General features: G+C 45.3%; 4 protein-coding genes across 7 annotated transcripts in view; 3 read left to right on the top strand and 1 right to left on the bottom strand.

The window, feature by feature from the left end:
- LOC115129335 (alpha-2Db adrenergic receptor-like) overlaps positions 1-1,701 on the bottom strand; it is a 3,587-nt gene extending 1,886 nt beyond the window's left edge. The window contains exon 1 of the mRNA XM_065018519.1: positions 1-1,701. This exon is cut by the window's left edge and continues 1,886 nt beyond it. Within this exon, the coding sequence (XP_064874591.1) occupies positions 1-1,148 (1,148 nt within the window). The 5' untranslated portion in view covers positions 1,149-1,701.
- Positions 1,702-50,602: 48,901 nt separating this feature from the next.
- Positions 50,603-56,828, top strand: simc1 (SUMO interacting motifs containing 1). 3 transcript variants are annotated; one of them, XM_029659567.2, is made up of 9 exons: positions 50,606-51,258; positions 51,952-53,493; positions 53,575-53,901; positions 54,080-54,240; positions 54,401-54,511; positions 54,669-54,800; positions 54,913-55,069; positions 55,685-55,769; positions 56,496-56,828. In XM_029659567.2, the coding sequence occupies exons 1-9, from the start codon at positions 51,115-51,117 to the stop codon at positions 56,702-56,704; spliced, it is 2,868 nt and encodes a 955-aa protein (XP_029515427.1). In that variant the 5' UTR covers positions 50,606-51,114; the 3' UTR covers positions 56,705-56,828. The 3 variants fall into 3 exon arrangements, with proteins under 3 accessions (XP_029515428.1, XP_029515427.1, XP_029515426.1); XM_029659566.2 differs by having other exon boundaries at positions 51,952-53,901; XM_029659568.2 differs by lacking the exons at positions 54,913-55,069; positions 55,685-55,769; positions 56,496-56,828 and having other exon boundaries at positions 50,603-51,258; positions 51,952-53,901; positions 54,080-54,235; positions 54,669-54,757.
- Positions 56,829-56,928: 100 nt separating this feature from the next.
- On the top strand, positions 56,929-78,132 carry LOC115129334 (CCR4-NOT transcription complex subunit 6-like). Of its 2 annotated transcripts, none has more exons than XM_029659573.2 (12): positions 56,929-57,407; positions 58,271-58,395; positions 58,730-58,916; positions 59,162-59,247; positions 59,355-59,459; positions 59,541-59,609; positions 59,757-59,914; positions 60,081-60,235; positions 60,919-61,073; positions 67,986-68,219; positions 68,447-68,655; positions 73,460-78,132. In XM_029659573.2, exons 2-12 carry the CDS (start codon positions 58,284-58,286, stop codon positions 73,682-73,684), a joined length of 1,695 nt encoding a protein of 564 aa, XP_029515433.1. In that variant the 5' UTR covers positions 56,929-57,407; positions 58,271-58,283; the 3' UTR covers positions 73,685-78,132. The 2 variants fall into 2 exon arrangements, with proteins under 2 accessions (XP_029515433.1, XP_029515431.1); XM_029659571.2 differs by lacking the exon at positions 56,929-57,407 and adding an exon at positions 57,426-57,519.
- A 226,061-nt stretch (positions 78,133-304,193) lies between these two features.
- LOC115129144 (A disintegrin and metalloproteinase with thrombospondin motifs 2-like) lies at positions 304,194-552,736 on the top strand. Its single transcript, XM_065018518.1, has 22 exons — positions 304,194-304,434; positions 307,644-308,086; positions 446,709-446,880; positions 504,673-504,878; positions 522,131-522,214; positions 528,665-528,821; positions 533,656-533,761; positions 534,030-534,173; positions 534,486-534,618; positions 536,342-536,455; positions 537,020-537,165; positions 537,392-537,567; positions 539,489-539,622; positions 539,817-539,940; positions 540,736-540,816; positions 541,018-541,184; positions 541,268-541,427; positions 541,538-541,670; positions 541,871-542,078; positions 542,658-542,787; positions 543,490-543,582; positions 550,616-552,736. Exons 1-22 carry the CDS (start codon positions 304,350-304,352, stop codon positions 551,611-551,613), a joined length of 4,194 nt encoding a protein of 1,397 aa, XP_064874590.1. The 5' UTR covers positions 304,194-304,349; the 3' UTR covers positions 551,614-552,736.
- The last annotated feature ends 23,980 nt before the right edge of the window (positions 552,737-576,716 follow it).

Genomic DNA, 576,716 nt, shown 5'->3' with positions numbered 1-576,716 from the left:
TGGCAGCTCTCCCTGCAGATTGCGTGCAGGCTATATGTGAAGAAGAAGGGGAACCAGCAGAGCACAAACACCCCCATCACCACGGCAAGCACGAACGTGAATCGCTTCTCACGCATCTGGGCCACTTTGGTCTTGGACGAGGCCGCCGCAAGGTGCTGCCGCTGGGCTGCCAGGGCGGGGTTGGCAGCATTTTTAGGGTCTTGGAAAAGCTGTGTGGCGCGCGCCGAGGCCCAAGATAGGCGGCAGCTCTGGCGTGGGCAGCAGTCCGAGCCCTCCACCTTCATTCGCTTGGAGAAGCGCTGGTTACGGGGTTTGTCCGATGCACAGCAGCTCTCCTCCAGGTCGATATCATCCAGCTCCTCCTGCCTGTGGTGGTCCTCGGAGCTCTGGCTACTGGGGCTCTCTATCTCCATCCGCTCCTTCCTCATGAAGCACGTCTCTGACTGGGAGGGCTGCCTCTCCAGGCCATTCTTAGCCACGAACACCGTGGAAGAGCGCTGCTTGGCCACTTTATAGATCTTACAGTAGACTAGGATCATGATGAGGCCTGGGGCAAAGAAGGACACGAGACAAGAGGACAGGATGTACCAGGTCTCGTTGTTTAACAGACACTCGTGCTCATCATGCTTGGTCATGATAAGAGGTGGAAAGGAGATGACGGCGGAGATTACCCACACCATGGCTATCATGGACTTGATACGCTTGGGGGTCCGCTTCAGATTATAGCTCACTGCCTTGGTGACGGACCAGTAGCGGTCCAGACTGATGGCGCACAGGTGGACTATAGACGAGGTGCAGAAGAGTACATCCAGTGCCAGATAAAAGGCGCACCAGGGGCTCCCAAAGTACCAGTAACCCATGACCTCATTGGCAAGGGAGAACGGGATGACCAGTGTGGCTACGAGTATGTCCGCGCATGCCAGGGACACCAGGAAAAGGTTCTGGGGCGCGCGGAGAGCCCTGCTGGTGAGCACGGCCACGATGACCAGCACGTTACCAACGATGGTGACCAGAATGATCACGGTGACCAGCAGGATGATGAGCGCAGAGCCCAGCTCCGTGTGCGGGAGAGGTCTCGGTGCGCTTGAGGAGTTGGCATCCTGCAAGGTGTTGTAGGTAACGGTGATAAACTTGGCTACATCCATCATAAACGCATCTTCTCCTGGGTTATTTATAGTGTGCGCCTTTCCACCCCCAAACAGCTTAACTTGGATGCATTCAATTGTTGATCAAGTCATTAGTCTTAAAGCATTTAATCAATGGAGACACGCTGTACACTAGGTTGTGTGATCAGGGAACAGATATAGCCTAGAGCACATAGGTCAAATACGTGAGGACCCTCAGCGTCCTGGCGAGCTGCCCTCATCTTCAGTTCCATAGAGGAGGGTCCGCAACAGCTCCGTGCTTGGTAACAGCTCCGTGCTCTGTACTCACAGCGTATTAAGTACGTTTTTTCCACTATGAAGTCCGCAATCCAAATGAGTAAGTATCCATATTAGGGTGATATTCCAGCAGCATCAAAACATTTTGTTTCCGTTATCTCTCTGTCGGTCTCCTGCGCAGTGCTGTATGTTGTTTTGTTAAACGCGCGTTGCGAGATTGAGACACTTCTGGTGGTATATGTGTGCATGCAGGAGTGAAGTGGGTGATATCACTCCTAAGACCAACCCATCTCCAAGCTTAGCGAGACAGAAAGAGAGAGAGAGAGAGAGAGAGAGAGAGAGAAAGAGGTAGAGAGAGAGAAAGGGGTAGAGAGAGAGAGAGAGAGAAAGAGAGAGAGAGAGAGAGGGGTAGAGAGAGGTAGAGAGAGAGAGAGAGAGAGGTAGAGAGAGAGAGAGAGAGAGAGAGAGAGAGAGAGTAGAGAGAGAGAGAGAGAGAGAGAGAGAGAGAGAGAGAGAGAGAGAGGTAGAGAGAGAGAGAGAGAGAGAGAGAGAGAGAGAGACAGACAGACAGACAGACAGACAGACAGACAGACAGACAGACAGACAGACAGAGAGAGAGAAAGGGGTAGAGAGAGAGAGAGAGGTAGAGAGAGAGAGAGAGAGAGAGAGAGAGAGAGAGAGAGAGAGAGAGAGAGGAGAGGGAGAGAGAGAGAGAGAGAGAGAGAGAGAGAGAGAGAGAGAAAGAGAGAGGTCCGACCGTCTGAGTTTACTTTGGATAAGGAACAGTTGAAGGGAGACTGCTCCTAGAATGACCTAATTGGTTCTTTATTCAGCTCTCATGCACAGAACGAAAGCCATTACAGCCCACCTACAGATGGTAATGGAGGTTGATTCATAAACATAAGAATAATTTAACCATCAACTGTTATTAGCATCCATTATTTCATTTTGATAACAAATGGAGAACAGCATGAATGGCATGTTGGTATGCTGGTATGTTGACTTGAGGTGAGGTTCATGACTGGAAAGTGAGATCATTTAAGCAGGAGACAATGTGTCTGCTGACTGGATCATATGATGGTATGGTGTGTAAGGTTCAAGGCATAGCAGCTTCAGGGCCAGACAATGGACTATGTTTAGGATCATCATCTACATGATGATAGTAGGAGATTAGGGACAAACAAATAAGGACTAAACCGTTTTTACAATGTCACAGGTTTTTAAAATGCTTTCATAGTGTTCGTTTTCACTACTTGAACTTCAGTCATCATGCAATGCTGAGCTGATAATAAAGAGATGGGAACTGAACCAGTAACTTAGCTATGTTTTGAATAAGGATGTCTCAATTTACAGAGAAAAGCATGCCTAATTTGTCCTATCAGTGATGACATGTTGTGCACTCTACATTCACCTCTCTCGTTCTCCCATATTACACAATGAGACGGAAATGACAGAATACCTGTCTGTCTGTTCCTCAGACCACATTTGCTGCAGGGGCAGAGTGACGTAACAGACAGAGTGCTCTGTTCAGCTGTGCTGTGTAGGGCTGAGGATAAAGCTATTTACCCCATAGAGGCGTGGAGACACGTGGACGGAGCAGACAAAGCTATGACGGCCACCCAGCGTAACAGGGAAAAGCAAGGCTGATTGCAATTCGACAAAACGCAGCTCGGCTCTGAGCACGTTGCTGCAGATCTATGATTGAGTCATTTTAGGTTTGCCACAAATATCCAGGGCACTCCATTTGCTAAATAAACAGGGTGTGCAGACAGGAGGTGTGAGTGTGTACTTATCTGAGTGCAGTGTATTACTCAGAGTGGGTGTGTGTGCTTTACCGGGGGGCATGAATGTGTGTATGTTGTCAGGGAGGCTCAGTTCTAGCCTCCCTCTGCAGGTCCCCTACCTCCCCACCACCAATCCCCCAACCTGCCCCCATCCATCCCTGAGTCTAAGATGTAGCTTCCAGTGAATGCTGAGAGGTTCTCCTCACCTAAAGGGTGACTGTCAAAGTGGATCAGAGCGAGGTCTGGTGATGCAGATATGCCCCTAGTTCTCCACCTGTAATACAGACACAGCCCCAGCCCCACCTCAGCTCACCTCTGCTCCAGTCCAGTCATTATCAGGAGAACATGCTTTTTGAGATAGCAGAAGAGCAGAAAAACATTTCAGACAACACCAAAACATTTCAGACAACCCCAAAACATTTCAGACAACACCAAAACATTTCACACAACACCAAAACATTTTTAACTCATCCAGTTGAAAGGCTATTTTTAACCTTGATGATGTGAAAGACCAGAGGGAGAATAAAGAGCAATTTTATAATTGGTATCATGTAAAGTATGTGACTTCAATAAAGGCTTTGTTGTTGTGGTTTGAATAATTGTAGGCATAACCGGCATCAACTTTCCCCCCCATAAGGAGATGCAGTCCTGTACTGTGTTGTCTTCAGTATTCAGGTGCTGGCACAGTCTAGATAAAGAAAAACAGCACTCCCATTTATCAAGGTCTGATGAAAAAACACATCCTGGACTGACTGGCATTACTTCAGCAATCTCCTCAACAGCACAGAAAAGGTTTAAGGCAGCGTCAGGACAATCATCAACTACATTCAAAGAAATGTGGTTTACAGTAAATTTCAGTTTTGACGGTGCCACACAGAAGAGGGTGAAAAGTTTCAACCACTGCTGTACTGGTTAGGCCAGGGTGTGACTAGGGTGGGCATTCTATGTTCCTTTTTCTATGTTTTTGTATTTCTTTGTTTTTGGCCAGGTCAGCCTGACCTCCGGTTATCACCCCGAGAGTAATGGGCAGGTAGAGAGAGTGAACCAGGAGGTGGGTAGGTTTATGCAGTCGTATTGCCAGGACCGGACAGGGGAGTGGGCGAGATGGCCCAGAACTCACTACGCCTGTCTTCTACTAACGTGTCCCCATTTCAGTGCGTGTTGGGGTACCAGCTGGTCCTGGCACCATGGCATCCGAGCCAGACCGACGCTCCTGCGGTGGAGGAGTGGGTGCAGCGCTCCAAGGAGACCTGGAGGGCCGTCCAGGAATCCCTCCAACAAGCCAGTGGACGGCAGAAGAGGAGTGCTGACCGCCACCGCAGTGAGGCCCCCGTGTTTGACCAGGGGGACAGGGTCTGGCTCTCGACCCAAAACCTACCCCTCCGCTTGCCCTGCCGTAAGCTGGGGCCGCAGTGTGTAGGTCCTTCAAAGTCCTGTGGAGAATAAACAAGGTGTGTTATCGATTACAACTCCCTTCCTATTATCATATTAATCACTTGTTTCACGTGTCTCTCCTCAGGCCAGTGGTAGCTTGTCCCCTGCAGGACGGTGAGGTGCCGGAGGTCCCTCCTTCCCCTCTGGACATCGAGGGGTCCCCGGCGATACGGGCCATTCTGGACTCGAGACGCCGGGTGAGGGACCTGCAGTACCTCGTGGACTGGGAGGGGTATGGTCCGGAAGAAAGGTGCTGGATACCGGTGGGGGACATTTTGGATCCGTCGATGGGGTCGACCTCGAAGCCGGTGTCAGCGCGCTGCGGGAGCGCTCGGCGGTCGTCGTCACCGGCCTACTAGCTGCCACTGATTCTTTCCTCCCCCTCCTTGTCTGTTTTTTGGTTACACCTGTTGTGTATTTGCTGATTAGTTGGGATTTATTAGCCAGCCGGCCCGCCTGCCTGCTCTTTGTGCGGGATTGTTTTGTGTAACTTGTGTGCACGTCTGTGCGTTACGTGTTTCCCATTTCGTGGGTTTTGCTGGACAGTTTAAGTCCCCGTGTTTGGGGCGTTTGTTTTGTTGTACACCCTGTTTTTTTGTGGGGTTGGCTTATGTTCGCCGTTTTGTGCATTAAATTAGCACTACCCTGAACTCTCTGCTTCCTGCGCCTGACTTCTCACCCACTACACCCAGAACGTTACAGCTGCACCTAGAACACATCTTCAAAATATGTGTGTGCGACCAATAAAATTTGATTTGATTTAAGCATTCAAAACTAGAAGTCAAAGTCAGGGTTGCTGTGCCTGATCTTGACATCAGTGTTTGATCTAGACTTCAGTGTCTGATATAGACTTCAGTGTCTGATATAGACTTCAGTGCCTGATATAGACTTCAGTGTCTGATATAGACTTCAGTGTCTGATCTAGACTTCAGTGTCTGATCTAGACATCAGTGTTTGATCTAGACTTCAGTGTCTGATCTAGACTTCAGTGTCTGATCTAGACTTCAGTGTCGGAGACTACAGGTTGGGGGTTTCATGACAGTTGTAAACACTTCCTCCACACACACACACACTCACTCACAAGCCTACATCCCAGCCCCTTCAAGCAATCCCTATTCTAAGTTGTGAAACAACACCACACATCCTGCTGGTTGGGCTCCAGCTTCCTGCTGTGATGTTATCAACATACCTAATTAGAGGGGAATGTGCATCACAGCCCCGTCCTGACTCCCATCCCTGTCCTGACTCCCATCCCTGTCCTGACTCCCATCCCTGCCCTGACACCCATCCCCGTCCTGACTCCCATCCCTGCCCTGACTCCCATCCCTGTCCTGACTCCCATCCCCGTCCTGACTCCCATCCCCGTCCTGACTCCCATCCCTGTCCTGACTCCCATCCCCGTCCTGACTCCCATCCCCGCCCTGACTTCCATCCCCGTCCTGACTCCCATCCCCGTCCTGACTCCCATCCCCGTCCTGACTCCCATCCCTGCCCTGACTCCCATCCCTGCCCTGACTCCCATCCCTGTCCTGACTCCCATCCCCGTCCTGACTCCCATCCCCATCCTGACTGCCAGCCCTGCCCTGACTGCCAGCCCTGTCCTGACTCCCGTCCCCGTCCTGACTCCCACCCCCGTCCTGACTCCCATCCCCATCCTGACTCCCATCCCCGTCCTGACTGCCAGCCCTGTCCTGACTCCCATCCTGTCCTGACTCTTATCCCTGTCCTGGCTGCCAGCCCTGCCCTGACTGCCAGCCCTGCCCTGACTCCCATCCCTGTCCTGACTCCCATCCCCGTCCTGACTCCCATCCCTGTCCTGACTCCCATCCCTGTCCTGACTCCCATCCCCGTCCTGACTCCCATCCCTGCCCTGACTCCCATCCCTGCCCTGACTCCCATCCCTGTCCTGACTCCCATCCCCGTCCTGACTCCCATCCCTGCCCTGACTCCCATCCCTGTCCTGACTCCCATCCCTGCCCTGACTCCCATCCCTTCCCTGACTCCCATCCCTGTCCTGACTCCCATACCAGCGACCTGACACCCCATAACACAGTTCAACCTCTCACTTCCCATCTCACTCCCAAGATTTCAACTCTCACCTACCACCACCACAATTTTTCCTGTCAGCAGCAAACACACACACACACAAACACTGTGTCCGTTGGTCACTTATCTGTGTGAGTGTGCCGATATCACATGATCGTCCATGTGTGTGTTTGTGTGGGTGTGTGTGCATGCATGTGTGTGTGTGTGTGTGTGTGTGTGTGTGTGTGCACATGTGTGCACGTGTGATCGTCCATGTGTGTGAGAGTCACAGCCCTTTCCTCTTACACCAAAACAACAACAGTTTCAGTTTAGTGTGTGTTTGTTTGTATGCAGGGCAGATGGCAGCTCTGGATACATACATGACTACTGACCTTTATTTAGCCCAAAATAAAGGACAACATTTACCTCAGATTGTGTGCACCTTCGGACAAACTGTACTGGAACATCCAAGCTATACCATGGCAAATTAAGTTCTGGGTAAAAGGTCAAACGTCTGGGATAATTCCCTGATGTGAAATGTACCTAGCGCTGTGTGGATAGAGTAGGTTGAGACCAGGTCATTTCTCTTGGGGGAGGGGGGGGGTATTGGGCCTCAGCCAGATGACAATAAACATGTGGCTAATTGCCTCTGGCTAAAATACCTGGCGTAGTAATGAAAGCCAAACACGGTCTATTAGGCAGCAGCAGCCATCTGTTGTATCGATTGAAGGGTTGGGAGAGGGTGATAAATGGGAAATCAATGGAGTTGTTGGTGACGTTTCACTGATTTAATGCTCAAATTAGGATGATACAGCAGTTTCTTTTCACTGTTCTGTTCGATTGGTACTAAAGCACCGATCTCCAATTCATAGGTCGTACAGGCTGTTATAACTATGTTGTTATAGGCTGCTATTGTCTTTGTCTAGGGTCGTAGGATGTTATTATCTTTGTCTAGGGTCGTAGGATGTTATTATCTTTGTCTAGGGTCGTAGGATGTTATTATCTTTGCCTAGGGTCGTTGGATGTTATTATCTTTGTCTAGGGTCGTAGGATGTTATTATCTTTGTCTAGGGTCGTAGGATGTTATTATCTTTGTCTAGGGTCGTAGGATGTTATTATCTTTGCCTAGGGTCGTTGGATGTTATTATCTTTTTCAAGTGAAATGAACCAGAGTCTAAAAGTTTATTTAAAACACTAAACTCACAGACCTCAATTTGGAGTGAACATACTGACAAAGCACTTTCATTTAATAATCCTTTGTGCTTTCTCTCGGCAGACTTAGAATTAAACTTTTGTTCCAAAACCTTGATCATGTCTTTAGAATAAAGATTCAATACAAAGTGTTGTGTGCTTTTAAGATATACTTCTTAATCAAAGGGGATTGAGGCTTTAGGCCTACACTCTCTATTGCTGTCAAAAAGTTATTTTAACTTTCTGTGGTGAAAAAAATGTTTTAAAATGTGTCGTTATCAACAAAATGTCACAATAAGTTGCAGAGCATTCTATTTGCCTTCTGGCGGCAAGGAGACCCAGCTCCGCTAAAACCATTGACAACGGTGTGCCGTTTTCAAGGAATTGTTAAATAAATGTTAACAATTTGGTTGTAATGTCATCAAGTCTTGAAGAGCATTGTCAGAACTACACATTTTTGATTATTCCTATAATGGCACAAGGAGATACCCAAACGCAGACACAGGAGGCAGATGGTTGCGTTCCGATATTTATTATAACTAAAGGGGTAGACAAAAGACAGGACGAGGACAGGCGAGAGTTCATAAACCAGGTCAGAGTCCAAAAAAGTTCAAGGGGATAGGCAGGCTCGAGGTCAGAACAGGCAGAGTGGTCAGGCGGGCGGATTCTGCGTCAGGACAGGCAAGGGTAAAAACCAGGAGGGCTAGGAAAAAACAGAGATTGGGGAAAATAAGAGCTAGGAAAACCGTTGGTTGACTTGGCAAAACAAGACGAACTGGCCCAGAGAGACAGGAAACACAGGGATAAATACACCGGGGACTAATGGGGAAAACAGGGGACACCTGGAGGTGGGTGAAGACAATTAAAAAGACAGGTGAAACAGATCAGGTGTGACAATTCCATGCAAAACAATTGCACACATTTAGCTCTATCATCCGAGTTACACAGCAAGTAGGCCTAACTTCAAGCTTTTCATGATCAGTAAACATCAATTGATCATGTCATTTCAGATAAATGAGGGTTGCCTCATGATATCTCTCATTATTGGCCACCATTAATTGTATATTTGATTGGTATGAAAAAAAATGAACTATACCTGACAAGTATGAGTGGTTTAGGTTCATTTCCCATCCTTTGTTGGGTCTGCCTGTCAAGCAGCAGAAGAGCGCATTTGCCAATGTAACGTTACTGTTGGCTGATTATGTTTACTTTGCAAGTTACCGGTAGAAACTTTGTACAGTTGGCTAAAAATAGTGGTAGACCTAATGTACTTTTTTCTCAAACCAAAGTAGGCCTACCTAGTGACGTTAGCTAACATTATTCCTTTTTGAACATTGTTTTTAAGAGTATTTAATCACGATTGCTGCTGACAGACATGATAAGTTACATTGATTAATGGAATTGGCTAGCTAGCTAATAATGACAAATTGGCTAGCTAGCTAACAACAGATCACGTCAATATGGCTAGTTAACAAGCTAACTTTCAGGGGACAAACTAGTTGGCTATATACAAATATTGTTTGATTTGATTGCCATCTATAGTGGTGATGACAATAGTCTGACTGACAACGTTACCAGGATGATGTCAAGCTCTTTCTAAAAGCCTAATCTTTGATGAAGCAACTAAATTACACATTTTGTTTGCTTCAGCTAGCTAGCTACATACCGAACGTATCTGGCTACCTTCAAGTATCTGAAAATCCATGATTAATTGATATTGTTATCTAGCTATTTTAAGATGAATGCACTAACTGTAACAACACTATTGTGACGTTGAATTCCATGTTCAATCACATGTAAGCCTCAAGGCTTTGTAATGGGCTGCTCCCATGTCTGTCATGTCGAGTGGTTGTGAAGCCAATTCATTTACTTTTGACTTTGGTCAGAGCTACATATTTTAGATTTGTCGCATTCCTGCCACAACCTGGTACAGTGTATTCAGAAAGTATTCACACCCCTTGACCCCCCCCCCCCACCCCAAAACAAAATTGTGTTACAGCATAATTTAAAATTGACATTATTTGCCACTGGTCTGCAAACAATACCCCTTAATGTCAAAGTGGAATTATGTTTTTAGACATTTTTACAAATGAATTAAAAATGGAAAGTTTACTTGAGTCAATAAGTGTTCAACCCCTTTGATATGGCAAGCTTAAATAAGTTCAGGAGTAAAAATGTGCTTAACTGTCACGCCTTGGTCTTAGTATTTTGTGTTTTCTTTCTTTATTTGGTCAGGCCAGGGTGTGACATGGGTTATTGTGGTGTGTTTTTTGTCTTGGGGTTTTGTGGGGTGTCTATGTAGTCTATGGCTGCCTGAGGCGGTTCTCAATCAGAGTCAGGTGATTATCGTTGTCTCTGATTGGGAACCATATTTAGGCAGCCATATTCTGTGAGTGTTTCGTGGGTGATTGTTCCTGTCTTTGTGTTTGCACCAGATAGGGCTGTTTCGGTTTTCATTATTTCATTTAATTATTTTAGTAGTTTCTGCATGTATAGTTTTCCTTCATTAAATATATCATGAATCATCATCACGCTGCATTTTTGTCCGATCCTTGTTCTACCTCTTCGTCAGAGGAGGAGATAGAAGAGAGCCGTTACAGAATCACCCACCGCAATAGGACCAAGTGGTGTGGTAACAGGCAGGAGCAGCGCGGCAAGAATTCCTGGACTTGGGAGGAAATCCTCGACGGGAGAGGACCCTGGGCTAAACCAGGGGAGTGTAGCCGCACCAAGGTGCAGCGAGAGAAGGACTGGACATGGGAGGACGAACTAGACGGTGAAGGACCTTGGGCTCAGCCTGGAGAATATCGCCGCCCCAAGGAAGAACTGGAGGCGGCGAAAGCGGAGAGACGCTGGTATGAGGAGGCAGCACGGCGACGCGGATGGAAGCCTGAGAGTCAGCCCCAAAAATTTATTGGGGGGGGCTCACAGGGAGTATGGCTATGCCAGGTAGGAGACCTGCGCAAACTCCCTGTGCTTACCGGGGGGCTAGAGAGACCGGGCAGGCACCGTGTTATGCTATGGAGCACACGGTGTCTCCAGTGCGGGTGCATAGCCCGGTGCGGTTCATACCAGCTCTTCGTATTGGCCGGGCTAGAGTGGGCATCGAGCCAGGTAAGGTTGGGCAGGCTTGGTGCTCAAGAGCTCCAGTGCGCCTGCACGGTCCGGTCTATCCAGAGCCACCTCCACACACCAGTCCTCCGGTGGCAGCTCCCCGCACCAGGCTTCCTGTGCGTGTTCTCGGTCCAGTTCCACCAGTGCCAGCACCACGCATCAGGCCTACAGTGCGCCTCGCCTCTCCAGAGCTGTCGGAGTCTCCCGCCTGTCTAGCGCTATCAGAGCCTTCCTCCTCTCCAGCGCTGCCGGAGTCTCCCACCTGTTCAGCGCAGCCAGAGCCTTCCTCCTCTCCTGCGCTGCCAGAAACTCCTGCCTGTTCAGCGCAGCCAGAGCTGCCAGCCTGCATGGAGCAGCCAGAGCTGCCAGTCTGCATGGAGCAGCCAGAGATGCCAGGTTGCATGGAGCAGCCAGAGCTGCCAGGTTTCATGGAGCAGCCAGAGCTGCCAGTCTGCATGGAGCAGCCAGAGCCTTCCTCCTCTCCTGCGCTGCCGGAAACTCCTGCCTGTTCAGCGCAGCCAGAGCTGCCAGTCTGCATGGAGCAGCCAGAGCTGCCAGTCTGCATGGAGCAGCCAGAGCTGCCAGGTTGCATGGAGCAGCCAGAGCTGCCAGTCTGCATAGAGCAGCCAGAGCAGCCAGTCTGCATAGAGCAGCCAGAGCTGCCAGTCTGCATAGAGCTGCCAGTCTGCATAGAGCAGCCAGAGCTGCCAGTCTGCATGGAGCTGCCAGTCTGCATGGAGCAGCCAGAGCTGTCAGTCTGCATGGAGCAGCCAGAGCTGTCAGTCTTCATGGAACAGCCAGAGCTGTCAGTCTGCATGGAGCAGCCGGAGATGCCAGTCTGCAAGGAGCTGCCAGTCTGCATAGAGCTGCCAGTCTACATGGAGCAGCCAGAGCAGCCAGATCTGCCAGTCAGCCAGACTCTTCCAGATCTGCCAGTCAGCCAGACTCTTCCAGATCTGCCAGTCAACCAGACTCTTCCAGATCTGCCAGTCAACCAGACTCTTCCAGATCTGCCAGTCAACCAGACTCTTCCAGATCTGCCAGTCAACCAGATTCTTCCAGATCTGCCAGTCAACCAGACTCTTCCAGATCTGCCAGTCAACCAGACTCTTCCAGAATTGCCAGTCAACCAGACTCTTCCAGATCTGCCAGTCAACTAGACTCTTCCAGATCCGCCAGCCAGCCAGGATCTGCCGGAGCCGGCTGCCTGCCTGAGCTTCCTCTCAGTGCTGAGCTTCCTCTCAGTGCTGGGCTTCCCCTCACTGCTGGGCTTCCCCTCACTGCTGGGCTTCCCCTCAGTGCTGGGCTTCCCCTCAGTCCCGAGCTGCCCCTCAGTCCAGTGGGGTTCTGGGTGAGGACTACTAGGCCATGGTCGGCGGCGAGGGTGGACTATCCCAGGATGCGAGGGGGAGGAACTAAGACATTTATGGAGTGGGGTCCACGTCCCAAGCCGGAGCCGCCACCATGGACAGACGCCCACCCGGACCCTCCCTATGGTTTTGATGTGCGTCCGGGAGTCCGCACCTTAGAGGGGGGGTGTTAGAGGAGGAGATAGAAGAGAGGCATTACATTAACGAGTCACATAATAAGTTGCATGGACTAGTGTTCAACATGATTTTTGAATGACTACCTCATCTCTGTACCCCACACATACAGGTAAGGTCCCTCAGTGGAGCAGTGAATTTCAAACCCAGATTCACCCACAAGGTTGAGGTTAACCAATGCCACACAAAGAAGAGCACCTATTGGTAGATGGGTACAAAGAAAAAAGCAGACAATGAATATCCCTATGAGCATGGTGAAGTTATTACTTACACTTTGGATGGTGTATCAATACACCATGTCACTATAAATATACAGGTGTCCTTCCTAACTCGGAGAGGAAGGAAACCGCTCCGGGATTTCGCCCTGAGGACAATGGACACTTTAAAACAGTTACAGAGTTGAATGGCTGTGATAGGAGAAAACTGAGGATGGATCAACTACACTGCAGTTACTCCGTAATACTAACCTTATTGACAGAGTGAAAATATCCAAACAATGCATCTTGTTTGCAACAAGGCGCTATAGTTGTAAGTCAAAAAATGTGGCAAAGCAATTTACTTTTTGTCCTAAATCCAAAGTGTTATGTTTGGGGCAAATCCAATACATTGCTGAGTACCACTCTCCATATTTTCAAGCATAGCGGTGGCTGCATCATGTTATGACTATGGTTATAATCGTTAAGAACCGGGGAGTTTTTCAGGATAACAAATAAACGGAATGGAGCTAAGCACAGGCAAAATCCTTCAGGAAAACCTGGTACAGTCTGCTTTCCATCAGACACTGGGAGATTAATTCACCTTTCAGCAGGACAATAACCTAAAACACAAGGCCAAATCTACACTAGTTGCTTACCAAGAAGACTGTGAATGTTCCTGAGTGGCGAAGTTACAGTTTTGACTTATATCTACTTGAAAATCTAAGGCAAATCTGAAAATACTCATAGCTGTAATCACTGCCAAAGGTGATTTGATAAAGTATTGACACAGGGGTATGAATACTTATGTAAATGAGATATTTCTGTATTTAATTTTCAATCAATTTGCTAATATTTCTAAAAACATGTTTTCACTTTGTCATTATGGGGTACTGTGTGTAGATGCATGAGAAAATACATCTCAATCAATCAAATATATTTATAAAGCCCTTTTTACATCAGCCGATGTCGCAATGTGCTATACAGAAACCCAGCCTAAAATCCCAAACAGCAATTGAATCAATTTTGAATTCAGGCTGTAACACAACAAAATAAGGAATAAGTCAAGGGGTATGAATACTTTCTGAAGGCACTGCATTTGGCCCAGCCATCCCTGGATTTTACGGAGCAGACCTGCGAAATTCGAGGCATCCATCTGAATCTCTACCTGGTGCCAAGTGTTCATTAGCACATTCATCTCATTTGACGTTTGGCCTCTTTCCCTGTTATTTTTGTGTCAGGCGGCGGTGAGTTTGATTGTGGCTTCTATTATCACAGAAAACATCTCCCCTAAATATCCACGAGCGCATGTTTACCTTGGTGCGAACGCCGCTCTCCTTGATACTCCAGATCATTTAGCAAATAAAAAAATTGGAGAGATGGAGCAATCATTGTGTCATTTTTTTCAGCTTAATTTCACAGCATGATTCATTTATCCTTGTCCTTCCAATTAGTTGAACGTCAACTCTTTCTCTATCCACCCAATAGAGGCAACAGTTTTTCAAGTAAACATTTCTTCCCTAAAAAAGTAAAGTAAGATATGAAACCTCTTTATCACACTTACAATGGACATTATTCCATTACATAATTTAGTTTGGGAACTTAAATGTCTCCACTCTTCTAACAAAGTAACATAACATCCCACTCTCAATCTTTAAGTTAAAGTAGGGTTTCCAACAACACAGTTTGAGGCTTTATATCCCTTTAAATCTCCGTTTGCGTATCATGACGTGTTATTTCCTCTCAGTCAGAAGTTGCCGCTCGTCAGACGCTTGTCATACACTGTGGACAGTGTCAGGTGGGTAGCGTTGGGCAGCCTAGTGTGTGACTCACTAGAGCCCTGGTCAGCCATCAACACTTCCTGCCTCTGGCATGCTATACCACTCAGATGGACCATGATTAGGGGATATTAAGCGCCAGAGAGTGGGGCCACTAGCAGAGCAGAGCTGGGGGTGTTCATGGCAGGATGCATGACAGGTGTGTTGTGGTTCCAGGCTGCTGGCTCTTTTAGTCTGTACTGGATCGTATAGCTGGCGGATGGGGATCGGAGACGGATTGGATTTTGTGGAGTTAGGTAAGTATAAGGGTTTGTACAATCTTTCTCTCTCTCCATCCATCCATCCAGGCCATCTGGCCCAGCTTGTCAAGCACTTAGCTCTTATCCCGGCCACAGCACTCACTGGTAATGACACAGGATCGCTCATTGTCAGCCTAACAGTCATCACTGTACCAATACCAGGGGTCACAGGTGCACCACTCCAAAATGCCACTCTGACCTTGGCCAGAACAGCAGTGACAGGCCAACAGCCACGTCTGAGGATCAGGCAGGCAGGCACACCGATTTGTTCTCTTTTTGCACAAGTGTCACGCCTTGGTCTTAGTATTTTGTGTTTTCTTTATTTATTTGGTCAGGCCAGGGTGTGACATGGGTTTATTTTGTGGTGTGTTTTTGTGTTGGGGTTTTAGTAGGTTTTGGGATTGTGGCTGAGTAGGGTTGTCTAGGAAAGTCTATGGTTGCCTGAGGCGGTTCTTAATCAGAGGCAGGTGATTTTCGTTGTCTCTGATTGGGAACCATATTTAGGCAGCCATATTCTTTGAGTGTTTGGTGGGTGATTGTTCCTGTCTCTGTGTTAGTTTGCACCAGAATAGGCTCAGTCACTTTGTTTTTTTCTTTTTTCCTTGTTTTGGAAGAGAAGATAACGAGCGCCATTCTCCTTGCGGAGATGGTGCTAAATACATCAACGCGGTCGGTCCCTGGGATTGGGCTGGCCAACACGATTCGGTTTGCTTGGAAGGAAAAGGAGTTGGAGCCTTTAGGACGGGAATCTTTTGGAAGGATAATATTGATGGGGATTCTAAAGCTGACGGTGAAGGACGTGTTTTGTTTCCAAGGCAACTCGTTTGAGGGAGCATACGACGTGGCACTATATAGAGAGGAAAAACACGATGATATCCTGAGAAGGGCAAGAGCAGTGGGAGGTGAGAGGCCAATGTGCCACTACGAAATAACAAGCCTGGCGAAGAATAACTTTAGGGTTGTAACTGTCAACATATACAACCCTTACGTTAAGGACGAAGAGGTGAGGGCTTTTCTGGGGAGATACATGGATAACGTCTCCTCAGCAAGGCACCTCAAAGACTCCCTTGGGTTTTGGAATGGGAGGAGAGGCTTCCAGGCCCTCCTCAGAGAGGACCCAAAGGGGCATGGTGGCTACCTCCATCCTCCTGCTATGTTCTCCCTAGGGGCTGACAGGGGGACGTTGTATTATGCACGTCAGCCCCCATTTTGCAGACGCTGTATGGCCTACGGTCACATATTCTCCTCATGCAGTACAAGAAAATGCAGATTTTGTGCATCTGAGGATCACGAGGCGAGGGATTGTGACAAGCCTAAGACGTGCCATGGGTGTGGCTCGTCAGCACACCTGTGGCGGGGGTGCCCGGCCCGTCAGAGGTCATATGCGTCTGCGGCTGGGGGGAGAGCAGGGGCGGGGGATGGGGGTAGAAGAGGAGGGGAAGGAAGCACGCCTTATGACCAGAGTACAGGTCCAGAGGGGAAGGCCACAAGGAAGGAGGAGGAGCAAGAAGCGGCGGATGGAAGGGAGAAGGAAACGGAAGGCACGGGAGTAGGAGAACCAGGAAAAGCGGCGGAAGAAGGCAACCGAGTGGAAGAGCATGAGAGAGAAGAAAGCGAGGGAGGAGTGGTGGAGAAGGAGACGGTGGAAGAGCAAGTGGACTGGGGGGAAAGTGCCCTGGTGGAAGAGATGAGGGGTATGGTGGAGGAGCTGGCGGGGGGGGTATCTCTCCACTGCCGTCATCACCAAAGAAGAGAATGAAGAGGAGGGTGCAATTGGCCGACAGTGAGAGGGAAGGGAAGGCCAAAAGAGTGATGGGGGTGGGAGAAACCTCTGGGTTGCTGCTGGCTTCCCCAGGCCCTCAACTTCTGTTGGGTGGGGTCACACCTAACAAGACTCAGGACTGGGTACAGGAGGAGGTGGGGAGTTTTTTGTTTGGGGACTTGTTTGGGAATTTTTTCCAATCCAGCTGCAGCACTGGGGAGGGGGAGGATTGTGGGGGTAGACCCCGGAGCCAAACACTAATCCTGCATCCTGGGTTGGTGAGATGGAGGAAGAGGGGGGAATGTCGGGAGTACGGATGGTGTTCTCACCGGTAGATATAGAGCAGGGGAGCATCGGGTGAGTCTCCTGTTTTTGTTTTCTCTGCCTGGGTTTAGAATTTGAGTGTATTACATGTTTTTATTTTATTCTTTCATGGGGTCTAATTTTACTTTTGTTAGTTTAAATGTAAGGGGTTTAAGGGATTGTGTTAAGAGGAGGGCGGTTTTTAGTTATTTGGAGGGCGTGGGGTTTGATTTTTGTTTTTTTTACAGGAGGTTCACCTGAGGGATGGAGGGGATGTTAATAGGTTTAAGAGGGAGTGGGACAAGGGGGAATCGGTTTGGGGTGTTGGGGGGGGTGCACTCTTCGGGGCTAGGGATTTTGTGTGGGCACAGGGAGGTAAAAGTGGTAATGCAGGGGAGGGTTATAGGGGTGGATGTCACGATAAGGGATTGCACATTTAGATTAGTGGTGGTGTATGGGCCACAGGTGGTGGCAGACAGGAGGGAGATGGTGGACTGTCTGACGCCCCTGTGTGTCACAAATAGGGAATTAGTGATAGGGGGGGATTTTAATACAGATTTAGGAAGAGGGGGGATAGCAGTGCAGGCGCCATTGCCAGGCTAATGGCTTGCCATGGTCTGGTAGATGATGGTCTGCACACTACTCCAAAAATGGACGGTCCTACATGGCGCAACTCCAGGGGGGTTGAGCGGAGGCTAGACTATATTTTTGTACCCAGGTCTTTGGGTAAGTTGTCTGGGCGGCTGTTGCCTGTTTTCTTTTCGGATCACGACGGGGTGCTCCTGCAGGTGGGGTCGCCAGTCTGCCTCTTTGGTAGGGGGTACTGGAAGTTAGAATGGGATGTGCTGGAGGAGCAGGCTTTTGTTGACTGGTTTTATGGTTTCTTTTGGAGGCTTGAAGGCCTCCGGTCCATGTGCGAGGGGGTGTTAGAGTGGTGGGAATTAGTTAAGGTGAGGATTAGGGCTTTTATAATAGGGTATTGCAAGAGGAAAAAAGGGAGGAGAGGAGGGAGGTGGATCGTATCCAAAGGTTAATTGAACTCGAATACGAGGCAGGCAACCTCGGCGGGTCGTTTGACTGGGAGAGATCCGCAACCCTAAAGGCGCAGCTCAGGGAATTGCAGGAGCGGAAGGCTCGAGCTTTCCTGGAGCGTGCGCATAGTGGCTTTCTAGAACATAATGAGACTTGTTCTGCTATGTTCTTTAAGTCGGTTAGGGCCAGACAGAGTAGGAAGGTAATGCATGGCGTTAGGGAAGAAAATGGTAGTATAGTTAGAGAACCAGAGGATATGGTCAGGGTGACAACTGATCATTTCCAAGGTTTATTTAAGGAAAGGGAAATAGATGTAGAGCAGGGAAATGTGTTTTTAGAACACTTGTCCAGGCGGTTGCCGGAGGACATTAGAGAAGTGATGGAGGCCCAGATTTCACTAGAAGAGGTTGAGAGCGCTCTTAGGAGGATGGGAAAAGGGAAGGTGCCTGGGATGGATGGGCTGCCGGCTGAGTTTTATCTCAAGTTTTATACTTGGACCAGTGGTCCTCGAAGTCTTGAAGGCCATCCTTGAGACGGGGGTCCCGGGGGGATCAATGGCTGTTGGTGTGCTGTCACTTTTATATAAGAAGGGGGAAGTAACAGACCTTGGCAACTGGCGGCCGTTGACCATGCTGTGTGTAGATTACAAGCTACTTGCAAAGGTATTAGCAGACCGGTTGCGCACAGCCCTTCCCTACGTCGTCCATGAGGATCAGACGTGCGGGGTAGAGGGCCGCTCTATTAGATGGAACCTACAGTTAATCAGGGACTCCATCGCTTGGGTTGAAGATAGAGGGCTGCCTTTAATGGTAGCAGCGCTAGATCAGGCGAAAGCCTTTGATCGCGTGAATAGATCCTTTTTCTTCAGAATGTTAAGTCGATTAGGATTTGGGGAGAAGTTCATAGGATGGATTCGTACATTATATGTCGGAGCGGGGTGCCGAGTTAGTGTAAATAGTCACTTGGGTGACGTTTTTGACCTCTCGTCTGGGGTCAGGCAGGGGTGCCCACTCTCGGCTCTCCTCTTCGTTCTGTACATGGAGCCTCTGGGGGCTGCCATTAGGGCAGACACAGAGGTGGAAGGATTGTTGATCCCTGGAAGTGGTGGGCTGCGTGTTAAGATGACGCAGTACGCTGACGACACTTCCTTGCTGCTGTGCAAGGACTCGTGCCTGACAAGGTCCCTTGCCATCTTTGGGGATTTCACCCGAGCGTCGGGAGCAGTCTTCCGTCAAGTTTTTCGGAAGATGGCGCGGTAGAACGGATGTGCCTGGGGGGTTATCTCTCTGTGAGGGGGCCCTGAGGATTCTCAGGGTCCATTTTGAGACCTCCTGCTCAGCGACGCTAAACTGGAACATGCGTATCGCAGTGGTACAGAGGAAGCTAGCAATGTGGAAGGCTAGGTATTTGTCTTTTATGGGCAAAGTCCTGGTCCTAAAGGTGGATGTGTTGCCGTCTCTTTTGTATTTGGCGTACATCTACCCATTGCCGGCTTGTCTGAGGAGGCCTCTAGTGAGGCTTGTGTTTCAGTTTATGTGGAGTGGCAGGTGCGAGTGAGTCGCCAGGGCACGCATGATCTGTCCCATCGGGGAGGGAGGTAGGGGGGTACCACATTTCCCCCTCAAGCTGGACACAATTGTTGTTTCTTTCTTGTTAACTGAGCTTGCTAATCCAGTGATACACCCGTCCGGTTACCTCCTGCGGGTGTTTTTCTCGTATCAGGCGAGAAGCGTAATGGTGTGGTCTAACACGGGTCCTCGAGCGGAACAGCTGCCGTGGCACTTTGGTCATGGGGCCAAGTGGCTGCGTGTGCACCCTGAGGTTGAAGTTGCCCGAGTAGGTTTAGGTCACAGGCACCTGTACGAGGAGGTCAGAAAGGCAGGGAGTCCGGCGCCTGTATTGGGCATCTCAGAAGTGGTCTGGGAGGGAGTGCAGGTGCGGGGTCTGGACAACAGGCTCAAGGACCTGAATTGGTTGAGCCTCCATAAGTGCTTGCCGGTACGTTCCATCATGTACCGGTATAGTTTGGTGCAATCCCCCACCTGTCCAAGATCCTCTTGTGGCAGAGAGGAGACTGTGCGCCATGTCTTTTGGGACTGTGCCTTTGCCGGAGTAGTATGGGCTAGGGCACGGGTGTTGTTAGGTTTGGTAAGGGGGGATTTTGTATTGACGTGGGCCAGGTTAGAGAGAGGTGTAGGGAGAGCGAGAGGACGGATAGGGACAGGTTTCTGCTCTGGCTTCTCGTGAGTCTCATTAAACGGGGGCTGTGGGAAGCCAGGCAGAACATGGTGAAGACAGGGAAAGATTGGGGGGTGGAAGGGATAGTGAGGAGGGTGGAAGGAGATTTGAGGGGGAGGATGAAGAGGGAGGAGAGGAAGTGGGGGCAGCATGCTGCTCGGGAGAGGTGGAAGGGGGGTTTAGGGCTGGGTGTCATTTAGATTTGTAAGGGGATAGATTAGGGACGGGGAGATAGGGAAAGGTATTTTGTAGTGTGACGGGGAGGGAAGATGCTCCCCTGAGGTTTTGTTTGGGGTTTATGTTTAGTTAAATTAGTTTAATTAAAATACCATTATTTGAGTATGTATGAAAAATTATGAGTTGTAAAGAATGAATGGTATTGAAGATAATAAATTATTTTTATTTAAAAAATTTTAAAAAGATAGGCTGTATAGGTTTTCACATTCCGTTTTTGTATTGTTCGTGTTTTTTTCTTCATTAAAGATGTATCGAACTAACCACGCTGCATTTTGGTCCGACTCTCCTTCGACGGAAGAAAACCGTAACAACAAGGATGACCTTTGATTCATTTTAGAGTTATTTAGCTTTCATAATTCTGAGTTAGTTGTTATTCTGTTGCTTTCATTGTTTAATAATGCTGGAAGCACATTTTGTATTGTTTCTGTGAGCATCCAACAACAATATCTAAAACAGACACAAAAAGGAATATTGCCTTGTTGAATATTTATTAACACCCTTCATTTTTACAGCTATGTCAAAAACTCATAGAACCCAATTCATCTGTGTTATGAGAATGTATGGCCAGAGACCAAACAGTAAGTCATCCATCATTGATAATAACAATGCACAGAGGATATGGCCTTATGGGTCAGCAGAGTTGGGAAGTGCTACAGTAAGCAAAGTCTCCTGTTTGTTCATCTTTTATATTTCACCTACTGCTGTATTCATTAAAAACTGCCCAAAGGTATCTAAAAGGGCTTGGCACATTAATCGAGAGTTTAAATATCCCAGATGTAAGTTACAACTTAATCAATACACTCATATAGACTTCTACACCCACATAAAGAATATTACAGTTTACTACAGAATACTATAGTACTTTCTTATAGTACTTATAGTATTCTGTAGTAATCAATAGTACTGTAGTATGCTATACTCTGTTGTATCCCACGATCATGTGTAGTACTTACTATAGAATTGTATAGTGTGCTGTAGAATACTGAACACTAATTTTATAAAGATAATAAAACATAAACACTATAGTAAAAAGTACAGTAATGTCCCCAAAAACACTACAATAAACACTGCAGTATACTACGGTAATGTCCCCAAAAACACTACAGTAAATTCTACAGTATACTACAGTAAAGTCAGCAAAAACACTTCAGTAAATACTACAATAAAGTCTGTAAAAACAGGTATTTTATAAAATAGTACACTATAGTATTTTTTCAAGTAGGCACAAGTTCATTTAAAGAACAGATAGAGAGGGTTGGCTGAGAGTACAGTATGTACAGGGCCTTCGGAAAGTATTCAGACCCCTTGACTCTTTCCACATTTTGTTAGATGTCACATCTTCCGCCGAAGTCTACTCCTCTCCTTGTTTGGGCGGCGTTCGGCGGTCGACGTCACCGGCTTTCTAGCCATCGCCGCTCCATTTTTCATTTATCCATTTGTTTTGTCTTGTTCCCTGCACACCTGGTTTTCATTCCACAATCACACTACATGTATTTACTCCTCTGTTCCCCCTAATGTCTTTGTGTGAAAATGTTTGTGTGTTACGTGTTTTTGTATGCACTAGGCTTGTGTGCGTTTTTTCCTGTGTTATTTCACGAAGCCTGTTTGTATTGTTATACATTTGATGTGTTGTGACTGTTTTTGCACGCTTTACCATTTGCCTTGCTGGCTGGCGTTTTTTTTGACGCAGCTGCGTCCGTCTGTATGTCTCTCCTGCCAAAATAAAGTGTGCGCCTGTTCACAATTCTCTGACATTAGATTACGTCCTTTATTCTAAAATCGCTTAAATAGTTTTTTCCCCCCTCATCAATCTACACAAAATAGCCCATAATGACAAAGCAAAAACAGTTTTTAGAAATGTTTGCTAATTATAAAAAAAAAAATGAAATATAACATTTACATAAGTATTCAGACCCTTTATTCAGTACTTTGTTGAAGTACCTTTGGCAGCGATTACAGCCTTGAGTCTTCTTGGGTATGATGCTACAATCTTGGCACACCTGTATTTCGAGACTTTCTCCTATTCTTCTCTGCAGACCCTCTCAAGTTCTGTCAGGTTGGATGGGGAGCGTTGCCGCACACCTATTTTTAGGTGTCTCCAGAGATGTTCAAGTCCGGGCTCTGGCTGGGCTATTCAAGGACATTCAGAGACTTGTTCCGAAGCCACTCCTGCGTTGTCTTGGCTGTGTGCTTAGGGTCGTTCCTGTTGGAAGGTGAAACTTTGCCCCAGTCTTAGGTCCTGAGTGCTCTGGAGCAGGATTTCATTAAGGATCTCTCTGTATTTTGCTCCGTTCATCTGTGCCTCGATCCTGACTAGTCTCCCAGTCCCTGCAGCTGAAAAACATCCTCACAGCATGATGCTGCCACCACCATGCTTCACCTTAGGGATGGTGCAAGGTTTCCTCCAGCTTGGCATTCAGGCCAAAGAGTTCAATCTTGGTTTCATCAGACCAAAGAATCTTGTTTCTCGTGGTCTGAGAGTCTTTAGAGTCTTTACTCCAAGCGAGCTGTCTTATACTGAGGAATGGCTTCCGTCTGGCCACTCTAAAATAAAGGCCTGATTGGTGGAGTGCTGCAGAGATGGTTGTCCTTCTGGAAGGTTCTCCCATCTCCACAGAGGAACTCTAGAGCTCTGTCAGAGTGACCATCGGGTTCTTGGTCACCTGACCAAGGCCCTTCTCCCCTGTTTGCTCAGTTTGGCAAACTTCTACCATTTAAGAATGATGGAGGCCACTGTGCTCACGGGGACCTTCAATGCTGCAAAAATGTTTTGATGCTCTTCCCCAGAACTGTGCCTCGACGCAAATCTGTCTCGAAGCTCTTTGGTAATTCCTTCAATGGCTGGGTTTTTGCTCTGACATGCACTGTCAACTGTGGGACCTTACATAGACAGGTGCGTGTGCCTTTCCAAATCATGTCCAATCAGTTCAATTTGCCATGGGTGGACTCCAATCCAGTTGTAGAATCATCTCAAGGATGTTCAATGGAAACAGGATGCACCTGAGCTAAATTTCGAGTCTCAAAGCAAAGTGTCTGAATACTTATGTAAATATGGTTTATTTTTAGTACATTTGCAAAAATGTCTAAAACCCTTTTTTCACTTTGTCATTATTGGGTATTATGTGTAGATTGCTTATTTTTTAAATCCATTTTAGAATATGGCTGTAATGTAACAACATTTGGAAAATGTCAAGGGGTCTGAAAACTTTTCGAATGCACTGTACTCTGATGTTGTTCACTACACTGAGCAGAGCGTAAAACTAATACTATGTACTCTGTGCTGTTCACTACACTGAGCAGAGCGTAAAACGAATAGTATGTACTCTGTGATGTTGTTCACTACATTCCATCTATAAATTGATTCAAATTCATCCTATGAACTGGTTTTCCATTATTTATTAATTGAATTGAATACGGCCCGAGGTCAGCCACTGGCTGTGGAAACTAAACTCTGTGATGGTTTGATGAGAAAGTTGTGTGTGTGTGTCCACTGGGCAATCTCTGCTCTGAGGAGACAGACAAGAATGCTGAGGGGTAAATATAGTTATATCTCCTCTCTGCTTTGGCCCTCTGTTGTCTGGTGTCTCCCAGCAGATGTGTACAGTGACTCAGCCTCAGGGCTGCATCTCAATCCAAAAGAGCTGTCCTTTCTTCACTCCCGTTTATGGATCTGTAATGACTGGGTGAAACTGAGCAAATACTTCATCTAGTTTCTGAAATATACAGTATCGGTCAAAGGTTTGGACACACCTACTCATTCAAGTTTTTTTTTAAATTTGTACTTTTTTCCATATCGTAGAATAATAGCGAATACATGGAAACTCTGAAATAACACATATGGAATCATGTAGTAACCAAAAAGGTGTTAAACAATTCAGAATAGATTTTAGATTCTTCAATGTAGCCACCCTTTGCCTTGATGACAGCTTTGTACACTCTTGGCTTTCTCTCAACCAGCTTCATCTGGAATGCTTTTCCAAAAGTGTTGAAGGAATTCCCCCATATGTTGAGCATTTGTTGGCTGCTTTTCCTTCACTCTGCAGTCCAACTCATCCCAAACCATCTCATTTGGGTTGAAGTCGGGTGACTGTGCAGGCCAGGTCATCTGATGCGGCACTCCATCACTCTCCTTCTTGGTCAAATAGCCCTTACCCAGCCTGGTGGTGTGTTGAGTCATTGTCCCAGATGGGGTGGCGTATTGCTGCAGAATGCTGTGTTAGCCATGCTGGTTAACTTCTTGCGTCGAGCCAACCCGGATCCGGGATCATGACTACAGCCTCAAGTCCATTACCATAACGCAACGTTAACTATTCATGAAAATCGCAAATGAAATGAAATCAATATGCTAGCTCTCATGCTTTTTGCCTTTTGTTAACAACACTGTCATCTCAGATTTTCAAAAATATGCTTCTCTACCATAGCAAAACTAGCATTAGCATTTAGCGTTAGCATCACCAGGCAACATTTTCACAAAAACCAGCAAAAACATTCAATAAATAATTTACCTTTGAAGAACTTCGGATGTTTTCAATGAGGAGACTCTCAGTTAGATAGCAAATGTTCAGGTTTTCCTGAAAGATTTTTTGTGCAGGAGAAATCGGTCCGTTTGGTGCGTCACGTTTGGCTACCAAAAAAAAACGAAAATTCAGTTATCCAAACGCCAAACTTTTTTCCAAATTAACTCCATAATATCGACTGAAACATGGCAAACGTTGTTTAGAACCAACCAATCCTCAAGGTGTTTTTCACATATCTCTTCAATGATGTATCGTTCCTGGAAGTGTGCTTCTCCCTCTGTTATCGCATGGTAAAATGATTGCCATTGGGAATTACGCACCAACTTAGACAAAGGACACCGGACGAACCCCTGGCAAATGTAGTCTCTTATGGCCAATCTTCCAATGATATGCCTACAAATACGTCACAATGCTGCAGACATCTTGGACGAACGGCAGAGAGCATAAGCTCATTCACAGCACATTCACAGCCATATAAGGAGACGATAGTAAAACAGAGCTTCAGAAATTCAGCTCATTTCCGGTTTGAGGTTACATCTTGGTTTCGCCTGTAGCATCATTTCTGGGGCACTCACAGATAATATCTTTGCAGTTTTGAAAACGTCAGAGTGTTTTCTTTCCAAAGCTGCCAATTATATGCATAGTCGAGCATCTTTTCGTGACAAAATATTGCGCTTAAAACGGGAACGTTTTTTTATCCAATAATGACATAGCGCCCCCATAGGTTGAAGAGGTTTTAAGTGTGCCTTGAATTCTAAATAAATCACAATGTCACCAGCAAAGCACACCCACACCATCATACCTCTTCCTCCATGCTTCATGGTGGGAATCACACATGCAGAGATCATCTGTTCACCTACTCTGCATCTCACAAATAAACGGCGGTTGGAATCAAAAATCTAAAATTTGGACTCATCAGACCAAAGGACAGATTTCCACCAGTCTAATGTCCATTGCTCATGTTTCTTGGCCCAAGCAAGTCCTTTCTTATTATTGGTGTCCTTTAGTGGTGGTTTCTTTGCAGCAATTCTATAATGAACGCCTGATTCACGCAGTCTCCTCTAAACAGTTGATGTTAATGTGTCTGATACTTGAACTCTGTGAAGCATTTATTTGGGCTGCAATTTATGAGGCTGGTAACTCTAATGAACTTGTCTTCTGCAGCAGAAGTAACTCTGGGTCTTTCCTTCATAGTGCTTGATGGTTTTTGCGACTGCACTTGAAGAAACTTTAAAAGTTCTTGAAAGTTTCCGCATTGACTGACCTTCATGTCTTAAAGAAATGATTGGCTGTCGTTTCTCTTTTCTTATTTTAGCTCTTCTTGGCATACTATGGACTTGGTATTTTACCAAATTGGGCTAACTTCTCTACGCCACCCCTACCACATCACAACTGATTGGCTCAAACGCATTAAGAAGGAAAGAAATTCCACAAATTAACTTTTAATTAACAAGGAACACGTGTTTATTGAAATGCATTCCAGGTGACTACCTCATGAAGCTGGTTCAGAGAATGCCAAGAGTGCGCAAAGCAATCATCAAGGCAAAGGGTGGCTACTTTGTAGAATCTCAAATATTAAATATATTTTGTTTTGTTTAACACTTTTTTGGTTACTATATGATTCCGTATGTGTTATTTCATAGTTTTGATGTCTTCACTATTATTTTACAATGTAGAAAATAGTAAAAAATAAATAAAAAGCCTGCAATGAGTAGGTGTGTCCAAACGTTTGACTGGTACTGGATCTTTAGCCTATCCAGTCCTATCAGATCTGTGATGGGGGTGTGGGCGACGGGAGAAGGAAGGAGAGTGAGTGAGTGAGTGGGAAGAACGGAATGGAATATAATTTTTGGAATGAGACACAGCCCTAATTTTCTTCAACTTACCCCAGACCCCATCCTGTCTTGCTGTCCCTCCGTGTACCCAGCATCCTCTGGGCTTCTTATCTCCAACCTTAACCACCTCCCCTCCTGTCAACTGGACACTGCTGCTGTCTGAATAGGGAGGACAACACAGTGATATATTGTCTTTAGAACCACAGTCAAATGGAGGTTGACTATAAAGTGAACTACAAAAATAGGTTAGCATTCCAAGATGAAGATTAATAAAGTTGTGTTTCAATCAATTGTGAGTGTATATTTTGATTTCCTTTTTATGTTGTAACATTATTTATATTTTTACATCTCAAAACATACACATACAAACGACAACCTCACACAGACGTCAACTACATCACCCCTTCCCAGACCCACCTGCTCACACCCCCATCTCCAGCGCCCGCATCACGATCCGCCACATGGCCTCAAACTGCACCATGTTGTTTCTCTCTGTCGCCCACGCGCTTTCAACATTTAGATAATAAAGCATTTGACCTTTCCATTGTGTTAACGGCAGATTGGTTGATTTACAGTTTTCAAGTATATGTTTTTTCAAGATGATTGATGACAATAGTATCATCCAACCTATTGGGTATCTCACTACACCCCCATATGCCATGTCTTGAAATGTGCAGACAGACAGATTAAAAGCAAGGTTATATTGTAATACTTCTGACAACACCATGACTTTTGAACTTCATAGCATTCTGTTATGAGAATTTTGTTATCGATGTTCATAAACTTCAATTAATCTACTCAGTCTGCAACCCAGAGTTTGTAAGATTCTGGTTGAATGAAACAGACGAGTCCCAGCTTACAATAGTCAAAATGTTTATTCACGGGAGCACTCTGAAGTCCATTATACAAAGACATCCATTTTATACCATGCTCCTTAATTACGCACATACTTTCACACAAACAGTAGATATCCTACGCACATTCATACACACGAACAGCAGGTGAGTTTTATCCTTCTCCAGAGTTCTCACCACTGTGTATCACTACCCAGCCGACAGTTCCATTCCCCCGAGATTAGGGAAACCTTGAGAAGTACTCCCTGTAATATCATAAGTTTCTCAGAGTTCTAGCCAGGTAGGTTCAAACAGTTTAATTGTTAGAAAGAGGAGGAAGGGAAGCGCTACTAAGGTACACAATAGTACATTTTGGTAGATTGAAGGTGCTCTTTGGTAAAAGGGGTAAATTGGTCAACAAAAAGAAAGGAGGACCAAAGCACTCTTCATATAATTAATTAAAATGTCTTTATTAGTATGGCATGTTCAATAGAAACAAAGTTTTTTTTAAACCGACACGTTTCTGCTGCATGGTATTCGTCAGGTAGTACAAAAAAATATAATACAATGTCCTCTCTTAACAGCTTTTCCATTAGCCCTAATTGGAAGAGGGAGTGGTAACAAAATTGATTAGACACACCTAGTAAGCAATACTATACACATTAAAAGGTGAAATACTGTAGCTAGGTTATCATAAAAATACAACTCCAATCTAGAAGTATCAGAACACTTAGAAAGGTAGTTCTAACCTTAAATGTGACTGGGAGATGTGTCAAGAATAAGAAAGCAATATATTCCATAGTACACTAGAACACAGCAAAACATGAACAACAACAGTGTAACCATAGCTGAGGGCAATTGAGCAAAATGTCCACTAGATGACAGCAAATGGACCCATCATGACCCTACAGGAAGGGTGAGATATACATATCTTCATTTAAACCAGGGTATTTAGTGGCCTGTAGTTTGTAAATCCTTCCCTTTGGTTAAACTGTTTAAGACGGTCCCCTTTTCTAATAGAGGCCAGAATATGATCAATACCCATAGCTTGTAGGGAGGCAGGGTTGCCATGGTGTAAGGACTTGTAGTCCTTACACCATGGTTTAATTGAATTGTTCTCTGTATTTTCTTAGGCACACATACGCACACATTTCTCTCCCTCCCAGTCCAACCTAGTTGGACTTATGTTTAATACTTTAATTATTCCTTATACATGCTACATACACTATAATCCCTAATGGTTCAGTTTCAGGGTAGAATTATTTAATCATTATCTTTAAACATATGAATTATTTTATCACATTCCCAGAAGGGATAGATTATTGAGTCATTGTCAGATTTACACTTAAGACATGACTGCCATTGTCCTGTAGAATTTGGGAATTTTGTCTCTTGTATAAAAATGCCAGAAATGTGTTTATACTGGATAAAGCATACATTTTTGTTAACTGTAATCTTGTTAGTTATGCTCCAACATTCCCTCCATCTTGTGACAACATCAGTTCTTTTTAAGTTTTGGTTCCAGTAGTTTTTTTCTTTTTTTCTAAGAGATTGTCAGTTGGACAGGCTCTCCGCAAGATTTTGTATATCTTACCTATCATATGAATATCCTTTGCTGAGTCAAATAGGTTTCCCTCAAGGTGGCTCTGATGTCTTAAAGATTTCAAATCCAAATTGTGTGATATAAAACTTTGATGTTGCATGTATTTGAGAATATCTATATTGATCCAAAATAGCTTTTGAACCAGTTGAGCTGAGAGCTGTTTTGCACTGTTTTGCTATAGTTGTATTCATCAGTCTAGCAATATATTTGATTAATGTAGCAGTGTTCTAGAAAGCTAGAAAGCTATGATTTTTTACTTTTATTTGTCTGGGAAGAAAAGTATAATAAAACATATACAAATCTGATCTTTTTTTAAAGTTGAGTGAATGCATAAGCCTTTTCATTATCATCTGTTTTAGGAACATCTACCCCAAATATTTCACCTTCGTTATTACTTTATCAAACACATCATGACATTGGTGATAGTCATAATCTGTTAAGTTTGCTAACGTCTAAATCAACATTTTCGGCCATTTAAGCAGCATGCATCCTTCCTACAAGGTGAGAAGTCTCAATTTTGTAATTCTGAGCATATGCAGTGTCTGCCTCCAACGTAAACAAATTCCACACAAAATTAGTTCTTTACTTATTTTAGGTTTAAGGAAGTGTTTAGGTCGAATTCTTTATTGTACAGTGATTGTTTTGCCATGTCTGTGCTGTAAAGCAGTCGAACTGGATAAATGTTTTTCTAAGGGACCGCCCCTTTGACGTGACGTTGCAGTGAAGTGATATAAATTGATGTAATGACGCAGCAAACCACCGGTGGGTGGTAAATACACATTTCTTCGACAGATGAATACATTTAGAAAAATGTGTTTACATTACTTATATTATGGATTTCCCAAGTCAGAAGACAGCCATCCAGACCTTTCTAGGGTCATTTTGAATATTTGACAGTTGACTGTCAGCTATAATGCAGTTATGGAAATACAATTATTTCCTATTACCAAGCCATTTACAGTTTCTATGCCTTTTGTTTTCCATGTGGATAATTTTATCTGTGATCTCTGAAAAGCTGTCCAAGGATTGCTCCATAGGGTCGTGTTTTTAGGGAAAGATATTAGTTCTTGTAGAGTACGTAACATTTTCTTCCATGTTGTTGTAGTGTTCTTAACTCTGAAGTTGTTATTGTTCTTAGCTTTATCCTTAGAAAATAGACACATCAAAAGATTCTGGGGATGAACATGATCATCTTCAATATGTATCCATCATTCCTCTTTAGTGCATTGAACTATATGTCGCAAGTAAAGGCCTTGGGTGGCGAGTTGATATAATTCCAAGTCTGGAAAGTTAAAACCACCCTCAGACTTAGGATGATGTAAAACTTTCCTTTTAATTCTATGAGTTTTATTTGCCCATAGAAAGTCTGTTATGACCAAGTATACATTTTTAAAGAATGTCTTCGATGGGGCAATTGGTATTACCAAGACTAAGTATAAAAACTTTGCGAGCCATGCCATTCTGAATAGGCTTATTCTACCTGTTAGATTCATGGGACGATAGTTTTTTTCCCGTCCAAGGGTTAATTAGATCTTTAGTGTCAGTCGATCTGGAGTCGGCTTGCGTGGTATGACTACAGCCAACTCCTACATGAGTCTGAGGCACACAGGATTATCTGACAAACGGGCACAGGGAGATGTGTTTACAGGCTAAGAAAGAGAAAGGTGAAAATCAATACCAAGTGAAAAGATGTGTTGCTGAATATCAGAGAAACTCGAAGGGAACCAGTACTTCTGAAGTACCACTAACGCACTCCAATTCAGACTCAGCCATTAAGTAAAGCCAGACATTTAGTGTGCAGACTGTTTTCCCTCCCTACGCTAATTCCTGGTAATGCAAGATAATAGGGTTCGGATGAGGGGATCTTTCTGATGTTTTATTTCTTCCACAGACCTGCTGTGATTATAAGCTATCCAGAGAATGTTTTATGTTCAAGGTCTGTCAATTATTTATTTTTTAAATGAAATATCTCTGGGGTTGTTCCACCTCAAAAGGTGGAAAAAGAGAGGATTTTGACACCCACCATCTCAGACTGGTCTGAAATCATTTTTGTAGTTAAACTTCTTTCAAAGATTAACTTTTAGCATTTGTTCCACAAATCAAATCAAGTTAATTAATTAATGGTACCTGCAGTTGAAGTCGGAAGTTTACATACAATTAGGTTGGAGTCATTAAAACACGTTTTTCAACCACTCCACAAATTTCTTGTTAACAAACTATAGTTTTGGTAAGTCGGTTAGGACATCTACTTTGTGCATGACACAAGTAATTTTTCTAACAATTGTTTACAGACAGATTGTAGCACTTAAAATTCGCTGTGTCACAATTCCAGTGGCAGTGGGTCAGGGTCAATGGTGTGCACAACTGGTTAACTGAAGTCAGGTGCAGGAGAGCAGAGATGAGTGAACAGGCACACTTTATTTGGTAGAACGAAAAACAGTCGGACGCAACTGTGTAACGACACTCCCGGCAAAAGCAAATAACGCACTCGTCACACAAATAATGTACAGCATACAATACCATGGGTTCCAAACAAGACCTGGTGAAAAAACAGCATGAAGCATCACACATGAAAAATAATAAACAATTACACACACAGACATGGGGGAACAGAGGATAATATACACGTAGAGTGATGAGGGGATGTAAAACAGGTGTGCGGAAAAACAAGACAAAACAAATGGAAAATGAAAAGTGGAGCGGCGATGGCTAGAAGACCGGTGACGTCGACCGCCGAGCGTCGCCCGAACAAGAAGAGGAGCCGACTTTGGCGGGAGTCGTGACAGTACCCCCTCCCTGATGCACGGCTCCAGCAGCGCGCCGACACCGGCCTCTGGGACAACCTGGAGGGCGAGGCACAGGGCGATCAGGCCAGAGACGGTGGAACTCCCTCAGCATTGAAGGGTCCAACACATCCTCCACCGGAACCCAGCACCTCTCCTCCGGACCGTACCCCTCCCAATCCACGAGGTACTGAAGGCCCCTCGCCCGACTCCTCAAATCCAGTGTGGAGCGAACGGAGTACGCCGGCGCCCCCTCGATGTCCAGAGGGGGAAGAGGAACCTCCCGCACCTCAGACTCCTGGAGCGGGCCAGCCACCACTGGCCTGAACGCCTGAACCAGTAGTCTAACGCAGGAGCCTCGGTCTGACTCTGATGCCAAGGCGCCAGAACCGGCTGGTACCCCAGTACGCACCTCAAGGGGGAGAGGTTAGTGGAGGAGTGGCGGAGCGAGTTCTGAGCCATCTCGGCCCAGGGCACGAACGCCGCCCACTCCCCGGCCGGTTCTGGCAATAATACCGCAGAAACCTGCCCACCTGGTTCACTCTCTCCACCTGCCCATTACTCTCGGGGTGAAACCATTCCATGAATGCCTTCCAGAGCCTCGAAGTGAACTGGGCACCTAGATCAGACACTGTATCCTCAGATACCCCATAGTGCCAGAAGACGTGCGTAAACAAGGCCTCCGCAGTCTGTAGGGCCCTAGGGTGACTGGGCAGAGGGAGGAGATGGCAGAACCGATCCACAACAACCAGGATCGTGGTGTTTCCCTGTGGGGGGGAGATCGGTAAGAAAATCCACCGACAGGTGTGACCAAGGCCGTTGTGGAATGGGTAAGGGGTGTAGCTTCCCTCTGGGCAGGTGCCTAGCAGTCTTACACTGGGCACACACCGAGCAGGAGGAGACATAAACCCTCACGTCCTTGGCCAAGGTAGGCCACCAGTACTACCCACTCAAACAGAGCACCATCCGACCGATTCCAGGATGACCAGAGTAGGGTGACTGTGTGCCCAATAGATCAACTGATCATGGACAGCAGACAGAACGTACAGACGCCCAGCAGGACACTGGAGGGGAGCGGGCTCTGCACGTAATGCCTGCTCAGGCGGGAAGTATGGGAGTATGATCCATGGGCCACTCCTCTGTGTCATACAGCCGGGACAGTGAGTCTGCCTTCACATTTTGGGAATCTGGTCTGTAGGAAAGGGTGAAAACAAAACGGGTTAAAAACATGGTCCACCTGGCCTGACGAGGATTCAGTCTCCTCGCTGCCCGGATGTACTCCAGGTTGCGGAAGTCAGTCCAGATGAGAAAAGGGTGTTTAGCCCCCTCAAGCCAATGTCTCCACACCTTCAAAGCCTTGACCAGAGCCAACAGCTCCCGGTCCCCCACATCATAGTTTTGCTCCGCCGGGCTGAGCTGTTTCGAGAAGAAGGCACAGGGGCGGAGCTTCGGTGGCGTGCCCGAGCGCTGAGAGAGCACGGCTACTATCCCAGCCTCGAATGCGTGCACCTCCACTATGAACGCCAAAAAGGGATCCGGATGGGCCAGCATAGGATCCGAGGTAAACAGAGCTCTTAGGTGCCCAAAAGCCCTGTCCACCTCAACCGACCACCGCAAACTTCCCGGTCCCCCCTTCCGCAGTGAGGTAATGGGAGGTACCTGACCAAAACCCCGGATAAACCTCCGGTAGTAATTGGCAAACCCTAGAAACTGCTGCACCTCCTTTACCGTGGTGGGAGTTGGCCAATTACGCAAGGCTGAAATGCGGTCACTCTCCATCTCCACCCCTGAGGTGGAAATGCGGTACCCTAGGAAGGAGACCGACTGTTGGAAGAACAGGCATTTCTCAGCCTTGACGTACAGGTCATGCTCCAACAGACGACCAAGCACCCTGCCCACCAGAGACACATGCTCGGCGCGTGTAGCGGAGTATATCAGAATGTCATCAATATACACCACTATACCCTGTCCGTGCAGGTCCCTGAGAATCTCGTCTACAAAGGCTTGGAAGACTGATGGAGCATTCATCAACCCGTACGGCATGACGAGGTACTCATAATGCCCTGGGGTAGTACTGAAAGCCATCTTTCACTCGTCTCCCTCCCGGATACGCACCAGGTTGTAAGAGCTCCTGTTCCTCACAGGGATCTGGTTTAGACCTCGATAGTCAATACACAGGCGCAGACCTCCCTCCTTCTTCACAAAAAATGAACTCGAGGAGGCGGGTGAAGAGGAGGACCGAATGTATCCCTGACGCAGGGATTCGGAGACATATGTTTCCATAGCCGCCGTCTCCGCCTGTGACAGGGGATACACGTGACTCCTGGGAAGTGTGCGTCTACCAGAAGATTTATTGCACAATCCCTCCGTCGATATGGTGGTAATTGAGTCGCCTTCTTTTTGGAGAAGGCGAGAACCAAATCGGTATATTCTGGGGGATGCGCACTGTGGAGACCTTGTCTGGACTTTCCACCGTAGTAGCACCAACGGAAACCCCTAAACACCTCCCCGAGCACCCCTTGAGAGCCCTCTGTTGCCATGAAATGGTGGGGTCATGACGAGCTAGCCAGGGAAGGCCAAGTACCACGGGAAACGCAGGACAGTCAATAAGGAAGAGACTGATTCTCTCCTCGTGACCCCCCTGCGTCACCATGCCCAGGGGAGTGGTGGCCTCCCTAATCAACCCGGATCCTAATGGTCGATTGTCCAAAGCGTGAACTGGGAAAGGCCTAACCACTGGAACAATAGGGATCCCTAAACTATGGGCGAAAGCTATGTCAATTAAATTCCCAGCCATGCCTGAATCAACGAGAGCCTTATGCTGGGAATGCGGGGAATACAAATTTTACATGAACAAAAAGGTGTACAACAGAGGGCTCTGGATGAGAGTGGTGCAAAAATAATTACTCCGACTGGTTCTTTTGATGATAGGGTTTGTATTAATAACATTGTGGTTCCAAGGGTTGCAGATGAGATCAAAGCTATAAATTAGATCCTTGCAGGATTAGAGTCAAGTATTTTTTGGTGGTCCACTCTCAATGAGAATGTGGATTGGATCCATTATATCTATTAAAAATAACAAAAATACACACAATAGAATAGTCTTGGATGTTTGCTGGCTGAAGAGGGTGGGAGTGTATAGGTAATTTGACTCCGGGATATACAGTTAGGATGGATCAGTGACCAAGGCCTTGTCTGGTTTACACACCCTAGTTCACGAGTTGGAAATAAACTCAGGGGTGGATACTTTTTTGGCTAATTGGGTTGACAGTGTGTTTGGAAGATGGAACGGGAGACGGGAGACTCTGATGGCGCTGGGCAGACGGGTAGCTCAGGCGGCGCTGGGCAGACTGGAGACTCCGGCAGCGCTGGAGAGGAGGGAGACTCCGACAGCGCTGGAGAGGAAGAAGGCTCCGGCAGCGCTGGACAGAGGAGCTCTGGCGCCTCTGGACTGAGGGGCAGAAGCTCTGGCAGCGCCGGACAGGCGGGAGACTCCGGCAGCGCTGGAGAGGAGGAAGGCTCTGGCAGCGCTGGACAGGCGGGAGCACCTGTAGGGATGAGACGGAGAGACAGCCTGGTGCGGGGGGCTGCCACCGGAGGGCTGGTGTGTTGAGGTGGTACCGGATAGACCGGACCGTGCAGGCGCACTGGAGCTCTTGAGCACCGAGCCTGCCCAACCTTACCTGGTTGAATGCTCCCGGTCGCCCTGCCAGTGCGGCGAGGTGGAATAGCCCGCACTGGGCTATGCAGGCGAACCGGGGACACCATGCGCAAGGCTGGTGCCATGTAAGCCGGCCCAAGGAGACGCACTGGAGACCAGATGCGTAGAGCCGGCTTCATGGCACTTGCCTCGATGCCCACTCTAGCCCGGCCGATACGCGGAGCTGGTATGTACCGCACCAGGCTATGCACCCACACTGGGGACACCGTGCGCTTCACAGCATAACACGGTGCCTGCCCGGTCTCTCTCGCCCCCCTGTAAGCACAGGAAGTTGGAGCAGGTCTCCTACCTGGCTTCGCCACACTTCCTGTGTACCCCCCCCCCCCAGACATTTTTGGGGCTGACTCTCAGACTTCCATCCACGCCGCCGTGCTGCCTCCTCATACCAGCGCCTCTCCGCCTTCGCCGCCTCCAGCTCTTCTTTGGGGCGGCGATATTCTCCTGGCTGTGCCCAGGGTCCTTTACCGTCCAACTCATCCTCCCATGTCCAGTCCTCCTTGCGCTGCTCCTGCTGCTGCTGCTTGTCACCACGCCGCTTGGTCCTGTTGTGGTGGGTGATTCTGTCGAAGGAGAGGAGGACCAAAATGCAGCGTGGTTGAAATTCATGTTTGTTTTTAATAAGAAAACTACACATGAATAAACTCCAAAAACAACAAACGTGTAAACCCGAAACAGTCCCGTGTGGAACAAACACTGACACAGGAGACAATCACCCACAAAACTCAACACCAAACAGGCTACCTAAATATGGTTCCCAATCAGAGACAATGACTAACACCTGGCTCTGATTGAGAACCATATCAGGTCAAACACAGAAACAGACAAACTAAATCAAATCAAATCAAATCAAATCACATTTTATTTGTCACATACACATGGTTAGCAGATGTTAATGCGAGTGTAGCGAAATGCTTGTGCTTCTAGTTCCGACAATGCAGTGATAACCAACAAGTAATCTAACTAACAATTCCAAAACTACTGTCTTATACACAGTGTAAGGGGATAAAGAATATGTACATAAGGATATATGAATGAGTGATGGTACAGAGCAGCATACAGTAGATGGTATCGAGTACAGTATATACATATGAGATGAGAATGTAGACAAAGTAAACAAAGTGGCATAGTTAAAGTGGCTAGTGATACATGTATTACATAAGGATGCAGTCGATGATGTAGAGTACAGTATATACGTATGCATATGAGATGAATAATGTAGGGTAAGTAACATTATATAAGGTAGCATTGTTTAAAGTGGCTAGTGATATATTTACAACATTTCCCATCAATTCCCATTATTAAAGTGGCTGGAGTTGGGTCAGTGTCAATGACAGTGTGTTGGCAGCAGCCACTCAATGTTAGTGGTGGCTGTTTAACAGTCTGATGGCCTTGAGATAGAAGCTGTTTTTCAGTCTCTCGGTCCCAGCTTTGATGCACCTGTACTGACCTCGCCTTCTGGATGATAGCGGGGTGAACAGGCAGTGGTTCGGGTGGTTGATGTCCTTGATGATCTTTATGGCCTTCCTGTAACATCGGGTGGTGTAGGTGTCCTGGAGGGCAGGTAGTTAGCCCCCGGTGATGCGTTGTGCAGACCTCACTACCCTCTGGAGAGCCTTACGGTTGAGGGCGGAGCAGTTGCCGTACCAGGCGGTGATACAGCCCGCCAGGATGCTCTCGATTGTGCATCTGTAGAAGTTTGTGAGTGCTTTTGGTGACAAGCCGAATTTCTTCAGCCTCCTGAGGTTGAAGAGGAGCTGCTGCGCCTTTTTCACGACGCTGTCAGTGTGAGTGGACCAATTCAGTTTGTCTGTGATGTGTATGCCGAGGAACTTAAAACTTGCTACCCTCTCCACTACTGTTCCATCGATGTGGATAGGGGGGTGTTCCCTCTGCTGTTTCCTGAAGTCCACTATCATCTCCTTAGTTTTGTTGACGTTGAGTGTGAGGTTATTTTCCTGACACCACACTCCGAGGGCCCTCACCTCCTCCCTGTAGGCCGTCTCGTCGTTGTTGGTAATCAAGCCTACCACTGTTGTGTCGTCCGCAAACTTGATGATTGAGTTGGAGGCATGCGTGGCCACGCAGTCGTGGGTGAACAGGGAGTACAGGAGAGGGCTCAGAACGCACCCTTGTGGGGCCCCGTGTTGAGGAAAAGCGGGGAGGAGATGTTGTTGCCTACCCTCACCACCTGGGGCGGCCCGTCAGGAAGTCCAGTACCCAGTTGCACAGGGCGGGGTCGAGACCCAGGGTCTCGAGCTTGATGACAAGCTTGGAGGTACTATGGTGTTGAATGCCGAGCTGTAGTCGATGAACAGCATTCTCACATAGGTATTCCTCTTGTCCAGGTGGGTTAGGGCAGTGTGCAGTGTGGTTGAGATTGCATCGTCTGTGGACCTATTTGGGCGGTAAGCAAATTGGAGTGGGTCTAGGGTGTCAGGTAGGGTGGAGGTGATATGGTCCTTGACTAGTCTCTCAAAGCACTTCATGATGACGGAAGTGAGTGCTACGGGCGGTAGTCGTTTAGCTCAGTTACCTTAGCTTTCTTGGGAACAGGAACAATGGTGGCCCTCTTGAAGCATGTGGGAACAGCAGACTGGTATAGGGATTGATTGAATATGTCCGTAAACACACCGGCCAGCTGGTCTGCGCATGCTCTGAGGGCGCGGCTGGGGATGCCGTCTGGGCCTGCAGCCTTGCGAGGGTTAACACGTTTAAATGTCTTACTCACCTCGGCTGCAGTGAAGGAGAGACCGCATGTTTTCGTTGCAGGCCGTGTCAGTGGCACTGTATTGTCCTCAAAGCGGGCAAAAAAGTTATTTAGTCTGCCTGGGAGCAAGACATCCTGGTCCGTGACTGGGCTGGGTTTCTTCTTGTAGTCCGTGATTGACTGTAGACCCTGCCACATGCCTCTTGTGTCTGAGCCGTTGAATTGAGATTCTACTTTGTCTCTGTACTGACGCTTAGCTTGTTTAATAGCCTTGCGGAGGGAATAGCTGCACTGTTTGTATTCGGTCATGTTGCCAGACACCTTGCCCTGCTTAAAAGCAGTGGTTCGCGCTTTCAGTTTCACGCGAATGCTGCCATCAATCCACGGTTTCTGGTTAGGGAATGTTTTTATCGTTGCTATGGGAACGACATCTTCAACGCACGTTCTAATGAACTCGCACACCGAATCAGCGTATTCGTCAATATTTTTATCTGACGCAATACGAAACATGTCCCAGTCCACGTGATGGAAGCAGTCTTGGAGTGTGGAGTCAGCTTGGTCTGACCAGCGTTGGACAGACCTCAGCGTGGGAGCCTCTTGTTTAAGTTTCTGCCTGTAGGCAGGGATCAACAAAATGGAGTCGTGGTCAGCTTTTCCGAAAGGGGGACGGGGCAGGGCCTTATATGCGTTGCGGAAGTTAGAGTAACAATGATCCAAGGTTTTACCACCCCTGGTTGCGCAATCGATATGCTGATAAAATTTAGGGAGTCTTGTTTTCAGATTAGCTTTGTTAAAATCCCCAGCTACAATGAATGCAGCCTCCGGATAAATGGTTTCCAGTTTGCAAAGAGGTAAATAAAGTTCGTTCAGAGCCATCGATGTGTCTGCTTGGGGGGGATATATACGGCTGTGATTATAATCGAAGAGAATTCTCTTGGAAGATAATGCGGTCTACATTTGATTGTGAGGAATTCTAAATCAGGTGAACAGAAGGATTTAAGTTCCTGTATGTTTCCTTCATCACACCATGTCTCGTTAGTCATGAGGCATACGCCCCCGCCACTCTTCTTACCAGAAAGATGTTTGTTTCTGTCGGCGCGATGCGTGGAGAAACCCGTTGGCTGCACCGCCCCGGATAGCGTCTTTCCAGTGAGCCATGTTTCCGTGAAGCAGAGAACGTTGCAGTCTCTGATGTCCCTCTGGAATGCTACCCTTGCTCGGATTTCATCAACCTTGTCAAGAGACTGGACATTGGCAAGAAGAATGCTGGGGAGTGGTGCGCGATGTGCCCTTGTCCTGAGTCTGACCAGAAGACCGCTACGTTTCCCTCTTTTTCGGAGTCGTTTCCTTGGGTCGCTGCATGCGATCCATTCCGTTGTCCTGTTTGTAAGGCAGAACACAGGATCCGCGTCGCGGAAAACATATTCTTGGTCGTACTGATGGTGAGTTGACGCTGATCTTATATTCAGTAGTTCTTCTCGACTGTATGTAATGAAACCTAAGATGACCTGGGGTACTAATGTAAGAAATAACACGTAAAATAACAAAAAACTGCATAGTTTCCTAGGAACGCGAAGCGAGGCGGCCATCTCTGTCGGCGCCGGAGGTGAATGACACACAACATAGAATGCCCACTCAGATCACACCCTGACCAAACAAAACATAGAAACATACAAAGCAAACTATGGTCAGGTGGGGATGCTTTGCTGCAGGAGGGACTGGTGCACTTCACAAAATAGATGGCATCAGAAAACTAAACTAACAGAAAACAACTAAAGAAAACTATGTGGATATATTGAAGCAACATCTCAAGACATCAGTCTGGAAGTTAAAGCTTGGTCGCAAATGGGTCTTCCAAATGGACAATGACCCCAGGCATACTTCCAAAGTTGTGGCAAAAGGGCTTAAGGACAACAAAGTCTAGGTATTTGAGTGGCCTTCACAAAGCCCTGACCTCAATCCTATAGAAAATGTGTGGGCAGAACTGAAAAGTGTGTGTGACCAAGGAGGCCTACTAACCTGACTCAGTTACACCAGCTCTGTCAGGAGGAATGGGCCAAAATTCACCCAACTTATTGTGGGAAGCTTGTAGAAGGCTACCCAAAATGTTTGACCCAAGTTAAACAATATAAAGGCAATGCTACCAAATACTAATTGAGTGTATGTAAACTTCTGACCCACTGGGAATGTGTTGAACTAAATAAAAGCTGAAATAAATCATTCTCGCTACTATTATCCTGACATTTCAAATTCTTAAAATAAAGTGGTGATCCTAACTGACCTAAGACAGGATTTTTTTTACTAGGATTAAATATCAGGAATTGTGAAAAACTGAGTTTAAATGTATTTGGCTTGTATGTAACTTCTGACTTCAACTGTATATTAGCATTTTCGCGCTTCATATGTAAATTTTTTCAAGTAACTTAATTGAGTTACACAATAAATGTTTGGATACTTTAGTATGATTAGAACATGAAGCATGAAAATGCTAATATATATCCAATTGACTTGAATTGGATTTGTGCCACAAATGCTAAATCGTTAGCATTTGAAACAGTGGCCAGGTAAACAAAACCAACGCATGGGAAGCTGTTGTACCTTGTCCATAGAATGCTTACAGGCTAAGAAAACCAATATGTAATTTTGTAATTTGTTGAACTATTCCAATAAAATCAGGGAGGGATGTATTTTTAATCACCTAACACCAGGAACAGCACCATCTAGTGTTCAGAACATGGCAATATCAGGACGTAGGATGGGAAATAAACAAAATATTGCAAAGTTGCTTAGGAGCTAGAAGCAGAGCTGCCATGTCTGTTGGAGAAATCGTTCTCTTGTGGGTTTTGAATATCAGTACTCATCAGGCTTAGAAGTTGGAGTTTTGTGGCGATTTCCAAAGCTAACAAATTAAACACAATTAATTGAATATACAATGTTAATGAATTACATTGACAATATCCACTTTATGCAAGACAAAGTGCTTATATTACAAACTCCTACATCTTGGTGTAGCATCTGTCTATATCAGCTAGTAAGAATATCTACAATATTACATATAAAAGTGTATAAAAATGTATGAAAGTCAATTTTTGCCAATTACATTTCATTGTTTGTTTTTCTAAGCCGTTTATGCAGCTGTCAGCAGCATTGATTTCCTGTATAAAGACATATCTATCAAGGTGACGATGCTTTACCAGGCAGTGGCTTTTGTGGTATTCAACTCAGTCTGTTTTCTCTCTGTGTAACAGCCTGATTCACTGCACCTCAGGCACACACAGACACGCACACGGATACACACACGCACACGCACAATATTATTATTCCTCGTATTCAGCTCTAAAAGTACAGGTAGTCTGTCAGTACCTTCACAACCATGTTATGTACAGAACACTGACTCAATATATAGATGTTGCTGTGTAGATTATCTGATATCTGATGATGATTCCTCTTTCAACAATATTTGGAAGTGTGTTCTGATGATTGATGTCATTCAAGGTCATGCTGAAAGAAATATACGGAGTATTGATACAAAACAAATGTCTTTAGTTGCCTATAATCAAATCGCCTTACAATGGGTTAGGATTGACTCCTGGAGAAAACAGACTAAGGTTGTACCAGTGGTTGGAAGCTTAATTTCCAACACTACATAGGCTGTGTAGCCCCTGACGCAGGCAATGTATACAGGACAGTTCCCCTGTTGTATATCACCTTGGAAACCTGGAAATGTGAATATTCTCATTTTATTTTTCATGCCATTTGTTATCACACTGAATCAATGGCTTAGTGCACACTCTACATCCTGTGATGTAACATCTCAGTATAATTTTGTCATGTTAACACAGAAGCACTAGCACTGTTAACATTCTCAAATTGCATTTTTGTTCCCCTCCCTAGTTTTATAATTTCACTGTGATACAAAAAACTGCCCCAGTGTGCTTTAGGACCATGCAGACGCCTCAGAGCGGTCTGGTAGGCTGTTCGGCAGTTTCAGACTGCTAGATTTGGACTGCACAGACAGCACTGTGCTTGCGGACAGGTTGTGTGAAGGCAAAGCTTTTGAAAGGCTGGCTTAGGATCAGCACTTGTCTAAACATCGGACTGTTACATGGTTACTTCATGGATATCAGTCTGAAAGAAGTTGCTGTAAAAAAGACACAATAGTCTCTACAAGCTATAATGTTGAATAAAGTTATATTTAAACATATTTTATTGGTTGTCCGTGCTGTTGGTCCTTTAGGCGGTAGAAGGTGGAGATAGAGTATCCACAGGAAAGTGTTTTTCCCTGACTTTTTGCGGAGTCGGTAGGGTTCGGTTGCTTGTATTTTCCATATCCTGAAGCATTTCCTGTGATGCACAATATGTAAACAATAGCCGAATGTTGTCGACTAAAGCCTGTTACCTTGCAATGAAATTTTTCAGCTGATTGATTTGGACAATGTTTAGTTTGTGCTTCGGTTAAACTGGGCCATTGTTGACATATTGTGCAAGTCGCATGTTAATTGCATCAGCATTGAAAATACAAACCAGAAATACAAACCGATATACAGACCAGTGTACTGAAAGTCGGGTTAATAAGATTACTCTGTGGATATTTTGTCTCAGATTACCTCATACCACAGGAGGCTGCTGAGGGGAGGACGGCTCATAATAATGGCTGGAAAGGAGTAAATGGAATGATATCAAACACATGGAAATCTTGTGTTTGATGTGTTCAATACCATTCCATTTATTTCTTTTCCAGACATTTTTATGAGCCCGTCCACCCAAATTAAGGTGCCACCGGCCACAGGTGCCTCCCACATAAGGACAAAATCTGTAGCCTTTCATTACAGTACAACGGTTTGATTTGTTTGATCGTAGCTAGCTACATAGCCGTCTTTGTATCAAAGATAATTGTGTAGTCTAGAGCGATTTTCTAGGTTAGCTAGCCAGCTATTGTCGTTCTTTTAACGCAACGTAACGTAATCAACACTGCTAGCTAGCCAGCTAGCCCCCGAATAGCAGCACTGTCGAAACTATCACACTCAACGGAACGACTTGATTAGTGTAGTGTCAACAACGCAGCCACTGCCAGCTAGCCTACAAAGTCAACAACGCAGCCACTGCCAGCTAGCCTACTTCAGCAGTACTGTATCATTTTAATCATTTTAGTCAATAAGATTCTTGCTACGTAAGCTTAACTTTCTGAACATTCGAGACGTGTAGTCCACTTGTCATTCCAATCTCCTTTGCATTAGCGTAGCCTCTTCTGTAGCCTGTCAACTATGTGTCTGTCTATCCCTGTTCTCTCCTCTCTGCACAGACCATACAAACGCTCCACACCGCGTGGCCGCGGCCACCCTAATCTGGTGGTCCCAGCGCGCACGACTCACGTGGAGTTCCAGGTCTCCGGTAGCCTCTGGAACTGCCGATCTGCGGCCAACAAGGCAGAGTTCATCTCAGCCTATGCCTCCCTCCAGTCCCTCGACTTCTTGGCACTGACGGAAACATGGATCACCACAGATAACACTGCTACTCCTACTGCTCTCTCTTCGTCCGCCCACGTGTTCTCGCACACCCCGAGAGCTTCTGGTCAGCGGGGTAGTGACACCGGGATCCTCATCTCTCCCAAGTGGTCATTCTCTCTTTCTCCCCTTACCCATCTGTCTATCGCCTCCTTTGAATTCCATGCTGTCACAGTTACCAGCCCTTTCAAGCTTAACATCCTTATCATTTATCGCCCTCCAGGTTCCCTCGGAGAGTTCATCAATGAGCTTGATGCCTTGATAAGCTCCTTTCCTGAGGACGGCTCACCTCTCACAGTTTTGGGCGACTTTAACCTCCCCACGTCTACCTTTGACTCATTCCTCTCTGCCTCCTTCTTTCCACTCCTCTCCTCTTTTGACCTCACCCTCTCACCTTCCCCCTACTCACAAGGCAGGCAATACGCTCGACCTCATCTTTACTAGATGCTGTTCTTCCACTAACCTCATTGCAACTCCCTCCAAGTCTCCGACCACTACCTTGTATCCTTTTCCCTCTCGCTCTCATCCAACACTTCCCACACTGCCCCTACTCGGATGGTATCGCGCCGTCCCAACCTTCGCTCTCTCTCCCCGCTACTCTCTCCTCTTCCATCCTATCATCTCTTCCCTCTGCTCAAACCTTCTCCAACCTATCTCCTGATTCTGCCTCCTCAACCCTCCTCTCCTCCCTTTCTGCATCCTTTGACTCTCTATGTCCCCTATCCTCCAGGCCGGCTCGGTCCTCCCCTCCCGCTCCGTGGCTCGACGACTCATTGCGAGCTCACAGAACAGGGCTCCGGGCAGCCGAGCGGAAATGGAGGAAAACTCGCCTCCCTGCGGACCTGGCATCCTTTCACTCCCTCCTCTCTACATTTTCCTCTTCTGTCTCTGCTGCTAAAGCCACTTTCTACCACTCTAAATTCCAAGCATCTGCCTCTAACCCTAGGAAGCTCTTTGCCACCTTCTCCTCCCTCCTGAATCCTCCTCCCCCTCCCCCTCCTCCCTCTCTGCAGATGACTTCGTCAACCATTTTGAAAAGAAGGTCGACGACATCCGATCCTCGTTTGCTAAGTCAAACGACACCGCTGGTTCTGCTCACACTGCCCTACCCTGTGCTCTGACCTCTTTCTCCCCTCTCTCTCCAGATGAAATCTCGCGTCTTGTGACGGCCGGCCGCCCAACAACCTGCCCGCCGCTTGACCCTATCCCCTCCTCTCTTCTCCAGACCATTTCCGGAGACCTTCTCCCTTACCTCACCTCGCTCATCAACTCATCCCTGACCGCTGGCTACGTCCCTTCCGTCTTCAAGAGAGCGAGAGTTGCACCCCTTCTGAAAAAACCTACACTCGATCCCTCCGATGTCAACAACTACAGACCAGTATCCCTTCTTTCTTTTCTCTCCAAAACTCTTGAACGTGCCGTCCTTGGCCAGCTCTCCCGCTATCTCTCTCAGAATGACATTTACATTTACATTTACATTTAAGTCATTTAGCAGACGCTCTTATCCAGAGCGACTTACATCCAAATCAGTCAGGTTTCAAGACTAGTCATTCAACTGAGACTGCTCTTCTCTGTATCACGGAGGCGCTCCGCACTGCTAAAGCTAACTCTCTCTCCTCTGCTCTCATCCTTCTAGACCTATCGGCTGCCTTCGATACTGTGAACCATCAGATCCTCCTCTCCACCCTCTCCGAGATGGGCATCTCCGGCGCGGCCCACGCTTGGATTGCGTCCTACCTGACAGGTCGCTCCTACCAGGTGGCGTGGCGAGAATCTGTCTCCTCACCACGTGCTCTCACCACTGGTGTCCCCCAGGGCTCTGTTCTAGGCCCTCTCCTATTCTCGCTATACACCAAGTCACTTGGCTCTGTCATAACCTCACATGGTCTCTCCTATCATTGCTATGCAGACGACACACAATTAATATTCTCCTTTCCCCCTTCTGACGACCAGGTGGCGAATTGCATCTCTGCATGTCTGGCAGACATATCAGTGTGGATGACGGATCATCACCTCAAGCTGAACCTCGGCAAGACGGAGCTGCTCTTCCTCCCGGGGAAGGACTGCCCGTTCCATGATCTCGCCATCACGGTTGACAACTCCATTGTGTCCTCCTCCCAGAGCGCTAAGAACCTTGGCGTGATCCTGGACAACACCCTGTCGTTCTCAAATAACATCAAGGCGGTGGCCCGTTCCTGTAGCTTCATGCTCTACAACATCCGCAGAGTACGACCCTGCCTCACACAGGAAGCGGCGCAGGTCCTAATCCAGGCACTTGTCATCTCCCGTCTGGATTACTGCAACTCGCTGCTGGCTGGGCTCCCTGCCTGTGCCATTAAACCCCTACAGCTCATCCAGAACGCCGCAGCCCGTCTGGTGTTCAACCTTCCCAAGTTCTCTCACGTCACCCCGCTCCTCCGCTCTCTCCACTGGCTTCCAGTTGAAGCTCGCATCCGCTACAAGACCATGGTGCTTGCCTACGGAGCTGTGAGGGGAACGGCACCTCAGTACCTCCAGGCTCTGATCAGGCCCTACACCCAAACAAGGGCACTGCGTTCATCCACCTCTGGCCTGCTCGCCTCCCTACCACTGAGGAAGTACAGTTCCCGCTCAGCCCAGTCAAAACTGTTCGCTGCTCTGGCCCCCCAATGGTGGAACAAACTCCCTCACGACGCCAGGACAGCGGAGTCAATCACCACCTTCCGGAGACACCTGAAACCCCATCTCTGTAAGGAATACTTAGGATAGGATAAAGTAATCCTCCTCCCCCCCCCCCCTTAAAAGATTTAGATGCACTATTGTAAAGTGGCAGTTCCACTGGATGTCATAAGGTGAACGCACCAATTTGTAAGTCGCTCTGGATAAGAGCGTCTGCTAAATGACTTAAATGTAAATGTAAATGTAGCCTTTGTGTCCCATTTGAAAATACACTACCATTCAAAAGTTTGGGGTCAATTAGAAATGTCCTTGTTTTTGAAAGAAGCATATTTTTTGTCCATTAAAATAACATCTAATTGATCAGAAATACAGTGTAGACATTGTTAATGTTGTAAATGACTATTGTAGCTGGAAACGGCTGATTTTTAATGGAATATCTACATAGTCGTACAGAGGCCCATTATCAGCAACCATCACTCCTGTGTTCCAATGGCACATTGTGTCAGCTAACCCGAGTTTATAATTTTAAAAGGCTAATTGATCATTGGAAAACCATTTTGCAATTATGTTAACACAGCTGAAAACTGTTGTTCTGATTAAATAAGCAATAAAACTGGCCTTCTTGAGACAAGCTGAGGATCTAGAGCATCAGCATTTGTGGGTTCGATTTCAAACTCAAAATGGCTAGAAACGAAGAACTTTCTTCTGAAACTCGTCAGTCTTTTCTTGTTCTGAGAAATGACGGCTATTCCACGCGAGAAATTCCCAAGAAACTGAAGATCTCGTACAGCGCTGTGTACTACTCCCTTCACAGAACACTGCAAACTGGCTCTTACCAGAATAGAAAGAGTGGGAGGCCCCGGTGCACAACTGAGCAAGAGAATAAGTACATTAGAATGTCTAGTTTGAGAAACAGACGCCTCGCAAGTCCTCAACTGGCAGCTTCATTAAATAGTAACTGCAAAACACCAGTCTCAAAGTCAACAGTGAAGAGGCAACACTGGGATGCTGGCCTTCTAGGCAGAGTAGCAAAGAAAAAGCCATAAAAATAAATACAAATATTAAGATGGGCAAAATAACAGACACTGGACAGAGGACACTGCCGTCCTGTGGGTTGTCACTGGCCTTGGCCTAACATATCTAAGGCTGAAACCAATAATGAATGTTTCACTAAGATCCTAAAGAGCTCTACAGTACATAGTCTATCGGTAAATAGCCCACCCATTTTTACCTACCTCATCCCCATACTGTTTTTATTTATTTACTTTCCTGCTCTTTTGCACACCAATATCTCTACCTGTACATTACCATCTATCACTCCAGTGTTAATCTGCAAAATTGTAATTATTCGCCTACCTCCTCATGCCTTTTGCACACAATGTATATAGACTCTCTTTTTTTTCTACTGTGTTATTGACTTGTTAATTGTTTACTCCATGTGTAACTCTGTGTTGTCTGTTCACACTGCTATGCTTTATCTTGGCCAGGTCGCAGTTGCAAATGAGAACTTGTTCTCAACTAGCCTACCTGGTTAAATAAAGGTGAAATAAAATAAAATAAATACTATTAGGCCTCTGAGATTAATTATATGGAGGACGTGCTGTTTCTGTGTGTTAATGTATACTGAATGTGAACCCTTTGGAAATACCTGGATTTCTGCCAACATTGGTCATAAAATTTGATCTTCATCTAGGTCACAACAATAGACAAACAGTCTGCTTAAACTAATAACACACAATTATACATGTTCATGTCTTTATTGAACACACCGTGTAAACATTCACAGTGCAGGGTGGAAAAAGTATATGAACCCTTGGATGTAATAACTGGTTGACCCTCCTTTGGCAGCAATAACCTCAACCAAACATTTATTGTAGTTGCGGATCAGACCTGCACAAACGTCAGAAGGAATTTTGGACCAGTCCTCTTTACAAAACTGTTTCAGTTAAAAAATATTCTTTGGATGTCTGGTGTGAACTGCTCTCGAGGTCATGCCACAGCATCTCAAATCAGGTTGAGTTCAGGACTCTGACTGGGCCACTCCAGAAGGGATATTTTATTTTATTGTTGATTTACTTCTGTGTTTTGGTTCGTTGTCCTGTTGCATCATCCAACTGCAAAATGTCTTGATAATTTTGGGAATTCATTTTCCCATCAGTGATAGCAAGCTGTCCAGGTACTGAGTCAACAAAAAAGCCCCAAACCATGATGCTCCCTCCACCATACTTTACAGTTGGGTTGAGATTTTGATGTTCGTGTGCTGTGCCTTTTTTTCCTCCACACAGTGTTGTGTGTTCCTTCCAAACAACTCAACTGTAGTTTCATCTGTCCACAGAATATTTTGCCAGTAGCGCTGTGGAACATCCAGGTGCACTTTTGCAAACTTCAGACGTGCAGTAATGTTTTTTTTTGGACCACAGTGGCTTCTTCCGTGGTGTCCTCCCATGAACACCATTCTTGTTTAGTGTTTCACGTATCGTAGACTCGTCAACATAGATATTAGCGTGTTCCAGAGATTTCTGTAAATCTTTAGCTGACACTCAAGAATTCTTCTTAACCTCATTGAGAATTCTGCACTCTTGCAGTCATCTTTGCAGGACGGCCACTCCTAGGCAGAGTAGCAACAGTGCTGAACTTTCTCCAATTATATACAATTTGTCTTACCATGGACTGATGAACATCAAGGCTTTTAGAGATACTTTTGTAAACCTTTCGAGCTTTATGCAAGTCAACAATTCTTAATCTTAGGTCTTCTGAGCTCTCTTTTGTTCGAGGCATTGTTCACATCAGGCAATGCTTCTTGTGAATAACAACCTCACATTTTGTGAGTGTTTTTTATAGGGCAAGGCAGCTCTAACGACCGTCTCCAATCTTGTCTCATTGATTGGACTCAAGGTTAGCTGACTCCTGACTCCAATTAGCTTTTGGAGAAGTCATTAGCCTAGGGTTCACATACTTTTTCCAAACTACATTGTGAATGTTTAAATTATGTATTCAATATAAGCAAGAAAAACACAATAATTTGTGTGTTATTAGTTTAAACACACTATGTTTGTCTATTGTTGTGACTTGGATGAAGATCAGATCAAATATGATGACCAATTTATGCAGAAATCCAGGTATTTCCAAAGGGTTCACATACTTTTTCTTGCCACTGTATGTGTAGGTGGATGTGTTTTTTTTGTGTGTTTTTTACTTTTGTTACCAAACCTTTCCCTTGTGCTAGACTGGTGGGGGTCGGGAGAGAGTTGAGTTATTGACTAGACTGGTGGGGGTCGGGAGAGAGTTGAGTTATTGACTAGACTGGTGGGGGTCGGGAGAGAGTTGAGGAATTGACTAGACTGTTGGGGTTTGGGCGTGCAGGTGGCTCGGGCTGGCTGGGCGGTCTGGCTGAAATGTGATATAAAGGATGTCTTGATAAATTTGTTAAGTCTTTGTACTTTATGTTTTAAAGAGTCGTTCATTTGTTAGGCTATTGGTTAAAGGTGCAACTCAATATTGATTATTGAATTATCTTTTATCTAGTTCAGTCTTATCAATCACTTAAACATATTTAATAATGATCTCTTACTTAACTTGATGACTGGGCATTTCTGCTTACTTTTTGTTATTCTAAATAGAGACGGCTAGAAGGGCCATGCGTCGTATTATATAGATTGTGTAGAAATGCAGGAAATTAGTTTTGGATGCCAAAACAAATTCTGGAGGAAGACTCAAAGACCCCCGCACCAGGTTACCAGGTCACAGCTAATTACAGCTGTCACATGTCACAATGTTTTGTTTTCAGTGGAATACCTCTATAGTTTCCATAACCCTGGAGTCACAGTAACTGCACAGCTGTCTCATACACACACACACATTTACATAACTGGCCTTTACATAACATAATTTGTGGTGCATTATATATATATATTTAAACATAGTATTGCAGGGAATTTCCCCACACAAACATGCATTACAGAAAAATTATGTCCTGTGGCCGGGCACAGAATATGTATGGTCTCCTCTTTGCGATCCTTCTACTTTACTAGTTCATGACCATCCCTCGTTAAATAAAAATACAATAAAATACAAATTCATGACCTGCATCTCCCTCTACTGGTAGGTGTAGGGTCAGTTAAACTGCGGTAGATCTTCCTCCAGTATGACCCAGCTCAAAACAAGGAAATGGAAAATGTAGCTAGCTAGATGCGGTTTCAATCACTGTTACACTTTGTAATTAGAATTGGCTAGTTATGGTAAAGAAACTTGAGTAGGCGTGACATCTCTGTTATTTAGAAACTGATATGATCAAAATAATTTTAATAAGTAACGTACACAGCGCAGCGGCAGGTGTCACAAACGGAAGAAGTCCATGTAACGTTAGCTAAAGTATCGCGTGACCGCAAAAACGAAAAAGTTTTCTGATTTGCTTTGTTCTGTGGCTACTTGATAAATGTTGTGACTCATTTTGGATCATCTCTTTATTTACGGCATCTATTTCATAAAATGGATAGAATTTGCTCGCTGTATTTTAGTTACGCTAGATAGCCATCGTACCATCAGACTCATGAGTGCTTCCCGCTGGTTCGCTGGCTAACTAGCTAGCTAAGTGCTAGCTAAATGGCTAGCTAATTTGAGAAGTTCAAAGTTAGAGATGGATGATATAATTTCGCTCAGCTCCGGGAGCGGAGAGGACTCGGATGTTGAAGTTGTTGGTGTTTACAGTGACACCGAGAACAAGGCCGAAGCAATACCATTTATCAGAGGAGGATGGGTCAATCTGGCTGCCTACACACCGGTAAGTGTTCCACGTGAAGTTGCAAGGGCTACCCGTACATCAACAGAAGAGGGATGTTTGGCATGTGTGAAAATACAAGAGTAGGTAACTTGCAGGCCCAAATGATGTAGTAGTTCAGAAAAAAGTTGTTGGCATTGACAGCTAGCTAATTATCTGTAGGTTAATGGAACGCAAAACCAGCTGAGGGCGTGGCGCGTGCCGCAAACTGGCGATACTGTAGACAGACGGTCATTGGTTGGTCCACTTCACTCACCAACTCAGCGGCAGTTTGGCATTTTCTGAACTTGTTGACCCGACCTAACTTTTCTTATCAATATTTTTAAAACGATAGCTAACGTAACATTGTTGTTGAAGATATTCAATGTGGTGTAGCCACTTAACCAAGTTTACCTGGTAATAGTTTGAGAGTAGACCAAATCGTGTTCCAGCTAGCTAGCTAACGTTAGATAGTTAGCCGTTATAACGTAACGACGTGACTGTCCAAAAACACACCTGGTCAGGCCAGGGTTAATGTTTTTTGTTGTTGATGATATTGAGAATATTAAATAATTGCGTCTGCAGTCGATGGCATATATATTCAGCAACCTGATATCAGTCAATGCATACACTTAAAGTATATTTAATTTATGTTGATGTTTACCTCATAGAACTAGAATGAGATTCTATTTACTGTGGTTCACCTGTCTCTTTCAGTTTGTGATTGACATTACTGGTCGGAGGTGGGCACTACCACCACCAAGGAGGCGCAGGAGGAGGGACCCAGGTGGGCCTGTAGAAGTGGTGGACTTGAGTGACAACAACCTCTCGGATCACTCAGATCCAGGGCCGGTGAGTCCACTACCTCAGGGAGAGAAAAAGACTGAGGAACTTTCAAAACACAAAGGACCACATACCAAAAGTCCAGATTCTCTGTCCTGCTCCCCAACTGAACAAGAGTTGGAGAACAAAGCTGTTTTAAAAGCAGAAGAAAGTGACATCCTTGAGTCCAATCAGAGTTCTCTCAGGGATTCATCTTCAACTCGACCACCAGATGTCAAGAACGCTGTGAAATGCTCAGATGTAGACATTCCAAAATGTCCTGTCAAATCACCAAGTGTGCCTAAATCTGAACCGCCAGCAGGGAAGGAAAAAGCCTCAGGGTCTTCCTCTTACCAGATAACTTGGGAGTCACAACAGTGCTTGGGTATAACTTCTCAACCACTGTGTGAAGGGAAAGAAGAGCCAGAATGCCTCAAGGCCAAGACCCAAACCTCAACCATTCCAAATGAAGCTCTGACTAGCTGCACTGGAAAAGTAGAAAAGCATGCATTGGAAGAGCAAGTGTCTATGTTTACAACGGACAAACCTCTTCTGACAGAGGAAAGGGAAGAACCAGGGTCTCCACAATCATTACTCTATGCTACTCTCTCCCTCTCCCCCCAAAGCCTAGACAGCCCCTATTACGTCCCTGATGATATAGACTCAGACCCTTTCAGGTTCTCAGAGGATTGGGGTGTACATGAAACTCGGCACAACGACACCTGTTATTCCCCTACACACATCCCCTTTGAAAGCTCTCTCTCTCCACCTCTACCTGATGATCAGACAGTGTGTCTCAACCAGAGTGACCCAGACAACTACCCCACCAGTACACACAGTCTTAAACAGGATCCAGTCTACCCCTATTGCTCTCCTACCAATGGCACAGGATCAGTGCTGTTGGAGGAAATAAATCAACTTCAGGCCTTAAACTGCACCATCTTCAGTCCCTGCTCTCCTTCCATAGAAACAGACCAACAGGCTCCCCAGAATTCCCAGCTAACCACCGGCTCCAACTCCCCTGGCTCCTGCATGGGAGGAACTCATAGCAATAATGAGAGCCAGCCCAACCGGACCCCCAGCCCTACGTCCACAGTCATCCTAGCTGGGGAGTCCCCAGACTGGCCTGTGGATGAGACTGAGGCAGACCTGGTTATGGATAGCCCCCTGTACATGTGTAGTAGTATCCCTAGTGACCCTCCCATGTCGCTGCGGTCTGAGGACATGGATGTGGAGGCAGGGCCCAGATCTCCTGAGGCCAGCCAGCCTGGTTTGGGGGCTGAGGGCTTGATGACTACTGCATGGAGGGATGGCAATGAAGGAGAGGAGATGGGTGGAGAGAATGACATGGAGGTCAGCAGAGAGGACAGGCGCTATGTGTGTCCAATCCAGCTCAGGAAACTGAGGCAGCTGATGGCTGGACCAGTTCAGCACCTGGTAAGTAGGAGAGACATTTTCCCCACATTTTCCTGTGGTTTCTCTCACTCTTCTGTTGTTTCTCTCTCTCTCCCTCTCCAGGAGGATGAGGAAGAGGAGGATGATGGTTTTGGTGACCCAGAGCCTCTGTGCAGACAGAGCTTGAGCCTGGTGTACAGCACCATGGAGGAGAACTACCCAGAGGGCACCCTGCAGCTGCTGTCTGACCTGCTGCAGCCTCGCTTCTTCCCCCCCATCGACATCACCACCCACCTCCTCAGAGGCATCCTGCTGGACCCCCAGTGTCCCGACTTTCTCTGTCTGGAGGCCTATACTCTCCTCATGAGGACCCAGAGGCACAATCACACTGATCAGACCACTATTCCATGGGACTGGGAGCTGTTGACGTCAGTCATGGCTGCTGAACAGGTAATGACAGTGACAGGCCTCTCTCAGCACCTTAACAATTGATTATGATTATACACCCAGTTTTTATTAGAACAGTGAGGGAAGCAATGTTTCCACAAGCATCAGGTTTACAGGGGTATTATGCTTTTACTAGGATAGTTGATCTGACCACCTTCCTGTCAATTCTCCTCTTCCTTAGAGCCGTGGCAGGAGGCTCTGCTGTGAGGTGGTGCGTATGCTGCTGCAGTACGTCGTCCAGACCATGGAGGATGACTTCCGGGTCAAACTTTCCTTCCGTGATCTCCACCATTCCATCGCCAAGGCAACCCTGTCATGTGATGTACGGTTCACCCAGGTCAGGTGAGCATTGTGTGTCCAGGAGAATAAAAAAAAAATATATATATATATATATTTGTCTTGATCAGTTCCTGAGAAGAGAGACAGGTGTGCATTTTGTTGAGGTTTGTATGACAATTTTATTAGTGTTTAATTATTTTCTACATCTTCTCCCTCCCATCAGAGATGTTATCAATTGGCTCTTTGCTGCTATTGTGAAATCAACAGGGGACAAAGACAACATGTCTGCTGACATTGAGTTGAAAACACAGAAGGAAAAAGATGAACATCTAAAGTGAGTTAAAAATGACAACATTCCATACCACTTGATTGTTTTGAGATTGGACATATAGCACCCCACCTTTCATATCAGGTCAGTTTGAAGGATTCAGAATAGAAACAGAGTACACACAGCCAATGCGTGTGTGTGTCATGTGCCTTGTGTGTGTCAGAATGGTGTTCCTCCTCCAGAAGATGCTGTCCTTTGCCTTGGAGGTGGACCGCTCCCCGGCTCTCAACTCCAGCAAACTCTCTGGGGAACTCTTCCACACGCTCATCAGCACTGTCTGTCTGAGACAACACAGGTCAGGGTTTGAGGATGGAGGGGATGTTGAGATGAATGGACGCGTCAAGAGGACTATGCTTGCTGTGTAGAGACAGACAGCATCAACGCTTCACCTCTCCTTTCTTGCCTAGGATGCTGATGCTGGAGACCCTGGAGAGCAGACTACTGAGGTGTAAGCTGATAGAGCACCTGCTGCACCATGCAAGTCCACAGAAGACCCCTCTGCCCATGTCTCTGAGTCTGCTGCTACACTTCCTACACAACGCCACCCTCCCACCTGACCCTACGGTGAGTACTAGTACTGCACAACGCCACCCTCCCACCTTACCCTACGGTGAGTACCAGTACTGCACAACGCCACCCTCCCACCTGACCCTACGGTGAGTACTAGTACTACACAACGCCACCCTCCCACCTGACCCTACTGTGAGTACTAGTACTGCACAACGCCACCCTCCCACCTGACCCTACGGTGAGTACTAGTACTGCACAACGCCACCCTCCCACCTTACCCTACGGTGAGTACTAGTACTACACAACGCCACCCTCCCACCTGACCCTACGGTGAGTACCAGTACTGCACAACGCCACCCTCCCACCTGACCCTACGGTGAGTACTAGTACTACACAACGCCACCCTCCCACCTGACCCTACGGTGAGTACTAGTACTGCACAACGCCACCCTCCCACCTGACCCTACGGTGAGTACTAGTACTGCACAACGCCACCCTCCCACCTGACTCTAAGGTGAGTACAAGCACTAGATTTTGAATTGATGAAGGAAGTCACGTTCATTTCTATGGCATCTCAAGAAACAGTACACGGACCAATTTCTTTACTAAAATATTAAGAGAAGTCAAAGGTATGTAGCATAGGCTCAGTCCGTCTCTGTTGTTCTTCAGGATGGAGCTGAGAGCTGGAGGAAGTGGGAGGAGTTGGTCCAACTACTATGGATGTTGTTGCTGAGCTATGAGGAAGTGATGAAAGGTGGGTCAATGAACGATTCACCCATCAAAACGAGCATTCCTGAACAGTTTATTTAACTTTTAAGTTGGTCACAGCCTCTTTAGGCTTTCCCCTTAGTTTTGTCCTCCTAACCCAGGGGTTCCCAAACCTTTTTGACCCACAACCCCATTTTGATATTTCAAGAATTTGCAACCCCACCATGTACTTTTTAAAATTTTTATTGGGTCTGACAGTCTATTACAAAATCAGTCTGAAGTACTTTTGACAGTATTTCAGTCTGACGGAAGTATGGTTTGAAGTAAATGAAATGTCTCTGAAAGGTTTTGGGAAGTTCAGAAGATCACCAGGCAATCATTGTGTATGATCTTCTGTGTAGAAAATAACACTAATATATATATATATATATTTTTCCCCAGTCTGATTTTGTGCCGAATCTTGTCCACTCTGTTCTAATAAGACTTGTGGGCATTGCAGAGGGAAATGGAAGACACGTTTTTCCTGAGAGTCTTATCTTTCAGTGATGGTCATAATATTTTGTTGCTTAAACCGTTCAAAGATAGAGCCACATTTTGTAGGAAGAAAACAGAAACCGCTCTGTTTATTACAACCACATCTAGTGGCTAGTTAGACAACCTGGTTCTATAAACCAAGCACGTTTTCTCTCGCAAACCTATTTTCAAATCAGACGACCCTTAGTTTGGGAAATCATGTCCTAACCCATTTGCACTTTGACCCCTTAACCTCCAGGTCACCTGCGCTCTGCGGTCACCGAGCGAGGGGGCTACGGTCGTGCTCCAATCCAGACAGTGAATGATTCTTTGTCACGGTTGGCGGTCCAGGAGGCTATAGAGGCCATCCTGTCCAGAGCCCAGGCTGACCTGGGCCAAGACCTGCCTCCACACGTCCACGAGTCCCTCACCTACCTGCAGGATCATCTGCTGGCCTCCTCTCATTGACGATAAGCTCAGCGCTTCGGTTCAAGCGGCCGTTGAATGATTTCTATTTATTTTTGTAATGATTCATTCAGTTTTCTAATCTTTCCCCCAATGAATTGTTTTAAATAAATATTTATTTTTTTAACTAATTGTCTTATCTATGTTTGCTATTGATGTAATAGTGGTGGGACCTGTGTAGACAGTCTGACTGCATCCAATTCTCTTTTTCCCGCATCAGAAGAAGTAAGCCAGTAATTCCAGACCCATATGCTGATAGTTTGCATGGTCTCCAGTCAAGTGAAGAAACAAGTGTTTGAAGAACATAGTTTAGTGTATAGCTCAGCCTGCCCCTTCATTAGGAGTTGGATTACAGTGGCCATGATTTGCTCATTATAATGACCAATGAATGGTTCACCTCATTAAGTTCAGAGCCATGTGATATCATAGCAGTTTGATTAACAGCTGTTGATTCTTGAACACACCCCTGAAGTTGCATTTGGTCCATACATTTTCGCCCAAAGTCGTTGGTTCAACCACAGATGGTGCGGTCCGTCCAAAAGCCAGCCAATAGAATCAAGCGTTGTCATCGTAGAGAAGGAAAAAAAGAGTCCTGACAGTCGCCATGATGCTTGTTTTCTCCCTGTGATACAGCAGCGGAAACGAGTGAAGCAAGTAGAAACAAAAGAGCACGCACACGTCCTCGCGAGTTGGTATGCGTTTGCAGGTAAAACATCAACACAAGCGACGAGTTTATTTGGATGAGACAGATCCACAACTCATGTTTCAAATTACTACTGCGTGGATATTACTTTACCTGGCCATATGAAGTCGGACAGGTTAGAAAAATGTGGCTATCTAGCTTTCAGCGGGGGTTTGCTAGTTAGCCATAACATAAGTGCGTTAGCTAGTTAACGTTTGCTGTTGCTCAGCTAGCCTAGCTCATATGTTATGGTCTGTTATAAAATAATTACGCGAACCTTATCTTAATTAATTGGTTAGCTAACTATCATTCTCGCGAAGTTATTCGGTATTAATGACCGTTAGCTAACTTGCTACCTAGCCCCTAGCTAACATGTTAGGCCAGTTAGCAATTGTTTTCCTGACTTTATGGCTTCAACGCGCCACTCAATTAGCTGGAAAGCCAATTTGTTATAATTAGCTGGTGATTGTGGTTATTGCTTTGTGCGACCTGGTGTGCAGCTAGCTAATTGGCTAGTTATTTAACTTAAGTCATACCATGAATATTAAATAAATACAACTTTATTTAAATCACTGGGCGGTAATCTGTAAAACAATACATTCTCGTGACATTGTAACTGAGTTTATTTCTGAAATTAGTATCTGCCAGCCAATAATAGCCACATCTTTCTTGAGCCTCATTTCCAGAAGTTGTCAAACTCAAATGACACCCTCTTGAAAAGTTACAAGGATGTGCTGAATGGCCGGCCTGTTGCGTGTTTGCAAAGTAGCATTAGTGAAGTCATTCTTTATTTATTTTTTTAGATTTGCACAATGTATACCTCAAGGTGTTTGGAATGTATTTTATCATTGAAAAATGTTAATAGTTATTAAACCTTTTCTACACAGTGTTACAGCAGGAATGCCCAAAGAAAAATATGACCCGCCAGACCCCAGGCGGATGTACACCATCATGTCAACTGAGGAGGCAGCCAATGGAAAGAAGTCTTACTGGCCTGAGCTGGAAATCACTGGTGAGCACGGCAGGGGTTGGCCCGGAGGCTGTGGAGGGGTGCTGTTCTCATATTAGGACTCAGCATGTGGGGATAGTCTAGGCCAGTTTCTCTCAACCTTTTTTGTAATGTGACCAGCATTCTCGTCATCCTTTGAAGATAAGGGCCTCTATTATAGGCCTGTATTTTGTCTCTGTCTCAACCAGGAAGTCCAGCATGAGTGTTTACTTATGTCCATTCAAATTGGGTAGAAGTCAACCTGTATCTGCTTTGCATAGAAAGCCATCAAACAGAGACCTGACTCACCAGTGTATATTTATCTACCGGTCTCCCCCCTCCACATTTCTGTCTCCAGGTAATGTCAGGAGCCTGAGCCCGTCTCTGTGGACTCTGACCCACCTCACTGCCCTACACATCGCTGACAACTGTCTGTCGCGCATCCCACCCGACATTGCCAAACTACACAACCTGTTGTACCTGGATCTATCGTCCAATAAGATCAGGAGCCTGCCGGCAGAGCTCGGCAACATGGTGTCTCTCAGGTGATTCGCTGGGAACCATGATTCCCACGATTCACTTTGATCTAAACTGGGCTTGTAACTGGTTGGTGCTGAAAATAACCACTGTCCCATTTTAAAAAGCCTGTTTGGTTGACAGAAGATTTGCTTTTGCCTGTATTGATGACTGGTAAATGTGTTTATGGTTTATGGGAAGGTTGAGGAAGGGGCTGTATTGTCAGGGGGGCTAGTCTCTGACACTTGCGTTTCCATGTGTCCGCCCTCAACAGGGAACTGCTTTTAAATAACAACCAGTTGCGGGTTCTTCCATTTGAATTGGGGAAACTGTTTCAGTTACAAACACTGGGGTTGAAAGGTGAGTGTGGCTTATCGTCTTGGTAACAATTCTGTCCTAGAGACCCCATTGTTATCCCGTAGCATTTATTTGATGTCATTCAACATTGTGTTCTTCACTCCTAACAGGAAACCCTCTTGCACAAGAAATCATGAGCCTGTACCAGGAGCATGATGGCACCAGGAAACTGCTCAACTACCTGCTGGACAATCTGGCAGGTTCAATCAAATGCAGTAAGTCTGCCTCTCTCACACTGTTTTTGGTACTATTTTTTAAATAATATCTATGGCTAAGGTGGACAACTGTCTTCCCAGCCCCCACAGAGCAGCCCCCGTCCCGGTCGTGGATCGCACTTCAGGAGCCTGACCAGACGAGGCCTTCTGGTGAGAAGCCAGCAGACAGTCCCTGTACACACAGTACCCCAGCACATGACACAAAACCACAATTCAATATAAGTATAAATTAGGAGGAAAAGCATTAAGGTGAATAAGATGCTATTTCCTATTTTTCTCCCTGTTCCTCCCTCTCAGCATTGTTCTCTGTTATGTGCTACAACGTGCTGTGTGATAAGTACGCCACACGCCAGCTCTACGGCTACTGCCCCTCCTGGGCCCTCAACTGGGAGTACAGGAAGAAGTCCATCATGCAGGAGATCATGAACTGCAGCGCTGACATCATCAGCCTACAGGTACGTGTTTAGCTCAACCAGGGATAAACAGCTTTTGTCCTTTTGGTTTCTCTGATCAATTCATGTAACTGATTGCCCAAAGTGCGCACACTGGATTTCTCTGGTACATCTTATGGTTGCATTCAGTCATATCTGTCCACTCATGTTATTGCTTTGTTTTCAACAGGAAGTGGAGACAGAGCAGTACTACCAGTACTTCCTGCCAGAGCTGAAGGAGCAGGGCTATGAGGGCTTCTTCAGCCCCAAGTCTCGAGCCAGAACCATGCATGAGTCTGACCGCAAACATGTGGACGGGTGCGCAGTATTCTACAGGACAGAAAAGTGAGTGCAACTGAAGTTTCCCCCTGACCTCAACACTCAATTGCTAGGTATCCATACCATTGGCAACAGATTTTTAATTTGAATATAAAAAATTACTAGTTACATTGGCTTCCATTGTATTTTAATCTCCGCTGATGGCTATTAATTATATAGCTAATGTCCCACTCTGGTCTTGACACATGCTCTCTAGCCAACAGTTCACAGATGGGATGGGTAGGCTACCTACATGATGAGATTATTATGGATAAGAGCTATTTATTTGTCAAACAGCAACCAAGCATCGATCATGTCACCAGAATAACACCCTTGATTTTTATTGGAGAGGAACAGAAAGCTCATCACCGTGCACTTTCACTACCCTGAAGTTAATAGTTTATTTAATCTGTAGCCTAATAACCTGCATGTTTTTCCGAGTTGTAGTGGGAGGACAACACGTCATCGCCTGACTCAAGTTTATTTAATGTGATGGTTATCAATATACATTTTTTAAACAAAGATCCCGCCTTGTCTACATTTGGAAAGTTAATCTGACAAATGTGATGTTTCCGTCCTTTTCTATCTGACTTTAATTGCATAAAGGTTGGATGGAAACCTGGTTAGTGATAGACTTTTATAACACCTCTCCCTGCTTCTCTCCCTGTCTACCCTTGCTTCTCTCTTTCTTGCTCTGTCCTTCCTCTCAGGTTCAGCGTGGTGCAGAAGCACACGGTGGAGTTTAACCAGCTAGCCATGGCTAACTCTGAGGGCTCGGAGGCCATGCTCAACAGGGTCATGACCAAGGACAACATCGGAGTGGCCATACTGCTGGAGGTCCGCAAGGAGATGATGGAGGAATCCTGTGAGTACTTATGGCCCTGTCCTATTCCTCACCCTAGACCCTGCCTGTGGCCCCGTCCTATTTCTCACCCTAGACCCCACACCTAGCATCTGGTTCTTACTCCTTTGGAGTTCATAAGACTGAACAAGTATAAGTAGGGTTGCAACGATATGACATTTTTGGCCGATTCCAATATCGCCCCCCAAAAAAATAAAGATTTAACATTTTAGCAACCTTGTAAGCGTTACAGTTAAATAGTTGAAATGGTGTCATATGTTAATTTGTTCAGTTAGGAACAAATTGTTTAACTTAAATTAGAAAAATTAAACATCCGTGAATGTATTTTATCGCACGACAGACAAATATTTTAGCTGCCCTGCGTTACAAAGATGGTGAAGTTATTGGTGGCTCTTCCTACTACCCAGTTTTGACCGTATGGAGAAACTTAAATGCTTTCAAATAAATATTGGTTGTAACTAAAATGCAGTTAATCATTTTAGCTTTAAATGCTTGGCAAAATGACTCTACTGTCGTAAACTGCTATAAATGGCACAACTTAACCTTTTCAAATGTGCTCAACTGACTTGATTAGTAAAATGAGAGCAAATTTACAACTCATCTAATCTTTCATTTAAGAAATATTTGTATTTTTTTTTTTTACACTTTAAAATGAAATGGAACTCTTGACCTATGCCAGCCATGAATGAACAACAGAAAATCCATTGGGCTTAGTAAACATTTTTCCAGTGACACTAGATGCCTGGGTTACAATATGACCAACCATTTACAATTTTAACATTTGGTGGAGGTTTTTCTTCACAAAGAGGACCTGCTCGGCTTTGTCAAGAGAATCTTTCTCTTTTTCGTCTACAATGTATGAAGCAGCATTGAAAAGGTGCTCACTGGCCACACTAGTACAGGGAGAACCCGGGCTAGGATGGGGGCATGGGGGAAACGGTGCTTGTTCCTTCTCCAGTATCCAAGTGCATCTGTCCTGGGAATGGTAGGTTCTCAGGCATCCTAGTATCTGCAAATAATGGGGGGGTAGTAGTACATCTTAATACAACGTATTGCTTTATTCCTTCATTTCAAAGGATCATTAGTTGTAGGTGAACTTTGGCAAATGTTGGCTGATGTAGTAACAGAAAATGGAAATAGGTCTGACACACCCACACCCCCCCAAAATGTCCCCATTACCAGTAAAACATAAACAAAACTTATTTCTTTCACTTACAACCAGGATTTCATCATATATGTCAAACAGTGAAGTTTCAGCCCTGTCTGTCCATGGCCTCTTCAGTCGCGGGTCTTCTTCTTGGGTGTGTGCTGTTACTGTGTCCATTTCCATCTTGTCTAACATTTCACAGTAACCCTTTTTTTTTGTCTGCGTCGAAGTAGCGTTCCTTGTACCTAGCATCGAGCATGGTGGTGACACAGTAAAGAGGCTCAGAATGCCACAGAATTTCTTGTGCAGACGCAGTTGAAGAGCTTATTTCTTGGGTCAGTTGTTCGAATGGAGCTAGGACTGTTCATGTTTTCAATGAGTCCGCTGGTTTGTACTGATTGTTGCAGGGAGCTCCTAGTCGGTAGTGTACATGCCAAGCACTCATTTTTGTTCCAGCAGGCTCTCCATGTAAATAGGACTGTTCCATCTGTTGGAAACGACTTAATTAAGTCTTTGAATTTTCACTCCAAGCTGCTCCTGTATTGCTTGCAGGTGGCTGTATGCTAGCGGTGAGTGTTTTAAAATGACTTCCTACCTAATCTTCCTACCTGTTGCCATTGTCAGACATGCTACATTGGGCACCAAAACCTTAATTTACAGCCAGTTGTGCCATGCATGGCAAACTGGCGACTCCGTATTCTTCCGAAGCCTTTGTCGTGTTACGTGCATTGTCACGATTCACAGAGTGAACTTTTTGGGAGATTTTCCAAGTTTCAAACATTTTCTCAAATGCCATTGAAATGGCAGCTGCTGTATGAGAACCAGCACATTCTTGAACATTCAATATGGCTTTCCTCGGTACAAAATCCTTGTCAACCAACTGTGCTGTCAGACTCCGCTTGCTCATGGGGCTGATGTCGCTAGTCCAAATGTCAGTTGTGACTCTAATAGCTGCAACACCCATAGCAAGTAGCTCGTGGATGTGCGATTCAACAATACTCCAACTCTGGTAGGGGAAAATAGTGCCTACTTGGCCGTGTGAACCAGGGCTCGATGTGCTCGACCAGTAGGCGAAAGGCAACATCCACAACAGAGCGGTTGATTGTCAAGGGCAATGACTTACATTATCTTGGCATTAATGGATTTCGCTTTCGAGTTGTCTCGCTGAAATTTTTGCACTGTTTCATCTTCAAAACATTTTCAAAGTAGCTGCACTTCTCATCTTCAGATGAGAAGTGCATCAGCCTTCACTGTGAGTAGCCTATGGCTTCATCTTTATCATTAGATGAGTCAGTGTGCCATTGGACATTTTATTTAGTAGCCTACTGTATGTAGCCTCTCAAATGCAACATGCAAATTATCGGTTTCCCGAGCTGAAATAAAGATCCCAGAAATGTTAAATACACATACATTTGTCTGTAATAAAGCACTTGTTGTGGGGAAACATTTATTCTGGTTGTCTGGGTGGGCCTATGCCAACCCATGGCTGCGCCCCTGCTCAGTCGTGAAATCCATATTAGGGCCTAATGAATTTTTCAATTTACAAATTTCCTTATGAACTTTGAAAATACAATTTCATTTATTTTCAGTGTTATATAAAAAATTATGCACGAGAAGGTGTGGTATATGCCATAGCTAAGGGCTTGGCACAACACAAAGTGGAGTGCCTGTGTACAGCCCTTAGCCATGGTATATTGGCCGTATACCACCAAGCACTGAGATGCCTTATTGCTATTATAAACTGGCTACCAACCTAATTTAGAGCTGTAGAAAGATGCTTTGTCATACCCGTGGTATACGGTCTGATATACCACGTCTGCCAATCAGCATTCAGAGCTCGAACAACCCAGTTTCTAAATATATATCACACACTAAAAAGTATGTGGACACTCCTTGATATTAGTGGATTTGTCTATGACAGGTGTCTAAAATTGAACACACAGCCATGCAATTTCCATAGACAAACATTGGCAGTGTAATGGCCGTTCTGAAAAGCTCTGACTTTCAACATGGTACCGTCATAGGATGCCACCAAATTGCCTCTGGAAGCAATGTCAGCACAAGAACTGTTCGTCGGGAGCTTCATGAAATGTTTTCATGGCCAAGCAACTGCTCCCAAGAACAATCACCATGTGCAATGCCACGCATTGGCTGGAATGGTGTAAAGCTTGCAGGCATTGTACTCTGGCGCTTTGGAAACGCATTCTCTGAAGTAATGAATCACACTTCACCATCTGCTTGTCTGAGGTTCAGCAGGTTTTCATCAAGGATCTCTCTGTACTTTGCTCCGTTCATCTTTCCATCGATCTTGACTAGTCTCCCAGTCCATGAAATATCCCCACAGCATGATACTGCCACCTCCATGCTTCACTGTAGGGATAGTGCCAGGTTTCTCCCAGATGTGATGCTTGGCATTCAGGCCAAAGCGTTAAATCTTGGTTTCCTCTGACCAGAGGCATGCAGGTCCTTTAGGTTCCTTTTGGCAAACTCTTAGCCTCTCTAGGGTACGTGGGACAGTAGCGTCCCACCTGTCAACAGCCAGTGAAAACTGCAGGGCGCCAAATAAAATAAAAACACATCTCATTCAAATTCCTCAAGCATACAAGTATTTTACACCATTTTAAAGATGGAATTCTCGTTAATCCAGCCAGTGTCTGATTTCAAAAATGCTTTACAGCAAAAGCACCGCAAACGTTTGTTAGGTCGTCACCAAGTGAGAAAAAAACACAGCCATTTTTCCAGCCAAAGAGGAGCCACAAAAAGCAGAAATATAGATTAAATTAATCACTGACCTTTGATCTTCATCAGATGACACTCATATGACTTCATGTTACACAATACATGTATTGTAAAGTTAATATTTATTTCCAAAAATCTGAGTTAACGCAACAATGTAATGTTCAGTAGTTCCTTAACATGCAGTTGATTTTTGCAGAGAGCCACCTCAAATTACTGAAATACTCATAAACATTGATAAAAGATACAAGTGTTATTCACAGAATTAAATATATACTTCTCCTTAATGCAACCGCTGTGTCAGATTTTAAACAAACTTTACGGAAAAAGCATACATGCAATAATCTGAGGACAGCGTTCAGACGACAAAATCAAGCCAATTTGATATCCGCCATGTTGGAGTCAACAGAATTCAGAAATAGCATTATAAATATTCATTTACCTTTTGATCTTCAGAATGCACTCCCAGGAATCCCAGTTCCACATTAAATGTTTTGTTAGATAATGTCCATTTATTTCCAAATAGATCGTTTTTTTAGCGTGTTTGGTAAACAAATCCACACTCACGAAGCGGGTCCACCAGTTGCAGACTATTGCACAGCGCCAATTAAATTACAAAAAATATTTAAGTTTCATGAAATCACAAGTGCAATGTAGCAAAACACAGCTTAGCTTGTTAATCCACCTGGTGTGTTAGATTTCAATAAATCTTTTTGGCGAAAGCTATCAAAGTGTTTATGTAAGCACTTCTCTCTCAGTAGGCAAAATGTTACAAACAGCTAGCAGCCAAGTAGATTGGTCACGAAAGTCGAAGCAATAAATTAAATCTCTTACTTTTCGTCTTCGGATGTTTGCACTCACGAGACTCCCAGTTAACCAAATGTCACTTTTGTTCCGTAAAGATGATTTTTATATCCAAAATACCTCCATTTGGTTGGCACGGTAATGTTCAGAAATCAACAGGCTCGAGCAGTCACGACATCGCAGACAAATTCCAAATAGTATCCGTAATGATCGAGGAAACATGTCAAACGTTTTTTTTTTATAATCAAGCCTCAGGTTGTTTTTACAATATATAATCGATAATATAGCAACTGGGAATGTAGTTTCAGAGAGAGAAAATGGATGCTCCATTCTGTTGCGCATACAAAACGCTACTGGCACCCAGCCATACAATGACGCGATGTGATCTTCCTCGCTCATTTTTCAAAATAAAGGCCTGAAACTGTCTGAAGACTTCACACCATAGGGAAGCCGTAGGAAAAGGAATCTGGTTGATATCCCTTTTAAATGGAGCGACGGCAGGTTATGGAACATGGAGTTTTCAAAATAGAAGCCACTTCCTGGTTGGATTTCCCCCCAGGTTTTCACTTGCAATATCAGTTCTGTTGTACTTTTTTATTTTTTTTTATTTTATCTTAATCTGACAATTATATGCATATTCTGGGCCTGAGAAATAGGCAGTTAAATTTGGGTATGTTTTTAATCCAAAAATCTAAATACTGCCCCCTATACTCAAGAGGTTAACAAAGGCCCAAATCATTGCACGAATGTACCTAACCATAAACCTTAATGCATTTAAAATCAATACACAGAAGTATATTTTTTTAAACCTCCATATATAGTTCAAAGAAATTCATGTTAGCAGGCAATATTAAACTAGGGAATTTGTCACCTCGCGTTCATTGCATGCAGAGTCAGGATATATGCAACCGCTTGGGCCGCCTGGCTCGTTGTGAACTAATTTGCCAGAATTTTACATAATTATGACATAACATTGAAGGTTGTGCAATGTAATGGCAATATTTTGACTTATGGATGCCACCCGTTAGATAAAATACGGAACTGTTCCGTATTTCATTGAAAGAATAAACGTTTTGTTTTCGACATGATAGTTTCCGGATTTGACCATATTAATGACCAAAGGCTCATATTTCTATGTTATAACTAAGTTTATGTTTTGATAGATCAGTCTGTCTGAGCGGTGGTAGGCAGCAGCAGGCTCGTAAGCATTCATTCTAACAGCACTTTCCTGCGTTGGCCAGCAGCTCTTAGCAATGCTTTAAGCATTGCGCTGTTTATGACTTCAAGCCTATCAACCCTCGAGATTAGGCTGGCAATACTAAAGTACCTATTAGAACATCCAATAGTCAAAGGTATATGAAATAGTCATACAATAACTACAACCTAAAACTTCTTACCTGGGAATATTGAAGACTCATGATAAAAGGAACCACCAGCTTTCATATGTTCTCATGATCTGAGCAAGGAACTTAAACGTTAGCTTTTTTACATGGCACATATTGCACTTTTACTTTCTTCAACACTTTGTTTTTGCATTATTTAAACCAAATTGAACATGTTTCATTATTTGAGACTAAATTGATTTTATTGATGTATTATATCAAGTTAAAATAAGTGTTCATTCAGTATTGTTATTGTCATTATTTTTTATATAAATTGTCCGATTAATCAGTATCTGCTTTTTTTGGTCCTTCAATAATCTGTATCGGCGTTGAAAAATCCTAATCGGTCAACCTCTAAGGTTGTTGTATTCGATCCATGTGAGAAATATTTGATTTTAGTATCATAGCAAAGGGTCTGAATACTTAGGTGAAGGTATTTCTGCTTTTTATTTTTAATACATTTACAAACATTTCCAATCTGGTTTTAGCTTTGTCATTATTGGATATTGTGTGTAGATTCAGGTTTAGAAAACCAACTTTAACAATGTGGTAGAAAGTCAAGGGGGTGTGACTTCAATCCGAATACACTGTATGTGTAATCGATTAAACAAAAATATTTTATTGTCGCTTCATTGACCTGGGCTATTGTTTGAATTCAAGACCAGATTGATCTGTTTGTCAGTGTCTGAGTAGTCAATGCCCGGGGCCTGTGATTTTCCTTAATCTGGCCCAGTGTGTACAACTCTTTTTACTTCAAAAGGGGAGTGACTGCTGCGCTTCCCCGTCTTGAGTTTTCCTTGGCTGTGCTCTGCCTTTAAAGTAAACCCCAAACTTCTCTCTCTCCAGCGGGGAAGTCTCTGCACGGCATGGAGAAACAGCTCCTACTGGTGGCCAATGCCCACATGCACTGGGACCCGGAGTACTCTGACGTCAAGCTGGTCCAGACCATGATGTTCCTGTCTGAGGTGAAGAACATCGTGGACAAGGCCACGCGCAGCCTCAAACTCTCCTCTGTCTCTGGGGAGACCAACAGCATCCCTCTAGTGCTTTGTGCTGACCTCAACTCTCTACCAGACTCTGGTGAGTGACTGAGTTAGAAAGGAAGGGAAATGTACAAGCAAGCAGTGTAGTGGTGGGCACACTAGCTGCCTGTTAGGTGATGGTTACTGTGAATGAAGTGGTGGACAAGTGTCTTCATTGTGTTCAGTAGGGCAATGGAAAATGAACATATGTCTTATTGAATGTTTAGTTGGCCCATTCCCCCATATTGAACCGGACCAATGTAAATCCCTACCGTCTCTCCCTAGGCGTGGTGGAGTACCTGAGTCAAGGTGGAGTGGACTGCACCCACAAGGACTTCAAGGAGCTGCGCTACCTCGACAGCCTCACCAACTTTAACTGCAACGGCAAGAACGGGAACTCCACGTCCAACTCCAGGATCACCCACGGCTTCAAGCTGAAGAGCGCCTACGAGGACAGCCTGATGCCTTACACCAACTACACCTTCGACTTCAAGGTGAGGGAGGCGCTCAATCACAAGCACATCAGAAGCACTGTCTCTGAGGCCTTCTCTTGACATATTACAGATTGCTGTTTGATCTGGTCCTGATTAGTCAGGAAATCCTGTTTTTCTGACATTACAATTGACCTACCCCCCCCCCCCCCTGTTGTCAGTCTTTACTGGAACGTACACCTGCTTTGTAAAGGTTTCATCTAATCTGACGTGTGCAGAAAAATAATTGACTGCTTTTGACCCAAAAATACACAAGCTGACATTGCTGGACAATGTCTGGCAGAATACATCCTGATTTTTTTAAAGAAATAAAAACAATAATAAATCAAATTTTATGGAGGTTGGTGCAGGTCTTTCCAATTACATTATCTCTGTAGCTTACTCAGTCTACCTGCCTGTTTTGAGGTCAGACTTGCAACGTTGAATCAACTGGTACTAGCCCGCACCAAAGAGGTTGACATACATGGCTGTATGCCTGCAGGGAGAAGTGTTTGTACAGAAATGTCATATTACATTTACATTTAAGTCATTTAGCAGACGCTCTTATCCAGAGCGACTTACAAATTGGTGCATTCACCTTATGACATCCAGTGGAACAGTAGTGCATCTAAATCTTTTAAGGGGGGTGAGAGGGATTACTTTATCCTATCCTAGGTATTCCTTAAAGAGGTGGGGTTTCAGGTGTCTCCGGAAGGTGGTGATTGACTCCGCTGTCCTGGCGTCGTGAGGGAGTTTGTTCCACCATTGGGGGGCCAGAGCAGCGAACAGTTTTGACTGGGCTGAGCGGGAACTGTACTTCCTCAGTGGTAGGAAGGCGAGCAGGCCAGAGGTGGATGAACGCAGTGCCCTTGTTTGGGTGTAGGGCCTGATCAGAGCCTGGAGGTACTGAGGTGCCGTTCCCCTCACAGCTCCGTAGGCAAGCACCATGGTCTTGTAGCGGATGCGAGCTTCAACTGGAAGCCAGTGGAGAGAGCGGAGGAGCGGGGTGACGTGAGAGAACTTGGGAAGGTTGAACACCAGACTGGCTGCGGCGTTCTGGATGAGTTGTAGGGGTTTAATGGCACAGTCAGGGAGCCCAGCCAACAGTGAGTTGCAGTAATCCAGACGGGAGATGACGAGTGCCTGGATTAGGACCTGCGCCGCGTCCTGTGTGAGGCAGGGTCGTACTCTGCGGATGTTGTAGAGCATGAACCTACAGGAACGGGCCACCGCCTTGATGTTAGTTGAGAACAACAGGGTGTTGTCCAGGATCACGCCAAGGTTCTTAGCGCACTGGGAGGAGGACACAATGGAGTTGTCAACCGTGATGGCGAGATCATGGAACGGGCAGTCCTTCCCCGGGAGGAAGAGCAGCTCCGTCTTGCTGAGGTTCAGCTTGAGGTGGTGATCCGTCATCCACACTGATGTCTGCCAGACATGCAGAGATGCGATTCGCCACCTGGTCATCAGAAGGGGGAAAGGAGAAGATTAATTGTGTGTCGTCTGCATAGCAATGATAGGAGAGACCATGTGAGGTTATGACAGAGCCAAGTGACTTGGTTTATAGCGAGAATAGGAGAGGGCCTAGAACAGAGCCCTGGGGGACACCAGTGGTGAGAGCACGTGGTGTGGAGACGGATTCTCGCCACGCCACCTGGTAGGAGCGACCTGTCAGGTAGGACGCAATCCAAGCGTGGGCGCTGGAGATGCCCAACTCGGAGAGGGTGGAGAGGAGGATCTGATGGTTCACAGTATCGAAGGCAGCCGATAGGTCTAGAAGGATGAGAGCAGAGGAGAGAGAGTTAGCTTTAGCAGTGCGGAGCGCCTCCGTGATACAGAGAAGAGCAGTCTCAGTTGAATGACTAGTCTTGAAACCTGACTGATATGGATCAAGAAGGTCATTCTGAGAGAGATAGCGGGAGAGCTGGCCAAGGACGGCACATTCAAGAGTTTTGGAGAGAAAAGAAAGAAGGGATACTGGTCTGTAGTTGTTGACATCGGAGGGATCGAGTGTAGGTTTTTTCAGAAGGGGGTGCAACTCTCGCTCTCTTGAAGACGGAAGGGACGTAGCCAGCGGTCAGGGATGAGTTGATGAGCGAGGTGAGGTAAGGGAGAAGGTCTCCGGAAATGGTCTGGAGAAGAGGGGATAGGGTCAAGCGGGCAGGTTGTTGGGCGGCCGGCCGTCACAAGACGCGAGATTTCATCTGGAGAGAGGGGAGAAAGAGGTCAGAGCACAGGGTAGGGCAGTGTGAGCAGAACCAGCGGTGTCGTTTGACTTAGCAAATGAGGATCGGATGTCGTCGACCTTCTTTTCAAAATGGTTGACGAAGTCATCTGCAGAGAGGGAGGAGGGGAGGGGGAGGAGGAGAAGGTGGCAAAGAGCTTCCTAGGGTTAGAGGCAGATGCTTGGAATTTAGAGTGGTAGAAAGTGGCTCTTGCAGCAGAGAGAGAAGAGGAAAATGTAGAGAGGAGGGAGTGAAAGGATGCCAGGTCCGCAGGGAGGAGAGTTTTCCTCCATTTCCGCTCGGCTGCCCGGAGCCCTGTTCTGTGAGCTCGCAATGAGTCGTCGAGCCACGGAGCGGGAGGGGAGGACCGAGCCGGCCTGGAGGATAGGGGACATAGAGAGTCAAAGGATGCAGAAAGGGAGGAGAGGAGGGTTGAGGCAGAATCAGGAGATAGGTTGGAGAAGGTTTGAGCAGAGGGAAGAGATGATAGGATGGAAGAGGAGAGCGAAGGTTGGGACGGCGCGATACCATCCGAGTAGGGGCAGTGTGGGAAGTGTTGGATGAGAGCGAGAGGGAAAAGGATACAAGGTAGTGGTCGGAGACTTGGAGGGGAGTTGCAATGAGGTTAGTGGAAGAACAGCATCTAGTAAAGATGAGGTCGAGCGTATTTCCTGCCTTGTGAGTAGGGGGGGAAGGTGAGAGGGTGAGGTCAAAAGAGGAGAGGAGTGGAAAGGAGGAGGCAGAGAGGAATGAGTCAAAGGTAGACGTGGGGAGGTTAAAGTCGCCCAGAACTGTGAGAGGTGAGCCGTCCTCAGGAAAGGAGCTTATCAAGGCATCAAGCTCATTGATGAACTCTCCGAGGGAACCTGGAGGGCGATAAATGATAAGGATGTTAAGCTTGAAAGGGCTGGTAACTGTGACAGCATGGAATTCAAAGGAGGCGATAGACAGATGGGTAAGGGGAGAAAGAGAGAATGACCACTTGGAAGAGATGAGGATCCCGGTGCCACCACCCCGCTGACCAGAAGCTCTCTGGGTGTGCGAGAACACGTGGGCAGACGAAGAGAGAGCAGTAGGAGTAGCAGTGTTGTCTGTGGTGATCCATGTTTCCGTCAGTGCCAAGAAGTCGAGGGACTGGAGGGAGGCATAGGCTGAGATGAACTCTGCCTTGTTGGCCGCAGATCGGCAGTTCCAGAGGCTACCGGAGACCTGGAACTCCACGTGGGTCGTGCGCGCTGGGACCATCAGATTAGGGTGACGCGGCCACGCGGTGTGGAGCATTTGTATGGTCTGTGCAGAGAGGAGAGAACAGGGATAGACAGACACATAGTTGACAGGCTACACAAGAGGCTACGCTAATGCAAAGGAGATTGGAATGACAAGTGGACTACACGTCTCGAGTGTTCAGAAAGTTAAGCTTACGTAGCAAGAATCTTATTGACTAAAATGATTAAAATGATACAGTACTGCTGAAGTAGGCTAGCTGGCAGAGGCTGCGTTGTTGACTATGTAGGCTAGCTGGCAGTGGCTGCGTTGTTGACACTACACTAATCAAGTCGTTCCGTTGAGTGTAATAGTTTCTACTGTACTGCTATTCGGGGCTAGCTGGCTAGCTAGCAGTGTTGATTACGTTACGTTGCGTTAAAAGAACGACAATAGCTGGCTAGCTAACCTAGGAAATCGCTCTAGACTACACAATTATCTTTGATACAAAGACGGCTATGTAGCTAGCTATGTAGCTAGCTACGATCAAACAAATCAAGCCGTTGTATCATTCCATTTTAAGGAATAGTATAATTCTCTTTTCCTGTACATCAATAAATATTTAGTTATGAAGATGTGTAAAAAATGCTGCTCGATAAAAATCCCTGTTCACATGTGTAGGCAATGTCATGGCGGCATTGGCTAGCTAAGCTCATGCACATTAACATTTCATCGTGTCTAATGGTCATCTTGTGCTGATCTGCACATGGACAGACCTTCAAATCAAAGGCATGTCAGTTTGTCACTTTCACAATGTTGGAAAAATAACATGTTCAACTTAAGACATTGGCTCCAATTTAGGCTGTGCCTTTAGAGATCGAGCAAATTGACAACCCAAGAAGGAATTTTTCACTTTTATTGACTTCTCAAATCCAAGACCCTGGCAGTCTGCTTCGCTAGCGTTCCCTGAAGTATTTCGCGGTTGGCCCTCTGGGTTTAGAAACTCTGCTGACATTTTTTTTCTGTTAGGCCTAAGGTTAGCCAACAGTCTGAGAAGGTAATGTGCGGTGAACTTGAGTCTGTCTTGTGTCTAAACTGCTAGTACAAATCACATTGGACATGTAGGCATTCTGTTACGTGTAGCAGTTTGTCCTTTGGATTGTTTATTATTTTTGCTTGTGTAGATCAATATTCATTGCAGTCACTTACATGTGGTCTGTGCACTCCTAAAACGGCATTAGCCACATGACGATCTATTTGGGTTTCCATTCGATCTGGCCAGTAAATCTCATTTGTCCGGTAAACTAAAATGGGGTCTGCCAATTGCCCGGCACACATTTTCCCTAACAGAGGCTGCTCCTCACTCATCCCCCTCATCCCCCTTTTTTCTCTCTCCTCAGGGTGTGATTGACTACATCTTCTACTCCAAGCCTCAGCTCAACGTGTTGGGCATCCTGGGTCCCCTGGACTCCAACTGGCTCCATGAGAACAGTATCAGCGGCTGTCCGCACCCCCACATCCCTTCTGACCACTTCTCCCTGTTCACCCAGCTGGAGCTGCTGCTGCCCAGCACCCTGCCCCAGGGCCAGGTCAATGGCATCCACCTGCCTGGAGGCCGCAGGTAGTCGTGAGACATCACCGAGGGGAGGGGGGCGCTGTAATTTGGTTTTCTGCCTCTCCCTCATCGCCTCTCTTCTTCAAACTGAAGGAGCAAGACAAGACAGGCAACCATCCTGTTAAAAAAGAATCAGCCGTACAGTGAGGTCTGGCTGACAGGGATTTCTGTTATTATAGATATATATTTTTTATTTTCCTTGTTTTCATTTTGATAATGCTAAAGTAAATCCTGTCTGTCCATTATATTATCTTGTGTTTTAGATCCCCCTGTCATTCTTACCCATAATGCTTTTGTAACTTCTTAACAGATAAAGGATGGTAGCATCCAATCTCACAATATCCCCTTGGACCATTATAGGTATTGAGATACATTTTTAGCAATACCAGCAGACTTGTTGACTTTGACATGACCTGTGCAGTCTTGAACAATGGCACAAGAAAATCTGTCACTTGAGAGCTGTGGACACCCTTCACGAGGCAAGGAGAGAAAGGACACCACTTCTCAATTTGAGCTGATGGTCTGCTGATGGTCTGTCCTATACCAATCTCAAACCAGCAAAAACAGTGTTAGACTGGTCGGTCTCACTCTCCCTACCAGCCAAGGCTCGGTGGGCCTTCGCTTCTCTCTCACCTGGGCTCAATGTGATGGTACTTAGATATCTACCATATATCTGGAGCATCCCATAGGAGAGAGTAGCGCTCCTCCCCTCTGCTACAGGGCCCATCTCTGTGGGTCCACTAGTGTGGTGCTCACCTGGTGCTACCAGTCCTCTGCATTGACTAATATAACTCAGTCCATTGTCTCCCTATCCAAGTGGTGCAATAGAAACTAACCCCACTGGTGCATTAAGACTCACTGTTGAGATTTTTAGACGTGTTATCCTTCAGGCCACCAAATACACTTGTCTGGACCCACGTGTGGCAAGCTTAGCTCTAGTTAGCGCAGGTTTGTCGGCTTGCCGGTCAGGCATAGTGCTAGAAACGCATCTGGATTCTCTGGACTGAAACCAAATTTTGTGATTTTAGTTGCATAACTTGGCAATCCCCTTTTGCACACTACCTCCTGTTTGCGTACACATCCATTTTCTTGTTCATGACTTCGTTTGGACCAGTTACCACCTTTCGTAATAGGGAATGGGGTTTTGGCTGAGGGGCAATGGGATGGGGAATTGTTAACAAATTTCACTTAGTTTGTTACTTTTTAAGCAGAGGGAGGTCACTAGCTGATTTGCAGGAGTTTAAACCAGCAATCCTCTCAGGGTCACACACAGATCTTGTAGCGCTGTCTCTTGAGGCCAGTAGTGACTTTCCCCCAGCCATAAATTCCGTACTCTACAGCAGTGGGGTTTTTCCACCAGTGTTTGTACAGAATATAAATGTAGATTCAGTCTTTACATGATTGTATATGAGCCACTAAAGACCTGTTTTCTGGCAGTTTTTGTACTGATCTGGTTTGAGGAAAATACAGGATTGTATTGTAAACTATGACTACATTTTTATCCATGAAATGTTAAGAAATTCAAATGACCAGCTTGTACAAAAGACGTAAGGGGTTGTTCTGGGCGTTCACCCCCCCCCCCCCAGGTTAACTGTTTTGATGTATCAGTATTGATTGGTTTCCTGCTGTCGTTTTGATTTGAGGGCATGTTGCTCAGGTTGTAAATAGATCTACTGACGAAACCTCCTGATGCTTCTCACCCATTCTATTAATAAGCCTTCCTGCCACCAACCTAACCTACCATTCACAGTTCAGGCCATAGTAACACCAAGGCCCGTATTCACAAAAGCCTACGAGTGGGACTGCTGATCTAGGATCTGTCCATATTATTCATTATGATCTAAAAGACCCAACTGATCCTTACTCTGAGACACTTTGTGGATACCAATAACACCCTATTCCCTTTAGTGTACTACTGTTGACCAGTCCTGTGTGGCTCTGGTCTCGAGTGTACTACATGGGGAAATAGGGTGTCATTTCAGATTTGTCCTAAGAGGGATTTCACATCACACCTCCACTATCCCATAATTCCAGTGTTGTACAACCGGAACATTGTGCCTCACCGTCGCAGTTTGTAGTCTTGCACTATTTACAATTGGCAAACGCCAGAACAACCTCTTCGGTTTATTTTTAAATACTGTGGAGACATTTGTGAAGATTTGATGTGCTTTTGGCTTATGTTAGGGATATTCTTTTTTGTATGAGCTGTGAGCATGTTATGGGGTGTGTGTGTATCTCTCCTCCTGGGTGAGCCATCTAGTAATCAGGTATGGAATATTTGTCTTGTTTTTTTCTGGGGCAAAGCAAAGACCTCTTGTAAAGCCTCCTCAGTTCCATAATGTTTTGCACCCTCCTTGTACTCTGGAACCCTCCTAGAACCCCTTTATTGTTCCCTATCCCCATAGCCACCTAGCCTCTCTTGACCCTGCCCCGGCCTCCACCACGGATCTGAATTCTGAATCTACAAAAGCATGTTCCCCTATAACCTCCAACCCCCAGTCCCATGTCATACCCCCTTAACAGTCAAGTGTATTCCTTTAGTCCTGTCTTTTTAACCCCTCTACTGAAGCCCCTGTATGGTTCCAGCCACTCTGGTACCATCTGTAGGGCAGGCTGTCAGGTGGCCCACACAGACATGTTGCTGTTATCTATCTGTTTTATCACCGGGACCAAAACATGAAATATGTCAATAGTGACTGACACTTGCAACTGTCACATTTTTAACAGGAAATGTAATGATGCACACTTATGATAGTTGCCCTGTCTAGCCCACAATTTGTCAATTAAATAAAATATGATCACCTTTTAAAGTAAATATGATACTGAAGCCACTGTGCTAAAGTTAGCATTTTATGAATTTTTACAGAGGAAAAAGATTGAAATATTAATGTCCTTGTTTGAAAGCTGTTTTCGGTCCCTACTTTCCCCATTTGTTTTGAACAGAAACCAATGTCTGGTTTGATAACCCTGAATTGCTGATACTGTTGTAGTAGCTTTTTTGTAAAGTGTGAATAAAATATGTATCATGTTTCCTTTCTAAAATATTGAATTGTGTTTTTAATGTGTATTCTGATTGCTACATTGTTTTCACTTTTACTCATTGCTTTTCCATACCTCTCCAACAACAATGGTTCTCTTTTTGGTAGATAATTTGCTTTTCTTTTTTGACTAACTGTGGACTTGGCCGACTTTGGTTTGCTCTAGAAGTGGGCGCAGAATGCTTATTGAAGGAATAATTCCTAATAGTAATTTGCCTTTCCAAACGTGGATATTGAACTTTATTTTTCTCAACTTATTTTGGGGGGTGGGGTTGTCGCTTAGGCTTAAGATGTATGTTGTCTTAGAACCGGGGGAGCGTCTTACTGGTTGATTCAGTTGTAGACCGCACTATTGTTGACTAGTGTGAAACAAACTCCAGTGTAAAACTAAGCTGAAGCTGTTTTGCTGTTAGATGGACTGGTCCTGTGAGAGCACTATTTGTTCCATCTCACTGTTCTTGTTTCACAGTGGCTAAACAGAGTAGGTCGCCAAGCCTACTAACCCTCACGTTTTGAACCCCAAAAATAGTTTTTGATTGGGGGAATAACACGGCTTGATGTCACCATGAGTTAGTGACCATTGGTTAGTTAGTGATCACTAACTGTTTACTGTTAACTTCTAGGGTATTTATAGGACTGACTGGCTCCCTGTCAAGGTGTTTTTACTGTTGACTTCTAGATGTTTTATAGGACTCCGACTGCGCTCCCTGTCAGTTGCTTTCTGTCAATGTGAAGCACCCTCTTTAACCTTCTATACAGTACATCCAAATACCACTGTCATGACTTGTAGGGCTGTAAGGGAAGGAAGTATTTTCCTTAACCTGAGTATTGCATTTATCCATGTCAAAATTAGTTTGGCTTGCAATAGTCCTAATTTCAGATGGGTCATTTCCATTCCCCAGAAAGTTGGCAATACCCAGACAGTCACTAAGAAAATGTTTTTGAGAGTTTCAATAAAATAATTTATCTAATACATTTTCATTTATTTTCCCCTATCAAACCGAGGGCAATATCTGCTGATTCCGATCACCCCATTCCAGCATTTTCTTTCCTCCAGCTTGTATATTTAGGCTTCACACTCGCCCCTGCTGATAGTGGTGGTAGGTTGGTCAGGATTGTCAATTTGTAGCTAGCTGAGTACACTCACTGTGTACATACACTGGACCAACTACTTGTTTACCATTCATGGAATACCAGCAAAAAACACTGGCACAACATTCAAAGAATCAAGTCGGCTGTTTTTAAAACTCAATAATACAAAATTAAGGGACGATGGTAAAGTTTATTTAATTATTTTTTGAAATTTGCCACCTTGGTTCACCTCTGGATGAGTTTTCTGTTGAACACATTTTCTTTACTCCTACCTAGCTATGTATTTTCCTACTTATGTTGTAATAAATAAATTCAAGTACTGTTTCAATCTGTCTCCCTCTGATTCTTTGCAGTGGATGTTACATAATATGGTTCCCTGATGTGATATTTTTCTCCCTGTATTATAATATGATTCCAGTGGCAGAAGATTGTTGCAGCCTGATGTCCCAACTGGATTGAGGACCACGAAGTAGGTAAGGATTTTTATGACCACAAGATGGGGCTTTAAGATCACGAACACAGTTGTGATGAGTTGTATAAGATGATGTGGTTTGAACAGATCTGTTGTACATTTCCATGCTGTCAGGGTATTCAGTGAACATTATGACATGTACTGCAGTATAATCCAATATTCTGAGTCACAGGGTGGCTGCTGGGATGAAAAGGGACATTTATGGCTGAGGTAGGGCAGGTGTTTACCCTTAAAATGAGTCGTTTAGGGTTGAACGACCATAGGCACCTTAGAATCGGAAACAGATGGAGTGAACTCGCCTTCCATCCAGTACTAACCCTGATGATGTGCTTATTGCATAGAGGCATATAGAGCCACACACACTGAGCCTCAGGATCTGTGAAACACACAGCTTTTGAGCCAAAGAGCCAGAATGGTTAGCCTACCTACCTGGCACTATAGGTGTTAAGACAGGACATTAGGAGGGAAGTGCTTTCCCCAACATCATAGGTACAGTAGGTACTGTACAGGTTCTCACTAAATGCTGTTAATCTGGTGGAAAGTGCAATACTGACTGTTTACTGTTCTGTTTACTTTATTTGTCTAGTTTATTGAGCTCCGGTGTATTCTTTAAAGGCCCAATGCAGCTGCTTTTATCTCAATATCAAATCATTTCTGGGTAACAATTAGGCATCTTACTGTGATTGCTTTAACTTAACATTCTCTAAAATAAATTAAAATAGCTTCTTAGCAATGGCAGTGGTCTGATTTTGGAGGGGGAAATGATCTGTTTTTGGCAGATATGTATGGAACTCTTTCTCACTGGTCTATTAACTCATTTACTGCATGATGTCACCATGAAAGGACAACTCCATCCCGCCAAAATAGGCTGAACTTTCAGGCAGTCTTTTCAAACCGTTCTTACAATAAAAGGGAATTCTAATTTTCACAATTTCATTATTCCAACCTCTGAGTGTGGAAATGTATATAAAACACAAATGTTTTTGACTGCACTGGGCCTTTAAGTTCTAACAGAAATTGCTGTGAAGTTATTCTCACTGAAATTACCTGTGAAAAAAACACCCATTTCATTTATTTAAGGCTGCTATCGTAGGCCATTCAGCCGGAGCTTTTAAAACATGTTTTTTTTTAATTCAATGGAGTTACATTTTTGAAAGATTAGGCTTTTGAGAGACTGAGGTCATGAACCTTTTTCTCGTAAATGTGGAATTTGATGTTGAAGCGGATGTCTGCATGCATGTGTGTGATCCTGCCTGGTTGTCTCCAGTGCTGGCACATCAGTGTTGTGCTAACGTGGCAGCCTGAGTCCAGAAGCCTGTAAAGTGCTTGCAGATGTAGCTTCTATCCTCCTCCTTTTCTCCCTCTTTACAAAAGAAACTCTACATGACCAAGCGTGAACATGAGGATCAGTAAACATGCCTGCCTTGTGCTCTCTGTCATTGGCACATCACTTGGTGTGTTTGCGTGTGAGTGCATACTTGTCTTCATTTGCTTGTGTATGTATTTGGGTGCTGATATAGTGTCTCTCCATGGAGGGGGGAGGAGAACTAAGTAGGAGAGAACGGAGCAGGAGGGGAGAACAGTCTCTTGTGTGTGAAGCGCTGTCAGCTCTGTGTTCTACTGTTCTGGGTTCTACTGTTGTTGGTTCCATTAATAAAGCTCCAGAATGGAACACTGAGCCAGATGAGAAATGTAAACACTTATGATGGACAGCAGGGTTCATAAAGCCATCTAGTGATGTGGAGAAATAGGACTGGATTTGAGCCGATGGTTGACATTATCAATGGTAGATTACTTAGCGGGTATTGTTACAACAAAAGTCCTATTTGTAATGTTCTGACTCGCTGTCGCTAAATTCTAACTTTACAAAGATTTTTTTACACACGTGTTCAAAGAGACACCTGAGCTGCAGGCCTGTAAACTTTCACACTCCTGTTAAAGCTGGGGTGTTGGCTGTATACCGTTTATTAACGAGAAAGGTGAGATGCGTGAGTTATGACTGGCGGCCAACTCACATGGCTGAAACACTCATAACCTACTGTGTGTGTGTGAGTGCCGTGCACATGCCGTGTGTGTTTGGAAGGGATGCAGGTCTTTAACAGAGCAGAAGGGTTTTCTCTGTGAGAGGAGAGCTGTGTGGTCAGGTGGTAGGCCACATGTGGGTTTCGGTGAAGGGGAGAGGACTAGACTAAGGCGTTATTTCATATTGCTCTTAAATGTCTAAATTGACCTGTCTAAAGGATCTGTTTGAGTTTGACCTTGTGGAAGTGGGTTTTAGCCTTCTGGTGTGTTTGGTGGTCTACTCTTCATATTTCCAAATCAAACATATAAAATCATGTAGAGCTTTGAAAAAATCAGATGTGCGTGCACCAGTGGAGGCTCCTCAGAGGTGGAAGGGCCATCCTCCTCAGGGAAATTTCCTAAAAATACAAACAGGCAAACATTTAAAAAGTTATAATTTTTAGATGAAACTATAATAAATATATTCATGTCACCAAATAATTGATTAAATACATTTTTTTTGCCAAGAAGAAAAAGTTCAGCAGCACTGTCTGGGGTAGCGCCATGTTTCAGCCAGAGGACAGCTAGCTACCGTCCTCCTCTGCCTACATTGACTTCAATACAAAACCTAGGAGGCTCGTAGGCCTCACCCCTTCTATAGACATATATGGTAATTATGACCACTTCAGGAGGACGTCCTCCAATCAATCAAAGCTTTTGCAGTATGAACTGGCATATTGTCCATCCAATCATATAATTAGGATCAGAGAACGAACCTATTGAGTTGTATTGGGCTTGTGCTACAGAGCATTATGGGGGTTATATTGAGAAGCTTGGTGACATTGTTGGATAGAGATTGATAGTTGAGCATTTTTGGGATATTAATTAAACTCAAATTATTTTTTTCAAATGACAGGACACAGAGGAGGTATATTATCAATTGTTTTCTTGGTTTTGTAACTTTATTTTTGTGTCCAGTTAGTGCAATTGATTTAAAATGACCTTGCTAACCACAGTAGCTAGCTAACTAACGTTACCAGAGCGAGTGTGCAGTTTTCTGCGCCAGAATGGTAGAATGGCCAACGTTGCCGAAAATGTGGACTTTTCGTTGAAGAACCCCTTTCATTATCTGGGGTACACGGAAAAGGTGCAAATTAAAAGTGAGGGTCGATCTCTGCCTGAGATCAGTTTTATGAAGAAGGATGAAAAGGTGAGATCGTTCAATACCAACTGGTATCAAAAGTATAGCTGGTTAACCAGGGAGCCTTTCATTAATCCGGCTGGCCTTGCCTGCGTTTTTGGGCATGCGGTAATTTACTTTTAGAGGATACGACGAGATGGAGAGTTCCGACGATAAGGGCAACTTCAAGGAGCTTGCAGGGGTAATTGCGATGCTTTACTTGCTGAACGTATCGAACTTTGGACTGTCTTTTATGGGATGTTGAAAACAACTCTGAATGGTTTGATAGCTTCTATCGCATCATCCATTAAATAGTTTAACGCAGCGCATTGTTTCGCTTGCGCTCGAGTAGGCTTTCCACTTTCCTCCAGTATTTATTTAGCAAAGATGATAACACATAATCACTCTGGACAGACACAAGCGAAAACTCGTTACATAAATGTTGCAGCACCTAAACATTAGCACCTACACCTAAAAATTAGAGATCTGACATGCTGTATTCTACATTTACATTTAAGTCATTTAGCAGACGCTCTTATCCAGAGCGACTTACAAATTGGTGCATTCACCATTCTAAACATTAGAGATCTGACATGCTGTATTCTAAACATTAGAGATCTGACATGCTGTATTCTAAACATTAGAGATCTGACATGCTGTATTCTAAACATCAGAGATCTGACATGCAGTATTCTAAACATTAGAGATCTGACATGCTGTATTCTAAACATTAGAGATCTGACATGCTGTATTCTAAACATTAGAAATCTGACATGCTGTATCCTAAACATTAGAAATCTGACATGCTGTATTCTAAACATTAGAAATCTGACATGCTGTATTCTAAACATTAGAAATCTCACATGCTGTATGGGATGAAAACGAGACTATTTTTCAGTCTGATCAACTGTAGGCTACTATTAAGAGCAGCTGCATATAGCCTATGCGCTGTCCATCTGGTCAGGTTAAACTCATTGGTAGCATTATGTATTTAAAGTCCACTTGTGTGTCAGGAGAAAATGGATGAATGTGATCAAATTGAGTTAATATTCAAAATTGGTCCGGCTAGGCTGCCAATACGTTATCAATCCCTAATGATTAACTGGAATTAATCAATCAACATAATAGTGATGACTGATGTGAGTAAATGTTTTGTAAGGCCTACAGTTGCATAGGCCTGCATGATGCTAACATGCATAAAGCCAGCTCAGCCCTGTGAGTTATATTGTCTATCAGTTGTCTATGTGTCTTGGTAGAAGAAATCCTCCTCCTAATCTAGTCTAAATATCATTTTTATGAACAAATATTTTGACAGGGTTTTTAAAAATCATGTGACCTGATTAGGAAAAACTGGTCCCATCATAGCCCATATAAACCCTTTTACAACTATCTCTCCTCATTGTCATACCTTATAGGGTCCAGAGTTTTCCTAGTTAGGTTAACATATAAGGAAAAACTCCAGGACCCAGGGGGTAAAAATTTGCCCCCCACTCTGGGACCCATGGTGCCACCAGTCTGCTTGCAGTTGTCAGGTATGTGGGACGATCAGGCTTTATTCAGGAACGTTTTTTGGGCTACTGTGATTTGTCAAGTGGGTGAGATGCGCAGTCTGTTTGGCTTTGTACATTTTGAGATGTCTGAGTTTAAGTTATAGACAAACTTGTTGTCCAAACCTACGATGGGGCAGCTGTAATGGAACGTTTCTGCTATTTGTATTTTCCAGCTAAGTCCCCTGATTAAGAGGTGATGACTACTCCACTGCACAATGAATTTGTGAGTACCCCGATCAATTTTCTCTCATTACTGTATTTTGAGTCAATCACAAACACAATCACATTATTGCACATCAATGATTTGACTCCTTTCTTGGACTAACTGATTCTTAGCTCTTTTATCGAACTGTGTAGTTTGTTGTTATTGTTATTTGTCTTTCCAGTCAAATCCTGTCCTGCACTGAAGTCAAGCCTCTGAAAAGCTCAACTCACGCCTTCAATCACTGCTGTGATCCCTTCCCAACACTGTGTAAGTAGCCCTCTCATTTCCATTCCCCATAATACTGTACTATAAATGTCTTTATTAAATGCTTTAGGTTAAAATAATTCGTCTTTGACGATTTTTGAAACACACTTTGTCGTCTCCGTGCGTTTACGCACCTGTACCGCGGGTCTCCCATCCTCCTCAACTCTTGAAGTCACCAGCCTCCACTGGCGCACACCCACAGCGGCGTGTGTATGTATATATTGTCAGTTAGGTAATGGAGCAGGTCTCAGAGGGCATGGCTCTATATTTATTAGAGGAACTATTGAGTGTCAGGCGGATCTAAAGGTATGTGTATTTAATGATAAGTCATCATCAGCCAAACTGCTCAGCATTTCACACTGTACCAGCCTGCTCCTCTACCTGCAGTCACATACGCACATGCAGGCAGACACATACTCATGCACAGGCATTACTAGTTGAGGGTAGAGTAATTGCTTGCAGCTGGATAGAATTACACTGAACAAGAGGAGGAGAGGAGAAATGCCACCGGGGTCGCAGCTCTCATCTCTCCTCAGGGAGCCACCGGGGTCGCAGCTCTCATCTCTCCTCAGGGAGCCACCGGGGTCGCAGCTCTCATCTCTCCTCAGGGAGCCACCAGGGTCGATGCTCATCTCTCTTCAGGGAGCCACCGAGGTCTATGCTCTCATCTCTCCTTATGGAGCCACCGGGGTCGCAGCTCTCATCTCTCCTTAGGGAGCCACCGGGGTCGATGCTCATCTCTCCTCAGGGAACCACCGGGGTCGCAGCTCTCATCTCTCCTTAGGGAGCCACCGGGGTCGCAGCTCTCATCTCTCCTCAGGGAGCCACCGGGGTCGATGCTCATCTCTCCTTAGGGAGCCACCGGGGTCGCAGCTCTCATCTCTCCTCAGGGAGCCACCGGGGTCGATGCTCATCTCTCCTCAGGGAACCACCGGGGTCGCAGCTCTCATCTCTCCTTAGGGAGCCACCGGGGTGTCGGCTCTCATCTCTCCTCAGGGAGCCACCGGGGTCGATGCTCATTTCTTCTCAGGGAGCCACCGGGGTCGATGCTCATCTCTCCTTATGGAGCCACCAGGGTCGATGCTCATTTCTCCTCAGGGAGCCAATGCTCATCTCTCCTCAGGGAGCCACCGGGGTCGATGCTCTCGTCTCTCCTCAGGGAGCCACCGGGGTCGATGCTCATCTCTCCTTATGGAGCCACCAGGGTCGATGCTCATCTCTCCTTATGGAGCCACCAGGGTCGATGCTCATCTCTCCTCAGGGAGCCACCGGGGTCGATGCTCATCTCTCCTTATGGAGCCACCGGGGTCGATGCTCTCATTTATCCTCAGGGAGCCACCGGGGTCGATGCTCGTATCTCACCTCAGGGAGCCACCGGGGTCGAAGCTCGTATCTCACCTCGGGGAGCCACCGGGGTCGATGCTCATCTCTCCTTATGGAGCCACCAGGGTCAATGCTCATCTCTCCTCATGGAGCCACCGGGGTCGATGCTCTCATCTCTCCTCGGGGAGCCACCGGGGTCGATGCTCTCATCTCTCCTCGGGGAGCCACCGGGGTCGATGCTCTCATCTCTCCTCGGGGAGCCACCGGGGTCGATGCTCTCATCTCTCCTCGGGGAGCCACCGGGGTCGATGCTCTCATCTCTCCTCAGGGAGCCACCGGGGTCGATGCTCTCATCTCTCCTCAGGGAGCTGTCGCCTCACAATGACAGTCAGGTAGAAACTCTCTCTCCCTCTATCTCTCTCTCCTGTCTAGGCGCTGGCCGTGCTAATTGTCATTGGGGCTGGAAGCGGCTGGCTAGACGGTGTGTCTGCGGGTCACAGGCTCCAGAGACGCCTGGGTGGGTGGATGACAGGTCCTACATTCCTCACTGTGTGTGTGTGAGGGAGAGCAGGAAAGAGGATGACAGGTCCTACGCTCCATACAGACTAATGAGTGTGAAGGTAGATGGCCATGAATATAGCCAACACGGGGAGCGGGATGACATGATGGCAATACTGAGATTGTGTGTGTGGGAGAGAGGGGGATAGAGAGAGAGAGACAGACAGAGAGAGACACAGAGAGAGAGAGACACAGACGGGCAGAGAGAGAGACACAGACGGGCAGAGAGAGAGACAAAGACGGGCAGAGAGAGAGACACAGACGGGCAGAGAGAGAGACACAGACGGGCAGAGAGAGACACACAGACGGGCAGAGAGAGAGACACAGACGGGCGGAGAGAGAGACACGGACAGGCGGAGGGAGGGAGGGACAAACAGGCGGAGGGAGGGAGAGACAGACAGGCGTGGGAGGGAGAGACAGACTGAGGGAGGGAGGGAGAGATGGGAGGGAGAGACGGAGTGAGAGACAGACAGACGGAGATAGGGAGAGACAGACACAGACAGGCAGAGGGAGAGAGAGACAGACCGACGGAGGGAGGGAGAGACCGGAGAGACCGACGGAGGGAGGGAGAGAAGGACGGAGGGATGGAGAGAAGGACGGAGGGAGGGAGAGAAGGACTGAGGGAGGGAGAGACGGACGGAGGGAGGGGGAGACGGACGGAGGGAGGGAGGGGGAGACGGACGGAGGGAGGGGGATGGACGGACGGAGGGAGGGGGACGGAGGGAGGGAGGGAGGGGGAGACGGACGGAGGGAGGGAGAGAGAGACGGACGGAGGAAGGGAGATACGAATGGAGGGAGGGAGAGACGGACGGAGGGAGGGAGGGAGAGAAGGACGGAGGGAGGGAGAGAAGGAGGAGGGAGAGAGAAACGGACAGAGGGAGGGAGGGAGAGGGGACGGAGGGAGGAAGAGATGGAGGGAGAGATGGACGGACGAACGGAGGGAGGGAGAGATGGACGGACGGCGAGACGGACGGAGGGAGGGAGAGACTGACGGAGGGAGGGAGATACTGACGGACAGAGGGAGGGAGGGAGAGAGGGAGGGAGGGAGAGAAGGACGGAGGGAGGGAGAGACGGACGGACGGAGGGAGGGAGGGAGATACTGACGGACGGAGGGAGGGAGGGAGAGAAGGAGGGAGGGAGAGAAGGACGGAGGGATGGAGGGATGGACGGACGGAGGGAGGGAGGGAGGGAGGAGAGAGAGATGGACGGAGGGAGAAAGGGAGAGAGGAGGAAGGAGGGACGGAGGGAGGGAAGGAGAGACGGACGGACGGAGGGAGGGAGAGACGGACGGAGGGAGGGAGAGACGGACGGAGGGAGGGAAGGAGAGACGGAGGGAGGGAGGGAGGGAGAGACGGACGAAGGGAGGGAGGAAGAGACGGACGAAGGGAGGGAGGAAGAGACGGACGGAGGGAGAGACCGACGGACAGACAGACGGGGGACGGGAGAGACTGAGGGAGGGAGTGACAGAGGGAGGGGAGGGCGAGACGGACTGAGGGAGGGAGAGACGGACGGACGGAGGGAGAGACGGACGGACGGAGGGAGAGACGGACGGACGGAGAGACGGACAGAGGGAGGGACGGATGGAGTGACGGACGATCGGAGGGAGGGAGAGACGGAGGGAGAGACGGACGGACGGAGGGATGGACGGACGGAGGGAGGGAGAGACAGAGTGAAAGACAGACAGACGAGATAGGGGGAGACAGACAGACAGACAGACAGACAGACAGACAGACAGACAGAAAGAGGGAGGGAGAGAGGGACGGAGGGAGGGAGAGAGAGACGGAGGGAGGGAGAGAGAGACGGAGGGATGGAGGGAGGGGAGGGCGAGATGGACGGAGGGAGGGCGAGACGGACGGAGGGATGGAGAGACGGAAGGAGGGAGAGACGGACAGACGGATGGAGGGAGGGAGAGACGGACATACGGACAAACGGAGGGAGAGACAGATGGACAGACAGAGTGAGGGAGAGACAGACAGAGAGCGGGACAGACAGACAGACATACAGACAAAGAGCGGGAGAAAGAGAGACACACACACACACAGAGAGAGGGAGATGGACACACACACACAGAGAGGGAGACGGAGACACACACAGAGAGGGAGACGGAGACACACACAGAGAGGGAGACGGAGACACACACAGAGAGGGAGACGGAGACACACACAGAGAGGGAGACGGAGACACACACAGAGGGAGACACACAGTTGGTTTCTTTCCCCCTCTTTCTCTCTCTTTGACCTGGTTAACCTCCTGTGTCCTGCTCCCAGTCTTCATACCAGAGGCCCCATAGCCTCCACCATGCAGCCATATGATTTGTAGGACTGACAGGGAGAGAGAGGTTCAGCTGGTGCCACTCTCTGACCTCGGCTGTCGTTGTTCTGGGACCTAGCTGTGTGGCACAGTAACCATGGGAGTGGGTTACAGATCTCTGAGAGACTGTTGTTGGCTGGGGTGAGCCTTTGTTTATGCCTGTGTAGTCTAGTATTTGTGTGTATGTAGCAGTCTAAGGCTACAGAGTAATTATACTGCAGCTGTAGAATGATTGCTGTAATAGCTGGTTGGGATTTTAAAGCATTCAGAGATGTTTTTCCCTCTTCACTCTGCTGGGATACACCACAGAGTGCGGAGGGGATTTCTGCTGCCGTGTGTGTGTGTGTGCGTGTGCGCACTACCGGTTTTTCTTTATTTTTTACTATTTTATACATTGTAGAATAATCGTGAAGACATCAAAACTATGAATTGACACATGGAGTCAAGTATTAACCAAAAACGTGTTAATCAAAGTAGCCACCCTTTGCCTTGATGACTGATTTGCACAGTATTGGCTTTCTCTCAACCAGCTTCACCTGGGATGCTTTTCCAACGGTCTTGAAGGATATGCTGAGCACTTGTTGGCTGCTTTTCCTTCAGTCTGTGGTCCAACTCATCCCAAACCATCTCAATTGGGTTGAGGTCGGGTAATTGTGCAGGCCATGTCATCTAATGCAGCACTCCATCACTCTCCTTCTCGGTCAAATAGCCCTTACACAGCCTGGAGGTGTGTTGGGTCATTGTCCTGTTGAAAAACAAGCCCAAACCAGGTGGGATGGCGTATCGCTGCAGAATGCTGTAGCCACGCTGGTTAAGTGTGCCATTAATTCAAAATAAATCCCAGACAGTGTCACCAGCAAAGCACCCCTACACCATCACACCTCCTCCTCCATGCTTCACGGTGGGAACCACGCATGCAGAGATCATCCGTTCACCTACTCCGCGTCTCACAGCGGTTGGAACCAAAAAGCTCATAGCGCTCGATGGTTTTTGCGATTGCACCTGAAGAAACTTTCAAACTTCTTGAAATGTTCTGTATTGACTGACATTCATGTCTTAAAGTAATGATGGACTGAAATTTCTCTTTGCTTATTTGAGCTGTTCTTGCCATAATATTGACTTGGTCTTTTATTAAATTGGGCTATTTAATGTATACCACCCCTACCTTGTCACAACACATCTGATTGGCTCAAACGCATTAAGAAGGAAAGAAATTCCACAAATTAACTTTTAAGAAGGAAACCTGTTAATTGAAATGCATTCTGGGTGACTACCTCATGAAGCTGGTTGAGAGAATGCCAAGTGTGTGCAAAGCTTTCATCAAGGCAAATGGTGGCTACTTAACAATTTTTTGGTTACTACATGAATCCATATGGGTAATTTCATATTTTTGATGTCTTCACTATTATTCTACAAGGTAGAAAATAGTAAAAATAAAGAAAAACCCTTGTATGAGTAGATGTTTTAAAACGTTTGACCGGTAGTGTATACACTGTGTGCGTGTGCTTATATGTCTATTTAGAGTGAAAGCAGCTTATAATATGACCATACCTTGCATTGAAATGTAAAAGTACATGTCTGCCAAGCCTCCGGGACTCCACACACACTGCTTCGTGCAGTGACACAACCCAAGAATGTCTTACTACAATCAGTGCAGGAGAACTGCACTTTGTGATTTAGCCTTGTTTTTCAACAATGCGCATTAAGAAATGGAAAATGAGAGTTGTCTTCAGGATGTGGTTTCATGTGGGTGTTTTTTTGTGTGTTTTTGCCATTCAATCACAACAAACAAGGGCTAATTCAGTTATTTTTTTTAGTTAAAGTAGAGCGCAAGAGGAGAACAGAAAGTAAAGCCGGCCCTGACCACCGGGCTATACACAGCATACTCGCCCAGTCAACACAGTACCACCACTTGTTATTCAGCAGAAGGGGTATGAATTGTTGAAATAATTGTAATTGTAATCCAAACCCTGAAGTACGTCATGACGCAGTCACTTACCAAACTCAGTTTTGGATGAGACTGACTCCATAACCAAAATGATCCTATTTACACTTTGTAATACATTTTGACAGTGGAATGAATATGACTCATATCGATGCCACATTGGCCGTTTAAAACCAGATAAGTTGGTTCTAAGTGGCAGTTGACCTTTAAATTCAGCTCCAGCAGAGCTGCTCCTAGGTCAGTTATAATAATAATCCTTCTTAGGTTTGGATAGTGGCAGGGTCAAAAGTAGTGCACTATATATATAAAAAAATAATAATAATAACATAATAGAAAAATGTACAAATGTAAAAGAGTCGGGAGGCAAGGCAACGAATAGGCCATGGAGGTGAAAAAATTACAATTTAGTATTAATACTGGAGTGATAGATGTGCAGATGATGATGTGCAAGTAGAGATACTGGGGTGCAAAAAAGCAAGAGGATGAGTAACAATATGAGGATGAGGTAGTTGGGTGTGCTATTTACAGATTGGCTATGATCGGTAAGCTGCTCTGACAGCTGATGCTTAAAGTTAGAGGGACATATAAGACTCCAGCTTCAATAGGGAATAGGGTACCATTTGGGACTTAGCTTAAGTATTAAGGCCTGTCCTGAACTTATTACATTGTCTTCTTCCTCCTAAGTGGCTAATGCTCCACTGTAAATTAGATTCACGGATGCTCTTCTGACTGTCTGTCTGCCTACACATCAATGTGTCACTGAAACTAGTACGGTCATGATGGGGTTAACCCCATTTACGTGTGGTTATTGGCCTATATGGAGCGGGATACATTTAAATGTTTCTTACAGAAGAATTAAGCTAAGCATATGCAAAATTGTGAGTGAGCCCACTCCCTTGGCTGAGAAGCAACCCCACACATAAATGGTCTCAGGATGCTTTACTGTTGGCATGACACAGGACTGATGGTAGCGCTCAGACTTGTCTTCTACCGGACAAGCTTTTTTCCAGATGCCCCAAACAATCGGAAAGGGGATTCATCAGAGAAAATGACTTTACCCCAGTCCTCAGCAGTCAAATCCCTGTACCTTTTGCAGAATATCAGTCTGTCCCTGATGTTTTTCCTGGAGAGAAGTGGCTTCTTTGCTACCCTTCTTGACACCAGGCCATCCTCCAAAAGTCTTCCCCTCACTGTGCTTGCAGATTCACTCTCACCTGCCTGCTGCCATTTCTGAGCAAGCTCTGTACTGGTGGTGCCCCGATCCCGCAGCTGAATCAACTTTAGGAGACGGTCCTGGCGCTTGCTGGACTTTCTTGGGCGCCCTGAAGCCTTCTTACATTTACATTTACATTTAAGTCATTTAGCAGACGCTCTTATCCAGAGCGACTTACAAATTGGTGCGTTCACCTTATGACATCCAGTGGAACAGCCACTTTACAATAGTGCATCTAAATCTTTTAGGGGGGTGAGAAGGATTACTTTATCCTATCCTAGGTATTCCTTAAAGAGGTGGGGTTTCAGGTGTCTCCGGAAGGTGGTGATTGACTCCACTGTCCTGGCGTCGTGAGGGAGTTTGTTCCACCATTGGGGGGCCAGAGCAGCGAACAGTTTTGACTGGGCTGAGCGGGAACTGTACTTCCTCAGTGGTAGGGAGGCGAGCAGGCCAGAGGTGGATGAACGCAGTGCCCTTGTTTGGGTGTAGGGCCTGATCAGAGCCTGGAGGTACTGAGGTGCCGTTCCCCTCACAGCTCCGTAGGCAAGCACCATGGTCTTGTAGCGGATGCGAGCTTCAACTGGAAGCCAGTGGAGGGAGCGGAGGAGCGGGGTGACGTGAGAGAACTTGGGGAGGTTGAACACCAGACGGGCTGCGGCGTTCTGGATGAGTTGTAGGGGTTTAATGGCACAGGCAGGGAGCCCAGCCAACAGCGAGTTGCAGTAATCCAGACGGGAGATGACAAGTGCCTGGATTAGGACCTGCGCCGCTTCCTGTGTGAGGCAGGGTCGTACTCTGCGGATGTTGTAGAGCATGAACCTACAGGAACGGGCCACCGCCTTGATGTTAGTTGAGAATGACAGGGTGTTGTCCAGGATCACGCCAAGGTTCTTAGCGCTCTGGGAGGAGGACACAATGGAGTTGTCAACCGTGATGGCGAGATCATGGAACGGGCAGTCCTTCCCCGGGAGGAAGAGCAGCTCCGTCTTGCCGAGGTTCAGCTTGAGGTGATGATCTGTCATCCACACTGATATGTCTGCCAGACATGCAGAGATGCGATTCGCCACCTGGTCATCAGAAGGGGGAAAGGAGAAGATTAATTGTGTGTCGTCTGCATAGCAATGATAGGAGAGACCATGTGAGGTTATGACAGAGCCAAGTGACTTGGTGTATAGCGAGAATAGGAGAGGGCCTAGAACAGAGCCCTGGGGGACGCCAGTGGTGAGAGCGCGTGGTGAGGAGACAGATTCTCGCCACGCCACCTGGTAGGAGCGGCCTGTCAGGTAGGACGCAATCCAAGCGTGGGCCGCGCCGGAGATGCCCAACTCGGAGAGGGTGGAGAGGAGGATCTGATGGTTCACAGTATCGAAGGCAGCCGATAGGTCTAGAAGGATGAGAGCAGAGGAGAGAGAGTTAGCTTTAGCAGTGCGGAGCGCCTCCGTGATACAGAGAAGAGCAGTCTCAGTTGAATGACTAGTCTTGAAACCTGACTGATTTGGATCAAGAAGGTCATTCTGAGAGAGATAGCGGGAGAGCTGGCCAAGGACGGCACGTTCAAGAGTTTTGGAGAGAAAAGAAAGAAGGGATACTGGTCTGTAGTTGTTGACATCGGAGGGATCGAGTGTAGGTTTTTTCAGAAGGGGTGCAACTCTCGCTCTCTTGAAGACGGAAGGGACGTAGCCAACGGTCAGGGATGAGTTGATGAGCGAGGTGAGGTAAGGGAGAAGGTCTCCGGAAATGGTCTGGAGAAGAGAGGAGGGGATAGGGACAAGCGGGCAGGTTGTTGGGCGGCCGGCCGTCACAAGACGCGAGATTTCATCTGGAGAGAGAGGGGAGAAAGAGGTCAGAGCACAGGGTAGGGCAGTGTGAGCAGAACCAGCGGTGTCGTTTGACTTAGCAAACGAGGATCGGATGTCGTCGACCTTCTTTTCAAAATGGTTGACGAAGTCATCTGCAGAGAGGGAGGGGGGGGAGGAGGGGAGGAGGATTCAGGAGGGAGGAGAAGGTGGCAAAGAGCTTCCTAGGGTTAGAGGCAGATGCTTGGAATTTAGAGTGGAAGAAAGTGGCTTTAGCAGCAGAGACAGAAGAGGAAAATGTAGAGAGGAGGGAGTGAAAGGATGCCAGGTCCGCAGGGAGGCGAGTTTTCCTCCATTTCCGCTCGGCTGCCCGGAGCCTTGTTCTGTGAGCTCGCAATGAGTCGTCGAGCCACGGAGCGGGAGGGGAGGACCGAGCCGGCCTGGAGGATAGGGGACATAGAGAGTCAAAGGATGCAGAAAGGGAGGAGAGGAGGGTTGAGGAGGCAGAATCAGGAGATAGGTTGGAGAAGGTTTGAGCAGAGGGAAGAGATGATAGAATGGAAGAGGAGAGAGTAGCGGGGGAGAGAGAGCGAAGGTTGGGACGGCGCGATACCATCCAGTAGGGGCAGTGTGGGAAGTGTTGGATGAGAGCGAGAGGGAAAAGGATACAAGGTAGTGGTCGGAGACTTGGAGGGGAGTTGCAATGAGGTTAGTGGAAGAACAGCATCTAGTAAAGATGAGGTCGAGCGTATTGCCTGCCTTGTGAGTAGGGGGGAAGGTGAGAGGGTGAGGTCAAAAAGAGGAGAGGAGTGGAAAGAAGGAGGCAGAGAGGAATGAGTCAAAGGTAGACGTGGGGAGGTTAAAGTCGCCCAGAACTGTGAGAGGTGAGCCGTCCTCAGGAAAGGAGCTTATCAAGGCATCAAGCTCATTGATGAACTCTCCGAGGGAACCTGGAGGGCGATAAATGATAAGGATGTTAAGCTTGAAAGGGCTGGTAACTGTGACAGCATGGAATTCAAAGGAGGCGATAGACAGATGGGTAAGGGGAGAAAGAGAGAATGACCACTTGGGAGAGATGAGGATCCCGGTGCCACCACCCCGCTGACCAGAAGCTCTCGGGGTGTGCGAGAACACGTGGGCAGACGAAGAGAGAGCAGTAGGAGTAGCAGTGTTGTCTGTGGTGATCCATGTTTCCGTCAGTGCCAAGAAGTCGAGGGACTGGAGGGAGGCATAGGCTGAGATGAACTCTGCCTTGTTGGCCGCAGATCGGCAGTTCCAGAGGCTACCGGAGACCTGGAACTCCACGTGGGTCGTGCGCGCTGGGACCACCAGATTAGGGTGGCCGCGGCCACGCGGTGTGGAGCGTTTGTATGGTCTGTGCAGAGAGGAGAGAACAGGGATAGACAGACACATAGTTGACAGGCTACAGAAGAGGCTACGCTAATGCAAAGGAGATTGGAATGACAAGTGGACTACACGTCTCGAATGTTCAGAAAGTTAAGCTTACGTAGCAAGAATCTTATTGACTAAAATGATTAAAATGATACAGTACTGCTGAAGTAGGCTAGCTGGCAGTGGCTGCGTTGTTGACTTTGTAGGCTAGCTGGCAGTGGCTGCGTTGTTGACACTACACTAATCAAGTCGTTCCGTTGAGTGTGATAGTTTCTACAGTGCTGCTATTCGGGGGCTAGCTGGCTAGCTAGCAGTGTTGATTACGTTACGTTGCGTTAAAAGAACGACAATAGCTGGCTAGCTAACCTAGAAAATCGCTCTAGACTACACAATTATCTTTGATACAAAGACGGCTATGTAGCTAGCTATGTAGCTATGTAGCTAGCTACGATCAAACAAATCAAACCGTTGTACTGTAATGAAATGAAATTGAACCGCTCTCCTTGAAGTTCTTGATGATCCATTAAATGGTTGATTTCGGTGCAATCTTACTGGCAGCAATATCCTTGCCTGTGAAGCCCTTTTTGTGCAAAGAATTGATGACGGCAGGTGTTTCCTTGCAGGTAAGCATGATTGACAGAGGAAGAACAATGATTCCAAGCACCACCCTCCTTTTGAAGCTTCCAGTCTGTTATTCGAACTCAATCAGCATGACAGAGTGATTTCTAGCCTTGTCCTCGTCAACAGTCACACCGGTGTCAACGAGAGAATCACTGACATGATGTCAGCTGGTCCTTTTGTGGCAGAGCTGAAATGCAGTGGAAATGTTTTTTTGTTGTAATTCACTTCATTTGCAAGGGAAAGAGGGACTTTGCAATTCATTACAATTTATCTGATAATTCTGGAGTATATGCAAATTGCCATCATACAAACTGAGGCAGCAGACTTGGTGAAAATGTATATTTGTGTCATTCTCAAAACTTTTGGCCACGACTGTAGTTGTGTGTGTATATAAAGATCTGTGTGTTCCAATTCTGCCCCCGAGCTGGAACACGGAGGGCTCCAGTCAGCTGCAGCACTAACTCACCACAGATCCTCAGACAGGGCTGAAGGAGGGGTGGAGTGACGCCACGTGCATGGCAGATGTTATCAGCATACTTTCATAGTAACGCATGAAGACGCGTTATCAAAGCGCGATGTCCTCCTGACTCCATAGTGGGGCTCTGACAGGAGAATAACAAGTCTAGATGTGAACTGAGGATACAGGACCGTTCCTGAGCTGTTCCTCTGTTAGTCTGCAGTGGACGGATGTGTTGTTTTTCAATTTGATTAAACCAGTTGAAAACAGTAGAAGGCAACATGTTCTCTTCATATGTAAGAGTTGTCGGTGTTGAGGTGTCTTAGTTTGAGGGTCTGTGTTGGATAGTGTTTTTGTGTGTGTTTCAGTGTGAGGGGGTTGTCTGTGTCTGTCAGCTATTGACCAGTATGGAGCTGAGCGACGGCTGAGAACAGGGCTCGCTTATTTAATTATTTTGTCTTCACGTCACTTCTCATTACAGGCACTCCATTATACCAAGCCAATTTCACTGATTCTCCCCACATAGAGTTGTGTGTGTGCATAAGGGGAGACTGGTTTGTAGGTGTACAGTACCAGTCAAAGGTTTGGACACACTTACTCATTCAAGGGTTTTTCTTAATTTTTTACAATGTTCTACATTGTGAAATAATAGTGAAGACATCAAAACTATGAAATAATACATATGGAGTCATGTAGTAACCAAAAAAGTGTTAAACAAATCAAAATATATTTGAGATTTGTCAAAGTAGCCACCCTTTCCCATGCTTTCAGCATTGCACGCTCTTGGCATTCACTCAACCAGCTTCATAAGGTAGTCACCTTCAACCACATGGTTCAATTCTCGGACCGACTCTTTTCTCTGTATATATCAGCGATGTCGCTCTTGCTGCGGGTGATTCCCTGATCCATCTCTACACAGACGACACCATTCTGTATACATCTGGCCCTTTTTTGGACACTATGTTAACTAACCTCCAAACGAGCTTCAATGCCATACAACACTCCTTCCTTGGCCTCCAACTGCTCTTAAACGCTAGTAAAACCAAATGCATGCTTTTCAACCGTTCGCTGCCCGCACTCGCCCACCCGACTAGCATCACTACTCTGGACGGTTCTGACCTAGAGTATGTGGACAACTACAAATACCTAGGTGTCTGGCTAGACTGTAAACTCTCCTTCCAGTCCCATATCAAACATCTCAATCCAAAATCAAATCTAGACTTCAAAGCCTCCTTCACTCACGCCGCCAAACTTACCCTAGTAAAACCGACTATCCTACCGATCCTCGACTTTGGCGATGTCATCTACAAAATAGTTTCCAACACTCTACTCAACAAACTGGATGCAGTCTATCACAGTGCCGTCTGTTTTGTTACCAAAGCCCCTTATACCACCCACCACTGCGACCTGTATGCTCTAGTCGGCTGGCCCTCGCTACATATTCGTCGCCAGACCCACTGGCTCCAGGTCATCTATAAGTCTATGCATTTTAAATCTTCGCCTTATCTCAGCTCACTGGTCACGATAACACCCATCCGTAGCACGCGCTCCAGCAGGTATATCTCACAGGTCATCCCCAAAGCCAACACCTCTTTTGGCCGCCTTTCCTTCCAGTTCTCTGCTGCCAGTGACTGGAACGAATTGCAAAAATCTCTGAAGCTGGAGACTCAAATTTCCCTCACTAACTTTAAACATCAGCTATCTGAGCAGCTAACCGATCGCTGCAGCTGTACGTAGTCCATCTGTAAATTGCCCATCCAATCTACCTACCTCAACCCCATATTGTTTTTATTTACTTTTCTGCTCTTTTGCACACCAGTATCACTACTTACACACCATCATATGATCATCATCATCTGATCATCTATCACTCCAGTGTTAATCTGCTAAATTGTAATTACTTTGCTACTATGGCCTATTTATTTCCTTACCACCTCACGCCATTTGCACACACTGTATATAGACTTTATTTTTTTTCTACTGGGTTATTGACTGTACTCTTGTTTATTCCATGTGTAAATCTGTGTTGTTTGTGTCGCTCTGCTTTGCTTTATCTTGGCCAGGTCGCAGTTGTAAATGAGAACTTGTTCTCAACTAGCTTACCTAGTTAAATAAAGGTGAAATAAAAAATAAATGTGTTTCAATTAACAGGTGTGCCTTGTTAAAAGTCAATGTGTAGAATTTCTTTCCTTAATGTGTTTGAATCAATCTGTTGTGTTGTGACAAGGTAGGGGTGGGATACAGAAGATAGCCCTATTTGGTAAAATACCAAGACCATATTATGGCAAGGACAGCTCAAACAGCAAAGAGAAATGAGTCTTTCATTACATTAAGACATGAAGGTCAGTCAATACAGATCATTTCAAAAACGTTTAAACTTTCTTCAAGTTCAGTCGCAAAAACCATCAAGCCGGCACAGGAAAGGAAGACCCAGAGTTACCTCTGCTGCAGAGGATAATTTCATTCGAGGTACCTGCACCTCAGATTGCAGCCCAAATAAATGCTTCAAAGAGTTAATGTAACAGACACATCTCAACATCAACTGTTCAGAGGAGACTGTGAATTTCTGCAATGAAACCACTACTAAAGGACACCAATAAGAAGAAAAGACTTGGAAACATGAGCAATGGACATTAGACCTGTAGATATCTGTCCTTTGGTCTGATGACTCAAAATGTGAGATTTTTGGTTCCAACCGCTATTTGACCAAGAAGGAGAGTGATGGAGTTCAGATGACCTGGCCTCCACAATTACCTGACCTCAACCAAGTTGAGATGGTTTGGGATGTGTTGGGCTGCAGAGTGAAGGAAAAGCCGCTAACAAATAATCAGCATATGTGGGAACTCCTTTAAGAATGTTGAAAAAGCATTCCTTATGAAGCTGGTTGAGAAAATGCCAAGTGTGCAAAGCTGTCATCAAGGCAAAGGGTTGGTAAAATATATTTAGATTTTTTTTTAACTATTTTGGGGGTTATTACATGATTCCATGTGTTATTTCATAGTTGTGATGTCTTCACTATTATTCTACAATGTAGAAAATAGTAAAAATAAAAATAAACCCTTGAATGAGTAGGTGTGTCCAAAATGTTCACTGGTACTGTATGTGTAGAGGTGTACATTACCGTTCGAAAGTTTGTGTTCACTTAGAAATGTCCTTGTTTTTGAAAGAAAAGCAATTTTTTGTCCATTAAAATAACGTCAAATTGATCGGAAATGCAGTGTAGACATTGTTAATGTTGTAAATGACTATTGTAGCTGGAAATGGCAGATTTTTTTATGGAATATCTACATAGTCGTACAGAGGCCCATTATCAGCAACCATCACTCCTGTGATCCAATGGCACGTTGTGTTAGGTTAATCCAAGTTTATAATTTTAATAGGCTAATTGATCATTAGAAAACCCTTTTGCATTCATGTTAGCACAGCTGAAAACTGTTCTGACTAAAGAAGCAATAAAACTGGCCTTTTTTAGACTAGTTGAGTATCTGGAGTATCAGCATTTGTGGGTTCGATTACAGGCTCAAAATGGCCAGAAACAAAGAACTTTCTTTTGAAACTCGTCAGTCTATTCTTCTTCTGAGGAATTCCATTTCTTCTTCCATTCTATTCCATGCGAGAAATTGCCAAGAAACTGAAGATCTCGTACAATGCTGTGTACTTCTCCCTTCACAGAACATCTCAAACTGGCTCTAACCAGAATAGAAAGAGTGGGAGGCCCCGGCGCACAACTGAGCAAGAGGACAAGTACATTAGAATGTCTAGTTTGAGAAACAGACGCCTCCCAAGTCCTCAACTGGCAGCTTCATTAAATAGTAGCCGTAAAACACCCGTCTCAACGTCAACAGTGAAGAGGCAACTCCGGGATGCTGGCATTCTAGGCAGAGTTGCAAAGAAAAAGCCATATCTCAGACTGGCCAACAAAAAGAAAATATTAAGATGGGCAAAAGAACAGACACTGGACAGAGGAACTTTTGAATGGTAGTGTATGTGTATATGTGTGGAGGTGTGTGTAGTTGTATGTGTAGAGGTGTGTGTAGGTTTATGTTTAGACGTGTGCATGTGTAGAGAGGTGTGTGTGTTTTTGTGTGTAGAGGTGTATGTATGTACTCGTGTGTTTTGTATACGCCACAGACGCTGAGCCCTGGCTGAGGTCAACTGAAACACACAACTCATCACATCCCTCTGTTGTTTTCCCCCAGTCTCTTCACAACGAGCTGAAAGCAAAGAGCTTCCATTCCATAATATATCATAGATTGACAGAATCCTAACAATCACACCCTTCATACAGGTCCAAAAGACACAATCACCCATTTACCTGGAATCAGCGGAAGGTTATTTAATGCCAATCCTGGGCTTAATCCTGGGCTTCACTGCCAGAGTTGTGACTGACGAGGCATGTGTGGTATGCTGGCAGGGAATGCTGCCAGGTAGGGCCATATAGAGAGAGGTGGAGAGAAAAATAGAGGAAGCGAGAGAGAAGGAAAAAGAGAGTGGATGGTGGGTGCATGTGTGTGTCTGCGGGCCCTACACCCTAAGTGGGCATTGCCAGTCTGACTGGCAACACACTGATGCATCTACTCTCTCACCATGGCCTACTTCTCTGTCCCAGTACGTGGTACGGAGAGACACACAGGAGATGTACTGTATATATGAATATGGCCCAATTCCTTTAATGGGACATTTCTAAAAATGTTTACTTTAATTCATCATCTCCAGCACCACCCCAACATCAAGATATGTAAAAATTGCGACTTTTCTATGTTTTGTAGTGAAACATTTAGAGGGAGATTCACTTTGAGACAAGCAACACTGAAGCATTCATGAGAGCACCAGCTGTGATGGACGACTGTGTGATAACTCTCTTGGTAGACGATATGAGCAAGACCTTTAAACAGGTCAACATTCAAAAAGCTGCAGGGCCAGCTGGATTACTATGACGTGTACTCAGCATGCACTGACCAACTGGCAATTGTTTTCACTGACATTTTCAAACTGTCCCTGATCGAGTCTGTAATATCTACATGTTTCAAGCAGACCACCTTAGTTCCTGTGCCCAAGGAAGTGAAGGTAACCTGTCTAAATGATTACCGCCCGTAGCCATGAAATGCTTTAAAAGGCTGGTCATGGCTCACATCAACAGCATCATCCCGGATACCCAAGACCCACTCCAATTCGCATACCGCCCCAACAGATTCACTGATGACACAATCTCAATCGCACTCCACAATGCCCCTTCCCACCTGGACAAAAGGAACAACTATGTGAGAATGTTGTTCATTGACTACAGGTCAGTGTTCAACACCATAGTGCCCACAAAGCTCATCACTAAGCTAAGGACTAAACACCTCCCTCTGCAACTGGATCCTGGACTTCCTGACGGGCCACCCCCAGGTGATAAGGGTAGGCAACAACACATCTGCCACGCTGATCCTCAAACACTGGGGCCCCTCAGGGGTGCATGCTTAGTCCCCTCCTGTACTCCCTGTTCACCCACTAATGCGTGGTGGCCAAACGGGGCTCCATCACCACCAAGTTTGCTGACGAGGCAACAGTGCTAGGCTTGATTATCGACAACGATGAGACACCTATAAGCAGGACGTCAGAGACCTGGTAGTGTGGTGCCTGGACAACAACATATACTTTAATGTGATCAAGACAAATGAGCTGATTGTGGACTACAGGAAAAGGCGGGCCGAACAGGCCCCCATTAACATCGATGGGGCTGTAGTGGAGCTGGTTGAGAGTTTCAATTTCCTGTCTACATCACCAATGAACTATCATGGTCCAAACAAACCAAGACAGTCGTGAAGAGGGCACAACAAAACCTTTTCCCCCTCAGGAGACCCAAGATTTGTGGGTCCCCAGATCCTCAAATCATTTTACAGCTGCACCATCGAAAGCATCCTGACCGCCTGGTATGGCAACTGCTCGGTTTCTGACCGCAATACGCTTCATAGGGTAGTGCCAACGGCCCAGTACATCACTGTGGCCAAGCTTCCAGGACCTACCTGTATATACCAGGTGATGTCAGAGGAAAGCCCCAAAAATGGTCTAAGACTCCAGTCACCCAAGTCATAGACTGTTTTATCTGCTACCGCACGGCAAGCGGTACCGGAGCACCAAGTCTAGGACCAAAAGGCTCCTTGCCAGCTTCTACACACAAGCCATAAGACTGCTGAACAATTCATCAAATAGCCACCAGGACTATTTACATTGACATACACCCCCCATTTGTTTTTACACTGCTGCTACTCACTGTTTATTATCTATACATCACTACTTTATCCCTACCTACATAAACAAATGACCTCGACTAACCTGTACCACCGCACATTGACTCGGTACCCCCTGTGTATAGAGCCTACTTTTTCTTTGTACTTGAGTTTATTTGGAGAATAATTTCTTAAGCAACAATACAGTTCAAGAAAGAGTTAAGGGCTCATAAGTAAGCATTTCGTGGTAAGGTCTACACCTGTTGTATTCGGCGCATGTGACAAGTAAAGTTTGATTTGAGTTTCCTTTACGTGTCTGTTGCTTACTGAGGACCTTTTTTCTTTCCTAGTCACTGATCTGAAAGATAAGAGGTGATGATAGTATCATGATCTGCTCCAGCCAAATGGATTCCAATATAACTATTCCTGTTGCTCGCGCACAAGACCTCGTCCAAATTCTTATGAGCAGCTTATTTCGCTTGCCTTGTTTCTTTGACTAGCTATTGATCTAAAAGGAAGATAAGATTATAATAACATGGCAATCTTTAGAACTCAAGATAATGCGACAGTGCGAATGTCTTGCACAACAAAATAGCCTAACCAATCACACCCATGAAGAAAACGAAAGACAAACCCCGAAAGACAATGACAGTTATTATAGACAGCCATGCAGATTCCATCATCTTATTCACATGGTTTCATCCACTCTTGGTTCAAGGGCTCAGCCTTTTGTTTAGCATCCCCTGACAAAACAGTTGGTTAAAGAATGCATCACCAAAAGACTGTTGTTGTGGAACGAGAGAGCGAAGAGAGCTGAGGAAGAAAAATAATGACGCAGCTGGCATGTGAGCTCCCTAGGATGCTGGTAAAGCGTTCTTGTGTCCCGAGGTGGAGATCACATGACGATATTCTATTGTCATGGCGACCAAGGTCAAGTGTTCTGGTAACAGAAGCTCACGGTGTTTTGATTAGTGTAATACTGTTTTCTTCACTCACATCTGCCTTAGATAGTTGCCAGACAACATTGTTGTTCTGCCTGTCTATATGCCTGTGTGCGTGCGCCTATGTTTGTCCGTCTGTCTGTATCCATCTGTCTGCTGTCTGATCAAGTCTTTGTAGTGTGGTAGTTGTGGCCCTCTGACTGAGCACAGAGACATACAGAGAATCAGTGGGCCTACACTTTTGATGTGATGAAACAGGGAAAACATAATGGGGAAAACTGTTTTGCAACATTCTTACTTCCTAATGCATGTTCTTATGTACAGTGAACTGCATTACGACTGAGGGTAGCGGACAGTAATCTGAGTTGCGTAACCACCCAGGCTCTTTGAACTGCCTCCTACTGTTAGACAACTGAGAGAGGGTTACACCTGTGTAGCTCCCGCCCCCTGCTAACCAGGCTGGATGACACCTGAGCAGCAGTGGTTGTCAGAACCCCTTCTATTGGTTTGACCCGAGTGTGTGTCCCCTGTCCCGACCCATCCCCCCCAGTCAGAAATGTCAAGTTTCCCTGCCGACTGCCAGTCTAAGTCTGGCTGGTGGACCCAGTAGAAATGTCAGTGAACTTTGCAATCACTCACCCATTGTCTGTTATTATGACCTCCACATAGTTGAAAGGAGACGTGGAGCTACCGCCCGGGGCGGAGAGGTGATGGATGGCTTAAAGCAGCCTAATAGTGTTCCTGCCCTGCTCAGAATGAAGCAGAACAAATATCTGCCTGCTCTCTGACAGATGTTTGTGGCCTTTGTGTCCATCATACCACTGGTGTACCGTTCTGTTGTTGGTTTCCCTGAGAGGGAGAGTTAGAGGCAAAGGGGAAGTGGAGAGGGAGAAAGAGAAAGAAAGAAAGAGAAGGAGAGAGAGATGTGAATTCCTCTGTCCGACACATCCCTGTGTCATTTCCCCTGGTCTGATGAGGATCATTCTAAACGTGACATACAGTATCTCCTTAATGCTACAGAATGACTTAACTACTCTCCTCCGTTCCCATAACACCACCTCCACACCTGTTCCATCTGCTCTTTGGAGTCACAGGGACTGTATTCTGTCTTTATGTACAACGTGACCATCTACAATATAGTATTGACTTAAAACACCAATACAAAACCATACTCTCCTAAAGACCTCCATTTACGTGGCTCCATCCCCACCCACTCTCTTTATACCCTGGCCAAGATCTTTGATCTATATTATATCTATATATCTGTAGGATATCTATAGGTAGCCTAGTGGTTAGAGCTGACAAGGTGAAAATCTGTCTTTCTGCCCCTGAACAAAGTGGTTAACCCACTGTTTCCCGGTAGGCCGTCATTGTAAATAAGAATTTGTTCCCGACTTGCCCAGTTAAATAAAGGTTAAATAAACAAAATGATATATATATGATATCTACACTACCGTTCAAAAGTTTGGGATCACTTGTAAATATCCTTGTTTTTGAAAGAAAAAAAAAAAAATTGTCCATTTAAAATAACATATTGATCAGAAAGATAGTGTAGACTGTTAATGTCACCGGGAAAAACCTAATGCTAACTTGTATGGACAGATCCTAGATCAGCACTCCTACGCTTTGTGGGTACGGGCCCAGATCTGGGTGAGGTGACAACCCTTTATAAAGTGATTTGAGCAGCTGAAAAAGTACTATGTTATAATCATCATCATGATTCTGCCCTGCTGAACAGAACAAAGCTCAATGCAACAGTCACAACTACATGAGACCTATATATGCCCATTATAAGCCCAGTATACTGTATATTGCTTTAGTATATAAAAACCTGTTTCTGATTTTCATGTTTTAATATTGGCTATTCTCTACACTCATCGAATGTTTTTGACTTAGGGAATATTTATTGTTGTTTTTATGGAACTATTTTCTGGAAACTATTCTGATTCCTTAGAATTTTGTTTGGATTGTTGGTTTCCTCAGACATTTAAGAGGTAGGACAGGATCCATGTCTGTTTAACCCTCCTGCTGTGTTCCGGTCTAAGTTTTCTCTCTGAAAAATGTAGTTAATTTAATCTGATTGTCATAAGGTTCCATGACTTTGTCCACACAAGGCATCTGAACACACAAAATACATTTGGATGATTTTCATAACATTTTGGGTGTTTTATTTAACTCTCTGTGGTCCCAGTCAAAAATGACCAGACATGGGAAATGAATGGGTGAGACTACAATTAGTGTATAAAATTGAGTTCAAGCACATGCCCATTCATCAGATGGACACACTTCCGCTCCCAGACCGCCACATGCATGTGTGTTTGAGCACAGACACCCACACACACACACACACACACACACACCTCACTCCCCTTCTTGGCTTCCATGGCAACCTTTCCCCAATAGAATCTTTCCCCCCACAGGAACTATACCTGTTGGCATTCTCACAAACAATCGCAACATTGTTTCAATAATATTTATAACTTTTTCGCAGCTCTGGTATATAAAGATTTGAGGCCTTGCTCACAATTCATTCTGTGGCAGCACAATGACCAAACGACATACTGAATGTGAGGCTCTTGATCATATCTTTGATCATGACACTGGTGAGGAGGAGAGAGGCCAGGAAACTGACAGTGAAGATGCATTAGAGGAGGAAGTGTCAGAAGTTGAAGACAACACAGAATATGATCCAGACCAAGAGACAACCGATGTGGAACCATCCAGTGATGAGGAAGAGGGCCCTGCTGAGGTTGTTGTTACGACAAATAATGGGAATTTGTCCTGGTCTTCATCCCCACCTGAGAAGAGAGCTCGGCTGTCGGCTGAAAATGTTATCAGGATGACCCCAGGGCCAACGAGTTATCCCGGGTTGATGACATCAAATCCTGCCACTATTTAAACATTTGAAATTGTTTCATAACAAATGTCCTTGTTAAACTTTGACGCAAAGTAGTCTGTGATAAATAGCACAATATGTTTTATCTGAGTGTTTGCTATAGTCAGAATAATCCATACATTATGCTTTTTTTAAACTCAAAAACTAGTTGTATGAGCTCAGATCAATAAGGCCTACAGGCAATAAAGAGCAAATAGAAGTTCAAAACTTATAATGTTCACAAGAACTTAAGTTGATAAAGAGATCTAACACAACATTAGGTGAAAATTTATGTTTTATTGATTTATAATCCGCTATAATGGGATGGTCATTTTTGACCTGGCACACGTAATTAATTAACATGAAACAAACACAACAGGAGGGTTAAAAATCTCTTTCCATACACGCACACACACACACACACACAGAGAGAGAGACACATACAGAAACACACACACACACACACAGAGAGAGACACATACAGAAACACACACACGCACACACAGAGAGAGACACATACAGAAACACACACACATACACGCACACACACACACACAGAGAGAGACACATACAGAAACACACACACACACACAGAGAGAGACACATACAGAAACACACACACACAGAGAGAGAGACACATACACGCACACACACACACAGAGAGAGACACATACAGAAACACACACACACGCACACACAGAGAGAGACACATACAGAAACAGTACACGCACACACACACACACACACACACACACACAGAGAGAGACACATACACGCACACACACACACACACAGAGAGAGACACATACAGAAACACACACACACGCACACACACACACACACACACACACACACACACACACACACACACACACAGAGAGACACATACAGAAACACACACGCACACACAGAGAGAGACACATACAGAAACACACACACACACAGAGAGAGACACATACAGAAACACACACACCCACACACAGAGAGAGACACATACAGAAACACACGCACACACACAGAGAGAGACACATACAGAAACACACACGCACACACAGAGAGAGACACATACAGAAACACACACACGCACACACAGAGAGAGACACATACAGAAACACACACACACACACAGAGAGAGACACATACACACACACACACATATACACGCACACACAGAGAGAGACACATACAGAACACACACACACGCACACACAGAGAGAGACACACGCACACACAGAGAGAGACACACACACGCACACACAGAGAGAGACACATACAGAAACACACCATGCAAACTCTTTTACAATACCATTAATATTTCCATAAAAGTATCAGTACCTCCTACTAGAGCACACTGGTAGGATGACATCACCTCATTTTGCTCACTTGGAGCCATGTTCCACAGCTCTGTGTGGAAGAATGACAAAGGTATCAAAGTTATTTTGTTATGTTAGGGTACATTTCCATAACATAAAGAAGTTCCTTCCTCGGAGAGAGGCTGCTGGTATTTCCAATCTAAATTTCAGTGTAATTCCACCCTGGGACGAGTGATGTAGCCAGCTCAGTTCTGTGTTTGCAAAAAGTTTGGTTGCACTCTCCTGAGAGAATAGTTGGCTAGGTGTCAAATTACTTTTAATATAGGTTTGAATGTCTGGACAGGATATTATAATATAAAAAGCTGCCTTGTTGATCTGTGCTGACGTGGTTAGAAGTTTGAATGTGAGTCATTATCCAGAACAGAGCATGTTTGTTCACCACAAGAAAACTATCCGGGTTCTGGGGCTTCCACACAGCCCATTAAAAAGTAATGAACCAATTTGAGCTCATTAAAAATTTCAAACACTGCTGTCTTTAAAAAATCCCCGGGACGTTTTCTCTGCAGCTCGTAAACAAACGAACAGGAATCCGTTTGGTCACCGGGAAAAGCTTAATGCTAAATTTGATGTCAAGGATTGTCTAAAACCTTGGCTACATTTTTCTCTTACTTTTCTGTTTTATTTGTGTGAAAACACTGGCCTGCAGCGAGAAACCTGGATAAAATACAAAATGTGTAGAACATAGCATAAAAATGTGGAATCTTTAAGGTGCTAACATTGCCTCACCTACAACATATGCACACACACACACACACACACACACGCCATTGCTGCTCCTGCTGGTTCCCATGGAAATGTGAAACGGGTGAACAGGCGATGACGTTCCAGAGAGGTATGTTTGTAAATGAGAGATCCTAGGATCATGTGTGTATAGTAACACACCATAGTTATATATATATATCATAGTAACACACCATAGTTATATATCTATATCATAGTAACACACCATAGTTATATATCTATCAGAGGAACACACCATAGTTATATATATATATCATAGTAACACACCATAGTTATATATATATATCATAGTAACACACCATAGTTATATATCTATCAGAGGAACACACTGTTTCTATATATCTATTATAGTAACACACCATAGTTATATATCTATCAGAGGAACACACTGTATCTATATATCTATTATAGTAACACACCATAGTTAAATATCTATCAGAGAAACACACTGTATCTATATATCTAATATAGTAACACACCATAGTTATATATCTATCAGAGGAACACACTGTATCTATATATCTATTATAGTAACACACCATAGTTATATATCTATCAGAGGAACACACATAGTTATATATCTATCAGAGGAACACATATCTATTATATAGGAACACACCATAGTTATATATCTATCAGAGGAACACACTGTATCTAGGAACACACCATAGTTATCTATCTATCAGAGGAACACACTATATATCAGAACACACCATAGTTATATATCTATCAGAGGAACACACTGTATCTATATATCTATTATAGGAACACACCATAGTTATATATCTATCAGAGGAACACACTGTATCTATATATCTATTATAGGAACACACCATAGTTATATATCTATCAGAGGAACACACTGTATCTATATATCTATTATAGTAAATCAAATCAAATTTATTTATATAGCCCTTCGTACATCAGCTGATATCTCAAAGTGCTGTACAGAAACCCAGCCTAAAACCCCAAACAGCAAACAATGCAGGTGTAAAAGCACGGTGGCTAGGAAAAACTCCCTAGAAAGGCCAAAACCTAGGAAGAAACCTAGAGAGGAACCAGGCTATGTGGGGTGGCCAGTCCTCTTCTGGCTGTGCCGGGTAGAGATTATAACAGAACATGACCAAGATGTTCAAATGTTCATAAATGACCAGCATGGTCGAATAATAATAAGGCAGAACAGTTGAAACTGGAGCAGCAGCACAGTCAGGTGGACTGGGGACAGCAAGGAGTCATCATGTCAGGTAGTCCTGGGGCACGGTCCTAGGGCTCAGGTCCTCCGAGAGAGAGAGAAAGAAAGAGAGAATTAGAGAGAGCATATGTGGGGTGGCCAGTCCTCTTCTGGCTGTGCCGGTGGAGATTATAACAGAACGTGGCCAAGATGTTCAAATGTTCATAAATGACCAGCATGGTTGAATAATAGTAAGGCAGAACAGTTGAAACTGGAGCAGCAGCATGGCCAGGTGGACTGGGGACAGCAAGGAGTCATCATGTCAGGTAGTCCTGGGACATGGTCCTAGGGCCCAGGCCAGTTGAAACTGGAGCAGCAGCATGGCCAGGTGGACTGGGGACAGCAAGGAGTCATCATGTCAGGTAGTCCTGGGGCATGGTCCTAGGGCTCAGGTCCTCCGAGAGAGAGAAAGAAAGAGAGAAGGAGAGAATTAGAGAACGCACACTTAGATTCACACAGGACACCGAATAGGACAGGAGAAGTACTCCAGATATAACAAACTGACCCTAGCCCCCGACACATAAACTAATGCAGCATAAATACTGGAGGCTGAGACAGGAGGGGTCAGGAGACACTGTGGCCCCATCCGAGGACACCCGGACAGGGCCAAACAGGAAGGATATAACCCCACCCACTTTGCCAAAGCACAGCCCCCACACCACTAGAGGGATATCTTCAACCACCAACTTACCATCCTGAGACAAGGCCGAGTATAGCCCACAAAGATCTCCGCCACGGCACAACCCAAGGGGGCGCCACCCAGACAGGCCGACCACAACAGTGAATCAACCCACCCAGGTGACGCACCCCCAGGGACGGCATGAGAGAGCCCCAGTAAGCCAGTGACTCAGCCCCGTAACAGGGTAGAGGCAGAGAATCCCAGTGGAAAGAGGGGAATCGGCCAGGCAGAGACAGCAAGGGCGGTTCGTTGCTCCAGAGCCTTTCCGTTCACCTTCCCACTCCTGGGCCAGACTACACTCAATCATATGACCCACTGAAGAGATGAGTCTTCAGTAAAGACTTAAAGGTTGAGACCGAGTTTGCGTCTCTGACATGGGTAGGCAGACCGTTCCATAAAAATGGAGCTCTATAGGAGAAAGCCCTGCCTGCAGCTGTTTGCTTAGAAATTCTAGGGACAATTAGGAGGCCTCGTCTTGTGACCGTAGCGTACGTGTAGGTATGTACGGCAGGACCAAATCAGAGAGATAGGTAGGAGCAAGCCCATGTAATGCTTTGTAGGTTAGCAGTAAAACCTTGAAATCAGCCCTTGCTTTGACAGGAAGCCAGTGTAGAGAGGCTAGCACTGGAGTAATATGATCAAATTTTTGGTTCTAGTCAGGATTCTAGCAGCCGTATTCAGCACTAACTGAAGTTTATTTAGTGCTTTATCCGGGTAGCCGGAAAATAGAGCATTGCAGTAGTCTAACCTAGAAGTGACAAAAGCATGGATTAATTTTTCTGCATCATTTTTGGACAGAAAGTTTCTGATTTTTGCAATGTTACGTAGATGGAAAAAAGCTGTCCTCGAAATGGTCTTGATATGTTCTTCAAAAGAGAGATCAGGGTCCAGAGTAACGCCGAGGTCCTTCACAGTTTTATTTGAGACGACTGTACAACCATTAAGATTAATTGTCAGATTCAACAGAAGATCTCTTTGTTTCTTGGGACCTAGAACAAGCATCTCTGTTTTGTCCGAGTTTAATAGTAGAAAGTTTGCAGCCATCCACTTCCTTATGTCTGAAACACATGCTTCTAGCGAGGGCAATTTTGGGGCTTCACCATGTTTCATTGAAATGTACAGCTGTGTGTCATCCGCATAGCAGTGAAAGTTTACATTATGTTTTGAATAACATCCCCAAGAGGTAAAATATATAGTGAAAACAATAGTGGTCCTAAAACAGAACCTTGAGGAACACCGAAATTTACAGTTGATTTGTCAGAGGACAAACCATTCACAGAGACAAACTGATATCTTTCCGACAGATAAGATCTAAACCAGGCCAGAACATGTCCGTGTAGACCATTTTGGGTTTCCAATCTCTCCAAAAGAATGTGGTGATCGATGGTATCAAAAGCAGCACTAAGGTCTAGGAGCACGAGGACAGATGCAGAGCCTCGGTCCGTTGCCATTAAAATGTCATTTACCACCTTCACAAGTGCCGTCTCAGTGCTATGATGGGGTCTAAAACCAGACTGAAGCATTTCGTATACATTGTTTGTCTTCAGGAAGGCAGTGAGTTGCTGCGCAACAGCCTTCTCTAAAATTTTTGAGAGGAATGGAAGATTCGATATAGGCCGATAGTTTTTTATATTTTCTGGGTCAAGGTTTGGCTTTTTCAAGAGAGGCTTTATTACTGCCACTTTTAGTGAGTTTGGTACACATCCAGTGGATAGAGAGCCGTTTATTATGTTCAACATAGGAGGGCCAAGCACAGGAAGCAGCTCTTTCAGTAGTTTAGTTGGAATAGGGTCCAGTATGCAGCTTGAAGGTTTAGAGGCCATGATTATTTTCATCATTGTGTCAAGAGATATAGTACTAAAAGACTTGAGCGTCTCTCTTGATCCTAGGTCCTGGCAGAGTTGTGCAGACTCAGGACAACTGAGGTTTGGAGGAATACGCAGGTTTAAAGAGGAGTCCGTAATTTGCTTTCTAATAATCATAATCTTTTCCTCAAAGAAGTTCATGAATTTATCACTGCTAAAGTGAAAGTCATCCTCTCTTGGGGAATGCTGCTTTTTAGTTAGCTTTGCGACAGTATCAAAAGGAATTTCGGATTGTTCTTATTTTCCTCAATTAAGTTAGAAAAATAGGATGATCGAGCAGCAGTAAGGGCTCTTCGGTACTGCACGGTACCGTCCTTCCAAGCTAGTCGGAAGACTTCCAGTTTGGTGTGGCGCCATTTCCGTTCCAATTTTCTGGAAGCTTGCTTCAGAGCTCGGGTATTTTCTGTGTACCAGGGAGCTAGTTTCTTATGAGACATTTTTTAGTTTTTAGGGGTGCAACTGCATCTAGGGTATTGCGCAAGGTTAAATTGAGATACTCAGTTAGGTGGTTAACGGATTTTTGTCCTCTGGCGTCCTTGGGTAGGCAGAGGGAGTCTGGAAGGGCATCAAGGAATCTTTGTGTTGTCTGTGAATTTATAGCACGACTTTTGATGTTCCTTGGTTGGGGTCTGAGCAGATTATTTGTTGCAATTGCAAACGTAATAAAATGGTGGTCCGATAGTCCAGGATTATGAGGAAAAACATTAAGATCCACAACATTTATTCCATGGGACAAAACTAGGTCAGCGTATGACTGTGACAGTGAGTGGGTCCAGAGACATGTTGGACAAAACCCACTGAGTCGATGATGGCTCCGAAAGCCTTTTGGAGTGGGTCTGTGGACTTTTCCATGTGAATATTAAAGTCACCAAAGATTAGAATATTATCTGCAATGACTACAAGGTCCGATAGGAATTCAGGGAACTCAGTGAGAAACGCTGTATATGGCCCAGGAGGCCTGTAAACAGTAGCTATAAAAAGTGATTGAGTAGGCTGCATAGATTTCATGACTAGAAGCTCAAAAGACGAAAACGTCATTTTTTTTTTTGTAAATTGAAATTTGCTATCGTAAATGTTAGCAACACCTCCGCCTTTGCGGGATGCACGGGGGATATGGTCACTAGTGTAGCCAGGAGGTGAGGCCTCATTTAACACAGTAAATTCATCAGGCTTAAGCCATGTTTCAGTCAGGCCAATCACAGATCAGAGTAACACACCGTAGTTATATATATATCATAGTAACACACCGTAGTTATATATCTATCATAGTAACACACCGTAGTTATATATCTATTATAGTAACACACCGTAGTTATATATCTATCATAGTAACACACCGTAGTTATATATCTATCAGAGTAACACACCTTAGTTATATATCTATCATAGTAACACACCGTAGTTATATATCTGTCATAGTAACACACCGTAGTTATATATCTGTCATAGTAACACACCGTAGTTATATATCTATCATAGTAACACACCGTAGTTATATATCTGTCATAGTAACACACCGTAGTTATATATCTATCAGAGTAACACACCGTAGTTATATATCTGTCATAGTAACACACCGTAGTAATATATCTGTCATAGTAACACACCGTAGTTATATATCTGTCATAGTAACACACCGTAGTTATATATCTGTCATAGTAACACACCGTAGTTATATATCTATCATAGTAACACACCGTAGTTATATATCTATCAGAGTAACACACCGTAGTTATATATCTGTCATAGTAACACACCGTAGTTATATATCTGTCATAGTAACACACCGTAGTTATATATCTATCAGAGTAACACACCGTAGTTATATATCTGTCATAGTAACACACCGTAGTTATATATCTGTCATAGTAACACACCGTAGTTATATATCTATTATAGTAACACACCGTAGTTATATATCTGTCATAGTAACACACCGTAGTTATATATCTGTCATAGTAACACACCGTAGTTATATATCTATCATAGTAACACACCGTAGTTATATATCTGTCATAGTAACACACCGTAGTTATATATCTGTCATAGTAACACACCTTAGTTATATATCTGTCATAGTAACACACCGTAGTTATATATCTATCATAGTAACACACCGTAGTTATATATCTGTCATAGTAACACACCGTAGTTATATATCTGTCATAGTAACACACCGTAGTTATATATCTATCATAGTAACACACCTTAGTTATATATCTGTCATAGTAACACACCGTAGTTATATATCTGTCATAGTAACACACCGTAGTTATATATCTATCAGAGTAACACACCGTAGTTATATATCTATCAGAGTAACACACCGTAGTTATATATCTGTCATAGTAACACACCGTAGTTATATATCTATCAGAGTAACACACCGTAGTTATATATCTGTCATAGTAACACACCGTAGTTATATATCTGTCATAGTAACACACCGTAGTTATATATCTGTCATAGTAACACACCGTAGTTATATATCTATCAGAGTAACACACCGTAGTTATATATCTATCATAGTAACACACCGTAGTTATATATCTATCATAGTAACACACCGTAGTTATATATCTATCAGAGTAACACACCGTAGTTATATATCTGTCATAGTAACACACCGTAGTTATATATCTATCATAGTAACACACCGTAGTTATATATCTATCAGAGTAACACACCGTAGTTATATATCTGTCATAGTAACACACCGTAGTTATATATCTGTCATAGTAACACACCGTAGTTATATATCTGTCATAGTAACACACCGTAGTTATATATCTGTCATAGTAACACACCGTAGTTATATATCTGTCATAGTAACACACCGTAGTTATATATCTGTCATAGTAACACACCGTAGTTATTTATCTATCATAGTAACACACTGTAGTTATATATCTGTCATAGTAACACACCGTAGTTATATATCTGTCATAGTAACACACCGTAGTTATATATCTGTCATAGTAACACACCGTAGTTATATATCTGTCATAGTAACACACCGTAGTTATATATCTGTCATAGTAACACACCGTAGTTATATATCTGTCATAGTAACACACCGTAGTTATATATCTGTCATAGTAACACACCGTAGTTATATATCTATCAGAGTAACACACCGTAGTTATATATCTATCACAGTAACACACCGTAGTTATATATCTATCATAGTAACACACCGTAGTTATATATCTATCAGAGTAACACACCGTAGTTATATATCTGTCATAGTAACACACCGTAGTTATATATCTGTCATAGTAACACACCGTAGTTATATATCTATCAGAGTAACACACCGTAGTTATATATCTGTCATAGTAACACACCGTAGTTATATATCTATTATAGTAACACACTGTAGTTATATATCTGTCATAGTAACACACCGTAGTTATATATCTGTCATAGTAACACACCGTAGTTATATATCTATCAGAGTAACACACCGTAGTTATATATCTATCACAGTAACACACCGTAGTTATATATCTATCATAGTAACACACCGTAGTTATATATCTATCAGAGTAACACACCGTAGTTATATATCTGTCATAGTAACACACCGTAGTTATATATCTGTCATAGTAACACACCGTAGTTATATATCTATCAGAGTAACACACCGTAGTTATATATCTGTCATAGTAACACACCGTAGTTATATATCTATTATAGTAACACACTGTAGTTATATATCTGTCATAGTAACACACCGTAGTTATATATCTGTCATAGTAACACACCGTAGTTATATATCTGTCATAGTAACACACCGTAGTTATATATCTGTCATAGTAACACACCGTAGTTATATATCTATTATAGTAACACACCGTAGTTATATATCTGTCATAGTAACACACCGTAGTTATATATCTGTCATAGTAACACACCGTAGTTATATATCTATCATAGTAACACACCGTAGTTATATATCTGTCATAGTAACACACCGTAGTTATATATCTGTCATAGTAACACACCGTAGTTATATATCTGTCATAGTAACACACCGTAGTTATATATCTATCATAGTAACACACCGTAGTTATATATCTGTCATAGTAACACACCGTAGTTATATATCTGTCATAGTAACACACCGTAGTTATATATCTATCATAGTAACACACCTTAGTTATATATCTGTCATAGTAACACACCGTAGTTATATATCTATCATAGTAACACACCGTAGTTATATATCTATCAGAGTAACACACCGTAGTTATATATCTATCAGAGTAACACACCGTAGTTATATATCTGTCATAGTAACACACCGTAGTTATATATCTGTCATAGTAACACACCGTAGTTATATATCTGTCAGAGTAACACACCGTAGTTATATATCTGTCATAGTAACACACCGTAGTTATATATCTGTCATAGTAACACACCGTAGTTATATATCTGTCATAGTAACACACCGTAGTTATATATCTATCAGAGTAACACACCGTAGTTATATATCTATCATAGTAACACACCGTAGTTATATATCTATCATAGTAACACACCGTAGTTATATATCTATCAGAGTAACACACCGTAGTTATATATCTGTCATAGTAACACACCGTAGTTATATATCTGTCATAGTAACACACCGTAGTTATATATCTGTCATAGTAACACACCGTAGTTATATATCTGTCATAGTAACACACCGTAGTTATTTATCTATCATAGTAACACACCGTAGTTATATATCTGTCATAGTAACACACCGTAGTTATATATCTGTCATAGTAACACACCGTAGTTATATATCTGTCATAGTAACACACCGTAGTTATATATCTGTCATAGTAACACACCGTAGTTATATATCTGTCATAGTAACACACCGTAGTTATATATCTGTCATAGTAACACACCGTAGTTATATATCTATCAGAGTAACACACCGTAGTTATATATCTATCATAGTAACACACCGTAGTTATATATCTGTCATAGTAACACACCGTAGTTATATATCTGTCATAGTAACACACCGTAGTTATATATCTATCATAGTAACACACCGTAGTTATATATCTATCATAGTAACACACCATAGTTATATATCTATCAGAGTAACACACCGTAGTTATATATCTATCAGAGTAAACACCGTAGTTATATATCTGTCATAGTAACACACCGTAGTTATATATCTGTCATAGTAACACACCGTAGTTATATATCTATCATAGTAACACACCGTAGTTATATATCTGTCATAGTAACACACCGTAGTTATATATCTGTCATAGTAACACACCGTAGTTATATATCTGTCATAGTAACACACCGTAGTTATATATCTGTCATAGTAACACACCGTAGTTATATATCTATCATAGTAACACACCGTAGTTATATATCTATCACAGTAACACACCGTAGTTATATATCTATCACAGTAACACACCGTAGTTATATATCTATCATAGTAACACACCGTAGTTATATATCTATCAGAGTAACACACCGTAGTTATATATCTGTCATAGTAACACACCGTAGTTATATATCTATCATAGTAACACACCGTAGTTATATATCTGTCATAGTAACACACCGTAGTTATATATCTATCATAGTAACACACTGTAGTTATATATCTGTCATAGTAACACACCGTAGTTATATATCTGTCATAGTAACACACTGTAGTTATATATCTGTCATAGTAACACACCGTAGTTATATATCTGTCATAGTAACACACCGTAGTTATATATCTATTATAGTAACACACCGTAGTTATATATCTGTCATAGTAACACACCGTAGTTATATATCTGTCATAGTAACACACCGTAGTTATATATCTATCATAGTAACACACCGTAGTTATATATCTGTCATAGTAACACACCGTAGTTATATATCTGTCATAGTAACACACCGTAGTTATATATCTGTCATAGTAACACACCGTAGTTATATATCTATCATAGTAACACACCGTAGTTATATATCTGTCATAGTAACACACCGTAGTTATATATCTGTCATAGTAACACACCGTAGTTATATATCTATCATAGTAACACACCTTAGTTATATATCTGTCATAGTAACACACCGTAGTTATATATCTATCATAGTAACACACCATAGTTATATATCTATCAGAGTAACACACCGTAGTTATATATCTATCAGAGTAACACACCGTAGTTATATATCTGTCATAGTAACACACCGTAGTTATATATCTGTCATAGTAACACACCGTAGTTATATATCTATCAGAGTAACACACCGTAGTTATATATCTGTCATAGTAACACACCGTAGTTATATATCTGTCATAGTAACACACCGTAGTTATATATCTGTCATAGTAACACACCGTAGTTATATATCTATCAGAGTAACACACCGTAGTTATATATCTATCATAGTAACACACCGTAGTTATATATCTATCATAGTAACACACCGTAGTTATATATCTATCAGAGTAACACACCGTAGTTATATATCTGTCATAGTAACACACCGTAGTTATATATCTGTCATAGTAACACACCGTAGTTATATATCTGTCATAGTAACACACCGTAGTTATATATCTGTCATAGTAACACACCGTAGTTATTTATCTATCATAGTAACACACCGTAGTTATATATCTGTCATAGTAACACACCGTAGTTATATATCTGTCATAGTAACACACCGTAGTTATATATCTGTCATAGTAACACACCGTAGTTATATATCTGTCATAGTAACACACCGTAGTTATATATCTATCAGAGTAACACACCGTAGTTATATATCTATCAGAGTAACACACCGTAGTTATATATCTATCATAGTAACACACCGTAGTTATATATCTATCAGAGTAACACACCGTAGTTATATATCTGTCATAGTAACACACCGTAGTTATATATCTGTCATAGTAACAGACCGTAGTTATATATCTGTCATAGTAACACACCGTAGTTATATATCTGTCATAGTAACACACCGTAGTTATATATCTGTCATAGTAACACACCGTAGTTATATATCTATCAGAGTAACACACCGTAGTTATATATCTGTCATAGTAACACACCGTAGTTATATATCTATCATAGTAACACACCGTAGTTATATATCTATCAGAGTAACACACCGTAGTTATATATCTATCAGAAGAACACACTGTAGTTATATATCTATCAGAGTAACACACCGTAGTTATATATCTTTCATAGTAACACACCGTAGTTATATATCTATTATAGTAACACACCGTAGTTATATATCTATCAGAGTAACACACCGTAGTTATATATCTATCAGAGTAACACACCGTAGTTATATATCTGTCATAGTAACACACCGTAGTTATATATCTATCAGAGTAACACACCGTAGTTATATATCTATCAGAGTAACACACCGTAGTTATATATCTATCAGAGTAACACACCGTAGTTATATATCTGTCATAGTAACACACCGTAGTTATATATCTATCATAGTAACACACCGTAGTTATATATCTATTATAGTAACACACCGTAGTTATATATCTGTCATAGTAACACACCGTAGTTATATATCTATCATAGTAACACACTGTATCTATATATCTATCATAGTAACACACCATAGTTATATATATATCATAGTAACACACCATAGTTATATATATATCATAGTAACACACCATAGTTATATATATCATAGTAACACACCGTAGTTATATATCTATCATAGTAACACACCGTAGTTATATATCTATCATAGTAACACACCGTAGTTATATATCTATCATAGCAATACACCGTATCTATATATCTATAATAATAACACAGTTTAGTTTATATGGCTAACCAATATTGAATTGTAATGAAGATGACCTTTTACGTGTATCAAGACATCCACATTTGAGAAAGATTGTTCCAGAAAGTTCTGCGTACATCGGATGTCTCAGATTCTATTCAATGGACCTTGTGTATAATAGACATAGAATGCACTTCCCACGACAAATGCGATTCTATTTAATTGATGTGTACGTCCTGTTCCTTCAAATAAGCTGTACCCTGTTTTCCATTTTCACAATAGCCAGTACCCAAACAATAGGGGCCAACTCTTACTAATCGCTGTACTGCGTACACTCTGTATCTGTCCTCTATCCCAATGCAGCACCAGCGACTAGAGGAGCCAGGATGAATGCATGTGCCATATTGTTAGGATGCTGTGCCTATAATCCCAACACCAAATAAAAGTTCACCACAAGCTTGACAAGGCATCTGAGAAGTATCTATTCATTATTATTTACCTAGCTTCAGATTTTGTTCTGTTAGGTGACCTAAACTGGGATATGCTTAACACCCCGGCAGTCCTACAATCTAAGCTAGATGCCCTCAATGTCACACAAATCATCAAGGAACCCACCAGGTACAACCCTAAATCTGTAAACAAGGGCACCCTCATAGATGTTATCCTGACCAACTGGCCCTCCAAATACACCTCCGCTGTCTTCAATCAGGGTCTCAGCGATCACTGCCTCATTGCCTGTATCCACTATGGGCCCGCAGTCAAATGACCACCCCTCATCACTGTCAAACGCCACCTAAAACACTTCTGCGAGCAGGCCTTTCTAATCGATCTGGAAGGATATTGACCTCATCCCATCAGTTGAGGATGCCTGGTCATTCTTTAAAAGTAACTTCCTCACCATCTTAGATAAGCATGCTCCGTTCAAAAAATGCAGAACTAAGAACAGATATAGCCCTTGGTTCACTCCAGACCTGACTGCCCTCGACCAGCACAAAAACATCCTGTGGCGGACTGCAATAGCATCGAATAGTCCCCGCGATATGCAACTGTTCAGGGAAGTCAGGAACCAATACATGCAGTCAGTCAGGAAAGCAAAGGCCAGCTTTTTCAAGCAGAAATTTGCATCCTGTAGCTCTAACTCCAAAAGTTCTGGGACACTGTAAAGTCCATGGAGAACAAGAGCACCTCCTCCCAGCTGCCCACTGCACTGAGGCTAGGTAACACGGTCACCACTGATAAATCCATGATAATCGGAAACTTCAACAAGCATTTCTCAACGGCTGGCCATGCCTTCCTCCAGGCTACTCCAACCTCGGCCAACAGTTACGCCCCCCCGCAGCTACTCGCCTATGCCTCCCCAGCTTCTCCTTTACCCAAATCCAGATAGCAGATGTTCTGAAAGAGCTGCAAAACCTGGACCCGTACAAATTTACATTTACATTTACATTTAAGTCATTTAGCAGACGCTCTTATCCAGAGCGACTTACAAATTGGTGCATTCACCTTATGACCTCCAGTGGAACAGTAGTGCATCTAAATCTTTTCAGGGGGAGGGGGGGTGAGAGGGATTACTTTATCCTATCCTAGGTATTCCTTAAAGAGGTGGGGTTTCAGGTGTCTCCGGAAGGTGGTGATTGACTCCGCTGTCCTGGCGTCGTGAGGGAGTTTGTTCCACCATTGGGGGGCCAGAGCAGCGAACAGTTTTGACTGGGCTGAGCGGGAACTGTACTTCCTCAGTGGTAGGGAGGCGAGCAGGCCAGAGGTGGATGAACGCAGTGCCCTTGTTTGGGTGTAGGGCCTGATCAGAGCCTGGAGGTACTGAGGTGCCGTTCCCCTCACAGCTCCGTAGGCAAGCACCATGGTCTTGTAGCGGATGCGAGCTTCAACTGGAAGCCAGTGGAGGGAGCGGAGGAGCGGGGTGACGTGAGAGAACTTGGGAAGGTTGAACACCAGACGGGCTGCGGCGTTCTGGATGAGTTGTAGGGGTTTAATGGCACAGGCAGGGAGCCCAGCCAACAGCGAGTTGCAGTAATCCAGACGGGAGATGACAAGTGCCTGGATTAGGACCTGCGCCGCTGCGCCGCTTCCTGTGTGAGGCAAATCAGCTGGTCTTGACAATCTGGACCCTCTATTTCTAAAACTATCCGCCACCATTGTCGCAACCCCTATTACCAGCCTGTTCAACCTCTCTTTCATATCGTCTGAGATCCCCAAGGATTGGAAAGCTGCCCCCACCGTACCTTCTCCGCTGTGCAATCTGGTTTCCGAGCCGGTCACGGGTGCACCTCAGCCACGCTCAAGGTACTAAACGATATCATAACCGCCATCGATAAAAGACAGTACTGTGCAGCCGTCTTCATCGACCTGGCCAAGGCTTTCGACTCTATCAATCACCATATTCTTATCGGCAGACTCAGTAGCCTCGGTTTTTCTAATGACTGCCTTGCCTGGTTCACCAACTACTTTGCAGACAGAGTTCAGTGTGTCAAATCGGAGGGCATGTTGTCCGGTCCTCTGGCAGTCTCTATGGGGGTGCCACAGGGTTCAATTCTCAGGCCGACTCTTTTCTCTGTATATATCAATGATGGTGCGCTTGCTGCGGGCGATTCCCTGATCCACCTCTACGCAGACGACACCATTCTTTATACTTCTGGCCCTTCCTTTGACACTGTGCTATCTAACCTCCAAACGAGCTTCAATGCCATACAACACTCCTTCCGTGGCCTCCAACTGCTCTTAAACGCTAAACGTAAAACCAAATGCATGCTTTTCAACCGTTCGCTGCCTGCACCCGCACGCCCGAGTAGCATCACCACCCTGGATGGTTCCGACCTAGAATATGTGGACATCTATAAGTACCTAGGTGTCTGACTAGACTGTAAACTCTCCTTCCAGACTCATATCAAACATCTACAATCTAAAATCAAATCTAGAGTCGGCTTTCTATTCCGCAACAAAGCCTCCTTCCCTCACGCCATCAAACTTACCCTAGTAAAACTGACTATCCTACCGATCCTCGACTTCGGCGATGTCATCTACAAAATAGCTTCCAATACTCTACTCAGCAAACTAGATGCAGTTTATCACAGTGCCATCCGTTTTGTTACTAAAGCACCTTATACCACCCACCACTGCGACCTGTAGGTCATCTACAAGTCCATGCTAGGTAAAGCTCCACCTTATCTCAGTTCACTGGTCACAATGGCAACACCCACCCGTAGCACGCCCTCCAGCAGGTGTATCTCACTGATCATCCCTAAAGCCAACACCTCATATGGCCGCCTTTCCTTCCAGTTCTCTGCTGCCTGTGACTGGAACGAATTGCAAAAATCTCTGAAGTTGGAGACTTTTATCTCCCTCACCAACTTTAAACATCTGCTATCTGAGCAGCTAACCGATCGCTGCAGCTGTACATAGTCCATCGGTAAATAGCCCACCCATTTTACCTACCTCATCCCCATACTGTTTTATTTATTTACCTTTCTGCTCTTTTGCACACCAGTATCTCTACCTGCACATGACCATCTGATAATTTATCACTCCAGTGTTAGTCTGCTTATTATTAATCTTGTTTATTGTTTACTCCATGTGTAACTCTGTGTTGTTGTCTGTTCACACTGCTATGCTTTATCTCGGCCAGGTCGCAGTTGTAAATGAGAACTTGTTCTCTACTAGCCTACCTGGTTAAATAAAGGTGAAATAAAAAATAAACAAAAAAATCTAGGCGAGTCAGTTAAGAACAATTCTTGTTTACAATGACAGCCTACCCCAGCCAAACCCGGACGACGCTGGGCCAATTGTGCACTGCTCTATGGAACTCCCAATCACAGACGGATGTGAAGCAGCCTGGATTTAAATCAAATCAAATCAAATTTGATTTGTCACATACACATGGTTAGCAGATGTTAATGCGAGTGAGGCGAAATGCTTATGCTTCTAGTTCCGACAATGCAATAATAACCAACAAGTAATCTAGCTAACAATTCCAAAACTACTACCTTATAGACACAAGTGTAAGGGGATAAAGAATATGTACATAAAGATATATGACTGAGTGATGGTACAGAGCGGCATAGGCAAGATACAGTAGATGGTATTGAGTGCAGTATATACATATGAGATGAATAGTGTAGGGTATGTAAACATTATATTAGGTAGCATTGTTTAACCTCTTCAGTCGACCCTCTACTTTTTTGAACATTCTGTTAAAAATCGCGCAACATTTCAGCGCCCTGCTACTCATGCCAGGAATATAGTATATGCATTTGCTTAGTCTGTGTGGATAGAAAACACTCAGACGTTTAAAAAACTGGTTAAATCACTGCTGTGGCTTTACCAGAACGGCATTTACATCGAAAAGCACAGGAAAAACTGATCACTGAAAATGGGAAAATATATCCATGCGCTACTTGATCCCATTGATAAAGGTGAACCACAATTAATTGACTGAGGTTGCAGTACCTACAGCTTCCACATGGTGTCTAGAGTCTTGTCATTTCCCTTCGAGTTTTTTCTTGGTCAAACACATGCAGGACACCGTATCTAATCCGGTCTAGGACCGGATATTTTCGTTGAGTTTCTAGCCGGACATTTTTCCAGACGGACAGCTAATGATCTTTACATCGCCTCCTGATGAATTTTATCGCTTATTAACGTTTACTAATACCTAAAGTTGCATTACAAACGTATTTCGAAGTGTTTTGTGAAAGTTTATCGTCGACTTTTTGAATTTTAAAAAATGACGTTACGTTTTGAAACAATGTTTTTTTTCGTTTATCACACAGTCTACATATAACGATATCTAGGCTTTATATGGACCGATTTAATCGAAATAAAGACCCAAATAGTGTTTATGGGACATCTAGGAGTGCCAACAAAGAAGATGGTGAAAGGTAATGAATGTTTTCTATTTTATTGTGCGGTTTGTGTAACACCGAAATGCTAATTATTTTGTTTACGTCCCCTGTGGGTCTTTTGGGGTGTTGCATGCTATCAGATAATAGCTTCTCATGCTTTCGCCGAAAAGCATTTTAAAAATCTGACTTGTTGCCTGGATTCACAACGAGTGTAGCTTTAATTCGATACCCTGCATGTGTATTTTAATGAACTTTTGAGTTTTAACTAATACTATTAGCATTTAGCGTAGCGCATTTGCATTTCCAGAGCTCTAGTTGGGACGCAAGCGTCCCGAGTAGAAGCAACAGGTTAAAGTGGCTAGTGATATATTTTACATAATTTCCCATCCATTCCCATTGTTAAAGTGGCTGGAGTTGAGTCAGTGTGTTGGCAGCAGCCACTCAATGTTAGTGGTGACTGTTTAACAGTCTGATGGCCTTGAGATAGAATCTGTTTTTCAGTCTCTCGGTCCCAGCTTTGATGCACCTGTACTGACCTCGCCTTCTGGATGATAGCGGGGTGAACAGGCAGTGGCTCGGGTGGTTGTTGTCCTTGATGATCTTTATGGCCTTCCTGTGACATCGGGTGGTGTAGGTGTCCTGGAGGGCAGGTAGTTTGCCCTCGGTGATGCGTTGTGCAGACCTCACTACCCTCTGGAGAGCCTTACGGTTGTGGGCGGAGCAGTTGCCGTACCAGGCGGTGATACAGCCCGCCAGGATGCTCTCGATTGTGCATCTGTAGAAGTTTGTGCTTTTGGTGACAAGTCGAATTTCTTCAGCCTCCTGAGGTTGACGAGGCGCTGCTGCGCCTTCTTCACGATGCTGTCTGTGTGAGTGGACCAATTCAGTTTGTCTGTGATGTGTACGCAGAGGAACTTAAAACTTACTACCCTCTCCACTACTGTTGAAGTCCTGAAGTCCACAATCATCTCCTTAGTTTTGTTGACGTTGAGTGTGAGGTTATTTTCCTGACACCACACTCCGAGGGCCCTCACCTCCTCCCTGTGGGCCGTCTTGTCGTTGTTGGTAATCAAGCCTACCACTGTTGTGTCGTCCGCAAACTTGATGATTGACTTGGAGTATTCCTCTTGTCCAGATGGGTTAGGGCAGTGTGCAGTGTGGTTGAGATTGCATCGTCTGTGGACCTATTTGGGCGGTAAGCAAATTGGAGTGGGTCTAGGGTGTCAGGTAGGATGGAGGTGATATGGTCCTTGACTAGTCTCTCAAAGCACTTCATGATGACGGAAGTGAGTGCTACGGGGCGGTAGTCGTTTAGCTCAGTTACCTTAGCTTTCTTGGGAACAGGAACAATGGTGGCCCTCTTGAAGCATGTGGGAACAACAGACTGGGATAGGGATTGATGGAACATGTCCGTAAACACACCAGCCAGTTGGTCTGCGCATGCTCTGAGGGCGCGGCTGGGGATGCCGTCTGGGCCTGCAGCCTTGCGAGGGTTGACACGTTTAAATGTTTTCCTCACGTCGGCTGCAGTGAAGGAGAGTCCGCATGTTTTAGTTGCGGGCCGTGTCAGTGGCACTGTATTGTCCTCAAAGCGGGCAAAAAGTGATTTAGTCTGCCTGGGAGCAAGACATCCTGGTCCGTGACGGGGCTGGTTTTCTTTTTGTAATCTGTGATTGACTGTAGACCCTGCCACATACCTCTTGTGTCTGAGCCGTTGAATTGAGATTCTACTTTGTCTCTATACTGACGCTTAGCTTGTTTGATTGCCTTGCGGAGGGAATAGTTACACTGTTTGTATTCGGTCATGTTTCCGGTCACCTTGCCCTGATTAAAAGCAGTGGTTCGGGCTTTCAGTTTCACGCGAATGCTGCCATCAATCCACGGTTTCTGGTTTGGGAATGTTTTAATCGTTGCTATGGGACATCAAACCAGGTACTGTAGCGACGCCTCTAGCACTGAGATGCAGTGTCTTAGAACACTGCGCCACTCGGGAGCACAGACACCCACCCCAGTCATCATGGAAACCCAGTCCAACATGGCAACCCAGTCCAACATGGCAACCCAGTCCAACATGGCAACCCGGTACAACATGGAAACCCAGTCATCATGGAAACCCAGTACAACATGGAAACCCGGTACAACATGGAAACCCAGTCATCATGGAAACCCAGTCATCATGGAAACCCAGTCATCATGGAAACCCAGTACAACATGGAAACCCAGTCATCATGGAAACCCAGTCCAAGCAACCTGTTTGTCTTCTCTCTCTCGTTCCCCCTCTGTTTAGTCATTCTTTTTTTACTCTGTCTGTTCACAGCTCCTCAGCGGTTATAACAAGCAGGTGATTAAGTCTCTGTGTCTCTGTGTAATGTGTGTGTGTATCTGTCTGTGTGATGTCTAATGCCTCCCCTACTGTGTGCTTCCATGGGTTCATTATCAAAATGTCAGTGTTCTAAACTGGCCTGTGAACTACCATGTTCTCTCTCTCTCTCTCTCTCTCTCTCTCTCTCTCTCTCTCTCACTCTCTCTCTCTCTCTCTCTCTCTCTACCTTTCCCTCTCCTTTCTCTGTCCTCTCTTCTCGCTCTCTCTCTCTGATAGTTATATGGACTCATGCACACACAGACATACCTTCTGGAAGCTTTAATGTTTAGAATTGCCTGTCTGCTTCTTTCTTTCTCCTTTAATCTAGCTCTTTCTCTATTACTTTCTCCCTCTCTCTCCACCCCTCTCTCCTCTCTCTCTCTCTCTCTCGCTGTTTCTCTCACCCCCTCTCTCCTCTCATTCTCTCGCTGTTTCTTCACCCCCTCTCTCCTGTCTTTCTCTCGCTGTTTCTTCACCCCCTCTCCTCTCTTTCTCTCGCTGTTTCTCTCACCCCCTCTCTCCTCTCTTTCTCTCGCTGTTTCTCTCAACCCCCTCTCCTCTCTTTCCCTCGCTGTTTCTCTCACCCCCTCTCCTCTCTTTCTCTCGCTGTTTCTCTCACCCCCTCTCCTCTCTTTCCTCGCTGTTTCTCTCACCCCCTCTCTCCTCTCTTTCTCTCGCTGTTTCTCTCACCCCCTCTCTCCTCTCTTTCTCTCGCTGTTTCTCTCAACCCCTCTCCTCTCTTTCCCTCGCTGTTTCTCTCACCCCCTCTCTCCTCTCTTTCTCTCGCTGTTTCTTCACCCCCTCTCTCCTCTCATTGTCTCGCTGTTTCTCTCACCCCCTCTCTCCTCTCTTTCTCTCGCTGTTTCTTCAACCCCTCTCTCCTCTCTTTCTCTCGCTGTTTCTCTCACCCCTCTCTCCTCTCTTTCTCTCGCTGTTTCTCTCACCCCCTCTCTCCTCTCTTTCCCTCGCTGTTTCTCTCACCCCCTCTCTCCTCTCTTTCTCTCACTGTTTCTCTCACCCCCTCTCTCCTCTCTTTCTCTCGCTGTTTCTTCACCCCCTCTCTCCTCTCTTTCTCTCGCTGTTTATCTCACCCCCTCTCTCCTCTCTTTCTCTCACTGTTTCTCTCACCCCCCTCTCTCCTCTCTTTCCCTCGCTGTTTCTCTCACCCCCTCTCTCCTCTCTTTCTCTCACTGTTTCTCTCACCCCCTCTCTCCTCTCTTTCTCTCGCTGTTTCTCTCACCCCTCTCTCCTCTCTTTCCCTCGCTGTTTCTCTCACCCCCTCTCTCCTCTCTTTCTCTCGCTGTTTCTCTCACCCCCTCTCTCCTCTCTTTCCTCGCTGTTTCTCTCACCCCCCTCTCTACTCTCTTTTTCCTGCTGTTTCTCTCACCCCCTCTCTCCTCTCTTTCTCTCGCTGTTTCTCTCACCCCCTCTCTCCTCTCTTTCCCTCGCTGTTTCTCTCACCCCCTCTCTCCTCTCTTTCTCTCGCTGTTTCTTTCACCCCCTTTCTCCTCTCTTTCTCTCACTGTTTCTCTCACCCCCTCTCTCCTCTCACACCCCTCTTTCTCTCGCTGTTTCTTCACCCCCTCTCTCCTCTCATTCTCTCGCTGTTTCTCTCACCCCTCTCTCCTCTCTTTCTCTCGCTGTTTCTTCACCCCCTCTCTCCTCTCTTTCTCTCGCTGTTTCTCTCACCCCCTCTCTCCTCTCTTTCTCTCGCTGTTTCTCTCACCCCCCCTCTCCTCTCTTTCTCTTGCTGTTTATCTCACCCCCTCTCTCCTCTCTTTCTCTCGCTGTTTCTCTCACCCCCTCTCCTCTCTCTCTTTCCTCGCTGTTTCTCGCTGTTTCACCCCCTCTCTCCTCTCTTTCTCTCTGCTGTTTCTCTCACCCCCTCTCTCCTCTCTTTCTCTCGCTGTTTCTCTCACCCCCTCTCTCCTCTCTTTCTCTCGCTGTTTCTTCACCCCCTCTCTCCTCTCTTTCTCTCGCTGTTTCTTCACCCCCTCTCTCCTCTCTTTCTCTCGCTGTTTCTCTCACCCCCTCTCTCCTCTCTTTCTCTCGCTGTTTCTTCACCCCCTTTCTCTGTTTCCTGTCTTTCTCTCGCTGTTTCTTCACCCCTCTCTCCTCTCTTTCTCTCGCTGTTTCTTCACCCCCTCTCTCCTCTCTTTCTCTCGCTGTTTCTCTCACCCCCTCTCCCTCTCTTTCTCTCGCTGTTTCTTCTCCCCTCTCTCTGTTTCTTTCTCTGCTCTTTTCTCTCACCCCCTCTCTCCTCTCTTTCTCTCGCTGTTTCTCTCACCCCTCTCTCCTCTCTTTCTCTCGCTGTTTCTTCACCCCTCTCTCCTCTCTTTCTCTCGCTGTTTCTTCACCCCTCTCTCCTCTCTTTCTCTCGCTGTTTCTCTCACCCCCTCTCTCCTCTCTTTCTCTCGCTGTTTCTTCTTCCTCCCTTCTCTCTCTCCTCTCTTTCTCTCGCTGTTTCTTCACCCCCTCTCTCCTGTCTTTCTCTCGCTGTTTCTCTCACCCCCTCTCTCCTCTCTTTCTCTCGCTGTTTCTTCACCCCTCTCTCCTCTCTTTCTCTCGCTGTTTCTTCACCCCCTCTCTCTCCTCTCTTTCTCTCGCTGTTTCTTCACCCCCTCTCTCCTCTCTTTCTCTCGCTGTTTCTCCCACCCCCTCTCACCCCCTCTCTCCTCTCTTTCTCTCGCTGTTTCTTCTCTCGCTGTTTCTCTCACCCCCTCTCTCCTCTCTTTCTCTCGCTGTTTCTTCACCCCCTCTCTCCTCTCTTTTTCCTGCTGTTTCTCTCACCCCCTCTCCTCTCATTCTCTCGCTGTTTCTCTCACCCCCTCTCTCCTCTTTTCTTCGCTGTTTCTCTCACCCCCTCTCTCCTCTCTTTCTCTCGCTGTTTCTCTCACCCCCTCTCTCCTCTCTTTCTCTCGCTGTTTCTCTCCCCTCTCTCCTCTCTTTCCCTGTTTCCTCTTTCTCTCTGTTTCTCTCACCCCTCTCTCCTCTCTTTCCCTCGCTGTTTCTCTCACCCCCTCTCTCCTCTCTTTCCCTCGCTGTTTCTCTCACCCCCTCTCCTCTCTTTCCTCGCTGTTTCTCTCACCCCCTCTCTCCTCTCTTTCTCTCGCTGTTTCTCTCACCCCTCTCTCTCCTCTCTTTCTCTCGCTGTTTCTTCACCCCCTCTCTCCTCTCTTTCTCTCGCTGTTTCTCTCACCCCCTCTCTCCTCTCTTTCTCTCGCTTTCTCTCCCCCTCTCTCCTCCTCTGTTTCTCTGTTTCTTCCCCTCTCTCCTCTCTTTCTCTCGCTGTTTCTCTCTCCCCCCCTGTTTCTCTCCTCTCTTTCTCTCGCTGTTTCTTCTCTCCCTCTCTTTCCCGCTGTTTCTCTCACCCCTCTCTTTCTTTCTCTCGCTGTTTCTCTCACCCCCTCTCTCCTCTCTTTCTCTCGCTGTTTCTCTCACCCCCTCTCTCCTCTCTTTCTCTCGCTGTTTCTCTCACCCCCTCTCTCCTCTCTTTCTCTCGCTGTTTCTCTCACCCCCTCTCTCCTCTCTTTCTCTCGCTGTTTCTCTCACCCCCTCTCCCTCTCTTTCTCTCGCTGTTTCTCTCACCCCTCTCTCCTCTCTTTCTCTCGCTGTTTCTCTCACCCCCTCTCTCCTCTCTTTCTCTCGCTGTTTCTTCACCCCTCTCTCCTCTCTTTCTCTCGCTGTTTCTCTCTCTCACCCCCCCTCTCTCCTCTCTTTCTCTCGCTGTTTCTCTCACCCCCTCTCTCCTCTCTTTCTCTCGCTGTTTCTCTCTTGTTTCTTCCCCTCTCTCCTCTCTTTCTCTCGCTGTTTCTCTCACCCCCTCTCCTCTCTTTCCTCGCTGTTTCTTCACCCCCTCTCTCCTCTCTTTCTCTCGCTGTTTCTTCACCCCCTCTCTCCTCTCTTTCTCGCTGTTTCTCTCACCCCCTCTCTCCTCTCTTTCTCTCGCTGTTTCTTCACCCCCTCTCTCCTCTCTTTCTCTCGCTGTTTCTCTCACCCCCTCTCTCCTCTCTTTCTCTCGCTGTTTCTTCACCCCCTCTCTCCTCTCTTTCTCTCGCTGTTTCTTCACCCCCTCTCTCCTCTCTTTCTCTCGCTGTTTCTCTCACCCCCTCTCTCTTTCTCTCTTTCTCTCGCTGTTTCTCTCTGTTTCCCCTCTCTCTCTCTCTTTCTCTCGCTGTTTCTCTCACCCCCTCTCTCCTCTCTTTCTCTCGCTGTTTCTTCACCCCTCTCTCCTCTCTTTCTCTCGCTGTTTCTCTCACCCCCTCTCTCCTCTCTTTCTCTCGCTGTTTCTCTCACCCCTCTCCTCTCTTTCTCTCGCTGTTTCTCTCACCCCTCTCTCCTCTCTTTCTCTCGCTGTTTCTCTCACCCCCCTCTCCTCTCTTTCTCTCGCTGTTTCTCTCACCCCCTCTCTCCTCTCTTTCTCTCGCTGTTTCTCTCACTCCCTCTCTCCCTCTTTCTCTCGCTGTTTCTCTCTCTCCTCTCTTTCTCTCGCTGTTTCTCTCACCCCCCTCTCTCTCTCTTTCTCTCGCTGTTTCTCTCACCCCCTCTCTCCTCTCTTTCTCTCGCTGTTTCTCTCACCCCCCTCTCTCTCTCTTTCTCTCTTTCTGTTTCTTCAACCCCTCTCTCCTCTCTTTCTCTCGCTGTTTCTCACCCCCTCCCCTCTCTCTCTCTTTCTCATTCTCGCTGTTTCTTCACCCCCTCTCTCCTCTCTTTCTCTCGCTGTTTCTCTCACCCCTCTCTCCTCTCTTTCTCTCTGTTTCTCACCCCTCTCTCCTCTCTTTTCGCTCTCTCACCCCTCTCTCCTCTCTTTCTCTCGCTGTTTCTCTCACCCCCTCTCTCCTCTCTTTCTCTCGCTGTTTCTCTCACCCCTCTCTCCTCTCTTTCTCTCGCTGTTTCTCTCACCCCTCTCTCTCCTCTCTTTCTCTCGCTGTTTCTCTCACCCCCTCTCCTCTCTTTCTCTCGCTGTTTCTCTCACCCCTCTCTCCTCTCTTTCTCTCGCTGTTTCTCTCACCCCCTCTCTCCTCTCTTTCTCTCGCTGTTTCTTTCTCTCCTCTCTTTCTCTCGCTGTTTCTCTCACCCCCTCTTTCCTCTCTTTCTCTCGCTGTTTCTCTCACCCCTCTCTCCTCTCTTTCTCTCGCTGTTTCTCTCACCCCCTCTCTCCTCTCTTTCTCTCGCTGTTTCTTCAACCCCCTCTCTCCTCTCTTTCTCTCGCTGTTTCTTCACCCCCTCTCTCCTCTCTTTCTCTCGCTGTTTCTCTTTCTCTCACCCCCTCTCTCTCTTTCTCTCGCTGTTTCTTTCTCTCCTCTGTTTCTTCGCTGTTTCCCCTCTCTCCTCTCTTTCTCTCGCTGTTTCTTCACCCCCTCTCTCCTCTCTTTCTCTCGCTGTTTCTCTCACCCCCTCTCTCCTCTCTTTCTCTCGCTGTTTCTCTCACCCCCCCTCTCTCCTCTCTTTCCTCGCTGTTTCTCTCACCCCCTCTCTCCTCTCTTTCTCTCGCTGTTTCTCTCACCCCCTCTCTCCTCTCTTTCTCTCGCTGTTTCTCTCACCCCCTCTCTCCTCTCTTTCTCTCGCTGTTTCTCTCACCCCCTCTCTCCTCTCTTTCTCTCTCTGTTTCTTCACCCCCTCTCTCCTCTCTTTCTCTCGCTGTTTCTCTCACCCCCTCTCTCCTCTCTTTCTCTCGCTGTTTCTCTCACCCCCTCTCTCCTCTCTTTTCTCTCGCTGTTTCTCTCACCCCCTCTCTCCTCTCTTTCTCTCGCTGTTTCTTCACCCCCTCTCTCCTCTCTTCTCCTTCTTTCTCTCGCTGTTTTTCTCTCACCCCTCTCTCCTCTCTTTCTCTCGCTGTTTCTCTCACCCCTCTCTCCTCTCTTTCTCTCGCTGTTTCTCTCACCCCTCTCTCCTCTCTTTCTCTCGCTGTTTCTCCCCCTCTCTCTCTCTCTTTCCTCGCTGTTTCTCTCACCCCCTCTCTCCTCTCTTTCTCTCGCTGTTTCTCTCACCCCTCTCCCTCTCTCCTGTTTCTCTTTCTCTTTTCTCGCTGTTTCTCTCACCCCCCCTCTCCTCTCTTTCTCTCGCTGTTTCTCTCACCCCTCTCTCCTCTCTTTCTCTCGCTGTTTCTCTCACCCCTCTCTCCTCTCTTTCCCTCGCTGTTTCTCTCACCCCCTCTCTCCTCTCTTTCTCTCGCTGTTTCTCTCAACCCCTCTCTCCTCTCTTTCTCTCGCTGTTTCTCTCACCCCCTCTCTCCTCTCTTTCTCTCGCTGTTTCTCTCACCCCCTCTCTCCTCTCTTTCTCTCACTGTTTCTCTCACCCCCTCTCTCCTCTCTTTCTCTCGCTGTTTCTTCACCCCCTCTCTCCTCTCTTTCTCTCGCTGTTTCTCTCACCCCCTCTCTCCTCTCTTTCTCTCGCTGTTTCTTCACCCCTCTCTCCTCTCTTTCTCTCGCTGTTTCTCTCACCCCTCTCTCCTCTCTTTCTCTCGCTGTTTCTCTCACCCCTCTCTCCTCTCTTTCTCTCTCTGTTTCTCTCACCCCCCTCTCTCTCTTTCTCTCGCTGTTTCTCTTCACCCCCTCTCTCCTCTCTTTCTCTTCTCTCGCTGTTTCTCTCACCCCCTCTCTCCTCTCTTTCTCTCGCTGTTTCTCTCACCCCCTCTCTCCTCTCTTTCTCTCGCTGTTTCTCTCACCCCCTCTCTCCTCTCTTTCTCTCTGTTTCTCTCTTTCTCACCCCCTCTCTCCTCTCTTTCTCTCGCTGTTTCTTCTCACCCCTCTCTCCTCTCTCGCTGTTTCTCTCGCTGTTTCTTTCACCCCCTCTCTCTCTCTCTCTTTCTCTCGCTGTTTCTCTCACCCCCTCTCTCCTCTCTTTTTCTCGCTGTTTCTTCACCCCTCTCTCCTCTCTTTCTCTCGCTGTTTCTTCACCCCTCTCTCCTCTCTTTCTCTCGCTGTTTCTCTCACCCCCTCTCTCCTCTCTTTCTCTCGCTGTTTCTCTCACCCCCTCTCTCCTCTCTTTCTCTCGCTGTTTCTTCACCCCCTCTCTCCTCTCTTTCTCTCGCTGTTTCTTCACCCCTCTCTCCTCTCTTTCTCTCGCTGTTTCTCTCACCTCTCTCTCACCCCCTCTCTCTTTCTCTCGCTGTTTCTCTCACCCCCTCTCTCCTCTCTTTCTCTCGCTGTTTCTTCATTCCTCTCTCCTCTCCCTCGCTGTTTCTCTCTCTCTTTCTCTCGCTGTTTCTCTCACCCCCTCTCTCCTCTCTTTCTCTCGCTGTTTCTTCACCCCCTCTCTCTCTCTCTCTTTCTCTCGCTGTTTCTTCACCCCCTCTCTCCTCTCTTTCTCTCACCCCGCTCTTTTTCCTCGCTGTTTCTTCACCCCTCTCTCCTCTCTTTCTCTCGCTGTTTCTCTCACCCCCTCTCTTTCCTCGCTGTTTCTCTCACCCCTCTTTCTCTCGCTGTTTCTTCACCCCCTCTCTCTCCTCTCTTTCTCTCGCTGTTTCCTCTCTCTCACCCCCTCTCTCCTCTCTTTCTCTCGCTGTTTCTCTCACCCCCTCTCTCCTCTCTTTCTCTCGCTGTTTCTCTCACTCTCCTCTCTTTCTCGCTGTTTCTTCACCCCCTCTCCTCTCTTTCCTGCTGTTTCTCTCACCCCTCTCTCCTCTCTTTCTCTCGCTGTTTCTCTCACCCCTCTCTCCTCTCTTTCTCTCGCTGTTTCTTCACCCCCTCTCTCCTCTCTTTCTCTCGCTGTTTCTTCACCCCCTCTCCTCTCTTTCTCTCGCTGTTTCTCTCACCCCCTCTCTCCTCTCTTTCTCTCGCTGTTTCTCTCACCCCTCTCTCCTCTCTTTCTCTCGCTGTTTCTCTCACCCCCTCTCTCCTCTCTTTCTCTCGCTGTTTCTCTCACCCCCTCTCTCCTCTCTTTCTCTCGCTGTTTCTTCACCCCCTCTCTCCTCTCTTTCTCTCGCTGTTTCTCTCACCCCCTCTCTCCTCTCTTTCTCTCGCTGTTTCTCTCACCCCCTCTCTCCTCTCTTTCTCTCGCTGTTTCTCTCACCCCCTCTCTCCTCTCTTTCTCTCTCCTGTTTCTTTCTTCACCCCCTCTCTCCTCTCTTTCTCTCGCTGTTTGTTTCTCTCTCCCCCTCTCTCCTCTCTTTCTCTCGCTGTTTCTCTCACCCCTCTCTCCTCTCTTTCTCTCGCTGTTTCTCACCCCCCTCTCTCCTCTCTTTCTCTCGCTGTTTCTTCACCCCTTTCTCTCCTGTTTCTCTTTCTCTCGCTGTTTCTTCACCCCCTCTCTCCTCTCTTTCTCTCGCTGTTTCTTCACCCCTCTCTCCTCTCTTTCTCTCGCTGTTTCTTCACCCCCTCTCTCCTCTCTTTCTCTCGCTGTTTTCTTCACCCCCTCTCTCCTCTCTTTCTCTCGCTGTGTTTCTTCACCCCCTCTCCCTCTCTTTCTCCTCGCTGTTTCTCTCACCCCTCTCTCCTCTCTTTCTCTCGCTGTTTCTCTCACCCCCTCTCTCCTCTCTTTCTCTCGCTGTTTCTCTCACCCCCTCTCTCCTCTCTTTCCTCGCTGTTTCTCTCACCCCTCTCTCTCTTTCTCTCGCTGTTTCTTCACCCCCTCTCTCCTCTCTTTCTCTCGCTGTTTCTTCACCCCTCTCTCCTCTCTTTCTCTCGCTGTTTCTCTCACCCCCTCTCTCCTCTCTTTCTCTCGCTGTTTCTCTCACCCCCCTCTCTCCTCTCTTTCTCTCGCTGTTTAACCCCCTCTCACCCCCTCTCTCCTCTCTTTCTCTCGCTGTTTTCTCACCCCCTCTCTCCCCCTTTCTCTCCTGTTTCTTCACCCCTTTCTCTCGCTGTTTCTCTCACCCCTCTCTCCTCTCTTTCTCTCGCTGTTTCTTCACCCCCTCTCTCTCTCTTTCTCTCGCTGTTTCTTCACCCCCTCTCTCCTCTCTTCTTTCTCTGCTTTCTCTCACCCCCTCTCTCCTCTCTTTCTCTCGCTGTTTCTCTCACCCCCTCTCTCCTCTCTTTCTCTCGCTGTTTCTCTCACCCCCTCTCTCCTCTCTTTCTCTCGCTGTTTCTTCACCCCTCTCTCCTCTCTTTCTCTCGCTGTTTCTCTCACCCCCTCTCTCCTCTCTTTCTCTCGCTGTTTCTCTCACCCCTCTCTCCTCTCTTTCTCTCGCTGTTTCTCTCACCCCCTCTCTCCTCTCTTTCTCTCGCTGTTTCTCTCACCCCCCTCTCCTCTCTTTCTTTCTCGCTGTTTCTCTCACCCCCTCTCTCTCTTTCTCTCTGTTTCTCTCACCCCCCTCTCTCCTCTGTTTCTCTCGCTGTTTCTCCCCCTCTCTCCTCTCTTTCTCTCGCTGTTTCTCTCAACCCCTCTCTCCTCTCTTTCTCTCGCTGTTTCTCTCACCCCCTCTCTCCTCTCTTTTCTCTCGCTGTTTCTCTCACCCCCTCTCTCTCTCTCTTTCTCTCGCTGTTTCTCTCACCCCCTCTCTCCTCTCTTTCTCTCGCTGTTTCTTCACCCCCTCTCTCCTCTCTTTCTCTCGCTGTTTCTCTCACCCCCTCTCTCCTCTCTTTCTCTCGCTGTTTCTCTCACCCCCTCTCTCCTCTCTTTCTCTCGCTGTTTCTCTCACCCCTCTCTCCTCTCTTTCCCTCGCTGTTTCTCTCACCCCCTCTCTCCTCTCTTTCTCTCGCTGTTTCTTCACCCCCTCTCCCTCTTTCTCTCGCTGTTTCTCTCACCCCCTCTCTCCTCTCTTTCTCTCGCTGTTTCTTCACCCCCTCTCTCCTCTCTTTCTCTCGCTGTTTCTTCACCCCTCTCTCCTCTCTTTCTCTCGCTGTTTCTTCACCCACCCCCTCTCTCCTCTCTTTCTCTCGCTGTTTCTCTCACCCCTCTCTCCTCTCTTTCTCTCGCTGTTTCTCTCACCCCCTCTCTCCTCTCTTTCTCTCGCTGTTTCTTCACCCCCTCTCTCCTCTCTTTCTCTCGCTGTTTCTCTGTTTCTTCACCCCTCTCTCCTCTCTTTCTCTCGCTGTTTCTCTCACCCCTCTCTCTCTCTTTCTCTCGCTGTTTCTTCACCCCCTCTCTCCTCTCTTTCTCTCGCTGTTTCTCTCACCCCCCCTCTCTCCTCTCTTTCTCTCGCTGTTTCTCTCACCCCCTCTCTCCTCTCTTTCTCTCGCTGTTTCTCTCACCCCCCTCTCTTTCTCTCGCTGTTTCTTTCTCTCGCTGTCTTTTCTCGCTCACCCCCTCTCTCCTCTCTTTCTCTCGCTGTTTCTTCACCCCCTCTCTCCTCTCTTTCTCTCGCTGTTTCTCTCACCCCCTCTCTCCTCTCTTTCTCTCGCTGTTTCTTCACCCCTCTCTCCTCTCTTTCTCTCGCTGTTTCTCTCACCCCTCTCTCCTCTCTTTCTCTCGCTGTTTCTTCACCCCCCTCTCACCCCCCTCTCTTTCTCTCGCTGTTTCTTCACCCCCTCTCTCCTCTCTTTCTCTCCCTCGCTGTTTCTCTCGCTGTTTCCCCTCTCTCCTCTCTTTCTCTCGCTGTTTCTCTCACCCCCTCTCTCCTCTCTTTCTCTCGCTGTTTCTTCACCCCCTCTCTCCTCTCTTTCTCTCGCTGTTTCTTCACCCCCTCTCTCCTGTCTTTCTCTCGCTGTTTCTTCACCCCTCTCTCCTCTCTTTCTCTCGCTGTTTCTTCACCCCCTCTCTCCTCTCTTTCTCTCGCTGTTTCTCTCACCCCTCTCTCCTCTCTTTCTCTGTTTCTTCACCCCTCTCTCCTCTCTTTCTCTCGCTGTTTCTCTCACCCCCTCTCTCCTCTCTTTCTCTCGCTGTTTCTTCACCCCCTCTCTCCTCTCTTTCTCTCGCTGTTTTCTCTCACCCCCTCTCTCCTCTCTTTCTCTCGCTGTTTCTCTCACCCCTCTCTCCCTCTTTCTCTCGCTCACCCCTCTCTCCTCTTTTCTCGCTGTTTCTCTCACCCCCTCTCTCCTCTCTTTCTCTCGCTGTTTCTCTCACCCCCTCTCTCTCCTCTCTTTCTCTCGCTGTTTCTCTCACCCCCCTCTCTCCTCTCTTTCTCTCGCTGTTTCTCTCACCCCCTCTCTCCTCTCTTTCTCTCGCTGTTTCTCTCACCCCCTCTCTCCTCTCTTTCTCTCGCTGTTTCTTCACCCCCTCTCTCCTGTCTTTCTCTCGCTGTTTCTTTCACCCCGTCTCTCCTCTCTTTCTCTCGCTGTTTCTTCACCCCCTCTCTCCTGTCTTTCTCTCGCTGTTTCTTCACCCCCTCTCTCCTCTCTTTCTCTCGCTGTTTCTTCACCCCCTCTCTCCTCTCTTTCTCTCGCTGTTTCTTCACCCCCTCTCTCTCTCTTTCTCTCGCTGTTTCTTCACCCCCTCTCTCCTCTCTTTCTCTCGCTGTTTCTTTCTCTCTCTCTCTTTCTCTCGCTGTTTTCTCTCACCCCCTCTCCTCTCTTTCTCTCGCTGTTTCTCTCACCCCCTCTCTCCTCTCTTTCTCTCGCTGTTTCTCTCACCCCCTCTCTCCTCTCTTTCTCTCGCTGTTTCTCTCACCCCCTCTCTCCTCTCTTTCTCTCGCTGTTTCTCTCACCCCCTCTCTCCTCTCTTTCTCTCGCTGTTTCTCTCACCCCCTCTCTCCTCTCTTTCTCTCGCTGTTTCTCTCACCCCTCTCTCTCTCTCTCTTTCTCTCGCTGTTTCTCTCACCCCCTCTCTCCTCTCTTTCTCTCGCTGTTTCTCTCACCCCCTCTCTCCTCTCTTTTCTCGCTGTTTCTCTCACCCCCTCTCCTCTCTTTCTCTCGCTGTTTTCTCTCTCCTCTCTTTCTCTCGCTGTTTCTTCACCCCTCTCTCTCTCTTTCTCTCGCTGTTTCTCTCACCCCCTCTCTCCTCTCTTTCTCTCGCTGTTTCTTCACCCCCTCTCTCCTCTCTTTCTCTCGCTGTTTCTCTCACCCCTCTCTCCTCTCTTTCTCTCGCTGTTTCTCTCACCCCCTCTCTCCTCTCTTTCTCTCGCTGTTTCTCTCACCCCTCTCTCTCCTCTCTTTCTCTCGCTGTTTCTTCACCCCTCTCTCCTCTCTTTCTCTCGCTGTTTCTCTCACCCCTCTCTCCTCTCTTTCTCTCGCTGTTTCTTCACCCCCTCTCTCCTCTCTTTCTCTCGCTGTTTCTTCACCCCCTCTCTCCTCTCTTTCTCTCGCTGTTTCTCTCACCCCTCTCCTCTCTTTCTCTCCCCCTCTCTCTCTTTCTCTCTCGCTGTTTCTCTCACCCCTCTCTCCTCTCTTTCTCTCGCTGTTTCTTCACCCCCTCTCTCCTCTCTTTCTCTCGCTGTTTCTCTCACCCCCTCTCTCCTCTCTTTCTCTCGCTGTTTCTTCACCCCCTCTCTCTCTCTTTCTCTCGCTGTTTCTTCACCCCCTCTCTCCTCTCTTTCTCTCGCTGTTTCTTCACCCCCCTCTCTCCTCTCTTTCTCTCGCTGTTTCTCTCACCCCCTCTCTCCTCTCTTTCTCTCGCTGTTTCTCTCACCCCCTCTCTCCTCTCTTTCTCTCGCTGTTTCTCTCTTTCCCCTCTTCTCCTCTCTTTCTCTCGCTGTTTCTCTCACCCCCTCTCTCCTCTCTTTCTCTCGCTGTTTCTTCACCCCCTCTCTCCTGTCTTTCTCTCGCTGTTTCTCTCACCCCCTCTCTCCTCTCTTTCTCTCGCTGTTTCTCTCACCCCCTCTCTCCTCTCTTTCTCTCGCTGTTTCTTCACCCCCTCTCTCCTCTCTTTCTCTCGCTGTTTCTCTCTCCCCCCCTCTCTCCTCTCTTTCTCTCGCTGTTTCTTCACCCCCTCTCTCCTCTCTTTCTCTCGCTGTTTCTCTCACCCCCTCTCTCCTCTCTCTTTCTCTCGCTGTTTCTCTCACCCCCTCTCTCCTCTCTTTCTCTCGCTGTTTCTTCACCCCCTCTCTCCTCTCTGTTTTTCTCTCGCTGTTTCTCTCACCCCCTCTCTCCTCTCTTTCTCTCGCTGTTTCTCTCACCCCTGTTTCTCTCCTCTCTTTCTCTCTCGCTGTTTCTTCACCCCTCTCTCCTCTCTTTCTCTCGCTGTTTCTCTCACCCCCTCTCTCCTCTCTTTCTCTCGCTGTTTCTTCACCCCCCCCTCTCTCCTCTCTTTCTCTCTCGCTGTTTCTTCACCCCTCTCTCCTCTCTTTCTCTCGCTGTTTCTCTCACCCCCTCTCTCCTCTCTTTCTCTCGCTGTTTCTCTCACCCCCTCTCTCCTCTCTTTCTCTCGCTGTTTCTCTGTTTCACCCCTCTCTCCTCTCTTTCTCTCGCTGTTTCTCTCACCCCCTCTCTCCTCTCTTTCTCTCGCTGTTTCTCTCCCCCTCTCTCCTCTCTTTCTCTCGCTGTTTCTTCACCCCCTCTCTCCTCTCTTTCTCTCGCTGTTTCTCTCACCCCCTCTCCTCTCTTTCTCTCGCTGTTTCTTCAACCCCTCTCTCCTCTCTTTCTCTCTGTTTCTCTCACCCCCTCTCTCCTCTCTTTCTCTCGCTGTTTCTTTCACCCCTCTCTCTGTCTTTCTCTCGCTCTCTCTCTCTCTTTCTCTCGCTGTTTCTCTCACCCCCTCTCTCCTCTCTTTCTCTCGCTGTTTCTTCACCCCCTCTCCTCTCTTTCCTCTCTCTCTCTTTCTCTCGTTGTCTCTCACCCCCCTCTCTCCTCTCTTTCTCTCGCTGTTTCTTCACCCCCTCTCTCTCTCTCTCTCTTTCTCTCTCGCTGTTTCTCTCACCCCCTCTCTCCTCTCTTTCTCTCGCTGTTTCTCTCACCCCCTCTCTCCTCTCTTTCTCTCGCTGTTTTCTCTCACCCCCTCTCTCCTCTCTTTCTCTCGCTGTTTCTCTCACCCCCCCTCTCTCCTCTCTTTCTCTCGCTGTTTCTTCACCCCTCTCTCCTCTCTTTCTCTCGCTGTTTCTTCACCCCCCCTCTCTCCTCTCTTTCTCTCGCTGTTTTCTTCACCCCCTCTCCTCTCTTTCTCTCGCTGTTTCTCTCACCCCCTCTCTCCTCTCTTTCTCTCGCTGTTTCTTCACCCCCTCTCTCCTCTCTTTCTCTCGCTGTTTCTCTCACCCCCTCTCTCCTCTCTTTCTCTCGCTGTTTCTTCACCCCCTCTCTCTCTCTCTTTCTCTCGCTGTTTCTCTCACCCCTCTCTCCTCTCTTTCTCTCGCTGTTTCTTCACCCCCTCTCTCCTCTCTTTCTCTCGCTGTTTCTTCACCCCCTCTCTCCTCTCTTTCTCTCGCTGTTTCTCTCACCCCTCTCTCACCCCCTCTCTTTCTCTCGCTGTTTCTTCACCCCCTCTCTCCTCTCTTTCTCTCGCTGTTTCTCTCACCCCCTCTCTCCTCTCTTTCTCTCGCTGTTTCTTCACCCCCTCTCTCCTCTCTTTCTCTCGCTGTTTCTTCACCCCCTCTCTCCTCTCTTTCTCTCGCTGTTTCTTCACCCCCTCTCTCCTCTCTTTCTCTCGCTGTTTCTCTCACCCCCTCTCTCCTCTCTTTCTCTCGCTGTTTCTCTCACCCCCTCTCTCTCTCTTTCTCTCTCGCTGTTTCTCTCACCCCCTCTCTCCTCTCTTTCTCTCGCTGTTTCTCTCACCCCCTCTCTCCTCTCTTTCTCTCGCTGTTTCTTCACCCCCTCTCTCTCTCTTTCTCTCGCTGTTTCTCTCACCCCCCTCTCTCCTCTCTTTCTCTCGCTGTTTCTCTCACCCCCTCTCTCCTCTCTTTCTCTCGCTGTTTCTTCACCCCTCTCTCTGTTTCTCTCTTTTCTCGCTGTTTCTTCACCCCCTCTCTCCTCTCTTTCTCTCGCTGTTTCTTCACCCCCTCTCTCCTCTCTTTCTCTCGCTGTTTCTTCACCCCCTCTCTCCTCTCTTTCTCTCGCTGTTTCTCTCACCCCCTCTCTCCTCTCTTTCTCTCGCTGTTTCTCTCACCCCCCTCTCTCCTCTCTTTCTCTCGCTGTTTCTCTCACCCCCTCTCTCCTCTCTCTTTCTCTCGCTGTTTCTCTCACCCCCTCTCTCCTCTCTTTTCTCTCGCTGTTTCTCTCACCCCCTCTCTCCTCTCTTTCTCTCGCTGTTTCTCTCACCCCCTCTCTCCTCTCTTTCTCTCGCTGTTTCTCTCTTTCCCCCTCTCTCCTCTCTTTCTCTCGCTGTTTCTCTCACCCCCTCTCTCCTCTGTTTCTTTCTCTCGCTGTTTCTCTCACCCCTCTCTCCTCTCTTTCTCTCGCTGTTTCTTCACCCCCCCTCTCTCCTCTCTTTCTCTCGCTGTTTCTTCACCCCCTCTCTCCTCTCTTTCTCTCGCTGTTTCTCTCACCCCTCTCTCCTCTCTTTCTCTCGCTGTTTCTTCACCCCTCTCTCCTCTCTTTCTCTCGCTGTTTCTCTGTCTTTTCTTTCGCTGTTTCCCCCTCTCTCCTCTCTTTCTCTCGCTGTTTCTTCACCCCCTCTCTCCTCTCTTTCTCTCGCTGTTTCTCTCACCCCTCTCTCCTCTCTTTCTCTCGCTGTTTCTCTCACCCCCTCTCTCCTCTCTTTCTCTCGCTGTTTCTCTCACCCCCTCTCTCCTCTCTTTCTCTCGCTGTTTCTCTCACCCCCTCTCTCCTCTCTTTCTCTCGCTGTTTCTTCACCCCCTCTCTCCTCTCTTTCTCTCGCTGTTTCTCTCACCCCTCTCTCCTCTCTTTCTCTCGCTGTTTCTGTTTCTTCACCCCTTTCTCTCTCCTCTCTCTCCTCTCTCGCTGTTTCTTCACCCCCTCTCTCCTCTCTTTCTCTCGCTGTTTCTCTCACCCCCTCTCTCCTCTCTTTCTCTCGCTGTTTCTTCACCCCCTCTCTCCTCTCTTTCTCTCGCTGTTTCTCTCACCCCCTCTCTCCTCTCTTTCTCTCGCTGTTTCTTCACCCCCTCTCTCCTCTCTTTCTCTCGCTGTTTCTCTCACCCCTCTCTCTCCTCTCTTTCTCTCGCTGTTTCTCTCACCCCTCTCTCCTCTCTTTCTCTCGCTGTTTCTCTCACCCCCTCTCTCCTCTCTTTCTCTCGCTGTTTCTTCACCCCCTCTCTCCTCTCTTTCTCTCGCTGTTTCTCTCACCCCCTCTCTCCTCTCTTTCTCTCGCTGTTTCTCTCACCCCTCTCTCCTCTCTTTCTCTCGCTGTTTCTCTCTCCCCCCTCTTCACCCCTCTCTTTCTCTCGCTGTTTCTCTCACCCCCTCTCCTCTCTTTCTCTCGCTGTTTCTTCACCCCCTCTCTCCTCTCTTTCTCTCGCTGTTTCTTCACCCCCTCTCTCCTCTCTTTCTCTCGCTGTTTCTCTCACCCCCTCTCTCCTCTCTTTCTCTCGCTGTTTCTCTCACCCCCCTCTCTCCTCTCTTTCTCTCGCTGTTTCTCTCATTCCCGCTGTTTCTCTCTCCTCTCTTTCTCTCGCTGTTTCTCTCCCCCTGTTTCTCTCCTCTCTTTCTCTCGCTGTTTCTTCACCCCCTCTCTCCTCTCTTTCTCTCGCTGTTTCTCTCACCCCCTCTCTCCTCTCTTTCTCTCGCTGTTTCTTCACCCCCTCTCTCCTCTCTTTCTCTCGCTGTTTCTCTCACCCCTCTCTCCTCTCTTTCTCTCGCTGTTTCTTCACCCCTCTCTCCTCTCTTTCTCTCGCTGTTTCTCTCACCCCCTCTCTCCTCTCTTTCTCTCGCTGTTTCTCTCACCCCCTCTCTCCTCTCTTTCCCTCGCTGTTTCTCTCACCCCCTCTCTCCTCTCTTTCTCTCGCTGTTTCTCTCACCCCCTCTCTCCTCTCTTTCTCTCGCTGTTTCTCTCACCCCCTCTCTCCTCTCTTTCTCTCGCTGTTTCTCTCACCCCTCTCTCCTCTCTTTCTCTCGCTGTTTCTTCACCCCCTCTCTCCTCTCTTTCTCTCGCTGTTTCTCTCTCACCCCTCTCTCCTCTCTTTCTCTCGCTGTTTCTTCACCCCTCTCTCCTCTCTTTCTCTCGCTGTTTCTCTCACCCCCTCTCTCCTCTCTTTCTCTCGCTGTTTCTTCACCCCTCTCTCCTCTCTTTCTCTCGCTGTTTCTCTCACCCCCTCTCTCCTTCTTTCTCTCGCTGTTTCTTCACCCCCTCTCCTCTCTTTCTCTCACCCCTCGCTGTTTCCCCCCTCTCTCCTCTCTTTCTCTCGCTGTTTCTTCACCCCCTCTCTCCTCTCTTTCTCTCGCTGTTTCTCTCACCCCCTCTCTCCTCTCTTTCTCTCGCTGTTTCTTCACCCCCTCTCTCCTCTCTTTCTCTCTCACTGTTTCTCTCGCTGTTTCCCCCTCTCTCCTCTCTTTCTCTCGCTGTTTCTTCACCCCCTCTCTCCTCTCTTTCTCTCGCTGTTTCTCTCACCCCCTCTCTCCTCTCTTTCTCTCGCTGTTTCTTCACCCCCTCTCTCCTCTCTTTCTCTCGCTGTTTCTCTCTCCCTCTTTCTCTCTCTCACCCCTCTCTTCTCTCTGCTGTTTCTTCACCCCCTCTCTCCTCTCTTTCTCTCGCTGTTTCTTCACCCCTCTCCTCTCTCCTCTCTTTCTCTCGCTGTTTCTCTCACCCCTCTCTCCTCTCTTTCTCTCGCTGTTTCTTCACCCCCTCTCTCCTCTCTTTCTCTCGCTGTTTCTTCACCCCCTCTCTCTCTCTTTCTCTCGCTGTTTCTCTCACCCCCTCCTCTCTTTCTCTCGCTGTTTCTCTCACCCCCTCTCTCCTCTCTTTCTCTCGCTGTTTCTCTCACCCCCTCTCTCCTCTCTTTCTCTCGCTGTTTCTCTCACCCCCTCTCTCCTCTCTTTCTCTCGCTGTTTCTTCACCCCCTCTCTCTCTCTCTTTCTCTCGCTGTTTCTCTCACCCCCTCTCTCCTCTCTTTCTCTCGCTGTTTCTTCACCCCCCTCTCTCCTCTCTTTCTCTCGCTGTTTCTTCACCCCCTCTCTCCTCTCTTTCTCTCGCTGTTTCTTCACCCCCTCTCTCCTCTCTTTCTCTCGCTGTTTCTCTCACCCCCTCTCTCCTCTCTTTCTCTCGCTGTTTCTCTCACCCCCTCTCCTCTCTTTTCTCTCGCTGTTTCTCTCACCCCTCTCTCTCCTCTCTTTTCCGCTGTTTCTTCACCCCTCTCTCCTCTCTTTCTCTCGCTGTTTCTCTCACCCCCTCTCTCCTCTCTTTCTCTCGCTGTTTCTCTCACCCCCTCCTCTCTTTCTCTCTTTCTCTCTTTCTCTGTTTCTTCACCCCCTCTCTCCTCTCTTTCTCTCGCTGTTTCTTCACCCCCTCTCTCCTCTCTTTCTCTCGCTGTTTCTTCACCCCCTCTCTCCTCTCTTTCTCTCGCTGTTTCTTCCCCCCTCTCTCCTCTCTTTCTCTCGCTGTTTCTCTCACCCCCTCTCTCCTCTCTTTCTCTCGCTGTTTCTCTCCACTTTCCTCGCTGTTTCTCTCCCCCTCTTTCTCTCTCTTTTCTCGCTGTTTCTCTCACCCCTCTCTCCTCTCTTTCTCTCGCTGTTTCTCTCACCCCCTCTCTCCTCTCTTTCTCTCGCTGTTTCTCTCACCCCCTCTCTCCCTCTCTTTCTCTCGCTGTTTCTCTCACCCCCTCTCTCCTCTCTTTCTCTCGCTGTTTCTCTCACCCCCCTCTCCTCTCTTTCTCTCGCTGTTTCTCTCACCCCTCTCTCCTCTCTTTCTCTCGCTGTTTCTCTCACCCCCCCCCTCTCTCCTCTCTTTCTCTCGCTGTTTCTCTCACCCCCTCTCTCCTCTCATTCTCTCGCTGTTTCTCTCACCCCCTCTCTCCTCTCTTTCTCTCGCTGTTTCTTCACCCCTCTCTCCTCTCTTTCTCTCGCTGTTTCTTCACCTCTCTCCTCTCTTTCCTCGCTGTTTCTCTCTCTCCTCTTTCTCTCGCTGTTTCTCTCACCCCCTCTCTCCTCTCTTTCTCTCGCTGTTTCTCTCACCCCCTCTCTCTCTCTCTTTCTCTCGCTGTTTCTCTTCACCCCCTCTCTCCTCTCTGTTTCTCCCCGCTGCTGTTTCTCTCACCCCCTCTCTCCTCTCTTTCTCTCGCTGTTTCTTCACCCCCTCTCTCCTCTCTTTCTCTCGCTGTTTCTTCACCCCCTCTCCTCTCATTCTCTCGCTGTTTCTCTCACCCCCTCTCTCCTCTCTTTCTCTCGCTGTTTCTTCACCCCCTCTCTCCTCTCTTTCTCTCGCTGTTTCTCTCACCCCCTCTCTCCTCTCTTTCTCTCGCTGTTTCTCTCACCCCCTCTCTCCTCTCTTTCTCTCGCTGTTTCTCACCCCTCTCTCCTCTCTTTCTCTCGCTGTTTCTCTCACCCCCTCTCTCCTCTCTTTCTCTCGCTGTTTCTCTCACCCCCTCTCTCCTCTCTTTCTCTCGCTGTTTCTTCCCCCTCTCTCCTCCTTTCTCTCGCTGTTTCTCTCACCCCCTCTCTCCTCTCTTTCTCTCGCTGTTTCTTCACCCCCTCTCTCCCTCTCTTTCTCTCGCTGTTTCTCTCACCCCCCTCTCTCTCTCTTTCTCTCGCTGTTTCTCTCACCCCCTCTCTCCTCTCTTTCTCTCGCTGTTTCTCTCACCCCCTCTCTCCTCTCTTTCTCTCGCTGTTTCTCTCACCCCCTCTCTCCTCTCTTTCTCTCGCTGTTTCTCTCACCCCTCTCTCCTCTCTTTCTCTCGCTGTTTCTCTCACCCCCTCTCTCCTCTCTTTCTCTCGCTGTTTCTCTCACCCCCTCTCTCCTCTCTTTCTCTCGCTGTTTCTTCACCCCCTCTCTCCTCTCTTTCTCTCGCTGTTTCTCTCACCCCCTCTCTCCTCTCTTTCTCTCGCTGTTTCTTCACCCCTCTCTCTTTCTCTCTTTCACCCCCTCTCCTGTTTCTCTCACCCCCTCTCTCCTCTCTTTCTCTCGCTGTTTCTCTCACCCCCTCTCTCCTCTCTTTCTCTCGCTGTTTCTCTCCTCCCCCTCTCTCCTCTCTTTCTCTCGCTGTTTCTCTCACCCCCTCTCTCCTCTCTTTCTCTCGCTGTTTCTCTCACCCCCTCTCTCCTCTCTTTCTCTCGCTGTTTCTTTCTTCTCCTCTCTTTCTCTCGCTGTTTCTTCACCCCCTCTCTCCCTCTCTTTCTCTCGCTGTTTCTTCACCCCCTCTCTCCTCTCTTTCTCTCGCTGTTTCTCTCACCCCCTCTCTCCTCTCTTTCTCTCGCTGTTTCTCTCACCCCCTCTCTCCTCTCTTTCTCTCGCTGTTTCTCTCACCCCTCTCTCCTCTCTTTCTCTCGCTGTTTCTTCACCCCCCTCTCTCCTCTCTTTCTCTCGCTGTTTCTCTCACCCTGTTTCTCTCCTCTCTTTCTCTCGCTGTTTCTCTCACCCCTCTCTCCTCTCTTTCTCTCGCTGTTTCTTCACCCCCTCTCTCCTCTCTTTCTCTCGCTGTTTCTCTCACCCCCTCTCCTCTCTTTCTCTCGCTGTTTCTTCACCCCCTCTCTCCTCTCTTTCTCTCGCTGTTTCTCTCACCCCCTCTCTCCTCTCTTTCTCTCGCTGTTTCTTCACCCCCTCTCTCCTCTCTTTCTCTCGCTGTTTCTCTCACCCCCTCTCTCCTCTCTTTCTCTCGCTGTTTCTCTCACCCCCTCTCTCCTCTCTTTCTCTCGCTGTTTCTCTCTCTCTCCCCTCGCTGTTTCTCTCTCTCCTCTCTCTGTTTCTCTCCCTGTTTCTCTTTCACCCCCTCTCTCCTCTCTTTCTCTCGCTGTTTCTTCACCCCCTCTCTCCTCTCTTTCTCTCGCTGTTTCTCTCACCCCCTCTCTCCTCTCTTTCTCTCGCTGTTTCTTCACCCCCTCTCTCCTCTCTTTCTCTCGCTGTTTCTCTCACCCCTCTCTCCTCTCTTTCTCTCGCTGTTTCTTCACCCCCTCTCTCCTCTCTTTCTCTCGCTGTTTCTCTCACCCCCTCTCTCCTCTCTTTCTCTCGCTGTTTCTCTCACCCCCTCTCTCCTCTCTTTCTCTCGCTGTTTCTCTCACCCCCTCTCTCCTCTCTTTCTCTCGCTGTTTCTCTCACCCCCTCTCTCCTCTCTTTCTCTCGCTGTTTCTCTCACCCCCTCTCTCCTCTCTTTCTCTCGCTGTTTCTTCACCCCTCTCTCCTCTCTTTCTCTCGCTGTTTCTCTCACCCCCTCTCTCCTCTCTTTCTCTCGCTGTTTCTCTCACCCCTCTCTCCTCTCTTTCTCTCGCTGTTTTTCTCTCACCCCCTCTCTCCTCTCTTTCTCTCGCTGTTTCTCTCACCCCTCTCTCCTCTCTTTCTCTCGCTGTTTCCTCACCCCCTCTCTCCTCTCTTTCTCTCGCTGTTTCTCTCACCCCTCTCCCCCTCTCTCCTCTCTTTCTCTCGCTGTTTCTCTCACCCCTCTCTCCTCTCTTTCTCTCGCTGTTTCTCTCACCCCCTCTCTCCTCTCTTTCTCTCGCTGTTTCTCTCACCCCTCTCTCCTCTCTTTCTCTCGCTGTTTCTTCACCCCTCTCTCCTCTCTTTCTCTCGCTGTTTCTCTCTCCCTCCTCTCTCGCTCTCTTTCTTTCTCTCGCTGTTTCTCTCACCCCCTCTCTCCTCTCTTTCTCTCGCTGTTTCTTCACCCCCCTCTCTCCTCTCTTTCTCTCGCTGTTTCTCTCTGTCCCCCTCTCTCCTCTCTTTCTCTCGCTGTTTCTTCACCCCCTCTCTCCTCTCTTTCTCTCGCTGTTTTTCTCTCTCCCCCTCTCTCCTCTCTTTCTCTCGCTGTTTCTCTCACCCCCTCTCTCCTCTCTTTCTCTCGCTGTTTCTCTCTTTCCCCCTCTCTCCTCTCTTTCTCTCGCTGTTTCTTCACCCCTCTCTCCTCTCTTTCTCTCGCTGTTTCTCTCACCCCCTCTCTCCTCTCTTTCTCTCGCTGTTTCTTCACCCCCCCTCTCTCCTCTCTTTCTCTCGCTCTTTCTCTTTCACTCCCCTCTCTCCTCTCTTTCTCTCGCTGTTTCTCTCACCCCCTCTCTCCTCTCTTTCTCTCGCTGTTTCTCTCACCCCTCTCTCCTCTCTTTCTCTCGCTGTTTCTCTCACCCCCTCTCTCCTCTCTTTCTCTCGCTGTTTCTCTCACCCCTCTCTCTCCTCTCTTTCTCTCGCTGTTTCTCTCACCCCCTCTCTCCTCTCTTTCTCTCGCTGTTTCTCTCACCCCCTCTCTCTCTCTTTCTCTCGCTGTTTCTCTCCCCCTCTCTCCCCCTCTCTCCTCTCTTTCTCTCGCTGTTTCTTCACCCCCCCCTCTCTCCTCTCTTTCTCTCTCGCTGTTTCTTCACCCCCTCTCTCCTCTCTTTCTCTCGCTCTTTTCTCTCTCACCCCCTCTCTCCTCTCTTTCTCTCGCTGTTTCTCTCACCCCTCTCTCCTCTCTTTCTCTCGCTGTTTCTCTCACCCCCTCTCTCCTCTCTTTCTCTCGCTGTTTCTTCACCCCCTCTCTCCTCTCTTTCTCTCGCTGTTTCTTCACCCCCTCTCTCCTCTCTGTTTTCTCTCTCCTGTTTCTCTCACTGTTTCTCTCCCCCTCTCTCCTCTCTTTCTCTCGCTGTTTCTTCACCCCTCCCTCTCTTTTTCCTGCTGTTTCTCTCCCCCTCTCTCCTCTCTTTCTCTCGCTGTTTCTCTCACCCCTCTCTCCTCTCTTTCTCTCGCTGTTTCTTTTCTCTCTTTCCCCCTCTCTCTCCTCTCTTTCTCTCGCTGTTTCTCTCACCCCTCTCTCCTCTCTTTCTCTCGCTGTTTCTTCACCCCCTCTCTCTCTCTTTCTCTCGCTGTTTCTCTCACCCCCTCTCTCCTCTCTTTCTCTCGCTGTTTCTCTCACCCCCTCTCTCCTCTCTTTCTCTCGCTGTTTCTTCACCCCTCTCCTCTCTTTCTCTCGCTGTTTCTCTCACCCCTCTCTCCTCTCTTTCTCTCGCTGTTTCTCTCACCCCCTCTCTCCTCTCTTTCTCTCTCGCTGTTTCTCTCACCCCTCTCCTCTCTTTCTCTCGCTGTTTCTCTCACCCCTCCCCCTCTCTCTCTCTTTCTCTCGCTGTTTCTCTCACCCCCCCTCTCTTTCTCTCGCTGTTTCTTTCTCTCGCTGTTTCTCTCACCCCCTCTCTCCTCTCTTTCTCTCGCTGTTTCTCTCACCCCCTCTCTCCTCTCTTTCTCTCGCTGTTTCTTCACCCCTCTCTCCTCTCTTTCTCTCGCTGTTTCTCTCACCCCCTCTCTCCTCTCTTTCTCTCGCTGTTTCTCTCACCCTCTCTCCTCTCTTTCTCCCCTCTCACCCCTCTCCTCTCTTTCTCTCGCTGTTTCTCTCACCCCCTCTCTCCCTCTCTTTCTCTCGCTGTTTCTCTCACCCCTCTCTCCTCTCTTTCTCTCGCTGTTTCTCTCACCCCCTCTCTCCTCTCTTTCTCTCGCTGTTTCTCTCACCCTCTCTCCTCCTTTCCTCTGTTTCTTCCTCTCTTTCTTTCTCGCTGTTTCTCTCACCCCCTCTCTCCTCTCTTTCTCTCGCTGTTTCTCTCACCCCCCTCTCTCCTCTCTTTCTCTCGCTGTTTCTTCACCCCCTCTCTCCTCTCTTTCTCTCGCTGTTTCTTCACCCCTCTCTCCTCTCTTTCTCTCGCTGTTTCTTCACCCCCTCTCTCCTCTCTTTCTCTCGCTGTTTCTTCACCCCCTCTCTCCTCTCTTTCTCTCGCTGTTTCTCTCACCCCCTCTCTCCTCTCTTTCTCTCGCTGTTTCTCTCACCCCTCTCTCCTCTCTTTCTCTCGCTGTTTCTCTCACCCCTCTCTCCTCTCTTTCTCTCGCTGTTTCTCTCACCTCCTCCTCTCTTTCTCTCGCTGTTTCTCACCCCCTTTCTCTTTCTCTCGCTGTTTCTTCACCCCTCTCTCCTCTCTTTCTCTCGCTGTTTCTCTCACCCCCCTCTCTCCTCTCTTTCTCTCGCTGTTTCTCTCACCCCTCTCTCCTCTCTTTCTCCTGTTTCCCTCTCTTTCTCTCCTCTCTTTCTCTGCTGTTTCTTCACCCCCTCTCTCCTCTCTTTCTCTCGCTGTTTCTCTCACCCCTCTCTCCTCTCTTTCTCTCGCTGTTTTCTCTCACCCCCTCTCTCCTCTCTTTCCTCGCTGTTTCTCTCACCCCCTCTCTCTCTCTTTCTCTCGCTGTTTCTCTCACCCCCTCTCTCCTCACCCCTCGCTGTTTCTCTCCTCTCTTTCTCTCGCTGTTTCTCTCACCCCCTCTCTCCTCTCTTTCTCTCGCTGTTTCTCTCACCCCCTCTCTCCTCTCTTTCTCTCGCTGTTTCTCTCACCCCCTCTCTCCTCTCTTTCTCTCGCTGTTTCTCTCACCCCTCTCTCCTCTCTTTCTCTGCTGTTTCTCACCCCCTCTCTCCTCTCTTTCTCTCGCTGTTTCTTCACCCCCTCTCTCCTCTCTTTCTCTCGCTGTTTCTCTCACCCCCTCTCTCCTCTCTTTCTCTCGCTGTTTCTTCACCCCCTCTCTCCTCTCTTTCTCTCGCTGTTTCTCTCACCCCCTCTCTCCTCTCTTTCTCTCGCTGTTTCTCTCACCCCTCTCTCCTCTCTTTCTCTCGCTGTTTCTCTCACCCCCTCTCTCCTCTCTTTCTCTCGCTGTTTCTCTCACCCCTCGCTGTTTCTCTCTCCTCTCTCTTTCTCTCGCTGTTTCTCTCACCCCCTCTCTCCTCTCTTTCTCTCGCTGTTTCTTCACCCCTTCTCTCTTTTCCCCTGTTTCTCTCTCCCCCTCTCTCCTTTCTCTCGCTGTTTCTCTCACCCCCCTCTCTCTCTCTTTCTCTCGCTGTTTCTCTCACCCCTCTCTCCTCTCTTTCTCTCGCTGTTTCTTCTCTCCTCTCTTTCTCTCGCTGTTTCTCTCACCCCCTCTCTCCTCTCTTTCTCTCGCTGTTTCTCTCACCCCCTCTCTCCTCTCTTTCTCTCGCTGTTTCTTTCCTCTCTTTCTCCCCTCTCTCCTCTCTTTCTCTCGCTGTTTCTTCACCCCCTTTCTCTCCTCTCTTTCTCTCGCTGTTTCTCTCACCCCCTCCTCTCTCTCTCTGTTTCTTCTCTCCTTTTTCCTCGCTGTTTCTTCACCCCCTCTCTCCTCTCTTTCTCTCGCTGTTTCTCTCACCCCTCCTCTCTCTCTCGCTGTTTCTTTCTCTCCTCTCTTTCTCTCGCTGTTTCTCTCCCCCTCTCTCCTCTCTTTCTCTCGCTGTTTCTTCACCCCTCTCTCTCTTCTCTCTTTCTCTTTCGCTGTTTCTCTCACCCCCTCTCCTCTCTTTCTCTCGCTGTTTCTCTCACCCCCCTCTCTCCTCTCTTTCTCTCGCTGTTTCTTCACCCCTCTCTCCTCTCTTTCTCTCGCTGTTTCTTCACTCCCTCTCGCTGTTTCTCTCACCCCCTCTCTCCTCTCTTTCTCTCGCTGTTTCTCTCACCCCCTCTCTCCTCTCTTTCTCTCGCTGTTTCTCTCACCCCCTCTCTCCTCTCTTTCTCTCGCTGTTTCTCTCCCCCTCTCCTCTCTTTCTCTCGCTGTTTCTTCACCCCTCTCTCCTCTCTTTCTCTCGCTGTTTCTCTCACCCCCTCTCTCCTCTCTTTCTCTCGCTGTTTCTTCACCCCTCTCTCCTCTCTTTCTCTCGCTGTTTCTCTCACCCCCTCTCTCCTCTCTTTCTCTCGCTGTTTCTCTCACCCCCTCTCTCCTCTCTTTCTCTCGCTGTTTCTCTCACCCCCTCTCTCCTCTCTTTCTCTCTCTGTTTCTCTCACCCCCTCTCTCTCTCTCTTTCTCTCGCTGTTTCTCTCACCCCTCTCTCCTCTCTTTCTCTCACTGTTTCTCTCACCCCCCTCCCTCTCTCTCTCTTTCTCTGCTGTTTCTTCACCCCCTCTCTCCTCTCTTTCTCTCGCTGTTTCTCTCACCCCCTCTCTCTCTCTTTCTCTCGCTGTTTCTCTCACCCCCTCTCTCCTCTCTTTCTCTCGCTGTTTCTCTCACCCCCTCTCTCCTCTCTTTCTCTCGCTGTTTCTCTCACCCCCTCTCTCCTCTCTTTCTCTCGCTGTTTCTCTCACCCCCTCTCTCCTCTCTTTCTCTCGCTGTTTCTCTCTTCCCCCTCTCTCTCTTTCTCTCGCTGTTTCTTCACCCTCCTCCTCTCTTTCTCTCGCTGTTTCTCTCACCCCCTCTCTCTCCTCTCTTTCTCTCCGCTCTTTCTTCGCTGTTTCCCCCTCTCTCCTCTCTTTCTCTCGCTGTTTCTCTCACCCCCTCTCTCCTCTCTTTCCCTCGCTGTTTCTTCACCCCCTCTCTCTCTCTCTTTCTCTCGCTGTTTCTTCTCACCCCTCTCTCCTCTCTTTCTCTCGCTGTTTCTTCACCCCTCTCTCCTCTCTTTCTCTCGCTGTTTCTCTCACCCCCTCTCTCCTCTCTTTCTCTCGCTGTTTCTTCACCCCCTCTCTCCTCTCTTTCTCTCGCTGTTTCTCTCACCCCCTCTCTCCTCTCTTTCTCTCGCTGTTTCTCTCACCCCTCTCTCCTCTCTTTCTCTCGCTGTTTCTCTCACCCCCTCTCTCCTCTCTTTCTCTCGCTGTTTCTCTCACCCCCTCTCTCCTCTCTTTCTCTCGCTGTTTCTTCACCCCTCTTTCTCTCTGTTTCTCTCTCTTTCTCTTTCTCTGCTGTTTCTCTCACCCCTCTCTCCTCTCTTTCTCTCGCTGTTTCTTCACCCCCTCTCTCCTCTCTTTCTCTCGCTGTTTCTCTCACCCCCTCTCTCCTCTCTTTCTCTCGCTGTTTCTCTCACCCCTCTCCTCTCTTTCTCTCGCTGTTTCTCTCACCCCCTCTCTCCTCTCTTTCTCTCGCTGTTTCTTCACCCCTCTCTCCTCTCTTTCTCTCGCTGTTTCTCTCACCCCCTCTCTCCTCTCTTTCTCTCGCTGTTTCTTCACCCCTCTCTCCTCTCTTTCTCTCGCTGTTTCTCTCTTTCTCTCGCCCCCTCTCCTCTCTTTCTCTGCTCACCCCTCTCTCTCCTCTCTTTCTCTCGCTGTTTCTTCACCCCTCTCTCCTCTCTTTCTCTCGCTGTTTCTCTCACCCCCTCTCTCTCTCTCTGTTTCTCTAGCTGTTTCTCTCACCCCTGTTTCTCTCCTCTCTTTCTCTCGCTGTTTCTCTCGCTGTTTCTTCACCCCTCTCTCCCTCCTCTCTCCTGTTTCTCTGACCCCCTCTCTCCTCTCTTTCTCTCGCTGTTTCTTCACCCCCTCTCTCTCTCTTTCTCTCGCTGTTTCTTCACCCCCTCTCTCCTCTCTTTCTCTCGCTGTTTCTCTCACCCCTGTTTCTCTCTCTCCTCTCTTTCTCTCGCTGTTTCTCTCCTCCCCCTCTCTGTTCCTCTCTTTCTCTCTTTCTCTCGCTGTTTCTTGTTTCCTCTCTTTCCCCTGTTTCTCTCCTCTCTTTCTCTCGCTGTTTCTCTCACCCCTCTCTCCTCTCTTTCTCTCGCTGTTTCTCTCACCCCCTCTCTCCTCTCTTTCTCTCGCTGTTTCTCTCACCCCCTCTCTCCTCTCTTTCTCTCGCTGTTTCTCTCACCCCCTCTCTCCTCTCTTTCTCTCGCTGTTTCTTCACCCCCTCTCTCCTCTCTTTCTCTCGCTGTTTCTCTCACCCCCTCTCTCCTCTCTTTCTCTCGCTGTTTCTTCACCCCTCTCTCCTCTCTTTCTCTCGCTGTTTCTTCACCCCTCTCTCCTCTCTTTCTCTCACCCCCTCTCTCCTCTCTTTCTCTCGCTGTTTCTCTCACCCCCTCCTCTCCTCTCTTTCTCTCGCTGTTTCTCTCACCCCTCTCTCCTCTCTTTCTCTCACTGTTTCTCTCACCCCCTCTCTCCTCTCTTTCTCTCGCTGTTTCTCTCACCCCCTCTCTCCTCTCTTTCTCTCGCTGTTTCTCTCACCCCCTCTCTCCTGTCTTTCTCTGTTTCTTGTTTCTCTCAACCCCATCTCTCCTCTCTTTCTCTCGCTGTTTCTTCACCCCCTCTCTCTCTCTTTCTCTCACTGTTTCTCTCACCCCCTCTCTCCTCTCTTTCTCTCGCTGTTTCTTCACCCCCTCTCTCCTCGCTGTTTCTCTCACCCCTCTCTCCTCTCTCTTTCTCTCGCTGTTTCTCTCACCCCCTCTCTCCTCTCTTTCTCTCGCTGTTTCTCTCCCCCTCTCTCCTCTCTTTCTCTCGCTGTTTCTCTCACCCCCTCTCTCCTCTCTTTCTCTCGCTGTTCTCTCAACCCCCTCTCTCCTCTCTTTCTCTCACTGTTTCTCTCACCCCCTCTCTCTCTCCTCTTTTCTCTCGCTGTTTCTGTTTCTCACCCCCTTTCTCCTCTCTTTCTCTCGCTGTTTCTCTCACCCCCTCTCTCCTCTCTTTCTCTCGCTGTTTCTTCACCCCCTCTCTCCTCTCTTTCTCTCGCTGTTTCTCTCACCCCCTCTCCCCCTCTCTCCTGTTTCTCTTTCTCTAGCTGTTTCTTCACCCCCTCTCTCTCCTCTCTTTCTCTCGCTGTTTCTTCACCCCTCTCTCCTCTCTTTCTCTCGCTGTTTCTCTCACCCCCTCTCTCCTCTCTTTTTTCTCTCGCTGTTTCTCTCACCCCCTCTCTCCTCTCTTTCTCTCGCTGTTTCTTCCCCCTCTCTCCTCTCTTTCTCTCGTGTTTCTCTCACCCCCTCTCTCCTCTCTTTCCTCGCTGTTTCTCTCACCCCCTCTCTCGCTCTCTTTCCTTCGCTGTTTCTCTCACCCCCTCTCTCCTCTCTTTCTCTCGCTGTTTCTCTCACCCCCCTCTCCTCTCTTTCTCTTGCTGTTTCTTTTCTCACCCCTCTCTCTCCTCTCTTTCTCTCGCTGTTTCTCTCACCCCCTCTCTCCTCTCTTTCTCTCGCTGTTTCTCTCACCCCCTCTCTCCTCTCTTTCTCTCGCTGTTTCTCTCACCCCCTCCCCTCTTTCCTCTCTTTCTCTCGCTGTTTCTTCACCCCCTCTCTCCTCTCTTTCTCTCGCTGTTTCTTCACCCCTCTCTCCTCTCTTTCTCTCGCTGTTTCTTTCACCCCCTCTCTCCTCTCTTTCTCTCGCTGTTTCTCTCACCCCCTCTCCCCTCTCTTTCTCTCGCTGTTTCTCTCACCCCCTCTCTCCTTCTTTCTCTCGCTGTTTCTTCACCCCTCTCTCCTCTCTCCCCTGTTTCTCTCTCTCTCTTTCTCTCGCTGTTTCTTCACCCCCTCTCTCCTCTCTTTTCTCTCTGTTTCTCTCACCCCTCTCTCCTCTCTTTCTCTCGCTGTTTCTCTCACCCCTCTCTCCTCTCTTTCTTTCTCGCTGTTTCTCTCACCCCCTCTCTCCTCTCTTTCTCATGCTGTTTATCTCACCCCTCTCTCCTCTCTTTCTCTCGCTGTTTCTCTCACCCCCTCTCTCCTCTCTTTCTCTCGCTGTTTCTCTCACCCCCTCTCTCCTCTCTTTCTCTCGCTGTTTCTCTCACCCCCCTCTCCTCTCTTTCTCTCGCTGTTTCTCCACCCCTCTCTCCTCTCTTTCTCTCGCTGTTTCTTCACCCCCTCTCTCCTCTCTTTCTCTCGCTGTTTCTCTCACCCCCTCTCTCTCTCTCTTTCTTTCTCTCGCTGTTTCTTCACCCCCTCTCTCCTCTCTTTCTCTCGCTGTTTCTCTCACCCCCTCTCTCCTCTCTTTCTCTCGCTGTTTCTTCACCCCCTCTCTCTCTCTCTTTCTCTCGCTGTTTCTCTCACCCCTCTCTCCTCTCTTTCTCTCGCTGTTTCTTCACCCCCTCTCTCCTCTCTTTCTCTCGCTGTTTCTCTCACCCCCTCTCTCCTCTCTTTCTCTCGCTGTTTCTTCACCCCCTCTCTCCTCTCTTTCTCTCGCTGTTTCTCTCACCCCCTCTCTCCTCTCTTTCTCTCGCTGTTTGTTCACCCCCTCTCTCATCTCTTTCTCTCGCTGTTTCTTCACCCCCTCTCTCCTCTCTTTCTCTCGCTGTTTCTTCACCCCCTCTCTCCTCTCTCTCTCTCGCTGTATCTCTCACCCCCTCTCTCCTCTCTTTCTCTCGCTGTTTCTTCACCCCCCTCGCTCTCTCCAGCCATGCAGAGTGTTTGTGTCATTGCTTGGCACAGACACCAACATATATAGAAGTGGTCAGGAGCTGTTATGAACCACATGTGATCCAGGCTCTGGGTCCGTGGCGACAGACAGACAGACAGACAGACAGACAGAGACAGACAGACAAACAGACAGACAGACAGACAGACAGACAGACAGACAGACAGACAGACAGACAGACAGACAGACAGACAGACAGACAGACAGACAGACAGACAGACAGACAGACAGACAGACACCAGCTATCACACCATATCATTAGTGGGAGAGAGAAAGCCAGAAGCCACGGAGAGGAGGAGGAAGGAGGAGAGATATAATTAGGTTAAGATAGGGAAGAGAGTGAGAAAGAGAGGGATGGTGTGCTGTGCTGAACGCTATGTCCTGGTGAGTTCTCAGTGCTCTGGCCCGTGCTTGAGTTTCTCTGTGGTGTTGCAAGCCATACTTGGCAGACTGAACGAGTAGACTTTCTCACGCTTCAACGTGCGTTCAGGGTTTGTTTTGATCAGGCTCTATGGACTATCAGGACTATGAGTTATTAAAATATGCTTTCGGTCGAATAAGTTCAGGCTCTGGGTGTAACTAGTGGTGCCAATTCCATTTACATCAACTGTTAAAAGAGTCTGAACCAATGTTGAAATGTTCTTATGTATCAAAGATATTGGGTGCTATTGAACATGAATAGTATGTTTAAGCAATAAGGCCTGAGGTGGTGTGGTATATGACCAATATACCACAACTGAGGACTGTTCTTATGTACGACGCAACGCGGAGTGCTGGATATAGCCCTTAGCCGTGGTATATTTGCCATATACCACAAAACCCCGAGGTGCCTTGTTGCTATTATACACTGGTTACCAATGTAATTAGAGCAGTAAAAATAAATGTTTTGTCATACCCGTGGTATACAGTCTGATATACCATGGCTGTCAGCCAATCAGCATTCAGGTCTCAAAACACCCAGTTTATAATACAAAGTAACAATGACCGGAGTTGAATTGAAATGGAATTGTCTCCAACTCTGGTTATGAAATCTATTTAGCGCTCAGAAGTTTCTGAACTGTGAAAACCGATGAGGACCAGCCACATTTGACCTTGCTCTATGTTAATATATTTGGTTGTTGCTGTCATAGCCTGTCTTAGCCTGGTCCTCATAGACTCTGGTCGCTGCAGTCATTTCAGTCATTTCAGTCACCCCTATGAAAGTCATCACCAGAACCAAACTCTGCTTTCAACATTGAGAAATGTTAGTGTCTGTAAAATAATTATAGTTTGTTTATTATAGACTGAAAAGCCACAGACACAGATGGTAGAACCATAATGGTGGACACAGACGCTGGACCACTATGGCTGTCAGCTTGCCACTGATACATCCAGACCCAAAATGGTTCTTTCTGGACACTGTGGATAGAGGCTAAGACTAGGTTACAGTTAGAATCAAATCAAATCAAATGTATTTATATAGCCCTTCGTACATCAGCTGATATCTCAAAGTGCTGTACAAAAACCCAGCCTAAAACCCCAAACAGCAAGCAATGCAGGTGTAAAAGCACGGTGGCTAGGAAAAACTCCCTAGAAAGGCCAAAACCTAGGAAGAAACCTAGAGAGGAACCAGGCTATGTGGGGTGGCCAGTCCTCTTCTGGCTGTGCCGGGTAGAGATTATAACAGAACATGGCCAAGATGTTCAAATGTTCATAAATGACCAGCATGGTCGAATAATAAGGCAGAACAGTTGAAACTGGAGCAGCAGCACAGTCAGGTGGACTGGGGACAGCAAGGAGTCATCATGTCAGGTAGTCCTGGGGCACGGTCCTAGGGCTCAGGTCCTCCGAGAGAGAGAAAGAAAGAGAGAATTAGAGAGAGCATATGTGGGGTGGCCCGTCCTCTTCTGGCTGTGCCGGGTGGAGATTATAACAGAACATGGCCAAGATGTTCAAATGTTCATAAATGACCAGCATGGTCGAATAATAGTAAGGCAGAACAGTTGAAACTGGAGCAGCAGCATGGCTAGGTGGACTGGGGACAGCAAGGAGTCATCATGTCAGGTAGTCCTGGGACATGATCCTAGGGCCCAGGCCAGTTGAAACTGGAGCAGCAGCATGGCCAGGTGGACTGGGGACAGCAAGGAGTCATCATGTCAGGTAGTCCTGGGGCATGGTCCTAGGGCTCAGGTCCTCCGAGAGAGAGAAAGAAAGAGAGAAGGAGATAATTAGAGAACGCACACTTAGATTGACACAGGACACCGAATAGGACAGGAGAAGTACTCCAGATAAAACAAACTGACCCTAGCCCCCCGACACATAAACTACTGCAGCAAAAATGTGTATCCGGCAGGTCACAAGAGAATTTTAAGTGGCTTTACGTGGGTCACAGTGCACACAAGTTTGGGTACTAGTGACCAAGAGAACTATACCCAACTCTCAGTCCCTCCCTGAGTGCGCGTTTAGTTTTTTTCCCTAGCACTACACACCTGACCTGTGCTGCTCTCAGCTAGGGTTTTCCCCCTAGAACTACACACCTGACCTGTGCTGCTCTCAGCTAGGGTTTTCCCCCTAGAACTACACACCTGACCTGTGCTGCTCTCAGCTAGGGTTTTCCCCCTAGCACTACACACCTGACCTGTGCTGCTCTCAGCTAGGGTTTTCCCCCTAGAACTACACACCTGACCTGTGCTGCTCTCAGCTAGGGTTTTCCCCCTAGAACTACACACCTGACCTGTGCTGCTCTCAGCTAGGGGTTTCCCCCTAGAACTACACACCTGACCTGTGCTGCTCTCAGCTAGGGTTTTCCCCCTAGAACTACACACCTGACCTGTGCTGCTCTCAGCTAGGGTTTTCCCCCTAGAACTACACACCTGACCTGTGCTGCTCTCAGCTAGGGTTTTCCCCCTAGCACTACACAGCTGACCTGTGCTGCTCTCAGCTAGGGTTTTCCCCCTAGAACTACACACCTGACCTGTGCTGCTCTCAGCTAGGGTTTTCCCCTAGAACTACACACCTGCCCTGTGCTGCTCTCAGCTAGGGTTTTCCCCCTATAACTACACACCTGGCCTGTGCTGCTCTCAGCTAGGGTAACCCCCTAGCACTACACACCTGACCTGTGCTGCTCTCAGCTAGGGTTTTCCCCCTAGAACTACACAGCTGACCTGTGCTGCTCTCAGCTAGGGTTTTCCCCCTAGAACTACACAGCTGACCTGTGCTGCTCTCAGCTAGGGTTTTCCCCCTAGAACTACACACCTGACCTGTGCTGCTCTCAGCTAGGGTTTTCCCCCTAGAACTACACAGCTGACCCGTGCTGCTCTCAGCTAGGGTTTTCCCTAGAACTACACACCTGACCTGTGCTGCTCTCAGCTAGAGTTTTCCCCCTAGAACTACACACCTGACCTGTGCTGCTCTCAGCTAGGGTTTTCCCCCTAGAACTACACACCTGACCTGTGCTGCTCTCAGCTAGGGTTTTCCCCCTAGAACTACACAGCTGACATGTGCTGCTCTCAGCTAGGGTTTTCCCCCTAGAACTACACACCTGACCTGTGCTGCTCTCAGCTAGGGTTTTCCCCCTAGAACTACACACCTGACCTGTGCTGCTCTCAGCTAGGTTTTCCCTAGAACTACACAGAACTAGGTTTTCCCTAGAACACACCTGACCTGTGCTGCTCTCAGCTAGGGTTTTCCCTAGAACTACACACCTGACCTGTGCTGCTCTCAGCTAGGGTTTTCCCCCTAGAACTACACACCTGACCTGTGCTGCTCTCAGCTAGGGTTTTCCCCTAGAACTACACACCTGACCTGTGCTGCTCTCAGCTAGGGTTTTCCCCCTAGAACTACACACCTGACCTGTGCTGCTCTCAGCTAGGGTTTTCCCCCTAGAACTACACACCTGACCTGTGCTGCTCTCAGCTAGGGTTTTCCCCTAGAACTACACACCTGACCTGTGCTGCTCTCAGCTAGGGTTTTCCCTAGAACTACACACCTGACCTGTGCTGCTCTCAGCTAGGGTTTTCCCCTAGAACTACACACCTGACCTGTGCTGCTCTCAGCCACACACCTGAGGGTTTTCCCCTAGAACTACACACCTGACCTGTGCTGCTCTCAGCTAGGGTTTTCCCCTAGAACTACACACCTGACCTGTGCTGCTCTCAGCTCAGCTAGGTTTTCCCCTAGAACTACACACCTGACCTGTGCTGCTCTCAGCTAGGGTTTTCCCCGAGAACTACACACCTGACCTGTGCTGCTCTCAGCTAGGGTTTTCCCCTAGAACTACACACCTGACCTGTGCTGCTCTCAGCTAGGGTTTTCCCCTAGAACTACACACCTGACCTGTGCTGCTCTCAGCTAGGTTTTCCCCTAGAACTACACACCTGACCTGTGCTGCTCTCAGCTAGGGTTTTCCCCTAGAACTACACACCTGACCTGTGCTGCTCTCAGCTAGGGTTTTCCCCTAGAACTACACACCTGACCTGTGCTGCTCTCATCTAGGGTTTTCCCCCTAGAACTACACACCTGACCTGTGCTGCTCTCAGCTAGGGTTTTCCCCTAGAACTACACACCTGACCTGTGCTGCTCTCAGCTAGGGTTTTCCCTAGAACTACACACCTGACCTGTGATGCTCTCAGCCAGAGTTCCCCAGAACTACACACCTGACCCCCTCAGAACTACACACCTGACCTGTGCTGCTCTCAGCCAGGGTTTTCCCCTAGAACTACACACCTGACCTGTGCTGCTCTCAGCTAGGTTTTCCCCTAGCACTACACACCTGACATGTGCTGCTCTCAGCTAGGGTTTTCCCCCAGAACCACACACCTGACCTGTGCTGCTCTCAGCTCAGGGTTTTCCCCTAGAACTACACACCTGACCTGTGCTGCTCTCAGCTAGGTTTTCCCCTGACCTGTGCTGAACTACACACACCTGACCTGTGCTGCTCTCAGCTAGGGTTTTCCCCCTAGAACTACACACCTGACCTGTGCTGCTCTCAGCTAGGGTTTTCCCCTAGAACTACACACCTGACCTGTGCTGCTCTCAGGGCTAGGGTTTTCCTAGGTTTTCCCAGAACTACACACCTGACCTGTGCTGCTCTCAGCTAGGGTTTTCCCCTAGAACTACACACCTGACCTGTGCTGCTCTCAGCTAGGGTTTTCCCCTAGAACTACACACCTGACCTGTGCTGCTCTCAGCCAGGGTTTTCCCCAGAACTACACACCTGACCTGTGCTGCTCTCAGCTAGGGTTTTCCCCTAGAACTACACACCTGACCTGTGCTGCTCTCAGCCTGACCTGTGCTGCTCTCAGCTAGGGTTTTGACCCCTAGAACTACACACCTGACCTGTGCTGCTCTCAGCTAGGGTTTTCCCCTAGAACTACACACCTGACCTGTGCTGCTCTCAGCTAGGGTTTTCCCCTAGAACTACACACCTGACCTGTGCTGCTCTCAGCTAGGGTTTTCCTCCCTCCCAGAACTACACACCTGACCTGTGCTGCTCTCAGCTAGGTTTTCCCCTAGAACTACACACCTGACCTGTGCTGCTCTCAGCTAGGGTTTTCCCCCTAGAACTACACACCTGACCTGTGCTGCTCTCAGCTAGGGTTTTCCCCTAGAACTACACACCTGACCTGTGCTGCTCTCAGCTAGGGTTTTCCCCAGTTTTCAGCCCTAGAACTACACACCTGACCTGTGCTGCTCTCAGCTAGGGTTTCCCCCTAGAACTTCACACCTGACCTGTGCTGCTCTCAGCTAGGGTTTTCCCCTAGAACTACACACACCTGACCTGTGACTGCTCTCAGCTCCCCCAGGGTTTCCCCCTAGAACTACACACCTGACCTGTGCTGCTCTCAGCTAGGGTTTTCCCCTAGAACTACACACCTGACCTGTGCTGCTCTCAGCTAGGGTTTTCCCCAGAACTACACACCTGACCTGTGTGCTCTCAGCTAGGGTTTTCCCCTAGAACTACACACCTGACCTGTGCTGCTCTCAGCTAGGGTTTTCCCCTCAGAACTACACACCTGACCTGTGCTGCTCTCAGCTAGGGTTTTCAGAACTACACTCCAGCCAGGGTTTCCCCAGAACTACACACCTGACCTGTGCCCTCAGCTAGGGTTTTCCCTCAGAACTACACACCTGACCTGTGCTGCTCTCAGCCAGGGTTTCCCCCTAGAACTACACACCTGACCTGTGCTGCTCTCAGCTAGGGTTTTCCCCAGAACTACACACCTGACCTGTGCTGCTCTCAGCTAGGTTTTCCCCTAGAACTACACACCTGACCTGTGCTGCTCTCAGCCAGGGTTTTCCCCTAGAACTACACCCTGACCTGTGCTGCTCTCAGCTCCAGAACTACACACTTGACCTGTGTTTTCCCCTAGAACTACACACCTGACCTGTGCTGCTCTCAGCTAGGGTTTTCCCCTAGCACTACACAGCTGACCTGTGCTGCTCTCAGCTAGGGTTTTCCCCTAGAACTACACACCTGACCTGTGCTGCTCAGCACTCAGCTGCTCTCAGCTAGGTTTTCCCCAGAACTACACACCTGACCTGTGCTGCTCTCAGCTAGGTTTTCCCCTAGAACTACACACCTGACCTGTGCTGCTCTCAGCTAGGTTTTCCCCTAGAACTACACACCTGACCTGTGCTGCTCTCAGCTAGGTTTTCCCCAGAACTACACACCTGACCTGTGCTGCTCTCAGCTAGGGTTTTCCCCAGAACTACACACCTGACCTGTGCTGCTCTCAGCTAGGGTTTTCCCCTAGAACTACACACCTGACCTGTGCTGCTCTCAGCTAGGTTTTCCCCAGTTTTCAGCCCTCCCCAGAACTACACACCTGACCTGTGCTGCTCTCAGCTAGGGTTTTCCCCTAGAACTACACACCTGACCTGTGCTCTCAGCTAGGGTTTTCCCCTAGAACTACACACCTGACCTGTGCTGCTCTCAGCTAGGTTTTCCCCTAGAACTACACACCTGACCTGTGCTGCTCTCAGCTGGTTTTCCCCTAGAACTACACACCTGACCTGTGCTGCTCTCAGCTAGGGTTTTCCCCCTAGCACTACACAGCTGACCTGTGCTGCTCTCAGCTAGGGTTTGCCCCTAGCACTACACACCTGACCTGTGCTGCTCTCAGCTAGGGTTTTCCCCCTAGAACTACACAGCTGATTCAAATAACCAACTCATCATCAAGCTTTGATTATTTGAATCAGCTGTGTAGTCCATTCCATTTAAATTCCAGTCATTCAGGAAGTACAATGACATTCCAATTCTCTTCAATTAGGAACATTTGGAATTGTATTTGGAATTTGGTTAACTTCCTGAATTGAACGGAATTGAAATGGAATTAACTACAAACCTGATGTTTGGTGGTTCAAAATCCAACATTGTACTTTGGTGCATAATACGTTTCTATCAACTTATTGTCCCCAATGAGACGTTGAATATGTCTCTCACGTCTTTCATTTGGTGACCACCTTTTCCTCATCCTATGCAGCTGTAATGTCTTGCCTACTTTACTTAAATGATGTAATCTGGACAACACCACACTTGTGACTCAATCATTACGGGTCAATTGTATAGAGTGTAATTTTCGTAGCCTCAGACTGCGCTGACTGAACATGCATGCAAGTATGGATGTACACCCAAACGCACACACACAAGTACGCACACATGCATGCACAAACTCACACACACATAAACAGTCATCAGAATAGAAGTGCTTGGTAATATAATAACAGAAAGTAAGAGGGAAGCCCTGAGTTGAGCTACGAGGTTGGTGCCTGTAGCCTGTTCATCAGTCAATGGACAGGGGAAATATATTTACAGAGGAACATTCACTGATCCACATTGACACAGGACAGAGAGAAAGAGAGGGAGGAAAGAGGGGAATGAGGGAGAGCAAGATGAAAGAAAGAGAGAGCCAAAAAGAGGGTGAAGGAGAGTGAAAAGAGAGAGAAACGAAAGAAGAGAAATAAAATAAAGTTGTGATGAAAATGATTGATTGAGAGAGACAGGGAAAGACAGAGAAACACTGTGAGAGAGGCAGAACAAGAGAGACAGAGGAGTGAGTGAAAGAGCTTGTTTGTTCAGGCATTGATCCAGGGCTCCCTGGGTCCAAGTCTTCCATTTACCAATTTGTGTTTTACCCTCGCCTCCTCTCTCGATCTCTCTCCTCTGTTCTTTCCTCCGGGAACAAACAGTGTCGCTCGGGAACACCAGACCCCTGGTTGCTGAGCAACAGCACACTGACTTGATGGAGTGGAGGCAACTTCAGAGTGCTCCATGAAGAGGGTATCAAGGCCTTTATTAGACCTTAGCCCCATAACCCCAGACGTGCACACACACACACGCATGCGTACATGCACACACACACGCATTCGTGCACATGCACGTGGTCACTCAAAACGCCACCTTGCTCCCCTCACCCCACACAGGCTGATAACCATGTCTTTCTGTGCCAAAACATTACAATTATACCCCAACATGTAGAAAGGCACATGTTAAATAGATATATAGCTACATGTACACTGAGTGTATAAACATTAGAAACACCTTCCTAAATGCCTTTGCGTACATGCACACACACACGCATTCGTGCACATGCACGTGGTCACTCAAAACGCCACCTTGCTCCCCTCACCCCACACAGGCTGATAACCATGTCTTTCTGTGCCAAAACATTACAATTATACCCCAACATGTAGAAAGGCACATGTTAAATAGATATATAGCTACATGTACACTGAGTGTATAAACATTAGAAACACCTTCCTAATATTGAATTGCACCCCCTCACCCCTCCCCTTTTGCCCTCAGAACTGCCTCAATTCATCAGGGCATGGACTCTACAAGGTGTCCCGGTTCCACAGGGATGCTGGCCCATGTTGACTCCAATGCTTCCCATAGTTGACAAGTTGGCGGGTTGTCCTTTTGGTGGTGGACCATTCTTGATACACACAGGAAACTATTGCGTGTGAAAAACCCAGCACCGTTGCAGTTCTTGACACACTCAAACTGCTGCGCTTGGCACTTACTACCATACCCTGTTCAAAGGCATTTAAATATTTTGTCTTGCCCATTCACCCTCTGAATGGCACACATACACATTCAGTCTCAATGCTTAGAAATCCTTCGTTAGCCTGTCTCCTCCCCTTCATCTTTACTGATTGAAGTAGATTTAGCAAGTGACATCACTAAGGTATCATTAGCTTTCACCTGGATTCACCTGGTCAGTGTATGTCAAAGAAAGAATGTTTTGTACTTTATTATAATTACAGTATTGTTTACTATCATTATCAGGAATTGTTTACTATCATTACAGTATTTGTCACGCGGGACTAGGTGTGTGAGGAAGAATCAGGTGCAGAGAGCAGAGAGTTCCACGGGGAAAAGTGCACTTTAATATGGCACAAAAGCAAGGCCCACAACACAGGGCGCAGAAATAAACGGACCACCCAAAACACAGGGTACCAGGTCTAGAACATGAACACACCTGAATAACGCACACACGTAACACAAGAATAATCCCGCACGAAACAAGGGCGGGTAAACGTACTTTAAATAAGGAAGCCAATCAAGCACACAAATAGACAAAGGTGCAGCTAATAAGACAAAAGGCAGGGGAGCCAACTTTGGCGGAAGTCGTGACAGTACCCCCCCCCCCTGACATGCGGCTCCCGCAGCGTGCCGCCACCGGCCTCGAGGGCGACCCGGAGGGCGAGGCGCCGGGCGATCCGGGTGGAGGTGGTGGAAGTGCCTCAGGAGGGAAGGATCCAAAATGTCCCCCACCGGTACCCAGCACCTCTCCTCCGGACCGTACCCCTCCCAGTCCACGAGGTACTGTAGGCCCCTCACCCGGCGTCTCAAGTCCAGAATGCCACTGTGTAAGCCGGGGACCCCTCGATGTCCAGAGGGAGCGGAGGGACCTCAGGCACCTCACCTTCCTGAAGTGGACCAGCCACCACAGGCCTGATGAGAGACACATGAAACGAGGGGTTAATACAATAATACCTAGGAAGTTATAACCTGTAACACACCTCGTTTATTCTCCTGAGGACTTTAAATGGCCCCACACACTGCGGCCCCAATATGAGCGCAGAAACCTGCCCACATCCTGGTTTATGCGCTCCACCTTCTCATTACTCTCGTGGTGAAAACCCGAGGTCAAGCTGACTGAGACCCTCAGTCTCTCCATAAACGCCCTCCAAACTCTGGATGTGAATTGGGGGCCCCGATCAGAAACGATGTCCTCAGGCACCCCATAGTGCTGGAAGACATGGGTAAACAGGGCCTCCGCAGTCTGCAGGGCCGTAGGGAGACCGGGCAACGGGATCAGACGGCAGGACTTAGAAAAACCGATCCACAACGACCAGGATCGTAGTACTTCCCTGGGACGGGGGAAGGTCGTTAAGAAAGTCCACCGATAAGTGTGTCCACGGCCGTTGTGGAATGGGGAGGTGCTGTAACTTCCCTCTAGGCAGGTGCCGAGGAGCCTTGCGCACACCGAGCAGGAGGAGACATAAAATCTCACGTCCTTAGCCAACGTGGGCCACCAGTATCTCCCCCTAAGACTCCGCACTGTCCTCTCGATACCAGGATGACCCGAGGAGGGTAGAGTATGAGCCCAACGGATTAGTTTATCACGGACCCCCCTCGGCACGTACTGAGCCCCTGCTAAACGTGATGCCCTCTCTATCGCTGCGTCAACCTCCCATACTACCAGTGCAACGAAACATGAAGGTGGAATGATGGTGGTCGGCTCCATGGACCGCTCCTCGGTATCATAGAGGTGGGACAGCGCGTCGGCTTTGGTGTTTTGGGAGCTTGGCCGGTACGAGATGGTGAAACGAAACCGGGAAAAAAACATGGCCCATCTAGCCTGACTCGGATTTAGTCTCCTCGCTGCCCGGATATACTCGAGATTACGATGGTCAGTCCAGATGAGAAAAGGGTGCTTAGCCCCCTCAAGCCAATGTCTCCACACCTTCAGAGCCTTGACTACAGCTAACAACTCCTGGGCCCCACGTCATAGTTTCGCTCCGCCGGACCGAGCTTCCTTGAAAAGAAGGCATAAGGGCGGAGCTTTGGTCGCATGCCCGAGCGCTGGGACAGCACGGCCCCGACCCCAGTCTCGGACGCGTCCACCTCCACTATGAACGCTAAAGAGGGGTCCGGATGCGCCAACACGGGCGCATTGGTGAACAGCTCCTTCAGACGACTGAAAGCTCTGCCCTTCCTCTGCTGACCAACGCAAGCGCACCGGTCCTCCCTTCAGCAGTGAGGTAATGGGAGCAGCCACATGACCAAAACCCCGGATAAACCTCCGGTAGTAATTGGCAAACCCTAAAAACCGCTGCACCTCTTTCACCGTGGTCGGAGTCGGCCAATTATGCACGGCTGTAACGCGGTCACACTCCATCACCACCCCGGAGGTGGAAATACGATAACCCAGGAAGGAAACAGCCTGTTTGAAGAACATACATTTCTTGGCCTTGCAATACAGGTCATGCTCCAATAGTCACCCAAGTACCTTACGTACCAGAGACACGCAGAATAGATCAAGATGTCATCGATGTCCACTACCACTCCCTGCCCGACCAGGTCTCTGAGAATCTCGTCTACGAAGGATTGGAAGACGGCTGGAGCATTCTTCAACCCATATGGCATGACGCGATACTCATAATGGCCAGATGTAATACTAAATGTGGTTTTCCACTCATCTCCTTCCCGGATACGCACCAGATTATACACACTCCTCAGGTCCAGTTTTGTGAAGAAGCGCACCCTGTGAAATGATTCTAACGCCGTAGCGATGAGAGGTAGTGGGTATCTAAACCCCACTGTGATAGAATTTAGACCTCGATAATCAATGCACGAACACAGACCTCCCTCCTTTTTCTTCACAAAAAAGAAGCTCGAGGAGACGGGTGATGCGGAGGGCCGAATGTACCCCTGTCCCAGCGATTCAGCATAGCTACTGTCTCCTCCTGGGACAATGGGTACAGGTGACTCGTAGGAAGTGCAGCGTTCTCCAGGAGGTCTATCGCGCAGTCCCCTCGACGATGGGTGGTAATTGGGTCGCCTTCTTTTTAATGAAGGCGATAGCCAAATCGGAATATTCAGAGGGAATGCGCACGGTGGAAACCTGGTCTGGACTCTCCACCGTAGTTGCACCAGCGGCAACTCCTATACACCTCCCTGAACACTCCTCTGACCACCCTCTAAGAGCCCTCTGTCGCCAGGAAATCACCGGGTTGTGCTGAGCTAGCCAGGGAATTCCCAACACCACTGGAAACGCAGGTGAATCGATAAGGAACAGACTGATGTGCTCCTTATGACCCCCCTGCGTTACCATGTCCAGTGGCACCGTGGCCTTCCTGACCGCTCCTGACCCTAATGGTCGGCTATCTAAGGAGTGCACGCGGAAAGGTAGGTCTAACGACACCAGGGGAATCCCTAGCCTTAACGCGAGCCCATGATCCATGAAGTTCCCAGCTGTGCCTGAATCGACTAGCACCTTATGCTGTAGAGAGGGAGAAACCCCAGGAAAAGAGGTTAACACACACCGACCGACAGAAAGCTCTGGGTGGGTCTGGTGCTGACTCACCTGGGGTGACCGAGTAGTGCTCCACCTGCCCTCCCGACTCCCAGACGAGTTCCTCCAGCACCGGTCGGCCGTGTGTCCTAGCCGACCACAACTGGTGCAGGAAGAAACTCCTCCTCCGGTCCCCCTCGATGCAGCCCCCCCTAACTCCATGGGGATGGGAGCAGCAGGGCCTGGGGGTGGAAACGACAGGGCCTGTTCCGAACGCCCGCGGGCAGCCAGCAGGTTGTCAAGACGAATGGACATGTCTATAAGTTCATCCAACGTGAGGGTGGTGTCCCGACACGCTAGCTCCCTGCGGAGGTCCTCCCTGAGGCTACATCGGTATTGGTCTATCAAAGCCCTGTCGTTCCACCCTGCTCCTGCAGCCAAGGTCCTGAACTCCAGGGCAAAGTCCTGCGCGCTCCTCGTCTCCTGTCGCAGGTTGAACAGCCGTTCACCCGCCCACGACCCTCTGGTGGGTGATCGAACACAGCTCGGAATCGGCGAACTTGGGGTAGTGATCCCTCACCGAGTCTGGGCCATTCCACGCTGCGTTTGCCCACTCCAGGGCTCGTCCCGTCAGACAGGAGACGTGGACGCTCACGCTCTCCTCCCCTGAGGGAGTAGGACGGACGGTTGCCAGGTATAGTTCTAGTTGTTTACTATCATTACATTATAATTTACTATCATTACATTATTATTTACTATCATTACATTATTATTTACTATCATTATCCATATTGTTTACTGTCATTGCATTATTGATAGCTATTATTACATTATTGTTTACTATCATAGCATTATTATTTACTATCATTATAGCATTGTTTACTATCATTATCAAGAATGGTTTACTATCATTAAAGTAATGTTTATTATAATTGCAGTATTGTTTACTATCACCACAGTATTGTTTATTATAATTACAGTATTGTTTACTATCATTACAGTATTGTTTACTGTCATTGCATTATTGATAGCTAGTATTACATTATTGTTTACTATCATTATAGTATTGTTTCCTATCATTACAATTTTGTTTATTATAATTGCAGTATTGATTACTATCATTACCGTATTGTTTACTATCATCACAGTATTGTTTACTATCATTACAATATTGTTTACTGTCATTGCATTAGCGATAGCTATTGTTACATTATTCTTTACTATCATTATAGTATTGTTTACTACCATTACAATTTTATTTATTATAATTACATTATTGTTTACTATCATTACATTATTATTTACTATCATTACATTATTGTTTACTATCATTATAGTAGTGTTTACTATCACTACAATTTTGTTTCTTATAATTACATTATTATTTACTATCATTACATTATTGTTTACTATCGTTACAATATTGTTTACAATCATTACAGTATTGTTCACCATAATTATCAGTATTGTTTACAATCATTATCGGTATTGTTTATTATCATAACATTATTGTTTACTATGATTCGGTATTGTTTATTATCATTGGTATTGTTTATTATCATTACAGTATTGTTCACCATAATTATCAGTATTGTTTACAATCATTATCCGTATTGTTTATTATCATAACTTTATCGTTTACTATGATTCAGTATTGTTTATTATCATTGGTATTGTTTATTATCATTGCAGTATTGTTTACTATGATTCGGTATTGTTTATTATCATTGGTATTGTTTATTATCATTACAGTATTGTTTACTATGATTCGGTATTGTTTATTACCATTGATATTGTTTATTATCATTACAGTATTGTTTACTATGATTATTGATATTGTTTCCTATCATTATCGGTATTGTTTCTTGTCATTACATTTTTGTTTACTATAATTTCATTATTGTTTCCTATCATGAAATTATTGTTTACTATCATTACAGTGTTGTATACTATCATTACATTATTGTTTACCTTCATTATCCGTATTGTTTATTATCATTACAGTCTTGTTTACTACCGTCAGTATTTTTTTATGACTATCATTACAGTCTTGTTTACTATCAGCGTTATTTTTTTAAACTATCATTACAGTATTGTTTACTATCAGTACATTATTGTTTACTATAATTACAGTATTTTTGACTATCATTAACAATATTGTTTACTATCATTATCGGTATTGTTTTCTATCATTATCGGTATTGTTTTCTATCATTATCGGTATTGTTTACTATCATTATCGGTATTGTTTTCTATCATTATCGGTATTGTTTAATGTCATTATCAGTATTGTTTTCTATCATTATCGGTATTGTTTTCTATCATTATCGGTATTGTTTTCTATCATTATCGGTATTGTTTTCTATCATTATCGGTATTGTTTACTATCATTATCGGTATTGTTTTCTATCATTATCGGTATTGTTTTCTATCATTATCGGTATTGTTTTCTATCATTATCGGTATTGTTTTCTATCATTATCGGTATTGTTTTCTATCATTATCGGTATTGTTTTCTATCATTATCGGTATTGTTTACTATCATTATCGGTATTGTTTTCTATCATTATCGGTATTGTTTTCTATCATTATCGGTATTGTTTTCTATCATTATCGGTATTGTTTTCTATCATTATCGGGTATTGTTTTCTATCATCGGTATTGTTTACTATCATTATCGGTATTGTTTTCTATTTTCGGTATTGTTTAATGTCATTATCGGTATTGTTTATCGGTATTGTTTAATGTCATTATCGGTATTGTTTTCTATCATTATCGGGTTTTCTATTGTATTTTTCTATCATTATCGGTATTGTTTTCTATCATTATCGGTATTGTTTACTATCATTATCGGTATTGTTTTCTATCATTATCGGTATTGTTTAATGTCATTATCGGTATTGTTTAATGTCATTATCCGTATTGTTTATTATCATTACAGTCTTGTTTACTACCGTCAGTATTTTTTTATGACTATTTACAGTCTTGTTTATTATCGGTATTTTTTATCATATCAGTATTGTTTACGGTACATTATTGTTTAATGTCATTACAGTATTTTTGACTATCATTAACAATATTGTTTACTATCATTGTTTTCTATCGGTATTGTTTTCTATCATTATCGGTATTGTTTACTATCATTATCGGTATTGTTTTCTATCATTATCGGTATTGTTTAATGTCATTATCGGTATTGTTTTCTATCATTATCGGTATTGTTTAATGTCATTATCGGTATTGTTTTCTATCATTATCGGTATTGTTTAATGTCATTATCGTATTGTATTGTTTTCTATCATTATCGGTATTGTTTTCTATCATTATCGGTATTGTTTTCTATCATTATCGGTATTGTTTTCTATCATTATCGGTATTGTTTACTATCATTATCGGTATTGTTTACTATCATTATCGGTATTGTTTTCTATCATTATCGGTATTGTTTTCTATCATTATCGGTATTGTTTTCTATCATTATCGGTATTGTTTTCTATCATTATCGGTATTGTTTTCTATCATTATCGGTATTGTTTACTATCATTATCGGTATTGTTTTCTATCATTATCGGTATTGTTTAATGTCATTATCGGTATTGTTTAATGTCATTATCGGTATTGTTTTCTATCATTATCGGTATTGTTTAATGTCATTATCGGTATTGTTTAATATCATTATCGGTATTGTTTAATGTCATTATCGGTATTGTTTAATGTCATTATCGGTATTGTTTAATGTCATTATCGGTATTGTTTAATGTCATTATCGGTATTGTTTAATGTCATTATCGGTATTGTTTACTATCATTATCGGTATTGTTTACTATCATTATCGGTATTGTTTAATGTCATTATCGGTATTGTTTTATGTCATTATCAGTATTGTTTAATGTCATTATTAGTATTGTTTAATGTCATTATCAGTATTGTTTACTATCATTATTGTTTGTATTACCTATATTTTATATTTCAGAACTCTCAGTTCAAATGTCCGTCTCCGTCTTTCCTTTCAGCACCCTCTCCTCTTTTACGAGGTAAAGATGGATGAGTTCCTCTCTCTTCCCTGTTTAAAGAGGGGAATAGCTGTGATAATAACAGACAGGATTATTAAAGGGGGAAGTGGACTCACTGATCCACTCTCTAATTCTGTCCTACTGTGCACCACACCACATCAACCAGAGCTGTGGACTTTCTCTCGTGGTTACGACTTCATGCTTGGCCATGAGTGTGTGTGTGTTGGGTTGAAACCTCTGTTTCTTTCTCCCCGGTGGCCTTGCGTGTGTGAGTGTTTGAGTATGTGTGTGTGTTCGCGTGCGTGCATGCTTGCATGTGAGCACATGCGGGCAATCACATAAAACACACACACTCCACAGAGACTGGCCCTTAAAAGTGGTTCGCGTCTGTACTGCTCGTTGAGAAGAAAGGCATTGAGAAAGCCACCATACAGTGATTGGCCTTGGGAGTGCTTAACTCTCCTCTCTTTAAGTTTAGAGGTAAAAAGTGAAATAGGATTTGGATGACTTGTCTTACTTTTTCTATGCGGGGCAAGTTGTGGAAAGTTATATCAAGGGTGTTTTATCATATATTCCTGTGTAATTCAGATCATGGACTGTTTGGTTCTCTGAAAAATCCCGTACAAAGCAAATCCTGTCATTTGCCTGAGAGGTTGATCTAAGTGTTAACAGGGATTGTGACGAGTTAGTGCATGTCACCTGGCACTTCAATCTTTAGGGAGTATCTATGACAGTGACCAGGTGCAGGGATCTTAGATGTTGGACAGGGATGTGAGATGATGGACGTGTGGTATAGAAGCATGGTGTCATTGCTATGAATCATTATTTGAAGAATTTGCAAGTGAAATATGCATCACGGATATTGATGCACAAGTCAACAATACATTGCATTCAATTTACAAGACATATGTGTCATGTATGGATTGTGTGGTGAGGACCAGTTAACGGTTGTTGTCCAGAACAGAACAAAACATGACAGCTGGTGGGAGGAGCTATATGAGGACAGGCTCATTGTAATGGCTGAAATGGAATACATGGAACGTTATCTAACAGATCCAACATATGGAAAGCACATGTTCCACTCCGGTCCACTCCGTTCCTGCCACCAGCCTCCTAGGAGGGTGCTGTTCCATGTACATCACAGAGATGGAGGGAGGGGAGGAGAATATTTGGTCCACACTGTAATCACTGATCTCATAAGCAGAGCTACAAATGATAAAACCTGACTTTAAGGGCTGTGACAACCCTGTCCAGGAGAGGAATCTGTGAGTGTGACCCAGTGGTCCCTCATATGGACCCAGTCATCCAGGCCAGGCAGCTTATGTAAGGCCCTAGTGTTTAATCTGTGTGAGGTAGGTAATACCTTTTCTAATGTGAATGTGACCCAGTGGTCCCTCATATAGACCCAGTCATCCAGGCCAGGCAGCTTATGTAAGGCCCTAGTGTTTAATCTGTGTGAGGTAGGTAATACCTTTTCTAATGTGAATGTGTCCCAGTGGTCCCTCATATGGACCCAGTCATCCAGGCCAGGCAGCTTATGTAAGGCCCTAGTGTTTAATCTGTGTGAGGTAGGTAATACCTTTTCTAATGTGAATGTGTCCCAGTGGTCCCTCATATGGACCCAGTCATCCAGGCCAGGCAGCTTATGTAAGGCCCTAGTGTTTAATCTGTGTGAGGTAGGTAATACCTTTTCTAATGTGAATGTGTCCCGGTGATGTCTGCCTCCCAGGTATTTATCTCTACAGCCTAATACTATAATACCTGGGATCCTCTTAGCAGGCCAGAGGTCAGTTAACCATGATTAAAATGTTCATAGTAAAGGTTACGTTTGTATGTGTGTGTGTGGGGTGGGGGTGAGAGTGCGTGTGCATGCGTGTATTTGTGAATAGGTCTGCGTGTGTGTGTGATTAGAGGTCACATCTGTGTTCCAGCAAGTATCTAGGCTAAAGCAGACTGTACCAGAGAACTCAATATATTGTGTATTATGATTGACCTGTAGGAGTGTTGATCTAGGATCAGTTTTTCCTTGTAGATTATAATGAATGGTAGTAGATCCACACTCTGAGAAGCTTTCTGAATACGGGCCCTGATCAGGAGTGTGAGGTGACAGTCTTGAGAGGAACTGAGGTTGTGGTCACATTAGCCAATAGGGGGTGACATATTCCTGTGGCACCGCTTCTTTGTCAGCCTGGAAGACATTTGGAATGGAGCACTACGTATGCCTATTCAAACCTCAGCTCTCTGTGACCTTCACAACACCACCACTGATCAGCAATAATAGTTACCTTTAATACTAAATACATGGTGATAGTTATTAAGCTGAAAAAGGGTTTATTTTGTAACGGTGTCCTTCATATATTTTCAGCACTTACTTCAACCTACCCCTTTGTGAAAGTCTTTCGCTCACAAATTGTTGGTCCGAATCCCCAATAGTTATTACATAGCCAGCAATCACCTGGACTGTCTGTTCAACCCCCCCTCCCTCCCTCCCTCCCTACTTCATCCTTTACTCCTCATTACATCCTCCCTTCACCTCAGCTCAGGAACTAAGACTAGGACAGACGTGGTGCAGCCTAGGAAGGCATGGGCAGTCCCTGGACAAATAAACAAGAGAGGATTATTAGATTGAGAAAGAGAGAGATTGTTTCTTCGTCACGCTGTAAGCATGGCAGATTTAAACTGGAAAAGATATGTATCTGTGGGAGACTCTCCAGTGGGTTACAGTACCTTTAGATTGGTTCTGACATTGCTCTTATGTGGTTATTATGAGTGTGTTTGTTGATTAGTATGTGACAAATAGGTCGGGAAGGTTTTGTATGGAGCTGCTATGAGAAGGTGTTAAAATATATAAACCATTTCACACAACATTAAGGTGAGATACTCTCTCTCCAACCCCCCCCCCCCCCCATGCCACTCGCTCTCTCTCTCACTTTCTCTCTCTCTCTCTCCCCCTCTCCCTCTCTATGAGTCATTTGTTCACACAGTAAAGTGCAGTTGATTGGTCCCTGGGTGTCAGGATCCCCTGTTGTATTCTTGGTAATGGAGTAGTAATGTCCATGTCTGCGCATTAAAATGAATCAATTATTGTGTACGTTTCTGCGAGCAGTACAGAGTTCAGATACATATGTCTACAGACAATCACGGATTACAAAGGGAAAACCAGCCATGTCGCAGACACCGACGTCTTGCTCCCGGACAAGCTAAACCATTTCTTTGCCCTCCAGTCTCTTGACCAATGTCCAGTCTCTATGACGAAATTCGAGGAAGGGTTGCCTTCCAGAGAGATATCAGAAATTGTAATATTCTCTGTTTCACGGAAATATGGCTCATGGGATATGTTGTCAGAATCGGTTTATCCACCAGGATTTTCCATGCATCGCGCCAACAGAGATAAACACCTCTCTGAGAAGAGGAAGGGCGGGGGTGTATGCTTCATGATTAACAGCTCATGGTGTAATCATAACAACATACAGGAACTCAAGTCCTGCTCACCTGACCTAGATTTCATCACAATCAAATGCTGGCCATATTACCTTCCAAGATAATTTTTGTCAGTTATCGTCACAGCTGTGTACATTCCCCATCAAGGAGACACCAAGATAGCCCTGAAGGAACTTCACTGGACTCTATGTAAACTGTAAACCATATATCCTGAGGCTGCATTTATTGTAGCTGGGGTTTTTAACAAAGCACATTTGAGAACAAGGCTACCTAAATTCCATCAGCATATTGATTTCAATATGAGCGGGGGTAGTACACTCGACCACTGCTACTCTAACTTCCGCGATGCATACAAAGCCCTGGCCCGCTCTCACTTCGGCAGATCCAACCACAATGCCATCTTTCTCTACCGTCTTACAGGCAGAAACTCAAACAGGATGTACCAGTGACTAGAACCATTCAACGCTGGTCTGACCAATCGGAATCCACGCTTCAAGATTGTTTTGATCATGCTGACTGGGATATGTTCCGATCAGCCTCAGAGAAAAACATTGATCTATACGCTGACTCTGTGATGGAATTTATAAAGAAGTGCATTGGAGATGTTGTACCCACTGTGACTATTAAAACCTACCCTAACCAGAAACTGTGGATGGATGGCAGCACTCGGGAAAAACTGAAAGTGCAAACCACCGCATTTGACCATGGAAAGCGGACTGAGAATATGGCTGAATATGAACAGTGTAGTTGTTCCGTCCACAAGGCAATCAAACATGTGAAATGCCGGTACAGGGACAAAGTGGAGTAGCAATTCAATGGCTCAGACATGAGACGTATGTGGCAGGATCTACAGGAAATCACGGACTACAAACCAGCCACGTCACAGACACCGACGTCACACTTCCAGACAAACTAAACACCTTCTTTGCCCACTTTGAGGATAATACAGTGCCACCGTTGCGGCCCGCTAACAAGAACTTTGCCCCCCACCCCCACCCTCTGCTCTTCCGTGGCCGACGTGAGTAAAACACTTAAACGTGTTAACCCTCGCAAGGCTGCTGGCCCAGACGGCATCCCTAGATGAACTAAATGACTACCGCCCCATAGCACTCACTTCTGTCATCACGAAGTGCTTTGAGAGACTAGTCAAGGATCATACCACCTCCCCCTTACCGGCCACCCTAGACACATTTCAGTTTGCATACCACCCTAACAGGTCCACAGACGATTCAGTCACCATCACACTGCCCTACCTCATTTGGACAAGAGGAATACCTATGGTAGAATGCTGTTCATTGACTACAGCTCAGAATCCAACACCATAGTGCCCTACAAGCTCATCATCAAGCTGGAGGCCCTGGGTCTGAACACCAATGACAAACTGAAATGGTCCACCCACACAGACAGTGTGGTGAAGAAGGCGCAACAGAGCCTCTTCAACCTCAGAAGGCTGAAGAAATTTGTCTTGTCACCCAAAACCCTGACTAACTTTTACAAATCCACAGTCAAGAGCATCCTGTCGGCCTGTATCACAGCCTGGTAGGGCAACTGCTCCGCCCTCAACCGCAAGGCTCTCCAGAGGGCGGGGAGATCTGCACAACACATCACCGGGGACAAACTACCTGCCCTCCATGACACCTATAGCACCCAATGTCACAGGAAGGCAAAAAAGATAATCATTGACAACAACCACCCGAGCCACTGCCTGTTCACACCGCAATCACTAACTCGGAGAGGCTGCTGTCTACAGGGAGACCCAATCAGTGGTCACTTTAACAAATGGATCACTAGTCATTTTAAATAGTGCCACTTTAAATAATGCCACTTTAATAATGTTTACATATCTTACATTACTCATATCATATGTATATACTGTATTTTATTTGATCTACTGCACCTTGCCTATGCCGCTTGGCCGTCGCTCATCCATATATTTATAGGTACATATTCTCATTCACCCCTTTTAGAGTTGTGTATTAGGTAGTTGTTGGGGAACTGTGTGTGTGTGACAAATAACATTTGATTTGATTTTAACACAGTGCCACCAACGCAGCCCGCTTCGGAGAACTGTGGGCTCTCGTTCTCCGTGACCGACATGAGTAAGACATTTAAGCGTGTTAACCCTCGCAAGGCTGCCAGCCCAGACATCCATAGCCACGTCCTCAGAGAATGTGCAGACCAGCTGGCTGGAGTGTCTATGGATATATTCAATCTCTCCCTGTCCCAGTCTGCTGTCCCCACTTGCTTCAAGATGTCCACCATTGTTCCTGTACCCAAGAAAGCAAAGGTAACTGAAATAACTGACTATCGCCACGTAGCACTCACTTCCGTCATCATGAAGTGTTTTGAGAGGCTAGTTAAGGATTATATCACCTCCACCTTACCTGACACCCTAGACCCACTTCAGTTTGCATACCGCCCCAACATGTCCACAGACGACGCAATCACACTGCCCTTTCCCAGGAATACCTATGTAAGAATGCTATTAATTGACTACAGCTCAGCCTTCATACCATATTACCCTCAAGCTCATCATTAAGCTTGGGGCCCTGGGTCCTGACTTCCTGACGGGCCGCCCCCAGGTGGTTGAGGTAGGAAACAACACCTCCACTACGCTTATCCTCAACACAGGGACCCCACAAGGGTGCGTGCTCAGCCCCCTCCTGTACTCCCTGTTCACCCATGACTGTGTGGCCACACATGCCTCCAACTCAATCCACAAGTTTGTAGATGACACAACAGTAGTAGGCCTGATTATCAACAATGATGAGACAGCCTATAGGGAGGAGGTGAGGGCCCTGGGGGAGCGGTGTCAGGAAAATAACCTCTCCCTCAACGTCAACAAAACAAAGGAGCTGATTGTGGACTTCAGGAGACCGCAGAGGGAGCACGACCCATCCACATCGACTGGCCGCAGTGGAGAAGGTGAAAAACTTCACTGACAATCTGAAATGGTCCAATCACACAACAGCGCATCTTCAACCTCAGGAGGCTGAAGAAATTTGGCTTGGCCCCTAAGGCTGTCACAAACTCATACAGATGCACAATTGAAAGCATCCTGTCGGGCTGTATCATCGCCTGGTACGGCAAATGCACCACCCTTAACCGCAGGACTCTCCGGAGGGTGGTGCGGTCGGCCCAACACATCACTGGGGGCACATTGCCTGCCCTCCAGGACACCTACAGCACCCGGTGTCATAGAAAGGCCAAAAAGATCATCAAGGACATCAACCACCCGAGCAATGGCCTGTTCACCCCGCTATCATCTATATGGCAAAGTCAGTACAGGTACATTAAAGCTGGGACCGAGTGACTGAAAAACAGCGTCTATCTCAAAGCCATCACTAGCCGGCCTCCACCCTGTACCCTGCCCTGAACTTAGTCACTGTCACTAGCCGGCTACACCTACTCAACTCTTCACCTTAAAGGCTGCAGCCCTATGTACAGACATGTAATCACTGGTTACTTTAATAATGGAACATTGGTCAATGCCATCCTATTCAACTATTGCTGGATGAATGAATGAAAATGAATGAATGAAAATAGAATTGTATTTTTGTGTCAAATTGTCATCCCTTATGGGATTAATTGACACATGAGCAAACAATACAAACATTCAGTGATAATTCTTCTGGTGTTCTCTGCCATGCGCTTCGCATAAAGAGTGAAAAAAAATCTATATATTAAATAGTAAGTAAGGTTATCAAAACAATAATTATAAATACAGAAAAATGATTCAGAAGGTATTTGAACCCAGTGTGGCACAAAGAGAATATTCATGTGGGAGACAGGCCTACACATAATCTATATATACCTGCTATTTTCACATTGAAGCAAAACATTTTTATAATTTAATTAAATGTGGCCCTTTTTTTTATTCCAGGCTTTATTCCAGGCTTTATCTAATTATTCTGCAAATGGAAATACACAATGGACAAAATCAGTTTCTCCTTATATATATACAAAATACTATATTCTATATACAGTGCATTCAGAAAGTATTCAGACTTTTTCCACATTTTCTTACATTACAGCCTTATTATAAAATGTATTAATTTAAAACATTCTTCACATCAATCTACACACAATGCCCCATAATGACAAAGTCAAAAAGGTTTTTTGGAAATTTTTGCAAATGTATAATAAAAAAATTAAAAAACAGAAATACCTTATTTACATAAGTATTCAGACCCTTTGCTATGAGACACGATATTGAGCTCAGGTGCATCCTGTTTCCTTTGATCATCCTTGAGATGTTTCTGCAACTTGATTGGGCAAGTTGTATTCACACCCTTTACTCAGTACTTTGTTGAAGCACCTTTGGCAGTGATTACAGCCTCAGGTCTTCTTGGGTATGACACTACAAGCTTGGCACACCTGTATTTAGGGAGTTTCTCTCGTTCTTCTCTGCAGATCCTCTCGAGCTCTGTCAGGTTGGATGGGGAGCGTCGCTGAACAGCTACTTTCAGGTCTCTAAAGAGCATCAAGGACAACAACCACCCGAGCCACTGCCTGTTCACCCCGCTATCATCCAGAAGGCGAGGTCAGTACAGGTGCATCAAAGCTGGGACCGAGAGACTGAAAAACAGCTTCTATCTCAAGGCCATCAGACTGTTAAACAGCAACCACTAACACTGAGTGGCCGCTGCCAACACACTGACTCAACTCCAGCCACTTTAATAATGGGAATTGATGGGAAATGATGTAAAATATATCACTAGCCACTTTAAACAATGCTACCTAATATAATGTTTACATACCCTACATTATTCATCTCATATGAATATGTATATACTGTACTCTATATCATCTACTGCATCCTTATGTAATACATGTATCACTAGCCACTTTAACTATGCCACTTTGTTTACATACTCATCTCATATGTATATACTGTACTCGATACCATCTACTGTATCTTGCCTATGCTGCTCTGTACCATCACTCATTCATATATCTTTATGTACATATTCTTATCCCCTTACACTGTGTATAAGACAGTAGTTTTGGAATTGTTAGTTAGATTACTTGTTGGTTATTACTGCATTGTCGGAACTAGAAGCACAAGCATTTCGCTACACTCGCATTAACATCTGCTAACCATGTGTATGTGACAAATACATTTTGATTTGATTTGATTTGAAGCGGGCTGTCATATGTATTTTTACTGAGGAGTAGCTTCCTTCTAGCCACTCTACCATACAGGCCTTATTGGTGCAGTGCTACATAGATGGTTGTCCTTCTGGAAGGCCCTCCCATCTCCACAGAGGAACTCTAGAGCTGTATCAAAGTGTCCATCGGGTTCTTGGTCACCTCCCTGACCAAGGCCGTTCTCTCCAGAATGTTCAGTTTGGCCGGGCGGCCAGCTCTAGGAAGAGTCTTGGTGCTTCCAAACTTCTTAAATGTATGTATAATGGAGGCTACTGTGTTCTTGGGGACCTTTAATAATGGAGAAATGTTTTGGTACCCTTCCCCAGGTCTGTGCCTCGACACAATCCTGTCTCAGAGCTCTACAAACAATTGACTTGGCTTGGTTTTTGCTGTGACCTTCACTGTCAACTGTGAGACCTTATCTAGACAGGTGTGTACATTTCCAAATCATGTCCAATCAAATGAATTTAATACAGGTGGACTCCAATCAAGTTGTAGAAACATCTCAAGGATGATCAATGGAAACAGGATGCACCTCAACTCAATTTTGAGTCTCGCAGCAAAGTGTCTGAACACTTCAATAAATAAGGTATTTCTGTTTTTTAACTTAATACGTTTGCAAACATTTCTAAAAACCTGTTTTTGCTTTGTCATTATGGGGTAGTGTGTAGTTTTATGAGATATTTGAATTTTTAAAATTAATTTTAGAATAAGGCTGTCAACAACTAGTTTCATTTAAGAAGACCAGGAGTGGGGCTTTTATTTTCTTAATGGAAAATGACCATCTAGTACCCGAAATGGCACTTTTCGGGTACTGTTCAAAGCATGCCATTTCAAGAGCAGCATTTATTTTTCAAATCGAAGCAATGAGCCCAATCAGTCCTCCATGACAACAGATGTATAAACAACCCTGTAGGCTAATTAGTCCTTAGTTTTTGGGTAATGTTCAGGTAAAACAATTTGGTTAATCTATATTTCCAAGTCCTGTTCACGAAGATCAAGAGGTATTAACTTAATTGGAATGACTGGAAATCAGAGAGATTGAGTTTTTTGTATATAAAGATATAACCTAATAGTATTATTATATGTAGTAGAAAGCAGTGGGTTAGCAGAAGCCTACATAACCAACTCATAAAGTAAAATACAACATCCATTGATGGCCAGCTATGTAAACTCTAACATTGATTATCCTGCAATAGATGTCATTCAATTGGTAACATACATGTTTGACTTCTTCAATGCCAGGTTGACATTTATTAGGACGAGTCTTGTCCTGGAGGCAGAACTGAGCAATTTCCACTAGATGGGCAGCTGCAAAGTCAAAATTGGCTATATTGTAAACAAAATGAGCTTTTTGTTCTTCATTTAAGGTTATGGTTAGGCATAGCAGTGGGGCTAAGGTTAGGGTGAGGTTTAAAATCAGATTTGAAGACTTTGCAGCTGTGCCATTTACAGGGTTGGGGAGTAACAGATTACATGTAAGGGATTAGCAACAAATGGTAACTGTAATCTGTTATATTACCAGCAAAAATATTGTAATCAGATTACAGATACTTTTGAGAAACTGACTACTTCAAGGAATACTTTGGGAAGGAAGTTTGGGAAAAACAATCTGCCACTGTGTGTAAAGCTGTCATCAAGGCAAAGGGTGGCTTTTGAAGAATCTCAAATATAAAATATATTTTCATTTGTTTAACACTTTTTTGGTTATTGCATGATTCCAAATGTCTAAATAATAGTAAAAATAAAAAACCCTTGAATGAGTAGGTGTTCTATAACATTTGACCGGTAGTGTACTGTATATATTTCCATTGATTCTTGAAGAATAACACTTATGAGCTTAGTTCATCTGTCACACTCCATGAGAACCCAAAATATATACTTGTTTTTATCCAATGTTTGTAAATGTAAAGAAACATTGTATAGCCTCATAACATGGTTAAAACAATCATTTTGATTTCATGGATGATCAATTCTTGGGTCCATAGCTCTGTCTTTTAATCTGAGAGTGGTTACATTTCTCCAGTCCCGTCCCTCAGCTTTTTACCAAAACAGAGCCAGGGCGAACATTTTGTTATGGTTTCATCTGTGGATTTGCCCTTTAAACAGCTGCATATTATCAAGTGTCACCAACAAAAAGGTAAACAATAGGCCTATAACAAATGCAGCATATGGCATTCATTTTTCACATGTAAATAGCACTTTTCAGTAGCGCTCAAAGCATGCCAAAGCGATGGGTTAGAAGAAGCCGACATAACCAACCCATAAAGTAAAATTGAATATCCATATATGGCCAGCTATGTAAACTTTAACATTGATTGCAATAGATGCAATAGATGTTGTTCAATTGGTAACATACATTTTTGTCTTCTAATGCCTCTTAAAGGGAAAGTCATCTAAAAGTAACTGAATGTAATCAGATTACATTACTGAGTTTAGGAAATCCAAAAGTTACGTTACTGATTACAATTTTGGACAGGTAACTTGTAACTGCAACGGATTACATTTAGAAAGTAATTTACACAACCCTGGCCATGTACTAACCTGCACCTCTTAAGGGGGTTAAAATGACTTGCTTCCAGGGAACTAGTAACTGCAACAGATTACATTTAGAAAGTAACCTAACCAACCCTGGTGTACATTTTGGTGTATGGTCTCTTATCCACAGTGCCTGGAGAGCAGCAGTAGCGTTTGGCCTTGGTGTGTTTCACCTTGGATACTTAGGCTGATAGGGAGCCCGGGAGGAGACCGGCGAAGAGGTGGTCAAGAGGAATTGGGAACAGACCGAAATGACATTCCTATAAGCCTGGGAGCATCGCATGGACCTGCCTCGGATGCTGTCCCAGGCCACCGAGTGTGGTGTGTGTGTGTGTTTGTGAGTGAGGTGGACTCTGTACAGCTGGCAATGTACACTGGGGACACTGCCCATGTGTTCCAGAGTTATGGGGAAAGTGGGAGGAAGTTTTATGCCTGGAGGTGGATTATATCTCGCTGTTTCTCTCCCTCTGTATGTGTGTGTGTGTTAGAGAGTATATTATGCCTGGAGGTGGATTATATCTCGCTGTTTCTCTCCCTCTGTATGTGTGTGTGTGTGAGAGTATATTATGCCTGTAGGTGGATTATATCTCGCTGTTTCTCTCCCTCTGTATGTGTGTGTGTGTGTGAGAGTATATTATGCCTGTAGGTGGATTATATCTCGCTGTTTCTCTCCCTCTGTATGTGTGTGTGAGAGTATATTATGCCTGGAGGTGGATTATATCTCACTGTTTCTCTCCCTCTGTATGTGTGTGTGAGAGTATATTATGCCTGTAGGTGGATTATATCTCGCTGTTTCTCTCCCTCTGTATGTGTGTGTGAGAGTATATTATGCCTGGAGGTGGATTATATCTCACTGTTTCTCTCCCTCTATATGTGTGTGTGTGTGTGTGTGAGTGAGAGTATATTATGCCTGGAGGTGGATTATATCTCACTGTTTCTCTCCCTCTGTATGTGTGTGTGTGTGAGAGTATATTATGCCTGGAGGTGGATTATATCTGGAGGTGGCTGTTTCTCTCCCTCTGTATGTGTGTGTGTGTGAGAGTATATTATGCCTGGAGGTGGATTATATCTCGCTGTTTCTCTCCCTCTGTATGTGTGTGTGTGAGAGTATATTATGCCTGGAGGTGGATTATATCTCGCTGTTTCTCTCCCTCTGTATGTGTGTGTGTGTAGTATATTATGCCTGGAGGTGGATTATATCTCACTGTTTCTCTCCCTCTGTATGTGTGTGTGTGAGAGTATATTATGCCTGGAGGTGGATTATATCTCACTGTTTCTCTCCCTCTGTATGTGTGTGTGTGAGAGAGTATATTATGCCTGGAGGTGGATTATATCTCGCTGTTTCTCTCCCTCTGTAGGTGGATTATATCTCACTGTTTCTCTCCCTCTGTGTGTGTGTGAGAGTATATTATGCCTGGAGGTGGATTATATCTCACTGTTTCTCTCCCTCTGTATGTGTGTGTGAGAGTATATTATGCCTGGAGGTGGATTATATCTCACTGTTTCTCTCCCTCTGTGTGTGTGTGTGAGAGAGTATATTATGCCTGGAGGTGGATTATATCTCGCTGTTTCTCTCCCTCTGTATGCCTGTGTGTGTGTGAGAGAGTATATTATGCCTGGAGGTGGATTATATCTCACTGTTTCTCTCCCTCCCTCTGTATGTGTGTGTGAGAGAGTATATTATGCCTGGAGGTGGATTATATCTCACTGTTTCTCTCCCTCTGTATGTGTGTGTGTGTGAGAGAGTATATTATGCCTGAGGTGGATTATATCTCACTGTTTCTCTCCCTCTGTATGTGTGTGTGTGAGAGTATATTATGCCTGGAGGTGGATTATATCTCGCTGTTTCTCTCCCTCTGTATGTGTGTGTGTGAGAGAGTATATTATGCCTGGAGGTGGATTATATACTGTTTCTCTCCCCTATATGTATGTGTGTGTGTGAGAGTATATTATGCCTGGAGGTGGATTATATCTCACTGTTTCTCTCCCTCTGTATGTGTGTGTGTGAGAGAGTATATTATGCCTGGAGGTGGATTATATCTCACTGTTTCTCTCCCTCTGTATGTGTGTGTGTGAGAGAGTATATTATGCCTGGAGGTGGATTATATCTCGCTGTTTCTCTCCCTCTGTATGTGTGTGTGTGAGAGTATATTATGCCTGGAGGTGGATTATATCTCACTGTTTCTCTCCCCTCTGTATGTGTGTGTGTGAGAGTATATTATGCCTGGAGGTGGATTATATCTCGCTGTTTCTCTCCTCTGTATGTGTGTGTGTGTGAGAGTATATTATGCCTGGAGGTGGATTATATCTCGCTGTTTCTCTCCCCTCTGTATGTGTGTGTGAGAGAGTATATTATGCCTGGAGGTGGATTATATCTCGCTGTTTCTCTCCCTCTGTGTGTGTGTGTGTGAGAGTATATTATGCCTGGAGGTGGATTATATCTCGCTGTTTCTCTCCCTCTGTATGTGTGTGTGTGTGTGAGAGTATATTATTATGGCCTGGATGTGTGTGTGTGTGGATTATGCCTTGGATTATATCTCACTGTTTCTCTCCCTCTGTATGTGTGTGTGAGAGTATATTATGCCTGGAGGTGGATTATATCTCACTGTTTCTCTCCCTCTGTATGTGTGTGTGTGAGAGAGTATATTATGCCTGGAGGTGGATTATATCTCGCTGTTTCTCTCCCTCTGTATGTGTGTGTGTGAGAGAGTATATTATGCCTGGAGGTGGATTATATCTCGCTGTTTCTCTCCCTCTGTATGTGTGTGTGTGAGAGAGTATATTATGCCTGGAGGTGGATTATATCTCACTGTTTCTCTCCCTCTGTATGTGTGTGTGTGAGAGAGTATATTATGCCTGTTTCTCTCCCTCTGAGGTGGATTATTATGCCTGGAGGTGGATTATATCTCACTGTTTCTCTCCCTCTGTATGTGTGTGTGTGAGAGAGTATATTATGCCTGGAGGTGGATTATATCTCACTGTTTCTCTCCCTCTGTATGTGTGTGTGTGTGAGAGTATATTATGCCTGGAGGTGGATTATATCTCACTGTTTCTCTCCCTCTGTATGTGTGTGTGTGAGAGAGTATATTATGCCTGGAGGTGGATTATATCTCACTGTTTCTCTCCCTCTGTATGTGTGTGTGTGTGAGAGTATATTATGCCTGGAGGTGGATTATATCTCGCTGTTTCTCTCCCTCTGTATGTATGTGTGTGTGTGAGAGTATATTATGCCTGGAGGTGGATTATATCTCACTGTTTCTCTCCCTCTGTATGTGTGTGTGTGTGTGAGAGTATATTATGCCTGGAGGTGGATTATATCTCGCTGTTTCTCTCCCTCTCTGTATGTGTGTGTGTGTGAGAGTATATTATGCCTGGAGGTGGATTATATCTCACTGTTTCTCTCCCTCTGTATGTGTGTGTGTGAGAGTATATTATGCCTGGAGGTGGATTATATCTCACTGTTTCTCTCCCTCTGTATGTGTGTGTGTGAGAGAGTATATTATGCCTGGAGGTGGATTATATCTCACTGTTTCTCTCCCTCTGTATGTGTGTGTGTGTGAGAGTATATTATGCCTGGAGGTGGATTATATCTCGCTGTTTCTCTCCCTCTGTATGTGTGTGTGTGTGAGAGTATATTATGCCTGGAGGTGGATTATATCTCACTGTTTCTCTCCCTCTGTATGTGTGTGTGAGAGTATATTATGCCTGGAGGTGGATTATATCTCACTGTTTCTCTCCCTCTGTGTGTGTGTGTGTGAGTATATTATGCCTGGAGGTGGATTATATTATGTTTCTCTCCCCTGGTGTGAGAGAGTATATTATGCCTGGAGGTGGATTATATCTCGCTGTTTCTCTCCCTCTGTATGTGTGTGTGTGAGAGTATATTATGCCTGGAGGTGGATTATATCTCACTGTTTCTCTCCCTCTATATGTATGTGTGTGTGTGTGAGAGAGTATATTATGCCTGGAGGTGGATTATATCTCACTGTTTCTCTCCCTCTGTATGTGTGTGTGTGTGAGAGTATATTATGCCTGGAGGTGGATTATATCTCGCTGTTTCTCTCCCTCTGTATGTGTGTGTGTGAGAGAGTATATTATGCCTGGAGGTGGATTATATCTCACTGTTTCTCTCCCTCTGTATGTGTGTGTGTGTGAGAGAGTATATTATGCCTGGAGGTGGATTATATCTCACTGTTTCTCTCCCTCTGTATGTGTGTGTGTGAGAGAGTATATTATGCCTGGAGGTGGATTATATCTCACTGTTTCTCTCCCTCTGTATGTGTGTGTGTGTGAGAGAGTATATTATGCCTGGAGGTGGATTATATCTCGCTGTTTCTCTCCCTCTGTATGTGTGTGTGAGAGAGAGTATATTATGCCTGGAGGTGGATTATATCTCGCTGTTTCTCTCCCTCTATATGTATGTGTGTGTGTGTGAGAGTATATTATGCCTGGAGGTGGATTATATCTCACTGTTTCTCTCCCTCTGTATGTGTGTGTGTGAGAGAGTATATTATGCCTGGAGGTGGATTATATCTCGCTGTTTCTCTCCCTCTGTATGTGTGTGTGTGAGAGAGTATATTATGCCTGGAGGTGGATTATATCTCACTGTTTCTCTCCCTCTGTATGTGTGTGTGTGAGAGTATATTATGCCTGGAGGTGGATTATATCTCGCTGTTTCTCTCCCTCTGTATGTGTGTGTGTGAGAGTATATTATGCCTGGAGGTGGATTATATCTCGCTGTTTCTCTCCCTCTGTATGTGTGTGTGTGAGAGTATATTATGCCTGGAGGTGGATTATATCTCACTGTTTCTCTCCCTCTGTAAGTGTGTGTGTGAGAGAGTATATTATGCCTGGAGGTGGATTATATCTCACTGTTTCTCTCCCTCTGTATGTGTGTGTGTGAGAGTATATTATGCCTGGAGGTGGATTATATTTCACTGTTTCTCTCCCTCTGTATGTGTGTGTGTGAGAGTATATTATGCCTGGAGGTGGATTATATCTCTGGAGGTGGATTATATCTCACTGTTTCTCTCCCTCTGAGAGAGTATATTATGCCTGGAGGTGGATTATATCTCGCTGTTTCTCTCCCTCTGTATGTGTGTGTGTGTGAGAGTATATTATGCCTGGAGGTGGATTATATCTCACTGTTTCTCTCCCTCTATATGTATGTGTGTGTGTGTGAGAGAGTATATTATGCCTGGAGGTGGATTATATCTCGCTGTTTCTCTCCCTCTGTATGTGTGTGTGTGTGAGAGTATATTATGCCTGGAGGTGGATTATATCTCGCTGTTTCTCTCCCTCTGTATGTGTGTGTGTGTGAGAGAGTATATTATGCCTGGAGGTGGATTATATCTCACTGTTTCTCTCCCTCTGTATGTGTGTGTGTGAGAGTATATTATGCCTGATTATATGTGTGTGTGTGAGAGAGTATATTATGCCTGGAGGTGGATTATATCTCACTGTTTCTCTCCCTCTGTATGTGTGTGTGTGAGAGTATATTATGCCTGGAGGTGGATTATATCTCGCTGTTTCTCTCCCTCTGTATGTGTGTGTGTGTGAGAGTATATTATGCCTGGAGGTGGATTATATCTCGCTGTTTCTCTCCCTCTGTATGTGTGTGTGTGTGAGAGTATATTATGCCTGGAGGTGGATTATATCTCACTGTTTCTCTCCCTCTGTATGTGTGTGTGTGTGAGAGTATATTATGCCTGGAGGTGGATTATATCTCGCTGTTTCTCTCCCTCTGTATGTATGTGTGTGTGTGAGAGTATATTATGCCTGGAGGTGGATTATATCTCGCTGTTTCTCTCCCTCTGTATGTGTGTGTGTGTGAGAGTATATTATGCCTGGAGGTGGATTATATCTCACTGTTTCTCTCCCTCTGTATGTGTGTGTGTGAGAGTATATTATGCCTGGAGGTGGATTATATCTCGCTGTTTCTCTCCCTCTGTATGTGTGTGTGTGTGAGAGTATATTATGCCTGGAGGTGGATTATATCTCACTGTTTCTCTCCCTCTGTATGTGTGTGTGTGTGAGAGTATATTATGCCTGGAGGTGGATTATATCTCACTGTTTCTCTCCCTCTATATGTATGTGTGTGTGTGTGAGAGAGTATATTATGCCTGGAGGTGGATTATATCTCGCTGTTTTCTCTCTGTATGTGTGTGTGTGAGAGTATATTATGCCTGGAGGTGATTATATCTCGCTGTTTCTCTCCCTCTGTGTGTGTGTGAGAGAGTATATTATGCCTGGAGGTGGATTATATCTCACTGTTTCTCTCCCTCTGTATGTGTGTGTGTGTGAGAGTATATTATGCCTGGAGGTGGATTATATCTCGCTGTTTCTCTCCCTCTGTATGTGTGTGTGTGAGAGAGTATATTATGCCTGGAGGTGGATTATATCTCGCTGTTTCTCTCCCTCTGTATGTGTGTGTGTGTGTGAGAGTATATTATGCCTGGAGGTGGATTATATCTCGCTGTTTCTCTCCCTCTGTATGTGTGTGTGTGTGTGTGTGAGAGTATATTATGCCTGGAGGTGGATTATATCTCACTGTTTCTCTCCCTCTGTATGTGTGTGTGTGAGAGTATATTATGCCTGGAGGTGGATTATATCTCGCTGTTTCTCTCCCTCTGTATGTGTGTGTGTGAGAGAGTATATTATGCCTGGAGGTGGATTATATCTCACTGTTTCTCTCCCTCTGTATGTGTGTGTGTGAGAGTATATTATGCCTGGAGGTGGATTATATCTCGCTGTTTCTCTCCCTCTGTATGTGTGTGTGTGAGAGAGTATATTATGCCTGGAGGTGGATTATATCTCACTGTTTCTCTCCCTCTATATGTATGTGTGTGTGTGTGTGAGAGAGTATATTATGCCTGGAGGTGGATTATATCTCGCTGTTTCTCTCCCTCTGTATGTGTGTGTGTGTGTGAGAGTATATTATGCCTGGAGGTGGATTATATCTCGCTGTTTCTCTCCCTCTGTATGTGTGTGTGTGAGAGAGTATATTATGCCTGGAGGTGGATTATATCTCACTGTTTCTCTCCCTCTGTATGTGTGTGTGTGAGAGAGTATATTATGCCTGGAGGTGGATTATATCTCGCTGTTTCTCTCCCTCTGTATGTGTGTGTGTGAGAGAGTATATTATGCCTGGAGGTGGATTATATCTCACTGTTTCTCTCCCTCTGTATGTATGTGTGTGTGTGAGAGTATATTATGCCTGGAGGTGGATTATATCTCGCTGTTTCTCTCCCTCTGTATGTGTGTGTGTGAGAGTATATTATGCCTGGAGGTGGATTATATCTCACTGTTTCTCTCCCTCTGTATGTGTGTGTGAGAGAGTATATTATGCCTGGAGGTGGATTATATCTCGCTGTTTCTCTCCCTCTGTATGTGTGTGTGTGTGAGAGTATATTATGCCTGGAGGTGGATTATATCTCGCTGTTTCTCTCCCTCTGTATGTGTGTGTGTGTGAGAGTATATTATGCCTGGAGGTGGATTATATCTCACTGTTTCTCTCCCTCTGTATGTGTGTGTGTGTGAGAGTATATTATGCCTGGAGGTGGATTATATCTCGCTGTTTCTCTCCTCTGTATGTGTGTGTGTGAGAGAGTATATTATGCCTGGAGGTGGATTATATCTCGCTGTTTCTCTCCCTCTGTGTGTGTGTGTGAGAGAGTATATTATGCCTGGAGGTGGATTATATCTCACTGTTTCTCTCCCTCTGTATGTGTGTGTGTGTGAGAGTATATTATGCCTGGAGGTGGATTATATCTCGCTGTTTCTCTCCCTCTGTATGTGTGTGTGTGAGAGAGTATATTATGCCTGGAGGTGGATTATATCTCACTGTTTCTCTCCCTCTGTATGTGTGTGTGTGAGAGAGTATATTATGCCTGGAGGTGGATTATATCTCGCTGTTTCTCTCCCTCTGTATGTGTGTGTGTGAGAGTATATTATGCCTGGAGGTGGATTATATCTCACTGTTTCTCTCCCTCTGTATGTGTGTGTGTGAGAGAGTATATTATGCCTGGAGATGGATTATATCTCACTGTTTCTCTCCCTCTGTATGTGTGTGTGTGTGAGAGTATATTATGCCTGGAGGTGGATTATATCTCACTGTTTCTCTCCCTCTGTATGTGTGTGTGTGAGAGAGTATATTATGCCTGGAGGTGGATTATATCTCACTGTTTCTCTCCCTCTGTATGTGTGTGTGTGAGAGTATATTATGCCTGGAGGTGGATTATATCTCGCTGTTTCTCTCCCTCTGTATGTGTGTGTGTGAGAGAGTATATTATGCCTGGAGGTGGATTATATCTCGCTGTTTCTCTCCCTCTGTATGTGTGTGTGTGAGAGTATATTATGCCTGGAGGTGGATTATATCTCGCTGTTTCTCTCCCTCTGTATGTGTGTGTGTGTGTGAGAGTATATTATGCCTGGAGGTGGATTATATCTCACTGTTTCTCTCCCTCTGTATGTGTGTGTGTGAGAGTATATTATGCCTGGAGGTGGATTATATCTCACTGTTTCTCTCCCTCTGTATGTGTGTGTGTGAGAGAGTATATTATGCCTGGAGGTGGATTATATCTCGCTGTTTCTCTCCCTCTGTATGTGTGTGTGAGAGAGTATATTATGCCTGGAGGTGGATTATATCTCGCTGTTTCTCTCCCTCTGTATGTGTGTGTGTGAGAGAGTATATTATGCCTGGAGGTGGATTATATCTCGCTGTTTCTCTCCCTCTGTATGTGTGTGTGTGAGAGAGTATATTATGCCTGGAGGTGGATTATATCTCACTGTTTCTCTCCCTCTGTATGTGTGTGTGTGAGAGAGTATATTATGCCTGGAGGTGGATTATATCTCGCTGTTTCTCTCCCTCTGTATGTGTGTGAGAGAGTATATTATGCCTGGAGGTGGATTATATCTCACTGTTTCTCTCCCTCTATATGTATGTGTGTGTGTGTGAGAGAGTATATTATGCCTGGAGGTGGATTATATCTCACTGTTTCTCTCCCTCTGTATGTGTGTGTGTGAGAGTATATTATGCCTGGAGGTGGATTATATCTCGCTGTTTCTCTCCCTCTGTATGTGTGTGTGTGAGAGAGTATATTATGCCTGGAGGTGGATTATATCTCACTGTTTCTCTCCCTCCCTGGAGGTGGATTATATCTCGCCGTTTCTCTCCCTCTGTATGTATGTGTGTGTGAGAGTATATTATGCCTGGAGGTGGATTATATCTCGCTGTTTCTCTCCCTCTGTATGTGTGTGTGTGAGAGAGTATATTATGCCTGGAGGTGGATTATATCTCGCTGTTTCTCTCCCTCTGTATGTGTGTGTGTGAGAGAGTATATTATGCCTGGAGGTGGATTATATCTCGCTGTTTCTCTCCCTCTGTATGTGTGTGTGTGTGAGAGTATATTATGCCTGGAGGTGGATTATATCTCGCTGTTTCTCTCCCTCTGTATGTGTGTGTGTGAGAGAGTATATTATGCCTGGAGGTGGATTATATCTCGCTGTTTCTCTCCCCTCTGTGTGTGTGTGTGTGAGAGTATATTATGCCTGGAGGTGGATTATATCTCACTGTTTCTCTCCCTCTGTATGTATGTGTGTGTGTGAGAGAGTATATTATGCCTGGAGGTGGATTATATCTCACTGTTTCTCTCCCTCTGTATGTGTGTGTGTGAGAGAGTATATTATGCCTGGAGGTGGATTATATCTCGCTGTTTCTCTCCCTCTGTATGTGTGTGTGTGAGTGAGAGTATATTATGCCTGGAGGTGGATTATATCTCACTGTTTCTCTCCCTCTGTATGTGTGTGTGTGAGAGAGTATATTATGCCTGGAGGTGGATTATATCTCGCTGTTTCTCTCCCTCTGTATGTGTGTGTGTGAGAGTATATTATGCCTGGAGGTGGATTATATCTCACTGTTTCTCTCCCTCTGTATGTGTGTGTGAGAGAGTATATTATGCCTGGAGGTGGATTATATCTCGCTGTTTCTCTCCCTCTGTATGTGTGTGTGTGAGAGAGTATATTATGCCTGGAGGTGGATTATATCTACTGTTTCTCTCCCCTGTATGTGTGTGTGAGAGTATATTATGCCTGGAGGTGGATTATATCTCGCTGTTTCTCTCCCTCTGTATGTGTGTGTGTGAGAGAGTATATTATGCCTGGAGGTGGATTATATCTCGCTGTTTCTCTCCCTCTGTATGTGTGTGTGTGTGAGAGTATATTATGCCTGGAGGTGGATTATATCTCGCTGTTTCTCTCCCTCTGTATGTGTGTGTGTGAGAGAGTATATTATGCCTGGAGGTGGATTATATCTCACTGTTTCTCTCCCTCTGTATGTGTGTGTGTGTGAGAGTATATTATGCCTGGAGGTGGATTATATCTCGCTGTTTCTCTCCCTCCTATGTGTGTGTGTGAGAGAGTATATTATGCCTGGAGGTGGATTATATCTCGCTGTTTCTCTCCCTCTGTATGTGTGTGTGTGAGAGAGTATATTATGCCTGGAGGTGGATTATATCTCGCTGTTTCTCTCCCTCTGTATGTGTGTGTGTGTGAGAGTATATTATGCCTGGAGGTGGATTATATCTCACTGTTTCTCTCCCTCTGTATGTGTGTGTGTGAGAGTATATTATGCCTGGAGGTGGATTATATCTCGCTGTTTCTCTCCCTCTGTATGTATGTGTGTGTGTGAGAGTATATTATGCCTGGAGGTGGATTATATCTCACTGTTTCTCTCCCTCTGTATGTGTGTGTGTGAGAGTATATTATGCCTGGAGGTGGATTATATCTCACTGTTTCTCTCCCTCTGTATGTGTGTGTGTGTGAGAGTATATTATGCCTGGAGGTGGATTATATCTCGCTGTTTCTCTCCCTCTGTATGTATGTGTGTGTGAGAGAGTATATTATGCCTGGAGGTGGATTATATCTCACTGTTTCTCTCCCTCTGTATGTGTGTGTGTGTGAGAGTATATTATGCCTGGAGGTGGATTATATCTCGCTGTTTCTCTCCCTCTGTATGTGTGTGTGTGAGAGTATATTATGCCTGGAGGTGGATTATATCTCACTGTTTCTCTCCCTCTGTATGTGTATATTATGCCTGGAGGTGCTGTTTCTCTCCCTCTGTATGTGTGTGTGTGAGAGTATATTATGCCTGGAGGTGGATTATATCTCACTGTTTCTCTCCCTCTGTATGTGTGTGTGTGAGAGAGTATATTATGCCTGGAGGTGGATTATATCTCACTGTTTCTCTCCCTCTGTATGTGTGTGTGTGAGAGTATATTATGCCTGGAGGTGGATTATATCTCGCTGTTTCTCTCCCTCTGTATGTGTGTGTGTGAGAGAGTATATTATGCCTGGAGGTGGATTATATCTCACTGTTTCTCTCCCTCTGTATGTGTGTGTGTGTGAGAGAGTATATTATGCCTGGAGGTGGATTATATCTCACTGTTTCTCTCCCTCTGTATGTGTGTGTGTGAGAGAGTATATTATGCCTGGAGGTGGATTATATCTCACTGTTTCTCTCCCTCTGTATGTGTGTGTGTGAGAGAGTATATTATGCCTGGAGGTGGATTATATCTCGCTGTTTCTCTCCCTCTGTATGTGTGTGTGTGAGAGAGTATATTATGCCTGGAGGTGGATTATATCTCACTGTTTCTCTCCCTCTGTATGTGTGTGTGTGAGAGTATATTATGCCTGGAGGTGGATTATATCTCGCTGTTTCTCTCCCTCTGTATGTATGTGTGTGTGAGAGAGTATATTATGCCTGGAGGTGGATTATATCTCGCTGTTTCTCTCCCTCTGTATGTATGTGTGTGTGTGAGAGTATATTATGCCTGGAGGTGGATTATATCTCGCTGTTTCTCTCCCTCTGTATGTGTGTGTGTGAGAGAGTATATTATGCCTGGAGGTGGATTATATCTCACTGTTTCTCTCCCTCTGTATGTGTGTGTGTGAGAGTATATTATGCCTGGAGGTGGATTATATCTCACTGTTTCTCTCCCTCTGTATGTGTGTGTGTGTGAGAGAGTATATTATGCCTGGAGGTGGATTATAGTGTGTGGATTATATGCCTGGAGGTGGATTATATCTCGCTGTTTCTCTCCCTCTGTATGTGTGTGTGAGAGAGTATATTATGCCTGGAGGTGGATTATATCTCACTGTTTCTCTCCCTCTGTGTGTGTGTGTGTGAGAGAGTATATTATGCCTGGAGGTGGATTATATCTCGCTGTTTCTCTCCCTCTGTATGTGTGTGTGTGTGAGAGTATATTATGCCTGGAGGTGGATTATATCTCGCTGTTTCTCTCCCTATGTATGTATATGTGTGTGTGAGAGTATATTATGCCTGGAGGTGGATTATATCTCGCTGTTTCTCTCCCTCTGTATATATGTGTGTGAGAGAGTATATTATGCCTGGAGGTGGATTATATTTCGCTGTTTCTCTCCCTCTGTATGTATATGTGTGTGTGAGAGTATATTATGCCTGGAGGTGGATTATATCTCGCTGTTTCTCTCCCTCTGTATGTGTGTGTGTGAGAGTATATTATGCCTGGAGGTGGATTATATCTCACTGTTTCTCTCCCTCTGTATGTGTGTGTGTGTGAGAGAGTATATTATGCCTGGAGGTGGATTATATCTCACTGTTTCTCTCCCTCTGTATGTGTGTGTGTGAGAGTATATTATGCCTGGAGGTGGATTATATCTCGCTGTTTCTCTCCCACTCTATATGTGTGTGTGAGTATATTATGCCTGGAGGTGGATTATATCTCACTGTTTCTCTCCCTCTGTATGTGTGTGTGTGAGAGTATATTATGCCTGGAGGTGGATTATATCTCGCTGTTTCTCTCCCTCTATATGTATGTGTGTGTGTGAGAGAGTATATTATGCCTGGAGGTGGATTATATCTCACTGTTTCTCTCCCTCTGTATGTGTGTGTGTGAGAGAGTATATTATGCCTGGAGGTGGATTATATCTCGCTGTTTCTCTCCCTCTGTATGTGTGTGTGTGTGAGAGTATATTATGCCTGGAGGTGGATTATATCTCGCTGTTTCTCTCCCTCTGTATGTGTGTGTGTGAGAGTATATTATGCCTGGAGGTGGATTATATCTCACTGTTTCTCTCCCTCTGTATGTGTGTGTGTGTGAGAGAGTATATTATGCCTGGAGGTGGATTATATCTCACTGTTTCTCTCCCTCTGTATGTGTGTGTGTGAGAGTATATTATGCCTGGAGGTGGATTATATCTCGCTGTTTCTCTCCCTCTGTATGTATGTGTGTGTGTGAGAGTATATTATGCCTGGAGGTGGATTATATCTCACTGTTTCTCTCCCTCTGTATGTGTGTGTGTGTGAGAGAGTATATTATGCCTGGAGGTGGATTATATCTCACTGTTTCTCTCCCTCTGTATGTGTGTGTGTGAGAGTATATTATGCCTGGAGGTGGATTATATCTCGCTGTTTCTCTCCCTGTATGTGTGTGTGTGTGAGAGAGTATATTATGCCTGGAGGTGGATTATATCTCACTGTTTCTCTCCCTCTGTATGTGTGTGTGTGTGAGAGTATATTATGCCTGGAGGTGGATTATATCTCGCTGTTTCTCTCCCTCTGTATGTATGTGTGTGTGTGAGAGTATATTATGCCTGGAGGTGGATTATATCTCGCTGTTTCTCTCCCTCTGTATGTGTGTGTGTGAGAGAGTATATTATGCCTGGAGGTGGATTATATCTCACTGTTTCTCTCCCTCTGTATGTGTGTGTGTGTGAGAGAGTATATTATGCCTGGAGGTGGATTATATCTCACTGTTTCTCTCCCTCTGTATGTGTGTGTGTGAGAGAGTATATTATGCCTGGAGGTGGATTATATCTCGCTGTTTCTCTCCCTCTGTATGTGTGTGTGTGAGAGTATATTATGCCTGGAGGTGGATTATATCTCACTGTTTCTCTCCCCCTCTGTATGTGTGTGTGTGAGAGAGTATATTATGCCTGGAGGTGGATTATATCTCACTGTTTCTCTCCCTCTGTATGTGTGTGTGTGAGAGAGTATATTATGCCTGGAGGTGGATTATATCTCGCTGTTTCTCTCCTCTGTGTGTGTGTGTGAGAGTATATTATGCCTGGAGGTGGATTATATCTCATGTATGTGTGTGTGTGAGAGAGTATATTATGCCTGGAGGTGGATTATATCTCACTGTTTCTCTCCCTCTGTATGTGTGTGTGAGAGTATATTATGCCTGGAGGTGGATTATATCTCGCTGTTTCTCTCCCACTCTATGTGTGTGTGTGAGAGAGTATATTATGCCTGGAGGTGGATTATATCTCGCTGTTTCTCTCCCTCTGTATGTGTGTGTGTGAGAGTATATTATGCCTGGAGGTGGATTATATCTCGCTGTTTCTCTCCCTCTGTATGTGTGTGTGTGTGAGAGTATATTATGCCTGGAGGTGGATTATATCTCACTGTTTCTCTCCCTCTGTATGTGTGTGTGAGAGAGTATATTATGCCTGGAGGTGGATTATATCTCACTGTTTCTCTCCCTCTGTATGTGTGTGTGTGAGAGAGTATATTATGCCTGGAGGTGGATTATATCTCTGTATGTGTGTGTGAGAGAGTATATTATGCCTGGAGGTGATTATATTCACTGTTTCTCTCCCTCTGTATGTGTGTGTGTGTGAGAGTATATTATGCCTGGAGGTGGATTATATCTCACTGTTTCTCTCCCTCTGTATGTGTGTGTGTGAGAGTATATTATGCCTGGAGGTGGATTATATCTCGCATTCTCTCCCTCTGTATGTGTGTGTGTGAGAGTATATTATGCCTGGAGGTGGATTATATCTCGCTGTTTCTCTCCCTCTGTATGTATGTGTGTGTGAGAGAGTATATTATGCCTGGAGGTGGATTATATCTCGCTGTTTCTCTCCCTCTGTATGTGTGTGTGTGAGAGTATATTATGCCTGGAGGTGGATTATATCTCACTGTTTCTCTCCCTCTGTATGTGTGTGTGTGAGAGTATATTATGCCTGGAGGTGGATTATATCTCACTGTTTCTCTCCCTCTATATGTATGTGTGTGTGTGTGAGAGAGTATATTATGCCTGGAGGTGGATTATATCTCACTGTTTCTCTCCCTCTGTATGTGTGTGTGTGTGAGAGTATATTATGCCTGGAGGTGGATTATATCTCGCTGTTTCTCTCCCTCTGTGTGTGTGTGTGAGAGAGTATATTATGCCTGGAGGTGGATTATATCTCACTGTTTCTCTCCCTCTGTATGTGTGTGTGTGAGAGTATATTATGCCTGGATGTGGAGGTGGATTATATCTCACTGTTTCTCTCCCTCTGTATGTGTGTGTGTGAGAGTATATTATGCCTGGAGGTGGATTATATCTCACTGTTTCTCTCCCTCTGTATGTGTGTGTGTGAGAGTATATTATGCCTGGAGGTGGATTATATCTCGCTGTTTCTCTCCCTCTGTATGTGTGTGTGTGTGAGAGTATATTATGCCTGGAGGTGGATTATATCTCGCTGTTTCTCTCCCTCTGTATGTGTGTGTGTGTGAGAGTATATTATGCCTGGAGGTGGATTATATCTCGCTGTTTCTCTCCCTCTGTATGTGTGTGTGTGAGAGTATATTATGCCTGGAGGTGGATTATATCTACTGTTTCTCTCCCTCTGTATGTGTGTGTGTGAGAGGTATATTATGCCTGGAGGTGGATTATATCTCACTGTTTCTCTCCCTCTGTATGTGTGTGTGTGTGAGAGTATATTATGCCTGGAGGTGGATTATATCTCACTGTTTCTCTCCCTCTGTATGTGTGTGTGTGTGAGAGTATATTATGCCTGGAGGTGGATTATATCCCTCTGTATGTGTGTGTGTGTGTGGAGAGTATATTATGCCTGTTTCTCTCCCTCTGTATGTGTGTGTGTGTGAGAGTATATTATGCCTGGAGGTGGATTATATCTCACTGTTTCTCTCCCTCTGTATGTGTGTGTGTGAGAGAGTATATTATGCCTGGAGGTGGATTATATCTCACTGTTTCTCTCCCTCTGTATGTGTGTGTGTGAGAGAGTATATTATGCCTGGAGGTGGATTATATCTCACTGTTTCTCTCCCTCTGTATGTGTGTGTGTGAGAGTATATTATGCCTGGAGGTGGATTATATCTCACTGTTTCTCTCCCTCTGTATGTGTGTGTGTGTGAGAGTATATTATGCCTGGAGGTGGATTATATCTCACTGTTTCTCTCCCTCTGTATGTGTGTGTGTGAGAGTATATTATGCCTGGAGGTGGATTATATCTCGCTGTTTCTCTCCCTATGTATGTATATGTGTGTGTGAGAGTATATTATGCCTGGAGGTGGATTATATCTCGCTGTTTCTCTCCCTCTGTATGTGTGTGTGTGTGAGAGTATATTATGCCTGGAGGTGGATTATATCTCGCTGTTTCTCTCCCTATGTATGTATATGTGTGTGTGAGAGTATATTATGCCTGGAGGTGGATTATATCTCACTGTTTCTCTCCCTCTGTATGTGTGTGTGTGAGAGTATATTATGCCTGGAGGTGGATTATATCTCACTGTTTCTCTCCCTCCTATGTATGTGTGTGTGTGTGAGAGAGTATATTATGCCTGGAGGTGGATTATATCTCACTGTTTCTCTCCCTCTGTATGTGTGTGTGTGAGAGTATATTATGCCTGGAGGTGGATTATATCTCGCTGTTTCTCTCCCCTCTGTATGTGTGTGTGAGAGAGTATATTATGCCTGGAGGTGGATTATATCTCACTGTTTCTCTCCCTCTGTATGTGTGTGTGTGAGAGTATATTATGCCTGGAGGTGGATTATATCTCGCTGTTTCTCTCCCTCTATATGTATGTGTGTGTGTGTGTGAGAGAGTATATTATGCCTGGAGGTGGATTATATCTCACTGTTTCTCTCCCTCTGTATGTGTGTGTGAGAGAGTATATTATGCCTGGAGGTGGATTATATCTCGCTGTTTCTCTCCCTCTGTATGTATGTGTGTGTGAGAGAGTATATTATGCCTGGAGGTGGATTATATCTCGCTGTTTCTCTCCCTCCGTATGTGTGTGTGTGTGAGAGTATATTATGCCTGGAGGTGGATTATATTTTGCTGTTTCTCTCCCTCTGTATGTGTGTGTGTGAGAGAGTATATTATGCCTGGAGGTGGATTATATCTCACTGTTTCTCTCCCTCTGTATGTGTGTGTGTGTGAGAGTATATTATGCCTGGAGGTGGATTATATCTCGCTGTTTCTCTCCCTCTGTGTGTGTGTGTGTGAGGTGGACTGTTTCTCTCCCTCTGAGAGTATATTATGCCTGGAGGTGGATTATATCTCACTGTTTCTCTCCCTCTGTATGTGTGTGTGTGTGAGAGTATATTATGCCTGGAGGTGGATTATATCTCGCTGTTTCTCTCCCTCTGTATGTGTGTGTGTGAGAGAGTATATTATGCCTGGAGGTGGATTATATCTCACTGTTTCTCTCCCTCTGTATGTGTGTGTGTGAGAGAGTATATTATGCCTGGAGGTGGATTATATCTCACTGTTTCTCTCCCTCTGTATGTGTGTGTGTGAGAGAGTATATTATGCCTGGAGGTGGATTATATCTCACTGTTTCTCTCCCTCTGTATGTGTGTGTGTGTGAGAGAGTATATTATGCCTGGAGGTGGATTATATCTCGCTGTTTCTCTCCCTCTGTATGTGTGTGTGTGAGAGAGTATATTATGCCTGGAGGTGGATTATATCTCACTGTTTCTCTCCCTCTGTATGTGTGTGTGTGAGAGAGTATATTATGCCTGGAGGTGGATTATATCTCACTGTTTCTCTCCCTCTGTATGTGTGTGTGTGAGAGTATATTATGCCTGGAGGTGGATTATATCTCGCTGTTTCTCTCCCTCTGTATGTGTGTGTGTGAGAGAGTATATTATGCCTGGAGGTGGATTATATCTCGCTGTTTCTCTCCCTCTATATGTATGTGTGTGTGTGTGAGAGTATATTATGCCTGGAGGTGGATTATATCTGGAGGTGGATTATATCTCTGTTTCTCTCCCTCTCTATTATATCTCACTGTTTCTCTCCCTCTGTATGTGTGTGTGTGAGAGTATATTATGCCTGGAGGTGGATTATATCTCGCTGTTTCTCTCCCTCTGTATGTGTGTGTGTGAGAGAGTATATTATATATTATATCTCACTGTTTCTCTCCCTCTGTAGTGTGGATTATATCTCACTGTTTCTCTCCTCTCTGTATATGTGTGTATGTGTGTGTGTAGTATATTATGCCTGGAGGTGGATTATATCTCGCTGTTTCTCTCCCTCTGTATGTGTGTGTGTGAGAGAGTATATTATGCCTGGAGGTGGATTATATCTCACTGTTTCTCTCCCTCTGTATGTGTGTGTGTGAGAGCCTGGAGATTATATTATGCCTGGAGGTGGATTATATCTCACTGTTTCTCTCCCTCTGTATGTGTGTGTGTGTGAGAGTATATTATGCCTGGAGGTGGATTATATCTCGCTGTTTCTCTCCCTCTGTATGTGTGTGTGAGAGAGTATATTATGCCTGGAGGTGGATTATATCTCACTGTTTCTCTCCCTCTGTATGTATGTGTGTGTGTGAGAGTATATTATGCCTGGAGGTGGATTATATCTCACTGTTTCTCTCCCTCTGTATGTGTGTGTGTGTGAGAGTATATTATGCCTGGAGGTGGATTATATCTCACTGTTTCTCTCCCTCTGTATGTGTGTGTGTGAGAGAGTATATTATGCCTGGAGGTGGATTATATCTTCTCTGTTTCTCTCCCTCTGTATGTATGTGTGTGTGAGAGAGTATATTATGCCTGGAGGTGGATTATATCTCGCTGTTTCTCTCCTCTATGTATGTGTGTGTGTGAGAGTATATTATGCCTGAGGTGGATTATATCTCACTGTTTCTCTCCCTCTGTATGTGTGTGTGAGAGTATATTATGCCTGGAGGTGGATTATATCTCGCTGTTTCTCTCCCTCTGTATGTGTGTGTGTGTGAGAGTATATATTGAGAGTATATTATGCCTGGAGGTGGATTATATCTCGCTGTTTCTCTCCCTCTGTATGTGTGTGTGTGTGTGAGAGTATATTATGCCTGGAGGTGGATTATATCTCACTGTTTCTCTCCCTCTGTGTGTGTGTGTGTGAGAGTATATTATGCCTGGAGGTGGATTATATCTCGCTGTTTCTCTCCCTCTGTATCTCACTGTTTCTCTCCTCTGTATGTGTGTGTGTGAGAGAGTATATTATGCCTGGAGGTGGATTATATCTCACTGTTTCTCTCCCTCTGTATGTGTGTGTGAGAGTATATTATGCCTGGAGGTGGATTATATCTCACTGTTTCTCTCCCTCTGTATGTGTGTGTGTGTGAGAGTATATTATGCCTGGAGGTGGATTATATCTCACTGTTTCTCTCCCTCTGTATGTGTGTGTGTGAGAGAGTATATTATGCCTGGAGGTGGATTATATCTCACTGTTTCTCTCCCTCTGTATGTGTGTGTGTGTGGAGAGTATATTATGCCTGGAGGTGGATTATATCTCACTGTTTCTCTCCCTCTGTATGTGTGTGTGTGAGAGAGTATATTATGCCTGGAGGTGGATTATATCTCACTGTTTCTCTCCCTCTGTATGTGTGTGTGAGAGAGTATATTATGCCTGGAGGTGGATTATATCTCACGCTGTTTCTCTCCCTCTGTATGTGTGTGTGTGTGAGAGTATATTATGCCTGGAGGTGGATTATATTCGCTGCCTGGATGTGTGTGTGAGAGTAATATTATGCCTGAGGTGGATTATATCTCACTGTTTCTCTCCCCTCTGTATGTATATGTGTGTGTGTGAGAGAGTATATTATGCCTGTTTCTCTCCCTGTATGAGGTGGATTATGGAGGTGGATTATATCTCGCTGTTTCTCTCCCTCTGTATGTGTGTGTGTGAGAGAGTATATTATGCCTGGAGGTGGATTATATCTCACTGTTTTCTCTCCCTCTGTATGTGTGTGTGTGTGAGAGAGTATATTATGCCTGTGGATTATATCTGCTGTTTCTCTCCCTCTGTATGTATGTGTGTGTTATATATTATGCCTGGAGGTGGATTATATCTCACTGTTTCTCTCCCTCTGTATGTGTGTGTGTGAGAGAGTATATTATGCCTGGAGGTGGATTATATCTCACTGTTTCTCTCCCTCTGTATGTGTGTGTGTGAGAGTATATTATGCCTGGAGGTGGATTATATCTGTTTCTCTCCCTCTGTATGTGTGTGTGTGTGAGAGTATATTATGCCTGGAGGTGGATTATATCTCACTGTTTCTCTCCCTCTGTATGTGTGTGTGTGAGAGAGAGTATATTATGCCTGGAGGTGGATTATATCTCACTGTGTATGTGTGTGTGTGAGAGAGTATATTATGCCTGGAGGTGGATTATATCTCACTGTTTCTCTCCCTCTGTATGTGTGTGTGTTATATATGCCTGGAGGTGGTTTATCTCTGTTTCTCTCCCCTCTGTATGTGTGTGTGAGAGAGAGTATATTATGCCTGGAGGTGGATTATATCTCACTGTTTCTCTCCCTCTGTATGTGTGTGTGAGAGTATATTATGCCTGGAGGTGGATTATATCTCACTGTTTCTCTCCCTCTGTATGTGTGTGTGTGAGAGTATATTATGCCTGGAGGTGGATTATATCTCGCTGTTTCTCTCCCTCTATTATGTATGTGTGTGTGAGAGAGTATATTATGCCTGGAGGTGGATTATATCTCGCTGTTTCTCTCCCTCCTGTATGTGTGTGTGAGAGTATATTATGCCTGGAGGTGGATTATATCTTGCTGTTTCTCTCCCTCTGTATGTGTGTGTGTGAGAGAGTATATTATGCCTGGAGGTGGATTATATCTCACTGTTTCTCTCCCTCTGTATGTGTGTGTGTGAGAGTATATTATGCCTGGAGGTGGATTATATCTCACTGTTTCTCTCCCTCTGTATGTGTGTGTGTGTGAGAGTATATTATGCCTGGAGGTGGATTATATCTCACTGTTTCTCTCCCTCTGTATGTGTGTGTGTGTGAGAGTATATTATGCCTGGAGGTGGATTATATCTCACTGTTTCTCTCCCTGTATGTGTGTGTGTGTATATGTATGTGTGTGTGTGAGAGAGTATATTATGCCTGGAGGTGGATTATATCTCACTGTTTCTCTCCCTCTGTATGTGTGTGTGTGAGAGTATATTATGCCTGGAGGTGGATTATATCTCGCTGTTTCTCTCCCTCTGTATGTGTGTGTGTGAGAGTATATTATGCCTGGAGGTGGATTATATCTCACTGTTTCTCTCCCCTCTGTATGTGTGTGTGTGTGAGAGAGTATATTATGCCTGGAGGTGGATTATATCTCGCTGTTTCTCTCCCTCTGTATGTATGTGTGTGTGAGAGTATATTATGCCTGGAGGTGGATTATATCTCACTGTTTCTCTCCCTCTGTATGTGTGTGTGTGTATGTGTGTGTGATTATGCCTGGTGTGTGTGTGAGATATATATGCCTGGAGGTGGATTATATCTCGCTGTTTCTCTCCCTCTATATGTGTGTGTGTGAGAGATGCCTGGAGGTATATTATGCCTGGAGGTGGATTATATCTCACTGTTTTCTCCCTCTGTATGTGTGTGTGTGTGAGAGTATATTATGCCTGGAGGTGGATTATATCTCACTGTTTCTCTCCTCTGTATGTATGTGTGTGAGAGTATATTATGCCTGGAGGTGGATTATATCTCGCTGTTTCTCTCCCTCTGTATGTGTGTGTGTGAGAGTATATTATGCCTGGAGGAGGTGGATTATATCTCACTGTTTCTCTCCCTCTGTGTGTGTGTGTGTGAGAGAGTATATTATGCCTGGAGGTGGATTATATCTCGCTGTTTCTCTCCCTCTGGAGGTGGATTATATCTCACTGTTTCTCTCCCTCTGTGTGTGTGTGAGAGTATATTATGCCTGGAGGTGGATTATATCTCGCTGTTTCTCTCCCCTGTATGTATGTGTGTGTGTGAGAGTATATTATGCCTGGAGGTGGATTATATCTCGCTGTTTCTCTCCCTCTGTATGTGTGTGTGTGTGAGAGTATATTATGCCTGGAGGTGGATTATATCTCGCTGTTTCTCTCCCTGAGAGTATATTATGCCTGTATGTCTCACTGTTTCTCTCGTATGTGTGTGTGAGAGAGTATATTATGCCTGGAGGTGGATTATATCTCGCTGTTTCTCTCCCTCTGTATGTGTGTGTGTGAGAGTATATTATGCCTGGAGGTGGATTATATCTCACTGTTTCTCTCCCTGTATGCCTGTCTGTGTGTGTGAGAGTATATTATGCCTGGAGGTGGATTATATCTCACTGTTTCTCTCCCTCTGTATGTATGTGTGTGTGTGAGAGTATATTATGCCTGGAGGTGGATTATATCTCACTGTTTCTCTCCCTCTGTATGTATGTGTGTGTGTGAGAGTATTATTATGCCTGAGGTGGATTATATTATCTCGCTGTTTCTGTTTCTCTCCCTCTGTATGTATATGTGTGTGTGAGAGTATATTATGCCTGGAGGTGGATTATATCTCGCTGTTTCTCTCCCTCTGTATGCATATGTGTGTGAGAGAGTATATTATGCCTGGAGGTGGATTATATCTCGCTGTTTCTCTCCCTCTGTATGTATGTGTGTGTGAGAGTATATTATGCCTGGAGGTGGATTATATCTCGCTGTTTCTCTCCCCTCTGTATGTGTGTGTGTGAGTATATTATGCCTGGAGGTGGATTATATCTCACTGTTTCTCTCCCTCTGTATGTGTGTGTGTGTGAGAGAGTATATTATGCCTGGAGGTGGATTATATCTCACTGTTTCTCTCCCTCTGGTATGTGTGTGTGAGAGAGTATATTATGCCTGGAGGTGGATTATATCTCACTGTTTCTCTCCCTCTGTATGTGTGTGTGTGTGAGAGTATATTATGCCTGGAGGTGGATTATATCTCGCTGTTTCTCTCCCTCTATATGTATGTGTGTGTGTGTGAGAGAGTATATTATGCCTGGAGGTGGATTATATCTCACTGTTTCTCTCCCTCTGTATGTGTGTGTGTGAGAGAGTATATTATGCCTGGAGGTGGATTATATCTCGCTGTTTCTCTCCCTCTGTATGTATGTGTGTGTGAGAGAGTATATTATGCCTGGAGGTGGATTATATCTCGCTGTTTCTCTCCCTCCGTATGTGTGTGTGTGTGAGAGTATATTATGCCTGGAGGTGGATTATATTTTGCTGTTTCTCTCCCTCTGTATGTGTGTGTGTGAGAGAGTATATTATGCCTGGAGGTGGATTATATCTCACTGTTTCTCTCCCTCTGTGTGTGTGTGTGAGAGTATATTATGCCTGGAGGTGGATTATATTTTGCTGTTTCTCTCCCTCTGTATGTGTGTGTGTGAGAGAGTATATTATGGCTGGAGGTGGATTATATCTCACTGTTTCTCTCCCTCTGTATGTGTGTGTGTGAGAGAGTATATTATGCCTGGAGGTGGATTATATCTCACTGTTTCTCTCCCTCTGTATGTGTGTGTGTGAGAGAGTATATTATGGCTGGAGGTGGATTATATCTCACTGTTTCTCTCCCTCTGTATGTGTGTGTGTGTGAGAGTATATTATGCCTGGAGGTGGATTATATTTTGCTGTTTCTCTCCCTCTATATGTATGTGTGTGTGTGTGTGAGAGAGTATATTATGGCTGGAGGTGGATTATATCTCACTGTTTCTCTCCCTCTGTATGTGTGTGTGTGAGAGAGTATATTATGCCTGGAGGTGGAATATATCTCACTGTTTCTCTCCCTCTGTATGTGTGTGTGTGAGAGAGTATATTATGCCTGGAGGTGGATTATATCTCGCTGTTTCTCTCCCTCTGTATGTGTGTGTGAGAGTATATTATGCCTGGAGGTGGATTATATCTCACTGTTTCTCTCCCTCTGTATGTGTGTGTGTGTGTGAGAGTATATTATGCCTGGAGGTGGATTATATCTCACTGTTTCTCTCCCTCTGTATGTGTGTGTGAGAGTATATTATGCCTGGAGGTGGATTATATCTCGCTGTTTCTCTCCCTCTGTATGTATGTGTGTGTGAGAGAGTATATTATGCCTGGAGGTGGATTATATCTCACTGTTTCTCTCCCTCTATATGTATGTGTGTGTGTGTGAGAGAGTATATTATGCCTGGAGGTGGATTATATCTCACTGTTTCTCTCCCTCTGTCTGTGTGTGTGTGTGAGAGAGTATATTATGCCTGGAGGTGGATTATATCTCGCTGTTTCTCTCCCTCTGTGTGTGTGTGTATATTATGCCTGTGGATTATATCTCACTGTTTCTCTCCCTCTGTATGTGTGTGAGAGTATATTATGCCTGGAGGTGGATTATATCTCACTGTTTCTCTCCCTCTGTATGTGTGTGTGTGAGAGTATATTATGCCTGGAGGTGGATTATATCTCGCTGTTTCTCTCCCTCTGTATGTATGTGTGTGTGTGAGAGTATATTATGCCTGGAGGTGGATTATATCTCGCTGTTTCTCTCCCTCTGTATGTGTGTGTGAGAGAGTATATTATGCCTGGAGGTGGATTATATCTCGCTGTTTCTCTCCCTCTGTATGTATATGTGTGTGTGAGAGTATATTATGCCTGGAGGTGGATTATATCTCGCTGTTTCTCTCCCTCTGTATGTGTGTGTGTGAGAGTATATTATGCCTGGAGGTGGATTATATCTCACTGTTTCTCTCCCTCTATATGTATGTGTGTGTGTGTGAGAGAGTATATTATGCCTGGAGGTGGATTATATCTCGCTGTTTCTCTCCCTCTCTATGTGTGTGTGTGAGAGAGTATATTATGCCTGGAGGTGGATTATATCTCACTGTTTCTCTCCCTCTGTATGTGTGTGTGTGAGAGTATATTATGCCTGGAGGTGGATTATATCTCGCTGTTTCTCTCCCTCTGTATGTGTGTGTGTGTGAGAGAGTATATTATGCCTGGAGGTGGATTATATCTCACTGTTTCTCTCCCTCTGTATGTGTGTGTGAGAGAGTATATTATGCCTGGAGGTGGATTATATCTATGTTTCTCTCCCTCTGTATGTGTGTGTGTGAGAGAGTATATTATGCCTGGAGGTGGATTATATCTCACTGTTTCTCTCCCTCTGTATGTGTGTGTGTGTGAGAGTATATTATGCCTGGAGGTGGATTATATTTTGCTGTTTCTCTCCCTCTGTATGTGTGTGTGTGAGAGAGTATATTATGGCTGGAGGTGGAATATATCTACTGTTTCTCTCCCTCTGTATGTGTGTGTGTGAGAGTATATTATGCCTGGAGGTGGATTATATCTCGCTGTTTCTCTCCCTCTGTATGTGTGTGTGTGAGAGTATATTATGCCTGGAGGTGGATTATATCTCACTGTTTCTCTCCCTCTATATGTATGTGTGTGTGTGAGAGAGTATATTATGCCTGGAGGTGGATTATATCTCACTGTTTCTCTCCCTCTGTATGTGTGTGTGTGAGAGAGTATATTATGCCTGGAGGTGGATTATATCTCGCTGTTTCTCTCCCTCTGTATGTGTGTGTGTGAGAGAGTATATTATGCCTGGAGGTGGATTATATCTCACTGTTTCTCTCCCTCTGTATGTGTGTGTGTGAGAGTATATTATGCCTGGAGGTGGATTATATCTCGCTGTTTCTCTCCCTATATGTATGTGTGTGTGTGTGAGAGAGTATATTATGCCTGGAGGTGGATTATATCTCACTGTTTCTCTCCCTCTGTATGTGTGTGTGTGTGAGAGTATATTATGCCTGGAGGTGGATTATATCTCGCTGTTTCTCTCCCTCTGTATGTATGTGTGTGTGTGAGAGTATATTATGCCTGGAGGTGGATTATATCTCGCTGTTTCTCTCCCTCCGTATGTGTGTGTGTGTGAGAGTATATTATGCCTGGAGGTGGATTATATCTCACTGTTTCTCTCCCTCTGTATGTATGTGTGTGAGAGAGTATATTATGCCTGGAGGTGGATTATATCTCACTGTTTCTCTCCCTCTATATGTATGTGTGTGTGTGTGAGAGAGTATATTATGCCTGGAGGTGGATTATATCTCACTGTTTCTCTCCCTCTGTATGTGTGTGTGTGAGAGTATATTATGCCTGGAGGTGGATTATATCTCACTGTTTCTCTCCCTCTATATGTATGTGTGTGTGTGTGAGAGAGTATATTATGCCTGGAGGTGGATTATATCTCACTGTTTCTCTCCCTCTGTATGTGTGTGTGTGAGAGTATATTATGCCTGAGGTGGATTATATCTCGCTGTTTCTCTCCCACTCTATGTGTGTGTGAGAGAGTATATTATGCCTGGAGGTGGATTATATCTCACTGTTTCTCTCCCTCTGTATGTGTGTGTGAGAGTATATTATGCCTGGAGGTGGATTATATCTCGCTGTTTCTCTCCCCGTATGTATGTGTGTGTGTGAGAGTATATTATGCCTGGAGGTGGATTATATCTCGCTGTTTCTCTCCCTCTGTATGTGTGTGTGTGTGTGAGAGTATATTATGCCTGGAGGTGGATTATATTTCGCTGTTTCTCTCCCTCTGTGTGTGTGTGTGAGAGAGTATATTATGCCTGGAGGTGGATTATATCTCACTGTTTCTCTCCCTCTGTATGTGTGTGTGTGAGAGAGTATATTATGCCTGGAGGTGGATTATATCTCGCTGTTTCTCTCCCTCTGTATGTGTGTGTGTGAGAGTATATTATGCCTGGAGGTGGATTATATCTCACTGTTTCTCTCCTCTATATGTATGTGTGTGTGTGTGAGAGAGTATATTATGCCTGGAGGTGGATTATATCTCACTGTTTCTCTCCCTCTGTATGTGTGTGTGTGTGAGAGTATATTATGCCTGGAGGTGGATTATATCTCGCTGTTTCTCTCCCACTCTATGTGTGTGTGTGAGAGAGTATATTATGCCTGGAGGTGGATTATATCTCGCTGTTTCTCTCCCTCTGTATGTGTGTGTGTGAGAGTATATTATGCCTGGAGGTGGATTATATCTCGCTGTTTCTCTCCCTCTGTACTGTTTCTCTCCCTCTGTGTGTGTGTGTGTGATAGTATATTATGCCTGGAGGTGGATTATATCTCACTGTTTCTCTCCCTCTGTATGTGTGTGTGTGAGAGAGTATATTATGCCTGGAGGTGGATTATATCTCGCTGTTTTCTCCCTCTGTGTGTGTGTGAGAGAGTATATTATGCCTGGAGGTGGATTATATCTCACTGTTTCTCTCCCTCTGTATGTGTGTGTGTGAGAGTATATTATGCCTGGAGGTGGATTATATCTCACTGTTTCTCTCCCTCTGTATGTGTGTGTGTGAGAGTATATTATGCCTGGAGGTGGATTATATCTCACTGTTTATCTCCCACTATATGTATGTGTATGTGTGTGAGAGTATATTATGGCTGGAGGTGGATTATATCTCACTGTTTCTCTCCTCTGTATGTGTGTGTGTGAGAGAGTATATTATGCCTGGAGGTGGATTATATCTCGCTGTTTCTCTCCCTCTGTATGTGTGTGTGTGAGAGAGTATATTATGCCTGGAGGTGGATTATATCTCGCTGTTTCTCTCCCTCTGTATGTGTGTGTGTGAGAGAGTATATTATGCCTGGAGGTGGATTATATCTCGCTGTTTCTCTCCCTCTGTATGTGTGTGTGTGAGAGAGTATATTATGCCTGGAGGTGGATTATATCTCACTGTTTCTCTCCCTCTGTATGTGTGTGTGTGTGTGAGAGAGTATATTATGCCTGGAGGTGGATTATATCTCGCTGTTTCTCTCCCTCTGTATGTGTGTGTGTGAGAGAGTATATTATGCCTGGAGGTGGATTATATCTCACTGTTTCTCTCCCTCTGTATGTGTGTGTGTGAGAGTATATTATGCCTGGAGGTGGATTATATCTCGCTGTTTCTCTCCCTCTGTATGTGTGTGTGTGTGAGAGAGAGTATATTATGCCTGGAGGTGGATTATATCTCACTGTTTCTCTCCCTCTGTATATGTGTGTGTGAGAGTATATTATGCCTGGAGGTGGATTATATCTCGCTGTTTCTCTCCCTCTGTATGTATGTGTGTGTGAGAGAGTATATTATGCCTGGAGGTGGATTATATCTCGCTGTTTCTCTCCCTCTGTATGTATGTGTGTGTGTGAGAGTATATTATGCCTGGAGGTGGATTATATCTCGCTGTTTCTCTCCCTCTGTATGTGTGTGTGTGAGAGAGTATATTATGCCTGGAGGTGGATTATATCTCACTGTTTCTCTCCCTCTGTATGTGTGTGTGTGAGAGTATATTATGCCTGGAGGTGGATTATATCTCGCTGTTTCTCTCCCACTCTATGTGTGTGTGTGAGAGAGTATATTATGCCTGGAGGTGGATTATATCTCGCTGTTTCTCTCCCTCTGTATGTGTGTGTGTGTGAGAGTATATTATGCCTGGAGGTGGATTATATCTCGCTGTTTCTCTCCCTCTGTATGTGTGTGTGTGAGAGTATATTATGCCTGGAGGTGGATTATATCTCACTGTTTCTCTCCCTCTGTATGTGTGTGTGAGAGAGTATATTATGCCTGGAGGTGGATTATATCTCACTGTTTCTCTCCCTCTGTATGTGTGTGTGTGTGATAGTATATTATGCCTGGAGGTGGATTATATCTCACTGTTTCTCTCCCTCTGTATGTGTGTGTGTGAGAGAGTATATTATGCCTGGAGGTGGATTATATCTCGCTGTTTCTCTCCCTCTGTGTGTGTGTGAGAGAGTATATTATGCCTGGAGGTGGATTATATCTCACTGTTTCTCTCCCTCTGTATGAGTGTGTGTGAGAGTATATTATGCCTGGAGGTGGATTATATCTCACTGTTTCTCTCCCTCTGTATGTGTGTGTGTGAGAGTATATTATGCCTGGAGGTGGATTATATCTCACTGTTTATCTCCCACTATATGTATGTGTATGTGTGTGAGAGTATATTATGCCTGGAGGTGGATTATATCTCACTGTTTCTCTCCCTCTGTATGTGTGTGTGTGAGAGAGTATATTATGCCTGGAGGTGGATTATATCTCGCTGTTTCTCTCCCTCTGTATGTGTGTGTGTGAGAGAGTATATTATGCCTGGAGGTGGGATATATCTCGCTGTTTCTCTCCCTCTGTATGTGTGTGTGTGAGAGAGTATATTATGCCTGGAGGTGGATTATATCTCGCTGTTTCTCTCCCTCTGTATGTGTGTGTGTGAGAGAGTATATTATGCCTGGAGGTGGATTATATCTCACTGTTTCTCTCCCTCTGTATGTATGTGTGTGTGTGTGAGAGAGTATATTATGCCTGGAGGTGGATTATATCTCGCTGTTTCTCTCCCTCTGTATGTGTGTGTGTGAGAGAGTATATTATGCCTGGAGGTGGATTATATCTCACTGTTTCTCTCCCTCTGTATGTGTGTGTGTGAGAGTATATTATGCCTGGAGGTGGATTATATCTCGCTGTTTCTCTCCCTCTGTATGTGTGTGTGTGTGAGAGAGAGTATATTATGCCTGGAGGTGGATTATATCTCACTGTTTCTCTCCCTCTGTATATGTGTGTGTGAGAGTATATTATGCCTGGAGGTGGATTATATCTCGCTGTTTCTCTCCCTCTGTATGTATGTGTGTGTGAGAGAGTATATTATGGCTGGAGGTGGATTATATCTCGCTGTTTCTCTCCCTCTGTATGTATATGTGTGTGTGAGAGTATACTATGCCTGGAGGTGGATTATATCTCGCTGTTTCTCTCCCTCTGTATGTGTGTGTGTGAGAGAGTATATTATGCCTGGAGGTGGATTATATCTCACTGTTTCTCTCCCTCTGTATGTGTGTGTGTGAGAGTATATTATGCCTGGAGGTGGATTATATCTCGCTGTTTCTCTCCCACTCTATGTGTGTGTGTGAGAGAGTATATTATGCCTGGAGGTGGATTATATCTCGCTGTTTCTCTCCCTCCGTATGTGTGTGTGTGTGAGAGTATATTATGCCTGGAGGTGGATTATATCTCGCTGTTTCTCTCCCTCTGTATGTATGTGTGTGTGAGAGTATATTATGCCTGGAGGTGGATTATATCTCACTGTTTCTCTCCCTCTGTATGTGTGTGTGAGAGAGTATATTATGCCTGGAGGTGGATTATATCTCACTGTTTCTCTCCCTCTGTATGTGTTTGTGTGTGATAGTATATTATGCCTGGAGGTGGATTATATTTCGCTGTTTCTCTCCCTCTGTATGTATATGTGTGTGTGAGAGTATATTATGCCTGGATGTGGATTATATTTCACTGTTTCTCTCCCTCTGTATGTATATGTGTGTGAGAGAGTATATTATGCCTGGAGGTGGATTATATTTCGCTGTTTCTCTCCCTCTGTATGTATATGTGTGTGTGAGAGTATATTATGCCTGGAGGTGGATTATATCTCGCTGTTTCTCTCCCTCTGTATGTGTGTGTGTGAGAGTATATTATGCCTGGAGGTGGATTATATCTCACTGTTTCTCTCCCTCTATATGTGTGTGTGTGTGTGAGAGAGTATATTATGCCTGGAGGTGGATTATATCTCACTGTTTCTCTCCCTCTGTATGTGTGTGTGAGAGAGTATATTATGCCTGGAGGTGGATTATATCTCGCTGTTTCTCTCCCACTCTATGTGTGTGTGTGAGAGAGTATATTATGCCTGGAGGTGGATTATATCTCACTGTTTCTCTCCCTCTGTATGTGTGTGTGTGAGAGTATATTATGCCTGGAGGTGGATTATATCTCGCTGTTTCTCTCCCTCTATATGTATGTGTGTGTGTGTGTGAGAGAGTATATTATGCCTGGAGGTGGATTATATCTCACTGTTTCTCTCCCTCTGTATGTGTGTGTGTGAGAGAGTATATTATGCCTGGAGGTGGAATATATCTCACTGTTTCTCTCCCTCTGTATGTGTGTGTGTGAGAGAGTATATTATGCCTGGAGGTGGATTATATCTCGCTGTTTCTCTCCCTCTGTATGTATGTGTGAGAGAGTATATTATGCCTGGAGGTGGATTATATCTCACTGTTTCTCTCCCTCTATATGTATGTGTGTGTGTGTGAGAGAGTATATTATGCCTGGAGGTGGATTATATCTCACTGTTTCTCTCCCTCTGTATGTGTGTGTGTGAGAGTATTTTATGCCTGGAGGTGGATTATATCTCGCTGTTTCTCTCCCTCTGTATGTATGTGTGTGTGAGAGAGTATATTATGCCTGGAGGTGGATTATATCTCACTGTTTCTCTCCCTCTATATGTATGTGTGTGTGTGTGTGTGAGAGAGTATATTATGCCTGGAGGTGGATTATATCTCACTGTTTCTCTCCCTCTGTATGTGTGTGTGTGAGAGTATATTATGCCTGGAGGTGGATTATATCTCGCTGTTTCTCTCCCTCTCTATGTGTGTGTGTGAGAGAGTATATTATGCCTGGAGGTGGATTATATCTCACTGTTTCTCTCCCTCTGTATGTGTGTGTGTGAGAGTATATTATGCCTGGAGGTGGATTATATCTCGCTGTTTCTCTCCCTCTATATGTATGTGTGTGTGTGTGTGAGAGAGTATATTATGCCTGGAGGTGGATTATATCTCACTGTTTCTCTCCCTCTGTATGTGTGTGTGAGAGTATATTATGCCTGGAGGTGGATTATATCTCGCTGTTTCTCTCCCTCTGTATGTATGTGTGTGTGTGAGAGTATATTATGCCTGGAGGTGGATTATATCTCGCTGTTTCTCTCCCTCCGTATGTGTGTGTGTGTGTGAGAGTATATTATGCCTGGAGGTGGATTATATCTCACTGTTTCTCTCCCTCTGTATGTATGTGTGTGAGAGAGTATATTATGCCTGGAGGTGGATTATATCTCACTGTTTCTCTCCCTCTATATGTATGTGTGTGTGTGTGTGAGAGAGTATATTATGCCTGGAGGTGGATTATATCTCACTGTTTCTCTCCCTCTGTATGTGTGTGTGTGAGAGTATATTATGCCTGGAGGTGGATTATATCTCACTGTTTCTCTCCCTCTATATGTATGTGTGTGTGTGTGAGAGAGTATATTATGCCTGGAGGTGGATTATATCTCACTGTTTCTCTCCCTCTGTATGTGTGTGTGTGAGAGTATATTATGCCTGGAGGTGGATTATATCTCGCTGTTTCTCTCCCACTCTATGTGTGTGTGTGAGAGAGTATATTATGCCTGGAGGTGGATTATATCTCACTGTTTCTCTCCCTCTGTATGTGTGTGTGAGAGTATATTATGCCTGGAGGTGGATTATATCTCGCTGTTTCTCTCCCTCTGTATGTGTGTGTGTGTGAGAGTATATTATGCCTGGAGGTGGATTATATCTCGCTGTTTCTCTCCCTCCGTATATGTGTGTGTGTGTGAGAGTATATTATGCCTGGAGGTGGATTATATTTCGCTGTTTCTCTCCCTCTGTATGTGTGTGTGTGAGAGAGTATATTATGCCTGGAGGTGGAATATATCTCACTGTTTCTCTCCCTCTGTATGTGTGTGTGTGAGAGAGTATATTATGCCTGGAGGTGGATTATATCTCGCTGTTTCTCTCCCTCTGTATGTGTGTGTGTGAGAGTATATTATGCCTGGAGGTGGATTATATCTCACTGTTTCTCTCCCTCTATATGTATGTGTGTGTGTGTGAGAGAGTATATTATGCCTGGAGGTGGATTATATCTCACTGTTTCTCTCCCTCTGTATGTGTGTGTGTGAGAGTATATTATGCCTGGAGGTGGATTATATCTCGCTGTTTCTCTCCCTCTGTATGTGTGTGTGAGAGTATATTATGCCTGGAGGTGGATTATATCTCGCTGTTTCTCTCCCTCTGTATGTGTGTGTGAGAGTATATTATGCCTGGAGGTGGATTATATCTCACTGTTTCTCTCCCTCTGTATGTGTGTGTGTGTGATAGTATATTATGCCTGGAGGTGGATTATATCTCACTGTTTCTCTCCCTCTGTATGTGTGTGTGTGAGAGAGTATATTATGCCTGGAGGTGGATTATATCTCGCTGTTTCTCTCCCTCTGTGTGTGTGTGAGAGAGTATATTATGCCTGGAGGTGGATTATATCTCACTGTTTCTCTCCCTCTGTATGTGTGTGTGAGAGTATATTATGCCTGGAGGTGGATTATATCTCACTGTTTCTCTCCCTCTGTATGTGTGTGTGTGAGAGTATATTATGCCTGGAGGTGGATTATATCTCACTGTTTATCTCCCACTATATGTATGTGTATGTGTGTGAGAGTATATTATGGCTGGAGGTGGATTATATCTCACTGTTTCTCTCCCTCTGTATGTGTGTGTGTGAGAGAGTATATTATGCCTGGAGGTGGGATATATCTCGCTGTTTCTCTCCCTCTGTATGTGTGTGTGTGAGAGAGTATATTATGCCTGGAGGTGGATTATATCTCGCTGTTTCTCTCCCTCTGTATGTGTGTGTGTGAGAGAGTATATTATGCCTGGAGGTGGATTATATCTCACTGTTTCTCTCCCTCTGTATGTGTGTGTGTGTGTGTGAGAGAGTATATTATGCCTGGAGGTGGATTATATCTCGCTGTTTCTCTCCCTCTGTATGTGTGTGTGTGAGAGAGTATATTATGCCTGGAGGTGGATTATATCTCACTGTTTCTCTCCCTCTGTATGTGTGTGTGTGAGAGTATATTATGCCTGGAGGTGGATTATATCTCGCTGTTTCTCTCCCTCTGTATGTGTGTGTGTGTGTGAGAGAGTATATTATGCCTGGAGGTGGATTATATCTCACTGTTTCTCTCCCTCTGTATATGTGTGTGTGAGAGTATATTATGCCTGGAGGTGGATTATATCTCGCTGTTTCTCTCCCTCTGTATGTATGTGTGTGTGAGAGAGTATATTATGCCTGGAGGTGGATTATATCTCGCTGTTTCTCTCCCTCTGTATGTGTGTGTGTGTGTGAGAGTATATTATGCCTGGAGGTGGATTATATCTCGCTGTTTCTCTCCCTCTGTATGTGTGTGTGTGAGAGAGTATATTATGCCTGGAGGTGGATTATATCTCACTGTTTCTCTCCCTCTGTATGTGTGTGTGAGAGTATATTATGCCTGGAGGTGGATTATATCTCGCTGTTTCTCTCCCTCTGTATGTGTGTGTGAGAGAGTATATTATGCCTGGAGGTGGATTATATCTCGCTGTTTCTCTCCTCTGTATGTATGTGTGTGTGAGAGTATATTATGCCTGGAGGTGGATTATATCTCACTGTTTCTCTCCCTCTGTATGTGTGTGTGTGAGAGAGTATATTATGCCTGGAGGTGGATTATATCTCACTGTTTCTCTCCCTCTGTATGTGTGTGTGTGTGATAGTATATTATGCCTGGAGGTGGATTATATTTCGCTGTTTCTCTCCCTCTGTATGTATATGTGTGTGTGAGAGTATATTATGCCTGGAGGTGGATTATATTTCACTGTTTCTCTCCCTCTGTATGTATATGTGTGTGAGAGAGTATATTATGCCTGGAGGTGGATTATATCTCGCTGTTTCTCTCCCTCTGTATGTATATGTGTGTGTGAGAGTATATTATGCCTGGAGGTGGATTATATCTCGCTGTTTCTCTCCCTCTGTATGTGTGTGTGTGAGAGTATATTATGCCTGGAGGTGGATTATATCTCACTGTTTCTCTCCCTCTATATGTATGTGTGTGTGTGTGAGAGTATATTATGCCTGGAGGTGGATTATATCTCACTGTTTCTCTCCCTCTGTATGTGTGTGTGTGAGAGTATATTATGCCTGGAGGTGGATTATATCTCGCTGTTTCTCTCCCACTCTATGTGTGTGTGTGAGAGAGTATATTATGCCTGGAGGTGGATTATATCTCACTGTTTCTCTCCCTCTGTATGTGTGTGTGTGAGAGTATATTATGCCTGGAGGTGGATTATATCTCGCTGTTTCTCTCCCTCTATATGTATGTGTGTGTGTGTGAGAGAGTATATTATGCCTGGAGGTGGATTATATCTCGCTGTTTCTCTCCCTCTGTATGTATGTGTGTGTGAGAGAGTATATTATGCCTGGAGGTGGATTATATCTCGCTGTTTCTCTCCCTCTGTATGTGTGTGTGTGAGAGAGTATATTATGCCTGGAGGTGGATTATATCTCACTGTTTCTCTCCCTCTATATGTATGTGTGTGTGTGAGAGAGTATATTATGCCTGGAGGTGGATTATATCTCACTGTTTCTCTCCCTCTGTATGTGTGTGTGTGAGAGTATATTATGCCTGGAGGTGGATTATATCTCGCTGTTTCTCTCCCTCTGTATGTGTGTGTGTGAGAGAGTATATTATGCCTGGAGGTGGATTATATCTCACTGTTTCTCTCCCTCTGTATGTGTGTGTGTGAGAGAGTATATTATGCCTGGAGGTGGATTATATCTCACTGTTTCTCTCCCTCTGTATGTGTGTGTGTGAGAGTATATTATGCCTGGAGGTGGATTATATCTCGCTGTTTCTCTCCCTCTGTATGTGTGTGTGTGTGTGAGAGAGTATATTATGCCTGGAGGTGGATTATATCTCACTGTTTCTCTCCCTCTGTGTGTGTGTGTGAGAGTATATTATGCCTGGAGGTGGATTATATCTAGCTGTTTCTCTCCCTCTGTATGTATGTGTGTGTGAGAGAGTATATTATGCCTGGAGGTGGATTATATCTCGCTGTTTCTCTCCCTCTGTATGTATGTGTGTGTGTGAGAGTATATTATGCCTGGAGGTGGATTATATCTCGCTGTTTCTCTCCCTCTGTATGTGTGTGTGTGAGAGAGTATATTATGCCTGGAGGTGGATTATATCTCACTGTTTCTCTCCCTCTATATGTATGTGTGTGTGAGAGAGTATATTATGCCTGGAGGTGGATTATATCTCACTGTTTCTCTCCCTCTGTATGTATGTGTGTGAGAGAGTATATTATGCCTGGAGGTGGATTATATCTCGCTGTTTCTCTCCCTCCGTATGTGTGTGTGTGTGAGAGTATATTATGCCTGGAGGTGGATTATATCTCGCTGTTTCTCTCCCTCTGTATGTATGTGTGTGTGAGAGTATATTATGCCTGGAGGTGGATTATATCTCACTGTTTCTCTCCCTCTGTATGTGTGTGTGAGAGAGTATATTATGCCTGGAGGTGGATTATATCTCACTGTTTCTCTCCCTCTGTATGTGTTTGTGTGTGATAGTATATTATGCCTGGAGGTGGATTATATTTCGCTGTTTCTCTCCCTCTGTATGTATATGTGTGTGTGAGAGTATATTATGCCTGGAGGTGGATTATATTTCACTGTTTCTCTCCCTCTGTATGTATATGTGTGTGAGAGAGTATATTATGCCTGGAGGTGGATTATATTTCGCTGTTTCTCTCCCTCTGTATGTATATGTGTGTGTGAGAGTATATTATGCCTGGAGGTGGATTATATCTCGCTGTTTCTCTCCCTCTGTATGTGTGTGTGTGAGAGTATATTATGCCTGGAGGTGGATTATATCTCACTGTTTCTCTCCCTCTATATGTATGTGTGTGTGTGTGAGAGAGTATATTATGCCTGGAGGTGGATTATATCTCACTGTTTCTCTCCCTCTGTATGTGTGTGTGTGAGAGTATATTATGCCTGGAGGTGGATTATATCTCGCTGTTTCTCTCCCACTCTATGTGTGTGTGTGAGAGAGTATATTATGCCTGGAGGTGGATTATATCTCACTGTTTCTCTCCCTCTGTATGTGTGTGTGTGAGAGTATATTATGCCTGGAGGTGGATTATATCTCGCTGTTTCTCTCCCTCTATATGTATGTGTGTGTGTGTGTGAGAGAGTATATTATGCCTGGAGGTGGATTATACCTCGCTGTTTCTCTCCCTCTGTATGTATGTGTGTGTGAGAGAGTATATTATGCCTGGAGGTGGATTATATCTCGCTGTTTCTCTCCCTCCGTATGTGTGTGTGTGAGAGAGTATATTATGCCTGGAGGTGGATTATATCTCACTGTTTCTCTCCCTCTATATGTATGTGTGTATGTGTGAGAGAGTATATTATGCCTGGAGGTGGATTATATCTCACAGTTTCTCTCCCTCTGTATGTGTGTGTGTGAGAGTATATTATGCCTGGAGGTGGATTATATCTCGCTGTTTCTCTCCCTCTGTATGTATGTGTGTGTGAGAGAGTATATTATGCCTGGAGGTGGATTATATCTCACTGTTTCTCTCCCTCTATATGTATGTGTGTGTGTGTGAGAGAGTATATTATGCCTGGAGGTGGATTATATCTCACTGTTTCTCTCCCTCTGTATGTGTGTGTGTGAGAGTATATTATGCCTGGAGGTGGATTATATCTCGCTGTTTCTCTCCCTCTATATGTATGTGTGTGTGTGTGTGAGAGAGTATATTATGCCTGGAGGTGGATTATATCTCACTGTTTCTCTCCCTCTGTGTGTGTGTGTGAGAGTATATTATGCCTGGAGGTGGATTATATCTAGCTGTTTCTCTCCCTCTGTATGTATGTGTGTGTGAGAGAGTATATTATGCCTGGAGGTGGATTATATCTCGCTGTTTCTCTCCCTCCGTATGTGTGTGTGTGTGAGAGTATATTATGCCTGGAGGTGGATTATATTTCGCTGTTTCTCTCCCTCTGTATGTGTGTGTGTGAGAGAGTATATTATGCCTGGAGGTGGATTATATCTCACTGTTTCTCTCCCTCTATATGTATGTGTGTGTGTGTGAGAGAGTATATTATGCCTGGAGGTGGATTATATCTCACTGTTTCTCTCCCTCTGTATGTATGTGTGTGAGAGAGTATATTATGCCTGGAGGTGGATTATATCTCGCTGTTTCTCTCCCTCCGTATGTGTGTGTGTTTGAGAGTATATTATGCCTGGAGGTGGATTATATTTCGCTGTTTCTCTCCCTCTGTATGTGTGTGTGTGAGAGAGTATATTATGCCTGGAGGTGGATTATATCTCGCTGTTTCTCTCCCTCTGTATGTGTGTGTGTGAGAGTATATTATGCCTGGAGGTGGATTATATCTCACTGTTTCTCTCCCTCTATATGTATGTGTGTGTGTGTGAGAGAGTATATTATGCCTGGAGGTGGATTATATCTCACTGTTTCTCTCCCTCTGTATGTGTGTGTGTGAGAGTATATTATGCCTGGAGGTGGATTATATCTCACTGTTTCTCTCCCTCTATATGTATGTGTGTGTGTGTGAGAGAGTATATTATGCCTGGAGGTGGATTATATCTCACTGTTTCTCTCCCTCTGTATGTGTGTGTGTGTGAGAGAGTATATTATGCCTGGAGGTGGATTATATCTCGCTGTTTCTCTCCCACTCTATGTGTGTGTGTGAGAGAGTATATTATGCCTGGAGGTGGATTATATCTCGCTGTTTCTCTCCCTCTATATGTATGTGTGTGTGTGAGAGAGTATATTATGCCTGGAGGTGGATTATATCTCACTGTTTCTCTCCCTCTGTATGTATGTGTGTGAGAGAGTATATTATGCCTGGAGGTGGATTATATCTCGCTGTTTCTCTCCCTCCGTATGTGTGTGTGTTTGAGAGTATATTATGCCTGGAGGTGGATTATATTTCGCTGTTTCTCTCCCTCTGTATGTGTGTGTGTGAGAGAGTATATTATGCCTGGAGGTGGAATATATCTCACTGTTTCTCTCCCTCTGTATGTGTGTGTGTGAGAGAGTATATTATGCCTGGAGGTGGATTATATCTCGCTGTTTCTCTCCCTCTGTATGTGTGTGTGTGAGAGTATATTATGCCTGGAGGTGGATTATATCTCACTGTTTCTCTCCCTCTATATGTATGTGTGTGTGTGTGAGAGAGTATATTATGCCTGGAGGTGGATTATATCTCACTGTTTCTCTCCCTCTGTATGTGTGTGTGTGAGAGTATATTATGCCTGGAGGTGGATTATATCTCGCTGTTTCTCTCCCACTCTATGTGTGTGTGTGAGAGAGTATATTATGCCTGGAGGTGGATTATATCTCGCTGTTTCTCTCCCTCTGTATGTGTGTGTGAGAGTATATTATGCCTGGAGGTGGATTATATCTCACTGTTTCTCTTCCTCTATATGTATGTGTGTGTGTGAGAGAGTATATTATGCCTGGAGGTGGATTATATCTCACTGTTTCTCTCCCTCTGTATGTATGTGTGTGAGAGAGTATATTATGCCTGGAGGTGGATTATATCTCGCTGTTTCTCTCCCTCCGTATGTGTGTGTGTGTGAGAGTATATTATGCCTGGAGGTGGATTATATTTCGCTGTTTCTCTCCCTCTGTATGTGTGTGTGTGAGAGTATATTATGCCTGGAGGTGGAATATATCTCACTGTTTCTCTCCCTCTGTATGTGTGTGTGTGAGAGAGTATATTATGCCTGGAGGTGGATTATATCTCGCTGTTTCTCTCCCTCTGTATGTGTGTGTGTGAGAGTATATTATGCCTGGAGGTGGATTATATCTCACTGTTTCTCTCCCTCTATATGTATGTGTGTGTGTGTGAGAGAGTATATTATGCCTGGAGGTGGATTATATCTCACTGTTTCTCTCCCTCTGTATGTGTGTGTGTGAGAGTATATTATGCCTGGAGGTGGATTATATCTCGCTGTTTCTCTCCCACTCTATGTGTGTGTGTGAGAGAGTATATTATGCCTGGAGGTGGATTATATCTCGCTGTTTCTCTCCCTCTGTATGTGTGTGTGAGAGTATATTATGCCTGGAGGTGGATTATATCTCGCTGTTTCTCTCCCTCTGTATGTGTGTGTGAGAGTATATTATGCCTGGAGGTGGATTATATCTCACTGTTTCTCTCCCTCTGTATGTGTGTGTGTGTGATAGTATATTATGCCTGGAGGTGGATTATATCTCACTGTTTCTCTCCCTCTGTATGTGTGTGTGTGAGAGAGTATATTATGCCTGGAGGTGGATTATATCTCGCTGTTTCTCTCCCTCTGTGTGTGTGTGAGAGAGTATATTATGCCTGGAGGTGGATTATATCTCACTGTTTCTCTCCCTCTGTATGAGTGTGTGTGAGAGTATATTATGCCTGGAGGTGGATTATATCTCACTGTTTCTCTCCCTCTGTATGTGTGTGTGTGAGAGTATATTATGCCTGGAGGTGGATTATATTTCGCTGTTTCTCTCCCTCTGTATGTATATGTGTGTGTGAGAGTATATTATGCCTGGAGGTGGATTATATTTCGCTGTTTCTCTCCCTCTGTATGCATATGTGTGTGAGAGAGTATATTATGCCTGGAGGTGGATTATATTTCGCTGTTTCTCTCCCTCTGTATGTATATGTGTGTGTGAGAGTATATTATGCCTGGAGGTGGATTATATCTCGCTGTTTCTCTCCCTCTGTATGTGTGTGTGTGAGAGTATATTATGCCTGGAGGTGGATTATATCTCACTGTTTCTCTCCCTCTATATGTATGTGTGTGTGTGTGAGAGAGTATATTATGCCTGGAGGTGGATTATATCTCACTGTTTCTCTCCCTCTGTATGTGTGTGTGTGAGAGTATATTATGCCTGGAGGTGGATTATATCTCGCTGTTTCTCTCCCACTCTATGTGTGTGTGTGAGAGAGTATATTATGCCTGGAGGTGGATTATATCTCACTGTTTCTCTCCCTCTGTATGTGTGTGTGTGAGAGTATATTATGCCTGGAGGTGGATTATATCTCACTGTTTCTCTCCCTCTGTATGAGTGTGTGTGAGAGTATATTATGCCTGGAGGTGGATTATATCTCACTGTTTCTCTCCCTCTGTATGTGTGTGTGTGAGAGTATATTATGCCTGGAGGTGGATTATATCTCACTGTTTATCTCCCACTATATGTATGTGTATGTGTGTGAGAGTATATTATGCCTGGAGGTGGATTATATCTCGCTGTTTCTCTCCCTCTGTATGTGTGTGTGTGTGAGTATATTATGCCTGGAGGTGGATTATATTCACTGTTTCTCTCCCTCTGAGAGGCTGGAGGTTATATCTCACTGTTTCTCTCCCTCTGTATGTGTGTGTGTGAGAGAGTATATTATGCCTGGAGGTGGATTATATCTCACTGTTTCTCTCCCTCTGTATGTGTTTGTGTGTGATAGTATATTATGCCTGGAGGTGGATTATATTTCGCTGTTTCTCTCCCTCTGTATGTGTGTGTGTGTGAGAGTATATTATGCCTGGAGGTGGATTATATCTCGCTGTTTCTCTCCCTCTGTATGTGTGTGTGTGAGAGTATATTATGCCTGGAGGTGGATTATATCTCACTGTTTCTCTCCCTCTATATGTATGTGTGTGTGTGTGAGAGAGTATATTATGCCTGGAGGTGGATTATATCTCACTGTTTCTCTCCCTCTGTATGTGTGTGTGTGAGAGTATATTATGCCTGGAGGTGGATTATATCTCGCTGTTTCTCTCCCACTCTATGTGTGTGTGTGAGAGAGTATATTATGCCTGGAGGTGGATTATATCTCACTGTTTCTCTCCCTCTGTATGTGTGTGTGTGAGAGTATATTATGCCTGGAGGTGGATTATATCTCGCTGTTTCTCTCCCTCTATATGTATGTGTGTGTGTGTGTGAGAGAGTATATTATGCCTGGAGGTGGATTATATCTCACTGTTTCTCTCCCTCTGTATGTGTGTGTGAGAGAGTATATTATGCCTGGAGGTGGATTATATCTCGCTGTTTCTCTCCCTCTGTATGTATGTGTGTGTGAGAGAGTATATTATGCCTGGAGGTGGATTATATCTCGCTGTTTCTCTCCCTCCGTATGTGTGTGTGTGAGAGTATATTATGCCTGGAGGTGGATTATATTTTGCTGTTTCTCTCCCTCTGTATGTGTGTGTGTGAGAGAGTATATTATGCCTGGAGGTGGAATATATCTCACTGTTTCTCTCCCTCTGTATGTGTGTGTGTGAGAGAGTATATTATGCCTGGAGGTGGATTATATCTCGCTGTTTCTCTCCCTCTGTATGTATGTGTGAGAGAGTATATTATGCCTGGAGGTGGATTATATCTCACTGTTTCTCTCCCTCTATATGTATGTGTGTGTGAGAGAGTATATTATGCCTGGAGGTGGATTATATCTCACTGTTTCTCTCCCTCTGTATGTGTGTGTGTGAGAGTATATTATGCCTGGAGGTGGATTATATCTCGCTGTTTCTCTCCCTCTGTATGTATGTGTGTGTGAGAGAGTATATTATGCCTGGAGGTGGATTATATCTCACTGTTTCTCTCCCTCTATATGTATGTGTGTGTGTGTGAGAGAGTATATTATGCCTGGAGGTGGATTATATCTCACTGTTTCTCTCCCTCTGTATGTGTGTGTGTGAGAGTATATTATGCCTGGAGGTGGATTATATCTCGCTGTTTCTCTCCCACTCTATGTGTGTGTGTGAGAGAGTATATTATGCCTGGAGGTGGATTATATCTCACTGTTTCTCTCCCTCTGTATGTGTGTGTGTGAGAGTATATTATGCCTGGAGGTGGATTATATCTCGCTGTTTCTCTCCCTCTATATGTATGTGTGTGTGTGTGTGTGAGAGAGTATATTATGCCTGGAGGTGGATTATATCTCACTGTTTCTCTCCCTCTGTATGTGTGTGTGAGAGTATATTATGCCTGGAGGTGGATTATATCTCGCTGTTTCTCTCCCTCTGTATGTATGTGTGTGTGTGAGAGTATATTATGCCTGGAGGTGGATTATATCTCGCTGTTTCTCTCCCTCTGTATGTGTGTGTGTGTGAGAGTATATTATGCCTGGAGGTGGATTATATTCGCTGTTTCTCTCCCTCTGTATGTGTGTGTGTGAGAGAGTATATTATGCCTGGAGGTGGATTATATCTCACTGTTTCTCTCCCTCTATATGTATGTGTGTGTGTGTGAGAGAGTATATTATGCCTGGAGGTGGATTATATCTCACTGTTTCTCTCCCTCTGTATGTGTGTGTGTGAGAGAGTATATTATGCCTGGAGGTGGATTATATCTCGCTGTTTCTCTCCCTCTGTATGTGTGTGTGTGTGTGAGAGTATATTATGCCTGGAGGTGGATTATATCTCGCTGTTTCTCTCCCTCTGTATGTGTGTGTGAGAGAGTATATTATGCCTGGAGGTGGATTATATCTCACTGTTTCTCTCCCTCTGTATGTGTGTGTGTGAGAGAGTATATTATGCCTGGAGGTGGATTATATCTCACTGTTTCTCTCCCTCTGTATGTGTTTGTGTGTGATAGTATATTATGCCTGGAGGTGGATTATATTTCGCTGTTTCTCTCCCTCTGTATGTATATGTGTGTGTGAGAGTATATTATGCCTGGAGGTGGATTATATCTCGCTGTTTCTCTCCCTCTGTATGTGTGTGTGTGAGAGTATATTATGCCTGGAGGTGGATTATATCTCACTGTTTCTCTCCCTCTATATGTATGTGTGTGTGTGTGAGAGAGTATATTATGCCTGGAGGTGGATTATATCTCACTGTTTCTCTCCCTCTGTATGTGTGTGTGTGAGAGTATATTATGCCTGGAGGTGGATTATATCTCGCTGTTTCTCTCCCACTCTATGTGTGTGTGTGAGAGAGTATATTATGCCTGGAGGTGGATTATATCTCACTGTTTCTCTCCCTCTGTATGTGTGTGTGTGAGAGTATATTATGCCTGGAGGTGGATTATATCTCGCTGTTTCTCTCCCTCTATATGTATGTGTGTGTGTGTGAGAGAGTATATTATGCCTGGAGGTGGATTATATCTCACTGTTTCTCTCCCTCTGTATGTGTGTGTGAGAGAGAGTATATTATGCCTGGAGGTGGATTATATCTCGCTGTTTCTCTCCCTCTGTATGTATGTGTGTGTGAGAGAGTATATTATGCCTGGAGGTGGATTATATCTCGCTGTTTCTCTCCCTCTGTATGTGTGTGTGTGAGAGTATATTATGCCTGGAGGTGGATTATATTTTGCTGTTTCTCTCCCTCTGTATGTGTGTGTGTGAGAGAGTATATTATGCCTGGAGGTGGATTATATCTCACTGTTTCTCTCCCTCTGTATGTGTGTGTGTGTGAGAGTATATTATGCCTGGAGGTGGATTATATCTCGCTGTTTCTCTCCCTCTGTATGTATGTGTGAGAGAGTATATTATGCCTGGAGGTGGATTATATCTCACTGTTTCTCTCCCTCTATATGTATGTGTGTGTGTGTGAGAGAGTATATTATGCCTGGAGGTGGATTATATCTCACTGTTTCTCTCCCTCTGTATGTGTGTGTGTGAGAGTATATTATGCCTGGAGGTGGATTATATCTCGCTGTTTCTCTCCCTCTGTATGTATGTGTGTGTGAGAGAGTATATTATGCCTGGAGGTGGATTATATCTCACTGTTTCTCTCCCTCTATATGTATGTGTGTGTGTGTGAGAGAGTATATTATGCCTGGAGGTGGATTATATCTCACTGTTTCTCTCCCTCTGTATGTGTGTGTGTGAGAGTATATTATGCCTGGAGGTGGATTATATCTCGCTGTTTCTCTCCCACTCTATGTGTGTGTGTGAGAGAGTATATTATGCCTGGAGGTGGATTATATCTCGCTGTTTCTCTCCCTCTGTATGTGTGTGTGTGAGAGAGTATATTATGCCTGGAGGTGGATTATATCTCACTGTTTCTCTCCCTCTGTATGTGTGTGTGAGAGTATATTATGCCTGGAGGTGGATTATATCTCGCTGTTTCTCTCCCTCTGTATGTATGTGTGTGTGTGAGAGTATATTATGCCTGGAGGTGGATTATATCTCGCTGTTTCTCTCCCTCCGTATGTGTGTGTGTGTGAGAGTATATTATGCCTGGAGGTGGATTATATTTCGCTGTTTCTCTCCCTCTGTATGTGTGTGTGTGAGAGAGTATATTATGCCTGGAGGTGGATTATATCTCACTGTTTCTCTCCCTCTATATGTATGTGTGTGTGTGTGAGAGAGTATATTATGCCTGGAGGTGGATTATATCTCACTGTTTCTCTCCCTCTGTATGTGTGTGTGTGAGAGAGTATATTATGCCTGGAGGTGGATTATATCTCGCTGTTTCTCTCCCTCTGTATGTGTGTGTGTGTGAGAGTATATTATGCCTGGAGGTGGATTATATCTCGCTGTTTCTCTCCCTCTGTATGTGTGTGTGTGAGAGAGTATATTATGCCTGGAGGTGGATTATATCTCACTGTTTCTCTCCCTCTATATGTATGTGTGTGTGTGTGAGAGAGTATATTATGCCTGGAGGTGGATTATATCTCACTGTTTCTCTCCCTCTGTATGTATGTGTGTGAGAGAGTATATTATGCCTGGAGGTGGATTATATCTCGCTGTTTCTCTCCCTCCGTATGTGTGTGTGTGTGAGAGTATATTATGCCTGGAGGTGGATTATATCTCACTGTTTATCTCCCACTATATGTATGTGTATGTGTGTGAGAGTATATTATGCCTGGAGGTGGATTATATCTCGCTGTTTCTCTCCCTCTGTATGTGTGTGTGTGAGAGAGTATATTATGCCTGGAGGTGGGATATATCTCACTGTTTCTCTCCCTCTGTATGTGTGTGTGTGAGAGAGTATATTATGCCTGGAGGTGGATTATATCTCACTGTTTCTCTCCCTCTGTATGTGTTTGTGTGTGATAGTATATTATGCCTGGAGGTGGATTATATTTCGCTGTTTCTCTCCCTCTGTATGTATATGTGTGTGTGAGAGTATATTATGCCTGGAGGTGGATTATATTTCGCTGTTTCTCTCCCTCTGTATGCATATGTGTGTGAGAGAGTATATTATGCCTGGAGGTGGATTATATTTCGCTGTTTCTCTCCCTCTGTATGTATATGTGTGTGTGAGAGTATATTATGCCTGGAGGTGGATTATATCTCGCTGTTTCTCTCCCTCTGTATGTGTGTGTGTGAGAGTATATTATGCCTGGAGGTGGATTATATCTCACTGTTTCTCTCCCTCTATATGTATGTGTGTGTGTGTGAGAGAGTATATTATGCCTGGAGGTGGATTATATCTCACTGTTTCTCTCCCTCTGTATGTGTGTGTGAGAGAGTATATTATGCCTGGAGGTGGATTATATCTCGCTGTTTCTCTCCCTCTGTATGTATGTGTGTGTGAGAGAGTATATTATGCCTGGAGGTGGATTATATCTCGCTGTTTCTCTCCCTCTGTATGTGTGTGTGTGTGAGAGTATATTATGCCTGGAGGTGGAATATATCTCACTGTTTCTCTCCCTCTGTATGTGTGTGTGTGAGAGAGTATATTATGCCTGGAGGTGGATTATATCTCGCTGTTTCTCTCCCTCTGTATGTATGTGTGAGAGAGTATATTATCCCTGGAGGTGGATTATATCTCACTGTTTCTCTCCCTCTATATGTATGTGTGTGTGTGTGTGAGAGAGTATATTATGCCTGGAGGTGGATTATATCTCACTGTTTCTCTCCCTCTGTATGTGTGTGTGTGAGAGTATATTATGCCTGGAGGTGGATTATATCTCGCTGTTTCTCTCCCTCTGTATGTATGTGTGTGTGAGAGAGTATATTATGCCTGGAGGTGGATTATATCTCACTGTTTCTCTCCCTCTATATGTATGTGTGTGTGTGTGAGAGAGTATATTATGCCTGGAGGTGGATTATATCTCACTGTTTCTCTCCCTCTGTATGTGTGTGTGTGAGAGTATATTATGCCTGGAGGTGGATTATATCTCGCTGTTTCTCTCCCACTCTATGTGTGTGTGTGAGAGAGTATATTATGCCTGGAGGTGGATTATATCTCACTGTTTCTCTCCCTCTGTATGTGTGTGTGTGAGAGTATATTATGCCTGGAGGTGGATTATATCTCGCTGTTTCTCTCCCTCTATATGTATGTGTGTGTGTGTGAGAGAGTATATTATGCCTGGAGGTGGATTATATCTCACTGTTTCTCTCCCTCTGTATGTGTGTGTGAGAGTATATTATGCCTGGAGGTGGATTATATCTCGCTGTTTCTCTCCCTCTGTATGTATGTGTGTGTGTGAGAGTATATTATGCCTGGAGGTGGATTATATCTCGCTGTTTCTCTCCCTCCGTATGTGTGTGTGTGTGAGAGTATATTATGCCTGGAGGTGGATTATATTTCGCTGTTTCTCTCCCTCTGTATGTGTGTGTGTGAGAGAGTATATTATGCCTGGAGGTGGATTATATCTCACTGTTTCTCTCCCTCTGTATGTGTGTGTGTGAGAGAGTATATTATGCCTGGAGGTGGATTATATCTCACTGTTTCTCTCCCTCTGTATGTATGTGTGTGAGAGAGTATATTATGCCTGGAGGTGGATTATATCTCGCTGTTTCTCTCCCTCTGTATGTGTGTGTGTGTGAGAGTATATTATGCCTGGAGGTGGATTATATTTCGCTGTTTCTCTCCCTCTGTATGTGTGTGTGTGAGAGAGTATATTATGCCTGGAGGTGGATTATGTCTCCTGTTTCTCTCCCTCTGTATGTGTGTGTGAGAGAGTATATTATGCCTGGAGGTGGATTATATCTCGCTGTTTCTCTCCCTCTGTATGTGTGTGTGTGAGAGTATATTATGCCTGGAGGTGGATTATATCTCACTGTTTCTCTCCCTCTATATGTATGTGTGTGTGTGTGAGAGTATATTATGCCTGGAGGTGGATTATATCTCACTGTTTCTCTCCCTCTGTATGTGTGTGTGTGTGAGTATATTATGCCTGGAGGTGGATTATATCTCGCTGTTTCTCTCCCACTCTATGTGTGTGTGTGAGAGAGTATATTATGCCTGGAGGTGGATTATATCTCGCTGTTTCTCTCCCTCTGTATGTGTGTGTGAGAGTATATTATGCCTGGAGGTGGATTATATCTCGCTGTTTCTCTCCCTCTGTATGTGTGTGTGAGAGTATATTATGCCTGGAGGTGGATTATATCTCACTGTTTCTCTCCCTCTGTATGTGTGTGTGTGTGATAGTATATTATGCCTGGAGGTGGATTATATCTCACTGTTTCTCTCCCTCTGTATGTGTGTGTGTGAGAGAGTATATTATGCCTGGAGGTGGATTATATCTCGCTGTTTCTCTCCCTCTGTGTGTGTGTGAGAGAGTATATTATGCCTGGAGGTGGATTATATCTCACTGTTTCTCTCCCTCTGTATGAGTGTGTGTGAGAGTATATTATGCCTGGAGGTGGATTATATCTCACTGTTTCTCTCCCTCTGTATGTGTGTGTGTGAGAGTATATTATGCCTGGAGGTGGATTATATCTCACTGTTTATCTCCCACTATATGTATGTGTATGTGTGTGAGAGTATATTATGGCTGGAGGTGGATTATATCTCACTGTTTCTCTCCCTCTGTATGTGTGTGTGTGAGAGAGTATATTATGCCTGGAGGTGGGATATATCTCGCTGTTTCTCTCCCTCTGTATGTGTGTGTGTGAGAGAGTATATTATGCCTGGAGGTGGATTATATCTCACTGTTTCTCTCCCTCTGTATGTATGTGTGTGTGTGTGAGAGAGTATATTATGCCTGGAGGTGGATTATATCTCGCTGTTTCTCTCCCTCTGTATGTGTGTGTGTGAGAGAGTATATTATGCCTGGAGGTGGATTATATCTCACTGTTTCTCTCCCTCTGTATGTGTGTGTGTGAGAGTATATTATGCCTGGAGGTGGATTATATCTCGCTGTTTCTCTCCCTCTGTATGTGTGTGTGTGTGAGAGAGTATATTATGCCTGGAGGTGGATTATATCTCACTGTTTCTCTCCCTCTGTATGTGTGTGTGAGAGTATATTATGCCTGGAGGTGGATTATATCTCGCTGTTTCTCTCCCTCTGTATGTATGTGTGTGTGAGAGAGTATATTATGCCTGGAGGTGGATTATATCTCGCTGTTTCTCTCCCTCTGTATGTATATGTGTGTGTGAAAGTATACTATGCCTGGAGGTGGATTATATCTCGCTGTTTCTCTCCCTCTGTATGTGTGTGTGTGAGAGAGTATATTATGCCTGGAGGTGGATTATATCTCACTGTTTCTCTCCCTCTGTATGTGTGTGTGTGAGAGTATATTATGCCTGGAGGTGGATTATATCTCGCTGTTTCTCTCCCACTCTATGTGTGTGTGTGAGAGAGTATATTATGCCTGGAGGTGGATTATATCTCGCTGTTTCTCTCCCTCTCTATGTGTGTGTGTGTGAGAGTATATTATGCCTGGAGGTGGATTATATTTCACTGTTTCTCTCCCTCTGTATGTATATGTGTGTGAGAGAGTATATTATGCCTGGAGGTGGATTATATTTCGCTATTTCTCTCCCTCTGTATGTATATGTGTGTGTGAGAGTATATTATGCCTGGAGGTGGATTATATCTCGCTGTTTCTCTCCCTCTGTATGTGTGTGTGTGAGAGTATATTATGCCTGGAGGTGGATTATATCTCACTGTTTCTCTCCCTCTATATGTATGTGTGTGTGTGTGAGAGAGTATATTATGCCTGGAGGTGGATTATATCTCACTGTTTCTCTCCCTCTGTATGTGTTTGTGTGAGAGTATATTATGCCTGGAGGTGGATTATATCTCGCTGTTTCTCTCCCACTCTATGTGTGTGTGTGAGAGAGTATATTATGCCTGGAGGTGGATTATATCTCACTGTTTCTCTCCCTCTGTATGTGTGTGTGTGAGAGTATATTATGCCTGGAGGTGGATTATATCTCGCTGTTTCTCTCCCTCTATATGTATGTGTGTGTGTGTGTGAGAGAGTATATTATGCCTGGAGGTGGATTATATCTCGCTGTTTCTCTCCCTCTGTATGTATGTGTGTGTGAGAGAGTATATTATGCCTGGAGGTGGATTATATCTCGCTGTTTCTCTCCCTCCGTATGTGTGTGTGAGAGTATATTATGCCTGGAGGTGGATTATATTTCGCTGTTTCTCTCCCTCTGTATGTGTGTGTGTGAGAGAGTATATTATGCCTGGAGGTGGATTATATCTCACTGTTTCTCTCCCTCTGTATGTGTGTGTGTGAGAGTATATTATGCCTGGAGGTGGATTATATCTCGCTGTTTCTCTCCCTCTGTATGTATGTGTGAGAGAGTATATTATGCCTGGAGGTGGATTATATCTCACTGTTTCTCTCCTCTATGTATGTGTGTGTGTGTGAGAGAGTATATTATGCCTGGAGGTGGATTATATCTCACTGTTTCTCTCCCTCTGTATGTGTGTGTGTGAGAGTATATTATGCCTGGAGGTGGATTATATCTCGCTGTTTCTCTCCCTCTGTATGTATGTGTGTGTGAGAGAGTATATTATGCCTGGAGGTGGATTATATCTCACTGTTTCTCTCCCTCTATATGTATGTGTGTGTGTGTGAGAGAGTATATTATGCCTGGAGGTGGATTATATCTCACTGTTTCTCTCCCTCTGTATGTGTGTGTGTGAGAGTATATTATGCCTGGAGGTGGATTATATCTCGCTGTTTCTCTCCCTCTGTATGTGTGTGTGTGTGTGAGAGAGTATATTATGCCTGGAGGTGGATTATATCTCACTGTTTCTCTCCCTCTGTGTGTGTGTGTGAGAGTATATTATGCCTGGAGGTGGATTATATCTAGCTGTTTCTCTCCCTCTGTATGTATGTGTGTGTGAGAGAGTATATTATGCCTGGAGGTGGATTATATCTCGCTGTTTCTCTCCCTCCGTATGTGTGTGTGTGTGAGAGTATATTATGCCTGGAGGTGGATTATATTTCGCTGTTTCTCTCCCTCTGTATGTGTGTGTGTGAGAGAGTATATTATGCCTGGAGGTGGATTATATCTCACTGTTTCTCTCCCTCTATATGTATGTGTGTGTGTGTGAGAGAGTATATTATGCCTGGAGGTGGATTATATCTCACTGTTTCTCTCCCTCTGTATGTATGTGTGTGAGAGAGTATATTATGCCTGGAGGTGGATTATATCTCGCTGTTTCTCTCCCTCTGTATGTGTGTGTGTGTGAGAGTATATTATGCCTGGAGGTGGATTATATTTCGCTGTTTCTCTCCCTCTGTATGTGTGTGTGTGAGAGAGTATATTATGCCTGGAGGTGGAATATATCTCACTGTTTCTCTCCCTCTGTATGTGTGTGTGTGAGAGAGTATATTATGCCTGGAGGTGGATTATATCTCGCTGTTTCTCTCCCTCTGTATGTGTGTGTGTGAGAGTATATTATGCCTGGAGGTGGATTATATCTCACTGTTTCTCTCCCTCTATATGTATGTGTGTGTGTGTGAGAGAGTATATTATGCCTGGAGGTGGATTATATCTCACTGTTTCTCTCCCTCTGTATGTGTGTGTGTGAGAGTATATTATGCCTGGAGGTGGATTATATCTCGCTGTTTCTCTCCCACTCTATGTGTGTGTGTGAGAGAGTATATTATGCCTGGAGGTGGATTATATCTCGCTGTTTCTCTCCCTCTGTATGTGTGTGTGAGAGTATATTATGCCTGGAGGTGGATTATATCTCACTGTTTCTCTCCCTCTGTATGTGTGTGTGTGTGATAGTATATTATGCCTGGAGGTGGATTATATCTCACTGTTTCTCTCCCTCTGTATGTGTGTGTGTGAGAGAGTATATTATGCCTGGAGGTGGATTATATCTCGCTGTTTCTCTCCCTCTGTGTGTGTGTGAGAGAGTATATTATGCCTGGAGGTGGATTATATCTCACTGTTTCTCTCCCTCTGTATGAGTGTGTGTGAGAGTATATTATGCCTGGAGGTGGATTATATCTCGCTGTTTCTCTCCCTCTGTATGTATGTGTGAGAGAGTATATTATGCCTGGAGGTGGATTATATCTCACTGTTTCTCTCCCTCTATATGTATGTGTGTGTGTGTGAGAGAGTATATTATGCCTGGAGGTGGATTATATTTCACTGTTTCTCTCCCTCTGTATGTATGTGTGTGTGTGTGTGAGAGAGTATATTATGCCTGGAGGTGGATTATATCTCACTGTTTCTCTCCCTCTGTGTGTGTGTGAGAGAGTATATTATGCCTGGAGGTGGATTATATCTAGCTGTTTCTCTCCCTCTGTATGTATGTGTGTGTGAGAGAGTATATTATGCCTGGAGGTGGATTATATCTCGCTGTTTCTCTCCCTCCGTATGTGTGTGTGTGTGTGAGAGTATATTATGCCTGGAGGTGGATTATATTTCGCTGTTTCTCTCCCTCTGTATGTGTGTGTGTGAGAGAGTATATTATGCCTGGAGGTGGATTATATCTCACTGTTTCTCTCCCTCTATATGTATGTGTGTGTGTGTGAGAGAGTATATTATGCCTGGAGGTGGATTATATCTCACTGTTTCTCTCCCTCTGTATGTATGTGTGTGAGAGAGTATATTATGCCTGGAGGTGGATTATATCTCGCTGTTTCTCTCCCTCCGTATGTGTGTGTGTGTGAGAGTATATTATGCCTGGAGGTGGATTATATTTCGCTGTTTCTCTCCCTCTGTATGTGTGTGTGTGAGAGAGTATATTATGCCTGGAGGTGGAATATATCTCACTGTTTCTCTCCCTCTGTATGTGTGTGTGTGAGAGAGTATATTATGCCTGGAGGTGGATTATATCTCGCTGTTTCTCTCCCTCTGTATGTGTGTGTGTGAGAGTATATTATGCCTGGAGGTGGATTATATCTCACTGTTTCTCTCCCTCTATATGTATGTGTGTGTGTGTGAGAGAGTATATTATGCCTGGAGGTGGATTATATCTCACTGTTTCTCTCCCTCTGTATGTGTGTGTGTGAGAGTATATTATGCCTGGAGGTGGATTATATCTCGCTGTTTCTCTCCCACTCTATGTGTGTGTGTGAGAGAGTATATTATGCCTGGAGGTGGATTATATCTCGCTGTTTCTCTCCCTCTGTATGTGTGTGTGAGAGTATATTATGCCTGGAGGTGGATTATATCTCGCTGTTTCTCTCCCTCTGTATGTGTGTGTGAGAGTATATTATGCCTGGAGGTGGATTATATCTCACTGTTTCTCTCCCTCTGTATGTGTGTGTGTGTGATAGTATATTATGCCTGGAGGTGGATTATATCTCACTGTTTCTCTCCCTCTGTATGTGTGTGTGTGAGAGAGTATATTATGCCTGGAGGTGGATTATATCTCGCTGTTTCTCTCCCTCTGTGTGTGTGAGAGAGTATATTATGCCTGGAGGTGGATTATATCTCACTGTTTCTCTCCCTCTGTATGAGTGTGTGTGAGAGTATATTATGCCTGGAGGTGGATTATATCTCACTGTTTCTCTCCCTCTGTATGTGTGTGTGTGAGAGTATATTATGCCTGGAGGTGGATTATATCTCGCTGTTTCTCTCCCTCTGTATGTGTGTGTGTGAGAGAGTATATTATGCCTGGAGGTGGATTATATCTCGCTGTTTCTCTCCCTCTGTGTGTGTGTGAGAGAGTATATTATGCCTGGAGGTGGATTATATCTCACTGTTTCTCTCCCTCTGTATGAGTGTGTGTGAGAGTATATTATGCCTGGAGGTGGATTATATCTCACTGTTTCTCTCCCTCTGTATGTGTGTGTGTGAGAGAGTATATTATGCCTGGAGGTGGATTATATCTCGCTGTTTCTCTCCCTCTGTATGTATGTGTGTGAGAGTATATTATGCCTGGAGGTGGATTATATCTCGCTGTTTCTCTCCCTCTGTATGTATGTGTGTGTGTGAGAGTATATTATGCCTGGAGGTGGATTATATCTTGCTGTTTCTCTCCCTCTGTATGTGTGTGTGTGTGAGAGTATATTATGCCTGGAGGTGGATTATATCTCACTGTTTCTCTCCCTCTGTATGTGTGTGTGTGAGAGAGTATATTATGCCTGGAGGTGGATTTCTCATCTGTTCCGATGCAGCTGGGCAGGTTGTAGATTGTGTGTGTGGACAAAAAAGGAAAGCTTTGTTTGCATGTTTATTATTTGGGAAATTGTATTTAGACTAGCTGCAGATGTTACCCATTGGTTTTCCAAATGTCATTTCATTGACATTCCAGGAAGAAAAGTTTCTGGAAAAACATGTTTGTATCCCACAAATTAAAGCGGAAGCAAAATGTCAAATAATATCAAACTCATAACAGTTCCCTGGGTGACCTATTGGTGCTTCAGTAAGCATTACGAGTGTCTGTTGAAATATAACCAGCATTTTTCCAGAACGAGGTTGAGTTTCCGATAATTCTCAGATGGCTGGCGTATTATTCCAATTTTCCAGCCGCTTTCTAGCCGGGAACATTTTCCCCTGATGTTTTATGTACCCAGTTGGATCAAAAACATCACATTTACAACAACTGATTTTAAGAGACAACCTTTCTCAACATTTATCACGGCTGTAGTCTAAGAAATTGGGAACGTCCCAGTGTTATAGATGTCTACTGGCGTTTACGTACGACAGTGCTCATTTGAAGTTGACTGTGGAGAGTTGGCTGAAACTAAGCTCCTTCTTCTATTGTCTGGGTTATATCACCTTAAACAACATTTACTGAGGATATTTCAGGATGAATTACAAAGAGATTACTGAGTGGATGGCGATGATATATTTGGGTAGCGATGACACAGACATGCTAAGGATGTGACATTTGATGTAAAGATGACATCTGTGGTCTGATGATGTCACCTTTGAAGGTGACATCATTAGCTTAACTGCTCTTTTGTGTGTTCTTAAACATACTGATCTTCAAACACATTCAAACCATTACGCTAAAAACAGCCCTGGAAACTTAGTAGATCATTTATGAGACAGATTGGCTACAGATTGTGCTTCTATCGTCAGTTAAGTAGAACATTCAACCAAAGTCAAAACAGGAAATCCATGCTAGTGATTTTATTGTGAAAATGAAAAATCATTTTACGTCTTGGCTTACCATTGATGTGTTTAGCCAAACATGCCTTCTTCGGGGTCAGATAAAGACTAGACCATTTACTGTCTAAATCATCCCACCAGACACCAGACCGTGAGCCCCAGTCAGTGGTGAGGCAGAACAACAGCAGACGCTAAACCTCTATCTAGATAAGTGGCTTTTATTGAATGTTTCTCCATCAGGATCGATGGCTGGCTGTTGCGAGATATTCAGTTGGGCACTTAGCTTACCACCTCAGCACCAGCCTCAGGACCTCTCCTCTCTCTCCTCCGAGGTACTGCTACCTCATCCGTCAGGTAAAACCCACCAATCAGAGAGCCAGGAGAGCCCTGAACCCATCACACTCGTTCCTCATTCACGCATGAGCCGGCGGGTGATTGGCAGCTGGGACAAAATATGGTTCACGCCGGCATCCAATTAGCAGCAGAAATTGAATAATTGACCTGAGGTAGAGGGAAGAGCGAGGAGCACTGAGGAGTGTGTTTATGTGTGTGTGTGCCCATGTTCTACGTTTTCTCACTATCAATGTACTAGTACACAACCACCTGTTTAGCCAACGTCGTTGTGATAGGAACTCATATCCTTCAACTGTCTATCCACCTTCAACTGTCTATTATACCTTTAGCCAAAGCAATATACACCACATGGCAATACAGTCCGACCCAGCTCTATCACCAGCCTCACCCTCCCATGGCAATACAGCCCGACCCAGCTCTATCACCAGCCTCACCCTCCCATGGCAATACAGTCCGACCCAGCTCTATCACCAGCCTCACCATCCCATGACGTTACAGCCCGACCCAGCTCTATCACCAGCCGCACCCTCCCATGGCAATACAGTCCAACCCAGCTCTATCACCAGCCGCACCATCCCATGACATTACAGTCCAACCCAGCTCTATAACCAGCTGCACCATCCCATGACAATACAGCCCGACCCAGCTCTATCACCAGCCTAACCCTCCCATGGCAATACAGCCCGACCCAGCTCTATCACCAGCCGCACCCTCCCATGGCAATACAGTCCGACCCAGCTCTATCACCAGCCTTACCCTCCCATGGCATTACAGTCCGACCCAGCTCTATCACCAGCCTCAGCCTCCCATGGCAATACAGTCCGACCCAGCTCTATCACCAGCCGCACCCTCCCATGGCAATACAGTCCGACCCAGCTCTATCACCAGCCTCACCCTCCCATGGCAATACAGTCCGACCCAGCTCTATCACCAGCCTCACCCTCCCATGGCATTACAGTCCGGCCCAGCTCTATCACCAGCCTTACCCTCCCATGGCAATACAGTCCGACCCAGCTCTATCACCAGCCTTACCCTCCCATGGCATTACAGTCCTACCCAGCTCTATCACCATCCTTACCCTCCCATGGCAATACAGCCCGACCCAGCTCTATCACCAGCCTTACCCTCCCATGGCATTACAGTCCGACCCAGCTCTATCACCAGCCTTACCCTCCCATGGCAATACAGCCCGACCCAGCTCTATCACCAGCCTCACCCTCCCATGGCAATACAGTCCGACCCAGCTCTATCACCAGCCTAACCCTCCCATGGCATTACAGTCCGACCCAGCTCTATCACCAGCCGCACCCTCCCATGGCATTACAGTCCGACCCAGCTCTATCACCAGCCTTACCCTCCCATGGCATTACAGTCCTACCCAGCTCTATCACCAGCCGCACCATCCCATGGCATTACAGTCCTACCCAGCTCTATCACCAGCCTTACCCTCCCATGGCATTACAGTCCTACCCAGCTCTATCACCATCCTTACCCTCCCATGGCAATACAGCCCGACCCAGCTCTATCACCAGCCGCACCCTCCCATGGCAATACAGTCCGACCCAGCTCTATCACCATCCTTACCCTCCCATGGCAATACAGCCCGACCCAGCTCTATCACCAGCCTTACCCTCCCATGGCATTACAGTCCGACCCAGCTCTATCACCAGCCTTACCCTCCCATGGCATTACAGTCCTACCCAGCTCTATCACCAGCCGCACCATCCCATGGCATTACAGTCCTACCCAGCTCTATCACCAGCCTTACCCTCCCATGGCAATACAGTCCGACCCAGCTCTATCACCATCCTTACCCTCCCATGGCAATACAGTCCGACCCAGCTCTATCACCAGCCGCACCCTCCCATGGCAATACAGTCCGACCCAGCTCTATCACCAGCCGCACCATCCCATGGCAATACAGTCCGACCCAGCTCTATCACCAGCCGCACCCTCCCATGGCAATACAGCCCGACCCAGCTCTATCACCAGCCGCACCCTCCCATTGCATTAAGGTCCGACCCAGCTCTATCACCAGCCGCACCCTCCCATGGCATTACAGTCCGACCCAGCTCTATCACCAGCCGCACCATCCCATGGCATTAACAGCCCGACCCAGCTCTATCACCAGCCTCACCCTCCCATGGCATTACAGCCCGACCCAGCTCTATCACCAGCCGCACCCTCCCATGGCAATACAGTCCGACCCAGCTCTATCACCAGCCTCACCCTCCCATGGCAATACAGTCCGACCCAGCTCTATCACCAGCCGCACCCTCCCATGGCATTACAGTCCGACCCAGCTCTATCACCAGCCTCACCCTCCCATGGCAATACAGCCCGACCCAGCTCTATCACCAGCCTCACCCTCCCATGGCATTACAGCCCGACCCAGCTCTATCACCAGCCTCACCCTCCCATGGCATTACAGCCCGACCCAGCTCTATCACCAGCCTTACCCTCCCATGGCATTACAGTCCGACCCAGCTCTATCACCAGCCGCACCATCCCATGGCAATACAGCCCGACCCAGCTCTATCACCAGCCTTACCCTCCCATGGCATTACAGTCCGACCCAGCTCTATCACCATCCTTACCCTCCCATGGCAATAGAGCCCGACCCAGCTCTATCACCAGCCTCACCCTACCATGGCATTACAGCCCGACCCAGCTCTATCACCAGCCTCACCCTCCCATGGCATTACAGCCCGACCCAGCTCTATTACCAGCCGCACCCTCCCATGTCTACCTGTACATCTGCCTGCCTTATTCAACCTACATTGACCGGGGGACAATTTTTCCTTCTCTCTCTGTATCTGCTGTATCTGGTGCTGTATCTGCTGTATCTGGTGCTGTATCTGGTGCTATATCTGGTGCTGTATCTGCTGTATCTGGTGCTGTATATGCTGTATCTGGTGTATCTGGTGCTGTATCTGCTTTATCTGGTGCTGTATCTGCTTTATCTGGTGCTGTATATGCTGTATCTGGTGTATCTGGTGCTGTATCTGCTTTATCTGGTGCTGTGTCTGCTTTATCTGGTGCTGTATCTGCTTTATCTGGTGCTGTGTCTGCTTTATCTGGTGCTGTGTCTGCTTTATCTGGTGCTGTATCTGCTTTATCTGGTGCTGTATCTGCTTTATCTTGTGCTGTGTCTGCTTTATCTGGTGCTGTATCTGCTTTATCTGGTGCTGTGTCTGCTTTATCTGGTGCTGTATCTGCTTTATCTGGTGCTGTGTCTGCTTTATCTGGTGCTGTGTCTGCTTTATCTGGTGCTGTATCTGCTTTATCTGGTGCTGTGTCTGCTTTATCTGGTGCTTTATCTGGTGCTGTATATGCTGTATTGGGTGTATCTGGTGCTGTATCTGGTGTATCTGGTGCTGTATCTGCTTTATCTGGTGCTGTGTCTGCTTTATCTGGTGCTTTATCTGGTGCTGTATATGCTGTATCTGGTGTATCTGGTGCTGTATCTGCTTTATCTGGTGCTCTGTCGGCTTTATCTGGTGCTGTATCTGCTTTATCTGGTGCTGTATTTGGTGCTTTATCTGGTGCTGTATATGCTGTATTGGGGGTATCTGGTGCTGTATCTGCTTTATCTGGTGCTGTGTCTGCTTTATCTGGTGCTGTATCTGGTGCTGTATATGCTGTATCTGGTGTATCTGGTGCTGTATCTGCTTTATCTAGTGCTGTATCAGCTTTATCTGGTGCTGTGTCTGCTTTATCTGGTGCTGTATCTGGTGCTGTATATGCTGTATCTGGTGTATCTGGTGCTGTGTCGGCTTTATCTGGTGCTGTGTCTGCTTTATCTGGTGCTTTATCTGCTGCTGTGTCTGCTTTATCTGGTGCTTTATCTGGTGCTGTATATGCTGTATCTGGTGTATCTGTCGCTGTATCTGCTTTATCTGGTGCTGTGTCGGCTTTATCTGGTGCTGTGTCGGCTTTATCTGGTGCTGGATCTGCTGTATCTGCTTTATCTGGTGCTGTATATGCTGTATCTGGTGTATCTGGTGCTGTATCTGCTTTATCTGGTGCTGTGTCTGCTTTATCTGGCGCTGTATCTGCTTTATCTGGTGCCGTATTTGGTGCTTTATCTGGTGCTGTATATTCTGTATTGGGTGTATCTGGTGCTGTATCTGCTTTATCTGGTGCTGTATCTGCTTTATCTGGTGCTGTATCTGCTTTATCTGGTGCTGTATCTGCTTTATCTGGTGCTGTATTGGGTGTATCTGGTGCTGTATCTGCTTTATCTGGTGCTGTATCTGCTTTATCTGGTGCTGTGTCGGCTTTATCTGGTGCTGTGTCGGCTTTATCTGGTGCTTTATCTGGTGCTGTATATGCTGTATCTGGTGTATCTGGTGCTGTATCTGCTTTATCTGGTGCTGTGTCTGCTTTATCTGGTGCTGTATCTGGTGCTGTATCTGCTTTATCTGGTGCTGTATATGCTGTATCGGGTGTATCTGGTGCTGTATCTGCTTTATCTGGTGCTGTGTCGGCTTTATCTGGTGCTGTGTCGGCTTTATCTGGTGCTTGATCTGCTTTATCTGGTGCTGTATCTGCTTTATCTGGTGCTGTATCTGCTTTATCTGGTGCTGTGTCGGCTTTATCTGGTGCTTTATCTGGTGCTGTATATGCTGTATCTGGTGTATCTGGTGCTGTATCTGCTTTATCTGGTGCTGTGTCTGCTTTATCTGGTGCTGTATCTGGTGCTGTATCTGGTGCTGTATATGCTGTATTGGGTGTATCTGGTGCGGTGTCTGCTTTATCTGGTGCTGTGTCGGCTTTATCTGGTGCTGTGTCGGCTTTATCTGGTGCTGTGTCGGCTTTATCTGGTGCTGTATCTGCTTTATCTGGTGCTGTGTCGGCTTTATCTGGTGCTGTATCTGCTTTATCTGGTGCTGTGTCGGCTTTATCTGGTGCTTTATCTGGTGCTGTATATGCTGTATCTGGTGCTGTATCTGCTTTATCTGGTGCTGTGTCTGCTTTATCTGGTGCTGTATCTGGTGCTGTATCTGCTTTATCTGGTGCTGTATTTGGTGCTTTATCTGGTGCTGTATATGCTGTATTGGGTGTATCTGGTGCTGTATCTGCTTTATCTGGTGCTGTGTCTGCTATATCTGGTGCTGTATCTGGTGTATCTGGTGCTGTATTTGGTGCTTTATCTGGTGCTGTATATGCTGTATTGGGTGTATCTGGTGCTGTATCTGCTTTATCTGGTGCTGTGTCTGCTTTATCTGGTGCTTTATCTGGTGCTGTATATGCTGTATCTGGTGTATCTGGTGCTGTATCTGCTTTATCTGGTGCTGTGTCTGCTTTATCTGGTGCTTTATCTGGTGCTGTATATGCTGTATTGGGTGTATCTGGTGCTGTATCTGCTTTATCTGGTGCTGTGTCTGCTTTATCTGGTGCTTTATCTGGTGCTGTATATGCTGTATCTGGTGTATCTGGTGCTGTATCTGCTTTATCTGGTGCTGTATTTGGTGCTTTATCTGGTGCTGTATATTCTGTATTGGGTGTATCTGGTGCCTTATCTGCTTTATCTGGTGCTGTATCTGCTTTATCTGGTGCTGTATCTGCTTTATCTGGTGCTGTATCTGCTTTATCTGGTGCTGTATATGCTGTATCTGCTTTATCTGGTACTGTATCTGCTTTATCTGGTGCTGTGTCTGCTTTATCTGCTTTATCTGGTGCTGTATCTGCTTTATCTGGTGCTGTGTCTGCTTTATCTGGTGCTGTGTCTGCTTTATCTGGTGATGTGTCTGTTTTATCTGGTGCTGTGTCTGTTTTATCTGGTGCTGTATCTGCTTTATCTGGTGCTGTATCTGCTTTATCTGGTGCTGTGTCTGTTTTATCTGGTGCTGTGTCTGTTTTATCTGGTGCTGTGTCTGCTTTATCTGGTGCTGTGTCTGCTTTATCTGGTGCTGTATCTGCTTTATCTGGTGCTGTGTCTGCTTTATCTGGTGCTGTATCTGGTGCTGTATCTGCTTTATCTGGTGCTGTATTTGGTGCTGTATCTGGTGCTGTATATGCTGTATTGGGTGTATCTGGTGCTGTGTCTGGTGTATCTGGTACTGTATATGGTGTATCTGGTGCTAAATCTTCTGTATCTGGTGCTGTAACTGGTGCTCCCTGTCCGTCTCCTCTCCAGTGACATTAGGAGCTGTTCACCTTTAAAGATACACCAGACACAGCCAGCTCAGTCAATACTGGAGGTGTGCAGCAGAATATATTACAGCCAGGGATTTCAGCTGGGCCATGTGTGTGTGTGTTTTGTAACACTATATATGTGTGTCTTGGTTTGTTTCCTTTTTATGTGCAGAAATAAGTACATGTGTTTGTGTAGGAATAAGTCTGTGTGTTTATGTGTAGGAATATGTATGTGTGTGTGCGCGGGTGTGTATAAGTGTGAGTGTTTGTGTGTGTGAGTAGGTGTATTGATGCTCAGGTCTGTTTGGGGTTAGGGATGGTCTTATTGATGTCAGTCTCTCTGGTGAATTCCTCCTCTATCACTCCCTGCTGAAAGGGTGTGTCTGCATGTGTTTGTGTGTCCATCTGCATGCTTGAGTGTACTCCTGTACCGGCCTGCTGAAAGGACGGATTTGAATTGAACGTCGTTTTGAGACGGAAAGTGTCTTTCTCAAGGGAGTGCCACACCCTCTTTTAATGTTCTCTATCTGAACATCTATTTAATTTTTCTCCAGATCATAAATCAAAACAAATGACAACACTGTTGAGTCAGTTCACAGTACAGACCTCTCTCTCTATATATTTCAATTCAAAGGGCTTTATTAGCATGGGAAACATATGTTTACATTGTCAAAGCAAGTGTAATAAATAATAAATACAAGTGAAATCAACAACAGAAAATGTACAGTAAACATTACACTAACAAAAGTTCCAAATACAGACATTTCAAATGTCATGCTGTGGCTATATACAGTGCAAATAGTTAAAGTCCAAAAGGGAAAATAAATAAACATAAATATGGGTTGTATTTACAATGGTGTTTGTTCTCACTGGTTGCCCTTTTCTTGTGGTAACACGTCACAAATATTGCTGCTGTGATGGCACACTGTGATATTTCACCCAATAGATATGTGAATATCAACATTTGGATTTGTTTTAAAATTCTTTCTGGGTCTGTGTAATCTGAGGGAAATATGTGTCTCTAATATGGTCATACATTTGGCAGGAGGTTAGGAAGTGCAGCTTAGTTTCCACCTCATTTTGTGGCCAGTGAGCACATAGCCTGTCTTCTCTTGAGAGCCAGGTCTGCCTACAGCGACCTCTCTCAATAGCAAGGCTATGTTCACTGAGTCTGACCATAGTCAAAGCTTTCCTTAATTTTGGGTCAATCACAGTGGTCAGGTATTTTGCAACTGGGTACTCTCTGTTTAGGGCCAAATTGCTCAGTTTTTTTGTTAATTCTTTCCAATGTGTCAAGTAATAATCTTATCTGTTTTCTAATGATTTGGTTGGGTCTAATTGTGTTGCTGTCCTGGGGCTCTGTTTGTGTTTGTGAACAGAGCCCCAGGACTAGCTTGCTTAGGGGACTCTTCTCCAGGTTAATTTCTCTGTAGGTGATGGCTTTGTTGTGGAAGGTTTGGCAATCGTTTCCTTTTAGGTGGTTCTCTGGATTTTGATAATTAGTGGGTATCGGCCTAATTCTGCTCTGAATGCATCATTTGATGTTTTACGTTGTACACAGAGGAGATTTTTTGCAGAATTCTGCATGCAGAGTCTCAATTTGGTGTTTGTCCCATTTTTTTAATTCCTGGTTGGTGAGTGGACCCCAGACCTGACAACCAACTAATTCAAGTATTTTTAGCCAGATCCTAATTGGTATTTTGAATTGTATGTTCCTTTTTATGGCATAGAAGGCCCTTCTTGCCTTGTCTCTCAGATCGTTCACAGCTTTGTGGAAGTTACCTGTGGCGCTGATGTTTAATCCGAGGTATATATCGTTTTATCTGTGCTCTAGGGCAACGGTGTCTAGATTAAATTAGAATTTGTAGTCCTGGCAACTGGACCTTTTTGGGAACACCATTATTTTTGTTTTATTAAGATTTACTGTCAGGGCCCACGTCTGACAGAATCTGTGTGGAAGATTTAGGTGCTGCTGTGGGCCCTCATTGGTTGGAGACAGAAACACCAGATAATCTGCAAGCAGTAGACATTTGACTTCAATTTCTGGTAGGGTGAGGCTGAGTGCTGCAGACTGTTCTAGTGCACTCGCCATTTTTTTGTGCAGTATGCCTGGAGGTCTATCCCGTGGGTTGGTGATAAAGGGGAGGTACGTTGTTATGGATACAGTTATCCTGTGTGGGTGTGTATCCTGTGTGTGTTTCTTTTCTCTCCTTCTCCCCTCACAGGTGAAAACCATCACTCCCCAATCAGTCAACAATCAATCATCAATCAGAAGACACACCTCCTCCTATTTCCTACCCTATCACAGTTCCTTCCCCATGGTTTAAAAACCCCATCATTTGTTTGCTCTGGAGCAATCTCTAGTTCAATCTCTAGCTCAATCTCTAGCTCAATCTCTCTGTAAATGCCATGTCTGTAGGTCTCTGTGTTTCACTCTCGCTTTGTGTCTTAACCTCTCTTTTGTTTAAGCACCTCATAGCACTTTGTCATCACCTGTGAGTATTGTTTTTGGTTATGGTGTTTTGTTTGCAGGTGGGAAAAGGGGAAACCAAGACAAGTCGCCCATGGGCATACACTACCCGTAGGTGAACTTTGTTAAATACACTAGTTAGAACTGGGCGGACCACCCACCGTATTTTTGGTTAGTTAGTTAGCTGTTGTTAAAGTAGGCTAGTCTAGTTTAGGGGTGTTTTTAAATACTTATTGTTTCTTTCCTTGGGTCCAGCTCAGCCCCTTTTCCTGCTCCCCCCATTACCGTGTGTTTATAAATAAACCTAGAGTTTGACGGTAGATTTCTGTTGTCAGGGTTATTTCGTGCACACTTTTACTTTGTCACAATAATAATTTGCATGAGTTATGTTACGGGTCTCATTACCATCCCCCCTAGACTGTCGGGCCAAAAGGGATTCGTAACATAAGTGGGGGCTCGTCCGGGATCTGTCATAACTGACACCCATGCCGCTCATGTAGATTGTTGTAGTGGTATAGTTCAGTGTTGAGCGTCATAGCTGAAGTAGCATTAGTGTTTGCTATTTTCTTTAGCACTTGTGAAGTAGTGTAAACTGACTACTTTTGATTTGAAATCCTTTTTGGATAACCCTTCGTGGGAGGTTTTTGACAAATGTCGTAGAGTTGATTTAATGACCTTGGCTGACAATTATTCAGTATCGATTCCGCAGAGTTTAGTTAAGGCGGAGGTTAAACAGCTAGTATTAAATGTATTGTTGGAAGAGCAGGTGCTTGTGTTACCGCTGCCTGAGCCTACTACCCCTGTAGGGGATGTTGCTGCTCCTGTGAGCCCATTGGTGTCTGATAATGAGGGAGAGGCTAAAACACCAGCCACATTGTCCCGTTTTGATCCACTCTCCCCACTGTCAAATGGTGATGCCAGGAGGGATGTCCATTTAGCACAGTTCCAACTGGAGGTGGAAGAGCGAGCCCAAATTAGGCAAGAGACTCTCCAGTTGGAGATATGTAAAATAGAGGCAGAAAAAGAACGAGAACAACGGCATTTGGAGATGTGTAAAATTGAGGCAGACAGAGAACAAAGGCAGTTGGAGTTCAAAATGCGCCAAATGGAACTGGAGGCAGAGACAGCGAGGCTAGCCTCCGGTCCTACTGTGCCTGTTTGTGAGCCGTCCTCACCTGCTGTGTCCTCAAACACGTTTGACATTAGTAGGCAGATTGCCATAGTACCTTTGTTCAGAGAGTCAGAGGTTGACTCCTATTTTTGTGTATTTGAGCGTATAGCCGTAGCATTGAAATGGCCTGAAGAGGTATGGTGCCTATTACTTCAGTGTAAATTAATTGGTAAAGCCCAAGAGGTTTTGTCAGCGCTACCTCTGGAGGACAGTTTGAATTATGAAGTGGTCAAAGCTACTGTTCTTCGTGCCTATGAGCTTGTGCCTGAGGCATACCGACAGAGATTTAGGTCTCATAGAAAGTCTTCTAGTAAGACTTATGTGGAATTTGCTAGAGACAAGGGAAATCTGTTTGATAAATGGCATGCTGCTAGTAAGGTAACTGATTTCAACTCTCTCCGGGAGTTAATCTTGTTGGAAGAGTTTAAAAATTGCTTACCCGAACGCATTGCAGTTTACCTAAACGAACAGAAAGTATCCTCCCTGGCAGAAGCGTCTGTGTTGGCAGACGAGTTTGTGTTGACGCACAAGAGTGTGTTTTCGGCTCAAACTGAGAGTAGAGCCACTGAGTTTCCTACCTTTAGCCCTAGTCGGCCAGCAGTAGTATATCAAGCACGCCAGAAGAATGAGCGTCCCTGTTTCTATTGTCATAAAGTAGGACATATGATTAATGATTGCTTCCTGCTTAAACGCAAACAAGGGATGCCTCTTCGTGCCAAGCCACCAACAGGTGTTGCTCTAATTCGTACGGTTGTGAGGTCTGCAACAAAACAGGTGCCTCAGGGTAACTGTAGTTTGAAAGTCTCAGTCCCCGACCGCAGTTATGAACCATTCATTTTCGAGGGGTTTGTGTCCCTAACGAATGACGAAGCGTCTCAACGACCGGTTAAAATCCTTAGAGATACTGGTGCGGCGCAGTCGTTTATATTGTCTGATGTGTTGCCCTTATCTGACGATACATACTGTGGTTCCAGTGTGTTAGTGCAGGGTATTGAAATGGGTTTTGTCCCAGTGCCATTGCACTTTGTGAAAGTACACTCTGAGTTAATCAGTGGAATATTCAGAGTGGGGGTACGCCCTATGTTGCCAGTGAAAGGTGTGACCTTTATAATGGGTAACGATATTGCCGGAGGAAAGGTAGTACCCGTATTGGATACAAGTGACCACTCTCTCTCCAATGAGCTGGCACAGAGTTATCCACATGTGTTCCCTGCTTGTGCTGTCACTCGTGCTCAGGCACTACAAGAGGGTGACGTGATAGATTTGTCGAACACTGTTCTGTTCAAAGAGGTTGATCAAGAAGATGGATTGTGTGAGACCTCTGAGAAGCTGATCACCTCTGACCAACAGCCCAGGAAAGAATCAAAGAACGTTGAACTTATTGCTGATGCAATACAGTTACCAGTCACTCGTGAGCAGCTGATTGCTAACCAAAAGGTTGACAACAAGCTTGCTAAATGTTTTTCTAGTGTTGTCTCATTGGAAGATGTGAAGAAGAAGAACGTGGCTTACTTCATTGATGGTAATCTCCTCATGCGTAAATGGAAATCCCATGTTGACGCGGATGGAGATTGGAATGCTGTTTACCAAATAGTGATTCCTACAGCCTTTCGACAAAATGTGTTATCCCTTGCTCATGATCACCAGTGGTCTGGTCATTTAGGAATCACAAAAACTTATGATCGGATCCTTCGACATTTCTTTTGGCCGGGTTTAAAACAAGATGTGGCTCAGTTCTGTCGGACATGCCACACATGTCAGATAACAGGAAAACCAAATCAGGTTATTCCTCCCGCTCCTCTTTGTCCCATACCTGTCATAGGTGAACCATTCGAGCATGTGGTGGTTGATTGTGTCGGACCGTTACCGAAGACAAAATCGGGTAACCAGTTTTTGTTCTGATAATGTGTTGGCAGATGCTTTGTCTCGTGTGTGAAAATGATTTCTGTATGTTTTGCAAGGTTGTTGTGCGTTTTCATTGAAATACTGTAGTCGCAACCCCTAGGGTTGCTCTTTTAAGGGTGGGAGTGTTACGGATACAGTTATCCTGTGTGGGTGTGTATCCTGTGTGTGTTTCTTTTCTCTCCTTCTCCCCTCACAGGTGAAAACCATCACTCCCCAATCAGTCAACAATCAATCATCAATCAGAAGACACACCTCCTCCTATTTCCTACCCTATCACAGTTCCTTCCCCATGGTTTAAAAACCCCATCATTTGTTTGCTCTGGAGCAATCTCTAGCTCAATCTCTAGCTCAATCTCTAGCTCAATCTCTCTGTAAATGCCATGTCTGTAGGTCTCTGTGTTTCACTCTCGCTTTGTGTCTTAACCTCTCTTTTGTTTAAGCACCTCATAGCACTTTGCCATCACCTGTGAGTATTGTTTTTGGTTATGGTGTTTTGTTTGCTGGTGGGAAAAGGGGAAACCAAGACAAGTCGCCCATGGGCATACACTACCCGTAGGTGAACCTGGTTAAATACACTAGTTAGAACTGGGCGGACCACCCACTGTATTTTTGGTTAGTTAGTTAGCTGTTGTTAAAGTAGGCTAGTCTAGCTTAGGGGTGTTTTTAAATACTTATTGTTTCTTTCCTTGGGTCCAGCTCAGCCGCTTTTCCTGCTCCCCCCATTACCGTGTGTTTATAAATAAACCTAGAGTTTGACGGTAGATTTCTGTTGTCGGGGTTATTTTGTGCACACTTTTACTTTGTCACAATAATAATTTGCATGAGTTATGTTACGGGTCTCATTACCATCCCCCCTAGACTGTCGGGCCAAAAGGGATTCGTAACATACGTGGTGCGGCGTTGGCTCCCTCTGCTGGGAGTACTCGGGCTGGGCAACCTGACGCTGATGGCACCAATTTGGGGCAATTAGGGGAGAGTGCCAACTAGCTGTGCAGGCCACATAAATGGAGCAACGTGGCCCACTGTGGGATGAAAAAGGAGAGGCAGGGAGTGAGCCTACAGATGGGAATGAAGCTTCCGGGGGCACAGAACCAAATAAGACGAGGTGGCCCAGAAGAAGGACTGAGCCAACCCTAAGTTATTGTTTATGTTTATTTTATGTTGCCCAGTAAGAGGTGTTTTCTGACTAGAACCTCCCAGTCTAAGTGTTCATCTTTGTGTGCTCAAACCCAACACCACAAGGTTTACCACATATGGTGGAGAATGCGGGCAACTCAGTAACTTTGGGTGCCGTGGGGTCGAGCGTACTGAGATTACCATAGAGGAACTGGTGGCTCAGTTTATCCTCAGCCAGGTGAAGCAACAAACTCTCCAGGAGCAAGTGCTGGAGGAACAGTGCCAACAAGAACACCAATTGGTAGCAGAGATAGCCCAGCTAAAAGTTGATACGACCCATGACTCTAGCCCGAATCAGTTCATAGTCAAGGTAATGGAGGAAGATAATGTAGAGACGTACGTGCACCTTCAAGAGGACAGTGCAGCGGGAAAGGTGGCCCAAGCCTAACTGGGCAAGCCTTTTACTACCCTACCTTCCCAGGAAGACCCAAAAGGCCTACTTTGACATGTAGCGAATTATGAGGAACTCAAACTCGAGATCCTGAGCCATTATGGATTCAGCCTCGCACGCCATGCACAACTGGTCCACGACCGGGCCTTCCATTCCACCGTCTCTTCCCACGCCCAGATGAGCGACCTGGTGCACCTTACCAAGGGCTGGCTACTGACCAACGTACCATCCCTCCCAATAATCGATAAGGTCTTCCTGGATTGGTACCTTGAGGCCCTCCTCTACGAGATGAGGAAGGCGGCGAGTATACAGAACCCCCAAAACCTGGAGGATTTGCTGACTGTGGTGAAACTCACCAGAACACGCAGGATCTGCTGAAAGGGGCCCGGGCGGAGAGAGTAGATGTGGGAAGGGGGAAGAAAAACACAGAGAGAGACGAGGGGCTGAAGGGGGCCCAGATGGAACCAGCCGTGGTCGTGAAGTGGGAGGGCGAACCAAACCGACAACAACGTCCGCTGCTAGACCCAGATCAGAGGCGCTGCTATGAGTGTGGCGAGCCGGGACACCTTGGGTGGAGCTTCACCGGTCGGGAGGAGTCCATGCCCTCTGCGTCCGACAAGTTATGTCATCTCCTGTTGGGCGCACACCAAGACAGCTCCTCCGATGGTTCCAGTATGAATCTCTGGCATCAACACCAGCGCTCTGCTGGACTCTAGCAGCATGGTGACCATGGCCCAACCGCAGTGGCTACCACGAGAGGGGAAGGTGGAGGTGACGGTGTCATGTGTACACAGGGACACAAGGAAATATTCAACCATGGGGGGAATGTCAGATACATGTTAGGGTCGTTCCTAACCTGCCCATGCCCATTCTCCTTGGAAGAGATTGCCCTCTCTTCCAAGCGCTGTGGAAGAGCGACCTGGGGAGACGGACGCTCAAGGTAGGAAGGAGAGGCTAAAAGACTGTCGCCTGCTCAACCCACGCCCGCCACGAGAGGTGTCCACTGGGCCTGTTTCAGACCAGGAGGAGGGAGACGACCCCGCACTGGGAAACGAGCCATCGTCCGAGGAGGACTTTAGGCTCCCCTTTATGGAGATAGCGGGACCAGACGGGCCACCCAAAACTGAAGTCCTCACGGGCCAATTCGGGACAGTCCAATTAGGCCCCTCACAACCTCCAGAATGCGAGGGACCAAGTTGAAGCGGTGGATGGTGAGCTTTTACCAGTGATAAGTGAGTTGTGCTACCCACAGTTCACCATAAAGCCTAATTTATTATATCAGGTAGTAAAGCACAATGTGGAGACAAAATACTTGTCACTCCTACCTACCCAGTATGTTAATACTGTCTTGCAGCTCGCCTACACCCACCTGCTCGGGGCCCACCTGGGGATGGAGAAAACCAGGGAGCAGATTGGGAATCGTTTCCACTGGCCCGGAGTGAAGCGCATTGTAGAGGACTACTGCCGTAACTGCCTGGAGTGCCAGATCACAGCCCTGAGGACACATTATAGAAACCCTTTGATTCATCTGCCCATTATAGGGGTGTCATTTGAGTGGGTGGCGATGGATCTGGTGGGTCCGTTAGTGAAGACCGCGAGGGGACACCAATACATCCGGGTACTCATGTATTATGACACCCGATATCCAGAGGCGTTCCCCTTATGCACGGCAGCAGCGAAAGGTATCGCACGGGAGCTCTTCTATTTATTAATGGGGTGGCAGGTAGCCTAGCGGTTAGAGCATTGGGCCAGTAACCAAAAGGTTTGTGGATTGAATCGCAGAGCTGACAAGGTAAAAATCTGTCGTTATGCCCCTGAACAAGGCAGTTGACCACGGTTAAATAAAAAATGTTTTAAAACAAAATTCAGCCAGGTGATAACCCACGGGAAATTTTGACAGACCAAGGCACCGCATTCATGTCTTGTGTAATGAAATATGTCTTCAATCTTTACGAATCAAACAGGCGAGGATCAGCGTGTACCATCCACAAATGGATGGGCTAATTGAATGTTTCAATAAGACCCTAAAGCAGATGCTGAAGAAGGTCATCGAGAAAGATGGGAGGAACTGGGACCAGCTGCTGCCCCATCTGATGTTCTCGGTGTGTGAGGTGCTCCAAGCGTCCATTGAGTTCTACACCTTCAAACTGTATAGCCGTGGACCCTGCGCACTGCTGGACCTAGCTAAGGAGGTCTGGGAGGAACAACCAACCCCCCCTGCACAGTGTGGTGGAACACGTTGAAGGAGAGGATGAAGGTGATTTGGCCAGTGGTGAGGGAGCACATGGCCCAGGTGCAACGCGCCCAGGAATCCGTACACAACCAGGGGGACCAACCACGGGGAGAGAATTCCTGGCTACGTGGCATGGGCCTTATGACATCGTCAAGCGGGTAGGCAACGTCAATTATAAGGTCTGCCAACCAGCTTTACCATGTGAACCTACTGAAGAGAAGGCATGCAGAGAGGTGCTGTGCGCAAGTGGACCTGGCCACAGCAGAACCCGCCCTCCGAAGTTGGTACAGTGGAATACGTCCATGTTCTCCGAGGCTCCGGGGCACACAGATCCCATGGAACATCATATCCACACACGTAAAGGAGAAAAAGTGCTTAAACGGCTATACCGGATACCAGAAGCCCGGAGTGAAGCGGTCCAGCGGAAAGTGACGACAATGCTAGAGATGGGGCTACTGGAAGAGTCACACAGTGAGTGGTCTTGACCTATACTGCTGGTACCAAAACCGGATGGACCGTCCACTTCTGCAACGACTTCCGTGGCCTGAACAAGGTCCTGAACCCCACAACTGCAACTTGGGCTACTCCAAGGTGGAGTACCTGGTCTATAGAATCGGGCAGGGAAACGTGAAGCCCCATGAAAAAGCCGCCATTAGGGAATGGCTGGCCTCCTGAACCAAGAGGCAGGTGAAGTCATCCTGGGGTTAGCAGGCTACTACAGTCGATTTGTACCTAACTTATGAGCAATACATTCTCCCCTGAAAGACCTACCCCAGAAGGTGCTGTGGACAGAGGACACAGAGGCGGCGTTTAAGGCCCTGAATGTTTGCACCTGATACTCATCACCCCATACTTGTCAAAAAAAAGCATCTAACACAGGGGTGGGGGCAATCTTGTCCCAAGAGCAGGAAGATGAGATCCACATCATGTTGTAAGCAGGAAGCTCCTCTCGAGGGAGAAGTACTCGATTGTCAAGGTGTGCCTTGCGGTGAAGTGGGCGCTGGACACGATCAAGTATTACCTCCTCGGGAGGAAGTCCACCCTGATCACCGACCATGCCCCCCCTCGTGTGGATGGTAAGAAGTAAGGACACAAATGACTGTTTCACCCCATTGATTCATGTCCTTACAGTGGTACTCTTTCTTTGTCATCCACAGTTCGGGGGACCGGCACGGCAATGCAGAAGCCCTCTCCATGAGGGAGGAAAACTTAGCCCTGAACACGCCTCCCTCCTGGTCAGGGCTAAGGGTGGGGGGAGTGTGGTATCCCGGGAGGTCTACCCCGGGGGTTGGTGATTGAGGGAAGGTCTGTGCTGCGATGTTGGTTCCCTCTGCTGGGCACCACGATGCTGATGGCACCAATTTGGGGCACTTAGGAGAGAGTGCCAAATACCTGTGCAGGCCACATACATTTTTTAAATTTTTATTTTTATTTCACCTTTATTTAACCAGGTAGGCTAGTTGAGAACAAGTTCTCATTTGCAACTGCGACCTGGCCAAGATAAAGCATAGCAGTGTGAACAGACAACACAGAGTTACACATGGAGTAAACAATTAACAAATCAATAACACAGTAGAAAAAAAGGGGAGTCTATATACAATGTGTGCAAAAGGCATGAGGAGGTAGGCGAATAATTACAATATTGCAGATTAACACTGGAGTGATAAATGATCAGATGATCATGTACAGGTAGAGATATTGGTGTGCAAAAGAGCAGAAAAGTAAATAAATAAAAACTGTGGGGATGAGGTAGGTGAAAATGGGTGGGCTGTTTACCAATAGATTATGTACAGCTGCAGCGATCGGTTAGCTGCTCAGATAGCAGATGTTTGAAGTTGGTGAGGGAGATAAAAGTCTCCAACTTCAGCGATTTTTTGCAATTCGCTCCAGTCACAGGCAGCAGAGTACTGGAACGAAAGGCGGCCGAATGAGGTGTTGGCTTTAGGGATGATCAGTGAGATACACCTGCTGGAGCGCGTGCTACGGATGGGTGTTGCCATCGTGACCAGTGAACTGAGATAAGGCGGAGCTTTACCTAGCATGGCCTTGTAGATGACCTGGAGCCAGTGGGTCTGGCGACGAATATGTAGCGAGGGCCAACCGACTAGAGCATACAAGTCTCAGTGGTGGGTAGTATAAGGTGCTTTAGTGACAAAACGGATGGCACTGTGATAAACTGCATCCAGTTTGCTGAGTAGAGTGTTGGAAGCAATTTTGTAGATGACATCGCCGAAGTCGAGGATCGGTAAGATAGTCAGTTTTACTAGGGTAAGCTTGGCAGCGTGAGTGAAGGAGGCTTTGTTGCGGAATAGAAAGCCGACTCTTGATTTGATTTTCGATTGGAGATGTTTGATATGGGTCTGGAAGGAGAGTTTGCAGTCTAGCCAGACACCTAGGTACTTATAGGTGTCCACATATTCAAGGTCGGAACCATCCAGTGTGGTGATGCTAGTCGGGCATGCAGGTGCAGGCAGCGATCGGTTGATAAGCATGCATTTGGTTTTACTAGCGTTTAAGAGCAGTTGGAGGCCACGGAAGGAGTGTTGTATGGCATTGAAGCTCGTTTGGAGGTTAGATAGCACAGTGTCCAATGACGGGCCGAAAGTATATAGAATATATAAATGGAGCACGGGAGGAAAAAGGAGAGGCAGGGAGTGAGCCTACAGATGGGAACAAAGCTACCGGGACAAGGAGTCAGTAGGCCTTGGTGCAGAAAGAAACAGATATGTTATCGGGTGTGGTCAGTAGGCCTTGGTGCAGAAAGAAACAGACATGTTATCAGGGTGTGGTCAGTAGGCCTTGGTGCAGAAAGAAACAGACATGTTATCGGGGTGTGGTCAGTAGGCCTTGGTGAAGAAAGAAACAGACATGTTATCAGGGTGTGGTCAGTAGGCCTTGGTGCAGAAAGATCCAGACATGTTATCAGGGTGTGGTCAGTAGGCCTTGGTGTAGAAAGATCCAGTCATGTTATCAGGGTGTGGTCAGTAGGCCTTGGTGCAGAAAGAAAGATCCATCGGGGTGTGGTCATGTTGGTGCAGAAAGAAACAGACATCAGGGTGTGGTCAGTAGGCCTTGGTGTAGAAAGATCCGGTCATGTTATCAGGGTGTTGTCAGTAGGCCTTGGTGCAGAAAGATCCAGTCATGTTATCAGGGTGTGGTCAGTAGGCCTTGGTGCAGAAAGATCCAGTCATGTTATCAGGGTGTGGTCAGTAGGCCTTGGTGCAGAAAGATCCAGACATGTTATCAGGGTGTGGTCAGTAGGCCTTGGTGCAGAAAGATTCAGACATGTTATCAGGGTGTGGTCAGTAGTCCTTGGTGCAGAAAGATTCAGACATGTTATCAGGGTGTGGTCAGTAGGCCTTGGCGCAGAAAGATCCAGACATGTTATTGGGGTCTGGTCAGTAGTCCTTGGTGCAGAAAGATCCAGTCATGTTCTCAGTCTGGTCAGTGGTCAGCCTGGTGGTGCCTGGAGCCTTGCAGCAAGGCCAGGGATGAGGCCAGGGATGAGGCGTTTGGCAATGCCGCCTGAGTACATTATAAAGACTAAACAAGAGAAAGTGATGCCCTTGTCATGGAGAGATGTAGGGGGAGATGTAGGAGGGAGGGAGAACACATAAACTGAGAAAGAGACGACTCCTAAAAAAGGTGATGAGAAAAAGAGAGAAGAAGCCCAGACACACTGACCATACTGGAAGCCCAGACACACTGACCGTACTGGAAGCCCAGACACACTGACCATACTGGAATCCCAGACACACTGACCATACTGGAATCCCAGACTCTCTGACCATACTGGAAGCCCAGACACACTGACCGTACTGGAAGCCCAGACACACTGACCATACTGGAAGCCCAGACACACTGACCATACTGGAAGCCCAGACACACTGACCATACTGGAAGCCCAGACACACTGACCATACTGGAAGCCCAGACACACTGACCATACTGGAAGCCCAGACACACTGACCATACTGGAAGCCCAGACACACTGACCATACTGAAAGCCCAAACACACTGACCATACTGAAAGCTCGGACACACTGACCATACTGGAAGCCCGGACACACTGACCATACTGGAAGCCCAGACACACTGACCATACTGGAAGCCCAGACACACTGACCATACTGGAAGCCCGAACACACTGACCATTACTGGGCAAAGCTAAGTGCAGGTCACTCCAGTCATCAGCACAGCTCTCTCTGTTTCCCATTAGTTTGAACTCTGTGGTTCCATAGGTGGGTGTCAGTGGGGTGGAGGGGGGACCCAGAGGGGTAAATCTAAAGGAAGAGAGGAACAAGATGCTCCATCTTTGACATTATCAAAGACCAGGGAGCTTTAAAAGGTCGGCGTTGCCATATTCTCACCTTCTGCCGTACTGACACTTGGCATTTCTCTCATCTTTTGCTCTAATTAAAAAAGAAAGAAAAACAGTTGCTAAGGCTGTTGCTGTGGTTCAGTGTGGATGTGTGTTCCCTTACATAATGAGAGAGGTTGTTGCTGTGGTTCAGTGTGGATGTGTGTTCCCTTACATAATGAGAGAGGTTGTTGCTGTGGTTCAGTGTGGAGGTTGTTGCTGTGGTTGTGTGTTCCCTTACATAATGAGAGAGGTTGTTGCTGTGGTTCAGTGTGGATGTGTGTTCCTTACATAATGAGAGAGGTTGTTGCTGTGGTTCAGTGTGGATGTGTTCCCTTACATAATGAGAGAGGTTGTTGCTGTGGTTCAGTGTGGATGTGTGTTCCCTTACATAATGAGAGAGGTTGTTGCTGTGGTTCAGTGTGGATGTGTGTTCCCTTACATAATGAGAGAGGTTGTTGCTGTGGTTCAGTGTGGATGTGTGTTCCCTTACATAATGAGAGAGGTTGTTGCTGTGGTTCAGTGTGGATGTGTGTTCCCTTACATAATGAGAGAGGTTGTTGCTGTGGTTCAGTGTGGATGTGTTCCCTTACATAATGAGAGAGGTTGTTGCTGTGGTTCAGTGTGGATGTGTGTTCCCTTACATAATGAGAGAGGCTGTTGCTGTGGTTCAGTGTGGATGTGTGTTCCCTTACATAATGAGAGAGGTTGTTGCTGTGGTTCCCTGTGTTCCCTTACATAATGAGAGAGGTTGTTGCTGTGGTTCATGTGTGTTCCTTACATAATGGAGGTTGTTGCTGTGGTTGTGTGTTCCCTTACATAATGAGAGAGGTTGTTGCTGTGGTTCAGTGTGGATGTGTGTTCCCTTACATAATGAGGTTGTTGCTGTGGTTCAGAGGTTGTTGCTGTGGTTCAGTGTGGATGTGTGTTCCCTTACATAATGAGAGAGGTTGTTGCTGTGGTTCAGTGTGGATGCTGTGTTCCCTTACATAATGAGAGGTTGTTGCTGTGGTTCAGTGTGGATGTGTGTTCCCTTACATAATGAGAGAGGTTGTTGCTGTGGTTCAGTGTGGATGTGTGTTCCCTTACATAATGAGAGAGGTTGTTGCTGTGGTTCAGTGTGGATGTGTGTTCCCTTACATAATGAGAGAGGTTGTTGCTGTGGTTCAGTGTGGATGTGTGTTCCCTTACATAATGAGAGAGGTTGTTGCTGTGGTTCAGTGTGGATGTGTTCCCTTACATAATGAGAGAGGTTGTTGCTGTGGTTCAGTGTGGAGGTTGTTGCTGTGGTTGATGTGTGTTCCCTTACATAATGAGAGAGGTTGTTGCTGTGGTTCAGTGTGGATGTGTGTTCCCTTACATAATGAGAGAGGTTGTTGTTGCTGTGGTTCAGCTGTCTGTGTTCCCTTACATAATGAGAGAGGTTGTTGCTGTGGTTCAGTGTGTGGATGTGTGTTCCCTTACATAATGAGAGAGGTTGTTGCTGTGGTTGTTCCCTTACATAATGAGAGAGGTTGTTGCTGTGGTTCAGTGTCTGTGTGTTCCCTTACATAATGAGAGAGGTTGTTGCTGTGGTTCAGTGTGGATGTGTGTTCCCTTACATAATGAGAGAGGTTGCTTGCTGTGGTTCAGTGTGGATGTGTGTTCCCTTACATAATGAGAGAGGTTGTTGCTGTGGTTCAGTGTGGATGTGTGTTCCCATTACATAATGAGAGAGGTTGTTGCTGTGGTTCAGTGTGGATGTGTGTTCCCTTACATAATGAGAGAGGTTGTTGCTGTGGTTCAGTGTGTTGTTGCTGTGGTTGTGTGTTCCCTTACATAATGAGAGAGGTTGTTGCTGTGGTTCAGTGTGGATGTGTGTTGCCCTTACATAATGAGAGAGGTTGTTGCTGTGGTTCAGTGTGGATGTGTGTTCCCTTACATAATGAGAGAGGTTGTTGCTGTGGTTCAGTGTGGATGTGTGTTCCTTACATAATGAGAGAGGTTGTTGCTGTGGTTCAGTGTGGATGTGGTTCAGTGCTGGTTCAGTGTGGATGTGTTCCCTTACATAATGAGAGAGGTTGTTGCTGTGGTTCAGTGTGGATGTGTGTTCCCTTACATAATGAGAGAGGTTGTTGCTGTGGTTCAGTGTGGATGTGTGTTCCCTTACATAATGAGAGAGGTTGTTGCTGTGGTTCAGTGTGGATGTGTGTTCCCTTACATAATGAGAGAGGTTGTTGCTGTGGTTCAGTGTGGATGTGTGTTCCCTTACATAATGAGAGAGGTTGTTGCTGTGGTTCAGTGTGGATGTGTGTTCCCTTACATAATGAGAGAGGTTGTTGCTGTGGTTCAGTGTGGATGTGTTCCCTTACATAATGAGAGAGGTTGTTGCTGTGGTTCAGTGTGGATGTGTGTTCCCTTACATAATGAGAGAGGCTGTTGCTGTGGTTCAGTGTGGATGTGTGTTCCCTTACATAATGAGAGAGGTTGTTGCTGTGGATGGTTCAGGTTGTTGCTGTGGTTCAGTGTGGTCTGTGTTCCCTTACATAATGAGAGAGGTTGTTGCTGTGGTTCAGTGTGGATGTGTGTTCCCTTACATAATGAGAGAGGTTGTTGCTGTGGTTCAGTGTGGATGTGTGTTCCCTTACATAATGAGAGAGGTTGTTGCTGTGGTTCAGTGTGGATGTGTGTTCCCTTACATAATGAGAGAGGTTGTTGCTGTGGTTCAGTGTGGATGTGTGTTCCCTTACATAATGAGAGAGGTTGTTGCTGTGGTTCAGTGTGGATGTGTGTTCCCTAATGAGAGAGGTTGTTGCTGTGGTTCATAATGAGAGAGGTTGTTGCTGTGGTTCAGTGTGGATGTGTGTTCCCTTACATAATGAGAGAGGTTGTTGCTGTGGTTCAGTGTGGATGTGTGTTCCCTTACATAATGAGAGAGGTTGTTGCTGTGGTTCAGTGTGGATGTGTGTTCCCTTACATAATGAGAGAGGTTGTTGCTGTGGTTCAGTGTGGATGTGTGTTCCCTTACATAATGAGAGAGGTTGTTGCTGTGGTTCAGTCTGTGTTCCCTTACATAATGAGAGAGGTTGTTGCTGTGGTTCAGTGTGGATGTGTGTTCCCTTACATAATGAGAGAGGTTGTTGCTGTGGTTCAGTGTGGATGTGTGTTCCCTTACATAATGAGAGAGGTTGTTGCTGTGGTTCAGTGTGGATGTGTGTTCCCTTACATAATGAGAGGTTGTTGCTGTGGTTCAGCGTCTGTGTTCCCTTACATAATGAGAGAGGTTGTTGCTGTGGTTCAGTGTGGATGTGTGTTCCCTTACATAATGAGAGAGGTTGTTGCTGTGGTTCAGTGTGGATGTGTGTTCCCTTACATAATGAGAGAGGTTGTTGCTGTGGTTCAGTGTGGATGTGTGTTCCCTTACATAATGAGAGAGGTTGTTGCTGTGGTTCAGTGTGGATGTGTGTTCCCTTACATAATGAGAGAGGTTGTTGCTGTGGTTCAGTGTGGATGTGTGTTCCCTTACATAATGAGAGAGGTTGTTGCTGTGGTTCAGTGTGGATGTGTGTTCCCTTACATAATGAGAGAGGTTGTTGCTGTGGTTCAGTGTGGATGTGTGTTCCCTTACATAATGAGAGAGGTTGTTGCTGTGGTTCAGTGTGGATGTGTGTTCCCTTACATAATGAGAGAGGTTGTTGCTGTGGTTCAGCGTCTGTGTTCCCTTACATAATGAGAGAGGTTGTTGCTGTGGTTCAGTGTGGATGTGTGTTCCCTTACATAATGAGAGAGGTTGTTGCTGTGGTTCAGTGTGGATGTGTGTTCCCTTACATAATGAGAGAGGTTGTTGCTGTGGTTCAGCGTCTGTGTTCCCTTACATAATGAGAGAGGTTGTTGCTGTGGTTCAGTGTGGATGTGTGTTCCCTTACATAATGAGAGAGGTTGTTGCTGTGGTTCAGTGTGGATGTGTGTTCCCTTACATAATGAGAGAGGTTGTTGCTGTGGTTCAGTGTGGATGTGTGTTCCCTTACATAATGAGAGAGGTTGTTGCTGTGGTTCAGTGTGGATGTGTGTTCCCTTACATAATGAGAGAGGTTGTTGCTGTGGTTCAGTGTGGATGTGTGTTCCCTTACATAATGAGAGAGGTTGTTGCTGTGGTTCAGTGTGGATGTGTGTTCCCTTACATAATGAGAGAGGTTGCTGTGGTTCAGTGTGGATGGTTCAGGTTGTTGTGTGGTTCAGTGTGGATGTGTTCCCTTACATAATGAGAGAGGTTGTTGCTGTGGTTCAGTGTGGATGTGTGTTCCCTTACATAATGAGAGAGGTTGTTGCTGTGGTTCAGTGTGGATGTGTGTTCCCTTACATAATGAGAGAGGTTGTTGCTGTGGTTCAGTGTGGATGTGTGTTCCCTTACATAATGAGAGAGGTTGTTGCTGTGGTTCAGCGTCTGTGTTCCCTTACATAATGAGAGAGGTTGTTGCTGTGGTTCAGCGTCTGTGTTCCCTTACATAATGAGAGAGGTGGTTCAGTGTGGATGTGTGTTCCCTTACATAATGAGAGAGGTTGTTGCTGTGGTTCAGTGTGGATGTGTGTTCCCTTACATAATGAGAGAGGTTGTTGCTGTGGTTCAGTGTGGATGTGTGTTCCCTTACATAATGAGAGAGGTTGTTGCTGTGGTTCAGCGTCTGTGTTCCCTTACATAATGAGAGAGGTTGTTGCTGTGGTTCAGCGTCTGTGTTCCCTTACATAATGAGAGAGGACAACATTCCGATGACTCCTCAAGATGTACAATATCAGTTTTCTCCAAACGGTTACCCCCCACTCCCTGAGATACAGTCGTCCAGCTGAGGGTTCAAGCTTTCCCCCTCTTTCAGATTTCCAGGAACTCAAGTGGACCTCCAGCAGTCAGCACAGAGCCACTGAACGTAAAAGGACACATAACGGAACATAGCGGCCTGATGGGTAATTTCCAACATGGCCGCCAGCTGTGGTGTTCAGTTTCTACGGTTACGTAAGATGTTAGAGGGACGTTAAAGGATAGTAGGATGATCTTATTGGAGTAGCATCATGGCTTTAGATTGCATGTCTGGGCAGAGAGGAGCAGAGAGAGGCAGAGCGGAGCGGGTGCCTTGGCAAAGCTGAGGTAAAAACACAACAGCCAGCCAGACAGACAGACAGACAGACAGGTACATTTGAGTATTCCATTATGGTAGCAAAAAGGTTGTTTACATTAGACATGTCAAATCAAATCAAATGTTATTTGTCACATACACATGGTTAGCAGATGTTAATGTGAGTGTAGTGAAATGCTTGTGCTTCTAGTTCCGACAATGCAGTAGTAACCAACAAGTAATCTAGCTAACAATTCCAAAACTACTACCTTATAGCAAGTGTAAGGGGATAAAGAATATGTACATAAAGATATATGAATGAGTGATGGTACAGAGCAGCATAGGCAAGATACAGTAGATGGTATCGGGTACAGTATATACATATGAGATGAGTATGTAAACAAAGGGGCATAGTTAAGGTGGCTAGTGATACATGTATTACATAAGGATGCAGTAGATGATATAGAGTACAGTAAATACGTATACATATGAGATGAATAATGTAGGGTATGTAAACATTATATTAGGTAGCATTGTTTAAAGTGGCTAGTGATATATTTTGCATCATTTCCCATCACATTATTAGTGGCTGGAGTTGAGTCAACAGCAGCCACTCAATGTTAGTGGTGGCTGTTTAACAGTCTGATGGCCTTGAGATAGAAGCTGTTTTTCAGTCTCTCGGTCCCAGCTTTGATGCACCTGTACTGACCTCGCCTTCTGGATGATAGCGGGGTGAACAGGCAGTGGCTCGGGTGGTTGTTGTCCTTGATGGTCTTTATGGCCTTCCTGTGACATCGGGTGGTGTAGGTGTCCTGGAGGGCAGGTAGTTTGCCCCCGGTGATGTGCAGACCTCACTACCCTCTGGAGAGCCTTACGGTTGTGGGCGGAGCAGTTGCCGTACCAGGCGGTGATACAGCCCGACAGGATGGTCTCGATTGTGCATCTGTAGAAGTTTGTGAGTGCTTTTGGTGACAAGCCGAATTTCTTCAGCCTCCTGAGGTTGAAGAGGCGCTGCTGCGCCTTCTTCACGATGCGGTCTGTGTGGGTGGACCAATTCAGTTTGTCTGTGATGTGTACGCCGAGGAACTTAAAACTTACTACCCTCTCCACTACTGTTCCATCAATGTGGATAGGTGGGTGTTCCCTCTGCTGTTTCCTGAAGTCCACAATCATCTCCTTAGTTTTGTTGACGTTGAGTGTGAGGTTATTTTCCTGACACCTCCTCCCTGTAGGCCGTCTCGTCGTTGTTGGTAATCAAGCCTACCACTGTTGTGTCGTCCGCAAACTTGATGATTGAGTTGGAGGCGTGCGTGGCCACGCAGTCGTGGGTGAACAGGGAGTACAGGAGAGGGCTCAGAACGCACCCTTGTGGGGCCCCAGTGTTGAGGATCAGCGGGGTGGAGATGTTGTTGCCTACCCTCACCACCTGGGGGCGGCCCGTCGGGAAGTCCAGTACGCAGTTCCACAGGGCGGGGTCAAGACCCAGGGTCTCGAGCTTGATGACGAGCTTGGAGGGCACTAGGGTGTTAAATGCCGAGCTGTAGTCGATGAACAGCATTCTCACATAGGTATTCCTCTTGTCCAGATGGGTTAGGGCAGTGTGCAGTGTGGTTTAGATTGCATCGTCTGTGGACCTATTTGGGCGGTAAGCAAATTGGAGTGGGTCTAGGGTGTCAGGTAGGGTGGAGGTGATATGGTCCTTGACTAGTCTCTCAAAGCATGTTAGACATGTAGCATAGTTATACCTATTAAAACATGCAGGCTGGAGACACTGTTTCAATGACTCTGTTGTTAAAGGTGAACTCTTTGACACTAATTCTACTTGCTGTCATTATGTATGTAACGGCAGATTTCCTCCTCTTCGTCTGAAGAGGTCTAGCAGGGATCGGACCAAAGCGCAGCGTGGGATCGGACCAAAGCGCAGCGCAGTATTCATCATGTTTAATAAAGACGATAAACATGAACGCTACAAAATACAAAACGACAAATGTGACAAAACCGAAACAGTTCTGTCTGGTGCAGACACACGAAGACAGAAGGCAACCAACCACAAAACCCAACACAAAACAGGCTACCTAAATATGGATCCCAATCAGAGACAATGACTAACACCTGCTTCTGATTGAGAACCATATCAGGCCAAACATAGAAATGGGAAAACTAGACAGGCAACATAGAATGCCCACTCCGCTAACGTCCTGACCAACACTAAAACAAAGAAAACACCAAAGAACTATGGTCAGAACGTGACAGTGTAAGCATGCCTGTATGTGTCTGAAGGGGCTTGTACATCTCAACATATGTGCACCAAGCAGCAATCTATTTTATGTAGATATTATGTTTCAAATGTATATATTCAACAGTAGGTTTACATGTTCAGACCTTATCAGTCTGTTGTACAGTAGTTGTTTCCATACTGTATGTTTGCGTGTGTGTGTGTGTGTGTATCTGTCTGCCTGCCTATCTGTTAGTCAGTTAATGTGTTTTTGCAAGGGAAGCGAGCCTGCCTGCTTGCACAAATGTGTGTGTCCGTTTGTGTTTTAGTGTGTGCATGTGTGTTTGGATCATGCACTACAGTAGATGGTCTTACTGTACAGTAGTGTTGCTGTACATTAAGCCCTGCTTGCCAGCTGTGGTTCTCAGAGGTCACCTCAGTCCACAGCAGATAGAGGCTGTTGATCCAACATTAGGCTGTTGATCCTGTCACACAGACAGACAGACAGACAGACACACAGACACAGACAGACTAATGAAGTACTATAACTACAGTCGTGAACATTTAACATGATCCGTACCTGTTTGCTCAGCGAGGAGGGAGATGAACCTGTGGACTATTAGACCCAATGAGATCCACTGCTCTCTGGACATAGTCCCCTTCCCCTCACCCTCTCATTTTTTAAATGGCTGAAAAGTCAAACTAGCACTGTATTTGTCTTTTTTTGTGCCATTTTACATTATCCCTCTGAAACCTGATGACTGAGTAGATCCCCATGTGTTGTACACTTATTTTTCAATTTTCTCCAAGGTCTTGGTTCTCTTGTTATCTCAACTCCATCTCTCCTCTGTGTGGACACAGAGGATGCATGCTGGCAGACAATGTGCTGATTCTCTCATTTAATTTTGGAGCGCTGGCGATGCCATCGTTAGAGAGTGTGAGGGGGCGTGCTGGTGGTTTACATACGCTCCTCTTGTTCTGCACGGAAAATAGATAGAACAGGGTATATTCAAGGAATTCAGAAATATTGTATTCACACTATACATTTTGGAAATAAACATAGTGGAGGTTTGCGTTTGACCAAATGCAAACGAATCATGGCAGGGTTTACCATCGCTCGTCACAGGAGTCGTCTCCCATCTCAATTCAAATGGAAAAAATGCTGATTATTGATAATAACTTCTGTCTGTGTTTTATGGTTTGGTCCTGTATGGTTACTGTTTTAGTTTTTTACGACGGTGGCAGAATGTTTGTATAATGTTGTGGAGGTGGATCCAGTATCATTATGTTCAGATATTATTGTCTTCTCTTTCCCTCCTCCAGTGCTCTTGGCCCCTGTCCTCCTCATCCCTAGTGGTCACATGGTCCCGTCTCTTCTCTGAGACTCCCACACCACCAGGCTGAAGCTATAGATAAATCACCCAACCCTGAGCCCCTCTGGCTGGGATCAGCTCCCCGCCCCTGCCCCTCCTGGCCCAGGGCTCTGGAGGTAGTGCTAGAGGTTAGCGGCTACTGGAGAGGACTTCTGTGAACCCCAGAGCGCCTGGTCTTACCACCTAATCCTGTTAAATAGATGGCCTGTATCTGGGCTGTCAGAGGATGGCAATAAAAGAGACAAATTTATAAATCTTTTCTCTTTTCCTTCTGTCTTCCTGATGTTAGGTAATGAGAGGAGGGTGGAACTCACTCGTTTCTCCCCTTCCGACAGGATGAGTTGTTCTGTACCATAAATACACTTTATCCCTACAGTATGTAGACCAGAGAGATCATATATTTCCTTGCTATTACATTTTTTTTAAATGGTGAGAAAATAAGAGACAGAATAATAATAATAATAATACGGGAGGCAGAGGTAGATGGAGAGAGAGAGGGATTCACAGTGAGAGAAACAGAGAGAAGTGAGTGAGGAATGGTGGCGGAGGGATGCAGGGACAAAAAGAGAGAATGAGGAAGTGCCAGTGGAGTGGGCAGACCCTGGCTAGTGGCCTACGTTTGTTTAGCTGGTGAATTCGTCCTCCTAATCCAGTGACTTGGCCTGTGGTAGAGCCCAAAACCCAGTCCGCACATGCACATTCCACACACGCACATTCCACACACGCACATTCCACACACGCACATTCCACACACGCACATTCCACACACGCACATTACACACACGCACATTACACACACACACACACACACACAGCCAAGAGCCCAGAACAACCAGGGAGTGAGGATCCAAACAGACCACCACACAGTGGGTGGTTTCAGGACAGAGTGAGTTAATCTTTCGCTAAACTCGCATTTGCTAACAATGTGTATGTGACAAATAAAATGTGATTTGATTTGTTATAATTCAAGTTATAACTCATGACTGTTTTGGTGCTAGTTTATGTTGCTGAGTTTAGTTTAGTTTATTAATTCAACCATTTAAAAAAACAAGCACACGTAAAACTTGAAAAAGCCATACATGCATGTGAATAAAATCATGAAGGATAACACACAATAATGTCTGGGACTTATTTCCATTGTTAAATCATGAAGGATAACACACAATAATGTCTGGGACTTATTTCCATTGTTAAATCATGAAGGATAACACACAATAATGTCTGGGACTTATTTCCATTGTTAAATCATGAAGGTTAACACAATAATGTCTGGGACTTATTTCAATTGTTAAATCATGAAGGATAACACAATAATGTCGGACTTATTTCCATTGTTAAATCATGAAGGATAACACACAATAATGTCTGGGACTTATTTCCATTGTTAAATCATGAACGATAACACACAATAATGTCTGGGACTTATTTCCATTGTTAAATCATGAAGGGTAACACACAATAATGTCTGGGACTTATTTCCATTATGGTCCTCTTGAGACAAGATGGCTAGACAAGATCCAACACAGTATGGCAGTGAAATAATAAAATAAAAACAGAGAAGAAGAACATCTATCTCGTCATTCCAGTTACATCATAGGGGTTATTCATATGGACACAGAAGACATCGAACATATTTTTACTTGACAAAGGCCCTCCCTGACGAAGGCCATGCTGCCGAAACGCGTTGGTTTAAAGAAAACTTTGTTTCTATTGAACATGCCATACTAATAAAGGCATTTGAATTAATCATATATTTTGATATTTCTACTTGATTTTTAAAGCTGCCCAGAGAGAACATTGTTTTTATGTGCAGAGGCAACTCATTCCATTCTGAGGCTCCAGTATACAAGAAAGCACCTTTCCCAGCATTACTCCTGAACCTGTATAAGCACACATCAGCAACACCTGATCTGGTGCTGTGATTGTGTGCATCCCTAACACGAGGAAAGTAATCACTTAGATATCTGGGCACAGGACCAGAAATACTCCTGTAAACCAAACCTAGTCTAATCTGGGACACCCTAGCCTCAACAGGCAGCCAGTTCCTGAAAGCAGCTCCTGCCTATGTGAGTACGTGGACTCACCTTCAATACTACCCTAATCAGCTTATTCTGGGCTATCTGGAGCTTTCCCTTCATAAGTTTATATAAACCCCCAAACCAGGAAGTACTAGCATAGTCAAAATGGCATTGAATGAGGGCAGTAGCTAGCACTTTCATGGAGTCCTTATCAAGCAGCTTGGACTTTCTAGCCAAAAACTTAGTCCTGGCATTAACCTTCCCTAGCACCTTGTTGGACATGCTCACACCTCCCAAGCTTCCATCAAGGATACATCCCAAGTAGCTAACAGAGGTTTTAGTAGTCAGCACCTCACCCCCTAACTCCACTCTGATTTCAGACAACCTAAACAATTTAGGTCTGGATCCAAAAATAATTGCTTCAGTTTTCCCTAAGTGCAGAGATAGCTTATTATCTCCAAGCCATTTGCTAATGTTAGTAAGCTCTGTGCTAAGTATATTCTCCAACATAGTTTTACTTTTGTGAGACACCAGAAGCGTAGAGTCATCCGCATAAAGGAAAAGACAGCAAGAACAAGCATCTTTCATATCGTTAATATACAATAAAAACAGCCCAAGCACGCTCCCCTGCGGAACGCCACAACTCATTGGATTTACCCGAGACAGTGAACCATTAACCTCTACATTAACCTTGCTCGCTTCCTGATAAATAGAACTTTACCCAGCCTAGAGGGATACTGCTTAACCCCAGTGCCTCCAATTTAGCTATTAGGAGACAGTGGTTAACTGTATCAAAAGCCTTCTGTAGTTCAAGCATACAACACACACAGAGAGAGAGAGAGAGAGAGAGAGAGAAATGAATAGGATGAGACATATTTAGGCCAATGTGGAAGCATGCAGGTTAAAACAGTCCAATAACACCTGGAGGTCCCAGCAACACTAACAGAGAGGGGAGAAGAGGGATAGAGAGAATGAGAGGGAAAGATAAAAGGAGAGAGTGCATGAGAGAGTATTTAGGAGTGGTGTGGTCATGTGTGAGAGACAGACTTTGCTGGACCAAGGGGACACGCAGGGGTGTGAGCAAGAGTACTGGCAGTACTAAGAACTGGAGCGGTGTGTGCGTGCGTGTGTGTGTGTGTGTGTGTGTGTGTGCGTTTGCATGTATGCACATTTGTGTGCGTGTGTGTGTGTGTGGCATGGGACGCAGATGGACTGAGCTGGACTGAGCTGAGGTTACACTGAGGGAAGAAAACACTTCTGTTGCTAGGGAAATAAAGTTGCCTGAAAAAAGGATGATTGCTTTATGCCTGTTTAACAACCCCTGTAGAAACACACAGTACTATGCTGACCTCCCAAGACACTATGCTGAATAGTACTGGTCACTTTCTAATGGTGATCAGGTTATGGTCTGTGGTGTTGCATTACGGAGACAGAGAATGAGAGAAACACCTTCCAAACAGAGATGGACCCAGAAAAGAAGGAGGGAAAGTTTACACTTTCAATTAAGGTGGAATACATTTACCCCATCAAACCCAGTATTGGCTGCAAGGTTCTCGAATACCTCCCTGTTTATGTATGTGGTAGCTGATTCCCCCTAGTCTCAGACTGGGTTAACTTATTCGTACCCCTCTCCCAGACAAGGGTTGGGAGTAGGTGGGGAGGAGGGCTCCTCCAGTGTTATAGCGGCTGGCTGGGAGTGTGTGTATATTTCACCTCCCTTGTGTGAAAATGTGTGCGTCTTTGGCCTGAAGTACACAACGCTATTTACAGATTATCACCTTGGGGAAAAGCTAGGCGATAACTTTAGGCCTTCAACCCAGTAATACAGTATCAAAGTGGCATTGTAGATCAGAATACAATGCTTTTCACTTCAAACTCCAGTGAGAATTGTCATAATAATGGATTTACAGAACATTTATATTGCACTTCTCCAAGAGCTCAGAACACTTCACATGGTAAGAATCATACTAATATGCTTACTCATGCATACACTGACTGTACAAAACGTTAAGAACAATTTCCTTTTCCCCCTTCAGAACTGCCTTAATTCGTTTGGGGATGGACTCTACAAGGTGTCGAAAGCTTTCTACAGGATTTCTGGCCCAAGTTGACTCCAATTCTTCTCACAGTTGTGTCAAGCTAGCTGGATGTCCTTTGGGTGGTGGACCATTTTTGATACACACAGGAAACTGTTGAGCATGAAAAACCCAGCAGTGTTGTAGTTCTTGACCCAAACCGGTGCGCCTGGCACCTACTACAATACCACATTCAAAGGCACTTAAATATTTTGTCTTGCCCATTCACCCTCTGAATGCCACACATACACAATCAATGTCTCAGTTGTCTCAAGGCTTAAAAATCATTCTTTAACCTGTCTCCTCCCATTCATCTACACTGATTGAGTTGAATTTAACAGATGACATCAATAAGGGATCACTAGCTTTTACCTGGTCAGTCTATGTCATGGAAAGAGGAGGGGTTGCTAATGTTTTGTACACTCAGTGTAGATGTTCCCTTCCCAATTAACTAATGTTGCAGATAGGTAAGCATGATGCATGAGTTTTGATCAAAAGCGCAATGGAGAGATACAAACTAAGGTGAACCATTCTTCTGGATCAATAACTGGGATGTTAGTGCATTCTGATCTGAGAATAATACCAGGACAGTCAAATCAAAAGAACAGTTCCACACCTATATAATAGAAAAGACAGATGAAAGGATTACACATGGATGTTGCTTTTTCAATTATGTGGTGCTGTGTTCTCAGGATTTATCAATATTTATTTTTAGGTGTTGAATTTTAAATCACACGTTATATAATGATTTGATTATGTATCCTGTCACGGCTCCTCCTCTGCATTGCAGGGGCGGTTCCTCCTGCAGGCAGAGGAGGGTCGTTAGTGATTGGAGTCACCTGGGATCAGAGTATTTAAACTGTCACTAATTACCTCTCTCTCTCTCTGCTCCTCCAGGTATGAACCTGTTTTGTTTGTTCTTTTGTAGTTTTGCATAGTTTTCACTCAGTCATTCACACACAGATTCACGCATCCATGCACTTCACATACACCTTACATTATGATACTTCCTCACCTCATTGCTTTTTCTTAGTTTAACGAGCTTACGCTTTCTTAGTATTCCCCAAGGTGTCTACAGCATTGACGTAGTTTTACACATTTCTGTTGAAGAATAGCTGTATGGGGCACATTGCGTAAGTGGTCACATGGTGGCTCCGAGAGAGATTCTCGTGTAAAGTGCAGAGGTAGCCATTACTCCAATCGGTCCTAGAGAAAAAGGAATTGTTCCGACAGATATATTATCGAATAGATATTAGAAAAACACCTTGAGGATGGATTCTAAACAATGTTTGCCATGTTTCTGTCGATATTATGGAGCTAATTTGGAATATTTTTCAGCGTTGTGGTGACCGCAATTTCCGGGCGATTTCTCAGCCAAACGTGAAGAACAAATGGAGCTATTTCGCCTACAAAAATAATATTTTGGAAAAAAATGAACTTTGGCTGACTACCTGGGAGTCTCATGAGTGAAAACATCCGAAGTTCATTAAAGGTAAACAATTTAATTTGATTGCTTTTCTGATTTCCCTGAAACAAGTGTGGCTGCTGCTAGCAAGGCATAATGCTATGCTAGGCTATGATAAACTTACACAAATGCTTGTCTAGCTTTGGGTGTAAAGCATATTTTTAAAATCTGAGATGACAGGGTGATTAACAAAAGGCTAAGCTGTGTTCCAATATATTTCACCTGTGATTTTCATGAATAGGAAGATTTTCTAGGAAGATTTATGTCCGTTGCGTTATGCTAACTAGTGTCAGATGATCATAATGGTCCTGTTCACGGGCTGGGCGTCACTACAGGTTAAAGTTAACTTCTTGCGTCGAGCAATCCCGTATCCGGGAGCGTAATCATAGCCTCAAGCTCATTACCATAACGCAACGTTAACTATTCATGAAAATCGCAAATGAAATGAAATAAATATATTGGCTCACAAGCTTAGCCTTCTGTTAACAACACTGTCATCTCAGATTTTCAAAATATGCTTTTCAACCATAGCTACACAAGCATTTGTGTAAGAGTATTGATAGCTAGCATAGCATTAAGTCTAGCATTCAGCAGGCAACATTTTCACAAAAGCAAGAAAAGCATTCAAATAAAATAATTTACCTTTGAAGAACTTCGGATGTTTTCAATGAGGAGACTCTCAGTTAGATAGAAAATGTTCAGTTGTTCCAAAAAGATTATTTGTGTAGGAGAAATCGCTCCGTTTTGTTCATCACGTTTGGCTAAGAAAAAAAAACGAAAATTCAGTCATTACAACGCAAACTTTTTTCCAAATTAACTCCATAATATCGACAGAAACATGGCAAACGTTGTTTAGAATCAATCCTCAAGGTGTTTTTTACATATCTATTCGATGATAAATCATTCGTGGCAGTTTGGTTTCTCCTCTGAACCAAATGGAAAAATGCATGCAGCTGGAGATTACGCAATAATTTCGACAGAGGACACCAAGCGGGCAACTGGTAAATGTAGTCTCTTATGGTCAATCTTCCAATGATATGCCTACAAATACGTCACAATGCTGCAGACACCTTGGGGAAACGACAAAGTGTAGGCTCATTACTGGCGCATTCACAGCCATATAAGGAGACATTGGAACACAGCGCCTTCAGAATCTGGGGCATTTCCTGTTTGAAATTTCATCTTGGATTCGCCTGTAGCATCAGTTCTGTGGCACTCACAGATAAAATCTTTGCAGTTTTGGAAACGTCAGTGTTTTCTTTCAAAAGCTGTGAATTATATGCATAGTCAAGCATCTTTTCGTGACAAAATATCTTGTTTAAAACGGGAACGTTTCTTTTATCCATAAATTATAAGAGCGCCCCCTATATCCAAGAAGTTAATAATTTTGTTTACAATAAAGATTTTTTTAAATTGGCCTATACCTGTTGTCCGCGTCTCCTCATGAGCCGGCCTGTGACAAGTGGGGGCTCATCTGTAAGTTAAAGTTAATTGTACTTTAGTCTTACTAATAGTATTTTAGTTTACTTTAACATTTTGTTATAGTTGTTTAAGGTTTTGTCTAGATTGTCTGTCTTATTATTGATATGTTTGTTTATTTGTAATTTGGCTTATTTGATTGTTTTGTACGTAGTTAACTTGGGTTAGTTTAGTTCAGATTGCCAATTATTCTGTTGGAGGGGATGTTTTGGTTGGGCCAATATTGAGAGAGCATTGAGAGCCATATGTTCTTTTGGTTCAGTTAGCTTGGTAGCTAAATTTGTTTAGCAATTCACTCTGGGTTTTTCTGAGTTTTGTTTTTAGGTGGGAGTCCTCTCATGTTCAGGCTTATCATCGAGTGTCAATAGGATGCTCATGGTGTCTTTGTTTTAGGTCGCAGTGAACGTGGGTAGAGCATCTCTTTCCCTTTTCCCCTACATCGGCTCGGGAGCACCTCCGTGGTTATGGGGGGGGCTGCCAGTTTCTGGTTGTCTTTTCCACTCCACTGGTTTTGTGTGCATAAAACACCACCACATGTGACTGCACGAAGATCAGGGCGAGTTAGTTAGTTGTTTTTGGAGGATAGTGAGGTGTGGCTCCTGTCCTTGAACCCAGACTGACAGCAGGTGAGTTGTTTTTTAGCATTTGTAATAGTTGTATTGGTTGAGGAAAATGTCTTCCAATTTGAGTAGTTTTGTTCAAGCTCCTTCAGAGGTAGCCTTAGAGTTGTGTACTAAGGAGCAGTTAATTGAAATTATTATCAGATTGAGATTGTTGATAAAAAAATTAGACTGTTAAAACTAGATTAAAGCAGGGTCTTAGAGAAATTGGTGTTTTTTGGGGTCAGTCTGCGAGTAGTGAGGGTGCAGGTTTTCAGTCTAGCCCTTCATTAACTTTTGAGCAGCAAAGGGAGCTGTTGCAAATGCGAGAACGAGAGCAATTGAGAAATGCTAATAGACCAGAAGGACTAGCACAGTTTGATGTTTCACAGAACATTCGTTTGTTGACAAAAATTTGATGAGTCAGATCCAGACACATACTTTTCTTTATTTGAGCGTATTGCGGAAGCTAGAGCTTGGTCAGATTTGGACATGACTATGTTGTTGCAATGTGTACTTACAGGTAAAGCTCGTGAGGCTTTTACAGCACTGAGTGTAGCTGACAGTATAGTTAAGTTAAATCAGCAGTTCTGACGGTCTACAAGCTTGTGCCAGAGGCATATCTTCAACGTTTTCGTTAAAGGAAAAAGTTAGATTCACAAACCTATTCTGAGTTTGTTTGTGATTTGACTTCTGCATTTAATCGTTGGTGTACAGCTTCTGAAGTTAGTACTTTCGAGGGTCTGTCTAATTTGATTGTGTTAGAACAGTTCAAAAATTCTGTATCTGACCAGGTTGCTACATACATGAATGAATGTAAAGTTACGTCTCCAAGTGATGCAGCAATCCTTGCAGATGAGTACAGGCTAACACATAAAAGCCATTTTGAGTCAAACAGTGACATGTACCATAAAAATAACCGTACTCCTAGGAATAGTAGGTCACCATTTTCTGGGGCTTCTTTCCAAAGACCTCAGCAGAAGTTTGGGTCTGGAGGACTTAAAGCACCGTTTAATGCTAATACCTGTCGCTACTGTTTAGTTGAAGGACATTGGAAGAAAGATTGTCCTCTGCTTAAATCAAAGTTAAACCTGCTGTGATGGCAAGTCCTGTTGCAGCCTCTGACCACCAGGGTGAGCTTTTTCAGTCACTCGTTGAGTTTGATTCTCAGTCTTCCCTCTGTGATTTTTCAGCCTTTATTTCAGATGGTGTAGTGTCCCTGGTAGATGGCAACCAAAATGTTTCAATCAAGATCTTAAGAGACACTGGAGCATTAGATGATTTTATTCTGGAATCTGTTTTGCCGTTCTCTAAAGAGTCTGATACTGGCAGTTGTGTAATGGTATGTGGTATGGGTTTAGTTCCATTCTCTTATCCTTTACATGAAGTTACCCTAAAGTCTGGTCTGGTAGAGAGTGATGTAGAGGTTGGGGTTAGACCCCAGTTGCCAGTAGAGGGAGTCCACATGATTTTGGGGAATGACTTGGCAGGTAGTAAGGTGTGGGCAGATGGCAAACTAAACATCTGTAAGAAGCAACCTTCAGTGTCCCCTGCAAGGGAATCTCCGGATCAAAACTGAGGTATTTCCAGTTTGTGCGGTTACCCGCGCGGCCTCTCGTAAGGAGATTGAGAGTAAGCCAGAAAGTCTTGAGTTGCCAGTCAAACTCCAGACAGAACAGTTGACTAGTTCTAGAGATTCATTGATGGCTGAGCAAAAGGCTGATACTAACTTGGCTGATCTGTTTGATAAAGTTGTTCCTGATTCAGTGGTGAGGAATAGTGCTGTGTTATTTTTTTATTCTTGATGGGCTGTTGGTCAGGAAATGTGTTCCACACTATGATGAGGGTCTAGGAGAACCAGTCTTTCAAATAGTTGTACCTACTACTTTGCGAAATAAAGTGTTGCAAACTTCACATGATGATGTGGCAGGTCATATGGGTGTTCGTGAAATTTATGATCGCATACTTAGTTTTTTTTCTGGCCACGTTTAAAGCGGGATGTATCTCAGTTTATTAAAACTTGTGATACGTGTCAGCGCACAAGCAAGCCAAACCAGGTTGTAAAGCCAGCACCTTTGTATCCAATACCAGCCATAGGGCAACCTTTTGAGCATCTTATTATCGATTGTGTTGGGCCTTTACCAAGGTCCAAGTCAGGTCATAGCTACTTATTAACTGTTATGTGTCAAGTAACCAGATATCCGGCAGCTTTTTCCTTGCGTACCATAACTTCAAAATCAGTTGTTAAAGTGTTAACTCAATTTATTTCAACATTTGGGATTCCAAAAACTATCCAGTCAGATCTGGGGTCTAACTTTACCTCCCATTTATTTGCTCAGGTTCTCAAACAGCTTAAAGTTAAACACATGCCCAGAGCCAGGGAGCTTTGGAACGTTTTCATCAAACTTTAAAATCCTTGCTTCGTGCATACTGTACAGAACTGTCTGCAGATTGGGAGGGGTTACCTTGGCTGTTACTAGCTGCTCGTGAAGTAGTGCAGGAAAGCACAGGGTTTAGCCCAAATTACTTAGTGTTTGGTCATAAGGTGTGTGGGCCTTTAGCAGTGTTGCAGGATGGTTGTTTGCCTGAGGAACCACCTCAGAACCTTATTGACTATGTAAATGGTTTTAGGTTGAAGTTGTATAGGGCTGGTGAACTGGCGAATGAAACTAAAATCTTCTCAACGGAAAATGAAACTGAAATATGATGGACAGGCTGAGCTGCGTGAGTTTAGTCCCGGTGATCGTGTACTTGCTCTTTTGCCTCTTGTAAGTTCACCTTTTCAGACAAAATATTGTGGTCCTTTCAATGTGTTGCGTAAAGTGTCAGATTTGAACTATCTTATTGAAACACCTAGTCATAGGAAGTCCTCTAAATTATGCCATGTGAACCTGTTAAAATGTTATCACTCCCGTGATCTAAGCAAAGTTGAAGGCACTCCAGCGGTGAGGTCAGCGTTGACTGCTGCTCCAATCACTGCATCTTGTGGTTTTAATTTGGTGGAGGGGGGAGAAGAGGAGAACGTTAGGGTTTCGGGATGAGGTCTTACAAGGTCAGTTGAAAGACTGGTGTGGGCCAGGTTGACTATTAATTTGGCAAAATGTGAGTTTGCCAAAGCTACAGTCACATACCTAGGCAAGGTTGTTGGTCAGGGTTTTGTCTGTCCCGTGGAAGCCAAGGTCCAGGCTGTGAAGCAGCTCCCACAGCCCCCGACAAAGAAAGAACTGATGCGCTTCCTGGGAATGGCGGAGTACTACCGTGCTTTCTGTAAACTTTTCAGTAGTAATGTCCCCTCTGACCAATCTGTTGAAGGCCAAGGCTGAATTTCTGGTCCACCCAGTGTCAAGAGGCATTTGATGCAGTTAAGGCTCTTGTGTTTGGCACCTGTATTGGCAGCACCAAATTTTGGGAAACCTTTCAAATTGCAGGTAGACGCCAGTCAAATCGGCGCTGGGGCTGTGCTTCTCCAGGAGAATGATAACAATGTTGAGTGTCCAGTCAGTTTCTTCTCCCAGAAATGTAATAAGTATCAGAAAAACTATTCTGTAATTGAAAAGGAGGCTTTAGGTCTCATTTGGGCTTTACAGCACTTCGAGGTCTGTTGGTTCTGGGTCAAGGGGTCAAACCCTTTAACTGTGTTCACTGACCACAACCCACTTATTTTCTGAAGTCCGTGCAAAATCCCAACCAGCGCCTGATGCGTTGGGTTTGTTTTTGCAACCATTCAACCTTGATATTAGACACATTAGTGGTAAGGATAATATCATTGCTGATGCTCTGTCCCATGCTCCTTTAACCTTTTGTAACTTGGGGGCAGTATTTTCATTTTTGGATAAAAAATGTTCCCGTTTTAAACGGGATATTTTGTCACGACAAGATGCTCAACTATGCATATAATTGACAGCTTTGGATAGAAAACACTCTAACGTTTCCAAAACTGCTAAGATATTGTCTGAGTGCAAAAGAACTGATGTTACAGGTGAAATTCAGGAAGTGCCCCATATTTTGAAAGCGCTGCATGCCAATGACTGCTTATATGGCTGTGAATGGGCTACGAATGAGCTTACGTTTTTTACGTATTCCCCAAGGTGTCTACAACATTGTGACGTCTTTTTACGCATTTATGTTGAAGAATAGCCATAAGGGACCACATTGAGCAAGTGGTCACATGATGGCTCCCGCAGAAAATCTTAAAGTACTGAGGTAGCCATTATTCCAATCGCTTCTAATGAGAAACCAATTGTCCCGACGGATATATTATCGAATAGATATGTTAAAACACCTTGAGGATTGATTCTAAACAACGTTTGGCATGTTTATGTCGATATTATGGAGCTAATTTGAAAAAAAGTTTGGCGTTGTAGTGACCTCATTTTCCAGTCGATTTCTCAGCCAAACGTGAAGAACAAACGGGAGCTATTTCGCCTACAAAAAAAAATATTTTGGAAAAAAAGGAACAATTGCTATCTAACTGGGAGTCTCCTGAGTGAAAATATCCAAAGTTCTTCAAAGGTAAATGATTTAATTTGATTGCTTTTCTTATTTTCGTGAATGTTGCCTGCTGCCAGCAGGGCATAATGCTATGCTAGGCTATGATAAACTTACACAAATGCTTGTCTAGCGTTCGCAGTAAAGCATATTTTGAAAATCTGAGATGACAGTGTGAATAACAAAAGGCTAAGCTGTGTCTCAATATATTTCATTTGTGATTTTCATGAATAGGAACATTTTCTAGGGATATTTATGTCCACTGCATTATGCTAATTAGTTTGAGGCGATGATTACGCTCCCGGGCTTCTTTCCTCTTAAATTGCTCTCCAGGTACCAGGGCTGCCGAGTTTGAGGGGTGGACAGTCAGTTGGGGGACACGGAACTACTACTAGGGAATTTGAATTGTTTTGAATATGTTGGGTTGAGGGTGGGACCCTCATTTCAAGGAGGGGGGTGTCACGGCTCCTCCTCTGCATTGCAGGGGCGGTTCCTCTTGCAGGCAGAGGAGGGTCGTTTGTGATTGGAGTCACCTGGGATCAGAGTATTTAAACTGTCACTAATCACCTCTCTCTCTCTCTGCTCCTCCAGGTATGAACCTGTTTTGTTTGTTCTTTTGTAGTTTTGCATAGTTTTCACTCAGTCATTCACACACAGATTCACGCATCCATGCACTTCACATACACCTTACATTATGATACTTCCACACCTCATTCCTTTTTCTTAGTTTAAAGTTAATAGTTTTGTTAATTGGCCTATACCTGTTCGCGTCCCCTCATTTTTGCCACAGGCTATGAGCCGGCCTGTGACAATCCAATGATATACTTGGACATGGGTAGCTGTGTGTGTGTGGTGTGTGCTTGTGTCTGTATGTGAGACACTATGCTTCTAAGTATGAGCTGCAGGGCAGTTCCATAAAGTTGAATTATATGTTGAATTCCCTATGGAAGGGCTGAGATTAAACCATATTAAATTGTATTGGTGCATAAAACATTTATGTGCTGCAGAGCACACACACATACACACGCATACACACACACACACACACACATACGAGTCACGAGTGATGCTCCACCACAAAAGGTACAAAGAGTGGAGTATCGGTTATTATAGTGACTGACTCAATGGTGCTGAGGGTCATTACATCAGAGTGTTGAGCTGTGATGGTTCCAGTGCTGATGGTCATTACATCCGTGTGGAGCTGGCAGTAGTTATTAGACATGTGAGGAAAGTGGTAATTCTACCACAATAACTGGTGTTTTAGTTAGTTTAGGTCAAAGTTCAGTTCATAGCCTCTTGTAGTCCGGGTGACATGGTTGATCAGAGATATAAGTGATGCAATTAATATTCAGTTTTCATTCCAAAATGTTGATTTAGTCCCACACATCAAATAAAATGTTATTGGTCACATACACATAGTTAGGAGATGTTAATGCGAGTGTAGCGAAATGCTTGTGCTTCTAGTTCCGGCAGTGCAGTAATATCTAACAAATTCACAACGATTACCTTATACACACAATGTAAGGGGATGGAATAAGAGTATGTACCATACATATACAGTTATGGCTGCGTGATGGCCGTGCGGCATTGGCAAGATGCAATAGATGGTATAAAATACAGTATATACCCTGTACATATGAGCTGGGTAATGAAGGATATGTAAACATTATTAAAGTGCCATTGATTAAAGTGACTAGTGATACCTTTATTAAATCCATTTATTAAAGTGGCCAGTGATTTGAGTCTGTATGTTGGCAGCAGCTTCTCTATGTTACTGGTGGCTGTTTAACAGTCTGATGGCCTTTAGATAGAAGCTGTTTTTCAGTCTCTCGGTCCCAGCTTTGATGCACCTGTACTGACCTCGACTTCTGGATGATAGCGGGGGTGAACAGGCAGTGGCTCAGGTGATTGTTGTCCTTGATTATCTTTTTAGCCTTTCTGTGACATCGGGTGCTGTAGGTGTCCTGGAGGGCAGGTAGTTTGCTCCCGGTGATGCGTTGTGCAGACCACATTACCCTCTGGAGAGCCTTGCAATTGAGGGCGGTGCAGTTGCCATACCAGGCTGAGATACAGCCCGACGGGATGCTCTCGATTGTGCATCTGTGAAAGTTTGTGGGTTTTAGGTGACAAGCCAAATTTCTTCAGCCTCCTGAGGTTGAAGAGGTGCCCTTGCGCCTTCTTCACCATTCTGTCTGTGTGGGTGGACCATTTCAGTTTGACCGTGATGTGTACGCAGAGGAACTTAAAACATTCCACCTTCTCCACTACTGTTCTGTCGATTTGGATAGGGTGGTGCTCCCTCTGCTGTTTCCTGAAGTCCACGATCATCTCCTTTGTTTTGTTGATGTTGAGTGAGAGGTTATTTTCCTGACACCACACTCCGAGGGCCCACACCTCTTCCCTGTAGGTTGTCTCGTCGTTGTTGGTAATCAAGCCCACTACTGTTGTGTCGTAGTCTCTCAAAGCACTTCATGATGACAGAAGTGAGTGCTACGAGGGGATAGTAATTTAGTTAATTTATCTTTGCCTTCTTGGGAACAGGAACAATCTTGAAGCATGTGGGGAAGGCAGACTTGGATAGTGATTGATTGAATATGTCCGTATACACACCAGCCAGCTGGTCTGCGCGTGCTCTGAGGACACAGCTAGGGATGTCGTCTCGCGTTGGCCAGGTAGGGGAGCCCACAGGCTTTGGTAGCGGACTGTGTCAGTGGCACTGTATTGTCCTCAAAGCGCACAAAGAAGTTGTTTAATTTGTCTGGGAGCGAGATGTCTGTAGACCCTGCTTATGTTTGAGCCGTTGAATTGCAAATCTAATTTGTATCTATACTGACGCTTTGCTTGTTTGATTGCCTTGCGGAGGGAATAGCTACACTGTTTGTAATTAGGCACTGTTTGTATTTGGTCATGTTTCCTGTCACCTTGCCATGACTAAATGCGGTGGTTTGCAGTTTTGCGCAAATGCCGCTATTTATCCACGGTTTCTGCCATTTTTCCATGGTGGGTACAACCTCTCCAATGCACTTCCTAATAAACTCACTCAGAGTCAGCATATATGTCGATGTTATTGTCTGAGGCTACCCGAAACATATCCCAGTCCACGTGATCTTGAAGCGTGGAATCCGATTCGTCAGACCAGTTTTGGATGGACCTAAGCACGGGTGCGTCTTGTTTTAGTTTATGCCAATAGGAGGGGAGCAACAAGATGGATTCATGGTCAGATTTGCCAAAGGGAGGGTGGGGGAGGGCCTTGTATGCATTGTGGGAGTTAGAGTAGCTGTGGTCCAATGTTTTGCTCGAGCGGGTACAGCACTCAATGTGCTGGTAGAATTTAGGTAGTCTTGTTCTCAAATTAGCTTTGTTTAAATCCCCCGCTACAATACATGCAGCCTCAGGATATATGGTTTCCAGTTTACATAGAGTCCAGTGAAGTTCTCTCAGGGCAGTCGAGGTATCTGCTGAAGAAACCCGGTGGCTTTGAAACAGAATGTTACGATCTCTGTCTCTCTGGAAGGCAACTCGTGCCCTAATTTCGTCCACCTTGCTGTCTAGAGACTGGACATTGGTGAGTAATATGCTCTGAAGCGATGGATGGTGTGCTCACCTTCTAAGTCTGACCAGGAGGCCACTCCATCTGCCTCTCCTCTGGCGACGACGTTGTTTTGGGTCGGCCTCTGGGATTAGATCCAATGTCCAGGGTGGAGGTCCGAACAAAGGATCCTCTTCGGGAAAGTCGTGTTCCTGTAATGTTGGTAAATTGACGTCGCTCTTATATCCAAGTTATTCCCGGCTGTATACAATAACACTTAAGATTTTATGGGCTAACAATGTAAGAAATAATAGATAAACAAATTACTGCATTCCCAAGGACGTGAAGTGAGGAGACAGACGGACAGCTCTTTCTTTCTCTCTTGCTCTTTCTTTCTCTCTTGCTCTTTCTTTCTCTCTTGCTCTTTCTTTCTCTCTTGCTCTTTCTTTCTCTCTTGCTCTTTCTTTCTCTCTTGCTCTTTCTTTCTCTCTTGCTCTTTCTTTCTCGTGCGCCCCTGAAAACACCCTTCCCCAGCGATCTCAGTACGGAGTGACAGTAATAAGGCTTCTGTGTGGAACTGTGGGAAACACAAAGAAGACAGAGATGACTGCTAATAATGACAGGAGTGTAGGGGTTGGGATTGTTCTGTTTTTTTAATGTTACAGAAATAGGCTACTGTAATTGTGATCTTAGTACCTAAGGTAGCCTGAGTTATGGACATTATACACAAGTGTGTGTGGGAAAGCGCGCGCGTGTTTCCACTCCATCTTGTTAGCTGTTCCATACTCTTATTACAATGCTTAACACCATCACACAGAGGGTTGAGTCCATGACATTGGAGAGGGAATATACACCAGGCTGATGTACAAGTGGAACTATCTGAAAAGTATCACCAATCCATTAAGGCTGTAGTTGAGAGAGCCCTTCAGTTGTGTCAAGGTAACACTGTCCCCAAGAGGGGTCACTGCACTCTCTCAGTGGAATGTAATAGTTCGTCTCGCTGTCCTACCCCGACCCTGAACTCTGCCGTTGGCAGAGGAGTGGTGCGGACATCAATTAAATTACAGAGCCCTTTCACTCCCAGCGCTCTGCCTGCCGCACTGCTCATATACCTGCTTTACCTTGTGAGTGTTTGTGCTTGTGTGCATGCATATGTGTGTGTGCGTGCCTGCTTACATGCGTACATGTGTGGGTGTATGCACGCCAGCGTGTGTGTCTGCGTTCCCTTCCCTATTCTTTTCTAAGCTGAACTCAGGGACAAGTTACAGGAGAATGCCACCGCTTTGTGAGAAGCATTGTGGGAAAAAGAGCCGTGGTCGTGTTGAGAAGATGGCAGAGACGTGTCCAGACTCACAGCTCAGTACACTCACAACACAGAATAAAATAGATCATATTGTAATAATAATGGCCATGGACACAGGGACAGAGTGTCAGAGGTTAGATCACTTTCTCAAGTGGCTATAATGTAGTTTGTCTGAGACTTGAAAGAAAAAATGCTATACAAACTGCAGTGGTCCTATTTGGCTCGGTAAAGCATGGGTCTTGCAATGCCAAGTGTCATGGGTTCGATTCCAGCTAGGACCACCCATACGCAGTGGTGTAAAGTAACTAATTAAAACTATTTTGAAGTACTAAGTTGCAATGACTGGAACGAGTTGCAAAAATCACTGAAGCTGGAGACTCCTATCTCCCTCACTAACTTTAAGCACCAGCTGTCAAAGCAGCTCACAGATCACTGCACCAGTACATAGCCCATCTGTAAATAGCCCATCCAACTACCTCATCCCCATACTGTAACTCTGTATTGTTGTTTTGTGTCGAACTGCTTTGCTTTATCTTGGCCAGGTCGCAGTTGTAAATGAGAACTTGTACTCAACTAGCCTACCTGGTTAAATAAAGGTAAAAAAAAAAAAACTTTACTTTATACATTTCCCCTGATATTCCCCCCCCCCAAAAAAAGAAAATGCATGCAGGACAGGAAAATGATCCAATTCAACCACTTTTCAAGAGAAAGTGCGTTCATCCCTACTGCCGCTAATCTGGCAGACTAAACACAAATGCTTTGTTTGTAAATGATGTCTGAATGTTGGAGTGTGTCCCTGGCTATCCAAAAACTACAAAACAAATGGTGCCGTCTGGTTTGCAGGAATTTTAAATGATTTAAAGCATGTACAGTGCATTCAAAAGGTATTCAGATCCCTTGACTTTTTCCACATTTTGTATATGTTACAGCCATATTCTGAAATGGATTAAATAAAAAATTTTCCCTCATCAATATACACACAATACCCCATAATGACAACGCAAAACAGGTTTTTATACAATTTTGTTAAAATACAAAAATAAAAACCTTTGACATTAACATAATTATTCAGACCCTTTACACAGTACTTTGTTGAAACACCTTTGGCAGAGATTAGAACCTTGAGTCTTCTTGGGTATGACTACAAGCTTGGCACACCTGTATTTGGGGAGTTTCTCACATTCTTATCTGCAGATCCTCTCAAGCTCTGTCAGGTTGGATGGGAAGTGTCGCTGCACAGCTATTTTCAGGTCTCTCCAGAGATGTTTGATTGGGTTCAAGTCCGGGCTCTGGCCGAAACCACTCCTGCGTTGTCTTGGCTGTGTGTTTAGGGTCGTTGTCCTGTTGGAAGGTTAACCTTCAACCCAGTATGAGGTCCTGGGCACTCTTGAGAAGATTTTCATCAAGGACCTCTCTGTAATTTGCTCCGTTCATCTTTCCCTTGATCCAAACTATTCTCCCAGTTCCTGAAAAACATCCCAACAGCAATCTTGTTTCTCATGGTCTGAGAGTCCTTTAGGTGCCTTTTGGCAAAGTCCAAGTGGGCTGCCATGTGCCTTTTACTGAGGAGTGGCTTCTGTCTGGCCACCCTACCATTAAAGAATGATTGGTGGAGTGCTGCAGAGATGGTTGTCCTTCTGGAAGGTTCTCCACATCTCAACAGAGAAACTCTGGATCTCTATTAGTGACCATCGGGTTCTTGGTCATCTCCCTGACCAAGGTCAGCTCTAGGAAGAGTTTTGGTGGTTCCAAACTTCTTCCATTTAAGCGTGATGGAGGCCACTGTCTTCTTGGGGACCTTCAATGCTGCAGAAATGTTTTGGTACCCTTCTCCACATCTTTGTCTCGACACAATCCTGTCTCTGAGATCTACGGACAATTCCTTCGACCTCGTGGCTTGGTTTTTGCTCTGACATGCACTGTCAACTGTGGGACCTTATATAGACAAGTGTTCCAAATCATGTCCAATTAGTTCAATTTACCACAGGTGGACTCCAATGAAGTTGAAGAAACATCTCAAGGATGATCAATGGAAACAGGATGCACCTGAGCTCAATTTCGAGTCTCATAGCAAAGGGTCTGAATGCTTATGTAAATAAGGTATTTCTGTGTTTAATTTTTAATACATTTGCAACATTTCTAAAAACCTGTTTTCGCTTTGTCGTTATGGGGTATTGTGTGTAGACTGATGAGGAATTTGTTTTATTTAATCCATTTTAGAATAAGGCTGAAACATAATAAAATATGGAAAAAGTCAAGAGGTCTGAATACTTTCTGAATGCACTGTAATTCCCTCCAGGTCATCAGAAAGGATCAGCCAATGAATTATACTTGAGCAAACATTCAATAACTGCAGGTAGCACCAAATCTCCAACCTTGGCTTTATACATGTTTAAACAACTCACTCCAGGTGGCAGTATGCAGCCTTTCAGTTTGTTTACCAACTCCATAGAAGTAAAAGAATAAGAAAATGGACTACTTCAAAATGCCATAATGAGACAGATACAAAAATGTGATATCTACCTATGTCTATGGCCCTGACCTCGTTGTGGTCAATAGAGTCAGGACAGCCACTGTTGCCACCAGTGTGTCCAGTGTCTGTTATATCCAGCTGCTGCAGCTACTGCTGCTGCCAACTCTCCCTCTTTGGGATTTTGGAGGATGTGAATTATGCTGAGAACTTAACCACTGAGGATAATGAGCCATGGCGGCCAGAGTACAGTGAGACCTATAAACACTGGGAAAGCTAGGAGGTTCACCCAGAGCTGTGGTCAGAGGAATATTATGGTCTGGAGCAGGCAGTGGGAGGACGTACAGCCAGGAAAATTGAATGCTAATCTTTTTAGGGACGTGGCGAGATTTAGTTTAATTTAACATCGGTTGGCATAGTGGAGGAATGTAGCGGAGAAAACGAGAGCTTATTACCTCAGAGCTGTTTAAACAGGTTTAGGATTTAATTTCAAAGAGAAGGATAGAGACTTCATCTTGTAGTTGGTAGGCCTATTGTTTTGTAGATCCATGCCTATGTCAGCAGAAAGTTCTATGGTAATTTATCAGCCAGGTCACCTGTGGTACAAGTCAGTATTTGAAGTCTATGTCTGAGGACATTGGGAGAGGCCACGGAAACTGGCCACTAGGGACAACAGTGACTGCTGTTACCTTCAAATAGGTTTGGGTTTTGCTCGGGAATTGTGGACGGGGATGGGCGTAAGCATCTGCCTCTGATTCCAAAGCTTGCAACCTGAATCCAGCGATTGAAAGTTCTTTGATTTAACCTTAACCCTTTAAGTTAAATGCCTGAACTTAACCTTAGACACTTCAGAATTTGATGTTTGAAAAACATGGATGTACGTCTAGTTCTGATGTGAGACTGTGAGAGCTGGTTTAATATATTCAGTACATCCATCACATAGCACCTGTCAACTATCTCCTTGACCACCAGTGGCCAGGAAGGAAAGGAAACAAGGCGAGGAGACAGTTCAGGAGTATAAGGACTCAGCCCTATCTCTCCCCTGTCCACACCTCGACCAGGGTCAGGATGGGTGTATGGTTGATCCAGTCAGAGACAGGGGAGTGCAGGATGGATCAATCTGATGGCAGGAGAGAGCAGAATGAACCAATGAGATGGCAGAGTTGTGTGTGTTTTTTGCTTTTTCTTTACTCTAGAATTTGATACCGCCTGTAGAAGCTGTCAATGGCGATGCATGAACACTACTTTATCCCAGTATCGAATACATAATCCATTGTTTGCTCCCTTCATTCTGCTATTGGCTGGGCCAGTGTTTCTCTTCCTGCTATACCTTGTCACATCTTGATTGATCAATGGGCCAACCTCTCTAGCAATGGGCCAACCTCTCTAGCAATGGGCCAACCTCTCTAGCAATGGGCCAACCTCTCTAGCAATGGGCCAATCTAGCAATGGGCCAACCTCTCTAGCAATGGGCCAACCTCTCTAGCAATGGGCCAACCTCTCTAGCAATATTGTAGAAAGTGACTTTCTACAAGTGACTTTAAGCAGCGAATATGTGGCTTTAGCCTGGCAGGGTGCAGGATGGCTTTAGCCTGGCAGGGTGCAGGATGGCTTTAGCCTGGCAGGGTGCAGGATGGCTTTAGCCTGGCAGGGTGCAGGATGGCTTTATCCTGACAAGGGCAGGATGGCTTTAGCCTGGCAGGATGGCTTTAGCTTGACAGGGTGCAGGATGGTTTTAGCTTGACAGGGGGCAGGATGGTTTTAGCTTGACTGGGGGCAGGATGGTTTTAGCTTGACAGGGGGCAGGATGGTTTTAGCTTGACAGGGGGCAGGATGGTTTTAGCCTGACAGGGGGCAGGATGGTTTTAGCCTGACAGGGGGCAGGATGGTTTTAGCCTGACAGGGGGCAGGATTGATGCATGGTCATGTCACCTTTCAGAGGAACAATTAACACCTGTTCAAGCGCTCATAAGGCATGCAAATCCATTCAAACACATGGTGTCCTGCTGTCTGACCTCAGCAAGAACTCTTACCTTTTCAAAGAGAAAGAGGGGGGGGACTAAGTGAGAAGGAGAAAAAGTGAGAGGGACTGGTTCAATGAGTGAGTGAGTGAGACAAAGTAAGAGATTTTTTAAAATAAAGATTGCTGTAGACTGACAGGGTGCCTGATGTCTTTAGCCTGACAGGGGGCAGGAAGGCTTTAGACTGACAGGGTGCCTGATGTCTTTAGCCTGACAGGGGGCAGGAAGGCTTTAGACTGACAGGGTGCCTGATGTCTTTAGCCTGACAAGGGTGCAGGATGGCTTTAGCCTGACAAGGGTGCAGGAAGGCTTTAGCCTGACAAGGGTGCAGGAAGGCTTTAGCCTGACAAGGGGGCAGGAAGGCTTTAGACTGACAGGGTGCAGGAAGGCTTTAGACTGACAGGGTGCAGGAAGGCTTTAGACTGACAGGGTGCAGGAAGGCTTTAGCTTGACAGGGTGCAGGATGGTTTTAGCCTGACAGGGGGCAGGATGGTTTTAGCCTGACAGGGGGCAGGATTGATGCATGGTCATGTCACCTTTCAGAGGAACAATTAACACCTGTTCAAGCGCTCATAAGGCATGCAAATCCATTCAAACACATGGTGTCCTGCTGTCTGACCTCAGCAAGAACTCTTACCTTTTCAAAGAGAAAGAGGGGGGGAGACCAAGTGAGAAGGAGAAAAAGTGATAGAGAGTTTGAGAAAGAGGGACTGGTTCAATGAGTGAGTGAGTGAGACAAAGTAAGATTTTTTAAATAAAGATTGCTTTAGCCTGACAGGGGGAAGGAAGGCTTTAGCCTGACAGGGTGCCTGATATCTTTAGCCTGACAGGGTACAGGATGGATTTAGACTGACAGGGGGTAGGAAGGCTTTAGAATGACAGGGTGCAGGATGGATTTAGCCTGACAGGGGGCAGGAAGGCTTTAGACTTACAGGGTGCCTGATGTCTTTAGCCTGACAGGGCTTATTGACTCTCCTGCGTAACCAGGGTAGGCCTAGCACCACGGGATATCTTATCATAAACCCACTGTTTCTTGGCCACAGAGGGCTCTCACGAGGTGGTCGCAAGAGTGCTCAGGTAGGTGTTTAGGGGTTTCTTTTGGCGCCACTACGGTGGAAAGTCCAGAACAGGTCTCCACCGTGCGCATTCCCCCAGAATATGCCGATTTGGCTCTCGCCTTCTGTAAAAAGAAGGCTACTCAATTACCACCCCATCGACGGGGGGATTGTGCGATAGATCTCCTGGTAGACGCTGCACTTCCCAGGAGTCACGTCTAACCCATGTCGCAAGCGGAGACGTTGGCTATGGAGACATATGTCTCCGAATCCCTGCGTCAGTGGTACATTCGGTCCTCCACTTCACCCGTCTCCTCAAGATTATTTTTTTGTGAAGAAGGATGGAGGTCTGCGCCCATGCATTAATTATCGAGGTCTAAATCAAATCACTGTGAGATACAGTTACCCGCAACCTCGTATGGCCACAGCGATTGAGTCAATGCTTCTTCACTAAACTGGATCTCTGGAGTGCGTATAACCTGGTGTGTATCCAAGAGAGAGACGAGTGGAAGACTGCATTTACTACCACCTCAGGGCATTATGAGTACCTCGTCATGCCGTACGTTTTGATGAATGCTCCATCAGTCTTCCAAGCCTTTGTAGACGAGATTTTCAGGGACCTGCAGGGGCAGGGTGTAGTGGTGTATATTGATGACATTCTGATATACTCCGCTACACGCACCGAGCAAGTGTCCCTGGTGTGCGAAGTGCTTGGTCACCTGTTGGAGCATGACCTGTACGTCAAGGCTGAGAAATGCCTGTTCTTCCAACAGTCCGTCTCCTTCCTAGGGCATCGCATTTCCACGTCAGGTGTGGAGATTAAGGGTGACCGCATTGCAGCCGTGCGTAATTTGCCGACTCCCACCATGGTGAAGGGTGTGCAGCGATTCTTAGGGTTTGCCAACTACTACCGGAGGTTTATCCGGGGTTTTGGTCAGGTAGCTGCTCCCATTACCTCACTGCTGAAGGGGGGCCCGGTGCGCTTGCAGTGGTCCGCTGAGACGGATGGGGCTTTTAGGCACCTGAAAGCTCTGTTTACCTCGGCTCCTGTGTTGGCCCATCCGGATCCCTCTTTGTTGTTCATAGTGGAGGTGGACGCCTCAGAGGCTGTGCTCTCTCAGCGCTCGGGTACGTCACCGAAACTCCACTCCTGTGCCTTCCTCTCTAAGAAGCTCAGCCTGGCTGAGCGAAACTGTGTGGGACCGGGAGCTGTTGGCTGTCGTTAAGGCTTTGAAGGTCTGGAGACATTGGCTTGAGGGGGCTAAACACCCCTTTCTCATCTGGACTGACAACCGCAATCTGGAGTACAGCCGGGCGGCGAGGAGAACCCATTTTGTGTTCACCCTCTCTTACAGACCAGGCTCCCAGAACGTTAAGGCAGATGCACTGTCCCGGCTGTATGACACAGAGGAACGGTCCATGGATCCCACTCCCAGCCTCTTGTTTGGTGGCGGCGGTAGTGTGGGAGCTGGACGCGGACATTGAGCGGGCGTCACGTGCGGAGCCCGTTCCCCCTCAGTGTCCAGTTGGGCGTCTGTACGTTCCGTTTGCTGTCCACGATCGGCTGATCTATTGGGCCCACACATCACAGTCCTCTGGTCATCCTGGGATCGGTCGGTCGGTGTGCTGTCTTAGTGGGAGATACTGGTGGCCCACTTTAGCTAAGGACGTGAGGGTTTATGTTTCCTCCTGCTCAGTGTGCGCCCAGTGCAAGGCTCCTAGACACCTGCCCAGAGGTAAGTTACAACCCTTACCCATTCCACAACGGCCGTGGTCACACCTGTCGGTGGATTTTATAACCAATCTTCCACCTTCACAGGGTAACACCATGATCCAGGTCGTTGTGGATCATTTTTCTTGTTTACACACGTCTTCCGGCACTATGGGGTGCCTGAGGATATAGTGTCTGATCGGGGTTCCCAATTCATGTCAAGGGTCTGGAAGGCGTTCATGGAACGTCTGGGGGTCTCAGTCAGCCTTACCTCAGGTTTTCACCCCGAGAGTAACGGGCAGGTAAGAGAGTTAACCAGGATGTGGGTAGGTTTCTGAGGTCTTATTGCCAGGACCAGCTGTAGGAGTGGGCGGTGTTCGTGCCCTGGGCAGAGATGGCCCAGAACTTGCTCCGCCACTCCTCCACTAACCTTTCTCCATTTCAGTGTGTATTGGGGTATCAGCCGGTTCTGGCTCCTTGGCATCAGAGTCAGACAGAGGCTCCTGCGGTGGACGACTGGCTCCGGCGCGCAGAGGAAACATGGGACGCTGCCCACGTCCACCTTCAGCGCGCAGTACTGCGCCAAAAACTTTCTGCCGCAGACCGTCACCGCAGTGAGGCCCCGGTGTTTGCACCGGGGGACAGGGATTGGGTCTCGACCCGAAACCTACCCCTCTGCCTGCCCCTGCCGGAAGCTGGGTCTGCGGTTTGTGGGGCCATTTAAAGTCCTTAGGAGAGTGAACGAGGTATGTTATAGGTTACAGCTTCCCCCCGATCACTGTATTAACCCCTCGTTCCATGTGTTTCTCCTCAGGCCGGTGGTGGCTGGCCCGCTGCAGGAGACTGAGGTGCAGAAGGTTCCCCCTCCCCCTCTAAACATCGAGGGGGCCCCGGCGTACTCTGTTCGATCCATCCTGGATTTGAGACGTCGGGCGACGGGCCTTCAGTACCTCATGGATTGGGAGGGGTACGGTCCAGGGGAGAGATGCTGGGTTCCTGTGGAGGACGTGTTAGATCCTTCCCTGCTGTGAGTTCCACCATCTCCATCCAGATCGCCCTGCAACTCGTCCCCCGGGTCAAGTCGCCGGGGGGGGGGGGGGGGGGGGTGATGCCTCTCCTTGTTCGGGTGGTGCTCGGCTGTTGACGTCACCGGTCTTCTAGCCATGTCTTGTCATCCTACACACCTGGTTCCAATCCCATTCATTATTAATTGTTGTGTATTTAACCCTCTGTTTCCCCTCATGTCCTTGTCAGAGATTGTTTGTTATGCTCGTGATTTATGGATTGGTGTGCGATGGGTTCATTATTTTATTATGTACTTTGGTTTTGGAGTTTGTTTTATGTTATTAAACTACTCCATTATACCAAGTTTGATTCTCCTGCGCATTACTTCCCTGCCACCTACACACACGACATGACACTGTGCCTGCTGTCACCTGCAGCACATTGCCTACAGCAGAGCCTGGACCTGCTAGAACAGAACTGCCAGACCTGGGCCCTGGCAGTAAACCTCAAACATTCAAAAATAATGATTTTCCAGAGAGGATCCAGATCTCATGGAATTAGACCAAAGTTCTCAATTGGTACAAAATATATAGAGTACTGCATACAAAAAATAAGCTCAACAGGGCACCTTAGTGAGGCAGTGAATGAACTGAGAGAGAAAGCATTCTAGCATTCTACACCATTAAAAAAACAATTAAAATTGAAATACATTTGGCTAAAACTAATTGAATGTGTCATTGAACCAATGACACATTGGTTATGGCAGCGAGGTGTGGGGTCCAATTGCAAAACAAGATTTCACCCAATGGGATAAACACCCCATTAAAACCCTGCATGCAGAGTTCAGGAAGATCTTCCTACATTTCTAAAACTACAAACAATTGGTGATAATTAAGTCAATATCCACTACATAATAAAAAAAAAAAAATTGCAATTCAGTTTTGGAAACAGTGACCCCCTCTTATATCATTACCAAACCCTGCAATGCCAAGAGCTGAGCAAAGCAAAGAGTCCCCTCATCCAGCTGGTAATGGGGCGGAGTTAAAAAACCTGTTCTACTTACACATTGACGCCTCAGGACCAGAACATCCAATCAATCAGAATAAACAAAATTACAACACAGTCAAAACAAAACTACACTGCTTATTGGGAAACGCAAGCACAATACAAAATGCAGTGCTATCTGGCCCTAAATCGACAGTACACCCTGTCAAACTATTTGACCGTGGTTAATGATCAAAACCTGAGAAACAGAATATAGCTCTATTGGTAAAAGACCAAGTCCATATTATGGCGAGAACGGCTCATATAAGCAAAGAGAAACGACAGTCCATTGCGTTTCTTCAAGTTGAGTCACAAAACCCATCAAGCGCTATGATGAACATGGCTCTCATGAAGACCGCCACAGGAATGGAAGACCCAGAGTTACCTCTGCTGCAGAGAATAAGTTCCTTAGAGTTACCAGCCTCAGATTGCAGCCCAAATAAATGCTTCACAGAGTTCAAATAACAGACACATCTCAACATCAACTGTTCAGAGGAGACTGTAAATCAGTCCTTCATGGTCGAATTGCTGCAAAGAAACCATTAAAGGACACCAATAATAAGAAGAGACTTGCTTGGGCCAAGAAACATGAACAATGGACATTAGACCAGTGAAAATTTGTCCTTTGGTCTGGAGTCCAAATTGGAGCTTTCCAACCACCATGTCTTTGTGAGACATGTCCACACCGTCATCTCCACATGTGTATTTCCCACTGTAAAGCATGGAGGAGGAGGTGTGATGGTGCTTTGCTGGTGACACTGTGATTTATTTTGAATTCAAGGCACACTTAACCAGCATGGCTACCACAGAATTCTGCAGCGATACGCCATCCAATCTGGTTTGGGCATAGTGGGATTATAATTTGTTTTTCAACAGACAATGAATGACCCAACACACCACCAGGCTGTGTAAAGGCTATTTTATCAAGAAGGAGAGTGATGGAGTGCTGCATCAGATGACCTGGTCTCCACAATCCTCCGACCTCAACCAAATTGAGATGGTTTGGGATGAGTTGGACCGCAGAGTGAACGAAAAGCAGCCAACAAGTGCTCAGCATCTGTGGGAACTCCTTCAAGACTGTTGGATAAGCATTCCAGGTGAAGCTGTTTGAGAGAATGCCAAGAGTGTGCAAAGCTGTCATTAAGGCAAAGGGTGGCTATTTGAAGAATCTCAAATCTATTTAGGTTACTACCTGATTTCACATGTGTTTAGTTCATGGTTTTGATGTCTTCACTATTATTCTATAATGTAAAACATTTTAAAATAAAGAAAAACCCTTGAATGAGTAGGTGTTGTTAAACTTTTGACTGGTAGTTTATATATGTGGGAGAGAGAGAGACAGACAGACAGACAGACAGACAGACAGAGAGATACAGACAGATAGAGAGACAGACAGACAGAGAGAGAGAGATACAGACAGACAGACAGACAGACAGAGATACAGACAGAGACAGACAGACTGACAGACAGAGAGATAGACAGACAGAGATAGAGACAGACAGAGAGATAGACAGACAGAGATAGAGACAGACAGACAGACAGACAGAGAAGCCTGGATGTCCCTGCAGCCCTGAGTAGAACTGTGTAATAGACACTCAGAAAGGCTCAGTGATAGAATAGACATACAGTGCATTCGGAAAGTATTCAGACCCCATGACTTTTTCCACATTTTGTTTCGTTACAGCCTTATTCTAAAATGGATTAAATAAATAAACGTCCTCAGCAATCTACACACAATAATGACAAAGCAAAAACAGGTTTTTAGAAATGTTTGCAAATGTATATATATATATATATATATATATACATTTGCAAACATTTCTAAAAACCTGTTTTTGCTTTGTATATATATATATGTATATAAAAACTTTATTTACATAAGTATTCAGACCCTTTGCTATGAAATTGAGCTCATGTGCATCCTGTTTCCATTGATCATCCTTGAGATGTTTCTGCAACTTGATTGGAGTCCACCTGTGGTAAATTGAATTGATTGGACATGATTTGGAGAGGCACACACCTGTCTATGTAAGGTCCCACAGTTGACAGTGCATGTCAGAGCAAAAACCAAGTCATGAGGTTGAAGTAATTGTCCTTAGAGCTCAGAGACAGGATTGTGTTGAGGCAGAGATCTGGGTAAGAGTACCAAAAAATTTATTCAGCATTAAAGGTCCCCAAGAACACAGTGGACTCCATCATTCTTAAATGGAAGACGTTTGGAACTACCAATACTCTTCCTAGAGCTGGCCACCTGGCCAAACTGAGCAATTGGGAAAGAAGGGCCTTAGTCAGGGAGGTGAAGAAGAACCTTATGGTCACTCTGACAGAGCTCTAGAGTTTCTCTGTGGAGGTGGGAGAACCTTCCAGAAGGACAACCATCTCTGCAGCACTCTACCAACCAGGCCTTTATGGTAGTGTGGCCAGACAGAAGCCACTCCTCAGTAAAATGCACATGACAGTTTGCCAAAAGGCACCTAAACTACAATCAGACCATGAGAAACAAGAATCTCTGGTCTGATTAAACCAAGATTGAACTCCTTGGCCTGAATGCCAAGAGTCATGTCTGGAGGAAACCTGGCATCATCCCTACGGTGAAGCATGGTGGAGGCAGCATCATGTTGTGGGGATGTTTTTCAGCGGCAGGCACTGGGAGACTAGTCAGGATCGAGGCAAAGATGAATGGAGCAAAGTACAGAGAGATCCTTGATGAAAACCTGTCCCACAGTGCTCAGGACCTCAGACTGGGGCGAAGGTTCACCTTCCAACAGGACAATGACCCTAAGCACACAGACAAGACAACTCAGGAGTGGCTTCGGAACAAGTCTCTGAATGTCCTTGAGTGGCCCAGCCAGAGCCCGTGCTTGAACCTGATTGAACATCTCTGGAGAGACCTGAAAATAGCTGTGCAGCGACGCTCCCCATCCAACCTGACTGAGCTTGAGAGGATTTGCAGAGAAGAATTGGACTCCCCAAATACTGGTGTGCCAAGCTTGCAGCGCCATAGCCAAAAAGACTAAAAGTTGTAATTGCTGCCAAAATTGCTTATACAAAGTGCTGAGTTAAGGGTCTGAATACTTATGTAAATGTGATATTTCTGTTTTTATTTTTAATACTCCTGTAAATATAAATATTGCTTTCCTGGCTATGTGTGGTATGCATGAAAAAACGTTGTCACTCAGAGATTGAAACACTTGAGAACATGGAATTGGAGCCCACTCGTGAATCCCCACGTTGTTTCAAAGGTTATCGTTATCATTTTATAAAGCTGTGTTTAAATTACGTGACTATGACAGAGAGCGCTGCAGCATCTCATCTACACACATACTAAACCCTTCACCTGCCATTAAAACATCACAGACTCACATATCAACACGGCTTCCAGAGAACAGATTTTCTCAACATAACTGGTCATAACTGGTAACTACTTCTCATCAAACAAGCTGTTTGCACATGCCCAGACGACGGCCATGTTATTCCCTGCCCCCTACCAAGCTCAGCTCTAGCTCTAATAACCTACACAAACACAGAGCGGTCTGGGAGAATGATATTAGTGGCGTCTCCCTCCCTCCCAGCTTCTCCAAGTGTACTTTTCAAGGTGCGGGGCTTGGGTATCTCCATGGCAACAGGGAAGCAACCAAGAACAGGGGAGGGTGTGTGTGTGTGGGGGGGGAAGGGGGGTGGGTTAGGGTTTGGAACAATGTGACATTTGCAAGCGACGGCACGAACGGCAAGTGCTGAGGAAAGGACGGAGCTCACTTTACAAGGAGAATGTTCATGTGGGCGCCTCTGTCCGTGCGTGTGCGTGTGCGTGCATGGATAGGCTGAAGGCGATTCTACAAAGCCTTGAGTGTGTGATGTAGATGGAGACCCCTGGTGAAACATCACCTCTCCCTCTCACACACACACAAACACATACGCAGGTGTCCACATCATTTTGGTCATGTTTTGTATGTTGGGGATGTGCTGTGTCACAAATGGATGTTATATTCTGATTTAGTAGTTGAAGTTTTAGGGAGCTACCCTACATTACAGAGCTACCCTACATTACATGCATACACAGACAGATAGACAGGCAAACACACACACAAACACACACACCAACACACACTCACACAAAAACACAAACTCACACACACAGAGGGTCCGTGTCTTCAGGTGTTATTGGATTGTTTTCACCTGCCTGCATCCACATTGGCCCAGATATGTCTCACCCTATCTATTTCTTTCTCTCTCTCTCTCTCTCTCTCTCTCTCTCTCTCTCTCTCTCTCTCTCTCTCTCTCTCTTTCCCACACCGTGGGCGGTAGGTGCTAATGTGATGACAGCCCCATGCTATAAAGGGTAACAAAGCCTAATGTAACACAGGTGCATGAACTCACTGCAAGAGAGGAGAGAGGAGAGGAGAGAGACCAGACCCCACCACCTCCAGGTAACAGAGTGACCAGACCCCACCACCCCCAGGTAACAGAGAGACCAGACCCAACCACCTCCAGATAACAGATAGACCAGACCCCACCACCTCCAGATAACAGATAGACCAGACCCCACCACCTCCAGATAACAGATAGACCAGACCCCACCCCCTCCAGATAACAGAGAGAACAGACCCCACCACCATCAGATAACAGAGAGAACAGACCCCACCACCTCCAGGTAACACTCCAGGTAACAGAGAGACCAGACCCCACCACCTCCAGGCAACAGAGAGAACAGACCCCACCACCATCAGATAACAGAGAGACCAGACCCCGCCACCATCAGATAACAGATAGACCAGACCCCACCACCACCAGGTAACAGAGAGACCAGTTCCAACCACCTCCAGGTAACAGAGAGACCAGACTCCACCACCTACAGGTAACAGATATAAAAGACCCCACCACCTACAGGTAACAGAGAGACCAGACCCCACCACCAAAAGATTACAGAGAGACCAGACCTCACCACCTACAGGTAACAGAGAGACCAGACTCCACCACATCCAGGTAGCAGAGAGACCAGACTCCACCACCTACAGGTAACAGAGAGACCAGACCCCACAACCTCCAGGTAACAGAGAGATCAGACTCCACCACCTCCAGGTAACAGAGAGACCAGACCCCACCACCACCAGATAACAGAGAGACCAGACCCCACCACATCCAGGTAACAGAGAGACCAGACCCCACCACCAGATAACAGAGAGACCAGACCCCACCACCACCAGGTAACAGAGTGACCAGTTCCCACCACCTCCAGGTAAAAGAGAGATCAGACTCCACCACCTCCAGGTAACAGAGAGACCAGACCCCACCACCAGGTAACAGTGAGAACAGACCCCACCACCTCCATGTAACAAAGAGACCAGACCCCACCACCACCAGGTAACAGAGAGAACAGACCCCACCACCTCCAGGTAACAGAGAGACCGGACTCCCCACCACCAGATAACAGAGAGACCAGACCCCACCAACACCAGATAACAGAGAGACCAGACCCCATCACCACCAGGTAACAGAGAGACTAGTTCCAACCACCTCCAGGTAACAGAGAGACCAGACTCCACCACCACCAGGTAACAGATATAAAAGACCCCACCACCTACAGGTAACAGAGAGATCAGACCCCACAACCAAAAGATTACAGAGAGACCAGACCTCACCACCTACAGGTAACAGAGAGACCAGACCCCACCACCACCACCACCAGGTAACAGATAGACCAGACCCCACCACCACCAGGTAACAGAGAGACCAGTTCCAACCACCTCCAGGTAACAGAGAGACCAGACTCCACCACCTACAGGTAACAGATATAAAAGACCCCACCACCTACAGGTAACAGAGAGACCAGACCCCACCACCAAAAGATTACAGAGAGACCAGACCTCACCACCTACAGGTAACAGAGAGACCTGACCTCACCACCTACAGGTAACAGAGAGACCAGACTCCACCACCTCCAGGTAACAGAGAGACCAGACTCCACCACCTACAGGTAACAGAGAGACCAGACCCCACAACCTCCAGGTAACAGAGAGATCAGACTCCACCACCTCCAGGTAACAGAGATACCAGACCCCACCACCAGGTAACAGAGTGACCAGTTCCCACCACCTCCAGGTAAAAGAGAGATCAGACTCCACCACCTCCAGGTAACAGAAAGACCAGACCCCACCACCAGGTAACAGTGAGAACAGACCCCACCACCTCCATGTAACAAAGAGACCAGACCCCACCACCACCAGGTAACAGAGAGACTAGTTCCAACCACCTCCAGGTAACAGAGAGACCAGACTCCACCACCACCAGGTAACAGATATAAAAGACCCCACCACCTACAGGTAACAGAGAGATCAGACCCCACAACCAAAAGATTACAGAGAGACCAGACCTCACCACCTACAGGTCACAGAGAGACCAGACTCCACCACCTCCAGGTAACAGAGAGACCAGACTCCACCACCTACAGGTAACAGAGAGACCAGACCCCACCACCTACAGGTAACAGAGAGACCAGACCCCACCACCTCCATGTAACAAAGAGACCAGACCCCACCACCACCAGGTAACAGATATAAAAGACCCCACCACCTCCAGGTAACAGAGAGACCGGACCCCACCACGACCAGGTAACAGAGAGACCAGACCCCACCACCTCCATGTAACAAAGAGACCAGACCCCACCACCACCAGGTAACAGAGAGAACAGACCCCACCACCTCCATGTAACAAAGAGACCAGACACCACCACCACCAGGTAACAGTGAGAACAGACCCCACCACCTCCATGTAACAAAGAGACCAGACCACACCACCACCAGGTAACAGAGAGAACAGACCCCACCACCTCCAGGTAGCAGAGAAGACCGGACTCCCCACCACCAGACAACAGAGAGACCAGACCCCAAAAACACAAGATAACAGAGAGACCAGACCCCACCACCACCAGGTAACAGAGAGAACAGACCCCATCACGTCCAGGTAACAGAGAGACTGGACTCCCCACCACCAGATAACAGAGAGACCAGACCCCACCAACACCAGATAACAAAGAGACCAGACACCACCAACACCAGAGAGCAGAGAGACCAGGCCCCACCACCTCCAGGTAACAGAGAGACCTGACCCCACCACCACCATCACAAAGTAACAGAGAGCCCAGACCCGACCACCAGGTAACAGAGAGACCAGACCCCACCACCTCCAGGTAAACAGAGAGACAATACCCCACAACCACCAGATAACAGAGAGACCAGACCCCACCACTTCCATGTAACAGAGAGACCAGACCCTACCACCTCCAGGTAACAGAGAGACCAGACTCCACCACCTACAGGTAACAGAGAGACCAGACCCCACCACCACCGGGTACAGGTTAAGTTGGGGCAATGTACGATATGTTGCAGGCTACTGCCACCACAATGAAAGTTGAGGCCTAAAGACTGTTGCTCCCCTCCTCTAACTGTAGTAGAGCTGGACCTATGCAGTAGCTCTGTAAATTGGGCCCTTGGGTCCTGCATTTAACGTTCCCCTCTCTACCTTTTAGTTCCGCCCTCCTCCAAACAAGGCGCTGTTGCAGCACTGCTTATTCTGTCTCAGGACGCTCATGGGATATAAACTGTTTGCACGCTTTGCAGAATGGTGGTGGGATGAGTCTGAGAAATGTGCACTCCAAATATTATTGCTCTATTAATAAGTAATTTACCTCCTGCCCTGTTCACCAGGCAGGCCAAAACTCCATCCTACCAAAACAGGCTGAGATTTCTGGCGATCTTTTCAAACTGCTCTTAGACTAAATCATTTCACATTATTATGCTTACATTTACATTTACATTTAAGTCATTTAGCAGACGCTCTTATCCAGAGCGACTTAGGCAGGTCACCGTGATATAAGTCAGTATTTGACGTCTATCCATGTCTGAGGATGTAGGGAGATGACGGAAACTGGCCACTAAGGGCAACAGCATCTACCTCTGGCTCCAAAGGTTGCATGTTCAAATCCAGCGATATAAAGTTATTTTTGATTTTTTTAAATTAAGCCTTGTCCAAATCTTACCCCTTACCTTAAACCTTTCAGAGTTATTACCTAACCTTATGAATTCAGACTTAATGCGTAAACTTAACCTTGAACGATACAGAGAAGTAACAAAACACCTCTGCTTCCAAAGGTTGCATCTTCGAATCCAGCAATATATATTTTTTATATATATGTATTTGTTAATCTTATTCCAAACCTTAACCCAGCGTTTCCCAAACTCGGCCCTGGGGACCCCAAGGGCTGCACATTTAGTTTTTGTTTCACTAGCACTAAACAGCTGATTCAAATAATTAACGTTTAAAGATCAGTTGATTATTTGAATCAGCCATGTAGTGTTTGGGAAAAGAAACAAAACGTCCACACCTTGGGCTCCGCAGGACCAAGTTTGAGAAACGCTGCCTTAACCCTTTCCTTAAGAATTCTGAGTTAATGCCTAAAATGAACCTTGGAACTATACAGATACCAGACCCTACCAAACATTTAGAAATTTGATGTTTGGAACAACTTTGAAATGTGATGTGACTTTGAAATGTTGAGAAACATTGATGATTGTCTAATTCTGATGAGAGAATGTGAAATCTTGTTGATTAATCCAACCTCATACTCATAGTGTGCAAATATATATATATATATATATATATATATACAGTGGGGCAAAAAAGTATTTAGTCAGCCACCAATTGTGCAAGTTCTCCCACTTAAAAAGATGAGAGAGGCCTGTAATTTTCAGCATAGGTACACTTCAACTATGACAGACAAAATTAGGGGGAAAAAATCCAGAAAATCACATTGTAGGATTTGTAATGAATTTATTTGCAAATGATGGTGGAAAATAAGTATTTGGTCAATAACAAAAGTTTATCTCAATACTTTGTTATATACCCTTTGTTGGCAATGACAGAGGTCAAATGTTTTCTGTAAGTCTTCACAAGGTTTTCACACACTGTTGCTGGTATTTTGGCCCATTCCTCCATGCAGATCTCCTCTAGAGCAGTGATGTTTTGGGGCTGTTGCTAGGCAACACAGACTTTCAATTCCCTCCAAAGATTTTCTATGGGGTTGAGATCTGGAGACTGGCTAGGCCACTCCAGGACCTTGAAATGCTTCTTACGAAGCCTCTCCTTCGTTGCCCGGGCGGTGTGTTTGGGATTATTGTCACGCTGAAAGACCCTTTCAAAGACCCTTTCATCTTCAATGCCCTTGCTGATGGAAGGAGTTTTTCACTCAAAATCTCACGATATATGGCCCCATTCATTCATTCCTTTACACGGATCAGTCGTCCTGGTCCCTTTGCAGACAAACAGCCCCAAAGCATGATGTTTCCACCCCTATGCCTCACAGTAGGTATGGTGTTCTTTGGATGCAGCTCAGCATTCTTTGTCCTCCAAACACGACGAGTTGAGTTTCTACCTATTTTTGTTTCATCTGACCATATGACATTCTCCCAATCTTCTTCTGGATCATCCAAATGCTCTCAAACTTCAGACGAGCCTGGACATGTACTGGCTTATGCAGGGGGACACGTCTGGCACTGCAGGATTTGAGTCCCTGGCGGCGTAGTGTGTTACTGATGGTAGACTTTGTTACTTTGGTCCCAGCTCTCTGCAGGTCATTCACTAGGTCCCCCCATGTGGTTCTGTGATTTTTGCTCACTGTTCTTGTGATCTTGCGTGGAGCCCCAGATCGAGGGAGATTATCAGTGGTCTTGTATGTCTTCCATTTCCTAATAATTGCTCCCACAGTTGATTTCTTCAAACCAAGCTGCTCACCTATTGCAGATTCAGTCTTCCCAGCCTGGTGCAGGGCTACAATTTTGCTTCTGGTGTCCTTTGACAGCTTTTTGGTCTTGGCCATAGTGGAGTTTGGAGTGTGACTGTTTGAGGTTGTGGACAGGTGTCTTTTATCCTAATAACAAGTTCAAACAGGTGCCATTAATACAGGTAACAAGTGGCGGACAGAGAAGCCTCTTAAAGAAGAAGTTACAGGTCTGTGAGATCCAGAAATCTTGCTTGTTTGTAGGTAACCAAATACTTATTTTCCACCATAATTTGCAAATAAATTCATAAAAAATCATACAATGTGATTTTCTGGATTTTTGTGTACCTATGATGAAAATTACAGGCCTCTCTCATCTTTTTAAGTGGAAGAACTTGCACAATTGGTGGCTGACTAAATGCTTTTTTCCCCCCACTGTATTTGACTGCACTGGGCCTTTAAAGTTACAATACGAAATGTTCTCCATTATTTACTATTTTGGGGTGGACAGGGAGAGGTTGCTAATTTTCTCTGATTTTCCTGTGATTTATTTGAGCTGTCATGAACTGTCAAACAGTTGCAGCACACCCAATGTTTTCAGAACTATCCTCATATTTCCTCGCGCATTCCTGCGTGCACAACACATCGAGAGAAATGTGTGGGCGCACATGTATGTGGAGTCGGGGAGTTGTCAGAGTGCAGAGGCAAGGAGCGAGCGAGACAGAGAGAGGGAGAGAGATAGAGAGGGAGGGGAGAGAGGGAGAGAGATAGAGAGAAGGGGAGGGAGGGAGAGAGAGGGAGAGGGGAGGGAGGGAGGGAGAGAGAGAGTGTGAGTTAGAAAGGGAGAGAGAGAGAGGGAGGGAGCGTTCTCTCCGGGTGCACTTGGCAGTTAGTTGCGGGCTGCTGTGCTGTTGCTGTCGTGGCGGTGTGGCTAGTCGCGGGGAACTTTAGCACACTGGAGCCCGAAGTCCCACTCTCTCACCTGCGCAGTTTGGAGCTGCCATGGGTCTCGCGCCTGGATTTACAATCTTAATCATTCTGCCGGCCTTTCTTCACACGAGCGGCCTGTATATCGCCAGTAGCGTAGGTAGGTAAATGTGCGACTTATGTTTACAATATTTTGCTGTTTCCATACGCCGGGGGTCAATTGGGTAGGCGCAACCTTCTGTGCGCACTGTGCGCCCAACAGCGTAGCCTAGGCTATAGTCGAGTTATATACATACCCTAAAGCATCCATTTTCAACTTAATAGATGGATGAAGGTTCCCGATACATTTCCCAGAGAATCGTCTCTGTGCTGTGGCATAAGGGCAGGCAGTGTTGTGAAGTGTGCGTTTCTCTCTCCTCTCCTCATCCCGGTGGTGACGCGGAAGCGCGGTTCAGGTTTTCGGACAGTCAGGGCAGGATAATTCACTTTGGCTTTGTAAAGGATGCAAGGTTTGTTTGCCATGGAGTAACCGTATCTGATTAGGTGGAGATCGCTGCTATCGATTTGGTCACAGGCCAGAAAGATAGGATGTTATTGATTATAAATGAACATAATTCCGTTACATTTGAGAATAATAATAATAATAATAATAATAAACATAGCAGAATAATATAATTGCACAGTGTTTTACAGACAACTTTTTTTATTTAGTGTTTATGGGGAAAACATAGCTTTATTGAAACTGTTATTATAGGATCAGTCTGATGAGATCTTGAAGGAATCAGGTGCCTGGTACCTCTCCCTCACCCAGGTACCTCTCCCTCACCCAGGTACCTCTCCCTCACCCAGGTACCTCTCCCTCACCCAGGTACCTCTCCCTCACCCAGGTACCTCTCCCTCACCCAGGGCTCTTCCTAGCTTTTGGGGGGCCCTAAGCCATATTTGTTGGACTGGTGCAGATTTTTAAAAAAAAATCAGTTTTAAAACAAATTGCATGCGATTCTACTCATTTTTCCATGGGGCAGATTGAACTTTGCCATTTTAAAGCTAATTTCATGGAGTTCGAAACATTTTGACATGGAATGGAAAAAACATTTAGCAGTTTTAAAGCAAATTTCCTGTAATTCTACATATTTTGCCATGACTCATGCCATGTTAATATGATATATGAGTGAGAGTGACTAACAAAATCAGTGGGGCCCCTTGAGCATGGCAGTTAACCCCCAACAACTGCTCCCCAGGCGCCCTGCCGATGACGTGGATGTCGATTAAGGCAGCCCCCTGCACCTCTCTGATTCAGAAGGGTTGGGTTAAATGCGGAAGATACATTTCAGTTGAATGAATTCCCCTTTCCCGTAGAGGTCAGGGTCTGGGCACGTGCCTTGTGTGCCCGGTCAGTATTTCAGCCATGATTGCTACAAGGTTTAGATAGCTGGCTAAACTACCTTACCTAGCAATCTATACAATGTTAGCTGACATGGGCTAATTGAGTGACTGTTAGTCACTGACATAAGAAAAGGAAAACTGCTGATGCACAACCAAATTTTGAAATTTCACACTGTGTATTCTACTATCCTAACTAACAGGAAGTTGAGACCTTGACTGGCTTCCTGAAAAAAGAGGTGCCCCTTGCGGCTGCAAGGCCCAAGCGGCAATATATGTACCTATAAACATCACTGTTCTCAACTGCTTATTCTCACAACTGTTAGATGACAATGTCCATTATAGACACTCATTATGCCTATAGTGATGAAAACACCATATTTATTATCTGTGTAAAGATATCCATTTCAGATATGAATAATAATATTGAGTGATATTGAGAAGGACAGTCGGAGGGTTAGTGTCACACTGATATGATCTAGTGTTGTGACTGTGAGTTGTGATATGTGGGCGAGGTGCTGCTTTCTGTCACTAGTGGTCCCGGAGGGAGCATCTCTCTCTCTCTCTCTCTCTCTCTCTCTCTCCCTCTCTCTCTCTCTCTGTCTCTCTCTCGCACATCTAAAAGCCGCCTCAGAGGGAGGTGTCACTGTCAGTGCCACAGTTTTAGGGCGATGTGTCGCCAAGAAAACGGCCTGTAATGCTTAGAGACCTGGTTATGGGGAAGTAGTAATGACGCAATAGGCTAATATAACTTTTATATGAATTAGGCTGCATGCTTACTTAGAAATATGTTGCATGTCTCCCCAAGGCTTGAGAGGACAACATGAATTTTGCACAACTTGGTGCGTTGATCAGAATAGATAATGATGATGAGGATGACAATACATGATGTTACACTATAAGGCCTATATCTATCTTACCACTGGAATCCTTTAAAACAATTATAATGAATTAGTTTGCCCTGTGTTTTATGCTCTCTAGGCTAATCTCCTTGTGTTGTTGTCTCCTTGTGTGTCCACGAGGCGTTGTTATTAAGCCAACCTAGTGTTTCTTTACTCAACTGCATGCTATGGAAGTCAGCTCCATGGGAACCATGGCAGGCGGTGAGAAAACATTATTCAGCGTGTGAGAGTCGCAATTAGCACCTTGATCTTCTGCTGCTCTCTCTGTTGTCTCTGTGCTGCTGTGTGTGAGGAGAGGACTGAGAAGGAGAGAGACGCACACGCACCCAACACACTGCCACTCTTCTGCTGCTCTCTCTGTTGTCTCTGTGCTGCTGTGTGTGAGGAGAGGACTGAGAAGGAGAGAGACGCACACGCACCCAACACACTGCCACTGCTGAGGCTGCCGTTTCCATGCGCGCAGCCCTGCAAGATGTGGGGTCACATCTGGGTTCAGAGGTGTGTGTGTGTGTGTGTGTGTGTGTGTGTGTGTGTGTGTGTGTGTTGGATAGGCTTATTTGATTGAAATCCATGCAGATTTTCTCAGTGATCTAGAAGTGATGCAATTAAGATGACCTTCTCTCTTTCCATCTCTCTCTCTCTTTCCCTTTCTCTCGCTGTCATTCTCTAATATACCCCCTTACCTCCCCTTTCCCTCTTTCTCTCGCTGTCATTCTCTAATATACTCCCTTACCTCCCCTTTCCCTCTTTCTCTTTCTGTCATTCTCTAATATACTCCCTTACCTCCCCTTTCCCTCTCTCTCTCTCTCTCTCTCTCTCTCTCTTATGTTGTCATTCTCTAATATACCCCCTTAACTCCCCTTTCCCCCTCTCTCTCGCTGTCATTCTCTAATATACCCCCTTACCTTCCATTTCCTTCTTTTTCTCTTCTCTAATTCTCTCATTCCTCCCCTTCATATCCTCTTTTCTCCTTCTCTCTCCCTCTGCATTCTTCTCTCACCTCTCATCTCACCTCCTGTTTCTCCCATTCACCTCTCTCCTCCCTTCCTGTCTTCTCCCGTCCTCTCTCTCACCCCCTATTCAGACTCCCTGCAGCATGTCCTGGGGGAGTATGGACTGGTGAGGCCCGTGAGCGTGGACGCAGACGGCCACTTCTTGTCCCACGCTGTGTCAGCCGGCCTGGTGGGTGCGGGGCAGTCCCGTAGGCGCTGGAGGAGAGAGGCTGGAGAGAACGGGGGAGAAGGAGAAAGAGGTGAAGAAAAAGAGGGAATGTACGAGGAGGAGGACGGTGGGCCCCGACACAGACAGCTGTATTACAACGTCACCGTCTTTGGCCGGGAATTCCACCTGCGTCTGCGTCACAACGCGCGACTGGTGGCCCCCGGAGCCAAGATGGAGTGGCATGACGATGACGACGGCAACGGGACAGCCACGCGCTCCGAGCCACTGCAGGGAGACTGTTTATATGTGGGTGATGTCACAGACACGCCCGGAACCACCGTAGCCATCAGCAACTGTGACGGCCTGGTGAGTTTTGGTTGTTTCGGTTACTGTAGAGTCAATGCAATCCACTGAACACATTATGACTGCTCTCCAATGGGAACATTTCCTGTTTCTCAGCACTGTTACATGCTGTACTAGGGTTGTCCTTCTTTCTGCTCCTCTTTTCTACCCTGTACTAGGGTTGTCCTTCTTTCTGCTCCTCTTTTCTACCCTGCACTAGGGTTGTCCTTCTTTCTGCTCCTCTTTTCTACCCTGACTAGGGTTGTCCTTCTTTCTGCTCCTCTTTTCTACCCTGTACTAGGGTTGTACTTCTTTCTGCTCCTCTTTTCTACCCTGACTAGGGTTGTCCTTCTTTCTGCTCCTCTTTTCTACCCTGACTAGGGTTGTCCTTCTTTCTGCTCCTCTTTTCTACCCTGTACTAGGGTTGTCCTTCTTCCTGCTCCTCTTTTCTACCCTGTCTAGGGTTGTTCTTCTTTCTGCTCCTCTTTTCTACCCTGTACTAGGGTTGTCCTTCTTCCTGCTCCTCTTTTCTACCCTGACTAGGGTTGTCCTTCTTTCTGCTCCTCTTTTCTACCCTGACTAGGGTTGTCCTTCTTCCTGCTCCTCTTTTCTACCCTGTACTAGGGTTGTCCTTCTTTCTGCTCCTCTTTTCTACCCTGACTAGGGTTGTCCTTCTTCCTGCTCCTCTTTTCTACCCTGTACTAGGGTTGTCCTTCTTTCTGCTCCTCTTTTCTACCCTGACTAGGGTTGTCCTTCTTTCTGCTCCTCTTTTCTACCCTGTACTAGGGTTGTCCTTCTTTCTGCTCCTCTTTTCTACCCTGTACTAGGGTTGTCCTTCTTTCTGCTCCTCTTTTCTACCCTGCACTAGGGTTGTTCTTCTTCCTGCTCCTCTTTTCTACCCTGACTAGGGTTGTCCTTCTTTCTGCTCCTCTTTTCTACCCTGACTAGGGTTGTCCTTCTTCCTGCTCCTCTTTTCTACCCTGACTAGGGTTGTCCTTCTTCCTGCTCCTCTTTTCTACCCTGTACTAGGGTTGTCCTTCTTCCTGCTCCTCTTTTCTACCCTGTACAGTATTTGCTGATTGGTGGAGCTTGGTCAAGCTCTGTAGTTTATGAACATTTAGCTCATTTGACTGGATGAGATGTGCTGGTGACGTTTCTGTTTTGTAAATCTGTTATGGATTGTGCCAAGACGTTGCTCTTAAGGCGTCTCACCATTCAATGGCCTGTACAGCATGTGGAGTGAGGTTATCAGTCACCAATCCTATCCCCTTCTTTAGAATGTGTGTGTGTGTGTGTGTGTGTGTGTGTGTGTGTGTGTGTGTGTGTGTGTGTGTGTGTGTGTGCGCGCATGTGTCAACGACTGCAAGACAGCGAGAGCAATCATGTCCGAGTTTCCATAGGAACGCCCAGTGCAGTTAATAAACCAATAAGAAAGAGAGTACCAATCCTCTCTGCCAATGACAGCTAGTTTCCAGCTTTCCCCTCCCCACTCAGACCATTATACAGACAGTCCTAGCAAAATTCTTGCTTTAAAAATTGCTCTTGCTAAGAAGCTATTTTTGTTTCTTTAAAACCATTTTGACTGAAAACAATCACAGTAAGGTAATTCATTGTTACCCAGAAATGATTTGATTTTGAGATAAAAATGGCTGCATTGGACCTTTAAGAAGAGAAATTGTAGAAATAGGCAGTTAACTAGTGACGACCCCTTGACTTCTCTCTGGTAACTGAACCATGTTAGGTAGGTACTGTATTTCGGAAAATTAATCAACTGAATTATGTGTTTGGAGGGAGGGAGGGAGGGAGGGAGGGAGGGAGAGAGAGACTGTGATCAGGTCTTGTTGAGGAGATGCAGGAGACTCCTGTACACTGTTGGCTGGGAAGGTGGAAGAGAATTGGTTTCACCTTTAAATAAAGTTCAGTACAGAAATCCTAACCTAGCCTCTTGGAATATTTTATGCATGAGTGTGTGTGGTTATAAACCTCTGCCCTGCTAATGGCTTTCCCCCTGGTCTAGCATACTCGGTCAAAGCTACAGAGGCTGTTGTTTGACGAGTGTGTGTTTTGTGTGTGTGTGTGTGTGTGTGTGTGTTATTCTCTGCTCTCCTCTATGCATTAGAGAGATTACATTTAGAACTGGTTATCATGGGATCTCTTTTGGGCCCAAATCTTCACTAGTCTACATCTCTTTAGGGCCCAGAACTTCACTACACTACATCTCTATTAGGCCCATATCTTCACTACTCTACATCTCTATTGGGCCCAGATCTTTACTACTCTACATCTCAATTGGGCCCAGATCTTTACTACTCTACATCTCTATTGGGCCCAGATCTTTACTTCTCTACATCTCTATTAGGCCCATATCTTCACTACTCTACATCTATATTGGTCCCAGACCTTCACTACTCTACATCTCTATTGGGCCCAGATCTTCACTACTCTACATCTCTGCAATCAGACAGACAGACAGGCGGACGGACAGACAGAAAAACAGAGAGACAGACAGAGAAGCCTGGATGTCCCTGCAGCCCTGAGTAGAACTGTGTAATAGACACTCAGAAAGGCTCAGTGATAGAATAGACATACAGTGCATTCGGAAAGTATTCAGACCCCATGGCTTTTTCCACATTTTGTTTCGTTACAGCCTTATTCTAAAATGGATTAAATAAAAAAATGTCCTCAGCAATCTGGGATGGGCGGATGTTAGACCTATCATTATCCCTGCTATAGCTCAGCAACAGGTGGGAGAACACCTGGCCAGCGGAGACATGTATTACACACGCACCTGGTCACAGCTGGGAAGCTAGCAGCCCACATGGTCACACAGCACTCCAACTTATGGCAGATACATGCATGGTGAATACAGACTTCAGAACGAGCCAGACAAACCTCACCAGGCATAGAGAAGTGATCCGCGATGTAGGGTGATCAGAGAGCGTTTCCCTCTCTTTCATCTGTTCTCTTTATCCCCCCTTTCACTCCCCCCTCCATCTCTTTTTTATCTCGATCTACCCTCTCTCTCTCTCCCTATCCCCCCTTCTCTCTCCCCTCTTTCTCGCTCCCTGTCTTTCCCACAGCCACCAGCGGTAGAGACAGGTTGGATAGCTTTTCTAATGATGCTATTAAAAGTGCCGGGGGAAGGAGGGGGAGGAGGAGGAGGAAGAGAGAGAGAGAGATTGGTCCTTTAGCAGGTGGTCGTGTCTGTTTTCTAGCAGTGTTCTATCACCTAGGGTGAACGGTGTTGCACTCTCTCTCCTTCCTATGGTGGATGAACTGGAGAAACAGCATAGTTTGTCTATATTTGGTTGTCCCTGTGCTGTAATGTATGTAGATTGTTGAACGATAAGTTAGAGACGGCCTTTAGGTGTCGCGTTTTGTAGCCCCTAGGTGTGTGCATGTGTCTGTCTGTCTGTCCCGATCTGTGTTATTAATGCACAGCATGAGCTGGGAGAAACTTGTCTATTTTTGTATTTGCGTTGAAAACAGGCTTTCATAACCACCTCGGAATCCAGACACAAACGGAAACACCAAAGGCATTTACAGGTGTTGCAAAAGGATTGTTCTAGATCCGATTGGATTTGCCAAGGTCCCCAACAATGGAATTTTTCATTTTGTGATGTTACTCTTGGATGCGCTACGTATTGTGGGTACACATCCATTTAAATGCTTTTCCACCAGGCTATTCAATTTAAATACGATGTCACTATCTGTCTATAAATACCACCTGCCAGGCCATAATGGTAAATAATAATTTGTTCTTAACCTGCCTGCTAAAATATAGGTTAAATAAACATAATAAATATGTAAATGGTGTCTGAGTCTATTCTTTATTAAGTTCCACAGTCCTTGTTGCTGTGTAACAGAGTCATTCCTCACGAAACCGAGGAAAAACAAGACTATGATTTTGGGGATTTTCACAAAATGTAATCCATAGAATAGGCCTTTGGAGCAAGGATTGTTGACATATATTGGACATTTGTATCTAGGAGCATAATTGAGAAATAATTCCTCAAAGTTGGCATATCTATGCCATTTTAGCCTTACCCAGGCCTCCTTTAAGACTCCATAATATTTCATCCATAATGTTTCATCCAAAGCCAAAATGTGTGTAATATGTGTAATTGATCACTTGCTCTGTAATATGATTACTAATTAGATTTTTTAAAATTAAATACATGAATTTATTCATAATGAAAAATGTAAACATTAATATTGAAATAATTTAGCAAATGTTTTTTATTGTTGAATATAATATACTCTATGGGCATATCAACGTTCCAGAGTGGGATCTCTTCTAGTTTTAAAGTTATGGCCTATTTTATATAGATTAACGTCGTTCTCAATGTTACCAATCACAGTCCCCCTTTCACTTGTATCATGGCACATCCTGCAAATCACCAGCAGAGGGCGACCATTTTGAATCCATTTTCACATTCACTCTCTTGGTAACACTTACAAATTGGATCATAACTCTAAAAGTAGCAGAGATCCCACTCTGATATGCCCGTACAATATATAATGTTATGTTCAAAATATATTGAAATGTTCAACAAGCTCTTACAGTCTCAGTAAAGAATTAGACTTTCATCAATGTTTCTCAAATGTCACATTTTGAAGTTGTTGCAAATGTCACATTTCAAAGTCTTTAAGATAAAATTTAGGCCTTAACTCTGAATTTGTAAAGTTAGGGTTTAATCATTAACTCTGAATTCTTAAGGTTAGGCATGAACTCAGAATGGTTAGGGTAAGGGTTAATGTTTGGGATACGTTTAAAACAAAAATATCAGAAATTATCACTGGCAGTGGTGGAAAAAGTACCCAATTGTCATACTTGAGTAAAAGTATAGATAGAAAGTTACTCAAGTAAAAGTGAAAGTCAGCCAGTAAAATAGTACTTGAGTAAAAGTCTAAAATGATTTGGTTTTAAATATAATTAAGTATCAAAATTAAATGTAATTGCTAAAATATACTTAAGTAGCAAATGTAAAAGTATAAATAATTTAAAATATATTATATTAATGCAAAGCAGAAGGGACCATTTTCTTGTTTTTAAAATGTATGGATAGCCAGGGGCACACTCCAACATATTATTAACGGAAGATGCATTTGTGTTTAGTGAGTCCAGAGGAGGTAGGGATGACCACGTGTTCTCTTGAAACATCCGTGAATGTTCCTGTCCTGCTAAGCTAAGCATTCAAAATATAATGAATATAATATCATATAATATCAAATATAATATCAAATAAAATATAATATAATAATTTGGTTGTCAGGGAAAATGTATGGAGTATAAAGTACAATATATTCTTTAGGAATGTAATGAAGGTAAAGTTGTCAAAAATGTAAATAGTAAAGTACAGATACCCCCAAATATTACTTAATGTAGTACTTTAAAGTATTTGTACACTACTGATCACTGGATTCAAACATGCAACCATAGAAACCAGAGGCAGATGCTTACACTCATCAATCACTCCTGTCCACAACATCCTAGAAAATCGTAGTCTACTTGAAGGTAACAGTGCTCACTGTTGCCCCTAGTGGCCAGTTTCCACATAATCTCCCAACGTCAAATACTGACTTGTATCATGGGTGACCTGCCTGAAAAAAAAATCCAAATCAAACATTTTATGTATATATTTTTTTAGCAAAGTATTACTCATATTACAGAGAAAGCTCTATAGCTTCATATGACATCTATGTTTGCTTATTATTACTCAATGATGCTTTTAGAGACAAATGTTAAATATATGTGAACAATCCTTCCTCCAAAATTATTACATTTTGTGAAAATCCTCCAAATCATGGTATTTTTTTGTTTTGGTTTCATGAAGAATCTCAACGGAGAGATAGTCTACAGATACTGTACTGTTCAGTCTTTCCATCCCACCCCAGTATCACATGTCAGCAGAGGACTTAATCATGCCAGTTTACAGCCCAGCCAGTCACATCAGGCAGGCGTGGCAGTGTTTAGGCTGGGACCTGATGATCACAATAATAGACTCACACCAAGTGCCAATGACACGTCCATTTACCCCAGACAGCCCCGTAACTGTCATTACATCTACATTATAGAGCCATAGAAAACCATTCAGCCAGGCCAGGTAGTGGTGCGGCGTGTGGGGCTTGGGCCTCTATAGGCCTCTACGGTGTGTGTTTCATTCACACACACAGCGAGGGTCAGGCGATAAGCAGCTCTCCATTGTAATCAGCTCAAATTGAAATGATGACATAAATTACAGAGCAACACTACAGCTGTTATTGACCCCGGTTGTCCCGGAGTGGCGGAAAGAGAAGAGAGAGATGGGGCTGAGGGGCTGCAGGGAGAGCCGGGTGTGGGAGCGTAAAGGCTGACTGGGTATGAATGAGAAAGAGAAGAGAGAGATGGGGCTGAGGGGCTGTAGGGAGAGCCGGGTGTGGGAGCGTAAAGGCTTACTGGGTATGAATGAGAAAGAGAAGAGAGAGATGGGGCTGAGGGGCTGTAGGGAGAGCCGGGTGTGGGAGCGTAAAGGCTGACTGGGTATGAATGAGAAAGAGAAGAGAGAGATGGGGCTGAGGGGCTGTAGGGAGAGCCGGGTGTGGGAGCGTAAAGGCTGACTGGGTATGAATGAGAAAGAGAAGAGAGAGATGGGGCTGAGGGGTTGTAGGGAGAGCCGGGTGTGGGAGCGTAAAGGCTGACTGGGTATGAATGAGAAAGAGAAGAGAGAGATGGGGCTGAGGGGCTGTAGGGAGAGCCGGGTGTGGGAGCGTAAAGGCTGACTGGGTATGAATGAGAAAGAGAAGAGAGAGATGGGGCTGAGGGGCTGTAGGGAGAGCCGGGTGTGGGAGCGTGAAGGCTGACTGGGTATGAATGAGAAAGAGAAGAGAGAGATGGGGCTGAGGGGCTGTAGGGACAGCCGGGTGTGGGAGCGTAAAGGCTGACTGGGTATGAATGAGAAAGAGAAGAGAGAGATGGGGCTGAGGGGCTGTAGGGAGAGCCGGGTGTGGGAGCGTAAAGGCTGACTGGGTATGAATGAGAAAGAGAAGAGAGAGATGGGGCTGAGGGGCTGTAGGGAGAGCCGGGTGTGGCAGCGCAAAGGCTGACTGGGTATGAATGAGAAAGAGAATGAGAGAGATGGGGCTGAGGGGCTGCAGGGAGAGCCGGGTGTGGGAGCGTAAAGGCTGACTGGGTATGAATGAGAAAGAGAATGAGAGAGAGACTGACTCCACCATGCAGCGTAGCCCACTCAGACACTCAAACACACAATTACTCAATCTAGGGCTATTATCAGGCAGTCAGTGGTAGGAACACTCTGACAGCGGTACGCTACTGTTGCGGTACAAAGCTCAGAGCACAGCAGAGCAGAGCATGCTTTTACCACAGCTGTGATTGCAGTCTGCCTCTTATTCACTGCACTTAACCAGCCCCCCTGTTTTCCTCTCTCTCCCTCTAGCGATCTTTCTCTCTCTCTCTCTCTCTCTCTCTCTCTCTCTCTCTCTCTCTCCCTCTAGCGATCTCTCTCTCTCTCTCTCTCTCCCTCTCTCTCTCTCTCTCTCCCTCTAGCGATCTCTCTCTCTCTCTCTCTCTCTCCCTCTCTCTCTCTCTCTCTCCCTCTAGCGATCTTTCTCTCTCTCTCTCTCTCTCTCTCTCTCTCTCTCTCTCTCCCTCTAGCGATCTCTCTCTCTCTCTCTCTCTCTCTCTCTCACTCCCTCTAGCGATCTTTCTCTCTCTCTCTCTCTCTCTCTCTCCCTCTAGCAATCTTTCTCTCTCTCTCTCTCTCTCTCTCTCTCTCCCTCTAGCGATCTTTCTCTCTCTCTCTCTCTCTCTCTCTCTCTCTCCCTCTAGCGATCTTTCTCTCTCTCTCTCTCTCTCTCTCTAAATCAAATCAAATCAAATGTTATTTGTCACATACACATGGTTAGCAGATGTTAATGCGAGTGTAGCGAAATGCTTGTGCTTCTAGTTCCTACAATGCAGTAATAACCAACAAGTAATCTAACTAACAATTCCAAACTACTGTCTTATACACAGTGTAAGGGGATAAAGAATATGTACATAAAGATATATGAATGAGTGATGGTACAGAGCAGCATAGGCACGATACAGTAGATGGTATCGAGTACAGTATATACATATGAGATGAGTATGTAAACAAAGTGGCATAGTTAAAGTGGCTAGTGATACATGTATTACATAAGGATGCAGTAGATGATATAGAGTACAGTATATACGTGTACATATGAGATGAATAATGTAGGGTATGTAAACATTATATTAGGTAGCATTGTTTAAAGTGGCTAGTGATATATTTTACATCATTTCCCATCAATTCCCATTATTAAAGTGGCTGGAGTTGAGTCAGTGTGTTGGCAGCAGCCACTCAATGTTAGTGGTGGCTGTTTAACAGTCTGATGGCCTTGAGATAGAAGCTGTTTTTCAGTCTCTCGGTCCCAGCTTTGATGCACCTGTACTGACCTCGCCTTCTGGATGATAACGGGGTGAAGAGGCAGTGGCTCGGGTGGTTGTTGTCCTTGATGATCTTTATGGCGTTCCTGTAACATCGGGTGGTGTAGGTGTCCTGGAGGGCAGGTAGTTTGCCCCCGGTGATACGTTGTGCAGACCTCACTACCCTCTGGAGAGCCTTACGGTTGTGGGCGGAGCAGTTGCCGTACCAGGCGGTGATACAGCCCGCCAGGATGCTCTCGATTGTGCATCTGTAGAAGTTTGTGCTTTTGGTGACAAGCCAAATTTCTTCAGCCTCCTGAGGTTGAAGAGGCGCTGCTGCGCCTTCTTCACGATGCTGTCTGTGTGAGTGGACCAATTCAGTTTGTCTGTGATGTGTATGCCGAGGAACTTAAAACTTACTACCCTCTCCACTACTGTTCCATCGATGTGGATAGGGGGGTGTTCCCTCTGCTGTTTCCTGAAGTCCACAATCATCTCCTTCGTTTTGTTGACGTTGAGTGTGAGGTTATTTTCCTGACACCACACTCCGAGGTCCCCCCCTATCCTCCCTGTAGGCCGTCTGGTCGTTGTTGGTAATCAAGCCTACCACTGTTGTGTCGTCCGCAAACTTGATGATTGAGTTGGAGGCGTGCGTGGCCACGCAGTCGTGGGTGAACAGGGAGTACAGGAGAGGGCTCAGAACGCACCCTTGTGGGGCCCCAGTGTTGAGGATCAGCGGGGTGGAGATGTTGGCGATCTCTCTCTCTCTCTCTCTCTCTCTTGCTCGAACTTTCTCTCTCTCTCTCTCTCTCTCTCTCTCTCTCTCTCTCGCGATCTTTCTCTCTCTCTCTCTCTCTCTCTCTCTCTCTCTCTCTCTCGCTCTGGCTCTCTCTCGCTCTGTGTCAGGGATTTCCTCCTCTTCTTCCGAAGAGGAGAGGCGAAAAGGATCAGAGGACCAATATGCGGCGTGTCCATGGTTCTTTTTAATACGTAAAGGTACACATGAACAACTGACTACAAAAACAAGAAATGTGAAAAACCCCAAACAGTCCTATCTGGTGCAGACACAGAGACAGGAACAATCACCCACAAACAAACAGTGCAACCCAGGCTACCTAAGTTTGATTCTCAATCAGAGACAACTAATGACACCTGCCTCTGATTGAGAACCATACTAGGCCGAAACATAGAAATCCCAAATCATAGAAAATCAAACATAGACTGCCCACCCAACTCATGCCCTGACCATACTAAATAAATACAAAACAAAGGAAATAAAGGTCAGAACGTGACAGTAACCCCCCAAGGTGCGGACTCCGGCCGCAAAACCTTAACCTATAGCGGAGGGTCTGGGTGGGCGTCTGTCCGCGGTGGCGGCTCTGGCGCTGGACGCGGACCCCACTTCACTATTGTCTTAGTCCGCCTTATTGTCCGCCTCTGTGGCTTTCTAACCATGGCCACCCTTCTCAATGACCCCACTGGACAGAGGGGCAGCTCGGGACAGAGGGCGGAAGCTCTGGACAGAGGGGCAGAAGCTCTGGACAGAGGGGCAGAAGATCTGGACAGAGGGGCAGAAGCTCTGGACAGAGGGGCAGCTCGGGACAGAGGGGCAGGGGCTCTGGCGCCTCTGGGCTGAGGGGCTCTGGCGCCTCAGACTCCGGCAGCAGCGCCGGACAGGCGGGAGACTCCAGCAGCAGCGCCGGACAGGCGGGAGACTCCGGCAGCAGCGCCGGACAGGCGGGAGACTCCGGCAGGAGCGCCGGACAGGCGGGAGACTCCGGCAGCAGCGCCGGACAGGCGGGAGACTCCGGCAGCAGCGCCGGACAGACAGGACCACCTGCAGGGAGGAGACAGAGAGACAGCCTGGTGCGTGGGGCTGCCACAGGAACCACCAGGCTGAGGAGAACTTCAGGAGGCTTGGTGTTAGCAGGAGGCACCTGAAGGACCGGGCTGTGGGGGAGCACTGGAGCTCTGGTGCGCAACCTTGGCACCACTTCCCCACTTCTCTCGCTCTCTCTCTCTCTCTCTCGTTCTCTCGCTCGCTCTCTTCCATTAAAAAACTCCTCGCAATACTAGGAGAATCTGAGTACAGATACATTTTCCCCCAAAGAAAATGTGTCCGTGATGTCACAATGAGGACAGTGGAATGTCACAATGAGGTTAGGCTTGGGCAGTATCCAGATTGTCATACCTTCATACCAAATTGTCATCCCGGGATATTTGTTAATAACAGCACTAAGCCTCTGTAATCCAAAGGTTAGCATTGCTAACAAGTACATGTAAAGTCTCATAGCAAATACTAGCTAAATGCTAACACTGCGAACATTTTATACAGAATCTGAAAAATAATTTGTAACTCATAAAGTTATACAAGGATCATCAAGGCAACTGATTTTGTATGTGTGATATCTAGTTCCGGTGGCATGCATTGAAACACTTTCTTTTGCAAATTACTAATGAAATAGCAGACTTATTTCTTAAAACTTGTCAATACTAAACATCATATTAAGCTTTGGGACGTTCATTGTGTGACAAGAAATAACTAGCAGGTCTATTAAGCTCCAGCATCTTGAATTTGTCCATTCACAGTTCAGCTGTGGGAACATGGCGTCTTGCAACATCAGACAACAGAAAGAGCAGGCCGCTACTATCCGAGAGATTGTTTGTGACGAGATTACCTCTGCCCCCAACTTGCAATTAAAATCGGTAAATTAATCATTGGCAGTGCTCACTAATGAAGTGGATACCTATTCAACTAAAGTGGAAAGTCTGAAGAAGACAACCAATGCCACAGAGGGGTGACTTCAAGACCTGGGAATAGTGTGAGCTAAATTAGAAAGGATAATCAACTCCTAAAAGAGAAAAACAGAATCACTCAGTAATCATTCCTGTACGTTCAATGTGTGGGTCACAGGACTTGAAACTGGTGTGGAAGCGGGCATCCCAACTTCTTTCATGAGCAATCTTTTCTATGAACTGTTCGTGCAGGAGAAGCTGGGTCCCATGCCTGATTAACATAGATCACCGCACGGGTTCATTCTGAAATAGCTTTCATTGTATGATTGTATGAATCCACAGCTTTCAGATGGGGCTTCATCCACCAGGCAAGAATGATCTTGACCTTCCAGAACCAAACACTCATGTTTCCACTGCAAGGTAGCTCAAGACTTCATTGAGAAGCACATCACACCCAACACACAAGGGGACAAGCCGACAGATGGAACACCCATGTGTGTCTCATTATTCAGGTATGCTATCCATGCACAATCATGCAGCCTAGCCACTAGTGGAAAAGTTCCCAATTGTCACACTTGAGGAAAAGTACATTGAAAATTGAAAATGTCTCAAGTAAAAGTGAAAGTCATCCATTAAAATACTACTTGAGTAAAAGTCTAAAAGTTTCTGGTTTTAAATGTACTTAAATGCCTTGCAAAGAAGGACACCAATTAGTAGATAGGTTAAAAAAAAGCAGACATTGAATATCTCTTTGAGCATGGTGAAGTCATTACAGTTTTTCTCAACTGCTAAAACACTAAAACCCATTGGCTGAACAAAGTTCTCAGTTGCCTGGACTCATTTAGCTAATTATGCAGTCTGTTGGCAATACCTTAAACCATTTCACATGGTAAAACACCATTTGCAGATCTCACTTAGACTTTTCAGCAAAACTCTAAACACATTCTCATTCTCAAAACACATTCTGCACTCTAATGCACATGTCATCCATACTGGTAAACAAAAGTGGCAACAATCAAATACAAATAGAGAACATGTTATTGATTGAACACAACCACTCAAAATTGATTTCACCTGTTTCAAATGATGCGACACAACCAATATAAGCCAGTTCAGAGAGCAAACAGGTTGTTGAAGGTGGGAAGGAGAAAGTCTGAGAATGGATACTGTAGTACAGTGCATTGTAGACTGTATACTGTACAATGGACAAATTGTATGGCCCTGAACATTGTGCTTTCCATTTATTAACAGTACTGACTGCTCAATAGATTTTGACTGGTTGCAGGTTCATATCAACAAAGAACTCCTCTGCTCTCATCCTTCTAGACCTATCGGCTGCCTTCGATACTGTGAACCATCAGATCCTCCTCTCCACCCTCTCCGAGTTGGGCATCTCCGGCGCGGCCCACGCTTGGATTGCATCCTACCTGACAGGTCGCTCCTACCAGGTGGCGTGGCGAGAATCCGTCTCCTCACCACGTGCTCTCACCACTGGTGTCCCCCAGGGCTCTGTTCTAGGCCCTCTCCTATTCTCGCTATACACCAAGTCACTTGGCTCTGTCATAACCTCACATGGTCTCTCCTATCATTGCTATGCAGACGACACACAATTCATCTTCTCCTTTCCCCCTTCTGATGACCAGGTGGCGAATCGCATCTCTGCATGTCTGGCAGACATATCAGTGTGGATGACGGATCACCACCCCAAGCTGAACCTCGGCAAGACGGAGCTGCTCTTCCTCCCGGGGAAGGACTGCCCGTTCCATGATCTCGCCATCACGGTTGACAACTCCATTGTGTCCTCCTCCCAGAGCGCTAAGAACCTTGGCGTGATCCTGTACAACACCCTGTCGTTCTCAACTAACATCAAGGCGGTGGCCCGTTCCTGTAGGTTCATGCTCTACAACATCCTCAGAGTACGACCCTGCCTCACACAGGAAGCGGCGCAGGTCCTAATCCAGGCACTTGTCATCTCCCGTCTGGATTACTGCAACTCGCTGTTGGCTGGGCTCCCTGCCTGAGCCATTAAACCCCTACAACTCATCCAGAACGCCGCAGCCCGTCTGGTGTTCAACCTTCCCAAGTTCTCTCACGTCACCCCGCTCCTCCGCTCTCTCCACTGGCTTCCAGTTGAAGCTCGCATCCGCTACAAGACCATGGTGCTTGCCTACGGAGCTGTGAGGGGAACGGCACCTCAGTACCTCCAGGCTCTGATCAGGCCCTACACCCAAACAAGGGCACTGCGTTCATCCACCTCTGGCCTGCTCGCCTCCCTACCACTGAGGAAGTACAGTTCCCGCTCAGCCCAGTCAAAACTCTTCGCTGCTCTGGCCCCCCAATGGTGGAACAAACTCCCTCACGACGCCAGGACAGCGGAGTCAATCACCACCTTCCGGAGACACCTGAAACCCCACCTCTTTAAGGAATACCTAGGATAGGATAAAGTAATCCTTCTCCCCCCCTTAAAAGATTTAGATGCACTATTGTAAAGTGGCTGTTCCACTGGATGTCATAAGGTGAATGCACCAATTTGTAAGTCGCTCTGGATAAGAGCGTCTGCTAAATGACTTAAATGTAATGTAAATGTAATTACAGTATCACAGAGACAAAGGACAGGTTTGTGAGATGCAGGGTACAGTACTGTAAAAATAGGGGTACAAGGAGGAGGAAGAACAAAAAACAAAATTGCAAAGAGCAAAGCAGAGTAGTAATTTCGGATCAATTTTGAGCTACTATGATAGAACATGTTTTCATTCATCAAAAGACAATGACGGAAAAATATGAATATTTTTTTAGATTAAAAATGTACTTCTCCCTGAGAATTGTATGTTTTGAACAATGTGTTTTCTATTTTTCGGTGTATTGTTTACTGACTGCTTGAGAGTGTATATCATTTTGATCACTTTGTTTATGATTTGAGAGCAGTGTTTGATTTTGAACACAGGTAAAACTGTTTTGAGGCGAATTTTTAATTTTGCAAGAGGAGTCAGAGGTTATGTAAATAGTGCTTGAAGATGAGGTTTTGTGTTGAATTTTTTCAGTAAATGGAGCAAGGTTTCAGAAATTGTGTTTTAGCAATTGAGAAAAACTGTAATTACAATTTGGATGGTGGATCAAAAATACAGGTGTCCTTCCTAACTCAGTTGCCAGAGAGGAAGGAAACCACTCAGGAATTTCACCATGAGGACAATGGTGGCTTTAAAACAGTTTAACGGCTGTGATAGGAGAAAACTCAGGATGGATCAACAACATTGTAGTTACTCCACAATACCAACCTAAATGACAGAGTGAAAAGAAGGAAGCCTGTACCGAATAAAAATAGTCCAAAACATGCATCCTGTTTGCAACAAGTCACTAAAGAAAAACTGTAAGAAATGTGTCAAAGAAATGAAATTGATGTCCTGAATACAAAGCATTGCTTCTGGTGCAAATCCAACACAACACATCACTGAGTACCACTCTTCATATTTTCAAGCATGGTGATGGCTGCATCTTGTTAGGGGTATGCTTTTAATCGACAAGGACTAGGGAGTTTCTTTAGAATAAAAATAAATGGAAAAAGCTAATCACAGGCAAAATCCTTGAGGAAACCTGCTTCAGTCTGCTTTTCAACAGACACTGGGAGACAAATTCATCTTTCAGCAGGACAATAACCTAAAACACAAAAACAAATATACACTGGAGTTGCTTACCAAGACAACATTGAAGGTTCAAGAGTGGCCTAGTTTTGACTTAAATCAACTGGAAATCTATGGCAAGACTTGAAAATGGTTGTCATGCAATGATCAACAACCAACTTGGAATGCAGATGACCTGGTGTTCACAAACACCCGACCTCAACCCAAATGAGATGGTTTGGTATGAGTTGGACCGCAGAGTGAAGGAAAAGCAGCCAACAAGTGCTTAGCATATGTGGGAACTCCTTCAAGACTGTTGGAAAAGCATTCCAGGTGAAGCTGGTTGTGAGAATGCCAAGAGTGTGCAAAGCTGTCAGCTGGCAAAGGGTGGCTACTTTGAAGAATAAGAACTATATTTAGATTTGTTTATAACTTTTTTGGTTAATACATGATTCCATGTGTTATTTCATAGTTTTGTTGCCTAAATGTAGTAAAACTACATATAAATCCTTGAATAAGTAGGTGTGTCCCAACTATTGACTGGTACTGTATATATAACAGCACTTACATTTGACCGGGACAGCTCTAGCATGGCAGAAATGTGATGAACTGACTTGTTGGAAAGATGCCATTCTATTACGGTGCCACATTGAAAGTCACTGACCTCTTTAGAGTGCCACATATTGTTGTATATATAGTGTATATACCTATTTTAATATTTTTTTACTTTCTTTGCTTTCAGGCCTACGGGAAGGGTTGGTATGGCGAGAGTTTTCTCTGGTCGCCGGGAAGCAACCTTGTAATGTATTTTTCGTTATGTGTCAGACCGCAAGACTGGCTGTCGCCATTGGCTTCAACTAATGGATGTTAATAAAATCATGAAAAAAAAATGTCTGGGGACTACCAGTAAGCGTCATAATAAAAAATAATGTGACAGGTGAAATGAAGAATGCAATCTTCTTTCTCCTAACGTATTACACAAATTGAATGCAGGTATTTACTATTGATATTTATAAAATAAACTTCAAAGAAATAGTTTAAACGGTATTGACGGTATTGAAAAACCATCTTGTGGCTATTTCTAAATAACTAGGTATATGGTATATACAGTATACCGCCCAAGCCTAAAGGAGGTCAGTGGAATTTATCTGTGATGTCACAATGAGGTTAGTCGAATGTATGAGGTCAGCTGTTCGTCTGGCTGTCTGGCTGTCTGGCTGTGTGCTGTTTCCACCAACTTCACCATCTCTTCTCTGGACGCAGTGTTAGCTGATTTTACCTCAGAGCTGAGGATCAGGTGTCTTTGTACTCCCAAACCATCTGTAGTCTGGAGTTTTCCCAGAGCCCTGTGTGTACTGGTGTGTTTGTAATCTTCACAAACAAAATACATAAGAGTGGGAGGGAGGGATGGAGAGAGGGAGAGAGAGAGAGAGAGAGCAGAAGAAAGACAGGGATTCTATGTACCCAACCAGAGCATCAACAACAACAACAACAATACCATTACCGGCACCACCTGCTCAGAGTCAGACCACAGTCAGACAGGAAGGAAGGATTCAAGTGGTGTCCCTGATCAGCATATATAAACTCTGGTATTTCCTATCTCTTTCTCATTGATCAACAGTGCACAGCTTAACCACTAGTATCTCTATAGTTGGATAGTATGACAGGCAAACCCCAATTGGCCTCCTGTCCAGGAAGGCTTTCTCAAGCTGATGTGCACTGGGGTTGACCAATATGGGCAAGGGGGCTGGAGGTACATTTGGCATTAGGACAAGTATACAGTTCTGGAAAAAATGAAGAGACCTCTGCAAAATGATCAGCTTCTCTGGTTTTACTATTTATAGGTATGTGTTTGGGTAAAATTAACATTTTCTTTTATTCTATAAACTACTGACAACATTTCTCTCAATCTCCAGATAAAAATATTGTAATTTAGATAATTTTTTTGCATTTATTTGACAACTGGTCAAAATAACAAAAAAGATGAAGTGTTGTCAGACCTCGAATAATGGAAAGAAATTAAGTTCATATTCGTTTTTAAACACAATACTAATGTTTCAACGTCCTTCACAAAGACAAATCAGCCCGAATCTGTCCAAATCTGCCCGATTCCTGCCTGAAGCACCCCATTTCATCACCGATCTTCTACCAAATTTCATAGTGGGTGCGAGACCTGGAGAGGCCTACAAGCCACAGTCTCGCACCCACTGTGAAATTTGGTGGAGGATCGGTGATGATCTGGTGGTTGTCCGCACCCTAGGTTGTCCTGGAAGAAAACTTGCTTCCTTCTGCTCTGATAATGTTCCCCAACTCTGAGGATTGGTTTTTCCAGCAGGACAATGCTCCATGCCACACAGCCAGGTCAATCAAGGTGTGGATGGAGGACCACCAGATCAAGACCCTGTCATGGCCAGCCCAATCTCCAGACCTGAACCCCATTGAAAACCTCTGGAGTGTGATCAAGAGGAAGATGGATGGTCACAAGCCATCAAACAATACTGAGCTGCTTGAATGTTTGCGCCAGGAGTGGCATAAAGTCACCCAACATCAATGTGAAAGACTGGTGGAGAGCAGGACAAGACGCATGAAAGCTGTGATTGAAAATCAGGGTTATTCCACCAAATATTGATTTCTGACGTCTTCCTAAGTTAAAACATTAGTATTGTGTTGTTTAAAAATGAATATGAACTTATTTTCTTTCCATTATTCGAGGTCTGACAACACTGCATCTTTTTTGTTATTTTGACCAGTTGTCATTTTCTGCAAATAAATGCTCTAAATGACAATATTTTTATTTGGAATTTGGGAGAAATGTTGTCAGTGGTTTATAGAATTAAACCAACATTTTCATTTTACCAAAACACATATCTATAAATAGTACAACCAGAGAAAGTGATCATTTTGCAGTGGTCTCTTCATTTTTTCCAGTGCTGTATATTTTCTGTTCCTTCTACTTCCTACTTCAGCGTAGGAGTGCTGTTCTAGGATCAGTTTAGCCTTTTAGTTCATAATGAATATGATTGTATGGACAGATCATAGACAGCTCTTCCACTCTGAGATGCTTTGTGGATAGGGATTGGTGGAAGCTTGTGTATATTTTGTTAAATGTGTCCTATTTGTTGTTGTTGTTTTAGTTGGTAGAATGTTTTGCTATGCGTTTCCTGGTTTGCCGTCTGTGTGTCCGTCTGGCCTTTCTGCCTGTCTATCTATCTCTCTGGCTGTGTGTGGAGGAGCTCAGCATTGGATGCAAGCAGTGAAGTAGCAGAAATCTCACTCGATTACACAAATTTCCACCCTTGGTCCCAAAAAATCTATGTTTTTGTTTTGAAGTAGTCCTGTCTCTCGCTCTCAACATTCATAATAGCGAATGCTCTGTGGTTGCTGTCTGAAAAACAGAAAAAAAAGAATATTGATCTGATACTTTGATGTTTGTGATTGATAGCCTGCCAATGTGTACAGTAGGAGGGAGCTTTAGAGATGACATGACACAATGACAATGACACAACAAGTATCAGAATCACCTATCTGAGTGACTCAACATAGTGGCATTGCTGTAAGATGACCTTGCCATTAGTGCCTTGTAAAAAATCCATATCTGGGTAAAATACCATTGAGTAATCACTGTTCTACTCACACCTTGAATCAAGGCCAGGGCATTAGCACCCTATTATCAGTCACAGTGCTATGTCTTCACAGCAACCTATCATCAGAACAGTGCTAGGTCCTCACAGTACCCTATCATCAGTTCAATAGTAGGTCTTCACAGTACCCTATCAACAGTCACAGTGCTAGGTATTCACAGTACCCTATCAACAGTCACAGTGCTAGGTCTTCACAGTACCCTATCATCAGTCACAGTGCTAGATCTTCACAGTACCCTATCAACAGTCACAGTGCTAGGTCTTCACAGTACCCTATCAACAGTCACAGTGCTAGGTCTTCACAGTACCCTATCAGCAGTCACAGTGCTAGCTCTTCACAGTACCCTATCATCAGTCACAGTGCTAGATCTTCACAGTACCCTATCAACAGTCACAGTGCTAGGTCTTCACAGTACCCTATCAACAGTCACAGTGCTAGGTCTTCACAGTACCCTATCATCAGTCACAGTGCAAGGTCTTCACAGTACCCTATCATCAGTCACAGTGCTAGGTCTTCACAGTACCCTATCATCAGTCACAGTGCTAGGTCTTCACAGTACCCTATCATCAGTCACAGTGCTAGGCTAGGTCTTCACAGTACCCTATCATCAGTCACAGTGCTAGGCCTTCACCGCAACCTATCATCAGTCACTGTGCTAGGTCTTCACAGTACCCTATCATCAGTCACAGTTCTAGGTATTCACCACAGCCTATCATCAGTCACAGTTCTAGGTATTCACCACACACTATCATCAGTCACAGTTCTAGGTATTCACCACACCCTATCATCAGTCACAGTTCTAGGTATTCACCACACCCTATCATCAGTCACAGTTCTAGGTATTCACCACACCCTATCATCAGTCACAGTTCTAGGTATTCACCACAGCCTATCATCAGTCACAGTTCTAGGAATTCACCACAGCCTATCATCAGTCACAGTTCTAGGTATTCACCACACCCTATCATCAGTCACAGTTCTAGGTATTCACCACAGCCTATCATCAGTCACAGTTCTAGGTATTCACCACAGCCTATCATCAGTCACAGTTCTAGGTATTCACCACAGCCTATCATCAGTCACAGTTCTAGGTATTCACCACAGCCTATCATCAGTCACAGTTCTAGGTATTCACCACAGCCTATCATCAGTCACAGTTCTAGGTATTCACCACAGCCTATCATCAGTCACAGTTCTAGGTATTCACCACACCCTATCATCAGTCACAGTTCTAGGTATTCATCCACAGCCTATCATCAGTCACAGTTCTAGGTATTCACCACACCCTATCATCAGTCACAGTTCTAGGTATTCACCACAGCCTATCATCAGTCACAGTTCTAGGTATTCACCACACCCTATCATCAGTCACAGTTCTAGGTATTCACCACACCCTATCATCAGTCACAGTTCTAGGTATTCACCACACCCTATCATCAGTCACAGTTCTAGGTATTCACCACACCCTATCATCAGTCACAGTTCTAGGTATTCACCACAGCCTATCATCAGTCACAGTTCTAGGAATTCACCACAGCCTATCATCAGTCACAGTTCTAGGTATTCACCACACCCTATCATCAGTCACAGTTCTAGGTATTCACCACAGCCTATCATCAGTCACAGTTCTAGGTATTCACCACAGCCTATCATCAGTCACAGTTCTAGGTATTCACCACAGCCTATCATCAGTCACAGTTCTAGGTATTCACCACACCCTATCATCAGTCACAGTTCTAGGTATTCACCACACCCTATCATCAGTCACAGTTCTAGGTATTCACCACACCCTATCATCAGTCACAGTTCTAGGTATTCACCACACCCTATCATCAGTCACAGTTCTAGGTATTCACCACAGCCTATCATCAGTCACAGTTCTAGGAATTCACCACAGCCTATCATCAGTCACAGTTCTAGGTATTCACCACACCCTATCATCAGTCACAGTTCTAGGTATTCACCACAGCCTATCATCAGTCACAGTTCTAGGTATTCACCACAGCCTATCATCAGTCACAGTTCTAGGTATTCACCACAGCCTATCATCAGTCACAGTTCTAGGTATTCACCACAGCCTATCATCAGTCACAGTTCTAGGTATTCACCACAGCCTATCATCAGTCACAGTTCTAGGTATTCACCACAGCCTATCATCAGTCACAGTTCTAGGTATTCACCACACCCTATCATCAGTCACAGTTCTAGGTATTCACCACAGCCTATCATCAGTCACAGTTCTAGGTATTCACCACACCCTATCATCAGTCACAGTTCTAGGTATTCACCACAGCCTATCATCAGTCACAGTTCTAGGTATTCACCACAGCCTATCATCAGTCACAGTTCTAGGTATTCACCACACCCTATCATCAGTCACAGTTCTAGGTATTCACCACACCCTATCATCAGTCACAGTTCTAGGTATTCACCACAGCCTATCATCAGTCACAGTGCAAAGTCTTCACCGCACCCTATCATCAGTCACAGCGCTAGGTCTTCACAGTACCCTATCATCAGTCACAGCGCTAGGTCTTCACAGTACCCTATCATCAGTCACAGTGCTAGATCTTCACAGTACCCTATCATCAGTCACAGTGTTAGGTCTTCACAGTACCCTATCATCAGTCACAGTGCTAGGTCTTCACAGTACCCTATCATCAGTCACAGCGCTAGGTCTTCACAGTACCCTATCATCAGTCACAGTGCTAGATCTTCACCGCACAGTATCATCAGTTCAGTGCTATGTCTTCACAGTACCCTATCATCAGTCACAGTGCTAGATCTTCACCACACATTATCATCAGCCACAGTGCTAGGTCTTCACAGTACCCTGTCGTCAGCCACAGTGCTAGGTCTTCACAATAAACTTTCATCAGTTCAGTGCTAGGGGAACTGGACTGGACTGGGTGTCGGGCCGTGGACAATATAGAGGGACCAGGGGAACTGGGCTGGACTGGGTGTAGGGCTGTGGACAGTATAGAGAGACCAGGGGAACTGGGCTGGACTGGGTGTAGGGCTGTGGACAGCATAGAGAGACCAGGGGACTGGCCTGCATTGGGTTTAGGGCCGTGGACAGTATAGAGAGACCAGGGGAACTGGGCTGGACTGGGTGTAGGGCCGTGGACAGTATAGAGAGACCAGGGGAACTGAGCTGGACTGAGTGTAGGGTTGTGGACAGCATAGAGAGACCAGGGGACTGGCCTGGACTGGGTGTAGGGCCGTGGACAGTATAGAGAGACCAGGGGAACTGGGCTGGACTGGGTGTAGGGCTGTGGACAGCATAGAGAGACCAGGGGACTGGGCTGGACTGGGTGTAGGGCTGTGGACAGCATAGGGAGAAGAGGGATGGGCAGAGAGAGTAGATGATATAGTAGATATTAAGACAGTGTCAATATAGTTTGTGTTCCTCTCCTCTCTTCTCCTTTTCTCTTCTCTATATTTTGCAGGTAGTAGCTAGCAGCAGGGTGTATGCTAGCAGTTGTGTGTGTTGACTTTGATGCCAATACAATGTGACAGGGCTTTCCTGACTGTCTTTTTTCTCCTGTGTGGAAGGAGGTGCTATCCACCTCCCTCTATCTCTAACTCTGCCTGAAAAAAAAGGAATCTAAGCAACAACCTTATTCTCTCTCCCTCTGTCTGTCTCTCACTTCCTCTGTCTCTCTCTCCAAACCCTCTTTCTATGTTTGTCTGTCTGTCTGTCTGTCTGTCTGTCTGTCTGTCTGTCTGTCTGTCTGTCTGTCTGTCTGTCTGTCTGTCTGTCTGTCTGTCTCTCCCTCTCTCTCTCTCCCTCTCTCTCCCCTCCCTTTCTCTGTCTCTCGCTCATCCCGCTCCCTCTGTCCATCTGCCTCCCTCCATCCCTCCCTCCCTCTCTCTCTCTCCTCTCTCTCTCTCTCTCTCTCTCTCTCTCTCTCTCTCTCTCTCTCTCGCTCTCTCTCTCTCTCTCTCTATCCCTCTGTTTCTCTCTCCCTCCCCGCCCCCTCTGTCTGTATTTCTCTCTCTCTCTCTCTCTCTCTCTCTCTCTCTCTCTCTCTCTCTCTTTCTCTCTCTCTCTCTCCCTCCCTCCCTCCCTCCCTATGTCTCTCCCTCTGTCTGTCTACCTATAGAGTATCTATTCTGTCCATACACATATCTTTCTACACTCTCTCTTTTCCACTCAACCCCTTCCTCATTCTCTCTCTCCCTTTCTTTCTTGCACTCAATAGTCTCTCTTTTTCCCTCCCTCCGTCCCTAACTCTCATCCACCATGACTCATCCACCGTGCGTGAGGCCTGTATTCATGTTTTTGAGTGACAGGAGTTGTCATCCTGTCATGTTGTCCCGTAGTCCCTGCTCCTTTATGGTTGACTATCTCTCTCTCTTTCTCTCTCTCTCTCTCTCTCTCTCTCTCTCTCTCTCTCTCTCTCTCTCTCTCTTTCTCTCTTTCTCTCTCTCTCTCTCTCTCTTTCTCTCTTTCTCTCTCTCCCTCTCTCTCTCTCTCTCTCTTTCTCTCTCTCTTTCTCTCTCTCTCTCTCTCTCTCTCTCTCTCTCTCTCTCTCTCTCTCTCTCTCTCTCTCTCTCTCTCTCTCTCTCTCTCTCTCTCTCTCTCTCCCTCTTTCATCCTCTATTTCTCTCTCTCTCTCTTCCTCTGACAGTACAGTACAGCACAGAGGTCAAAGACCCAGCTGAGACGCAAGCTGTTGCTGCCTGCCTGCTATCTCTACCTGCTAGAATGGCAAATTAGCACTTTATCTTGTTATTGTCTAACCCAGTAGGGAGGACGAGGGAGAGTGGGGGTTAGGAAGGAGAGGGGAGAGGGGAGAGGTAGCAGGGTAAGGAGGACGGGGACAGGAGGGGGTGGGGGGAACGGGGGTGAGGGGGGGGTAGGGAGGATAGGGGAGAGGTGCGGGGTAGGGAGGACGAGAGAGAAGTGGTAGGGTAGGGAGGATGGGGGAGGTGTGGTAGGTTAGGGAGGATGGGGGAGAGGTGGGGGGTAGGGAGGATGGGGGAGGTGTGGTAGGGAGTACGGGGGGGAGGTGGGGGATGGGGGAGAGGTGGTAGGGAGGACGATGGAGAAGCGGGTGGTAGGGAGGACAGTGGAGAGGTGGGGGTAGGGAGGACAGTGGAGAGGTGGGGGTAGGGAGGACAGTGGAGAGGTGGGGGGTAGGGAGGACAGTGGAGAGGTGGTAGGGTTAGGGAGGACAGTGGAGAGGTGGTAGGGGTAGGGAGGACAGTGGAGAGGTGGTAGGGTTAGGGTGGACAGTGGAGAGGTGGGGGGTAGGGAGGACAGTGGAGAGGTAGGGGTAGGGAGGACAGTGGAGGGGTAGGGGTAGGGAGGACAGTGGAGAGGTAGGGGTTAGGGAGGACGGTGGAAAGGTAGGGGTAGGGGTAGGGAGGACAGTGAAGAGGTAGGGGTAGGGAGGACAGTGGAGAGGTAGGGGGTAGGGAGGACGGTGGAAAGGTAGGGGTAGGGAGGACAGTGGAGGGGTAGGGGTAGGGAGGACAGTGGAGAGGTAGGGGGTAGGGAGGACGGTGGAAAGGTAGGGGTAGGGAGGACGGTGGAAAGGTAGGGGTGGGGAGGACAGTGAAGAGGTAGGGGTAGGGAGGACAGTGGAGAGGTAGGGGGTAGGGAGGACGGTGGAAAGGTAGGGGTAGGGAGGACTGTGGAGAGGTAGGGAGGACAGTGGAGAGGTAGGGGTAGGGAGGACAGTGAAGAGGTAGGGGTAGGGAAGACAGTGGAGAGGTAGGGGTAGGGAGGACAGTGGAGAGGTAGGGTTAGGGAGGACAGTGAAGAGGTAGGGGTAGGGAGGACAGTGGAGAGGTAGGGGTAGGGAGGACAGTGGAGAGGTAGGGGTGGGGAGGACAGTGGAGAGGTGGGGGTAGGGAGGACAGTGGAGAGGTAGGGGTAGGGGGACGGTGGAAAAGTAGGGGTAGGGAGGACAGTGGAGAGGTAGGGGTGGGGAGGACAGTGGAGAGGTAGGGGGTAGGGAGGGGTAGGGAGGACAGTGAAGAGGTGGGGGTAGGGAGGACAGTGGAGAGGTGGGGGGTAGGGAGGACAGTGGAGAGGTAGGGGGTAGGGAGGACGGTGGAAAGGTAGGGGTAGGGAGGACAGTGGAGAGGTAGGGGTAGGGAGGACAGTGGAGAGGTAGGGGTAGGGAGGACAGTGGAGAGGTAGGGGTAGGGAGGACAGTGGAGAGGTAGGGGTAGGGAGGACGGTGGAAAGGTAGGGGTAGGGAGGACAGTGGAGAGGTAGGGGTAGGGAGGACAGTGGAGAGGTGGGGGTAGGGAGGACAGTGGAGAGGTAGGGGTAGGGAGGACAGTGAAGAGGTAGGGGTAGGGAGGACAGTGGAGAATTAGGGGTAGGGAGGACGGTGGAAAGGTAGGGGTGGGGAGGACAGTGAAGAGGTAGGGGTAGGGAGGACAGTGAAGAGGTAGGGGTAGGGAAGACAGTGGAGAGGTAGGGGTAGGGAGGACAGTGGAGAGGTAGGGGTAGGGAGGACAGTGAAGAGGTAGGGGTAGGGAAGACAGTGGAGAGGTAGGGGTAGGGAGGACAGTGGAGAGGTAGGGTTAGGGAGGACAGTGAAGAGGTAGGGGTAGGGAGGACAGTGGAGAGGTAGGGGTAGGGAGGACAGTGGAGAGGTAGGGGTAGGGAGGACAGTGGAGAGGTAGGGGTGGGGAGGACAGTGAAGAGGTAGGGGTAGGGAGGACAGTGGAGAGGTAGGGGTAGGGAGGACAGTGGAGAGGTAGGGGTAGGGAGGACAGTGAAGAGGTAGGGGTAGGGAGGACAGTGGAGAGGTAGGGGTGGGGAGGACAGTGGAGAGGTAGGGGTAGGGAGGACAGTGAAGAGGTAGGGGTAGGGAGGACAGTGGAGAGGTAGGGGTGGGGAGGACAGAGGAGAGGTGGGGGATAATTTGCTCATGGGAAGTAACTATGAGAAATGGTTGGGGTGAAGGCAGGATCTTTGACACAGCAGCTTGCTGGAGCTTGGCTGTGATGTGTAACTGCAATACAGGCAGAGTGCTGGACTGACCTGACTGCACTACACACACACACACACACACACACACACACACACACACACACACACACACACACACACACAGCTCATAGGCTCTCCTGTGAACTGAACCTTGCTCACTGTAACAATTGTAAAAGTATCCTTTCGATCTCTGACATGATAGAATAGATTACTAGAATATAATATGCTCTAACTGACATTACACTATGATATTCCCTATTTTCTCTGAAAGCTGGATCAAGTCATTATTCTCCTCTCTTAGATATGATAGTTTAAGTGGCTTTTCACAAAGCCATCACATCGGCCGGCTCGAGACTGAGACGAGATCGAGATGATTTCCTCCCAGACTGGGTGAATGTGTGAAACTGCAGCTGCTGACTCCAGCTCTCTGGCTCGGTAATTGGGGGCATTGGAGAAGCCTGGTGTTTCCCTGTAGATACAATCACACACACTCACCAGTTTGGCTTCAAAACACTGTGTAATTCATCAAGTGTACTCTACTTTACAGCTGAATAGCAGGCTGTGTGTGTGTGTGTCTGTCGTGTACGCCAGCTTTCTCATTTGATTTAAAAAAAAATATACACCCCAATACCTCCTCCACTATATACACCCCTCTGCCACCACCACTATTTACACCCCATTATCACCTCTACCACCAATAATATACAAACCGCTCTACCATCTCTACCACCACCACTATATACACCCCTCTACCACCACCACCATACACCCCTCTACCACCACCACCACCAGCAGGACCACTATTTACACCACACTACCACCTCTACCACCACCACTATTTACACCCCACTACCACCTCTACCACCACCACCATACACCCCACTAACACCACCACTATATACACCCCACTACCACCTCTACCACCACCACTATATACACCCCACTACCACCTCTACCACCACCACCATACACCCCACTAACACCACCACTATATACACCCCACTACCACCTCTACCACCACCACCATACACCCCACTACCACCTTTACCACCACCACTATATACACCCCACTACCACTTCTACCACCACCTCTACCACCACCACCACCATCACTATATACACCCCCCTACCACCGCTTCTATATAAAACCCACTACCACCTCTACCACCACCACTATATAATCCTCTCTACCACCACTACTATATACACCCCTCTACCACCACTACTATATACACCCCTCTACCACCACTATATACATCCCACCTCCACCACTACCACCACTATATACACCCCTCTACCACCACCACTATATACATCCCACCTCCACCTCTACCCCCACCCCTATATACACCTAACTACCACCTCTAAAATAACCACTATATACACCCCACTACCACCACCACCACCACTATTTACAACCCACCACCATCTCTACCAACAATAATATACAAACCCCTCTACCACCTCTACCACCACCGCTGTATACACCCCACTACCACCACCACTATATACACCCCACTACCACCTCTAAAATCACCACTATATACACCCCACTACCACCTCTAAAATCACCACTATATACACTCCACTACCACCACCACTATAGACACCCCACTACCACCTCTAAAATCACCACTATATACACCCCACTACCACCATCACTATATACACCCCACTACCACCACTATATACACCCCACTACCACCACCACTATATACACCCCACTACCACCTCTAAAATCTCCACTATATACACCCCACTACCACCTCTAAAATCACCACTATATACACCCCACTACCACCTCTAAAATCACCAGTATATACACCCCACTACCACCTCTAAATTCACCACTATATACACTCCACTACCACCACCACTATATACACCCCACTACCACCTCTAAAATCACCACTATATACACCCCACTACCACCATCACTATATACACCCCACTACCACCACCACTATATACATCCCACTACCACCATCACTATATACACCCCACTACCCCCACCACTATATACACCCCACTACCACCACCACTATATACACCCCACTACCACCTCTAAAATCTCCACTATATACACCCCACTACCACCTCTAAAATCACCACTATATACACCCCACTACCACCACCACTATATACACCCCACTACCACCTCTACCACCACCACTATATACACCCCACTACCACCTCTAAAATCACCACTATATACACCCCACTACCACCTCTAAAATCACCACTATATACACCCCACTACCACCACCACTATATACACCCCATTACTACCTCTAAAATCACCACTATATACACCCCACTACCATCTCTACAATCACCACTATATACACCCCACTACCACCTCTAAAAACACCACTATATACACCCCACTACCACCTCTAAAATCACCACTATATACACCCCACTACCACCTCTAAAATCACCACTATATAGACCCCACTACCACCTCTACAATCATCACTATATACACCCCACTACCCCTCTAAAATCACCACCATATACATCCCACTACCACCTCTAAAATCACCACTATATACACCCCACTACCACCTCTACAATCACCACTATATACACCCCACTACCACCTCTACAATCACCACTATATACATCCCACTACACCTCTAAAATCACCACTATATACACCCCACTACCACCTCTAAAATCACCACTATATACACCCCACTACCACCTCTAAAATCACCACTATATACACCCCAAAACCACCTCTAAAATCACCACTATATACACCCAACTACCACCTCTACCACCACCACACTTTATGCACCCCACTACCACCTATACCATCACCACTATATACAACCCACTACCACCTATTCTACCACTGCTATATTCACCCTTCTACCCTCTCTATCACCACCACTATTTACACCCCACCAACACCTCTTCCACCACCTCGACTTTCACCCCACTACCACCTCTACCACCAGCACTATATACACCCCACTACCATCTCTACCACCACCACTATCACAATATACACCCATCTACCACCTCTACCACCACCACCCCACTACTACCTCGTCCACCACCACCAATATACAACCCACTACCACCTATTCTATCACCGCTATATACACTCTTCTACCCTCTACCACCACCAACACTATATACACCCCACTACCATCTCTACCACCACCACTACCACAATATACACCCATCTACCACCTCTACCACCACCACCCCACTACTACCTCGTCCACCACCACCAATATACAACCCACTACCACCTATTCTATCACCGTTATATACACTCTTCTACCCTCTACCACCACCACCACCATCACCACCACCACTAAATACACCCCACTACCACTTCTACCACCACCACCACCACTAAATACACCCCACTACCACTTCTACCACCACCACCACCACCACCACTATATACACCACACTACCAGCTATACAACCACCAATATATACACCCACTACCACCTCTACCACCACCACTATCACCACTATTTACAACCCTCCACCACCAATAATATATACACACTCCCCTACCACCTCTACCACCACCACTATGCACACCCCTCTACCACCTCTACATCCACCACTATCTACACCCCCAAGAACACCTCTACCACCATCACTATATACACCCACTACCACCACCACCACCACCACCACCACCACTATATACACCCCACTACCACCTCTACCACCACCACCACCACAACCATCACAATATACACCCCACTACCACCTCAACCACCATTACTATATACCCCCCACTACCACCTCTACCACCACAAATTTCTACACCCCACTACCACCACCACCACCCCTATATACACCCCACTACCACCTCTGCCACCACCAATATATACACCCCACTACCACCTCTGCCATCACCACTATATACACCCCACTACTACCTCTACCACCACCAATACATTTATCCCAATCCACCTTTACCACCACCACTATATACACCCCTCTACCACGTCTACCACTACCACTATATACACCCCTCTACCACCACTTCCACCACTGCTATATACACCCCACTACAACCTCTACCAACACCACCACTATATACACCCCACTACCACCTCTACCAACACCACCAATATATACACCCCTCTGCCACCTCTACCACCACCACCACCATCACCACCACCACTAAATACACCCCACTACCACTTCTACCACCAACACCACCACTAAATACACCCCACTACCACTTCTACCACCACCACCACCACCACTATATACACCCCACTACCAGCTATACAACCACCAATATATACACCCACTACCACCTCTACCACCACCACTATCACCACTATTTACAACCCTCCACCACCAATAATATATACACACTCCCCTACCACCTCTACCACCACCACTATGCACACCCCTCTACCACCTCTACATCCACCACTATCTACACCCCCAAGAACACCTCTACCACCATCACTATATACACTCCACTACCACCTCTACCACCACCACCACCACCACCACAACCATCACGATATACACCCCACTACCACCTCTACCACCATTACTATATAACCCCCACTACCACCTCTACCACCACAAATTTCTACACCCCACTACCACCACCACCACCCCTATATACACCCCACTACCACCTCTGCCACCACCAATATATACACCCCACTACTTGCTCTGCCATCATCACTATATACACCCCACTACCACCTCTAAAATCACCACTATATACACCCCTCTACCACCACCACTAAATACACCCCACTACCACTTCTACCACCACCACCACCACCACCACCACCACTATATACACCCCACTACCAGCTATACAACCACCAATATATACACCCACTACCACCTCTACCACCACCACTATCACCACTATTTACAACCCTCCACCACCAATAATATATACACACTCCCCTACCACCTCTACCACCACCACTATGCACACCCCTCTACCACCTCTACATCCACCACTATCTACACCCCCAAGAACACCTCTACCACCATCACTATATACACCCCACTACCACCTCTACCACCTCTACCACCACCACCACCACCACAACCATCACGATATACACCCCACTACCACCTCTACCACCATTACTATATACCCCCCACTACCACCTCTACCACCACAAATTTCTACACCCCACTACCACCACCACCACCCCTATATACACCCCACTACCACCTCTGCCACCACCAATATATACACCCCACTACCACGTCTGCCATCACCACTATATACATCCCACTACCACCTCTAAAATCACCACTATATACACCCCTCTACCACCACCACTAAATACACCCCACTACCACTTCTACCACCACCACCACCACCACCACTATATACACCCCACTACCAGCTATACAACCACCAATATATACACCCACTACCACCTCTACCACCACCACTATCACCACTATTTACAACCCTCCACCACCAATAATATATACACACTCCCCTACCACCTCTACCACCACCACTATGCACACCCCTCTACCACCTCTACATCCACCACTATCTACACCCCCAAGAACACCTCTACCACCATCACTATATACACCCACTACCACCACCACCACCACCACCACCACTATATACACCCCACTACCACCTCTACCACCACCACCACCAGCACCACCACCACCACAACCATCACGATATACACCCCACTACCACCTCTACCACCATTACTATATACACCCCACTACCACCTCTACCACCACCACTATATACACCCCACTACCACCTCTACCACCATTACTATATACATCCCACTACCACCTCTAACGCCACCACCATACACCCCACTACCACCACCACTATATACACCCCTCTACCACCACCACTATATACACCCCTCTACCACCACCACTATATACACCCCTCTACCACCACCACTATATACACCCCACTACCACCACCACTATATACACCCCTCTACCACCACCACTATATACACCCACTACCACCACCATTATATACACCCCTCTACCACCACCACTATATACACCCCACTACCACCTCTACCACCTCCACTATATACACCTCACTACCACCTCTACCACCACCACTATATACACCCCACTACCACCTCTACCACCACCACTATATACACCCCACTACCACCTCTACCACCACCACCATATACACCCCACTACCACCAACACCACCACTATATACACCCCACTACCACCTCTACCACCACCACCATACACCCCACTACCACCTCTACCACCACCACTATATACACCCCACTACCACCTCTACCAGCACCACTATATACACCCCACTACCACCTCTACCACCACCACTATATACACCCCTCTACCACCACCACTATATACACCCCACTACCACCTCTACCACCACCACTATATACACCCCACTACCACCTCTACCACCACCACTATATACACCCCACTACCACCTCTACCACCACCACTATATACACCCCACTACCACCACCACTATATACACCCCTCTACCACCACCACTATATACACCCCTCTACCACCACCACTATATACACCCCTCTACCACCACCACTAAATACACCCTCTACCACCACCACTATATACACCCCTCTACCACCACCACTATATACACCCCACTACCACCTCTACCACCACCACTATATACACCCCTCTACCACCACCACTATATACACCCCTCTACCACTACCACTATATACACCCCACTATCACCTCTAAAATCTATATACACCCCACTACCACCTCTAAAATCACCACTATATACACCCCTCTACCACCACCACTATATACACCCCACTACCACCTCTACCACCACCACTATATACACCACACTACCACCTCTACCACCACCACTATATACACCCCTCTACAACCACCACTATATACACCCCACTACCACGTCTACCACCACCACTATATACACCCCTCTACCACCACCACTATATACACCCCTCTACCACCTCTACCACCACTGTTCCTCCACCCCTCTCCTCTGTACCTCCACCCCTCTCCTCTTTTCTTCCACCCCTCTCCTCTGTACCTCCACCCCTCTCCTCTGTTCCTCCACCCCTCTCCTCTGTACCTCCACCCCTCTCCTCTGTACCTCCACCCCTCTCCTATGTTCCTCCCCCCTCTCCTCTGTTCCTCCACCCCTCTCCTCTGTTCCTCCACCCCTCTCCTCTGTTCCTCCACCCTCTCCTATGTTCCTCCACCCCTCTCCTCTGTTCCTCCACCCCTCTCCTCTGTACCTCCACACCTCTCCTCTATACCTCCACCCCTCTCCTCTGTACCTCCACCCCTCTCCTATGTTCCTCCCCCTCTCCTCTGTTCCTCCACCCCTCTCCTCTGTACCTCCACCCCTCTCCTCTGTTCCTCCACCCCTCTCCTCTGTTCCTCCACCCCTCTCCTCTGTTCCTCCACCCCTCTCCTCTGTACCTCCACCCCTCTCCTCTGTTCCTCCACCCCTCTCCTCTGTACCTCCACCCCTCTCCTCTGTTCCTCCATCCCTCTCCTCTGTACCTCCACCCCTCTCCTCTGTACCTCCACCCCTCTCCTCTGTTCCTCCACCCCTCTCCTCTGTACCTCCACCCCTCTCCTCTGTTCCTCCACCCCTCTCCTCTGTACCTCCACCCCTCTCCTCTGTTCCTCCACCCCTCTCCTCTGTACCTCCACCCCTCTCCTCTGTTCCTCCACCCTCTCCTCTGTACCTCCACCCCTCTCCTCTGTTCTTCCAACCCTCTCCTCTGTACCTCCACCCCTCTCCTCTGTACCTCCACCCCTCTCCTCTGTTCCTCCACCCCTCTCCTCTGTACCTCCACCCCTCTCCTCTGTTCCTCCACCCCTCTCCTCTGTTCCTCCACCCTCTCCTCTGTACCTTCACCCCTCTCCTCTGCTCCTCCACCCCTCTCCTCTGTTCCTCCATCCCTCTCCTCTGTACCTCCACCCCTCTCCTCTGTTCCTCCACCCCTCTCCTCTGTACCTCCCCCTCTCCTCTGTTCCTCCACCCCTCTCCTCTGTACCTCCACCCCTCTCCTCTGTTCCTCCACCCCTCTCCTCTGTTCCTCCACCCCTCTCCTCTGTACCTCCACCCCTCTCCTCTGTTCCTCCACCCCTCTCCTCTGTTCCTCCACCCCTCTCCTCTGTACCTCCACCCCTCTCCTCTGTTCCTCCACCCCTCTCCTCTGTACCTCCACCCCTCTCTTCTGTTCCTCCACCCCTCTCCTCTGCTCCTCCACCCCTCTCCTCTGTTCCTCCACCCCTCTCCTCTGTACCTCCACCCCTCTCTTCTGTTCCTCCACCCCTCTCTTCTGTTCCTCAACCCCTCTCCTCTGCTCCTCCACCCCTCTCTTCTGTTCCTCCACCCCTCTCCTCTGCTCCTCCAGCCCTCTCCTCTGTTCCTCCACCCCTCTCCTCTGTACCTCCACCCCTCTCTTCTGTTCCTCCACCCCTCTCCTCTGTTCCTCCACCCCTCTCCTCTGTACCTCCACCTTTCTCTTCTGTTCCTCCACCGCTCTCCTCTGTTCCTCAACCCCTCTCCTCTGTACCTCCACCCCTCTCTTCTGTTCCTCCACCCCTCTCTTCTGTTCCTCAACCCCTCTCCTCTGTTCCTCCACCCCTCTCCTCTGTACCTCCACCCCTCTCCTCTGTTCCTCCACCCCTCTCCTCTGTACCTCCACCCCTCTCCCCTCCTTTGTGTTTCCACCCCCTTCCTCTTGCCTCCTTGATTCAGAGTGGGTTCATTTGAAGGCATTCTAGTTAGAACAGGGGGGCACTGCTGAATTGTGATAGTGTTGAAAGGGTTGCCTGTTATGGTGTGAAAAATAAAATGGCATGTGGGATTGTGGGAGAATGGATGTCTCACAAAGCAGCGACAACAATCTAATTTATTATCAACATTGGAAACATTGTTTTCCTCCTCATTTCCCTTCCCTCTCTCTCTTAAGACCTTCCCTATTTCATTCCCTCTTTTGATTATTCCTGATATTCCCAGAACCTTTTCCTCCCCCTGAGGAGAACGTTATGGGGACGTTCTGAGCTTTGTACGCCTCAACGTAAAGCGCGAGCATGCCTAGGAATATTCTCACTCAATTTGTGTTAGCGGAGCCCTGCCATAGATGCCGGTGCCATGGGGCGTTGGAGGCATCTCTTTGTCATGGTAACACCCGTGCTCATATGGGTCCTCCACCTAATGTATTCAAGCCTCTCTCTCTCGCTCTCTCTCTCTTTATATATCTCTCTCTTTCTAGGTCTCTTCCGCTCTCTTCCATTCTCTATCTCTCTCTCTCTTTCTTTCTTGTCTCTCTACAACAACAAAAATGTCATGGTGTAAGAATGTACATATTCACAAAGCGTACTTAGGAGATTTAAAATATGAACATAATTAAAATAATAATGATCAATATTGTCAACGGGACAATCAGTAACAACAGTAGGTCAACATAACCATACAATGCACAATAACAATAACATAGATGACATTGGTGATGTGTCAGACACATGTTATGGCAAGCAGCAATGTAGTGTGCTGCCAATCCACAGCTACTGTATCAGAGGCCTTTAATTGTTTCATATTTGGGGAAATGACACTCTAATTGTTGAATGTTTTTGACATTTTGTCAGGAAATGCAGCTCTGTCTCGGGTTCTGCTGTGGTGCAGTGGCTACACTGCCTTTCCTCTACAGGGAGCCAGGTTTTCCTGTGTCTACCCTCCTCAATGGGAAGGCTGTGAGCTTCTCTTTCTCTCTCTTTCTGTCTCTTTCTTTATATCTATCACTCTCTCCAGCTGACTCTTTGTCCTTATCTCTCTATATACAGTATATTGCTTTCTTGCTATCTCTCTTTCTCTCTCTCTCTTTCTCTCTCTCTCTCTTTCTCTCTCTCTCTCTCTCTTTCTCATTCGCTCTTTCTCTCTATCGCTGTCTCTCTTTCTGTCTCTCTATCGCTGTCTCTCTTTCTGTCTCTCTTTCTGTCTCTCTATCGCTGTCTCTCTTTCTGTCTCTCTTTCTCTCTCTCTCTTTCTCTCTATCGCTGTCTCTCTTTCTCTCTCTCTTTCTCTCTCTCTCTCTTTCTCTCTCTCTTTCTCTCTCTCTCTCTTTATCTCTCTCTCTCTCTCTTTCTCTCTCTTGCTGTCTCTCTTTCGTCATCTCTTTCTCTCTCTCCCTCTCTTTCTTTCGCTCTCCTGTTCTGTCTCTCTCTTTCTCTCTTTCCCTCTCTCTTTATCTCTCTCTCTCAAACACAGGCACACCACCAGCTAACTAACTTACTAACTAACTAACTAACTGTCAGAGCTAGAGCCCAGACTACATCTGAAACTGATCCTGACAGGTGTATTGAATGCAGATGTTTAACTGGTATAACTGGTGTATTGTAATCCCCCAAGAAATATACATCTTGCGCTACTACTTATGATGATAGTAGCGAGTATGCCCAATCATAGCCTAACTCAGGCCAGCGTCAGGTTGGTTTCTGTGGTGATGGCGGTAGAGATATGCATATTCTTGTCAGTGAGATGAAAGCGGGAGCGTTGCCTTGGCGTTCTCTGTTCCAGGTATAGAGCTCGGCCCACACTCTGTTGCTCTGACTCTCTCCCATGAAACACATGGGTGATGGATCCTTTGATGATGACATTGGCATTCCAGGAGTCACACTGAGGAGACAGAGGGCAAGGCTGTGGAATATGAAAGTGGAGTGTTTGGTTAGTGGTTTGGCTGAGGGAGTGAGCGTGTGTGTACTTGTTTTCCTACCTTATCAGGACCCCAATGTCCTAACAATTTACCTGTACAAGAGTTTTTTATTCTTATAATTTTTGTGAATTGGAAATGTGTTTTTTTGTCTCCTCCTGAGACACACTCAGAGAGTGGGGACACGGCCAGGTTCTGCCATTATCAAAAGCAACCCAGGAGCAATTAGGGTTAAGTTCCTTGCTCAAGGGAACAGCGACAGATTTTTAACCTTTGTCGGCTTGGAGATTGGAACTAGCGGGCTTTCGGTTACTGGCTCAACACTCTAAACGCTAGGCTACCTGCTGCCCTCTGTGTGTGTGTGTGTGTGTGTGTGTGTGTGTGTGTGTGTGTGTGTGTGTGCGTGCGTGCGTGCGTGCGTGCGTGTGGTGTGCGTGCGTGCGTGTGTGTGTGTGTGTTTGTGTGTGTGGATGTGTGTGTTTGTGTGTGCGTGCGTGTGTGTGTGTGGATGTGTGTGTGTGTGCGTGCGTGCGTGTGTGTGGATGTGTGTGTTTGTGTGTGCGTGCGTGTCACTTCAGACAATCACTGTTGGCCCCATGCTGTGTGTGTGTGTGTGTATTTTGAGCGTTTGAAAGTACGGCGTGTGTGTGTGTGTGTGTGTGTGTGTGTGTGTGTGTGTGTGTGTGTGTGTGTACAGAATGTGTGTGTATAGCGTGTGTATTTGTCTCTGCGTGTGTATGTGTGTGTGGATCAGGATAGGGAGAAAGTCAGTGGTTGCCCCACACTGGGTGATTTATGACTGTTATTGTGCTTCATAAACAGTATTACATCACCGCAGCAACAAGCTTAGCCAGCCCCCACTTCCCTGCTCTTTGTATGTGCTAGTCTAGGCTTAGCCAATCAATCTAGAGTCAATGGAGAAACGTAGCATTTAGGAAAGGTCTCGCTAGCTAGTTAGCATTGACAGTGCTTGATTTAGGCTACCACCCAACTTGCTGTTGTAACTTAGGAATAACACCCACAATGGGTGAATAAGACCATGCCTTACTACAAATTAGACTCTAGTGAGAACACACAGCCGGTGTGATGGTTGTAGAATTGCAGTGTAATAGAGAGAGCGAATTAGTGGTTTCCCAGAGAGGGTTGATGTAGAGGATCTTGTCTAACATGCACACTGTGTTCCACCAGACACAAACAGACAGACAGACAGACAGAAAGACAGACACAAGCCCAGGCTCCTCAACACATTAGCAAGATGCTGCACTATGCATTTCTACTGTGTGTTTAGAAACTCTCCCCTCCCCTCCTCTCCTCTCCTCTCCTCTCCTCTCCTCTCCTCTCCTCTCCTCTCCTCTCCTCTCCTCTCCTCTCCTCTCCTCTCCTCTCCTCTCCTCTCCTCTCCTCTCCTCTCCTCTCCCCTCCTCCCCTATCACCTCCTCCCCTCCTCTCTTCTCTCCTCCCCTCCCCTTTAATCTCTTCTCCTATCCTCTCCTCCCCTATCATCTCCTCCCCTATCATCCCCTCCCCTCCCCTCATCTCCTCTCCTATCATCTCCTCCCCTCCTCTCTTCTCTCCTCCTCTTTCCTCTCTTCTCCTCCCTATCATCTCCTATCCTCACCCTTCTCTCTTCTCCTTTCATCTCCTCTCCTCTCCTCTATCTCTATAGAAGCAGGTCATTACTACAGCAGCTCTCCCAGTAACTCATAATGAAATATCTGACCTAATGAAGGTATTTAATTACTCCTGGTGAGGCGCTGGAGGTGTCGGATTACTGTTACTCCTTTTCATTTTCCCTGCCATTTTATCACCAGCCTGACAGCAAGGGTGTGTGTGTGTGTGTGTGTGTGTGTGTGTGTGTGTGTGTGTGTGTGTGTGTGTGTGTGTGCGCGAATGTTCATGTCTATGTATGTCTGTATCTCAAATCAAATCAAATTTTATTGGTCACATACACATGGTAGATGTTAATGGCTAGCAAAAATGATTGTGCTTCTAGTTCCAACAGTGCAGTAATGTCTAACAAGTATTCTAACAATTCCGCAACAACTACCTAATACACACAAAGGGGTGAATGAGAATATGTACATATAAATATATGGATGAGCGATGGCTGAGCAGCATAGGCAAGGTGCAATAGATAGTATAAAATGCAGTATTTACATGTGATATGAGTAATGTAAGATATGTAAATATTATTAAATGGCATTATTTAAAATGGCATTGTTTAAAGTGGCTAGTGATCCATTTATTAAAGTGGCCAGTGATTGGGTCTCAATGTAGGCAGCAGCCTCTCTGAGTTAGTGATTGCTGTTTAGCATTCTGATGGCCTTGAGATAAAAGCTGTTTTTCAGCCTCTCTGCCCCAGCTTTGATACACCTGTACTGACCCTGCCTTCTGAAAGGTAGAGGGGTGAACAGGCAGTGGCTCGGGTGGTTGTTGTCCTTGATGATCTTTTTGGCCTTCCTGTGATTCGGGTGCTGCAGGTGTCATGGAAGGCAGGTAGTTTTCCCCCGGTTATGCATTGTGCAGACCACACCACCCTCTGGAGAGCCTTGTGGTTGAGGGCAGTACAGTTACCGTACCAGGCTTTGATACAGCCCGACAGGATGCTCTCGATTGTGCATCTGTAAAAGTTTGTCAGGGTTTTGGGTGATAAGACAAATTTATTCAGCCTCCTGAGGTTAAAGAGGCGCTGTTACACGTTCTTCACCACACTGTCTGTGTGGGTGGACCATTTCAGTTTCAGTCTGTGATGTGTACACCGAGGAATTAAAAACTTTCCACCTTCTCCACTGCTGTCCCTTCGATGTGGATAAGGGGGTGCTCCCTCTGCTGTTTCCTGGAGTCCACGATTATCTACTTTGTTTTGTTGATGTTGAGTGAGAGGTTGTTTTCCTGACACCACACTACGAGGGACCTCACCTCCTCCCTGTGGGCTGTCTCGTCATTGTTGGTAATCAAGCCCACTACTGTTGTGTTGTCTGCAAACTTGATGATTGAGTTGGAGGCGTGCATGGCCACGCAGTCGTGGGTGAACAGGGAGTACAGAAGAGGGCTGGGCACACGCCTGTGTGGGGCCCCAGTGTTGGGGGTCAGCGAAGTGGAGATGTTGTTTCCCACCCTCTCCACCTAGGGGAGGCCGTCAGAAAGTCCAGGACCCAATTGCACAGTGCGGGGTTGAGGCCCGAGGCCTCCAGCTTGATGTTGAGTTTGGATGGTACTATGGTTTTGAATGTTGAGCTGTAGTCAATGAACAGCATTCTTACATAGGCATTGCTCTTGTCCAGATGGGATAGGGCAGTGTGCAGTGTGATGGCGATTGCGTCGTCTGTGGACCTGTTGGGGCGGTATGCAAACTGAAGTGGGTCTAGGCTGGCCGGTAAGGTGGAGGTGATATGATCCTTGACTAGTCTCTCAAAACATTTCATGATGACAGACGTGAGTGCTACGAGGCAGTATTCATTTAGTTCAGTTATCTTTGCCTTCTTGGGTACAGGAACAAGGTTGGCAATCTTGAAGCACGTAGGGAAGGCAGACTGGGATAGGGAGTGATTGAATATGTCCCTAAACACACCAACCAGCTGGTTTGCGCATGCTCTGAGGATGTGGTTAGGGATGCTGTCTGGGCCGGCAGCCCTGCGAGCGTTAAAGGGGGGGTGAAGGAGGGGGTGCGGGGGGGGGGGGGCGTTCTTGTTAGTGGGCCGCAATGGTGGCACTGTATTATCCTCAAAGCGGACAGAGAAGATGTTTAGTTTGTCTGACATTGGTGTCCGTGACGTGGCTGTAGTCTGTGATTTCCTGTAGCGCCTTCCACATATGTCTCATGTCTGAGCCGTTGAATTGCGACTCCACTTTGTCCCTGTACCGGCATTTCACTTGCCTTGCGGAGGGAATAACTAAACTGTTTATATTCAGCCATATTCCCAGACATCTTTCCATGGTTAAATGCGGTGGTTTGAGCTTACAGTTTTGCGCGAATGCTGCCATCCATCCACAGTTTCTGGTTAGGGTAGGATTTAATAGTCACAGTGGGTACAACATCAATGCACTTCCTTATAAACTCACTCACCGAGTCAGCGTATAGATCGTTGTTGTTCTCTGAGGCTGACCGGAACATATCCCCAGTCCGCGTGGTCAAAACAATCTTGAATCGTGGATTCCGATTGGTCAGACCAGCGTTGAATGGTTCTAGTCACTGGTATATCCTGTTTGAGTTTCTGCCTATAAGACGGTAAGAGCAAAATGGCGTCGTGGTCGGATTTACCGAAGGGAGGGTTGGGGAGGGCTTTGTATGCATCGTGGAAGTTAGAGTAGCAGTGATTGAGTGTATTACCCCCGCAGGTACTGCAATCAATATGCTGATAGAATTTAGGTAGCCTTGTTCTCAAATGTGCTTTGTTAAAATCGCCTACTACAATAAATGCAGCCTCAGGCTATATGGTTTCCAGTTTACATAGAGTCCAGTGAAGTTCTTTGAGGGCCATCTTGGTATCTGCTTGAGGGAGAATGTACCTGTGACAATAATTGACGAGAATTATTTTGGGAGGTAATATGGCCGGCATTTGATTGTGAGGAATTCTAGATCGGATGAGTTTGTTGTTATGATTACACCATGAGTCATTAATCATGAGGCACACCCCCACCCTTCCTCTTCCCAGAGAGGTGTTTATCTCTGTCGTCGTGATGCATGGAGAAGCCCGGTGGCTGAACCGATCACGTCAACATATCCCAAGAGAGCCATGTTTCTCTGAAACAGTGTCACGTTCGTTATAAGGAGTGGACCAAGATGCAGCGTGGTATATTTCCATCCTCTTTATTTGGAAGAGAAACTCAAAGACAAAAAAACAATAAAGCGTAAAACCAAATGTGAAGCTCAAAAGTAGTGCTTGCAGGCAACTATACCAAGACAAGATCCCACAAAGCACAATGGGAAAATGATTACCTAAATATGATCCCCAATCAGAGACAACGATAAACAGCTGCCTCTGATTGGGAACCATACCAGGCTAACATAGATATATAATTCACCTAGATTACCCACCCTTTATCACAACCCGACCTAACCAACATAGAAAATAAAAAGCTCTCTATGGTAAGGGCGTGACCCCCCAAAGGTGCAGACTCTGGCCTCAAAACCTGACTCAATAGGGGAGGGTCTGGGTGGGCATCTACCGTCGGGGGCGGCTCCGGTACGGGGCGAAGTACCCACTCCGCTTGTGGATACGTCATCGGACCTTGAATCGTCGCTGGATGCTCCTGACCGTGGATCGTCGCCGGGGGCTCCGGGCCATGGATCGTCGTTGAGAGACTCCGGACCGTAGATTGTCGCCTGGGATTCCAGACCGTAGATCATCGCCGGGGACTCCGGACCGTAGACCGTCGCTGGAGGCTCTGGACCGCAGACCGTCGCTGGAGGCTCTGGACCGCGGACCGTCACTGGAAGTTCCGGACTGTGGACCGTCTCAGGAGGTTCCGGACTGTGGACCGTCTCAGGAGGTTCCGGACTGTGGACCGTCATTGAAGGTTCCGGACTGTGAAATGTCACCGGAAGCTCTGGACTGGGAATTGTCACCGGAAGCTCTGGACTGGGAACTGTAGCCGGAAGCTCTGGACTGGGAATTGTCACCGGAAGCTCTGGACTGGGAACAGTCACCGGAAGCTCTGGAATGGGAACTGTCGCCGGAAGCTCGGGACTGGGAATTGTCACCGGAAGCTCTGAACTGGGAACTGTCCCCGGAAGCACTGGACTGGGAACTGTCGCCGGAAGCTCTGGACTGGGAACTGTCGCCGGAAGCTCTGGACTGGGAACTGTCGCTGGAAGCTCTGGACTGTGGAGGCGCACTGGAGGCCTGATGTGTGGGGCCGGTACAGGTGGCACCGAGCTGGTTACATGCACCTCAGGGCGAGTGCGGGGAGGAGGCACAGGATGTACTGGACTGTGGAGGCGCACTGGAGGTCTGATGCGTGGGGCCGGTACAGGTGGCACGGGGCTGGTGACACGCACCTCAGGGCGAGCGCGGGGAGGAGGCACAGGACGTATTGGACTGTGGAGGCGCACTGGAAGCCTGATGCGTGGGGCCGGTACAGGTGGCACAGGGCTGGTGACACGCACCTCAGGGCGAGCGCGGGAAGGAGGCACAGGACATATTAGACTGTGGAGGCGCACTGGAGGTCTGGAGCGTAGATCTGGCACAACGCGTCCTGGACGAATAACCACCTTCACACGGCAAGTGCGGTAAGCTGGCACAGGACGCACTGGGGATACAGCATGTAGAGCCGGCGCAGGATTTCCTGGACCGAGGAGGTGCACTAGGTTGTACTGTTCACTAGATTAAGCATGGCAATAGGATGCCACTGTGGAAATGAACACTGAATATGGTGATGCTGTGGAATGGTGTGTGTGCATGTGTGTGTAGGCGTGTTGGTGAGTGTGTGTGTTAGGGGTTAAGGCTGACAGTGGGGAGCACATGGGGGTCCTGCCAAGCGTAAAATGAGCAGTACTGGAGGAGTTATTTCGACTGCCCAGACAGTTTAAATGTAACTCTGAATTAATAATCACACAGACCACAGGGCTGCAGGCAGGCGGGGGCGAGACACAAGAGAGGAACAAAGGAAGAGAAGATGGGAAGAAGAGAGAGAGTGAGAGAACATTCTCATAAATGCTTCGTAATTGTGAAGTTTTATTTGAAAGCATGTGCTTTTGATTGGAATATGTACTTACCTCTACAATTATTTATCTGTCTTTATGTTTGCTGGTTAATTATAAAGGCATTCCATCACTCCTTTTGAAAAGGAACAGTTTGATAGGAGAAGTATTCCCCACTAGTCTATTTGTGTCTTTGTAAGGAAACTCATGTTGAGCATGTGGGAGAGAGAGGAAAAGTATTTCTTTAGCAACCATCGACTCCACCTTGCAAAGAAACATTTGGAAACATTGAGCCTTGAGGCAGAGGGTCCAAGGCCTGGAAAGATGGAAGAATGGGGGTCACACTTTATTTGGATAGTCTGGATAGTCCGACTATAGATGTTCTACAGATAGTTTGTTGATAGTATGACCATCTGTTGATAAGGAACTGCTTGGTTAGGGTTACATTTAGAATCAGGAAGTCCAGGATCCAGTTGCAGAGGGATGTGTTTAGTCCCAGGGTCCTCAGCGTAGTGATGAGCTTTGTGGGCACTATGGTGTTGAACGCTGGGCGTAGTCAATGAACAGCATTCTCACATAGGTGTTCCTTTTGTCCAGGTCGGAGAGGGAAGTGTGGAGTTAAATATAGATTGTGTCATCTGCGGAGCTGTTGGGGCGAATTGGAGCACAGAACATCCTGAAACTACTCCCTTCATGTCTCATCTGCCCTTTTATTACTGACAACATCATACACACCACAGCACAGGCTCTACGACACACACACCACCGTGCCCACCTCTCCCATGACAAAAAGATGCATCAAATCCCTAAATCCCTGCCACACACACACACACACACACACAGGACACCCTTGGCCGGCCCTTTCGGCTCCGGAGCCATTGAGGCAGCAGCTAATCAGATGCTTTTGAATTGTGTGAACTGGCCCCCTTGGCCTGCCAGTCACAGATGGGGCCTCTGGACATGACATTTTGTTTTTGTTATAAAAATAAAAAAAATCACCTTTATTTAACCAGGTAGGCAAGTTGAGAACAAGTTCTCATTTACAATTGCGACCTGGCCAAGATAAAGCAAAGCAGTTCGACACATACAACAACACAGAGTTACACATGGAGTAAAACAAACATACAGTCAATAATACAGTATAAACAAGTCTATATACGATGTGAGCAAATGAGGTGAGATAAGGGAAGTAAAGGCAAAAAAAGGCCATGGTGGCAAAGTAAATACAATATAGCAAGTAAAACACTGGAATGGTAGATTTGCAGTGGAAGAATGTGCAAAGTAGAAATAAAAATAATGGGGTGCAAAGGAGCAAAATAAATAAATAAATAAAATAAATACAGTAGGGAAAGAGGTAGTTGTTTGGGCTAAATTTTAGGTGGGCTATGTACAGGTGCAGTAATATGTGAGCTGCTCTGACAGTTGGTGCTTAAAGCTAGTGAGGGAGATAAGTGTTTCCAGTTTCAGAGATTTTTGTAGTTCGTTCCAGTCATTGGCAGCAGAGAACTGGAAGGAGAGGCGGCCAAAGAAAGAATTGGTTTTGGGGGTGACCTGAGAGATAAACCTGCTGGAGTGCGTGCTACAGGTGGGTGATGCTATGGTGACCAGCGAGCTGAGATAAGGGGGGACTTTACCTAGCAGGGTCTTGTAGATGACATGGAGCCAGTGGGTTTGGCGACGAGTATGAAGCGAGGGCCAGCCAACGAGAGCGTACAGGTCGCAATGGTGGGTTGTATATGGGGCTTTGGTGACAAAACGGATTGCACTGTGATAGACTGCATCCAATTTGTTGAGTAGGGTATTGGAGGCTATTTTGTAAATGACATCGCCAAAGTCGAGGATTGGTAGGATGGTCAGTTTTACAAGGATATGTTTGGGTGCATGAGTGAAGGATGCTTTGTTGCGAAATAGGAATCCAATTCTAGATTTAATTTTGGATTGGAGATGTTTGATGTGACTCTGGAAGGTGAGTTTACAGTCTAACCAGACACCTAGGTATTTGTAGATGTCCACGTATTCTAAGTCAGAGCCGTCCAGAGTAGTGATGTTGAACAGGCGGGCAGGTGCAGGCAGCGATCGGATGAAGAGCATGCATTTAGTTTTACTTGTATTTAAGAGCAATTGGAGGCCACGGAAGGAGAGTTGTATGGCATTGAAGCTTGCCTGGAGGGTTGTTAACACAGTGTCCAAACAAGGGCCAGAAGTATACAGAAAGGTGTCGTCTGCGTAGAGGTGGATCAGAGACTCACCACCAGCAAGAGTGACATCATTGATGTATACAGAGAAGAGAGTCGGTCCAAGAATTGAACCCTGTGTCACCCCCATAGAGACTGCCAGAGGTCCGGACAGCAGACCCTCCGATTTGACACACTGAACTCTATCAGAGAAGTAGTTGGTGAACCAGGCGAGGCAATCATTTGAGAAACCAAGGCTGTCGAGTCTGCCGATGAGGATGTGGGGATTGACAGAGTCGAAAGCCTTGGCCAGATCAATGAATACGGCTGCACAGTAATGTTTCTTATCGATGGTGGTTAAGATATCGTTTAGGACCCTGAGCGTGGCTAAGGTGCACCCATGACCAGCTCTGAAACCAGATTGCATAGCAGAGAAGGTATGGTGAGATTCGAAATGGTCGGTAATCTGTTTGTTGACTTGGCTTTCGAAGACCTTAGAAAGGCAGGGAAGGATAGATATAGGTCTGTAGCAGTTTGGGTCAAGAGTGTCCTCCCCTTTGAAGAGGGGGATGACCGCAGCTGCTATCCAATCTTTGGGAATTTCAGACGACACGAAAGAGAGGTTGAACAGGCTAGTAATAGGGGTGGCAACAATTTCGGCAGATAATTTTAGAAAGAAAGGGTCCAGATTGTCTAGCCCGGAGGGAGGGGGGTGGGGTGTAACTAAATTGGAGGGGGAGGGGGGAAGGAGGGGAACACCTGTATGCCATCACTCTGTTCTCCTTCTGTCTAGTCAGCTGTCCTTCCTTTTCATCACATGTTCCTTTTCTCTATATCCCCCAGTCTCTCATCAATGTCCCTTCCCTCCTCTCCCACCATCATGTCTTCTCTCTGTCAGTCTCTTGGCTTGTCTCCTGTCCTCTAATCATTTTCCCTCCCTCCCCAAATGTCTCTCTCCATCCCTCTGTCTTTATGTCACTTTCTTCTTGGCTTGTCCTCTGTCCTAAGCCCTTTCTCTCCCTCATCTCTCCATCTCTCTCTCCCTCATCTCTCCATCTCCCTCTGCCTCTTTCTATCTGTGTCCAATGTCTCTAATTCCCTCCCTCTTTCTCACAGTCTGAGACCTTTGTGTTCAGAAATGCAGATCCTCAGAACATGCTTCAGAGACGGGAGCGAGGAGGGTAGGCGGGGGAGGGGACTTGAGTTTGTTTATGATTTATCAGTGTCTAGTTGGCTGCTGTTTGTCTGTCTGATCTGTGTGTTGTCTGGGCTCCCAGGCCTCCAGCTGGCTCAGGACACACCGTACAGACAGAGGGACAGCATAGAAACACAACATGTGGAATGGACATCCAGGGTCATTGCATCTTGTACGTCCGGCACCATGTTAGGTCATTGAAGGTCATTGAAGATTCATATGAGGCAGGCAAAACAGAAACGCGCACATACACACACGCACGCGCACACACACACACACACACACACACACACGCGCACACACACGCGCACACGCACACACACACACACACACACACACACACACACACACACACACACACACACACACAGAGTAGAAAGCAGACTCGTAAACTGCACTCGTAAAAGTGCCGCATGCTGACTGTAGAAAAACACACATGCACAACGCAGGCAGGCAGGCAGACACACACACACACACACACACACACACACACACACACAGCCAGACAGAACGATAAGGCAGACACACAGACGGCTGGGTGCAGATGGTGATGTTTGTGTCTCCACTGGCGTCCAGATGAGCCATGAGACGAGTCATCAGGTCAGAGAGAAGGAGAGAGAGAGACAGAAGGAGAGAGAGACAGAAGGAGAGAGAGAGACAGAAGGAGAGAGAGAGAGGGATTTGGTGCGGGGATACAGACACTGGGAAGTCTTTTGGCGCTTATCCTCACAACATAACTATTATTCTAATTGTTTGTGTGTGTGTTTTTAAGGACTCTGTTGATATGGATATCAGTGGGCTGAAGGAGCTCTCTGTTGATATGGATATCAGTGGGCTGAAGGAGCTCTCTGTTGATATGGATATCAGTGGGCTGAAGGAGCTCTCTGTTGATATGGATATCAGTGGGCTGAAGGAGCTCTCTGTTGATATGGATATCAGTGGGCTGAAGGAGCTCTCTGTTAATATGGATATCAGTGGGCTGAAGGAGCTCTCTGTTGATATGGATATCAGTGTGCTGAAGGAGCTCTCTGTTGATATGGATATCAGTGGGCTGAAGGAGCTCTCTGTTGATATGGATATCAGTGGGCTGAAGGAGCTCTCTGTTGATATGGATATCAGTGGGCTGAAGGAGCTCTCTGTTGATATGGATATCAGTGTGCTGAAGGAGCTCTCTGTTGATATGGATATCAGTGTGCTAAAGGAGCTCTCTGTTGATATGGATATCAGTGTGCTGAAGGAGCTCTCTGTTGATATGGATATCAGTGTGCTGAAGGAGCTCTCTGTTGATATGGATATCAGTGGGCTGAAGGAGCTCACGGTTAATATGGATATCAGTGGGCTGAAGGAGCTCACGGTTAATATGGATATCAGTGTGATGAAATTCTCTGTTGATATGGATATCAGTGGGCTGAAGGAGCTCTCTGTTGATATGGATATCAGTGGGCTGAAGGAGCTCTCTGTTGATATGGATATCAGTGGGCTGAAGGAGCTCACGGTTAATATGGATATCAGTGGGCTGAAGGAGCTCACGGTTAATATGGATATCAGTGGGCTGAAGGAGCTCACGGTTAATATGGATATCAGTGGGCTGAAGGAGCTCACGGTTAATATGGATATCAGTGGGCTGAAGGAGCTCACGGTTAATATGGATATCAGTGGGCTGAAGGAGCTCACGGTTAATATGGATATCAGTGGGCTGAAGGAGCTCACGGTTAATATGGATATCAGTGTGATGAAATTCTCTGTTGATATGGATATCAGTGTGCTGAAGGAGCTCTCTGTTGATATGGATATCAGTGGGCTGAAGCAGCTCACGGTTAATATGGATATCGGTGTGCTGAAGGAGCTCTCTGTTGATATGGATATCAGTGGGCTGAAGGAGCTCACGGTTAATATGGATATCAGTGTGATGAAATTCTCTGTTGATATGGATATCAGTGTGCTGAAGGAGCTCTCTGTTGATATGGATATCAGTGTGCTGAAGGAGCTCTCTGTTAATATGGATATCAGTGTGATGAAATTCTCTGTTATGGATATCAGTATGATAAAACTCTGTTGATATGGATATCAGTGTGCTAAAGGAGCTCTCTGTTGATATGGATATCAGTGTGCTGAAGGAGCTCTCTGTTGATATGGATATCAGTGTGCTGAAGGAGCTCTCTGTTAATATGGATATCAGTGTGATGAAATTCTCTGTTGATATGGATATCAGTATGATAAAACTCTGTTGATATGGATATCAGTGTGCTAAAGGAGCTCTCTGTTAATATGGATATCAGTGGGCTGAAGGAGCTCGCTGTTGATATGGATATCAGTGTGCTGAAGGAGCTCGCTGTTGATATGGATATCAGTGTGCTGAAGGAGCTCTCTGTTGATATGGATATCAGTGTGCTAAAGGAGCTCTCTGTTGATGTGGATATCAGTGTACAAAAGGAGCTCTCTGTTAATATGGATATCCGTGGGCTGAAGGAGCTCTCTGTTGATATGGATATCAGTGTGCTGAATGAGCTCTCTGTTGATATGGATATCAGTGTGCTGAAGGAGCTCTCTGTTGATGTGGATGTCAGTGGGCTGAAGAAGCTCTCTGTTGATATGGATATCAGTGTGCTAAAGGAGCTCTCTGTTAATATGGATATCAGTGGGCTGAAGTAGCTCTCTGTTGATATGGATATCAGTGTGCTGAAGGAGCTCTCTGTTGATATGGATATCAGTGTGCTGAATGAGCTCTCTGTTGATATGGATATCAGTGGGCTGAAGGAGCTCTCTGTTGATATGGATATCAGTGTGCTGAAGGAGCTCTCTGTTGATATGGATATCAGTGGGCTGAAGGAGCTCTCTGTTGATATGGATATCAGTGGGCTGAAGGAGCTCTCTGTTGATAGGGATATAAGTATGATAAAACTCTGTTGATATGGATATCAGTGTGCTGAAGGAGCTCTCTGTTAATATGGATATCAGTGTGCTGAAGGACCTCTGTGTTGATATGGATATCAGTGTGCTGAAGGAGCTCTCTGTTGATATGGATATCAGTGTGCTGAAGGAGCTCTCTGTTAATATGGATATCAGTGTGCTGAAGGAGCTCTCTGTTGATAGGGATATAAGTAAGATAAAACTCTGTTGATATGGATATAAGTGTGCTGAAGGAGCTCTCTGTTGATATGGATATCAGTGTGCTGAAGGAGCTCTCTGTTGATATGGATATCAGTGTGCTGAAGGACCGCTCTGTTGATATGGATATCAGTGTGCTGAAGGAGCTCTCTGTTGATATGGATATCAGTGTGCTGAAGGAGCTCTCTGTTGATATGGATATCCGTGTGCTAAAGGAGCTCTCTGTTGATATGGATATAAGTGTGCTGAAGGAGCTCTCTGTTGATATGGATATCAGTGTGCTGAAGGAGCTCTCTGTTGATATGGATATCCGTGTGCTAAAGGAGCTCTCTGTTGATATGGATATCAGTGTGCTGAAGGAGCTCTCTGTTGATATGGATATCAGTGGGCTGAAGGAGCTCTCTGTTGATATGGATATCAGTGGGCTGAAGGAGCTCTCTGTTGATATGGATATCAGTGGGCTGAAGGAGCTCTCTGTTGATATGGATATCAGTGTGCTGAAGGAGCTCTCTGTTGATATGGATATCAGTGTGCTAAAGGAGCTCTCTGTTGATATGGATATCAGTGTGCTGAAGGAGCTCTCTGTTGATATGGATATCAGTGTGCTGAAGGAGCTCTCTGTTGATATGGATATCAGTGGGCTGAAGGAGCTCACGGTTAATATGGATATCAGTGGGCTGAAGGAGCTCACGGTTAATATGGATATCAGTGTGATGAAATTCTCTGTTGATATGGATATCAGTGGGCTGAAGGAGCTCTCTGTTGATATGGATATCAGTGGGCTGAAGGAGCTCTCTGTTGATATGGATATCAGTGGGCTGAAGGAGCTCTCTGTTGATATGGATATCAGTGGGCTGAAGGAGCTCTCTGTTGATATGGATATCAGTGGGCTGAAGGAGCTCACGGTTAATATGGATATCAGTGGGCTGAAGGAGCTCACGGTTAATATGGATATCAGTGGGCTGAAGGAGCTCACGGTTAATATGGATATCAGTGTGCTGAAGGAGCTCTCTGTTGATATGGATATCAGTGGGCTGAAGGAGCTCACGGTTAATATGGATATCAGTGTGCTGAAGGAGCTCTCTGTTGATATGGATATCAGTGGGCTGAAGGAGCTCACGGTTAATATGGATATCAGTGTGATGAAATTCTCTGTTGATATGGATATCAGTGTGCTGAAGGAGCTCTCTGTTGATATGGATATCAGTGTGCTGAAGGAGCTCTCTGTTAATATGGATATCAGTGTGATGAAATTCTCTGTTATGGATATCAGTATGATAAAACTCTGTTGATATGGATATCAGTGTGCTAAAGGAGCTCTCTGTTGATATGGATATCAGTGTGCTGAAGGAGCTCTCTGTTGATATGGATATCAGTGTGCTGAAGGAGCTCTCTGTTAATATGGATATCAGTGTGATGAAATTCTCTGTTGATATGGATATCAGTATGATAAAACTCTGTTGATATGGATATCAGTGTGCTAAAGGAGCTCTCTGTTAATATGGATATCAGTGGGCTGAAGGAGCTCGCTGTTGATATGGATATCAGTGTGCTGAAGGAGCTCGCTGTTGATATGGATATCAGTGTGCTGAAGGAGCTCTCTGTTGATATGGATATCAGTGTGCTAAAGGAGCTCTCTGTTGATGTGGATATCAGTGTACAAAAGGAGCTCTCTGTTAATATGGATATCCGTGGGCTGAAGGAGCTCGCTGTTGATATGGATATCAGTGTGCTGAAGGAGCTCGCTGTTGATATGGATATCAGTGTGCTGAAGGAGCTCTCTGTTGATATGGATATCAGTGTGCTAAAGGAGCTCTCTGTTGATGTGGATATCAGTGTACAAAAGGAGCTCTCTGTTAATATGGATATCCGTGGGCTGAAGGAGCTCTCTGTTGATATGGATATCAGTGTGCTGAATGAGCTCTCTGTTGATATGGATATCAGTGTGCTGAAGGAGCTCTCTGTTGATGTGGATGTCAGTGGGCTGAAGAAGCTCTCTGTTGATATGGATATCAGTGTGCTAAAGGAGCTCTCTGTTAATATGGATATCAGTGGGCTGAAGTAGCTCTCTGTTGATATGGATATCAGTGTGCTGAAGGAGCTCTCTGTTGATATGGATATCAGTGTGCTGAATGAGCTCTCTGTTGATATGGATATCAGTGGGCTGAAGGAGCTCTCTGTTGATATGGATATCAGTGTGCTGAAGGAGCTCTCTGTTGATATGGATATCAGTGGGCTGAAGGAGCTCTCTGTTGATATGGATATCAGTGGGCTGAAGGAGCTCTCTGTTGATAGGGATATAAGTATGATAAAACTCTGTTGATATGGATATCAGTGTGCTGAAGGAGCTCTCTGTTAATATGGATATCAGTGTGCTGAAGGACCTCTGTGTTGATATGGATATCAGTGTGCTGAAGGAGCTCTCTGTTGATATGGATATCAGTGTGCTGAAGGAGCTCTCTGTTAATATGGATATCAGTGTGCTGAAGGAGCTCTCTGTTGATAGGGATATAAGTAAGATAAAACTCTGTTGATATGGATATAAGTGTGCTGAAGGAGCTCTCTGTTGATATGGATATCAGTGTGCTGAAGGAGCTCTCTGTTGATATGGATATCAGTGTGCTGAAGGACCGCTCTGTTGATATGGATATCAGTGTGCTGAAGGAGCTCTCTGTTGATATGGATATCAGTGTGCTGAAGGAGCTCTCTGTTGATATGGATATCCGTGTGCTAAAGGAGCTCTCTGTTGATATGGATATAAGTGTGCTGAAGGAGCTCTCTGTTGATATGGATATCAGTGTGCTGAAGGAGCTCTCTGTTGATATGGATATCCGTGTGCTAAAGGAGCTCTCTGTTGATATGGATATCAGTGTGCTGAAGGAGCTCTCTGTTGATATGGATATCAGTGGGCTGAAGGAGCTCTCTGTTGATATGGATATCAGTGGGCTGAAGGAGCTCTCTGTTGATATGGATATCAGTGGGCTGAAGGAGCTCTCTGTTGATATGGATATCAGTGGGCTGAAGGAGCTCTCTGTTGATATGGATATCAGTGTGCTGAAGGAGCTCTCTGTTGATATGGATATCAGTGTGCTAAAGGAGCTCTCTGTTGATATGGATATCAGTGTGCTGAAGGAGCTCTCTGTTGATATGGATATCAGTGTGCTGAAGGAGCTCTCTGTTGATATGGATATCAGTGGGCTGAAGGAGCTCACGGTTAATATGGATATCAGTGTGATGAAATTCTCTGTTGATATGGATATCAGTGGGCTGAAGGAGCTCTCTGTTGATATGGATATCAGTGGGCTGAAGGAGCTCTCTGTTGATATGGATATCAGTGGGCTGAAGGAGCTCTCTGTTGATATGGATATCAGTGGGCTGAAGGAGCTCACGGTTAATATGGATATCAGTGGGCTGAAGGAGCTCACGGTTAATATGGATATCAGTGGGCTGAAGGAGCTCACGGTTAATATGGATATCAGTGGGCTGAAGGAGCTCACGGTTAATATGGATATCAGTGTGATGAAATTCTCTGTTGATATGGATATCAGTGTGCTGAAGGAGCTCTCTGTTGATATGGATATCAGTGGGCTGAAGGAGCTCACGGTTAATATGGATATCAGTGTGCTGAAGGAGCTCTCTGTTGATATGGATATCAGTGGGCTGAAGGAGCTCACGGTTAATATGGATATCAGTGTGATGAAATTCTCTGTTGATATGGATATCAGTGTGCTGAAGGAGCTCTCTGTTGATATGGATATCAGTGTGCTGAAGGAGCTCTCTGTTAATATGGATATCAGTGTGATGAAATTCTCTGTTATGGATATCAGTATGATAAAACTCTGTTGATATGGATATCAGTGTGCTAAAGGAGCTCTCTGTTGATATGGATATCAGTGTGCTGAAGGAGCTCTCTGTTGATATGGATATCAGTGTGCTGAAGGAGCTCTCTGTTAATATGGATATCAGTGTGATGAAATTCTCTGTTGATATGGATATCAGTATGATAAAACTCTGTTGATATGGATATCAGTGTGCTAAAAGAGCTCTCTGTTAATATGGATATCAGTGGGCTGAAGGAGCTCGCTGTTGATATGGATATCAGTGTGCTGAAGGAGCTCGCTGTTGATATGGATATCAGTGTGCTGAAAGAGCTCTCTGTTGATATGGATATCAGTGTGCTAAAGGAGCTCTCTGTTGATGTGGATATCAGTGTACAAAAGGAGCTCTCTGTTAATATGGATATCCGTGGGCTGAAGGAGCTCTCTGTTGATATGGATATCAGTGTGCTGAATGAGCTCTCTGTTGATATGGATATCAGTGTGCTGAAGGAGCTCTCTGTTGATGTGGATGTCAGTGGGCTGAAGAAGCTCTCTGTTGATATGGATATCAGTGTGCTAAAGGAGCTCTCTGTTAATATGGATATCAGTGGGCTGAAGTAGCTCTCTGTTGATATGGATATCAGTGTGCTGAAGGAGCTCTCTGTTGATATGGATATCAGTGTGCTGAATGAGCTCTCTGTTGATATGGATATCAGTGGGCTGAAGGAGCTCTCTGTTGATATGGATATCAGTGTGCTGAAGGAGCTCTCTGTTGATATGGATATCAGTGGGCTGAAGGAGCTCTCTGTTGATAGGGATATAAGTATGATAAAACTCTGTTGATATGGATATCAGTGTGCTGAAGGAGCTCTCTGTTAATATGGATATCAGTGTGCTGAAGGACCTCTGTGTTGATATGGATATCAGTGTGCTGAAGGAGCTCTCTGTTGATATGGATATCAGTGTGCTGAAGGAGCTCTCTGTTAATATGGATATCAGTGTGCTGAAGGAGCTCTCTGTTGATAGGGATATAAGTAAGATAAAACTCTGTTGATATGGATATAAGTGTGCTGAAGGAGCTCTCTGTTGATATGGATATCATTGTGCTGAAGGAGCTCTCTGTTGATATGGATATCAGTGTGCTGAAGGACCGCTCTGTTGATATGGATATCAGTGTGCTGAAGGAGCTCTCTGTTGATATGGATATCAGTGTGCTGAAGGAGCTCTCTGTTGATATGGATATCCGTGTGCTAAAGGAGCTCTCTGTTGATATGGATATAAGTGTGCTGAAGGAGCTCTCTGTTGATATGGATATCAGTGTGCTGAAGGAGCTCTCTGTTGATATGGATATCCGTGTGCTAAAGGAGCTCTCTGTTGATATGGATATCAGTGTGCTGAAGGAGCTCTCTGTTGATATGGATATCAGTGTGCTGAAGGAGCTCTCTGTTGATATGGATATCAGTGTGCTGAAGGAGCTCTCTGTTGATATGGATATCCGTGTGCTAAAGGAGCTCTCTGTTGATATGGATATAAGTGTGCTGAAGGAGCTCTCTGTTGATATGGATATAAGTGTGCTGAAGGAGCTCTCTGTTAATATCGATATCAATGTGGTGAAGGAGCTCTCTCCCTCTCTCTCTCTCTGTCTTTAAATGTATGATATCACAGAATTCAGAAAGCCTTGGTCTGCTTCTGAACTCTGCAAAGAAAGGCTGCTCACTGACACCTTGGAACACACACATACCGATACATTCACTCAGTCTTTAACACCTACCAATATATTCACACAGTCTTTTACACATACCAGGACATTCACTCAGTCCTTAAAACATACCGGTACATTCACTCAGTCTTTAAAACATGCCGGTACATTCACTCAGTCTTTAAAACATACCAGTACATTCACTCAGTCTTTAAAACATACCGGTACATTCACTCAGTCTTTAAAACATACCTGTACATTCAGTCAGTCTTTAAAACATACCTGTACATTCACTCAGTCTTTAAAACATACCGGTACATTCAGTCAGTCTTTAACACCTACCGGTACATTCACTCAGTCTTTAAAACATACCTGTACATTCAGTCAGTCTTTAAAACATACCTGTACATTCAGTCAGTCTTTAAAACATACATGTACATTCACTCAGTCTTTAAAACATACCGGTACATTCACTCAATCTTTAAAACATACCGGTACATTCACTCAGTCTTTAAAACATACCTGTACATTCAGTCAGTCTTTAAAACATACCTGTACATTCACTCAGTCTTTAAAACATACCGGTACATTCACTCAGTCTTTAACACCTACTGGTACATTCACTCAGGCTTTAACACCTACCGGTACATTCACTCAGTCTTTAAAACATACCGGTACATTCACTCAGTCTTTAACACCTACCGGTACATTCAGTCAGTCTTTAACACCTACTGGTACATTCACTCAGTCTTTAAAACATACCGGTACATTCAGTCAGTCTTTAAAACATATCAGTACATTCACTCAGTCTTTAACACCTTCCGGTACATTCAGTCAGTCTTTAACACCTACCGGTACATTCACTCAGTTTTTAAAACATACCGGTACATTCACTCAGTCTTTAAAACATACCGGTACACTCACTCAGTCTTTAAAACATACCGGTACATTCACGCAGTCTTTAAAACATACCTGTACATTCAGTCAGTCTTTAAAACATACCGGGAACATTCACTCAGTCTTTAACACCTACCGGTACATTCACTCAGTCTTTAAAACATACCGGTACATTTATTCAGTCTTTAAAACATATCAGTACATTCACTCAGTCTTTAAAACCTTCTGGTACATTCAGTCAGTCTTTAACACCTACCGGTACATTCACTCAGTCTTTAAAACATACCGGTACATTCACTCAGTCTTTAAAACATACCGGTACATTCACTCAGTCTTTAAAACATACCGGTACATTCACTCAGTCTTTAACACCTACCGGTACATTCAGTCAGTCTTTAACACCTACTGGTACATTCACTCAGTCTTTAAAACATACCGGTACATTCAGTCAGTCTTTAAAACATATCAGTACATTCACTCAGTCTTTAACACCTTCCGGTACATTCAGTCAGTCTTTAACACCTACCGGTACATTCACTCAGTTTTTAAAACATACCGGTACATTCACTCAGTCTTTAAAACATACCGGTACACTCACTCAGTCTTTAAAACATACCGGTACATTCACTCAGTCTTTAACACCTACCGGTACATTCACTCAGGCTTTAACACCTACCGGTACATTCACTCAGGCTTTAAAACATACCGGTACATTCACTCAGGCTTTAACACCTACCTGTACATTCACTCAGTCTTTAAAACATACCGGTACATTCACTCAGTCTTTAAAACATACCGGTACATTCACTCAGTCTTTAACACCTACCGGTACATTCACTCAGTCTTTAACACCTACCGGTACATTCACTCAGTCTTTAAAACATACCGGTACATTCACTCAGTCTTTAAAACATACCGGTACATTCACTCAGTCTTTAAAACATACCGGTACATTCACTCAGTCTTCAAAACATACCGGTACATTCACACAGTCTTTATGTGGATCACCTGTTTCTGGTTGTGTTTTATAATCATCTGCGTGCAGGTCTGTGTGGGTGTGCTCTCTGTAACATAGTTTCTGTCCAGCGGTTAAATATTTAGCTGGATCTGTCAAGCTCCCTCAAAAAGGACTTGGCTTTTAGGTACATCCCTTGGCTGAGAGAGGGAGAGGGGGAGGAGAGGGAGAGGGGGACAGAGAGAGAGACAGAGAAAGAGAGAGAGAGAGAAAGAGAGAGAGAGAGATCAAAAATGGAAAGTGAAGGGGGGATTGATAGAATGGAATAGAAAGAGAGAAGTGAGAAGGAGAGTCAGAAGTTATCTAGGGGTAGACAAGAAAGACGGGACAGTAGTGTTGCACAGTATACTCAAACTTCAGTACTTTTTTGATACTAGAACATGATAATGGTTCGCTGCTAGAATTTGTGTTACTTTCGGTACTTCTGTTAAATGTGTCTCACAGATCAAGCCTTTCTATCAGAGCAGCCGACCCCTTATCATAGCTCACCCTGCCTGCTCCACTTACTCACTGCTAGGCTGCACTGTGAGTCTGGGCTGCATCATGTTAGCTCCACTTACTCACTGCTAGGCTGCACTGTGAGTCTGGGCTGCATCATGTTAGCTCCACTTACTCACTGCTAGCCTGCACTGTGAGTCTGGGCTGCATCATGTTAGCTCCACTTACTCACTGCTAGGCTGCACTGTGAGTCTGTGCTGCATCATGTTAGCTCCACTTAGTCACTGCTAGGCTGCACTGTGAGTCTGGGCTGCATCATGTTAGCTCCACTTACTCACTGCTAGCCTGCACTGTGAGTCTGGGCTGCATCATGTTAGCTCCACTTACTCACTGCTAGCCTGCACTGTGAGTCTGGGCTGCATCATGTTAGCTCCACTTACTCACTGCTAGGCTGCACCGTGAGTCTGGGCTGCATCATGTTAGCTCCACTTACTCACTGCTAGGCTGCACTGTGAGTCTGGGCTGCATCATGTTAGCTCCACTTACTCACTGCTAGCCTGCACTGTGAGTCAGGGCTGCATCATGTTAGCTCCACTTACTCACTGCTAGGCTGCACTGTGAGTCTGGGCTGCATCATGTTAGCTCCACTTACTCACTGCTAGCCTGCACTGTGAGTCTGGGCTGCATCATGTTAGCTCCCCACTCATGATGCACAGAAGTTAACAGTCTTGAATAAAGCGACAAAGCATGTAGTAATGTTGAAACTGTTCATTAAGGTTCGCAAAACAATGTCCATACTTTACAATGGAAGAAGATACCGTTAGCTTCCAGCTTTGTAGGCTAACTTTCCTTGCTAGCTGAGAGCTGAAGCGAACATCATTTAATTACCCTAATACTTAGTTTGTGATAATATGCAAACCATAACGCAAAATATACTGATTTCTTTATTAATTCACTTATTCGGTCTCTCTCTCAAGTCTCTCCCAAAGATGATCTATGGCCTCAGCGAACTGACTGTGCTCCGATGGGCCGCCCCCATTGCCTCTTGAGTGATGTAATTACTGGTTAAAGAGAGAGCGTACATTTTTATAAAATAAGCTATATAAAGGTTGTTGATCAGTACAATAAAATAGGTCCTAAATGGAATGGAAACAGAATGTTTGACATCTGTAGCCCCATGAAATCAGCCACAATTCAATAACTCAACGTATGCACACACTCCTATTGAAAATGCATTCACCTGTATTCTTCATAGACCTGATGTAAAAAAAAACGGTAAACGTAATTGAAATCAAAAGATACCCAATGATTGAACAGAGCTGTAGCTCAGTTTATCTGTCTGGATCAAGTGCCATTCTGTGACTTGCTAATATGCTTTCTTTTTGCCTTGGTATCATTTTGGTATCGTTTTTGGTATTGAGTATCGTGACGGTATTGAGTACTGTGATACTAAACCTGGTATTGGTATCGAAGTTGAAAGTCTGGTATGGTGCCAACACTAGGGGACAGTGTGTATCTCTACCCCTCCCTCCTCCCTCCCTTGTTCTCTGATCTGGATCCTTCTTTCCTCTCCTCAGATCAACAAGGACTGACGGAGAGATGGAGCTTTCTGTTTGTTTTGTGTTGTCATGGCAGCAGTAACCGAAGCTAGCCTGCATCAGGTGTCAGCCTGACCCTTCCTTTGAAGTTGAGAATCACTGAAAACACACCAAAATTTACCCCCCCGTACCACAGCTAGTCATGAAGAGAGAGAAAGAGGACTGCGTTGGGTTGGTGAAACTAGTTCCATCTGGTGCCTACCACATCCAGACATGAAAAGAGTGAGAGAGGATAGAGAGAGGTAAGGAGAGGAAAGGAGGAGGAAAGCGAGGGGGTTGTGTTTTTAGAGTATTGGTACTGGACCAGAGTCTACCTCTGACTTTCCACCATTATCAGAGGACTGGCCCTCTGAGACAAACATACACTCAGACATGAAGTGGCACCCAGCTAGTAGGTGTCTGTGTGTCTGTTTGGCTGTGTGTCTGTGTCTGTGTGCCTCTGTGTCTGTGTGCCTCTGTGTCTGGGTGTCTGTGTGTGTGTCTGAAAGGATGCTAAAAGAGACGTTAGAGATAACAATGTGTCTGGGTGAGCAACCAACCCACATGTGTCTGGGTGAGGAGCCAACCCACATGTGGCTGGGTGAGCAACCAATCCACATGTGTCTGGGTGAGGAGCCAACCCACATGTGTCTGGGTGAGCAACCAATCCACATGTGTCTGGGTGAGGAGCCAACCCACATGTGTCTGGGTGAGCAACCAATCCACATGTGTCTGGGTGAGCAACCAACCCACCATGTGTCTGGGTGAGGAGCCAACCCACATGTGTCTGGGTGAGCAACCAATCCACATGTGTCTGGGTGAGCAACCAACCCACCATGTGTCTGGGTGAGGAGCCAACCCACCATGTGTCTGGGTGAGGAGCCAACCCACATGTGTCTGGGTGAGCAACCAATCCACATGTGTCTGGGTGAGCAACCAACCCACATGTGTCTGGGTGAGGAGCCAACCCACCATGTGTCTGGGTGAGCAACCAACCCATCATGTGTCTGGGTGAGGAGCCAACCCACCATGTGTCTGGGTGAGCAACCAACCCATCATGTGTCTGGGTGAGCAACCAATCCACATGTGTCTGGGGGAGGAACGAACCCACCATGTGTCTGGGTGAGGAACCAACCCACCGTGTGTCTGGGTGAGGAGCCAACCCACCATGTGACTGGGTGAGGAACCAACCCATCATGTGTCTGGGTGAGGAGCCAACCCACCATGTGTCTGGGGGAGGAACCAACCCACCATGTGTCTGGGGGAGGAACCAACCCACCGTGTGTCTGGGGGAGGAACCAACCCATCATGTGTCTGGGTGAGGAGCCAACCCACCATGTGTCTGGGTGAGGAGCCAACCCACCATGTGTCTGGGGGAGGAACCAACCCACCGTGTGTCTGGGGGAGGAACCAACCCACCGTGTGTCTGGGTGAGGAGCCAACCCACCATGTGTCTGGGGGAGGAACCAACCCACCATGTGTCTGGGGGAGGAACCAACCCATCATGTGTCTGGGTGAGGAACCAACCCATCTTGTGTCTGGGTGAGGAGCCAACGCACCATGTGTCTGGGTGAGGAACCAACCCACCGTGTGTCTGGGGGAGGAACCAACCCATCATGTGTCTGGGTGAGGAACCAACCCATCATGTGTCTGGGGGAGGAACCAACCCACTGTGTGTTTGGGGGAGGAACCAACCCACCGTGTGTCTGGGTGAGGAACCAACCCACCGTGTGTCTGGGGGAGGAACCAACCCATCATGAGTCTGGGGGAGGAACCAACCCACTGTGTGTCTGGGGGAGGAACCAACCCATCGTGTGTCTGGGGGAGGAACCAACCCACCGTGTGTCTGGGTGAGGAACCAACCCACCGTGTGTCTGGGGGAGGAACCAACCCACCGTGTGTCTGGGTGAGGTACCAACCCATCATGTGTCTGGGTGAGCAACCACCCCACATGTGTCTGCTTGAAACTTTGGAAATTAAAGAGAAAAGCAAAGCTATCCTTGAGTGGATCGAGAGGTGCAACGTGAAAATCGCAGGGTAGGCGTATGCATCCAGTCTCTCTCTCCATCTCTATTTCCTGCTCTCATTAGGTGTTTTCAAAAGTGAGAGTGGTCTGGAGTTCTCCATAGCAACCCAATGTGTTCTAAATTCCAAAAAAACAGTCTGAACCCATGTAAAGCTAGCTGCTCAAAGCCATCCAATATGGTCTGAAATGGTCCTATCAGCATTTAGCATCACACACACTATGGTTGCTTATTGATGGTTGTTTAATGCTAACTGGGTATGTGTCTTTGCCCAGCCATGCTGGCCTTTAGAAAGGATACCAATTATACAGAAACACACACACACACTAACACACACCATGCATGCACAGACAGGTTCCTTGTCTCTCTTTTACTTCTCTCTCTCTTACACACACACACATGCAAGTGAAATAGAAAATAAACAAAAGTGAAATAAAAATAAACAGTAAACATTACACTCACAAGTTTCAAAGGAATATACACATTTCAAATGTCATTTTATGCCTATGTACAGTGTTATACTGATGTGCAAATAGTTAAGGTACAAAAAATAAATAAACATACATATGGGTTGCATTTCTCTCTCTCTCCCTCTTTCTCTCTCTCCCTCTTTTTCTCTCTCCCTCGTTCTCTCTCGCTCTCTCTTTCTTTCTCCCTCTCTCTTTCTTTCTTTCTTTCTTACACACGCACGCACGCACCCACACACCCACACACACACACACACACACACACACACACACACACACACACACACACACACACACATACACACAAATGGAGGATCGATGCAGTGAGCAAAAGGCCCGGCCTATCAACCGAGGCGTAGTCTGAGCCCAATCGATCCAGCTGTGAGTCTTATTGGAGCACACATGTATTTGGGCTGGAGGCCAGTATACATGCACACACCCAGACACAAACACACACATACACACACACACACACACACAATCGTTTATAGTGGCTTCGGCTCCGGCCCCTAATATATTTACACGAGACACCCATGGCACTGTTAGTGTGTGTGTGTGTGCGCATGTGAGTGTGTATCTGGCGGTATCTGGGGAGGACCAATGAAACTGCCGTTTGAAGAGTCCCAGCCCTGCACTTAACCTGCCAACGATTTCACATTTAAATGAAGAGATATGGAAGGGAGAGAAGTGAGAGAAGAGAGAAGTGAGGGAGAGAGGCAGAAAGAGAGAGAGATGGAGAGAGGGAGTGAGGGAGAAAGGGAAGGAGAGAGGGAGAGCAAGGGAGAGAGGGAGAGAGATGGGTGAAATAGGGTGGAGAAAGAGAATTATCAAAAGGGTAACGTGCAGAAGTTCAGAGCTCTTCGTTTCTGGGCAGAATTCTATTGTGGCTGGTGATGGTGAGCTAATTAATGTTGAATTATTGATACACAGCTCATTAATTATTCAGGGAGGATAATGTGAGAAGACCAATGATAAACAGGTACATCTGCCCGGTGGAGGTTAGAGAGGAAGAGGAGGAAAGGAGGAGGAAGAGGAGAGTAGGTGATGAGGAGGAAGGGAAGAGGAGGTGATGAGGAGGAGGGGAAGATGAAGAGGAGAAGAAGAGGAGGGGAGGAGTAGAGAAAGAGGAGGAGAGGAAGAGGATGGCTTGGCCTTTACTCTACTTCAGGTTTTGTGTTTCCTCCACTCCACTGCTCCTCCCTGTCTTTCTCCTCCTCTCTTCCATCCACTCCACTGCTCCACCCTGTCCTCCTCCTCCACTGTTTCCTCCTCCACTACTCCCCCCAGTCCTCATCCTCCACTGTTTTACAGCCTGTGTTCGTAATGGCTGCTCAGTGAAACGACCGGTCCTGATTTGTCATAGATGCTTGCTAAAAAACTTTAATGAGCAAACCTTCCTTCCTGAACTGGCCTCTGTAAAATGGTATAGAATCAGCTCGTTCACCTCTGCTGAAGACTCTTGGACCTTCTTTTTTTATATTTTCAGTGGTATTGTTAACTTTTTATGGCTGCAGGGGCAGTATTGAGTAGCTTGGATGAAAGGTGCACAGAGGTGCCCAGAGTAAACGGCCTGCTCCTCAGTCTCAGTTGCTAATATATGCATAGTATTATTAGTTCTGGATAGAAAACACTCTGAAGTTTCTAAAACTGTTTGAATGATGTCTGTGAGTATAACAGAACTCATATGGCAGGCAAAAACCTGAGATGAAATCCAAACAGGAAGTGAGAAATCTGAGGTTGGTATATTTTCAACCCAGGGCCCTATTGAATTCACATTGGGATATGAATAAAGTTGCACTTCCTAGGGATTCCACTAGATGTCAACCGTCTTTAGAACATTGAATGAGGCTTCTGCTGTGTTGTGGGACTGAATAAGAGCCGAATGAGTCAGCTTACTGGCAGAGAGCCATTTCCTGGTCACACGCATTCCACATGATATCGACTTGCGTTCCGTTGCTTCTGTAGACACAAAGGAATTCTCCAGGTGGAACTTTATTGAAGATTTATGATTAAAATATTCTAATGATAGATTCTATACTTAGTTTGAAATGTTTCTTCGACCTGTAATATATGTTTTTGAAGTTTGTGTCCGAAAGTTTTTGTCCAATGCATGAGCGTTTGGATATGTGTACTTAACGCTAACAAAAGCAGCTACATGGACATAAATAATAGACAAATAACAGACATTATCAAGCATTTATTGTGGAACTGCAATTTCTGGGAGTGCATTCTGATGAAGATCATCAAAGCTAAGGGAATATTTATCATGTCATTTCTGGTTTCCGTTGACTCCAACATGGCGGCTAATTTGATAAATTTTCTGAGCGCTGTCTCAGATTATTGCAAGGTTTGTTTTTTCCGTAAAGATTTTTTGAAATCAGACACAGCGGTTGCATTAAGGAGAGGTATATCTATAATTCCATGTGTATATCATCTACATTTATGATGAGCATTTCTGTTGAATCGATGTGGCTATGCAAAATCACTGGATGTTTTTGGAACGAGTGAACATAACGCTCCAATGTAAACTCAGATTTTTTTTTATATAAATATGAACTTTATCAAACAAAACATACATGTATTGTTTAACATGAAGTCCTACGAGTGTCATCTGATGAAGATCAGCAAAGGTTAGTGATTCATTTTATCTCTATTTGTGCTTTTTGTGACTCCTCTCTTTGGCTGGAAAAATTGCTGTGTTTTTCTGTGGCTTAGTGGTGACCTAACATATTCGTTTGTGGTGCTTTCGCCGTAAAGCCTATTTGAAATGAGACACTGTGGTGGGATTAACAACAAGATTACCTTTAAAACGGTATAAGATACATGTATATTTGAGGAATTTTAATTATGAGATTTCTGTTGTTTTGAATTTGGCGCCCTGCACTTTCACTGGCTGTTGTCATATCATCCCGTTAACGGTATTGCAGCCCTCTGTGGGTCTAATCCCAAGAAGTTCTGGAGAATAAACCCTCCTCCTCACAGCTGCCCATGTCACTTATAGAGGATGATGTGGTTGTTACTGACAAGAAGCACATGGCTGAGCTGTTTAATCACCACTTCATTAAGTCAGGATTCCTATTTGACCCAGCCATGCCTCCTTGCCCATCCAACATTTCCTCATCTCCCACCCCTTCTAATGCGACTATCCCTGATGCTCTCTCTTATTCCCCTTACCCGCTACAAAGTTTCTCCCTGCAGGCAGTCACGGAGTCCGAGGTGCTACTTAAACTTGACCCCAAAAAACCATCTGGGTCAGATGGTTTAGACCATTTCTTTAACCCTCTGTTCCCCCCATGTCTTTTGTGTGTGATTGTTTATTGTTCAGGTCAGTACGTTTCCGGCTGGTTTTGTCTGGGTGCTGTTTTCACCCGTGTTTTGTGGCAACCGTTATTGTTCGCACATTGGTACTGTTACTTGTGCTATTTCTTAAGTAAAGTGCATTGTTCACTCATCTCTGCTCCCCTGCGCCTGACTTTATGCACCAGCTACACCCACCACTTGACAGAATCACACACCCGTCGTCATAGAGTCAGCAGGAGCAGGTATCCCTGTCATTGGGGTCAAGGAGCGCGTTCAGGAGCAAGCGGCGATGCTCCATCATCTCGGCGCCACCATGGATCGCGTCCTACAAACTATAAATCGCTGGCAGAGAAATGGAGGTCCTCCAGTGCCTCCGCCAGCGCAACCAAGGTCTCCACTACTCGCCCCTCTTTCAACCGGTCCCAGTGGGATTCGTCTGGTCCTCCCTAGGGAGTATGATGGGACGGCTGCACAATGTCAGGGTTTCCTATTACAACTGGAACTCTACCTAGCAACCGTCCACCCAGCGCCTTCAGACCGAAGAGAGGGTGTCCGCCCTCATCTTAAGCCTCTGAGGGAGAGCCCTGGGGTGAGCAAACGCTGTGTGGGGAGAATAAGATGCGGCGCTGGACCACTTCGTACATCTGAGGCAGGGGACGAGGAGCGCCCAGGAGATTGCTTTGGACTTCCGTACCCCGTGGGATGGAACGACAGGGCCCTGATCGACCACTATCATTGCAGTTTGTGTGAGGACGTCCGTCGGGAGTTGGCCTGCAGGGACACCACCCTCACTTTAGATCAGCTGGTGGACCTGTCCATTCGGTTGGATAACCTGCTGTCTACCCGCGGCCATCCAGATCGGGGTATGTCGGTTCCATCCCCCAGCACCACCGCTCCGACACCCATGGAGCTGGGAGGTGCTGCCTTTAGGGAGACCGGAGGAGGTTCCGTTTCATGCACCATCTGTGGCCGAAGAGGTCACACTGCCGGTCTGTGCTGGGGAGGTTCCTCTGGGAGTCGTGGCAGCAGGCAGGGCACTCTCGTGTCACCCCAGGTGAGCCGGCACCATGCGCACCAAGATCTGTCTGTTGCCCACATGTTTTTGAACGTTAATTTTCCTGAGTTTTCCCCGCATTCCCAGCATAAGGCGCTTGTCGATTCAGGCGCAGCTAGGAATTTCATTGACAGATAATTTGCCCATAGATTAGGGATCCCCATTGTTCCAGTGGAGATGCCCTTCCCAGTTCACACCCTAGACAGTCGACCATTAGGGTCCGGGTTGATTAGGGAGGTCATTAGGAGAGAATGAGTCTCTTCCTTATTGATTCTCCTGCATTTCCCATGGTGCTAGGCCTACCCTCGTGGCAACGGAGGGCTCTCACGGGGTGGTCACGAGAGTGCTCAGGGAGGTGTGTAGGGGTTTCCGTTGGTGCTACTACGGTGGAAAGTCCAGACCAGTTCTTCACAGTGCGCATTCCCCCTGTTTATGCCGATTTGGCTCTCGCCTTCTGTAAGAAGAAGGCGACTCAATTACCACCCCATCGACAGGGGGATTGTGCGATAAATCTCCTGGTAGACACCGCACTTCCCAGGAGTCACTTCCCAGGAGTCAGAGAGTGATCGCATTTCAGCCGTTCGTAATTGGCCGACTCCCACCACGGTAAAGGAGGTGCAGCATTTTTTAGGGTTTGCCAATTACTACCGGAGGTTTATCCGGGGTTTTGGCCAGGTGGCGGCTCCCATTACCTCACTGCTGAAGGGGGGTCCTGTACGTTTGCGGTGGTCGGCTGAGGTGAACAGGTCACCTAAGGGCTCTGTTTACCTCGGCTCCTGTGCTGGCCCATCCGGATCCTTCTTTGGCGTTCATAGTGCAGGTGGACGCGTCCGAGGTTGGGATAGGAGCCGTGCTCTCTCAGCGTTCTGGCACACCACCGAAGCTCCGCGCCTGTGCTTTCTTCTCTAAGAAGCTCAGCCCGGGGGAGCGGAACTATGATGTGGGGGACCGGAAGTTGTTGGCTGTGGTGAAAGCCTTGAAGGCTTGGAGACATTGGCTTGAGGAGGCTAAACACCCTTTTCTCATCTGGACTGACCACCGCAACCTGGAGTACATCCGGGCAGCTAGGAGACTGAATCCTCGTCAGGCAAGGTTGGCCATGTTTTTTACCCGTTTTGTGTTTACCCTGTCCTACAGACCAGGTTCCCAAAATGTGAAAGCAGACGCACTGTCCCGGCTGTACGACACAGAGGAGCGGACCAACTGGTTGATGCTTATTTATAAAACCCTCTTAGGCTTTACTCCCCCCTATCTGAGATATCTACTGCAGCCCTCATCTTCCACATACAACACCCGTCTTGCCAGTCACATTATGTTAAAGGTCCCCAAAGCACACACATCCCTGGGTCGCTCCTCTTTTCAGTTCGCTGCAGCTAGCGACTGGAACAAGCTGCAGCAAACACCTAAAATGGACAGTTTTATCTCAATCGCTTCATTCAAAGACTCAATCATGGATGCTCTTACTGACAGTTGTGGCTGCTTTGTGTGATGTACTGTTGTCTCTAACTTCTTGCCCTTTGTGCTGTTTTCTGTGCCCGATAATGTTTGTACCATGTTGTGTGCTGCTACCATATTGTGTTGCTACCATGTTGTTGTTATGTTGTGTTGCTACCATGCTATGTTGTCATGTGTTGCTGCCTTTCTATGCTGTTGTCTTAGGTCTCTCTTCATGTAGTGTTGTGTTGTCTTTCTTGTTGTGATGTGTGTTTTGTCCTATATTTATATTGTATTAAAAACATTATTTTTTTATCCCAGGCTCTCGTCCCCACAGGAGGCCTTTTGCCTTTTGGTAGGCCGTCATTGTAAATAAGAATGTGTCCTTAACTGACTTGCCTAGTTATATAAAGGTTAAATAAAATAACATTTACATTTAAAACCTCTTGTTCCCTCTCTTATTCTCACATCCTTCACCTCTCATTCCCTCTCTTGTTCTCACATCCTTCACCTCTCATTCCCTCTCCTATTCTCACATCCTTCACCTCTCAATCCCTCTCTTATTCTCACATCCTTCACCTCTCATTCCCTCTCTTATTCTCACATCCTTCACCTCTCATTCCCTCTCTTATTCTCACATTTGTGTGACTATGAACTTTTTGTTGCTCTCCTTTTCTGTCCTTCTTCGCCTACCTCCTTCTGTCTCTCTCTTTGACTACGTACTTCCTTTACTCTCATCAAACCCTCTTCCCCCTAAAACACACCTTTCTTTCCCTACCTCCTTCCCTCCCTTCCCCTCTCTCTGTCTCTCTCCTGTTGCTATGGCATTAGCTGGCTGTATCTCTATAAGGCTGACCTTGAGGGAGTTGGGGGACTAAGGAGCTAAGTATTGCTCTTTTCATTTAATTATACTCTCCCTCCATCACTCCCTCCCTCTCTCTCTGGTGTTCAGTGTCACTTGGAGGAGTGGTAGAGTAGAGGGAAAGCATAACATGCCATTTCATCACACTCCCTTCCTTCCCCTGACTGTCCCAGCCCTCTTCTGTTTAGCCATGTAGCTCCTCTGTCTCTCTCTCTCTCTCTCTTTGCCAATTTGCTCTCTCTCTTCCTGACCCTCAATCCCACTGAGCCCACCCTGACACACTCACACCACACCCATGCTACCCCCCCACACAGTCTCTCTCTCTATCTCTCTCTCTCTCTCTCACACATACACACCGTATGTAGACATGCTGCAGTGTGTGTTGTGTGTGCAGTGTGTTGTGGCCTGGCCCAGGGTTGACATTGATTACCTTGGTTATGGTGAGACTCCTCATTAGTGCTGCACTGCAGGAATCAGATAGTAATGAGAGACTAGCTCTGTCCTGACCCCCCCACACACACACACACACACACCTGCAAACATCCACTTGCACCACAACAAGTTGCACATACACATAGTCCAGGCTCACTCTTCTCTCTCTTGTCTACCAAACAGTCTCCACTCTCTGACTCACCACTGCCACATTAGATCCTTCCTGTGTACTAAGTATTTCCCCTGCTTTAGGCTCTGGGACAATGGGCCCTTCATCACACGCTCACATGTATGCACACACACATGCACACAGAGATGCACACACACAGACACACACACTAGAGTATCCCAGTGCTGTCATGTCTTTCCACAGAGTGTGGATGAGAAAGGGAACAAAGGAGCTCTCTGTTTCTCAGCCCTCAGTGCACCGACCGACACTCGCATTGTCTCTCCAATCCCTATCCTCACCTCTCCTCTCTTTTCCTCCTGACCTCTCCTCCTCTCCTCTCCTCTCTTTTCCTCCTGACCTCTCCTCCTCTCCTCTCCTCTTTTTTCCTCCTGACCTCTCCTCCTCACCTCTCCTCTCTTTTCCTCCTGACCTCTCCTCCTCTCCTCTCCTCTCTTTTCCTCCTGACCTCTCCTCCTCTCCTCTCCTCTCTTTTCCTCCTGACCTCTCCTCCTCACCTCTCCTCTCTTTTCCTCCTGACCTCTCCTCCTCTCCTCTCCTCTCTTTTCCTCCTGACCTCTCCTCCTCACCTCTCCTCTCTTTTCCTCCTGACCTCTCCTCCTCTCCTCTCTTTTCCTCCTGATCTCTCCTCCTCTCCTCTCCTCTCTTTTCCTCCTGACCTCTCCTCCTCACCTCTCCTCTATTTTCCTCCTGACCTCTCCTCCTCTCCTCTCCTCTCTTTTCCTCCTGACCTCTCCTCCTCACCTCTCCTCTCTTTTCCTCCTGACCTCTCCTCCTCTCCTCTCCTCTCTTTTCCTCCTGACCTCTCCTCCTCACCTCTCCTCTCTTTTCCTCCTGACCTCTCCTCCTCTCCTCTCTTTTCCTCCTGACCTCTCCTCCTCTCCTCTCCTCTCTTTTCCTCCTGACCTCTCCTCCTCTCCTCTCCTCTCTTTTCCTCCTGACCTCTCCTCCTCACCTCTCCTCTCTTTTCCTCCTGACCTCTCCTCCTCTCATCTCCTCTCTTTTCCTCCTGACCTCTCCTCCTCTCCTCTCCTCTCTTTTCCTCCTGACCTCTCCTCCTCTCCTCTCCTCTCTTTTCCTCCTGACCTCTCCTCCTCACCTCTCCTCTCTTTTCCTCCTGACCTCTCCTCCTCTCCTCTCCTCTCTTTTCCTCCTGACCTCTCCTCTCCTCTCCCAACCCCACTATCACTGACACTTTCTTGTCCTGGGAAGAGGGGACAGTAGCCCGGATTCCATCCCTTATTCTTGGATTAATCTAATGTCTTGGAAGTAACCAATACTACCAGGGCTTTCCTTTCAATGCTATGTTTCAGTAAGGACATTATAACAGGTGAATTGAGGTCTTGGTTGGTACTGTGAAGTCGTGGTGTTGAGTGGTCTACTCTGTACTCAAGCTTTTGTTCAATAAGAACCTTGTATCATACTTCCATATTGTCATGAATTCAGGGCCCGGTGTAAAATTGTGTATTTATAGTGGCAGACGTGTACAGTATATTAGTGTAGACAGAAAATATGTTTCCTTATCTCCTCTCTTCTCTTTCTCTCATCTCCCCCTTTCCAACCAGAGACTAATTTATTCTCTAATTTACCCACTTTGATCTCCCTCTTCAGAAGCTGTGAAAAGAGAGAGAGGAGACAGAAAGAGAGAGGGAGAGAAACATCTTACAATTCAAAGGTATATCAGGTCCTGTTTGCCTCCCTCCACAATTCATTTCGATTCTGCTGTTTTGACAGGTTCTAGTGAAAACTGAGATACTGAATATGAAAATACAAGCGGGAAAGGGAAAGAGAGAGGGAGAGAGGTAAAATAAACAGATGAGTGAGGTGGAGGCAGAAGTCAGGAATCCTCTCATCTAGAGATCATAGGGCTTGACGCAGGCTGTAGAGAGAGAGAGAGAGAGAGAGAAAGGGGGACACAGCGTCTCTCTCTCACACACACACACACACGCACACACGCACACACACACACACAACAGGTCCTGGTGCCATAAAAGCACAGCAGAGATACATGGCTGTATGCTACTCCCTCACACACTCCATAAGGAGAGACGAAGAGAAAGAAAGAGAGAAAGGGAGAGAAACTTGTGTTTATTATCTACTTCACTTGCTTTGGCAATGTTAACATATGTTTACCATGCCAATAAAGCCCTTAAATTGAAATTGAGAGAGCGAGAGATGGATAGAGATGTTGGATTGTAGTTTGAAATACTTGCTATACTAAAATGTAATGGTTACATGTATGAGGAATGTATATGGTGGGGTCAATAGACGTTGGATAAGAAGTATGGGTCTATAAAGTTACTAAATGAGGGAAAAGGCAATCACTTGGTTCCGGTCAATGATAAGGTTGGATAGCTGTGAATTAGTAAGGAATGTGGGCCGAGGTCAGGTCGGATCAGGACATGCATAGGACGTCAGGCAGGATCAGGATCAGAACAGGCAGAAAGTTCAGAACCGGGAACACTAGGAAAAGCAAACACTAAAGCACAGGGAACACGGGAACACTCTGGCTGCAGATAAACAGAAAACGCAGGTATAAATACACAAGGTAATGGAAGACACCTGGTGGGGGTTGGAGACCACTGCAAGACAGGTGAAACAGATCAGGGCAATACAGTCCCCTCCACCCCTCTGGGGGGGGAACGTTTTCAGGACTCCACCCGGAGGGCCAGATCCCGAGTGGAAAGCCATACCCCTCTGCCCAATACGGTCGCGGGGAGCAGGGGTTCGGTGGCGATCCTCATCTGGAGAGCGGCCAGAGCTCTCTTCCAGGTATGGTGACAATGATGGACGAACTTCTAGGCAGAAGGTATGCTGACCTCTTCCTCTCTTCCTCGGGGGCTTGCGGGCATATCCCATCCACACGAGTTGCTGGCTCCAGGTGGGATTGGTATTGACGAGGCAACGAAGAGTCGCATCCAGGTCCTGATTGGCTCACTCCGACTGGCCGTTAGACTGCGGATGAAAACCCGAGGAAAGGCTGGCTTCCGACCAAATGAGGGTGCAGAACACCCTCTAGAACTGGGATGAGAACTGAGGACCGCGATCGGAGACCATGTAGACCAGAAGTCCATGGATCCGGAAGTCGTGCTGCACCATGAGCTGGGCCGTGTCCTTAGCTGAGGGCATTTAGGAAGAGGAATAAAATGGGTGACTTTGGAAAACATGTACACAACAGTAAGGATGGTAGTGTTACCGGAGGGAGACCTGTGACAAAGTCCAAGGATATATGGGACCACCACAAATGCGGAGATGTCAGGAACCATGGTGGTCCACCAAAAATGCTGTGGGACGAAAGCCAAGGTTCGACAGGAGCCAGGATGACAGGTGAGTCTCGAGGAATGTGCCCATTCCAGGACCGGAGCATGGTAGAGTCCGGGACAAACATCCGGCTACGCTGGAGGACCTGTCGGGCATGAAGGACGTGCTCTTGAGCTGACCGGGAATAGATGAGGATACCGTCGAGGTAGACAAACACAAATCGGTTCAACATGTCAAGGAGCACATCATTGACCAGGGGCCTGGAACACAGTGGGAGAGTTGGTCAGTCCGAATGGCATCACCAGGTACTCGTAGTGCCCGCTAGCCATGTTAAAGGCTGTCTTCCACTCGTCTCCTTCCCGTATCCGAACCAGATGGTAGGCGTTCCGAAGGTCCAATGTGGAGAAGACGATTGCCCCCTGGAGAGGCTTGAAAGCCGAGGAGATGAGTGTTAACGTTTTTTTAACCGTAATGTAATTTAGACCCCGGTAGTTTATACGTGGATGCAGGGTCTTGTCCTTCTTCACAAAGAAGAACCCTGCACCGTTGGGAGAGGCAGATGGATGCATAATCCATGCAGCTATTTACCCTTCCATCGCTTTGGTCTACGGACCCGACAGGGAATAAAGTCTCCCCTGAGGCGGTGTGGTGCCCGGGAGAAGGTCAATAGCACAGTCGTAGGGAGAGCGCCCATCCAGCGCTCTAACGTCCATCAGGATGGAAAGGGAATGAGTTTAGATACCCAGTTCACCAGGGTAGTGTCCACAAAGGTCTCGTCGGCCCCAAAGTCAAAGAGCACCCAGATGGATTTGGAATGGTCTCCCCACAACAGGGTAGCATAGAAGGGGTTACGAGTAGTGAGAGATTGGAAACTCCCCGCACGGCTCACCAGTGTACTCGTACCTATTGATGAGCCTGATCTTTTAATGGGCAGGTAGATAAGAAATGTCCCATAGCTCCACAATACAGGCAGCTCTTGGTGTTCAGTCTGCATAAGCGCTCAGCAGGAAAAAATCTATCCCTGCCCAGTCTGCGGTTTACTGTTGTGGCCTGCTGCCTATTTGGGAAACTGCGGAATTGCTCCCTTAATGTATGGAAAGCATGGTCATGACGTTCTGCCAGGGTATGGAGTCCCTCCATAAGGCATTGCATTAACTCCTTGTGTCTTCCAATGGTGGCTCCTTGGGAGGAGACAGCGTTGCGGAGCTGGTCCGAGTCTGCTGGGTCAGTCATGGCCAGTTCGTACTATCACGGCTCAGGCTAAAACCCAGATGGAGACAGAGGAGGCGTATAGTACGAGTCTCAGAGTTTATTATTGTACAAGGGGCAGGCAATTGGTAAGTCAAGGCAGGCAAAGAGTCATGCAGGGTCAGGACAGGCAGAAAGGTCAGAACTGGGAAGACTAGGAAAAGCAAAAACCAGAGCATAGGAAACACGGGAACATGCTGGTAGGACATGACGGGGCAAGACGAACTGGAAACAGACAAACACAAAACACGGGTATAAATACACATGAGGTAATGGGAGACACCTGGTGGGGGTTGGAGACAATCACAAAACAGGTGAAACAGATCAGGGTGTGACACAAGGGGATAGAGGGGGACAGTGTAGGTGTGTTTTCCAGTTGGAGGGAGGTGGTGATGATGAATGTTTATAGTATTTCAAGTCCTCTAACTCTCTTCTTCTAGACCTACTCCAGCCTCTCAGAGGAGATGATACAACAGGACCAGATATCATTGTCATACTCAGCCCTCTCAATGTGTGTGTGTGTGTGTGTGTGTGTGTGTGTGTGTGCGTGTGTGTGTGTGTGCGTGCGTGTGTGTGTGTGTGCGTGCGTGTGTGTGTGCGTGCGTGCGTGCGTGCGTGTGTGTGTGTGTGTGCGTGCGTGTGTGTGTGTGTGCGTGCATGTGTGTGTGTGTGCTTGTGCTACAGGTAGCCTTCCCACGTTGTTATGAAATTAACATGCAAGTGAACATGATCTTGTCATTTTGCGGCTTCAAGGTTGGGATGTCTGTGTGTGTTTGTATGTGTGCGTGTGTCTGTGCATTTCTATTCCCATGTCTGTATCAGGGGCTGCAACAGTGGGGAGCAAAGGGCATCGCCACAACTCCCTTTCTCTAATCCTCTGATTGGTTGTTGGTCCATTAACGGGACAATCTGAATGGCTGTTAGCTCTGGCTGTCAACTGAGGGAGCAGGTGGGGGAGGGCATTGGTTCGACTCTGTTGCTAGGTTACAGGTATGCCTAATAGATGTGTAGATAAAGAGAGATAGAGTAAAGATAAGGATAGGAGGTGGGGGGGGCTGTGTGAGTGGCAGAGAGAGAGAGCGTTCTAGTTGTGTACTCTTTTTACCCAGAGCTCTCAGGGTCACCAATTGTATGAGCACCAAAGAAAACACACACAAACTAGCTTTGGGATCCTCCCTTCCATGCAGCTGGTCTGAGAGCATCTGATTCATTAGAGTACTGCAGTATTAATCACTGTCTGTTTTAGATATCACTGTTCAGGGGGAACTGCCTTTCCACCGCATTTACATTGAAATCACTGAACAGTCAGTCACAGCTAATCCAGGTCATTTATCAACACACACACAAACACGCTGATCAATGGTGGCCGCGTGCGTCCGGTGTAAGAGGGATTGATTCATCTCCTCCCCGGCCAGTCAATATTTCAAGTTGGACATGGTGTGTTAGCAGAGATAGGAGATAGGGATAGGAAATTAGGGATAGGAGATAGGGGATAGGGATATGGTATGGAGATAGGAGATGGAGATAAAGATAGGATATTGGAGATAGGATATGGAGATAGAGGATGGAGACAGGATATGGAGGTAGGGGATAGGCGATACGGGATAGAAGATACTGGATAGGCGATACGGGATAGAAGATACTGGATAGGCGATACGGGGATAGAAGATACTGGATAGGCGATACGGGATAGAAGATACTGGATAGGCGATACGGGATAGAAGATACTGGATAGGCGATACGGGATAGAAGATACTGGATAGGCGATACGGGATAGAAGATACTGGATAGGCGATACGGGATAGAAGATACGGGATAGAAGATACGGGATAGAAGATACTGGATAGGCGATACGGGATAGAAGATACTGGATAGGCGATACAGGTAGGAGATACGGGATAGGAGATACGGGATAGAAGATACTGGATAGGAGATACAGTTTAGGAGATAAGGATACAGCTCGGAGAACACAGAGGCTACGTAGCAATAATCATACTCACTAGCTAGACTACATTGAGCAGTGTAAAGGCTGTCTCTTAGCACAGGCAGTTACTGTACTGATGCTATGCTGTTGCTCAAACAAACACAGACAGACACACACACACACACACTCCTCATATACCTCCGTGCACCTATTGAAACCCTGCTCTATCTCCATGCACCCATATAAACCCTGTTTTACCTCCATGCACCTATATAAACCATATTCTACCTCCATGCACCTATAGAAACCCTGTTCTACCTCCATGCACCTATTGAAACCCTGTCCTACCTCCATGCACCTATAGACACCCTGTTCAACCTCCATGCACCTATAGACACTCTATTCTCCCTCCATGCACCTATAGAAACCCTGTTCTACCTCCATGCACCTATATAAACGCTGTTCTACCTCCATGCACCTATATAAACCCTGTTCTACATTCATGCACCTATAGAAACCCTGTTCTATCTCGATCCACCTATAGAAATCCTGTTCTACCTCCATGCACCTATATAAACCCTGTTCTACCTCCATGCACCTATATAAACCCTGTTCTACATCCATGCACCTATATAAACCCTGTTCTATCTCCATGCACCTATAGACCCTCTGTTCTACCTCCATGCACCTATAGAAACCCTGTTCTACCTCCATGCACCTATAGAAACCCTGTTCTACCTCCATGCACCTATATAAACCCTGTTCTACCTCCATGCACCTATATAAACCCTGTTCTACCTCCATGCACCTGTATAAACCCTGTTCTACCTCCATGCACCTATATAAACCCTGTTCTATCTCCATGCACCTATAGAAACCCTGTTCTACCTCCATGCACCTATATAAACCCTGTTCTACCTCCATGCACCTATATAAACCCTGTTCTATCTCCATGCACCTATAGACACTCTGTTCTACCTCCATGCACCTATATAAACCCTGTTCTATCTCCATGCACCTATAGACACTCTGTTCTACCTCCATGCACCTATATAAACCCTGTTCTATCTCCATGCACCTATAGACACTCTGTTCTACCTCCATGCACCTATATAAACCCTGTTCTATCTCCATGCACCCATAGACACTCTGTTCTACCTCCATGCACCTATATAAACCCTGTTCTATCTCCATGCACCTATAGACACTCTGTTCTACCTCCATACACCTATAGAAACCCTGTTCTACCTCCATGCACCTATATAAACCCTGTTCTACCTCCATGCACCTATATAAACCCTGTTCTATCTCCATGCACCTATATAAACCCTGTTCTATCTCCATGCACCTATAGACACTCTGTTCTACCTCCATACACCTATAGAAACCCTGTTCTACCTCCATGCACCTATATAAACCCTGTTCTATCTCCATGCACCTATAGACACTCTGTTCTACCTCCATGCACCTATAGACACTCTGTTCTACCTCCATGCACCTATAGAAACCCTGTTCTACCTCCATGCACCTATATAAACCCTGTTCTGCCTCCATGCACCTATATAAACCCTGTTCTATCTCCATGCACCTATAGAAACCCTGTTCTACCTCCATGCACCTATAGAAACCCTGTTCTACCTCCATGCACCTATAGACACTCTGTTCTACCTCCATGCACCTATAGACACTCTGTTCTACCTCCATCAAATCAAATCAAATCAAATTTATTTATATAGCCCTTCGTACATCAGCTGATATCTCAAAGTGCTGTACAGAAACCCAGCCTAAAACCCCAAACAGCAAACAATGCAGGTGTAAAAGCACGGTGGCTAGGAAAAACTCCCTAGAAAGGCCAAAACCTAGGAAGAATCCTAGAGAGGAACCAGGCTATGTGGGGTGGCCAGTCCTCTTCTGGCTGTGCCGGGTAGAGATTATAACAGAACATGACCAAGATGTTCAAATGTTCATAAATGACCAGCATGGTCGAATAATAATAAGGCAGAACAGTTGAAACTGGAGCAGCAGCACAGTCAGGTGGACTGGGGACAGCAAGGAGTCATCATGTCAGGTAGTCCTGGGGCACGGTCCTAGGGCTCAGGTCCTCCGAGAGAGAGAGAAAGAAAGAGAGAATTAGAGAGAGCATATGTGGGGTGGCCAGTCCTCTTCTGGCTGTGCCGGGTGGAGATTATAACAGAACGTGGCCAAGATGTTCAAATGTTCATAAATGACCAGCATGGTTGAATAATAGTAAGGCAGAACAGTTGAAACTGGAGCAGCAGCATGGCCAGGTGGACTGGGGACAGCAAGGAGTCATCATGTCAGGTAGTCCTGGAACATGGTCCTAGGGCCCAGGCCAGTTGAAACTGGAGCAGCAGCATGGCCAGGTGGACTGGGGACAGCAAGGAGTCATCATGTCAGGTAGTCCTGGGGCATGGTCCTAGGGCTCAGGTCCTCCGAGAGAGAGAAAGAAAGAGAGAAGGAGAGAATTAGAGAACGCACACTTAGATTCACACAGGACACCGAATAGGACAGGAGAAGTACTCCAGATATAACAAACTGACCCTAGCCCCCCAACACATAAACTAATGCAGCATAAATACTGGAGGCTGAGACAGGAGGGGTCAGGAGACACTGTGGCCCCGTCCGAGGACACCCCCGGACAGGGCCAAACAGGAAGGATATAACCCCACCCACTTTGCCAAAGCACAGCCCCCACACCACTAGAGGGATATCTTCAACCACCAACTTACCATCCTGAGACAAGGCCGAGTATAGCCCACAAAGATCTCCGCCACGGCACAACCCACAACCTCCATGCACCTATAGAAACCCTGTTCTACCTCCATGCACCTATATAAACCCTGTTCTATCTCCATGCACCTATATAAACCCTGTTCTATCTCCATGCACCTATAGACACTCTGTTCTAACTCCATACACCTATATAAACCCTGTTCTACCTCCATGCACCTATATACACCCTGTTCTACCTCCATGCACCTATATAAACCCTGTTCTATCTCCATGCACCTATAGACACTCTGTTCTACCTCCATGCACCTATATAAACCCTGTTCTATCTCCATGCACCTATAGACACTCTGTTCTACCTCCATGCACCTATAGACACTCTGTTCTACCTCCATGTACCTATATAAACCCTGTTCTACCTCCATGCACCTATATAAACCCTGTTCTATCTCCATGCACCTATAGACACTCTGTTCTACCTCCATGCACCTGTATAAACCCTGTTCTACCTCCATGCACCTATATAAACCCTGTTCTATCTCCATGCACCTATAGACACTCTGTTCTACCTCCATGCACCTATAGACACTCTGTTCTAACTCCATGCACCTATATAAACCCTGTTCTATCTCCATGCACCTATAGACACTCTGTTCTACCTCCATGTACCTATATAAACCCTGTTCTATCTCCATGCACCTATAGACACTCTGTTCTACCTCCATGCATCTATAGACACTCTGTTCTACCTCCATGCACCTATATAAACCCTGTTCTACCTCCATGCACCTATATAAACCCTGTTCTACCTCCATGCACCTATATAAACCCTGTTCTACCTCCATGCACCTATAGAAACCCTGTTCTACCTCCATGCACCTATTGAAACCCTGTTCTACCTCCATGCACCTATAGAAACCCTGTTCTACCTCCATGCACCTATAGAAACCCTGTTCTACCTCCATGCACCTATAGACACTCTGTTCTACCTCCATGCACCTATATAAACCCTGTTCTATCTCCATGCACCTATAGACACTCTGTTCTACCTCCATGCACCTATATAAACCCTGTTCTATCTCCATGCACCTATAGACACTCTGTTCTACCTCCATGCACCTATAGACACTCTGTTCTACCTCCATGCACCTATAGAAACCCTGTTCTACCTCCATGCACCTATATAAACCCTGTTCTACCTCCATGCACCTATTGAAACCCTGTTCTATCTCCATGCACTTATAGAAAGATTGTTCTACCTCCATGCACCTATATAAACCCTGTTCTACCTCCATGCACCTATAGAAACCCTGTTCTACCTCCATGCACCTATTGAAACCCTATTCTACCTCCATGCACCTATAGAAACCCTGTTCTACCTCCATGCACCTATATAAACACTGTTCTTTTTCCATGCACCTATAGAAACCCTGTTCTACCTCCATGCACCTATTGAAACCCTGCTCTATCTCCATGCACCCATATAAACCCTGTTTTACCTCCATGCACCTATATAAACCATATTCTACCTCCATGCACCTATAGAAACCCTGTTCTACCTCCATGCACCTATAGACACCCTGTTCCACCTCCATGCACCTATAGAAACCCTGTTCTACCTCCATGCACCTATAGAAACCCTGTTCTATCTCCATGCACCTATAGACACTCTGTTCTACCTCCATGCACCTATAGAAACCCTGTTCTATCTCCATGCACCTATAGACACTCTGTTCTACCTCCATGCACCTATAGACACTCTGTTCTACCTCCATGCACCTATAGACACTCTGTTCTACCTCCATGCACCTATAGAAACCCTGTTCTACCTCCATGCACCTATATAAACCCTGTTCTACCTCCATGCACCTATAGACACTCTGTTCTACCTCTATGCACCTATAGACACTCTGTTCTATCTCCATGCACCTATATAAACCCTGTTCTATCTCCATGCACCTATAGACACTCTGTTCTACCTCCATGCACCTATATAAACCCTGTTCTACCTCCATGCACCTATAGAAACCCTGTTCTACCTCCATGCACCTATATAAACCCTGTTCTATCTCCATGCACCTATAGACACTCTGTTCTACCTCCATGCACCTATAGACACTCTGTTCTACCTCCATGCACCTATAGAAACCCTGTTCTACCTCCATGCACCTATATAAACCCTGTTCTGCCTCCATGCACCTATATAAACCCTGTTCTATCTCCATGCACTTATAGAAAGATTGTTCTACCTCCATGCACCTATATAAACCTGTTCTACCTCCATGCACCTATAGAAACCCTGTTCTACCTCCATGCACCTATTGAAACCCTATTCTACCTCCATGCACCTATAGAAACCCTGTTCTACCTCCATGCACCTATAGACACTCTGTTCTACCTCTATGCACCTATAGACACTCTGTTCTATCTCCATGCACCTATATAAACCCTGTTCTATCTCCATGCACCTATAGACACTCTGTTCTACCTCCATGCACCTATATAAACCCTGTTCTACCTCCATGCACCTATAGAAACCCTGTTCTACCTCCATGCACCTATATAAACCCTGTTCTATCTCCATGCACCTATAGACACTCTGTTCTACCTCCATGCACCTATAGACACTCTGTTCTACCTCCATGCACCTATAGAAACCCTGTTCTACCTCCATGCACCTATATAAACCCTGTTCTGCCTCCATGCACCTATATAAACCCTGTTCTATCTCCATGCACTTATAGAAAGATTGTTCTACCTCCATGCACCTATATAAACCCTGTTCTACCTCCATGCACCTATAGAAACCCTGTTCTACCTCCATGCACCTATTGAAACCCTATTCTACCTCCATGCACCTATAGAAACCCTGTTCTACCTCCATGCACCTATAGACACTCTGTTCTACCTCTATGCACCTATAGACACTCTGTTCTATCTCCATGCACCTATATAAACCCTGTTCTATCTCCATGCACCTATATACACTCTGTTCTACCTCCATGCACCTATATAAACCCTGTTCTATCTCCATGCACCTATAGACACTATGTTCTACCTCCATGCACCTATAGACACTCTGTTCTACCTCCATGCACCTATAGAAACCCTGTTCTACCTCCATGCACCTATATAAACCCTGTTCTGCCTCCATGCACCTATATAAACCCTGTTCTATCTCCATGCACTTATAGAAAGATTGTTCTACCTCCATGCACCTATATAAACCCTGTTCTACCTCCATGCACCTATAGAAACCCTGTTCTACCTCCATGCACCCATATAAACCCTGTTTTACCTCCATGCACCTATATAAACCATATTCTACCTCCATGCACCTATATAAACCCTGTTCTGCCTCCATGCACCTATATAAACCCTGTTCTATCTCCATGCACTTATAGAAAGATTGTTCTACCTCCATGCACCTATATAAACCCTGTTCTACCTCCATGCACCTATAGAAACCCTGTTCTACCTCCATGCACCTATTGAAACCCTATTCTACCTCCATGCACCTATAGAAACCCTGTTCTACCTCCATGCACCTATATAAACACTGTTCTTTTTCCATGCACCTATATAAACCCTGTTCTATCTCCATGCACCTATAGACACTCTGTTCTACCTCCATGCACCTATAGACACTCTGTTCTACCTCCATGCACCTATATAAACCCTGTTCTACCTCCATGCACCTATATAAACCCTGTTCTACCTCCATGCACCTGTATAAACCCTGTTCTACCTCCATGCACCTATATAAACCCTGTTCTATCTCCATGCACCTATAGACACTCTGTTCTACCTCCATGCACCTATAGAAACCCTGTTCTACCTCCATGCACCTATATAAACACTGTTCTTTTTCCATGCACCTATATAAACCCTGTTCTATCTCCATGCACCTATAGACACTCTGTTCTACCTCCATGCACCTATAGACACTCTGTTCTACCTCCATGCACCTATATAAACCCTGTTCTACCTCCATGCACCTATATAAACCCTGTTCTACCTCCATGCACCTATAAACCCTGTTCTACCTCCATGCACCTATATAAACCCTGTTCTATTTCCATGCACCTATAGACACTATGTTCTATCTCCATGCACCTATATAAACCCTGTTCTATCTCCATGCACCTATAGACACTCTGTTCTACCTCCATGCACCTATATAAACCCTGTTCTACCTCCATGCACCTATAGAAACCCTGTTCTACCTCCATGCACCTATATAAACCCTGTTCTATCTCCATGCACCTATAGACACTCTGTTCTACCTCCATGCACCTATAGACACTCTGTTCTACCTCCATGCACCTATAGAAACCCTGTTCTACCTCCATGCACCTATATAAACCCTGTTCTACCTCCATGCACCTATTGAAACCCTGTTCTATCTCCATGCACTTATAGAAAGATTGTTCTACCTCCATGCACCTATATAAACCCTGTTCTACCTCCATGCACCTATAGAAACCCTGTTCTACCTCCATGCACCTATTGAAACCCTATTCTACCTCCATGCACCTATAAACCCTGTTCTACCTCCATGCACCTATAGACACTCTGTTCTACCTCCATGCACCTATAGACACTCTGTTCTACCTCCATGCACCTATATAAACCCTGTTCTATCTCCATGCACCTATATAAACCCTGTTCTACCTCCATGCACCTATATAAACCCTGTTCTACCTCCATGCACCTATAGAAACCCTGTTCTACCTCCATGCACCTATATAAACCCTGTTCTATCTCCATGCACCTATAGACACTCTGTTCTACCTCCATGCACCTATAGACACTCTGTTCTACCTCCATGCACCTATAGAAACCCTGTTCTACCTCCATGCACCTATATAAACCCTGTTCTGCCTCCATGCACCTATATAAACCCTGTTCTATCTCCATGCACCTATAGAAACCCTGTTCTACCTCCATGCACCTATATAAACCCTGTTCTACCTCCATGCACCTATAGAAACCCTGTTCTACCTCCATGCACCCATATAAACCCTGTTTTACCTCCATGCACCTATATAAACCATATTCTACCTCCATGCACCTATATAAACCCTGTTCTGCCTCCATGCACCTATATAAACCCTGTTCTATCTCCATGCACTTATAGAAAGATTGTTCTACCTCCATGCACCTATATAAACCCTGTTCTACCTCCATGCACCTATAGAAACCCTGTTCTACCTCCATGCACCTATTGAAACCCTATTCTACCTCCATGCACCTATAGAAACCCTGTTCTACCTCCATGCACCTATATAAACACTGTTCTTTTTCCATGCACCTATATAAACCCTGTTCTATCTCCATGCACCTATAGACACTCTGTTCTACCTCCATGCACCTATAGACACTATGTTCTACCTCCATGCACCTATATAAACCCTGTTCTACCTCCATGCACCTATATAAACCCTGTTCTACCTCCATGCACCTATATAAACCCTGTTCTACCTCCATGCACCTATATAAACCCTGTTCTATCTCCATGCACCTATAGACACTCTGTTCTACCTCCATGCACCTATAGAAACCCTGTTCTACCTCCATGCACCTATATAAACACTGTTCTTTTTCCATGCACCTATATAAACCCTGTTCTATCTCCATGCACCTATAGACACTCTGTTCTACCTCCATGCACCTATAGACACTCTGTTCTACCTCCATGCACCTATATAAACCCTGTTCTACCTCCATGCACCTATATAAACCCTGTTCTACCTCCATGCACCTATATAAACCCTGTTCTACCTCCATGCACCTATATAAACCCTGTTCTATTTCCATGCAACTATAGACACTATGTTCTATCTCCATGCACCTATATAAACCCTGTTCTATCTCCATGCACCTATAGACACTCTGTTCTACCTCCATGCACCTATATAAACCCTGTTCTACCTCCATGCACCTATAGAAACCCTGTTCTACCTCCATGCACCTATATAAACCCTGTTCTATCTCCATGCACCTATAGACACTCTGTTCTACCTCCATGCACCTATAGACACTCTGTTCTACCTCCATGCACCTATAGAAACCCTGTTCTACCTCCATGCACCTATATAAACCCTGTTCTGCCTCCATGCACCTATATAAACCCTGTTCTATCTCCATGCACTTATAGAAAGATTGTTCTACCTCCATGCACCTATATAAACCCTGTTCTACCTCCATGCACCTATAGAAACCCTGTTCTACCTCCATGCACCTATTGAAACCCTATTCTACCTCCATGCACCTATATAAACCCTGTTCTACCTCCATGCACCTATAGACACTCTGTTCTACCTCTATGCACCTATAGACACTCTGTTCTATCTCCATGCACCTATATAAACCCTGTTCTATCTCCATGCACCTATATACACTCTGTTCTACCTCCATGCACCTATATAAACCCTGTTCTACCTCCATGCAACTATAGAAACCCTGTTCTACCTCCATGCACCTATATAAACCCTGTTCTATCTCCATGCACCTATAGACACTCTGTTCTACCTCCATGCACCTATAGACACTCTGTTCTACCTCCATGCACCTATAGAAACCCTGTTCTACCTCCATGCACCTATATAAACCCTGTTCTGCCTCCATGCACCTATATAAACCCTGTTCTATCTCCATGCACTTATAGAAAGATTGTTCTACCTCCATGCACCTATATAAACCCTGTTCTACCTCCATGCACCTATAGAAACCCTGTTCTATGCACCTATCCTCCATGCACCTATATAAACCCTGTTTTACCTCCATGCACCTATATAAACCATATTCTACCTCCATGCACCTATATAAACCCTGTTCTGCCTCCATGCACCTATATAAACCCTGTTCTATCTCCATGCACTTATAGAAAGATTGTTCTACCTCCATGCACCTATATAAACCCTGTTCTACCTCCATGCACCTATAGAAACCCTGTCCTACCTCCATGCACCTATTGAAACCCTATCCTACCTCCATGCACCTATAGAAACCCTGTTCTACCTCCATGCACCTATATAAACACTGTTCTTTTTCCATGCACCTATATAAACCCTGTTCTATCTCCATGCACCTATAGACACTCTGTTCTACCTCCATGCACCTATAGACACTCTGTTCTACCTCCATGCACCTATATAAACCCTGTTCTACCTCCATGCACCTATATAAACCCTGTTCTACCTCCATGCACCTATATAAACCCTGTTCTACCTCCATGCACCTATATAAACCCTGTTCTATCTCCATGCACCTATAGACACTCTGTTCTACCTCCATGCACCTATAGACACTCTGTTCTATCTCCATGCACCTATATAAACCCTGTTCTATCTCCATGCACCTATAGACACTCTGTTCTACCTCCATGCACCTATATAACCCTGTTCTACCTCCATGCACCTATAGAAACCCTGTTCTACCTCCATGCACCTATAGAAACCCTTTTCTACCTCCATGCACCTATAGACACTCTGTTCTACCTCTATGCACCTATAGACACTCTGTTCTATCTCCATGCACCTATATAAACCCTGTTCTTTCTCCATGCACCTATATAAACCCTGTTCTATCTCCATGCACCTATAGATACTCTGTTCTACCTCCATGCACCTATATAAACCCTGTTCTACCTCCATGCACCTATAGAAACCCTGTTCTAAACCTATATAAACCCTGTTCTATCTCCATGCACCTATAGACACTATGTTCTACCTCCATGCACCTATAGACACTCTGTTCTACCTCCATGCACCTATAGACACTCTGTTCTACCTCCATGCACCTATATAAACCCTGTTCTATCTCCATGCACCTATAGACACTCTGTTCTACCTCCATGCACCTATATAAACCCTGTTCTATCTCCATGCACCTATAGACATCCTGTTCTACCTCCATGCACCTATATAAACCCTGTTCTATCTCCATGCACCTATAGACACTCTGTTCTACCTCCATGCACCTATAGACACTCTGTTTCTACCTCCATGCACCTATATAAACCCTGTTCTACCTCCATGCACCTAAACCCTGTTCTACCTCCATGCACCTATAGAAACCCTGTTCTACCTCCATGCACCTATATAAACCCTGTTCTACCTCCATGCACCTATAGAAACCCTGTTCTACCTCCATGCACCTATAGAAACCCTGTTCTACCTCCATGCACCTATAGAAACCTGTTCTACCTCCATGCACCTATATAAAACCCTGTTCTACCTCCATGCACCTATAGAAACCCTGTTCTACCTCCATGCACCTATATAAACCCTGTTCTACCTCCATGCACCTATAGACACTCTGTTCTACCTCCATGCACCTATAGAAACCTGTTCTACCTCCATGCACCTATAGAACCCTGTTCTACCTCCATGCACTGTTCTACCTCCATGCACCTATATAAACCCTGTTCTATCTCCATGCACCTATAGACACCCTGTTCTACCTCCATGCACCTATAGAACCCTGTTCTACCTCCATGCACCTATATAAACCCTGTTCTATCTCCATGCACCTATAGACACTCTGTTCTACCTCCATGCACCTATATAAACCCTGTTCTATCTCCATGCACCACCCTGTTCTACCTCCATGCACCTATAGAAACCTGTTCTACCTCCATGCACCTATAGAAACCCCTGTTCTACCTCCATGCACCTATATAAACCCTGTTCTACCTCCATGCACCTATAGAAACCCTGTTCTACCTCCATGCACCTATAGAAACCCTGTTCTACCTCCATGCACCTATAGAAACCCTGTTCTACCTCCATGCACCTATAGAAACCCTGTTCTACCTCCATGCACCTATAGAAACCCTGTTCTACCTCCATGCACCTATAGAAACCCTGTTCTACCTCCATGCACCTATAGACACTCTGTTCTACCTCCATGCACCTATATAAACCCTGTTCTATCTCCATGCACCTATAGACACTCTGTTCTACCTCCATGCACCTATAGAACCCTGTTCTACCTCCATGCACCTATAGAAACCCTGTTCTTCTACCTCCATGCACCTATATAAACCCTGTTCTACCTCCATGCACCTATATAAACCCTGTTCTACCTCCATGCACCTATATAAACCCTGTTCTACCTCCATGCACCTATAGAAACCCTGTTCTACCTCCATGCACCTATTGAAACCCTGTTCTACCTCCATGCACCTATAGAAACCCTGTTCTACCTCCATGCACCTATATAAACCCTGTTCTACCTCCATGCACCTATATAAACCCTGTTCTACCTCCATGCACCTATATAAACACCTATATAAACCCTGTTCTATCTCCATGCACCTATAGACACTCTGAAACCCTGTTCTATCTCCATGCACCTATAGACACTCTGTTCTACCTCCATGCACCTATAGACACTCTGTTCTACCTCCATGCACCTATATAAACCCTGTTCTACCTCCATGCACCTATAGAAACTCTGTTCTACCTCCATGCACCTATAAACCCTGTTCTACCTCCATGCACCTATATAAACCCTGTTCTACCTCCATGCACCCACTCTGTTCTACCTCCATGCACCTATAACACCTCCTGCACCTATAGAAACCCTGTTCTACCTCCATGCACCTATATAAACCCTGTTCTATCTCCATGCACCTATAGAAACCCTGTTCTACCTCCATGCACCTATGAAACCCTGTTCTACCTCCATGCACCTATAGAAACCCTGTTCTACCTCCATGCACCTATAGACACCCTGTTCTACCTCCATGCACCTATATAAACCCTGTTCTACCTCCATGCACCTATAGAAACCCTGTTCTACCTCCTGCACCCATGTTCTACCTCCATGCACCTATATAAACCCTGTTCTATCTCCATACACCTATAGACACTATGTTCTACCTCCATGCACCTATAGACACTCTGTTCTACCTCCATGCACCTATATAAACCCTGTTCTACCTCCATGCACCTATATAAACCCTGTTCTACCTCCATGCACCTATATAAACCCTGTTCTACCTCCATGCACCTATAGAAACCCTGTTCTACCTCCATGCACCTATAGAAACCCTGTTCTACCTCCATGCACCTATTGAAACCCTATTCTACCTCCATGCACCTATAGAAACCCTGTTCTACCTCCATACACCTATAGAAACCCTGTTCTACCTCCATGCACCTATATAAACCCTGTTCTACCTCCATGCACCTATAAACACTCTGTTCACCTCCATGCACCTATAACACCTGTTCTACCTCCATGCACTGTTCTACCTCCATGCACCTAAACCCTGTTCTACCTCCTCCATGTTCACCTCCATACCTATAGACCTCTGTTCTACCTCCATGCACCTATATAAACCCTGTTCTATCTCCATGCACCTATAGACACTCTGTTCTACCTCCATGCACCTATAGAAACCCTGTTCTACCTCCATGCACCTATAGAAACCCTGTTCTACCTCCATGCACCTATAGAAACCCTGTTCTACCTCCTCCTATAGAAACCCTGTTCACCATGCATATAGAAACCCTGTTCTACCTCCATGCACCTATATAAACCCTGTTCTACCTCCATGCACCTATAGACACTCTGTTCTACCTCCATGCACCTATAGAAACCCTGTTCTACCTCCATGCACCTATAGAAACCCTGTTCTACCTCCATGCACCTATAGACACTGTTCTACCTCCATGCACCTATAGACACTCTGTTCTATCTCCATGCACCTATAGAAACCCTGTTCTACCTCCATGCACCTATAGACACTCTGTTCTACCTCCATGCACCTATATAAACCCTGTTCTATCTCCATGCACCTATAGACACTCTGTTCTACCTCCATGCACCTATAGACACTCTGTTCTACCTCCATGCACCTATATAAACCCTGTTCTACCTCCATGCACCTATATAAACCCTGTTCTACCTCCATGCACCTATAGAAACCCTGTTCTACCTCCATGCACCTATAGAAACCTGTTCTACCTCCATCCATAGAAACCCTGTTCACCTCCATGCACCTATAGAAACCCTGTTCTACCTCCAACCTATAGAAACCCTGTTCTACCTCCCATGCACTCTGTTCTACCTAGCACCTATAGAAACCCTGTTCTACCTCCATGCACCTATATAAACCCTGTTCTATCTCCATGCACCTATAGAAACTCTGTTCTACCTCCATGCACCTATAGAAACCCTGTTCTACCTCCATGCACCTATAGAAACCCTGTTCTACCTCCATGCACCTATGAAACCCTGTTCTACCTCCATGCACCTATAGAAACCCTGTTCTACCTCCATGCACCTATAGACACTCTGTTCTACCTCCATGCACCTATAGAATGCACCTGTTCTACCTCCATGCACCTATATAAACCCTGTTCTACCTCCATGCACCTATAGACACTCTGTTCTACCTCCAACCTATATAAACCCTGTTCTATCTCCATGCACCTATAGAAACCCTGTTCTACCTGCCTCCATGCACCTATAGAAACCCTGTTCTACCTCCATGCACCTATAGAAACCCTGTTCTACCTCCATGCACCTATAGACACTCTGTTCTACCTCCATGCACCTATAGAAACCCTGTTCTACCTCCATGCACCTATATAAACCTGTTCTATCTCCATGCACCTATAGACACCTGTTCTACCTCCATGCACCTATAGACACTCTGTTCTACCTCCATGCACCTATATAAACCCTGTTCTATCTCCATGCACCTATAGACACTCTGTTCTACCTCCATGCACCTATAGAACTCTGTTCTACCTCCATGCACCTATATAAACCCTGTTCTATCTCCATGCACCTATAGACACTCTGTTCTACCTCCATGCACCTATAGACACTCTGTTCTAACTCCATGCACCTATATAAACCCTGTTCTACCTCCATGCACCTATAGACACTCTGTTCTACCTCCATGCACCTATAGACACTCTGTTCTACCTCCATGCACCTATATAAACCCTGTTCTACCTCCATGCACCTATAGACACCTGTTCTACCTCCATGCACCTATATAAACCCTGTTCTGCCTCCATGCACCTATATAAACCCTGTTCTACCTCCATGCACCATGCACCTATAGAAACCCTGTTCTACCTCCATGCACCTATAGAAACCCTGTTCTACCTCCATGCACCTGTTCTACCTATACTATAGACTCTGTTCTACCTCCATGCACCTATAGAAACCCTGTTCTACCTCCATGCACCTATATAAACCCTGTTCTACCTCCATGCACCTATAGAAACCCTGTTCTACCTCCATGCACCTACCTATAGAAACCCTGTTCTATCTCCATGCACCTCCATGCACCTATAGAAACCCTGTTCTACCTCCATGCACCTATAGAAACCCTGTTCTACCTCCATGCACCTATAGAAACCCTGTTCTACCTCCATGCACCTATAGACACTCTGTTCTACCTCCATGCACCTATAGAAACCCTGTTCTACCTCCATGCACCTATATAAACCCTGTTCTACCTCCATGCACCTATAGAACCCTGTTCTACCTCCATGCACCTATAGACACTCTGTTCTACCTCCATCCTATATAAATGCACCTCCATACCTAAACCCTGTTCTACCTCCATGCACCTATAGACACTCTGTTCTACCTCCATGCACCTATATAAACCCTGTTCTATCTCCATGCACCTATAGACACTCTGTTCTACCTCCATGCACCTATAGACACTCTGTTCTACCTCCATGCACCTATATAAACCCTGTTCTATCTCCATGCACCATGACACTCTGTTCTACCTCCATGCACCTATAGACACTCTGTTCTACCTCCATGCACCTATAGAAACCCTGTTCTACCTCCATGCACCTATAGAAACCCTGTTCTACCTCCATGCACCTATAGAAACTGTTCTACCTCCATGCACCTATATAAACCCTGTTCTACCTCCATGCACCATATAAACCCTGTTTCTATCTCCATGCACCTATAGACACCCTGTTCTACCTCCATGCACCTATAGAACCCTGTTCTACCTCCATGCACCTATAGAAACCCTGTTCTACCTCCATGCACCTATATAAACCCTGTTCTACCTCCATGCACCTATAGAAACCCTGTTCTACCTCCATGCACCTATAGACCCTCTGTTCTACCTCCATGCACCTATAGAAACCCTGTTCTACCTCCATGCACCTATATAAACCCTGTTCTGTTCTACCTCCATGCACCTATAGAACCTGTTCTACCTCCATGCACCTATAGAAACCCTGTTCTACCTCCATGCACCTATAGAAACCCTGTTCTACCTCCATGCACCTATAGACTGTTCTACCTCCATGCACCTATAGAAACCCTGTTCTACCTCCATGCACCTATATAAACCCTGTTCTATCTCCATGCACCTATCCTGTTCTACCTCCATGCACCTATAGACACCTGTTCTACCTCCATGCACCTATATAAACCCTGTTCTACCTCCATGCACCTATAGAAACCCTGTTCTACCTCCATGCACCTCCATGCACCTATATAAACCCTGTTCTATCTCCATGCACCTATAGACACTCTGTTCTACCTCCATGCACCTATATAAACCCTGTTCTACCTCCATGCACCTATATAAACCCTGTTCTACCTCCATGCACCTATATAAACCCTGTTCTATCTCCATGCACCTATAGACACTCTGTTCTACCTCCATGCACCTATAGAAACCCTGTTCTACCTCCATGCATGAAACCCTGTTCTACCTATAGAAACCCTGTTCTACCTCCATGCACCTATAGAAACCCTGTTCTACCTCCATGCACCTATAGAAACCCTGTTCTACCTCCATGCACTATAGAAACCCTGTTCTACCTCCATGCACCTATAGAAACCCTGTTCTACCTCCATGCACCTATAGACACCTGTTCTACCTCCATGCACCTATAGAAACCCTGTTCTACCTCCATGCACCTATAGAAACCCTGTTCTACCTCCATGCACCTATAGAAACCCTGTTCTACCTCCATGCACCTATAGAAACCCTGTTCTACCTCCATGCACCTATATAAACCCTGTTCTACCTCCATGCACCTATAACACTCTGTTCTACCTCCATGCACCTATATAAACCCTGTTCTATCTCCATGCACCTATAGACACTCTGTTCTACCTCCATGCACCTATATAAACCCTGTTCTACCTCCATGCACCTATAACACCCTGTTCTACCTCCATGCACCTATATAAACCCTGTTCTACCTCCATGCACCTACCCTATAAACCCTGTTCTACCTCCATGCACCTATATAAACCCTGTTCTACCTCCATGCACCTATAGAAACCCTGTTCTACCTCCATGCACCTATAGAAACACCCTGTTCTACCTCCATGCACCTATAAACCCTGTTCTATCTCCATGCACCTATATAAACCCTGTTCTACCTCCATGCACCTATAGAAACTCTGTTCTACCTCCATGCACCTATAGACACTCTGTTCTACCTCCATGCACCTATAGAAACCCTGTTCTACCTCCATGCACCTATATAAACCCTGTTCTACCTCCATGCACCTATCCATGCACCTATAGACACTCTGTTCTACCTCCATGCACCTATACTGTTCTATCTCCATGCACCTATAGAAACCCTGTTCTACCTCCATGCACCTATAGAAACCCTGTTCTACCTCCATGCACCTATAAACCCTGTTCTACCTCCATGCACCACACCCTGTTCTACCTCCATGCACCTATATAAACCCTGTTCTACCTCCATGCACCTAAACCCTGTTCTATCTCCATGCACCTATAGAAACCCTGTTCTACCTCCATGCACCTATACCCTGTTCTATCTCCATGCACCTATAGACACCCTGTTCTACCTCCATGCACCTATATAAACCCTGTTCTACCTCCATGCACCTATATAAACCCTGTTCTACCTCCATGCACCTATATAAACCCTGTTCTACCTCCATGCACCTATAGAACCCTGTTCTACCTCCATGCACCTATAGAAACCCTGTTCTACCTCCATGCACCTATATAAACCCTGTTCTACCTCCATGCACCATAGCACTGTTCTACCTCCATGCACCTATAGAAACCCTGTTCTATCTCCATGCACCTATAGAAACTCCATGTTAGAACTCTGTTCTACCTCCATGCACCTATAGAAACCCTGTTCTACCTCCATGCACCTATACTCTGTTCTACCTCCATGCAAAGAAACCCTGTTCTATCTCCATGCACCTATATACACCCTGTTCTACCTCCATGCACCTATAGAAACCCTGTTCTACCTCCATGCACCTATAGAACCTGTTCTACCTCCATGCACCTATGAAACCCTGTTCTACCTCCATGCACCTATAGAAACCCTGTTCTACCTCCATGCACCTATAGAAACCCTGTTCTACCTCCATGCACCTATAGAAACCCTGTTCTACCTCCATGCACCTATAGAAACCCTGTTCTACCTCCATGCACCTATAGACACTCTGTTCTACCTCCATGCACCTATATAAACCCTGTTCTATCTCCATGCACCTATAGAAACTCTGTTCTACCTCCATGCACCTATAGAAACCCTGTTCTACCTCCATGCACCTATATAAACCCTGTTCTACCTCCATGCACCTATATAAACCCTGTTCTACCTCCATGCACCTATAGAAACCCTGTTCTACCTCCATGCACCTATATAAACCCTGTTCTACCTCCATGCACCTATAGAAACCCTGTTCTACCTCCATGCACCTATAGAAACCCTGTTCTACCTCCATGCACCTATAGAAACCCTGTTCTACCTCCATGCACCTATATAAACCCTGTTCTACCTCCATGCACCTATAGAAACCCTGTTCTACCTCCATGCACCTATAAACCCTGTTCTCTCCATGCACCTCCATGTTCTACCTCCATGCACCTATAAACTCTGTTCTATCTTGCACCTATATAAACCCTGTTCTATCTCCATGCACCTATAGACACTCTGTTCTACCTCCATGCACCTATAGAAACCTGTTCTGCTCCATGCACCTATATAAACCCTGTTCTACCTCCATGCACCTATAGACACTCTGTTCTATCTCCATGCACCTATATAAACCCTGTTCTATCTCCATGCACCTATAGACACTCTGTTCTACCTCCATGCACCTATAGAAACCCTGTTCTACCTCCATGCACCTATAGAAACCCTGTTCTACCTCCATGCACCTATATAAACCCTGTTCTACCTCCATGCACCTTCTAAACCCTGTTCTACCTCCATGCACCTATATAAACCCTGTTCTACCTCCATGCACCTATAGACACTCTGTTCTACCTCCATGCACCTATAGAAACCCTGTTCTACCTCCATGCACCTATAAACCCTGTTCTACCTCCATGCACCTATAGACACTCTGTTCTACCTCCATGCACCTATATAAACCCTGTTCTATCTCCATGCACCTATAGACACCTGTTCTACCTCCATGCACCTATAGAAACCCTGTTCTACCTCCATGCACCTATATAAACCCTGTCTCCATGCACCTATAGAAACCCTGTTCTACCTCCATGCACCTATATAAACCCTGTTCTATCTCCATGCACCTATAGACACTCTGTTCTACCTCCATGCACCTATATAAACCCTGTTCTATCTCCATGCACCTATAGACACTCTGTTCTACCTCCATGCACCTATAGAAACCCTGTTCTACCTCCATGCACCTATAGAAACCCTGTTCTACCTCCATGCACCTATATAAACCCTGTTCTACCTCCATGCACCTATATAAACCCTGTTCTACCTCCATGCACCTATATAAACCCTGTTCTACCTCCATGCACCTATATAAACTATCTCCATGCACCTATAGACACTCTGTTCTACCTCCATGCACCTATAGAAACCCTGTTCTACCTCCATGCACCTATAGAAACCCTGTTCTACCTCCATGCACCTATATAAACCCTGTTCTACCTCCATGCACCTATAGAAACCCTGTTCTACCTCCATGCACCTATAGAAACCCTGTTCTACCTCCATGCACCTATATAAACCCTGTTCTATCTCCATGCACCTATAGACACTCTGTTCTACCTCCATGCACCTATAGAAACCCTGTTCTACCTCCATGCACCTATATAAACCCTGTTCTACCTCCATGCACCTATATAAACCCTGTTCTACCTCCATGCACCTATATAAACCCTGTTCTATCTCCATGCACCTATAGACACTCTGTTCTACCTCCATGCACCTATAGAAACCCTGTTCTACCTCCATGCACCTATAGAAACCCTGTTCTACCTCCATGCACCTATAGAAACCCTGTTCTACCTCCATGCACCTATAGAAACCCTGTTCTACCTCCATGCACCTATAGACACTCTGTTCTACCTCCATGCACCTATAGACACTGTTCTACCTCCATGCACCTATATAAACCCTGTTCTATCTCCATGCACCTATATAAACACCTGTTCTACCTCCATGCACCTATAGACACTCTGTTCTACCTCCATGCACCTATATAAACCCTGTTCTACCTCCATGCACCTATATAAACCCTGTTCTACCTCCATGCACCTATAGAAACCCTGTTCTACCTCCATGCACCTATAGAAACCCTGTTCTACCTCCATGCACCTATAGAAACCCTGTTCTACCTCCATGCACCTATATAAACCCTGTTCTATCTCCATGCACCTATAGACACTCTGTTCTACCTCCATGCACCTATATAAACCCTGTTCTATCTCCATGCACCTATAGACACTCTGTTCTACCTCCATGCACCTATAGACACTCTGTTCTACCTCCATGCACCTATAGAAACCCTGTTCTACCTCCATGCACCTATATAAACCCTGTTCTACCTCCATGCACCTATATAAACCCTGTTATATCTCCATGCACCTATTCTGTTCTACCTCCATGCACCTATAGAAACCCTGTTCTACCTCCATGCACCTATAGAAACCCTGTTCTACCTCCATGCACCTATAGAAACCCTGTTCTACCTCCATGCACCTATAGAAACCCTGTTCTACCTCCATGCACCTATAGACACTCTGTTCTACCTCCATGCACTGTTCTACCTCCATGCACCTATATAAACCCTGTTCTATCTCCATGCACCTATAGACACTCTGTTCTACCTCCATGCACCTATAGAAACCCTGTTCTACCTCCATGCACCTATATAAACCCTGTTCTACCTCCATGCACCTATATAAACCCTGTTCTACCTCCATGCACCTAAACCCTGTTCTACCTCCATGCACCTATAGACACCTGTTCTACCTCCATGCACCTATAGAAACCCTGTTCTACCTCCATGCACCTATATAAACCCTGTTCTATCTCCATGCACCTATAAACACCTGTTCTACCTCCATGCACCTATATAAACCCTGTTCTATCTCCATGCACCTATAGACCTCTGTTCTACCTCCATGCACCTATAGACACTCTGTTCTACCTCCATGCACCTATAGAAACCCTGTTCTATCTCCATGCACCTATAGACACTCTGTTCTACCTCCATGCACCTATAGACACTCTGTTCTACCTCCATGCACCTATATAAACCCTGTTCTATCTCCATGCACCTATAGACACTCTGTTCTACCTCCATGCACCTATAGAAACCCTGTTCTATCTCCATGCACCTATATAAACCCTGTTCTACCTCCATGCACCTATATAAACCCTGTTATATCTCCATACCTCACTCTGTTCTACCTCCATGCACCTATAGAAACCCTGTTCTACCTCCATGCACCTATAGAAACCTGTTCTACCTCCATGCACCTATAGAAACCCTGTTCTACCTCCATGCACCTATAGAACACCTGTTCTACCTCCATGCACCTATAGAAACCCTGTTCTACCTCCATGCACCTATAGAAACCCTGTTCTACCTCCATGCACCTATAGACACTCTGTTCTACCTCCATGCACCTATAGAAACCCTGTTCTACCTCCATGCACCTATAGAAACCCTGTTCTACCTCCATGCACCTATAGAAACCCTGTTCTACCTCCATGCACCTATAGAAACCCTGTTCTACCTCCATGCACCTATAGACACTCTGTTCTACCTCCATGCACCTATAGACACTCTGTTCTATCTCCATGCACCTATATAAACCCTGTTCTATCTCCATGCACCTATAGACACTCTGTTCTACCTCCATGCACCTATAGAAACCCATGCACCTATATAAACCCTGTTCTACCTCCATGCACCTATATAAACCCTGTTATATCTCCATGCACCTATAGACACTCTGTTCTACCTCCATGCACCTATAGAAACCCTGTTCTACCTCCATGCACCTATAGAAACCCTGTTCTACCTCCATGCACCTATAGAAACCCTGTTCTACCTCCATGCACCTATAGACACTCTGTTCTACCTCCATGCACCTATAGACACTCTGTTCTACCTCCATGCACCTATAGAAACCCGGTTCTATCTCCATGCACCTATAGACACTCTGTTCTACCTCCATGCACCTATAGACACTCTGTTCTACCTCCATGCACCTATATAAACCCTGTTCTACCTCCATGCACCTATAGACACTCTGTTCTACCTCCATGCACCTATAGACACTCTGTTCTACCTCCATGCACCTATATAAACCCTGTTCTATCTCCATGCACCTATAGACACTCTGTTCTACCTCCATGCACCTATAGACACTCTGTTCTACCTCCATGCACCTATAGAAACCTGGTTCTATCTCCATGCACCTATAGAACCTCTGTTCTACCTCCATGCACCTTAGACACTCTGTTCTACCTCCATGCACCTATATAAACCCTGTTCTATCTCCATGCACCTATAGACACTCTGTTCTACCTCCATGCACCTATAGAAACCTGTTCTATCTCCATGCACCTATAAACCCTGTTCTACCTCCATGCACCTATATAAACCCTGTTCTATCTCCATGCACCTATAGACACTCTGTTCTACCTCCATGCACCTATAGACACTCTGTTCTACCTCCATGCACCTATAGAAACCCTGTTCTACCTCCATGCACCTATAGAAACCCTGTTCTACCTCCATGCACCTATAGAAACCCTGTTCTACCTCCATGCACCTATAGAAACCCTGTTCTACCTCCATGCACCTATAGAAACCCTGTTCTACCTCCATGCACCTATAGAAACCCTGTTCTACCTCCATGCACCTATATAAACCCTGTTCTATCTCCATGCACCTATAGACACTCTGTTCTACCTCCATGCACCTATATAAACCCTGTTCTACACCTGTTCCTCCATGCACCTATAGACACTCTGTTCTACCTCCATGCACCTATAGAAACCCTGTTCTACCTCCATGCACCTATATAAACCCTGTTCTACCTCCATGCACCTATATAAACCCTGTTCTACCTCCATGCACCTATATAAACCCTGTTCTATCTCCATGCACCTATAGAAACCCTGTTCTACCTCCATGCACCTATAGAAACCCTGTTCTACCTCCATGCACCTATAGACACTATGTTCTACCTCCATGCACCTATAGACACTCTGTTCTACCTCCATGCACCTATAGACACTATGTTCTGCCTCCATGCACCTATAGAAACCCATGCACCTATATAAACCCTGTTCTACCTCCATGCACCTATCACTCTGTTCACCTCCATGCACCTATAGACACTCTGTTCTACCTCCATGCACCTATATAAACCCTGTTCTATCTCCATGCACCTATAGACACTCTGTTCTACCTCCATGCACCTATAGACACTCTGTTCTACCTCCATGCACCTATAGAAACCCTGTTCTATCTCCATGCACCTATAGACACTCTGTTCTACCTCCATGCACCTATAGACACTCTGTTCTACCTCCATGCACCTATATAAACCCTGTTCTATCTCCATGCACCTATAGACACTCTGTTCTACCTCCATGCACCTATAGAAACCCTGTTCTATCTCCATGCACCTATATAAACCCTGTTCTACCTCCATGCACCTATATAAACCCTGTTCTACCTCCATGCACCATATAGAAACCCTGTTCTACCTCCATGCACCTATAGAAAGACCTCCATGCACCTAGAAACCCTGTTCTACCTCCATGCACCTATAGAAACCCTGTTCTACCTCCATGCACCTATAGAAACCCTGTTCTACCTCCATGCACCTATAGAAACCCTGTTCTACCTCCATGCACCTATAGAAACCCTGTTCTACCTCCATGCACCTATAGACACCCTGTTCTACCTCCATGCACCTATCTCCATGCACCTAACCTGTTCTACCTCCATGCACCTATAGAAAACCTGTTCTACCTCCATGCACCTATAAACCCTGTTCTACCTCCATGCACCTATAGACACTCTGTTCTATCTCCATGCACCTATATAAACCCTGTTCTATCTCCATGCACCTATAGACACTCTGTTCTACCTCCATGCACCTATATAAACCCTGTTCTATCTCCATGCACCTATAAACCCTGTTCTACCTCCATGCACCTATATAAACCCTGTTCTTCTCCATGCACCTATATAAACCCTGTTCTACCTCCATGCACCTATAGAAACCCTGTTCTACCTCCATGCACCATGACACTCTGTTCTACCTCCATGCACCTATAGAAACCCTGTTCTACCTCCATGCACCTATATAAACCCTGTTCTACCTCCATGCACCTATAGAAACCCTGTTCTACCTCCATGCACCTATATAAACCCTGTTCTATCTCCATGCACCTATAGACACTCTGTTCTACCTCCATGCACCATGCACCTCCATGCACCTATAGAAACCCTGTTCTATCTCCATGCACCTATATAAACCCTGTTCTACCTCCATGCACCTATATAAACCCTGTTCTATCTCCATGCACCTATAGACACTCTGTTCTACCTCCATGCACCTATATAAACCCTGTTCTATCTCCATGCACCTATAGACACTCTGTTCTACCTCCATGCACCTATAGAAACCCTGTTCTACCTCCATGCACCTATATAAACCCTGTTCTACCTCCATGCACCTATAGAACTCTGTTCTACTCCATGTTAAACCCTGTTCTACCTCCATGCACCTATAGACACTCTGTTCTACCTCCATGCACCTATAAACCCTGTTCTACCTCCATGCACCTATAGACACTCTGTTCTACCTCCATGCACCTATATAAACCCTGTTCTACCTCCATGCACCTATATAAACCCTGTTCTACCTCCATGCACCTAAACCCTGTTCTACCTCCATGCACCTATAGACACTCTGTTCTACCTCCATGCACCTATAGAAACCCTGTTCTACCTCCATGCACCTATATGCTGTTCTATCTCCATGCACCTATAGACACTCTGTTCTACCTCCATGCACCTATATAAACCCTGTTCTATCTCCATGCACCTATAGACACCTCCTGTTCTACCTCCATGCACCTATAGAAACTCTGTTCTACCTCCATGCACCTATACAAAACCCTGTTCTATCTCCATGCACCTATATAAACCCTGTTCTACCTCCATGCACCTATATAAACCCTGTTCTACCTCCATGCACCTATAGACACTCTGTTCTACCTCCATGCACCTATAGAAACCCTGTTCTACCTCCATGCACCTATAGAAACCCTGTTCTACCTCCATGCACCTATAGAAACCCTGTTCTACCTCCATGCACCTATAGAAACCCTGTTCTACCTCCATGCACCTATAGACACTCTGTTCTACCTCCATGCACCTATAGACACTCTGTTCTACCTCCATGCACCTATATAAACCCTGTTCTATCTCCATGCACCTATAGACACTCTGTTCTACCTCCATGCACCTATAGACACTCTGTTCTACCTCCATGCACCTATAGAAACCCTGTTCTACCTCCATGCACCTATATAAACCCTGTTCTACCTCCATGCACCTATATAAACCCTGTTCTACCTCCATGCACCTATAGACACTCTGTTCTACCTCCATGCACCTATAGAAAACCTCCATGCACCTGTTCTACCTCCATGCACCTATAGACACCTGTTCTACCTCCATGCACCTATATAAAACTCCATGCACCTATAGACACACCTATGTTCTACCTCCATGCACCTATAGAAACCCTGTTCTACCTCCATGCACCTATAGAAACCCTGTTCTACCTCCATGCACCTATATAAACCCTGTTCTACCTCCATGCACCTATATAAACCCTGTTCTATCTCCATGCACCTATAGACACTCTGTTCTACCTCCATGCACCTATAGAAACCCTGTTCTACCTCCATGCACCTATAGAAACCCTGTTCTACCTCCATGCACCTATAGAAACCCTGTTCTACCTCCATGCACCTATAGAAACCCTGTTCTACCTCCATGCACCTATAGACACTCTGTTCTACCTCCATGCACCTATAGACACTCTGTTCTACCTCCATGCACCTATATAAACCCTGTTCTATCTCCATGCACCTATAGACACTCTGTTCTACCTCCATGCACCTATAGACACTCTGTTCTACCTCCATGCACCTATAGAAACCCTGTTCTACCTCCATGCACCTATATAAACCCTGTTCTACCTCCATGCACCTATATAAACCCTGTTCTACCTCCATGCACCTATAGACACTCTGTTCTACCTCCATGCACCTATAGAAACCCTGTTCTACCTCCATGCACCTATATAAACACTGTTCTATCTCCATGCACCTATAGACACTCTGTTCTACATCCATGCACCTATATAAACCCTGTTCTATCTCCATGCACCTATAGACACTCTGTTCTACCTCCATGCACCTATAGACACTCTGTTCTACCTCCATGCACCTATAGAAACCCGGTTCTATCTCCATGCACCTATAGACACTCTGTTCTACCTCCATGCACCTATAGACACTCTGTTCTACCTCCATGCACCTATATAAACCCTGTTCTATCTCCATGCACCTATAGACACTCTGTTCTACCTCCATGCACCTATATAAACCCTGTTCTATCTCCATGCACCTATATAAACCCTGTTCTACCTCCATGCACCTATATAAACCCTGTTATATCTCCATGCACCTATAGCCACTCTGTTCTACCTCCATGCACCTATAGAAACCATGTTCTACCTCCATGCACCTATAGAAACCCTGTTCTACCTCCATGCACCTATAGAAACCCTGTTCTACCTCCATGCACCTATAGAAACCCTGTTCTACCTCCATGCACCTATAGAAACCCTGTTCTACCTCCATGCACCTATAGAAACCCTGTTCTACCTCCATGCACCTATCTACCTCCATGCACCTATAGACACTCTGTTCTACCTCCATGCACCTATAGACACTCTGTTCTATCTCCATGCACCTATATAAACCCTGTTCTATCTCCATGCACCTATAGACACTCTGTTCTACCTCCATGCACCTATAGAAACCCTGTTCTACCTACATGCACCTATATAAACCCTGTTCTACCTCCATGCACCTATATAAACCCTGTTCTATCTCCATGCACCTATAGACACTCTGTTCTACCTCCATGCACCTATAGAAACCCTGTTCTACCTCCATGCACCTATAGAAACCCTGTTCTACCTCCATGCACCTATAGAAACCCTGTTCTACCTCCATGCACCTATAGACACTCTGTTCTACCTCCATGCACCTATATACACTCTGTTCTATCTCCATGCACCTATAGAAACCCGGTTCTATCTCCATGCACCTATAGACACTCTGTTCTACCTCCATGCACCTATAGACACTCTGTTCTACCTCCATGCACCTATATAAACCCTGTTCTACCTCCATGCACCTATAGACACTCTGTTCTACCTCCATGCACCTATAGACACTCTGTTCTACCTCCATGCACCTATATAAACCCTGTTCTATCTCCATGCACCTATAGACACTCTGTTCTACCTCCATGCACCTATAGACACTCTGTTCTACCTCCATGCACCTATAGAAACCCTGTTCTACCTCCATGCACCTATAGACACTCTGTTCTACCTCCATGCACCTATAGACACTCTGTTCTACCTCCATGCACCTATATAAACCCTGTTCTATCTCCATGCACCTATAGACACTCTGTTCTACCTCCATGCACCTATAGAAACCCTGTTCTATCTCCATGCACCTATAGAAACCCTGTTCTACCTCCATGCACCTATATAAACCCTGTTCTATCTCCATGCACCTATAGACACTCTGTTCTACCTCCATGCACCTATAGAAACCCTGTTCTACCTCCATGCACCTATAGAAACCCTGTTCTACCTCCATGCACCTATAGAAACCCTGTTCTACCTCCATGCACCTATAGAAACCCTGTTCTACCTCCATGCACCTATAGAAACCCTGTTCTACCTCCATGCACCTATAGAAACCCTGTTCTACCTCCATGCACCTATAGAAACCCTGTTCTACCTCCATGCACCTATAGACACTCTGTTCTACCTCCATGCACCTATAGACACTCTGTTCTATCTCCATGCACCTATATAAACCCTGTTCTATCTCCATGCACCTATAGACACTCTGTTCTACCTCCATGCACCTATAGAAACCCTGTTCTACCTACATGCACCTATATAAACCCTGTTCTACCTCCATGCACCTATATAAACCCTGTTATATCTCCATGCACCTATAGACACTCTGTTCTACCTCCATGCACCTATAGAAACCCTGTTCTACCTCCATGCACCTATAGAAACCCTGTTCTACCTCCATGCACCTATAGAAACCCTGTTCTACCTCCATGCACCTATAGACACTCTGTTCTACCTCCATGCACCTATAGACACTCTGTTCTATCTCCATGCACCTATAGAAACCCTGTTCTATCTCCATGCACCTATAGACACTCTGTTCTACCTCCATGCACCTATAGACACTCTGTTCTACCTCCATGCACCTATATAAACCCTGTTCTACCTCCATGCACCTATAAACCTGTTCTACCTCCATGCACCTATAGACACCTGTTCTACCTCCATGCACCACCTGTTCTATCTCCATGCACCTATAGACACTCTGTTCTACCTCCATGCACCTATAGACACTCTGTTCTACCTCCATGCACCTATATAAACCCTGTTCTATCTCCATGCACCTATAGACACTCTGTTCTACCTCCATGCACCTATATAAACCCTGTTCTATCTCCATGCACCTATAGACACTCTGTTCTACCTCCATGCACCTATAGAAACCCTGTTCTATCTCCATGCACCTATAGAAACCCTGTTCTACCTCCATGCACCTATATAAACCCTGTTATATCTCCATGCACCTATAGACACTCTGTTCTACCTCCATGCACCTATAGAAACCCTGTTCTACCTCCATGCACCTATAGAAACCCTGTTCTACCTCCATGCACCTAGAAACCCTGTTCTACCTCCATGCACCTATAGAAACCCTGTTCTACCTCCATGCACCTATAGAAACCCTGTTCTACCTCCATGCACCTATAGAAACCCTGTTCTACCTCCATGCACCTATAGAAACCCTGTTCTACCTCCATGCACCTATAGACACTCTGTTCTACCTCCATGCACCTATAGACACTCTGTTCTACCTCCATGCACCTATAAACCCTGTTCTATCTCCATGCACCTATAGACACTCTGTTCTACCTCCATGCACCTATAGAAACCCTGTTCTACCTCCATGCACCTATAGAAACCCTGTTCTACCTCCATGCACCTATGCACTGTTCTATCTCCATGCACCTATATAAACCCTGTTCTATCTCCATGCACCTATAGACACTCTGTTCTACCTCCATGCACCTATATAAACCCTGTTCTATCTCCATGCACCTATAGACACTCTGTTCTACCTCCATGCACCTATATAAACCCTGTTCTACCTCCATGCACCTATATAAACCCTGGTCTACCTCCATGCACCTATATAAACCCTGTTCTACCTCCATGCACCTATAGACACTGTTCTACCTCCATGCACCTATAGAAACCCTGTTCTACCTCCATGCACCTATATAAACTGTTCTATCTCCATGCACCTAAGACCCTGTTCTACCTCCATGCACCTATATAAACCCTGTTCTATCTCCATGCACCTATAGACACTCTGTTCTACCTCCATGCACCTATAGACACTCTGTTCTACCTCCATGCACCTATAGAAACCCTGTTCTACCTCCATGCACCTATATAAACCCTGTTCTACCTCCATGCACCTATATAAACCCTGTTCTACCTCCATGCACCTATAGACACTCTGTTCTACCTCCATGCACCTATATAAACCCTGTTCTACCTCCATGCACCTATAGACACTCTGTTCTACCTCCATGCACCTATAGACACTCTGTTCTACCTCCATGCACCTATAGAAACCCTGTTCTATCTCCATGCACCTATAGAAACTCTGTTCTACCTCCATGCACCTATAGACACTCTGTTCTACCTCCATGCACCTATATAAACCCTGTTCTATCTCCATGCACCTATAGACACCCTGTTCTACCTCCATGCACCTATATAAACCCTGTTCTATCTCCATGCACCTATAGACACTCTGTTCTACCTCCATGCACCTATAGAAACCCGGTTCTATCTCCATGCACCTATATAAACCCTGTTCTACCTCCATGCACCTATATAAACCCTGTTATATCTCCATGCACCTATAGACACTCTGTTCTACCTCCATGCACCTATAGAAACCCTGTTCTACCTCCATGCACCTATAGAAACCCTGTTCTACCTCCATGCACCTATAGAAACCCTGTTCTACCTCCATGCACCTATAGAAACCCTGTTCTACCTCCATCCACCTATAGAAACCCTGTTCTACCTCCATGCACCTATAGAAACCCTGTTCTACCTCCATGCACCTATAGAAACCCTGTTCTACCTCCATGCACCTATAGACACTCTGTTCTACCTCCATGCACCTATAGACACTCTGTTCTATCTCCATGCACCTATATAAACCCTGTTCTATCTCCATGCACCTATAGACACTCTGTTCTACCTCCATGCACCTATAGAAAACCTGTTCTACCTACATGCACCTATATAAACCCTGTTCTACCTCCATGCACCTATATACACTCTGTTCTATCTCCATGCACCTATATAAACCCTGTTCTATCTCCATGCACCTATAGACACTCGGTTCTACCTCCATGCACCTATATAAACCCTGTTCTATCTCCATGCACCTATAGACACTCTGTTCTACCTCCATGCACCTATATAAACCCTGTTCTACCTCCATGCACCTATATAAACCCTGGTCTACCTCCATGCACCTATATAAACCCTGTTCTACCTCCATGCACCTATAGACACTCTGTTCTACCTCCATGCACCTATAGAAACCCTGTTCTACCTCCATGCACCTATATAAACGCTGTTCTATCTCCATGCACCTATAGACACTCTGTTCTACATCCATGCACCTATATAAACCCTGTTCTATCTCCATGCACCTATAGACACTCTGTTCTACCTCCATGCACCTATAGACACTCTGTTCTACCTCCATGCACCTATAGAAACCCGGTTCTATCTCCATGCACCTATATAAACCCTGTTCTACCTCCATGCACCTATATAAACCCTGTTATATCTCCATGCACCTATAGACACTCTGTTCTACCTCCATGCACCTATATAAACCCTGTTCTATCTCCATGCACCTATAGACACTCTGTTCTACCTCCATGCACCTATAGAAACCCTGTTCTACCTACATGCACCTATATAAACCCTGTTCTACCTCCATGCACCTATATACACTCTGTTCTATCTCCATGCACCTATATAAACCCTGTTCTATCTCCATGCACCTATAGACACTCGGTTCTACCTCCATGCACCTATATAAACCCTGTTCTATCTCCATGCACCTATAGACACTCTGTTCTACCTCCATGCACCTATATAAACCCTGTTCTACCTCCATGCACCTATATAAACCCTGGTCTACCTCCATGCACCTATATAAACCCTGTTCTACCTCCATGCACCTATAGACACTCTGTTCTACCTCCATGCACCTATAGAAACCCTGTTCTACCTCCATGCACCTATATAAACGCTGTTCTATCTCCATGCACCTATAGACACTCTGTTCTACATCCATGCACCTATATAAACCCTGTTCTATCTCCATGCACCTATAGACACTCTGTTCTACCTCCATGCACCTATAGAAACTCTGTTCTACCTCCATGCACCTATACAAAACCCGGTTCTATCTCCATGCACCTATATAAACCCTGTTCTACCTCCATGCACCTATATAAACCCTGTTATATCTCCATGCACCTATAGACACTCTGTTCTACCTCCATGCACCTATAGAAACCCTGTTCTACCTCCATGCACCTATAGAAACCCTGTTCTACCTCCATGCACCTATAGAAACCCTGTTCTACCTCCATGCACCTATAGAAACCCTGTTCTACCTCCATCCACCTATAGACACTCTGTTCTACCTCCATGCACCTATAGACACTCGGTTCTACCTCCATGCACCTATATAAACCCTGTTCTATCTCCATGCACCTATAGACACTCTGTTCTACCTCCATGCACCTATAGACACTCTGTTCTACCTCCATGCACCTATATAAACCCTGTTCTACCTCCATGCACCTATATAAACCCTGTTCTACCTCCATGCACCTATATAAACCCTGTTCTACCTCCATGCACCTATAGACACTCTGTTCTACCTCCATGCACCTATAGAAACCCTGTTCTACCTCCATGCACCTATATAAACCTGTTCTATCTCCATGCACCTATAGACACTCTGTTCTACATCCATGCACCTATATAAACCCTGTTCTATCTCCATGCACCTATAGACACTCTGTTCTACCTCCATGCACCTATAGACACTCTGTTCTACCTCCATGCACCTATAGAAACCCGGTTCTATCTCCATGCACCTATATAAACCCTGTTCTACCTCCATGCACCTATATAAACCCTGTTATATCTCCATGCACCTATAGACACTCTGTTCTACCTCCATGCACCTATAGAAACCCTGTTCTACCTCCATGCACCTATAGAAACCCTGTTCTACCTCCATGCACCTATAGAAACCCTGTTCTACCTCCATGCACCTATAGAAACCCTGTTCTACCTCCATGCACCTATAGACACTCTGTTCTACCTCCATGCACCTATAGACACTCTGTTCTACCTCCATGCACCTATATAAACCCTGTTCTATCTCCATGCACCTATAGACACTCTGTTCTACCTCCATGCACCTATAGACACTCTGTTCTACCTCCATGCACCTATATAAACCCTGTTCTACCTCCATGCACCTATATAAACCCTGGTCTACCTCCATGCACCTATATAAACCCTGTTCTACCTCCATGCACCTATAGACACTCTGTTCTACCTCCATGCACCTATAGAAACCCTGTTCTACCTCCATGCACCTATATAAACGCTGTTCTATCTCCATGCACCTATAGACACTCTGTTCTACATCCATGCACCTATATAAACCCTGTTCTATCTCCATGCACCTATAGACACTCTGTTCTACCTCCATGCACCTATAGACACTCTGTTCTACCTCCATGCACCTATATAAACCCTGTTCTACCTCCATGCACCTATAGACACTCTGTTCTACCTCCATGCACCTATAGACACTCTGTTCTACCTCCATGCACCTATAGAAACCCTGTTCTATCTCCATGCACCTATAGACACTCTGTTCTACCTCCATGCACCTATAGACACTCTGTTCTACCTCCATGCACCTATATAAACCCTGTTCTATCTCCATGCACCTATAGACACTCTGTTCTACCTCCATGCACCTATAGAAACCCGGTTCTATCTCCATGCACCTATATAAACCCTGTTCTACCTCCATGCACCTATATAAACCCTGTTATATCTCCATGCACCTATAGACACTCTGTTCTACCTCCATGCACCTATAGAAACCCTGTTCTACCTCCATGCACCTATAGAAACCCTGTTCTACCTCCATGCACCTATAGAAACCCTGTTCTACCTCCATGCACCTATAGAAACCCTGTTCTACCTCCATCCACCTATAGACACTCTGTTCTACCTCCATGCACCTATAGACACTCGGTTCTACCTCCATGCACCTATATAAACCCTGTTCTATCTCCATGCACCTATAGACACTCTGTTCTACCTCCATGCACCTATAGACACTCTGTTCTACCTCCATGCACCTATATAAACCCTGTTCTACCTCCATGCACCTATATAAACCCTGGTCTACCTCCATGCACCTATATAAACCCTGTTCTACCTCCATGCACCTATATAAACCCTGTTCTATCTCCATGCACCTATAGACACTCTGTTCTACCTCCATGCACCTATATAAACCCTGTTCTACCTCCATGCACCTATATAAACCCTGGTCTACCTCCATGCACCTATATAAACCCTGTTCTACCTCCATGCACCTATAGACACTCTGTTCTACCTCCATGCACCTATAGAAACCCTGTTCTACCTCCATGCACCTATATAAACGCTGTTCTATCTCCATGCACCTATAGACACTCTGTTCTACATCCATGCACCTATATAAACCCTGTTCTATCTCCATGCACCTATAGACACTCTGTTCTACCTCCATGCACCTATAGACACTCTGTTCTACCTCCATGCACCTATAGAAACCCGGTTCTATCTCCATGCACCTATATAAACCCTGTTCTACCTCCATGGACCTATATAAACCCTGTTATATCTCCATGCACCTATAGACACTCTGTTCTACCTCTATGCACCTATAGAAACCCTGTTCTACCTCCATGCACCTATAGAAACCCTGTTCTACCTCCATGCACCTATAGAAACCCTGTTCTACCTCCATGCACCTATAGAAACCCTGTTCTACCTCCATCCACCTATAGACACTCTGTTCTACCTCCATGCACCTATGGACACTCGGTTCTACCTCCATGCACCTATATAAACCCTGTTCTATCTCCATGCACCTATAGACACTCTGTTCTACCTCCATGCACCTATAGACACTCTGTTCTACCTCCATGCACCTATATAAACCCTGTTCTACCTCCATGCACCTATATAAACCCTGGTCTACCTCCATGCACCTATATCAACCCTGTTCTACCTCCATGCACCTATAGACACTCTGTTCTACCTCCATGCACCTATAGAAACCCTGTTCTACCTCCATGCACCTATATAAACACTGTTCTATCTCCATGCACCTATAGACACTCTGTTCTACATCCATGCACCTATATAAACCCTGTTCTATCTCCATGCACCTATAGACACTCTGTTCTACCTCCATGCACCTATAGACACTCTGTTCTACCTCCATGCACCTATAGAAACCCGGTTCTATGTCCATGCACCTATAGACACTCTGTTCTACCTCCATGCACCTATAGACACTCTGTTCTACCTCCATGCACCTATATAAACCCTGTTCTATCTCCATGCACCTATAGACACTCTGTTCTACCTCCATGCACCTATAGACACTCTGTTCTATCTCCATGCACCTATAGACACTCTGTTCTACCTCCATGCACCTATAGACACTCTGTTCTACCTCCATGCACCTATAGAAACCCGGTTCTATCTCCATGCACCTATAGACACTCTGTTCTACCTCCATGCACCTATATAAACCCTGTTCTATCTCCATGCACCTATAGACACTCTGTTCTACCTCCATGCACCTATAGAAACCCGGTTCTATCTCCATGCACCTATATAAACCCTGTTCTACCTCCATGCACCTATATAAACCCTGTTATATCTCCATGCACCTATAGACACTCTGTTCTACCTCCATGCACCTATAGAAACCCTGTTCTACCTCCATGCACCTATAGAAACCCTGTTCTACCTCCATGCACCTATAGAAACCCTGTTCTACCTCCATCCACCTATAGACACTCTGTTCTACCTCCATGCACCTATAGAAACCCTGTTCTACCTCCATGCACCTATATAAACCCTGTTCTATCTCCATGCACCTATAGACACTCTGTTCTACCTCCATGCACCTATAGACACTCTGTTCTACCTCCATGCACCTATAGAAACCCGGTTCTATCTCCATGCACCTATAGACACTCTGTTCTACCTCCATGCACCTATAGACACTCTGTTCTACCTCCATGCACCTATATAAACCCTGTTCTATCTCCATGCACCTATAGACACTCTGTTCTACGTCCATGCACCTATAGACACTCTGTTCTACCTCCATGCACCTATATAAACCCTGTTCTATCTCCATGCACCTATATACACTCTGTTCTACCTCCATGCACCTATAGACACTCTGTTCTACCTCCATGCACCTATAGAAACCCGGTTCTATCTCCATGCACCTATAGACACTCTGTTCTACCTCCATGCATCTATAGACACTCTGTTCTACCTCCATGCACCTATATAAACCCTGTTCTATCTCCATGCACCTATAGACACTCTGTTCTACCTCCATGCACCTATATAAACCCTGTTCTACCTCCATGCACCTATATAAACCCTGTTCTATCTCCATGCACCTATAGACACTCTGTTCTACCTCCATGCACCTATAGACACACTGTTCTTCCCAGAACCTGTAGAGAATGGCACCAGTCACCTCCCTCAGTCTTCTCTCTAATTAAAAGTTACTGCATTACATGATATTAACTTTGCCTCCGCTCCAACAACCTGTGGCTCATAGGCCTTTGGTCAAAAGTAGTGCACTATATGGAGAAGGGTGCCGTTTGGGAGACACACCATGTCTATCTCACAATACTGTCGATAAAGGAGCCACTGTGACTGTACAGAAGAATACCACACCTGTTGGAGGTAGCTACTCTACTCTATGTACAGTAAATATATTTATATACCATTCTCCTTCATTGTCACCTTTCAGTATATGCTCATAGTAAGAGAATGTTATTATTGTAATCAGATACTTTATATTCCATTGACATTACTACCAGGCTCATCATGCTGTCTCCTGTGGGTTGTCACATAGAGTAGTTTATTTTCACAGTATGTGACAGTGCTTTGGGGTACTGCCTACAGGGATATAGTCCATGTTAGAAATGGTTGTTTGTTCTCGTGTTCTGTATTTTCACCTCGTGAATGTGTCTCTCACTTTCTCTTTCTTTTCTCCTATCTCTCATCTCCTCCTCCCTATCCGGGTCTCTATTTCTGTCCCTACAGTATCCCTCCCTTCCCTCCCCTCAACCCCTTGCGTCTGCGGAATAGTCAGCGCTAGACTGTCTCTGCAGACCTATCTGCTCTGTCAGACTGAAGACAGCATTGTCAACTGGGATCGACTGAGGACTTACCACAGGACTGTACAGAACAGCAGGACTGTACAGAACAGTAGGACTGGACAAAACAGCAGGACTGGACAGAACAATAGGTCTGTGCAGAACAGCAGGACTGTACAGAACAATAGGTCTGTACAAAACAGCAGGACTATACAGAACAGTAGGACTGTACAGAACAGCAGGACTGTACAGAACAGTAGGTCTGTACAAAACAGCAGGACTGGACAGAACAGCAGGACTGGACAGAACAGCAGGACTGTACAGAACAGCAGGACTGTACAAAACAGCAGGACTGGACAGAACAGCAGGACTGTACAGAACAGCAGGACTGTACAAAACAGCAGGACTGGACAGAACAGCAGGACTGTACAGAACAGTAGGTCTGCGCAGAACAGCAGGACTGTACAGAACAGTAGGTCTGTGCAGAACAGCAGGACTGTACAGAACAGCAGGACTGTACAGAACAGTAGGTCTGTGCAGAACAGCAGGACTGTACAGAACAGCAGGACTGTACAGAACAGCAGGACTGTACAGAACAGTAGGTCTGTGCAGAACAGCAGGACTGTACAGAACAGTAGGTCTGTGCAGAACAGCAGGACTGTACAGAACAGTAGGTCTGTGCAGAACAGCAGGACTGTACAGAGCAGTAGGTCTGTACAGAACAGTAGGACTGTACAGAACAGCAGGACTGTCAAGAACAGTAGGACTGTGCAGAACAGCAGGACTGTACAGAACAGCAGGACTGTACAGAACAGCAGGACTGTACAGAACAGTAGGTCTGTACAGAACAGTAGGTCTGTGCAGAACAGCAGGACTGTACAGAACAGTAGGACTGTACAGAACAGCAGGACTGTACAGAACAGCAGGACGGTACAGAACAGCAGGACTGTACAGAACAGCAGGACTGTACAGAACAGTAGGACTGTACAGAACAGTAGGTCTGTACAGAACAGTAGGTCTGTGCAGAACAGCAGGACTGTACAGAACAGTAGGTCTGTGCAGAACAGCAGGACTGTACAGAACAGTAGGTCTGTGCAGAACAGCAGGACTGTACAGAACAGCAGGTCTGTGCAGAACAGCAGGACTGTACAGAACAGTAGGATTGTACAGAACAGCAGGACTGTACAGAACAGCAGGACGGTACAGAACAGCAGGACTGTACAGAACAGCAGGACTGTACAGAACAGTAGGACTGTACAGAACAGTAGGTCTGTACAGAACAGTAGGTCTGTGCAGAACAGTAGGACTGTACAGAACAGTAGGACTGGACAAAACAGCAGGACTGGACAGAACAATAGGTCTGTGCAGAACAGCAGGACTGTACAGAACAATAGGTCTGTACAAAACAGCAGGACTATACAGAACAGTAGGACTGTACAGAACAGCAGGACTGTACAGAACAGTAGGTCTGTACAAAACAGCAGGACTGGACAGAACAGCAGGACTGGACAGAACAGCAGGACTGTACAGAACAGCAGGACTGTACAAAACAGCAGGACTGGACAGAACAGCAGGACTGTACAGAACAGCAGGACTGTACAAAACAGCAGGACTGGACAGAACAGCAGGACTGTACAGAACAGTAGGTCTGTGCAGAACAGCAGGACTGTACAGAACAGTAGGTCTGTGCAGAACAGCAGGACTGTACAGAACAGCAGGACTGTACAGAACAGTAGGTCTGTGCAGAACAGCAGGACTGTACAGAACAGCAGGACTGTACAGAACAGCAGGACTGTACAGAACAGTAGGTCTGTGCAGAACAGCAGGACTGTACAGAACAGTAGGTCTGTGCAGAACAGCAGGACTGTACAGAACAGTAGGTCTGTGCAGAACAGCAGGACTGTACAGAGCAGTAGGTCTGTACAGAACAGTAGGACTGTACAGAACAGCAGGACTGTCAAGAACAGTAGGACTGTGCAGAACAGCAGGACTGTACAGAACAGCAGGACTGTACAGAACAGCAGGACTGTACAGAACAGTAGGTCTGTACAGAACAGTAGGTCTGTGCAGAACAGCGTGACTGTACAGAACAGTAGGACTGTACAGAACAGCAGGACTGTACAGAACAGCAGGACGGTACAGAACAGCAGGACTGTACAGAACAGCAGGACTGTACAGAACAGTAGGACTGTACAGAACAGTAGGTCTGTACAGAACAGTAGGTCTGTGCAGAACAGCAGGACTGTACAGAACAGTAGGTCTGTGCAGAACAGCAGGACTGTACAGAACAGTAGGTCTGTGCAGAACAGCAGGACTGTACAGAACAGCAGGTCTGTGCAGAACAGCAGGACTGTACAGAACAGTAGGATTGTACAGAACAGCAGGACTGTACAGAACAGCAGGACGGTACAGAACAGCAGGACTGTACAGAACAGCAGGACTGTACAAAACAGCAGGACTGGACAGAACAGCAGGACTGTACAGAACAGCAGGACTGTACAAAACAGCAGGACTGGACAGAACAGCAGGACTGTACAGAACAGTAGGTCTGTGCAGAACAGCAGGACTGTACAGAACAGTAGGTCTGTGCAGAACAGCAGGACTGTACAGAACAGCAGGACTGTACAGAACAGTAGGTCTGTGCAGAACAGCAGGACTGTACAGAACAGCAGGACTGTACAGAACAGCAGGACTGTACAGAACAGTAGGTCTGTGCAGAACAGCAGGACTGTACAGAACAGTAGGTCTGTGCAGAACAGCAGGACTGTACAGAACAGTAGGTCTGTGCAGAACAGCAGGACTGTACAGAGCAGTAGGTCTGTACAGAACAGTAGGACTGTACAGAACAGCAGGACTGTCAAGAACAGTAGGACTGTGCAGAACAGCAGGACTGTACAGAACAGCAGGACTGTACAGAACAGCAGGACTGTACAGAACAGTAGGTCTGTACAGAACAGTAGGTCTGTGCAGAACAGCAGGACTGTACAGAACAGTAGGACTGTACAGAACAGCAGGACTGTACAGAACAGCAGGACGGTACAGAACAGCAGGACTGTACAGAACAGCAGGACTGTACAGAACAGTAGGACTGTACAGAACAGTAGGTCTGTACAGAACAGTAGGTCTGTGCAGAACAGCAGGACTGTACAGAACAGTAGGTCTGTGCAGAACAGCAGGACTGTACAGAACAGTAGGTCTGTGCAGAACAGCAGGACTGTACAGAACAGCAGGTCTGTGCAGAACAGCAGGACTGTACAGAACAGTAGGATTGTACAGAACAGCAGGACTGTACAGAACAGCAGGACGGTACAGAACAGCAGGACTGTACAGAACAGCAGGACTGTACAGAACAGTAGGACTGTACAGAACAGTAGGTCTGTACAGAACAGTAGGTCTGTGCAGAACAGTAGGACTGTACAGAACAGTAGGACTGGACAAAACAGCAGGACTGGACAGAACAATAGGTCTGTGCAGAACAGCAGGACTGTACAGAACAATAGGTCTGTACAAAACAGCAGGACTATACAGAACAGTAGGACTGTACAGAACAGCAGGACTGTACAGAACAGTAGGTCTGTACAAAACAGCAGGACTGGACAGAACAGCAGGACTGGACAGAACAGCAGGACTGTACAGAACAGCAGGACTGTACAAAACAGCAGGACTGGACAGAACAGCAGGACTGTACAGAACAGCAGGACTGTACAAAACAGCAGGACTGGACAGAACAGCAGGACTGTACAGAACAGTAGGTCTGTGCAGAACAGCAGGACTGTACAGAACAGTAGGTCTGTGCAGAACAGCAGGACTGTACAGAACAGCAGGACTGTACAGAACAGTAGGTCTGTGCAGAACAGCAGGACTGTACAGAACAGCAGGACTGTACAGAACAGCAGGACTGTACAGAACAGTAGGTCTGTGCAGAACAGCAGGACTGTACAGAACAGTAGGTCTGTGCAGAACAGCAGGACTGTACAGAACAGTAGGTCTGTGCAGAACAGCAGGACTGTACAGAGCAGTAGGTCTGTACAGAACAGTAGGACTGTACAGAACAGCAGGACTGTCAAGAACAGTAGGACTGTGCAGAACAGCAGGACTGGACAGAACAGCAGGACTGTACAGAACAGCAGGACTGTACAGAACAGTAGGACTGTACAGAACAGTAGGTCTGTGCAGAACAGCAGGACTGTACAGAACAGTAGGTCTGTGCAGAACAGCAGGACTGTACAGAACAGTAGGTCTGTACAGAACAGCAGGACTGTACAGCACAGTAGGACTGTACAGAACAGTAGGTCTGTGCAGAACAGCAGGACTGTACAGAACAGTAGGTCTGTGCAGAACAGCAGGACTGGACAGAACAGCAGGACTGGACAGAACAGTAGGTCTGTGCAGAACAGCAGGACTGTACAGAACAGTAGGTCTGTGCAGAACAGCAGGACTGTACAGAACAGCAGGACTGTACAGAACAGTAGGTCTGTGCAGAACAGCAGGACTGTACAGAACAGCAGGACTGTACATAACAGCAGGACTGTACAGAACAGTAGGTCTGTGCAGAACAGCAGGACTGTACAGAACAGTAGGTCTGTGCAGAACAGTAGGACTGTACAGAACAGCAGGACTGTACAGAACAGCAGGACTGTACAGAACAGCAGGACTGTACAGAACAGCAGGACTGTACAGAACAGTAGGACTGTACAGAACAGTAGGTCTGTACAGAACAGTAGGTCTGTGCAGAACAGCAGGACTGTACAGAACAGCAGGACTGTACAGAACAGCAGGACTGTACAGAACAGCAGGACTGTACAGAACAGCAGGACTGTACAGAACAGCAGGACTGTACAGAACAGTAGGTCTGTGCAGAACAGTAGGTCTGTGCAGAACAGCAGGACTGTACAGAACAGTAGGACTGTACAGAACAGCAGGACTGTACAGAACAGTAGGACTGTACAGAACAGCAGGACTGTACAGAACAGCAGGACTGTACAGAACAGCAGGACTGTACAGAACAGTAGGACTGTACAGAACAGTAGGTCTGTACAGAACAGTAGGTCTGTGCAGAACAGCAGGACTGTACAGAACAGTAGGTCTGTACAGAACAGTAGGTCTGTGCAGAACAGCAGGACTGTACAGAACAGTAGGACTGTACAGAACAGCAGGACTGTACAGAACAGCAGGACTGTACAGAACAGCAGGACTGTACAGAACAGTAGGACTGTACAGAACAGTAGGTCTGTACAGAACAGTAGGTCTGTGCAGAACAGCAGGACTGTACAGAACAGTAGGTCTGTGCAGAACAGCAGGACTGTACAGAACAGTAGGTCTGTGCAGAACAGCAGGACTGTACAGAACAGTAGGTCTGTGCAGAACAGCAGGACTGTACAGAACAGCAGGACTGTACAGAACAGTAGGTCTGTGCAGAACAGCAGGACTGTACAGAACAGCAGGACTGTACAGAACAGCAGGACTGTACTGAACAGTAGGTCTGTGCAGAACAGCAGGACTGTACAGAACAGTAGGTCTGTGCAGAACAGTAGGACTGTACAGAACAGCAGGACTGTACAGAACAGCAGGACTGTACAGAACAGCAGGACTGTACAGAACAGTAGGACTGTACAGAACAGTAGGTCTGTACAGAACAGTAGGTCTGTGCAGAACAGCAGGTCTGTACAGAACAGCAGGACTGTACAGAACAGCAGGACTGTACAGAACAGCAGGACTGTACAGAACAACAGGACTGTACAGAACAGCAGGACTGTACAGAACAGTAGGACTGTACAGAACAGCAGGACTGTACAGAACAGTAGGTCTGTGCAGAACAGTAGGTCTGTACAGAACAGTAGGTCTGTGCAGAACAGTAGGACTGTACAGAACAGCAGGACTGTACAGAACAGCAGGACTGTACAGAACAGCAGGACTGTACAGAACAGCAGGACTGTACAGAACAGTAGGACTGTACAGAACAGTAGGTCTGTGCAGAACAGCAGGACTGTAAAGAACAGTAGGTCTGTGCAGAACAGCAGGACTGTACAGAACAGTAGGTCTGTGCAGAACAGCAGGACTGTACAGAACAGTAGGTCTGTGCAGAACAGCAGGACTGTACAGAACAGTAGGTCTGTGCAGAACAGCAGGACTGTACAGAACAGTAGGTCTGTGCAGAACAGCAGGACTGTACAGAACAGTAGGTCTGTGCAGAACAGCAGGACTGTACAGAGCAGTAGGTCTGTGCAGAACAGCAGGACTGGACAGAACAGTAGGACTGTACAGAACAGCAGGACTGGACAGAACAGCAGGACTGTACAGAACAGCAGGACTGGACAGAACAGCAGGACTGTACAGAACAGCAGGACTGTACAGAACAGTAGGACTGTACAGAACAGTAGGTCTGTGCAGAACAGCAGGACTGTACAGAACAGTAGGTCTGTGCAGAACAGCAGGACTGTACAGAACAGTAGGTCTGTGCAGAACAGCAGGACTGTACAGAACAGTAGGTCTGTGCAGAACAGCAGGACTGTACAGAACAGTAGGTCTGTACAGAACAGCAGGACTGTACAGAACAGTAGGACTGTACAGAACAGTAGGTCTGTGCAGAACAGCAGGACTGTACAGAACAGTAGGTCTGTGCAGAACAGCAGGACTGTACAGAACAGTAGGTCTGTGCAGAACAGCAGGACTGTACAGAACAGTAGGTCTGTGCAGAACAGCAGGACTGTACAGAACAGTAGGTCTGTGCAGAACAGCAGGACTGTACAGAACAGTAGGTCTGTACAGAACAGCAGGACTGTACAGCACAGTAGGACTGTACAGAACAGTAGGTCTGTGCAGAACAGCAGGACTGTACAGAACAGTAGGTCTGTGCAGAACAGCAGGACTGGACAGAACAGCAGGACTGTACAGAACAGTAGGTCTGTGCAGAACAGCAGGACTGTACAGAACAGTAGGTCTGTGCAGAACAGCAGGACTGTACAGAACAGCAGGACTGTACAGAACAGTAGGTCTGTGCAGAACAGCAGGACTGTACAGAACAGCAGGACTGTACAGAACAGCAGGACTGTACAGAACAGTAGGTCTGTGCAGAACAGCAGGACTGTACAGAACAGTAGGTCTGTGCAGAACAGTAGGACTGTACAGAACAGCAGGACTGTACAGAACAGCAGGACTGTACAGAACAGCAGGACTGTACAGAACAGCAGGACTGTACAGAACAGTAGGACTGTACAGAACAGTAGGTCTGTACAGAACAGTAGGTCTGTGCAGAACAGCAGGACTGTACAGAACAGCAGGACTGTACAGAACAGCAGGACTGTACAGAACAGCAGGACTGTACAGAACAACAGGACTGTACAGAACAGCAGGACTGTACAGAACAGTAGGACTGTACAGAACAGCAGGACTGTACAGAACAGTAGGTCTGTGCAGAACAGTAGGTCTGTGCAGAACAGCAGGACTGTACAGAACAGTAGGTCTGTGCAGAACAGCAGGACTGGACAGAACAGCAGGACTGTACAGAACAGCAGGACTGGACAGAACAGCAGGACTGTACAGAACAGCAGGACTGGACAGAACAGCAGGACTGTACAGAACAGCAGGACTGTACAGAACAGTAGGACTGTACAGAACAGTAGGTCTGTGCAGAACAGCAGGACTGTACAGAACAGTAGGTCTGTGCAGAACAGCAGGACTGTACAGAACAGTAGGTCTGTGCAGAACAGCAGGACTGTACAGAACAGTAGGTCTGTGCAGAACAGCAGGACTGTACAGAACAGTAGGTCTGTACAGAACAGCAGGACTGTACAGAACAGTAGGACTGTACAGAACAGTAGGTCTGTGCAGAACAGCAGGACTGTACAGAACAGTAGGTCTGTGCAGAACAGCAGGACTGTACAGAACAGTAGGTCTGTGCAGAACAGCAGGACTGTACAGAACAGTAGGTCTGTGCAGAACAGCAGGACTGTACAGAACAGTAGGTCTGTGCAGAACAGCAGGACTGTACAGAACAGTAGGTCTGTACAGAACAGCAGGACTGTACAGCACAGTAGGACTGTACAGAACAGTAGGTCTGTGCAGAACAGCAGGACTGTACAGAACAGTAGGTCTGTGCAGAACAGCAGGACTGGACAGAACAGCAGGACTGTACAGAACAGTAGGTCTGTGCAGAACAGCAGGACTGTACAGAACAGTAGGTCTGTGCAGAACAGCAGGACTGTACAGAACAGCAGGACTGTACAGAACAGTAGGTCTGTGCAGAACAGCAGGACTGTACAGAACAGCAGGACTGTACAGAACAGCAGGACTGTACAGAACAGTAGGTCTGTGCAGAACAGCAGGACTGTACAGAACAGTAGGTCTGTGCAGAACAGTAGGACTGTACAGAACAGCAGGACTGTACAGAACAGCAGGACTGTACAGAACAGTAGGTCTGTGCAGAACAGCAGGACTGTACAGAACAGCAGGACTGTACAGAACAGCAGGACTGTACAGAACAGTAGGTCTGTGCAGAACAGCAGGACTGTACAGAACAGTAGGTCTGTGCAGAACAGTAGGACTGTACAGAACAGCAGGACTGTACAGAACAGCAGGACTGTACAGAACAGCAGGACTGTACAGAACAGCAGGACTGTACAGAACAGCAGGACTGTACAGAACAGTAGGACTGTACAGAACAGTAGGTCTGTACAGAACAGTAGGTCTGTGCAGAACAGCAGGACTGTACAGAACAGCAGGACTGTACAGAACAGCAGGACTGTACAGAACAGCAGGACTGTACAGAACAACAGGACTGTACAGAACAGCAGGACTGTACAGAACAGTAGGTCTGTGCAGAACAGCAGGACTGTACAGAACAGTAGGTCTGTGCAGAACAGCAGGACTGTACAGAACAGTAGGTCTGTGCAGAACAGCAGGACTGTACAGAACAGTAGGTCTGTACAGAACAGCAGGACTGTACAGAACAGTAGGACTGTACAGAACAGTAGGTCTGTGCAGAACAGCAGGACTGTACAGAACAGTAGGTCTGTGCAGAACAGCAGGACTGTACAGAACAGTAGGTCTGTGCAGAACAGCAGGACTGTACAGAACAGTAGGTCTGTGCAGAACAGCAGGACTGTACAGAACAGTAGGTCTGTGCAGAACAGCAGGACTGTACAGAACAGTAGGTCTGTACAGAACAGCAGGACTGTACAGCACAGTAGGACTGTACAGAACAGTAGGTCTGTGCAGAACAGCAGGACTGTACAGAACAGTAGGTCTGTGCAGAACAGCAGGACTGGACAGAACAGCAGGACTGTACAGAACAGTAGGTCTGTGCAGAACAGCAGGACTGTACAGAACAGTAGGTCTGTGCAGAACAGCAGGACTGTACAGAACAGCAGGACTGTACAGAACAGTAGGTCTGTGCAGAACAGCAGGACTGTACAGAACAGCAGGACTGTACAGAACAGCAGGACTGTACAGAACAGTAGGTCTGTGCAGAACAGCAGGACTGTACAGAACAGTAGGTCTGTGCAGAACAGTAGGACTGTACAGAACAGCAGGACTGTACAGAACAGCAGGACTGTACAGAACAGCAGGACTGTACAGAACAGCAGGACTGTACAGAACAGTAGGACTGTACAGAACAGTAGGTCTGTACAGAACAGTAGGTCTGTGCAGAACAGCAGGACTGTACAGAACAGCAGGACTGTACAGAACAGCAGGACTGTACAGAACAGCAGGACTGTACAGAACAGCAGGACTGTACAGAACAGTAGGACTGTACAGAACAGCAGGACTGTACAGAACAGTAGGTCTGTGCAGAACAGTAGGTCTGTACAGAACAGTAGGTCTGTGCAGAACAGCAGGACTGTACAGAACAGCAGGACTGTACAGAACAGCAGGACTGTACAGAACAGCAGGACTGTACAGAACAGCAGGACTGTACAGAACAGTAGGACTGTACAGAACAGTAGGTCTGTGCAGAACAGCAGGACTGTAAAGAACAGTAGGTCTGTGCAGAACAGCAGGACTGTACAGAACAGTAGGTCTGTGCAGAACAGCAGGACTGTACAGAACAGTAGGTCTGTGCAGAACAGCAGGACTGTACAGAACAGTAGGTCTGTGCAGAACAGCAGGACTGTACAGAACAGTAGGTCTGTGCAGAACAGCAGGACTGTACAGAACAGCAGGACTGTACAGAACAGTAGGACTGTACAGAACAGTAGGTCTGTGCAGAACAGCAGGACTGTACAGAACAGTAGGTCTGTGCAGAACAGCAGGACTGTACAGAACAGTAGGTCTGTGCAGAACAGCAGGACTGTACAGAACAGTAGGTCTGTGCAGAACAGCAGGACTGTACAGAACAGTAGGTCTGTGCAGAACAGCAGGACTGTACAGAACAGTAGGTCTGTACAGAACAGCAGGACTGTACAGCACAGTAGGACTGTACAGAACAGTAGGTCTGTGCAGAACAGCAGGACTGTACAGAACAGTAGGTCTGTGCAGAACAGCAGGACTGGACAGAACAGCAGGACTGTACAGAACAGTAGGTCTGTGCAGAACAGCAGGACTGTACAGAACAGTAGGTCTGTGCAGAACAGCAGGACTGTACAGAACAGCAGGACTGGACAGAACAGTAGGTCTGTGCAGAACAGCAGGACTGTACAGAACAGCAGGACTGTACAGAACAGCAGGACTGTACAGAACAGTAGGTCTGTGCAGAACAGCAGGACTGTACAGAACAGTAGGTCTGTGCAGAACAGTAGGACTGTACAGAACAGCAGGACTGTACAGAACAGCAGGACTGTACAGAACAGCAGGACTGTACAGAACAGCAGGACTGTACAGAACAGTAGGACTGTACAGAACAGTAGGTCTGTACAGAACAGTAGGTCTGTGCAGAACAGCAGGACTGTACAGAACAGCAGGACTGTACAGAACAGCAGGACTGTACAGAACAGCAGGACTGTACAGAACAACAGGACTGTACAGAACAGCAGGACTGTACAGAACAGTAGGACTGTACAGAACAGCAGGACTGTACAGAACAGTAGGTCTGTGCAGAACAGTAGGTCTGTACAGAACAGTAGGTCTGTGCAGAACAGCAGGACTGTACAGAACAGCAGGACTGTACAGAACAGCAGGACTGTACAGAACAGCAGGACTGTACAGAACAGCAGGACTGTACAGAACAGTAGGACTGTACAGAACAGTAGGTCTGTGCAGAACAGCAGGACTGTAAAGAACAGTAGGTCTGTGCAGAACAGCAGGACTGTACAGAACAGTAGGTCTGTGCAGAACAGCAGGACTGTACAGAACAGTAGGTCTGTGCAGAACAGCAGGACTGTACAGAACAGTAGGTCTGTGCAGAACAGCAGGACTGTACAGAACAGTAGGTCTGTGCAGAACAGCAGGACTGTACAGAACAGTAGGTCTGTGCAGAACAGCAGGACTGTACAGAGCAGTAGGTCTGTGCAGAACAGCAGGACTGTACAGAACAGTAGGTCTGTGCAGAACAGTAGGTCTGTACAGAACAGTAGGTCTGTGCAGAACAGCAGGACTGTACAGCACAGTAGGTCTGTGCAGAACAGCAGGACTGTACAGCACAGTAGGACTGTACAGAACAGTAGGACTGTACAGAACAGTAGGACTGTACAGAACAGTAGGTCTGTGCAGAACAGCAGGACTGTACAGAACAGCAGGACTGTACAGAACAGTAGGACTGTACAGAACAGTAGGTCTGTGCAGAACAGCAGGACTGTACAGAACAGCAGGACTGTACAGAGCAGTAGGTCTGTGCAGAACAGCAGGACTGTACAGAACAGCAGGACTGTACAGAACAGCAGGACTGTACAGAACAGTAGGACTGACCAGAACAGCAGGACTGTACAGAACAGTAGGTCTGTACAGAACAGCAGGATTGTACAGAAAAGGAGGACTGTACAGAACAGTAGGACTGTAAAATAGAGAGGGTTGGAAAAAGGGATGCAAAAACAGTAGAAAACTTTAGACAGATAGGTAAGAGAAGGTTGGAGCATTAGACCAAGAAATCCACACTAGTAGAACACCTGGAGAACACTAGTTGAATGCTGGCAGAACGCTAGTTGAACACCTGAAGAACACTAGTAGAACACCTGGAGAACACTAGTAAAACACCTGGAGAACACTAGTAGAAAACCTGGCAGAACACTAGTTGAACGCTGGCAGACCGCTAGTAGAAAGCCTGGAGAACACAGGCAGAAAGCCTCGATTTCTGGAGAACACTAGCAGAAAGCCTGGAGAACACAAGCAGAAAGCCTGGAGAACACTAGCAGAACACTGGCAGAACCCTAGTAGAATGCTTTCAGAACACTAGTAGAACACTGGAGAACACTAGTAGAATTCAGACAGAACACTGGCAGAACACTAGCAGAACACTGACAGAGCGCTTGTAGAACACTGGCAGAACACTAGTAGGACACTGACAGAACACTAGTAGAACACTGGCAGAACACTGGCAGAACACTTGTAGAACACTGGCAGAAACCTAATAGAATGCTGGCAGAACGCTAGTAGAACACTGGCAGAATGCTAGGAGAACGCCTGGAGAACACTAGAAGAATTCTGACAGAAAGCTAGTAGAACGCTGGCAGAACACTAGTAGAACACTGGAAGAACACTAGCAGAACACTGGCAGAGTGCTTGTAGAACACTGGCAGAACACTAGTAGAACACTGGCAGACCCCTGGCAGGGCACTTGTAGAAAACTGGCAGAACGCTAGGAGAATGCTGACAGAACTCTAGTAGAACACTGGCAGAACGCTAGAACGCCTGGAGAACACTAGTAGAATTCTGACAAAAAGCTAGTAGAACGCTGGCAGAACACTAGTAGAATGCTGGCAGAACGCTAGTAGAATTCTGACAGACGCTAGTAGAACGCTGGCAGAATGCTAGTAGTACGCTGGCAGAACACTAGTAGAACACTGGCAGAACGCTATTAGAATGCTGACAGAACTCTAGTAGAACGCTGGCAGAACACTAGTAGAATGCTGGCAGAACGCTAGTAGAATTCTGACAGAACGCCGGTAGAACGCTGGCAGAACACTAGTAGAAACCGGGAAAACACTGGTAGAACGCTGGCAGAACGTTAGTAGAACACTGGCAGAACGCTAGTAGAATTCTGACAGAACGCTAGTAGAAACCTGGAGAACACTAGTAGAACGCTGGCAGAACGCTAGTAGAATTCTGACAGAACGCTAGTAGAAACCTGGAGAACACTAGTAGAACGCTGGCAGAACGCTAGTAGAATTCTGACAGAATGCTAGTAGAACGCTGGCAGAACACTAGAAGAATTCTGGCAGAAAGCTAGTAGAAATGTGGAGAGCACTAATAGAACGCTGGCAGAACGCTAGTAGAACACCGGCAAAACGCTAGTAGAATTCTGACAGATCGCTAGTAGAATGCTGGCAAAACGCTAGTAGAATTCTGACAGAACGCTAGTAGAACGCTGAAAAGGTAGAATTCTGACAGAACTCTCGTAGAAAGCTGGCAGAACGCTCGTAGAATTCTGACAGAACGCTGGCAAAGAACTAGTAGAATTCTGACAGAACTCTCGTAGAAAGCTAGTAGAAACCTGGAGTGTTCTGACAGTACACTAGTAGAACACTGGCAGAACACTAGCAGAACACTGGCAGAGCACTTGTAGATCACTGGCAGAACACTAGTAGAACACTGGCAGAACACTAGCAGAACACTGGCAGAGCGCTTGTAGAACACTGGCAGAACACTAGTAGACCACTGGCAGAACACTAGTAGAACACTGGCAGAACACTAGTAGAATGTTGGCAGAACGCTAGTAGAAGACTGGCAGAACGGTAGTAGAACGCTTGGAGAACGCTAGTAGAATTCTGACAGAACGCTAGTAGAAGGCTGGCAAAACGCTAGTAAAAGTCTGACAGAATGATAGTATAACGCTGGCAGAACGCTAGTAGAATTCTGTCAGAACGCTAGTAGAAACCTGGAGAACACTAATAGAACGCTGGCAGAATGCTAGTAGAATTCTGACAACACTAGTAGAACGCTGGCAGAATGCTAGTGGAATTCTGACAGAACGCTAGTAGAACACTGTCAGAACACTAGCAGAACACTGGCAGAGCGCTTGTAGAACACTGGCAGTACACTAGTAGAACACTGGCAGAACACTAGCAGAACACTGGCAGAGCACTTGTAGATCACTGGCAGAACACTAGTAGAACACTGGCAGAACACTAGCAGAACACTGGCAGAGCGCTTGTAGACCACTGGCAGAACACTAGTAGAACACTGGCAGAACGCTAATAGAACGCTGGCAGAACGCTAGTAGAACACCGGCAAAACGCTAGTAGAATTCTGACAGATCGCTAGTAGAATGCTGGCAAAATGCTAGTAGAATTCTGACAGAACGCTAGTAGAACGCTGAAAAGGTAGAATTCTGACAGAACTCTCGTAGAAAGCTGGCAGAACGCTCGTAGAATTCTGACAGAACGCTGGCAGAGAACTAGTAGAATTCTGACAGAACTCTCGTAGAAAGCTAGTAGAAACCTGGAGTGTTCTGACAGTACACTAGTAGAACACTGGCAGAACACTAGCAGAACACTGGCAGAGCACTTGTAGATCACTGGCAGAACACTAGTAGAACACTGGCAGAACACTAGCAGAACACTGGCAGAGCGCTTGTAGAACACTGGCAGAACACTAGTAGACCACTGGCAGAACACTAGTAGAACACTGGCAGAACGCTAGTAGAATGTTGGCAGAACGCTTGTAGAAGACTGGCAGAACGCTAGTAGAATTCTGACAGAACACTAGTAGAACGCTGGCAGAACGCTAGTAGAATTCTGACAGAACGCTAGTAGAAACCTGGAGAACACTAGTAGAACGCTGGCAGAATGCTAGTAGAATTCTGACAGAACGCTAGTAGAATTCTGACAGTACGCTAGTAGAAACCTGCAGAACACTAGAACTATTCTGATAGAACGCTAAGTAGAATTCTGACAGAACGCAAGTAGAATTCTGACAGAACACTAGTAGAACGCTGGCAGAACGCAAGTAGAATTCTGACAGAACGCTAGTAGAAACGTGCAGAACACTAAAAGAATTCTGACATAATGCTAGTAGAAAGCCTGGAGAAACTTAGACATAGTTTCAGGCTTTTATTCTGAAAAATGAGCGAGAAGGATCACATCGGGTCAGTGGATGGCTGGGTGCCAGGAGAGTTTTACATGCGCAACAGCTTGGAGCAGACATTTTCTCTCTCTCTCCTATTGAAAAAGCTACGGTCCGGTTGAAATATTATCGATTATTTATTGTAAAAACAACCTGAGTTTTGTTTATAAAAAACATTTGACATGTTTCTTTACGAACTTTACGGATACTATTTGGAATTTTCGTCTGCGCAGTCGTGACTGCTCGAGCCTGTGGATTTCTGAACAAAACGCGCCAACCAAATGGAGGTCTTTTGGATATAAAAATAATCTTTATGGAACAAAAGGAACATTTACTGTGTAACTGGGGGTCTCGTGAGTGCAAACATCTGAAGATCATCAAAGGTAAGTGATTCATTTTATTGCTTTTCTGACTTTCGTGACCAATCTACTTTGCTGCTAGCTGTTTGTAATATTTTGTCTCCTGAGAGAGAGATGTCCTGACATAAACACTTGGATAGCTTTTGCTGTAAAGCTTTTTTGAAATCTGACATGCCAGGTGGATTAACAACAAGTTTAGGTGTGTTTTGCTATACTGCACTTCTGATTTCATGAGAATGTAATATTTTTAGTAATTTAATTTGAATTTGGTGCTCTGCAATTCAGCGGATGTTGACGAAAATGATCCCGCTAATGAGATAGGTGCGCCAAGAAGTTTTAATCTGTTTCACATGGGCCTACATTAACTTTTCTCTACAGTATGCCTCGCAGTTAAACATTTTCTCTCTATCCTTATCAATTACTCCACAATATCCTTCTCCATCCAGTCTCATGTTTCATATCGTTTGTATTGTCTCTTTCTCGCTCTCTTTCTGATTCATAACACCTATTGACTGAGTTGTTTAGTCAGAAAACAGAGCTAATGAATGGGTTGGAGAGAGGGTGGGAAAGACAGAGAAAGAGAGAGAGGGGGAGAGAAAGCGAGGGAGGGAAGGAGAGTGTGGTTTCAACCCCAACAAGATCTTACGTATTATGGATAAATGTCTATTTTTGGCACTTTATTCTGCGTGGTTACAGGGTTAATTCCACTTGGTTACAGGGTTTAAACAGAAACAACTCAAAGGTTAAACGTTTTCTGAGTGGTTGAGGTAGGAGCTATGGTTTGGGGAAGGTATAAAACTAAATAATTAAAACTGACGCACTATTACCATCAGGTATCATCAATATTCACAGTATTCTCACTGCTTGCTAGAGCATTGTGAATTGCCGTAGCGCGGTGGTCTTTGCAGCTCGCTCTGGCTCTGAGCATCATGAGTTCACGCCCAGTGCTGGGCAATCATTTTTCCATATATTTTTTGTGAGTGGGGAGGACGGCATAAATCAATGTTCTCAGGACCTTTTCAAACATCCTGAATCGCCGTCTATTTCTAGTGACCAGCATGTTCATCCCCGGGATCCTGTCTTTCCTGAGTACTGTCTCACCAACACTGCTCTCTCTGTCAACACACCCTGCAGGAAAATGGCCCTGTCCTGGGAGGCTATATCCAATATTCTTCAATGCTAACCTCAGGATGTTTATCTAATGAACACCAGCAGTCTTTCCTCTGCACTTGGAAACAACATAATGAAGGCCTGAATCCCAAATGGCATCTTATTCCCTATGTAGTGCACTTCTTTTCACCAGGGCCAGAGGGAGAGGAGGATGGAGAAGGAGGGAGACAGGGAGAGGGTGACAAAGGAGGGTGAAGGGAGGAGGAGGAAAGGAGGGGTATAAATGGAGGAATCCCCATGTGCTGGTTTAGCTGCCGAGGATCAGAGTGAGGAAGACACAGCTCTGTTTATGTTCCCAGCATGCTGCTTTATCCTTTCTTCTCTCCCATACTAGATAGTTTATCCTCTCTTCTCTCCCATACTAGCTAGTTTCTTTTCTCTTCTCTCACATACTATCTAGTTTCTTCTCTCTTCTCTCCCATACTAGCTAGTTTCTTCTCTCTTCTCTCCCATACTAGATAGTTTATACTCTCTTCTCTCCCATACTAGCTAGTTTCTTTTCTCTTCTCTCCCATACTAGCAGTTTCTTCTCTCTTCTCTCCCATACTAGATAGTTTATCCTCTCTTCTCTCCCATACTAGCTAGTTTCTTTTCTCTTCTCTCCCATACTAGCAGTTTCTTCTCTCTTCTCTCACATACTAGCTAGTTTCTTCTCTCCCATACTAGCTAGTTTCTACTCTCTTCTCTCCCATACTAGCTAGTTTCTTCTCTCTTCTCTCCCATACTAGCTAGATTCTACTCTCTCCTCCCCATACTAGCTAGTTTCTTCTCTCTTCTCTCCCATACTATCTAGTTTATCCTCTCTTCTCTCCCATACTTGCCAGTTTCTTCTCTCTTCTCTCTCATACTAGCTAGTTTCTGCTCTGCTATACTATGTAGTTTCTTCTCTCTTCTCTCCCATACTATCTAGTTTCTTCTCTCTTCTCTCCCATACTATCTAGTTTATCCTCTCTTCTCTCCCATACTTGCCAGTTTCTTCTCTCTTCTCTCTCATACTAGCTAGTTTCTGCTCTGCTATACTATGTAGTTTCTTCTCTCTTCTCTCCCATACTATCTAGTTTCTTCTCTCTTCTCTCCCATACTATCTAGTTTATTCTCTCTTCTCTCCCATACTAGCTAGTTTCTACTCTCTTCTCTCCCATACTAGCTAGTTTCTTCTCTGCCATACTATCTAGTTTCTACTCTCTTCTCTCCCATACTTTCTAGTTTCTTCTCTCTTCTCTCCCATACTAGCTAGTTTCTACTCTCTTCTCTCCCATACTATCTAGTGTCTTCTCTCTTCTCTCCCATACTAGCTAGTTTCTTCTCTCTTCTCTCCCATACTATCTAGTTTCTACTCTCTTCTCTCCCATACTAGCTAGTTTCTTCTCTCCCATACTATCTAGTTTCTACTCTCTTCTCTCCCATACTTTCTAGTTTCTTCTCTCTTCTCTCCCATACTAGCTAGTTTCTTCTCTCTTCTCTCCCATACTAGCTAGTTTCTTCTCTCTTCTCTCCCATACTAGCTAGTTTCTGCTCTGCTATACTATCTAGTTTCTACTCTCTTCTCTCCCATACTTTCTAGTTTCTTCTCTCTTCCTTCCCATTCTATCTAGTTTCTTCTCTCTTCTCTGCCATACTATCTAGTTTCTTCTCTCTTCTCTCTCATACTAGCTAGTTTCTGCTCTGCTATACTATGTAGTTTCTTCTCTCTTCTCTCCCATACTATCTAGTTTCTTCTCTCTTCTCTCCCATACTATCTAGTTTCTTCTCTCTTCTCTCTCATACTAGCTAGTTTCTGCTCTGCTATACTATGTAGTTTCTACTCTCTTCTCTCCCATACTATCTAGTTTCTTCTCTCTTCTCTCCCATACTATCTAGTTTCTACTCTCTTCTCTCCCATACTATCTAGTTTCTTCTCTCTTCTCTCCCATACTATCTTGTTTCTACTCTCTTCTCTCCCATACTAGCTAGTTTCTTCTCTCTTCTCTCCCATACTATCTAGTTTATCCTCTCTTCTCTCCCATACTAGATAGTTTATCCTCTCTTCTCTCCCATACTATCTAGTTTATCCTCTCTTCTCTCCCATACTTGCCAGTTTCTTCTCTCTTCTCTCTCATACTAGCTAGTTTCTGCTCTGCTATACTATGTAGTTTCTTCTCTCTTCTCTCCCATACTATCTAGTTTCTTCTCTCTTCTCTCCCATACTATCTAGTTTCTGCTCTGCTATACTATCTAGTTTCTTCTCTCTTCTTCTCTCCCATACTAGCTAGTTTCTACTCTCTTCTCTCCCATACTAGCTAGTTTCTTCTCTCTTCTCTCCCATACTATCTAGTTTCTACTCTCTTCTCTCCCATACTATCTTGTTTCTACTCTCTTCTCTCCCATACTTGCTAGTTTCTTCTCTCTTCTCTCCCATACTAGCTAGTTTCTACTCTCTTCTCTCCCATACTTTCTAGTTTCTTCTCTCTTCCTTCCCATTCTATCTAGTTTCTTCTCTCTTCTCTGCCATACTATCTAGTTTCTCCTCTCTTCTCTCCCATACTAGCTAGTTTCTTCTCTCTTCTCTCCCATACTATCTAGTTTCTTCTCTCTTCTCTCCCATACTATCTAGTTTATCCTCTCTTCTCTCCCATACTTGCCAGTTTCTTCTCTCTTCTCTCTCATACTAGCTAGTTTCTGCTCTGCTATACTATGTAGTTTCTTCTCTCTTCTCTCCCATACTATCTAGTTTCTTCTCTCTTCTCTCCCATACTATCTAGTTTCTGCTCTGCTATACTATCTAGTTTCTTCTCTCTTCTTCTCTCCCATACTAGCTAGTTTCTACTCTCTTCTCTCCCATACTAGCTAGTTTCTTCTCTCTTCTCTCCCATACTATCTAGTTTCTACTCTCTTCTCTCCCATACTATCTAGTTTCTTCTCTCTTCTCTCCCATACTATCTTGTTTCTACTCTCTTCTCTCCCATACTTGCTAGTTTCTTCTCTCTTCTCTCCCATACTAGCTAGTTTCTACTCTCTTCTCTCCCATACTTTCTAGTTTCTTCTCTCTTCCTTCCCATTCTATCTAGTTTCTTCTCTCTTCTCTGCCATACTATCTAGTTTCTCCTCTCTTCTCTCCCATACTAGCTAGTTTCTTCTCTCTTCTCTCCCATTCTATCTAGTTTCTTCTCTCTTCTCTGCCATACTATCTAGTTTCTCCTCTCTTCTCTCCCATTCTATCTAGTTTCTACTCTCTTCTCTCCCATACTAGCTAGTTTCTTCTCTCTTCTCTGCCATACTATCTAGTTTCTTCTCTCTTCTCTCCCATACTATCTAGTTTCTTCTCTCTTCTCTCCCATACTATCTAGTTTATCCTCTCTTCTCTCACATGAATCTAGTTACTTCTCTCTTCTGTCCCATACTATCTAGTTTCATCTCTGTTCTGTCCCATACTATCAAGTTGCTTCTCTCCCATACTATCTAGTTTCTTCTCTTCCATACTGCATAGGGAACAAAGGACAACACAGGGGAGCAGAATACCACAATTCAATGGAACCAATGTACTGTAGTCCTGGAGTATGTATGTATGTGTGTGTGTGTGTGTGTTTGTCTGTATGTGTGTGTGTGTGTGTGTGTGTGTGTGTGTGTGTGTGTGTGTGTGTGTGTGTGTGTGTGTGTGTGTGTGTGTGTGTGTGTGTGTGTGTGTGTGTGTGTGTGTGTGTGTGTGCGCGTGCGTGCGTGTGCGTGTGTGTTTATGTGTGTTTATGTTTCATAATAAATGTTTATTGCTCCTTCTGACGCCACTGCTACTGCTCCGTCCGATGCCACTGCTACTGGTCTGTCCGACGCCACTGCTACTGGTCTGTCCGACGCCACTGCTACTGGTCTGTCCGATGCCACTGCTACTGCTCCGTCCGATGCCACTGCTACTGGTCTGTCCGACGCCACTGCTACTGGTCTGTCCGACGCCACTGCTACTGGTCTGTCCGATGCCACTGCTACTGGTCTGTCCGATGCCACTGCTACTGCTCCGTCCGATGCCACTGCTACTGGTCTGTCCGACGCCACTGCTACTGCTCCGTCCGATGCCACTGCTACTGGTCTGTCCGACGCCACTGCTACTGGTCTGTCCGAAGCCACTGCTACTGCTCCGTCCGATGCCACTGCTACTGGTCTGTCCGACGCCACTGCTACTGGTCTGTCCGAAGCCACTGCTACTGCTCCGTCCGATGCCACTGCTACTGGTCTGTCCGACGCCACTGCTACTGGTCTGTCCGACGCCACTGCTACTGGTCTGTCCGACGCCACTGCTACTGGTCTGTCCGACGCCACTGCTACTGGTCTGTCCGACGCCACTGCTACTGCTCCGTCCGATGCCACTGCTACTGGTCTGTCCGACGCCACTGCTACTGCTCCGTCCGATGCCACTGCTACTGGTCTGTCCGACGCCACTGCTACTGCTCCGTCCGACGCCACTGCTACTGGTCTGTCCGACGCCACTGCTACTGGTCTGTCCGACGCCACTGCTACTGGTCTGTCCGACGCCACTGCTGCTGGTCTGTCCGACGCCACTGCTGCTGGTCTGTCCGACGCCACTGCTGCTGGTCTGTTCAACGCCACTGCTACTGGTCTGTCCGACGCCACTGCTACTGCTCCGTCCGACGCCACTGCTACTGGTCTGTTCGACGCCACTGCTACTGGTCTGTCCGACGCCACTGCTGCTGGTCTGTCCAACGCCACTGCTACTGCTCCGTCCGACGCCACTGCTACTGGTCTGTTCGACGCCACTGCTACTGGTCTGTCCGACGCCACTGCTACTGCTCCGTCCGACGCCACTGCTACTGGTCTGTTCGACGCCACTGCTACTGGTCTGTCCGACGCCACTGCTACTGCTCCGTCCGACGCCACTGCTACTGGTCTGTTCGACGCCACTGCTACTGGTCTGTTCGACGCCACTGCTACTGGTCTGTTCGACGCCACTGCTGCTGGTCTGTCCGACGCCACTGCTACTGGTCTGTCCGACGCCACTGCTACTGCTCCGTCCGACGCCACTGCTACTGGTCTGTTCGACGCCACTGCTACTGGTCTGTTCGACGCCACTGCTACTGGTCTGTCCGACGCCACTGCTGCTGCTCCGTCCGACGCCACTGTTGCTGATCTGTCCGACGCCACTGCTACTGGTCTGTTCGACGCCACTGCTGCTGGTCTGTCCGACGCCACTGCTACTGGTCTGTTCGACGCCACTGCTGCTGGTCTGTCCGACGCCACTGCTACTGCTCCGTCCGACGCCACTGCTACTGCTCCGTCCGACGCCACTGCTGCTGGTCTGTCCGACGCCACTGCTGCTGGTCTGTTCGACGCCACTGCTGCTGGTCTGTCCGACGCCACTGCTGCTGGTCTGTTCGACGCCACTGCTGCTGGTCTGTTCGACGCCACTGCTGCTGGTCTGTTCGACGCCACTGCTACTGGTCTGTTCGACGCCACTGCTACTGCTCCGTTCGACGCCACTGCTGCTGGTCTGTTCGACGCCATTGCAACTACGTTCCTGTGATCGTCCTCGAGACCGGTGTCATTGCACTGCTTGTGCAGCGCATCGGGGGGGTACTGTCATGAATCCCTCTGGAACTTTCATTGCGCACACCTGGCCCCTATTCTCACTGATTGTATTTGTATATATGTGCCCTTTGTTCACCATGGGGCTGTCAGTTATTGGTACAATGTCCGTTGGTGTGTGTGAGTACCCGTGCTGTGTGTTTTGGCTCTCGTACCATTGTGGATTGCACAGATGTTTATGGGTCTCGTCCCATGTGTTAATCATTCTGCGAGTGTGTTATTTATTTGAGGTGCTCCTCACTCTTTTGTTTTGGTTTCAACCCTGTGTTTTTGTTACGTGTTTGTTTGTTCTTCATTCCAATGCCTTGGTTAAATAAAAAACCCTATTATGCATTCCTGCATCCGTCTCCTGATCCCTCATACCAGCGTGACACAACTCATCGTACCTTTACACGAATGGGGTATTGCAGCCGACGACCTTACAGAGTTCCAATTATTTCAGAAAAAAACAAGAAACTGTGGTTGCAATGGGCTAAGGAACGGGCTATGGGCTAAATCACTGGACTGGAGAATTGGAAAAACATTGCAAGGTCTAATGAATCCCAGTTCCTGCTGTGTGATGCTATTGGGATGACTAGGGTATGGAGGAAACCACGAGTACATGCATTCATCATGTTACGTGTCAACATTGCAGCTGGTGGTGTGATGGTGTGAGGTGTGTTTCATGGCAGACATTGGGCCCCTTGATAAAAGTGGAGCAACGTTTGAATGCCACAGGATATCTGAACAGCATTGCCAATCAGGTGCATCCCTTCATGGCAGCAGTGTATCCATCGGTGAACTGATGATTTCAGCAGGATAATGGCCCATCCAAAAAGGCTAGGATTGTCCAGGAATGGTTCTATGAATATGAGTTCAGCTTAATGCAGTGGCCTGCCCAGTCAGATGGTCTCAATCCAATTGAGCATCTGTGGGAAAAGTGGAACGAGATATTCAGAGAAGCAATCCAGTACCAGCCAACTTGACACGACTGTGGGAAGCATTGGAGTCAACATGGGCCAGCATCCCTGTGGAACACTTTCGACAGCTTGTAGAGTCCATGCCCTGATGAATTGAGGCTGTTCTGAGGGCAAAAGGGGGTGCAATTCAATATTAGGAAGGTGTTCTTAATGTTTGTACACTCAGTGTATAGTCCCAGTATGTCCTTAAATATAGAGGATGCATCCCAAATGGCACCCTTTCCCTACGTAGTGCTCTACCTTTGACCAGAGCCCTGGTTAAAAGTAGTGCACCACATAGGGAAAAGTGTGCAAGTCTCCTCTTGGTTGTGTGGGCCGTGGAGCTCTGAGATGATGACTTCAAGGCCTCAGGAGGGTTGTAGTTTGTGTCAGGGTCTCAATGACCAGAAAGGTAATAATAGCCTACTGTCTTCGAGTGCTACATTTAGTGTGTGTGTGTGTGTGTGTGTGTGTGTGTGTGTGTGTGTGTGTGTGTGTGTGTGTGTGTGTGTGTGTGTGTGTGTGTGTGTGTGCGTGCGTGCGTGCGTGCGTGCGTGCGTGCGTGCGTGCGTGCGTGCGTGCGTGTGTGTGTAGCATTAAGACAAGAGACAGATAGAAATAGAAGTGTATGGTCTAGACTCTAGATCAGGGATGGGCGACTGGCAGCCCCCAGTTTTGTAGGCCCGAGGACCAATAAAAAAATAACTCAGTCGGGGACTCAAATTACTGTTGAGAGTTAGAATAAAAAAATTGTTGAGACACTGCTGCCCCTCATGATGAGTTCTGTTTGTTGCCCCTCCCTAGTCTAGATGAATCAGAATGAATAATGAGTAATGAGTGTTTCTCTGCTTTGTATGTAGTGTCCATTTCCGTTCCATTGATAAAGTGTCTGAAATAAATAGCTGGTGTGAAATAGAGAACCTCTATCAGTGAAGGGATTTTACCAGTAGTGTTCTCTAACCTTAAATGGTTATATTTAATCATATTTTCCATCATTCTTAATCATTCTTTATTCTCTGATATTGAATAGAAGAAAGTTCCAGACAGTTGTCCAATAAACTCCCTTAATTCTCCACTGGTCCCTAGCTGCTTCCTTGTTCCTGTTTCCTTGTTCCTGTTTCTGAGAGAACATGATGCTCTCTCTCTCTGGAATCTATAGAAACTCTTATGTTTTATTCACTCTTCTTTTAGACTGTAGATGTCCAGTTCTCTCTCTCCCACCCTCCTCCCTCTCCCTCCTCCTCCCTGTCGCTGATCGATCTGACCATGTCTCCTAGTCCCACATGTCGTATTGTTCTTTGACATGGCTCTCCTCTACCATCTGCTTGGTATTCCGGAGCGGGAAGCCATGCACCAGCACAGATCCATCAGCTCCGATCGGAATGCCGCACCACGGCTCAGAGAGAACAGAGGGATGAGTGGAGAGAGAGAGAGAGAGAGCAAGAGAGAGAGCGAGAGAGAGAGAGAGAGAGAGCGCTCAGGGGAGAACCCATCGCTAAGACACCAAGTCAGTGAGAAGACACTAAGCTATAGTGACTGGCACCACTGACGGGATCCTAATAATACTGCTGATTCACTGACATTACTCTGCACTGATGGGGATCCTAATAATACTGCTGATTCACTGACATTACTCTGCACTGACGGGGATCCTAATAATACTGCTGATTCACTGACATTACTCTGCACTGACGGGATCCTAATAATACTGCTGATTCACTGACATTACTCTGCACTGACGGGATCCTAATAATACTGCTGATTCACTGACATTACTCTGCACTGACGGGGATCCTAATAATACTGCTGATTCACTGACATTACTCTGCACTGACGGGATCCTAATAATACTGCTGATTCACTGACATTACTCAGCACTGACGGGATCCTAATAATACTGCTGATTCACTGACATTACTCAGCACTGACGGGATCCTAATAATACTGCTGATTCACTGACATTACTCTGCACTGACGGGGATCCTAATAATACTGCTGATTCACTGACATTACTCTGCACTGACGGGGATCCTAATAATACTGCTGATTCACTGACATTACTCTGCACTGACGGGGATCCTAATAATACTGCTGATTCACTGACATTACTCTGCACTGACGGGATCCTAATAATACTGCTGATTCACTGACATTACTCTGCACTGACGGGGATCCTAATAATACTGCTGATTCACTGACATTACTCTGCACTGACGGGATCCTAATAATACTGCTGATTCACTGACATTACTCTGCACTGTAGTTATCCTGTATTACTGTCATTCTCCCCTGCAGGAGCTGTAATGTCAGGTAATGATGTAAATGACTCTTAAAAGCTAAAGTGTAGATATCTTATGTTAATTAAATGAATCAAATATCGAAACAAAATGACATTGTACGTCTCACTATTATTATTCCCAAATATGATGAGGTTGTAATGGTAGGCCCCTCTTTTAATGTCATCCCTTCCTGTCCAAATCATGGGTATAGTTGAATGGGTGAACTTGAAATGCCATTATTTTCCCCTCTTCTTTTGGACAAAGCCACATATCCACATATCAGACAGTGCTCTGGCCTAAATAGGTATTTGAACTTTAGCCCTCAAATGAAAACGTGGACCTTGGAGCCAGTTCACTGCTTTTTATTTCATTGTTCCCTTGTAATCAGAAAGGGATTTAGACCTGGGACACTAGGTGGGTGCAATTAATTATCAGGTAGAACAGAAAAGCAGCAGTACTCCAAACCTCGTAGGGTCAGAGTTGAACACCCCTGACCTATAGTAACTCCCTGAGTATTGAGTGAGATGTAGTCCAGAGGTGTACTGTACTGTAGAGAAGAGTCAATAGGAGTTCAAGTAGAGGTGAGACATTTCTGCACAAGGTACCCCTGTGGAGTAGTGTGGTGTTTTTGAGTTAGTTCTGCTTCAGTGCAGCTCTCGGTGTAAGCATTGGAATAACAGCACACTCACTGAAAACTTACCCCAGCTTTTTTGCCAAGCAACAATGTCTCTAATTTCTCCCTCCCACACTTCACACTCCTGCGTTAGGATCATACACCATCCCTTCTTCATCCTGTCAGAGAGAGGAGGGAAGGCCACAGCGAGCGGATCAGGTGGATGACTGTTTGTGTCTCTCTCTTTTTATGTCTTTCTCTTATTTATTTTCCCTGTAAAGCCCCAGAATCCTCCTCTTCGGTTCTCCCCGATGGCTTCGCAGTCGGTTGCCGTGGTAATTACCAGTGGTCTAAACAGACAGATGGAGTTAGAGAGAGTGATGGGCAATTTTCTGAGCCCCTGTTTTTCTGTGTGTGTGTCAGAGTGGGGAGCGGGGTAGGGGGAATTACCTGACAGGGAATGTAAGAGCAGAATCCGACCTGGACTAGCTTATTTCCTCCCACGGTGGCTCTGATACCAAGTGTCGCTCTCTCTCTCTCTTCTGTCCTTGGAAGTGTGCCTTATCCCCAGGATTTTAGCAGAGGAAAGATTAAAAACAGGGATGACTTGTGGATGAGTGGATGAGCCCCTAACCAGGCTTATTATGTCATGATTATTATGCATTGTACTAAGACGGACTAACTGAGAGTCCTCTCTCCCTTCCTCCCTCCTCTATCTCTCCCTGCCTCTCTCTATTTCTCCCCCAGGCTGGTATGATCAGGATGGAAGAGGAGGAGTTCTTCATCGAGCCGGTGGAGAGGGGGAATGGAGTGATGGGGGAGGAGGAGGGAGGAGGAGGGCGACAACACATCGTCTACCGCTCTTCCTCCGTGAAGAAGATGCCAGTCAATGGCCCCGCTGCAGGCTACCACTCTAGAGGTCTGTGATTGGTTTACCTACTTCCTGCTTACCAACGTGGCATATGACATACTTCACCACAGACTAGCAATCCAAACCTGTGATCGCACAGTACATGGTTGTGTGTTCATGTGTGCATTCATGTGTGGGAATGACAGACTGGTATAACACCCCGATTTCATGTTGGGGTGTTAGGTGATGTTGTGAATGTGATATTCACCAGCACCTTGTTATCAACATCTGTGTTCTAATAGCAGTTTATTCAACAGGGTCTATTTCTGCTATTCACTGTAATGTAAGATGATGAGACTGCAATTATTTAAGACTTTTATCCGTGAGATGGAAGTCCTGGACATTATATCATCATCGATTTGGCACCTAGAGGTGCATCAATAATGTAGAGATAGAGAGCGAGAGAGAGAGAGAGAGAGAGAGGTACAGATAGAGACACAGACAGAGAGAGAGAGAGAGACAGAGAGAGAGAGACAGAGAGAGAGAGGGAGAGAGACAGAGAGAGCGACCCTTTCATACTTTATCTACTTGCACATTGTTACAACATAGTCAATATTATAACATTTGAAATGCCTATATTCTTTTTAAACTTTTGTGGGTGTAATGTTTACTGTTCATTTTTGATTGTTTATTTCCCTTGTTTATTTCCTGTCTATTTCACTTGCTTTGGCAATGTAAACATATGTTTCCGACGCCAATAAAGCCCATTGAAGTGAATTGAGAGAGAGACCCAGTTAAGATCTCAGGAAGGAGTAATAACGACCACCCCCACCCACTGAGACTGAGTTAATCTTTCCCTTTCTCTTACCCCCTGTCCTCTTTCATGTTCATCCTGCTCTCTCTTCACCCTAACACTGTGCTGATAAATTAGCGGCATTAATGTATTCATTTATGATCTAATTTTGAATCAATTAATAATTTATTCAAATCTGCCGCGCAGGGTCTACCTAACGACCTGCCTATTAATAAATATCGTATTAATTTCCTGGTTATGGACAGTCAGTGTATTGGCCAGCTAAATTTAGCCTTTTGTTCCACGACACGCAGGGCATTGATTCATATGGTGTGAAATCTCTCTCTCTCTCTAAGTGGAGAGAGCAACCTTTAATATTAATGTTGCACATTCATCAATGAATCGCTACTGTTGAAAACTCAGCATTATCATTATTTTACCGGACAGACAGAGGATCCTTTTTTTCAACCTGTCTTGTCTCTCCCTCACTCTCTCTTTCTATATTTGCACCTTTTCTTTCCTCCCTCTTCATTCTCTCTCATCCATCTTCATTTTCTCTCATCCATCTTCATTTTCTCTCATCCATCTTCATTTTCTCTCATCCATCTTCCCATCCCTCATATTGGTCTGACATCACTCTCTTCTCCACTTCCTTTTTTCGTCTCTTGTTGTCCCTTTCCTCACCTTTCTTCTTTTCCTTTGACTCCACATCCTCTCATCCTCTTTTGTTTCATCCCTCTTTCTCTTTCTTTCTTCTCCCACCCCTCACTGTGTCTGTGAGTAACAACAGTGTCAGACCAATGGGGTAGTGAGACTGGGGGAGCTGGGTGCTGTGTTGGTTCTGACTCTGTTTTCAGTGGAACAGTCAGGGGTCAGAGAGAGGCTAATGGTGCCAGTCACTGTAGCTCAGTGTCTACTCACTGCCTTAGTGTCTAAGTGAGGGGTTCTCCCCTGAGCGCTCTCTCTCCCTCTCGTTTCTCTCTTCTCTCTCTCTCTCTGCCCTTCTCTTTCGCTCTCTCCCTGCTTGTTCCGTACCTTGCAGTATCAACATAGTGGGTCATGTGATGCAAGAGTTTTAGCAGAGGGTCGTGACTAAGCATTGACTAAAAAGAGTTTCCAGTGACTTTCAGTACAGCTGAAACACTTTTGGAGTGTGTGTGTGCCTGTGTGTTTGCCTGTGTGTGTGTGTGCGTGTGTGTGTGTGTGCGTGTGTGTGTGTGTGTCTACCTTCACATAAGACCAGGGTGATAACATACCACGTTCCGTTCTGGAACGTGCAGAAAGAGCTACCTTTAATCTCCTGTGTGTATCGAGTCTCTCACATGTTGCTTGATACAGCAGGCCTTGTCTTACATACGTTACTTTAGTTCATCTCTATCTGATCAGATAGTACACCAACTCCTATCTGTCTCCATCAGCTAACCGACTGCCCCAAAGCAACATGGCTCCTTTCCACACTGACGGCTTCATATTCGCCCCAAAGCAAGATGGCTTTGCTCCACAGTCTGTCTGAGTGAAGGAAGGAAGGCAGACAGGACATATCTCTATCTCTAGGCCCTTGTCGACTCCCCCTCACACATCTGAAGATCTAGGACAGTGTTTCCCAATGCATTGGTTTTCATAAAGACGTAGGTAGCGTAGTGGGTGTACTGTAAAAAGCTGTTGATGATAGGTAGGCGTAACAGGATACTGTATCCTGTCATTGCACACTAACACCAGCTGGCCTCTGTAGGATGTCATGTCCATCAAAGAATAGAATCCATAGATATGAAGGATGTTACACTGGTAACTAGTACCATAGACCTGAACTACCCGGATAGAGGTGATGGACACTCACATGCATTGCATAAATACAGAGTACACACTTAAGACACACATACACCACACACACTCACCACAGAGAGAGCCTTGTTCCAGGATAAATTACACACAGTATGAGAGAGCCTTGGTCCAGGGTAAATTACACACAGTATGAGAGAGCCTTGGTCCAGGGTAAATTATACACAGTATGAGAGAGCCTTGGTCCAGGGTAAATTACACACAGTATGAGAGAGCCTTGGTCCAGGGTAAATTATACACAGTATGAGAGAGCCTTGGTCCAGGGTAAATTATACACAGTATGAGAGAGCCTTGGTCCAGGGTAAATTATACACAGTATGAGAGAGCCTTGGTCCAGGGTAAATTATACACAGTATGAGAGAGCCTTGGTCCAGGGTAAATTACACACAGTATGAGAGAGCCTTGGTCCAGGGTAAATTATACACAGTATGAGAGAGCCTTGGTCCAGGGTAAATTACACACAGTATGAGAGAGCCTTGGTCCAGGGTAAATTATACACAGTATGAGAGAGCCTTGGTCCAGGGTAAATTACACACAGTATGAGAGAGCCTTGGTTCAGGTAAATTATACACAGTATGAGAGAGCCTTGGTCCAGGGTAAATTACACAGTATGAAAGAGCCTTGGTTCAGGGTAAATTATACACAGTATGAGAGAGCCTTGGTTCAGGGTAAATTATACACAGTATGAGAGAGCCTTGGTCCAGGGTTAATTATACACAGTATGAGAGAGCCTTGGTCCAGGGTAAATTACACACAGTATGAGAGAGCCTTGGTCCAGGGTAAATTATACACAGTATGAGAGAGCCTTGGTCCAGGGTAAATTACACACAGTATGAGAGAGCCTTGGTCCAGGGTAAATTATACACAGTATGAGAGAGCCTTGGTCCAGGGTAAATTATACACAGTATGAGAGAGCCTTGGTCCAGGGTAAATTACACACAGTATGAGAGAGCCTTGGTCCAGGGTAAATTATACACAGTATGAGAGAGCCTTGGTCCAGGGTAAATTACACACAGTATGAGAGAGCCTTGGTCCAGGGTAAATTATACACAGTATGAGAGAGCCTTGGTCCAGGGTAAATTACACACAGTATGAGAGAGCCTTGGTCCAGGGTAAATTATACACAGTATGAGAGAGCCTTGGTCCAGGGTAAATTACACACAGTATGAGAGAGCCTTGGTTCAGGTAAATTATACACAGTATGAGAGAGCCTTGGTCCAGGGTAAATTACACAGTATGAAAGAGCCTTGGTTCAGGGTAAATTATACACAGTATGAGAGAGCCTTGGTTCAGGGTAAATTATACACAGTATGAGAGAGCCTTGGTCCAGGGTTAATTATACACAGTATGAGAGAGCCTTGGTCCAGGGTAAATTACACAGTATGAGAGAGCCTTGGTCCAGGGTAAATTACACAGTATGAAAGAGCCTTGGTCCAGGGTAAATTATACACAGTATGAGAGAGGCTTGGTCCAGGGTAAATTATACACAGTATGAGAGAGCCTTGGTCCAGGGTAAATTATACACAGTATGAGAGAGCCTTGGTCCAGGGTAAATTATACACAGTATGAGAGAGCCTTGGTCCAGGGTAAATTAGACACAGTATGAGAGAGCCTTGGTCCAGGGTAAATTACACAGTATGAGAGAGCCTTGGTCCAGGGTAAATTATACACAGTATGAGAGAGCCTTGGTCCAGGGTAAATTATACACAGTATGAGAGAGCCTTGGTCCAGGGTAAATTACACAGTATGAGAGAGCCTTGGTCCAGGGTAAATTACAAAGTATGAAAGAGCCTTGGTTCAGGGTAAATTATACACAGTATGAGAGAGCCTTGGTTCAGGGTAAATTATACACAGTATGAGAGAGCCTTGGTCCAGGGTAAATTATACACAGTATGAGAGAGCCTTGGACCAGGGTAAATTATACACAGTATGAGAGAGCCTTGGTCCAGGGTAAATTATACACAGTATGAGAGAGCCTTGTTCCAGGGTAAATTAGACACAGTATGAGAGAGCCTTGGTCCAGGGTAAATTATACACAGTATGAGAGAGGCTTGGTCCAGGGTAAATTATACACAGTATGAGAGAGCCTTGGTCCAGGGTAAATTATACACAGTATGAGAGAGCCTTGGTTCAGGGTAAATTAGACACAGTATGAGAGAGCCTTGGTTCAGGGTAAATTATACACAGTATGAGAGAGCCTTGGTCCAGGGTAAATTATACACAGTATGAGAGAGCCTTGGTCCAGGGTAAATTACACAGTATGAGAGAGCCTTGGTCCAGGGTAAATTAGACACAGTATGAGAGAGCCTTGGTTCAGGGTAAATTAGACACAGTATGAGAGAGCCTTGGTTCAGGGTAAATTATACACAGTATGAGAAAGCCTTGGTCCAGGGTAAATTATACACAGTATGAGAGAGCCTTGGTTCAGGGTAAATTATACACAGTATGAGAGAGCCTTGGCCCAGGGTAAATTACACAGTATGAAAGAGCCTTAGTCCAGGGTAAATTATACACAGTATGAGAGAGCCTTGGTCCAGGGTTTTATACACAGTATGAGAGAGCCTTGGTCCAGGGTAAATTAGACACAGTATGAGAGAGCCTTGGTTCAGGGTAAATTATACACAGTATGAGAGAGCCTTGGTTCAGGGTAAATTATACACAGTATGAGAGAGCCTTGGTCCAGGGTAAATTATACACAGTATGAGAGAGCCTTGGTTCAGGGTAAATTATACACAGTATGAGAGAGCCTTGGTTCAGGTAAATTATACACAGTATGAGAGAGCCTTGGTCCAGGGTAAATTAGACACAGTATGAGAGAGCCTTGGTTCAGGGTAAATTAGACACAGTATGAGAGAGCCTTGGTTCAGGGTAAATTATACACAGTATGAGAGAGCCTTGGTCCAGGGTAAATTATACACAGTATGAGAGAGCCTTGGTTCAGGGTAAATTAGACACAGTATGAGAGAGCCTTGGTTCAGGGTAAATTATACACAGTATGAGAGAGCCTTGGTCCAGGGTAAATTATACACAGTATGAGAGAGCCTTGGTCCAGGGTAAATTACACAGTATGAGAGAGCCTTGGTCCAGGGTAAATTACACAGTATGAAAGAGCCTTGGTTCAGGGTAAATTATACACAGTATGAGAGAGCCTTGGTCCAGGGTAAATTATACACAGTGTGAGAGAGCCTTGGTCCAGGGTAAATTACACAGTATGAAAGAGCCTTGGTTCAGGGTAAATTATACACAGTATGAGAGAGCCTTGGTTCAGGGTAAATTATACACAGTATGAGAGAGCCTTGGTTCAAGGTAAATTATACACAGTATGAAAGAGCCTTGGTTCAGGGTAAATTATACACAGTATGAGAGAGCCTTGGTCCAGGGTAAATTATACACAGTATGAGAGAGCCTTGGTCCAGGGTAAATTACACAGTATGAAAGAGCCTTGGTTCAGGGTAAATTATACACAGTATGAGAGAGCCTTGGTTCAGGGTAAATTATACACAGTATGAGAGAGCCTTGGTCCAGGGTAAATTACACAGTATGAAAGAGCCTTGGTTCAGGGTAAATTATACACAGTATGAGAGAGCCTTGGTTCAGGGTAAATTATACACAGTATGAGAGAGCCTTGGTCCAGGGTAAATTATACACAGTATGAGAGAGCCTTGGTCCAGGGTAAATTATACACAGTATGAGAGAGCCTTGGTCCAGGGTAAATTATACACAGTATGAGAGAGCCTTGGTCCAGGGTAAATTATACACAGTATGAGAGAGCCTTGGTCCAGGGTAAATTATACACAGTATGAGAGAGCCTTGGTCCAGGGTAAATTAGACACAGTATGAGAGAGCCTTGGTCCAGGGTAAATTACACAGTATGAGAGAGCCTTGGTTCAGGGTAAATTAGACACAGTATGAGAGAGCCTTGGTCCAGGGTAAATTATACACAGTATGAGAGAGCCTTGGTCCAGGGTAAATTACACAGTATGAGAGAGCCTTGGTCCAGGGTAAATTACACAGTATGAAAGAGCCTTGGTCCAGGGTAAATTATACACAGTATGAGAGAGCCTTGGTTCAGGGTCAATTATACACAGTATGAGAGAGCCTTGGTCCAGGGTAAATTAGACACAGTATGAGAGAGCCTTGGTCCAGGGTAAATTATACACAGTATGAGAGAGGCTTGGTCCAGGGTAAATTATACACAGTATGAGAGAGCCTTGGTCCAGGGTAAATTATATACAGTATGAGAGAGCCTTGGTTCAGGGTAAATTAGACACAGTATGAGAGAGCCTTGGTTCAGGGTAAATTATACACAGTATGAGAGAGCCTTGGTCCAGGGTAAATTACACAGTATGAGAGAGCCTTGGTCCAGGGTAAATTAGACACAGTATGAGAGAGCCTTGGTTCAGGGTAAATTAGACACAGTATGAGAGAGCCTTGGTTCAGGGTAAATTATACACAGTATGAGAGAGCCTTGGTCCAGGGTAAATTATACACAGTATGAGAGAGCCTTGGTTCAGGGTAAATTATACACAGTATGAGAGAGCCTTGGCCCAGGGTAAATTACACAGTATGAAAGAGCCTTAGTCCAGGGTAAATTATACACAGTATGAGAGAGCCTTGGTCCAGGGTTTTATACACAGTATGAGAGAGCCTTGGTCCAGGGTAAATTAGACACAGTATGAGAGAGCCTTGGTTCAGGGTAAATTATACACAGTATGAGAGAGCCTTGGTTCAGGGTAAATTATACACAGTATGAGAGAGCCTTGGTCCAGGGTAAATTATACACAGTATGAGAGAGCCTTGGCCCAGGGTAAATTACACAGTATGAAAGAGCCTTGGTTCAGGGTAAATTATACACAGTATGAGAGAGCCTTGGTTCAGGTAAATTATACACAGTATGAGAGAGCCTTGGTCCAGGGTAAATTAGACACAGTATGAGAGAGCCTTGGTTCAGGGTAAATTAGACACAGTATGAGAGAGCCTTGGTTCAGGGTAAATTATACACAGTATGAGAGAGCCTTGGTCCAGGGTAAATTATACACAGTATGAGAGAGCCTTGGTTCAGGGTAAATTATACACAGTATGAGAGAGCCTTGGCCCAGGGTAAATTACACAGTATGAAAGAGCCTTAGTCCAGGGTAAATTAATAACAGTATGAGAGAGCCTTGGTCCAGGGTTTTATACACAGTATGAGAGAGCCTTGGTCCAGGGTAAATTAGACACAGTATGAGAGAGCCTTGGTTCAGGGTAAATTATACACAGTATGAGAGAGCCTTGGTTCAGGGTAAATTAGACACAGTATGAGAGAGCCTTGGTTCAGGTTAAATTATACACAGTATGAGAGAGCCTTGGTTCAGGGTAAATTAGACACAGTATGAGAGAGCCTTGGTTCAGGGTAAATTATACACAGTATGAGAGAGCCTTGGTTCAGGGTAAATTAGACACAGTATGAGAGAGCCTTGGTTCAGGGTAAATTATACACAGTATGAAAGAGCCTTAGTCCAGGGTAAATTATACACAGTATGAGAGAGCCTTGGTCCAGGGTATTATACACAGTATGAGAGAGCCTTGGTCCAGGGTAAATTAGACAGTATGAGAGAGCCTTGGTCCAGGGTAAATTATACACAGTATGAGAGAGCCTTGGTTCAGGGTAAATTATACACAGTATGAGAGAGCCTTGGTTCAGGGTAAATTATACACAGTATGAGAGAGCCTTGGTCCAGGGTAAATTATACACAGTATGAGAGAGCCTTGGTTCAGGGTAAATTAGACACAGTATGAGAGAGCCTTGGTCCAGGGTAAATTATACACAGTATGAGAGAGCCTTGGTTCAGGGTAAATTATACACAGTATGAGAGAGCCTTGGTTCAGGGTAAATTATACACAGTATGAGAGAGCCTTGGTTCAGTGTAAATTATACACAGTATGAGAGAGCCTTGGTTCAGGGTAAATTAGACACAGTATGAGAGAGCCTTGGTTCAGGGTAAATTATACACAGTATGAGAGAGCCTTGGTTCAGGGTCAATTATACACAGTATGAGAGAGCCTTGGTTCAGGGTAAATTATACACAGTATGAGAGAGCCTTGGTTCAGGGTAAATTATACACAGTATGAGAGAGCCTTGGTTCAGGGTAAATTAGACACAGTATGAGAGAGCCTTGGTTCAGGGTAAATTAGACACAGTATGAGAGAGCCTTGGTTCAGGGTAAATTAGACACAGTATGAGAGAGCCTTTGTTCAGGGTAAATTTGACACAGTATGAGAGAGCCTTGGTTCAGGGTAAATTATACACAGTATGAGAGAGCCTTGGTTCAGGGTAAATTAGACACAGTATGAGAGAGCCTTGGTTCAGGGTAAATTAGATACAGTATGAGAGAGCCTTGGTTCAGGGTAAATTAGACACAGTATGAGAGAGCCTTGGTTCAGGGTAAATTAGACACAGTATGAGAGAGCCTTGGTCCAGGGTAAATTAGACACAGTATGAGAGAGCCTTGGTTCAGGGTAAATTTGACACTGTGTCTCTCTCTCGCTCCCTGTTTTACAGCATTTCTCACCTGCTTAACTCCTGTGGGTCAACAGTATGTCTCTACAGTGTGTCTCAGTGTTCTCGACAGGCAGGTCTCTTTTTGAGCCTTCACTCTGTGCTTAACACCAGATGAGGCTCCTGGGTAATAGCAGGGTGCTACCCGGTCCTGTCTGCTGCCACAGACACCGTTATGACCCACACATCTGGAGCACAGCCTGTGTGTGCGTGTGTGTGTGTGTGTATTTGTATGAGAGAGAGAGCATGATTATAGTGTCTGTGATAGAGAGTTTATTTCATTATAGTGATTACAGTGTTTTGAAAAGATTATCACCTTTTCTTCCGGTGTGGGATATACCGTGATCACCCTGGAAAACCTCCTAGCAGCCCGTCTTCACACGTTTGTAATGTGTGTGCTTCTGTGGGTCTGTGAGTGATCATTAAGCTGTTAATGTAGCATTTTGCTACACTTGGCCTCACGGAAATCATTATTGTATTCATGTGAAGTGATAAACATAAGGATAACATATTACTTTGCTAATAGAGTAGCATCACTTCCTATGTAACCATCCTCAGGATAGCAGCTCATAGATAATGAGATGGCGTGTGCCTTTCTTCCCCTCCTCATTACACACGCATGAACACACCCACAAGCAAAGTTGCCGTGCTAAGTATGGCACTCTGCAGAGAGGTGTGGGACCAACTGCCATTGCAGAGTGCTCGCTTAACGTGCATGCTTGAACAGGCCTCAGTTTTGACATGGTTTCCTCATGTTTAACTGAGCTGTAATATTCCCTGTACGACCGCTGAGCAAATGACTGGATAATGTTATCTTGTAACGTGTGTTTTAAGAGACCGGAACATGACATTCCAGCTGTGTGTGTGTGTGTGTGTGTGTGTGTGTGTGTGTGTGTGTGTGTGTGTGTGTGTGTGTGTGTGTGTGTGTGTGTGTGTGTGTGTGTGTGTGTGTGTGTGTGTGTGTGTGTGTGTGTGTGTGTGTGTGTGTGAGAGAGTGAGAGAGTGAGTGAGAGAGAGAGAGAGAGTGAGAGAGAGAGAGAGAGAGAGAATGCAGGCTGTGGTACTAAACTGGGATCTTATGAACAGCCAACAAGAATACAATCTGTAGCCATGTGAGTGTGTTAGGCTGCAGTGATAAACCACAGAGTGTATCTTGTCTACACTGATGGACAAAACATTAGGAGCTCCTTCCATGACATAGACTAACCAGGTGAATCCGAGTGAAAGGTCTGATCCCTTATTGATGTCACTTGTTTAATCCACTTCAATCAGTGTAGATGAAGGGGAACATAAAGGTGTCACTGGTGACTTGGTGCGTGAGTGAAGAATCAGGCGCAGAGAGCATATAGTTCCACAGGAAGACGTGCACTTTTAATATCGCACTGAGAATAATGCCCAACAACACAGGGCACGTGTTGTAAAATGTGGACCAACCCAACACACAGGGTACCAGGTCCAGAGCACGAACACCAAAAAACATGTACATAACATATCAGTAATCCCGCACGAAACAAGGGCGGGTAAACGTACTTTAAATAAGGAAGCCCATCAAGCACACAAATAGACACAGGTGCAGCTAATAAGACAAAACAAACAGACAACGAAAAAGGGATCGGTGGCGGCTAGTAGGCCGGTGACGACGACCGCCGAGCACCGCCCGAACAGGCAGGGGAGCCACCTTCTAGTAGGCCGGTGACGACGACCGCCGGGCACCGCCCGAACAGGCAGGGGAGCCAACTTCTAGTAGGCCGGTGACGACGACCGCCGAGCACCGCCCGAACAGGCAGGGGAGCCAACTTCTTGTAGGCCGGTGACGACGACCGTCGGGCACCGCCCGAACAGGCAGGGGAGCCAACTTCTAGTAGGCCGGTGACGACGACCGCCGAGCACCGCCCGAACAGGCAGGGGAGCCAACTTCTAGTAGGCCGGTGACGACGACCGCCGAGCACCGCCCGAACAGGCAGGGGAGCCAACTTCTAGTAGGCCGGTGACGACGACCGCCGAGCACCGCCCGAACAGGCAGGGGAGCCAGCTTCTAGTAGGCCGGTGACGACGACCGCCGAGCACCGCCCGAACAGGCAGGGGAGCCAGCTTCTAGTAGGCCGGTGACGACGACCGCCGAGCACCGCCCGAACAGGCAGGGGAGCCAACTTCTAGTAGGCCGGTGACGACGACCGCCGAGCACCGCCCGAACAGGCAGGGGAGCCAACTTCTAGTAGGCCGGTGACGACGACCGCCGAGCACCGCCCGAACAGGCAGGGGAGCCAACTTCTAGTAGGCCGGTGACGACGACCGCCGAGCACCGCCCGAACAGGCAGGGGAGCCAACTTTGGCGGATGTCGTGACAAAAGGTTCAAGATGGATGTTTAAGCCTTGAGACAACTGAAGCATAGATTGGGTATGTGTGCCATTCAGAGGGTGAATGGGCAAGACAAAATATTTATATTTCCTTCAGAAAGTATTCATACTCCTTGTATTATTCCACATTTTGTTGTGTTAAATCCAGAATTGAAAATAGATTCACCTATCTACACACAAAACCACATAATGACAAAGTGAAAACATATATTTTTTAAAGTTTTTAAAATTGCAAATGAAATACAGAAATATCTCATTTACATAAGTATTCACACCCTTGAGTCAATGCATGTTAGAATCCCCTTTGGCAACCATGACAGCTGTGAGTCTTCCTGGGTAAGTCTCTACGAGCGCTGCACACCTGGATTGTACAATATTTGCACCTTATTCTTTAAAATAATTCTTCAAGCTCTGTCAAATGGGTTGTTGATCATTGCTGGACAGCAATTTTCAAGTCTTGCCATACATTTTCTAGCCAATTTAAGTCAAAACTGTAACTAGGCCACTCAGGAACATCCAATGTTGTCTTGTAAAGCAGTGTATACTTGGCCTTGTGTTTAAAGTTATTGTCCTGCTGAAAATGTGTCTCCCAGTGTTTGCAGACAGAACCAGGTTTTCCTCTAGGATTTGCCTGTGCTTAGCTCTATTCTTGCCGATGACAAGCAAAACATAACATGATGCAGCCACCACAATAGTTGAAAATATAAAGAGTGGTACTCAGTGATGTGTTGTGTTGGATTTGCCCCGAATATAAAACTTTGTATTCAGGACATAAAGTTCATTTCTTTGCCACATTTCTTGCAGTTTTACTTTTGTGTGTTATTGCAAACAGAAAAATTGTTTTATTCTGTATAGACTTCTATGTGTGAGGTAGTCATTCAAAAATCATGATTAACACTATTATCGCACACAGAGTGAGTCCATGCAATGTTATGCACAGTTTTACTCAACTTACAGTATTTAGACTGGTTGAATAGACTTGTTGAATAGAAGTGGTTGAATAGACTTCAGCTTTTCATTTTCCACTTTGACATTATGGTTTATTGTGTGTAGGCCAGGGACAGAACACCTTAGTTTAATCCATTTTAAATCCAGGCTGTAACACAACACAATGGGGAAAAAGTCAAGGGGTGTGAATACTTTCTGAAGGCAATGAAGGCGCACCAGTCAAGAACTGCGACGCTGCTGGGTTTTTCACACTCAACAGTTTCCCGTATATCTAGAATGGTCCACCACCCAAAGGACATCCCGCCAACTGTGGGAAGCATTGGAGTCAACATGGGCCAGAATCCCTGTGGAAGGGTTTCGAGAAGTTGTAGAGTCCATGCCCCGGCGAATTGAGGCTGTTCCAAGGCGATAGAGGCGTGTAACTCAATATTAGGAAGGTGTTCCTAATGTTTTATACACTCAGTGTATATTCAGCCATGAAACCAGTGTACTGGGGCTCACTATGCTAACCAGGCAACAAGATCTCACAGTTTTCCTTTGAAGTTTCTAACGCAATAATTGGGTGTGATTACAGATTTAATTCCGTATGGTTGCAGGGTTAAGACAGAAAGAACTCAAAGGTTAAGGTTAGGGCTATGGTTTAGGAAGGCATACAGTCCAGGTCAAAAATGAGGAAACACCTACTCATGCAAGGGTTTTTCTTTATTTTTAATATGTTCCAAATTGTAGAATAATAGTGAAGACATCAAAACTATTAAATAACACATATGGAATCATGTAGTAACCAAAAAAGTGTTAAACAAATCAAAATATATGCTATATTTGAGATTCTTCAAAGTAGCCACCCTTTGCCTTGATGACAGCTTTGCACACTCTTGGCATTCTCTCAACCAGCTTCATGAGGTAGTCCCCTGGAATGTATTTCAATTAACAGGTGTGCCTTTTAAAAAGTTAATTTGTGGAATTTCTTTCCTTCTTAATGCGTTTGATCCAATCAGTTCTGTTGTGACAAGGTAGGGGTGGTATACAGAAGATTTGGTAAAAAACCAAGTCCATATTATGGCAAGAACAGCTCAGATAAGCAAAGAGAAACGACAGTCCATCATTACTTTAAGGCATAAAGGTCAGTCAATACAGAACTCTGCAAGTGCAGTCGCAAAAACCATCAAGCTCTAAGATGAAACTGTCTCTCATGAAGACCGCCACAGGAAAGGAAGACCCAGAGTTACCTCTGCTGCAGAGGATAAGTTCAATAGAGTTACCAGCCTCAGAAATTGCAGCCCAAATAAATGCTTAACAGAGTTCAAATAACAGACACATTTCAATATCAACTGTTCAGAGGAGACTGCGTGAATCAGGCCTTCATGGTCGAATTGCTGCAAAGAAACCACTACTGAAGGACACCAATAACAATAAGAGACTTGCTTGGGCCAAGAAACACAGCAATGGACAATAGACCAGTGGAAATCTGTCCTTTGGTCTGATGAGTCCAAATTTGAGATTTTTTGGTTCCAACTGCCATGTCTTTGTGAGACGCGGAGTAGGTGAACGGATGATCTCTGCATGTGTGGTTCCCACTGTGAAACAGAGGAGGAGGTGTGATGGTGTGGGGGTGCTTTGCTGGTGACACTGTCAGTGATTTATTTAGAATTCAAGGCACACTTAACCAACATGGCTACCACAGCATTCTTCAGCGATACGCCATCTCATCTAGTTTTGGCTTAGTGGGACTATCATTTGTTTTTCAACAGGACAATGACCCAACACACATCCAGGCTGTGTAAGGGCTATTTGACAAAGAAGGAGAGTGATGGAGTGCTTCATCAGATGACCTGGCCTCCACAATCACCCGACCATAACCCAATTGAGATGGTTTATGATGAGTTGGACTGCAGAACAAAGGAAAAGAAACCAACAAGTGCTCAGCATATGTGGGAACTCCTTCAAGACTGTTTGAAAAGCATTCCAGGTGAAGCTGATTCAGAGAATGCGAAGAGTGTGCAAGCTGTCATCAAGACAAGCGGTGGCTACTTTGAAGAAACTCAAATATAAAATATATTTATAAAATGTTTGGTTACTACACGATTCCTTATGTGTTATTTCATAGTTTTGACATCTTCACTATTATTCTACAATGTAGAAAATAGTAAAAAATAAAGAAAAACCTTTGAATGAGTAGGTGTGTCCCAACTTAACTTGCACTGTATGTCGACATTCTCAGGACCTATTCAAACATCCGAAATGTAAGTATATTTCTAGTGATCAGGCTGACCCATGAGCCTTCAGGGAAGATGGAACATTCGTGGCTGTCCAATACAATGAGAGGAATGGGAGTTATTCAAATGAAGGAGACTTTGAATAGATGAAGGTTGTGATGTTTTGGGGTTGTGATGTGTTGAGGTTGGGATGTGTTGGTTGTAGCCGCTGGCCTTACTGCATGGAGAATCAGAGGCAGAAACATAATTTTTTTCCAGTGGTGTAAAGTACTTGAGTCAAAATACTTTAAAGTACTACTTAAGTCGTTTTTGGGGTACCTGTACTTTACTTTACAAATAATATTTTTGACAACTTTTATATTTACTCCACTACATTCTTCAAAAAACATTTTTACTTTTTACTCCATACATTTTCCCTGTCACCCAGAAGTACTTGTTACATTTGGAATGATTAGCAGGACAGGAAAAGGGTCCAATTCACGTACTTATCAAGAGAACATCCCTGGTCATCCCTACTGCCTCTGATCTGGTGGGCTCACTAAATCCAAATGCTCAGTTTGTAAATGATGTCTGAATATTGGAGAGTGCCGCTGGCTATCCGTAAATAAATCAAAAAGAGTAAAATGGTTTTGTCTGATTTGCTTAACATAAGGAATTTTGGGGTGGGAGGGTGGACAGTGCAAGTGTTGGGGTGGTAAAGTTGAAAGCCAGGTGGGCTGCAGCGTTCTGGATAATTTGCTGGGTTTTATGGCACAAGCTGGGAGCCCAGCCAACAGAGAGTTGCAGTAGTCCCGATGGGAGATGACAAGTGCCTGGATTAAAGACCTGCGCTGCTTCCTGTGTGAGGCAGGGACGTACTCTACAGATGTTGTAGAGCATGAACCTGCAGGAGCTAGTCACTGCTTTGATGTTTGCAGAGATTGACAAGGTGATGTCCAGGGTCACGCCAAGGTAATTCGGTTGAGTGACCAGTCTTGAAGCCTGACTGGTTAGGGTCAAGAAGATCATTCTGAGAGAGATAACAAGAGAGTTGGTCAGAGACAGTGTTTTGGAAAGAAAAAGAAGAAGATATACAGGTCTATAGGTTTTGACGTCAGATGAGTCAAGTGTTTTTTTTGAGGAGGGGAGTGACTCAGGCCAGTCAGAGGGATGAATTGATGAGGGAAGTGAGGAATGGGAGAAGCTTTCCGGGGATGGTCCTGAGAAGGGGATGGTCCTGAGAAGGGGATGGGGTCGAGCCTTTTCGCTCAGCTCCCCGCAGCCTTGTTCTGTAAGCTCCCAATGAGTCACTCAGCCACGGACTAGGAGGGCCGAGCCGGCAGGGAGGAAAGGGGACAGTGCTAGTCATAGGATGCAGAAAAGGAGAAGAGTAGTATTTATCTGTGTGGAACTTATGCACAGTATTTGTGCACTGACGTACGTGCCTATATGTGTGTGTCCGTGTCTGTGTGATAATGTTTGTATGGGGCTGTGTGTGTCAAGGGACCAGTCATAACGCTCATTCAGCTATGTGAATCGGCAGAATGGGAATCGTGAGGGATGGTTGTTGTTGTTGGCTGCTGATGGCTCAGTGGGTGTGTGTTTTTCTCTCTCTCCCAGCCTTGCTGGCATTGTACAGGTCCCCTCAGGAATGCACGCAGGGAGACTCAAGGACAGCCTTCGACAGCCTCTCCTGCGACGTCTTTGTGTCAGGATGCGTGATGTACTGGCATTTCTTAGCGAACACACACACACACAATGGCCCACCTCGCTGAACACACACACACACCCAATGGCCTACCTCGCTGAACACACACACACAATGGCCTACCTCTCTGAACACACACACACACAATGGTCTACCTCGCTGAACACACACACAATGGCCTACCTCGCTGAACACACACACACAATGGTCTACCTCGCTGAAAACACACACAATGGCCTAACTAGCTGCTCCGCAGACATCGTGAATCCCCTTTAGGGCCACAGAGATCAGAGTGGATGCTAATATGGTTCAGAGGTTTGGAGTGTGTGTTTGTGTCTGGAGGAATGTTTTGAGGATTGTGTCCCTATTAGAGACTAATGTATGATTCTACTCTTGGAATATATTTTCTCTTTAACACTGAGCTACATTTTATTTATCAGTGTTTAGGCCGCCAGGCTTTTTTCAAGCTGGTTTCAGGCTGGTTTTAGTTAGGCTTCAGTCTGGTTTCAGGCTGGTTTTAGTTAGGCTTCAGTCTGGTTTCAGGCTGCCCGTGATAACGGCTGTGTCTGTAGTAGTGGCTGGCTTACGTAGCCTAAAAGTTTTAATAGCTGTCTCTATCAGGGTTTTTATAGAGGTTGATTCAGTAATAGCTGTATTTGTTTGGGTTGATTCAGTAATAACTGTGTATCTGTTTGGGTTGATTCAGTAATAACTGTGTCTGTTTGGGTTGATTCAGTAATAACTGTATCTGTTTGGGTTGATTCAGTAATAACTGTGTCTGTTTGGATTGATTCAGTAATAACTGTGTCTGTTTCAGGTCTGCTAGCAGTATTGCTTAGATAATTACACAGTAATAACTGTGAGTGGAGTGTAAGTGTGAGTGGAGTGTAATCTGCACAGCTCCACACTACAGTCTGTGTTCACCCAGAACAGCACCACAGTCTTTGTTCACCCAGAACAGCACTACAGTCTGTGTTCACCCAGAACAGCACTACAGTCTGTATTCACCCAGAACAGCACTACAGTCTGTATTCACCCAGAACAGCACTACAGTCTGTATTCACCCAGAACAGCACTACAGTCTGTATTCACCCAGAACAGCACTACAGTCTGTATTCACCCAGAACAGCACTACAGTCTGTATTCACCCAGAACAGCACTACAGTCTGTGTTCACCCAGAACAGCACTACAGTCTGTGTTCACCCAGAACAGCACTACAGTATTTGTTCACCCAGAACAGCACTACAGTCTGTATTCACCCAGAACAGCACTACAGTCTTTGTTCACCCAGAACAGAACTACAGTCTGTATTCACCCAGAACAGCACTACAGTCTGTGTTCACCCAGAACAGCACTACAGTCTGTATTCACCCAGAACAGCACTACAGTCTGTATTCACCCAGAACATCACTACAGTCTGTATTCACCCAGAACAGCACTACAGTCTGTATTCACCCAGAACAGCACTACAGTCTGTGTTCACCCAGAACAGCACTACAGTCTGTATTCACCCAGAACAGCACTACAGTCTGTGTTCACCCAGAACAGCACTACAGTCTGTATTCACCCAGAACAGCACTACAGTCTGTGTTCACCCAGAACAGCACTACAGTCTGTGTTCACCCAGAACAGCACTACAGTCTGTATTCACCCAGAACAGCACTACAGTCTGTGTTCACCCAGAACAGCACTACAGTCTGTGTTCACCCAGAACAGCACTACAGTCTGTATTCACCCAGAACAGCACTACAGTCTGTATTCACCCAGAACAGCACTACAGTCTGTATTCACCCAGAACAGCACTACAGTCTGTGTTCACCCAGAACAGCACTACAGTCTGTGTTCACCCAGAACAGCACTACAGTCTGTATTCACCCAGAACAGCACTACAGTCTGTATTCACCCAGAACATCACTACAGTCTGTATTCACCCAGAACATCACTACAGTCTGTATTCACCCAGAACAGCACTACAGTCTGTGTTCACCCAGAACAGCACTACAGTCTGTATTCACCCAGAACAGCACTACAGTCTGTATTCACCCAGAACAGCACTACAGTCTGTATTCACCCAGAACATCACTACAGTCTGTATTCACCCAGAACAGCACTACAGTCTGTATTCACCCAGAACAGCACTACAGTCTGTATTCACCCAGAACAGCACTACAGTCTGTGTTCACCCAGAACAGCACTACAGTCTGTATTCACCCAGAACAGCACTACAGTCTGTGTTCACCCAGAACAGCACTACAGTCTGTATTCACCCAGAACAGCACTACAGTCTGTGTTCACCCAGAACAGCACTACAGTATTTGTTCACCCAGAACAGCACTACAGTCTGTATTCACCCAGAACAGCACTACAGTCTTTGTTCACCCAGAACAGAACTACAGTCTGTATTCACCCAGAACAGCACTACAGTCTGTGTTCACCCAGAACAGCACTACAGTCTGTATTCACCCAGAACAGCACTACAGTCTGTATTCACCCAGAACATCACTACAGTCTGTATTCACCCAGAACAGCACTACAGTCTGTATTCACCCAGAACAGCACTACAGTCTGTGTTCACCCAGAACAGCACTACAGTCTGTATTCACCCAGAACAGCACTACAGTCTGTGTTCACCCAGAACAGCACTACAGTCTGTGTTCACCCAGAACAGCACTACAGTCTGTATTCACCCAGAACAGCACTACAGTCTGTATTCACCCAGAACATCACTACAGTCTGTGTTCACCCAGAACAGCACTACAGTCTGTATTCACCCAGAACATCACTACAGTCTGTGTTCACCCAGAACAGCACTACAGTCTGTGTTCACCCAGAACAGCACTACAGTCTGTATTCACCCAGAACAGCACTACAGTCTGTATTCACCCAGAACAGCACTACAGTCTGTATTCACCCAGAACAGCACTACAGTCTGTGTTCACCCAGAACAGCACTACAGTCTGTGTTCACCCAGAACAGCACTACAGTCTGTATTCACCCAGAACATCACTACAGTCTGTATTCACCCAGAACATCACTACAGTCTGTATTCACCCAGAACAGCACTACAGTCTGTATTCACCCAGAACAGCACTACAGTCTGTATTCACCCAGAACATCACTACAGTCTGTATTCACCCAGAACAGCACTACAGTCTGTGTTCACCCAGAACAGCACTACAGTCTGTATTCACCCAGAACAGCACTACAGTCTGTGTTCACCCAGAACAGCACTACAGTCTGTGTTCACCCAGAACAGCACTACAGTCTGTGTTCACCCAGAACAGCACCACTATAGCTGTAGATCTACTGACATGGCAGGGATATATGCAACAGGGAGAGTTAGTTTAGATTGTTTTAGATGAGATGGATGGATAGATACTGCAGTACTATGTAAATAGATTAATTCACCTTCCATACAGTATTTGCTGAGCAGCAGAAAAGTTTGTTTGAGTCCTTGGCATTACCCAGACTCCCTCTGTGATCCGTCCTCTCACTGACTTCCTCCCATCCCTTGTAACTCTGGGAGATTTCTGGGAGGATTCCATCAACCCGGGAAATCCCACTTCTCGTGCTCCAATCCGCTGTGTGTGTGTGTGTGTGTGTTTGCGTGTGTGTGTCTGTGTGGTGGGCTGTCCTTGTCTTGTCCGACTCCCTGATGTTGTTGTTGTTGATGATCTGCTATTGTAGCCCTTCTCCTATCTCTCCCTTCACTCTCTCTCTCACCTCCCCCGCTCTCTTTGCCCTCTACCCCATTACTTCCTGATCTCAACCTCCTCCTCTCTCCCTCTTGTCTTCTCTTCCCTTCTCTCTCATACCCTGTTCTATGGAGCCAGCCCTGGCAGTGCATCCCTCTCTAACCCCTGTCGGGTGAGTTTGGGCTGGGGTGATGACCTATGGTGTCTGGCTCTGGGCCGTTCAAGTTGTGACTCACCAAGTTCAACTCCAACTTCTCACCTCATCTCACTCACCTTTATATTAAACAAAGTTGTGGGGCTGGCGTTTTGTTGTTTTTCAAATGGAGGATGGCTCTTTAAGGTGTACATAGAGAGGGAGCTGTAAACTACATTCCAGATGATGCTCAAGAGTCTTAGCTAAGCAGCATGCAAAATGTACTGTTTGCTCGCCTCCGCCCTCCATTTGGTAAATCTGACCATAGTTATATCCTCCTGATTCCTGCTTACAAGCAAAAACTAAAGCAGGAAGTACCAGTGACTCGCTCAATTTGGAAGTGGTCAGATGATGCGGATGCTACACTACAGGACTGTTTTGCTAGCACAGACTGGAATATGTTCTGGGATTCATCCAATGGCATTGAGGAATACACCACATCAGCCATCGGATTCATCAATAAGTGGATCAACGACGTCGTCCTAACAGTGACCATTCGTCTATATCACAACCAGAAGCCATGGATTACAGGAAACATCCGCATCGAGCTAAAGGCTAGAGCTGCCGCTTTCAAGGAGCGGGATTCTAATGCAGACACTTATAAGAAATCCCGCTATGCCCTCAAACGAACCATAAAACAAGCAAAGCGTCGATACAGAATTAAGAATGAATCATACTGTACCGGCTCTGACGCTCGTCGGATGTGGCAGGGCTTGAAAACTATTACAGACTACAAAGGGAAACCCAGACGCGAGCTGCCCAGTTACACGCCTACCAGACGAGCTAAATGCCTTTTATGCTCACTTCGAGGCAAGCAACACTGAGGCATGCACTTGAATACATTTAATCAATTCATTTGATAAAGGTATCACTAGTCTCTTAAATAACAACACTACAATAATGTCTACATATCCTACATTACTCATCTCATATGTATATAATGTATTCTATACCATCTACTACATCTTGCCTATGCCACACGGCCATCGCTCATCCATATACAGTTGAAGTTGGAAGTTTACATGCACCTTAGCCAAATACATTTAAACTCAGTTTTTCACAATAACTGACAGTTCATCCTAATGTAAATTCCCTGTATTAGGTCAGTTAGGAACCCCACTTTATTTTAAGAATGTGAAATGTCAGAATAACAGTAGAGAGAATGATTTATTTCAGATTTTATTCCTTTCATCACATTCCCAGTGGGTCAGAAGTTTACATACACTCAATTAGTATTTGGTAGCATTGCCTTGAAATTGTTTAACTTGAATCAAACGTTTCTGGTAGCCTCCCACAAGCTTCCCACAATAAATTGGGTGAATTTTGTCCCATTCCTCCTGACAGAGCTGGTGTAACTGAGTCATGTTTGTAGGCCTCCTGCCTCGTACACACTTTTTCAGTTCTTCCCACACATTTCATATGGGATTGAGGTCAGGGCTTTGTGATGGCCACTCCAATACCTTGACTTTGTTGTCCTTAAGCCATTTTGCCACAACTTTGGAAGTATGCTGGGGTCATTGTCCATTTGGAAAATCCATTTGCGACCAAGCTTTAACTTCCAGACTAATGTCTTGAGATGTTGCTTCTATATATCCACATAGATTTCTTTCCTCATGATGCCATCTATTTTGTGAAGTGCACCAGTCCCGCCTGCAGCAAAGCACCCCCACAACATGATGCTGCCTCCCCGTACTTTACATTTGGGATGGTGTTCTTTGGCTTGCAAACCTCCCCCTTTTCCTCCAAACATAACGATGGTCATTATGGCCAAACAGTTCTATTTTTGTTTCATCAGACCAGAGGACATTGCTCCAAAAAGTACGATTTTTGTCCACATGTGCAGATGCAAACCATTGTCTGGCTTTTTTATGGCGGTTTTGGAGCAGGGGCTTCTTCCTTGCTGAGCGGCCTTTCAGGTTATGTCAATATAGGACTTGTTTTACTGTGGATATAGATCATTTTGTACCTGCTTCCTCCAGCATCTTCACAAGGTCCTTTGCTGTTGTTCTGGGATTGATTTTCACTTTTCACCCAAAATACGTTCATCTCTAGGAGATAGAACGCGTCTCCTTCCTGAGCGGTATGATGGCTGCGTGGTCCCATCGCGTTTATACTTGTGTACTATTGTTTGTACAGATGAATGTGGTACCTTCAGGCATTTGGAAATTGCTCCCAAAGATGAACCAGACTTGTGGAGGTCTACAATTGTTTTTCGGAGGTCTTGGCTGATTTATTTTCATTTTCCCATGATGTCAAGCAAAGAGGCACTGAGTTTGAAGGTAGGCCTTGAAATATATCCACAGGTACACCTCCAATTGACTCAAATTATATAAATTATACTATCAGAAGCTTCTAAAACCATGATCATTTTCTGGAATTTTCCACGCTGTTTAAAGGCACAGTCAACTTAGTGTATGTAAACGTCTGACCCACTGGAATTGTGATACAGTGAATTATAAGTGAAATAATCTGTCTGTAAACAGTTGTTGGAAAAATGACTTATGTCATGCACAAAGTAGATGTCCTAACCAACTTGCCAAAATTATAGTTTGTTAACAAGATATTTGTGGAGTGGTTGAAAACGAGTTTTAATGACTCCAACCTAAATGTATGTAAACTTCCGACTTCAACTGTATTTATATGTACACATTCTTATTCAGCCCTTTACATATGTGTGTATAAGGTAGTCGTTGTTAGATTACTTGTTAGATATTACTGCACTGTCAGAACTAGATGCACAAGCATTTCGCTACACTCACATTAATAACATCTACTAACCATGTGTATGTGACCTATACATTTTGATTTGAGAGCACCAGCTGTTCGGGATGACTGTGTGATAACGTAGCCGATGTGAACAACATTCACAAAGCCATTGGGCCAGACGGATTACCAGGACGTATACTCAAAGCATGCGTGGACCAACTGTCAAGTGTCTTCACTGACATTTTCAACCTCTCCCTGACCGAGTCTGTAATACCTACATGTTTCAAGCAGACTACCATAGTCCCTGTGCCCAAGATAGTGAAGGTAACCTGCCTAAATGATTACCACCCCGTAGCACTCATGTCTGTAGCCATGAATTGCTTTGAAATGCTGGTCATGGCTCACATCAACAGCATCCTCCCGGAAATCCTAGACCCACTCCAATCCGCATACCGCCCCAACAGATCCACAGATGACGCAATGTCAATCGCACTCCACACTGCCCTTTCCCACCTGGACAAAAGGAACACCTATGTGAGAATGCTGTTCATTGACTACAGCTCAGCGTTCAACACCATAGTGCCCACGAAGCTCATCACTAAGCTAAGGACTCTGGGACTAAACACCTTTCTCTGCAACTGGATCCTGGACTTCCTGACGGGCCGCCCCCAGGTGGTAAGAATAGGCAACAACACGTCTGCCACGCTGATCCTTAACACTGGGGCCCCTCAGGGGTGTGAACTTAGTCCCCTCCTGTACTCCCTGTTGACCCATGACTGCATAGCCAAACACGACTCCAACATCATCATTAAGTTTGCTGACGACACAACAGTGGTAGGTCTGATCACTGACAACGATGAGACGGCCTATAGGGAGGAGGTCAGGGGACTGGCAGTGTGGTGCCAGGACAGCAACCTCTCCATCAATGTGAGCAAGACAAAGGTGCTGATCGTTGACGACAGGAAAAGGTGGGGCGAACACGCCCCCATTAACATCAACAGGGCTGTAGTGGAGCGGGTCGAGAGTTTCAAGTTCCTTGGTGTCCACATCACCAATGAACTGTCGTGTTCCAAACACACCAAGACAGTCGTGAAGAGGGCACGACAATGCCTATTCCCCCTCAGGAGACTGAAAAGATTTGGCATGGGCCCCCAGATCCTCAAAAAGTTCTACAGCTGCATCATAGAGAGCATCCTGATGGGTTGCATCACCGCCTGGTTTGGCAACTGCTTGGCATCCGACCGTAAGGCGCTACAGAGGGTAGTGCGTACGGCCCAGTACATCACTGGGGACAAGCTTCCTGCCATCCAGGACCTATATAATAGACGGTGTCAGAGGAAAGGCCATACAATTGTCAGAGACTCCATTCACCCAAGTTATAGACTGTTTTCTCTGCTACTGCACGGCGAGCTATACCATAACGCCAAGTCTAGGACCAAAAGGCTCCTCAACAGCTTCTACCCCCAAGCCGTAAGATTGCTGAAGAATTAATCAAATCGCCACCTGACTATTTACATTGTCCCCCCCCCACCCCTCCCATTTGTACACTACTGCTGCTTGCTGTTTATTATCTATGGATATTGACTTCACTCCCACCTATATGTACAAATGACCTCAACTAACCTGTACCCCTGCACACTGCCTCGGTACCAGTACCCCCTGTATATAGACTTGTTATTGTTACTCTTATTGTGCTACTTTTTATTATTATTGTTGACTTACATCTATTTGGTAAATATTTTCTTAACTCTTCTTGAACTGGACTGTTGGTTAGGGGCTTGTAAGTAAGCACTTCACAGTCAGTTCTACACATGTTGTATTCGGCGCAGTGCCAAATAAAGTTTGATCATTTTCTTTTTTCCCCTCCCCACTCAGACCATTATACAGACAGTCCTTTCCAAATTCTTACTTGAGAAATTGCTCTTTGCTAAGAAGCTATTTTTGTTTCTTTATAACCATTTTGATTGAAAACAATCACAGTAAGGTACTTCATTGTTACTCAGAAATGATTTGATATTGAGATAAAAATGGCTGCATTGGACCTTTAAGTAGATTTAAAAAGCAGAACCAAAGGAAACAATTAATGTTGTCTTAAAATAACCGCTATGCTCCACTATGCTCCTGAATATTTTACCGCTGTGTTGTCATGCTGGTGTTTATAAAATGTCACTCGGCGGACTGGTCTGAACCTGAAGTGTTGTCTGGGATGACGTGCTCTGGCTGCCTCTGCCTGCTGTAGTCTGAAAGGAGATAAACACAGCAATTACTGATGTTTAGCAAAGCTCCACCACCACCCTGCTTAAAAGCAGCTAATTAAGCCCTGAAAGACCAGAGCAGAGAGAGAATGCCCCAGAACAGCAACACAATTAGACCCAATCAGGTCATGAGAAAACAAAAAGATCATTAAAATCAAAGTAAAATCTAATTCTATTTGTCACATGCGCTGAATACAACAAAGAAATGCTTAGAGTGAAATGCTTACTTACAAGCCCTTAGGTTAACCAACAATGCAGTTCTAAGAAAATACCCCCCCAAAAAGTAAGAGATAAGAATAACAAATAATTAAAGAGCAGCAGTAAATAACAATAGCGGGGCTATATAAAGGGGGTGCCGGTACAGAGTCAATGTGGAGGCTATATACAGGGGGTACCGGTACAGAGTCAATGTGGAGGCTATATACAGGGGGTACCGGTACAGAGTCAATCTACGGGGGCACCGGTGTCGAGGTAATTGAGGTAATACGTACATGTAGGTAGAGTTATTAACGTGACTGTGCATAGATAATAACAGAGAGTAGCAGCAGCGTTCCGGGGGGGGGGGGGGGGAATGCAAATAGTCTGGGTATCCATTTGATTAGCTGTTCAGGAGTCTTATGGCTTGGGGGTAGAAGCTATTTAGGATCCTCTTGGACCTAGACTTGGCACGCCCGTAACGTTTGCCGTGCGGTAGCAGAGAGAACAGCCTATGACTAAGGTGGCTGGAGTCTTTGACAATTTTTAGGGCCTTCCTCTCTTACCGCCTGGTAAAGAGCTCCTGGATGGCAGGAGGCTTGGCCCCGGTGATGTACTGGGCAGTACGCACTACCCTCTGTAGTGCCTTGCAGTCGGAGGCTGAGCTGTTGCCATACCAGGCAGTGATGCATCCCATCGGGATGCTCTCAATGATGCAGCTGTAAAACCTTTTGAGGATCTGAGGTCCCAAGCCAAATATTTGCAGTCTCCTGAGGGGGAATAGGTTTGATCGAGCCCTCTTCACGACTATATTGGTGTGCTTGTACCATGTTAGTTTGTTGAACTTGAAGCTCTCATCCTGCTACACTACAGCCCTGTCGATGAGAATGGGTCGTGCTTGGTCCTCCTTTTCCTGTAGTCCACAATCATCTCCTTTGTCTTGATCACGTTGAGGGATAGGTTGTTATTCTGGTACCGCCCGGACAGGTCTCTGACCTCCTCCCTATAGGTCTCATCATTGTCGGTGATCAAGCCTACCACTGTTGTGTCATCTGTAAACTAAATGATGGTGTTGGAGTCGTGCCTGGCCGTGCAGTCATGAGTGAACAGGGAGTACAGGAGGGAGCTGACTGGCCCCCGTGTTGAGGATAAGCGTGGTGGATGTGTGTTACCTACCCTTACCACCAGTCTGTCAGGTACTCCAGGATCCATTTGCAGAGGGAGGTGTTTAGTCCCAGGGTCCTAAGCTTAGTGATGAGCGTTGAGGGCACTATGGTGTTGAACGCTGAGCTGTAGTCAATTTATAGCATTCTCACATATGTGTTCCTTCAATCCAGGTGTGAAAGGGCTGTGTGGAGTGCAATAGAGATTGCATCATTTGTGGATCTGTAGGTTGTTATCCAAATTGGAGTGGGTCTAGGATTACTGGGATAATGGTGTAGATGTGAGCCATGACCAGCCTTTCAAATCATTTCATGGCTACAGACGTGAGTGCTACGGGTCGGTAGTCATTTAGGCAGGTTACCTTAGTGTTCACGGGCACAGGGACTATGGTGGTCTGCTTGAAACATGTTAGTATTACAGACTCGCACAGGGAGAGGTTGAAAATGTCAGTGAAAACACTTGCCATTTGGTCAGCGCATGCTCGGAGTACACGTCTTGGTAATCCGTCTGGCCTTGCGGCCTTGTGAATGTTGACCTGTTTGAAGGTCTTACTCACATTGGCTGCGGAGAGCTTGATCACACAGTCATCCGGAACAGCTGATGCTCTTGTGCATGTTTCAGAGTTACTTGCCTCGAAGCGAGCATAGAATTTATTTAGCTCGTCTGGTAGGTTTGTGTCAGTGGGCAGCTCTCGGCTGTGCTTCCCTTTGTAGTCTGTAGTTTGCAAGCACTGCCACTTCCGACAAGCATCGGAGCCGGTGTAGTACGATTCGATCTTACATGCTGACTACACCGCTCGCGTGTGCGAGCGTTACAAAATAAATTTAGACATACATGTTATTCAATTATAGCTCCCACACTGCTCGCGCTCGCCAACAAGCATCTGTGTTGCCAAGGGCTAAAATAGAAGACAGTTTTATTTGCGATGCTAATCGCTCTGCAAGTCCTGCCTCTCCCATCTCCTCATTGTTTATAGAAGCAGATACCCACGTGCCATCTCCTCATTGGTTATACTCACGTGGGTGGCTGAAAGACGAACGGAGGTCAGTGGTGGTAATACACATTTTATGAAAGTTAGTTGCCAATCGCCATATTAGTCCAAAGAAGAAAAAGCCTGGAAGGAGGAGAGTTGACTAGAAACGATTCGGTTGAGAGTTTTATGTGTGGGTTAATTGTCGGAGTAGAGGACCTTGTACATTTCAGGTAAAATAACAGCTCAACGTTTTTATCCCAGACAATTTAGCTAGCAACAGCAAGCTAGCTAAATAGGATAAATTAGCTAGCAACTGCAAGCTAGCTAGCTAAATTGCCATAAATGTTTAATGCTTTTCGACCTGTCCCCAAATTAATATAATTGGTTCAGAGTTTGTTTTGATATTTTAATCTGCATGTCTTGATCGCGTTTGGTGTGGGAGGACAAAATCAATTTGCGCACTCATGAGGACAGTTTGGGTACGGTGTTAGTCCTGCATTGACGCTTTGCCTGTTTGATTGTTTCTTTGGAGGGCATAGCGGGATTTCTTATAAGCTTCCGGGTTGGAGTCCCGTTCCTTGAAAGCAGCAGCTCTACCCTTTAGCTGAGTGCGGATGTTGCCTATAATCCATGGCTTCTGGTTGGGGTATGTACGTACAGTCACTGTGGGGATGACGTCCTCGATGCACTTATTGATAAAGTCAGTGACTGATGTGGTATACTTCTCAATGCCATCGGAAGAATCCCGGAACATATTCCAGTCTGTGCTAGCAAAACAATCCTGTAGTTTAGCATCTGCTTCATCTGACCACTTTTTTATAGACTGAGTCACTGGGGCTTCCTGCTTTAATTTTTGCTTGTAAGCAGGAATCGGGAGCATAGCATTATGATCAGATTTGCCAAATGGAGGGCGAGGGAGAGCTTTGTATGCATCTCTGTGTGTGGAGTAATGGTGGTCCAGAATTATTTTCCTTCTGGTTGCACATTTAACATGCTGATAGAAATGAGGTAAAACTGATTTAAGTTTCTCTGCATTAAAGTCCTCGGCCACTAGGAGTACCGCCTCTGGATGAGTGTTTTCCTGTTTTGCAATGGAAGAATGTGCAAAGTAGAAATAAAAATAATGGGGTGCAAAGGAGCAAAATAAATAAATAAATTAAATACAGTTGGGAAAGAGGTAGTTGTTTGGGCTAAATTATAGGTGGGCTATGTACAGGTGCAGTAATCTGTAAGATGCTCTGACAGTTGGTGCTTAAAGCTAGTGAGGGAGATAAGTGTTTCCAATTTAAGATATTTTTGTAGTTCGTTCCAGTCATTGGCAGCAGAGAACTGGAAGGAGAGGCGGCCAAAGAAAGAATTGGTTTTGGGGGTGACTAGAGAGATATACCTGCTGGAGCGTGTGCTACAGGTGGGAGATGCTATGGTGACCAGCGAGCTGAGATAAGGGGGGACTTTACCTAGCAGGGTCTTGTAGATGACATGGAGCCAGTGGGTTTGGCGACGAGTATGAAGCGAGGGCCAGCCAACGAGAGCGTACAGGTCGCAATGGTGGGTAGTATATGGGGCTTTGGTGACAAAACGGATTGCACTGTGATAGACTGCATCCAATTTGTTGAGTAGGGTATTGGAGGCTATTTTGTAAATGACATCGCCAAAGTCGAGGATTGGTAGGATGGTCAATTTTACAAGGGTATGTTTGGCAGCATGAGTGAAGGATGCTTTGTTGCGAAATAGGAAGCCAATTCTAGATTTAACTTTGGATTGGAGATGTTTGATATGGGTCTGGAAGGAGAGTTTACAGTCTAACCAGACACCTAAGTATTTGTAGTTGTCCACGTATTCTAAGTCAGAGCCGTCCAGAGTAGTGATGTTGGACAGGCGGGTAGGTGCAGGTAGCGATCGGTTATGGCTGAGTACAGCTCATTGAGTGGGGTTTTAGTGCCAGCATCGGTCTGTGGTGGTATGTAGACAGCTACGACAAATACAGATGAAAACTCTCCAGGTAGATAGTGTGGTCGACAGCTTATCATCAAAATTAAGGAAATCTTTGACTATGTACAGATTCAGTGAGCCTTGCTGTTGAGAAATGCGACCAAAGGCAGACCTGGCTCTCAAGAGAAGACAGGCTATTTGTATATTTTACTTCTAGTGGAGGAGAACCTATACATGCAAGCAGACACACCCACAGACTGACAGAGAGGGTATATAGATACAGACACACACACACTGAAAATGAGGGTACACACCACAGACACACACAAACCCTCTCCAGTCTCTCTGTGTGTCGTGTCCCAGTCTCTGTCTGCATGGTTAGGGCTGAGATTAACAATACATAGTGGTCAGTGGCCTTTAGTGTCGCCACAGGGACAGATTTATGTCATGTCGTGTGATTGGCCTATCCAGTAGGAAGAGAACAAACAGTCTCGTTAATCAGGGAACTGGGGTGCTGGAGGACTGGTGTGTGTGTGTGAGATGTCATAATGTTGCCTGTTCTGTTATGTAGATTGAGATGCTAGCAGGGGTCAATAGTGTGCATGCTTGCCTGCGCGTGTGCATGTGTATTGCGTGTGTGTGTGCTGTGTGTGTGTGTGTGCTGTGTTATGTCAGTAGATAAAGCTGTGCGTGTTGAGGAGCTCTCTCTCAGATGACAGGTAAGAAGATGGGAAAGGCCACAGCTGCAGCCAGCAGAGATGAGTTACACAGACACTCACAGCCCTCTGTAGAGCAGCAGTAGTACTCACTCTGCTGTCATCTGATCTACTGCATTCTGTTACTGTAATACACTGCACTCTGTTACTGTAATACACTGATACACTGCACTATGTTACTGTAATACACTGATACACTCCACTCTGTTACTGTAATACACTGATACACTGCACTCTGTTACTGTAATACTCTGATACACTGCTCTCTGTTACTGTAATACACTGATACACTGCACTATGTTACTGTAATACACTGCACTATGTTACTGTAATACACTGATACACTGCACTATGTTACTGTAATACTCTGATACACTGCTCTCTGTTACTGTAATACACTGATACACTGCACTATGTTACTGTAATACTCTGATACACTGCTCTCTGTTACTGTAATACACTGATACACTCCACTCTGTTACTGTAATACACTGATACACTCCACTCTGTTACTGTAATACACTGATACACTGCACTCTGTTACTGTAATACACTGATACACTGCACTATGTTACTGTAATACTCTGATACACTGCTCTCTGTTACTGTAATACACTGATACACTGCACTATGTTACTGTAATACACTGCACTATGCTACTGTAATACACTGCACTCTGTTACTGTAATACACTGATACACTGCACTCTGTTACTGTAATACACTGCACTCTGTTACTGTAATACACTGATACACTGCACTCTGTTACTGTAATACACTGCACTCTGTTACTGTAATACACTGATACACTGCACTCTGTTACTGTAATACACTGAACTCTGTTACTGTAATACACTGATACACTGCACTCTGTTACTGTAATACACTGATACACTGCACTATGTTACTGTAATACTCTGATACACTGCACTCTGTTACTGTAATACACTGATACACTCCACTCTGTTACTGTAATACACTGATACACTCCACTCTGTTACTGTAATACACTGATACACTGCACTCTGTTACTGTAATACACTGATACACTGCACTATGTTACTGTAATACACTGCACTATGTTACTGTAATACACTGATACACTCCACTCTGTTACTGTAATACACTGATACACTCCACTCTGTTACTGTAATACACTGATACACTGCACTATGTTACTGTAATACACTGATACACTGCACTATGTTACTGTAATACACTGCACTCTGTTACTGTAATACACTGCACTCTGTTACTGTAATACACTGATACACTGCACTCTGTTACTGTAATACACTGATACACTGCACTATGTTACTGTAATACTCTGATACACTGCACTCTGTTACTGTAATACACTGATACACTGCTCTCTGTTACTGTAATACACTGATACACTCCACTCTGTTACTGTAATACACTGATACACTCCACTCTGTTACTGTAATACACTGATACACTGCACTCTGTTACTGTAATACACTGATACACTGCACTATGTTACTGTAATACACTGCACTATGTTACTGTAATACACTGATACACTGCACTCTGTTACTGTAATACACTGCACTCTGTTACTGTAATACACTGATACACTGCACTCTGTTACTGTAATACACTGATACACTGCACTCTGTTACTGTAATACACTGATACACTGCTCTCTGTTACTGTAATACACTGATACACTGCACTATGTTACTGTAATACACTGATACACTGCACTCTGTTACTGTAATACACTGATACACTGCTCTCTGTTACTGTAATACACTGATACACTGCACTATGTTACTGTAATACTCTGATACACTGCACTCTGTTACTGTAATACACTGATACACTGAACTATGTTACTGTAATACACTGATACACTGCTCTCTGTTACTGTAATACACTGATACACTCCACTCTGTTACTGTAATACACTGATACACTGAACTATGTTACTGTAATACACTGATACACTGCACTATGTTACTGTAATACACTGATACACTGCACTCTGTTACTGTAATACACTGATACACTGCACTATGTTACTGTAATACACTGCACTCTGTTACTGTAATACACTGATACACTGCACTATGTTACTGTAATACTCTGATACACTGCTCTCTGTTACTGTAATACACTGATACACTCCACTCTGTTACTGTAATACACTGATACACTGCAGGGGTGTAGAGTAGGGGTATGTGTAGAGCAGGGGTGTGTGTAGAGCAGGGGTATAGAGCAGGGGTGAATGTAGAGCAGGGGTGTGTGTAGAGCAGGGGTGTGTGTAGAGCAGGGGTGTGTGTAGAACAGGGGTATGTGTAGAGCAGGGGTGTGTGTAGAGCAGGGGTGTGTGTAGAGCAGGGCTGTAGAGCAGGGGTGTGTGTAGAGCAGGGGTGTGTGTAGAGCAGGGGTCTGTGTTTGCGTCTGCTTCTGTGTTTTCCATGCATGTATTTGTATGTTTGATCTCAGGATGTATGTCCGTTATCTTAAGGAATGTTGTCAACTGTAGGGTAATACCTGAGCCACCCACGATCACACAATATCACCTCTCTGTTCCGTACTCCATCTGATCCCAACGTCCTGATTCCTCTGGGTTTGATGGAATTCACTGCAAACTAGGCAATATTATGCAACCCAGCGTTCATGGTCCGTTTCAAGTGAATACATGATATCTACAATGATATAATTATAGACATGATATCTACAATGATATGATTATAGACATGATATCTACAATGATATGATTACAGACACGATATCTACAATGATATGATTATAGACATGATATCTACAATGATATGATTATAGACATGATATCTACAATGATATGATTATAGACATGATATCTACAATGATATGATTACAGACATGATATCTACAATGATATGATTATAGACATGATATCTACAATGATATGATTATAGACATGATATCTACAATGATATGATTATAGACATGATATCTACAATGATATGATTATAGACATGATATCTACAATGATATGATTATAGACATGATATCTACAATGATATGATTATAGACATGATATCTACAATGATATGAGTATAGACATGATATCTACAATGATATGATTACAGACATGATATCTGCAATGATATGATTATAGACATGATATCTACAATGATATGATTATAGACATGATATCTACAATGATATGATTATAGACATGATATCTACAATGATATGATTATAGACATGATATCTACAATGATATGATTATAGACATGATATCTACAATGATATGATTATAGACATGATATCTACAATGATATGATTATAGACATGATATCTGCAATGATATGATTATAGACATGATATCTGCAATGATATGATTATAGACATGATATCTACAATGATATGATTATAGACATGATATCTACAATGATATGATTATAGACATGATATCTGCAATGATATGATTATAGACAGCGGAATCACAACTTGAGCCGCTGTCAGCTGAAGAATAAATGAGTTGATATAATGATAGGACTATTACAGTAGGAATGATTCTCATCTCCAGCACTCAATTCCACTGTGTGTGTGTGTGTGTGTGTGTGTGTATGTGTGTGTGTGTGTGTGTGTGTGTGTCTGTGTGTGTGTCTGTGTGTGTGTGTGTGTGTCTGTGTGTGTCTGTGTGTGTGTGTGTGTGTGTGTGTGTGTGTGGGCGTGCGTGTGCGTCCTTGTATGTATGTGAGTGTATAACTTCCACTCATTCCTGTTACAGTGCTGACAGTGTTATTACCTGAGTTCAGAGACAGACAGACAGACAGACAGACAGACAGACAGACAGACAGACAGACAGACAGACAGACAGACAGACAGACAGACAGACAGACAGACAGACAGACACACACACACACAGGCACACAGACAGACAGACAGACAGACAGACAGACAGACAGACAGACAGACAGACAGACAGACAGATACACATTCACATACATATACACACACAAACACATACACACGTACATACACATTCACATACATATACACACACAAACACACAGACAGACACACACACACCTACAGATAGACACATACACCCTACTATTTTTCAGGTGCCCCAGCTGGCAGACAGTGTGGAAAAATGTTGGACTAGGTTAACTACCGGGTTTTAGCGTTGCTTACAGGTGCTGTGTGTGTGTGTGTGTGTGTTTTGTATGATTTTCTGTTAGCATCACAGTGGGGAGGTGTTATAGATGTTACACAGCATATTCCCTTCCCTTACTCTTCACTCCTCCCCCTCTCATCCACTTCTCTCCTGATCTTCCCCCTCTCTCCACTTCTCTCCCTCTCTAGATGGCTGTGTGTTGGAATAAGTGAAGGGAAAGGTGATGCACTGTATTTAAATAAATGAAATATTTATGGGGTCAGCCAATTAAAACCCAACCAGGAGTTGTCAGAGGGAATCTTGGGAACACATTAGAGCTGTGTTAATAGGATGATTTCCATTTGACACATGCAGACAGTGGACAGAGACCCAGGCGGGGTTGGGAGGGACCCGAGACTGTTGCTGCTGCCGAGGGGATAGGAGATTGGTGTAGGAGAGTGGGGCAGAAGGGGAAAAGTGGGGTAGAAGATGGGGCAGAAGGGGAATAGTGGGGTAGGAAATGGGGTAGAAGGGGAATAGTGGGGTAGGAAATGGGGTAGAAGGGGAAAAGTGGGGTACAAGATGGGGCAGAAGGGGAATAGTGGGGTTGGAAATGGGGCAGAAGGGGAATAGTGGTGTAGGAAATGGGGCAGAAGGGGAATAGTGGGGTAGGAGAGTGGGGCATAAGGGGAATAGTGGGGTAGGAAATGGGGCAGAAGGGGAACAGTGGGGTAGAAGATGGGGCAGAAGGGGAATAGTGGGGTAGGAGATGGGGCAGAAGGGGAATAGTGGGGTAGAATATGGGGCAGAAGGGGAATAGTGGGGTAGGAGTTGGGGCAGAAGGGGAATAGTGGGGTAGGAGATGAGGCAGAAGGGGAATAATGGGGTAGGAGTGGGGCAAATGAGGTTCTAAGTGGTACAGTAGGTCTCTCCTGAGACTGGAGAGAGAAGAGCTCTACTTTCGAGAGGAGAGAGGTAAGATAGGAGAAGAGAGAGGAGAGATGTAGGATAGGAGAGAGATGTAAGATAGGAGAAGAGAGAGGAGAGAGGTAAGATAGGAGAAGAGAAGGATAGGAGAGAGATGTAAGATAGGAGATGAGAAGGATAGGAGAGAGATGTAAGATGAGAGAGGAGAGATGTAAGATAGGAGATGAGAAGGATAGGAGAGAGATGTAAGATAGGAGATGAGAAGGATAGGAGAGAGATGTAAGATAGGAGATGAGAAGGATAGGAGAGAGATGTAAGATAGGAGATGAGAAGGATAGGAGAGAGATGTAAGATAGGAGATGAGAAGGATAGGAGAGAGATGTAAGATAGGAGATGAGAAGGATAGGAGAGAGATGTAAGATAGGAGATGAGAAGGATAGGAGAGAGATGTAAGATAGGAGATGAGAGGGAGAGAGATGTAAGATAGGAGAAGAGAAGGATAGGAGAGAGATGTAAGATAGGAGATGAGAAGGATAGGAGAGAGATGTAAGATAGGAGATGAGAAGGATAGGAGAGAGATGTAAGATAGGAGATGAGAAGGATAGGAGTGAGATGTAAGATAGGAGATGAGAGGGAGAGAGATGTAAGATAGGAGATGAGAGGGAAAATAGAGGAGGAGTAGTGTAGGAGGTAATCGGTGTTGCTATGTAGTGTAATGTGGTTTCAGGGTCACTGAGCACCCCACTTAGGGAGTGACAGAACACCGGTATCGTTCCCCAATTTGTTTTACACACAAAAACTCAAAGTACACACATACATTCTCTCTCTTCCCCTCCCTGTCTGAAAGTAGCTCAGTGTAATTCATCAGGGAAGTCCATTTGTGTGTGCAGCACAGTGTGAGTACGGTGCACACACTCAGACAGCAGCTTTACTGCAATCATCAGCTACGCAGTGCCAAAAGGAGCGGGCACATCTGGCAGACACAGAGACTAATCTACTGGCTGGGGATAACTGTTCTTAGAAATCAGCTCTATCACTACAGTAGAGAGTGGACCATACCATATATTTAAGCAAAAAGGCCATTACCTGCCTTCTAATTATTTCTAATCGTCTCTGTCTACACTTGTCAGTCACTCCTCCCCTCTTTATTTACCCTCCCCTCCCTATTTACTCTGCCTCTCCCCATTTACTCTACCCTCTCTATTTACTCTACCCTCTCTATTTACTCTACCCCTCTCTATTTACTCTACCCCTCTATATTTACTCTGCCTCTCTCCATTTACTCTACCCCTCTCTATTTTCTCTACCTCTCCCCATTTACTCTACCCCTCTCTATTTACTCTACCCCTCTCTATTTACTCTGCCCCTCTCTATTTACTCCGCCTCTCTCCATTTACTCTACCCCTCTCTATTTACTCTGCCTCTCTCCATTTACTCTACCCCTCTCTATTTACTCTACCCCTCTCTATTTACTCTACCCCTCTCTATATACTCTGCCCCTCTCTATTTACTCTGCCTCTCTCCATTTACTCTACCCCTCTCTATTTACTCTGCCTCTCCCCATTTACTCTACCCCTCTCTATTTACTCTACCCCTCTCTATTTACTCTGCCTCTCTCCATTTATTCTACCCCCCTCTATTTACTCTACCCCTCTCTATTTACTCTGCCTCTCTCCATTTACTCTAGCCCTCCCTATTTACTCCACCCGTCTCTATTTACTCTACCCCTCTCTATTTACTCTACCCCTCTATATTTACTCTACCCCTCTCTATTTACCCTACCCCTCTCTATTTACTCTGCCTCTCTCCATGTATTCTACCCCTCTCTAGTTACTCTACCCCTCTCTATTTACTCTATCCCTCTCTATTTACTCTACCCCTCTCTATTTACTCTGCCTCTCTCCATTTACTCTACCCCTCCATTTACTCCACCCCTCTCTATTTACTCTACCCCTCTCTATTTACTCTACCCCTCTCTATTTACTCTTTCTTTCGCCCCTCTCTATTTACTCTGCTCCTCTCTATTTACTCCGCCCCTCTCTATTTACTCTGCCCCTCTCTATTTACTTCACCCCTCTCTATTTTCTCCACCCCTCTCCTTTTACTCCACCCCTCTCTTTCTTTCTGTCTCTCTCTTTCTGTCTCTCTTTGTGTCCTCACTATTTCTGTTCTCTCTCATTGTTTCCACTCTCTTTCTGTTCTCTCTCCTTTCTCTCTCTCTTTCTGTCTCTCTCTCTCTTTTTTGTCTCTCTCTTTGTCTCTATTTCTGTTTTCTTTCTCTTTCTGTCTCTCTCTCTGTGTCCTCTCTCTTTCTGTCTCTCTCTCTCTCTCTTTGTCTCTCTCTTTCTGTTATCTCTTTTTCTGTCTCTCTCTCTTTCTGTCTCTCTCTCGTTGTCTTCTCTTTTTCTGTTCTCTCACTCTCTCTCTCTCTCTCTCTCTCTCTCTCTCTCTCTCTCTCTCTTTGTCTCTCTTTCTGTCTCTCTCTCTCTTTGTCTCTCTCTTTCTGTTCTCTCTCTTTTTGTCTCTATCTTTCTGTCTTTCATTTTGTCTCTCTCGCTTTCTGTCTCTCCCTCTGTCTGTCCCTCTCTTTCTGTCTCGCTCTCTCTGTTCTATCACTTTCTCTCTCTTTCGGTCTCTCTCTTTGTATTCTTTCTCTCTTTCGGTCTCTCTCTTTCTGTCCCCTCTCTCTCTCTCTGTTTCTCTCTATTTCTGTTTTATCACTCACACTCTCTGTCACTGTCTTTCTGTTCTCTCTCTCTCTTTCTGTCTCTCTTTCTGTTCTTCCTCTCTTAATGTATCTCTGTCTCTCCCTCTTTTTCTCTCTCTCTTTCTGTCTGTCTCTCACTTTGTGTCCTCTCTCTTTCTGTTCTCTCTCTCTTTCTGTCACACTCTCTTTGTGTCCTCTCTCTTTCTGTCTCTCTCTCTCTCTTTGGCTCTCTTTTTCTGTCTCTCTCTCTTTCTGTCTCTCTCTTTGTGTCTTCTCTTTTTCTGTTCTCTCTCTTTCTGTCTCTCTCTCTTTGTTTCCTCTTTCTTTCTGTTCTCTCTCTTTTGTCTTTCTCTTTCTGTTCTCTCTCTTTTTGTCTCTCTCTTTCTGTCTCTCTCGTTTTGTCTCTCTCTCTTTCTGTCTCTCTCTCTGTCTGTCCCTCTTTTTCTATTTCTATCTCTCTCTCTTTCTGTTCTATCACTCTCTCTCTCTTTGTGTCCTCTCTCTTTCTGTCTCTCTCTCTTTTTGTCTCTCTCTCTTTTTGTCTCTCTCATTCTGTCTTTCTCTCTTTTTGTCTCTCTTTCTGTTTTCTTTATCTTTCTGTGTCTCTCTGTGTCCACTCTCTTTCTGTCTCTCTCTCTCTCTCTTTGTCTCTCTCACTTTCTGTCCTCTCTCTTTCTGTTCTCTCTCTCTTTCTGTCACACTCTTTGTGTCCTCTCTCTTTCTGTCTCTCTCTCTCTTTGTCTCTCTCTTTCTGTTCTCTCTCTTTTTCTGTCTCTCTCTATATATGTTCTCTCTCTTTCTGTTCTGTCTCTCTGTCTGTCTCTCTCTCTTTCTGTCTCTCTTACTTTGTGTCCTCTCTCTTTCTGTTCTCTCTTTCTTTCTGACTCTCTCTCTTTGTTTCCTCTCTCTTTCTGTTCTCTCTCTCTTTGTCTCTCTTTCTGTTCTCTCTCTCTTTCTGTTCTCTCTTTCTTTCTGACTCTCTCTCTTTGTTTCCTCTCTCTTTCTGCTCTCTCTCTCTCTCTTTGTCTCTCTTTCTGTTCTCTCTCTCTCTTTCTGTCTCTCTCTCTTTTAGTTTTAAGAAGGGGCGGCAGAGTAGCCTAGTGTTTAGAGCGTTGGACTAGTAACCGAAAGGTTGCAAGTTCGAATCCCCGAGCTGACAAGGTAGAATCTGTTGATCTACCCCTGAACAGGCAGTTAACCCACTGTTCCTAGGCCGTCATTGAAAATAAAAATTAACTGACTTGCCTAGTTAAATAAAGGTGAAATAAAAAAGTTAATTGGCCACTGTAGTTGTGATACAAACCTTATCAAAACATATAAGCCTATAGGCTAGGCTACATGAGGTGTGCCAATAATGATTTGAACAAGTAAAAAAATTAAAATTAAATAGTTTCTTATGCTGGGCCTCATTCATATGTCATTCACAAGTGACAGGCTAATATTGTCACCCATCAGACTATTCTTGATTTATTCTAAATAATATATGTGTGACATTTGTTTTGATTTAGAATGGACCATTACCATGCACCTGTATTGAAACAGGAGCAGCTGGAAAAAAGACCTCATCTATTAAATAGCAAATGGAGAACGCTTTTCCCCCTGGTTACTTTTCATACCAGCCAGGTAGACTATACTCCTGTTGTAAATATATGCAATGTGCTTAATATTAGGAAAGTTGAGGAATTAATATTGTAGCTTATAGAAAGACGATGGGTTCCTCCACTATTTATTAGTGGCCATCATTCTGTTTTCACCTGCAAGTGCATCGCCTATAGAAATGTTGCGCAAAATGAGCTCATGAAGTGTTTGATTCGATTTTTGAATACATTTGCATTGATGTCAGAGTGATTAGAGGAACAATAGAGAGCTGTGTACCAGGCAGTTAGCACGTTTGGTAGAAATCCTAATTACTGTGACTAAACAATCATGTGAAATTTGACTGCCTTCATGACTCATAACCGGTGATGTGGCAGATATACGGTCACCGCAACAGACCTGAGTGTGATTTTACATACCAGACTGGCCCTTACTACACACACACACGCACGCACGCACACACACACACACACACACACACACACTAAATTTGACTTTCATGTTGACTGCTCCAGTGACACTCATTTTCATCCCTCAGTTTACAGTTCCTGTCCACCCTGGCTGTATCGTTGCAGCTCTGTGGAGGATGGACAGATCGGAAAGGGAAACAGGAAAGACATCTCATTATGTCACAGTGGATGGGATGTGCATGGAAGCGTCCATTTGTGTTGTTGTGTGTTCTTACGGTATAGTAACATTGACTCTTTTAACAAACTCTTCAGAGGATTACCAGCTCCTGGTCCATGTCTTCTCCTCCACAGTGGCTGAACTACACTAACTACACCACAGTGTGTGTGTGCATGTGCGGGGTGGGAGGTTGAGGGGGAACTGAGGACCCCCCCCTTCTTAATTGGAAGCTCAACATTCTCATTAGAATCACGATCATGGTCTGACCTGACGTTTACCTTCTCACCTTTGGGATCGATGTACTGTATTTCTCCTTCTTGCCGTCTCCCTCTCTACCTCCCTCTCTCTATCTATATCTCTCTCCCCCTTCTTTTCTCTCTCTGTGTATAAGGATTAGTCAGAATTAGGTGTGGACCATGGAGAATGAAACAGTGTTTAGTGTTAGAGCCAAATTGCAGACTGGGGAATATTTCCATTCAATAAGTATCTTATTGAATTTAGCCTGGGAGAGATAAAGGCCCCATTTTCCTCCTATTACCCTTCTCCTTCTCGCCTCCTTCTCTCCCCTCCTGTCTCATCCTCCTCTCCTTCTCTGTCTTCGACTCCTCCTCTCCCATCCTCTCTCCTCCTCCTTTCCCCTCCTCTCTTCTGCTCTCTGTTCCTCTTCTCCTTGCCTCTCCCCATCTCCCCTCCTCTCTCCTCTCCTCCTCCTCGCTCATCTCCCCTCCTCTCTTCTCCTCTTCTCCTCTCCCCACCTCTCTCTCCTCTCTTCCTCTCACCTCCTCTCCCTTCCTCTATCCTCCTCATCTCCTCCTCTCATACTCCACTTTCCTCCTCTTCTCCTCCTCTCACCTCCTCTCCCTTCCTCTATCCTCCTTTCCTCTCCTCTCCTCCACTCCTGCTCCTCTTTCCTCCTCTCCCCCTCCTCTCTCCTCCTCTCCTCCTATCCTCTCCCCTCCTCTGTCCTGCCTTCCTCTCTCATCCTCTTCTCCTCTCCTCCTCCTCTCCTCTCTCATCCTCTTCTCCTCTCCTCCTCCTCTCCTCTCTCATCCTCTTCTCCTCTCCTCCTCCTCTCCTCTCTCATCTGATTCTAATACACAGTTTGTCTACGGTTACTGTGCTTCCCCAACAGAGTATTACTGATACTGACAATTTATTAAAATGTATTCATTTCACAGCATTAAGGAGTTGATTACTTAATTGGCAGTTAGTTCAATATTAAGCCTGTATGCTTACTGTGGTTTGTATCCTGTGTGTTGTATGAATAGCTACATTTCTAGTTGCAACACTTTCAGAAAGTGTGAATCAATTGATGCTTTTGAGTAAACTTTGTTGCTATGTGTGAATCCAGTCTTCAGTTGTGCTGTCTTCTATAGTAGAGTTTTGTAGTATTCAGTTGGGCTGTCTTCTACAGGATAATATTGTAGTATTCAGTTGGGCTGTCTTCTACAGGAGAATATTGTAGTATTCAGTCGTGCTGTCTTCTACAGGAGAATATCGTTGTGTTCAGTTGTGCTGTCTTCTACAGTAGAGTATTGTTGTATTCAGTTGTGCTGTCTTCTACAGTAGAGTATTGCAGTATTCAGTTGTGCTGTCTTCTACAGTAGAGTATTATAGTATTCAGGTGTGCTGTCTTCTACAGTAGAGTATTATAGTATTCAGTTGTGCTGTCTTCTACAGTAGAGTATTGCAGTATTCAGTTGTGCTGTCTTCTACAGTAGAGTATTATAGTATTCAGTTGTGCTGTCTTCTACAGTAGAGTATTGCAGTATTCAGTTGTGCTGTCTTCTACAGTAGAGTATTATAGTATTCAGGTGTGCTGTCTTCTACAGTAGAGTATTATAGTATTCAGTTGTGCTGTCTTCTACAGTAGAGTATTGCAGTATTCAGTTGTGCTGTCTTCTACAGTAGAGTATTATAGTATTCAGTTGTGCTGTCTTCTACAGTAGAGTATTGTAGTATTCAGTTGTGCTGTCTTCTACAGTAAGAGTATTCAAGCCATAATCCTGCTGAATAGCCCTGACTGCTAAATCGTTAATTAAAGGGTTATACCCTATCTTGCAATGATTCAATGCACACTCACAAGACTATATTCACTATATACACACTCACAAACCCTCCTCTGACCCTCTTACATAAAACCCATACACATAAAACCCACATGAATACCGGCACAACACACACTTACACACACACTGTCACACTCCTCATATGCTGCTGCTACTCTGTTCTTTATTTTACTCGTATTATCTATCCTGATGCGTAGGGCACAATTAGCCCAGCGTCGTCCGGGCTAGGGGAGAGTTTGGCTGGGGTAGGCCGTCATTGTAAAATAAGAATTTGTTCTTAATTGACTTGCCCAGTTAAATAATGGTTAAATAAATGTAATAACTAAAAAATGCCAAGTCACTACCCTACCTTCATGTACATATAGTATATTCCTCAAATACCTTAGTACTATCTATCCTGATGACTAGTCACTTTACCCTGCCTTCATGTACATATCTACCTCAAATTGCTGAGTACTATTTATCCTGATGACTAGCCACTTTACCCTGCCTTTATGTACATATCTACCTCAAATTGCTTAGTACTATTTATCCTGATGACTAGCCACTTTACCCTGCCTTCATGTACATATCTACCTCAAATTGCTTAGTACTATTTATCCTGATGACTAGCCACTTTACCCTGCCTTCATGTACATATCTACCTCAAATTGCTTAGTACTATCTATCCTGATGACTAGCCACTTTACCCTGCCTTCATGTACATAGCTACCTCAAATACCGCGTACCTCTGCACATTGGTCTGGTACTGGTACTGTTACTGGTACTGGTACTGATACTGGTACTGGTACTGGTACTGTTACTGATACTGGTACTGTTACTGCTACTGGTACTGGTACTCCCTGTATTTAGCTTCATTCTTGTGTATTTTATTTCTGTTTTGTTACTATTTTAGAATGATTATTTTAACTGTATCTTTGGGAAGGGCTCATAAACAAGCATTTCACGGTAAAGTCTACACCCGTTGTAGTCAAACATGTCCTCCAAACACGACAAGTTGAGTTATATTTTGGTTTCATCTGACCATATGACATTCTCCCAATCTTCTTCTGGATCATCCAAATGCTCTCTAGCAAACTTCAGATAGGCCTGGACATGTACTTGCTGCTGAAAAATGAGCTCCTGTATATATTGAGATTTAAATTGTTTTTTAGAGTGAAGTACATCGAAAAAATCAAGAGAAAACTGCAAGACTCAATAGAAGACAAAACAAGGAACAAACCAAAAAGACAGGCTTTTGAAGAAGTAACTATTTTTCATAAAATTGTACAGTTATCTTAGCTAGCTGAATTGCTAGCTGAATTGTTTACTTGTTGCTAAGCAGTTGCTAGGGACTCTCCTGGAAGAAGCTAGCTAGCTTACAAAGAATAACAACAAAAAATATCTAGTTAACAGAAGAAAGGAAGACAAAATAAGGACAGAAGAAAAAGGAAAAGAAAAAGGACAACAAAGTGAAACCTCTAAAGAAACAAGAGACCATAATACAAGAAACAGCACTATAGAGAGATAGAACAACAACAACGCAGCCACTGCCAGCTAGCCTACTTCAGCAGTACTGTATCATTTGAATTATTTTAGTCAATAAGATTCCTGCTACGTAAGCTTAACTTTCTGAACATTCGAGACGTGTAGTCCACTTGTCATTCCAATCTCCTTTGCATTAGCGTAGCCTCTTCTGTAGCCTGTCAACTATGTGTCTGTCTATCCCTGTTCTCTCCTCTCTGCACAGACCATACAAACGCTCCACACCGCGTGGCCGCGGCCACTCTAATCTGGTGGTCCCAGCGCGCACGACCCACGTGGAGTTCCAGGTCTCCGGTAGCCTCTGGAACTGCCGATCTGCGGCCAACAAGGCAGAGTTCATCTCAGCCTATGCCTCCCTCCAGTCCTTCGACTTCTTGGCACTGACGGAAACATGGATCACCACAGATAACACTGCTACTCCTACTGCTCTCTCTTCGTCCACCCACGTGTTCTCGCACACCCGAGAGCTTCTGGTCAGCGGGGTGGTGGCACCGGGATCCTCATCTCTCCCAAGTGGTCATTCTCTCTTTCTCCCCTTACCCATCTGTCTATCGCCTCCTTTGAATTCCATGCTGTCACAGTTACCAGCCCTTTCAAGCTTAACATCCTTATCATTTATCGCCCTCCAGGTTCCCTCGGAGAGTTCATCAATGAGCTTGATGCCTTGATAAGCTCCTTTCCTGAGGACGGCTCACCTCTCACAGTTCTGGGCGACTTTAACCTCCCCACGTCTACCTTTGACTCATTCCTCTCTGCCTCCTTCTTTCCACTCCTCTCCTCTTTTGACCTCACCCTCTCACCTTCCCCTCTACTCACAAGGCAGGCAATACGCTCGACCTCATCTTTACTAGATGCTGTTCTTCCACTAACCTCACTGCAACTCCCCTCCAAGTCTCCGACCACTACCTTGTATCCTTTTCCCTCTTGCTCTCATCCAACACTTCCCACACTGCCCCTACTCGGATGGTATCGCGCCGTCCCAATCTTCGCTCTCTCTCCCCGCTACTCTCTCCTCTTCCATCCTATCATCTCTTCCCTCTGCTCAAACCTTCTCCAACCTATCTCCTGATTCTGCCTCCTCAACCCTCCTCTCCTCCCTTTCTGCATCCCTTGATTCTCTATGTCCCCTATCCTCCAGGCCGGCTCGGTCCTCCCCTCCTGCTCCGTGGCTCGACGACTCATTGCGAGCTCACAGAACAGGGCTCCGGGCAGCCGAGCGGAAATGGAGGAAAACTCGCCTCCCTGCGGACCTGGCATCCTTTCACTCCCTCCTCTCTACATTTTCCTCTTCTGTCTCTGCTGCTAAAGCCACTTTCTACCACTCTAAAGTCCAAGCATCTGCCTCTAACCATAGGAAGCTCTTTGCCACCTTCTCCTCCCTCCTGAATCCTCCTCCCCCTCCCCCTCCTCCCTCTCTGCAGATGACTTCGTCAACCATTTTGAAAAGAAGGTCGACGACATCCGATCCTCGTTTGCTAAGTCAAATGACACCGCTGGTTCTGCTCACACTGCCCTACCCTGTGCTCTGACCTCTTTCTCCCCTCTCTCTCCAGATGAAATCTCGCGTCTTGTGACGGCCGGCCGCCCAACAACCTGCCCGCTTGACCCTATTCCCTCCTCTCTTCTCCAGACCATTTCCGGAGACCTTCTCCCTTACCTCACCTCGCTCATCAACTCATCCCTGACCGCTGGCTACGTCCCTTCTGTCTTCAAGAGAGCGAGAGTTGCACCCCTTCTGAAAAAACCTACACTCGATCCCTCCGATGTCAACAACTACAGACCAGTATCCCTTCTTTCTTTTCTCTCCAAAACTCTTGAACGTTCCGTCCTTGGCCAGCTCTCCCGCTATCTCTCTCAGAATGACCTTCTTGATCCAAATCAGTCAGGTTTCAAGACTAGTCATTCAACTGAGACTGCTCTTCTCTGTATCACGGAGGCCCTCCGCACTGCTAAAGCTAACTCTCTCTCCTCTGCTCTCATCCTTCTAGACCTATCGGCTGCCTTCGATACTGTGAACCATCAGATCCTCCTCTCCACCCTCTCCGAGTTGGGCATCTCCGGCGCGGCCCATGCTTGGATTGCGTCCTACCGGACAGGTCGCTCCTACCAGGTGGCGTGGCGAGAATCTGTCTCCTCACCACTGGCGTCCCCCAGGGCTCTGTTCTAGGCCCTCTCCTATTCTCGCTATACACCAAGTCACTTGGCTCTGTCATAACCTCACATGGTCTCTCCTATCATTGCTATGCAGACGACACACAATTAATCTTCTCCTTTCCCCCTTCTGATGACCAGGTGGCGAATCGCATCTCTGCATGTCTGGCAGACATATCAGTGTGGATGACGGATCACCACCTCAAGCTGAACCTCGGCAAGACGGAGCTGCTCTTCCTCCCGGGGAAGGACTGCCCGTTCCATGATCTCGCCATCACGGTTGACAACTCCATTGTGTCCTCCTCCCAGAGCGCTAAGAACCTTGGCGTGATCCTGGACAACACCCTGTCGTTCTCAACTAACATCAAGGCGGTGGCCCGTTCTTGTAGGTTCATGCTCTACAACATCCGCAGAGTACGACCCTGCCTCACACAGGAAGCAGCGCAGGTCCTAATCCAGGCACTTGTCATCTCCCGTCTGGATTACTGCAACTCGCTGTTGGCTGGGCTCCCTGCCTGTGCCATTAAACCCCTACAACTCATCCAGAACGCCGCAGCCCGTCTGGTGTTCAACCTTCCCAAGTTCTCTCACGTCACCCCGCTCCTCCGCTCTCTCCACTGGCTTCCAGTTGAAGCTCGCATCCGCTACAAGACCATGGTGCTTGCCTACGGAGCTGTGAGGGGAACGGCACCTCAGTACCTCCAGGCTCTGATCAGGCCCTACACCCAAACAAGGGCACTGCGTTCATCCACCTCTGGCCTGCTCGCCTCCCTACCACTGAGGAAGTACAGTTCCCGCGCAGCCCAGTCAAAACTGTTCGCTGCTCTGGCCCCCCAATGGTGGAACAAACTCCCTCACGACGCCAGGACAGCGGAGTCAATCACCACCTTCCGGAGACACCTGAAACCCCACCTCTTTCAGGAATACCTAGGATAGGATAAAGTAATCCTTCTCACCCCCCCCTTAAAAGATTTAGATGCACTATTGTAAAGTGGCTGTTCCACTGGATGTCTTAAGGTGAACGCACCAATTTGTAAGTCGCTCTGGATAAGAGCGTCTGCTAAATGACTTAAATGTAATGTAAAATCACACAGACAGGATCCCTCCATCACACAGACAGGATCCCTCCATCACACAGACAGGATCCCTCCATCACACAGACAGGGTCAGAAGTAGACAGACCTCTGTCTCCTTAAACTCTGTCTATCTGGTACCTCTGTCCCTCAACTTTGGAGAAAGCTCAGTAAGGTCAGGGCCCATATCCACAAAGCGTCTCAGAGTAGGAATGTTGATCTAGGATGGGATTTGGCTTGTAGATGATGAATATTATTACAGCTCGTAGTTCATGATGCACACAGTGTCTTCTAAACCAATAGAACACTAGGTCGTAGTTGTGTTTACAGCATCAAGTTGAACAGGCCATGTACTGGTCATATGGATCAATTAAGTAAAGGAGCACGGAAATCACTGATCTGTTTACCATATGGGGACCAAATCAAATCAATGAAATTGGGCAATATTTAAATTAATCATGAATGAAACCCTTTTAAAATCAGTTATAGATTAAAGCAAGTTGAATTCATGCTTCATATTTGAATAATGTACGGTGTGGGGGTGTGCTTTGGGAATTGCGTTCATGTAAAATTAGATTGCTGATTAACTGACTAAATAATGAAACCTATAAAAGGAGGCGATGCAGAGTTCAATATGTGTATCATCAGAGAGTGTTCTTCTGGTGGCATGAGGTGTTCTGTTCCTCCCTTGTCTCTACTTGTAATGAGTGCCTGCTCATGGCGGTGAGGTGACATTTTTTGCGACCTCATGGTGCGTTGCTACACGTCCAGATGCCAGCGGCCGCTTTAACGGTCTTTCGTCCGCGCCACTCATCACCTTGACGACCTATAAACCTGTCGCCAAGGAGACAAAGTGTCCATGCCTTGAGCTATGTGGCCAAGGTGTACAAAGTAGTCTGGTGTGTGTGATGTGTGTCTGTGGGTGGGATGCCTCCGAGCCAGGGGAACAGTAACCATAGATAACTTGTATGATTCATTTTCTTCACGTAGATAAATGATAGTACTCCATTGTCTCTGATATCAACACCATCCTACTCCATTGTCTCTGATATCAACACCATCCTACTCCATTGTCTCTGATATCAACACCATCCTACTCCATTGTCTCGGATATCAACACCATCCTACTCCATTGTCTCTGATATCAAACCATCCTACTCCATTGTCTCTGATATCAACACCATCCTACTCTATTGTCTCTGATATCAACACCATCCTACTCCATTGTCTCTGATATCAACACCATCCTACTCCATTGTCTCGGATATCAACACCATCCTACTCCATTGTCTCTGATATCAACACCATCCTACTCCATTGTCTCTGATATCAACACCATCCTACTCCATTGTCTCTGATATCAACACCATCCTACTCCATTGTCTCTGATATCAACACCATCCTACTCCATTGTCTCTGATATCAACACCATCCTACTCCATTGTCTCTGATATCAACACCATCCTACTCCATTGTCTCTGATATCAATACCATCCTACTCCATTGTCTCTGATATCAACACCATCCTACTCCGTTGTCTCTGATATCAACACCATCCTACTCCATTGTCTCTGATATCAACACCATCCTACTCCACTGTCTCTGATATCAACCCCATCCTACTCCATTGTCTCTGATATCAACACCATCCTACTCCATTGTCTCTGATATCAACACCATCCTACTCCATTGTCTCTGATATCAACACCATCCTACTCCATTGTCTCTGATATCAACACCATCCTACTCCATTGTCTCTGATATCAACACCATCCTACTCCAATGTCTCTGATATCAACACTATCCTACTCCACTGTCTCTGATATCAACACCATCCTACTCCATTGTCTCGGATATCAACACCATCCTACTCCATTGTCTCTGATATCAAACCATCCTACTCCATTGTCTCTGATATCAACACCATCCTACTCCATTGTCTCTGATATCAACACCATCCTACTCCATTGTCTCTGATATCAACACCATCCTACTCCATTGTCTCGGATATCAACACCATCCTACTCCATTGTCTCTGATATCAATACCATCCTACTCCATTGTCTCTGATATCAACACCATCCTACTCCACTGTCTCTGATATCAACAACATCCTACTCCACTGTCTCTGATATCAACACCGTCCTACTCCAATGTCTCTGATATCAACACCATCCTACTCCACTGTCTCTGATATCAACACCATCCTACTCCAATGTCTCTGATATCAACACCATCCTACTCCACTGTCTCTGATATCAACACCGTCCTACTCCAATGTCTCTGATATCAACACCATCCTACTCCACTGTCTCTGATATCAACACCATCCTACTCCACTGTCTCTGATATCAACACCATCCTACTTCACTGTCTCTGATATCATAACCGTCCTACTCCATTGTCCCTGAAATCAACACCATCCTACTCCACTGTCTCTGAAATCAATACCATCCTACTCCATTGTCTCTGATATCAACACCATCCTACTCCAATGACTCTGATATCAACACTATCCTACTCCACTGTCTCTGATATCAACATCATCCTACTTCACTGTCTCTGATATCATAACCGTCCTACTCCATTGTCCTTGAAATCAACACCATCCTACTCCAATGTCTCTGATATCAACACCTCTTACTCCCCTGTCTCTGATATCAACACCTCCTACTCCCCTGTCTCTGATATCAACACCTCTTACTCCCCTGTCTCTGATATCAACACCATCCTACTTCACTGTCTCTGATATCATAACCGTCCTACTCCATTGTCCCTGAAATCAACACCATCCTACTCCACTGTCTCTGAAATCAATACCATCCTACTCCATTGTCTCTGATATCAACACCATCCTACTCCAATGACTCTGATATCAACACTATCCTACTCCACTGTCTCTGATATCAACATCATCCTACTTCACTGTCTCTGATATCATAACCGTCCTACTCCATTGTCCTTGAAATCAACACCATCCTACTCCAATGTCTCTGATATCAACACCTCTTACTCCCCTGTCTCTGATATCAACACCTCCTACTCCCCTGTCTCTGATATCAACACCTCTTACTCCCCTGTCTCTGATATCAACAACATCCTACTCCCCTGTCTCTGATATCAACACCTCCAAGTCCACTGTCTCTGATATCAACACCTCCTACTCCCCTGTCTCTGATATCAACAACTCCAACTCCACTGTCTCTGATATCAACACCGCCTACTCCCCTGTCTCTGATATCAACACCTCCTACTCCCCTGTCTCTGATATCAACACCTCTTACTCCCCTATCTCTGATATCAATACCTCCTACTCCCCTCTCTCTGATATCAATACCTCCTACTCCACTGTCTCTGATATCAAAACCTCCTACTCCCCTATCTCTGATATCAATACCTCCTACTCCCCTCTCTCTGATATCAATACCTCCTACTCCCCTCTCTCTGATATCAATACCTCCTACTCCACTGTCTCTGATATCAAAACCTCCTACTCCACTGTCTCTGATATCAACACCTCCTACTCACCTGTCTCTGATATCAACACCTCCTACTCCCGTCTTTGATATCAACACCATCCTACTCCACTGTCTCTGATATTAACACTGTCCTACTGCACTGTCTCTGATATCAACACTGTCCTACTGCACTGTCTCTGATATCAACACTGTCCTACTGCACTGTCTCTGATATCAACACTGTCCTTCTGCACTGTCTCTGATATCAACACTGTCCTACTGCACTGTCTCTGATATCAACACTGTCCTTCTCCACTGTCTCTGATATCAACACTGTCCTTCTCCACTGTCTCTGATATCAACACTGTCCTACTGCACTGTCTCTGATATCAACACTGTCCTTCTGCACTGTCTCTGATATCAACACTGTCCTTCTCCACTGTCTCTGATATCAATACTGTCCTTCTCCACTGTCTCTGATATCAACACTGTCCTTCTCCACTGTCTCTGATATCAACACTGTCCTTCTCCACTGTCTCTGATATCAATACTGTCCTTCTCCACTGTCTCTGATATCAACACTGTCCTTCTCCACTGTCTCTGATATCAACACTGTCCTTCTCCACTGTCTCTGATATCAACACTGTCCTTCTCCACTGTCTCTGATATCAACACTGTCCTTCTCCACTGTCTCTGATATCAACACTGTCCTTCTCCACTATCTCTGATATCAACACTGTCCTTCTCCACTGTCTCTGATATCAACACTCCTACTGCACTGTCTCTGATATCAACACTGTCCTTCTCCACTGTCTCTGATATCAACACTGTCCTTCTCCACTGTCTCTGATATCAACACTGTCCTTCTCCCCTGTCTCTGATATCAACACTGTCCTTCTCCACTGTCTCTGATATCAACACCTCCTACTCCATTTTCTCTGATATCAACACATCCTACTCCACTGTCTCTGATATCAACACCATCCTACTCCACTGTCTCTGATATCAACACTGTCCTACAGTACAGAGAAACCTGCTTTAATCAAATGTAATGACCAGTACAGAGAAACCTGCTTTAATCAAATGTATTGACCAGTACAGAGAAACCTGCTTTAATCAAATGTAATGACCAGTACAGAGAAACCTGCTTTAATCAAATGTAATGACCAGTACAGAGAAACCTGCTTTAATCAAATGTAATGACCAGTACAGAGAAACCTGCTTTAATCAAATGTATTGACCAGTACAGAGAAACCTGCTTTAATCAAATGTATTGACCAGTACAGAGAAACCTGCTTTAATCAAATGTATTGACCAGTACAGAGAACCCTGCTTTAATCAAATGTATTGACCAGTACAGAGAAACCTGCTTTAATCAAATGTATTGACCAGTACAGAGAAACCTGCTTTAATCAAATGTATTGACCAGTACAGAGAAACCTGCTTTAATCAAATGTATTGACCAGTACAGAGAAACCTGCTTTAATGAAATCAGCTAAAGGAATGTTGGTATGCATCCCAAATGGTACCCTATTCCATACATACTACACTACTTTTGACCTGAGTCCTGTGTGTGTGTGTCTGTGTGTGTGTCTGTCCGTGTGTGTTTCCTGAGTCTGTGTGCTGGATTACATCACTAAGTATAAGACCACTGGAGTAACTTCGCCGAATCCAACAGCAAGGTGTCCAATTGGCACATACGCATAGGGACGCACTTACGCAGGCACACACAACTCATGCTCGACCCCCCCCCCCCGGAAGACTGTGTGTCTAGCTAAGGCCGTGGCCAGCTGAACATTATGAGCAGCTCTCCAGAGAACTACACCATGTCCTGACAAACTGTCTGCTGTGGCAGTGACATCTCAATATTAGGACTGCTTTCACCTGAATGATCACCATTAGTCTCCCTCCCTCTCTCCCTCCCTCCCTCCCTCTCTCCCTCCCTCCCTCCCCCTCTCTCTCTCTCTCTCTCTCTCTCTCTCTCTCTCTCTCTCTCTCTCTCTCCCTTCCTCTCTCTCTCTCCCTTCCTCTCTCTCTCTCTCTCTCTCTCTCTCCCTCCCTCTCTCTGTGTCTCTCTCTGTCTCTCTGTCTCTGTCTCTCTGTCTCTGTCTCTCTCTCTCTCTGGCTTTCTCTCACCCTCTCTCTCTCTTGCTCTCTCTCCCTCTCTCTCTCTCTCACGGTCTCTCTCTGTCTCTCTCTCTTTCTGCCTCTCTCTTTCTCGCTCTCTTCTGCAGGCGCCAGACATTTTTGACATTTGCAAAGGTTGAAAGACAGAGCACCTTTGTCTCTAATAAGGAGAAGTCCGGGGGGGGTACAGTAGGAGAATGGGGTGGTTAAGGTAAAGGGAGGGGCAGAAGGAGAATGAGGTGGTTAAGGAAAAGGGAGGGGCAGTAGGAGAATGAGGTGGTTAAGGAAAAGGGAGGGGCAGTAGGAGAATGAGGTGGTTAAGGAAAAGGGAGAGGGCAGTAGGGGAATGAGGTGGTTAAGGAAAAGGAAGGGGCAGTAGGAGAATTCAGGTGGTTAAGGAAAAGGGAGAGGGCAGTAGGGGAATGAGGTGGTTAAGGAAAAGGAAGGGGCAGTAGGAGAATTCAGGTGGTTAAGGAAAAGGGAGGGGCAGTAGGAGAATGAGGTGGTTAAGGAATAGGGAGAGGAAAGTAGGGGAATGAGGGAGTTAAGGAAAAGGGAGGGGCAGTAGGAGAATGAGGTGGTTAAGGAAAAGGGAGAGGGCAGTAGGAGAATGAGGTGGTTAAGGAAAAGGGAGGGGCAGTAGGAGAATGAGGTGGTTAAGGAAAAGGGAGGGGCAGTAGGAGAATGAGGTGGTTAAGGAAAAGGGAGGGGCAGTAGGAGAATGAGGTGGTTAAGGAAAAGAAAGGGGCAGTAGGAGAATGAGGTGGTTAAGGAAAAGGGAGGGGCAGTAGGAGAATGAGGTGGTTAAGTAAAAGGGAGGGGCCGGAGGGGAATGAGGGAGTTAAGGAAAAGGGAGGGGCAGTAGGAGAATGGGGTGGTTAAGGAAAAGGGAGGGTCAGTAGGAGGATGAGGGGTAAAGTAAAAGGGAGGGGCAGTAGGAGAATGAGGTGGTTAAGTAAAGGGAGGGGCAGGAGGGGAATGAGGGAGTTAAGGAAAAGGGAGGGGCAGTAGGAGAATGGGGTGGTTAAGGAAAAGGGAGGGGCAGTAGGAGAATGAGGGGTAAAGTAAAAGGGAGGGGCAGTAGGAGAATGAGGTGGTTAAGGAAAAGGGAGAGGCAGTAGGGGAATGAGGTGGTTAAGGAAAAGGGAGAGGGCAGTAGGGGAATGAGGGGGTTAAGGAAAAGGGAGAGGGCTGTAGGGGAACGAAGTGGTTAAGGAAAAGGGAGGGGCAGTAGGAGAATGAAGTGGTAAGGAAAAGGGAGAGGTCTGTAGGGGAATGAGGTGGTTAAGGAAAAGGGAGGGGCAGTAGGAGAATGAGGTGGTTAAGAAAAAGGGAGGGGCTGTAGGGGAACGAAGTGGTTGAGGAAAAGGGAGGGGCAGTAGGAGAATGAAGTGGTTAAGGAATAGGGAGGGGCAGTAGGAGAATGAGGTGGTTAAGGAAAAGGGAGGGGCAGTAGGAGAATGAGGTGGTAAAGCAAAAGGGAGAGGAAAGTAGGGGAATGAGGGAGTTAAGGAAAAGGGAGGGGCAGTAGGAGAATGAGGGGTAAAGCAAAAGGGAGAGGAAAGTAGGGGAATGTGGGAGTTAAGGAAAAGGGAGGGGCAGTAGGAGAATGAGGTGGTTAAGGAAAAGGGAGAGGGCAGTAGGGTAATGAGGTGGTTAAGGAAAAGGGAGAGGGCAGTAGGGGAATGAGGTGGTTAAGGAAAAGGGAGAGGGCTGTAGGGGATTGAGGGGGTTAAGGAAAAGGGAGGGGCAGTAGGGGAATGAGGACAAGGGAGGAGTACTCTAGATATTTTGTTATGGTCCACCTTGTGTTACTACACACATGGAATTGAAATATCTTCTGACTGCACTGCAACTGACTTAGAAAAGGGAGGAGAGAGGAAGGAGAAAAAGAGGAGAGAGGGAGGAGAGAAAGAGGAGAGAGGGAGTAGAGCGGGAGGAGTTAGGGAGGAGTCAGGGAGTAAAGAGGGAGGAGAGACGGAGGAGTTAGGGAGGAGAGAAGGAGTAGAGAGTGAGTAGAGAAGGAGGAGTTAGGGAGGAGAGAGGGAGGAGAGAGGGAGGAGAGAGGGAGTAGAGAGGGAGGAGTTAGGGAGTAAAGAGGGAGGAGTTAGGGAGTAGAGAAGGAGGAGAGAAGGAGTAGAGAGTGAGTAGAGAGGGAGTAGAGAGGGATGAGAGAAGGAGTAGAGAGTGAGTAGAGAGTGAGTAGAGAGGGAGTAGAGAGGGAGGAGAGAGAGTGAGGAGAGAGGGAGTAGAGAGGGAGAAGAGAGGGAGTAGTGCGGGAGTAGTGCGGGAGTAGAGAGGGAGGAGAGAGGGAAGTGAGAGGGAGTAGAGAGGGAGGAGAGAGGGAGGTGAGAGGGAGGAGAGAGGGAGTAGAGAGGGAGGAGAGAGGAAGTAGAGAGGGAGGAGAGAGGGAGTAGTGCAGGAGTAGAGAGGGAGGTGAGAGGTGTGGGTCTGTGTAATCTGAGGGAAATATGTCTTTCTAACGTGGTTTCTCTCTCTCTCTCTCTCTCTCTCTCCTCTCTCTCTCTCTCTCTCTCTCTCTCTCTCTGTCCATCACGTGTTCAAAAGCTACTCAAGTTAAAGTAGTTTACTCAAGACCCAGAGAAGACAGGTGAAGAGGTTTGTAATAGACCTGTGGGCATCGGGGAGGAAAATGTGGCCAGCATTCGAGGGCAAGAGTTAACCAGGGATGTTTTAACTGTTTTTTCTTAAACTGAAGCTATACATTATTTTCAGCCTAATTTGTAGCCTCAGGACATTTTATCCAGAGGGATGGCATCCTCCTAAAAAAAACAAAAGAGTCCAAATGTTGCTTTCCATCGATTGTCTTATGTAACCAGAATATCTGAAGTGATCCTGTCTTTAAAAGCAGATGGTGTGGTTATGACATCATGCTCGTTAACAAGAGTTAGGGCCTTTCAGGACAAACAAGCAGGGGTTGTTTTGAAGGACAGGGGCCTTAACTTGAACTAATTCCATTAAAGATGCCCTGAATAATTGTCTACATGTATGCTCATAGCTCCATGATAGCCTAGACAATGGCACCTGCTGGAAAAATAATTGTACACCCCTGACTGTTTAAAAAAAAATTATGTTTAATTGTCCCTTTAATTATTTTCCCCTTCCGCTGTAGTTAGAGAGAGAACATCCTCACAATGTTCTGTCACTCATATTTAGCTGCTACCGAATCATATTCTGTCCGACTTCTAGGATAATTCTCCTAGCGACTCCGGAGCCAATATTAGCTGTGTGGTGCGTTGTTTTACCCATGAGCCGGTTGCCTAGGTAACATTGCATAAGAGCAGCGGGAAGGAAAGGATGCCCCTTGCTGATTGCGAGACGGGAGACTAGGAGGTAGATTTACCCAGCAGCCCCCTTGTTCTCTCTCTCTTTCTCTCTCTCTCTCTCTCTCTCTCTCTCTCTCTCGCTCTCTCTCTCTCTGTCTCTCTCTCTGTCTCTCTCTCTCTCCCTCACTATCTCTCTAGTTTCTCTCACCAACCCTTTATACTCCAACACCCGTATGGCTCTTAAAGCATTTCACCATGTGTGTTAGCTTAGTAGCTCTCTTTCCTGATATCACTGTCCTCTGTATCAAGTTGCCTTTCCTCATCATTATATGACACGCAACAAAAGCTCATACCTGTCCAAATCAGATACTATTGAATTGAATAAGCACCACCAGTGGACTGAGCACGACCTAAATTGAAATCTAAGTTTCACTGTATTTGACTTCAGAAGGCCTAGCGTTCTGGGTCTCCTAAATGAATAAACTGAATGTCTTGTGGAACATTCAGTACCAGTCAAAAGTTTGGACACACCTACTCATTCCAGGGTTTTTCTTTATTTTTTACTATTTACTACATTGTAGAATAATAGTGAAAACATCAAAACGATGAAATAACACATATGGAATCATGTAGTAACCAAACAAGTGTTAAACAAATCAAAATAGATTTTATATTTGAGATTCTTCAAAGTAGCCAACATTCGCCTTGATGACAGCTTTGCACACTCTTGGCATTCTCTCAACCAGCTTCACATGGAATGCTTTTCCAATGGTCTTGAAGGAGTTCCCACATATGTTGAGCACTTGTTGGCTGCTTTTCCTTCACTCTGCGGTCCAACTCATCCCAAACCATCTCAATTGAGGTCAGGTGATTGTGGAGGCCAGGTCATCTGAGGGAAGCCACAGGTCATCTGAGGGAAGCCACATTTGTGGAAGCCACAGTGTTTCTGTCTGTGGCAGGATGAGTAGAGCCATCTTTGGCTGTGGAGACAGCATTGTGTGTGTGTGTGTGTCGATGTGTGTGGTGTGTGCGTGTGCCTGCGTGTGTGCCTGCATTTTAGATATTAACTGACTGTGTGTGTGTGTGTGTGTGTGTGTGTGTGTGTGTGTGTGTGTGTGTGTGTGTGTGTGTGTATGTGTGTGTGTGTGTGTGTGTGTTTTAGATGTTAACAGTGTGTGTGTTTGTGTTTGTGTTTTAGATGTTAACAGTATGTGTGTTTGAGTGTGCTTTTTAGATGTTAACTGTGTGTGTGTTTGTGTGTGTGTGTGTTTTAGATGTTAACAGTGTGTGTGTTTTAGATGTTAACAGTATGTGTGTTTGTGTGTGTTTTTTAGATGTTAACTGTGTGTGTTTGTGTGTGTGTGTGTTTTAGATGTTAACAGTGTTTGTGTGTGTGTGTTTTAGATGTTAACAGTGTCAAATAAAATAACATTTTACTGGTGACATTCACACGTTTAGCAGGTGGGTGTAGCGAAATGCTTGTGTTTCTAGCAGCGTGTGTGTGTTTTAGATGTTAACAGTGTGTGTGTTTTAGATGTTAACCATTTGTGTGGTTTAGATGTTAACAGTTTGTGTGGTTTAGATGTTAACAGTTTGTGTGGTTTAGATGTTAACAGTCTATATGGTTTAGATGTTAACCATTTGTGTGGTTTAGATGTTAACAGTTTGTGTGGTTTAGATGTTAACAGTTTGTGTGGTGTAGATGTTAACAGTCTATATGGTTTAGATGTTAACCATTTGTGTGGTTTAGATGTTAACAGTTTGTGTGGTTTAGATGTTAACAGTTTGTGTGGTTTAGATGTTAATTGTGTGTGTGTTTTAGGTGTTAACAGTGTGTGTGTGTGTGTGTGTGTGTGTGTGTGTGTGTGTGTGTGTGTGTGTGTGTGTGTGTGTGTGTGTGTGTGTGTGTGTGTGTGTGTGTGTGTGTGTGTGTGTGTGTGTGTGTGTGTGTGTGTTTTAGATGTTAACAGTGTGTCTGTGTTGTCTCTAGGTGCTGACCTGCCTGGTCTGATAGACCTCGAGTCCCTGTATCGTGGTGTGGAGCAGAGTATCAACCAGACCCGAGCCCAGAGACAGAGGAGACAGAGTCCAGAGAGAGCCTACAACATCGAGGTCCTACTCGGGGTGGATGACTCCGTGGTCCAATTCCATGGCAAGGAACACGTCCAGAAGTACCTGCTCACGCTCATGAACATCGTAGGTATAGCACACTCACAGAGAGGTACGCTCACACACACAAACAAACTAAGGCACACACACACACTCTCCTTTGCATGAAAGAACTGTCCAATATGGCAGCTAAAATGAAACAGTACACTCACAGAGAACCAGAGACTAGGACAGAGAACTAGAGAGCTTTGGATAGAGAACCTGAGACTAGGACAGAGAACTAGAGACTAAGACAGAGAACCAGAGACTAGGATAGAGAACTAGAGAGCTTTGGATAGAGAACCAGAGACTAGGACAGAGAACTAGAGACTAAGACAGAGAACCAGAGACTAGGATAGAGAACTAGAGAGCTTTGGATAGAGAACCAGAGACTAGGACAGCGAACTAGAGACTAAGACAGAGAACTAGAGATTAGGATAGGGAACTAGAGACTAGGACAGAGAACTAGGGACTAGGACAGAGAACTAGGGCCTGCCTGCCTGCCTGCCTGCCTGCCTGCCTGCCTGCCTGCCTGCCTGCCTGCCTGCGTGCCTGCCTGCCTGCCAGATCTCACTGTCTGTCTTTCTGTCTGTCTGTCTCCTCTATATGAATATGATGGGATTTCAAATATTTTCTGTGTGTGCATGTGAGCGACAGAATGGTCACAGGCTAGTGAAACCTGTCGTCTGCCCCAGCTCTCACACAATGTCCCTTCAGATGTTATGTCATGTGTCACAATTGGAATGATGCAAAGCCAGCAGACAATATGATTTAGGACACAACAAAGAGCTTAGCCCAGCACTTGCCTCCCAGGAGTGTGTGAGTGTGTGTGATTGGGAATGTGGCATGTAGAATTGAATCTCTGAAAATTAAACCTGATCTGAGAGTAGAGAGAGATTGTGATGGTATGTGTCTGTGTGTGTGTACATGCGGGTACGTGTGTTTTTGTCGAGCATGTGTGTGCATGTGTTTTTGTCGAGCATGTGTATGTTTGTCGAGTGTGTGTGTGTGTGTGTGTGTGTGTGTGTGTGTGTGTGTGTGTGTGTGTGTGTGTGTGTGTGTGTGTGTAGCCTTTGTGCAAAAAGCAGCAGACAGATATCAGAGATTTCTATCAGAAACAGCAGCAGTTCTTTTAGTCTTTACTCCGGTGTTGTGAAAGAACAGCACCCCCCCTTTTGACTCCCTGTTGTAGATATCTGTAAGACAATCTTAGAGGGGAATGCACAGCCATTTTGCAGGCACCCTTCTCATCTAGAGACAGAGACAAAGAGATTTTTAACAGCGCATTCAGAATAAATTACTGAAAAACCCGATAAACAGTAAATAAATAAGCAAAACAACCTCCCACGCATGGCATCTATGCCACTTTCTTCTTGAAAGTTGACTTTGCTCACTTTAGGATTGTCTCGCTCTCTGTCTCTCTGGCGGTGGAGTGTACTCAGGACTTGGAGTTTTGCTTTTTAACTTTTTTACATGAGGTATCTCCATGAGGTTTCTCCATGAGGTTTCTCCATGAGGTATCTCCATACATCAAAGTAAGTGAAGCAAAGAGAAGCTCAGACTTGGAGTTCTGATCTAGGATCAGATTTTCCTTCTCATTCATTTTGATTTAAACATCAAAACTGACCCTAGATCAGCACTTCTAACCTGAGACGAATACTGGTGTGGAGATCCAATTGATGCTATCACCTCAGCCTTTGATGAGGCAACATGGCTCCATACCTTCAGTGGCTTCCATTGAGGCCTTATTCTATCTAGGAACATGACTACGCTGAAGAGGCTCTCTTTCTTTCTCTCCTAATCGTTGTCCAAGGCTGCCATAGTCAGATCATAGTCTCAGAGCAGAGAAAGAAAGCAGAGAGTGTGTTATCTTAACTTTTTGGTGTGTGTGTGTGTGTGTGTGTGTGTGTGTGTGTGTGTGTGTGTGTGTGTGTGTGTGTGTGTGTGTGTGCGTGCGTGCGTGCGTGCGTGCGTGCGTGCGTGCGTGCGCGCGTGCGTGTGTGTGCGCGTGTGTGTGTGTGTGTTATCTTCCTCTACCAGGGAAGCTTGAGGGAACAATATACTGCAGGCTGTGTGAATGTGTAGATCATTTTTTATCTTGCTTTTATTCAGACCTTTAGCAGGCCATGCAATCCGCGAGATAGTACCCTGAGAAGTACATAGAGAGAACACTTTCAACCCAATATACAATTCCAGTCCTGTTGATTTCCGTTGCTCCCCAGTACGTACTGTATATCCAGGTATACATCATTAATCTGAAAAAACAGTATATTCCACATGAAGTGATCCCTCCTACTCTAACTAGCTTAGCCCACGAGTGACTCAGAGCTGTAGCCAGCCTGTCTCTCTGTTGTTATCTGTACATAAGAGGTCTATTAGGACCCCCAGCCACTAGGGGGGCCCTGACCCAATTATTATCCTTTTTTATATTTCATTTTTTCAGGAAGTAAGTCAGGATCTCTTTTGAGAGTTAGTATAGTAGAATACACATGTGGTTGTACATCAGAAGTTCTCCTCTTGTTATGTCCGTCACTGACAGTCAATCAATTAACCCATGCCAGCTAAAATGTTTTAGATTGGTAGGTTAGTCTAGCCAGCTATCTTAACTTGTAGTAATCATGGCCGAATACCAACTGGGTGAAGGGCACGTGCCCAGGGGTCCTAACCTCCAGGGGTCCTGACCTCCAGGGGTCCTGACCTCCAGAGGGCCCCCATTGATTTTTTTAGTCACTCTCACTCAGATATCATATACACACGTGGGCAGATTTGCAGAAAAGTTGCTTGAAAATTGCAGTATTTTCTCTTACACCCCATGGAAATGTTTTCTCTACACCCCATGGAAACATTTTCTCTACACCCCATGGAAACATTTTCTCTTACACCCCATGGAAACATTTTCTCTACACCCCATGGAAACATTTTCTCTACACCCCATGGAAACATTTTCTCTACACCCCATGGAAACATTTTCTCTACACCCCATGGAAACATTTTCTCTACACCCCATGGAAACATTTTCTCTACATCCCATGGAAACATTTTCTCTACACCCCGTGGAAACATTTTCTCTACACCCCATGGAAACATTTTCTCTACACCCCATGGAAACATTTTCTCTACACCCCATGGAAACATTTTCTCTACACCCCATGGAAACATTTTCTCTACACCCCATGGTAACATTTTCTCTGCGCCGCCACTACTTCATGTAGGGGTCAATCTAGGGTCAGCTAAAGGTCAGGAAGTCACGGTGGAAATTGAGAGGGAGAGAAAGAAATGGAGAGAGAGGGAGTATGAGTATGAGAAGGAGAGACAGCAGGGTACTGGAGAGCGAGAGATAGGGGTCAGAGATGAGGTGGGCAGTCTGTCAGTCAGCTCCCACGGCAACCTTTGAATCCAGTCTGTAGAGTTCAACTAGAGTGTTTACCTCCTACTCTCTTCCCATGTTAATCTGGTTCTTCCAAATCCTCCTTTTTTTCTCAATAGCATCAATTGATAAATTCTAGTGTGGTTTGGTTTGTCAATGACCAACCAATTGAAGAGCCCAGAGCTTGTCCGTCAATGAACGAACACACACACACACAATCAGCAACAAGCTGCCCCCAGAGAGGAGAACAGAGGTGAACAACATGACTGAGAAATGCAGTCCATTGATCAGCTTCTTAAATGGTCCATGGGAAATGAAGAGGAATGTACGGGAGATACCTGAATCAAAAGATCCCTGAACCCCCCCCCTCCACAAGTCACATAATCAACAACACACACACTCTCACATAATCACACGGCCAAGGGCAGGAGGACAGGGGGCCTCAGTGATGCACAATATCCCTCCCCAAAGTCTGTCAAATTCCACTGTCTGAGAGAGAGAGACCATTCCATTGTGTTGTAATCTCTTGCATATGAAGTGTCTGCTTAATGATACTGTATCAACCCAGAGGACACTGTTTCCCTGTCTAACTGATGGGAGACCTTTACACTGACAGACACTGTTTGTGATGAGCGAGATGGCTGGATGGTGTTAATAATCAACTCACCCACTCTAATAGGAGTGCTGTGTGCTTGTGAGTGTGTGTGTGTGTGTGTGTGTGTGTGTGTGTGTGTGTGTGTGTGTGTGTGTGTGTGTGTGTGTGTGTGTGTGTGTGTGTGTGTGTGTGTGGTGTGTGTGTGTGTGTGTGTGTGCGTGCGTGCGTGCGTGCGTGCGTGCACATGTGTCGCTGATAAAGCTAGCCTGGCTGTGGTGGGTGCTAATGAATGCATCATGTCCAAGTTAAAGGCCTGCGTGATAACAGAGAAAGGCCAGCAGATAATAATAGGGAGAATGGAACACATCTGTGAGCAGCACACTCTGAACTAACACTCTGAACTAACACTCTGAACTAACACTCTGAACTAACACTCTGAACTAACACTCTGAACTAACATTCTGAACTAACGCTCTGAACTAACGCTCTGAACTAACGCTCTGAACTAACGCTCTGAACTAACGCTCTGAACTAACGCTCTGAACTCACGCTCTGAACTAACGCTCTGAACTAACGCTCTGAACTAACGCTCTGAACTAACACTCTGAACTAACACTCTGAACTAACACTCTGAACTCACGCTCTGAACTAACACTCTGAACTAACACTCTGAACTAACACTCTGAACTCACGCTCTGAACTAACACTCTGAACTAACACTCTGAACTAACACTCTGAACTAACACTCTGAACTAACACTCTGAACTAACGTTCTGAACTCACGCTCTGAACTAACATTCTGAACTCACACTCTGAACTAACACTCTGAACTAACACTCTGAACTAACACTCTGAACTAACATTCTGAACTAACACTCTGAACTAACACTCTGAACTAACATTCTGAACTAACACTCTGAACTAACACTCTGAACTAACACTCTGAACTAACACTCTGAACTAACACTCTGAACTAACATTCTGAACTAACACTCTGAACTAACACTCTGAACTAACACTCTGAACTAACACTCTGAACTAACATTCTGAACTAACACTCTGAACTAACACTCTGAACTAACACTCTGAACTAACATTCTGAACTAACACTCTGAACTAACACTCTGAACTAACACTCTGAACTAACACTCTGAACTAACATTCTGAACTAACACTCTGAACTAACACTCTGAACTAACACTCTGAACTAACACTCTGAACTAACACTCTGAACTAACACTCTGAACTAACATTCTGAACTAACATTCTGAACTCACGCTCTGAACTAACATTCTGAACTAACACTCTGAACTAACACTCTGAAATAACACTCTGAACTAACACGCTGAACTAACACTCTGAACTAACATTCTGAACTAACTTTCTGAACTAACACTCTGAACTAACATTCTGAACTAACACTCTGAACTAACACTCTGAACTAACACTCTGAACTAACATTCTGAACTAACACTCTGAACTAACACTGCTGATTCCCTCCCTCTCTACCTCATCTTACAGATGCATACTGCAACTCACATCCTCCACATTCGGTACAACACCCATTCTGCCAGTCATATTCTGTTAAAGGTCCCCAAACCACTCACATCCCTCGTTCCTCTTTTCAGTTTGCTGCAGCTAGCGACTGGAACAAGCTGCAAAAAAACACTCAAACTGGACAGTTAAATCTCCATCTCTACATTCAAAGACTCAATTATGGACACTTGAGGTTGCTACACGTGATGTATTTGTTTTCTCTATCTTTTTGCCCTTTGTGCTGTTGTCTGTGCCCAACAAGGTTTGTATCATGCTTGTGTTTCTACCATGTTGTGCTGCCATGTGTTGCTACTGTTTTGTTGTCATGTTGCTACCATGTTGTTGTCATCTGTTGCTGCAATGCTGTGTTGTTGTCTTAGGTCTCTCTTTATGTAGTGTTGTGGTGTCTCTCTTTATGTAGTGTTGTGGTTTATGTAATGTTGTCTTAGGTCTATCTTTATGTAGTGGTGTCTATCTTTATGTAGTGTTGTCTCTCTTTATGTAGTGTTGTCTCTCTTTATGTAGTGCTCTCTCTCTTTGTTTAGTGTTGTGGTGTCTCTATGTAGTGTTGTCTTAGGGCTCTCTTTATGTAGTGTTGTCTTAGGTCTCTCTTTATGTAATGTTGTCTCTCTTTATATAGTGCTGTCTCTCTTTGTATAGTGTTGGCTTAGGACTCTCTTTATGTAATTTTTTCTCTCTTTGTCTAGTATTCTCTCTTTATGTAGTGTTGTCTTAGGTCTCTCTTCATGTAGTGGGCTCTCTCTTTATGTACTGTTGTCTCTCTTTATGTAGTGTTGTCTCTCTTTATGTAGTGTTGTCGTAGGTCTCACATTATCTAGTGTTGTCTCTCTTTATGTAGTGTTGTCTTAGGTCTCTCTTAATTGAGAGTTTTCTCTTTGTGTAGTGTTGTCTCTCTTCATGTAGTGTTGTCTCTATTTATATAGTGTTGTCTCTCTTTGTGTAGTGTTGTCTTAGGACTCTCTTTATGTATTGTTTTCTCTCTTTATGTAGTGTTGTCTCTCTTTATGTAGTAATGTCTTAGGTCTCTCTTCTTGTAGCGTTGTCTCTCTTTATGTAGTGTTGTGGTGTTGTCTCTCTTTATATAGTGTTGCCTCTCTTAATGTAGTGTTGTGGCGTCTCTCTTTATATAGTGTTGTCTCTCTTTATGTAGTGCTGTCTCTCTTAATGTAGTGTTGTGGTGTCTCTCTTTATGTAGTGTTGTCTGTCTTTATGTAGTGTGTCTTATTTCTCTGTTTCTGTAGTGTTGTCTCTCTTTATATAGTGTTGTCTCTCTTTATGTAGTGTTGTCTCGCTTTATGTAGTTTTGTCTCTCTTTATGTAGTGTTGTCTCTCTTTATGTAGTTTTGTCTCTCTTTATATAGTGCTGTCTCTTTGTAGTGTTGTCTCTCATTATTTAGTGCTGTCTTAGGTCTCTCTTTATGTAGTTTTGTCTGTTTTTATGTGATGTTGTCTCTCTTTATGTTGTTTTTTTCTTAGGTCTCTCTTTATGTAGTGTTGTCTCTCTTTATTTGCTGTTGTCTCTCTTTATGTAGTGTTGCCTCTCATTTTGTAGTTTTGTCTTTCTTTAGGTAGTGTTGTCTCGCTTTATATAGTGTTGTCTCTCTTCATGTAGTGTTGTCTCTCATTATGTAGTGCTGTCTGAGGTCTCTCTGTATGTAGTGTTGTCTCTCTTCATGTAGTGTTGTCTCTGTTTATGTAGTGTCGTCTCTCTTTATGTAGTGTTGTCTTAGGTCTCTCTTTATGTACTGTTGTTTCCCTTTATGTAGTGTTGTCTCTCTTTGTATAGTGTTTTCTCTCATTATGTAGTACTGTCTCTCTTTATGTAGTGTTGTCGCTCTTTGTGTAGTGTTGCCTCTCTTAATGTAATGTTCTCTCTCTTAATGTAGTGTTGTCTCTCTTAATGTAATGTTGTCTCTCTTTATGTAGTGTTGTCTCTCTTTATGTAGTGTTGTCTCTCTTTACGTAGTGTTGTCTCTCTTTACGTAGTGTTGTCTCTCTTTATTTACTGTTATTACTCTTTATGTAGTGTTGTCTCTCTTTATGTAGTGTAGTCACTCTTTATGTAGTGTTGTCTCTCTTCATGTAGTGCTGTCTAAGGTCTCTCTTTAAGTAGTGTTGTCTCTCTTTATGTAGGGTTCTGGTGTTGTCTCTCTTTATGTAGTGTTGTCTCTCTTTGTGTAATGTTGTCTCTCTTTATGTAGTGTTGTCTTAGGTCTTTCTTTATGTTGTGGTGTCTCTCTTAATGTAGTGTTGTGGTGTCTCTCTTAATGTAGTGTTGTGGTGTCTCTCTTTATGTATTGTGGTATCTCTTTTTGTAGTGTGTCTTATTTCTCTATTTCCGTAGTGTTGTCTCTCTTTATATAGTGTTGTCTGTCTTTATTGTCACAGGCCGGCTCATAGCCTGTGGCAAAAATGAGGGGACACGAACAACAGGTATAGGCCAATCAAAAAGGAATGAGGTGTGAAAGTATCATAATGTAAGGTGTATGTAAAGTGCAGGGATGCATGAATCTGTGTGTGTGAATATGACTGAGTGAAAACTATGCACAACTACAAAAGAACAAACAAACATGATCATACCTGGAGGAGCAGAGAGAGAGAGATTAGTGAAGCAGCCGTTTAAATACCCTGAGCCCAGGTGACTCCAATCACTAACGACCCTCCTCTGCCTGCAAGAGGAACCGCCCCTGCACTGCAGAGGATGGGCCGTGACATCCCCCTCCTTAAAATGAGGGTCCCACCCTCAACCCAAATTTCGGCCCAACATATTCAAAACAATACAATTCCCCAAAAAGAAAAAAAAGGATACCAGTCCCGGCTCCTAGTAGTGGCCCCGTGTCCCCCAACTGACTGTCCACCCCTCGAACTCAGCAGCCCTGGTTCTTGGTGAGCAATTTAAGAGGAAAGAGGTGCAGACAGCCCATAGGGGTCAGCAGAGAGAAGATACAAACGAGGTTAAAGGAGCACGGGACAGAGCATTAGCAATGATATTATCCTTACCACTAATGTGTCTAATATCAAGGTTGAATGGTTGCAAGAACAAAGCCCAACGCATCAGGCGCTGGTTGGGATTTTGCAGGGACCTCAGGAAAAATAAGTGTAGTGTTGTCTCTCTTTATGTAATTTTGTCTCTCTTTATGTAATGTTGTCTTAGGTCTCTCTTCATGTAGTGTTGTCTCTCTTTATGTAGTTTTGTATCTCTTTATGTAGTGTTGTCTTAGGTCTCTCTTTGTCTAGTGTTGTCTATCTTTATGTAGTGTTGTCTCAGGTCTCTCTTTATCTAGTGTTGTCTCTCTTTATGTGGTGTTGTCTAGGTCTCTCTTTATCTAGTGTTGTCTCTCTTTATGTAGTGTTGTCTATCTTTATGTAGTGTTGTCTCTCTTTGTGTAGTGTTGTCTTATGTCTCTCTTTATGTAGTGTTTTCTCTCTTTATGTAGTGTTGTCTCTCTTTATGTAGTGTTGTCTCTCTTAATGTAGTGTTGTCTCTCTTTATGTAGTGTTGTCTCTCTTTATGTTGTGTTGTCTTAGGTCTCTCTTTATGTGGTGTTGTCTGTCTTTATGTAGTGTGGTCTCTCTTTAGGTAGTGTTGTCTCTATTTATATAGTGTTTTCTTAGGTCTCTCTTTATGTAGTGTTGTCGTCAGTCTCTCTTTATCTAGTGCTGTCTCTCTTTATGTAGTCTTGTCTCTCTATGTAGTGTTGTCTTAGGTCTCTCTTAATGTAGAATTTTCTCTCTTTATGTAGTACTGTCTCTCTTTATGTAGTGTTGTCTCTCTTTATGTAGTGTTGTCTCTCTTTGTGTAGAGTTGTCTTAGGTCTCTCTTTATGTCATGTTTTCTCTTTTTATGTAGTGTTGTCTCTTCTTATGTATGTTTGTCTTAGGTCTCTTTTTATGTAGTGGTGTCTCTCTTTATGTAGTGATGTCTCTCTTCATGTAGTGTGGTCTTTCTTTACGTAGTGTTGTCTCTCTTTATATAGTGTTGTCTCTCTATATGTAGTGTTGTCTCTCTTTCTGTAATTTTGTCTGTCTTTATGTAGTTTTGTCTCTCTTTATGTAGTGTTGTCTCTCTTTATGTAGTTTTGTCTATCTTTATGTAGTGTTGTCTTAGGTCTCTCTTTGTCTAGTGTTGTCTCTCTTTATGTAGTGTTGTTTCTCTTTATGTGGTGTTGTCTAGGTCTCTCTTTATCTAGTGTTGTCTCTCTTTATGTAGTGTTGTCTATCTTTATGTAGTGTTGTCTCTCTTTGTGTAGTGTTGTCTTAGGTCTCTCTTTATGTAGTGTTTTCTCTCTTTATGTAGTGTTGTCTCTCTTTATGTAGTGTTGTCTCTCTTAATGTAGTGTTGTCTCTCTTTATGTAGTGTTGTCTCTCTTTATGTTGTGTTGTCTTAGGTCTCTCTTTATGTGGTGTTGTCTGTCTTTATGTAGTGTGGTCTCTCTTTAGGTAGTGTTGTCTCTATTTATATAGTGTTGTCTTAGGTCTCTCTTTATGTAGTGTTGTCGTCAGTCTCTCTTTATCTAGTGCTGTCTCTCTTTATGTAGTCTTGTCTCTCTATGTAGTGTTGTCTTAGGTCTCTCTTAATGTAGAATTTTCTCTCTTTATGTAGTACTGTCTCTCTTTATGTAGTGTTGTCTCTCTTTGTGTAGAGTTGTCTTAGGTCTCTCTTTATGTCATGTTTTATCTCTTTATGTAGTGTTGTCTCTTCTTATGTATGTTTGTCTTAGGTCTCTCTTTATCTAGTGTTGTCTCTCTTTATGTAGTGTTGTCTCTCTTTATGTTGTGTTGTCTTAGGTCTCTCTTCATGTAGTGTTTTCTCTCTTTATGTGGTGTTGTCTGTCTTTATATAGTGTGGTCTCTCTTTCTGTAGTGTTTTCTCTCTTTATATAGTGTTGTGTCTCTTTAAGTAGTGTTGTCTCTCAGTTTGTAGTGCTGTCTTAGGTCTCTCTTTCTGTAGTGTTGTCTCTCTTTATGTAGTGTTGTTTCTCTTTGTGTAGTGTTGTCTTAGGTCTCTCTTTATGTAGTGTTTTCTCTCTTTATGTAGTGTTGTCTCTCTTTATGTAGTGTTGTCTCTCTTAATGTAGTGTTGTCTCTCTTTATGTAGTGTTGTCTCTCTTTATGTTGTGTTGTCTTAGGTCTCTCTTCATGTAGTGTTTTCTCTCTTTATGTGGTGTTGTCTGTCTTTATATAGTGTGGTCTCTCTCTCTGTAGTGTTGTCTCTCTTTATATAGTGTTGTGTCTCTTTAAGTAGTGTTGTCTCTCAGTTTGTAGTGCTGTCTTAGGTCTCTCTTTATGTAGTGTTGTCTCTCTTTCTGTATTTTTGTCTGTCTTTATGTAGATTTGTCTCTCTTTATGTAGTGTTGTCTTAGGTCTCTCTTTATGTAGTGTTGTCTCTCTTTATGTTGTGTTGTCTTGGGTCTCTCTTTATCTAGTGTTGTCTCTCTTTATGTAAAATTGTCTTAGGTCTCTCTTAATGTAGTGTTTTCTCTCATTATGTAGTGCTGTCTCTCTTTGTGTGGTGTTGTCTTAGGTCTCTCTTTATGTAGCGTTGTCTCTCTTTATGTATTCTTGTCACTCTTTATGTAATGTTTTCTTCGGTCTCTCTTAATGTAGTGTTGTCTCTCTTTATGTAGTTTGGTCTCTCTTTATGTTGTGTTGTCTTAGGTCTCTCTTTATGTGGTGTTGTCTGTCTTTATGTATTGTGGTCTCTGTTTATGTAGAGTTGTCTCTCATTATATAGTGGTGTGTCTCTTTAAGTAGTGTTGTCTCTCAGTTTGTAGTGCCGTCTTAGGTCGCTCTTTATGTAGTGTTGTCTCTCTTTCTGTAATTTTGTCTCTCTTTATGTAGTGTCGTCTCTCTTTATGTAGTGTTGTCTTAGGTCTCTCTTTATGTAGTGTTGTCTCTCTTTATGGAGTGTTTTCTTAGGTCTCTCTTTATCTAGTGTTGTCTCTCTTTATGTAGTGTTGTCTCTCTTTATGTTGTGTTGTCTTAGGTCTCTCTTCATGTAGTGTTTTCTCTCTTTATGTGGTGTTGTCTGTCTTTATATAGTGTGGTCTCTCTTTCTGTAGTGTTGTCTCTCTTTATATAGTGTTGTGTCTCTTTAAGTAGTGTTGTCTCTCAGTTTGTAGTGCTGTCTTAGGTCTCTCTTTCTGTAGTGTTGTCTCTCTTTATGTAGTGTTGTTTCTCTTTGTGTAGTGTTGTCTTAGGTCTCTCTTTATGTAGTGTTTTCTCTCTTTATGTAGTGTTGTCTCTCTTTATGTAGTGTTGTCTCTCTTAATGTAGTGTTGTCTCTCTTTATGTAGTGTTGTCTCTCTTTATGTTGTGTTGTCTTAGGTCTCTCTTCATGTAGTGTTTTCTCTCTTTATGTGGTGTTGTCTGTCTTTATATAGTGTGGTCTCTCTCTCTGTAGTGTTGTCTCTCTTTATATAGTGTTGTGTCTCTTTAAGTAGTGTTATCTCTCAGTTTGTAGTGCTGTCTTAGGTCTCTCTTTATGTAGTGTTGTCTCTCTTTCTGTAATTTTGTCTGTCTTTATGTAGATTTGTCTCTCTTTATGTAGTGTTGTCTTAGGTCTCTCTTTATGTAGTGTTGTCTCTCTTTATGTTGTGTTGTCTTAGGTCTCTCTTTATCTAGTGTTGTCTCTCTTTATGTAAAATTGTCTTAGGTCTCTCTTAATGTAGTGTTTTCTCTCATTATGTAGTGCTGTCTCTCTTTGTGTGGTGTTGTCTTAGGTCTCTCTTTATGTAGCGTTGTCTCTCTTTATGTATTCTTGTCACTCTTTATGTAATGTTTTCTTCGGTCTCTCTTAATGTAGTGTTGTCTCTCTTTATTTAGTTTGGTCTCTCTTTATGTTGTGTTGTCTTAGGTCTCTCTTTATGTGGTGTTGTCTGTCTTTATGTATTGTGGTCTCTGTTTATGTAGAGTTGTCTCTCATTATATAGTGGTGTGTCTCTTTAAGTAGTGTTGTCTCTCAGTTTGTAGTGCCGTCTTAGGTCGCTCTTTATGTAGTGTTGTCTCTCTTTCTGTAATTTTGTCTGTCTTTATGTAGTTTTGTCTCTCTTTATGTAGTGTTGTCTTAGGTCTCTCTTTATGTAGTGTTGTCTCTCTTTATGGAGTGTTTTTTTAGGTCTCTCTTTATCTAGTGTTGTCTCTCTTTATGTAGTGTTGTCTCTCTTAATGTAGTGCTGTATCTTTTTATGTATTCTTGTCTCTCTTTATGTAGTGTTTTCTTCGGTCTCTCTTAATGTAGTGTTGTCTCTCTTTATGTAGTTTGGTCTCTCTTTATGTAGTGTTGTCTGTCTTTATGTAGTGTTGTCTTAGGTCACTCTTAGTATAGTTTTGTCTTTCTTTATGTGGTGTTGTCTCTCTTTATGTAGTGTTGTCTTAGGTCTCTCTTTATGTGGTGGTGTCTCTCTCTATATATTGTCTCCGTATTTAGTGTTGTCTCTCTTTATATAGTGTTGTCTCTCTCTATGTAGTGTTGTCTCTCTTTATGTAGTGTTATCTTAGGTCTCTCTTTATATAGTGCTGTCTCTCTTTATGTAGTGTTGTCTCTCTTTACGTAGTGTTACCTTATGTTTCTCTTTATATAGTGCTGTCTCTCTTTATGTAGTGTTGTCTCTTCTTATGTAAGTTTGTCTTAGGTCTCTCTTTATGTAGTGGTGTCTCTCTTTATGTTGTGTTGTCTCTCTTTATTTAGTGTTGTCTTATGTCTCTCTTTATGTAGTGGTATTTGTCTTTATTTATCTAGTATTTATCTAGTAGAGTCTCTCTTTATCAGGTGTCTCTCTTTATGTAGTGTTGTCTCTCTTTATGTAGTGTTGTCTCTCTTTGTGTGGTGTTGTCTTAGGTCCCTCTTTATGTAGTGTTTTTGTCTCTTTAAGTAGTGTTGTCTCTCTTTATTTAGTGCTATCTTAGGTCTCTCTTTATGTAGACAACACCTATCATGGTCCACACACATCAACACAGTCGTGAAGGGGGCACGACAGCGCCTCTTCCTCCTCAGGACACTGAAAAGATTTGGCATGGGCCCTCAGATCCTCAAAAAAACCATTGAGTGTATCTTGACAGGTTGCATCACCGCTTGGTATGGCAACTGCTCGGCATCTGATCCCAAGGTGCTACAGACGGTAGTGCGTACGTCCCAGTACATCATTGGGGCCAAGCTTCCTGCCATCAAGGACCTCTATACCAGGCGTTGTCAGAAGAAGGCCCTAAAAATGGTCAAAGACTCCAAACACCCAAGTCATAGACTGTTCTCTCTGCTTCCGCACGGCAAGTGGTACCGGAGCACCATGTCTGGGATGAACAGGATCCTGAACAGCTTCTACCCCCAAGCTATAATTCTGATGAACAGTTAACTAAATGGCTGCCCGGACTGATTTTGCGCTGACTCTCTTGCACTGGCTCTCTTGCACTGGACTCTACCCACACACTCACTGGACTCTACCCACACACTCACTGGACTCTACCCACACACTCACTGGACTCTACCCACACTCTCACTGGACTCTACCCACACACTCACTGGACTCTACCCACACTCTCACTGGACTCTACCCACACTCTCACTGGACTCTACCCACACTCTCACTGGACTCTACCCACACACTCACTGGACTCTACCCACACTCTCACTGGACTCTACCCACACTCTCACTGGACTCTACCCACACTCTCACTGGACTCTACCCACACTCTCACTGGACTCTACCCACACACTCACTGGACTCTACCCACATACTCACTGGACTCTACTCACACACTCACACATGCTACTCTGACACTCCAACACACACACACACAATATGGTCACATGCACAAAACACACGCACACATTCGTATTGATTCCACACACATACTCCAGAGTTGTGCAGCGGTCTAAGACACTGCATCTCAGTGCTAGAGGCGTCGCTACAGACCCTGGTTTGATTACAGGCTGTATCACAACCGGCTGTGATTGGGTCCCATTGGGCGGAGCACAATTGGCCCTGCGTTGTCCGGGTTTGGCAGGTGTAGGCTGTTATTTTAAATAAGAATTTGTTCTTTACTGACTTGCCTAGTTAAATAAAGGTTCAATTTAAAAAATATATAGAGTAAAAAAATGCACAGAAACACACGCACACACACACACACACACACACACACACACACACACACACACACACACACACACACACACACAGTACATCATTGGGGCCAAGCTTCCTGCCATCAAGGACCTCTATACCAGGCGTTGTCAGAAGAAGGCCCTAAAAATGGTCAAAGACTCCAAACACCCAAGTCATAGACTGTTCTCTCTGCTTCCGCACGGCAAGTGGTACCGGAGCACCATGTCTGGGACGAACAGGATCCTGAACAGCTTCTACCCCCAAGCTATAATTCTGATGAACAGTTAACTAAATGGCTGCCCGGACTGATTTTGCGCTGACTCTCTTGCACTGGCTCTCTTGCACTGGACTCTATCCACACACTCACTGGACTCTACCCACACACTCACTGGACTCTACCCACACACTCACTGGACTCTACCCACACTCTCACTGGACTCTACCCACACACTCACTGGACTCTACCCACACTCTCACTGGACTCTACCCACACTCTCACTGGACTCTACCCACACTCTCACTGGACTCTACCCACACACTCACTGGACTCTACCCACACTCTCACTGGACTCTACCCACACTCTCACTGGACTCTACCCACACTCTCACTGGACTCTACCCACACTCTCACTGGACTCTACCCACACACTCACTGGACTCTACCCACATACTCACTGGACTCTACTCACACACTCACACATGCTACTCTGACACTCCAACACACACACACACAATATGGTCACATGCACAAAACACACGCACACATTCGTATTGATTCCACACACATACTCCAGAGTTGTGCAGCGGTCTAAGACACTGCATCTCAGTGCTAGAGGCGTCGCTACAGACCCTGGTTTGATTACAGGCTGTATCACAACCGGCTGTGATTGGGTCCCATTGGGCGGAGCACAATTGGCCCTGCGTTGTCCGGGTTTGGCAGGTGTAGGCTGTTATTTTAAATAAGAATTTGTTCTTTACTGACTTGCCTAGTTAAATAAAGGTTCAATTTAAAAAATATATAGAGTAAAAAAATGCACAGAAACACACGCACACACGCACGCACAGACACACACACACACACACACACACACACACACACACACTGTAGATACTGTACACTTCCCTCTTTACATATGCTGCTGCTACTCTGTTTATTATATATCCTGACTGCCTAGTCACTTTTACCCCAACCCACATGTACATACTGTATTACCTCAATTACCTCGTACCCCTGCACATTGACTCAGTACTGGTACTCCTTGTATATCGCCTCGTTATATTTTTCATTGTGTAAACATTTTATTTTTTATTTAGCAAATATTTTTCTTACTTTTTAACTCTGCATTGTTGGCAATGGGCTCGTAAGTAAGCATTCCACTGGAAAGTCTACAGCTGTTGTATTCAGCGCATGTAACATTTAATTTTATTTGATTCCTATTTCTCCCACACATCACCTCTGGATGTATTATTCCTGGAAAGCTGTGAAAGATAATGAAGGAATGCTGTGCTACATTAAGGAGAAGTAGGACAGACAGAGAGAGAGAGACAGACAGAGCGAAAGACAGACAGATAGGCAGAGAGAAAGACAGGAAGAGAGTCAGGCAGAGAGACAGACAAGAAGAGAGACAGGCAGAGAGACAGAGAGACAGAGAGACAGACAGGCAGAGAGAAAGACAGACAGACAGACAGACAGACAGACAGACAGACAGACAGACAGACAGACAGACAGACAGACAGAGCGAAAGACAGACAGACAACAGACAGACAGACAGACAGACAGACAGACAGACAGACAGACAGACAGACAGACAGACAGACAGACAGACAGACAGACAGACAGACAGACAGAGCGAAAGACAGACAGACAACAGACAGACAGACAGACAGACAGACAGACAGACAGACAGACAGACAGACAGACAGACAGACAGACAGACAGTTTAACAGTTTAACAGCTTAACAGCTTAACACGTCTGTAAGTAGACAGCATCAGTTTGGCATATAGGAAAGAACGGATTTGGGACATCTGATTTTCTTAAATCACCGCCCTATCCACTTTTTGTCCTAGTTTACACATCCCCCAGACACAAAATAGTATCTAGCAAGATGGAGCTCAACTACCTTCACTAAGACCACTGCAAAGGTTTCCCCATGCAATCTTTGGTTTCGAATCGGGATGTTCTGGCATGTCTGCCTGGTGATTTGTTGGGAGATTCTGTGTGAAGAGGACCCTCCTCGGAACGTTACCGTGAGACCTAGTGGTGTTGCTGCCCTAGGTCTGGGACTACACAGAGGGGGCACCCTTGTCCCTGAGTTGGTTTGGGGGTTGCCTAGCAACCAGTTCCCGCTCTCAAGGCGATAAAGAGAAGTGGGAAGAACAACTACACCTCTGTTCCCTCTCTTTCTCTACCTCCCCTCCTTGTTTCTAGCTTTATCTTCCCATCTCTCATCCTGTCTTGCACCTCTCATTCCCTCTCCCTGAAAATCTCTAAGAATACATCCTCTTTATTTTTCTCCCCAACTCAACTCTCTCTTTCTCTGTCTCTCTCTGTCTCTATCTCTCTCTCTCGTTCTCTGTCTCTGTCTCTCTCTGTCTCTCTCTGTCTCTATCTCTATATCTCTCTCTCTTTCTTTCTTTCTCTCTCTCTGTTATTAAATGTCTGTGTCTTTGTCTGTGCAGGTGAATGAGATTTACCATGACCCCTCTCTGGGAGCCAGGATCAACGTGGTGCTAGTACGAATCATCATGCTAGGCTATGGGAAGGTAAGAGAGAGGGTGTGGAGTGTTGTCACTTTTGCTTTTTATCACCATATGGATTCTACATTTGTCCATAAGTAAAAATGTATGATTCCTTCAGGTTTGACTCTGTTCCTTGAAAGACTGGCTACAGTCATTTTAGCTTTTTTGGTGTGTTTTCTGCAGCTTTACACACACACACACACACACACACACACACACACACGCACACACACCCCTCTCCACACTCACAGAGGCCTACAGCCTGTTATTCCAGTGGACTGAGCAAAAGTGGAACTAAAAGCATGTGGATCCCAGGGGAGGGTTTTCAAAGTCACACGCCTTCACAGTTCAGCACCAAAGCACACAGAAAAACTGCCGTTATGCAACCGGCTTTTCCTCTGGTGGGCTGGAGCAAGGAATCATGGGAAGTCCAGACTAAGATAAAAAATCGATAATAGCCTTCAGACAGGCAGACAGAAAGACAGACAGGCAGACAGAAAGACAGACAGGCAGACGGGCATACAGACAGACAGACGGGCATACAGGCAGACTGACAGGCAGACAGACCCGTGGATGCTGCAGTGTGATTCTACCTATCTATCTGTTAGTGTGTGTGCACGTGCGTGCCTGTATGGTGTGTGTGTGATTGAGAAAGGACTACCCTACAGGATGTTACTATAGATATAGGTTAGATAGAATGTAATGGTACTCCCCTCGAATATGCTTTACCCCTATATCACATCATCTATATTCCTTTAAATCATATCTATATTCCTTTACCTCACATCATCTATATTCCTTTACCTCCATATCACATAATCTATATTCCTTTAAATCACATCATCTATATTCCTTTATATCATCTATATTCCTTTACCTCCAGATCACATCATCTATATGCCTTTACCTCCATATCACATCATCTATATTCCTTTACCTCCATACCACATCATCTATATTCCTTTACCTCCATACCACATCATCTATATTCCTTTACCTCTAAATCACATCATCTATATTCCATTACCTCTATATCACAACATCTATATTCATTTAAATCACATCATCTATATTCCATTACCTCTGTATCACATCATCTATATTCCTTTACCTCCATACCACATCATCTATATTCCTTTACCTCTAAATCACATAATCTATATTCCATTACCTCTGTATCACATCATCTATATTCCTTTACCTCCATACCACATCATCTATATTCCTTTACCTCTAAATCACATCATCTATATTCCATTACCTCCATATCACATCATCTATATTCCTTTACCTCCATACCACATCATCTATATTCCTTTACCTCTAAAATCACATCATCTATATTCCATTACCTCTATATCACAACATCTATATTCATTTAAATCACATCATCTATTTACCTCTATATAACATCATCTATATTCCTCTACATCACATCATCTATATTCCTTTATGTCACATCATCTATATTCCTTTACCTCTATATAACATAATCTACAGTGGGGAGAACAAGTATTTGATACACTGCCGATTTTGCAGGTTTTCCTACTTACAAAGCATGTAGAGATCTGTAATGTTCATCATAGGTACACTTCAACTGTGAGAGACTGAATCTAAAAGAAAAACCCAGAAAATCACATTGTATGATTTTTAAGTAATTAATTAGCATGTCATTGCATGACATAAGTATTTGATACATCAGAAAAGCAGAACTTAATATTTGGTACAGAAACTTTTGTTTTCAATTACAGAGATCATACGTTTCCTGTAGTTCTTGACCAGGTTTGCACACACTGCAGCAGGGATTTTGGCCCACTCCTCCATACAGACCTTCTCCAGATCCTTCAGGTTTCGGGGCTGTCGCTGGGCAATACGGACTTTCAGCTCCCTCCAAAGATTTTCTATTGGGTTCAGGTCTGGAGACTGGCTAAGCCTCTCCAGGACCTTGAGATGCTTCTTACGGAGCCACTCCTTAGTTCCCTGGCTGTGTGTTTCGGGTCGTTGTCATGCTGGAAGACCCAGCCATGACCCATCTTCAATGCTCTCACTGAGGGAAGGAGATTGTTGGCCAAGATCTCGCAATACATGGCCCCATCCATCCTCCCCTCAATACGGTGCAGTCGTCCTGTCCCCTTTGCAGAAAAGCATCCCCAAAGAATGATGTTTCCACCTCCATGCTCCACAGTTGGGATGGTGTTCTTGAGGTTGTACTTATCCTTCTTCTTCCTCCAAACACGGCAAGTGGAGTTTAGACAAAAAAGCTAAATTTTTGTCTCATCAGACCACATGACCTTCTCCCATTCCTCCTCTGGATCATCCAGATGGTCATTGGCAAACTTCAGACGGGCCTGGACATGCGCTGGCTTGAGCAGGGGGACCTTGCGTGCGCTGCAGGATTTTAATCCATGACGGCGTAGTGTGTTACTAATGGTTTTCTTTGAGACTGTGGTGCCAGCTCTCTTCAGGTCATTGACCACGTCCTGCCGTGTATTTCTGGGCTGATCCCTCACCTTCCTCATGATCATTGATGCCCCACGAGGTGAGATCTTGTATGGAGCCCCAGACCGAGGGTGATTGACCGTCATCTTGAACTTCTTCCATTTTCTAATAATTGCGCTAACAGTTGTTGCCTTCTCACCAAGCTGCTTGCCTATTGTCCTGTAGCCTATCCCAGCCTTGTGCAGGTCTACAATTTTATCCCTGATATCCTTACACAGCTCTCTGGTCTTGGCCATTGTGGAGAGGTTGTAGTCTGTTTGATTGAGTGTGTGGACAGGTGTCTTTTATACAGGTAACGACTTCAAACAGGTTCAGTTAATACAGGTAATGAGTGGAGAACAGGAGGGTTTCTTAAAGAAAAACTAACAGGTCTGTGAGAGCCGGAATTCTTACTGGTTGGTAGGTGATCAAATACTTATGTCATGCAATAAAATGCTAATTAATTACTTAAAAATCATACATTGTGATTTTCTGGATTTTTGTTTTAGATTCCGTCTCTCACAGTTGAAGTGTACCTCTGATAAAAAAAAATACAGAACTCTACATGCTTTGTAAGTAGGAAAATCGGCAGTGTATCAAATACTTGTTCTCCCCACTGTATATTCCTTTATATCACATCTTCTATATTCCTTTATATCACATCATCTATATTCCTTTATATCACATCATCTGTATTCCTTTATATCACATCTTCTATATTCCTTTATATCACATCATCTATATTCCTTTATATCACATCATCTATATTCCTTTATATCACATCATCTATATTCCTTTACCTCTATATCACATCATCTATATTCCTTTATGTCACATCATCTGTATTCCTCTATATCACATCATCTATATTCCTTTATATCACATCATCTATATTCCTCTACCTTTATATCACATCATCTATATTCCTTTATATCACATCATCTATATTCCTTTATATCACATCATCTATATTCCTTTACCTCTATATCACATCATCTATATTCCTTTATGTCACATCATCTGTATTCCTCTATATCACATCATCTATATTCCTTTACCTCTATATCACATCATCTATATTCCTTTATGTCACATCATCTGTATTCCTCTATATCACATCATCTATATTCCTTTACCTCTATATCACATCATCTATATTCCTTTACCTCTATATCACATCATCTATATTCCTTTATGTCACATCATCTGTATTCCTCTATATCACATCATCTATATTCCTTTATATCACATCATCTATATTCCTCTACCTTTATATCACATCATCTATATTCCTTTATATCACATCATCTATATTCCTTTACCTCTATATCACATCATCTATATTCCTTTATGTCACATCATCTGTATTCCTCTATATCACATCATCTATATTCCTTTATATCACATCATCTATATTCCTTTACCTTTATATCACATCATCTATATTCCTTTATGTCACATCATCTATATTCCTTTATATCACATCATCTATATTCCTTTACCTCTATATCACATCATCTATATTCCTTTATATCACATCATCTATATTCCTTTACCTCTATATCACATCATCTATATTCCTTTATATCACATCATCTATATTCCTTTATATCACATCATCTATATTCCTTTATATCACATCATCTATATTCCTTTATATCACATCATCTATATTCCTTTACCTCTATATCACATCATCTATATTCCTTTATATCACATCATCTATATTCCTTTATATCACATCATCTGTATTCCTCTATATCACATCATCTATATTCCTTTATATCACATCATCTATATTCCTTTATATCACATCATCTATATTCCTCTACATCACATCATCTATATTCCTTTATATCACATCATCTATATTCCTTTATATCACATCATCTATATTCCTTTATATCACATCATCTATATTCCTTTACCTTTATATCACATCATCTATATTCCTTTATATCACATCATCTATATTCCTTTATATCACATCATCTGTATTCCTCTATATCACATCATCTATATTCCTTTATATCACATCATCTATATTCCTTTATATCACATCATCTATATTCCTTTATATCACATCTTCTATATTCCTTTATATCACATCATCTATATTCCTTTATATCACATCTTCTATATTCCTTTATATCACATCATCTATATTCCTTTATATCACATCATCTATATTCCTCTATATCACATCATCTGTATTCCTTTATATCACATCATCTATATTCCTTTATATCACATCTTCTATATTCCTTTATATCACATCATCTATATTCCTTTATATCACATCTTCTATATTCCTTTATATCACATCATCTATATTCCTTTATATCACATCTTCTATATTCCTTTATATCACATCATCTATATTCCTTTATATCACATCATCTATATTCCTTTATATCACATCTTCTATATTCCTTTATATCACATCATCTATATTCCTTTATATCACATCATCTATATTCCTCTATATCACATCATCTATATTCCTTTATATCACGTCATCTATATTCCTTTATATCACATCATCTATATTCCTTTATATCACATCTTCTATATTCCTTTATATCACATCATCTATATTCCTTTATATCACATCATCTATATTCCTTTATATCACATCATCTATATTCCTTTATATCATCTATATTCCTTTATATCACATCATCTATATTCCTTTACCTCTATATCACATCATCTATATTCCTCTACATCACATCATCTATATTCCTCTATATATATACACACTCACAAGCACACAAACACACACTGGCATGCACACACACACTCACACACAAACAGACGCACTCATAGTCCGTCTCTCATGGCCCCGCCCCTATCCTCATGCAGCTCAGGCCAGATCTCCGGCTGTCCATCATCCCCAATTACTGTGGCAACGGAGCAGTGCACACAGGCAGCCTGCAGATTGGCCAAATGACCCTGAACACATACACAAACACACAAAGAAACACACACTCATATAGATATGTTAGTGTACCGAGTACACTTCATACTCCATCATGTGAGCAAAGAAGCGGTCATACTGTGTCTTCACCGCAGCACAGAGAGGCTGAACTGAACCGTGTGTATGTTGAAAATAGAAGGAGAGATAGAATACAAAGGAGTGGCTGACACAGTAAGAAAGATTAGGAGAGGTGAAGGAGAGAGAGTGTGAAGGGTCTATATGTGGGTGTATGTATTATTCTGGGAAAATGTAACCATTGTGTACATGTTTTTGTTTGGATTTCACAAAGTCAAAACATTTCTGTTAGAAAGGTGACTCGGTGTATGTGCAGTAGGAGAATATGTCTTTAAATGTTTGTGGTTTTAGGCAAGCATATATGCACCCCCATAACTCCCAAGGTATATTAGCTTAGCTTGGCCCCAGGACCACCCTGTGGCTGACTGCCACTGCAGCACTGCCACCGACTGGTCATAGCAGGAATAATAGGATGCATGAGAAGCTCTTGTCACTGAGCGAGCCTGATTGAAGAGACACATGAATGTCTGTCTGAACATCTGCAACAATGTTTTTTCCTTTTCCCTCTCTCTCCCCTGCCTCCCCCTCTCTCTTTCTCTCTCCCCTCTTTCTCTCTCCCCTGTCTCCCCCTCTCTCTTTCTCTCTCCCCCTCTTTCTCTCTCCCCCTCTTTCTCTCTCCCCTGTCTCCCCCTCTCTCTTTCTCTCTCCCCCTATTTCTCTCTCCCCCTCTTTCTCTCTCCCCTGTCTCCCCCTCTCGTTCTCTCTCCCCCTCTTTCTCTCTCCCCCTCTTTCTCTCTCCCCTGTCTCCCCCTCTCTCTTTCTCTCTCCCCTGTCTCCCCCTCTCTCTTTCTCTCTCCCCCTCTTTCTCTGTCCCCCTCTTTCTCTCTCCCCGTCTCGCTCTCTCTCCCCATCTCCCCCCTCTCTCTCGCTCTCTATTGCTCTCTCTACTCTCTCTCTCTCTCTCTACTCTCCCTCTCTCTCTACTCTCCCTCTCTCTCTAGTCTATGAGTCTGATAGAGTTGGGGAACCCGTCTCAGAGTCTGGAGAATGTGTGTCGCTGGGCCTTCCTGCAGCAGAAACAGGAGACAGGAGATGCAGAGTACCACGACCACGCTATCTTCCTCACACGACAGGAGTTTGGGCCTACTGGCATGCAGGGTAATAAACACACACATACACGTACATACATACAGACATGCACACAATCACAGATGCGCGCACACACACACACACACACACACACACCACCCAGTTGTACTCTGTTGTGTTTTGGTTTAGTGGTGTTTAGTACAGAACGAGTGAGAGCAGGCTGGCAGCATGTCTCAGGGGAGTTAGCTAGCTCTAAAGCTGCCCTTGGCTTCAGCTTTGGGCTGGAGAGAAAATCAATACCCTACAGCCACAGACCTGCTAGTGAGAACAGAACAGAGACTACAGTCACAGACCTGCTAGTGAGAACAGAACAGAGACTACAGTCACAGACCTGCTAGTGAGAACAGAGCAGAGACTACAGTCACAGACCTGCTAGTGAGAACAGAACAGAGACTACAGTCACAGACCTGCTAGTGAGAACAGAACAGAGACTACAGCCACAGACCTGCTAGTGAGAACAGAACAGAGACTACAGCCCAGACCTGCTAGTGAGAACAGAACAGACACTACAGTCACAGACCTGCTAGTGAGAACAGAACAGAGACTACAGGTACAGACCTGCTAGTGAGAACAGAACAGAGACTACTGCCACAGACCTTCTAGTGAGAACAGAACAGAGACTACAGCCACAGACCTGCTAGTGAGAACAGAACAGAGACTACAGTCACAGACCTGCTAGTGAGAACAGAACAGAGACTACTGCCACAGACCTGCTAGTGAGAACAGAGAGAGACTACAGTCACAGACCTGCTAGTGAGAACAGAGAGACTACAGCCACAGACCTTCTAGGTAAAACAGAGAGAGACTACAGCCACAGACCTGCTAGTGAGAACAGAACAGAGACTACAGTCACAGACCTGCTAGTGAGAACAGAACAGAGACTACAGTCACAGACCTGCTAGTGAGAACAGAACAGAGACTACAGTCACAGACCTGCTAGTGAGAACAGAACAGAGACTACAGTCACAGACCTGCTAGTGAGAACAGAGAGACTACAGCCACAGACCTTCTAGGTAAAACAGAGAGAGACTACAGCCACAGACCTGCTAGTGAGAACAGAACAGAGACTACAGTCACAGACCTGCTAGTGAGAACAGAACAGAGACTACAGTCACAGACCTGCTAGTGAGAACAGAACAGAGACTACAGTCACAGACCTGCTAGTGAGAACAGAACAGAGACTACAGCCACAGACCTGCTAGTGAGAACAGAACAGAGACTACAGCCACAGACCTGCTAGTGAGAACAGAACAGACACTACAGTCACAGACCTGCTAGTGAGAACAGAACAGAGACTACAGCCACAGACCTGCTAGTGAGAACATAACAGAGACTACAGCCACAGACCTGCTAGGTAAAACAGAGAGACTACAGTCACAGACCTGCTAGTGAGAACAGAACAGCGACGACAGCCACAGACCTGCTAGTGAGAACAGAACAGCGACTACAGCCACAGACCTGCTAGTGAGAACAGAACAGAGACTACAGCCACAGACCTGCTAGTGAGAACAGAACAGAGACTACAGTCACAGACCTGCTAGTGAGAACAGAACAGAGACTACTGCCACAGACCTGCTAGTGAGAACAGAGAGAGACTACAGTCACAGACCTGCTAGTGAGAACAGAGAGACTACAGCCACATACCTTCTAGGTAAAACAGAGAGAGACTACAGCCACAGACCTGCTAGTGAGAACAGAACAGAGACTACAGTCACAGACCTGCTAGTGAGAACAGAACAGACACTACAGCCACAGACCTGCTAGTGAGAACAGAACAGAGACTACAGCCACAGACCTGCTAGTGAGAACAGAACAGACACTACAGCCACAGACCTGCTAGTGAGAACAGAACAGAGACTACAGCCACAGACCTGCTAGTGAGAACAGAACAGAGACTACAGTCACAGACCTTCTAGTGAGAACAGAACAGAGACTACAGCCACAGACCTGCTAGTGAGAACAGAACAGAGACTACAGTCACAGACCTGCTAGTGAGAACAGAGCAGAACAGAGACTACAGCCACAGACCTGCTAATGAGAACAGAACAGAGACTACAGCCACAGACCTGCTAGTGAGAACAGAACAGACACTACAGTCACAGACCTGCTAGTGAGAACAGAACAGAGACTACAGCCACAGACCTGCTAGTGAGAACAGAACAGAGACTACAGCCACAGACCTGCTAGTGAGAACAGAACAGAGACTACAGCCACAGACCTGCTAGTGAGAACAGAACAGAGACTACAGCCACAGACCTGCTAGTGAGAACAGAACAGACACTACAGTCACAGACCTGCTAGTGAGAACAGAACAGAGACTACAGCCACAGACCTGCTAGTGAGAACATAACAGAGACTACAGCCACAGACCTGCTAGGTAAAACAGAGAGACTACAGTCACAGACCTGCTAGTGAGAACAGAACAGAGACTACTGCCACAGACCTTCTAGGTAAAACAGAGAGAGACTACAGCCACAGACCTGCTAGCGAGAACAGAGAGAGACTACAGCCACAGACCTGCTAGCCACTAGAAAGAACAAATCCCTGAGAGACAGTGACAGGGCATTCTCTGAGAGCTGTACAAGAGACACAGTCAGGTCACTGAGCTCTAGCTTCTGAGAGGTTCCTGTTTGGTGTGAGTAGGTCAAAGTTGAATTTATTGTAATTCACAATGCTACATACTATCCGCACTAACCATACTATTTGTGACGTAAACTGAGTAGTGTAGTATGCTTATTAGTCAAAGTATGGATAGAGTTAGTAAGCCAAAAGTTTGCGTATGTTGTACTACATTCCCCAAAATACGAAGTATACAAGGAATGGACACTATTTACGTAATGCAATTCTTCAGAAAGTGGGCGTGGCTTCACAACGTTCTCAGATTTGAAGAAAATGGCGGAAAATATACTGCCAAAGTCCGACGAGATCAGATATAACAATGTGTTGCTTTAACTAATCATGACAAATGTTAAGAACATTTTGAGTAATGTAATAAAGTAATGACTTTTCAAAAAAGTGATGTTGGCTGACAATTTGTTAACTACACTGTCCTTACGAACCGCATAGCATATCATTACAGCAGTATGTACCGCTCTCTTTTTTGCCACCTATTGTAACATTAGTTGGTTACATCGAACTTGCCAGTATATTTACTTTATGCTATCTAACTACCTATCCAATGTGAATTGACTTGATTATTCACGTCATTCAGAGTTTAGCAAAATGGTGTAGTCGTTCGTTCGGGTCCGTTCGTAAATTCTAAATCTACTCCGATTTCAAAGCGCTCTCGCCTGACTGACAGAGGCTGAGCTCAGAATAACTGATGAATTTGCGAACACTCAACACCCATTGAATGTGGCCGGTGCCAGTAAACGTTGGCACAAAAAGGTAATTCAATTGTTGCCAACAGCATAGTCACTAACGCTCTGGTTAACATGAAAACTGCCTAACCAGCTAACTAGTCAGAGGTAGGTCTTCTCTCATTTGTGTCTGGAAGAAGCCAATGACTGGAGTGGTGAGGTCTGAACACTCGGATCAACCCTACTCCTCGGCCACAGCGTCCTGTGTACGCTCTCAATTTATAAATGACAATCTGACAACGCCCTGAATACACCAACGCCCTGAGCACACTCTGGCACTCCAGATTGAATTTACAAACACACCCAAAGTCTAGTAATTTGTTATGCTAACAAGCTAGCAAGAGGTTGCATAGCAACAGCATCAACTCCCGGTAGACAGGCGAAGAGCTAGTACCCTCAACCGAAAGGATATACTAAAATTACGGTATACTAAAATGAACTAATAGCATATAGTATGTGTTATATACTAATTAAGTATGTAGTATACAGTATGTTAGTATGGGTATTCAAACACAACACTCTTTCTTGCTCCCTTTATTCTTACTGATCCCTGACCACCCTTCTTTCTTTCTATTACAACTTCCCTGCCTCTCCTCCCTCCCTCCTCTCTTCCTTCCTCTCTCCCTCCTCTCTTCCTGCCTCTCCTCCCTCCCTCCACTTCCTTCCTCTCTCCCTCCTCCTCCTCTCTTCCTGCCTCTCCTCCCTCCCTCCCTCCTCTCTTCCTTCCTCTCTCCCTCCTCCTCCTCTCTTCCTGCCTCTCCCTCCCTCCCTCCCTCCTCTCTTCCTTCCTCTCTCCCTCCTCCTCTTCTCTTCCTGCCTCTCCTCCCTCCCTCCTCTTCCTTCCTCTCTCCCTCCTCCTCCTCTCATCCTGCCTCTCCTCCCTCCCTCCCTCTCTCCTCTTTCTTCCTCTCTCCCTCCTCCTCCTCTCTTCCTGCCTCTCCTCCCTCCCTCCTCTCTTCCTTCCTCTCTCCCTCCTCCTCCTCTCGTCCTGCCTCTCCTCCCTCCCTCCTCTTTCTTCCTCTCTCCCTCCTCCTCTCGTCTTGCCTCTCCTCCCTCCCTCCCTCCTCTTTCTTCCTCTCTCCCTCCTCCTCTTCTCTTCCTGTCTCTCCTCCCTCCCTCCTCTCTTCCTGCCTCTCCTCCCTCCCTCCTCTTCCTTCCTCTCTCCCTCCTCCTCTCTTCCTGCCTCTCCTCCCTCCCTCCTCTCTTCCTTCCTCTCTCCCTCCTCCTCCTCTCGTCCTGCCTCTCGTCCTGCCTCTCCTCCCTCCCTCCCTCCTCTTCCTTCCTCTCTCCCTCCTCCTCCTCTCGTCCTGCCTCTCCTCCCTCCCTCCCTCCTCTTCCTTCCTCTCTCCCTCCTCCTCTTCTCTTCCTGCCTCTCCTCCCTCCCTACTCTCTTCCTTCCTCTTCCTTCCTTCCTCTCTCCCTCCATCCCTCCCTCTCACTGCTCTCTTCCTTCCTCTTCTCTCCCTCCTGTCTCCTTTCTTCAGGCTATGCTCCAGTAACAGGGATGTGTCACCCAGTGAGGAGCTGTACTCTGAACCATGAGGATGGCTTCTCTTCTGCCTTTGTGGTAGCACACGAGACGGGACATGTGTGAGTACACACACACTCAAACACACACACATACACACACACACACTCAAACACACACACTCATTAAACACACACTTAATCACAGACACGCACACACACACACTCAAACACACACACACACACACACACACACACACACACACACACACACACACACACACACACACACACACTGTATCGACTTATTCACACAATTTAAGTAGACCCATACGCCTGTTCCTCTGCTCCCCCCTCCCTCCCTCCCTCCCTGCCTCTCTCTCTCCCCCAGGCTGGGTATGGAGCACGACGGCCAGGGGAACCGCTGTGGAGACGAGGTGCACATGGGGAGCATCATGGCCCCGTTGGTCCAAGCTGCCTTCCACCGCTTCCACTGGTCCCGCTGTAGCCAGCAGGAGCTGGGACGTTACCTACAGTGAGTCTATCACACACCTACTGTATACACACACTTACACACGTTACAATCCAAACAACGGGTTTGCCTTTCCACTAGAACTGAATGACTCCAGACCACAGACAAACTATAGGAACTCCACTCTGTTAGGTCTGCCAGTATTCAGCATACAGTTCTCCAATAGGAAAACTCATGCAGCCTGAGGAGGGGTGCTGACCTGAAATGTTGCTGTTCCCAACAATACAATACAAAATATGTTAAAACTACCACTCTCCTTTATTCACTGAATAAGAAACCACTGCTAGCTCAAATATCTTTTGACTCCTCCCCCAGATCCTACGACTGTCTCCGTGACGACCCCTACGAACATAACTGGCCATCCCTGCCCAGACTTCCTGGTCTGCACTACTCCATGAACGAACAGTGTCGCTTCGACTTCGGCGTGGGCTACGTAATGTGTACCGCGGTAAGAATTCCCCAAAGGAACTAGTGGTATACTAACACATCTACTAACTATATATTAATACTAGTATATACGTATATATGTCACCAGGGAAACAAGTATCTATTGCCACCTAACGGTCCTAACGCCTCCCACAGTTTGACCATTTCTCAGTATTTGAAAAGCCACTCCAGCACCACTTCACACTTTCAGTCCCCACTGATGCAGTAGGATGACTAGGGTTACATCCACGCCTGGATAGAATGACTCCTCACTGAATTAAGTCCCTACTGACCTAAGTCCCCACTTGAATAAGTATTTTCCTTAAAGCATCTTGACACTGGCTGAAGAGCTCATCTTTTTTAGACAGGCTGTTCAAGAGCTGTTCTGATTGAGAGTTGAGCTGACCTGCTCTTTGCTTTTCACACGTTGCTAGATTACCCTGTATTCTGTTGTCAAACCATTCTTTAGCTGCAAAAGGTGAGCCAGGCTGGAACACAGGTAAGGTTACCCCCCCCTCGGAGCCATGTGGCCGCTTTTTTCTTTTTCCTCTGATTGATATCAGCATCGTCGTCGTTGTTGCAACGTTACTCGTACATTCTTTAATTTATTTAGTTCTGCCCATCGTCACATTGTTGTGCCTGGCATGTGTACTGCAGGATTCTAAACATAATGTTTCTGGTTCCCATATAGTACCTACCAAAGAGAAAAAAGTGCAACGCTGGATTTGTCCCAAACAGCTTTCCTGGATCTCATAGCTAGACAGAGTCAACCAAAGCAAATGAGCTCAACCCTGACACACGCACGGCACCTTTTACTGTAAATGTCTGTGTGACTTTTTGGCCATTCAGAAAGACATATTGGCATGTAGAACATAGGTAGAAAAAGGGTGGAATGAAAGAGAGAGAGAGAAGTTTCCAGACATTAAAGAAAAGTCTGGAGCAAAAGCTGCTTTTCTATGTTCGGGTTTAGGATCCTGCAGTGTCGCGTGCCAGTTTACCAAGCTGATGTCATCAGTGCCAACCAACCATCAGGCTGACTTTTGACCCTGCTGTAACCTCAACTGGAGGGGTCACCTGAGGTCATTCTGGGTAGGGAGTCTGGCTCTGTTATTGTGGCAAGGGGGACAGAGGGGGGAGCGGAGGGAAACAGCTGAGAGAGAAGAGAGTTTGTCACAGATCTAAGATCAGTTTATTCTCCCCAGCATCCTTACCTGAACCATTAGGGGCATAGAATGAAAAAGGACAACTTTATTCTTCTCTGAACCAATGATCGGTCATGTTGACCATTTTATATTCACCTTCTGCCCTCCTCTCTGACCCCACAGAGCTGCAGGGTGTCTCAGTCAGAGTCTCTCTCTCCTCATCCTCTTTGGTTGTGTCGGCATGCTCTCTGGCTTCCTGAACAGCCGTGTTGTTGTAACAGTGGACCAGTGATGGACTACTACAGTACACCGCCGTCTGGACTCCTGTGGATGTTATTCTTTTCTATGTTTTCTTGTACATGTGCAGTCAGTGGTACATTTTATTTTTTTATCTCTGGTGTAGTAGGTCTGAGGTGATTTCTGGAATGTTCTGTGATGCTAGCTACTCCCAGTGACTGGTGTGCATATCAGACAGATCTGTTCTTTCTTGTGACTGTTGCAGGTCACCTGTCTACTCTGGTGATATGTTAAGGTACTGGCAGTGTGTGTATAATGTGAGAGGGCGTGTGTGTGAGGATGTCTCTCTCTCTCTGTCCATTGCAGTACCGGACATTTGACCCCTGCAAACAGCTGTGGTGCAGCCACCCTGACAACCCCTTCTTCTGCAAGACCAAGAAAGGACCGCCAATCGACGGAACCATGTGTGGGGACGGGAAGGTACACTAACATAAGCACGGACGCATGCAAACACACACGCACACGCACGCACACACGCACACACACACACACACACACGGACGCATGCAAACACACACACACACGGACGCATGCAAACACACACACACACGGACGTATGCAAACACACACACACACACATGGACGCATGCAAACACACACACACACACGGACGCATGCAAACACACACACACACGGACGCATGCAAACACACACACACACACGGACGCATGCAAACAAACACACACACGGACGCATGCAAACACACACACACACACACACACGGACGCATGCAAACACACACACACACACACGGACGCATGCAAACACACACACACACACGGACGCATGCAAACACACACACACGCACGCACGCACACACACACACACACACACACACACACACACACACACACACACACACACAGACACAGACACAAACCTACATACATAATATTATTAATATTATACATACTCACACACACCACAGTAATGGTAAAAAATGTTGCTATCTGACAGTCTCTCCCCTTTCTCATCCTATCACAGCACTGCTTCAAAGGTCACTGTATCTGGCTGACCAATGACATGATAAAGCAGGACGGTGGGTGGGGTGTGTGGAGCCAGTTTGGGTCCTGCACTCGTACCTGTGGAGGAGGGGTTCAGTTCAGAACCCGCAAATGTGATAACCCCAGGTACATAAATATCAACTATTGAGAAGTCTACTTTTCCATGGTATCATAGTGAAAAGGTGTTAGATCTTGTCCTTACAGAACATAACCAACATGGTATCATTGCTATCCATCACATTGTGATGGTTTTGCAAAAAGATGTGCTTCATCACTGTTCACATCGACCTAGTTTAACATTTCTGCCCCTCCCTCCCTCTCTCTCTCTTCCCTCTCCCCCTGTCCTCCCTAGGCCTGCTAACGGAGGTCGTACCTGTCTGGGTGCTAACCACCAGTTCCAGCTGTGTAACAGCCAGGAGTGTGAGGAGCTGTACAGTGACTTCAGGGAGGAGCAGTGCCGTAGGTTGGACCCTGAGTTTGAGTTCCACAACAACAAACACCACTGGCTTCCTTATGAACACACCGAACGTAAGTAGCCTACACACAGACAGACTTCCACAAATGTTTGGTTGGGATGGAGACACTGGCGGTCCTTATGAACACACCGAACGTAAGTAGCCTACACACAGACAGACTTCCACAAATGTTTGGTTGGGATGGAGACACTGGCTTCCTTATGAACACACCGAACGTAAGTAGCCTACACACAGACAGACTTCCCCAAATGTTTGGTTGGGATGGAGACACTGGCGGTCCTTAAGTCGGCTTCTCTCGCTTTGTGGCCAAAGTCTGTTGTATCTGATGTAGAGATTGCTTGGAGGCAGATTGAGAGTTATGTTATGGTCAACGACAGCTGGTTTTCTGCTGAGTAGTGTGAAAACACCTATATTCAAAAAGAAAACTCTTGTCTTTCAACCTTTCTAAAACAACAAACCCTTTCCTGAACCCATCTTAAAAAAAACTCTATTTGAACTCCCTCACTCCACCTAATCACACTGACGTCATCTGAGCTCTTTTCCAGTCTCTCTCTCTCTCTCTCTCTCTCTCTCTCTCTCTCTCCAGCCAGCTGTTGTGAATCACAGAGCATATGTTTAAACCATCAGAACTCAGAAATAGGAATCCCATCTCTTCTTTCTCTCCATGTCTCCAAAAACTCCCTTCCGTCATCTAGAAGTGTGTGTGCGGGTCTTGCGGATCCCACTCCTTCTAAGAGGAGGTGTCAGTGCCTCCTCGATGAGTATTACCTGATGGTCCCAGGAAAGGACAGAGCTCGAGGAAAAACGCTGACGCGTCTCTCTGTCTAATCCAGGGTCACAGTAGACTATGCACAGCGCTGCGTCCAGGATAACAGTCCCCACGCTAAATTGTTTTTCTCTACATTGTCATTTCTAAATGCCATTCTTGTGAGAAAGGCCTTCCCATGGTCTTTATTTGGGCTCAAATTACTCAAGTATGTGGGGAGAGGAAAGGAATGAAAGAGAAGGGGGGAAAGGTGTAGGTAAGGAGAGAGGTTGGAATGAATTGCATTAGGGTGTTGTCATCTCCAGTGTTTAGAGATGTGAGAACAGGAGGCCGTCTGTGTTGAAATCCAGACGTTGCTCCAGATCAAATAATCACTTATGCCTGTTGTGAAATACTGTTGCTAACCTCCTCCAAACAATAGTTTTAAAAAAACCACTTTACAGGCGCTGATTGTTCCAGCTGCTTTGGTCATCCAGGGTCCAGCTGGTCAGGGGGATCAGTCAACCTTCTCACCCAGAGAACTCTCTCTCTCTCTGGGATGATCTATGGTGTCGGCCCCCTCCCTGGGGACTCTGGCTGGAAGATTGAGGGAGTGAGGGACTGCGTAATGGAATAGCATCACCACTAGTGGACACGCGTTTCTAATACTTTGTCATATCCGTAAAGTAATCACAGTGCATTCTGAACAGGGCGTACAGAAGACATAGTCATCTCAGATCACACAGTGATTCTGCGGCTATTAAGTCTAATCTGACTCAATAGGTCATGTGTACAATCAAACTCTTGGCAATAACTGTTGCAGCAGGTAGACATACACATTGAACTGTCGAATCCACCTTAAAGCTAATCTCAAGTGACATACTGTACATTATAGCCACGGCATAGTCGGGGTAGACACACGTCTGAGAGATTACATAAACACATACAGGCTAGACAAAGACCCTCCATGGCTTTCTCTGAGCTGTGTCTTTATTGTAGAGGATATATGCTAGGCCTGCCTTGTACTCTTAAGTGATTTACCTGTTTAGTATCGATCCAGATCTCTAACAGTATGTTGTCATAGTTCTGCATATGGGTCTGTTGCTAACTATATGTAAATATAGCATTGTAATGTGTGTGGAATATAGCATTGTAACGTGTGTGTGTGTGTGTGTGTGTGTGTGTGTGTGTGTGTGTGTGTGTGTGTGTGTGTGTGTGTGTTGTGCAGCTAAGCAGCGCTGCCACCTCCATTGCCAGTCCAAGGAGACCAGAGACAAGATCAACATGCAGAGGCTGGTCCAAGACGGCACGCTCTGCTCATATAGAGACCCCTACAGCGTGTGTGTGCATGGGGACTGTGAGGTCAGTCTGTGTGTCTGTGGGTTGTTTTAGGGTTATGTGGGGTTACACAGTGCTAGTCCATTTTGCAACCCAAATTATGTGTGTGTGACTGTGTGAGGTGTCAGTGTTCATAACTTTGTGAAGTGTGTGGGTCCATATTAAGTCTAGGTGTGTGTATTTGTGTGTGTGTGTGTGCATACACGTGTGTGTTGCAGAAAGTGGGCTGTGACGGCGTGGTAGGGTCCTCCCAACAGGAGGATAAGTGTGGCGTCTGTGGAGGAGACAACTCCAGCTGCAAGATCATCAATGGCAACTTCACACGAAGTGCCAAGAAACAAGGTACACCCACATGCACACCATCACCTAATCACTGGCAGGCAGAGACCAAGAAACAAGGTACACCCACATGCACACCATCACCAAATCACTGGCAGGCAGAGACCAAGAAACATGGTACACCCACATGCACACCATCACCAAATCACTGGCAGGCAGAGACCAAGAAACAAGGTACACCCACATGCACACCATCACCTAATCACTGGCAGGCAGAGACCAAGAAACAAGGTACACCCACATGCACACCATCACCTAATCACTGGCAGGCAGAGACCAAGAAACAAGGTACACCCACATGCACACCATCACCAAATCACTGGCAGGCAGAGACCAATGAGGTAAAGTGGAGCTCAGTTGTCAGACCCTGGAACATGAGAAAACAGATCAGGAAGTGAGATAGATGAGGTTGTTTTCCCGGCCTGGGTCATCCGCCGATGATGATGATGATGATTCCCTGGATATCTAACGAAAGAGCCCCCTCTACTGGTCACAGAGAGACAATGAGCTGGTCATGTCCAAACGCTGTGCCAGGACGTCATATTAAATCCATATCATCCAGCTGAAATAAGGAAGAAACTCATTTTTCTACATTTCCTGGACGACTGTTGTTGACCCTGGCTGGCAAAACTTACAGCAGCGCAGTTAAAGTCTTATTTGAAGCAAGTAAACATTTGCTACATGAACCCTGTGTTCCTCAGACGAACAATAACGTTTAGTGAAAATGTATCCTGACCAAGTTGAAGAGACATCTGTGGGTGTCTGAACCTTATGGCAATGTGTTTGTTTTCCTTTCAGGTTTCCTCAAAGTACTTGAAATTCCCAGAGGGGCCAGACACCTACTGATCCAGGAGATTAAGCCAACAGCCCACATCCTAGGTGTGATGTGTGTGTGTGTGTGTGTGTGTGTGTGTGTGTGTGTGTGTGTGTGTGTGTGTGTGTGTGTGTGTGTGTGTGTGTGTGTGTGTGTGTGTGTGTGTGTGTGTGTGTGTGTGTGTGTGTGTGTGTGTGTGTGTGTGTGTGTGTGTTTGTGTGTGTGTCTGTGTGTGTTCCAATATATAATTCCACCTCCCTCCCCAGCGGTGAAGAACCAGGCTTCAGGACAGTTTTTTCTGAACGAGGAGGGAGACCTCCCAGAATCCCGTGCGGTCATAGAAAAGGGCGTGGAGTGGGAGTATGTGAATAATGGCCACGACAAGGAGACACTACAGACGAATGGACCGCTCAGACACGGGGTCCTAATCATGGTATGCACACACAGAAACACACACACACACACACACACTAACACTGACAAATGTAATACCTACTGTTGTCTCCCTGTGTCCAGGTGCAGTCCCATGGAGATGCCAAGGTGACCTTGTCCTATAAGTACATCATCCACATGGACCTTCTCTCTGCCATAGAGAACAACATGCTGCTGGATGACACCTCCTTCTACGAGTGGGCCCTGAAGAAATGGTCCTACTGCTCCAAGCCCTGTGGGGGAGGTATTTTACAGTGACACCGCTTACACAGGAAGACACTGGGGAACATGAGGGGAGTTTTGCATGAGGATCTATTTGTCTAACGGATGTTTGTGTTTGTTGTGCCTGGAAAGGTAAGCAGTATACCCGCTACGGATGTAGAAGGAGAGCAGACAGTAAGATGGTCCACCGACGCTACTGTGAGAACATCAAGAAGCTTCGCGCCATCAGCAGAGACTGCAACCTGAAGGAGTGCTCCCAGCCCATGTACGTATGGATGGGTGGTTTAGATGGATGTTTACATAGAGAATGGCCCCGTACAATTTCACTCCTTCTTCCCTACACTGTGAGCCTGTCAACACCAAAGAGGTTAAAGAGGAAGGGGCTAGTGATCTAAATGTGGCCAGGTCTAAGATGTATGTCTTTGTCTGTGCCTCCCTCTAACTCTCAGTTCTATGTCTGTCTAGCTGGGAGGATGGTCCTTGGGAGCCGTGCAGTAAGACGTGTGGTAAAACGGGGTACCAGATGAGATCTGTTCGCTGTGTCCAGCCCTTAGACAACGGCAACAAGCGCTCCATCCACAGCAAGTACTGCAACGATGACCGTCCTGAGGCACGCAGACCATGTAACAGAGAGCTCTGCCCTGCACAGTGGAGAGTAGGGTCCTGGACACAGGTAGGGATGGATGGGGGCTGGGGGTGCTGGGAGGGTGGGACCAGGTGTGTAGGGGTGTCTGGGACGGTGGGACCAGGTGTGTAGGGGTGTCTGGGAGGGTGGGACCAGGTGTGTAGGGGTATCTGTGAGGTTGGGACCAGGTTTGTAGGTGTGTCTTTGAGGGTGGGACCAGGTGTGTAGGGGTGTCTGTGAGGGTGGGACCAGGTTTGTAGGTGTGTCTGTGAGGGTAGGACTAGGTGTGTAGGGGTGTCTGTGAGGTTGGGACCAGGTTTGTAGGTGTGTCTTTGAGGGTGGGACTAGGTGTGTAGGGGTGTCTGTGAGGGTGGGACCAGGTTTGTAGGTGTGTCTGTGAGGGTAGGACTAGGTGTGTAGGGGTGTCTGTGAGGTTGGGACCAGGTTTGTAGGTGCGTCTTTGAGGGTGGGACTAAGTGTGTAGGGGTGTCTGTGAGGGTGTTTTGTAGGCATGTAGGTGTGTGTGTGTTTTTGTGTAGGTGTGTGTGTTGTTTTGTAGGTGTGTAGGTGTGTGTGTTGATTTGTATAGCCTATTCCCACACGCTTTTCTGTTTTGTGTGTCCACAGTGCTCCGTGACGTGTGCCAATGGGACACAGCAGAGGCAGGCGTTGTGTCACACGCGTGACAACACCATTGGTCTATGTCTGGACAGCAAGCCAGACACCATACGCATATGTCGCCTGATGCCCTGTCCCAGTGAGTATTATGGCCCCATTATAACTCATCTTATTTAGTTCCCTTGTGCCACTACTTGCCAGCAGCATACCACCCTGCATCCCACTGCTGGCTTACCTCTGAAGCTAAACAGGGTCAGTCTTGGTCGGTCCCTAGATGAGAGACCAGATGCTGCTGGAAGAGATGCTGGAGGGCCAGTAGGGGGCCCTCTTTTCTCTGGTCTAAGAAGATCCCAATGTCACAGGGCATTGAAGGAGACCCTGCCCTGCGCAGGTTGCTGTCTTTCGGATGGGATGTTAAGCGGATGTCTTGACTCTCTGTGGTCATTAAAAATCCCATGTTACTTATCGTAAGAGTAGGGGTGTTAACCCCGGTGGCATGGCTAAATTCCCAACCTGGCTCCATTCCATCATGGCTACCTAATCATCCCCCTCATTCCTAACGGGTATATATCACTCCTCACCTCTCCACATGATAGCTGATGTTTTGTGGTTGCTGGCATCATCCAGGTGGGTGCTACACATTGGTGGTGGATGTTTCCCTCTACTATGTAAAGTGCTTTGATTACCTCAGAAGAAAAGCGCTTTCAGAAATCTAATCCATTATTCTTTATCATTACTACTGATTGGTGTACTAAGGTAATGTAAAATAGACAGTAGAAGTCTCTCCTGACTCATAGTCATTTCCCTCTCTGATGTTTTTCCCTCCTTGCTCCATCTCCAGGAGGCTCGTCAGACCTGAATAAGAACGGCAACATCCTGATACAGTGGCTGTCCCGTCCAGACCCAGACTTGCCCTACCAGAGGAACACTTCACGTAAAAAACCATCCCTTTATAGCTCTGGGCCCGGCCTCCGGTGCATGGCTGTCCTGACCTGGACCCTGACCTCTCTCTCTGTCCTCTTCACCCTGCAACAGGCCTGGGCAAGGGGTCCTGGGGGCAGGCTCACCCCTGACCACGCCCCCCCCCACCCCCACCCCTGTGTCCGTGCCTCTGCCCGCGCCCGCGAGCGAGCGCCAGCTTTTCGCTTCTCTTTTGGGGGGTGTGCGTCTCTCTCTCTCTGTGTGTGAGACAGCTCTGATTGGGGGAGGTCCCTGGCTCCTGTGTGCTGATTGGTTGGTTGGTTCTCTCTTGCTCTGTCTCTCTCTTCTCTTATCTCTCTCTCTCTTTTGTGGAGCATTGTGTTGTAACCGCTGGCCAGTCCCAAACTAAACGAAAAACAATTAAACATTGAAGAGAAGCTGGAAATGGAAAATGGCAAATAGGTTTGATTGGCGGCTCTTAGTGGTGTCGAAGAGCCAGTGAGGTGTGAGCCCACCCCTCTGTTTGGCGGCCATGTTTTGAGTGAGCTAGCTGCAAGATGTCATGGGTCACGCTCCTGAGATGCGGCTGTGATTTCTTTAGGGGGGTCACCACGCCGCCATCGTCCGTGGTGACAAGTGTGAAATTAACGAAGGGAAAAAATATATAAATAAAAAAGAAGTGTAAAAAGAAAAGAAACTAAAGCTTTATTGTGAATGTGATCTTGTCACAATGAGGACATCTTTGCTAAAGTGCTCATCTCACATCCTGGTTCCATTCTAGAATGACAACGACGGTTTATCTCGTTCTAGGTCCCATTCTCAGACTGACAGGAACTCAGCACAGGGACAGGAGGTGACACAAACCAACACTTTTTAGGAATATTATATACGGAGCTGTTGGGTGAAGAGGTCAAGAGTGCAGAAGAGTAAAAGGCTAATGAAAACAGGGTAGTTTTACCATGTGAGGTTGCTTCCGATTTCAACATCTCATCAGACATCCTCTCTTTGACTGTTATATTAAAGTTCAACAACTGCAGCTTATTTATGCTTGCAAACTTTAAAACAAATACATCTATACATATATTTGTATTTATACATATATATATATATATATACAGTACCAGTCAAAAGTTTGGACACACCTACTCATTCAAGGGTTTTTCTTTATTTTTACTATTAAATAATAATAGTATAATACTAGAATAATAGTGAAGACATCAAAACTATGAAATAACACATATGGAATCATGTAGTAACCATAAAAGTGTTTATAAAATCAAAATATATTTTAGATTCTTCAAAGTAGCCACCCTTTGTCTTGATGACAGCTTTGCACACTCTTGGCATTCTCTTAAGTAGCTTCACCTGGAAGGCTTTTCCCAACAGTCTTGAAGGAGTTCCAACATATGTTGAGCACTTGTTGGCTGCTTATTCTTCACTCTGCGGTCCAACTCATCCAGAACCATCTCAATTGGGTTGAGATCGGGTGATTGTGGAGGCCACGTCATCTGATGCAGCACCATCACTCTCCTTCTTGGTCAAATAGCCTTTGGGGTGTGTTTTGGGTCATTGTCCTGTTGAAAAACAAATGATAGTCCCACTAAACGCAAACCAGATGGGATGGCATATCGCTGCAGAATGCTGTGGTAGCCATGCTGTTTAAGTGTGCCTTGAATTATAAATAAATAATAGGCAGTGTCATCAGAAAAGCACCCCCACACCATCACACCTCCTCCTCCATGCTTCACAGCGGGAACCACACATGCGGAGATCATCCTCTCACCTACTCCACATCTCACAAAGATTTCCACCGGTCTAAAGTCCATTACTCATGTTTCTTGGCCCAAGCAAGTCTCTTCTTCTTATTTGTGTCTGTTATTAGTGGTTTCCTTGCAGTAATTCGACCATGAAGGCCTGATTCACGCAGTCTCCTCTGAACAGTTGATGTTTAGATCTGTCTGTTACTTGAACTCTGTGAAGCATTTATTTGGTTCTAATCTGAGGTGCAGTTAACTCTAATGAATGTATCCTCTACAGCAGAGGTAACTCTGGGTCTTCCTTTCCTGTGGCGGTCCTCATGAGAGACAGTTTTGTCATAGCGCTTGATGGTTATTGTGACTGCACTTAAAGATACGTTCAAATTTATTTTTATTTTCCGTATTGAATGACCTTCATGTCTTAAAATAATGATGGACTGTCGTTTATCTTTGGTTATTTGAGCTGTTCTTGCCATAATATGGCTATCTTCTGTATACCACCCCTACCCTGTCACAACACAACTGATTGGCTCAAACGCATTAACCTGTATAGGACCGCTAGCAGAACCCCTCACCAACAGCCAATGAAATTGCAGTGCGCCAAATACAAATCAACAGAAATCTCATAAATCAAATTTCTCAAACATACAAGTATTAGGCACCATTTTAAAGATAAAATTCTCATTAATCCTGCCACAGTGTCTGATTTCAAAAATGCTTAAAGCGAAAGCTCCACAAACGATTATGTTTGGTCATCACCAAGCCACAGAAAAACCCAGCTATTTTTCCAGCCAAAGAGAGAAGTCACAAAAAGCACAAATAGAGATAAAAATGAATCACTAACCTTTGATGATCTTCATCATATGACACTCATAGGACTTCATGTTACACAATACATGTATATTTTGTTCGATAAAGTGCATATTTATATTAAAAAAATCGCATTTTACATTGGCGGGTTACGTTCCAATAGTTCTAAAACATACGGTGATTGTGCAGAGACCCACATGAATTCACAGAAATACTCATTATGAATGTTGATGAAAATTCAAGTGTTATGCATGGAACTTTAGATACACTTCTCCTTAACGCAACCGCTGTGTCAGATTTCAAAAAAACTTTAAGGAAAAAGCATAATCTGAGTACGGCGCTCAGAGCCCAAACCAGCCAAAAGAAATATCTGCCATGTTGCGCAGTCAACATTAGTCAAAAATAGCGTTATAAATATTAACTTACCTTTGATGATCTTCATCAGAATATACTCCCAGGAATTGCAGTTCCACAATAAATGTTTGTTTTGTTCGATAATGTCCATCATTTATGTCCATTTATGTCCAAATAGCTTCTTTTGTTAGGGCGTTTGGTACACAAATCCAAAAGCGCGTTCAGGTCCAGTCGGACGAAAAGTTCAAAAAGTTATATTACATGTCGAAGAAACTTGTCAAACTAAGTATAGAGTCAATCTTTAGGATGTTTTTATCATAAATGTTCAATAATGTTCCAACCGGAGAATTCCATTGTCTGTAGAAAAGCAATGGAACGCAGGTCGCTCTCATGTGAAATGCACGTGACCAGCGCATTTATGCCAGACCACTGACTCAAAGAGCTCTCATCCGATCCCACTTCACAGTAGAAGCCTGAAATAACGTTCTAAAGACGATTGACATCTAGTGGAAGCCTTAGGAAATGCCACATAACCCATATCCCACTGTGAATTCGATAGGGGCTGAGTTTAAAAACTACAAACCTCAAATTTCCCACTTCCTGTTTGGATTTTCTCTTAGGTTTTTGCCTGCCATATGAGTTCTGTTATACTCACAGACATCATTCAAACAGTTTTATAAACTTCCGGGTGTTTTCTATCCAATACTAATAATATATTCGCAACTGGGACTGAGTAGGAGGCAGTTCAGTCTGGGCACTCTTTTCATCCAAAAGTGAAAATGCTGCCCCCTATCCCAAAGAAGTTTTAAGAAGGAAAGAAATTCCATGAATTAACTTTTAACAAGGCACACCTGTTAATTGCATTCCAGGTGACTAACTCATGAAGATGGTTGGGAGAATGCCAAGAGTGCGCAAAGCTGTCATCAAGAAAAATGTTGGCTACTTTGTAGAATCTCAAATATAAAATATATTTGAATTTGTTTAACACTGTTTTGGTTACTACAAGATTCCATATGTGTTATTACGTAGTTTGATGTCTTCACTATTATTCTACAATGTAGACAATAGTACATATAAAGGAAAACCCTTCAATGAGTAGGTGTGTCCAACCTTTTGACTGGTACTGTATATATACTGTATATGAAAATCTATATGAGTAACAATAATCTGAATAATAATAATGTTTTACCATGAATAAGCTGTAGTTCATTATAACCTACAGACTACTATTGATCACTTCGATCCTTGACTGTTATGTGTATTTTTTGTTATTTATTTGACATGAGTAATACAGATGTTAATATAAGGGTAAAGTGTCAGGGGGGAGAAGAGGTGTAGACCTACATTATGCAGCACTTGGTCAGTTAGTTGCCACTCCATTGTTTTCAGATGGATGGGGTTTACTGTTGCTCCTTATTTTCTTTAGGGAAAGGATCACATTTCTGTCATGCACATTTGCATCCCTTACGTGTGTGTGTATGTGTGCAAAGGTGCATGTCTGTCGGTCTGTCGGTCTGTCTGTGTGTCTGTGTGTGTATGTGTGTGTGTGTGTGTGCAAAGGTGCATGTCTGTCTGTCTGTCTGTCTGTCTGTCTGTCTGTCTGTGTGTGTGTGTGTGTGTGTGTGTGTGTGTGTGTGTGTGTGTGTGTGTGTGTGTGTGTGTGTGTGTGTGTGTGTGTGTGTGTGTGTGTGTGTGTGTGTGTGTGTGTGTGTGCAAAAGTGCATGTCTGTCTGTCTGTGTGTGTGTGTGTGTGTGTGTGTGTGTGTGTGTGTGTGTGTGTGTGTGTGTGTGTGTGTGTGTGTGTGTGTGTGTGTGTGTGTGTGTGTGTGTGTGTGTGTGTGTGTTTGTGCGTGCGTGCGTGCGTGCGTGTGTGTGTGTGTGTGTTTGTGCGTGTGTGAGTGTACTTTCATGCAGGCTTCTCGTTGACATAGAACTCTGGAACAGAAATACCTCATAAACCTTCATTTGAAAGCATCAGATCTTGTTTTTCCTTTTGTGATGAACATTAAACACATGAACAATGCCTTATCTTGGATTGAATGTAATGGCATTTATCTGTGAAAGAGAAGGATTTACTCATCAAAACCTTTGTTAATCACTTAAAGGCAGCTTCAAACTAACAGGCAAACCATCAGAACCTGCAACATGCAAAAGGTCTGACCACCGGATACGGTTTACGAAGGGCCCAGGGTATCGATCGACACTGAGGACAGCATCTAGAAAAGCACTTCAGTCTTATCATTGCATTGTGATCACATGTTTCTGTTGTGACTAGTAGCGAGCTATCCGATGTTTTGTGCTGGAGTCGGATGGTAGGAGGCCAATGAAGCTAGACCTTGCAGTGCGATACTGTATATAACGTTGGTGTTGACTATATTTAATTATGTTCATGACTGTTATCTTCTTACTTATGGAAAAAAAATCTATAATATTCTATACTATGGGTAACTGTTTTGTGGCTTCACTAGCCTGCTGGGTGGGGCTGGCTGACGTTGGACGGACGTTGGATTGACGTTGGGGAAACATTCAGAAGGACTATGTGCACTACGTCTATATGCACTTTGATTTATCAGGGAAAAATGTGTTCATGTTTTGTAAATGTTTCATATGACACTTAAACGTGCCATTCCAGTTTTTACATCATTCATCATGGAGAATTCTGTATTTTATTTATTCAACTTCAAATCTATTGATTCATTTATGTAAATTATTCATTTGACTTCTTATCAATTGAATAACTAAACAAATTGATTGGTTTACTTCCCAGTAATGAAGTGTTTTACCAAAGTGACTGTGAACTTGTACCTTTCGATACAGTTGATTTATTTTTCTTAAGACAATAATATATCTATATATTGAGGGGGGAGTACATCTCATTGTTTTAGTTCCTGTCGTTATCAACTGCAAAGTTGTATAAATAAAAATAATGTTTTAAAATGCGCTCTCACTCTCTCCTCCTGAGTTTGTGATGGTTTGACTTGGTGTGAGGAGGAGCACATTACAAACTACCATTATAACACAACTCAAAGATTGCTCCAACCTTACAAAGGGTAAAACATTGTCTTATAAAGTGATATTGCCGTGAATAATGAAAGACAGATTAAAGAAGATCAAGCCTCTTATCCTGCATAAAAAATATGAACAAAGTTATATTGATATAGTATGTTTACACTAATCTGAAACTAACAAAGAAACACATGAGATGTCAGAAACATTTAGTTTGGTTTGCAAAGAGACGAGCAGTGTTGGGGAAGCTACTCTAAAAAAGAATGTTTACCAAGCTAACAATTACTTCACACTAAAAAAGGTGAAGCTACACTAAACCGTAAGACAAATATAGTTTACTAAACTAAAGTTACTGTGAAAAAGTATTTCACTTCATCCAAACTACTTTGGGAAAAATTATCATTTGTAAATCAGAAATGTCATAGACTAGAAATTACAAGAAAAGATCACTTTTGGGTCATATGTTAACAGAATGTGTAATTCAGACGATTAAACACAACAACAATTGTTTCAAGTGAGAATTATACAGGTGTCGAAAAAGAAAGAAAAGTTTTGCCTACTTCACCCATATATACTTGTTTTAAGTAGTGTGTTGTTCCAGTAGTTAGCTACACCGCTACATGGCAAAAAATTAAATAAAATAAGAAATACTACCTAGATTTTAATTTAGTTCAACCACCACAAAGCTACAGCACAATGTAGTTAAATTACTAGTTGAACTACATGTAGTGAACTGCTCCCCAAGACTGGAGCCAGGTTACTGTTCCAGCAGCACAACAACAAACCACCACAAAGCGACAGCACAATGTAGTTAAATTACTAGTTGAACTACATGTAGTGAACTGCTCCCCAAGACTGGAGCCAGGTTACTGTTCCAGCAGCACAACAACAAAGAACCCACTCCGCTCTTCTTTCCTTTTAGTTGCTATGGACTAATCTACTGACTCTGCTGTCCATGCTGCTTGGGTCTTCTCCTTCTTCTTCTTCCTTCCTGCTCTAGTTGTTAATGGTCTGGCTTTACTACCTCTACTACTTTACTGGACCGTTTGTAAACACAACACTCCCACAGCGCCATCTCCAGCCCCGCCCAGTCTCAGCTCTGTGTTCTCTCCCCCACAGGCAAGCAGCGTTGTCATGGAGACAGGTCAGTGTTCTGTCGCATGGAGGTGCTGATCCGCTACTGCACTCTGCCTGACTACAAGCGCATGTGCTGCAAATCCTGCAGCAATGTGACGGACAGCAGCCTGAGCACCACCGCCCCTCCCCGGGTCACAGCTGTCCCCCTGCCTCGCCCCCGGCCTCTGCCTCAGCCCAAGGACAACAACACCCCCTTTCAGGGAACGGTTCATCCAAGAAGTACAACACATATACCTTATATTACGCCACGCCCAATGAGCACCACAGACACTTATACAACACCCCACCCATACTACACTACATACCCCATCCCCATGACCCCAGAGCGCAGTGTGACCCCCAGAGACACAACCAGGAAGTACCCCTCATTCACCCTCTCCACCAGCACCAGCATATACACTACAACTTCAAGCAGCCCTTTCACTGATATCACCTTTGTCAGCAATGACACCACAGGTGCATCAACCACAATTCCCGGTAGCCTATTCTCCATGGATGATGTCATAAAGCCAACTGAAACCAACTACTATGAGGATGTCACATCGCCCAGTGGAACTGTCCCATACACTGATGTCACACTGCTCAGTGGAACTACTGTCCCCAGCGATGACATCATAGATATGACCACCCCTGATTGGCCGGATTGCACAGAGTACATATCTCTGAGGGCCACTGTTCCCATAACAGAGCAAACGACTGCCCTGCCTCCCACAACAACCATCGCCACAATGACAACAAAAAACAAAAAACCCACATGGCCACCAAGCCGCCAGGAGGAGACCAGAGAGAACAACTCCATCGATGATCCCTACAACCGGGTCATAGGAGTGGACAACGACATCTCCCAAAACAACTTGATCCCCAGACGAAGCCGTGTGTTCCTCAGGGAGAGAACACGGAACAAACGCATCCAGGAACTCCTGGAGGAGAAGAGGAACTTTCTGTTGAGGATGAAGCGGGCCCACAGGGGCACTGTATGATTACCTTTGACCCTTCCCTTCCCCTTTCTCTTATAGAGATTTACCTACGTCTGCTAACAGACTGGAGTTATTATTTAACCCTTAACCTGCCTTGGTGCTCTCTATCAGGCAAAGACCCACCACACACCCAGAGCCACGGTACAGACATACCACCCTGTTGTTTTACACACACACACCAGCCAGCCACACGGCAAACTGAACTATGTGGAGAGAGAACCAGATGTTTGCACAGTTGTTTTGAATAAAAGCTGTTGGTCTTGTTGTACGGCTGAGAGTAGAGCCAGATGATATTTGGACCGTACTTCCTCCTGGATCCGTACCACAACAGGGGGAACTTGTATCTCTCCAAACCTCCCCCAGTGTGCTTAGGTTTCAGAGCAAGGCAAATGCAGTAAAGGTGTATTCTCTTTCATAAGCAGCACATACCTGGATAAGCTCAGGTTGTGAAACGTTGGACTTTCAGGACATTCATGTTGATAAAGCTCAAAGTAGATTTTATTTATTCTATTTAAATGAAGTCTTATTCCCAAGCACCATGCCAGGACCTAGGTAAACTTGCTCATCCCGAACAAGTCTAACATTCCATGTTAGATTACAGCCTATGGCTGCAGTTGATATGCCCCTCTTTGAGTCAAACAGACATGAATAGCAGTCTGGTCCCATTGAATGAGACAGGTTAGATAGGAAGTGTCCATATGTGTCTTTGTCTAGGGGTACGTCCCTAAGGGCCATGGTCCGAAGTAATGTGCTGTAAAGGGAATAGACTAGGGTTGATTGCCGAGGTTTACCGGGATTTACCGCCCAAAACCACTCCCTTTTCTCTGGATAAATAACTGCAAGAAATCTGTAAATCATAATAAATGATTCATATGAACAGCATGGCATGAAATGGAACTATTACATTATATACAATGTCTAAATCTGGCTTCTCTACAGCCTCTGCATAATGAATCAACGCTCAGGGTGGGGACAGACCCATCTCAGTGTGGAGCGCAGTTCACAATGCATGTACACCTATCATCTCATTATGGTAACTTGTGACAGGTAGGCCTACATTTGCTGCAGCCTAGCCTATGCTACAGTAAAATAAAGACCGAATGCGTGTCTCATTTATCCATCTCCATCTGGCTTTCGGGGGTCACCTTGTTTTTATAATTGTAAAGATTAGTGTATTGTTTATTGCAGCTACAGAGTTTTAAAACAGCCTATCAGTCGAATACCATTGCTTTAAATCAGTGCACGCAAGAGCTCTCTCTCGCAGTCTGTCTCTCTCTCCATCAACTCAGATCAAAACAGATCATCCTGTTCTAGATTGATATATAGCCCTATATATAGATGTCCTAGCCTACCTCTTTCAGGTAATACGTTATTTTCAGCCTTTGGTTTAGCTAATTGATGATGGGTTATGCATAGTAAGGTTCAAATTTATAGCATCTGTCTCTTGCACACAATTTGTAAGCACCTGTGCTCCACTAGCCTCTCCTCACCTCTTGGCAGTGGTGGAAAAAGTACCCAACTGTCATACTTGAGTAAAGGTAAAGATACCTTAATAGAAAATAACTCAAGTAAAAGTAAAAGTCAACCAGTAAAATTCTACTTGAGTAAAAGTCTAAAAGTATATACTTAAGTATCAGAAGTACAAGTATAAATAATTTCAAATTCCTTATATTAAGTAAACCAGATGGCACCATTTTCTTTTTTTCTTTTTTCTTAATTACGGAAGGCAGGGACACTCCAACACCGACACATTATCTACAAGCATCTCATGTGTGCTCCCAAGTGGCTCAGCGGTCTAAGACATCTCAGTGCTAGAGGCATCACTACAGACATCCTGGCTCAAATCCAGACTGTATCACAACTGGTTGTGAATGGGAGTCCCATAGGACTGTGCACAGTTGGCCCAGCATTGTCTGAGTTTGGCCAGTGTCATTGTAAATAAGAACAGTTCTTATCTGACTTGCCTAGTTAAATAAATGTGTGTTAAACCAGCCTTCCTTAAAATATGCCTAATGGAAGGCTTGGGTTTTGAACATATGAAACCGAAAACAAGCACTTAATTACAGGTTACAGATAACGTCTAATTAGGAGCTTCGCCGGTATTCGCCGAGGTTCTCATCGCTCGTTTCATGATGGGCATGGATATGTAGCCTTCATCATGGAGGAGGTTTTACACAAGTCCAAAACGGGACCTGCATGTCTAAAATAATGTGGGCATTCCTACAAGGAATAGATACAAAGGGAATGTCAGCTCACTGTTTTACTCCTCTCAAACGTGATATTTTAATAAAGCTTTGGTGATAAAGATGTATGTCCAAGTGGTCTCAGGAGCCAAACCCTTATTCGACAGTCTTGACTATTTTGGATTTCATTGGGCAGACAAAAAATCCTTCATTTAGAGGAGGGAAAAAGCATCGTTTTTTATATTTCTAAATAGGAAGTATATATGCACCAAAAGCATATTGGGCTACTTTTGTTCCATGTGCATATGGGCAGTGTGCGTCACGACTGGATAGGCTGCCTTTCCGCTGTCAAAATTCATGCCATGACCGACTGCTAAAACCAGCTTTTGGTTGGTATTTTCAGCTCTGCGTGAAATGAGGACTTTGGATCATGTTTTTAAAGACACTCCTCACATAGTTCCAACCGCCCATCTGAGCGCAAGAGAGTTTAAATTAGACAGGTAAATTGGCAATGGCAGTGCGACAGTTTTTACATAACAAAATTGCAAACTAACATGCATTTGATTCCAGTGCCGCCTTAACTCCTGCCGAAAATAGAGCCCCATATCTCTCTTATAACAGACATGATCGAATGCATTATGTGTTATTAAGGTGAAATGGATGGTTAATAGAGGGAAGTCCGTCATCATAACCAGGTTTGTAAGTTGAAATGGTCAGTTGTGGTGCACTGTTTTTATCCTTGTTGCTACTAAAAGCATTTCCCAGCAAAGATTCACAGAGACCGTATCCATTCACTTGTGTTTATTACATTTTCAAAGAGCAAAGACAAAAGAACGAAAAATGATAAAAACATCTATTTGTATCTACTGCATCACAATAGAAGCTTTCAGGGCAACTGCTATTGTTTCCTTTCTGCCAGTCGCCTTTATTATCAGAGCATTTTGTCTTGCAGCTGCTGCAGAATCACCTACGGATCTGTCTGTACCTATGAATCAGAGCTTAATGTTTCATATTTATTCAAGTTCAAGTATCTGTGGTATTGTACTCATCGGGTGTTGCATGATATTCCTGTTCTAATGTCTACAATGAGTCTCTCTCTCGCTGTCTATTCTTTTCACTTTCATTCTCTCCTCACTGACCACTAGAGAGAAGCAGAGTAGCAGATGTAGTAAGTATGTACACTGAGTGTACAAAACATTTGGAACACCTGCTCTTTCCATGACATAGACTGACCAGGTGAATCCAGGTGGAAGCTATGATCTCTTATTGATGTCACTTGTTAAATCCACAAAGCAGTGTAGATGAAGGGGAGGAGACAGGTTAACATTTTTGCCTAAAATGACATACCCAAATCTAACTGCCTGTAGCTCAGACCCTGAAGCAAGGATATGCATATTCTTGATACCATTTTAAAGAGAACAGTTTAAAGTTTGTGGAAATGTGAATTTAATGTAGAAGAATATAACACATTATATCTGGTAAAAGATCATCCAAAGAAAAAAACAAGCGTTTTTTTTTGTTTTTTTGTATCATCATCTTTGAAATGCAAGAGAAAGACCATAATGTATTATTCCAGCCTAGGCACAATTTAGATTTTGGCCACTATATGGCAGCAGTGTATGTGCAAAAATGTTGACTGATCCAATGAACCATTGTATGTCTGTTCAAAATGTTCTATCAAGACTGCATAATGTGCCTAATTGGTTTATTAATACATTTTCAAGTTCATAACTGTGCAGTTAGATGAACAAGAATGTAAGCTTTCTGCCCATATCAGATAGGTCTATGTCCTGGGATTTTTTGTTGTTGTTACTTACAACCTCATGCTAATCACATTAGCCTACGTTAGCTCAACCGTCCCACGTGGGGGACACCGATCCACCTGCCTTTCTTGTTCTATATAAACCCTTCACACATAACAACACCTGCCTTTCTTGTTCTATATAAACCCTTCACACATAACAACACTTGCCTTTCTTGTTCTATATAAACCCTTCACACATAACAACACCTGCCTTTCTTGTTCTCCATAAACCCTTCACACATAAAAACACCTGCCTTTCTTGTTTTCCATAAACCCTTCACACATAACAACACCTGCCTTTCTTGTTCTCCATAAACACTTCACACATAACAACACCTGCCTTTCTGGTTCTATATAAACCCTTCACACATAACAACACCTGCCTTTCTTGTTCTATATAAACCCTTCACACATAACAACACCTGCCTTTCTTGTTCTCCATAAACCCTTCACACATAACAACACCTGCCTTTCTTGTTCTCCATAAACCCTTCACACATAAAAACACCTGCCTTTCTTGTTCTCCATAAACCCTTCACACATAACAACACCTGCCTTTCTTGTTCTCCATAAACCCTTCACACATAACAACACCTGCCTTTCTGGTTCTATATAAACCCTTCACACATAACAACACCTGCCTTTCTTGTTCTCCATAAACCCTTCACACATAACAACACCTGCCTTTCTTGTTCTCCATAAACCCTTCACAGATAACAACACCTGTCTTTCTTGTTCTATATAAACCATTCACACATAACAACACCTGCCTTTCTTGTTCTATATAAACCCTTCACACATAACAACACTTGCCTTTCTTGTTCTATATAAACCCTTCACACATAACAACACCTGCCTTTCTTGTTCTCCATAAACCCTTCACACATAACAACACCTGCCTTTCTTGTTCTCCATAAACCCTTCACACATAACAACACCTGCCTTTCTTGTTCTCCATAAACCCTTCACACATAACAACACCTGCCTTTCTTGTTCTATATAAACCCTTCACACATAACAACACCTGCCTTTCTTGTTCTATATAAACCCTTCACACAAAACAACACCTGCCTTTCTTGTTCTCCATAAACCCTTCACACATAACAACACCTGCCTTTCTGGTTCTATATAAACCCTTCACACATAACAACACCTGGCTTTCTTGTTCTATATAAACCCTTCACACAATAACAACACCTGCCTTTCTTGTTCTATATAAACCCTTCACACATAACAACACCTGCCTTTCTTGTTCTATATAAACCCTTCACACATAACAACACCTGCCTTTCTTGTTCTATATAAACCCTTCACACATAACAACACCTGCCTTTCTTGTTCTATATAAACCCTTCACACATAACAACACCTGCCTTTCTTGTTCTATATAAACCCTTCACACATAACAACACCTGCCTTTCTTGTTCTATATAAACCCTTCACACATAACAACACCTGCCTTTCTTGTTCTCCATAAACCCTTCACACATAACAACACCTGCCTTTCTTGTTCTATATAAACCCTTCACACATAACAACACCTGCCTTTCTTGTTCTATATAAACCCTTCACACATAACAACACCTGCCTTTCTTGTTCTATATAAACCCTTCACACATAACAACACCTGCCTTTCTTGTTCTATATAAACCCTTCACACATAACAACACCTGCCTTTCTTGTTCTCCATAAACCCTTCACACATAACAACACCTGCCTTTCTTGTTCTCCATAAACCCTTCACACATGGCTCATAGAAACAGAAGTGTGCAGAACTGCCATGTAGTGCTCCAGATGGGATCAACCACACACACACACACACACACACACACATACATACACACACACACACACACACCACGCATGCACGCCACATACACATACACATGCACACACACCTTCCCTCACCTTGATACTGGCGACACAGAGGACACCTAAATTGAGCTCCCGTTCCTTCTCTATCTGACACAGCCGGAGGTCTTTGCCTCATCGTAACCTTCTCCCTGGTCACCATTTCATCTCTCTCTTTCCAACTAATCACATTTCCACGGGTTGACCCATCGTACAGCCGTGGACTGTGGAGACACTCCTAACATAAGGGGAATTTAACCATAGTATTGACCTCTGTTCTCTCCAACATGTTTGTATCCTTGGTGCACCTCGGGGTAATACACGTGTGTGTGTGTGTGTGTGTGTGTGTGTGTGTGTGTGTGTGTGTGTGTGTGTGTGTGTGTGTGTGTGTGTGTGTGTGTGTGTGTGTGTGTGTGTGTGTGCATATGTGTGCATATGTGTGCATATGTGTGAGAATACTGTGCATTATCCTTGTAGATAGATCATGGATATGTCACGATGTAGTGTGACAGACATGACTTGAACTGCTGTCTTTCCCATCACTATGACATCACTATGACACTTTCCCATCACACATGAAGAACAACAACTATGAAAGGTTTGGAGACAGGGGAGAGCCTTGATAACTGGGGCTGTAAAACATGGATATTTATAATGTGTGATTTATTATGTGAGAGTTGAATTCATGTTGATGAATTAAGTGTCCCAAAAGCTGCAGCAGTTGTTCCTCTAATCTCTCTCACCCTGATCTTATCAGCACGGGCACAGAACAACAAGAACAGAACAAGAACATAGATATTAGATTAGACCATTTCTGCTGTAGAAGGATGTTCATTCTAGATTCTCCGAATTCAGTAGGAAACATGTGTCGGTGAGGAGGTAATTCACAGTAATGGTTTACATTGTGTCCCTTTCAAGTTGAGCGTCCACTTATAAATCCAGATCCAATGTTTGTTACAGACCAAGAACAGGTTGTTCTTGGCCAGTTGTGCTGAACTTCTGTTTGTTGTTTTAAGATGATTTTCTTTTAACATTTAAAGCTAGAGTCCTTTAATTGAAACAATAGCAAAGCGGTCACCCTCGCCTCTGTTTTGGTCAAAAGCTGAGGAAAGGGCCTGGAGAAATGTAACCCCTCTCAAATGCATAGACATACAATACTTGACAAAAAGTATGTGGACACCTGCTAGTCCAACATCTCATTCCAAAATGAATGGGCATTAATATGGAGTTGGTCCCCCCTTTGCTGCTATAACAGCCTCCACTCTTCTGGGAAGGCTTTCCACTAGATGTTGGAACATTGTTGCGCGGACTTGCTTCCATTCAGCCACAAGAGCATTAGTGTGGTCAGGCACTGATGTTTGGTGATAAGGTCTGGCTCGCAGTCGGCGTTCCAATTCATCCCAAAGGTGTTCGATGGGGTTGAGGTCAAGGCTCTGTGCAGGCCAGTCAAGTTCCTCTGACAAACCATTTCTGAATGGACCTCGCTTTGAGCACGGGGGCATTGTCATTTTGAAACAGGAAAGGGCCTTCCCCAAACTGTTTCCACAAAGTTGGAAGCACAAAATCGTATAGAATGTCATTGTATGCTGTAGCGTTAATATTTCCCTTCACTGGAACTAAGGGGCCTAGTCCTAACCATGAAAAACAGCCCCAGACCATTATTCCTCATCCACCAAACTTTACAGGGTGTCACGGTTTTCTTCCTGGGAAGGAGAGGCGGACCAAAACGCAGCGTGGTTAGGGTTAAACATCTTTAATCAAGACGAATACCGAGAAAACACTACAAATATACAAAACAATAAATGTGAAAACCGAAACAGTCCTGTGTGGTGAGACAAACACAGACACGGAAACACCCACCCACAAAACTCAACACAAAACAGGCTACCTAAATATGGTTCCCAATCAGAGACAATGGCTAACACCTGCCTCTGATTGAGAACCATATCAGGCCAAACACAAAAAACAGACAAACTAGACATCCAACATAGAATGCCCACTCAGATCACACCCTCACCAAACAAAACATAGAAACATACAAAGCAAACTATGCTCAGGGTGTGACACAGGGGCTCCCGAGTGGCTCAGCATCCCATAGAGCGACGCGCAATTGGCCCAGCGCTGTCCGGGTTAGGGTTTGGCCGGGGTAGGCCATCATTGTAAATAAGAATTTGTTCTTAACTGATTTGCCTAGTTAAATAAAGGTTAAATAAAAAATAAATACAGTCGGCACTATGCATTGTGGCAAGTAGCGTTCTCCTGGCATCTGCCAAACCCAGATTTGTCCGTCGGTCTGGCAGATGGTGAAGCATGAATCTACACTCCAGAGAACGTGTTTCCACTGCTCCAATGAGTCCAATGTCGGCGAGTTTTACACCACTCCAGCCAACGCTTGGCATTGCACATGTGAATCTTAGGCTTGTGTGCGGCTGCACGGCCAAGGAAATCCATTTCATGTAGCTCCAGATGAAGAGTTATTGTGCTGACGTTGCTTCCAAAGGCAGTTTGGAACTCGGTAGTGAGTGTTGCAACCCAGGACAGACGATATTTATGCACTACTTCAGAAGCCGGCAGTCCCATTCTGCCAGGTTCAGAACCCGGCAGTCCCATTCTGTGAGCTTGTGTGGCCTACCACTTTGCAGCTGAGCAGTTAGACGTTTCCACAATAACAGCACTTACAGTTGACCGGGGCAGCTCTAGCAGGGCAGAAATTTGATGAACTGACTTGTTAGAAAGGTGGCATCCTATAACGGTGCCACATTCAAAGTCACTGAGATCTTCAGTGAGGCCATTCTACTGCCAAGGTTTGTCTATGTAGATTGCATGGCTGTGTGCTAGATGTTTATACTCCTGTCAGCAACAGGTGTGGCTGAAATAGCTGAATCCACTAATTTGAAGGGGCGTCGACATACTTTTGTATACAGTTGAAGTTGGAAGTATACATACACTTAGGTTGGAGTCATTAAAACTTGTTTTTCAACCACTTCACACATTTCTTGTTAACAAACTATAATTTTGGCAAGTCAGTTAGTACACCTACTTTGTGCATGACACAAGTAATTTTTCCAACAATTGTTTACAGACAGATTATTTCACTTATAATTCACTGTATCACAATTCCAGTCGGTTAGAAGTTTACATACACTAAGTTGACTGTGCCTAAACAGCTTGGAAAATTCCAGAAAACGATGGCTTTAGAAGCCTCTGATTGGCTAATTGACATCATTTGAGTCAATTGGAGATGTACCTGCTGATGTATTTCAAGGCCTACCTTCAAACTCAGTGTCTCTTTGCTTGACATCATGGGAAAATCAAGAGAAATCAGCCAAGACCTCAGAAAAAAAATTGTAGACCTCCACAAGTCTGGTTCATCCTTGGGAGCAATTTACAAACGCCTGAAGGTACCACGTTCATCTGTACAAACAATAGTACGCAAGTATAAACGCCATGGAACCACGCAACCGACATATCGCTCAGGAAGGAGACGCGTTCTGTCTCCTAGAGATGAACGTGCTTTGGTGCGAAAAGTGTGAATCAATCCCAGAACAACAGCAAAGGACCTTGTGAAGACGCTGGATTCAACAGGTACAAAAGTATCTATATCCACAGTAAAATGAGTCCTATATCGACATAACCTGAAAGGCCGCTCAGCAAGGAAGAAGCCACTGCTCCAAAACCACCATAAAAAAATCCAGACTACAGTTTGCAACTGCACATGGGGACAAAGATCATACTTTTTGGAGAAATGTCCTCTGGGCTGATGAAACAAAAATAGAACTGTTTGGCCATAATGAACATCGTTATGTTAGGAGGAAAAAGGGGGAGGCTTGCAAGCTGAAGAACACCATCCCAACCGTGAAGGACGGGGGTGGCCGCTTCATGTTGTGTGTGGGTGCTTGCTGCAGGAGGGTCTGGGGTACTTCACAAAATAGATGGCATCATGATGATGGAAAATTGTGTATATATTAAAGCAACATCTCAAGACAGGAAGTTAAAGCTTGGTCGCAAATGGGTCTTCCAAATGGACAATGACCCCAAGCATACTTCCAAAGTTGTGGCAAAATGGCTTAAGGACAACAAAGTCAAGGTATTGGAGTGGCCATCACAAAGCCCTGACCTCAATCCTATGGAAAATGTGTGGGCAGAACTGAAAAAGCGTGTGCGAGCAAGGAGATCCAAGTTAAACAGTTTAAAGGCAATGCTAACAAATACTAATTGATTGTATGTAAACTTCTGACCCACTGGGATTGTGATGAAAGAAATAAAAGCTGAAATTAATCATTCTCTCTTCTATTATTCTGACATTTCACATTCTTAAAATAAAGTGGTGATCCTAACTGACCTAAGACAGGGAATTTTTACTAGGATAAAATGTCAGGAATTGTGAAAAACTTAGTTTAAATGTATTTGGCTAAGGTATATGTAAACTTCTAACTTCAACTGTATATAGTGTAGCTATGGATACAAGGACTGACCATCCACCCAATATTTTTTTACATTTATTTATTAGGCAACTCAGTTAAGAACAAATTCTTATTTTACAATGACGGCCTATCCCGGTAAAACCCAGACGACGCTGGACCAATTGTGTGCCGCCCTATGGGACAGCCCGAAATTGAACCAGGATCTGTAGTGAGGCCTCTATCACTGAGATGCAATGCCTGCTCCACTCGGGAACCTAATATCAATATTCTATATCAATATTCTGTTTTTAACCATGTTTTGAGGCTATACAGTGTTTGTTGACATTTAAATTCTTTACAAACATTGGAGTAAAACAAGCTTATATTTTGGAAACTGATGGAGTATGACAGTCGAACTAAGCTTATGAGGCATTTATTGGTTACACTATATATACAAAGTATATGGAAGCCTCTTTAAATTATTTTATAATAAGAAAAATATAATTTAATTTAGCTGAATTCAATTACATTTTCCCCATTCCGGAGCTAGTGCACCTAGGATGTGGCTAAATTGAGTGTAAAAATTATAATTTGAAACGGTAAATTTTGATTTATTTGGCAACTTTTGTAATGATTACAAACCATAGAATGCCTTAGAAATCAAAAGATACTGTATATAGGCAACATTATGCGGCTATACGCTATTGATGATTTGAGAAGGTTGCCTCAGGCTGCACAGCTGTTCTCTCATCAAGTGATCATATTTTCACCCATCAGACTATTCTCAATTTAATCTTATGTTTACTAATATGTCAAAAAATTAAAAATAAACATTTTTAAAAAATGATTTAGAATGGCCCATTATCAAAAGGGCAAGAACAGGCGCATGGGAAAAATACATCTTTATGCACTCGAATAGCGTATGGAGGGAGGCCACATGCTTTCCCGCAGGGCAGTTTTTCAATGATACTGGTTAGGCTACTTCGGTTTCATAGCGGAGCAAGTGCTTAATATGAGCAGCTCAGAAATAGATATAAGATAAGTTATTTCACTCCACGTATGCCATGGGCTCTCCAACCATGTTCCTGCAGCTACCCAGTGCCTAATTTGGGAAAACAAGTGAAATGTCTTAAGAAACATCGATAGTAACATGTTTTTGCAACTTAACGTATTTCACTAAACTGTTGCCAGCATGCTGGAGAAAGTAAAAAAGGAGAGAGAGCAGGAGATTAGAAACACATAGAGGTGAGAGATTATGTAGAGCTAAAGGTAATGTGTCACTCAATTCATTAAGAAACAATTCCCTATTAATATAGCCATTCAACATCAAATACAAATTCACCATAAATGACTTAAATGTAAATGTAAATAATTGTAGGCTAACTGTAAACCACCTGGCATAATCAATGAACCAACAGCATCGGCTAGGGCTATACGTTTTCTCCCAGACTCATGGATAGACATGTTGGAGCGTAGCATAAGGTAAACCAGTCCATACAGTATGCATAATAATACAGTCCACACTACTCAAATGTGTTTCATTTTGGAGTATAGGCTAGCCTAATTATGCACCAAAGACATCTTAAATCAGGTTGTTGTTGGTTTTTTTTGGGGGGGGGGGGGGGTCTGCCATGTGTAAATTGCGGCAGGCTAATTATTGTATGACAGCACAATAATAATTTTAATTCAGGTCATTTTAGGGGGGCTTGTGCTCATATAAGCCTATACATATGCATAACCTCTAAGATGCATATGGATGTTTTAGAAAAGCTGTCCATTTTGTTGTTAGGCTTTGAAACAACATCCACAACGACCATGTTTTACACTCAGTTTCAACCTGCTGTTGAACTTCTTTCTTCAAATTGATCATCACAGTGAGGTGAGTCTGAAATGGACCATACCGTTTTGATGTGATTTTTGATTGCATTTTCATTCTTGTCAAAGCGGTTAGAGGGACAATAGAGCCCTAGAGTGCCAGGTCATTAGGACCTGATGGTCGTTATCAAGTTGGGTACTACCAACGCATATCCAGAGTGCATAAGAGGAGATTACCATGACTCAACGATCATGTGGAATTTTACTGCGGTCATGACTCATGACTGCTGGTGTGGCGGTGATACAGTCTCCGTAACAGCTATACTCACCAGACATATCACCCATTTAGCACGTTTGGGATGCTCTGGATCAACGTGTATGACAGCGCGTTCCAGTTCCTGCCTTATATCCGGCAACTTTGCACAGTCACAATCAACAGCCTGATCAACTCTATGTGAAGGAGATGTGTCGCGCTACATGAGGCAAATAGTGGTCACACAAGATACTGACTAGTATTCTGATCCAGACACCAAGCTTTTTTTAAAGGTATCTGTGTCTAACAAATGTATATCTGTATTCCCAGTCATGTGAAATCCCTAGATTATTAAACTATGTTATTTTATTTAAATTGACCGATTTCCTTATATGAACTGTAATTCAGTCAAATCTTTGAAATGATTGCATGTCGCGTTTATATTTTTGTTCAGTGTAGCAACTAAGGATTCTAGCTTTAACTGGTCATTTTATTTTTTTGTATAATTGGTTAGTGCTTTGAACTCTCTAAAAACCCATGTGATTTCTATCCTCAATGTATGAGCATCAGCCACAGGAAGACTGAAAGACCACTATTGTTGTTTCTGTGCAATTTATAACTCTGGAAAGAGGTAAGAGATGTGCCAATTTCGGATTCTGGAAAATGTATGTATAGCTGGTCATTGGTTCAAACTGACACACAAGGATGTTTGTTTTCCTCCAGTTCCATGAAATCCATGAAATATATAACGAGGTTGGTTATATCACCGTTTCATAGAAAATACATTTGGTAAGTGACATCCTGCTGATAGACATCAATGGCTCACCACATGTCCGTCTCACACAATGCCACAGAAAACAGGTTGACTCATCTGTCTCCTCTCCTCTCCTCTGTCCTCTTCTCTGTCTCCTCTCCTCTGTCTCCTCTCTCTCTCCTCTGTCTCTCTCCTCTCTGGCTCCTCTCCTCTCCTCTGTCTCCTCTCTCTCTGTCATCTTCTCTGTCTCCTCTCCTCTGTCTCCTCTCCTCTGTGTCCTCTCCTCTGTCTCCTCTTCTCTGTCTCCTCTCCTCTGTCTCCTCTCCTCTGTGTCCTCTCTCTCTCTCCTCTCCCCAAATTTCTAATTGGGGGGGGGGGATATATTTGGTTATTTTAAAGCAAATTTATGTGTGACAATTTTCCCTTTAACTTTTCTCAGCCTGTCAAACATAACAGGGAGTTTGTGATGTCATGTTGCAGCATTCCTATGAATGATTTGTTCCTGTTCTTTCTGAATGAATGTCTGTCCCGTATTGATCTTAGAGCATATATGTGATCATATTGTTGTTGAGAACACGTTTGAGTCAGGCTGCAGTTCCTCTGTGCTACCTCCTGTTCATCAGGGCTAGATGAAGTAACACTGGTCACGCTCTTCTGACAGCATGCGTTTCAACCTTTTTATTTATGGCCAAATTATTCTCTAACCACTGCGTGAGTGTGTGCTGAGGGTAAAGTACTGTTTAGAGTGAGGTGATCGCTAGCTGCTATTTCTTTTGACTACTCACATTAGAGTATATAACATCCCACCTTTCTATAGATGGGATGTGAAGATTGAGTATAAATTATCTCTTCATATATGCACACACACACACACACACACACACACACACACACACACACACACACACACACACACACTGTGTTTCTCTGCGTAAGGCTGCACCACCACTAATCATTTTCTATGACATCTAGAACCCCCCACCACTGCTGTTTTCATCCCGAACACACACCTACAATCTCTGCCCTGCCCTATTTCACACTGGTCTCATCCCGAACACACACCTACAATCTCTGCCCTGCCCTATTTCACACTGGTCTCATCCCGAACACACACCTACAATCTCTGCCCTGCCCTATTTCACACTGGTCTCATCCCGAACACACACCTACAATCTCTGCCCTGCCCTATTTCACACTGGTCTCATCCCGAATACACACCTACAATCTCTGCCCTGCCCTATTTCACACTGGTCTCATCCCGAACACACACCTACAATCTCTGCCCTGCCCTATTTCACACTGGTCTCATCCCGAACACACACCTACAATCTCTGCCCTGCCCTATTTCACACTGGTCTCATCCCGAACACACACCTGGAATGAATTAATATAAATGAATGGATTGCTGGTCACGCCGTACTGATAGCATGTATTTCAACCTTTATATTTATTTATTATTCTCTAACCACTGCGTGAGTGTGTGCTGAGGGTAAAGTACTGTTTAGAGTGAGGTGATCGCTAGCTGCTATTTCTTTTGACTACTCACATTAGAGTATATAACATCCCACCTTTCTATAGATGGAATGTGAAGATTGAGAATAAATTATCTCTTCATATATGCACACACACACACACACACACACACACACACACACACACACACACACACACACACACACACACACACACACACACACACACACATACACACATACACATATTTAGCAGATTTTCTCACAGGTGCAGCAAAATGCTTACGTTTCTAGCTGCAACAATGCAGTAATAACTCACAAAACAAAACAATACACACAAATCCAACACAGAAAAATAATGGAATTAAGAAACATCAGAACTAGCAATGTCAAAATCCAGAGATATAAATATACACTCAAACATTAAGAACACCTTCCTAATATTGATTTGTACCCTCTTTTGCCCTCAGAACTGCCTTAATTCGTTGGGGCATGGACTCTACAAGGTGTCGACATCTTTCCACAGGGATGCTGGCCCATGTTGACTCCAATGCTTCCCACAGTTGTGTCAAGTTGGCTGGATGTCCTTTGGGTGGGGGACCATTCTTGATGCACACAGGAAACTGTTGAGCGTAAAAAACCAAGCAGTGTTGCAGTTCTTGACACACTCAAACCGGTGCGCTTGACACCTACTACCACACCCCGTTCAAAGGCACTTGAATCTTATGTCTTGCCCATTCACCCTCTGAATGAGGGGGGTGGAGACACCTGGAGGGGGGTGGAAACAATCACACAAACACGCAACTTTTCTACCCTGTTTGGAGAAAAAAAATGCTTAATGCTTTAACGGCAGACAAATCCTAGGATACACGTACACAGAGTAAAGTGGGTAAACTTGGCTTCTGGTGAAGAGTCCACTGTACAAAGTTCATATAATGTAAATAATAGTTCATGTTGTTGATTGGGTCCTGATGTTCAGAAGAGGCTGTAATTGGTTAAAGTGGTACTTCTGAATATTCACAGCAGATTCAAAACTCTTCAACAGCTCCTTGATGGTACTGGCTGTTCAGGGTAGATATTCCTTACACGCAATGACTACATCAAGCTTGTGACTCTACAAACTCGTTGGATGAATTTGCAGTTTGTTTTTCATGTGTTTTGGGTTCTGTTTTGCCCAATAGTAACTGAATGGTGAATGGTGACTTGGGTCATTGTCTTTCTAAGTGAGTAGATAAGATGTTTGTGAACACTTCTAAATTAATCCTGATTATGCCATGATTAAGAAAAATCACACACACACACACACACACACACACACACACACACACACACACACACACACACACACACACACACACACACACACACACACACACACACACACACACAATACATCAGAAATCCACCTGGAGACATTATGGCATCAGTAATATTATCAGAGATATTGAGGCTACATTCTGCCACATACGACAACTAGGTAGGGGTTAGCAGGACACTTTTTTATCAGAGAAACATTGGTGTAGTATGCAAGCTTTATTATGTACTATACCTGAGCTAATTACAGCCTGGCAATAAACAAGGGTTGATTGTGAAATGTTATTTTACCTCAACTCTCAACCTGCCCCCACTCTTACCTCTGTTCTCTTTAAAAAAAATATCTATATATTTTTTTACTAAATCTCTTCATCTACCCCTCTCTTTCTGTCTCCCTCCATCAACAAATTCGTCCAATGACAGTGCTCAGGGATAGGAAATGGAGGGTGATGCTATATTTAGAATCAGGGAAGGAGGACAAGCTGAGGGAGAGAGAGAGAGAGAGAGAGAAAAGAGAGAGAGAGAGAGAGAGAGAGAGAGAGAGAAAGAGAGAGAGAGAAAGAGAGAGAGAGAGAGAGAGAGAGAGAGAGAGAGAGAGAGAGAGAGAGAGAGAGAGAAAGAGAGAGAGAAAGAGAAAGAGAGAGAGAGAGAGAGAGAGAGAGAAAGAGAGAGAGAGAGAGAGAGAGAGAGAGAGAGAGAGAGAGAGAGAGAGGAGATAAATCTGCAGTCTACTGCAGCCTCAGGACAGACACAGTCAGAGACAGTTAGAGCCACAGAGCTCAGAGACCAGCATCGCTGCTTCTCTTTTTTTAAAGCTACACAGCCAGATCTTATCTGCACAGACGTTCATTCACAGATTCTCCTGAAGAGTTAACGAGAGAGGCAACACGGTACAGGAGCAGAGAAAAGACTTGGATATACACCACACCTTTTAATACAGGTGAGTCTGCAAAGCAGTTGTGCTAAATACCATTAAACCAACAGGCTTAACTACTGTATTAGGTTATACACATAATGCTAATATACAGGTCACTGCCAAAATAATGGAAACACTTCAGTAAATGAGAGTTCTGGCGGCTCTGTTATGGTGATTTTTCTTTGCATGGTTTAGGTTCACTCAACCCCTACGAGGACAAGGTAAATGCCAATGAATACACAGCAGTCTAAGACACTGCATCTCAGTGCTAGAGGCGTCACTACAGATCCTGGTTAGATTCCAGGCTGTATCACAACCGGCCGTCATTGGGAGTCCCATAGGGCTGCGCACAATTGGCCCAGCGTCGTCCGGGTTAGGGTTTGGCCAGGGTTGGCCGTCATTGTAAATAAAAATTGTTCATAACTGACTTGTCTAGTTAAATAAAGGTTAATAAACAATAAATAAAATCACCTTCAACCTATGGTGAAGCACTTCTATCCTGATGGGAGTGGATGACAATGTCTCCGTCCACAGGGCATGAGTCATCACTGAATGGTTTGATGAGCATGAAAACTATGTAAACCATATGCCATGGCCATCTCAGTTATCAGATCTCAACCCAATTGAACACTTAAGGGTTCTGGGGCGGCACCTGAGACAGTGTTTTCCACCACCATCAACAAATCACCCAATTCTGGAATTTCTTATGGAAAACGGTGTTGCATCCCTCCAACAGAGTTCCAGACACTTGTAGAATCTATGCCACGCTGGAATGAAACTGCTCTGGCTCGTGGTGCCCAACGCCCTATTAAGACACTTTATGTTGGTGTTTCCATTAGTTTGGCAATTACCTGTGTCTTTGCTATGTATAGGAAGAATGCTAGTCTGGTTCTGAGTCACTGTATACCAGCTTCTATATTTAGCAGTTGTTCCAACTTGAAGGATACTGACAGAGGCTGGCTTTAGGGTTTGGCTGGAGCCATTTTTGACATTGAGGTTGGTACTGAAATACTCTGTGGGCTGTATTCAGGGCTGAAACAATATGGGTGGCATAAGAAAATATAGGCTACAGTATGTGATTCTGGCTGGTTCTGGCAGGTTCTGGCTGGCTGGTCTGGTATCTTATGGTATTTATATACCAGTGTTTATGTAGCTATGGTCATGGTGTGTTTGTCTCACGGATCTATTTACACAGCTCCTTCTGAGAAAACAGAGGAGAGGAGAGCGGGGATAAGTGTAAAGAAATAGAAGGATCTGTGGGGCTTAGGTTACCAGGTATAGAATGGTGTTAGGTTACCAGGTATAGAATGGTGTTAGGTTACCAGGTATAGAATGGAGTTAGGTTACCAGGTATAGAATGGTGTTAGGTTACCAGGTATAGAATGGTGTTAGGTTACCAGGTATAGAATGGAGTTAGGTTACCAGGTATAGAATGGTGTTAGGTTACCAGGTATATAATGGTGTTAGGTTACCAGGTATATAATGGTGTTAGGTTACCAGGTATATAATGGTGTTAGGTTATCAGGTATAGAGTGGTGTTAGGTTACCAGGTATAGAATGGAGTTAGGTTACCTGGTATAGAATGGTGTTAGGTTACCAGGTATAGAATGGTGTTAGGTTACCAGGTATAGAGTGAAGTTAGGTTACCTGGTATAGAATGGTGTTAGGTTACCTGGTATAGAATGATGTTAGGTTACCAAGAATATAATTGTGTTAGGTTACCAGGTATAAATGGTGTTAGGTTACCAAGAATATAATTGTGTTAGGTTACCAAGAATATAATTGTGTTATGTTACCAGGTATAAATGGTGTTAGGTTACCAGGTATAGAATGGTGTTAGGTTACCAGGTATAGAGTGGTGTTAGGTAACCAGGTATAAATGGTGTTAGGTTACCAGGTATAGAATGGTGTTAGATTACCAGGTATAAATGGTGTTAGGTTACCAAGAATATAATTGTGTTAGGGTACCAGGTATAGAATGGTGTTAGGTTACCTGGTATAGAATGGTGTTAGGTTACCAGGTATAGAGGGGTGTTAAGTTACCAGGTATAAATGGTGTTAGGTTACCAAGAATATAATTGGGTTAGGTTACCAGGTATAAATGGTGTTAGGTTACCAAGAATATAATTGTGTTAGGTTACCAGGTATAGAGTGGTGTTAGGTTACCAGGTATAGAATGGTGTTAGGTTACCAGGTATAGAATGGTGTTAGGTTACTAGGTATAGAATGGTGTTAGATTACCAGGTATAGAGTGGTGTTAGGTTACCAGGTATAGAATGGAGTTAGGTTACCAGGTATAGAGGGGTGTTAAGTTACCAGGTATAAATGGTGTTAGGTTACCAAGAATATAATTGGGTTAGGTTACCAGGTATAAATGGTGTTAGGTTACCAAGAATATAATTGTGTTAGGTTACCAGGTATAGAGTGGTGTTAGGTTACCAGGTATAGAATGGTGTTAGGTTACCAGGTATAGAATGGTGTTAGGTTACTAGGTATAGAATGGTGTTAGATTACCAGGTATAGAGTGGTGTTAGGTTACCAGGTATAGAATGGTGTTAGATTATCAGGTATAGAATGGTGTTAGGTTACCAGGTATAGAATGGTGTTAGATTACCAGGTATAGAGTGGTGTTAGGTTACCAGGTATAGAATGGTGTTAGATTACCAGGTATAGAATGGTGTTAGATTACCAGGTATAGAATGTTGTTAGGTTACCAGGTATAGAATGGTGTTAGATTACCAGGTATAGAATGGTGTTAGATTACCAGGTATAGAATGTTGTTAGGTTACCAGGTATAGAATGTTGTTAGGTTACCAGGTATAGAATGGTGTTGATGGGGAGCATTGAAAGGAGCAGTTATCAAATATGATTAATCAGAGTATGCATAAGATACCCATTTCCCAAATGTCAGACCCCACGTCCATGAGGACAGTCACTCCGATATTATTCAAATATTATCTCTTGGTAACTGACGTATTTCTGTCCGTCTCTCCCAGCAGCCAAGAGTCCCATGTCCAAACCGGTGTCCCAGAAGAGGAGATTACAGCTGCCCACTATCAGCGAGGGCTACGAGGACTTGGTCAGAGACATGAACCAGACGAACCAGTCCAACACCCTTCACTCTGCCCGGCCTACCAACCACCCAGGGCCCTGTCCACACACCCTCTCCTCAGAGGACTACCTGCTGTCCATCTGCCACCTGGCTCACCCCACCTCCCTTCACACCAATGGCATCATCAACCCTCACCAGCAGGTATCGCTGCACCAGAGGCCAAGGCTGCCGCGGCTTGCTGTGCAAGATGAAAACTCTCCAAAGACCACTGCACTTTGGCCCAGGGAAAAGTCCCATGGGAAGGACAGGCCTGGGATGTTCTCTGACTTCATCACTGTATGTGGCAGACAGGGGAAAGATTCCAACTGCGATGAGCCTGAGTTTGGTTGCCTTGGTGCGTCAGACCCCTTAGAGTTCCTGTACGGCAGCCCCGCCCACTCCACCTGTCAATCAGGGGATTGGGTTTAAGGAGACATGGGGTGGTGTCTGAGGGCCAGTCCCACCTACGGGCACACAGTTACCCCCGCTCTTGACTCTCTGCCCTCTGACTTCCAGCAGAATCGTAAGAACAGCTGCCCTCAGTTCAGTGACACAGCAACCCCTGACTGTGGCTCCTCCCCCTCTGACCTCACCACACAGCCCCCACAGACATGCACACCTAGACAGGGATCTGCAGAACAGCTACAGGCTAGGATAAGTAGTCCATGATTAAACAAAGAAAAATAAGGGGGGCGAAGAGAGGGAGAGAGAGAGTAAGGAGGAGGAGAGTGAGAGGGAGAGCTCTACGATCTCTCAGTGGATCTCAGATTGTTGTTGTGTCTGGAAGGAGGCCCGTGTACGAGTTTGCATCCTCGCAGGTATATAGAGCTACCAGACACTGAACCTCATCAACAGACTATAGATCTTTGTGACATGAGATGTACAATGACAAGACACCACAGTTTCACTATAACAGTAGATGCCTGCTGAATTGACACGATGGCAAATAGATGCTGATCTATGACAAATGGCACTGAATTATAGATAAAGATCTAGCCAATAGACTGTTGCAAATGAGACATATGGAACCAACAGACTTTTCATTCACCATAATATGTGAGATTGAGCCAAGAAAACAACATGATTATGTATTGTGTATCTATGGTGTGCTTAAGGACATTTTCGTGTTGCTGTATACAATTAATACATGACTGATCATACCTGCATACTTTTTTATACCTCTCTGTGTATCTGTAGAATGAATTGATTAAAAAAACATGTTTTTAATACAGTGTCCGATGATTGTAAACCTAAGACTGTTTTCAGGGTGTGATCATTTGTTTGTGGGAACACGTGGCAGAAACCCAATATCCTCTGGTTCTGGCAATGGCTGAGGGATTCCGAAGAGGCAAACAGAAGCATTTTGATTCCAAGAGTGAAGAGGCACACAGAACAAACAACATCCTGCTATATCAACATACAGACAAAAAGGCACAACAGAATTCGCATAAGAGGTTATTTCAGATTAAATATGCAAACAAAACTCTCTTTACATCAGTGATGATCAATCTATAAGTGTGTGCAGGCTTTAGTGTTAGGGTTAGGGTTATGGCTAGTGTTAGTGTTAGGGTTATGGCTAGTGTCAGTGTTAGGGTTATGGCTAGGGTTAGAGTTAGAGTTATGGCTAGGGTTAGGGTTATGGCTCGGGTTAGGGTTATGGCTAGTGTTAGGGTTAGGGTTGAGCCAGTATGTGGACACAAAGCTAGGGTTAGGATTGAACCGTGGTGTGGACATGAAGCTAAGGTCAAGGTTGAACCGGGGTGTGGATATAAAGCTAGAGTTAGGGTTGAGCCAGGGTTTGGACATGAAGCTAGGGTCAGGGTTGAACAGGTGTTTGGACATGAAGCTAGGGTTAGGGTTGAGCCAGGGTTTGGACATGAAGCTAGGGTCAGGGTTGAACAGGTGTTTGGACATGAAGCTAGGGTTAGGGTTGAGCCAGGGTTTGGACATGAAGCTAGGGTCAGGGTTGAACAGGTGTTTGGACATGAAGCTAGGGTTAGGGTTGAGCCGGGGTGTGGACATGAAGGTAGGGTCAAGGTTGAGCCGGGGTGTGGATATAAAGCTAGAGTTAGGGTTGAGCCGGGGTGTGGACATGAAGCTAGGGTCAAGGTTGAGCCGGGGTGAGGACATGAAGCTAGGGTCAAGGTTGAGCCGGGGTGAGGACATGAAGCTAGGGTCAAGGTTGAGCCGGGGTGTGGATATGAGGCTAGTGTCAAGGTTGAGCCGGGGTGAGGACATGAAGCTAGGGTCAAGGTTGAGCCGGGGTGTGGATATGAGGCTAGTGTCAAGGTTGAGCCGGGGTGAGGACATGAGCCGGGTGAGGACATGAGACATGGCTAGGGTCAAGGTTGAGCCGGGGTGTGGATATGAGGCTAGTGTCAAGGTTGAGCCGGGGTGAGGACATGAAGCTAGGGTCAAGGTTGAGCCGGGGTGAGGACATGAGGCTAGTGTCAAGGTTGAGCCGGGGTGAGGACATGAGGCTAGTGTTAGGGTTATGGCTAACCTCTCAGGATCTGCCATGGCCAACCCTGGTAAGAATGAACCAGCAGAGGGCAGCCTGAGGACTCCTGATAAGAGACAACACTCAGACAGGTTCATTAATGATGCTACAGTTATGATGATACTTAGTAAATAGTCTCTAAAAGCAGATCTATGGCTCTACATTTATTCACTGTACACTGTATACAAAGCAAATGGCTCCACTTGTAGTCAGAGAGAAGCAGGACAAAACAATTTTCTCCATATAATGAGAGGAAGAGTATTACACACGCACACACACACACAGTCTAAGCATACACCACAGACAACTGCACTGGCAGGCATGGGCACACGCACACACACACACAGTCTAAGCATACACCACAGACAACTGCACTGGCAGGCATGGGCACACGCACACACACACACACTGTTTGTTTAACTTGATCAACCCCGTCCAGAAAAGGAATGAGATAAGGTGACTGACGAACATTATGTTTGTGTTTTGACTGACCTTGTGTTTTTGGTCATTTGTTATCTATTAGATAAAAACACACATTTCAATCCAGTTCTTTTTATTGGTATTTTCTTTCACAGTTACAGTAAACAATGCTTGAAGTGCAGTACATTGCACATGTGGTTTTATACATTCGATATACCATGGGAACATGCTTTTTGAACGAGGTAGGAATGTATATGCCCATACGAAAATATAAAATACTTAAGTAATACTTTCATAATACAGTGAATGGCTTACACAGTCACCTCCATAATTAGAGCAATAATAATCTGCCCTCTCCTACTGGTCTGTGGGGGAAGAGATGATGACGCTCTAGCTAAGTGTTCCTCTGTGTTTTCATTCTCTGTTGTTTCTGTATAGGAAGAGTGCTTTTGCTGTGTGGTGGTTTGGATTGGAGCTCTGGTCAGCTTTATACTGATATCCTACTTTTGTTTTGAGCTAGGTGAGTGTCAAGTGTCAAATATCAAGTGACATTTAAGATGTTTCCAACGACGGCAGACAGTTACCTATACGGTATTAGTCCAAAAAGATAACAGACAAGAAAACCAATGTATTACTTTCAAAACATCACTGTTTTAGTTTGAGGTGTATGCCTTTTTGAAAATGATTATTGTTCTTGATATGGCACTGCAATACAAACGAAGCAAGCAATTTCTAAGTATGACCTCATCCTCCTTTGAAATGTTTCTCCCCTCGCTCATCAGAATGAGACAGCAGGAGCATCGTGTACCTATGCTCACCTATAACTGGTGATCCGGACACGTACACACACTTTGCACCTCTATTAAAAAAAAATAACATGAAATATTCACTGGTATCTAACATAGAAGTGTGACCTGACAGAAGGCAGCCTACAGTGGAGAAAGAGCAGGGTTAACTACGGCTACATCTGCCCACAGCAAATCTCCAAGGCCTTTTCTAACTGATTGGAAAACCAAGTCGGGATGTAAAATCAAACTACATGAGATTTGAGAGATATGACACAGACATACCCTCAAATCATGCATGCTGTCTCTACTGTAGCTTTAATGGAAAGTGCGTCAAATACCCTTTTGTTCAAAGCACTGCTTTCTAAGAACAATGTGAACATTCAAGACAGGAAGTACCTGTCTAAAGCCTTATTCCAAATCAAAACCCCTATAAGTGGTCATTATGAAGTGCTTTTACATCATCATGAAGTGCCTCTAGAGGATATGAGAGGCCTATAATTAACTTCAATGTATAAAGGCAGTGTGTGGCTAGTGGCTAAACTTACTTCACCACAAGCCTCCTCAGTCAGAATGGGCTTTGTTTTGACTCTTTCCCTGCCGATGACGTGGATGTCGATTAAGGCAGCCCCCCACACCTGATTCAGAGGGGTTGGGTTAAATGTGGAAGACACATCTCAGTTGAATGCATTCAGTTGTACAACTGACTAGGCATCCCCCTTTCCTTTCCTTTCCAGTGTTGACCATGTGGAGATGTCATTCTCATCTCATTCCAATGTCTCAGTTGGTCAAAGCACTGTGCTTGAGTACGTCACCAAAGTTATGGGTTTGATCTTGCATACACATACAACACATACACTGAAACCGACAATCTGTGTTATATGTGAAGCTTTGATAGAAAGTGCCTGCTAAATGACCTTAATGTTTACTTTAACGTTGCGCTATATCAGCTGGCCATAAGTCTCTTTCCCCCCTCTCCCATAACCTTGGTGTTGGTTGACCTCCAGAGACATAAGGCATCTCATTTGACTTTCTCTAAGCTGTCATGTCACTTCCTGTGAAACTCCATCTACACTTCACTTCCCATAGCGTGTTCCAGACTCCTTATCACCCAGGATGGCACCAAAAAAGACATTCCCTTTTAGTCGAGAACTGCGCTCACTCTGCAACTACAGACCAAAAAACAGGACCTGAAACTAATGTTTCCCCATCTTTCTGGGGATATTATCTCTACATTTGTGACTTAACCTTTACCAAAAACTTTTTTTAAAGAGACAGGGAGAATGAAGAATGAATGAAGACCAAAAGACAAGAGTCTCTTCATAGTAGCTCCAAGACATTAACATTAATGTACATAATTTGTCCGCAGCATACCACCCTGCATCCCACTACTAGCTTGCCTCTGAAGCTAAGCAGTGTTGGTCCTGGTTGGGAGACCAGATGTTGCTTAGAAGTGGTGTTGGAGGGCCAGTAGGAGGCACTCTTGCCCCATATTGCCCTGTGTGGGGTACTGTCATTTGGCTGGGATGTTAATGGGTGTCCTGA

This window comes from Oncorhynchus nerka, linkage group LG5 (assembly GCF_034236695.1).
Source record: "Oncorhynchus nerka isolate Pitt River linkage group LG5, Oner_Uvic_2.0, whole genome shotgun sequence".
Taxonomy (NCBI): Eukaryota; Metazoa; Chordata; class Actinopteri; order Salmoniformes; family Salmonidae; genus Oncorhynchus; species Oncorhynchus nerka.
This window is presented reverse-complemented; position numbering and strand designations above follow the sequence as displayed.

Excerpts from the sequence above, each read along its gene's own strand:
- LOC115129144 (XM_065018518.1), top strand. The coding sequence starts at position 304,350 with ATGGGTCTCGCGCCTGGATTTACAATCTTAATCATTCTGCCGGCCTTT. Across the intron at positions 537,568-539,488 it reads TCCTTATGAACACACCGAAC|CTAAGCAGCGCTGCCACCTC; the intron begins GTAAGTAGCCTA and ends TGTGTTGTGCAG. Across the intron at positions 542,788-543,489 it reads TCGCCTGATGCCCTGTCCCA|GAGGCTCGTCAGACCTGAAT; the intron begins GTGAGTATTATG and ends CTCCATCTCCAG.
- LOC115129334 (XM_029659571.2), top strand. Across the intron at positions 59,248-59,354 it reads ACAAACACTGGGGTTGAAAG|GAAACCCTCTTGCACAAGAA; the intron begins GTGAGTGTGGCT and ends CACTCCTAACAG. Across the intron at positions 60,236-60,918 it reads GTATTCTACAGGACAGAAAA|GTTCAGCGTGGTGCAGAAGC; the intron begins GTGAGTGCAACT and ends CCTTCCTCTCAG.
- simc1 (XM_029659566.2), top strand. The coding sequence starts at position 51,115 with ATGGATGATATAATTTCGCTCAGCTCCGGGAGCGGAGAGGACTCGGAT. Across the intron at positions 51,259-51,951 it reads ATCTGGCTGCCTACACACCG|TTTGTGATTGACATTACTGG; the intron begins GTAAGTGTTCCA and ends TGTCTCTTTCAG. Across the intron at positions 55,770-56,495 it reads CTATGAGGAAGTGATGAAAG|GTCACCTGCGCTCTGCGGTC; the intron begins GTGGGTCAATGA and ends CTTAACCTCCAG.